This window comes from Corythoichthys intestinalis, chromosome 11, assembly GCF_030265065.1.
Source record: "Corythoichthys intestinalis isolate RoL2023-P3 chromosome 11, ASM3026506v1, whole genome shotgun sequence".
Lineage (NCBI taxonomy): Eukaryota > Metazoa > Chordata > Actinopteri > Syngnathiformes > Syngnathidae > Corythoichthys > Corythoichthys intestinalis.
This window is the reverse complement of record NC_080405.1, coordinates 28,556,339-29,109,369: the sequence shown is the minus strand read 5'-3', so window position 1 is coordinate 29,109,369 and position 553,031 is coordinate 28,556,339. Positions and strand designations below refer to the sequence as shown.

The 553,031-nt window shown below is 39.5% G+C and overlaps 6 protein-coding genes across 26 annotated transcripts; 3 read left to right on the top strand and 3 right to left on the bottom strand.

The window, feature by feature from the left end:
- Positions 1 to 111,172: 111,172 nt before the first annotated feature.
- Positions 111,173 to 382,692, top strand: drp2 (dystrophin related protein 2). Of its 4 annotated transcripts, none has more exons than XM_057851075.1 (24): positions 111,173 to 111,316; positions 216,496 to 216,670; positions 259,417 to 259,573; positions 276,171 to 276,291; positions 277,466 to 277,577; positions 277,732 to 277,888; positions 281,998 to 282,144; positions 294,335 to 294,413; positions 302,249 to 302,309; positions 306,049 to 306,110; positions 313,949 to 314,023; positions 324,438 to 324,639; positions 334,948 to 335,033; positions 336,849 to 337,006; positions 342,579 to 342,745; positions 342,899 to 343,010; positions 345,623 to 345,759; positions 348,372 to 348,437; positions 359,287 to 359,352; positions 364,505 to 364,651; positions 369,520 to 369,772; positions 377,472 to 377,589; positions 377,651 to 377,737; positions 380,256 to 382,692. In XM_057851075.1, exons 2-24 carry the CDS (start codon positions 216,624 to 216,626, stop codon positions 380,273 to 380,275), a joined length of 2,637 nt encoding a protein of 878 aa, XP_057707058.1. In that variant the 5' UTR covers positions 111,173 to 111,316; positions 216,496 to 216,623; the 3' UTR covers positions 380,276 to 382,692. The 4 variants fall into 4 exon arrangements, with proteins under 4 accessions (XP_057707058.1, XP_057707061.1, XP_057707059.1 ...); XM_057851076.1 differs by lacking the exon at positions 111,173 to 111,316 and adding an exon at positions 208,310 to 208,369; XM_057851077.1 differs by lacking the exons at positions 111,173 to 111,316; positions 216,496 to 216,670; positions 259,417 to 259,573 and adding an exon at positions 275,559 to 276,095.
- Positions 382,693 to 395,204: 12,512 nt separating this feature from the next.
- Positions 395,205 to 423,667, bottom strand: LOC130923585 (aryl-hydrocarbon-interacting protein-like 1). The gene is made up of 8 exons (XM_057849347.1): positions 423,514 to 423,667; positions 415,293 to 415,472; positions 415,024 to 415,212; positions 408,901 to 409,077; positions 402,601 to 402,742; positions 402,092 to 402,513; positions 400,495 to 400,636; positions 395,205 to 397,618 (listed from the first exon to the last, which is right to left on the bottom strand). The coding sequence occupies exons 1-8, from the start codon at positions 423,607 to 423,609 to the stop codon at positions 397,263 to 397,265; spliced, it is 1,704 nt and encodes a 567-aa protein (XP_057705330.1). The 5' UTR covers positions 423,610 to 423,667; the 3' UTR covers positions 395,205 to 397,262.
- A 4,192-nt stretch (positions 423,668 to 427,859) lies between these two features.
- On the bottom strand, positions 427,860 to 444,338 carry taf7 (TAF7 RNA polymerase II, TATA box binding protein (TBP)-associated factor). Its single transcript, XM_057849490.1, has 12 exons — positions 443,623 to 444,338; positions 443,229 to 443,305; positions 443,075 to 443,153; positions 442,861 to 442,994; positions 440,383 to 440,503; positions 440,247 to 440,305; positions 439,775 to 439,847; positions 438,461 to 438,574; positions 438,002 to 438,187; positions 435,778 to 435,890; positions 432,159 to 432,218; positions 427,860 to 428,109 (listed from the first exon to the last, which is right to left on the bottom strand). The coding sequence occupies exons 1-12, from the start codon at positions 443,639 to 443,641 to the stop codon at positions 428,065 to 428,067; spliced, it is 1,080 nt and encodes a 359-aa protein (XP_057705473.1). The 5' UTR covers positions 443,642 to 444,338; the 3' UTR covers positions 427,860 to 428,064.
- Positions 444,339 to 446,721: 2,383 nt separating this feature from the next.
- On the top strand, positions 446,722 to 463,646 carry slc9a6a (solute carrier family 9 member A6a). The gene is made up of 17 exons (XM_057849488.1): positions 446,722 to 446,828; positions 448,308 to 448,757; positions 449,871 to 450,070; positions 450,227 to 450,304; positions 450,395 to 450,471; positions 452,178 to 452,290; positions 453,228 to 453,333; positions 453,545 to 453,686; positions 455,899 to 456,004; positions 456,071 to 456,159; positions 456,246 to 456,359; positions 456,585 to 456,696; positions 456,773 to 456,926; positions 458,231 to 458,261; positions 458,334 to 458,419; positions 458,596 to 458,701; positions 462,358 to 463,646. The coding sequence occupies exons 2-17, from the start codon at positions 448,430 to 448,432 to the stop codon at positions 462,577 to 462,579; spliced, it is 2,064 nt and encodes a 687-aa protein (XP_057705471.1). The 5' UTR covers positions 446,722 to 446,828; positions 448,308 to 448,429; the 3' UTR covers positions 462,580 to 463,646.
- Positions 463,647 to 469,356: 5,710 nt separating this feature from the next.
- fhl1a (four and a half LIM domains 1a) lies at positions 469,357 to 491,329 on the top strand. 2 transcript variants are annotated; one of them, XM_057849492.1, is made up of 6 exons: positions 469,357 to 469,458; positions 485,069 to 485,250; positions 485,950 to 486,127; positions 486,212 to 486,381; positions 490,514 to 490,700; positions 490,879 to 491,329. In XM_057849492.1, the coding sequence occupies exons 2-6, from the start codon at positions 485,095 to 485,097 to the stop codon at positions 491,028 to 491,030; spliced, it is 843 nt and encodes a 280-aa protein (XP_057705475.1). In that variant the 5' UTR covers positions 469,357 to 469,458; positions 485,069 to 485,094; the 3' UTR covers positions 491,031 to 491,329. The 2 variants fall into 2 exon arrangements, with proteins under 2 accessions (XP_057705475.1, XP_057705474.1); XM_057849491.1 differs by lacking the exon at positions 469,357 to 469,458 and adding an exon at positions 476,273 to 476,860.
- Positions 491,326 to 532,391, bottom strand: map7d3 (MAP7 domain containing 3). Of its 17 annotated transcripts, none has more exons than XM_057849470.1 (20): positions 532,183 to 532,391; positions 520,156 to 520,254; positions 519,823 to 519,903; positions 519,174 to 519,337; positions 518,964 to 519,075; positions 518,593 to 518,676; positions 517,770 to 517,877; positions 515,093 to 515,185; positions 514,486 to 514,584; positions 512,513 to 512,638; positions 509,875 to 510,014; positions 506,495 to 506,631; positions 506,200 to 506,417; positions 501,026 to 501,149; positions 500,629 to 500,914; positions 500,509 to 500,562; positions 500,372 to 500,438; positions 497,580 to 497,730; positions 497,238 to 497,497; positions 491,326 to 492,851 (listed from the first exon to the last, which is right to left on the bottom strand). In XM_057849470.1, exons 1-20 carry the CDS (start codon positions 532,226 to 532,228, stop codon positions 492,844 to 492,846), a joined length of 2,457 nt encoding a protein of 818 aa, XP_057705453.1. In that variant the 5' UTR covers positions 532,229 to 532,391; the 3' UTR covers positions 491,326 to 492,843. The 17 variants fall into 17 exon arrangements, with proteins under 17 accessions (XP_057705453.1, XP_057705454.1, XP_057705458.1 ...); XM_057849471.1 differs by having other exon boundaries at positions 509,875 to 509,990; positions 532,183 to 532,390; XM_057849475.1 differs by lacking the exon at positions 514,486 to 514,584 and having other exon boundaries at positions 532,183 to 532,390.
- Positions 532,392 to 553,031: the final 20,640 nt, after the last annotated feature.

Sequence of the window (553,031 nt, the reverse complement as noted above, 5' to 3'; positions counted from 1 at the left end):
ACATTCCTCCTATTTACGGCGTGTTTTTCTGCTCCTTAACATTAATAATCAAAATGGTGAAGGCGTGTGTGGCTGTTGGTTGCACTAACAGAGAAGATGGAAGGAGAGACTTGAAGTTTTACCGTATTCCGAGGGATCCAAAGAGGAGAGCGAAATGGATGGCTGCAATTCGACGTGAAAACTGGGCACCAAAAAATCACCACAGACTATGTAGTAGTCATTTTATATCGGGTGAGATGCATTTAAGATATACTTAGAGGGTTTTGGGCTGACAAATAACCACAATTAAGATCATTGCTAGGCTAATCGCCGACAACATACACGTATGTATGTAGTGAGAGTGCTATCGCTAAACCATATAAACATTAAAAGCCTTAACTCCATTGACAAACGACATGAAATACATTAGACTTGACAATGGATATTAGCAATAACAAAAGATTTTGAATTGAAAATTTCGTAACTCACCTTTCCAAGCACAAGATAGATTCCTGCCGAATTTTCGTGGACGAGGACCTGTTTCACCCAACCAGCAACGAAGTATTTATAAGCCTCCAAGCTCTTAAAGTTTTTCAAATTTTCGTGAGAATAGGCTGATTTTGTGTGGACAAGATAATTGTAAATATCAGCGTAGCAGATGTCAGGCAGACAGGGCGAAGACAGTGGGTCGAAAAACATCGATTTGGGCATCAAATATGGATCTGGCGACTGTATAGAACGAAGCTTTTCCACATAACGCCTTTTATGCAACACATCCAAAGAGTTTACGGCATCAGAAAGCACCGGGTCTTCCATGAAATGCATTTTAAATTCCCCGATCAATTGAAACCAATGCTAATACAGAGACAAAATGACGGACAAGTGGGCGGAACCATACAGCGAGCACGTGGTTTTGTGACGTCGGTGGGTAGGGTCTATACCGGGAGGGCTGCCAGGGAAAGAACGAATGTTCAGCATCACAGTTCCAATGGACTAAATGTCTAATAGTGTATGAACTGATTTAAAATTTCTAGAAAAATGAAAAGGGCCACAAGATTTCCCGTCTATCAACAACGGCACTGAAAGAGTTAAAAAATAACACAGTGCAGTGACACATGGACACTAAACAATATGCAGATCATTTGTCAGATTTAGATTCTTTATCCAGCAATAGTGAAAGACTGCACGTATTCTTCGTAAGTCTGCATACAGCGTCGCGTGCACTAAGAAGAGCCACAATTGCAATGCACAACGTGTCAAATTCCTTACAATACACTTATTACTGTTTGTGAATTGTTACGCAGGTGGAAAGATTTCAGTAAAAGCTTTCAAATAGGAAAAACTTAAACATGTAAAAACAGTGCACGGGCAAATTTTATGGTAGATTTTTGTTCCCTTTATTGTGTTAAAAAATGGTATTTTTTTCATACTGTGACCCATATGGAACCAGTCTTGATGGTGCTGACCAACAACTTGTCACCTTGGTAGTCAACCATGCTGACTACCGAGCTACTGACGTCTGGTTGGAGGAAGTGCTGTATGCATCTCGTCAATGGCAGCCGAGGAAGTTAAAAACATTTTGGTGATTTATTTTTTATTTTTTCTTCTTATTTTATTTTATTTTTTTATGCTTGGGTAGGCTAAACGGATTATTTTATTGTGGAATGATTTGAGATACGAGTGTTTTGGGTTAAGAGTAAACTCGTATAACGAGGTCCCACTGTATTAAGAGAAACCGGTGTTGAGGCTACTTCCAGGTTTTCTTTCTTATCCACAGCCCCCTCCCTCCACCTAACGCCTGAGTGAATTCATGTCAGGATTCAAGTGTGGGAGGTACTTGGAAGTTGTAAATCTCACGCTGGCGAGGCGCGCGCACACTTGCAGCGAAGACGCGAACGGAACGCGCCACCTCGCTCCAGCCAGCTCGTGGCGCGCCGTAACCGGGCCACTTGCGTCCTTCTCCTGAACAAGGCGGTCGTCCTGTCGCTCTTTGCCGATACACTTACCAGGCGGATGAAGCTTGTCCGTAGCCGAACTGCTCCCTGATGTCACGAGCCCTAGCGCCGCCACCACGGGCCTCAGCTGTTCCGCGCTCCTCACCAATACTCATCCCCCGTTCACCTCCACCCCCGCCGGATCTCTCGCCGCAGCTGCGGCCGCTTGGGAACCGAAAGGACCGGGGGAGTTTTGATTTGGCTACCTGAGACACAACCTTTTGGATCGCAGCCTAAAGGCAAGACTGGCTCATTTACTTCATATCATTTTCTTGGAAGTGATTTTTGACACTCCTTTTTTGATGAATGTTTTATGAAATTGTCTGATGGCTTTTTTTTCTCTTTGTTTTGCCTTATTTGTTTTCACTGAATTGAGCGTGTTGGTTTGTTTGGTCAGCCTTGTTTATTTGCTGTTGAACTATTTGGAATGGTTAGCCGATTAGTGGTCGCTTTACACCTACAGTAAGGTGTATGGTGATTGAACTGCTCGTAACGCAGTTTGCTCGTACATCACGCCAAATTTTGGGGGTTTGACGTAACAGAGAGCTGTTTAGTTTTTGTCTTCTGGACGAAATACTTATTAGTAATTTCTAAACGTGTCTAGTTTTAGTTGACCAATACTCAAAACGTTTCTATAAAAAGGATTTAGTGTAGATTCAGTCCATCTCTACACCAGCACGTTTGTTAAAAACAAATGACTGTGGAAGCTTTTTTTTTTTTTTTTTTTTTTTTTTAAGTACATAACTGCGCGAAAAATAATTGTCCGTAATACCCCCCATCTTTCGCATGTGTTCAATATGAAGCACTACAAGAGGTAAGGCACTTTTTGCTTCCATTTATTCACTAATTTGCTCCAAATGTGAACATTGGTCCTGTGTGTGACGTTGGGACAAAGTTTGTCGCAGTCAGTGAAGTTTCCACAGTTAAAGCTTCGGTTATCAGTGTCCACATGATGGCGCCACAAACGCAGGATTCGCAGATCTTCACTTTGGGCGCAGTTTTCAAGAACCATCGTTTAAATGTGCGTGTGGTTGATAGACCAAACCGTAGAAAAAGTTATCTTTTTTTTGCCTAATACCCTGTTACGTGTAGACTTTGCCTAAATGTATTGCTAAATGTAGTCTCAAACGGAGGTTATTCTCCAGTGCAACAATTATAACAAAGTGTGAACAACAAACACTACTGTATAATACGTGCCAAGAGTTTAAAGTTACTGTGCCTCCAAATAACAAAACCATGTCTCCAACGGCAGAACTGGAAATGACCGTCGTAAGAGTGTCATCAAGTCGATCACTTTCTGTTCTTTCATCTTCCTCGCAGTGAAGCCTCTCAAGAACCGCACATGGTCAGACAAGGAGCAAGGGAACAGACTTATCTCGGGCAACAATTTAATGTCCACTCATTTTCCTGACAAGATCATATCCCCAGCATCTTTTGATGTGGTGCAGAGGAGAGAAATGTTCCAGTTTTACTATGTTTTACATGTATGTTCTAATTTTTGAGAGGCACTTAGGGCGGCAAAGACTTGTGAAGTGTAATTCAGAAAGACTCTAAAAGGATCAGCGAAATGTTTCATTTTCACCTCCTGCCGACATAATTTTGGACACTAGGAAATCTCCTGCTCATGTGTTTGTAAACACTAACACCAGAGTTGGCCAACTGAGCCAAGGCACATTTTTACATGAAAAACCCAGACCTACTTTGTCTTTTATATCCCATTTTTTCTGTCTTTCTTTCCTAATTCAAGACAGTGAGCTGAAAATGTCATCCTGTGTTTGAGTCTGCCTGGGGTCTTGTGTAACTTACTGGTGCGTTATGAATTAACATGCACCCCGGCCTCCATCTATCGTGATGGCCTGTATTGCTACCGAGACATATCGAGTCAAGGGGTGACATCAAGTTGGAATTTAAGAGGTCACAAGAGACACATCAAGTTGGAATTTAAGAGGTCACAAGAGACATGAAAATTAATTTGAATGAGAATTTGATATGCCTTTTTCCGAAAGCGTTTTTTCGAAAAAAATAAAATATAATAATAGTAATAATACTTAACGATGCCACAAGATGGCGGCAAACCCTGTTTAGTAGTGCCTTGGCCAATTCCACTTCCAAGACCAAAAACGGACCAAAATTTACAAAAAGATTATATATACAAAACGACTGAACTATACTTGGGATGTACCGAAAGCAAAATTCTTGGCCGAAAAGGAATAACCGAATATTGGAAACACTTGGTCAAAAACCGAAAGGCCGAATAATACATGTGTATACAATGTATTTCCTGTTATCAATATTTTTGCCAATGCTAGTCCATTGATATCGTCCAACTCCAAAAATCTGATCCCGTTAACAAACTGATACGGATAACTGCCACTATGAAACTTTTTAGTTTTGGTCGATTTTAGCGACGCCGGTCAACAAAAGCGGTGGTGTTTTGCCTTAAGGAAGACTGCGTTTCCCATGAGGGCCAGCGCACATGGGCACAGTGTCAAAATCATGATCTCCCTGTCACCTGCAGATAGATTAAATGAGATTTGTGTTTCCAGCGGTTGAGTGAAGGATGAATAGTAATAAGGTAATGAATCCAGTTGTAGCTAAACAATAGCATATGACTGTTAGCGACTGTGTGGCTGAAAAAAGTCACGGATATCTATCCATAAACTGATTTTAAGGGGGGCCAGGCCCCCACCTGGTAGCTGAAAAATGTCACTGCATGTAATTGACTTTCCTATATAAGTTGTAAAGCAATAAAACTGAAAAAAAAAAAAAAAAAAGAATGAAATGAACAAAAAACATTTTTTATAATGGGTCGAAATTATTTTTCGAGCACCTTAGACAGTCATTTGCTTTGCATATAATTTAATATATATACATGTAATAGAGAAATATTTTTAAAAGTGATTTTTTTCTTTGATTGAAAATATTTTTTTTGATTGAAGCAACTTTTTGGGGGATTGAATGATTTAGATACAAATGTCCTATTTGATTGAAGCAACTTTTTGGGGGATTGAATGTCCTAATCAAATTATGGCCCAAACACAAAAAGGATTGCTTCAATCAAAGAAAACTTTTAAAATGAAAAACTAAGTGTTCATATGCAATTTTTTCAATCTCAAATATTTTTTCTATGGTTGAATTTTTTTTTTTTTTTTTGATTGAAGTGATTTTTATTTTTGAAAATCTATATATTTTTAAGCAACTTATTTTTTGATTGAATAATAAAGAGAAAAATGTCCTAGCCAAAATGTGGCCCAAACACAAATCAACAACAAAAAAAAAGAAAATCAAAGAAAAATTGCCGTCACGTGCATTTTTTTGAGTTTTTTGTTTCAAATTTATTTTTGCATTCAAACACATTTTTTTTGATTGAAGCAACTTTTTTTTTGGTTGAAAATATATATTTTGATCGAAGCAACTTTTTTTTTTTAATTGAAGTCACTTTTTTTTTGATTGAATAATAAAGACACAAATCTACCTCCATATGACTCTGCCTGGGGGATACCATTTTTGATTGGGGTAACTACTTTGGAACGACACCGGCGGGCGTGCCAAATTCAATGGATGACGATCTTGGCGAAACGTATTGCCTAAGCAGTAAAGGTGTGCAAAATTTCCGATTCTTAGATTATTCGCGATTCGGCCGTGAAAGATTCGAGAACAATTCACAAACATCCAAATTCCGATTATTGAAATATGCCAAGTAAAGCGGAAGTACAACACACTCAGCGCGCCGCGAGGTCTTCGGGACGGAACGGAGCGGGAGTAGCTAAACATTATGCTTCTCATTAACCGGCCCCTCGGGTAATGCCAACGCTCAACTCACGGCTGTAGCTCAACTCATGCCACGAGATAAAAAAACACAACAACATACCTGACTGCTGCCGAAAAGCTGCTACAAGTACAGCTAAGCTACATAATGTTACGGTAGATATCATTTATATAGGACTAGATGGATTATAGACTCGGTAGCGGTAGCAGCACATCTGCAAAAAGCTAGATGCGGGCGTTAGTAAACGCCGCCATCTTAAAGCAGTAAACTTCCCTGCAATGCTGTTGTAGCGAACCTTCCAAGCAAACCTAATTAACTTTTTATCTAAAATACTCCTAAATCGGTAAAATATTGACTTGAATCTATCTTTAAAATAGTTTTAAAACTTTCACATGTCAAAAGTAGACAAAAGGGAAATTATGGAATAATGGGAGCAATTTTAACAACTTTAACGGTTGATTCACAACATTAAATTAATTGAATGTAGTTTAAAGCTGCTGATACAGAATGGGGACTGGAGTTTTTTTATTTAATGTTATTTTTGTATATTTGTTTACTGCTATATGTTAACTTGATATTGAAATAGTAGTTTGGTTTAGCCTGAGAGTATTTTTGAACAATTTTGGAACTAATGTACAAAACTTTATTTAAAAAAAAAAAAAAAAAAAAGGAGGGGGGTGCATCAATAATCGTTTTATAATCTAATCGGAGCCTCTGAATTGTAATCGTAATCGAATCGTTAAGTGCCCAAAGATTCCCAGCTCTACTAAGCAGCCTGATTTAGAATCCCCCTCAAGAATGATGGGGGACAAAAAACGCTCATTGTCAACTTATTATTTTAAATATTCTTGTAAGTTAATTTTATTGCTGACACTGCGTTTTGGGGTCATCAACATGTTGTGACCCCCCTCCCCCAAAAGTCAAACTCCGCCTATGTATCTACCTCATAACTATTGCTTAATTATATTTTTTCTGTTACTGTCGCATTTCCCCAATATTTTAGATGAGAACTAATCCATACAAACAAAGAAGAAAAAAAAAAACGTTTAAAAGGGTATATGAAAATGAAAATCTCGACCATTCCTTGATGTCTGCAATATCTGCATCGCGACCCTCGTTATACATATGACCATGTTTAACCCATAAAATCTCCCCAAAATCCGGCTCTGGCCATTCACAGCTGTATCTTGACACTCAGTGATACATGCTACTTGGAGTTTTTGGATCGAAAAGAGGTAAGTACGCGATAATATCTCGTTAAAATCATGGTGTCTTTAATTATGTTCTCATGTGATCTCACCTCCAGTTAGGGTTTTGCTGTTTAATTTTTTTTTTTTTTAATTAAAAATGCTCTCCTGTTCAAAAAATTTTCCCCCAGAAAATTGAGAGTTTAAGCTTTCCAATGATGTATCACACATGCATATAGGACAATTTTGTCCTACAAGTCTCAGAGCGGAACTTCAAGTCACCTGAGTGTTTTCAGTCATGAATTTGTGTGACTAAATGGAAATATATATATTCATATCACATGGTTGTACATGTTTCCATAGCTCTGTGTTATCTACAGTAGAAGGACTTCTGCTGTTTTTGTTTTGTCTAGCTATGAGCGGCACTAGAAAGCAATATAACTGGTATGCGCGCCGAGATTCAGGGCACTTCTTCTGGGGTCACCTTGTGGCGTTTTGGGAGATGTGTCCTTATCCTTTGGCCCAAATCAGATAACTATATTCCCCGATATTATCATTAAATGCTTTTAATGGCTCCCCCAATGATATCAGACAACTAGAGTACTGGTAAACATTTTCACCTTTTTGAAAGTTTGTCACAGAAAGAGTCGAAATGCTGGGAGCGACTTTTATTTTCGTTTCTGTGAGCTTCTTATACCCACCGTATTGTTCTGCGTGTTTGGAGGACAAGTGGCTGATTAAACCAGAGGTGGAAAAATTCTTTGGCGTTGTACCTCCTCGAGACACTTCAGCAAAACAGATTTTACAGATGGCTATCATAACATCTTACTTTCATAACTCGAAATACTTCCATACCGTGGGCATGTCTGCTGTGAACTAGGCGTGTTTGCAAGACACCGTCAGCAAGCGTGTTGTTTCTTACTGTGTTTTGATTACGTCATCACAAGAGGACTAAGGCTCTTCACACTATTCGGTGTTAAACTTTTGGTCTTCAAAACATTTCACCCGGAAACCGGTAATGCATTTTAAGGTATTTTTGGCAACAAATTTTCAGTCACATCTTTAAAATATACAGTGGTATCTCAAGATCTAAAATTAATTTGTCGCTTTTGCATCTTTAGTTTTTTCTTATAATGTGTCGTGTTTTACATATAAATCGCCTAATTCGTATCGAGCCCCTCCTAAAGCACCATATAGAAATTTTATTTCTTTTTATAGAATATTTAAAGTGCATATTTACTGTTTTTCTTTGTTTTATTTGACAAGTACAAAATAGATAAATAAATGAAATAATAAATACTATATCATAACTATCTACTATCAACTCATTGTCTGCCATCCAATTCATTTAAACTGGAAGGACTGGCTGTTAATGCTGATGTTTCATTGGCACTGACGGCACCAGATTTCAAATCCTTTTTTACTGGGAGTGTGGCAGCCATCATTCACTGCCAGCCTCCCCCAGTCAAAAATCGATTAGATATCTACCGTTGCCAACGACAGCCAATGAGTTAAATGGCTCATAAAAATTGCATTTGGACAATTTTCAGGTTAAAAATGTCTCTAAACAGTTAATGGACTACAAAATAGTTCTCGATTCATTTGAATAACGATTAGTTGTCAAATAATTGATTAATTTAGGGAGCCGTTGTCCAGACCAGTTCCATTGATGACAATGGAAGTCCAGTCCATTTTTACTTGGTGGTCCTGGCAGCGATCATGCGGTGAAAAATGTCTCCTTTAATACCAATAGGACCATCTAATCATTTTTCAAGTCAATTGTGCTACCAACTAATCAGACTTTGATCCACTGTGTAAAAATAATTACGCATTACACCCCCCCAAGCTTTGACCTCTTTAAAGTCACCTTATCTATTAGGCTTCCAAAGGGGGGGAGGACTTGCGCCAACAGCGCCTGCGGTTTAATTTGGACATGTGATATTTGTTTTAAGTGGATATTATTCAAATTATACTGTAAGTAATGTACAGTATTCCCAACGGGGGCATGACAGAATAGCTGATAGAGCGAGCGGATTTTCTTGTCCTTTGCAAGCAGCTTCTTACTACCAATATGTGTGAATTGTTTATTTTGGTCTCGGAAAGTGATACATTCATCTGCTTAATATGCAGAAGACAGAATAGTTTTCTGTACATGGGTGAGTTCGATTAGAAATACAAGGCTGCAAAAGAGATTTAATGGGATGACTTTTCTATGCGGAAGCAAGAGATGTAGTCATGTTTTTGCTTTGTCAGCCATAAGCGGATTTTAAGGGGGGGGGCAGCCCCCCCCCGTCCGCCTGTGGCCGAAAAGTGTGATTGCATGTAATTGACTTTCCTATATATATATATATATATATATATATATATATATATATATATATATATATATATATATATATATATAGAAGTTGTAAAGCAATAAAACTGCAACAAAAATGAATGAAATGAACAAAAAAATATATTTTTATCATGGGTCAAAATTATTTTTTCGAATAGATCATGTGACTAGCAACTTAGACGGTCATTTGCGTTGCATATAATTTTCAAAAAAAAAAAAAAAATTAGGGAAGGGCAATTATATTTTTCAAAAGATTTTTTTCTTTGATTGAAAATTTTTTTTTTTGATTGAAGCAGCTTTTTTGGGGATTAAATTATTTAGACACAAATGTCCTACTCATAATATGGCCCAAACACAAAAAGGATTGCTTCAATCGAAGAAAACTTTCTCAATGGAAAAATTAAGTGTTCAAATGCAAATTTTACAATCTCAAATATTTTTTCGCATTCAAAAGTGAAGGGATTTTTATTTTTAAAAATATAATTTTTGAAGCAACTTATTTTTTGATTGAATAATAAAGACACATATGTCCAAGCCCAAATGTGGCCCAAACACAAATCAACATTACTTGAATCAAAAAAGTTGCTTCAATCAAAAAAAAAAAAAAAAAAAAAAAAAAAAAGTGAGAAAAATAGCTTTCACATGCATTTTTTTTTTGTCTTAAATTTATTTTTGCATTCAAACATTTTTTTTTATTAAAGTGACTTTTTTTTTTTGTTGAAAATATATATTTTGATTGAAGCAACTTTTTTTGATTGAATAATAAAGACACAAATCTACCTCCATATGGCTCCGCCCAGGAGATACAATTTTTGACTGGGGTAACTACATTGGCACGACACCGGCGGGCGTGCCATATTCAATGGATGATGACCTTGGCGAAAAGTATTGCCTACGCTGCCTGATTTAGAATTCCCCTCTAGAATGATGGGAAACAAAAAAACACTCATTGTCAACTTATTATTATAAATATACTTGTAAGTAAATTTTATTGCTGACACTGCGTTTCGGCGTCATCAACGTGTTGTGCCCTCCCTACCCCAAAAGTCAAACTCCGCCTATGGTGTCAGCCCATGGGAAAAAAAAAAAAAAAAAGCCAAAACCAGACTTTATTATTAGAGCGGAAGCTTTTCCCCCAAAAAACATGCAAAGCCTGGTAGAAGAGAAGCCCACCGTTAGCCCACCATGTTTTTCGAAATAGATCAATATTTAGTGTTATTCTTTGCCATTTGTTAACCTTACTCAAATAAAAAGGCAGAGTATTTAAAAGCAATTTTAAGACGCAAACAAAAATATGGTGCAATTCTGTGCAATAGCAGAGAGATTGGACAGGTTTTTTCTCCACACAGCAACCATAACATGCCACCATTTCACTTTCGACCGTATCACCAGTTAAAATATGTCTACTTTTTATAAGTTTGCAGCACTGTTTTAGAAAAAATAAAGCATCGCCCCGTGCAAGGCTTTCAAAGCACTGGTGGAAACCGTGGAGTAGACTAAGGAAAAATAAATGTTTTTTCACATTTTAATTTATTATTATTATTATCATCATTCTTTTTTTTAATTGAATTAAAAAATAATAAAAATTAGAACTATTACTCTTAAGAGGCTCTTAAACAAGGATTTGCGTAATTGTTAGGTCAACAATGTCTTAAAAATCAACGATCAAAATAGTAAACTTCTAACTTATTTTTGTCATTGCTAGAGGCGAGTTGAATCTCAAAACACACTTGAATGGAATCCATTCCGGTCGCCCCATAAATAGCCTAAAGAAATGTACAGAATGTTTTTATTGAAAAAAAAAAAAAAATAGCACTGTGTGGTATACTTTATAAAATGTATGTGAACTGGCATATACAGTGGGGCAAATAAGTATTTCGTCAACCACCAATTGTGCAAGTTCTCCTACTTGAAAAGATTAGAGAGGCCTGTAATTGTCAACTTGGGTAAACCTCAACCATGAGAGACACAATGAGAAAAAACCCCCCAGAAAATCACATTGTTTGATTTTTTTAAAGAATTTATTTCCAAATTAGAGTGGAAAATAAGTATTTGGTCACCTACAAACAAGCAAGATTTCTGGCTGTCAAAGAGGTCTAACTTCTTCTAACGAGGCTCCACTTGTTACCTGTATTAATGGCACCTGTTTTAACTCATTATCGGTATAAAAGACACCTGTCCTCAACCTCAGTCAGTCACACTCCAAACTCCACTATGGCCAAGACCAAAGACCTGCCTAAGGACACCAGAGACAAAATTGTAGACCTGCACCAGGCTGGGAAGACTGAATCTGCAATAGGTAAAACGCTTGGTGTAAAGAAATCAACTGTGGGAGCAATTATTAGAAAATGGAAGACATACAAGACCACTGATATTCTCCCTCCATATGGGGCTCCATGCAAGACCTCACCCCGTGGCGTCAAAATGATAACAACAACAGCGAGCAAAAATCCCAGAACCACACGGGGGGACCTAGTGAATGACCTACAGAGAGCTTGGACCACAGTAACAAAGGCTACTATAGGTAACACAAAGCGCCGCCAGGGACTCAAATCCTGCACTGCCAGACGTATCCCCCTGCTGAAGAAAGTGCACGTCCAAGCCCGTCTGCGGTTCGCTAGAGAGCATTTGGATGATCCAGAAAAGCACTTGGGAGAATGTGTTATGGGCAGATGAAACCAAAATAGAAGTTTTGGGTAAAAACACAGGTTCTCGTGTTTGGAGGAGAAAGAATACTGAATTGCATCCGAAGAACACCATTCCCACTGTGAAGCAAGGGGGTGGAAACATCATGCTTTGGGGCTGTGTTTCTGCAAAGGGATCAGTATGACAGCTGTGTAAAGGAAATAATGAGTGGGGCCATGTATCGAGAAATTTTGAGTGAAAATCTCCTTCCATCAGCAAGTGCATTGAAGATGAGACGTGGCTGGGTCTTTCAGCATGACAATGATCCCAAACACACAGCCATGGCAACAAAGGAGTGGCTTCGTAAGAAGCATTTCAAGGTCCTGAAGTGGCCTAGCCAGTCTCCAGATCTCAACCCCATAGAAGATCTGTGGAGGGAGTTGAAAGTCTGTGTTGCCCAACGACAGCCCCAAAACAACACTGCTCTAGAGGAGATCTGCATCGAGGAATGGGCCAAAATACCAGCAACAGTGTGTGAAAAGCTTGTGAAGAGTTACAGAAAACGTTTGGCCTCCGACCTCCGTTCACCAGTCTTAATAGGTTAAGGTAACAATTATTATTGTGGTAACATCACCAAAGAAATTGCCATCTTCGTCAGGTTCATAGTCATTTATTTCAGAACTTGTGCAACACAACATGCCTACTGTCCGCCGCAGCTGTACGGCAGAACATGAAAAGTGAAAGTAAAATGTCCTTTCTCCGTCTGGCACGTCAGCCATGCCGTGCGTTCGCTTCCTCAGGTTTTGAATCATTTATTCCATCAACTTGTGCAACACATCACCCCTACTGTCCGCAGCTGTTGACGCCTGCAACAAAACATTAAAAGGGAAAGACAAATCTTTACCGCACTCTCTCTCACTGCCACGACAGCCACGAGGTGCGTTCAGGTACAGCACACAAAAACGTCCGCCACATTAGAATCTGATTCGTAACATTATTACAGGAATTATTATTATTATAATCCGATTTGTATTCATAATTTATTTGTTTCGTTATGTGTAATTGGCATTTGTAATAGTACCAGCAGTATTTCTTAAGGATTTAGTGTTTAATTCATTGGTGCGCGTACCTCAAATTTTTGGTCGCAAGTTAAAGTGAAAAAGATCGTCAAAATAGGTATCATGTAAAATTTTTGCAATTCGTATTGTTTGCGAAAGGGTTAAAGAACACATTAATTATCATGAGCCGTGTGGTGTTCATTGCTCCATCTGCAAGCGTCCTGGTGTTGCCCTACATCAAGTCAGCACGACGGTAATTTGGGGTGATTACGGCTTCCCCCTGTGCCCGCCGCCACACGGCGAGAGGCCCTCGCGCTTGGCTGGACTGTCACGGCGCGTAACGAGATGTTTGATGGCGCTGAGATGGCGCATAATGAAGCAAATGAGAGTCAGTAGTAGTAAAAGAAAAAAAGAAGGCCGCGCTTATTCATTATTCAGAATCTTGCAGTCAAGCGGCTTGTATTTGTATTGTGCCATATCCCAGCAGAGGCTGCCCCGATGTTGGATTTAATTTGCGCAGACTTAACACGGCCCGGAGAGCGAGGTGGGAAGAAAGCTCTGCATGGAGAAGTTGCGAGGAGAAGCAGATATGAAATCAGACTTGTTTGTGACTACAACTTTTGATTGTGACAACCAAACCAAACCAAACAGTCAGATTTGTGAAACTTGCTGGTGGAGATACAGTGAAAACTCCCTGTATGTGATTCACCTTTTGCAACTCTACATTTTTAATATGGATATTATGAATTGAGTAAATAATTTAGTCATGATTTAGAATTAACTCACAATCGCAAATTAATAATAATAATTCTAATAATAAAATGCATTAGCTCAATGCCATTCCGGTAGGGCTCCCACAAAGATTATTTTTGATTATCACTAAATAGTTTTGCGTTAGTCGACAAATTGCCTCATGTATTCATACCTGACATGTCATTTACTGTTGTATTACTCTGGGGCTAACATTTCAGCTGTGCATTGGATCAAAAAATGATTTATTGAGAAACAGTTGCACTTGGAATATTATGTAACCATGTAAATGCATCATTTTTTTCTAAAGCAAAAGGAGATGATTTGTATACATCTTTTTATTTGAGCTTTTTAATACATGTACCTGAATCTATAGATTTCAGCCAAACCCAAAGTAACATTTCGAGTAATCTTTTTCATGTCGCATTTGGTATAAGAAGAAAAGGGTAAACATTTAGTTTTCCCCATAATTCTAAGGGAAAACAAAGTTATGATTGGCTGTATCATGAGCAAGTCCTCCATCTATTTGACACAAACCACACATACATCCATCCATCAGTAACAAAACACAACACAACAAGACACATAAAAATAAATAAAATACAACAACAAAAAATAGTCATCAAACACGAAAAGCACATAAATAGTAGAATAGGTAATAATATTGTGATTATAATGAACAAAAAGCAAAATTAAATCATAACTAAACTTACTAAATTTAACTAAATAAAATGGGGCGGGGGGGGGGGGGGGGTTCTAGTCGCTTTCTTGGGAGATTGTGAGTCCATCCAGGTAGTGTTTAAAGGGCTTCCAGGTTTTGTGGAAATTACGAGGGGTATTCAAAAAGTAATCCACCCAACTTTATTATGTAGAAACACATTATAATAGCAACATATACTATACATCAAAAGAAAGGTACAAATGTGAGGATTATATTTTTACTTCTCCACATAGTTTCCACCAGTGACGTGCGGTGAGGTTCATGGTTGGTGAGGCACTGACTCCTTTAGTGTCAGATTTCCAAATATATAAACCAAAAAGGGTAGCTTATTCAATTGGCTACTGGTTATTTCATATCTCATCAGCATTCTTCACAAAACACGCACACACGGTACATATTATCGATACGTAAAAGTAAGAAAATAACATGCATTTGCTCTACACCCTCAATGTGTTGGCCGTCGCCATTCTATAATTAATGCAACATAAATTAGAGTAAAGAGTGGTGTACAAAACCACAGAATTCAATTCTGACCTTTAGTGAAATATTCAGTTGTTTTTAAAACTTTTAATTCTGAAACTTTAATCAATTTATTACAGATTGCTAAACAAAAAGTGTGAAAAGAAAAACAAATAATATTTTATTTAAGGCCAAAATTTAGTTTTTAAATATTCTATTGTATTTTTCTTGGTCTAAGCTCTTTTTTTTTTTTTTTTTTTTTTTTTTTTTAAATAAGATTGAAATGAAAACTGTTTGTGGTCTTGCGCCTGTCCTTCACCACAAAAACCGGCGTTACTTTGGAAGGGCATAGGTTTTGTCTCAACATTCATAGGGACGATATAACAGCATAACCTGCATGTAGGTACACTTTTTGCTGGGGACGGGACATTAATTAGACCAAACAGATTGGATGAAGGGGGCAAAGGGCCACATTTCTAATGTATATGAACCTAACTAATTAATAGGCAAAATGATCAGTGCAAAATAAATCCTTATCTACTGATAATAACTTTTACGTGCATTGGTTTAGATGATACACTGTTCAATTCAAACCTTTGTTTTCAAAAAATACTAAAGAAACATTTTGAAAACTTCCTGAATAAATGTCTGGTTTTTATTAGCAAACATAAACATAGTGAAAATAATTCACTTAATAATGGTAGGGTCAATTCTATCCTTACAACATATGGAACTATTGAAAGATCTAAATTCTCTATATAACTGAACATTATATCATGCAAAAAAGGTAAGGTTGCTTAAAAGTTGGTGGGGACAATTTTAGCATGCTGAAAAGTTGGTAGTGTTATGTCCCTACCGTCCCTATGCAAACCTACGCCCTTTTAGTAAAAGTCCTCCTTAATTTCCTTTACTTTAAAAAAAATCTCTCCGCCTCAATGGAGAGGATTGCTTCAATTAGATCGTTCTGTGTTCTATTTGACAAGCCAGAAAACACAGTGGATGTGTCCAAATGTCTAGCTAACCTTTCATCTTTCTCAGCAAAACCATGTAATCGTTCTACATATATGCCACTTTTAGAAGAGCTACACGCTCATCATTACCACGAAATGTTAACTCCTGTTTAGCTAGGATGCAGGTTGCATTAATGAGGTCTTTCAAACTCTTTTCTTTACCTTAGCTTTGAGGATGCTACCGTTGAGCTTCCGCTGTTCGTCAAAGCCAAATCGATCCTTGAGCTTCCAAAAGTTTTTAAAGCAAACAGGCTTTGAATGTGAGTGGTCGAGCTCTCATGTTTGCTGAGGCTTCGTGGTAGTTTTTTAATGTCACAATATCTCGTGTTAGTCCAGACATTGGCACAAGTTGAGAAGAAAAGGCAGGGAAAGCAGCAAAGGCGATTTTTCGAAGGACAGCCACATAGACAGTCTTTTCGGGTGTACCAGTCCGTTTGAAAAGCGCGAGTTATCCTCTGTCCCGTAGTTTGAAGCAAACCTTTTAGCTCCGGCGTTGTGTTAACCGCGTCCACTTTTAACGGAAAGTCCAGTTTCACGTACGCCCCCTTGCAGTGCGGCAGAGTATTATCTGCCGCAGCCTGTGTCTTTTCACTGCGGTTTTATTTCCCATCAGCAAAACTAAATATGTCGCTAACAAACATTAAACTTTAAGGGTTAAAGACATTAGCCAGACTGAGGAAAATCAAGTCAAATAAACGTATCTGGAAACATTATAATGGCGACATGCAGATGTACGGCAACCAGCACGCTCCAATTCCATGTATCAACCCAGTTTGTTAAGGATTGCGCAATCAGAGGTGAGGCTTTACTCGTTGCTGCCGCACCTCTCGTTTCATTTCTTTATTTGAACAGGAAATAGGCAAATTCAGCGATTTTGACTATAAAAAATGTTTAAAATGAGTCATAAATAAAGAGCAATGGACAAATATTAATATGAATTTGATGCTATAATTATTTTTTTGTCATGATGACAGGTGAGGCTCTGCCTCACCTGCCTCCCCTGACCGCACGTCACTGGTCTCCACCTCTCTCAAGAGCTACAGTCCACCTATGAACGAGGGCATGTATACCAATGTGGTAGACCTCAGCCGGTTGATCTCTAAGCCAATTCTTGACAGCAGTTTTCACTTCATTGTCATTGCCATAGCAGTTGCCCCGTAGTCCTTCTTTCATTGGACCTAAGAGGTGGTAGTCTGACGTTGCCAAATCAGAATACGGCAGATGTGGTATCACAGTCCATCCAAATGAAATCATGACCTCCATGGTCCCGGAGCTTGTATGAGGACATGCATAGTCATGCTGGAGGAGCACATTTGCCATGCCCAAGTTGGGCCGAACACGTCAAATTCTTGCTTTGAGCTTCCTATGAGTCTCAATGTATACCTCAGAGTTAGGTTTCCCCCTTCGGCAAAAAATCCACAAGGATTACACCTTGAGAATCCCAAAAACGGTGGCCATAATTTTGCCAGCTGACTTTTGGGCCTTGAACTTTTTGGTCCTTGGTGAATTTGGGTGACGCCATTTCATTGATCTCCTTCATGGTCTTCAGTACTGTTTTTAAATCACTGTACCCATCTTCTTACAGTACTATAGTCTATGGTATCATCCTTGTAGACATTTTTAGCCCGTTGTGAATCCTCAGAGGGGTTTCTCCCTCTGCAACAAGGAATTTGATTACAGCACTTTGTTTCTGACGAGCTTCAAGGGGGGCAGCCATTTTGGAAGCTAGTTTAAGCTTTAAAAATCTGAAAATAAGAAAAACACATATAATAATCGCAAAAAGGTGGGTCCTATCATGTTTATGCCAAATATAAACAAGATTGGTAAAATCCTGTACGAGCAATGCATTTGAGCGCATTACTTTTTGAATGCCCCTCGTACTTCCCCTACCAGAGAGTGAGAATCTCATCCTCTCTCACCTAAAATGAATCACCTCTTTGAGCCAGCTACTACATGATGTGTGATGTACGTGTTTCCACTTGAATAAAATAAGACGTCTCGCTAGTAGGGTCGTGAAAGCGATTACATGGCGTATTGGTGCAGATAAATCAGGTGATTGAGGAGGGTAACCAAAAAGTGCCATGCATGGGTCATTCCCCAAGTTTGTATTGAAGAAAAATAGTCGTGTAAAAACTGTCAAAGACTATTTCTCTTTTCTCAGGTTCTTTTATTCTCGTGGAAAAAACAGGAAGTGAACGGCACACAATTCTAGAGTTACAGAAAATGTTCAAATACATTTATTGAGGAAATACTGACCGGCCAGGACATTTCACGGATACGGGCTCCGTGAAAGTGTCTCACCCCCCTTCTTGTCCCGTATATATTTGTGTTAACAGATGTGGTCAGAGCCAATAGGCAGCCTAGTCCTGCCTTATGGCCAAGTCAGAATACAAACTTAACCTTATCTGGAAATAGGTAATGTGAAGCTGGCTGTTGGGGGCTGTTGAATTCTGTGACCAACACACAGAGATAATTAAGTCCAGATGGTATGTGGTAGAACAAAGAACACTGTGTTTTAGGATATAAGAGAAAGAATATATTCTAGTTATTAACTATATGAGTAAATATGCATACAAGAATATAATAATAGGTAAATATATATGTGTGTATCTTTTCAATCCCTCTCTGGATTCAAATTAAAAATTGAATCCACCCAACTAAAAAACAAAACAACAAATCAGCAAAAAAACAACAACAAAACCCAAGTAAACTCAAAAAATACATCACAAACCACGCGAGAGGTGACGAGACAAAAACGGTAAAACAAAGAAACGAAAAACGTATAATATAAACAATTAAAAAATAAACCATAATATCTGAGTCCAGAAAGCAAAACACATTCCCATTTCCCAAGGGCGAGCACACACGAATTCCCAGAGTCCGTCCCAAACAGGTGTGCAAAGTTAAAGTCAGCATCGCTGCAATCTCATGGCCTTGGTGTTATAAGGGATTGAGCTCATAACTTACTCCACGGGAAAAGGGTCAGTTCCATGTTGATATTCCATGGCTCAGGTTGAAACTAATCCTTTTTGTCAATGTGTGTTGAAGAAAACAATAATCGCAATCCTTAACGCAATGTCCAATGGTCAAGAAAGCAGTTCAGAAAACAAAACGCAATCATCAATATCTTATACTATTGTAAACACTGACACCGCCCTCTTTTGTGCTGTAATCTGTTCAACTAAAAACACAGAATGCAATAGTAAAACATCAAATCATAAACAATTAAACATAAAATGAGTCAGCCTATCTAAAAAAAAAAAAATGCTGGTCGCTCTTGTAGGTTATAACGTCATAGTTGCTCATAAGAAAGAAAAAATATGTATTAATACTATAAAAATGGCCGTTTAAATGTGATACAAGTTAAACATTAATCAGAACTATCACTCAATGACCTCATTTAAATAAAATGCTCGTTGGAATTCTACAGGCAGGAAGATAACTGTCACAATTAAAATTCATTCATGTGAAAGGAACCTGAAAACCTTCACGCACAGAAAGGACAATACCCTCGGCTGGGATGAAACTCGCACCAGTTAAAGCCAACGGGTGCACCCACTCAGGGTCCAAGTGGGAACTGAATCAGCCCTCCGATCATCTAACCTTCGGAGAGCATGGGCTGACACCCGGGTCACCCTGCAGCCCCACCAGATCAGTGAGTCACCAAGCTCACGATGGTAATGGAGGCCGTGCATCCGGCGAAGGCCGTGCGTCCTGTCAACGGTGTTGACAGGACTCAAAAACGACATGAAAATAGCCAAATTGTCATCACTTATCCTCTCAAGTCATCATATATGTAATCTTACCACCTGGAGAATCCCAAAAGCATCTATCTCCAAACTCCTGGAACATATGACAAATCATTATCACCTGGGAGAGCAATAACTCATCTGTTTCTTCCTACCATATTACTAACACAGAAACTAAATCCCTTCCATTTAAAATATGGGAGAATAATGTGCTTGAACAATATGCTTGCAAAAGTTTTAACTCATCTGAATATGTAGTGTCATATTATCTGTATGTTTTCAGTTGAACAGATAGCACAGATCCATCAAACCTTCAAAAAAAAAAACTATCCATATGTCAGTAGATAATTAACAAAACATAAAAATATAATCATGTTTCTTTAGAGTTTAAAAATCAACACAACCCCCCATAGGTACAGTATATAATAATGATGATGATGATGATGTCCCTCTTTTAGCCATGCTTACAAACCAAAGCATGGCTATATATAACATAAAACTATAACACTACTAGGTTACGTAAAAACAAAAAAGCATTGTAATGAAAAAATCCAAACGATCATCATGAATTTATAACAACATGCGAGTTAAATCAAAAATCCAAACAAAATTGAAAGATCCCTCTTTGGAAACTAAAAAACAAAATATTATTTCAAAAGAAATAATTTCCTTGTAAATACATCATCATTATTATACCCTACAAAAACAAAATGAGCAAACCCCATAGAGGCAAACATTACCAACATTAATAAATCTAATCCATTTGAAGACGCCTTTCTGGCACTCCGGATCATCATGTAATCAAATGAAAACATCCTACCAAATGTACGATCAAAAGAAGAAAACAGATAAGAAAAACTGGTGACAAATTCAAGGACAGAGAAAAGATAGCAAATCCGACAAGGCTAGTTTGAAGTCAGTATTGAAATGGCGACGAGAGTCAGTTTTCCTAAGGGAAAACGGCAACAAATTCCAGAGCCAACAGCTGAATGCCCTTCCCCCATGGTCAGACGAAGCAAAGGTCCAGTATATTCTGCCGGCTGTGAAACAACCTCTGTTCCGCGATATCATCAGAAAGATTCAACCAACTCTTAGTAGGACTTCAGTATGTCGCTGGATGGATAAATAGCCTGGCGTAATGGGGTTTTTGCCAGTCTGATAGAAGGAATACGGTTCAGTCAGCCCGCTCCGGTCCGGTTGGAGTCCACCAGGAGTCTTTCAAGGGAGGCCTGCTAAGGTCACCATGGCTCAAGCTAACTTTGGCACTCTACCCCACATATGGAGAAAGTGGTTGAGTAGACCTAACTAAGTCCTTGCCTGATGTTAAATTTAAACGCGCAAAGCAAGGTATATCAAATCAAAAATGGCTTCTATAAATTTAAAAAAATAAAAAATAACCACAACAAAATAAAAATGTAAGATTACCGAAGTCGCGAAAGAAAAAGAAAACATTAAAAGGAAATCTGAATCAAAAATTCATCACACAAAATTTCAAAAGTGAAAAAGATCATTTGAAACTTATCTTCAAAGTTAAGAAAAATGAAAAGCTAAAAATTCCAAAGAATAAAAATCGGAAACCGAAAAATCAATAGTACGTGCTATTAGCCAAACAAAAGTACTTGAGCCTCAATTTATCAAAACCATTCGAACTTAAAAATGAAAAATAAAAATCAAAGAATCAAAAATAAAATGAAAAATCAAAAAATCAAAAAGAAAATGAAAAATAAAAATTGGTATTATTCTGGGAAATTTGTTCCCTCCAACGGAAATATGAAATCATCATAAGCCATACGAAAACGCAATTTTCCCAACTGTACAAACAAAATTCTTACATGATTACAAAATTAACAATTTTCCCAGAATAACGTCGTTTAGCGTAATGCCAAATAAAGTCTATTTCCTCTCTCAAAATTGTCTGCTCCCTCTTTAGTAATTTGTCAATTAAATTTGGCTGTGGCATCTCTCGACGAAAATGGCCACTTATTTCCCACTATAATTTCATTACAACAAAATTTACATAAATTGGACTTCTCTTCACATCCCAGATTACGAAATTAATAAAAACGTTCATCCCATTATTTTGGTCACAGCTGAAGTCAAAAATAGCCAGATTATATCAGCATGTGACCCAAAAGATTACATTTTAGCAAAGTTTGGCATTTTCAAGTCCTTAAAAATCAAAATTAGATTGCATATCGTCTAATATTTCGAACATGACTCAAGACAGGTCCCCTCTCATTCTTTCGTGAATCAATAGTTGCTCTTTGTCAATTTTAAGATTTACTTCAGCTGCTTCCAATTCTCAGTGTCCAATCTACATTAAAATTAATTAGTACTTTGTCACTTCCACCTTTGAATTAAATCATCAACACTGGAGTTTCTTGAGCGTCTATGTGGTGCCCCTTGGTTGCGTCCTGGTTACAGGAGTGCAGGGGCACATTAATAAAACCATTCAAAGCTACCTCAAATGTGATTGGATTCACCGTGATGCAGTCCAATGTCAGCAGGTCCCTCGGATCACAGTGACCTGTATACAAAAACATTCAGTACCTAAAGAATACATGTCAAGGGGTATTTGAACTCATGTCCAATCAGTTGCCAAACGGCATTGTCCCACCATGGGTCCCAATTCTTGAGCTTCGTGTCTTAGTCATCAATCTAAATACTTATGCATTAGTCGAGGTGAGATCTGGTAGGCATCATAGGTTAGAAGTCGGGGAGCTTTAGTGGTTGGTGTGGAATATGGGAACCTGTCTCGGAAAACAGCAAACAATGGAGTGACAGGAGACCAAATGTTCAAGAACAACAATTTTAAACCTAGGATAAGACAGAATGTCAACCAATTGGTGAAAAATAAACAAGTACATATCAGTCTCACTACAGCACCGCAGGCCATAAATTATCTTCGTGCCTGGATCCAAACCTCTCCGTCGATAGCCAATTCTGGCAGTGTTTCTGCAAAAAGTCAAAATCATTTAATAACAATTTTAAGTCAATTAACTCACCTTATTGATTTGGAATCATGAGTTAATTTCCAGGTGTTAGGGTGTATCTATTTAAGTTCCAACTTCTAGTCTTTGTCTGGGATCTTTTTTGGATTTGGTCACAGGACAGCAGCCGACTGGCCTTTGCCATCTGCTTTCAATTAGGGGAGAGGGTGAAAACAAGTCTGTGTCAGCTATCGTGGTCATCGTCTGGGCTGGGGCTCCGCTGCCCCCCCTCCCTTTTTCACTGCTTCTGCAGTTCTCCTGTTACAATATATATATATATATATATTATTTTTTTTCTAGCATAAATATAACAGCTGTGCCAACTGTTTCTTCATAATTGATAGATTACAGTTAAGATTTTGCCGATTTAGTCTCGCTTCAACAGCCTTCCAGAGAAGTTTATTATTATTAAGCTATTGGTTTAGAGTTCTCGGATGGAGTTTAATTTCGACATTTGTTGATCAATCAAATGTGAAATTATCTCCCACCGATGTATTATTTTTAAATCAGAATACTACCTTCTTAGCACAATATTTTCACAAATCACAACAATCCTTGCTCCATATTTTAATCAGATATTTAAACCTATTTTAATCTATGAGCTCGTGAATGAATAAATCATTAGTTTAGAACTAAATAAACACATTAGAGAAAAAATGTCGTCTAGCAGCTCATTAGCTGGTCTTAAAACTTAAGGTAAACATATTTTATCAAACAATATAATCATTGTCTCAACATGTCATTTTCCGCCAAATTAAACAAATCTCATTACTTTTAAGGTTGTTTAACAAAACATTTTGAGCTCTAAAGATCATACTATCGATCTCAATTAAGCTCACTAGTTTATTATTTATTTCACCTCACTCGCTTTTCATTTCATTCATAAATTCTATTTCAATAATCAGTTGTTCCCCATTACTATCAATTTGATATTAGTTCTAGTAAAAAGAGAGGGCTTAAATATATTTACAGCCTCCCGTATTGTGCTTGGCCAGAACACAATAAGGGGGGCTCACAGCGGCCTGCTCTCCTAAATTTTGAACACCATTCCCCTTATCTTAATCAAAGGCGCCACGTGGCACACACGGGTGCCTGCCAGAATATGAACAAAGGCGCTTCATTTATTATCCTATACTCGATATTTAAGTATTTCAAAAACAATTACTTTGTTCGTCCGCGCTCCCTCTCCACTCACGAGAGCAGAATAAGGAGCGCTCACTTCACTCACAATTAGAGGAAAGAAAAGAAAGAGGACAAAGAAGAGAAACGTTGGGGCACCCCACACATACTCACACAAACCAACGACAAATAACAAACATCCGCGGAACAAATTTGAGTTGCTCATGCCGCCCATCCCAGGATCTCAGCGTTTTCATATATACGCTGGAAATGCACTTTACTCGTGGTTTACGCAAATCGGTCCAGCCGGAACTCCTCACATAGGGAGTTCTTAATTACAACACGAAACGGGTCGTCAAAGACGCCCGGAACTACCTCACATAGGGTGTTCTTATATGCATTTTGTAATCGCGATATATAAATAAATAACATACACATTATTAATTTCCTCAATAAAAATTCAACCCCCTCCGGGGCAGCAGCGTAATAAGGCAACAGTGCAATCTTGTAACACTCCTACCTTATTTTGGTACCACACCGTCTGTCCCCGAGTGAGCCGAATTCCAGAATTCTGTGCCGCCAACTCCCGCGAGAATCCTACGCCGACAACGCCAATTGAAGAAAAATAGTCGTGTAAAAACTGTCAAAGACGATTTCTCTTTTCTCAGGTTCTTTTATTCTCGTGGAAAAAACAGGAAGTGAACGGCACACAATTCTAGAGTTACAGAAAATGTTCAAATACATTTATTGAGGAAATACTGACCGGCCAGGACATTTCACGGATACGGGCTCCGTGAAAGTGTCTCACCCCCCTTCTTGTCCCGTATATATTTGTGTTAACAGATGTGGTCAGAGCCAATAGGCAGCCTAGTCCTGCCTTATGGCCAAGTCAGAATACAAACTTAACCTTATCTGGAAATAGGTAATGTGAAGCTGGCTGTTGGGGGCTGTTGAATTCTGTGACCAACACACAGAGATAATTAAGTCCAGATGGTATGTGGTAGAACAAAGAACACTGTGTTTTAGGATATAAGAGAAAGAATATATTCTAGTTATTAACTATATGAGTAAATATGCATACAAGAATATAATAATAGGTAAATATATATGTGTGTATCTTTTCAGTATCAGACACGTTTTCCAGAGTATCAAAGATCTGCCGCCAAAAACCAGCGAGATTGGGACATGACCAAAACAGATGCGTATGGTCGGCAGGTGACTGTTTACATCTATTGCAGCAGTCAATGATAGTGGGGTAAATATTTGCGACACGAGCATTGGTGTAATGTAGTCTAAAAACCTTTGCACTGCAATAGACCATGTCTGGCACATATGGAAGAAGAAAGCACCAGTTTACGAATCTGCTTTCAAGGATAGTACGATATTGCAGTCCCGATCTCATCCTCTGACTTTTGCCTTAAAGAACGAGCATATAGAGGCCTCTGACAATCTGAGGAATTATAAATGAATGAGATGGTTTGTCTATGGGCATGGTCTAAATTAAGCACAGAATCATTCAAAGAAGTTGGTGGTTGATTGGGGAAAATCTGGATAAGTAGATTGAACGAAGTGCATAATTTTTAAAAACCGGTCGAAGTGAGATTGAGGTAAGTTGAATTTCTTCACTAGCTCCTCGAAATTCATAAAGCGGCCATCATCGTATAGAAGTCGATTATTTATCAGGCCTCTATTGTGCCAAGTCACAAAGGCAGAGTCGAAGTTGGATGGGGGAAATAAGTGATTTTGGTGCAAGAATTGAAGGACAGTTTTTACGAAACTGAATCCAAAATTTTTAATAAATTGATGGCAACAGGGTTTTGGACAAGATGGCGAATCTTTAGAGGATGCTTTGCAATTAGGAGAGACTTCAGCGACAACCTTGATGATCTTAGGTCAATTCGGGACCATGAGGGGCAGAAGTCTGTGTCTCCCAATAGCCAATTATTTAGTTTAACAACATTACATGCCCAGTAATAAAGAATAAAATTCGGAAGAGCCAGACCTCCCTGGTTCATAGGTAACCACAGTATTGTTTTATAAATACGGGGGGGGGGGGGGGGGGGGGGGGCGGGGCGGCTTATCCATAAAAATGCAGAAAGTCGGCCCGTCTCATCAGACCATAGGACATGGTTCCAGTAATCCATGTGCTTTGTTGACATGTCTTCAGCCAACTGTTTGCGGGCTTTCTTGTCTACTGTCTTCAGAAGAGGCTTCCTGCTGGGGTGACAGTCATGCACACCAATTTGATGTAGAGTGCGGCGTATGGTCTGAGCACTAACAGGCTGACCCCCCACCTCTTCAATCTCTGCAGCAATACTGCCAGCACTCCTGTAACGAGTCACATGACATTTTGGAGTGAAAATGACAAGCAGTACTCAATTTGAACATTCAGGGATGTACGTAGTTTCTAAGTGATGTACTCCCTTTTGTTGCCAGGGGTTTAGATAAATAATGGCTATATTTTAAGTTATTTTGAGGGGGAAATAAATTAACTCTATTATATAAGCTATACACAGACTACTTTTCAGTGTGTCAAAGTGTCATTTTGTTACTGTTATCCGATGATAAGATTTACTTAAATATCTGCAGAAATGCGAGGGGTGTACTCACTTTTGTGATACACTGTATGTGCCCAAAATGTAATCTGTGCGACTTACAAATATTTGGGAAAAAACAATTACTGTGTTGTGAGCGAAAGTCATGGCATTAACTTCTATGATTAAACATATATATTTAATATAAAATGCTACGTTCTCTTACATACTGGTCATCTCCTGGGGGCTAAGCCCTCCTAATTCTTAAAAGCTAGTGATGCCTCTGGTCCGCTTAAAGAGATAATTTATGGGTGACGTCATTCCTCGTGCAAAAAGGCAGATGATTATCACCTTTCATTAAAGAAAACAGCAATATTTGCAGTTTTTTCCCCTACCTTTTTTGTTTTTATTAATTAATTAAATTTTTTAAAAATACTCTAAAAGAGAATATTTACTTTGTCCCTGTACTTAATTTTAAAAAATGGAATTAAATATTTTTAAAAATAAATAAATGACACATTATTTGGGATTTAATCGTTTTTGTTTTTTAATTGCTAAAAGTTGTGAAAAAACAAACAAACCAAAAAAATACAAAAAACTAATGAATAAGTATTTTAAATTATTTCTTAATATTTGCTGTTGAAAGACCCAGAAAATAATATTTGGACCATGTTTAGGTCAACAGTGTCTTTAAGTGATTAATTAACGATCAAAATAATTGTTGTATAATTTAAACTCAGATGTAAAGCTTCATTTTAAAGAGACTGGGGTTTGACACTGGTTTCACCGTGGGTTCTTATAATCAAATAGAAAATGCGATTTCTGGAAAAATTGCGATGGTAGCTTCGCTTTGGCAGGTAAACCCTTTAAGGTCACTTCCTGTTGATATTGGATCACATTCTGTTGATTGTCAGGTCACTTCTTGTTAATTTGGGGACTTTCCAGGGTCATTTCCTGTTGGTTTGGGTGCATTTGAGGATCGCTGTTGATCTCAAATCACTTCCTGTTGATTTTGGGGCACTTCCTGCTGATTTGAGGACATTTCAGGGTCACTTCCTGTTCATATTGGGCCACTTTCTATTGAGTTGATGGCATTTTGGGGTAATTTCCTGTGGATAGCCGGTCACTTAGGTTGGAAACCAATAGGAGTGAATGTGAATGTTGAGTTTTTGTGCTTCTAAAATAAATGGTGAATCTAAATAGGGCTATTGGAAATGAATAAGGAATTGTGGCTATTAGAAATGAAAGGGTAAGCTTTTGGCAAATTTTGGCCGAACCGTACCTTTTTAGCAAAAACTGAATAGAACTTTTGTGCCCCTCAGCATCCTGAATTGTTTGGTGTATAATATGATTGAAAAGTGTAGGACATCTAGCGTTATGAAATTTCACTTTTTGGGCCATTTTTGGGGTGCCAAGTAAAAGAGAGCCCACGTCGCATGAAAATTCTGGTCGTTTTGATGTGTAAACTGTCGGTGGGTTTTGGCTGGGCGGCGTGCCGAAGAAATGCTAATTGAAAACAAAAAAAATAATATTATAAATGGTAGCTACCGTCAATGATTGGTTGTCCGTTAGGCGCTCGGCGTTGAATCCATTTTGAGTGGGCATTCTGGCAGCGACCAGCATTCCCCATCAGAATGGAACAGACGTCTATTGGTGCCAATGGCAACCAATAAGTTAAACAAGGGCCTAATAAAAAGTTAAATGCCTTCCTGTTGTAGTGATATTGCTTTGAAAGCAATGTCCATTTTCAACCAACGTCTCATCTGCGCTAACCTCCTGTCATTGTAAAACTTCCATTTAAAAATGGCCTCTTGCCAGTCGGCTTCATCCCTCCTATTAAAGTTGACTCCCCTCATTGTGGGGCCACCCTGGCCTTGGAGTGAGACCCCCGGAGCTGCACCGTAAATAACCAACATAAACGCTAGCCGCAGACAGCGGAGCATTTAATGTTAATAGGAACGTGTCGCTTAGCCGAAGCCAAATAATAGCCAGTGGTGGTTGTGGCCAAGGAGACAGCACGCTTGGGAATTTATGGCAAATAGATTTCCTATCAATGTACTACTGCTTTGTTTCCCATTTGCTCTGTTTTGGTCAATCTCAACTCAAAATTGTGGTACAGGTAAGGAGCAGAGGTGGGAAAAGTATTCACCTCACTATAGCTTTTGAGTAGAAAAATTATGTGGTTGCCAGTGGATTTTCTTTTATTAACAAATCTGCCTGGTTTATCGATGCCTACAGTTTTTTTTTTTTCTCCAAACAAATGGAGCAGACAACAGTGCCAACAAGCATATATTCGTTAACCGCTGGCAAATCGTGACCCCTACAACTGAGCCTTCACCTCAGCCATCACCGTCAGGAGTTATACTGTCACAGCAACTGCATCCCACCGTGACATACATAGGGCTCAACGATTTTAGAAAATGATCTCAAGTCATGCATTTCATGGCACAATGACGAGATTTCTACCAGTGTTTGATAAAGAAAAAAGCCTTCAGTGTTTCCCATCACTACATCCTTGGTGCATTACGAATTCACAGCTCCTTTTCGCCCCTTAATAATACTACTACTAATAATAATACATTTTATTTATAGAGCGCTTTTACCGGTGCTCAAAGGCGTTTTACAGTTGAGGGAAAAAAATAAAAAATAAAACTCACACAACGTGGGCAGTAAAAAACAATAGAGAAAAGAATTACAAATTAAAAGCCAGTTTAAAAAGGTGAGTATCCCAAAACGGGCATCGTAAACAGAAGAAATGAAACTTGCGGTGGTAACAATGTTAGATTTGTCGTAACCAAATCGGTTTTGTGATTGGACCCTGTAACTTTACTGCCATGTAGAATGTGTCAGAATATCAATCTTTAGCATGAAAATACAAAACGACTGCAGTTGTACGCATGGAAAACTTTCCACTGTGGAATATTGTACATTCAAGTATGTGGAAAGAAATTCACTTTTTATTAGGGCTGTCAAACGATTAAAAATTTTAATCGAGTTAATCACAGCTTAAAAATTAATTATGCGTAATTAATCGCAATTCAAACAATCTCTAAAATATGCCATATTTTTATGTAAATTATTGTTGGAATGGAAAGATAAGACAAGACTGATGCATACATTCAACATACTGTACATAAGTACTGTATTTGTTTATTATAACAATAAATCCACAAGATGGCATTAACATTATAAACATTCTTTCTGTGAAAGGGATCCACGGATTGAAAGACTTGTAAGTCTTAAAAGATAAATGTGAGTACAAGTTATAGCAATTTTGATAGTTTGTATATTGTGACCAAATATTGCCATCTAGTGTATTTGTTGAGCTAAACGAAATGTTTGAATGAGTTTGACCAAAATGAGTATTATGTTTCATAGCTATTTTGATTGGTAATGCCAGTTCTCTTTGCATTGAGCGCTTTTCTTTTTGTGAACATTTTTTTTTTTTTTGAGAGATAGGATTATTATTTTTGTTGTGCTTTCACTAAATGATCCTGTAGCAACTTAACTGTTCTTAACTGCCCAAATGCATGATGGGAAGTTGCGCAATCATGACTGTCAGTGGTGGCTGCAAATGGTATATCTTCTCTGCGTTGAGGTGAATACAGGGTGTTAAGAAAAAGCTCTTCGCCTGTTAGTCTTCCCCCACATCGCTCGCCACAATAGTTATAGCTGGTGAGGAAGAGATGCCAAAGCTTATACCAATAAATAGCGCTCCAAGTAATGCCTGTGTTCACTCTACTCGCTTGTCTCTGCCTCTTAGCTGTCAATATACATAAAACGGTGCCATTGTAGTCTGTTCACAGCAATGCATGAGTGGGTTGTTCTGCGCATGCGTTAAATGCGTTAAATATTTTAACGTGATTAATTAAAAAAGTTAATTACCGCCCGTTAACACGATAATTTTGACAGCCCTACTTTTTATACAAATTTTCCATTATGGCAGGGTCTGATACTCTACTCTTTTGACTTCGGGAAAGGCCCAGGAGCTACTTTTATGGGGGGGGGGACCTGCCTACTTAAAACCGTGATTGGTTTATTCTAGGGCTGTCAAACGATTAAAATTTTTAATAGAGTTAATTACAGCTTAAAAATTAATTAATCGTAATTAATCGCAATTAATCGCAATTCAAACCATCTATAAAATATGCCATATTTTTCTGTAAATTATATATATATATTCTGTAAAATAAATTGTTGGAATGGAAAGATAAGACACAAGATGGATATATACATATATTCAACATACGGTACATAAGGACTGTAGTGGGCATTTCACTCTACTTTCATTTAAATCTGACTATGCTGTCCTCACTCCGAAGCGTCTACTTTTTCCAAAGCTAGACAGCTAGTGAACGACGCCTTAATAATCAGACTTCTTCCTTTTTCATCTGATTTATTAATAAAATGGCCTCAAACCACTGTCCTCTTAAGACTGTAGTGAAACGACAAAAAAAATTACACAAGCATTGCATTAGCAACAACGTTAGCTTAGCACGCTATACAGTTTCACTAAACATAAACAAAAAGCGTCTCATACAAAAAATATAACATTTCGCTTACTAACATAATATGTACATTCTTTACAACAACCATACTTACGGACAAATCTTGTCTAAGGATCCTATAAGCACAACATTACAACGTAGGCATCAGCCCGAGACGTCGTGCAGCCATATTGAACTGGCAAGAAAGCAATAAACCATGTCGCAAAGCGACCACAAGAGTTCGCTGTTAGACAGCACAAAAAACCTTGCTGTAAAACTTACCAAAAGGCAGAATACTGTCTGAGCAGGACATGTGCGTTAATTGCGTCAAATATTTTCACGTGATTAATTTAAAAAATTAATTACCGCGCGTTAACGCGATAATTTTGACAGCCCTAGTTTATTCACATGTCACTCTCAAAACCAACACTCATAGCTTGACCTTCCCTCTGATTCGTGAATTCCTAACCAAAAAGTGAGCCAATTCCAGTTGGATATTATGCTTTTAGCATAGTAACTAGGGATGTCCTGATCGCATATTTTTGCACCAATCCGAATATTGTCCCCTGCAGTGGAGAAGACACGTTCACTGGGTGTAGATGAAGGTTGAACGCATTAATATGAGAAAGCGAGAAAAACAAATATTACGTAGGGGTAAGGTAGCTGTGAGCCGCTATGCACTTTACATACATGTACTTTAGCTGGGAGCTACGACGAAGCATTACTATAAATTCTATTGATTATAATTTGATGTAGATCAGGCAAAATACCGTAACTTCCCGAATATAAGGCGCACCCATGTATAAAGTGCACCCAAGATTTACTTGTAAAATCTTGGAAAAATTATTGTACCCGTGTATAACGCACACCCTAATTTTAGCACCAATAAATAGAAGAATACAAGAAAACAGAGCTCATGTACAGATACAGAAATGTCATTTTACTGACTGGTGAAACACAGCACAAGCATAGCCCATTGGTAGTTCAAAACATTACCGTAAACTGACAATATGTATGTAATAATATGATTTGATAACTTCTTCAACTTAACAGAATCCAGGAGAAAACAAAACTGATATGACTTTTCTTTTAAAGGCTACTGTATAACTTGCTCGTTTCATCATGATGAATAAATGTTTCTTCCATGGATTGATACGGTAAAATGAAAGTGAGGACTGAAGTCGGAAATCGGAGAGAGCGCATCGCTGTAGACTGTAACAATAGGAACTATTGTTATTTGGGTTTGATTTTCTCGGGGCCAGATATAGTTGACGGACACAGGAAGTCTGTGTTGCGTTACGTTTGTTATGGTCAGAGTTGCCAAGTTGCAATAAACGTTGACTGAAATGAGTTCAAGAAACTAAATTATGTGCTTTATGAAGAGTGAAAAAAGCTAAATTTAACACAGACGAAATCATTCGACCAATCAGAGTGAAGTATTGCCGAAACAAAATGGTGACGTCATGTACCGTAATGGTTGGCAACAGATCGCCGCATACGTTTTCTTCAACACAACATGGCCGTGTTAATAAAAAAAATCTGCCTTTATATATACATATATAGTATATACAGTCCATATGTATATATGTGTATATACATATATATATATATATATGTATGTAAGTGTATGTATATATATATATATATATATATATAATTAATATTTCTGTCTCCATCCCTGTACCCATGTATAATATGCACCCATGATTTTACAAGTTGATTTTGGGAAAAAAAAGTGCGCGTTATATTCGGGAAATTACGGATAAGGATTTCCTTATTTGTAAAACCGATTCTAAAACAAAAGGTGCTTTTAATACTGTTGATTTTAATGGAGGCGGCAACGCGCTACGTAAATTACGTAGTTGCTTATATAGCTACGTTAACTCGATGTAATAATACGACTCATTCTCGTACTATTCCATCCATCCATCCATCCATCCATCCATCCATCCATCCATCCATCCATCCATCCATCCATCCATCCATCCATCCATCCATCCATCCATCCATCCATCCATCCATCCATCCATCCATCCATCCATCCATCCTCTACCGCTTAATCAGGGGTCGGGTCGCCGGGGCAGCAGAAGACAGACTTAATTTACTGCACTTACCTGGTTCTGACTGGTTAGAGGACCGGCGCAGTGTGTCAAATATGCGGCACTCAGCTATGCTCTACTCGGCACTTGTATTCCAGGAAGCTGGAGGTGTTTAATCATATTGCTCGCGCAGCCACCTTTGCATGATATAGCTGTGTTGCAAATGTTGCACTGAGCTGACTGGTCATTTTTCTCTGTGAAGTTGAGCCAAACTTTTGAGCGCCGCTGCACCGTGTTCATGGTTGAAATCAAGTTGCAATGCACAAACAGACGCTTCATGTGGCTTCTTCGTGGTGTTGGGTAGCTATTTTTTTCCGATTGGCAGTCAGGGCATCGAAACATGGAATCGAAATTTTAAAATTCGCACCGTCCCGGGAGAATCAGAGTGTTAGTCCCGGATCCCGTCGATGCGTGATGCCCAACCCTACTTAATAATAACCCTTTCTTTGCTGATATGAACTTGACAATAAACATACATGACGATCACAGATAAGAGGAAATGTGTTGAAGTACTTATTGCTGAAATTTTAATAATGGTGTTTTTAATGGATTTCTCGTTTTATGTTTTAAACTTTATTATTGGTCCAGGACTGACTTCCATAAAAGCGTAAAAGGCCGAGGGGATCCCTACGGTCATTAACTCATTGTCTGATATTGACAGCAATAGCGGGCCAACCTGAGTGAGTATTATGCTTGTGACGTTCATAGAGGATAAAGAGTATGTATGCCTTCTAATTCTTCTGTTTTGTTTGACAGTAAACGCGAACTGCAGTATCATTCAATGTATATCTGCAAGCAATCTTCAGTCTACTTTTGATTTTAATTCCAGGAAGTGACACGGAAGGCAAAATCGGGCCCGGAGTTTTCCACCTGCGTGCTAATAAAATCCACTTTGAAGACGAACCGCTAACGAGGTTTCCATCGTTCTTGCGCGAGGCGAAGTTGGTCCCGCTGAGGTTTAATTGAGCACCACAGGAACGCTCGTCACTTTTTACTCCTTAGCCTGTAAAGCGCCATGTCTATTCCTCAAATGGGCGGAATAATAGACTTTCACCTGCCTTATTGTATATACAGTATATGTATGTGTGTCCTCAGGCACCAAAAGTCTCTAGATCATTTCTCAAAGTTGCACTTTTCTCCATCTGCGCGACTCGTGGCGGCTTTCAGATTTATCAAAAGAGAAAAAGGGCAAGACGACAGCGCAGCGCAATTAATTCTGTCGGCTTCCATTTGCTAGCGTTCAGTCGGCTCGCTCCATTAGTGACACAGAGAAGGGGTGTGTGTGAGTGAGATAGTAAATGAATGCAGCTCTTCATCACAGAGGCCCTTTCCAGCAAAGCAGAAACAAAAAAAGATGCTGAATGTTGTTATTTGTCTGCTTCGTGCCGTGTTAGCTTTTGTTTTTCAACATTTTCATTGAATTGCCAAAGAATAAATAACACGTTTGCCTTTCATTTGGGGAAATTAGTCATGAGACACGGAGGAAATGGAGGGAACAAACAAAAAGTCTTTTGTCTTGTGTAGCTTTAGAGGACAAAAATAACCGCAGTGTTGATCTTAGATTCATTATCTCACTCTCAAATACAGTATTTAATTCAAAGACCGATGAACAAATTGTACAAGACCTCCACCGAGACCCACAAAAATTAAAAATATTTCAGATCGGTAACTTTATTTTGAGTATTCGGTTTCAAACAATGAATATTCTGTGATCACTCTTAAACAACTGTAAACATGGATGAGTTAGTTAAACCCAAAACGGTTTGAGGAAACTGTTAACCTTTTTAAAGGGCACTTATTGAACTCACTGATTGCCATTGATGGCATTAGCCGTACATGTGTAGACATTTTGAAAGGGAGGAGCGAATGGACATTTGTTTATTCTCCCATGCCAGTCAAAATTAACATTAGTTTATTCTCCCATCCCACTCAAAATGGATTGGTCGTCTGAGTACATGAGGATTTACAGTCAGTCCTCCCAGTTTAAACAATATGTCTGTCCATCGTTAGTTAATCAACTTTTAAAATTGTTGTCAATTGATTGTTGCAGCCCTATCAACTAGAGATGTCCCATCTATCGGCATCCCGCTCGATCGGGACCGATCACGTCATTTTCAATGTATCGGAATCGGCAAAAAAATATTGGCCATGCCTTTTTTTAATATATATTTCTATTTATTAATCAAATCGTTTTCTAATTGTATTTAACGTTAGAAACATAATATTTTCACTCAACCAGAGTCTTTAGTTTAGGCTTAAGGAAGGGTTATCAAATTTATCCTGATAATGGCGGTAATTAATTTTTAAAAAAATGTATCACGTTAAATATGTAACGCAATTAATGCATGCGCTGCACGACCCACCCACGCATTGTCGCGCTCAATCTGTAATGGCGTCGTTCTACCTATATAGAGAGATAAAAGGCAGTGTAAAATGAGTAGAGTGAATTTTGGCAGCCTTTGGAGCCTTTTTTTAATTGGCTCAAGCCTTACAATCCCTCTCCCTACGATTAAAAATATCATGGGAAGCAATGTGGGGAAGGAAGGTGGCAAATGATCTTTTTCTTAACACCTTATATTATTTCCCAACGCAGAGAAGATATCAATTGGTAGCACTGCACACAGTCATGGTTCCATTTCCCATCATGCATTTGGGCATGGCTACAATATCATTTACTGAAAGCTCAACAAATACACTAGATGGCAATATTTAGTCACAATATATAAAGTCACAAGTCTTTCTATCCGTGGAGCCCTCTCACAGAAAGAATGTTAATAATGTAAATGCCATCTTGAGGATTTTTTTGTCATAATAAACAAATACAGTACTTATGTACTGTATGTTGAATGTATATATACGTCCGAGTTTTATTCATTTTTTTCTTAATGCATTGCCAAAATGTATATGATCGGGAAAAATTATCGGGAATGATTGGAATTGAATCGGGAGCAAAAATAAAGCAATCGGATCGGGAGCAAAAAAACATGATCGGAACAACCCTACTAATAACTGATGTATCACTACGAAAATCATTCATTTAATCAGATTTTCTTATATTGTACAGTGGGGAGAACAAGTATTTGATACACTGCCAATGGGAAAACCCATTGGCAGTGTATCAAATACTTGTTCTCCCCACTGTATATTTATCTTACCAGTGCCATTGTATTTCTTATTCATTTTGTGTTATCTAAAATAACGTAATTAAAGGTAATCAACATTTCTTCATATCTCATTGGTAAACGTGCCGATTACCGGTTTCAAGGTATACAGTGGAATGAAAACGTCAAGGTTTCAAAACCGCAAAAAAAATTCCGTTATACCGTCCCTAAGGTATTAGCTATTTTTTATGTCGTGAAAATGCATGGAAAAATCCCTGGCTTGTAAGGCTCAACAATCCCCCACCGGTTGTTGCTCAGTGCCAGTGATCAGCTGTCCTACCCGATGGCTGGAGGAGGTGAAACTCCTGAACTTTTTTCCCCCATAGAAGAAAACAAAACCGCTGGTATAGGAATACTTCAGATAAGTTACAGACAGCCGCGGCATAGAGGAAGAGGGACAACTGACATGTAAAACATGTTTGCGAAGGGTTGCTGCCGAAGAGGCAATACTTTCAATAGGATTTCGCAATTATACAAAATTAACTCATTGATTCCCAGCCATTTTCACCGGAGCAAGGCTCTTCGCTCCCAGCCGTTTTACTGGATTTTGACTGATTTTGCAAGGCCTCCAGAAAATTCTGTTCTTTTGCAATATAAACATGGAACCCACCAAAAAAAAAAAAAACATTAGACTCTCTTCTTTCAGCAGAAAAAAAGTTAAGTCATATCTGTTTCCATTCTTTAGAAATCAGCATTAGAAAATAGCTTAGTTTGAGCAATTTTCCAATTTCTGATGAAAAAAACGGAGAAATTGAGCTTTTTGTGAAAGCATACATTTCAAACATAACTTTGACTTTAACACAACTATTTTTTGCTTTAGTTACATCCCAAACATGTTTTCAAATAATGTTTTCCTTTTACAAAATTATATCAACAAGACAAATAGAGCTTTTGATAGCAAAGTAACAATTTATATACACATAACTAACTGAAAGATGACGCTGTTCCGGCTGCGACAGCCGGTTAAACTTTTCCCTCATTACCGCCGGTCTCATAAAGATGAATTTTTTTGAGTCTCTTCGGGCTCTGCTCGCAAGCAGCACGGACTCAAAGGCATCGTCCGCTACAGTAGTGGCCCCAGTCGTTTTGCTCGGTTGTCCAGCGCATGGCATCCTGGGCGTCCTACCGGTTGTTCTGCTCGGTCGTCCGCCGCCTGGCATCCATTCGGTCATCTTCTGCCGGCGTCCCAGCCGTGCGGCTTGTCCGTTCGTTGCCGTTGAATCGGGTAGTGGGTCTTACCAAGTGCGCTACTGCCCTCCAGTGGCCAGTTTTATTGTTTTAAAATAGATTTTCAGCTTTGTGCTTTGGAGCTATATTGAATCGGAACCCAGAGATGTCTTTTTTGAAAAAAAAAAAAAAAAGTAATAATAATAATGTAAAAGACGTATAAGTACGTCTTTGGGAAACTAAAACAAGTAAATATAGAACGTATTTATACATTTTTGGGAGCAAAAGAGTTAATGTTTAGTACACACTGTCAGGAACGTTTCCCATCAGCTACCGGAGTTAACTCCGGCGTGTTTAGTGTGTTTAGCGGTGGTAAAATGTTTTTTTTTTCCTCTCTGGCAACTGTGTTGAGAAAGAGTGTGTGCGTGAGTGTATGTGTATGATGTAAACATGATATGAGTCATACACACATGCTTTTTATGGAAAATAATTCAATTATTTTTGTTCTGATGGTAATAATGTTGAGTTGTGGCTGTGGGTTTAGGCTTACCTAAAGGACTCCATTTATTTAGAATATTTTTTTTCTTCTTTATTTTAACTTATGTTCAAATTTGCTAATATGATTTGAAAAATAAAAATCCTGTTCAATGGAATTTTTTCATTTATTTATTCTTTTAAACCAGATATTTCAGTAACATATTTTAGAGCTGTAATTCCGATACCGTGAAACCGTGATATTTTGGCTTAAGGTTATCATGCCGTCAGAATATCATACCGTCATATGCCTACTCACTGGTTGTGATTATTGGCTGCCAGCCTGTTCAAATGGATTGGACGTCTACGTTTGTCAATGGCACTAAAACATGGTCCTTCACAGACAAATTATAAAAAAGGAGAACATTTTTTTCTGTAATCTCAACAAAACATTTAATGAAAATGATTTGACTGCTTTTTCTTTCACTGAAAAGCAAACAGACGCGTGACCTCCATGGCGTATGTAAATAAATATATTATCAATGTATGCATGCTTATTAAAAATAGTGTTATGGCCTCAGGCCTAATGACATCGCTGTAAACACAAACAGTTGACATAATCAAAAGCATAGGAATTTAAATTAATGCAAGTTTACAGAAAATGACAAAGATAAGCTGGCGTTAGTGTGGTTTATTATTATTTTTAATTTAAGGAGGCAATTGAATTGAATTCATTTTCTTAGACAAGCGTCAAGTGCATGAAGCACCGCTACGTTCCCCCCTACAGCCATCGCAACAGCCGCGTTCGCTTTGCATCTTCTTGTTTTACCAGCAAAAGGGAGAAGACGTCCTATTTCAGATTAGGCACCCTGCCTCAGGCTCTCTTCTTTTCCTTTCATTTGTTTCCCATGAAAAATCTCCACTTGTTTCAATGCCTTTCATAAAACTTGCTTATAATCCCTTCTAATTAATGCCTAAATCATTTCCTTTATGGCTCGGGGCTGTGTTTTGAACATAAATAGTCTGGCATAAACTCTTAAAGCGTCTCTGTGGCCGACGGCTGCTTAATTGGTTGCCCTGGAAACACAGAGATGTTGCGATCAAATCTACTTGGGTTTAGTTTCGTCGCTCCACTAATCAAGCTGCAGCACGATCTTAGCTTTTGAGGTAATTTGAGTGAAGATTTCAAATCACTCATTACCACAGTATTTTTTTTCTGAACTCTTTTCACGATTTTTTTTATTTCAAACTTGATTTTTCCTATTCTTTTTTTTTTTTTTTTTTTTTTTTTTTACTGTTAGTTTTCAAGAATGAGCAATGTAAACATGAGCGAATCGATATGATACAAATTTATGCTGTTTAACACAAGAAATCACAAACTATATTCAACCAAAGAGCGAGGCGATCTGGCCAAAAAAGAGTATCAATTCTTGATTCATTTCACTTTTATTTATTTTTTTTAAAAACTTGTTTTTTATATTGTTTCATCAGAAAAAGCCCCAAGGTTTCACAATTTTTTTCATATCAGCCAATTTAATTTATTATTTCCAACGAGCGAGGCGATCTGGCCTTAAAGAGTATCAATTCTTGATTCATTTCACTTTTTTTTTTTTTTTTTTAAACTTGTTTTTTATATTGTTTCATCAGAAAAAGTCCCAAGGTTTCACGATTTTTTTCATATCAGCCAATTTAATTTATTATTACCATTTTAAAACTTTTGAACCTTTTGAAACTTGATTTATCTATCGTTTTTTTAACTGTTAGTTTTAAAGAATATCAAAGCAAGAAAATAGGAATTTGTTCAACTTTTTATTCAATGATGCCATAAACTGAGTATTTGCATAAAATTAATCTGCCTCCTCTGCTATCCTGCTTTTAGGGGGCGTGGCGGAAAAAAGAAGCAGGCAGGTTACGTGCATAATAAGGCACAGAGTGACGTCGCACTGTGAACAATTCCAAAACCTACCATTTGCAGAACGATTTGACTTGTAAACATCATGACAGTGACTCTTGAGTCAATAACCCAAAAGCAACAAGAAGTGATGAAAAAGAAATGACGTAAATGCCCTGAAATAAACCCATAGACATCATCATTATCAGCTCGGCCATGCACTGCGCAACTCCTTCAAGCAGGGGGCCGCCCACATCAAGAGGAGCTATTCACAAACACACGCACGCATGTGGACTTCTGTTCAAAAAGTACGAAAGCTTTACCACATACAAACAGGAAGGATTGTCTCAGGAGTGATTTGTTCGAGGATTCAAGGCAATCATTATATTTTTCGTACCATGCATGCATTTTGAAACGTTGTGAAAAAAAATGGAGAAATTAGCTGCTAAGGCATTGCCTTCATAGTTCGCAATATTTATGTAAAATAAATGCTACCTGCATGTTTTTTTTTTTTTTTTTTTTAACCAAGAATGGAAACTGTTTTACGTCCACATCTCTAAAGAATTCAGGGATTTAAGCATTTATTCACAAGAATTTCAAAGTAAAAAGCTCTTTGTTGTGGTTAAGGCGGCACCACAGTGGACTTAAAGGCGAGCCGCACATTCGACAAATTTCGATGAAATAAATGCTTCCTGCTCGGTTTCTTGTGCTTTTAACCAAGAATCGAGACTGTTTTACATCCATATCAATAATGAATTCAGGGATTTAAGCATTTATTCACAAGAATTTTAACGCAAAAAGCTTTTTATTGTGGACTTGTGGTAAGGCGGCGCCACAGTGAACTTAAAGACGAGCAGCATATTCGACATACAGTACTTACGTAAAATAAATGCTACCTGCATGTTTTTTTTTTGCTTTTAACCAACAATCGAGACTGTTTAACGTCCATATCTATAAAGAATTCAGGGATTTAAGCATTTATTCACAAGATTTTTAACGTAAAAAGGTCTTTGTTGTGGACTTGTGGTAAGGCGGCGCCACAGTGTGAATTGAAGACAAGCCGCGCATTCGACATATTTACGTAAAATAAATGCTACCTGCATGTTTTTTTTTTTTTTTTGTACTTTTAACCAAAAGTTGAGACTGTTTTATGTCTTTTTCTATAAAGAATTCAGGGATGTAAGCATTTATTCACAAGAATTTTCAACGAAAAAAGCTCTTTCTCTGGGATTCCACTCGGTCAGCTTTGACGGCCTCGCCAACAATGCAGGCCCTCTATTTATCGGCCCCGCGCTCCGTGTCCTGTCAATTACATTATGAAGTCTATGATTAACCATTAACCAATTCACCAAGCATTGGCTGCCGCTGATGGCCATAGACGTCCAGACTGTTTGAAGTGGGAAGAATGGGGCACCCTCCCTCTTCAAATGCATTAGACGTCTACTAGTGATACTCATTCCATTTCACAGCAGAAGCTAGCTCTTCTTTTTATTAGTTTGCGTATCGTTGGATCATTGTTATCATGTGCCTTGTATCGCAAATCGTATCATGATTTATCCAGAGGTTCCCACCTCTAGTCCAAAGACTTTTTTGTTGGGGACAATGTGGGTCAAAGCTGTCGAGTCGCACATGAATGAGAAAAACCCGACTTACAGTGACACCCCCCCCCCCCCCCCATCACAAATTGTTGCAATGTTTTGGTCTTAAATGACATTTTAAGGTCTTAATGCCTAAAAATCATTAAATTTGGCTTTTATATTGGTATAGGAACCCTGAAAAAAAATAAACACCCAACACACTTTGACTGGGTCACACTCCTATTTTGACCTATTTTATACATGAAATAGTTTAAAATATTGGAAAATAACTTAAGTAATTCTTTATGGAATAATCTATTGAATAACTGGTTGCTAGAAAAAAAACATGGAAAAAAATGATAGTATCATGTAAAAATGTAATCATTATCATGTTAAAATGTGATATTCAGGTAAAACGTGAAAATATCTGATGTAAAAATGTGATAATCATTACGTAAAAACGTGAAAACATATCAAAGTATAAACGTGATGACTATTATGTTAAAAACATGATGATTATGATTTAAAGACCTGATCATCATGATGTAACAACGTGAAAACTTATCAATAAATGATCACTGCCTCCCTTCCCAGTCAAAATGGATTGGACGTCTATCGCTGACAGTGGCAACCAATGAGTTAATTGAACATAGTGTCAGCATAGTGTCCTGATGTGACCTTTCGTTTACAGCCTGGTGTTTAAACGTAGTCTTTTTTTTTGTGTTGACCTTTCCAATTTTCTGCCATCACTCTGACCTTTTCCCACATCTAAACACCGCTCAGCACTGTTGTCATCTCTCACTCGTTACATATCAATCCCGCGCATTCACTTACATGTAGGCGGTCATAAAGAGGTCTTCAATTTGTGTCCATGTTGGAGCTCGGTGGCCGTCGACTCTTGAACCGTGTCCCCTTTAGCATGCAAGTGCCATTTTTTTTTCTTGAAGAAGAGCTGATGGAGCCCGGTGGTCCATTTTTATTATTATTTTTAGACTGCGTTTGGCTCTGAGTCTGATAACACGGAGACAGTGACTCATTGTGAAATATATAAATGTGGATTGCTGAGCCGTCAGTGGGATTCTCTCCTTTACATTTAACTACACAACATGCATGTTGGTATTAACTATAGCTGCTTAAAATTATGGGCGTATTAACTCATTGGCTGCCAATGACAACCACTGGTCTCCAATTCATTTACTCTAGGAGGGCTGAGTGTGATTGCTCATCTTTTAGTGCCCTTGACTGCGATAGACGTCCAAACCATTTTGACTGGAGGTCTAGCATCGGCTATCGCTGTCAACGGCTGTGAACAAATATTATGTAACTACTGTATCATTGTGTTCCAAAGCAAATGCAGGTGTTTGCAAATATCTAATTTTGATTATTAACAGAGCTTATTATCTGTTTTCATCGAGGACTAAAGAAAGTTGAGAATATATACTGTTTTTATTCCCTTTAAAAAAAAAAAAAAAAAAAGTAAAAAATAAGTGCATTGTAACCCTGTCACAAAGGGTTAAATTATTGTTATTATTATTATTATTTTTTTTTTAAAGTCATAAGATGAAATTATCCTTCCTTTACAATGTTATATAATAAAACTGCAAACTCACTGATTTATGATTATTTATGATTAGAGTACACAAGTAGATAATGACACAAGAACAGAGTGGTATTTATAATTATTTTATGTACTATATTTATAAGTATTTATAATCCTAGTACTATTTGGAGTCTTCTGCGTTATTCATGTACACTAGTTACAAAATATATTAAAGAAAAAAAATTAGTAGGCGGGTCCCAAAATAGGATTCGGACAATATTGAGGTCAACAATGTATCTAAAAAATTATGAAAAGAAAATATTAATCCAAGATTTTTTTCCCCCGTGTTTTTTAATTTATTTATTTTAGATATACAGTATATTTTGAACTAAATAAAAAATAAACCAACAAAAGATTATGTACTATTAGTTTCCTTTTTGTTTTATTCATTTAATTTATTGAATTATTAATTTAATTAATTATATAGCTTCTTTTCTTAATTTAAAATGTTTTAGAAAGCAAATGAAAAATTATTTTAAAATTTTCTTTTAATTAAAAAAAAAAAAAAATATATATATATATATATATATATATATATATATATATATATATATATATATATATATATATATATATATATATATATATGGCGGAAAACACTCAGGGGACTTGAAGTTCCACTCTGAGACCCCCAATTTGGCCAAATTTCAAAATTGTCCTATATGCATGTGTGATACATCATTGAAAAGCTTAAAATCTCAATTTTAAGGGGGAAGAAAATTTTTTAACTGGAGGGCATTTAAAAATAAATAAATAACTAACTAAATAAACAGCAAAACCCTATCTGGATATGAGAGCACGCGAGAGCAGAATTACAGACGACATGACTTGAATGAGATATTATCGCGTACGTACCTGGTTTCGATCCAAAAACTCCATGTAGCATGTATAACTAAGTGTCAGCTGTGAATGGCCACAGCTGGTTATTTTTGGGATTTTATGGGTGAAACATGGTAATATAACAAGGGTCGCGATGCAGAAATCGTAGACATCAAGGAGATGTTTAGATGTTCTTTTTCATATACTGTATTTACCCTCCTAAACGTTTTTTTTCCCAATGTTTCTATGTTTGGATCGATTATTTATCATCTAACATATCGGAGAAAATGCGACAGTAACAAAAAAAAAAAAATACAATTAAGCGGTAGTTATGAGGTAGATATAGACTTTTTTACAGACGCCATTTTTTTCATTGTGACGTCATTTGTTTAAAAGTTTAAAATATGCGAGTGAATAATTTTTAAATTTTTTTTATTTTTTTATTTTCAAACTAAACATTAGACATCAGTTAATGATTCCAAGCTAAAAATCACAGACATTTCGAATAATAAATACAATTACTTCTTTTTATGGCTAGGTTGAAACAAAAGCGGTTGCGCAACGTCTGTAAACAGGGGTTTTCAGGGTAAAACGGACAAATTAAAAATAGTTCGGGGGCTTATTGCGCCATGAATCTGCTATGGCAGCATATAGACATATTGTTCTATCAAACACAACAGTTCTTTTGGCTTAAAATACAGCTGTTTATTTTAAAGAGGGGTGCAAGAGCAGAAACTGCTTTTTCAGTCTTGTCTGTGCTTTCCGCCATGTATATACAAATAAGTAATTTAAGAAAAAAAATAATAAAAAAGAACGTTTACGTTGAACACCTGATGGGGGGCTCCAGTCCAGTATGACTGATGTCAGAGTTTGGTCCGCATAGTATGTCGTAACCGTTTCAACTGGAGTTGGACTCCGCCAATGCTGTCCAGTGTCACTGGTTCTGTACATAACTTTTATGGACGGAATATCTAGGCGCAGCTGAAGCCATGAGGGGTCTGGTGAAGTAACCTCAGTATTGCATCTCTGCTTTTTGCAGATGATAGTTTTTTTGGGCTCCATCAGGCCGCGGTCTTCATCTCTCACGAGAGCAGTTCGCAAACGAGTGGGAAGTAGGCATGTGGCGGTTACCGGTTTCACGGTGGCCGAGAGGTGTCAGGCGAAATGCAAAGTCCAAACACTTTGCAAATAGAAAAAGCGCAAACCCCAATTGCAAACGCTTTGCAAAAGATAAAAAGCACGAATGCAAACTGACACAACACAATCCCCAATTCCTAAAGCGCGATCGCAAATTGGCAAAAGCACGAACGCCAATTGCCACAACACGACAGCAAATGGTTCGCAGCACGACCGCAAAAGGCTCGCGAGACAATTGCAAAGACGATAACCCAGAAGTTAAAAAATAAATAATCATAATAATAAAAAAGACGACACTTTGTATATTGCTATATGTGCTTTGTGACCATCTATATGGGCTTCCGTAAAGTTGCCCCCCATCAGACGCAAATTTATATGAAAATGATGTTAATCGTTTTTGCTACAATGGTTTTGTAGATACAGTATGATGGTTTTATTGAGATATTAATTACGAGTGGGGACGTCACTCGTAGCTTTTTCTTAGCTAAGCTCCCGCAGCTAATGAAGCATACCAACTCTCTCAATAACAGAGGGGTGTCCTAACAAGGCTAGCACGAATGTAGCGGAAACAAATTCGGGTTCATTTTGCAGTAAATTGGGGGGCTTGACATATTAATTTCGAGTGATGACATCCCTCTAAATTAATTACGAGTGGGGACGTTGCTCGTAGCTTTTTCTTAGCTTAGCTCCCGCAGCTAATGGAGTGTGCCAACTCTCTCAATAACAGAGGGGTGTCCTAACAAGGCAAGCACGAACGTAGACCAAACAAATTCGGGTCCATTTTGCAGTAATTTAGGGGGAAATTAAGGGGCTTGAGATATTAATTTCGAGTGATGACCTCCCTCTAAGTCCCCAATTTACTGCGAAATGGACCCGAATTTGTTTGCGCTACGTTCGTGCTAGCCTTGTTACGACACCCCTCTGTTATTGAGACAGTTGTTACGCTCCATTAGCTGCGGGAGCTAAGAAAAAGCTACAAGTGACGTCCCCACCCGAAATAAATATCTCAATAAAAGCATAATACTGTACATACAAAACCGTTGAAGCACAAACGATTAACATAATTTTTATATAAATTTGCGCCTGATGGGGGGGGGGGGGCAACTTTACGGAGGCCCCGAGAAATGGTCACAAAGCACATACAAACTGTCTTTTTTATTTATTTATTTATTTTTTCTAACTTCTGGGTCATCGTCTTTGCAATTGTCTTGCGAGCCTTTTGCGGTCGTGCTGCGAGCCATTTGCTGTCGTGTTGTGGCAATTGGCGTTCGTGCTTTTGCCAATTTGCAATCGCACTTTAGGAATTGGGGCTCGTGTTGTGGCAGTTTGCATTTGTGCTTTTTATCTTTTGCAAAACGTTTGCAATTGGGGTTCGTGCTTTTTCTATTTGCAAAGTGTTTGGACTTTGCATTTCACCTGACACCTCTCAGCCACCGTACCGGTTTCACGGTTTACCGTGGTGTGAAAACGTTGTGGTTTCAAAATGCAGCGCTCACCCCTTTCCCTGTTTGTTGCAGTGTGTGAAAGTGACGCTATTCTGCTAAACTGCCAGCGAACCCAAAAGCAAACACTCCAAACACAAGGAGTACTTTTCTTCAATTTATTGAGCTCTCAAATCATGTTAAGTGAAATTACAAAATTAATACATTTTACACACATTAATACATTTTTAAAAAGTTTGCCAAAAACAAAACACACATTTTCCTTTTAAATTCAATATACAAACTAACTAAAAACTTACAAAGACAAATGTTAGCCAAGGCTTAGCTGGGAGAGCAATTTTGTCGAGGTTTTAAGTCTCACAGCCGCTGAGTGAGAAACAAGCTTAAATGAAGGGGAAAAAAAGGATATTGTCAAAGATTGCTAATTGGGAAAGATAATCTTGCCCTAAGCACAAATCCACGTTCGCTGGACCAGGAGAGGTGTCATTCTCAATGTTTTTTCAACAAGTTTTACATTTTAACTAGCTTGTAGATTTTTAACTAACTTATTAAGTTATGAATTCTGTATGTTCTTTTCAACACAAAGGCATGACATCATGTAGACTAGAGTTGACACTGGCTGAAAATGGCGAAACTTCACTTGAGCCCCCCACTCCCCACCCCAAAAACAGTCCTGCAGTATACTGTATATATTTTTTATTTTATTAAGAAGTGTTTTTGCTTCTTTACAGGAATTATTTTGTTCTTGCTCTAATCTTGAGCAACTTGAGCTGTGGCTGTGGGTATAGTCATGCTATAATGTAATGTATAGTATACTATACTATACTATAATGTATAGTAATGCTATATATAATGCTATTTATTTTATTTAAAATATCTGGTATTTTTTGTGAATTTATTTATTTTAGCAGTATATTCGTGTTTGCAAATATGTTCTGAAAAAATAAAGTCCTGTTCAATGAAAAAAAAATTTTTTTTTTAACCCATACATCTCAAAATAACACATTATGGAGCTATAATTGCAATACCGTGATACTGTGAAACCGCAATGTTTTTGCTCACGGTTATCGTACGGTCAAAATCTCATACCGGCACATGCCTAGTGGGAAGTGGTCGGGATGAGAATCGGCACCTCCAAATATGAGACCATGGTCCTCAGTCTGGAAAAGGTGGAATACCAGCTCTGGGTCAGGGATGAGGTCCTTCCCAAGTGGAGGAGTTTAAGTACCTCGGGGTATTTGAGAATGGAGCGGGAGACAGGCAAAGTAATGCAGACTGCATCGGTTCATCATAGTAAAAAATGGAGCTGAGCTGAAAGCTTTCAGTTTACCAGTCTTTCTACGTTCTCAGCCTTACTCATGGCCATAAGCTCTGGATCGTGACCGAAAAAAAAGGAGTTTCCTCCGCAGGGTGTCCAAGCTCTTCCTTAGAGATGGGGTGAGAAGCTCAGTTTTGCGGGAGGAGACCAGCTGCTCTTTCGCATCAAGAAAAGCCAGATGAGGTGGCTCGGGCATCTGGCTGGATGCCTTCTGTATGCTTCCAGATAGAATATTCATATAGGCCGTTTACAACCTTTTCAAATATAAAATTGTTAATATTTCTTTTTCAAACTAAAACATCACAATTTGAGTTTCCTGCTCAAAAGATTGTCGAAGCTCAGGTAGGACTCGCGTTTAAAGCTCAAGCAGTAATTGACTTTATGAATGTGTACTGTGTCACATCACATCCTGATGTCGTAATTATAAGCTACCGGCACGGCAGGAAGCTTCTGCATGAAACGCAGCAGTGAAGTTTTTTGGCGGCTGACGTGCCTCAAGGCTTTTTTCCACCACTAGAACTCTTTCCCTGCTGGCTTGTGTTAAGATCCATCAGAAACATCATGTGAAGCTGGATAGAAGTTTGACATTTTTTATGCTAAAAATAACATTTGACACCATACGAGAAAATTCGGACTTGTCTACTATTTCTCAAGCCGACTAGACAAGAAAAGTGGCTGCCTCTTTACTGAGTCTTATTTGAGGTCTCTTCTGATGGAGATTATGGTGGTGGTAATTATGTAAATTAGGCACATTTATACAACAGTTCAATAATTACTGCGGTTTTAGATCTGTAACCGTGATTCCCAATCACTGTACATGTCATGGGAAATGATCCCATTCCACTCACTGTGATTAGTGCGGAAATTATGACTAAGCGACTGCATAATATATCTTTATGTATACTAGACAACAGTAGGTAGAATAAACCTGTGTTGCCTTTCATGCAAGACAACAATGGCAGTTTTTTTCGTTGGTGTGCTGTGAGATATATATTTTTAAAATCTTTTAAATGTGAGTTCATTTTATTTTGTAATATTTCACTGTTTACCCAAGTGTTTTATATGCCTGGCGGGCAGCTAGGCTTTTCTTCACTCACCTGCCAGTCTAAAACAGTGCTACAAAAGAAAGAATAAAAAGTGTAGATATTTTTACCGTATTTTTACTGCATCATGTGATTGTGGTTGAAAGCACAATAGTGTCATCTTATGGTCGATATGTAAACAATCCTTTCCCAGCTCTGCCTTTGCACTGAACCACATTGTATGTTGTTTGTTAAAACTGTATTTCAAGACTGTGCCTTTTAGTAAGACTACATATAAGTAATGTAAATAATACCTCTTTCCCACTGGCCAAAAAACCCATGTCAACCCACTAACAATCGGCTTTTGGTGGCAGTGGGAAAGGTGCAGCGACCCGCCTCGACCCGTGTCAATCAACCCGCCAAGCGACCCTCGTTAAAATCACCTCGGCTCTGATCATCATGCAGTGTGAAAGCAAAACCCCGGGTCAACAGTCAACACCCTAATCTACGTGGTGACGTAGGCTCTTACGTAATGCATTTCGAGCATTTTGAGGGCAGTAAAAAGCATGAAAACAGAGAACACAAACGGAAAGGAGGCTTCCATGTTGCTCTGCATTGTTTACTTCCTTGAACTGAATGAATTCGGTCGTACTTGTCGACGCGTATCTTAGCGTGGTGACGTCACGTAACCTTATGCACGGCTGAGGAGGGGTGGGGGGTTAGACGGGTGGAAAAAAAAAAGACACGGCTTTTTTTTTTGTCAATGGGAGAGGTGCCAAATGCCAATTGCTAGTGGGTTGCATCGGCTTGGAAAAAACACGCGTTGACCCAGTAGTTTCAGTGGGAAAGGGGCATTAATGGCTGAAATAAAACATAATACTCTTAATTTCAAAATTCATGACAACTCATTGGTTGCCATTGACGGCAACTGGGAGGGTTGGCAGCGAATGAATGAACCGTTCATTCTAGTGGTGTGACAAAATATCGATACGAGGATATATACAGTATAGTGATACGTTCCCAAAAGGTTATTGGTATGGTCCTGCCAAAAATCGATACATCGTTTTCAAAAAGTGTCACTGTTTAAAAAAAAAAAACATAAAAGGAACCAAGAATTTGCTACCAAAATCTTCCACTACAATACTGTCTCTGTTAACTCAGTGGTTACCATTGACGGCGCTAAACGCCCAATCCATTTAGACTGGGAAGGGCCAGAGCATTCACAGCCAGTCTTTCCAGTTTTTGGGGCATTTACAGCTCACTTTGTGTTCATTTTGAGGCATTTACAGGTCTTTTCCTATTGAGTTTAAGTCACTGTCTATTCATTTGGGGACATGTTCAGTAACCCAAAATAAACAGCAAGTGACCGATAAATGCCCCAAAATCAACAGGAAGTGACTGAAAATCAACAGCAAATGATCCCAAATACCCCAAAATCAAGCTAATTGGTTGACATTAACCGACATAGACGTCTAATCCGTTTGAAGTGGGAAGGATGGCAGGCAATGAACGAATGTTCAAATAATTGAATAATTGTTGTATCGCTAAATTGTGAGGTCATCGTTATCGTGAGCCTTTTATTGCAAATGGTATCGTATCATGAGAAGGTATGGGAATTGATTTGTAAAAGGATTTTTACGATTTCATTATCGATATTGCTTAATGATTTGATTCTTTATCAATTCTCTTATCAATTCTAATTTGGACAAATGGACTGTATGAGGTTCTGGGTTCAATAGTTTTTATGGTTCATTCGCCTTGGGGTGTCGGTTAAAACACAAGGAGCGGAGAGGGGAGTTGGTCTTTTGCACTTTTAATCCAACTTGGCAACAGGCACAACTATATACAGGCAATGGTACTTGATATGAGAATCACTCAATGAGCAGATGAGAGCGTGCGTGGAAAGATGTTGATGTATTTGTATGTGTGTGGAAGAAGACTGGAATGTGTGGGTATATATGTGGTTCTAAAAGGAAAGAAAAATTGCATCACAGTAGTGCTGATGCAATGATCAATGCAAATTGACTGTAAAGCAGTCCATAACACACATACATGACTCGTACAGTGTAATGACCACAAAGGTGGGGGGGGGCGCGAGTCCCCGCGCACAACCCGGAAGCACGCTGCATGCACGTGTGGTCATCTTGGCCATAAAAGTGGCAAAAACTAAGCCCTTTACACTCATATGGATTTACAACATCATCTTAAGATGCTAAACTAACACATTCCCTCTTAACACAAATGTGCAACGATAATATAATGTAAACAACGCTCTCCTCGACACAGCGAGGATGAGCGGGAGCAACCAGCCGACGTAACAGTAAAAACACGAAACGGTCGCTCTGATAACGGCTCTAATTTATCATAAGAACTTTATGACATGAAGAGGAAATACTTACATTCGTTAATGAACACACACAGATTACTCTCTGCTCGAAATGCGCTCCTTACGCCTATTCACGGTCCCAGAATAAGCAGCGCTTGTGACATAGGACAATAACAGGAAGTTACTGACTGGTTGCTATGGGAACGAACGCATACCCAAGGAACTTTTTTAACAGGAGTATTGAAATTGCTAATAAAATCGTTTAGGATTATTTTAGATGCATATATGTTATATTTTTCTTATAGAGAATTCGACGAGGAATACGATAGACCCATTAATAGACTTTTTTGGGGGGGGGGGGGGAATCACCGTTTCTTTAAGTAGTCTCATGAATTTGAACTTGGCCTCTGAAATAAAGTCACTATCACCCGGCGATGACTCCTCAGAATATACTTGGTGAGTTGTTCCTCTTTGAATAACCATGTAGTGTTTCTTGCTGAATTAAATGAATGTAACGTGCATAAATAACATGACATAAATTGTACTGTTTGGAATCGATAAGAGAATCGTTAGATAAACTGTCAAACGATTCCATGGAATTGAAACACACAGAACCGGTTCCTTTTTAAAAAAAAAAAAAAAAAAAAAGAAAAAAGAACCGGTTACTGATTCCCATCCCTAATCATGAGGTACCAAGAGGTTCCCACCTCTACTTGATTCGTTGCCAACCCTCCCAGTTCAAATGAATTGGATATTTACAAGTGACAAACCCGTTTAAATTCACAGAACAAGGATGAAAGGAGCCACATAATTGGGTAACTTTCATCACCAAGGGCACTGAAAGAGTTAATTTTCCTTTTTGAAGTATGAAATGCGTTTTTAAGTCATAATTAAAAGTGTTTGCTTTTTTAAAATTTTCATATTTTCCTAGAGACCGATCATAGTGTAATTAATTAAATTTAATATTGAAATCACTTTGTTTATTTTGCTTTTTAAAATTTTAATCATAAAGTAACTGATCAATGTGTAGGTGATTTATTTATTTCAATGCAATTTGGTGTCATAATTACATATATTTCAAATGTGGTTATCTTATTTTTGCTTTCAACTTGAAAACTAAAAAACAAACATTTAATTTAAATAAAATAAAAATCTAAATACAGTAACCTACATGCCATAGTTTTCAAGCACAGTAATGTCTTTCTTTGATTATGAGAAACCCACTCAAACTGGATCATCAATTTTATTTTACTTGTCTTTTTAAAGTTTTATCATTAAAACACATCCAGTTTTTTTCATACCTGATACTGCCAAACAGCTCATGTTTTAATTGTATTACTTTTGCTCCAACATGCGGCAGCTGAAAACGAGCACTTTTGTTAGTTCACGTTTTATATTCCCGGTGAATACACCGAGAGACTGAAGCGACAAAGTCAAAGAACTTTTTTTTTTTTTTTTTGTGTCTGATGAAATATTGAGCTTCACCGCCTGAGACAAGTTGACTTCTTTGACTTTACCCGCGTTTCAAAAGTGGTGAGTTGGCTGGCGTCTTTTGCTTCCTCCCTTGTTTTAAGTCACTGTTTTTCATGATGAAGCTTTGATAAGGGCAACTTAAAAGACAGGGGAAAAAAATCGATTTTATCGGTGACTTTCACTGACTTTGTTGCTAATTGACCTTCACCCAAAAACTGTTTTTTAAATGTGCATCAACCGCATCAAGTTTGTGTCAATCAGCTGAAGCATACCAAAGCGTTGCCGGGGCAACAGCACGTTTAAAGAGGCTGCTTGCTTCCAGATCCCAGTTGTAAAGCAATCCCAAATGCTATGAGAGTGTGTTCCATGTGTGCTCCCACACCACTGTGAGTAATGAGCCCCAAGACAGGCTGACTAATTGGACCCGACATCACACCAAAACTCACTTGCAGAGCGCAAACAGCTCTTCCGACTTACCGCAAGCGACATATTTAGAACATAGGAAAACACACTTTGGTGCCATATACAATTATTTTGATAGTGGAGAAACCCCTTGATGACTGAATGTACATTTAACTCTTTTAGTGGTAGACTTACGATCATGTGGCTTCAAATCATCTCTCTGATGTGAGTGGAAGCGTGGAAGCGAATGAACATTCGCTGCAAGATCTCCCACTTCAAATGGTTTGGATGTCTACTACCAGAAATGGCAGCCAAACATGAGTACTTAAAAAAAATAATACTGAGAAAATAAATAAACAAAATGTAGTTAAAAATACAGTTACAAATGCCAAAATCCACAAATAAAAAAACACACAAAAAACGAATACAGTGGTACCTCTACATACGACGTTAATTCGTTCCAGGACCTTGTTTGTAAGTCGAAATGGTCGTATGTTGAGCAGGATTTTCCCATAAGAATACATTATACTTCCATCAATTCGTTCCACAGCCCAAAAAACTACACTAAATCCTTAATAAATACTGCTGGTACTATTACAAATGGCAATTACACATAGCAAAACAAACAAATTATAAATAAAAATCGCAATATTATAATAATAATAATTCCTGTAATAATGTAACGAATCGGGTTCTAATGTGGGGGACGTTTGTGTGCTGTACCTGAACGCGCCGCGTTTCTGACGTGGCAGTGAGATAGAGAGTGCGGTAGAGATTATACTTTCTCGTTTAATGTTTGTTGCAGGCATCCACTGCTGCGGACAGTAGGCGTGTTGTGTAGCACAAGTTGATGGAATAAATGATTAGAACCTGAGGAAGCTGGCGATTTCTTTGGCGATGTTACCACTAGGCAGTGTTGTCAGTGTAATCTGATTACTTTCTTTCAGTAACGAGCAATCTAACGCGTTCATTTTTCCAAGCCAGTAATCTGATTAAAGTTAGTTTCCTCGGTGCCTGTGCGTTACTATTTTGTTGTTACCTCATACTGTATGTAGAATGAAGAATATTGTAGTCATGTACGAAGAGCATTTGAAAAGAAAATACTGCGCTTGAGTTTGGGAGTGACATCACATCTCACGTTTTCTCATCGAGGGGAAAAATACGGGTCACGTGTATTACCATGCTGCCTGTGCGCGCGCCGTCTGCCACGGCGGTCAACAACATAGCTTGGCTCGTGGCTACCTATCAGGATGCTAACAGTAAAGGAGCCGGAAAGATACAACAAACGGCTGCTACAGCCATTACTTCACATATCCATCCAGTAAAGATGACAAAAATATCTCCGTGCGTTGCAAACTCTGCGCTGGCTCAGAAAGACTGTCGACCGCGATATACTCGACATCCAATTCAACAAGGAAGCACTTGGAATTACAGCACAACACGTCGCGAAAAAAACTCGAGACAAAGCCTACAGGTAACGAGACAGCCAGCACTTCTACAGTTTGTAACCAGCCTTTATAATATGTGTAATTATGTACATTTTATAGTTGGAGTTTGTAATCATAGGCGGAGTTTTACATTTGTGGGACTGCGGGGAGAAGCATGTTGAAGACTGAAACGAAAGTCAAAAGTTTGGACACACTTTATAATTTTTGTGTTTTATATTTTTTCACTGCTATTGTCTATTCTCACTGAAGACATCAAAACTAATGAACGAACATGTGGAATGGCAAAAAAAAGTGAAATAACTGAAAACAGGTTTTGTGTTTAACATTCTTCAAAGTATCCACCTTTGAGGTGTCTCCAAACTTTTGGCCAATATATATATATATATATATATATATATATATATATATATATATATATATATATATATACATATATATATACATATACACATCTTGACACTGTTTGAGTTCAATCAACTGTTCAAGTTGTTGTTGGCAGCGTTTGAAAGCTTAGGTTTAAAGAAATTCTAAATATCCATCTTGCCTCCTCTGGTGTAGTTTTGGCTAAGCAAAGCAAAGCAAAGGATAGTCTCCAAGGTGCTAGTCACATGATCTGTTCGAAAAATGATTTTGACCCATTATGAAAACTTTACGTTGTAAGTTTTTTGTTCATTTCATTAATTTTTGTTGTTTGTTTTATTGCTTTACAACTTTTAGAGACAACATTTTAACGGCTAGGTCTATATTTCAAAGGGGAAGTACAGAATTTTTTACATTAGGCTTTATCTTGGAGTCAGCGGAGGTTTAATTCGTCGGAGTTGATTTAAACAAATTTTGTGCAGTTTGTCAGTTATTTGTTAGTTTTAGGGCTCCGGAATGGCTAAGCTAGGGCGAGTCAATGGCTGGTCGACTAATTAAACCCCCGCTAACTCAAAGATTAAGCCTTATGTGAAAAACTCAATTACACGCAATGACATTTTTCTGTTATTTTTATGTTGAGGCAGCAAAAGGAAAAAAAAATGGTAAAAAGTAACTGATAAGTTACTTCTAAAGTAACTTAGTTACTTTGATAATAAAGTAATCAGTAACTAGATTACTTTTTTGAGGTGTAATTAGTAATTGCTTTTTTAAGTAATCCGTGACAACACTGCCACTAGGGATGGCCAAATGAAGCCTCATGAAGCAATGAAGCTTTGCAGCCAATTGGTTTGCACATGTAGCAAAGCTTCATGGTGCTTCATTTACTCTATGGCGCCATCAAGTGGTCCAGAAGCCCAAGAGGTCAACAGTGTTAAGAATTCAATGGCTATTTGCTTAAAGCCCTTTCTTGCCAAATGTATCACATTTGATACACTTAGAATTTCATGATTTTGAGACTGATTCAGAATTTTGAAATATCTTTCCTCAATAACAAAATAATGGATGCAAGTCAGCTCATGCATCTGCAGGTTCCATGAGAAAAAAAAAGGATTTAGCAAGGTTTATAGATATTAGAGCGCTTATTACACATTTTTTTTCTTTTTTACAAATTTGAAAAAAAGGTTTCATTAAGACCTTTTTTTTCAAATTTTGTGATTCTCTGACAATTGCTTCATATTGCTGGCATTACAGGGTTAAGACAAATATACAAATGTGCTTGTGTTTGTCATATTTGTGTGTGTCTCAGTTCTTTTTCTTTCCTTTATGCAGCACCTGATTGAGCCAGATTGGCGGGGTAATGCGACACACCTGTGCTTGATTAGGAAAGCTCAGTATTTAAGGAAGCTTGTCACCATCTGCAAGTGTCGGACTATTGCTTGCTATTTGCCTTGCTTACCGCCTGTGTGTTCATCGTCATCCTTCGAGTTTCCCGACGTTCTACGGTCGTATTCTGGTTTGGTCATCTTTACTTTAGTGCTCTTTTGGGCTTTGTAGTCAGATTCTTGTACTGTGTTATATTCATGCATTCTAGCGTGCTCTCTTAGTTGTACTTTGTTAAACTCGCATTTTTCGCGTGCTCCCTTTGTTGTATTTTATTATATCCGCGTTTATTGGCGTGCTCCCTTTGTTGTATTTTATTATATCCGCGTTTATTGGCGTGCTCTCTCAGTTCTACTCGCATTTTGGCGTGCTCCCTTTTGTTGTACTTATTAAATACAAACATTAGCTCTACCTGATCTCCTTGTCTGTTTTTGGGATCCACATCAACGGCTTGCCGTTCATAACAGAATAGTCCGACCACATGGATCCCACGGACTCGGAGGGTCTTTGCCGTGCTCTCGTTGGTCACTACCATATGATCAGTAAACACGAGCAATCGATACGCAAATTAGTGGATGTGATCGGCTCGCTCACCACAAGAGTTGCGAATATGGCTTCGCCTGTAAAGCCCGGTGGTATAATTGACGCTGCTGCGGCGCCCGATCTACCCGCCCCGCCCCCGATGAGCCCGCCGGCTTCTTTTCGGGAGCCGATGTTGCCACACCCTCATCGTTATGAGGGAGAGCCAGGTGCTTGCCGACAGTTTTTGCATCAGTGCTCCCTAATTTTTGACCAGCAGCCTTGTACGTTTGCGAGTGACAGATCCCGTGTAGCTTATGTAATGAGTCTCCTCGCCGGTAAAGCGGCTACATGGGCCATGGCGGTAAGCAACACAAGGCCCGCGATCCGTAATTCTTTTGAAACTTTTGAGACTGAGTTTGTAAGAGTTTTTGATCATCCAGTTAGAGGCAAGGAGGCAGCCAGCCGCCTGTTGGATTTTTTTCAGGGCGATCTAACTGTTGCAGACTACTCTATTCAGTTTCGCATTTTGGCCGCTGAGTGCGGTTTTGGGGAAGCGGCGCTGTGTGGGATTTTTCGGCGTGGGCTGTCTTCTGCGGTGAAGGACGAGTTGGCGGTTCGGGATGATTCATCGAATCTGGAAGACCTGATTTCTTTGTCCGTGCTTTTGGACAATCGCCTGAAAGCGCGTGAGAGGGAACGTGCCATGGAGCCTCGGAGACGTCGTTGGTCATCGCCGCGGAGCGGTCCGACTGCGGTCCGTGGGGACAGCTTCGTCAAACCGCCGTTCGTTTCTACGCCGACGCGGAGTCCGGTCCCGATAGGAGGGGAGCCTACACAACTCGGTGGCGGGCGCCTTTCTGCTGCGGAGCGACGGAGGCGGTTGGAGGCAGGCTTGTGTCTTTATTGTGGCTCGCCGGGGCACCATATCGCCGCCTGTGACGCTGTCCCTTCGCGTCTATCTGGATCTTCGGTCCCAGGGGTTCCCCTTGCCCGAGGGGGGCCGAGGTTCGTACATGACAGTAATCAGTCAAGTGAATTGCCCCGCGACGTGATAAAGGAACCCAGCGACCCCCAAGGTGTTATGAGACTGCAACTGCCGGGTGAATTGTCACACGGTGGGGTTAATATTAAGTTTTCTGCTCTAATCGATTCGGGGGCTGATGATTGTTTTGTTGACCAGAGTGTTGTGGACGCTCTTAAATGTACATTAATAAGACTCGCTAGGCCCAAACGGGTTTTAGATCTCGATGGGCGACCCCTGGCGGACGTGAGGTTTATTACGCCTCCGCTCAAAACAAAACTGTCCGGAAATCATTTTGAGGTCCGTAGCTTTTTGGTAATGCCGTGTAAATCTGCTCCAGTAGTGCTGGGGCTCCCCTGGTTGAAAGTACATAACCCCAATATTGACTGGGCTAAAACGCAAATAGTAACTTGGAGTACTTTTTGTTATGCACACTGTTTACGGTCGGCGTGTCTGCTTCCCAGTCAAGCACACACTGCTACAGAGCCAGTTAATTTGGACAATGTTCCTTCTGATTATCATGATCTCAAGCGCGTTTTTAGTGAAGAGCATGCTAAAACCTTACCGCCGCACCGCCCTTACGACTGTGCCATTAACTTGCTGCCCAATGCCACGCTGCCCAACTCAAGGTTATACCAGGTCTCTAAACCAGAGCAGGAGGCAATGAGGGAATACATCTCCTCTTCCTTGGCTGCTGGCCTTATTCGCCCTTCATCTTCTCCGTTGGGAGCGGGGTTTTTCTTTGTTGGCAAAAAAGATGGGGGTCTTAGGCCGTGCATTGACTACCAGGGTCTCAATGACATTACTATTAAAAACAAATACCCGCTACCGTTGTTAGATTCAACTTTCGCCCCATTGAAATCAGCCACCATTTTCACAAAATTAGATTTGCGCAGTGCTTACCACTTGGTCCGGATTCGTGAGGGAGATGAGTGGAAAACCGCTTTTAAAACCCCGCTCGGGCATTTTGAGTACCTTGTTATGCCTTTCGGCCTCACAAATGCACCTGCCGTGTTCCAGAGTCTCATAAACGATGTACTGCGTGACATGTTGAACATATTCTGTTTCGTATATCTGGATGATATTTTAATATTCTCAAGAAGCCTGCAAGAACATCGGCAACATGTTCGCCTTGTTCTCCAAAGACTTCTGGAAAACCGATTGTTTGTCAAGGCAGAGAAGTGCGAATTTCACCGAGTTTCAATACAGTTTCTGGGGTTCATTGTGGAAAAGGGACAGCTCAGGCCCGATCCCGCTAAAATCCAGGCAGTGGCCGAGTGGCCAACTCCGACATCGCGTAAGCAATTACAAAGATTTCTCGGGTTCGCCAACTTTTATAGACGTTTCATCCGTAATTATAGCATGAGGGCCGAGCCTCTTACTAGGCTGACCTCTAACAAACGGCCATTTATGTGGTCATCGGTGGCAGAGGCCGCATTTGTAGGCCTAAAACGAGCGTTTACGAGTTCACCTGTCCTGGTCCATGCTGATGCTAATCTTCCTTTTGTGGTCGAGGTTGACGCATCGAGTTCCGGAGTGGGGGCCATCCTGTCCCAGAGGTCTTCGGTCGACCAGAAACTGCACCCCTGCGCTTTCTACTCCCGCCGCCTCAGCCCGGCGGAAGCGAACTATGATGTCGGCAACAGGGAGCTGCTCGCCATTGTGCAGGCTTTGCAAGAATGGAGGCACTGGTTGGAGGGGACAGAAGAGCCGTTCCAGATACTCACGGACCACAAAAACTTGGAGTACCTTCGGGCAGCCAGGCGCCTCAACTCTCGTCAGGCCCGTTGGTCATTGTTCCTGACCCGCTTTAACTACATTATTACTTACCGTCCAGGGTCAAGGAATGGGAAGCCCGATGCACTCTCGAGGATCCATGAGCCAGTGGAGGAAGGGCCTTCCGACGAGCCGGTCGTTCCTGACAACCTGATTGTAGGGGCACTACGGTGGGAGATCGAACGTCTGGTGGAGGAGGCCCTGCGGGGTGTAACTGTGCCTGGAGGCTGCCCCACGGGAAAGTTATTCGTTCCAGATGCTCAACGTGCAGGAGTGCTGAAGTGGGGTCACGTTTCCAAGTTCGCCTGCCACCCGGGTGTGTCCCGCACGTTCTTCCTCGTTTCACAGAGGTTTTGGTGGCCGGGTATGCGCAAAGACGTCATGGACTATGTTGCTGCTTGTACCATCTGCGCTCGAGGCAAGGCGGTTCACCGCCCTCCAGCTGGATTGCTGCATCCACTGCCTGTCCCATCTCGCCCTTGGTCCCATGTGGCACTGGACTTCGTCACTGGACTCCCGCGATCAAAGGGTCATTCTGTCATCTTGACCGTCGTGGACCGGTTCTCAAAGATGGCGCATTTCATCGCACTCCCCAAGTTGCCCTCTGCTTTGGAGACTGCTGACCTGTTGGTGGCGCACGTATTCCGGAGTCATGGCATTCCGAGTGACCTTGTCTCCGATAGGGGGCCACAATTCGTGTCGAAAGTTTGGGGAGCGTTCTGCAAGGCCTTGGGGGCCACGTCGAGCCGGTCTTCCGGTTATCACCCACAGTCGAATGGACAGACTGAACGGGTCAACCAGGAGCTGGAGGCCGCCCTTCGCTGTGTTTGTCAGCTGCATCCGGCCTCCTGGTCATCACATCTCCCGTGGGTGGAGTATGCCCACAACACCCTCATTTGCTCAGCCACTGGGAGGTCGCCATTCATGACCGCGTACGGGTTCCAACCCCCGTTGTTTCCGTCGCAAGAAGCGGGGGTAGTTGTGCCGTCTGTCCAGGTCCACCTGCGGAGGGCCCATAGAGTCTGGAGGAACGCAAGGGATGCACTCGTCCGCACGGCAGCCCGCAACCGCCAGATTGCTGACCGCCACAGAAGGCCTGCTCCGGTCTATCGTCCGGGCCAGATGGTCTGGCTGTCGTCACGAGATTTGCACCTCGCTGGGACTTCTAAGAAGCTGAGCCCGAGATACGTCGGTCCGTTCGCTGTGGATGCTGTGGTGAATCCGGTCTCTGTCAGGCTGAAGCTTCCGAGCTCCATGAAGGTCCACCCGGTTTTCCACGTCTCCCTGCTCAAGCCGGTCTCCACCAGTCCCTTGAACCCCCCGCCAGTGCCTCCTCCTGCTCCTCGTGTGGTCGACGGTGGGCCAGTGTATACGGTGCGTTCCATTCTCGATTCTAGGAGGCGGGGTAGGGGGGTGCAGTACCTGGTCGACTGGGAAGGTTATGGCCCAGAGGAACGCCAATGGGTCCCCCGCTCCTGGATCCTCGATCCGTCGCTGCTGCGGGATTTCCACTCCCTTCATTCCACGAAACCAGGTGGTCCGCCAGGGGGCGTCCGTTGAGGGGGGGGGTTCTGTCATATTTGTGTGTGTCTCAGTTCTTTTTCTTTCCTTTATGCAGCACCTGATTGAGCCAGATTGGCGGGGTAATGCGACACACCTGTGCTTGATTAGGAAAGCTCAGTATTTAAGGAAGCTTGTCACCATCTGCAAGTGTCGGACTATTGCTTGCTATTTGCCTTGCTTACCGCCTGTGTGTTCATCGTCATCCTTCGAGTTTCCCGACGTTCTACGGTCGTATTCTGGTTTGGTCATCTTTACTTTAGTGCTCTTTTGGGCTTTGTAGTCAGATTCTTGTACTGTGTTATATTCATGCATTCTAGCGTGCTCTCTTAGTTGTACTTTGTTAAACTCGCATTTTTCGCGTGCTCCCTTTGTTGTATTTTATTATATCCGCGTTTATTGGCGTGCTCCCTTTGTTGTATTTTATTATATCCGCGTTTATTGGCGTGCTCTCTCAGTTCTACTCGCATTTTGGCGTGCTCCCTTTTGTTGTACTTATTAAATACAAACATTAGCTCTACCTGATCTCCTTGTCTGTTTTTGGGATCCACATCAACGGCTTGCCGTTCATAACAGTGTTAGTAATTTAGTATGTGAACAAAATACAACAAGTTCTAAGGATAATTTGTTATTCATTTTTCTTTAGAAATAATAGTTTCCCACAGTGGCTGGCTTCAAACGGTTTCTTTTTTTGGACAATATTTCACCAGCTTTTGAAAATATTCTTTCACAAGGCACAGATGAAGCTGGGGTGCAGAGTAATGCGAGTGCCAGTTTATATACAGTCATTGGCAGTGTATCAAATACTTGTTCTCCCCACTGTAAATATTTTTATGTGTCTCCCAGTACACTAATGGATTGTTCATTCTGTCGATGTTTGGTTCAGATAGGTACTTTTGGAACTTCAGGGTTGCATCAGCTAGGGTGTTCGGGGATTAATAAAGTTCTTCTCCCTTACCTTATTGGAAGCAATCAAATCAAAATGGGAGGGGGAGGATCGCCTTTTTCGCGCAGGTTCCATCGCAAGCAACGGACAAGGCTCGAAAAAGATTGCCCAAGTTGCACTGTTGCGCACGGGTATAACAAGTATAGACCCCAATCACGTTACGTCACAACTCCGCCCCCCTGACTGGTCCCGCCATATTGTCCGTCAGCTCATCGTGTTCACATATTACCGCTACGTACATTCCTCCTATTACTGCGTGTTTTTCTGCTTGTGTAAGGAATCATCGCCTAGTAAACGAACCCAAAAACCTTCCTGACAATCGTTAACATTGATTAAGCAAAATGGTGAAGGGATGTGTGGCGGTTGGTTGCAGTAACAGAGAAGATAAACGGTCATTTTAGTAGTTGCTGTGTGCCCATTGTTAAAAGGGCAAATCTCGAAAGCAACACGGTTTGTTTATCTCGGCCCATGATCCGTTTGTGTCGACAGCCGTTAGTCAGCAGCGAAAACATCAATATGATGACAACACGATCGCAGACATCATCAGACGGAGACTACAAAGCTCGTCGCTACATTCGCGCAGCAAGAAGGTGAGCGCAACAACAGGTGTTGTGCCGAAAAATAGCCGCGCTGCGTGAAATGTCTCCCCTGACGAGAGCACCCACACGGAAACGACTTTCTTGTACCGTGAATATGTATTATTTTACTCTGCTTGAACTAATAAATGTCATACATGTGTGATTGTCATTGGGATATGGTCGTGAAAACCAGTGGACTAATACATTTCTGTTCAAAGATGGTTATGTGGCCCAGTCCACGATTTGTTACTAAAATACAGTACTGATATTTTGTGTAATTTAATTATCTAAAACTGATCTTACAGTCGTAAATCCATTACTGTAATGCGTCCATGAAAACATTTGATGTTTTCACGTCAATAAAGCGTTATAAGCGCGCCCGGCAGGGTGAACATTTCACGCGGGGCAGCTATTTTTCAGCACAAACCGGCCCGTTGTCGATCAAATTTCATTTTACAATCGTGACAACGGTGACGCTCAGCTGACCAAATGTCGGTTTATATTCAGGCCGGTGCCGATTTTGGGTACCCGACTCCTCATCGTGACATAAACTGGAGTATGATTGGAAATTTTGTGGTCTTAGGACGAGCTCTGACGCATGGGACTGGACCGGACGGGAGGAAACATTGGTTTGGGCCTCAAATATGGATCTGGTGACTGGATCAACCCAAGCTTTTCCAAATAACGGCTTTTATGCAACTCATCCAATGAGTTTACAGCGTCTGAAAGCACCGGGCCTTCCACAATTTGCAAGTGAATCCACCTTTACAAACTATGATCATTGACAATACGACACACAATGACGGACAATATGGCGGCACAATACAGCGATCACGTGATTGTGTGACGTTGATGATTGGGGTCTATAGGGGCCCGAAATCCACAAAATCTGAGATAACAGGCGTCATCATTACCGGGTTTTGCCGAAACAACGCGCGCCTCGATACAAGCTTCATGGAAACGCCCCTCCCATTACTCGACACAAGCTTCAGAACCTCGGCCCATTTCATCCTATCACTAGTGACCACAGTAATAATTGTCACCTTAATTTATAAAGACTGGCGAACGGAGGTCGGGAGAGGACCGTCGAGATCGCAGACATTCTACGGCTGTATTGTTGAGCCAGTTCACGGATGCGCACACCACGCTCATATTTTTCTATCAATTCCATCTTCATTTCAATGGCAAGCATCACTTTTTTCCTTTTTTTCACCACCTGCACTAACCTGCATGGAACCCGTGTTGATTTCTCTCACAAGAAAATCCGCCGTCCATCAGTCTTGCGGCAAAACAAAGAAACCGCTGTCATAAATCATCGCAGTTCGAGCATATTGTCGGATGTCAAAACAAATGGCGAGTCAAATTTTACGTCGGATGTCGAAAAGATTGCTTGTCGAAACGATTGTATGTCGAGGTACAACTATAATAAGAAATAAAGTAAATATAGAAAGTAAAACAAAAATTTAAAATAAATTTATTTAGTTAAATAGAAAATAGTGTGAAGAAATGGAATTTATTAGTAAATTCAAATAATATTGAATGTTTTAACTTTAAATTTATTCAAATTTTTTGATGATTTTTCTATATCAAAGAGAATATTTGATTTTTTATTTTTTTGTTTTTTAAAATTCTAAAAAATAAAAATCTACATTATAAAACAAATAAAAACGAATATAAAACAGAATTATGACTGTTTTTTCCATTGGCTTAAAATTAAGTAATTACAAAATAAACCATTTTTAATTTTTGAGTGAATATGTACAATTAATTCACTGCCATTGATAGCAATAGACATCAAATACTTTTTAACTCGCATAGCTAGCATTAAATGGCCATTTTCAGTGCCATTGACAGCGATAGATCAATTCCAATCCATTTTTACTGGGAGGGCTTTCTGTGATCGATTTCAAGTCCGTATTGATTGGCTGTCTATTGCCGTTAATGGCAGCCAATACGTTAACATATGAACTAATTATTAAAACAAAATAGTTGTCAGTTAATTTCCTAATGAATGAGTTGACTATAAGTCGATTAAAAAAAGACATCAAATGCTCAGAACCAAATAGAGTGCAAGGAATAAAGCCAGCCCTTCCATGAAAGTGATTGGCGACAGCATCACATGCGTATTGATTTCTCCTGGCCAGTCCTCAAAGCTCCACTCAATACAATGAGGGCGAATGGCCAAGGAGACACCCTACAGAGAGCGAGAGCAAGAGAAAAAAGTATTCCCATGATGCCGAGAAGCTGGAAATTGGAAAATGGAATGCTCGGGAGGAAGAAGGGGCTCCTGAGTGATGGGGAATAGTGAACTCTTTGAAATGTTCGGCTTCCTGCTTTTCCTAACGTCAAATGGGGTTTTCTGCCTAAAATATAATGAAATGCTCAAGTAGTAGGTGGCTGAACTGTCCAACCTTTTTCGAAAATTTTCTTTAACCTTGACTGGCAAACATTATTTGACTTTTTTTAAACTTTCGTCACACTAATGAGGCAATATTATAGCTCAAAAACTAAATACATAGCAGGTTGTAACAAAAAAAAAAAGTTGTATTACGGTACCAGAATATGGTTGTTGTTTTCCAACAAAAAGTGATAAAATGCTATTAAGTCATTCACTGCAATTGACGGTGATAGATGTCCAACCCATTTGAAATGGGAAGAGGTGCCATTGAAATGTGATGCTTCAGTGCCATTTTAGGGCTGCCACAAATGCTTTTGATAGTTGATGAATCACCAGTAATTTATGCGATCAGGTGACAAATCGGCTGATAAATAATCACATAAAAGCAAAAGATGTTTGAAAATTTTGATAAATGATATACCGTTATTTTTCGGACTACAAGTCGCACCAGCCATAAAATGCCCAACGAAGAGAAAAAAAACATATATAAGTCACACCTGAGTATAAGTCGCATTTTTGGAGGAAATTTACTTGATAAAACCCAACACATAGAACAGACATGTCATCTTCAAAGGCAATTTAATATAAAAATACAATAGAGAACAACATGCTGAATAGAGCTGGGAATCTTTGGGCACCTAACGATTCGATTACGATTCAGAGGCTCCAATTCGATTATAAAACGATTGTTGATGCACCCCCCTCCTTTTTTTTTTTTTTTTTTTTTTTTTTTTTTAAATGTTTTGTACATTAGTTCCAAAATTGTTCAAAAGCTAAACCAAACTACTATTTCAGTATCAAGTTAACATATAGCAGTAAAAAATATACAACAATAACAGTAAATAAAAAACTCTAGTCCCCATTCTATATCAGCAGCTTTAAACTACATTCAATTATTTTAATGTTGTGAATCAACCGTTAAAGTTGTTAAAATTGCTCCCGTCATTCCATAATTTCCCTTTTGTCTACTTTCGACATGTGAAAGTTTTAAAACTATTTTAAAGATAGATTCAAGTCAATATTTTACTGATTTAGGAGTATTTTAGAGAAAAAGTTCATTAGGTTTGCTTGGAAGGTTCGCTACAACAGCCTTGCAGGGAAGTGTACTGCTTTAAGATGGCGGCCGTTTACTACGACCGCATCTAGCTTTTTGTAGATGTGCTGCTAACGCTACTGAATCGATATTGCATCTAGTCCTATATAAATGATATCTACCGTAACATTATGTGGATGTACTTTGTAGCAGCTTTTCGGCAGCAGTCAGGTATGTTGTTGTGTTTTTTTATCTCGTGGCATGAACTGAGCTAGAGCCGTGAGTTGAGCATTGGCATTACCCGAGGGGCCGGGTAATGAGAAGCATGATGTTTAGCTACTCTCACTCCGTTCCTCATTGTCTCAAAGACCGCACGGCACGCTGAGTGTGTTGTACTTACGCTTTACTTGGCATATTTCAATAATCGGAATTTGGATGTACAGTGCCTTGCAAAAGTATTCGGCCCCCTTGAATCTTGCAACCTTTCGCCACATTTCAGGCTTCAAACATAAAGATATGAAATTTAATTTTTTTGTCAAGAATCAACAACAAGTGGGACACAATCGTGAAGTGGAACAACATTTATTGGATAATTTAAACTTTTGTAACGTATAAAAAACTGAAAAGTGGGGCGTGCAATATTATTCGGCCCCTTTACTTTCAGTGCAGCAAACTCACTCCAGAAGTTCAGTGAGGATCTCTGAATGATCCAATGTTGTCCTAAATGACCGATGATGATAAATTGAATCCACCTGTGTGTAATCAAGTCTCCGTATAAATGCACCTGCTCTGTGATAGTCTCAGGGTTCTGTTTAAAGTGCAGAGAGCATTATGAAAACCAAGGAACACACCAGGCAGGTCCGAGATACTGTTGTGGAGAAGTTTAAAGCCGGATTTGGATACAAAAAGATTTCCCAAGCTTTAAACATCTCAAGGAGCACTGTGCAAGCCATCATATTGAAATGGAAGGAGCATCAGACCACTGCAAATCTACCAAGACCCGGCTGTCCTTCCAAACTTTCTTCTCAAACAAGGAGAAAACTGATCAGAGATGCAGCCAAGACGCCCATGATCACTCTGGATGAACTGCAGAGATCTACAGCTGAGGTGGGAGAGTCTGTCCATAGGACAACAATCAGTCGTACACTGCACAAATCTGGCCTTTATGGAAGAGTGGCAAGAAGAAAGCCATTTCTCAAAGATATCCATAAAAAGTCTCATTTAAAGTTTGCCACAAGCCACCTGGGAGACACACCAAACATGTGGAAGAAGGTGCTCTGGTCAGATGAAACCAAAATTGAACTTTTTGGCCACAATGCAAAACGATATGTTTGGCGTAAAAGCAACACAGCTCATCACCCTGAACACACCATCCCCACTGTCAAACATGGTGGTGGCAGCATCATGGTTTGGGCCTGCTTTTCTTCAGCAGGGACAGGGAAGATGGTTAAAATTGACGGGAAGATGGATGCAGCCAAATACAGGAACATTCTGGAAGAAAACCTGTTGGTATCTGCACAAGACCTGAGACTGGGACGGAGATTTATCTTCCAACAGGACAATGATCCAAAACATAAAGCCAAATCTACAATGGAATGGTTCACAAATAAACGTATCCAGGTGTTAGAATGGCCAAGTCAAAGTCCAGACCTGAATCCAATCGAGAATCTGTGGAAAGAGCTGAAGACTGCTGTTCACAAACACTCTCCATCCAACCTCACTGAACTCGAGCTGTTTTGCAAGGAAGAATGGGCAAGAATGTCAGTCTCCCGATGTGCAAAACTGATAGAAACATACCCCAAGCGACTTGTAGCTGCAATTGGAGCAAAAGGTGGCGCTACAAAATATTAACGCAAGGGGGCCGAATAATATTGCACGCCCCACTTTTCAGTTTTTATACGTTAAAAAAGTTTAAATTATCCAATAAATGTTGTTCCACTTCACGATTGTGTCCCACTTGTTGTTGATTCTTGACAAAAAAATTAAATTTCATATCTTTATGTTTGAAGCCTGAAATGTGGCGAAAGGTTGCAAGATTCAAGGGGGCCGAATACTTTTGCAAGGCACTGTATAATTGCATGTATAATTTGCTGAATCAATTTGGTCCTCGATACCAAACAGGTTCGTATAAACGTAAATAAATGATAATAAGGTGCTTTTACAGCAATGACATGACACAAACGGTTAGCATGCGTTTTTTCTAGCATTAGCGCATCATTCAAACAACCAAACAACTGGCTCTAAGTGTCCGATTGCGGGTGGAAAACACACAACAACAGAAAAGATGACACACACAGGTGTTGCCTCTGTAGAGATATTTTACAAGCATAAACAATGACGTAGGTTCACAGCCGTGTTTCTCTCTCGCTAACTCGACCACTCACTCAGAGCTACGTAGCTGTCGGTCTTCTTCTGGCGTGTGAGCGCTCTTCTTCACGTAAACAAGTGCGAGTGCGCCCCCACCTGGGCGTGAAAGCGCCACAAACTAAAAGCATGCATTTCAATATAAAAAAGTTGATAATACAATTGAACACACATTGCCACAGGCAGAACGTGAACGTGGCCATAGCTATTAAGAGTTACTCAGATAACTATAGCATAAAGAACATGATAACAAGTTTACCAAACCATCAGTGTCACTCCAAAACACCAAAATAACATGTGAAATGATATCATAATGTGTTAATAATTTCACACATAAGTAGTTCCTGAGTATAAGTTGTATCCCCAGCCAAACTATGAAAAAAAACTGTGACTTATTGCCAGAAAGATAATAATAATAATAATAATTCATTTAATTTGTATTTTTACCAATGCTCAAAGACGCTTTACAGTAGGAACAGAAACAGCAAACAACGTGAACAGAACAAAACAAAGAAAATAATTATAAGTTAAAAGCTAGTTTAAAAAGATGAGTTTTTAACAGTTTTTTTAATGTGGGACGGTCTGAACAGGAACGAATGGGTTTTGGGAGTGAGTTCCAAAGGGAGGGGGCAGCAGCGGAGAAGGCTCTGTCCCCCCTAGTTCGGTGTGTTCTTTGTTTGGGCGGTGCGAGGATGTTTCCATTAGAAGAGCGGAGGTGACGGGAAGGGGTGTGGGGACAGAGAAGGCCTGTGAGGTAGGGCGGGGCCAAGTTATTGAGTGCTTTGTAAGTGAGAAGGATAATTTTGAACTGAATTCTGTAAGAAATAGGAAGCCAGTGCAGTTTGTGGAGGACGGGGGTAATGTGGTTCCTATAGGGGGTCCGGGTGAGAAGGCGTTCTGCGGAGTTTTGGATATATTGTAGTTTATTGATGAGTTTGGATGGAGAACCGAAGAGAATGCTGTTGCAGTAGTCAAGTCTGGAGGTTATGAAGGCATGGATGAGGGTTTCAGCAGTAGAGAAGGTGAGGGAGGGGCGAAGACGGGCTATGTTCTTGAGGTGGAAGAAGGCAGTTCTGGTGATATGGTTGAATCTGAGTTTATTGTCAAAAATGATACCAAGGTTGTGGGAATGTGTTGAGAGAGGCAGGGTGCAGTTGTTGAGGGTGAGGGAAAATTGACTGTCTATGATGTGGGCTGCAGGGTCGAAAATGATACGGTACATGATTATATACTTCCACATAGGACAACAGAAATCAGACAATATTCAGTTTTTTAAATCCTTTTTTTTTTTTAAATAAAAAAATATATATATTCACTTTTCCCCATTTGCTTGATTCCCAAAATTTTAAAAGAAAAAAAAAACTGAGCTCTGTAACCTTTGACCTCATTACCTCAAAATTACTTTTCTGACCACTTTGACCTGTGACCACATTACCTCAAAATATAACTTATCCTGCAAGTTGTATAATAACCCCTTTATTCATTCTTACTTAATTATTGAACAAAAATATACCAACAAACAGAAAGATATAGGGACCCGATTACACAACCTACATAACCTACTACTGCAGGTAAAAAAAAGAAGCTTCTCAAACAGGTGCTAAACCACAATCAGGTACAGAAAATGCAAATGTAATTATTTTTAATGTGTGTAATATACAATATGGTTGGATTGTTTAGTTTCACCTCAAGTGAAGATTGCCTTTAGCAATTTAAAGCAAAGGTGAAGATTTTTCTGCATGCAGTGCATGAAAGAAAAAGTTTGGACACCCCTGCCTGTGTTAATGAGCAATTTGTGACTTCAAAAAAGCGAAAGCAGCCCGAAGCTGTGAAAATTTAAGTGCTGACTCTGATGGCGCAATGGCTGCAAATGGTGTTTGAATGCCAGCATGTTGTGGATAAGGGCAGCGTGTGCCCAAGGAGGGGGCAAAGGAGGCGACTGATGTTTCCAAATGCGGCCAAGATGGTTAAAAAAAATAAAATAAAAAAAATTTAAAAAATCCACATCCTTTTCTCCACTGCATAGAAATACAAACATTCCACAGGTACTGCAGTCTAAGCAGGTGTTAAACACTCTTGTGCATATTTATATTTATATGAGTTCATACTGTACCAGGGTTTTGCTCTAAAAATTTGTTTTGGGAAAAAAAAAAATGAATATAATTACAAATTTTGTGTTGAAAGCAATCTTGATATTATTGTAAGCCGTTTATTAACAATAGTTAAACATAGAATCTTGCAAAAAGGCACACTCTTGAGCATACAAAAATACAATGCAATTTCAGTGTAATGACAGAGAGCTGGAACAAGTTTGTTTACACATCGACCATAAAATGCAATCATTTCGCTTTCAAATATACAACACGTGGTTAAAGTCTGTATTAGTCTGCCCTGGGTCCCGGGTAGGAGATTCTGACGGTATGATAACCTTAAACCAAAATATCACGGTTTCACGGTATTGCAGTTACAGCTCTAAAATGTGTTACTTTGAGATGTCAGGGTTAAAAAAAAAAAAAAAAAAAAAAAATCCATTTAACCAGTGCCTAAATTCTCAGCCAAAGCTCAATATTATTACCATCAGAACAAAAATAGTTACATAAAAAGCATGTACAGTATGTATGACTCGTATCATGTTTACATTATACTCACACTCTCTTTATCAACACAAACAGTTGCCAGAGGGGGAAAAAAAAAACCAAAACGTTTTGCCACCGCTAGACACACTAAACACGCTGGAGTTGCCGTGTTTACTAACCTTTAATTTTGTATAAATGCGAAATCATATTGGAGGTATTGCCTCCTCGGCAGCCACCCTCCACAAAAATGTTTTTCATTTCGGTTGGCCCTCCTTCTCTAAGCCGCGGCCGTCTGTAACTTTTCTGTAGCCGGAGTATTCCAATTCTAGCGATTTTTTTTTTCTTTGATGTAGGGGAAAAAAGTTCAGGAGTTTCACCTCCTCCAGCCATCGTGTAGCACAGCTGACACACTGACACTGAGCAACAACAGGTGGGGGAGGGTTGAGCCTAGCAGCTGCAAGCGAGGGATTTCTCCCCGCATTTATTGGACATAAAAAATAGCTAATACCCTAGAGATGATATGACCGAAAATTTTTGCGGTTTTTAAACAGTGACGTTTTCATACTACCTTGAAATCGATAATCGGCACATGTCTCATCCCGGGAGGAGAATGGTGGCCCCTTTGCCAGAGCTACGGGAGGTGGGATGGGCAGCCTGGTATGCTGGGGTGGTACCGGGGCCCTGGGGCGGCCCCCGCGCAGCACTTGTACTTTTCTGCAACATTATCACACATGTGAGTTGTTTCACACATGACTGAGTGCAATTAGACACACTCATGTAGAAAGATTGTTTGTGCCAAGATTAGTGATCAGGTAACATAGAATAGGATAAGTCATCATATCCACACTAACATGTACTGTAATTCACATAATACTGCGATCCACACCTCAATTTGAAGATTTGTGTACGCTCCAACCCACCTAATCACATCTCGTTTTGACTCCCCTCCCCTCCATTCTTCTCAATTATCAGGCCCCACATAGTGTCCAAGGGTAAATATAATTACTGTAGCTAACGATAGCACCACTATGTTCTAAGGTAACATAGGTATGTAAAAATGTTTTTGTTGTTGTTGTTTGTTCTTCCCTTCTTCCGTCTGCTTCCTTCCTTTCTGTCCCCCCATAACCCCCTTCCTGCTCGCTGCTTTCTCCTAATAAATAAAACATAATGAACAACCACAATGTGAATATATCAAACTCCCATGTGATACATTAAAACCGTTCAGACCATAAGGACACTCGGATTCCTATTCTCCGTGTCTAAGCAGTTAAAGAGGACAGGTTGTTTGAAAAAAAAAAAAAAAAAAAAAAAAAAGCACTCGCGTGTGTATTTTGCTGCGCAGGCTGCACTTAAGCATCGGGCGCTAGGCTGGCGGCTATGTCATTTCCGACCATTTGCACTTTACTTGCAGCCTATTGGTGATTAGAATAGTCCCTCTGATGGGATCTCAATGGGCCTTTCCGTCACGGAGGGGCTATTTGGCACTTTGTGTCTGTCAGACGTCTTTACTGACACGCCACAAGGCTTTCAAGTGTGACATTTACATAGCGAGCTTCGGTTCAGCCATTTGTCATGTTCAACGTGACGCTTGTATTTCCATTTGCCATTAACTAATGGATCATCCCAATACAGTAAAATCCCAGGAATGCTTTGATATTCAGTACGAATAAATGTCACAGAGCACAGATGATGAGATCAATAGTACTCCTCTCATGGCTTGTTATTGATTACACAGCTGATTTGATTAGGTGAATGCATAAAATATATAACATCCGTGACTGGTATACATCCACCTGCCTTGGACGCACAGTGTCAGGCTCTCAGTGAGATTACAGTTCGCATAATGAAGCTGCCAGTGTCACGAGTAATGTGGCTTAAACTAGATAAAGAAACCCACAGATGAAAGGATGAATAACTGACACCCCTCAAAAGTAGGTTATGTTTACATGCAGCCAATATTCGGGTGTTAGTCAATGTTACTTGTATTTATATTTTTTAGACAGTCGAATTACTGTAAACTGTTTACATTTATAAAAAGTTGTATATCAATCAGAATATTGCAGCATATTGTGATGTCATCACTAGTGTTGTTAAAACTCCAAACCTAAAAAGTAATTAGTTACAGTTTCAAATTACTTCTTCCAAAAAGTAATATAGTAAGTTACCGGATTGTAAGAGTAATTATTTACTCAGCAAAGTAACAGGTTACTTTTCATACATGTTCTAAATGGTATCACATTATGCATTCTATAACATCTTTCACATCAAAAATATTTATATTAACTGATCAAAGAATAAAAACACCATATACAGTATTTTAGAATATTTAGTATTTATTTGGATCAGATATATTAGTCTGTTAAGAAAACACAAATGTAAACTGACCATTCATTAGTGCAAATCTATAAAACTGAATTTTTTTACTGCCCAATAAGCACAACATTATCCTTAAAGTGCCTACGACAAGATAAAAAAAAAGTGTTATTCAGCATTATTATGTGAATTAGAATCATATTTTGAGATTATTAAACTATATACAACAATTTGGCAAAGTGCAGAACACGAGAAATTAGTTTTTTAATATGCCGTTTCGCTACGCCTACCATTATAGGGCTCTAGCGTCCCCAACAGGAGGATGACGTCGGCAAGGTCATGGTTTCATCTGATTTACAATTCAGCCCATTGAGGGGCAATTATTCAGAACAAGGAAAATGCGATGAAGAGAGCCACAAAATGTCATTGTTTCAGTCTCTCTACAACAATATTTTTACAGGATATTCTTTTTATCGGAGTATTTTTCCCCAATTGCTAGATAAATGGTATGGTCATGACAAATAACAGCCTTGTGCTAAATGGAATATGAAATCTTAAAAATGCATTTATTCAGTATGGCGTGGCAAAATTACTCCATAATGGTCAAAACTGTCCACTTCTTGCACCTCCCAAACTATATTTTATGCCACCGGAATTAGTCCGGCTTTTGTCATTTCCCTGCCCTGGCTACGGAGAGGTAAACAAACCGGGAGGTGTGACAACTAGCCGACATGGTAACCCGAACCGATTGATGTTTCAAAGTCTAATCTCGGCTTTCCAAGCAAAAAATGACTCAAAGCTACTCGGGATCATATCACACGGCGGAGGAGTTGTCGATTGTCTTCGCCGATCGGCAATCTGCCTGGTGGCGAGCAAGTTACAGCTCGACAGAATCATTCCCCTGCTGTGGGCAGGACAGCGTGTTTGCCAGGGAAGCAGCTGGAAAATGACTGGCGGACCGTCGTTGTGCGACAAGCCGCCGGTCGTCGGCAGAGTGGCATTCTCGATGGACAAGAAGCATGTCAGCCACATCCGTGTTAAAACGTGTGCCATAATCATAGTATTTGACATAATACAAAACACGATGTTTACTCACTTCCTCCCTAGTCCAATGGTCCCACAGTTGTCGCACACTTGTTTTGGCCGATCTCGGGGTGAACGGGAACTTTCTGAAACCCAAAAAGGCTCACAAGCCTCTTCCTGGTGTAGCTACAAAAACCTGCAGCCGCTTGGCTGGCGTGATGCGAAAAATAAACGAATTAATCCGCAAAATCAGCTGAATCCGCAGTCCATCTGCATGCTATAAAGCAATGTTGTATTGTGAGATGCTGACCTGGGTGACGTCACATTAGCTTCGTCCTGAACCCGAGACTGTAGCCGGAAATCACTAACTTTTATGGCGCGGGATTCAAAAATTTAATATATATAATGATCGCTTCCACTCACATCCAAGCAATCCATTTCATTCAGGAGCATAAAACACCGCGTGAAATATGAAATAAACATGATTTTTGGTGTCATACGCACATTAAATGTTCTGTAAAGTAGCAATATTAGATATTGAAAAATAATTCAGGTGCAAAAACCAATAGCCAAAAACGTAAACTTGGGTAAAAGGACTCATTCTTGCCTTTAAGTTCAATGAGCGAGAAGTAGTGCCGGTACTTCCAGTTTGAGATTCCCTGGCCTGTTGCCCAGTGGTGTTATCAGGATGTAGGATGTTAGGTGTGGGTGGGCATTAGTCTTACCTGGGGGGGGGGGGCAAAAAAAAAGGTACAATGCTCAAGTAGGTGGAAATCCAGCGTATGGCTACTGCACCTTAAAAAAACATGTTTTGTTTTCGCCTTGAGATGACTGTTGTTGTGATTTGATCTAAACAAATAAAAGTTGATTTGATTTTATTTGACTTAGAACACATCCATAACTGATGAGCATGGACATGTAGGTGACTATGTTTTTTAGGCAATCTATTGTGGTTCCTCGGTTTTATTATTATTATTATAGTTATTCGTTGTTCCGCAGCCCCTTTGAGCTCAATTTGACCCCCTTAGAATGCTTCAAAATGCACCAAAATCGGCAGGCAGGTCAAGACAGGTGCAATCTTTGATACTGTGTAAAGACAAATTCCAAATACACTATGTAGCGCCCCCTAGCAATCATTCTTCATTCAGTCATACGCAGTGCCCAGACTGCCATTAGTACTACATTTAGTTTTCTTTGGGTGGGCAGAGCATGTCCGTGGGTGGGCACCCCTGCACCCTCCTGGTTACGCCCCTGCTGTCACCATTGTCGCTGTCTTCTTGTGTTTGCCAGAGCGTGCAGTGAAGCAGGGCATGGTCTGCCCACCTAGCCAATCATCATCACTATATTCGTCATGACCCCCTTCCCTTCTCAACCCTCCCGCTCTGCTCTCTTCAAGCAGAAGGCAGCTAATGTGTGACAAAATCAACAATCGACAACTCACACTTCATTCAACCAAATTGTAGTAACATGCCCCTTCACATCCTCAGTAACGGTAACGACGTTGCAAAAATGGGAAAGGTAATTGATTAGATTACTCACTACTGAAAAAAATGCCATTAGGAACGCCGTTATACTCTAACCTCGTTATTAGCAATACTGGTCATCACATACAATAGCGTCAATTGCGCATTCCGTTGATCTCTTTGCTAAATCTCGTTAAACTGGTACGTTCTATCGTGAATAAAAGGCAAAAGTTTAATTTTTTATACACTAATTCTGGGTGTGACAAAATGCTGAAATGGTGATATTTCGCAGTACATTGTATCCTAGTAGGTTATCAATATGCTTCTGCCAAGAATAAAAAATGTCGTCACTCTTTTTTAAAGGAACCAACAGGATGCTACCAAAATTAGTTTTTTAGAAACTGGAATATGAGCATATTCCAGTTTTTCAATATGTCATTTGATTATTCACAGCATGTAAATGAGGCCACTGACATGTTTTTTTTTTGTCTATTTTTAAAAACTATTTGTAAAATTGTGATCTAATTTTATTTTGATTTTTCACATTTTTTTCATTTTTTTTTAAACATGATTTTTGCTGAACTTCCTAGATTACTCCATATAAAAATTGGACATCTCAACAAAACAAACCTACACATTGAACTTCAATTCGTCTATGGCAACCAATGACTTCAAGAAAAAATTATGATGATTTAATATGTTTTAAAATATAATATCCATGCACATATTTAGAGACTCAACAACCCACAGGAAACAGTTGTAGAGTGTTGTCTTAGCGTGAAGAGCTAGCCTGATTTGAAAAAAATAGAAAAAATATTCTCTCGTCGAAACGGCCATAAAGCTCGCTAATTAAAATGATCTATGTGTTACGCGGAAAGCAAAGTGTCTTTATGATGAGGCATCCATCTTGCGACAGACTGGAGAGCAGCATGACAGGTCATGTGATGGCGGGGGGGGGGGGGGGGGGCACCTTTCCGTGATGGACCTGTCAAGGTTCATAAATTTCACCACGAGGTAAGCGTGCATGGTCAGGAGCAGGAATCTTGTGCAGATCTGCTTTGATTATTAACCCTTTATGTGGCACTCATTGAGCTCATTGGCTGCCATCGACAGCACTAAACGTCCGATTCATTTTGACTGGGAGAGGCTGGTAGTGACTGATCTCTGCCAACCGTCCCCAAAGAAAGTGTAAACAGTAAATAAAGGGTTAACAAGAACAGAAAATGCGGACATGATAATTATCACATTTTTATGTAATAGTTATTATGATAGTTACCACATGTTTGATTAATAGTTATCATGACAGTTATCTTGATTTTACATCATAATAATTACATTTTTACATTATAGTTGTCACGCTTTTACAGAATAGCATCATGTAAAAATGTGTGAATGATCATGTTTTTACTTGATGCATTCATGTAAAAAGTGATAATGGACTGTTTTTTTTGGTGTGGCAGTAAAACAATTCCAGTTCCAGAGAAAAAAAGAAGAAAAAAAACAGCAAATATGATCGATATAATGATCGATAAATAAAAAAAAAAAAAAAAAAAAAAAAAATCAAAATTTAAACAAAAGGGAGGGGGGCTTCTATTCTTATTTTTGTTTAATTGTATAATGTTTAATTAAAAAAATGAACAAATAAATGAAAAAGTAAATCATATTTTGTACAATTTTACTTTCTTATTTCAAAAAACATTTAATTTAGAATACAACAATATATATTTAAAATAAAACATGAAACATTTACAGCCAGTCTTCCCCTTTTTAAATAAATTAGACATATATTGTGGTCAATGGCAGGCAATGAATTTAATAAAATAAAATATATATTAAAAAGAAAAAAAATCAACTAAATGTGTCACATTGTGGGGTCATAACTGGAGCGTATTTCTGTTCATATTAATGTAAATATCATTGATCCTGTTTTTAACATTTTATTAATTTTCAATTTTATATAGCAACAAACATATTTGAAAAAACAAGTTATTAGTATAGTGGATATCACTTTTTGGGTCATGTCTACCACGCCTGTATACCAAATGTTAATATTCTGGCCTACGTGACACATAAGGTGAAGTCCACGTATGTCAGGTCAGTTTTTTTTTTTTTTTTTTTTTTTTCAAACCAAAAGTGGGCGCTTAAGCTGAGAACATACAGAAACATACAGGGAAAATAGCAAAGTACTGTAAATTTGACAGTTACAAGTCATGCATTTTTTGTAAATGTATCATGTTGGCAGCCAATGAACAGTCCGTGCTTGTTGAATGCAGCGCAATCGATCTTCAGCCGAGACATTTTTAGTCTAAAAATCAATGCCTTCATTTCATTTGCTTTTCTGTCTTTTGGTCTCGCCTAATTTCATTGCTCCAAATAAAAGGAACGAGAACGTACGTCTGGAAATGTCAACACATGTCACACGCGTTTTAAACTCTGGGATGTCGAGGCCCCTGAAGGTGAAAGGAAGAGGCGGCAGGTGTATCGGGGAGATAACTCGGTGATTTGTTGTACATCGGCTTCCTAGCACAAGATCTCAACATAACGAGTGAACATAAAAACAAAAATCAATGTGTAAAACTGGAATGTTATTTTTGGGGATGCTAATAAAACCTACTTTTGCACATTCATACTTAGAATTTATTGGAACATTAGACTTGTTTGTTACCAGCTCATTTTAATTTAGGTCAATTTGTTATCATTTATAGACAATATTTTATTCAGCAGTTTATTTTTCCTGTTCTAAAGTTGTGTTTTTGTTTTTCTAACAAAGGATCGTATTAAATTGAATTCAATTTGCAGTTGGATCGCACTATTTGCAGCAGCTGCCATCATTTTATTACACGTGCGACGGAGGAAAATGACTGATATCCAGTAACCTATTCCTGAATGTGGAGTATTTATTCATGCTTATATATTTTAAAATATTTATCTCACACTGCCTCTGAAATCCAGCATAAATCAAGTTGTACTTGTTGCAAAGTATTACACAGCAGCTACTAGGATAAATCGAGTTAAGCTGCTTTTTGAGCACAACTATAAATATTCCTAGTGGGTGATAAATTTTCTTAAAAAGACTGGTAGGTCATAAATTCCTGAAGTTTAAAATCGCGCTGTATGTTATGTGACTCATTGCCAGTAATTGACAACAATAGACATCCAATTCATTTAAACTGGGACGACTAGCTTCAAATTCTCATGCCTCAGTGCCACTGACGGTGTTAAACGTCTGATCCATTTTGACTGGGAGGGGCGATGGAACAAATGTTGTCAACGGCAGCCAGTGAGTTAAAAGAGTATCCTAAAAAAGATTAACCAGATTACTGCCAAAAACCCGATTATAGAAATGGCTGACTGTAGACTGATCTACACTGCTTAATGCACCCTTATTGCTAATTTAGCCACGCAGAATGGAGAATGTTTCCTCCGTGTCCTCTTTCCACTCCCAACTATACGACTCAATGGAATAGATCAAGTTTTTATTGCACAAATCTTCATGCCTTTAATCACAGGAGTGGATTCGTCGGCACCTTGTTGTTGTGATTGATTGTACACACGAGCACGAAGCTAATATCCAACATGCACCGTGCTACATGCTTTTCATTGTGGCGTTGCAGTTTGACAACAGTTGCGAGGACCGTTGAAAAATTCTATTAAGTCGATCAGGCAGCCACACTTTGATATTTGTGAAATAATACGGCATATTACTTTTGTTTTGGCCTCAGTTGTGAGCAATCAAGCATCGACACAACAATCTAGCCACTCGTCAACAAAAAAGCCATCACAGCAGTGATTGTTCAAATCATTCCAAGAGCAGAGAGCAATTTTTAAGAGTGCACGGCAGCTGCTGTGACACTGACCCTCACTTTAGTATATACAAAAGCAGTGACCTCAACGATGATTCAACAGCGTGCACTTCTTTCTGCAAGACCTTCATAACAAACAAGTGTTAGACGCAGTAGCTATTTATGTTGTTGCTAGGATAAATATGCTAATGTGTCCTGGTTGGTGTTTCAAGGCGAATGAGGAACTAAGTTACATTGTAGTAAAACCAAAAAAACCAAACAAAAAAACCCCATTAAATTTACAGTAAATTACCAGCAACTTTGGTTGTGGTTTTCAGCAAATAACTGTAAAAACTATGTAGCCTATGCAGGAGTGAAAGTGGCTAGAATGTCTTGCCGGAACTCCCTGACTCCTTTTTTTTTTCTTAATGGGGGGGGGGTCAAACCTCCTAAAACCACCGAAATACAAAAAATCAAGGGTTCAATCCCGGGCTCCGCCCTTCCTGTGTGGGGTTTGTATGTTCTCCCTGTGCCTGCTTGGGTTTTCTCTGGGTACTCTGGTTCCCCCCCACATCACAAAAACATGCATGGTAGGCTGATCGAACGCTCTAAATTGTCCCTAAGTATGACTGTGTGCGCAAATGGTTGTTCGTCTCCTTGTGCCCTGCGATTGGCTGGCAAATGATTCAGGGTGTACCCCGCATATTGCCCATAGTTAGCTGGGATTGGCTCCAGCGCCCCCGTGATTCTCGTGAGGATAAGGGGCTCAGAAAATGAATGAATGAATTAGGGCTGCAGCTATCGAATATTTTAATAATCGAGTAATCGACTGAAAATTCTATCGATTAATCGAGTAATCGGATAAATCTTTTTTTTTTTTTAGGTAAAGAGCAATTATAAATATACATGAGAAAAAAAGACATTTAATCCAATACTGAACCATTTTCAGTCAATCAATGTCTTTATTTTCGATGTACATTGTTGAAAACAGCCAACAATTGCATCTCAGATGATACTGGAAAAAAAATTCACTGCTTTCACTCAAAAAACTTCTAGATCTTATAAAAAAAACAAAAACAAATATATTTCTTTCCTAAAAATGTATTTACGCTTGATAACACACATCACTTGAAAGCTACTTGTTTTTCCCACGTGTTTCAATTGAATTTCCATTTGTGTCCAGCTATTTTTAAGTTCTAGTTAAGTTTTAAGTTAGTCTAAACTGTAAGTACTGATAGGATTTTGAGTATTGCAGTGTTCAAAATAAATGTATGATACCTGCTGTATTGGAGCACATGAGGGACCAGTGCTACTTGGTGTTTTATTCAGCAATGACTACTGAGCTAAAACTGACATTTAGCTTTAATATGTTTTAATTTTACACTCCCATCACTCTACAACGCTGTGTTTTTACAGATTAAATAAAGCCTGTATGTAAGACACGTTAGCCAAGCATCGACAGTGGTCATAATCAATAGAAACCTAGCCCTCTGAAGGGCTAACGTTACGTGAGCGAGTGACAGAAACGTTATATTTATTAGCGCTGAGGAGTCTACTGCTTAAAGATGGTGGCTGTTTACTAACGCTGCCCAGTCGTGGCCGAGTCTGTCATTTCGCATCTAATCCTAAATGCATGCGATATCTATGAGGCGCATCGGACACTACCTGCTACCACACTAGCATCATGCGGGCGTAGTTTTTAGCAACGTCGGCGTAGTTTGTAGCGGCTGTTGGCTGCAGTAAGTTTAAAAAAAATTTTTTTTATTGCTTCTTCCTCTATCTACACACGTGACGTCAGCGCGTTGTCCCGCATTAAAAGTAGTCCAGGCAAAACGTGATGCTTAGAGCTGGCACAATTAAACGATTCCTAGAGATAAATAAAATTACTCGGATTAGTTTTTAAACTCGAGTTGCTCGAGTATTTGTTTCAGCTCTAGAATGAATGAAACGTCTAACACATGCATTAGCCTACTGCATTACACTACAACAAGGCATAAATGAGAAACTGATTTCCATTCAAAATTATATTTTTTCACTGATTTACAAAATTCCATCTATTTTTTTTTACTCCTCATTACTTCAAATCTAAAAGCAAAACCTCAATTTTAACTATTCAATCACATAGGATGCACTTTAAAATGGAAGATATGTAAACACTTAATTTAAAAAAAAGATTTTAATAAGTAACATACATGAAAAAAAATAAGTACAAATAACATACATTATGCACAGTGAAATTTAATATATTTTGAAGACAAAGCAAACAGTTTTTTTTTTGTTTTTTTTTTAAATTATAAGGGAATAAATAAGTAGCCTTACATGAATGAACAAAAATAAGTCCAAAGTGCACATTAACATGGAAGATTAAAATAAAATAAACCTCATCAATTCTTTCCTTTCTCTTAAAGATCTGATCAGTTTTCCATTGCATTGCAACTGTAATTCAACAAGCTTGTTTTTTTCCTCTATTTGTTGTTCCAAAAAATGGAAAAAATTTTCTCCAGGGTATTTTGCCAACTATTTTAATACCTGTCCGCACTTACGTTTAAGTTGCATTTAAGGCCCCCCCGCTTCTGCAAGGTTCGCCTGCATTTGTGCAGTTTACTCATGCGTAGAAAAGAGCAGCCTCCTATGTTATCGCCTGCGCGGTTTACCTCTGAACCGGAAACTCATTACTCGCCGGCGGCAAATTTCGAAATTACTACACCTTCTAGACCAGGGATTGGGAACTCCGTTTTGTGATCACAGTTTTTTTCGTGAATGCAATCGAACGCATCACGTGGGAGCAAGAGTGAGGGAAGAGCACACTCGGCTTTTACGAGCAGTCGCCGAGTTGTGATTAGAGATGTCCCGATCGGCCGATCGATCGGGTCCGATCACGTCATTTTCAGAGTATCGGAATCAGCAAAAAAATATCGGCCATGCCTTTTTTTAATATATATATATATATATATATATTTTTTTTTAATTAAATCGTTTTCTAATTGTATTTAATGTTACAGACATAATATGTTACACTCATCCAGAGTCTTTAGTTTAGGCTTAAGGTAGAGTTATCAAATTTATCCCGATAACGGCGGTAATAAGTTTTTAAAAAATGTATCACGTTGAAATATTTAATGCAATTAATGCATGCGTTGCACGACCCACTCACGCATTGTCGCGCTCAATCTGTAATGGCGCCATTTTACCTCTATAGAGAGGCAGCGTAAAATGAGTAGAGTGAATTTTGGCAGCCTTTGGAGGCTTATTTTATTTGGCTCAAGCCTTACAATCCCTCTCCCTATGATTAGAAATATCATGGGAAGCAATTTGGGGAAGCAAGGTAGTAATTGATCTTTTTCTTAACACCTTATTTTATTTCCCAACGCAGAGAAGATATATCAATTGGTAGCACTACGGACAGTCATGGTTCCACTTCCCATCATGCATTGGGGCATGGCTACAGTAAAATTTACTGAAAGCTCAACAAATACACTAGATGGCAATATTTAGTCACAATATACAAAGTCACAAGTCTTTCTATCCGTGGAGCCCTCTCACAGAAACAATGTTAATAATGTAAATGCCATCTTGAGGATTTATTGTCATAATAAACAAATACAGTACTTATGTACTGTATGTTGAATGTATATATTCGTCCGAGTTTTATTCATTTTTTTCTTAATGCATTGCCAAAATGTATATGATCGGGAAAAATTATCGGGAATGATTAGAATTGAATCGGGAGCAAAAAAAAAAAGCAATCGGATCGGGAAATATCGGGATCGGCAGATACTCAAACTAAAATGATCGGGATCGGATAGGGAGCAAAAAATCATGATCGGAACAACCCTAGTTGTGATCGAAAAAAACGAAAGCCTGACATCGTTACTTGGAATGTTACAATCGATGCTCAGTTGCGCTCTCACCACTTGGAAAATAACAAAGAGAAGCATATGGTGTGGCACTGCGTATATATCCTGGAAGCTGCAACCGGGAGTGCTTGTGCATAACAGTGGTGATCCTGGAATTGGCGACAGTTTTCACAGGCAGAAATGTCATGGGAAAAAAAAAAGACCTTTGACTGGGGGTACCACGCAGGTCACTTTTCGGGGTTTTATTTTCCTCTACACATTTTTATATACAGTACTCATGTTCAGTCGGCATTGAGTTGGGAGGGGCGAACCCCGCAGCTGGCTGATCGGAGACAACGCGGGAGATGGTCTCTGTAAAAAAACGCTCATCTCCGCGTTATCCGCGATGGGAGGACCACAAATGGGCAATGAATTGAAGCATATTATTGCAACGTAGTTTGAAGGTTCAAGAAAAATGTATGGAAAAGAAAGACGAGCAGGAATGCTACGTCGTGATCGTCCCCCCCCTAATTTTTCACGATGCCATCATGCCTCCCTAAAAATGGCGACGGCATGACGTCATTTCCTTAGTATCTGATTGTCGTACGGAGATAGCAGGCCATATTAGGCGGCGGATAGTATTACCCAACTACATTATCCGTGTAACAACTAATCCGGATGATAGGCATACTAGTGTAGCCGACACGCCGGATAGTCCAACTAATTACACATTTAAGGCCATTATTCGTCCTAGTGTAGACGTAGTCTAAATCACAGAATAACTATCCAAAAACGTCATTGTACTGTCCTCGCCAAGACGTTGGAGCTAAGTCCTAGCTAGACGTCCATGTAGTTTGCTGACAAAATTTAGCTGCTCAAGACATCAACACTTGCAGAATGAAACTAAAATAAAAATGAAATTAAATCCATTTTAATTTTCAATAAGAGCAATTCAAATTTGTGTCTATCATAAGCTGCTGATACAGCAATAACAATCCACATAAACTATTAGCATGTGTCAGTTAGCGTTCGCACATCATCAAAAGCAATCACATAAACTCCCCCCAAGTATTCGACCACAATTGAAAACGTACGATAAACAATATAAATTGTGTTATATACAGGCGTTGCCTTTTGTGGATTCTTCACAAGCAACAAATGTGTGCGCAGGCTGTAAGCTGTAAGCTATCCCCTCTCTCTCTTGCTCTCTCTCTCTCTCATTTCTCCCTTATTTCTTCGTGGGCTTAAATGAGCTCTTACTTGTTTGTGTGCATGCTTTCTTCTTCGTGTGTATATGCGCGAGCGTGCGGAAGTACTAACTGCTCAGCGCCTCCTGCGGCAAAAGAAAAAAATGCATCACAAAACAAAAGTCAACATTATACAGTGGGGCAAATAAGTATTTAGTCAACCACCAATTGTGCAAGTTCTCCTACTTGAAAAGATTAGAGAGGCCTGTAATTGTCAACATGGGTAAACCTCAACCGTAAGCGCCAGAATGTGGAGAAAAAAACCCAGAAAATCACATTGTTTGATTTTTAAAGAATTTATTTCAAAATGAGAGTGGAAAATAAGTATTTGGTCACCTACAAACAAGCAAGATTTCTGGCTGTCAAAGAGGTCTAACTTCTTCTAACGAGGTCTAACAAGGCTCCACTCGTTACCTGTATTAATGGCACCTGTTTTAACTCATTATTGGTATAAAAGACACCTGTCCACAATCTCAGTCAGTCACACTCCAAACTCCACTATGGCCAAGACCAAAGAGCTGTCGAACGACACCAGAGATAAAATTGTAGACCTGCACCAGGCTGGGAAGGCTGAATCTGCAATAGGTTAAACGCTTGATGTAAAGAAATCAACTGTGGGAGCAATTATTAGAAAATGTAAGACATACTAGACCACTGATAATCTCCCTCGATCTGTGGCTCCATGCAAGATCTCACCCCGAGCCGTCAAAATGATAACAAGAACGGTGACCAAAAATCCCAGAACCACACGGGGATACCTAGTGAATGACCTACAGAGAACTGGGATCACAGTAACAAAGGCTACTATCAGTAACACAATACACCGCCAGGGACTCAAATCCTGCACTGCCAGACGTGTCCCCCTGCTGAAGCCAGTACACGTCTAGGCCCGTCTGCGGTTCGCTAGAGAGCATTTGGATGATCCAGAAGAGGACTGGGAGAATGTGTTATGGTCAGATGAAACCAAAATAGAAGTTTTTGGTAGAAACACAGGTTCTCGTGTTTGGAGGAGAAAGAATACTGAATTGCATCCGAAGAACACCATACCCACTGTGAAGCATGTGGGTGGAAACATCATGCTTTGGGGCTGTTTTTTCTGCAAAGGGACCAGGACGACTGATCTCCGTAAAGGAAAGAATGAATGGGGCCATGTATTGAGAGATTTTGAGTGAAAATCTCCTCCCATCAGCAAGGGCATTGAAGATGAGACGTGGTTGGGTCTTTCAGCATGACAATGATCCCAAACACACAGCCAGGGCAACAAAGGAGTGGCTTTGTAAGAAGCATTTCAAGGTCCTGGAGTGGCCTAGCCAGTCTCCACATCTCAACCCCATAGAAAACCTGTGGAGGGAGTTGAAAGTCCGTGTTGCCCAACGACAGCCCCAAAACATCACTGCTCTGGAGGAGATCTGCATGGAGGAATGGGCCAAAATACCAGCAACAGTGTGTGAAAAGCTTGTGAAGAGTTACAGAAAAGGTTTGGCTTCCGTTATTGCCAACAAAGGGTACATAACAAAGTATTGAGATGAACATTTGGTATTGACCAAATACTTATTTTCTACCACGATTTGCAAATAAATTCTTTAAAAATCAAACAATGTGATTTTCTGTTTTTTTCCCCACATTCTGTTTCTCATGGTTGAGGTTTACCCATGTTGACAATTACAGGCCTCTCTAATATTTTCAAGTGCGAGAACTTGCACAATTAGTTGTTAACTAAATACTTATTTGCCCCACTGTATACACTATACTACTATTTGTTTTCTTGAACCGACTGGAGACCAAATGGCGGACGAGACTCCGGCGTTGTAAAGTCGAAATCATGTAAGTCGGGTACATCGTAATGTCTAAATTAACAACAAAGAACTGTAAAAAGAACAGTGGTACCTTGACACACGATCGTATCGACATATGATCCTTTTGACATCTGTCATAAAATCTGACTCATCATTTATCTCGACATACATGCTTGAAAAACAACGATTAAAACAGTGTCGCAATTTCATTGTTTTCCCACAAGACAGACGCACGGCGGATTTTATTGTGAGAGAAATCAACATGGGTCCCAAGAAGGTGAATGCAGGTGGTGAAAAAAAAGGGGACACTTGCCATTAAAATTAAAGTGGAAATGACACAAAAATATGAGCGTGGTGTGCGCGTCAGTAAACTGGCTCGACAATAGGGTTGGGCATCATCTGAAATTGAACGATTCCTGTTCCGAACGATTCTCGATTCCGATTCTTTTAAGAGGCAGGGTAAAAAAAATGCATAGTTTATATTAAAGTCTTAACTTCTCGATTATTTTTTAGGTGAAATGAATTTATCACAGGGCTAATTTTAATTTGTATATAAATATCAGTCTTTGAATTCGAATTTTTTTCCACTTGGCGGTCAGAGCATGGAAACGAGAAATCGAAATTTCAAATTTCGAACGATTCTGGGAGCATCGGACTGTTACAACCGGTTGCCATCGATGCTCGATGCCCAACCCTACTCGACAATATGGCCAGAATATGTCTACGATCTCGACGGTCCTCCTCCCACCTATGTTCGCCAGTCTTTGTACAATGATATGAAAAAGTATATCAACGTTTTGGAATTTCTCACATTTCTGCATAAAATAACCATCAAATGTGATCCGATCTATGTCAAAATCACACAGATGAAAATACAGTATATATATATTCATACTTTAATGAGGATAACATGCAAAAAAGGACAGAAGGGGGCAAAATAAGTAAGTGAACCATCACATTTAATATCCCCCCCCCCCCCCACCTTTTTGGCAGCAATAGCTTCAACCAGAAGCTTCTTGCAAAAGCAGATCAGACTGGCACATCGATCAGGACTAATCTTGGCCCATTCTTCTCTACAAAACTACTGTAGTTCAGTCAGATTCCTGGGATGTCTGGCATGAATCGCTGTCTTTAGGTCATGCCACAGCATCTCAATGGGGTTCAAGTCTGGACTTTGCGTTGGTCACTCCAGAAGGTGTATTTTGTAGGGATGTCCCGATCCAGGTTTTTGCACTTCCGATCCGATACCGATATTGTTTTGCACTTCCGATCCGATACCGATACTGGCCGATACCGACCTATCTGAGCATGTGTTAAAGTTTAAAGTTATTTCGCCTCCTTACTTAGTTGTCAGACTCATGCTGAAAAAGGTTTTAGTACTCTTGATAACAACTAGCCAGCTGAATTAGGTGGGTTTGAATAACACACAACGGTTGGTAACAAGAAACTGACCTGTTTATTCAATGACAAACACAAAACATTATAAATAACAAACAGAAATGGCATAGTCAGTCAGTAAAACGTGCAAATAATATTGTAAACTGTCTTACAAAAGCAAAACACACCAACAACCTCAGTGGAAAATCCAATAAATCCCCCAAGCTATTAGATGCTTCTAATGATTCGTGCATTAGTTAAAAAAAATTGTATAAAAGCTTCTCAGGTTTAAATAAACGACTAGTTCAGTATCAAGTTAACATTTTAAAACAGTAAATAAAATACTCAAGTCCCCATTCTGTATCAGCAGCTTTAAACTACATTCAATTCATTTAATTTTGCGAATCAACTGTAAAAGTTGTTAAAATTGCTCCCGTTATTCCATAATTTCCCTTCTGTCTACTTTCGACGTGAAACTTTTAAAACTGTTTTGAAGATAGATTGAAGTCAAGATTTTGCCAATTTAGGAGTATTTTAGATAAAAAGTTAATTAGGTTCGCTTGGAAGGTTCACAACAGCCTACTAGGGAAGTCTTCTGCTTTAAGATGGCGGCTGTTTACTAACGCATCTGGTTTTCAATACTTCAATGTTGCTAACACAGTCGAGTCTGTCGTGTAGCATCTGGTTCTATATACCTTTGATATCTATTATCTCCAGTAAAACGACGATGACGTAGTTTGTAGCGGGTGTCAGCAGCAGTCAGGTATTCTTGTGTTTTTTTATCCAGCGGCATGAGTTGAGCTAAAGCCGTGAGTTGAGCATTGGCATTACCCGGGTCTAAGACATATTATGTTTACTTTCGGGACGCAATGCGGTCAGTTTCTCATTGCGTCCAGAAGACCGCGCTGTGTATTAGTTACGCTTTACTTGACATATTTCAATAATCGGAATTTGGATGTTTGTGAATCGTTCTCGAATCTTCCACGGCCGAATCGCGTGTTGGTTGGTGCGTCTTTACTCACGTGAGGTAATGGCTCGTCATCCAGAATGAATTCTTCGGCAATGACTCTTGTTATTCCCTGGGCTTTGGGACTGTTGAGTGCCAGTTTGTCACGCATAGCAAAAGTTTCTGCCAGTGTTAGTTGCGTAGGACCTTTCTTTTTGTCTTAGTTTTCTTAACATACTCCTCATATTGTTTGTGGTGGTATTTCGCTAAATGCTTGATTAGGTTGGTTGCATTAAAACTTCTTACAGCTTTACCACTACGCTTGACTTTATTGTGGCATACAGTGGGGAGAAAAGTATTTGATACACTTCCAATGGGTTTTCCCATTGACTGTGTATCAAATACTTGTTCTCTCCACTGTATGTTGCTCTCTGCCTCTTCGTCTTTGTCATCCTTTAAGGTGAAATGATCCCACACAGCTGACATTTTTACCGATAAAGTCTCTCGGTAAATTGGGAGACGGTAATGTAAATGTAGTGTGTTGAAGGTGTGCCGTAAAATATGGACTGGATTTTAGGGAAACCGAAGCAAAAAATGGAATGGATTATGTAAATCGGTGCGCTGGAAACCCCGGACTGGACTTGAAAAACTGGATCGGAATTTTTCCCGTGTTCCGATCCGATACCGATGCGCATTTTTTTGCCCATATCGGCGTCTCTAGTATTTTGTTCTTCTGAAATCATTCTGAAGTTGATTTACATCTGTGTTTTAGATCATTGTCTTTGGTGGTTTTAGTTAAAGCAGACAGTTTTTTTTTTTTTATCCGTGTGATTTTGACAAAGCTCAGATCACATTTGATGCAGAAATGTGAGGAATTCCAAAAGGTTCTGATACTCTTTAATACCACTGTAAGTTAAGGTAACAATTATTATTGTTGAAAAAACGGCAAGGAAGTCGCCAGCTTTGTCAAGTTTTTGATTGTTTATTTCAGAACTAGTGCGACGTTCAAGATACGACCATTTCGACTTACAAACCAGGTCCTGGACCGAACTGAATTCGTATGTAGAGGTATCACTGTATTTTATTTTACAGCATTTTATATAGTATATACAGTACATACACTACATAAATGCCTTACTTTCACATCAACTGTAAAAAGTACATATGTGTGATCAGTGCTTCCGCTTCCCCAACTGAAGTTTGAATCCAAATTGTAACATTCTTAAGATCTGACTCGAACAATCATGCAATAAGACTAACAAATTAGTTCCTCTTTACAGCAGTTTTTTAATTTTTATTTTTAAACCGACAACGACAACTGCGTTTTACAGTGAATTCAACAGATTATTTTATGTTACAGTGTATAGATTCAACTAGCATCACTCTTTTAAGCTCTCATGTAGCAAGGTTCCCTAACTTGACATGCACAGTACTTCTTGTAACTGGTCTTCAGTACTTCATTAGTCAGCACGCTAGACTAACAAGGCGACGGAGTGTGTTTGAAACTCTGTTGGTTACTACCATCAAGATCGGTTACATGTGGATCACAGTTTTTTTTTGTATTATAATTATAATAAAAAAATAAAATAAAATAAATAAAAATTATAATTATAATTAAAAAAAAACAAAACACTATACATTTGAAGGTTTTCCTGTATTTTTAATGGTAAAAAATTGTCAATAACAGCTGCTGGTATTTTACCGGCTTTCATTTTTTTTCTGTCACTTTAACACATTGGCTGCCATTGGCGGTATTGACGATCCAGATCTGCTCCAACAATGAACTGTTTTTCCTTTGCCCACATAGTAACTTTTTCATATTACAACTTACAACACTGAAACCAAAGAAACATCTTTAATGTTTTCCCATAAATTAGCAGTAGACATGATCCAATCCATTTTGACAGCTAACATTCGATCGCTGCAAGCCCTCCCAGTCAAAAAGAATTGCACGTGTAAACATGCGTCCTTTCTGGGTGAGAATCTTCTCTCCCACTCGTTCCTTTGTCAGCTTGTGCAAGATGTTGCCCTGAGGCAATGTTGGTCTTGTTATCAGCTCGCTGCATCCTCATCGCTGCGTTAGCAATCAGTGAGGTCCCTCCTCTTTATATTCTATTTATGTCTTTAACTTGTGCTTTTAAAGAACAAAAGGCTAGTCAGAATTGTTTTTTTTTTATAATGTTTTTTCCTCTTTTTTTGGGGGGGGGGGGGTTCTCTGAAGTGTTCGCTCATTAAAAAAAGTGAAGAGAAAAACATTACAGAAGGTTGCTTCATGAGATACGATGATAGAGTGCAACATTTTCAACTTAACTTTGACCTTTTCACTTCCCACGCGAGAGGCCACAAAGCATGCATGTGCCCCTGCTTTCCCTTTGGAGAGACGCATACGTCAGACTCATTGAATAATTAGGATGGTGCAAGATGCGGTTGCACCCTGTAATGCTCACTAAATAAAACTATTAATTCAGTCTGTAAGCACATTAGCACTTCCCCCCTGCACGCAAGCAATTAAATAACTATTTCAATGTGTTGTATCAAGTTGGTAGCACACCATTATCGTAAATTGAATGCTTTTGAGTGCGCACGACTATGCTGCATGACCTAAATTTTATAAAATATAAGAAAAAAACCCACACCTGACTATAGGATGCATTTGTACTCATTATAATATGGGATAGCTACACATAAATATTTTCCGCAGAAAGGTTTGAAGAATCAAAAATTTCTTCAATAACCAAATTAAATCATTCACTACGAGCCATTTTAACCTGAGCAACCCCCTTCGCTCCCGGCCGTTTTACTGGATTTTGACTGATTTTGCAAGGCCCACAGAAAATTCTGTTCTATTGCTATATAAACATGGAACCCACCAAAAGAAAGATTAGACTCTCTTCCCTCAGCAGGAAAAACAGTGAGTTCATATCTTTTTCCATTCTTTAGAAATCAGGATTAGAAAATAGCTTAGTTTCAGTAATTTTCCAATTTCTGATGAAAAAACGGAGAATTTGAGCTTTTTGTAAAAGCATACATTTCAAACATAACTTTGACTTTAACACAGCTATTTTTTGCTTTTGTGACATCCCAAACATCTGGAAAATATTTTCCTTCTACAAAATAACTTACACAACAAGACAAATAGAGCTTTTGATAGCAAAGTAACAATTTATTTACACATGACTAATCTATAACTAACTGAGAGATGACGCTGTTGTGGCCGTGGCCGTCGCCCTGGCCGTGCAAACCGACTGTTCCGTTAAATCAGGTTATGCCTGGCATCCTGTGTGGGTGAATTCTGGGGGGGGGGGGGCTGTGTAGTGACCACTAACTCATAACAGAAATAACCTAGGGAACTTATGTGGGGCATGTGCCTTGTGTTTGACATCATTCTCCACATTTTTCTTACGCTTCTTCTTCCAACTTCCGTTTCCTGATCATTTCTCTTCATTCACTTCCTTTCATGGTCCGATGAGTTCTTACCAAATGCGCTACTGACCTCCAGTGGCCAGTTTTATTGCTTTAAAATGGATTTTCAGCGTTGTGCTTTGGAGTGAATTTGCATCAGAACCTAGAGATGTCTCTTGAGAAAAAAAACGTAAAAGACGTATAATTATGTCTTTTGGACACTGAAACAATTAAAAATAGAACATATTTATACATTTTTGGGAGCAAATGAGTTAATATAATCAAAAGACATGGTTGCGTAAAATCCCACTGGTGTGTTCACAGCCAGTGTGAAACTACAAAAATACTTCATTGTAAAAATTGGGTCACTACAATTTACAAAAAAAAAAAAAAAAAACAGTTTACCTTAATCTACCAGTTTGCAGTCCATTTTTAAATTACATACATAATAATTTGCAGCGAACGAACAGATCTGGCCTTAGCAAAGTAGTGTTGCTGTAGCATACTCTCGATGTTTGTTCTTTTCAATCTTTTAAAATCATGGCTAACCTTACTTCTTCTTCTGTTATGGCACCAAGTATTAGGCTGCGCCTTCTATAGCCATAAAATCCACCTGTTCTAGCTTTGGCGCAATAAATCTGAACAGGGGATGATGTGTATCAATGGGCCCCTTGGTGCTAGTGGCTTTTAACTCGCAGGCCCCTACAGACGATGTGGGCCCTTGCAGACGACTGGCCAAACGGTGGTGGGTGTTCATGTTAAGCAAATCATTCATTCAATCGTTCATTATTGAAGCAAATTATTGTTAAGACTGCTCATAGCTTTCAAATCAAGTGAAGCCTCGTTCATTTTAAATGCAAAATCAAAACACTTAAATGTTAGACAGTAAAGAATTTTAATACCGCTTTTAACCATTCTACAACATCGTACTTTTTCTTTTGTCCCTTAGGGCAGTGATCCCCATCCACCGAGCCGGGGACCGGTACCGGTCCGTGGAGCATTTGCTACCGGGCCACAGAGAAACAAATAATTTGTGAACGACCACAATCTGGGCTGTGCCTCTTGACTAATCCAAGTAGAGATTTGTGTACGTCACTCTCTAATGGTTGGCCGCCATTACTGGGGTGTTTGTACACCTATAGCAGCCCAGCATCAGTCAATGTGAACAGTAACGTTAGCTGCTGTTGTTTGGACAGCTTTTTTACGGGGAAATGACCACCTTCTGAGCCAGAAGACAAACCTACAACTAAATCCATTCTGCATAATATGTTGCTAAAAGCTAGCAAACGAGGCAAAAATAGCAAATGAACTGAGAGCATCATACCTCATTTCGAACCGTATTGCTTAAGCCTAAAAACCTTTCACGATTGGAGAAGAATGAACTCATTATGCCTGCGCCAAGTTTTAGAAGTGGCCGCTGTTAAAAACTTTTGGGCCTGCGCTACTTCGCGGTTTTTTACTTATTGCGGCGGGTTCTGGTCCCCATTAACCGTGAAAAACGAGGGATGACTTTAGTGAATTATATATATATATATATATATATATATATATATATATATATGTACACAGTTGTGGTCAAACGTTTACATACACTTGTGAAGAACATGATGTCATGGCTCTCTTGTGTTTCCAGTTATTTCTACAACTCTGATTTTTCTCTGATAGAGTGATTGGAACAGATACTTCTTTGTCACAAAAAAACATTCATGAAGTTTGGTTCTTTTATGACTTTATTATGGGTGAACTTTGTAATTGCTATTTGCTATATTATCATCAGTATTTAGTAAGGATTCAGTGTAGGTTTTCGGACTGTGGAACGAATTAATGGAATTATGTATTCTTATGGGAAAACCATGCTTCACATACGACCATTTCGACTTACAAACAAGGTACTGGAAAGAATGAACTTCGTATGTAGAGTTACCACTGTATAACTTTGTTATGTGTAGTTAGCCTGCATCGTAGCACTGTCTGGTTGTCACTCATGTGACGTGCTGTGCACTCCGGCCCCTACCTCTCTGGTGGTCTCTCCACTCCAGACTTGCTTGTTTTTAAACACATGGTAAGATTTCTTATGTTGGCAAGAGAGAATATGCATTGTTGCTTTAGACGTGAAAGGTCCGTTCTGAGTCATCATCACACACTAAATGTAACTCGTAGTGTTAGCATAGCATTCAGGTTTGGGTTAGAAGCGAGTGTCTTCCTAAACTCTCAGACATTTTTTACATATAGTTCGTGACATCCAGATGGGTGTAATTAATCAAAAATAATGTATTGCTTTCCTCCTGAGTGTGTATTATCACCAAGTTGATGTTGTCCTTGTAGACGCTACAATATGTGCTCGTCTGTCAATGTTCATTTGAAATTGTTGGAAACCTTTATTTGATTTATTTTTGGACTAAAACTTTAGAATTTTACGTGTGAAAACATTTTGATTAACCTTCGACTAAACCTAGATGAAATTGTCAACAAAAACTAGACGAAGACAAATACATTTTGAAATGACTAAAATATGTCTAAGACTAATACCATAATTTTAGGGCTATAAGCCACTACTTTTGTCTTTCATTTTGAATCCTGCAGCTTATAGTACAATGCGGCTTATTTGTTGATTTATTTGGGTTAATAGGTAAAACTTTATTTGACAGCGGCGTCAAAAGACCGTCATAATTATGACATGACACTATCATGGGCATTACTGAATGCCAGTGAAAGATGTCATTAAGTGTTATCTTGCAAACTATGTCATTATGTCACTAACTCCATTAATGTCCAACTTGGATCTTTTTCATTCAGTCAAAAGTGAGATAATTTGCCAGATAACACGAAATGACATCTGTTATAAGCATTCATTAATGCTCATGACAGTGTCAAGTCATAATTATGATTGTCTTGTCTTATGGCACCACTGTCAAATAAAGTGTTACCAAATATTGTAACTTGCGAATGAAACACCTGGAACAGGAATTGATGAAGTAATTAGCACGGAACATGAATTTTAATTGTTATTTACATCTATAGCACTGCAATGGATGGTAGGAGGCATGTTGGACAACAACAGTGTTGACAGCAGGTTGACTGTCTCCCCCAAGGGAGCAGTGATGGCCGAATGAAGCTTCTTGAAGCAATGAAGCTTTGCAGCCAATTGGGTCAAAGCTTCATGGTGGTTCATTCGGTCTTATGACAGTCATATGATGCCGCAATGTCAAATAAAGTGTTACCTTTTGGTGTAAACATCCTATAATGCAGTCAGGACAGCTGCGGCATATAATCCAGTGCGGCTTATCAATGAACAAATATCGTTTTGTGTCAAATTTGGTGGGTGGCGGCTTATGGTCAGATGCGCCTTATAGTGCGAAAATTGGTAAGTATTTTCGTCCAAAAGACTAAGACTGAAACGAAAATTAAAGCGCTGCTAAAAACAACACTGTACTGTAGTATTCTGTGCAAATCGTCAGTCAAAAAAACGGACATTTACATGAATTTATAAAACCCCGCCGGACGCCCCGGACAGGATGTAAAAACATGTCCAGGCAAAAGAGGACGTCTGGTAACTCTAGTAAAACTTTACTAACAAGGCTACTATATTTCTATTTGATGGATTTTACCTGGTTGTAGTTTAATATCCAATCTGTTTTCATGGACCAGAATGTGAGTGTTGCTAGGCTGCACTGTCATCAAACTGGAACAAACTAATACACATTCAACACAAATTTTGTCATCTCAGCACCATGCACACACGCACTTCATGTCAGATAACATCTTCCTCTACACGAGAGCTGTGATTGTGCTTTTTTTTTTCCCAGGGAAGATCGCATCAAATTTTAAACCGGACTAGTCGGTGCACTTCGCCTGGAAAACTATTTGCTGGTACCCCAGCTTTAATCACTCAGAGAGTTGTAATTTTGATTCACATCGCGCTTCGTGATAAAGAGGGCAGTGATCCATCAGTGCCTCAGGGCTGACTTGTCGCAGCAAAAGAACCTTAGTTGTTAACTCATTGGTTGCCATTGCCAGTGTGAGACGTCCAATCCATTTTGACTGGGAGGGGTGAATGAACAAACGTTCATTCACCCCTCCCAGTCAAAATGGATTGGACGTCGTGCACTGGCAATGGCACTGAAATATGAGCATTCCCAGTCAATCCTCCTTGTTTAAATGAATTGGACATTTATCGTTTTCAATGACTTAATAGGAGGATTTGCAGATTTTTCCTCAGGAAACCTAAAAAGCTCCTCAAACATACTGCAACTACCTTGTTAAGTCTGTTCAGAACATGTTTTTCCTAGGCATTTGTAAAACCAGACGCAAGAATCCGTCACGCACTTTTCGTCGTCTTTTCAAATGGCCGTAACATAAAAATTTGAGTCAAAGTTTAGTGAGAAGAGGATGTTATATATTTTAAAAAGTGGATTTGATTTATTCATGTTAGAATATGCCTTTAAATTTGGAAATTATGATGTCATTTGGAAGAAAAAAAAGCATAAAAAGCAAAAAAATATCCACCTTCTTTATGGAGGGATGTGTTGAGGGCTGCCATAATTAAAAGATTATTTGACAACTATTTTGATAGTGGATTAGCTCATTGCCTGCCGTTTACAATGATAGATGTCCAATTCATTTTGACTGGAAGGGGTGAATGTACAAATTTTCATCCACACCCTCCCTGTCAAAATGGATTGGACGTCTAGGGTTGTTAATGAAAGCCAAGGAGTTATTCGTTAAGAGACTTTTTTGATGTAAAAATGGCCTCAATCCTCTTTTTTAACCTCTTAAACAATATAATTTTTATATATGTTCTATTTTTTGATTAACATATTTTTATTAATTAAAAAAAATCAGAGCTTTAATTTCTTATTTTTGATTTTTAAAAAAAAATTATTTGAAATTTTTATTTGGTTTTAATAATAATACCTATCAAAACAAAAAAGGTCAAAACTACTGTATATATTGTCTATATTTTGTGATTTATACATTTTTTTTTTAAAAAGGAAATAAAAACAAAAAATATTCTTAGATTTCTGACGTCCTCGATGAAAACAGTAATTTATTAAAATGAAATATTTGTTAACATCTGCTTTTGATTATTAAAACAATCATACAGTTACATAGTTTCTCAGCGCATAGTTTATGATTCCAACGCACATTATTAGCTAAAACCATAAGCGGACTAAGGGAGGGCCCGCCGGTGGCCTAAAAGTGTCATTGCATGTAATTGACTTTCTTATATATATATAAATGTTGTAAAGCAAGAAAACTAACAACAAAAATGAATGAAATGGAAAAAAAAAAAAAAACAGTACTTTTATAATGGGTCAAAATTATTTTTCGAACAGATCATGTGACTAGCACCTTAGACGGTCATTTGCTCTGCATATTATCCCCCCCCCCCCCCCCCATTTTTTGTTTGATTGAAAATATATATATTTTTAATTGAAGCAACTTTTTTGGGGATTGAAAGATTTAGACACAAATATCCTACCCATAATATGGCCCAAACACAAAAAGGATTGCTAAAATCAAAGAAAACTTTTTATAATGAAAAATTAAGTGTCCAAATGCAAATTTTTGAGTCTGAAATATCTTTTCGCATTCAAAACCTTTTTTTCTATGATTATTTTGATTGAAGTGATTTTTCTTTTGAAAATATATTTTTTTATATGAAGAATTTTTTGAATGAATACAGGGTGACCCAAAAAAAAGTTTACACTGCCATAATACAATTTAAATGTAAATATTCAGTTTAGAATTAGAATTTAATCACAAATTATACATTATTGTAAAGAACATGTACAGTACACTCTATTTTTCAATGTGTCCTCCCTTAAGTGTCACAACAGCCTCCAGGCGCCTGCGGAACGCTTGACAGGTCTTCTTTATGTAGGATGCTGTCATCTTTTCCCAAGATCTAACAATGAACCTATCCAAGGCTGCCACAGCAGTTTGTGGCTTCTTACAGGAACTGTCCTCCACAGTTGCCCATATGCTATAATCCAGGGGATTGAGATCTGGACTCTGGGTCGAATATTGAAGACACAAATCTACCTCCGTATGGCTCCACCCAGGGATAGAATTTTTGACTGAGGTAACTACATTGATACGACCCCAGCGGGCATACCATATTCAATGGATGATGATCTTGGCGAAAAGTATAGCTGCCCTGCCAGCAGCCTTATTTGGAATTCCCCACAAGAATGATGGAAAACAAAATAATGCTCATTTTCAATGTATTGTCATAAATATTATTGTAAGTTAATTTTATTGCTGACACTTTGTTTCGGGGTCATCAACATGTTGTGCCCCCCCTGCCCCATAAGTAAAACTCCACCTCTGGCTAAAACGTGAGTGACAGAGTACTATAACCTTAAATAACACATTATCTATATCTGAGCTGACTAGCTGAGTTATCAAAAAAAATAAATAAATAACTGGGGATCTTCAGTGAACAAAAGTTTTTTTTTTAGAAGTGATCTTAAAAAGTTTTTTTCCATGCTAACTACTTTGTCCTTATTTTAAAGTCTTTCAACGAAACAACTTTGAGAGACATTTTCCGGTAAAACGGCATTTTTCTTATCCATTTTTGAGAGTTAATGTCTGCTAAACGCGGTCCAAACTGCAATTGAGGCAGGTAGTGGTGTAGGTTGATTGCACTCTTTTCCAGAGCTCTGACTGTGAGAGATTACTGTGAAGGTCTTAGCAAGATTGACAACTTAGCAACAGAGAAAATTGATGGAAGCCTAAACTGTGGAGCGATTTTCACACTTCACTACTCCCAGGTCAGGAGATCCTGTGGGAGGTCCTGGCAGTGTGGAGCTTCTATCATTTCTATGCTTTTTGCCAATACTCATAACTCAACACCTCAACCCAGATGCACTGAAGTAAGACAAGCTCGTCAGAACTAAAGGCCAAATTTCATTGAGACAGATTAAAACAGAACCATCGTACGCTAAATGTCACCTCATCAGCTAACCTGTACTACTATTTAGAGTTGGGTAGTAATGCGTTGCATGCACTCTGTTACATTTATTTGAGTAACTTTTTGAGAAAAATGTACTTCTAAGAGTAGTGTTATTAAGCCATGCTTTTTACTTTACTTGAGCAGATTTATGAAGAAAAAAACGCTACTCTTACTCCGCTACTTTGGGCTACACACAAGAGTCGTTACATTTTTCCTCTATATTCTACAAATAAGATTTCTTTTTTTTTTGCTAGCGATGCCTAAGAGTAGCTCTACCAATTTCACCAATGAGACATCGCAACAATAATCCAATGACTCTATTACACCAATCTGACGCAAGCTTTCTGTTTTATGGTCACGCCAGCCGGTTCAATCACATGGCGTCTTTAAAGTACCGTAAATAAAGAAGTATTTGACATAGAGCGCTGCCCTCAACATAATTCGAAAGTGCAAATTTAATTTATTTAAACCTCTCTCCCAGTTTTTTATTTGGCACCGATTGACCATGGAAAACTGGAGATATGATCCTTTTAATTCCATAATAGTAACTATGAAGAAAGTATTCACTATTCAAACTAGTGAACTAGAACTACTTTCTCCACTAGAGGGAACTCATGGTCTTTAGATGAATAATGCTTCATTTCTGTCTTTTTACTCTTTCGCTGGAATACAATAATTTTTTAAATGTCTTTGGCTTAATGTGGTTATGTAATGAGTACATTATTATTATAACAACATTTCATATAGATACGTTTGTGCTGAGAGAAAAAATACCACAGTTAAAAAAAAAAAAAATCTAACAAAAATAAGTAGTTACAATGTTACTCATTACTTGAGTATTCTTTTCACTGGATACTTTTTTTCCCCCTGTACTTGAGTACATTTTTTGGATTGAGTAATATTATTTTAAATTAACGCTACTCCTACTTGAGTAAAAGTTTTGGCTACTCTACCCACCTCTGCCACTATTTTTTTCTTTCACTCAGATTTCTTTTTTGATTGTACTGTTGATACACTCCCTCCAAAAGTATGCTTTACTGACACGGGTGGATTCATACTCCCACATCTACTGAAATGCTCCCTCAAAATTATCTAAATACTCAAACTTAAATACTAAAATAGTAATATATATCAGTATAAATACTCCCTCAGAGAGACTTAAGTACTTTTAAATGAATTGTCAACACAAAATGTATAGCCCTGTCTATATTGTTCTTAAAATGTATTTTATGTTTTTAAATTTAATTAAAAATATTTACTTTCTTGAAAAACACTATTCTCTTATTTTGATTTTTTTTTTTTTTTACTTTTTGGCTATTGAAAAAAGGAACGAAACAGTATATATTCTCTATGTTTTAGTGTCCCAAGCCCCGTTTTTAGCTTGTTATCCTCTCGTCGTTGTCATGAAAAATGTGTTCGTTGACTAAATATTTTCGTTATCATCGCCGCTGACGAAAACAACACTGCTACTGTACTGTCGGGCCAGTGACGTGTTCCCAAAGAGCCTGCTTAGTTCTGAAGACTTGTGTTCAATACATATACAATCAAATGCTCATGTAAGACAAAAAAATAAAAAAAATAATGTGTTTGAATGCAATAATAAATTTGAAACTAAAAACAATGCATCTGAAAGCTATTTTTTTTTTTTTTTGGATTGAAGTCAATTTTTTTTTATTTTTTTTGATTGAAGTAATGTTGTTTTGTGTTAGGGCATCATTTTGGCTAGGACATTTGTGTCTTTATTATTCAATCAAAAAATTCTTCATACAAAAAAATATATTTTCAAATGACCATCTAAGGTGCTAGTCACATGATCTGTTTGAAAAAATAATTTTGATCCATTATAAAAATATCGTTATTTTTGTTCATTTCATTCATTTTTGTTTTCTTGCTTTACAACTTTTATATGTATATATGTGTGTATATATATATATATATATATATAGGAAAGTCAATTACATGCAATGACACTTTTAGGCCCCCCTTCTGCTCTTGCACCCTTCTTTAATATAAATTGCTGTATTTTAAGCCAAAACAACTGTTGTGTTTGAGAGAACAATGTGTCTATATGCTGCCATAGCAGATTCATGGCGCATTAAGCCCCCAAATTATAATTACTTAATTTGTCCGTTTTACCCTTGAAAGCCCCGTTTACAGACAACCGCTTTTCTTTCAACACAGCCATAAACAGAAGGTAAGTAATTATATTTATTATTCAAAATGGCTGTCATTTTTAGCTTAGAATCATAATTGATGTCTAATATTTCGTAAAAAAAACTAAAAACAAAAAGACTTAAAAAAAATTGTTTACTGCCATATTTTAAACTTTTAAACAAATTACGTCACAATGAAAAAAATTGGCGTCTGTAAAAAAGTCACGGATATCTACCTCATAACTATCACTTAATTCTATTTTTTTTGTGACTGTCACATTTTCCCCGATATGTTAGATGATAAATAGTCAATCCAAACAAAGAAAAATTGAAAAGAAAAAAAAAAACTTTTAAAAGGGTAAATGTATGAAAAAGAAAATCTCAACCACTCCTTGATGGCTGCGATTTCTGCATCGCGACCCTTGTTATATTACCATGTATCACCCATAAAATCCCTCGAAAATCCAGCTGTGGCCATTCACTGCTGTGTCTTGACACTCAGTGATACATGCCACATGGAGTTTATGGATTGAAACAAGGTAAGTATGTGATAATATCTCGTTAAAGTCATGGTGTCTGTAATTCTGCTCTCGCATGCTCTCACCTCCAGATAGGGCTTTGCCGTTTAAAAAACTTTTTTTTATTATTATTATTTTTTTTAAAATGCCCTCCTGTTCAACATTTGTCTTCCCCCAGAGAACTGAGATTTTAAGCTTTCCAATGATGTATCACACATGCATATCGGACAATTTTGAAATTTGGCCAAATTGGGAGTCTCAGAGCGGAACTTCAAGTCACCTGGGTGTTTTCCGCCATATGTTTTTTGAAGAATAAGACTAACTATTGTCTTTTTTGTTTATTTTTATTTTATTATTTTTTTTAATCAAAAAAAAAAAAAGAAAAAAAGAATGAAACTAAATATTCTCTTATTTCCCGCATCCCTTGATGAACGCAAACAGATAATCTTTATAGTGAATCAAAATTAGATAAAGGGAAACATCTACATTTTCTTTTAGATAACAATCATACAACATTTTCCGAGCTTCGTTTTTGGTCACAGTGCACATTTTCAGCTAAAATGTAAAGCCCCGAGTAACACAAACTATCTTATTTATGAATGAACCGATTAGTGGACTGCAACAAAAAGAATTGTTTGTGGCATGGTTTGTTTTGAAAGCAAATCTTAAAAATTTAATCACAAGTCCCATTCACTTAAGGTTTGTCCAATCCATTTGGACTGGGAGGTCTGCCAGCCTCTCCCAGTTCAAATGGAGTGGACGTCTATTACCGTCAATAGGAGCGAATGAGGTGAAATTTTCCTCAGCTCACATTTCAGAATTATCCTCGCGTGCGGGTGCCCTTTTCTCCTCCATTGGCCCGTTTCCGGTGACCAGCATTTTAATCTGGCCATCCTTCCATTTGGTTTGATTCAATTAAGCAGGCCTACCTCCCTTCACTGTAAGACTCGCCATCCATCAGACGCTATTTCACGCCGGCGGAACATTGCAGGGAGTCTTTTCTGAATGAGCGCACGCTCGCTCCTGATGACAAAATGCTTCATTATCCGGCCGGCGAGAAAGTGACGGGGGAGGGTTAACGCTGCAGATGATGAACGGCGTGGCGGCGCTACAAGTGTGCTTGAGTGTGCGTTGCTATTTGAATTGACAAGTGACTCGAGCAGGCTTTGTGACTAAACTCTTGGCCAGCGGGAGGGAGGGATGCTGGGAAACAGCTCAGGGCAATGAGCTGCCCTCATCCTACGCCTCAGAGAGACGTGATTTGACAAGCTTTAGTGTTCTCCATGTAAACACCGCCTGGTTGAATCCTGCTGGCTGAAGGAAGTGGAAAAGGATGGTAGCGTTAGCTGAGTTTAGCATGGGTTCCGCAGACAAAAATGAAGCAAGCTGACTCTTCAAATGAAAGAATTTTATAATGTTAATCGCCATTAAAATTAGAGCTGCTAAAAACGTTCAGCCTGCTTCATTTCAGTCTTATTTTCAGATTCAATTGAGAACAGAGAAATACAGGTAGTCCCTGGGTTACGAACGAGTTCCGTTCCTATGCTGGCGACATAACCTAAATTCTCACGTAAATCGGAATTAACCCTTTATGTAAATTAAAACAAACCTAAATTCCCCTTGCCTGGCACAGCCAGACTGTTCTCCCTGTATTTTTCAAACACTGCGAGAATAGTCTGGGACCCAAACCATTAACGGCTTCTCGAGCACGGACGAAATCAACCGTCCAATCAGATTTGTTTATTTGCGTGACGTGTTCTTAATGAGCAACGTCACTCTTCCGCGTCAGAAGTCGTCTCCATAACAACACAGATGGCGAACAGGAGAGCCGAGAATATGTTCCAATGCACAGTAAAATCAGTTTTAAATTACCAAAAACACATCGACACAAGTCCATGACAACAGTCTGTCTCGCGCTAGCCATGTTGAATAAACTCCGCTCTTCTCGTATGTTTACTTCCGCGTGCAAGTCCCTCGTCCTGCCCTCATCGCTTTACTAACGTCATGTGCGCCCGTCGCAGATTGGTCCACTCCGCTGTCTGTTTGCTGTGGCTTGCTCCGCCCTGGAAATTGTATCTGCTTGAGGCCAGACTCAATAGCTGGAACAGCGGTGAGTCTGGTGTACCAGGCCAAAACTCCCCTTAAATCTTAAAATAACGATCCAAAAACATGTATTATATGTCATATTAATAAAATAAAGTTAAACAAAATGGCGGACAAGACAGTTATGTGACTTAAAACAACAACAACAAACAAACAAAAAAAACACAAGAGACAATATGGCGGACGAGACTCGAATGTCGTAAAGTTGAAATCATGTAAGTCGGGTACGTAGTGACCCGTCGACTACCTGGATTTCCTTATTATTCTTTATTATTCTTTACATTATCCTCCTAGCATGATGCTGTCTTACTGTTAGCGTCTCACGAAAGCTACCAAAACGTCTCTCTACTGGAAGTGGTTACTCCCACTTGGGCTGTTTCAGGCTGTACTGCGTGCGATGTTGTGTAGTATAAAACATTTTAATTTTTTTGGCAATGAAAAAAAAAAAAATCTTAACTTTTTCAGTGCCACTGATGATAATGCGGCATCCAATCATCCTTCTGCTGTGAATATAAATGAGTTGATCACTAGTTTATTACTAGTAGATGTCCAATCCATTTGAACTGGGAGGGTGGCAGCGAATTAACTTTTGTTTAATGGATGTCTAGCGTGGTCAATAGCAGCCAATGAGTTTTAAACCCGATTTCGTTGACCCATTTCTGACTTTTTGAAGTCGATCTTTTGAAAGTGTTAATGATCGGGGACGATCCTATTTCACAGAAGAACAGAGCTTTGTACAGAGGAGCAGAACATAGACAAGCTGGTAATTCAAGGTGGAGATCCCCAAATTTCTTAATACATTACGATATTGATTCTTTTGACAACAAAACAATTTTTGCCAACTTCACAACATTCTTCCACGATTTGGTTCAATGTTCCTTGACTGAATTAATATGACATTATGTACACATTTACCACAATCAGTTACATTTCACTTAAAGCAACAAAAAGGCAATATTGACAGTTTTGACAATTGTGACCTTTGAACAAAAATATTCTTAGCAAAACGTCTTATCAACAAAAAGATATGAGTGGATGTTTTGTGTTTTCATCGATTTGGATTTGACTGAAAAGCGGCATGGAAAATGAATGAATGAATGAATGAATGTGCATAACAAATTATAAATTGAACCAGATCTGATCCCTTAGTTGTGGCATTTAAAAAAGAAAAAAAAAATCTTTCTGTCATTAACATAAAAATGGCATCTTTCAATGTTGTAAAAATCATTTTCATTCATGTCAGTACCTTTGAAATAGTTTAACACTGCGATTAATCGTGATTAATCATAATCTAACGTAATACTTTTATGGCATTAATTACGACATATTTTTTGTATATAAATCATAATTGAAATGAATATAAAAAAGAATTATTAGCCTTATTGAGGAGTTTTCCATTATTTGCATGACTATTAAAGCTGTAATTTTCTTAGATTGTTTTATTCATCATGAGGTTTGAGCGTTGAGGGGGTCCGGTTTGGTGGCCTCAGCATTGCATCTCTGCATTTTGGAGATGATGTGGTGTATTCATCAAGCTGTGACCTGCAACTCTCACTGGAGCGGTTCACAGTCGAGTGTGAAGCTGTTGGGATGAAGATCAGCACCTCCAAGTCTGAGACCGTGGTCCTAAGTCGGAAAAGGGTGGCATGCCCTCTCCGGGTGAGGGATGAGATCCTGCCCCAAGTGAAGGAGTTCAAGTATCTTGGGTTTTTGTTCATGAGTGAGGGTAGGAGGGAGCGGGAGATTGACAGGTGGATCGGTGCAGTGATGCGGACTCTGCACCGGTCCGTAGTGGTGAAGAAGGAGCTGAGCCGAAAAACAAAGTTCTCGATTTACCAGTCGATTTACCCTCACCAATGGCCATAAGCTGTGGGTCATGACCAAAAGACCAGGATCCCAGATAAAAGTGGCTGAAATGAGTTCCCTCCGCAGGGTGTCCGGCTCTCCCTTGAAGATGAGTGAGAAGCTCGGTCATCCGGGAGGGACTCGATGTCGAGCCGCTACTCCTCTGTGTTGAGAGGAGCCAGCTGAGGTGGCTCGGGTATCTGGTCCGGATGCCTCTCGGACGCCTCCCTGGAGGGGTGTTCCGGGCATGTCCCACCGGCGGGTGGCCACGGGGATGACCCAGGACACACTGGAGAGACTACGGCTAGGTTCATACTACAGGTCTTAATGCACACATCCGATTTTTTGCCATATCTGTTTTTTGAAACCCATTGCGACCGTTCAAGTATCACACATGCTCACTAATTCGCAGTCTGAGATGCGCACGGCAAAGAGACCCGCAAGCGCAGAAGCATCAAAACAAATTATACATGCTAGCTGTATGTCATTCCAGAGTGATCATATATTGATTTCCAAAAAGAGGACACAAATAACAGACATTAATAATCCCCGTTTAGTCTTATATTCAAAGTTTATATGGACTGATAGAACGCATACACGCACACACATGAGCCTTGACGTGTGTGCGTGAAATGACGTGGGTGCGTCAGTTTGCCCCGACTCGGCCATGTGTGCAATAATGAAATATTGCTAATTCGGCGCACAGAATGAAAATCGAAAATTGTAAGGCTTATTCTTTTCTTCATTTTATTATTATTATTATTATTTTTTTAATGACTGTGGTCAAGTCTGCTTCGAGTTCAAGCTAGGCGCTAATGCCTAGATGGCTGCCGTCCTCCATGCCTCTTGCTTTTGCTGACGTAATTGCTGCATGAATTCCGATTTGTCTTGACCGTTCAGACCGCCAGTCACGTTCTGAAAAAATGTGGCCCGGATCGGATTTGAACCACATACGAAAGTGACTCGGATCGGATTTGAAATGGTCCACTTCTATGCAACTTGTCCCGTTCAGACCGTCAAGTTAATGCCTGACTCGAGTCGGGAAAACACGAAAAAATCCGATTCGTGCATTAAGACCTGTAGTATGAACCTAGCCTATGTCTCTCGGTTGGCCTGGGAACGCCCTGGGATCCCGCCAGAGGAGCTGGTTGAAGTGGCTGGGGAGAGGGAAGTCTGGGCTTCCCTGCTAAAGCTGCTGCCCCTGAGACCCGACTCCAGATTAAGCGGTACATGATGGATGAATGGATGAAGGTTTTACTTTCCGATGAAGTCATAGAGTTGATCAATGAAACGTTGACTTGGCTGTTTGCAGGGAGTCTAGATGCGCAATGATTTGTTGTCCAGACGTTCAAAAGTTTCTTTACTACAGGAAGTCTTTAATATACGTATCTGTATACAAGTGAGCGTAGCCCTCCGCATTGGCCAATGCAATACTTGCAGAGAAATGATTGAAATGTAAGGATCAGAAATGCTGTTTGAAGATCCATTTTGGGACGAGACATTTAAGAAGCTTGATTATTCATGTGCCTATTTTGTGGTTAATCAAAATCTTGAGGTTGTCTGAAAGCTGCATCTATTCTTCTTCCTCTTTTTTTCTTTTTGAAAAATAACCTCACATTAATTCTCCCACTGGGCATCTCTAAATGAAAATCCATCAAAAGCATAGATTATCAGCGTCTAACAAATAGCTCATTTGCTGCGAATAGGGTGATGTTGTTTATTGAGCGGATGGCGTGAAGTCGGCGCATCTCAGCTGTCGGCCCGGCAGATGAAAAGTGTCAGTCAATGCGTCGCCGCTGAGCTATCTCGTCGTCATTTTCACCCTGGGGGAACATCACACATAAACTTAGCATATGGCCCCTATTACATCCATGAACTATTCTGTCATTCACTGCGGTGTAAACACACATCCACTCCCAAGCACTAGCAGCGACATTGAAAATTTCCTGTGAAATAAAACTATAATGTAAATTATGGATGCCACTTACTACTTGTGAAAAAAGTTGAGCTCATTCTTTTCTCCACTGGATGCAAGCTTCCAGCTTGGTATTAAACTTTAATATCTTTTTTCAACTCAAAGGGAGTGCTCTATATATTTTTTCCTCTGTCCACGCTGGACATACTGAGCAGAAATTTGACGCTCAAAATGCAGTCAGGCGAGTCGACTTGCCGACACAAACTCTGGGAATGTTAACTAAATGCTCTTCTGTGGACAAGTAGAATAAAAATACATTAAAAGTTGAGCTTGGTGTAGAAGTTCTGATTTATTCTGAAGACCGCCGCTGTTGATAACAACCTCATGCATACGGGAGCATTTTGGGATTAAGAAACGTGCATTATTCAATAAGTAATTAAGAACAATCATTTTAAAAAGGTTTTAATGTTAACAAAAGTGAAAAAAACAACCCCTTAATGTGCACTTTCATCACTTCACAGCCAAATTTAATGGATTATTTTTATATTATTTATGGAGTAAAATTACAAAAATGTGAAAAATGAGATAAAATGATTAAATTCACCAAAACGTTTCTCCTTTAAAGTGCCTGTGACACAAAAAAGCATGTATATTTCATAATACTCGCGGTATTTTATGCTCCTGTATGAAATGGACCACTTGGATGTGTGAAGAAGCGATCGATATATTTATCCAATTTTTTTAATCCCGCACTACGAAAATGACAGACTTCCGGCTTCGGTCTTGCATTGAGGAAGAGAGCGCTGTGATGTGTACAAAGGAAGGAGTACTCGTCACTATACAGCTGTACATTTGTATGAGAAGGACTAAGGATTCAGCTGATTTTGCGTATTAATACGTTTATTTTTCGCATTACGCCAGCCAAACGGCTGCAGAAAAATCTTGCTGTACGAGGGAGAGGCGTTGTGAGCCTTTTCGGGGGTTTCAAAAGGTTCCCATTCACCGGTGGATATTGGCTGAAACAAGCCCTACTACTGTGGGACCATGGGACTTACGAAGAAGTGAATAAACATCGTGTTTTGTATTATGTCAAATACTGGGGTCATTTTAATATGTAGGTGGATTGCATTTTGTGGCTGACATGCTCCTTGTCCCCTCGGCTGACGACCGGCGGCTTGTCGCACATCCCCACGCCGGGAGAGCACTATACTCGGCTTATTGTCCTCTTCATGTGCCCGGTGGTCTGTCAAATTTTCCGACCGATCAGAAATTGCAACTTTGTGTTAAAAATAGCCGCGAATACAGCGATTACAAAGTAAACACTACAAACTTTCTTTAAATAAAGGACTACTTACGTTTGATCATGGATGGGCATGAAAAAAGCTCTCCTCATACACATTAGCTGCACATGTTAGCTGCACAACTGCAGCCGCTCTCGTATGACTCTTGCTGTTTACGTCTTCGCCGTGTAGTAAAGAATTATTTTGCCATATTCGCGTTGACCATTTGGCAGCTACACGCTCCTCGACGTCGGCCGGTTTGTTTGGCGGTCATTGTCCAGCTGCTTCCCCGGCGAGCTCACTGACTGTAGTAGCAGGGGAACGAGCTGTAAATTGCTCTCCGCCGGGCGGGTTGACGATCAGCGAAGACAATTGACAACCCAGTCGTCATGTGCAATGATATGGGCTAGTTATGTGTGATTTTCCGCTTCGAAGACTTTGAAACATCACTCTGTTCGGGTTAGCATGTCGGCTAGCTGTCATGCCTCTTGGTTTGTTTACATTCTCTGAAGCCGGGGAAGGGAAATGACATAAGCCCGATTTAGGTGGCATAAAATATTGTTCAGGAGGTGCGACAGTAAAGGTGAAGTCGAAAGTTTTGACCATTATGGAGTAATGTCGTCCTGAATAAATGCATTTCTATTATTTATTATTATTTATAAGATATGAAATACCATAAGATTGTTATCTGTCATGACCATGCCATTTATTTAGCTATTCGTGAAAAATACTTGGATATAAAGAATATCCTGTAAAAATATTGGAGTAGATAGACTGAAACAATGACATTTTGCGGCTCTCTTCGTCGCATTTTCCTCGTTCTGAATAATTCCCCCTCAATTTGCTGCATACTAAATCAGATGAAAGCGTGACTCCGCTGACGTCATCCACCTCTTGGGGACGCTAGTGCCCTATAATGGTAGGCGTGGCTAACCGGCAGATTAAAAGACTAATTTCTCGTTATCTGCGCTTTGCTAAATTGTTGTATATAGTTGAATCGTCTCAAAATACGATTCTAATTCACATAGTAATGCTATTTAAGACTTTTTTCTCCTGTCGTACCCACTTTAAAGCATTTATATAGTTCATCTGTGCATTTAAAAGGGATTTTTTAAACGAATCAACACATCTCTGAGTGACACAATTTGGGATAAAAAAGCAAAGTTCCGTTTTGACAGTTTCCGTTTTTCACCCCGATTCTCCGTATCCTTGTTCCCCGAAAATGGTGATCTTCGGGCGGTCGCTGAAGGTTCTTGTGGTCCTCGAAAACATTCATATTCGTTCATTTCGCATGTTCATTCACAGCTCAATAAATGACGATATATTTCACAATCAGCCTCAGAGTGCCACATTTTTGGCTAAAAAGCCAAAGTTACACTTCACCCCGATCCTCCATCTGCTTTTGCTTTCATTTAGTGGGACTCAGGCGGCCCGAGAGCTGCGCATGGCACCAGGGGGTTCATAGTTGCATTTTCATCCAAACATAATGGATTGCGGCTAGTTGCCAGGCGGGTTCACACTCATCACACCACCTTAACGTGGCTCATTTTGGCCATTAAAATCCTCTGGCGGCCACAGGAGCGCATTGTCTTGAAGTCCAAATTGCGCGTTAAAAAATTTGACGGCGTCAAAGGGGGTTTGCGTTAACGTTATTATTAAGGCGTTAACTGATAGCATAATTTTTTTATGTTATTCAGGGGGCAGTCATTTGCAGGTGCGGTGGAATGTTAACCCATCGGCTGCCATTGACGACGCTGGACATCCAGTTCATTTTGACTGGGAGAGGCTGGCAGTAAATGAACGCTGTTAGTCCTTGCTCTGCATATAAATCCAGTAGAAGTATCTTTGTAGACCTTCAGAGAGAAGCCAATCTCATTGACATTCTCCCTCCAACGTTGCTTCTCCTGCCCTTCCTGTACGTTCATTTTCCAGGTCAAAGAGTGCTCTCCACTGACAATAAACAGCCCTCAAAGCAAAGTTTTAGCATGGCCACTCTGCTCTTTCCACCCTTCTCTGCTAAACCTTTCCTCTGAGCTGAACGTCACGGCCATTTATTTTTTCAGACTGAGTATACTGAAATCTCACCAGACCAAAAAAATACACTATGAGGAGGGGGGGTATATGTAAAATACGTATATGATTTAGAATAATGCTTGCGTTAATTGCGTCAAATATTTTAACATGATTAATTTAAAAAATTAATTACTGGCCGTTAACGCGATAAATTTGACAGCACTAATTTACATTAATTTAAAAACAAAAACAAAAAAAAACACACACACACATCCTGTGATGGGGCTATTGCGCATGCGCACATGGCGATGTTCAAACGATATATTGTGCAGGCCTACATTATACTATAGATTACTCATTTAAAAAGAAATTCAGTTAAATGACTAACTAATAACTCTGCCAACTCTGGTAGTAAAGGAGATATCTAGAGTGACTTTTTCTTGGCTGTCAGTTTGGAAAAAATACATTTACAAGTTGCAATGAATCAATCAAAAATTTTTTTGATTTGTAGTCCGGAAAAATACAAATGTGCCTTTATCTTAAACAGTTTTTTTTCTTCCTAGGTTTGGCCTAGGAGAATTCTCCAATCGTCACCATTACTCCGCATCCAGGCCTCCCGCGTCCCTCCTCCCCCTCGCGCATCACGTTGGCAGGATTCCAGAGAGGCTCCGATCCTGCAGCCCCTTCCGTCACGTCTTCACCGCTGGGTAACTATCAAACACTGTTACAGCGCTTCACGGTCTTTGGGTTGAGGGTTTTGGAGCTAATCCAGGGTCACTCGTGTGTGCGCATGTCGGCGAGCATTCTATTTGTCATGCGAAGGAGGCATTTATTCCACCCGAGCGTGCCACGCACTCAGACAAACAAACAATGATGCCAGAAGGCTCGCGGGGAGTCTCGGGGGTATTTTTATCAAAGTGGTCGTGTTTTCGAAGCACATTGTCTGTAGCTCCTCTCTGGCTCCAGGTGGCATCTACTCAACTGTAGCAAAGTCGACGTTTGGGTTTCAGTCAGGCGAAGAAACCTAAGTAAAACGTCTTTTACCAAAGCAACAGCTGGTTAACATTGTGACATAACTTAGCTGCCATTGATGGTGATAAACGTTCAATTTATTTCAACTAGGAGCGATTGAATGATGTAGCTTTCAACAAAAAGCAACACGCCCTTGTGGATTTACAGATTCCACTGGTAGTAACACCTGCCAGCCAGCCTGGCTGCCTCCATTTTTTTTTTGAGTGCAGGACTCGCATCACTGAGAGGAAACGAGGGATGAGCAAGGAGCTTAGGGAAGGTCGCCAAAGGTGAGAGTGGGAGGTGTGCAAATCCGCGAGGATGTTCTGTCAGGCTGCTGTTGAGCGCAAAGAAATTAGCAGTGCTCACTCAGTCATCCGACCGCTGTGGCACGAGGGACCATTACCTCGCCTCAGCTACTGCACACAAGGGAACCTGCTAAAATGCTGTCTGGCTCCCAGACATCGGAGGAGAGTTGACGCTTTATTTTAGCTGCGCTGGAGATTTCTTGCAGCTTTTCTGCTTCAAAAAAGTTTAATCTGGGAAGAGAACCCAAATCAACACATGAATACTATGGTGTGTTTGGGTCTCAATTAGGGATGGGAATCGAAATCCGATTCCAATTCGGAACCGGTTCCGAGTGTTTCGAGGCCTCGACATCACAATGAAAAAGCCTTAACGATCCCTTTAACGATCCCTAAAGACGCATATTGCGTCGTGACGTGTCTTGTTGTCCAGACGCATCAAACTAGCATGGCGCCAAGAACCACTCGCTCCAAAGTTTGGCTACACTTCACCAGGAAAAAGGGTGAAAATGAAAGGTTACGATAGTTTAGCATGAGCGTTGCCGCCGTAAACATAACAATGACGTAGGTTCGAACGCTCGAAAGTGTGTCTTCACTTCACGAGGAAAAATTACAACAAAGCGACTTGCAGTCATTGCGAGATGGAAATAACTGCATCGGGAGGGAATAGACTGCACTGTCCTCACCGAGACGCTAAGGCTCAGTCCTGGCTATACAGCTAGCTAAACTCCCAAATGACGATGCAGAAGACGTTGGTATAATTTGCTGACTTTATTCAACCATCACTTGAAACTAAAAATAGAAATGAAACAAATCAATTTCGTCCCCAGTAACAAACAGGTTCGCATCAACGTAAATCAGCGATGATTAGCTGCTAACACAGTCATAACAAACAGTTAGCATGCGTTCGCTAGCATTAGCACATCGTTTAAACCACTACACAATTGGATTTAAGTGTCCGATCGCGAGTGGAAACACACAACAACAACACAGAAGATGATACATACAGGCGTTGGCTCTGTGGATATTTTACAAACATTAACAAAGAACGTAGGCTCGTGGCAGTGTTTCCCTTTCTCACTAATTCGCTCACTGGCTTGGATGCGGCATTTCTTCTTCTTCGCGCTCTTCTTCGCGTGAGGAAGCGCAAGGGCGCCACCACTTGAGCGTGAAAGCGCCATAAAAACTAAAAGGCATGCATTTCAATATACTGGTAAATAAAAACAGCGGTCCCCAAACTACGGCCCGCGGCTCCATATTTGGTCCGGCCCCCTGAACAATTCCAGAGAGCATTTTGAAATTTTTTTGTTTTTTTCTCCCTCAGTAGTGTTATTTATTTCCTGACCTTTTTCAGTGAATAACTCAGAGAGGGTTATTTGGTTATTATCTATTTAATTAATAGTGCTATTATTATTTATTATTATTATATTATATTATTATTTTTATTTTATTTACTTTTGTTCCGAGAAGAATCCACAGAGGCTTATTTGATTGTGGCTTTCTGAAAACAACAATTTTTTTACATTTCGCACTCCTGCAATCGTCACACTTTTTCTGTTACAAACTGACCCCGGCCTCTCATCAGAGAAGGGAAAAGTTATTTGGCCCTCACAGGAAAAAGTTTGGGGACATTGCCAATGGCAGAACAACGACCTATATGCCAAAATATTATTACTATTAGAAAAATGTTTCAGTAAAATGTTACACATTCTTGTGCATGAGGCTTTGGGCCTCTTTTGACCTCGTTGTGAGTTTGTAAGGTTGTGACTTCTGATTAAACAAACTTGATGCTAATCAAAATGTTTGTTCTTCTTTTTCCCGAAATTAGAATCGATAAGAGAATCGATAAAGAATCGAATCGTTAAGCAATATCGATAATGGAATCGGAATCGTAAAAATCGTAACAATTCCCATCCCTAGTCTCAATTCAGGATGTCCCGATCCCATATTTTTGCACCCGAGTCAGAGTCACATGATTGTGAGAATCTGCTGATACTTACTTACTCCGATAACGAAAAAAAAAGTTCTAAACAAATTACTGTCCCACCCTGTCACCTTCATAATGTGAATTATTTTATAACAACAATCACGTGGGAAAATGCTTGTCTTTATTCAATGCTTTATTGAGTGAGTCCACTCAAATTCACTCACGCTTTGACGCTCACAATCCTGAGAAAAGTTCCCACAGCACACTTATACAAGTTTAACCGAGGGGCAGTTTACATGGCGACTCTGTGACACAAAGACGCAATGACTGAGTTGCGGACTCGCCTCGCGTGCATATGGTGCCGGCGAAGACGGAAGGCGAAAACGGAAAATTCTGAATCCTGCCTCCAAAGTGAAAGAATCCGATTGAGGGGGGTTGAGGGGGGCTTCCTCGGCATGCATATCAAAGGCTCCTCCCGCGAGAGACCGCGCTGTTAACGTCAGCACTCGTACACGTCACATTGGGCGTGCGCAGCGCTGCTACTAAGCATTAAAAACAGCAAATATGGCGGAATTTCAGCTTTAATTCACTGTTTTAATAATATTTTTAAATTAAATATGTTGAACGTTTCAATTTTTGTGCCTTTTTGAAGAAAAATGACATCGCTTCGAATGGGTGGGCATATTTTTTTCCGGGCTGAGGGAGCTTGGTGGGGTCAAAGTGCATCATTCTCTGTCGCCCGGTAAATCTGCACTGCCCCCTAGGGCTTGGCATGAATACTACATCCTTTTCATGCGGAATTGCGACATTGTTCAAATGGAGACGCAAATGCAAATGCAGTTTGAAATTGTTCGTATTCTCAGAGAGTCACCTTGTAAACGGCTCCCAAGATTGACACATTTGTGCCTTTGATCGTAGAGCTGCCAAGCCTCTATGGCAACATCAAAGCTACAAACATGTCAATCATCGTTAACTTTAATTACCAAACGCAAGCTGGACAGTTTGGCCGCACTGCTTAGCAGGAGAGAGGGTGAGAGGCTGTGGTGCTGTATGAGCATGAAGCAGAAAAACATAAATATACAGTACCGTATTTTTTGGACTATACGTCGCACCTGAGTATAAGTCGCACCAGCCAAAAAATGCGAAATGAAAAGAAAAAACATACATAAGTCGCACTGGAGTATAACTCGCATTTTTTGGGGGGGAATTATTTGATAGAATCCAGCACCAAGAACTGACATGTCATCTTGAAAGACAATTTAAAATACAATAGAGAACATCAGGGTGAATAGGTGTATGGTATGCTAACATTACATGACGCTAGAAGTTAGATTGGGCCTAAAAAAATACAGCCCGACCCGACCGGCCCGCGGGTATTAAAGCCCGACGTTGCCCGAGCCCGATCAATTAACTTGATTTGCTCGCTAATGCCCGAAAAAACCTGAAATTTTATGTTTTATTTGTCGTGACGAGCCCGAAACCCCCCTGAAATTTTATGTTTTATTTGGGAGGATTCAGGAGAAGGAGGAAATGCGGGGATGCGATGCGTGGTTGTGTTTTGTGTGATCAAGTTTCTTACAATGCCGGTGCATATATGCATAATAGGGATGTCCCGATCCAGGTTTTTGCACTTCCGATCCGATACCGATATTGTTTTGCACTTCCGATACCAATACTGGCCGATACCGATACCGACCTATCTGAGCATGTGTTAAAGTTTAAAGTTATTTAGCCTCCTTACTTAGTTGTCAGACTCATGTTGAAAAAGGTTTTAGCACCCTTGATAACAACTAGCCAGCTGAATTAGGTGAGTTTGAATAACACACAACGGTTGGTAACAAGAAACTGACCTGTTTCTTCAGTGACAAACACATAACATTATAAATAACAAACAGAAATGGCATAGTCAGTCAGTAAAACGTGCAAATAATATTGTAAACTGTCTTAAAAAAGCAAAACACACCAACAACCTCAGTGGAAAATCCAACAAATCCCCCAAGCTATTAGATGCTTTTAATGTTTCGTGCATTAGTTACAAAAATTGTATAAAAAGCCTCTCAGGTTTAAATAAACAACTATTTCAGTATCAAGTTAACATTTTAAAACAGTAAATAAGATAAACAAGTCCCCATTCTGTTTCAGCAGCTTTAAACTACATTCAATTAATTAAATTTTGCGAATCAATTGTTAAAGTTGTTAAAATTGCTCCCGTTATTCCATAATTTCCCTTCTGTCTACTTTCGACATGTTAAAGTTTTAAAACTGTTTTGAAGATTGATTCAAGTCAAGATTTTGCCGATTTAGGAGTATTTTAGATAAAAAGTTAATTAGGTTCGCTTGGAAGGTTCACAACAGACTACTAGGGAAGTCTTCTGCTTTAAGATGGCGGCTGTTTACTAACGCATCTGGTTTTCAATACTTCAATGTTGCTAAAGCAGTCGAGTCTGTCGTGTAGCATCTGGTTCTATATACATATGATATCTATTATCTCCAGTAAAACGACGTTGACGTAGTTTGTTGCGGCTGTCAGCAGAAGTCAGGTATTCTTGTGTTTTTTATCCAGCGGCATGAGTTGAGCTAAAGCCGTGAGTTGAGCATTACCCGGGTCTCAGACAAGTTATGTTTACTTTGCGCATTGCGTCCCGAAGACTGCGCTGTGTATTAGCTCCCTCCTTTAACACACCCGAATCAAATGATCAGCTCATCAATAAGCTCTGCAGGAGCCTGATAACGATCTTGATTATTTGAAAACAAGCTGGATAGCAGCTCTCAAGGACTTGCAGACCCCTGACGTAGTGTTTATAAAACAAGTAATTTCTTCTATATTCACGTTTGTTTTATTTTGTTTTTAATAGTGCAGTCAAAGCTAAATTAGAATGAATAAGAATTAACTCATTCACTTCCATCGACGGAGCCAGACATCCCATCCATTTTGAGCTGGCAGTGAATCCAAGGTCGGGTCGAGAGGGCAGTTTAAGGGCATTTCAGATCAATACAACAGTTATTGAATTTATGAGTGAATAGTAAGTCACCAGCCTGGTCAAAATTCAACTCATAAGTTCAAGGCACCATTTACCGCTTTTGATCAGTTTAGCTTGCATCCCCACACTGAACGTCCCCAAGTATGTCATAGTGTCACCCGCCCGTCACGCTAATCCACGGGATCCATTTTTCTCCTTTCACTGTCTTCTGGTCGCATCTCCTTTCTAATTTAAAACCTAACTCGCTTCCTGTCTGTTTTGCCATGCAAGCCCGTCGGTTTTTATAGCCGTGCGACCGTCTTGTGGCATTCCCCATGTCATCTTCTCACTCCATGTGTTTCCCTTTTCACTTAGCACATATCTCACCTCACGCCTGCCTGCCTGCTTGTCTGTTGGTCCGTCACCCTTGAGGATGAAGGGCAATGCAGCTTGTGAGAACACGAGATGTACTACTCTTATTTTTCTTGTGTGTGTCTGTTTTTACATTGAATTGTAAATAGGTAGCTACTCATACTCAGTGTGTGAGTGTGGGAGGCAAATGCTGCTGCTTTATTTGCTGCATCTCAATGTTCTCATTTGAGGAAACAAGAATTCATACTGGCTTTGTAAGGCGCAGGTCATCGGTGTGATAGAGTGAGGAGAATGATGGCGTGCGGAAGGTTCTGCATGTACAGTGTATGTTAATGTGATGTGTATGTGAGCTGCTTGTGTAAAATTACATCCATGTCAGCAGGCAAGCGCTCATATAAGATTAACAGGACCTGACATTTCTTTTATCGGAGACAGATGCTCGCTCCGCTTGCCCTCGGAACATTTCCCCATCGCGACGTCCAAATTGCATTTTTCTCAGACTAAAGATATTACCCATCCACACTCTCACTCACTCACACATGCTACTCATGCCTGCAGTCATACCTGTTCTCCCAATTAATTAAGCTTCTGGTATTTTTATTACAGAGCGTCAGATCAGAGGCACGCTTTGCGCTCTCATCAAGCCAATTGGTTTGAATACACACTTTCCCCTCTGACAAATAAGCCAATGGAAATGCGGAGGTTATGCATAAGCAGTTTAACTAGAGAGTACAATGGAACCGCCAAAGTGGATTCAATTCATATTCCAAGGCATGCCTGGGAGTGTCGTCAGATGCTCTAATTGCATGTGCAGCTGGTCTATATACAGTATATGTGAAACAAGCATATGGAGATCAAATTGAGAGAAATTAATAAACCTGAATTGCTAAAACTGAATTGTTGGATTTAAATAATGTGAATCGTGTCATTTGAAATGGAGTTCACTAGTTTGAAAATTCAACCCAATATTCAGAAGATTAAATAACACACATTCGGCTATGTGGGGAAAGCGCTTGATCGCAGGTAATGGAGATTTCCTCTTTGCAACTTCGCTTTTGAGCATATGAGACTTCGTCAACACATAAATGGGAAATATTGAGCAAATAAACTGACTTACAAGTCAAATAACTGGGAAGAGAATGAGATGAAGTTTGGAGGACATGTGGTCACATTAAATCGCTCATATTTTTTGGAGTATAAGTCTCACCTGGTTGGAAGTCGCACAATCCAAAAAATGCACAATGAAGATGGGGGGAAAGAAACATAAGTGGCAATGATGCATTATTATTATTATTATTTTTGTGAGAAAACAAACATTATACATTATAGTTATAACAACCAGAAAATGCAATTTCTGGAGAACTTGAAGCATGAAGATATTTTGCTAAAACTCCCTCGGGTCACTTCCTATTGATTTTGGGTCACTTCTTTTTAATTTGTGTCAATTACTGATCACTTCCTGTTCACTTTAAGGCAATTACGGGTCACCTTTTATTGATTTTGCTTCAGTTCCTGTTGATTTTGGGTGAATAGCTGTTCATTTTGGAGCATTTCTGGGTCACTTCCTGCTCTTTGTGGGCTCTTGGTGATTTAGGGGCATTACCGTCTCACTACCATAATTTTGAGTCACTTACTATAAATCAGTGTTGTTAATCTTAATTTAAAAAAGTAATTAATTACAGTTACAAATTACTTCACCCAAAAAGTAATTGAGTTAGAGTAATTAGTTACTTGGCAAAGTAATTGGTGTTGCTGTTTATGTTTTTTTTTTTGCTCCATTCAAAAAAAAAAACAAAAAAAAACAAACATAAGTCACACTATGTGAAGTTCAAAGGGTTTTCAGGGCAATTCAGGTACACCCATTTAAATGCGATAAATATTTACTCTTAAATTCAGAAATACTTTGTAAGAAATCACAACTAAAAACAATAGACCATGCCTCTTAAGTAAAAGACAACAATATTAATACCGCACAGAAACACAGAATATTTTTTTTTTTTTTAAATTACTTAATAACTTAAGCATTTAGGCAAATGAAAACTTTTCCCCTCACAGCTTCTTCAATGGTGTTCCATAGGGATGCAACGATACAGTTAAGCCACGGTTCGGTACGATTTTCGATACGGGAGACATGATTTTCGATCCGATTCAATACATTTAATGCTCTGAAAAAAAAAAAAAAACAATTATATATATTTGTTTCGTTTTTTTTTTTTTTTTTTTTTTTGCTAATGAGCAAAAATTAAATTGCCATCATATAAACATGCATTTTAGTGCATAATATTTATGTGCTTACTTCTTACTGATCTGAAAAAATTTTGTATAATTGTGCTGAAAACAATCTTTTCTGTTTGTAAAGTGAGGCGGGGCACACTGTTGATTGCTGCAGCTCTCTTAGCAGCTAGGTTTACTACATGAGCAAGACATCCTATTTGTGGTCTGAATCCATCTGTGTCACGTACTGAATTAACAATATTTGCAACATTATCTATAGTCACTGGTATGGATTGATTTGGCCTTCTTAACTTCCATTCAATCATGACAGTTTAGAATTCATCGATGTAGTATATGGACTACGTGTCCCATAATCACTATGGGCTCACGTAGCCAATGGCATGGGACGTAGCACATCTAGTTTGCTATTTCATGATATCTAGTGTGTGCGCGCATTAAAAAAGTTAGCAAACGCCGCTGAAGTCACGTCTGCTCATTACTGCACAACACCAGCATATGACAATCGACTTTCATAAACAGGACGAGTTTGAAGCACAGCGCTCTTAATTTGCCACTCAATGTTCATCATTTCCATTCAGCTGTTCGTTGTCAAAGCGAGGTTGTTTGTAGCAGCCAAGTCGGTAACAATGTTTTGGCGGACTTTTTTGTAAATATCCGGCGTTGTGCCGAAAAATAGCCGCCCCGCGTGAAGTGTCACCCCTGACGGGAGCGCCCACACGTCAACAACACCGGCGCGCCGGAGATGGTTTAGGGTAACCTCGTTACCCTAAACTTAACTAGACACAGGGGAATTGTGGATATTGCAATAACGAGATAGTAACCTTTTGCTATGTGAATCAACTGTTAAAGTTGTTAAAATTGCTCCCGTTTATTGTATTAGTTCCCTTCTGTCTAATTTCTACATGTGAAAGTTTAAAACTGTTTCATCATTTAATGATAGAATAGATTAAAGTCATGATTCTGCCAATTTAGGAGTATTTTGGATGAAAAAGTTACTTAGGTTTGCAAGGAAAGTTCTCTACAACAGAGCCTTCCTGAGAAGTCTACTGCTTTAAGATGGCTGTTGTTTGCTAATGTGTATGTAATGTTTACTAGTGTATCATTTCACATCTACTTCTCTATACATTTGCTAATGCCGCCGAGTCTGTCATTTCGCATCTAGTTCTTTATGCATGTGATATCTAGCGTAGCATCATCTGGGCGTAGATTGTAGGCTGTCAGCTACAGTCAGGTTTTATTGGAGCCACCTCGCCTAGCATCGCGTTTGCATCACAACTCCATTTCCTCCTTCCCACTCCCGTTCTTCTCTCGCCATCTCTCTCAGACTTTTCTCGCGTCATTCAACCAACGTAGTTAAGCATAGTAACGCACGCCTTCACATCTTCAGTAATGGTAACGGCGTTGCAAAGATGAGACAAATAAGTAATTAAATTAATCACTACGGATGAAAATAATGCCGTTAATAACGCCGTTATACTCCCATGTCGTTATTAACAACACTGCTATTAAATTAGGCGGCACTTATGATTAGGGCTGCAGCTATCGAATATTTTAGTAATCGAGTATTCTACTGAAAATTCCCTCGATTAATCGAGTAATCGGATAAAACCATTTTTAGGTAAAGGGCAATTATAAATATACATGGGAAAACAAGACATTTCACCGAATATCGACCAATTTTTAGACAATCAATGTCTTTCTTTAGGTGTACATTGTTGAGAACAGCCAACAGTTGCATCTCAGATGTGACAAATTCACTGCTTTCACTCAAAAAACTTGAGAATTTTTGTTTATTGATCTTATTTCCTTCCTAAAAAGGTTATTATGCTTGATAGCACACATCACTGAAAAGTTAGTGTTTTTCTAAAGCGTTTGGATTGAATTTCAGTTAGCTTCAAGTTTAAATCAAAATTAAGTCCTGATAGAATTTTGAGTTTTTGCAGTGTTCAAAATACTGTAAATGTATGATACCTGCTGTATTGGAGCACATTAGGCACCAGTGCTACTTGGTGTTTTATCCATCAATGACTACCGAGCTAAAATTGTCTGCTAGCTTTATTATGTTTTTATTTTACACACTCATCACTCCACAGCGCTGTGTTTTTACAGAATAAATAAAGTCTGTATGAAAGACACGTTAGCCACGCATCGGCAGTAGTCATAATTGATAGAAACTTGGCCCTCCGCAGGGCTAACGTTACATTAGCAAGGTACGGTAACGTTCATCTTATTTCTTAGTGCTGCGTTAACTTAATTTTACCTTGTCCTGAGTATCGCTCCTCCGCTCTCTGAGTAAACGGGGTGCCTTCGGTTGAGCTGGCATTGAAGATGTGCTATAGTGTTATGCAAGTGCTGTCTTACAGTGAATACATGATCGCCTTGGTGTCCAGCTTGAGATGCTCCCACACTTTTGACATTTTCTGCTTTTTCTTGGTGCCTTTCTCTTCGCTTTTGTCGGCTTTTTCGTTACTACCTCTATATTCATGCATGGTTGAAAATCAAATATATCCGCCGCCTCGGTCTTCTTCCTATATGCACGTGACATCAGTGTGTTGTGCCGCATTAAATGTAGTCCCGGCAAAAAGTTATGCTCGGAGCTTGCAAAATTAAACGATTCCTCGAGGCGAAGAAAATGCCTCGATCAATTTTTAAAATCGAGGCACTGGAATTATTCGAGTAATCGTCTCAGCTCTACTTATGAGTCACTTCACAAGCATACTGTACATTAGAGTATTAACAATAACATGGAGAGCAGCAGGCTGAATATGACTTACTATAAGGAAAATAGTGCAGTGAAAAAGTATAGAATAGAATAGAACGCCTTTATTGTCATTACACAAATTGTCATGAGATTCAAAGCTGCCCCATGGAGTTCACACACACAAAATATGGATTAAAAAGTATGTACACAATAAAAACACAATAAAAAAGACGTTCAAATGTGGTCGATTTGTGGAGTGAAACTATATTATCTCATTGGACGCCGATTGAAGTCTAATACAATCCGTATGAAATGAGAGGGCCGACAGCAAATGATCACTAATGTTCTCTACTTCGCCTGCTTAAAATAACCCTTTCCATATACAATCTTTCCAAGACAGGCAGATTAGATTAGAAAATGTTTTCCAAGTTTCATTATGCATGAGCCATGGAGCAAATGAACGCCATTTTGCATATAGCCCAGTTTACAAACACATGTAATGTGACGCACCAGAGTGAAAGTGAGTGATTTATGCTAAAGTGCAGAACACTTAGATAGATGTGGACATCGCTTATGCATAAATAAAGCGTACGTCTTCCGGTGTGTCACTGAGGGCCACGGCAAGGAAATGTGACAATCATTTATGCATAAGTGCTGACATTGTGCAGAAATGGGACATTGGAAGACTGGAACAAGTCATACGGGCTGCTGAAGCATGTGGAGTCGGATCATCCCTCATGAGAATGTTACTAAAAAGCAAATCATGTCTCTCGAAATTGACTTTACAGTAAATGTATTTGCAGTCCTTATAGCAGATATTTTATGTTGTGCAATTGGCTAGGGGAAAAATGTGGCCGATTTTGATTCTTGACATCCATTTATTTTCTTTTTGAAAAATAACATCATGGTGCGATAGGCAAGAAAGGAGAGGCATCAGATTCACTTAAAATCATGAATACACTGTAGTAAACCTGTCACGATATGCAATAATTCCATTTATCGCACGATAAATAAAAATGAAGGCGGTAATTTTTCCGTTGCGATTTATCGCCTCGCGTGCACGTGTGTGCGGGCGAGCGGCAGACGTACTGTTAAAAGTTCGGATTCCTTGTTACCAACTCCGCAAAATGCATCTTCGTTCCAGGTCCGGCTAAAAATAGCACCGGAGCCAATCGTTCCCAACTTCCCATTATATCCTATTGTTCAACGTATACCGGCCGCGTCAGTGCTCCAGATTGACTACGGACCATCTCCGGCGCGCCGGTGTTGTTGACGTGTGGGCGCTCCCGTCAGGGGTGAAACTTCACGCGGGGCGGCTATTTTTCGGCACAATGCCGGATATTTACAAAGAAGTCCGCCAAAACATTGTTACCGACTTGGCTGCTTCAAACAACCTCGCTTTGACAACGAACAGCTGAATGGAAATGATGAACATTGAGTGGCAAATTAAGAGCGCTGTGCTTCAAACTCGTCCTATTTATGAAAATCGATTGTCATATGCTGGTGTTGTGCAGTAATGAGCAGACGTGACTTCAGCGGTGTTTGCTAACTTTTTTAATGCGCTCACACACTAGATATCATGAAATAGCAAACTAGATGTGCTACGTCCCATGCCATTGGCTACGTGAGCCCAGAGTGATTATGGGACACGTAGTCCATATACTATATCGATGAATTCTAAACTGTCATGACTGAATGGAAGTTAAGAAGGCCAAATCAATCCATACCAGTGACTATAGATAATGTTGCAAATATTGTTAATTCAGTACGTGACACAGAGGGATTCAGACCACAAATAGGATGTCTTGCTCATGTAGTAAACCTAGCTGCTAAGAGAGCTGTAGCAATCAACAGTGTGCCCCGCCTCACTTTACAAACAGAAAAGATTGTTTTCAGCACAATTATACAATTTTTTTTCAGATCAGTAAGATGTAAGCACATAAATATTATGCACTAAAATGCATGTTTATATGATGGCAATTTAATTTTTAATAAAAAAAAAAAAAAAAAAAAAAACGGAAAAAAAAATATAATTGTTATTTTTATTTTTTTTCAGAGCATTAAATGCATTGAATCGGATCGAAAATCGTGTCCCCCGTATCGAAAATCGTACCAAACCGTGGCTTAACTGTATCGTTGCATCCCGATGGAACACCATTGAAGAACCTGTGAGGGAAAAGTTTTCATTTGCCTAAATGCCTAAGTTATTAAGTGCAATTTTTTTTTTCTTGAAAAACACATTTTATTTATTCTGTGTTTCTGTGCGGTATTAATATTGTTGTCTTTTACTTAAGAGGCATGGCCTATTGTTTTTAGTTGTGATTTCTTAAAAAGTATTTCTGAATTTAAGAGTAAATATTTATCGCATTTAAATGGGTGTACTTGATCTATTAATATATACTGTATTCTCACTGTGTTATTGTAAATTGGTTTAAAATAAATTGGTTTAAAAAAAAAAAAGGGGGGGGGCGCAATAATATCGCATATCGCAATCATTTATGAGATTAATTATCGCACACTAAAATTTGTTATCGCGACAGGCCTACACAGTAGTTACGATTTCGTTGATTGCAAAAAAATTTGAGCAAATATAGAATTGTGAAGAAAAACAACAATTCAGCTGGATATACATACATTTTTAAAGGTGAGGGATACAAATGTATCGATAGTAGGCTCCTCAAGCAATCAAAAAATCTGCTATTTGAAAATAACAACTGTAGTACTGTATATGGCGTTCAGACTGCACAATATGTTGTCTGAACATCGCCATAGCAATGTGCACATGCGTGATAGTCACATCGAAGGACGTGTGATTTTTAAAAGTTTTTTTTTAATTTTATTTTTATTAACAAACAAACTTTTGTTTTGCTTCATAAAAGCAGCAACCTGGTCCATGCGCCACACTGCCTCTCATCCTCCCTCCTGCTAAGTAGTTATCGGAGTCAGTCATCATCTCTTTTATATACAGTACAGCGATCATCATGCACAGATGAACCGCCATAGCCTGGGTTAAATGTACAGTATATGAATACAATGTGGTCATACTGAGTCAACCAGTCTTCCCAAACAGCTATTATAGTCATCTTGTGAAAATAGTTAGAAATAGTTTTGATATCGCAGACTCCCAAAAAGTCTCAATGTCAGTTTTTTCCAATATCGTTCAGCCAGGGGTGCAATGATACATGGATCTTGATTGATTGATGTTGAAGAACAATTCAATCAAATTGATCAAAATGCAAGACATCAGTCAACGGTCAACGATCAACAACTTTATGATGTGCCTTCTTGTGCAAAAGAATGGTTTTTATTCAAATAGTCTGAAATGTTTCAGTTACACTGTGTAACTGATTGTTGAATCTGTACATAATATCACATTGACAAGTTTCCAAGGTACTTCAGCTTTAATTTCTTATTTTAGCAAGCAATTTCCATTTTAGAATTTCTGTATTCAAAACAACGGTGGAGCTGGAGTAACATTACTCATCAAATCCCTTAAAAAAGACAATTTGGAAATACTGCCTCCATCTGCCATCATCACGACAGGGGAGGAGAACATGTTCATGAAGGCAGATGTGGAACCAAGCTCGTGCCACCACAAAAACCGGGTGTTTTTGTAGCCATGTTGCCGCTGTATTATGGAAGGTATGTCTGCATTTTCATGTGTCCGTTGCTCAAAAAAATACTAAAGCTAAAATCTTGCGCATGAAATCACTTGTTGGTGTTGCCTTTGATATTGTTACTACGATGATAATTGTAATTGTGATAATCTTTAATATTATTTACTACAACTTCTGTATCTGCTTCTAGCCTGTTGCTAATCAGTACGTGTAGATGGCACAATTATGTCAACGTATAAAAGCAAGTGTTACCATTCTTTGTTGGTTTGTTTGCAGGTGGAAAATGTTGTTAGGCAAGGGAAGATACGTTGATGTATCTCTCTTACTGTACATTGATGGACATACTGTATATCGAGACTACGTGTGTTCTCCTTGTGGGCGGCCGAGAGGCTGGGGCTGCTGGAGATGGTGGCTTGCCTCGCGGCGGACCATCAGGTCGATCTCGAGATCCACCTACGAGCTTTTTAACTGCAACAACTTTAAGATACGCCATTCGAGCTGGATTTACCGATGACAGTGGGAAAAAGCCCGTCTGTAGGCTGCCGAGGGTCTGCATAATGTCGGGCCAAAGTTTGGTGAGGCTCTTAAGCTGCTCCGGAGTTCTGCTGACTGATATCACATTCTCGTATGCTATTTTTTTCCCAAAAATTTATAAATTATGATTTATTGACCTGTTTTGCACATGCACCGATCATTTTAAATATACGATGAAATGGAATCATGTTGTCCAAATGTTTGATTGTGATCAATATCTGCAAAGAATGACATAGTATTTTTGTTTACATATACATACCTTGTAGTATTTCCTTGTAACAACAAAATCCGGATCAGCCCTTTTGTATTCGGCAAATGCAATATAATTTGTAATTTCACCTCATTTTGGTCACTCAAGTGGCCGGTGTCAATTTCAACACAGGCTGACAGGTTGTTATAATTTTGTCTACGAATGATCAACGAAGTGATAAGAACAATCATGCAATCTCATCTACGTTGTGCTGAATCCATTTTCTGAGATTCCGTGAGTTACTCTGGCTTAATTTTGCAGTTTTAACTTCGCAAACACACTGCTAACTTCAACCGCGACTCATGAGGTTTTTTTCTAAACCGGAAGTTCGATGCAGAAATTTTCCAAGATGGCGCCGCCCATATTTTGCTCTGGAAAGTTGTCTATAAAATCGATTGAAGGCTGTTGATAAAACGGTAAATACTGTATAATTGTCTAAAGAGTCAATAACATATCGTCATGAAATCGGAAAAAAGATTTTTTTTAATAATAGGATTCTTCAAGGTAAATGGAGAGTACTTATATAGGGTATTTATCTACATGTTTAGCATGCCCAAAGCGCTTTACATTAGCACCCATTTACCCTTTCACACAGACACATTCACACACCAATGGTGTTGCTGCCATGCAAGGCGCTGCCAACCCATTGGTGGCAAAATAGGGTTCAGTGCCTTGCCCAAGGACACTTTGACAGTGGGCAGTCGTAGCTGGGAATCAAACCATTGACCCTTCGGTCCCAAGACAACTCAAGCTACCAACTGCACCACGGCTGATCAATGCTTATGTAAAAAAAAGTAATGTTCTGTTCTGTTTCCTATCGAATCTTGTTGCTTCCAAACGGAATTGAATCGGGATGAAACCATTATCTCTTTAAATATAATGTGTTGGTATTGAATTACAACCCAAGTTTCGCTTATGCCTAAATACGTATTTTTGGCAGGGTGACATAACCTTTATATGTAAGATGGACTGTTGCTTTTCATAAAATTTAGTTGCCCGTCTCCGCACAATGCATGAGAGTTCAGCCAGTTTATTATGGAATACAAGGTAAACATGTTTTTCAATCGCCATCAATGGGAGCCAATGAGTTGATATTAAATCCGGTGCCGAACTTGATGAGCTCACGCTGAAGTGATTGGAAAGAACTGATTTCCAGCACATCTAGGTGATCGTGCCCATGTTTTCCAATTCCATGCATACTGTATGAGGCCATTACCAAAGCGGAGGCGAGTTGACGCAGATGTGCGGGCGGTGCTGTCACCCTGTCGCGTAGCCTCAGCAACACGGCCATTGATCTCCCTGGCGTCTCAACAGCATAGCAAATATAAAAGCTGCGTGCATTTGTTTGAACTATGTGTGCGCCTTCAAGGTTTGTGTATAGTGTGCTAGAGAGACTTAAGTCAAGGACTTCTGTGAAAACCAAAGAACAATATGTCACGGCGGTCGAGTTCGCCTCTTAAAGTTTTCTTACAGTTTGTTGTATTCAAAGGCTGAAGGTCGTAATGCATGGCAAATGTAAAAACAGTTCATTTTTCGAGCAGATCTGGTTCGTCTATCACCGTTAATGGCGTCCAATGAGTTGAAGGGACAGGCAACGTCTGTCAAATTTCTTAGACCTCTTATCATGGAGAAAATGTTTAAAGTAAAAAACTGCATCATTTTGCAGCGTCAGTTATACCTTCGCACATTTAAGACTGAGCATAGGGACATGTGATAACGTATGTTAATGACATCACGAGCATTGATAAAACGTCTGCTACCACTTCCTAGAAATGCTGGTTTTTATTTACCTTTTTTAAATCCATTATTACATTTAGGATAAATGTGATATAAATGAGATCTATCAGACAAATTCTGTGATTTTTGAATAAATATTTATCAACCACTTGATTGCTGAATTTATATTGTATGGATATCAAAAAGCACTCGAAGAATACATACCATAAATAAAAATAGTCATGAAAAACATTAATTTAGAAGATTAAATTGACCAATACAACAACATTTGTAAAATCCTCATGAAAAGTTTAAAAAATATGCAAAGCAAAAGAGAAAATTAATTAAAAATAAAGATAACAAAATTAAAATTAAGGTACCGTATTTTCCGCACTATAAGTTGCACCTAAAAGTCTTTAATTTTCTCAAAAGCCAACAGTGCGCCTATTAATCCGATGTGCCTAACATTGGTTAATTATGGCATGACATTACCTTTAATGCAGCTTAATCCAGTGGATGCATCATGCAACCCCAACCACTACTACTACTACTACTACTACTGCGCCTTATAATGTGGTGCGCCCTATGTATGAAAACAGTTTTTAATTAGGCCATTCATTGAAGGTGCACCTTATACTCTGATGCGCCTTATAGTGCGAAACGTCACTAAATATTTGTTTGGACCTATAAAGATTAAATAAAAAGTAGTTTATTTTTATAAATGTTTTTAAAAAATCTGTTTTTATTTTTAAATACAGTTTTAATTAATTTTCTATATTTAGATTTATTTTTGTTATATTTTTATTTTTTTATTTTAAGATTTGCATTTTCATTTGATTTTTTTTAAATGTAATTTTCTATATTTAGCATTTTTGTATTATTTTTTTCTGTACTTATGTATTCCTCCAATGGGTTGTGTTTATTTGTTAGATGTGAAATCATTTATCAAGGGGTTAAACAAGATTTCCGTTTATGTCAGGGGTGCTCAAACCGGTCCTCAAGGGCTACTGTGGGTCCTGGTTTTTGTTCCTACCGATCGAGCACAGACATTTTAACCAATGACGTTTCTGCTAAATCAAGCAGCACGTAACTACAATGAACTGATTACACTTGTAAAATACCAGATTGGTGCAAAGGTGCATAGGTGAATCTACTATTCAGGCGAAGTAGGCGATCGCCTTAGGCCCCCAACCAGTAGGGGGCCCCCAACCAGCTGCCGTCACCCCAACGAGCAAGGGCTTGGGCCACCGGAGCCAGCAGCACCCCCAACTATTCATCATGTATAATTATGTCAGCATATCAAACAAACAAATAACAAAACAAAAAAGAAAGCCATTTGAATGCTGCATTTATATTATCTCTCCCCCCACACACGCACTACAATGGACTGTTCCACGACGGCGGACTGAGTATCAGTCGCTTAGCTTCATTTAGCGCCGCTTAGCTCGGTTTAGCATCGCTTAGCTCCGCTTAGCTGTTCGTTAGCTTCACATAGCTCTCCCACGCCACTAAGATCGCTATTTTTACAGCTCACTAGCTACTTTGCACGTCGGCTATCGTTTTTTTTTTCGAAAACATGAGCGAACGTGCTCTCAATGAGAACCAAAGTGCAGTGACGGAAAAGTTAAGAACAGTCCGCTAATGCCTCTTTTAACTTTCTTCTTCTTCACACTGAACATAAAATACACGACAGCACACCCTGTGCAGTACAGTTCCAATCAGTCATACAATAACACCCAACAGCTTGTTAACAGCATTTGCTAACGAAAAAAAAAAAAAATCTATTAGTGAAACCACAAGCACTGATTAAGAATGTTTTTTTTTCACGGAGTGTAAAGCTTTCGGTTAGCGGTTTAGCGAACGTACCTCCGGTGAACATTTCAAAATGAAAGCACGTCATGTTCGTCATATAAATAACGATTTCTGGAGTTAATCCCACATACTTCAAAATTAATATTATAATATGTAGAGTAAATACTACAGAATACAGATTCTACACTAAGATTGCTTTCAAATGACGCTCTTTATGACAAATATGATTGGCAACGAATAATTATAATTATTATACTACTATTATATATAGTAGTATACTATCATAATAATGCTAGAATTTTTTTTTTAAGAATTGTTTTGAATAATGTTGGAAAGGCAAAGTCAGTGTTCTGAATCTGTTTACTTTCCATTCTTTTGCACTAGTAAATGCTATCAGCATTTAACCTCATTGTTTTTTGGTGATTAATTATTGTTATTTACATGATTATTTGTATTTTAATAAAAAATTGAAGTGTTCCAAAATGGATTTGTGAATTAATAAGCGTCAAAAAAAATTTAATTGCTAAATTGGTAAAAGACAAGAAAATTATTAGATTAGTCGACTAATCATAAAAGTAGTCGGCTGACTAGTGTACCGGAACATATTTCCTCCACACCCTTCTCACCTTTTTAACCCCTGACCCATGAAGAGGGCCCCTGGATATGTTCGCCTTAAGCCCCAAAATTGCCAAGTCCGCCACTGCAAAGGTGTCATCCTGTTTTGATGGAAAGAAATCCAGCACCCACTGTGACCCGATATGGAATAGTTTAGGGACCCCTGCTTTAAATAGTGACTCAGTCAGATCAGGAAATTAGAGGCCAAAAAATCCTGACATTTCTCCAAATCCTAGATTTCCATCTAACAGCGATAGCACTGAACAGCGATAGCATGTGTCTCCATCATCTTGAGGTAATGAGTTGGCTCCCACTGCAAAGGACCTGCTGTGATGTGGACAGACTCCTCTGTGGCCCACTCAAGGCCCGATCATGTCTGATTGGAGGTTTGATCTGTGCAGGAGGAAATTGATGTAATGTAAAGTCTCACAGGAGAATAACTCCTCATTCAAGTAGAAAAGCACATCCTGACTTTTAGGCCTACCGAGTTGTTTTGTCTAGCGGCAATGGGAGTTATGTGTCTCTTTGAAATTGAACAAACAAGTTAATAAAATCCCTCTGCAATCTGTTACAGGGAAGAGTGCTGACGTTGACAGCCTTGTGTGACATGGGTGCTTATTTGGACGACAGGCGCCTACGGGCTTTTTGTCACAAAAGCCTTTTCGTGTAGGTACTATCCAGCAGGGATGGCTACAAGAGTACAGCTCCCTAAGCGAAAGCCTGTTTTTCCACAATGGAGCTTTCACACTGAATGAAAATTGGTCTTGACTATTCTTTAAACAAACACGTTAAAAATGAATGAATAAATAAACAAAATAAAAATTAAAACAAAAGCACAAGCTTGAGGGCACTTATTATACAAATGTGACAAAAACTGAATTCTGTACCATAAACCGCACCTGACTATAAATGCAGGTGTCCACGTTTTAAAGTCCTTATAGCGCTCGGCTAGTGGTGGGTCTAACATAACAGCTTCGTCGTAGCACACTATAGAGTTTCACTCAGGCATGCAAACTTGCCACCTTTCGGCGAAATTTCGCCGTTTTGAAATCAAAATGGGTCATTCTTCTGAATCACGTAGATCCGAGGAGAAAAAAATGGGGGGGGGGGGGGGGGTCAACGAGCAAGTGAAACCCTTAACTTCAAAACCGTAGTCCATGCTCAAAACTACTCTAGTCCAGGGGTCCCCATCTGCCGGACCGGTGCGCATTTGGTACCGAGCCTCACAGAAATAATAATTTAATAACGATCGCATTCTGGCCGAATTAACCCTGTGCCCCTGCTTAACACACCAATATCCCTGTCTACTCTAGATATAATACTACGGGATAGATTAGAATGTCATAATAGAAATCCATTGATTGGACTGCTAGCAGTACATCTTGTTTGTGTATATAATATATTTATCTGCGCTTGTCCTCGATAATAACGTATTACTAGGCCGCGGGCGCAGCACATTTGTTCCCGGAAATAATTACCCCCCACACGAGCAAAGATGACTAGAAAACACGTCTTTGGAGATATTTTTACGGCGAAAAGGGCACCTGACTACAACCTCGAAGACCCACGAACGGAGAAGGAGTAGATTCGTGACCCGTTTGTGAATAAACCGAGTGATTCGAGCATGTCTGTGCAACAGGAGGATCAACTTGTAGATATCGCAAATGACGGCGACCTTATTAAACGTACATTTGAGACAACAACTCTACCGAGGTTTTGGATTAAAGTCATTCCGGAATATCCTGACATCGCTACGAGAGCATTGAAAACCTTGCTGCAACTTCCAACATCGTATCTTTGTGAAGCGGGCTTCTTAATTAATGCTTAACGACAACGCGAAGTCGTTAATGGTGAGAGCGGTGTGCAGTTTTTGTGTGCAGCTAACATTGCTGGATGTATCTGTGGAGAACTTTTCTACAAGTCCTTCCATGATCAAACGTAAGTTAATATTCCTTTCTTTCAAGAAAGTTTGTGTAGTGTTTACTTTGGAATCGCTGCATTTGCACATTTTGCGGCTATGTTTAACGTTACGCGTATGCGCAGAACCACATCGTTGCAATTTTTGATGGGTTGCAAAATTAGTCAGAACACCGGTCCGTGAAAAAAAGACCCAAATAACACCGGTCCGTGGTGCAAAAACCGTTGGGGACCCCTGCTCTAGTCCGATGACCGAGACCTATCACCGCCACTCTCTTCTCGTGACAACAAGTGACTGACAATAGTGAGGGACGGGAGTACAGCTGTTCTCTGCTTAATGCAAATGGGAGATACTATATATTTTATAATTTAGATTTTGTATAATTTGCTACTTAATGCGTCTTATATGTTCTGATTTCAGTATGAGAGATTTAGACTTGTATATGTTAAATTATTATGTACTGTGTTTAATTCGAGATGTCTTTGGTTGCACTATGAAATGCACTTTTCCGCGCATGCCGTGTGTCCATATTACTTTGTCACCTTTTTCACCCCTAACCAGTTTGCATGCCTGTTCACTGTATTGACAGTAAATTTGTTTAACCACCTATATTTAGCCTTACATCCTTCTAAAGTGACACCAAGTCAGCATGTCCTAGGAAATAATTCGCCTTCTCTAATGCATTGGTCCCCAACCTTTTTTGCACCACGGATCGGTGTGATTTGGGTCTTTTTTTCACGGACCGGTGTTCTGAGAAATTTTGTAACCCATCAAAAATTGCAACGAGGCGGTTCTGCGCATGCGCGTAACGTTAAACATGGCAGCAAATTCAGAGATTCCGAAGTAAACACTACAAACTTTCTTTAAAGACAGGAATATTAACTTACGTTTGATCATGGAAGGACATGTAGAAAAGTTCTCCTCAGATACATCCTGCCATGTTAGATGCACACAACAACTGCACACAGCTCTCTCCCCATTAACGACTTCGCCTCGTTGTTAAGCATTAATTAAGAAGCCCGCTTCACAAAGATATGATGTTGGAAATTGTAGCAAGGTTTTCAATGCTCTCGTAGCGATGTCAGGATATTCCGGAACAGGGGTCGCGTTAACCGAATATTTTCCGTCGTTGACCGATTTTTTAAAACGGTGACGGAAAAAACTGAAGTCCATCCGTCATTTTGACCGGTTGCAATTCACACCCCAGACCACAGGGTGGCGAGTTAGCATATTAATTAGCTATTGTCTCTCTTGATGCATGACGTCGTTGGCCTTACTCTGAAAAATGTCAAGGCAACTGAGTGTCCGAAGTTTCTTCAAAAAGCCCCAAAACGACGATGGTGTTGATAAAAGAGGTGAAAAACAGGGACTGCACAAGCGGGCACGCAATTCAAGTCCATGCGCACCAGGAGGAAAGTGTGAGACTACATTCAGGCCACAGCAGGTGAACTGTTAATTTCATTGTTCCATATGCTACATATGGTAGGCTACCTACGTACTGGGGCCACAGTCAGCTGTTTTTGTCACTGCGGAGAAAAAGTTACATATTCATCTGCTTGATGTGTGATGGCACGGTGTGGATTCTCTGTTAAGCTTGTTCGGACAGAATATTCATTTAAAATGAATGAAAACTAAATACAGTACTATTGAATATGTTGAAGCGGTATGTAATGTTAAGAGTCTTGTTAGCTGTAGGCGCACTATCCTATTCCCCTCACTATCCACTCGCGGGGGCCTGCGCTTGTCAGTGACGTTCCTTATTCTCGCAATATGATTATATAACTTTAACATTTGTTAATAATATGCTCTGTGTGTGGTATCATCCATCGCCTTTCCTTTTTAAATGGGCACTTATAAGCGAACGCAAGAAGTAACAACGGGAACATTTTTAAACAGGCATTTCACGGGAGAGCATTTCGACTCTTCGGCCAATCATATAGCGAAAGCGAGTGGATAGTGAGGGGACCGCGCGTGGCTCTTAAATGTCTCTGTCACGTGACTGTCGTAGCAGGTAACGCGCTCGGCCAAATGGACACACAAGTACGGAAGGTGAATTATGCTAAACAAAGGGTCACCACAATGTCATTATCATCATTTTAAAAATTTAAGTGACGGGTAAAAATAGATTATGACCGGATTTTTATGACCCTGTCAGTCAAAATGACAGACAACGAAAAAGTCTAGCGCAACCTCTGTTCCGGAATGACTTTAATCCAGAGCCTCGGTAGAGTTGTTGCCTTAAATGTACGTTTAAGGTCGCCGTCATTGCGATCCCTACAAGCTGATCCTCCTGTTGCACGGACATGCTTGAGTCACTCGGTTTATTCACAAACAGGTCACAAATCCACTCATTCGCAGTTCGCGGGGCTTCGAGGCTTAGGCTCATCTTCTGGCTCGTCAGGTGCCCTTTTCACCGTAAAAAATATCTCCAAAGACGTCTGTTTTCCAGTCATCTTCCCTATTGTGGGGGCTAATTATTTCCGGGAACAAATGTGCTGCGCCCGCGGCCTTGTAATACATTATTATCGAGGACAAGCGCACATAGATATATTATATACACAAAACAAGATGTACTGCTAGCAGTCCATTCGATGGATTTCTATGATGACATTCTACTCTATCCTGTAGTATTATATCTAGAGTAGACAGGGATATTGGTGTGTTAAGCTGGGGCACAGGGTTAATTCGGCCAGAATGCGGTTGTTAATAAATTATTATTTCTGTGCGAGCCGGTAGCAAATGCGCCACGGACCGGTACCGGTCCGGCCCAGCAGATGGGGACCCCTGCTCCAATGGGTAGACTCGGAAATATTATCACTAGGAAACAAAGCTAATGGCGCGTTCGATAATGTGCTGTGAGTGCGTACTGCTACATTTAGAAAACTTGGGGTAGTAGGTGGACATTTAAGTCAATACTTTGAAACGTTTGTGAAACAGAGCTCCAAATGACTTCTCACTGACTCTGAACGCTGACAGTCTGATTCCACAACTCAACTGAGTTGGATTCGATAGAGGTGAGGTGACGTTTGAGTGGGCGGACTGCTTTGGCAACCTTTAATTGACAGCACTGTCACAACACCTGACCCACTCCTCAGGGATTCGGGAGGTATTGATGCTTGGTAGCATAGCGTGACTAGAAATGACACACAGACGGTGACCCGGGGCCAAGCAGATGTATTTAGCTTGCAGTTGTAGCAGCTTGTCGGTCTCTGGAGTGTTACTGTTGGAGTGAAACTGTTTTGTTTTGCTTAAACACCTGAAATTTTTATGTCAAAACACAGCCCTTGCCGCATAAATGACTTGTTTTATTTATTGAACTGTGACCTTGAAAGCAAAGTGTTGGAACAGGGTGGACTTTTCTTGCTTGTTAAGATGCATTTACACTAGAAGTGAGCTGGAGATGTGCTCAAGCTTTGCCTTGTTTATGTCCAGTCAGCTAGTAGAAAATAAGCAATATAAAAAATAGATGTACAAGTACAGTCATTTTTTTTTCACATCTAATCTGAAACTGTTTATATTACTGTGATGAAGTGTGATGATGTTCATCATTGCAAGGTGCCTAAAGTTCATTTTTTGATGATTTATTTAATGTAACTTTTTATTTAGTAGCTGCTACCGTACATTCCTGGTAGATTAAAAAAAATATTCTTTTTTATTATTTATGTTAAAACTGGTGTAACTTTTTGTGAAAAATAGTCTGAAAATTTGTGAGGGAACGTGAAGAATAAAGAAAAATCCCAATACAAAACTTTGAATACTGTGATTGCCATTACCACTTTTGAGAGGGGTGGTTGTCTAGGTAAAAGGGCGAGCAGCTTTGTCGTTATTGATTTGGGGAAAACATCTGTTGTGTGCAAGGTTACGTTAACATCTTAATATGAATGTCATGTTATAGTTCAGCCATTACTGTTATGAGGCTCTACCAGATATGACACGATTTTGACCGGTAACGAAAATAAAAAAAAACCCACACGTCGTTTATATTCTTCAAAGAGAATCTTTCAATGCCACTTTATGCCACTTTAAATCTTGTCTGTGAGATTCAAGTTTAATAAATCATTTTCATACCTGAAAGATTCTTGTAGATGGTGCGTTGAATTTCCCCACCAACCTTTGTTCTACTGATTAAAGAGTAAACATGTACAGTGGTATGAAAAAGTATCTGAACCTTTTGGAATTTCTCACATTTCTGCATAAAATAAACACCAAATGTGATCTGATCTTTGTCAAAATCACAGAGATGAAAATACCATGTCGGTTTGAACTAAAACCACCCAAACATTTATAGGTTTTCATATTTTAATGAGGATAGCATGCAAACAATGACAGAAGGGGGGAAAAAATAAGTAAGTGAACCCTCTGCCTAGGGAGACTTAAATAGCAATTGAAACCAATTGTTACCAAACATTTTAATCAGGTGTGTGCCCAATCGCTGATGAGTGGTTTAAAACTGCCCTGCACACTATAAAACACACACCTGGTAAGAAATGTCTTGATGAAAAGCATTGTCTGATGAGCATCATGGTTCAGTCAAAACAGCTGTCTGAAGACCTGCGATCAAGGATTGTTGATTTGTATAAAGCTGGGAAAGGATACAAAACCATTTCTAAAAGTGGATGTTCATCAATCGACAGTCAGAGAAGTTGTCTACAAATGGAGAGAATTTGGCACTGTTGCTTGTTTTCCAAGGAGTGGCCGTCCACTAAAGATGACGCCAAGAGTTCAGTGCAGAATACTCAGAGAGGTTAAAAAGAACCCTAGAGTGTCTGCTAAAGACTTACACAAATCACTGGCACAGTCCAATATTTCTGTGCACACATCAACTATATGTAAAACAACAATGGCATTCATGGGAGGGGCTCCACGGAGGAAGCCACTGTTGTCTAAAAAAAAAAAACATTGTTGCTCGTTTAATGTTTGTAAAAAGGCACTTGGACACTTCACAGAAGTTTTGGCAAAATATTTTGTGGACTGATGAAACCAAAGTTGTATCGATTGGGAGTAACACACAATGTCATGTGTCGAGGAAAACAGGTAAAACTCACCAACATCAACACCTCATTCCCACCGTGAAGCATGGTGGAGGCAGCATCATGATTTGGGGCCTTTTTGCTGCCTTGGGGTCTAGACAATTTGTATAATTAATGCAAGAATGAATTAAAAAGTTTATCAGGATGTTTTGCAGAAAAACTTGAGGCCGTCTGTCAGACAGTTGAAGCTAAAAAGAGGATGGATGCTGCAACAAGACAATGATCCAAAACACAGAAGTAAATCAACTTCAGAATGGTTTCAGAAGAACAAAAATACATGTTCTGGAGTGGCCAAGTCAAAGTCCAGACTTGAACCCCTTTGAGATGCTTTGGCTTGACCTAAAGACAGCGATTCATGTCAGACATACCAGGATTATGACTGAACTACAGCAGTCTTGTAGAGAAGAATGGGCCAAGATTAGTCCTGATTGACGTGCCAGACTTATCTGCGGCTACAGGAAGCGTCTGGTTGAAGTTATTGCTGCAAAAAAAAAAAAAAAAGGGGGGGGGGGGTATTAAATGTGATGGTTCACTTATTTTTCCCCTTCTGTCATTGTTTGCATAATATCCTCATTAAAATATGAAACCTATAAATGTTTGGGTGGTTTTAGTTAAAGCAGACACTGTTTTTTCATCTGTGTGATTTTAGCAAAGATCAGATCACATTTAATTGTGATTTTATGCAGAAATGTGAGAAATTCCAAAAGGCTCAGATACTTTTTCATAACACTGTATTAAGATATTTTTTTCTTCTACTCTACTCTTTCTCTTGGTTGGTTTGTTGCTTTACATAACACAATATTCTGTGGTCCTTCAATAAATCTGTCAAAATGATAGCTGGAAACATGGCAGACAAAAATATCTCTTAAATTGGATAATGCTGGATCCAGTGCCAATGAGGATCTGCTACACAGGTGCACATTGTGGAATTCTTCCTGTCGCCGAAGTGCCAAATTAGTGATGAGTTCAGAAATAACGGCTGTCTCTTTCAGACAATAGAGGTTGGAGGTTGAAAGAAATCACTTCATGCAGGGATGGATTCTTGCTTTTATTTTTTCTTCCTGCGTGACTCTTCACATGAACCAGTGGTGTACAATTCGGACACGATTCTTTAAAAAATGAATATTTGCAAACTATACAGTACGTTTAAGGTATCTACATGAGAACATCAATGAATTGGATTTTGTGTTTGTAAACGTCACTCCTTGCACAAAAGTATGTTCTTATGTCACATTCAAGAACACAAGCAAAGTCCGTTGCTAAGGACAAATATTTTCAGCTCATTTGCTGCTTCTAATTAGAATAGAATACAACTTGTCATAGCAAGAGGTACAACGAAATCACAGAAAATCTGTCATATGTGTAATATGTGGACAAGAACTCAACTTAATCTCAAACCTTTTACGGTGTTTGGATACATACGTTTTTCATTTTACTCTTTTAACATAATCACAAAGCCACAGCTTATTTTTATTACAGTCAAACAAGCATATCTATTGTCAAAATTGCTTGTTACCATGCCGACTAGGCTTTGTTAAAAAGGCTCAAGTCCTCTATGGTAAAAATAATATATAATGTATTGTTTAGTAATTACAGCTTTGTCCTTCTCTCCCTGATATTGCTTTAACACTGCTGTGAGACAAACCAAAACATCTTGTTTTTTTAAACGGTGTCTGACGTCTCCTCAGAAGAAATGGGCAGATACCTAAGTTCTTCTTAAATATTTAAAAAGAAACAGTTCCATGTGCATATTTTTACTGTTTATGTTGAATACAACTTTTATGTGCATCCGTTATTAAAAAATAAATAAATAAAGTCGTCTGAACATTTAATTAGTCAATTTATTGTGTAGCACAAGAAGGAGCCGGCATACCACTAGTCCAAGGGCGTAGGTTTGCTTAGGGACGGTAGGGACATACAGAGGCGTAGCAAAGGTCCACGGGGGCCCCAGGCAACAAGCAACATGGGGCCCTTCAAGCATGTACAAGTACGGGGGACTGTTGGACTTGGAGCAATAGCATATTTAATAAAAGTATAACTGTCTGTCAAACGATTAAAATTTTTAATCAAGTTAATCACAGCTTAAAAATTGTAATTAATCGCAATTCAAACCATCTCTAAAATATGCAATATTTTTCTGTAAATTATTGTTGGAATGGAAAGATAAGATGACGGATATATGCATTCAACATACTGTACATAAGTACTGTATTTGTTTATTATAACAATAAATCCACAAGGTGGCATTAACATTATTCACATTCTTTCTGTGAAAGGGATCCACGGATGGAAAGACTCGTAATTCCTAAAAGATAATGTGAGTACAAGTTATAGCAATTTTATATTAAAACCCCTCTGTATGTTTTCGATTTAATAAAATTTGCAAAGTTTTCAATCAAAAAATAAACTAATAGCTCGCCATTGTGGAAGGTAGCGATTGAAATACACTACAAGGTGTCAAGGGTGAGTTTGAATTAATTAGAGATCTAGTTTCTGGGTTCGTTGTACCTTACGTTCATTTGAGTGTTGACTTCACAACGTACGAGACCTCTGATAGTTTCTATATTGTGACTAAATATTGCCATCTAGTGTATTTGTTGAGGTAAACGAAATGTTTGAATAGAGTTTGACCAAAGTCTGAGTATTATTTTGCATAGCTATTTTGATTGGGAATGCCAGTTCTCTTTGCACTGAGCGCTTTTCTTTTTGTGAACATTTTTTTTTTTTTTAGAGATATTATTTTTTTTGTGCTTTCAGTAAATAATACTGTTCCGCCCAAATGCATGATGGGAAGTTGGGCAACAATGACTGTCAGTGGTGGCTACAAATGGCATACCGTATATTCTCTGCTTTGTGTTCAATACAGGGTGTTAGTAAAAAGATCTCCTGTAATTCCACTTTTCTACTACATTAGGACATAAAACTACAGTAACATAGTACACTCACCACTGTCTTGTTTCCTTTTCTCCTTTTCTGCTTTTTTTTCTTTCTTTTGTCGCTTCCAGAAGGATAAGTTCTCTTCATTTTGGATATACGCCAATAAAAGAAAAGCCAAATCGCCGCTCACTCTCACTCTGAGTCACATGAAGGAGGGGGCGGTAGTGTAGAGCAAGTGAAGGGGCCCCTTCAGGGAACTCAGACACAAGGCTTTCACTGGCACTGTTGCACTTTTCGCTGCGACAGTGCAGTAAAGCTGCGTGTGCTAAATCTGTTGGCCCTCTGGGGGCCCCTGCTGGCGTGGGGCCCTAGACAATTGCCTGGTTTTCCTAATGGGACGCGACCCGTCTGGGGACATAACACTACCAATTTTTATGATACTCAAATTGTCCCCACCAATTTTTAAGTAACCTTATTTGCATTATACACTGCTTGCCAAAAGTATTGGCACCCCTGCAATTCTGTCAGTTAATGCTCAATGATTGCGATTACAAATGCTTTGGTATCATAATTTAATTTATTTTGCTTGCAATTAAAAAACACAAAAGAGAATTAAAAACAAATTAAATCATCATCATTTTACACAAAACTCCAAAAATGGGCCAGACAAAAGTATTGGCACCCTCAGCCTAATACTTGGTAACACAACCTTTAGACAAAATAACTGCGAACAACCGCTTCCAATATCCATCAATGAGTTTCTTACAATGCTCTGCTGGAATTTTACACAATTCTTCTTTGGGCAACTGCAACTTCCTCTGAGATTTGAAGGGTTCCTTCTCCAAACTGCAATTTTCAGATCTCTCCATAGGTGTTCTATGGGATTCAGGTCTGGACTCATTGCTGGCCACTTTAGAAGTCTACAGTGCTTTCTCTCAAACCATTTTCTAGTGCTTTTTAGGGTGTGTTTGGGTCATTGTCCTGCTGGAAGACCCGACCTCTGAGAGAGAACCAGCTTCCTCACACTGGGCCCTACATTATGCTGCAAAATTTGTTGGTAGTCTTCACACTTCATAATGTCATGCACATGGTCAAGCAGTCCAGTGCCAGAGGCAGCAAAGCAACCGCAAAACATCAGGGAACCTCCACCATGTTTGACCGTGAGGACCATGTTCTTTTCTTTGAAGGCCTCGTTTTTATTTCCTTTAAACTGTATGTTGATGTCTTTTCCTAAAAAGCTCTACTTTTGTCTCATCTGACCAGAGAACATTCTTCCAAAATGTCTTTGGCTTTCTCAGATAAGTTTTGGCAAACTCCAGCCTGGCTTTTTTATGTCTCTGGGTGAGAAGTGGGGTCTTCCTGGTTTTCCTACAACAGAGTCCCCTTTCATTCAGATGCCAACGGATAGTACGGGTTGACACTGTTGTACCTTCGTACTGCAGGACAGCTTGAATTTGTTTGAATGTTAGTCGAGGTTCTTCATCCACCATCCGCACAATCTTTTGTTGAAATCTCTCGTCAATTTTTCCTTTGTCGTCCAGATCTTGGGAGGTTAGCCACATTGCCACGGGCTTTACACTTATTGATGACACTGCGCATGGTAGACACAGGAACATTCGGGTCTTTGGAGATGGACTTGTAGCCTTGAGATTGCTCATGCTTCCTCACAATTTTGATTCTCAAGTCTTCAGACAGTTCTTTAGTCTTCTTTCTTTTCTCCATGCTCAATGTGGTACACACAAGGACACAGGACAAAGGTTGAGTCATCTTGAATCCCTTTTTACTGGCTTCAAGTGTGATTTAGTTATTGCCATTTTGGAGTTTTGTGTAAAATGATAATGATTTGTTTATTTTTTTCATTCTCGTTTGTGTTTTGTCATTGCAAACAAAATAAATGAATATATTATTACCAAAGCATTTGTAATTACAATCATTTTTTGGGAGAAATTGAGAATTATCTGACAGAATTTCAGGGGTGCCAATACCATTAGCCAGCAGTGTATAATGCGTTCAGTTATATAGGTAATTTAGATTATTTTCCTACATGTTGTAGGGATAGAATTGACCATACAATTATTAAGTAAATTACTTTCATTATGTTCAGACTTACATTTACCATTTTTCACTTGCAGAATGTGCTAGTCCGTTTTCCCCCCTCAAACACATGTTTGATTGGCTGATGATGGTCTTAATAATGTCCCGGCCCCAACAAAAAGTGTACATGCAGGTTATGCTTTTAAATCGCCCCTACCAATGTTGAGACCAAACATTGCACTAGTGGCACTCGTACCACACTTTGAGAACCACTGGTTTAGACTATAGTTTTTTCTAGGGATGACCTCGATCCAATTACGTGATCAGAAATTGGGCTGATCATGCCATTTTTCAGAGGATCGGAATCAGGTGACAAGGATTGGGTTTTTAATTAAATAAATACATATATACTGTATATATTTTTTTAAAAGCTAAAAAGTAAAAAAAAAAAAAAAAAAAAAAAAAAAAAAAAATCCAGAAATGCAATGGCATTTACAAGAGAAACAAAAATATAGTGTACATTTTATACTCTGCAACAATACCAGAAAAAGCAGAAGAGGAAGTACAGTAATGTAACATGTTTGGAAATTTTGATCAAAAAACAAAACAAAACAACCCCCCGCCCGCCCCCACACACACACTTTTTTTCTCTGGTATCGGATCGGGACTCGGTATTGGCAGGTTCTCAAAATCAGTCGGATTCGGGTGCAAAATATGAGATCGGGATCGATTTTATGAATAACTGTTGATATTATGTTAACTGACGCATATTTAGGCCTGTTATTTATGATTATATTGTTATTATTGCAAGCAATGTGAAATGTTTGTTCTTGGTCTCAGATAAAATAATATTCCCCCGCCAAAATACGACATATACTTGTTATTATTCTCCACAATTTTGCATTTTATTGTTTTGTGCAAAAAAGAACGGTAATTATGTAAAGTGTACTTTTTAAAGCCTGAATATCAATCTCGTATGCTTCATTACTTGAAATAAGATGCAGAGTATCCCTCCGATTACTTGCAGACCTCGCTGTACTCTGGAGGACTGACAAAGATTACTCCATTTTTGTAAGTACAGTGGTACCTCTACTTACGAACGCCTCTCCATACAGAATTTTCAGTTTAAGACACGCCTCAACTGGAAAATATTGCCTCTTGGTACAAAAGAAATTTCAGGATACGAAAGGCAAAAATACAGTATGGCTGGTACTCGCAGCTGCTAGTTTGCTGAACATAACATACTTGTAGCTGCTCTGCCATTTGCTCTTGCCTCACATTCCTGGCATCCATTTGGATAAGAGGGACCTCTACTGTATGTGAATGCGTGTATCCTAGCATCATCTTCATTTGCCCCTCGTGTTCCGACAGCTTTACATGAGGGTATTAACTTTTTTCTTTATTAGGGCCCGAGCACTAAGCGTGCGAAGGCCCTATTGTTTTGCAAAGGATTATTATTATTATTATTATTATTATTATTATTATTATTATTATTATTCTTTTTTCAGGGCAAATGAAAATGGCCAATTTGGAGGCCTGAACATGCACGAAAAGTCACCAAAATTTGCACAAACGTGCGGCTTTGCGTAAATTTCGATAATCTTGTGTCGTTTTGAAAAAATGTCAAAAAATGGCTCAGTGGCGCCCCCTTGACCCTTAAAATTTTCAAAAGGGCCTCTCCTCTCAGGTTTTCAACATAGAGCAATGAAATTTGGGGAGTAGATACCTTATGCCTAACTGTTCAAAAAAGCCTCTTGCACCCATATTCCAAATCCAACAGGAAATCGGATATTTTGGATCAAATGTGAAATTTTTATCGGTTCACAGTTTGAGTTTACATTTGGAGGCCTGAACATGCACGAAAACTCACCAAAATTTGCACATACATGCAACTTTGCGTAAATTTTGATAATCTACAAAAAAATTTAACAAAATGGCTCAGTGGCGCCCCCTTGAAATTTTCAAAAAGGCCTTTCCTATTAGGTTTTTTCAACGTAGAACGATGAAATTTGGCGAGTCGATACATTGTGCAAAACTGCTCCAAAAAGTCTCTTGCACCCATATTCCAAACCCAACTGGAAGCCAGAAATTTTGGATCAAATGTGAAATTTTATCGATTTACATTTGAGACCTTGTCGCTGAAGAAAATAGTTGGATCGTCTTCAAAATTGGTCAGACTATTCAGGAGACATATGAGATCTTAAGTTTTTAAAATGGTGAGTTTTCACTCAAGGGTCTGACCTGGGCGTGGTCCCAAAGTCGGCCATTTTTGGGCAAAATACCAAATTCAGAAAATGATTAAAAACTCCGTGATACAACGTTCAATCTTTTTCATTTCTAGCATGTATATGAGATATCCCAGCCTGAACACGACTGCATTGAAATATTACCCATTAGGCCTGGCGCCCCCTAGTGGGAACAGGAAATGGCCTTCTTTACGAGACAGGCTCCTCCTCCAAGGGAAAAAAATCTATTGACCTCAAACCTGTTTCAGGGGAGCCTCAAGACATGTGTTCAGGTCCCTGATGAAAAATATTGAGGTTTCGTTGAAGCGGAGAGGTCCAAACTGGAAGTGAAAATGACCGTCAACAATTTGTCTCGCCAAAACTTTTGAACAGTCATAACTCGGCAGATATGCAACATATCTGCGCCAAACTTTCCGTGTTTGTTGAGAGTCATACCCTGAAGGTTCTTGTAGGGGTCATTTGCATCAACTCTACAGTGCCAACTAGTGGCGACAGAAAGAAGTTTTAAAAAAGGCCTTTCTTATTGGGTTTTTTCAACATAGAGCATGGAAATTTGGGGAGTAGATACCTTATGCAAAACTGCTCCAAAAAGTCTCTTGCACCCATATTCCAAATCCAACAGGAAATCGGGTATTTTGGGTCGAATGTGAAATTTTCATGGGTTCACAGTAAGAGTTTACATTTGGAGGCTTGAATATGCATAAAAACTCACCAAAATTTGCACATACATGCGGCTTTGGATAACGTTCGATAATCTTGCAACGTTACGAAACAATTTAACAAAATGGCTCAGTGGCGCCCCCTTGAAATTTTCAAAAAGGCCTCTCCATTTAGGTTTTTCTAACATAGAGTGATGAAATTTGGAGAGTCAAAACTTTGTGCAAAACTGCTCCAAAAAGTCTCTTGCACACACATTCCAAATCCTACAGGAAATCGGGTATTTTGGATTGAATGTGAACTTTTTATCGATTTACAGTGTGCACATTTTACACCTTGGCACCTAGGGAATTAGTTTGATCATTCTCAAAATTGGTGAGACTGTTCATGAGGCATATGAAATCTTAAGTTATAAAAATGGTGTGTTTTCATTCACGGGCCTGACCTGGGCGGGGCGCCAAATTCTTCCATTTTTTCGCCAAAACACCGAATTCGGAAAATGACTGATAACTCCCTCATACAACGTTCAATCTATTTTAAATCTGGCATGTGTGTGAGGTATACCAGCCTGAGCAGGACTGGATTGAAAATTTACCATTTGTGCCTGGCGCCTCCTAGTGGGAACAGGAAATGCCCTTTTTTACGGGACACACTCCTCCTCTAAAGGGAAAAAATCAATCTACCTCAAACCTGCATAAGGGAAACCTTAAGACCTGTCTTCAGGTGCCTGATGAAAAATATTGAAGTTTCGTTGAAGCGGAGGGGTCCAAACAGGAAAGTGAAAATGACTGTCAACAATTTTTCTCTCCAAAAACTTTGAACAGTCATAACTCGGCAGATATACAAGATATCTGCGCCAAACTTCCCGTGCTTGTTGAGAGTCATACCCTGAAGGGCCTTGTAGGGGTCATTTGCATCAACCCTACAGCGCCAACTAGTGGCGATATAAAGTCACTCGTTTTTCCAAAACATGTCCAGTTCTTTTCATGTTGGTCATTGTAGTTTCAAGACCTATTAAAATACTTTTTTACGGCCCATGTCCACGTGTCTCTGTCTGTTGCCGTGACGACCCTTTGTTCGCCATTTAAAGGAAATATTTTTTTTCAGAGACTCAGGGAGCTTATAGAGCCACAATAGTTGGCACACTTGGTCGAATTGGCCCAGTTAGAAGATTAATTTAGGTTTTGAATAAGGGTTTGGCTGCACAGCTCAGTAGTGGCTCCTTTTTTGTAGTACTCTCTCCAATAGGGGTTTTTATCTCTTGGGTGTGGGAATGTAAATAGGCGACTTTCGAGCATGTTAGGTTCTAATGAGATGATTAGAGAGGAGGATCTGCCACCACCCTGACCTGCACACAGTCCGAGTTGCGTGACGTCCGAGTTGCGCTAGATTGCGAGGGCCTGTTCAGTCCTGCTTGCAGGCCTAGTTATTATTATTATTATTATTATTATTATTAGGGCCCGAGCACTGAGCGTGCGAAGGCCCTATTGTTTTGCAAAGGATTATTATTATTAGGGCCCGAGCACTAAGCGTGCGAAGGCCCTATTGTTTTGCAAAGGATTATTATTATTATTATTATTATTATTATTATTATTATTATTATTATTATTATTATTATTATTATTCTTCTTCTTCTTTTTTCAGGGCAAATGAAAATGGCCAATTTGGAGGCCTGAACATGCACGAAAAGTCACCAAAATTTGCACAAACGTGCGGCTTTGCGTAAATTTCGATAATCTTGTGTCGTTTTGAAAAAATGTCAAAAAATGGCTCAGTGGCGCCCCCTTGACCCTTAAAATTTTCAAAAAGGCCTCTCCTCTCAGGTTTTCAACGTAGAGCAATGAAATTTGGGGAGTAGATACCTTATGCCTAACTGTTCAAAAAAGCCTCTTGCACCCATATTCCAAATCCAACAGGAAATCGGATATTTTGGATCAAATGGGAAATTTTTATCGGTTCACAGTTTGAGTTTACATTTGGAGGCCTGAACATGCACGAAAACTCACCAAAATTTGCACATACATGCAACTTTGCATAAATTTTGATAATCTACAAAAAAATTTAACAAAATGGCTCAGTGGCGCCCCCTTGAAATTTTCAAAAAGGCCTTTCCTATTAGGTTTTTTCAACGTAGAACGATGAAATTTGGCAAGTCGATACCTTGTGCAAAACTGCTCCAAAAAGTCTCTTGCACCCGTATTCCAAATCCAACAGGAAATCGGGTATTTTGAATCGAATGTGAAATTTTTATCGGTTCACAGTAGGAGTTTACATTTGGAAGCTTCAACATGCACGAAAACTCACAAAAATTTGGACATAAATGCGGCTTTCCATAACGTTCAATAATCTTGCAACGTTACGAAAACATGTAACAAAATGGCTCAGTGGCGCCCCCTTGAAATTTTCAAAAAGGCCTCTCCATTTAGGTTTTTTCTACGTAGAGGGATGAAATTCGGTGAGTCGATACCTTGTACAAAACTGCTCCAAAAAGTCTCTTGCATGCGTATTCCAAACCCAACAGGAAATCGGGTATTTTGGTTTGAATGCGAATTTTTTATCGATTTACAGTGTGCACATTTTACACCTTGGCACCTAGGGAATTAGTTTGATCATTCTCAAAATTGGCGAGACTGTTCATGAGGCATATGAAATCTTAAGTTATCAAAATGGTGTGTTTTCATTCACGGGCCTGACCTGGGCGGGGTGCCAAAGTCGGCCATTTTTTCGGCAAAATGACAAATTCAGTAAATGACTAATAGTTCCTTCACACAACGTTCAATCTTTTTCATATCTGGCATGTATGTGCGACATCCCACCCTTAACACGAGTGCATTGAAATATTACCCATTAGGCCTAGCGCCCCCTAGTGAGAACAGGAAATGCCTTTTTTTACGAGACAGGTTCGTCCTCCAAGGAAAAAAAATCTGTTGACCTCAAACCTGCATAAGGGTAGCCTTAAGACCTGTCTTCAGGTGCCTGATGAAAAATATTGAAGTTTCGTTGAAGCGGAGGGGTCCAAACAGGAAAGTGAAAATGACTGTCAACAATTTTTCTCTCCAAAAACTTTGAACAGTCATAACTCGGCAGATATACAACATATCTGCGCCAAACTTCCCGTGCTTGTTGAGAGTCATGCCCTGAAGGGCCTTGTAGGGGTCATTTGCATCAACCCTACAGCGCCAACTAGTGGCAATAGAAAGTCACTCGTTTTTCCAATACATGTCCAGTTCTTTTCAGGTTGGTCATTGTAGTTTGAAGACCTATTGTAATACTTATTTACGGCCCATGTCCACGTGTCTCTGTCTGTTGCCGTGACAACCCTTTATTCGCCATTTAAAGGAAATATTTTTTTTCAAAGACTCAGGCAGCTTATATAGCCACAATATTTGGCACACTTGGTCGAATTGGCCCAGTTAGAAGATTAATTTTGGTTTTGAATAAGGGCTTGGCTGCACAGCTCAGTAGTGGCTCCTTTTTTGTAGTACTCTCTCCAATAGGGGTTTTTATCTCTTGGGTGTGGGAATGTAAATAGGCGACTTTCGAGCATGTTAGGTTCTAATGAGATGATGAGAGAGGAGGATCTGCCACCACCCTGACCTGCACACAGTCCGAGTTGCGTGACGTCCGAGTTGCGCTAGATTGCGAGGGCCCATTCAGTCCTGCTTGCAGGCCTAGTTATTATTATTATTATTATTAGGGCCCGAGCACTAGACGTGCGAAGGCCCTATTGTTTTGCAAAGGATTATTTTTTTTTTAATTTTTTTTTTTTTTTTTTTTTTTCAGGGCAAATGAAAACGGCCAATTTGGAGGCCTGAACATGCACGAAAAGTCACCAAAATTTGCACATACGTCCGGAAAATTGTAAATTTCGATAATTTTGCAACGTTGCAAAAAAATATAACAAAATGGCTCAGTGGCGCCCCCTTGAAATTTTAAAATTGGCCTATAACATTAGGGTATGTCAGCGTAGAGCAATGAAATTTGGGGGGTCTATACCTTGTCCAAAACCGCTCCAAAAAAGCATTTACACGCATATTCCAAACCCAACAGGAAATCGGTTATTTTGGATCAAATATGAAATTTTTATCGATTCACAGGGTGCACATTTGAGACCTTTTCGCCGAGGGAGTTAGTTGGATCATCTTCAAAATTGGTGAGACTGTTCAGGAGACATATGAAATCTTAAGTTTTGAAAATGGTGCGTTTTCATTCACGGGTCTGACCTGGGCGTGGTGCCAAAGTCGACCATTTTTTCGGCAAAATGACAAATTCAGTAAATGACTAATAGTTCCTTGACACAACGTTCAATCTTTTTCATATTTGGCATGTATGTGTGGTATCCCACCCTTAACACGAGTGCATTGAAATATTACCCATTAGGTCTAGCGCCCCCTAGTGAGAACAGGAAATGCCTTTTTTTACGAGACAGGTTCCTCCTCCAAGGGAAAAAAATCTGTTGACCTCAAACCTGCATCAGGGGAGCCTTAAGACCTGTGTTCAGGTGCCTGATGAAAAATATTGATGTTTCGTTGAGGCGGAGGGGTCCAAACAGGAAAGTGAAAATGAACGTCAACAATTTGTCACGCAAAAAACTTTGAACAGTCATAACTCGGCAGATATACAACATATCTGCGCCAAACTTCCCGTGTTTGTTGAGAGTCATACCCTGAAGGTTCTTGTAGGGGTCATTTGCATCAACTCTACAGTGCCAACTAGTGGCGACAGAAAGAAGTTTTAAAAAAGGCCTTTCCTATTGGGTTTTTTCAACATAGAGCAAGGAAATTTGGGGAGTAGATACCTTCTGCAAAACTGCTCCAAAAAGTCTCTTGCACCCGTATTCCAAATCCAACAGGAAATCGGGTATTTTGGATCGAATGTGAAATTTTCATGGGTTCACAGTAGGAGTTTACATTTGGAGGCTTGAATATGCACAAAAACTCGTAAAAATTTGCACATACATGCAGCTTTGGATAACGTTCGATAATCTTGCAATGTTACGAAAAAATGTAACAAAATGCCTCAGTGGCGCCCCCTTGAATTTTTCAAAAAGGCGTTTCCTATTAGGTTTTTTTAACATAGAGTGATGAAATTTGGGGAGTCGATACCTTGTGCAAAACTGCTCCAAAAAGTCTCTTGCACCCGTATTCCAAATCCAACAGGAAATCGGGTATTTTAGATGGAATGTGAAATTTTTATCGGTTCACAGTAGGAGTTTACATTTGGAGGCTTGAACATGCACGAAAACTCACAAAAATTTGGACATACATGCGGCTTTGCATAAAGTTCAATAATCTTGCAACGTTACGAAAACATGTAACAAAATGGCTCAGTGGCGCCCCCTTGAAATTTTCAAAAAGGCCTCTCTATTTAGGTTTTTTCAACGTAGAAGGATGAAATTCGGAGAGTCGATACCTTGTACAAAACTGCTCCAAAAAGTCTCTTGCATGCGTATTCCAAACCCAACAGGAAATCAGGTATTTTGGATTGAATATGAAATTTGTATCGATTTACAGTGTGCACATTTTACACCTTGGCACCTAGGGAATTAGTTTGATCATTCTCAAAATTGGCGAGACTGTTCATGAGGCACATGAAATCTTAAGTTATCAAAATGATGTGTTTTCATTCACGGGCCTGACATGGGCGGGGTGCCAAAGTCGGCCATTTTTTCGCCAAAACACCGAATTCGGAAAATGACTGATAACTCCCTCATACAACCTTCAATCTATTTTAAATCTGGCATGTGTGTGAGGTATACCAGCCTGAGCAGGACTGGATTGAAAATTTACCGTTTGTGCCTGGCGCCTCCTAGTGGGAACAGGAAATGCCCTTTTTTACTGGACACACTCCTCCTCTAAAGGGAAAAAATCAATCTACCTCAAACCTGCATAAGGGAAGCCTTAAGACCTGTCTTCAGGTGCCTGATGAAGAATATTGAAGTTTCGTTGAAGCGGAGGGGTCCAAACAGCAAAGTGAAAATGACTGTCATCAATTTTTCTCTCCAAAAACTTTGAACAGTCATAACTCGGCAGATATACAACATATCTGCGCCAAACTTCCCGTGCTTGTTGAGAGTCATACCCTGAAGGGCCTTGTAGGGGTCATTTGCATCAACGCTACAGCGCCAACTAGTGGCAATAGAAAGTCACTCGTTTTTCCAATACATGTCCAGTTCTTTTCAGGTTGGTCATTGTAGTTTCAAGACCTATTAAAATACTTATTTACGGCACATGTCCACGTGTCTCTATCTGTTGCCGTGACGACCCTTTGTTCGCCATTTAAAGGAAATATTTTTTTTCAGAGACTCAGGCAGCTTATAGAGCCACAATATTTGGCACACTTGGTCGAATTGGCCCAGTTAGAAGATTAATTTGGTTTTGAATAAGGGCTTGGCTGCACAGCTCAGTAGTTGCTCCTTTTTTGTAGTACTCTCTCCAATAGGGTTTTTTATCTCTTGGGTGTGGTAATGTAAATAGGCGACTTTCGTGCATGTTAGGTTCTAATGAGATGATTAGAGAGGAGGATCTGCCACCACCCTGACCTGCACACAGTCCGAGTTGCGTGACGTCCGAGTTGCGCTAGATTGCGAGGGCCCGTTCAGTCCTGCTTGCAGGCCTAGTTATTAGGGCCCGAGCACTCTCAGCGTGCGAGGCCCTATTGTTCTTCGAAGGATTATTATTATTATTATTATTATTATTATTATTATTATTTTTTCATGGCAAATGAAAATGGCCAATTTGAAGGCCTGAACATGCTCAAAAACTCACCAAATTTTGCATATACATCCGGCTTCGCGAAAATTTCGAAAATTTAGCAACGTTTTTTAAAAAAATCAAAAAATGGCTCAGTGGCGCCCCCTTGAAATTTTAAAAATGCCCTTTGCTTTGATGTTTTTCAACGTAGAGCAATGAAATTTGGGGAGTGGATACGTTGTCCAGAGACGCTTCAAAAAGTCTGCAGCACCCATATTCCAAACCCAACAGGAAATCGGATATTTTGGATTGAATGTTGAAAAACATAGCATTTTGGGCGAAAACCAGCATGCACGTTTCAGACCATTGCGCCGAGCCAGTACGTTGGATCTTCCTCAAAATTGGTGTACGTCTTCATGAGACATATGAGATATTAAGTTGTGAAAATGGTGAGTTTTCGTCCACGGGCCTAACCTGGGCGGGGTACCAAAGTCGGGTGTTTTTTTGGCAACGCGCCAATTTCAGTAAATGATTAATAACTTCCTGATACAAGGTCCAATCTTTTTCATATTTGGCATGCGTGTAAGGTGTCTTAACCTGAACACGACTGCATTGAAATATTTTCCATTAGGCCTGGCGCCCCCTTGTGGGAAGAGGAAACACCCATTTTTACGAGAAAGGCTCCTCCTCCTGGTGAAAAACATCAATTGACCTCAAACCTGCATCAGGGGAGCCTTAAGACATGTCTTTAGGTATATGATGAAAAATATTGAGTTTTCGTTGATGTAGCAGTACCCAAACAGGAAAGTGAAAAGACCCTCGGCATTTTGTCACAAAATGGCCAATTTCCAGGTCTGAACATGCTCGAAAACTCACCTAAATTTGCACATACATGCGGCTTCATGTAAATTTCATGAATTTAGCAACATTGCCAAAAGATGTAATAAAATGGCTCAGTGGCGCCCCCTTCAATTTTTAAAAAAGGCCTGTCCTATTAGTTTTTTTCGACGTAGAGTGATGAAATTTGGGGAGTGGATACGTTGTGCAAAACTGCTCCAAAAAGTCTCTTGCACCCATATTCCAAACCCAACAGGAAATCGGGTATTAGGGATTGAATCTTGCACAACATGGCATTTTTGTCTAAAACCAGCATGCACGTTTGACACCATTACGCCGAGGCAGTAAGTTGAATGCTCCTCAAAATTGGTCAGACTATTATTGACACATATGAGATGTTAGGTTATCAAAATGGTGACATTTCATTCACGGCCCTTTCCTGGCCAGGGGAGCAAATGTGTCTTATTTTTGACAATACAATTCAGTAAATGACTATAAGTCGCGGTTTTTTTCATATTTTGCTTTGGGGTGCGACTTATACTCAGCAGCGACTTATGTGTGAAATTATTAACACATTATGATAAAATTTCCCATGTTATTTTGGTGTTTTGGACTAATGGTTTTGTAAACTTGTTAGCATGCTATAGTTATCTGAATAACTCTTAATAGCTATGGCCACGTTCGCGTTCTGCCTTTGGCAATGTATGTTCAATTGTATAATTGATTTTTTTAAATTGAAATGGATGCATTTAGTTTGTGGCGCTTTCACGCCCACCTGGGAGCGCACTCGCACTTGTTTACGTGAAGAAGAGCGCTCGCACACCAGAAGAAGACAGACAGCTACGTAGCTCTGAGTGAGTGAGTGAGTGAGTGAGTGAGTGAGTGAGTGAGTGAGTGAGTGAGTGAGTGAGTGAGTGAGTGAGTGAGTGAGTGAGTGAGTGGGCGAGTTAGCGAGAGGGAAAGACGGCTGCGAAGCTACGTTCATTGTTTATGCTTTTAAAATATCTCTACAGAGGCAACGCCTGCGTGTATCATCTTTTCTGTTGTTGTTGTGTGTTTTCCACCCGCGAGCGGACACTTACAGCCAGTTGTGTGGTTGTTTGAATGGTGTGCTAATGCTAGCGAACGCATGCTAATCTGTTATGTTATTGCTGCAATAGTACCTAATTATCATTTATTTACGTTGATGTGAACCTGTTTGCTATCGAGGACCAAATTGATTCAACAAATTATGCGGACGTCCAGCATTGTCTTTTTGGAGTTCGCTGTATATAGCCAGGACCGAGCGGTAGCGTCCTGGTGAGGACAGTATATTCGCATTTCGTTGTTTATGCACTGTAAGACTTATATATGTTTTTTTTCTCTTTGTTGGGCATTTTCTGGCTTGTGCGACTTATACTCAGGTGCGACTTGTAGTCCGAAAAATACGGTAATAACTTCCTGATTGAAGGTGCAATCTTTTTCATATTTGGCATGAATGTGAAGTATTTCAGCCTGCACATGACTTTATTGAAATATTACTCATTACGCCTGGCGCCCCCTAGTGGGAACAGGAAACACACTTTTAATTAAATAGAAAGGCTCCTGCTTCTCAGGGTCAAAAATCAATTGACCTCAAACCTGAATCAGCGGAGCCTTAAGACATGTGTTCAGGTGCCTGATCAACAATTTTGTTTCGTTAAAGCAGAGGGGTCCAAAAGGAAAGTCATAATGACCGTGTTCAGGTGCCTAATAAACAATTTTTTTTTGTTAAAGCAGAGGGGTCCCATAGGAAAGTCATAATGACCGTCGCCATTTTCTCTCCCCACTAATTCTGAACATTCAGACATGCAATATATCTGCCTGGATATCTGTCTGTTGTCGACTGCCACCGCCCCGACCTGCCTGCCCTTCGACTTTGTTTGACGTCCGAGTTGCGCCATACGCGAGGGCCCGTTCAGTCCTGCTTGCAGGGCTAGTTAGGGCCCGAGCACTAAGCGTGCGAAGGCCCTATTGTTTTGCAAAGGATTATTATTATTATTATTATTATTAGGGCCCGAGCACTAGACGTGCGAAGGCCCTATTGTAATGCAAAGGATTATTATTATTATTATTATTATTATTATTATTATTATTATTATTATTATTCTTTCTTCATGGCAAATGAAAATGGCCAATTTGGAGGCCTGAACATGCACGAAAAGTCACCAAAATTTGCACATACGTGCAGATTCGCGTAAATTTCGATAATCTTGCGTCGTTTTGAAAAAATGTCAAAAAATGGCTCAGTGGCGCCCCCTTGACCCTTAAAATTTTCAAAAAGGCCTCTCCTCTCAGGTTTTCAACGTAGAGCAATGAAATTTGGGGAGTAGATACCTTATGCCTAACTGTTCAAAAAAGCCTCTTGCACCCATATTCCAAATCCAACAGGAAATCGGGTATTTTGGATCGAATGTGAAATTTTTTCGGTTCACAGTTGGAGTTTACGTTTGGAGGCTTGAACATGCACGAAAACTCACCAAAATTTGCACATACATTCAACTTTGCGTAAATTTTGATAATCTACAAAAAAATTTAACAAAATGGCTCAGTGGCGCCCCCTTGAAATTTTCAAAAAGGCCTTTCCTATTAGGTTTTTTCAACGTAGAACGATGAAATTTGGCGAGTCGATACATTGTGCAAAACTGCTCCAAAAAGTCTCTTGCACCCATATTCCAAACCCAACAGGAAGCCGGAAATTTTGGATCAAATGTGAAATTTTATCGATTTACATTTGAGACCTTGTCGCTGAAGAAAATAGTTGGATCGTCTTCAAAATTGGCCAGACTATTCAGGAGACATATGAGATCTTAAGTTTTCAAAATGGTGTGTTTTCATTCAAGGGTCTGGCCTGGGCGTGGTCCCAAAGTCGGCCATTTTTGGGCAAAATACCAAATTCAGAAAATGATTAAAAACTCCGTGATACAACGTTCAATCTTTTTCATTTCTAGCATGTATATGAGATATCCCAGCCTGAACACGACTGCATTGAAATATTACCCATTAGGCCTGGCGCCCCCTAGTGGGAACAGGAAATGGCCTTCTTTACGAGACAGGCTCCTCCTCCAAGGGAAAAAAATCTATTGACCTCAAACCTGTTTCAGGGGAGCCTCAAGACATGTGTTCAGGTCCCTGATGAAAAATATTGAGGTTTCGTTGAAGCGGAGAGGTCCAAACTGGAAGTGAAAATGACCGTCAACAATTTGTCTCGCCAAAAATTTTGAACAGTCATAACTCGGCAGATATGCAACATATCTGCGCCAAACTTTCCGTGTTTGTTGAGAGTCATACCCTGAAGGTTCTTGTAGGGGTCATTTGCATCAACTCTACAGTGCCAACTAGTGGCGACAGAAAGAAGTTTTAAAAAAGGCCTTTCCTATTGGGTTTTTTCAACATAGAGCGAGGAAATTTGGGGAGTAGATACCTTATGCAAAACTGCTCCAAAAAGTCTCTTGCACCCGTATTCCAAATCCAACAGGAAATCGGGTATTTTGAATCGAATGTGAAATTTTTATCGGTTCACAGTAGGAGTTTACATTTGGAAGCTTCAACATGCACGAAAACTCACAAAAATTTGGACATAAATGCGGCTTTCCATAACGTTCAATAATCTTGCAACGTTACGAAAACATGTAACAAAATGGCTCAGTGGCGCCCCCTTGAAATTTTCAAAAAGGCCTCTCCATTTAGGTTTTTTCTACGTAGAGGGATGAAATTCGGTGAGTCGATACCTTGTACAAAACTGCTCCAAAAAGTCTCTTGCATGCGTATTCCAAACCCAACAGGAAATCGGGTATTTTGGTTTGAATGCGAATTTTTTATCGATTTACAGTGTGCACATTTTACACCTTGGCACCTAGGGAATTAGTTTGATCATTCTCAAAATTGGCGAGACTGTTCATGAGGCATATGAAATCTTAAGTTATCAAAATGGTGTGTTTTCATTCACGGGCCTGACCTGGGCGGGGTGCCAAAGTCGGCCATTTTTTCGGCAAAATGACAAATTCAGTAAATGACTAATAGTTCCTTCACACAACGTTCAATCTTTTTCATATCTGGCATGTATGTGCGACATCCCACCCTTAACACGAGTGCATTGAAATATTACCCATTAGGCCTAGCGCCCCCTAGTGAGAACAGGAAATGCCTTTTTTTACGAGACAGGTTCGTCCTCCAAGGAAAAAAAATCTGTTGACCTCAAACCTGCATAAGGGTAGCCTTAAGACCTGTCTTCAGGTGCCTGATGAAAAATATTGAAGTTTCGTTGAAGCGGAGGGGTCCAAACAGGAAAGTGAAAATGACTGTCAACAATTTTTCTCTCCAAAAACTTTGAACAGTCATAACTCGGCAGATATACAACATATCTGCGCCAAACTTCCCGTGCTTGTTGAGAGTCATGCCCTGAAGGGCCTTGTAGGGGTCATTTGCATCAACCCTACAGCGCCAACTAGTGGCAATAGAAAGTCACTCGTTTTTCCAATACATGTCCAGTTCTTTTCAGGTTGGTCATTGTAGTTTGAAGACCTATTGTAATACTTATTTACGGCCCATGTCCACGTGTCTCTGTCTGTTGCCGTGACAACCCTTTATTCGCCATTTAAAGGAAATATTTTTTTTCAAAGACTCAGGCAGCTTATATAGCCACAATATTTGGCACACTTGGTCGAATTGGCCCAGTTAGAAGATTAATTTTGGTTTTGAATAAGGGCTTGGCTGCACAGCTCAGTAGTGGCTCCTTTTTTGTAGTACTCTCTCCAATAGGGGTTTTTATCTCTTGGGTGTGGGAATGTAAATAGGCGACTTTCGAGCATGTTAGGTTCTAATGAGATGATGAGAGAGGAGGATCTGCCACCACCCTGACCTGCACACAGTCCGAGTTGCGTGACGTCCGAGTTGCGCTAGATTGCGAGGGCCCGTTCAGTCCTGCTTGCAGGCCTAGTTATTATTATTATTATTATTATTATTATTATTCTTTTTTCAGGGCAAATGAAAATGGCCAATTTGGAGGCCTGAACATGCACGAAAAGTCACCAAAATTTGCACAAACGTGCGGCTTTGCGTAAATTTCGATAATCTTGTGTCGTTTTGAAAAAATGTCAAAAAATGGCTCAGTGGCGCCCCCTTGACCCTTAAAATTTTCAAAAAGGCCTCTCCTCTCAGGTTTTCAACGTAGAGCAATGAAATTTGGGGAGTAGATACCTTATGCCTAACTGTTCAAAAAAGCCTCTTGCACCCATATTCCAAATCCAACAGGAAATCGGATATTTTGGATCAAATGGGAAATTTTTATCGGTTCACAGTTTGAGTTTACATTTGGAGGCCTGAACATGCACGAAAACTCACCAAAATTTGCACATACATGCAACTTTGCATAAATTTTGATAATCTACAAAAAAATTTAACAAAATGGCTCAGTGGCGCCCCCTTGAAATTTTCAAAAAGGCCTTTCCTATTAGGTTTTTTCAACGTAGAACGATGAAATTTGGCAAGTCGATACATTGTGCAAAACTGCTCCAAAAAGTCTCTTGCACCCATATTCCAAACCCAACAGGAAGCCGGAAATTTTGGATCAAATGTGAAATTTTATCGATTTACATTTGAGACCTTGTCGCTGAAGAAAATAGTTGGATAGTCTTCAAAATTGGTCAGACTATTCAGGAGACATATGAGATCTTAAGTTTTCAAAATGGTGAGTTTTCACTCAAGGGTCTGACCTGGGCGTGGTCCCAAAGTCGGCCATTTTTGGGCAAAATACCAAATTCAGAAAATGATTAAAAACTCCGTGATACAACGTTCAATCTTTTTCATTTCTAGCATGTATATGAGATATCCCAGCCTGAACACGACTGCATTGAAATATTACCCATTAGGCCTGGCGCCCCCTAGTGGGAACAGGAAATGGCCTTCTTTACGAGACAGGCTCCTCCTCCAAGGGAAAAAAATCTATTGACCTCAAACCTGTTTCAGGGGAGCCTCAAGACATGTGTTCAGGTCCCTGATGAAAAATATTGAGGTTTCGTTGAAGCGGAGAGGTCCAAACTGGAAGTGAAAATGACCGTCAACAATTTGTCTCGCCAAAAATTTTGAACAGTCATAACTCGGCAGATATGCAACATATCTGCGCCAAACTTTCCGTGTTTGTTGAGAGTCATACCCTGAAGGTTCTTGTAGGGGTCATTTGCATCAACTCTACAGTGCCAACTAGTGGCGACAGAAAGAAGTTTTAAAAAAGGCCTTTCCTATTGGGTTTTTTCAACATAGAGCAAGGAAATTTGGGGAGTAGATACCTTATGCAAAACTGCTCCAAAAAGTCTCTTGCACCCATATTCCAAATCCAACAGGAAATCGGGTATTTTGGATCGAATGTGAAATTTTCATGGGTTCACAGTAAGAGTTTACATTTGGAGGCTTGAATATGCATAAAAACTCACCAAAATTTGCACATACATGCGGCTTTGGATAACGTTCGATAATCTTGCAACGTTACGAAACAATTTAAGAAAATGGCTCAGTGGCGCCCCCTTGAAATTTTCAAAAAGGCCTCTCCATTTAGGTTTTTCTAACATAGAGTGATGAAATTTGGAGAGTCAAAACTTTGTGCAAAACTGCTCCAAAAAGTCTCTTGCACACACATTCCAAATCCTACAGGAAATCGGGTATTTTGGATTGAATGTGAACTTTTTATCGATTTACAGTGTGCACATTTTACACCTTGGCACCTAGGGAATTAGTTTGATCATTCTCAAAATTGGCGAGACTGTTCATGAGGCATATGAAATCTTAAGTTATAAAAATGGTGTGTTTTCATTCACGGGCCTGACCTGGGCGGGGCGCCAAATTCTTCCATTTTTTCGCCAAAACACCAAATTCGGAAAATGACTGATAACACCCTCATACAATGTTAAATCTATTTTAAATCTGGCATGTGTGTGAGGTATACCAGCCTGAGCAGGACTGGATTGAAAATTTACCATTTGTGCCTGGCGCCTCCTAGTGGAAACAGGAAATGCCCTTTTTTACGGGACACACTCCTCCTCTAAAGGGAAAAAACCAATCTACCTCAAACCTGCATAAGGGAAGCCTTAAGACCTGTCTTCAGGTGCCTGATGAAAAATATTGAAGTTTCGTTGAAGCGGAGGGGTCCAAACAGGAAAGTGAAAATGACTGTCAACAATTTTTCTCTCCAAAAACTTTGAACAATCATAACTCGGCAGATATAGAACATATCTGCGCCAAACTTCCCGTGCTTGTTGAGAGTCATACCCTGAAGGAACTTGTAGGGGTCATTTGCATCAACCCTACAGCGCCAACTCGTGGCGATAGGAAGTCACTCGTTTTTCCAAAACATGTCCAGTTCTTTTCATGTTGGTCATTGTAGTTTCAAGACCTATTAAAATACTTTTTTACGGCCCATGTCCACGTGTCTCTGTCTGTTGCCGTGACGACCCTTTGTTCGCCATTTAAAGGAAATATTTTTTTTCAGAGACTCAGGCAGCTTATAGAGCCACAATATTTGGCACACTTGGTCGAATTGGCCAAGTTAGAAGATTAATTTTGGTTTTGAATAAGGGCTTGGCTGCACAGCTCAGTAGTGGCTCCTTTTTTGTAGTACTCTCTCCAATAGGGGTTTTTATCTCTTGGGTGTGGGAATGTAATTAGGCGACTTTCGAGCATGTTAGGTTCTAATGAGATGATTAGAGAGGAGGATCTGCCACCACCCTGACCTGCACACAGTCCGAGTTGCGTGACGTCCGAGTTGCGCTAGATTGCGAGGGCCCGTTCAGTCCTGCTTGCAGGCCTAGTTATTAGGGCCCGAGCACTAGACGTGCGAAGGCCCTATTGTTTTGCAAAGGATTATTATTATTATTATTATTATTATTATTATTATTATTATTATTATTATTCTTCTTTTTTCAGGGCAAATGAAAATGGCCAATTTGGAGGCCTGAACATGCACGAAAAGTCACCAAAATTTGCACATACGTGCCGCTTCGCGTAAATTTCGATAATCTTGTGTCGTTTTGAAAAAATGTCAAAAAATGGCTCAGTGGCGCCCCCTTTACCCTTAAAATTTTCAAAAAGGCCTCTCCTCTCAGGTTTTCAACGTAGAGCAATGAAATTTGGGGAGTAGATACCTTATGCCTAACTGTTCAAAAAAGCCTCTTGCACCCATATTCCAAATCCAACAGGAAATCGGATATTTTGGATCAAATGTGAAATTTTTATCGGTTCACAGTTGGGGTTTACATTTGGAGGCCTGAACATGCACGAAAACTCACCAAAATTTGCACATACATGCAACTTTGCGTAAATTTTGATAATCTACAAAAAAATTTAACAAAATCGCTCAGTGGCGCCCCCTTGAAATTTTCAAAAAGGCCTTTCCTATTAGGTTTTTTCAACGTAGAACGATGAAATTTGGCGAGTCGATACATTGTGCAAAACTGCTCCAAAAAGTCTCTTGCACCCATATTCCAAATCCAACAGGAAGTCGGAAATTTTGGATCAAATGTGAAATTTTATCGATTTACATTTGAGACCTTGTCGCTGAAGAAAATAGTTGGATCGTCTTCAAAATTGGTCAGAGTATTCAGGAGACATATGAGATCTTAAGTTTTCAAAATGGTGTGTTTTCACTCAAGGGTCGGGCCTGGGCGTGGTCCCAAAGTCGGCCATTTTTGGGCAAAATACCAAATTCAGAAAATGATTAAAAACTCCGTGATACAACGTTCAATCTTTTTCATTTCTAGCATGTATATGAGATATCCCAGCCTGAACATGACTGCATTGAAATATTACCCATTAGGCCTGGCGCCCCCTAGTGGGAACAGGAAATGGCCTTCTTTACGAGACAGGCTCCTCCTCCAAGGGAAAAAAAACTATTGACCTCAAACCTGTTTCAGGGGAGCCTCAAGACATGTGTTCAGGTCCCTGATAAAAAATATTGAGGTTTCGCTGAAGCGGAGAGGTCCAAACTGGAAGTGAAAATGACCGTCAACAATTTGTCTCGCCAAAAATTTTGAACAGTCATAACTCGGCAGATATGCAACATATCTGCGCCAAACTTTCCGTGTTTGTTGAGAGTCATACCCTGAAGGTTCTTGTAGGGGTCATTTGCATCAACTCTACAGTGCCAACTAGTGGCGAAAGAAAGAAGTTTTAAAAAAGGCCTTTCCTATTGGGTTTTTTCAACATAGAGCAAGGAAATTTGGGGAGTAGATACCTTATGCAAAACTGCTCCAAAAAGTCTCTTGCACCCATATTCCAAATCCAACAGGAAATTGGGTATTTTGGATCGAATGTGAAATTTTCATGGGTTCACAGTAAGAGTTTACATTTGGAGGCTTGAATATGCATAAAAACTCACCAAAATTTGCACATACATGCGGCTTTGGATAACGTTCGATAATCTTGCAACGTTACGAAAAAATTTAACAAAATGGCTCAGTGGCGCCCCCTTGAAATTTTCAAAAAGGCCTCTCCATTTAGGTTTTTCTAACATAGAGTGATGAAATTTGGAGAGTCAAAACTTTGTGCAAAACTGCTCCAAAAAGTCTCTTGCACACACATTCCAAATCCTACAGGAAATCGGGTATTTTGGATTGAATGTGAAATTTTTATCGATTTACAGTGTGCACATTTTACACCTTGGCACCTAGGGAATTAGTTTGATCATTCTCAAAATTGGCGAGCCTGTTCATGAGGCATATGAAATCTTAAGTTATAAAAATGGTGTGTTTTCATTCACGGGCCTGACCTGGGCGGGGTGCCAAAGTCGGCCATTTTTTCGCCAAAACACCGAATTCGGAAAATGACTGATAACTCCCTCATACAACGTTCAATATATTTTAAATCTGGCATGTGTGTGAGGTATACTAGCCTGAGCAGGACTGGATTGAAAATTTACCATTTGTGCCTGGCGCCTCCTAGTGGGAACAGGAAATGCCCTTTTTTACGGGACACACTCCTCCTCTAAAGGGAAAAAATCAATCTACCTCAAACCTGCAAAAGGGAAGCCTTAAGACCTGTGTTCAGGTGCCTGATGAAAAATATTGAAGTTTCGTTGAAGCGGAGGGGTCCAAACAGGAAAGTGAAAATGACTGTCAACAATTTTTCTCTCCAAAAACTTTGAACAGTCATAACTCGGCAGATATACAACATATCTGCGCCAAACTTCCCGTGCTTGTTGAGAGTCATACCCTGAAGGGCCTTGTAGGGGTCATTTGCATCAACCCTACAGCGCCAACTAGTGGCAATAGAAAGTCACTCGTTTTTCCAATACATGTCCAGTTCTTTTCAGGTTGGTCATTGTAGTTTCAAGACCTATTAAAATACTTATTTACGGCCCATGTCCACGTGTCTCTGTCTGTTGCCGTGACGACCCTTTGTTCGCCATTTAAAGGAAATATTTTTTTTCAGAGACTCAGGCAGCTTATAGAGCCACAATAGTTGGCACACTTGGTCGAATTGGCCCAGTTAGAAGATTAATTTTAGTTTTGAATAAGGGCTTGGCTGCACAGCTCAGTAGTGGCTCCTTTTTTGTAGTACTCTCTCCAATAGGGGTTTTTATCTCTTGGGTGTGGGAATGTAAATAGGCGACTTTCGAGCATGTTAGGTTCTAATGAGATGATTAGAGAGGAGGATCTGCCACCGCCCTGACCTGCACACAGTCCGAGTTGCGTGACGTCCGAGTTGCGCTAGATCGCGAGGGCCCGTTCAGTCCTGCTTGCAGGCCTAGTTATTATTATTATTCTTTTTTCAGGGCAAATGAAAATGGCCAATTTGGAGGCCTGAACATGCACGAAAAGTCACCAAAATTTGCACATACGTGCGGCTTTGCGTAAATTTCGATAATCTTGTGTCGTTTTGAAAAAATGTCAAAAAATGGCTCAGTGGCGCCCCCTTGACCCTTAAAATTTTCAAAAAGGCCTCTCCTCTCAGGTTTTCAACGTAGAGCAATGAAATTTGGGGAGTAGATACCTTATGCCTAACTGTTCAAAAAAGCCTCTTGCACCCATATTCCAAATCCAACAGGAAATCGGATATTTTGGATCAAATGTGAAATTTTTATCGGTTCACAGTTGGAGTTTACATTTGGAGGCCTGAACATGCATTAAAACTCACCAAAATTTGCACATACATGCAACTTTGCGTAAATTTTGATAATCTACAAAAAAAATTAACAAAATGGCTCAGTGGCGCCCCCTTGAAATTTTCAAAAAGGCCTTTCCTATTAGGTTTTTTCAACGTAGAACGATGAAATTTGGCGAGTCGATACATTGTGCAAAACTGCTCCAAAAAGTCTCTTGCACCCATATTCCAAACCCAACAGGAAGCCGGAAATTTTGGATCAAATGTGAAATTTTATCGATTTACATTTGAGACCTTGTCGCTGAAGAAAATAGTTGGATCGTCTTCAAAATTGGTCAGACTATTCAGGAGACCTATGAGATCTTAAGTTTTCAAAATGGTGAGTTTTCACTCAAGGGTCTGACCTGGGCGTGGTCCCAAAGTCGGCCATTTTTGGGCAAAATACCAAATTCAGAAAATGATTAAAAACTCCGTGATACAACGTTCAATCTTTTTCATTTCTAGCATGTATATGAGATATCCCAGCCTGAACACGACTGCATTGAAATATTACCCATTAGGCCTGGCGCCCCCTAGTGGGAACAGGAAATGGCCTTCTTTACGAGACAGGCTCCTCCTCCAAGGGAAAAAAATCTATTGACCTCAAACCTGTTTCAGGGGAGCCTCAAGACATGTGTTCAGGTCCCTGATGAAAAATATTGAGGTTTCGTTGAAGCGGAGAGGTCCAAACTGGAAGTGAAAATGACCGTCAACAATTTGTCTCGCCAAACATTTTGAACAGTCATAACTCGGCAGATATGCAACATATCTGCGCCAAACTTTCCGTGTTTGTTGAGAGTCATACCCTGAAGGTTCTTGTAGGGGTCATTTGCATCAACTCTACAGTGCCAACTAGTGGCGACAGAAAGAAGTTTTAAAAAAGGCCTTTCCTATTGGGTTTTTTCAACATAGAGCAAGGAAATTTGGGGAGTACATACCTTATGCAAAACTGCTCCAAAAAGTCTCTTGCACCCATATTCCAAATCCAACAGGAAATCGGGTATTTTTGGTCGAATGTGAAATTTTCATGGGTTCACAGTAAGAGTTTACATTTGGAGGCTTGAATATGCATAAAAACTCACCAAAATTTGCACATACATGCGGCTTTGGATAACGTTCGATAATCTTGCAACGTTACGAAAAATTTTAACAAAATGGCTCAGTGGCGCCCCCTTGAAATTTTCAAAAAGGCCTCTCCATTTAGGTTTTTCTAACATAGAGTGATGAAATTTGGAGAGTCAAAACTTTGTGCAAAACTGCTCCAAAAAGTCTCTTGCACACACATTCCAAATCCTACAGGAAATCGGGTATTTTGGATTGAATGTGAACTTTTTATCGATTTACAGTGTGCACATTTTACACCTTGGCACCTAGGGAATTAGTTTGATCATTCTCAAAAATGGCGAGACTGTTCATGAGGCATATGAAATCTTAAGTTATAAAAATGGTGTGTTTTCATTCACGGGCCTGACCTGGGCGGGGCGCCAAATTCTTCCATTTTTTCGCCAAAACACCGAATTCGGAAAATGACTGATAACACCCTCATACAATGTTAAATCTATTTTAAATCTGGCATGTGTGTGAGGTATACCAGCCTGAGCAGGACTGGATTGAAAATTTACCATTTGTGCCTGGCGCCTCCTAGTGGAAACAGGAAATGCCCTTTTTTACGGGACACACTCCTCCTCTAAAGGGAAAAAACCAATCTACCTCAAACCTGCATAAGGGAAGCCTTAAGACCTGTCTTCAGGTGCATGATGAAAAATATTGAAGTTTCGTTGAAGCGGAGGGGTCCAAACAGGAAAGTGAAAATGACTGTCAACAATTTTTCTCTCCAAAAACTTTGAACAATCATAACTCGGCAGATATAGAACATATCTGCGCCAAACTTCCCGTGCTTGTTGAGAGTCATACCCTGAAGGAACTTGTAGGGGTCATTTGCATCCACCCTACAGCGCCAACTAGTGGCGATAGAAAGTCACTCGTTTTTCCAAAACATGTCCAGTTCTTTTCATGTTGGTCATTGTAGTTTCAAGACCTATTAAAATACTTTTTTACGGCCCATGTCCACGTGTCTCTGTCTGTTGCCGTGACGACCCTTTGTTCGCCATTTAAAGGAAATATTTTTTTTCAGAGACTCAGGCAGCTTATAGAGCCACAATATTTGGCACACTTGGTCGAATTGGCCAAGTTAGAAGATTAATTTTGGTTTTGAATAAGGGCTTGGCTGCACAGCTCAGTAGTGGCTCCTTTTTTGTAGTACTCTCTCCAATAGGGGTTTTTATCTCTTGGGTGTGGGAATGTAAATAGGCGACTTTCGAGCATGTTAGGTTCTAATGAGATGATTAGAGAGGAGGATCTGCCACCACCCTGACCTGCACACAGTCCAAGTTGCGTGACGTCCGAGTTGCGCTAGATTGCGAGGGCCCGTTCAGTCCTGCTTGCAGGCCTAGTTATTATTATTCTTTTTTCAGGGCAAATGAAAATGGCCAATTTGGAGGCCTGAACATGCACGAAAAGTCACCAAAATTTGCACATACGTGCGGCTTTGCGTAAAATTCGATAATCTTGTGTCGTTTTGAAAAAATGTCAAAAAATGGCTCAGTGGCGCCCCCTTGACCCTTAAAATTTTCAAAAAGGCCTCTCCTCTCAGGTTTTCAACGTAGAGCAATGAAATTTGGGGAGTAGATACCTTATGCCTAACTGTTCAAAAAAGCCTCTTGCACCCATATTCCAAATCCAACAGGAAATCGGATATTTTGGATCAAATGTGAAATTTTTATCGGTTCACAGTTGGAGTTTACATTTGGAGGCCTGAACATGCACGAAAACTCACCAAAATTTGCACATACATGTAACTTTGCGTAAATTTTGATAATCTACAAAAAAATTTAACAAAATGGCTCAGTGGCGCCCCCTTGAAATTTTCAAAAAGGCCTTTCCTATTAGGTTTTTTCAACGTAGAACAATGAAATTTGGCGAGTCGATACATTGTGCAAAACTGCTCCAAAAAGTCTCTTGCACCCATATTCCAAACCCAACAGGAAGCCGGAAATTTTGGATCAAATGTGAAATTTTATCGATTTACATTTGAGACCTTGTCGCTGAAGAAAATAGTTGGATCGTCTTCAAAATTGGTCAGACTATTCAGGAGACATATGAGATCTTAAGTTTTCAAAATGGTGAGTTTTCACTCAAGGGTCTGACCTGGGCGTGGTCCCAAAGTCGGCCATTTTTGGGCAAAATACCAAATTCAGAAAATGATTAAAAACTCCGTGATACAACGTTCAATCTTTTTCATTTCTAGCATGTATATGAGATATCCCAGCCTGAACACGACTGCATTGAAATATTACCCATTAGGCCTGGCGCCCCCTAGTGGGAACAGGAAATGGCCTTCTTTACGAGACAGGCTCCTCCTCCAAGGGAAAAAAATCTATTGACCTCAAACCTGTTTCAGGGGAGCCTCAAGACATGTGTTCAGGTCCCTGATGAAAAATATTGAGGTTTCGTTGAAGCGGAGAGGTCCAAACTGGAAGTGAAAATGACCGTCAACAATTTGTCTCGCCAAAAATTTTGAACAGTCATAACTCGGCAGATATGCAACATATCTGCGCCAAACTTTCCGTGTTTGTTGAGAGTCATACCCTGAAGGGTCTTGTAGGGGTCATTTGCATCAACTCTACAGTGCCAACTAGTGGCGACAGAAAGAAGTTTTAAAAAAGGCCTTTCCTATTGGGTTTTTTCAACATAGAGCAAGGAAATTTGGGGAGTAGATACCTTATGCAAAACTGCTCCAAAAAGTCTCTTGCACCCATATTCCAAATCCAACAGGAAATCGGGTATTTTGGATCGAATGTGAAATTTTCATGGGTTCACAGTAAGAGTTTACATTTGGAGGCTTGAATATGCATAAAAACTCACCAAAATTTGCACATACATGCGGCTTTGGATAACGTTCGATAATCTTGCAACGTTACGAAACAATTTAACAAAATGGCTCAGTGGCGCCCCCTTGAAATTTTCAAAAAGGCCTCTCCATTTAGGTTTTTCTAACATAGAGTGATGAAATTTGGAGAGTCAAAACTTTGTGCAAAACTGCTCCAAAAAGTCTCTTGCACACACATTCCAAATCCTACAGGAAATCGGGTATTTTGGATTGAATGTGAACTTTTTATCGATTTACAGTGTGCACATTTTACACCTTGGCACCTAGGGAATTAGTTTGATCATTCTCAAAATTGGTGAGACTGTTCATGAGGCATATGAAATCTTGAGTTATAAAAATGGTGTGTTTTCATTCACGGGCCTGACCTGGGCGGGGCGCCAAATTCTTCCATTTTTTCGGCAAAACACCGAATTCGGAAAATGACTGATAACTCCCTCATACAACCTTCAATCTATTTTAAATCTGGCATGTGTGTGAGGTATACCAGCCTGAGCAGGACTGGATTGAAAATTTACCATTTGTGCCTGGCGCCTCCTAGTGGGAACAGGAAATGCCCTTTTTTACGGGACACACTCCTCCTCTAAAGGGAAAAAATCAATCTACCTCAAACCTGTATAAGGGAAACCTTAAGACCTGTCTTCAGGTGCCTGATGAAAAATATTGAAGTTTCGTTGAAGCGGAGGGGTCCAAACAGGAAAGTGAAAATGACTGTCAACAATTTTTCTCTCCAAAAACTTTGAACAGTCATAACTCGGCAGATATACAAGATATCTGCGCCAAACTTCCCGTGCTTGTTGAGAGTCATACCCTGAAGGGCCTTGTAGGGGTCATTTGCATCAACCCTACAGCGCCAACTAGTGGCGATAGAAAGTCACTCGTTTTTCCAAAACATGTCCAGTTCTTTTCATGTTGGTCATTGTAGTTTCAAGACCTATTAAAATACTTTTTTACGGCCCATGTCCACGTGTCTCTGTCTGTTGCCGTGACGACCCTTTGTTCGCCATTTAAAGGAAATATTTTTTTTCAGAGACTCAGGGAGCTTATAGAGCCACAATAGTTGGCACACTTGGTCGAATTGGCCCAGTTAGAAGATTAATTTTGGTTTTGAATAAGGGCTTGGCTGCACAGCTCAGTAGTGGCTCCTTTTTTGTAGTACTCTCTCCAATAGGGGTTTTTATCTCTTGGGTGTGGGAATGTAAATAGGCGACTTTCGAGCATGTTAGGTTCTAATGAGATGATTAGAGAGGAGGATCTGCCACCACCCTGACCTGCACACAGTCCGAGTTGCGTGACGTCCGAGTTGCGCTAGATTGCGAGGGCCCGTTCAGTCCTGCTTGCAGGCCTAGTTATTATTATTATTTTTTTTACATTATGCACAACTCTGATTTTATGTACATTGTGCAATAATCTAATTGTGACATGTATTTGTTATATGTTTTGATGTATTTTTATCAGGGCTGTCAAAATTATCGCGTTAACGGGCGGCAATTAATTTTTAAATTAATCACGTTAAAATATTTGACGCAATTAACGCACATACTCCGCTCAAACAGATTAAAATGACAGTGTCATGTCCATTTGTTGCTTGTGTTTGTGTTTTGTCGCCCTCTGCTGGCGCTTGGGTGTGACTGATTTTATGGGTTTCAGCACCATGAGCATTGTGTAATCATTGACATCAACAATGGCGAGCTACTAGTTTATTTTTTGTTTGAAAATTTTACAAATTTTATTAAAACGAAAACAGGGGTTTTAATATAAAATTTCTATAACTTTCTATCCATGGATCGCTTTAACAGAATGTTTAATAATGTTAATGCCATCTTGTTGATTTATTGTTATAATAAACAAATACAGTACTTATGTACAGTATGTTGAATGTATGCATCCGTCTTGTGTCTTGTCTTTCCATTCCAACAATAATTTACAGAAAAATATGGCATATTTTATACTGTAGATGGTTTGAATTGCGATTAATTACGATTAATTAATTTTTAAGCTGTGATTAACTCGATTAAAATTTTTAATCGTTTGACAGCCTTAATTTTTATGCATTATTGTTGGGTCTAAACTTACTATTGTACTAAGAAAATAATAAAGGACCTGAGGGAGGGCAGAGAGAGAATCAGACTTGAGACGAAGATAAAGCTTTTACGCTAACGGCCGTCAGGAGAAAGGTTGATGCGGAGCATGTGGCTCACAACAAGCTTATCTAATCTAACCCCTGAGGAGCGCAGCCTTTTATTAAGAAGTTGGAGAGCATTCATTGCACATGCATAAGTTTTGTTTTATCGAGATTGTATCATTTACTGAGAACAGAAACTAGAATGAAACATTATGGTGACGTTTACTGAAAACAGAAACTTTACTCTTTCCATTGTGTAAACACTAAAAAGTATAAGTGAATAGAGAAAACATAATCATAACACCTAGTTTTAAACACACATAATTGCAATAACTATTGTAAATATTGTGAATATTGTTAATACTGTTATTGTGAATATTGTTAATACTGTTATTGTGCAAAAGCATTAAAGCACATCTCACAATTATTAAAGATTTATGTCTGAATTTTGGGGGGCTTGGAACAGATTAGTGCATTTACATGGAAATTGCGTCTCTAATTACTGAATTTTCAAGTAATGCAACTACTTCCCAAACCTATTAATTTCGCAAGTAGAGGTAACACTGTTTATAAAGTGAAGGGAATTTTCCTTCATTTCCTACTGAGACCTGGCCTTGTTGATTATTTGTTAGCTCTACCTTGCTATTCGCATCTTCTCGTTGTTGAGCCTTTCCCATTGGAGTCTCTTGCCCCCTTCGCCATCCACATTGCCCATTTCATTTCTCCCCCACTTCGCCTTGTCATAGACAGCGACCTCGTCTTCACGCTGCTGTCAGGTACTCACTGACAACTCCACTAATGGGAATTAAAAGATACGATGCAGGAAAACAGCGTGCTAGTTTTTCATAACACCTCCTACCTTCTTTTGACGGGATTGAAACAACAAGGGAGAAAAAGAAGAGAAAATGGTGCAGATAACTGGGAAAAAGATATTGTCTGTTTAGCGGCTGTTGAATGCCACGTCTGCACTCAGATGTTCAAAAGCTACCCCCCGCACCCACCCAGCTTCTCAGACACTGCCTCTATTTCTAATTTGAGCAGGAATTCTGTTGAATTTGGCCGCTTCCTCTTTTCTGCTCCTAATTATTCCATAAAAAGAACATAAAAGCCACATTTCCAGAAAAGAACAGAGCTTAGTTTGAGGAGGACTATTTGTGATTTTCCTATTCTGTACACTTTCACATTTCAGGTAGCCAATGTAAATGTTTTTTGGGTAGCTTTCAAAGGAATTAACAATAGAGCACCAACTAAATCCTGACGTTCTGTTTTGGCGATGGGTAGTTTTGGGGAGTGAAATTGGGTTATGAAGAGGAAGTGCTGTGGTACAGAGATTCAGACTGGCGCAATCCAAACTGACACTGTACTGTGCAGTCATGAAGTGTGTTTGCCGCTGTGAAAATATTTTAGCAGTCTGTGGTTAAAATAAAGCATGATTGTTTAAAAGAAAAAAAGGCCCATCTCTGGCCATTTTCTCACATTTTATGACTTCATTAAATGTTCCATAAATATTGTATTACTTTTATCGATTTAAAGTTTCATTATCCTGAAATAAACGTTAAAAAGTGTTCAAAAAACACATTTTATGAAAGTTACTCAAAGTGTAAAAAATGATCTAAAAGGCAATCACTTATTTTCTTATTGTTTTGGAAAATATTCCAATTTCCCTATAGCTAATTTCGTAGTCATTCTAATACAGTGGTGCCTCTACATACGAAGTCAATTCGTTCCAGGACCTTGTTTGTAAGTCAAAATGGTTGTATGTCAAGCAGGATTTTCCCATAAGAATACATTATCATTCCATTAATTCGTTACCCAGCCCGAAAACCTAAACTAAATCCTTAATAAATAGTACTGGTACTATTGCAAATAGCAATTACACAGAGCAAAACAAATAAATTATGAATAAAAATCGGACTAATAAATAATAGAAATTATAGATGTCGGGTCCGATCACGTCATTTTCAAAGTATCGGAATTGGCAAAAAAATATCGGACATGCCCTTTTTTAATATATATATTTTTTTCAATTAAATCATTTTCTAATTGTATTTCATGTTACAGACAAAATGTCTTACACTCATCCAAAGTCTTTAGTTTTGGCTTAAATTAGGACTGTCAAATCTATCGCGTTAACGGCGGTAATTAATTTTTTTTAAATTAATCACGTTAAAATATTTAATGCAATTAAGGCATGCGCTGCACGACCCACTCACGCATTGTCGCGTTCAATCTATAAAGGCGCCGTTTTACCTATATATAGAGCTAAAAGGCAGTGCAAAAGGAATAGAGTGAATTTAGGCAGTCTTTGGAGCCCTTATTTAATTGGCTAAAGCCTTAAAATCCACCTCTCAACAATTAAAAATATCGTGGGAAGCAATGTGGGGAAGAAAGGTAGTAGTTGATCTTTATCTTAACACCATATGTTTTTTCTCAACGCAGAGAAGATATATCAATTGGTGTCACTACGCACAGTGATGGTTGCACTTCCCATCAGGCATTTGGGCAGAACAGTTAAATGGCTACAGTATCATTTACTGAAAGCTCAACAAATTCACTAGATGGCAATATTTAGTCACAATATACAGAGTCACATTTATCCTTTAAGAATTACAAGTCTTTCTGTCCGTGGATCCCTCTCACAGAAAGAATGTTAATAATGTAAATGCCAGCTTGAGGATTTATTGTCATAATAAACAAATACAGTACTTATGTACTGTATGTTGAATGTATATATTCGTCTGAGTTTTATTCATTTTTTTCTTAATGCATTGCCAAAATGTATATAATCGGGAAAAATTATTGGGAAGGATTGGAATTGAATCGGGAGCAAAAAAAAAGCAATCGGATCGGGAAATATCGGGATCGGCAGATACTCAAACTAAAACGATCAGGATCGGGAGCAAAAAAACATGATCGGAACAACCCTAATAGAAATAATAATGATAATACCTGTAACAATGTAACGAATGGGGTTGTAATGTGGCGGTTGTGCTTTGCGTGTTGTACCTGAACGCACCGCGTGGCTGATGTACCAGAGTGAGAGAGGATTTTTTACTTTCACTTCACATGTTTAGATGCAGCAGACAGTAGGTATGTTGTGTTGCACAAGTTCTGAAATGAATGATTAAAAACCTTACGAAGCTGGCGATTTTGTTACAATCATAATAAATGTCTCCCTAACTTATAAAGACTGGTGAGGTCGGAGGAGGACCGTCGAGATCTATGGCCGTATTGTCAAGCAGTTAACAGACGCGCGCCCCACGCTCATATTTTTCTATCATTTCCATCTTCATTTCAATGGTAAGCCTCACCTTTTTTCTCTTTTTTCACCACCTGCTTTAACATTCTTGGAACCCATGTTGATTTCTCTGACAAGAAAATCAGCTGTGCGTCTGTCTTGCTGGGAATCAATTACATTGCGACACTTTCATAAATCATCGTATTTTGAGCATGTCGTCGGATGTAGAAACAAATGGCGAAACGAATTTTACGTTGGATGTTGAACACATCGTGCGTCAAAGCGATCGTATGTCGTGGTACCACTGTATACGTCAGAAAGAGCTAAAATTAGGCAGGTAATGCGTAAGGAATACAAATGCAAATACAAATACAAAATACTTGTTCTTATTGGTCTACTGCCAAGTGGTCTATTTTCACACACAATTGTGGAATGTTGAGTCTATTGTCGGAAACACGCTAAGTGACTGTTTTCACAATCTTTTCTACCAATTGAAAAAACTGAGTAAAATTTCATGGCTCTTTCGAAGTTGCTAAATGTCTGATTCAGGTGTCATTTTGCAATTTGGTTGGTGCTGCAAATGCATAGTAATAAACTGAACTGTCCACATACTAGTGTGATGATAATGTATGTGAAGGGAGGATTCAGAGAATGACTTGAAAATGATCATAGAGATGGTCAAACTACCGTAAATAACAATAGTAATTCGGGTTTAGAGATGAATGAATCAATTAACATCTCTTGACAAGGCATTTGTTCGTCAAGAGAGTTTGGGGGTTTTTTTTGGTCCGGAAGGAAACAATTTATCACCCATTACCAAACTGCACTTGTTAATCATCGAGCAGATCTGTGTATGTGGACACATTTCCGAGTAGAGTTCCATTTTCGGAATACCGCGGCATACCAGAATATTTACTTGGTTTTCTATTTTCACGCTTGAGGCTCGACAGCCTCTCCGGAGATTTGCATACAAGCAATTAAAAAGTCAATTTCCCACATGTCCCGCTTTAAGTCAACACATTACGTGTTTTTATGCATCGGAGAGTGACTTTCGCTGTCTTTTAATTCGTAGCGTCTCAGTCACCGCTCGTACCTGTCTCCCACAGGCAATTAAACATGTTGCCACAAACAAGCTTCTTCAATTCCAGCTCACCGACAGTTGGCATGCCCATAAAAGTTGGATGTACTACTGAGGACTCCGCTCACCTCTAAAGCGCTGCCACCGCATCTCCGTTGAGAGGCGAGAGGATGCAGTTGCTATTTTGGTGCTTAACACGTACCTTCCATGTCCTGCTTTCCTGCTTCTGTATATTCTTTCTGTTGAATCCACGTTCCACTCACCATAGTGGGGGAAACAGTATTTATCAAAATGGAGTACTGCATTTTCTGAAAACTAGCCTAATTGCTGTTTTTTTTTTTTTTTAGGTCAGGTCAATGCTTTGGTACCTTACTGTGGCATATTGGCCACACTGCATAAGAATAGGAAAACTAAAAAAGTCACTTAACAAGATATTCAAGTTAAAAATATTTTGACTGACTGAATTCTTAATTCTGCATGTGATATAAAAGAATCTTTAATGGTAAATTAAAACCAAGCATTCTTTCAAAATTAACTAATTCGCTACCATTAACGGTGACGGCAGCAAATGTCCTCCACAATAAATGGCAGTCTAGGAGTTAAGAAAAACATACCGAGGAATTCAATAGAATGTAAAGAAACTCACTTGTTCATTTAGGGGCATTTCCAGGTCACTCCCTGTTGATTTTGTGTCAAATGGTTTAAATGGTTGTACACTTTGAATTCCAATGAATTTGGGACTTGGTGCAAAACGTACATAAAACAGAATACAATTATTTGTAAATTCTTTTCAACTCGCACAGTATTTAATACATTCCAAAAACAAGAAATTTAATGTACAAACTAATCAATATCATGGGTTGATTTTTTTTTTCTGTGAATATTAACTCTTCAACTAACAACTAACAAAATCCTTGGATTTTTTGCAATCATACGTTGAGAAATGTCCATGGGAGTCTTTTTTCTCCCTCTGCCTAAGGAGACTTAAAGAGCAATTGAAACCATTCATTCATTCATTCATTTTCCATGCCGCTCATTCCTCACGAGGGTCGCGGAGGTGCTGGAGCCTATCCCAGCTAACTTCGGGCAGTAGGCAGGGGACACCCTGAATTGGTTGCCAGCCAATCAATTGAAACCAATTGTTACCAAACATTTCAAGTCAGATGTGTGCCCATTCACTGATGAGTGGTTTAAAGCTACCCTACCCACTATAATACACACACCGGGTAAGAATTCGCTTGATGAGAAGCATTGTCTGGTGTGCATCATGGCTCAGTCAAAAGTGCTGTCTGAAGACCTGTGATCAAGGATTGTTGATTTGTATAAAGCTGGGAAAGGATACAAAACCATCTCTAAAAGTCTGGATGTTTATTAATCGACAGTCAGAGAAGTTGTTTACAAATGGAGAGAGTTTAGCACTGTTGCTTCTCTCCCACTCCGCAGAATCCTCAGAGAGGTAAAAAAAAGAACCCTAGAGTGTCTGCTAAAGACCTACAGAAATCACTGGCACAGTTAATATCTCTCTGAACTATATGTAAAACAATGGACAAAAATGGTGTTCACTGGACGACTCCACAGAGGACGCTACTGCTGTCTTAAAAAACATTGTTGCTCATTTAATGTTTGCAAAAAAAACACTTGGACACTCCACAGAAGTTTTGGCCAAATAATTTGTGGACTAATGAAACCAAAGTTGAATTGTTTGGGGGTAACACACAACGTCATCTGTGGAAGAAAAATGGAACAGCTCACTAAAATCAACACCTCATCTCCACCGTGAAGCATGGTGGAGGGAGCATCATGGCATCATGATTTTGGGCTGTTTTGCTGTCTCAGGGTCTGGACAATTTGCAATCATTAATGGAAGAATGAATTGAAAAGTTTATCAGGATGTTTTGCCAGAAAACCTGAGCCGTCTGTCAGACAGTTGAAGCTAAAAAGAGGACGGATGCTGCACCAAGACAATGATCCAAAACACAGAAGTAAATCAACTTCAGAATGGTTTCAGAAGAACAAAATACACATTCCAGAGTGGCCAAGTCAAAGTCCAGACTTGAATTCCATTTGAGATGCTGTGGCATGACCTAAAGACAGCGATTCATGCCAGACATCCCAGGAATCTAAGGCTACGTTCATACTACAGGTCTTAATGCACAAATCCGATTTTTTGTCATATCTGTTTTTGTGGCATGCCCGTTCAGACTGCCTTTGTCCATTGAGACCATTCAAGTATTACGCATGCGCACTAATTCGCAGTCCAACACGCGCTGAGCAAGACGACCCGCATGCGCAGAAGCATCAAAACAAATGACCACACGTTGGCTGTCATCCGTCATTCCAGGGATTATCATATTTTGCTCGTTAAAAAGAGGACACAAATAACAGACATTAATAATCCACGTTTAGTTTTATTTTCAAAGTTTATATGGACTGATAGAACGCATACACGCACACACATAAGCCTTGACGTGTGTGTGAGAAATTACGTGGGTGCGTCAGTTTGCCCCAACTCGGCCATGTGTGCAATAATGAAATATTGCTCATTCGGCGCATAGAATTAAAATCGAAAATTGACAGGGTTATCCTTTTCTTCATTTTATTTTTTTTTATGACTGTGGTCAAGCCCGCTTCGTGCTTAAAAGCAGAGTTCAAGCTAGGCGCTAATGCCTGCATCGCTGCCGTCCTTCGTGCCTCTTGCTGTTTGCTGACGTAATTAGTGCATGAATACCGATTCCGGAGACTGGACAGTACAGACCGCTGCGACAGTCAGAAAAATGTGGCCCAGATCGGATTTGAACCACATACGAAAGTGACCCCGATCGGATTTGAAATGGTCCAGTTCTATGCGACTTGTCACGTTCAGACCATCAAGTTAATGCCTCACTCGAGTCGGAAAAACACGAAAAAATCGGATTCGCCCATTAAGACCTGTAGTATGAACGTAGCCTAACTGAACTACAGCAGTTTTGTAGAGAAGATTAGTCGAGATCGATGTGCCAGCTACTGATCTACAGCTACAGGAAGCGTCTGGTTGAAGTTATTGCTGCCAAAGACAAAATATTAAATGTGATGGTTCACTTACGTATTTTCCCCCTTCTGTCATTACATTAAAATATGAAAAGCTACTGGTATAAATGTTGGGGTGGTTTTATATAATGCAGACAGTGGTTTTCATCTGTGTGATTTTGACAAAGATCATATTTGATGGTAATTTTATGCAGAAATGTGAGAAATTTCAAAAGGGTCAGATACTTTTTGATCCCATTGTAGACGTCCAATCCATTTGAAGTGGAATTGGCAGCGAATGAGCATTCATTTATTTGCTGACAATTAGGCTGGAACGATACTTGAAAAAACTATCATTGCGATTTTTGGGGTGTTTGCGATATATTCCAATATTAAAACTAGAAGAATTTTGCCAGATAACTTGAATAGGTCTGTTTGGGATAGGCCTGAACTAGGGCTGAACGATATTGGAAAATAACTGACACTGTGACTTTTTGGGGGTTTGTGATAGATTGCGATATATATTGCGATATTAAAACTAGAAGAATTTGAATAGTTATATTTTGGAAGACTTTGGTTGACTCACCATGACCACATTGTATTAATATAATACAGTTTATTCCAGGCTAAGAGGGTTCATTTGTGAATGATGAAGATTGCTGTATATAAAAAGCGGATGTGGGTAGTAACGCATTACATTGAGTAACTTTTTGAGAAAAATGTACTTCTAAGAGTAGTTTTAGTAAGCCTTTTTTTTTTTTTTTACTTGAGTAGATACGTGAAGAACAAACGCTACTCGTACTCCGCTACTTTGGGGTAAACTACAGTTGTTAAATGTTTCCTCTTTATTCTACATATTGACTTCATTCTTGCCAGAGATGCCAACAGTAGTTTCACCAATGAGACAATAATCAACCATAATCACATGACTAGATTATACTCAAGAGACTCGAGCTTGCCTTTCTACTATCACACCAGTCTGTTCAATCACATGTCATCTTTAGAGCACCGTAAAAAATTAAGTATTTGCTGTATGTGCTGATATAAAAATACTTTATTTAAAAAAATATATAATACAAAATTCAAACATTGTACACAGTCAATCAAAAACAATTTCACGTCCTGCGATGGGACTATTGCGCATGCGCACATTGCGATGGCGATGTTTAAACGATATATTGTGCAGGCCTACTGACAACCCTCCCACTTCAAATGGATTGGACGTCTATCGCCGTCAATGGTAGCCAACCAGTTAACGGACAAAACCAACTAAAGATATTCGAAGTAAACACTATTAACGCTGAGGTCATTCGCTGCACGTGGCAAAATCTTGATTCAGGATCATGACAGAGTAATGGTATTGTTTATTCAGCCAGACGCCTGAGGGAGGCTTTTTCGGATGCTTTATGAGTCTGGTTAGACTAATGATGAAAGACTGGCTTCCCACTGGGACTTGGCTCTCATTTAAACAGCTTTGGGTCTTTCCTCCATCATCTGGGAGTGCGGCAGGTGCATATTTTAAACATCGCTTCTTTAACTTTTTGGTGACATTATTCATATCTAAAAGTTAAATTAACATTAATGGCATGTTTAGCGCTAAATACCGTCAAGAGTCAGAATGTTGCGATAACAAGCAGGGAAAAAGTTTTATTTTTCAGACTTTTTCAACATGTGACTTGTTCCAACAAGTTTTGCTTTGACTACAATTTAACTCGTATACATCATTGTTTTATGTGCAAAGATAATCATATTTTTAATACAAAATGCATATTCCGTTTGAAATTGTGTGGAGATGTTATCTCTTCTAGACTGTGAACTCCAGTGGGTCAGTTTACTATTGATTTCGTGGCATTTTCAGGTTTGCCTGGCACCGCCATACTATTCTCCCTGTATTTTTCAAACACTGTGAGAAGAGTCTGGGACCCATCTACTTATTGGCCTCTCGAGCCAGAACGAAATCATCCATCTAATCAGATTCGTTTATTTATCTGACATGTTCTTAACGAGCAGCGTGACTCTTGCGCGTTGGAAATCGTCTCCACAACAACACAGATGGCGAACAGGAGAGCCGGGAATACTGTATGTTCCAATCCGCGGTAAATTCAGTTTTAAATGACAAAAAACACATCGAGTCCCTAAAACCAACAGTCTGTCTCGCGCTAGCCATGTTGAATAAACTTCTCCATTCTCCGCTCTCCTCGTATGTTTATTCCCTCACGCTAGAGTTTCTTGCGGCTTTATCAACGGCACGTCCGCCCGTCGCTGATTGGTTCATTCCGATGTCTGTTTGCTGTGGCTTGATCCGCGGTACAGTCGCCAGACTCTAAAGCTGGAACAGCGGTGAGTAGGGATGGGAATCGATAGGATTTTTACGATTCCGATTCCAATATTGATATTGCTTAAAGATTCGATTTTTTATCTATTCCCTTATCGATTCTAATATGGACTAATGGACTGTATGAGGTTCTGGGTTCAATATGTTTTATGGTTCATTCGCCTCGGGGTGTCGGTTAGACCACAAGGAGCGGAGAGTGGAGTTGGTCTTTGGTTCTTTTAATGGCACTTGATATGAGAATCACTCAATGAGCAGATGAGAGCATGCGTGGAAAGATGTTGACGTATTTGTATGCGTGAGGAAGAAGACTGGAATGTGTGGGTATATGTGTGGTTCTGAAAGGAAAGAAAATTACATCATATTAGTGCTGATGCAATAAAAAATGCAAATTGACTGTAAAGCAGTCAATAACACACATACGTGACTAACACTTTATAATGAACACAAAGATGTTGGGGGGGGGCGCTAGCACGCGCGCACAACCCGGACTGTGTGCACGTGCTTTCATCTTGGCCATAAAAGTGGCGAAAACTAAGTACTTTACACTCATATGGATGTACAACATCATCTTAAGATGCTAAACTAACACATTCCCTCTTAACACAAATGTGCAACGCGAAAATAATGTAAACAATGCTCTCCTCGACGCAGCGAGGACGAGCAGAAGCATCCAGCCAACGTAACAGTAAAAACAGGAAACGTTTGCGCTAATACCCGCGCTTACTTATCATAAGAACTTTATGACATGAAAAGGAAATACTTACATTCGTTCATGGACGCACACAGATTATTACGTCCTCGCACAGTCGCACACACCTCAACAAGTGGCCGTCCTCTGCTCGAAATGCGCACCTTACGCCTATTCTTGGTCCCAGAATACGCGGCGCGTTTGACGTAGGACAATAACAGGAAGTAACTGACTGGTTGCTATGGGAACTTATGCATACCCAAGGAATCTTTCTAACAGGAGTATTAAAATTGCTAATAAAATCGTTTAGGATTATTTTAGATGCATATATGTTACATTTTTCTTATAGAGTATTTGACAAGGAATACGATAGATTCATTATAGACTTTTTTTTTTTTAAATCACGATTTCTTTAAGTAGTCTCATGAATAATGACGTGGTCCGTGAAACGCAATGCAAACTCACCCGGCGACGACGCTCCAGGTTATACTTGATGAGTTGTTTCTCTTTGAGAAATCATGTAGTCTCACTTGCCGAATCGCATGTGGATAACATGCGTAAATTACGAAACGTAAGTCATTCGATGGAATCGATAAGAGAATCGTTAGATAAACTGCTAAACAATTCCATGGAATCGGAACACACGGAACCGGTTCTCTGTAGGAACTGTTCTCGATTCCCATCCCTAGCGGTGAGTTTGGTGTATCAGGCAATTTTCAGTTTACTTTCCTCTTGATTTTGGGTCACTTCCTGCGGGTCACTTCTTGTTGATTTAGCGGAGGTGTTTGTCAAAAATAATGACGTTTTTGTAGGTGTTGTATGTGCTGTTGGAAATGTTTGGAGGCATTGCAAAAGTACGGAGAAGTTTTTGTAAAATTTTGGTAGAACCGTTTGTTTTGGCTAAAAACTGGTTAATAACTTTTTTTTTACACCTCCTCGAGTTTTTGAAAGATTTGATGTGTCAATTTTGGAAATCAGTCAACCCTACTGGCGGAGGTAATAAGTGGAGTAAAACATTTTCTCATCATATTATTCCTGTTATCTCAAAGAGAAGGCCTTTATTTTCTTCCTCTCAAAAAAGAACCCGACTAAATTCTAAAATAGATCTAGTGGTAAAGAAAAAACATTTAATTGCTAAAGGGATATCAGATTCATGCAATAATATTTTACTATCTTATCAGAGCTGTTAATTGGCCTAAATATAAAGTAGGCAAAGTAATTTCTTAATTATCTTATGTTAGGACTTGTTATTTTGGGGGGTGGGGGGGGGTGGGGGTTGGTAATCCCCACACTACATCTCGCCGTTTAGCTCTTCCAGAACCACTGACAATGCTGTGGTTTTCTTCATCCTTTTACAGTACATTTATATGAAAATGTCACTGGTAGAGGTCCAATCCATTTGAAGTGGAGGGTGGCAGCGAATAAACGAATGTTCATTCGCTGCTAACGGGTGCTAACAATGGCAGTGAATGAGTTAAAGAGTCATTTTATTTTGGAAAAATGCAAAACAGGAGGAATATTTTGGGTGTTTTAAATGGAAAAAGTGACACTCAAATGGCTTCTGAATCAAACATTAGCAACCTTCCTTTCCTGCTCCCACAGCACATCTCACAAGTGGTTTTCATGGCGCAAATCACAGGGCACGCTCGTGCTGGAGACACCTTAATCCGACTTCAGAGCGGAACTCCCGACAGCATCTGTTTGTACTGTTGTATATTACATAATAAAGCGCAGTGGCTAATTAAGAGAGAGAGAGAATTGGGTCCGAGCCACATCCCGCAAGAGCTCCGGCAGAGTTTGGCCGGGAATTGAACAGTAATTATTTCATGAGATCTTGTCACTGTGGATCCCACTGTGTGTACACGTTGCTACTGAAACGCTCTCACATGCTCTACTAACATCCTCTCACACAAAATACTGAAAAAGTTAACTAATGAAAACAATATTTCCTAATATAATTTCTAATTGACGTGTTAAATTTCACACATTGACTTCATAAAAATCACATTTAAAAGTTTTAACATGATAAATTTCACATTTTTAATGTCACAAGTTCACATTATAGCGCAATATTTTTTTGTGCGTGACAAATGTCCAATGTTAAAATGAAATTTCATACTTTAACACATTAAATTTTATGTTTTAGCTCGATAAATTTCACATTTTAATATGATGCTCTCCAAATTTTAATGTGATAAATTTCACTTTTTAATTGATTAATTTTTATGTTATAATGTGATAAAGCTCACATTTCAGCGTGATGATTTCAAATTTGTGCTATTATGATAATTGCATTAAAATGTGAAATTTAACCTCAGATTTGAGTTCAGTTCAGTTTATTGTCCCCTAAGAAGGGGAAACTTGTCTTACAGCAGGTAAGCATACAGATAACCAGTGTTGGGAGTAACACCGTTATAAATAACGCCGTTACGTAACGGCGTTATTTTTTCAGTAACGGCGTAATCTAACTAATTACTTTTTCCGCCGTTACAGTTACTGACGGTCAAAATCGGTGCGTTACATACTCTGAATAAATTGAAGAAACTACCAGCCGTGTCGAGTCGACTCTCTGCTCTGTTGATTTGTCATCCAAGACTTAGGGTGCGTTCAGGTTCGAGAATAACGCACGTACTTCTGACTCCAAGCTGTTTGTCCCTGCTCATTCAATTAGACAATGCTTTCCAAAGTTTGGTAACGTTTCTGTGTTTGCTACACCTGATGCTAGCCTCGTTCCCATCTCCCACTGTCAGCCAGCAATAATTCTGCTTCCATCTTGAGGACGGCAGGCGCTATGAAGGTGACGTGAATTGTCGGGAAACGAGCCTGCCTAAATGCAGCCTCTCGAGAGATGCCATGGAAGTGATTGTGATTGACTGAGGGTTAGAGTCATGTGTCGTGGTGAGCCAATCAGAGCCGGTGATTTCACAAGCAAACCGGAACAGCACGTGCGGCAAACACACATACGCAAAACAGATGCACAGGGTCGAGATGGCAGAGCATTCAGAAGAAAAAATTTCCTTTAGGAGGTGGAGATATAGACACTATTTCAAGTTTGTTGAAATTAAAGGAAAGAACCTGCATGTAATGTGTAATTTAAGTCCCGGGGCAAAGCTTTTGTCGACATCTGTGGTAAGCAATTCAAATCTGCTGAAGCACCTAACAAGTTAACTACCTGCCTGTTCTTCTCTATTCCACTGACTCGAATACTGCTCACAAAATTTCAAATTCTTTGACATACTACAAGTTCTTTTTAAAGTAACGGAAATAGTTACTTTCCCTGGTAACTAGTTACTTTTACTATAGAGTAATTCAGTTAATAACGCAGTTACTTTTTGGAAGAAGTAGCGAGTAATGTAACTAATTACCTTTTTAAAGTAACGTGCCCAACAGTGCAGATAACACAACAACTCATACAAATACAATAAAATAGCACCGACTACAAATTTAAAATGCCAGTTTTGCATCTTAGTGCAAGGATCTTTTGAACTTTCACGTTTTGGCATGATAGTTAAATTTGTCTCCAACTAAAAATTCCTAAACTTAACAACTGTGCATTTATGAATTAAATTAGACAAGATGGTCATTATTTCAATAAAAATACTTAAGTTATCATTTCATTTGGTCTTCAAAGGCATCTTTGCTTTGGGCTGCTTCCTTCACTTTTACAATAAATGCTGTTTCACACTAGCGGCAGCCCAGTGTGAAAAGTGGCCCACGTCAAGCGAAAAATGGGAGGAGTCATGTTGGCTGACCTAGATACTGTCAGGAAGTGAAAAACTGGTGGACTCCAGCAAAGATATTTACGATAGACCCAAGCACCAATGCATTTATTTTTCATTGTTGCACAAGAAAATAGTGAATTTTCCTTTTTCAAGGAGTAGAGAAGATTATAATAGCCGTGTGAAGAGTTTAACTAGTTTCATTGAGAAGGTGTATAGTTTTTTTGTTTTCGTGAACTACATGTCCACACAAGCGCACATCGAGATATCATTTAGCTAAGCAAGGAGAGCTGTTAAAGCCATTTTTCGAGTGTCCCACAGCTCGCGAACATTTAAAATAAAGTGCATTCATCATGTTTTCGTCGGCTGTGATTTGTGTGTATCCATCGGCGGCTTCACAGCCTAATAGCACCGGAATCATTACACCTGGCCCTCTGTTATTGGATGCGTTGTTGACGTCAATGCAGCAAGGCTGTGAAAATAGAACAAGTTTCTATTTTTGGCCCCGCCCCTCAGCAAAAATTCACTCAGGAATTGCCGCTCCGTCCAAAACGGCCGCCATTGCTTGCTTTTGCCGAGAAGTTCCCTCCCACACACACAATGAATGGGTTGCCGCTAGTGTTGTATCGGTCGCGAACGATTCGTTCTTTTTGAACGAATTGTTTGGGTGACCGAGACCGAACTAATCACCATCTGCACTGATTCGTTCTATGAAGTCGGTGCTTGTTCTCTGCGTGGGAGGGCGTTGAGCAAGCGGCAGCGTCTTCTGACATCGCACACGACCAATCAGACGCCAGCCTCATCGCGGGCAGGGGAGGGACCGGAAACAGAATCAGGGCGTATGTCACCCACTTCCACGTGTGGCCAATAAGCAGCCAGCGTGCAGGCAGGGGGGCAAGACTGAGTTTTGTTACTTCCCGTTCAGTGACTCGGTCCTCCGGCTCCTGACCTAGCTTGCTGCTAACTTGACTTTCCAGTAATGACTATGCGGTGAACGAATCAAAAAATGAAAGGAAAGGACTTTGTCACATATTTGTTAACGTGGAGCCTATCAAATGCAGCTCAAAAAGACAAAAACACCACACAAATCTAGCGAGCATGGTTTAGTGTACTACTTTTCTCAACAGACTCGGGACTACCTATTACGACATACTATCAAATTTACAGTAATTTAAAACACGGGTAGCTACGAGGCAAGCAAAAGCTGAGCTGCGGTCGCGTGACGGCAATGAAGGGGGCAAAGAACCGTCACTATATGGAGGCTTAATGGCAGCGATATTTACTTCATATGTGCACAGACAAAAAGAATATATAGTATGATCACCATAATACTGATTTGCAATGAAACGGTATATACATGTCCATTTTTTCAAGTGTTTTATTTTTTTTTTCGTGTCAGGTGTTGGTTGGTTTGACAAATTATGTCAATCCGTCCATCATGTGCTACTCAAGCGCCCCAAAACAACGCACATGGACACGGGAGATGTCGCAATATGTCTACATTTTTCTTATCAGACTAATGAGAGTAGAAAGGCGATATCGTAAAGAGCAAACAATTTTCTCGTCGGCATTTGACGATCTGAGATGCGGGGACGACAGGGGAGCTGACCGGATTATTTTATTTATTAATACCAGTGCAAAAATTCAATACGATCACCATAATACTGATTTGCAATGAAACTGTATATACATGTCAATTTTTCCGAGTGTTTTTTTTTTTTTTTTTCGTGTCAGAGCGTGTCGGTTGGTTTGACAAATTATGTCAATCCGTCCTGATCATGCGCTACTCAAGCGCCCCAAAACAACGCACGCGAACACGGGAGATGTCGCAATATGTCTACATTTTTCTTAACAGACTAATGAGGGTAGAAAGGCGACATCGTAAAGAGCAAGCAATCATTTCTCGTCAGCATTTGACGAGCTGAGATGCGGGGACGACAGGGGAGTTGACCGGATTATTTTATTTATTAATACCAGTGCAAAAATTCAATACGATCATCTTAATACTGATTGGCAATTAAACTGGCAAATATCAAAATGTAGTATTGTCTTTATTTCAGAGCAGCACATTCGACAACTAGGTATTTACACTTATAGTTTTAAATAGTGACTAAAAATAATAGTGATGAGCATAAAAACAAAAATACAACAGAGCGAGATGTAAATATGATGTGTTGGTCGTTCCATAATTAGAAATTAAACTTTCAATTTATTTTTATTTTCGTGACAGCAAGCATGCTGCGTTGGCTGGTAGCAAGCAGCATTGTAAATGTGATCAAGAACATGCTAAAGAAAGTCCGTGCGCCCCCGACCCCAACCCCCCGCTCCCCCCACAAAAGGAAAATGTTTAACCGTGTCCTCAATCGAAATGCAAGCACGATCCATGACTTTGAGCCCATAGAACTAGGACAGACGACGCGGAAGTTCTCCCTCGCTTTTGCAGCAGCGGGAGGGAGGGAGACGAGGCTGTCTGTGAAAGCAGAATGATATCGCCTGTCACTCATTTCTGAAACTACGACGAGTGGTCAATGTGGAAGAGAGGGAGGGACCAAGCAATGTCACTTCCCGTTCAGTTATACTGCGAAGCGGTCTTTGGTGATTCGTTCGGCAACGTCACTTCCCGTTCACTAACCGAACGATTCATTTGGGCGGGGAGGGAGATGAGGGGGGCGAACGATTCGTTGAACGATTCGTTTGAACGAATCTTTTTACTGAACGATCCGGAATGGATTCGTTTACTCCAGTGAACGACAGATCCCGTCACTAGTTGCCGCGCACCCTTTCACACTGGGCTGCCGCTTGTGTGAAAAGGCCTTAATTGTTAGGAATCACGACTAAATTTTTAAAAAGTTGTCTTTTTATAAGCAGAAATGCTGATATAGTTTATGACTTACTTGCAAAGTAGGGGGCAGGCATTAGGCAAGACATCCCCACCAAAGCTAATTGACGCTAGTTGTTTTTCTTCCATGAAAAAAGTAAACTGTCACCCTTTAATTGGTTTTAAATTTTCTTCTAAAAGACTAATATTGTTAAAAGTAGTTGCAATATTTTTTGTCCTCAAACGACATGAAACACTCTATTAAAGTCTTTCATCCTGACATTTAACGCATAATACAACAATTTCTCTTCTTAGGCGGTGGCTGAAATAGTTTGCGTTGACGGCGCTTTATCATTTATAACAGCCGCTGCCGATTTATCATCCGTAGCGATTATCACTAGGCCGCCTGCAAAACACATTGCGGCAGCGTCCTGAAATGTCAGGTCAGTTTTCTGCTGGCTGCCCTTCAGTGAAGGAGCAATTTTGTTTGTGAAATTGATTGGAAGGACTTCAATCAGTTTATGACAGTTATTTTTACGATAAGGAAAACATTCTAAACCTTTCGCTCGTAATGTAAAGCTGCCGCACCGCTAGATGTTGAGCTGCAGGACTTAACAAGGCCTTGTTGAGGTCTAGATCTTGACGTTTTACATGAGATAAGATCAAGCTGAATATTTGATGGCCTCATCTATATCATTAGCTCATCATTAGTGCATGAAAATCCACCCGAGGTTAGCTTTAATGGAAACAAATTATTCACAGCGGTTGTTTCCTGCAATCCAGTTACCCACCAATCCTAGTTGAAGTGCATTAGCATTGATTTTTACTACATTCGGAATACAATAATACAGCATACATGACAGATTTAAGTCGATGATTCAGACCGAACACATTGGCTGCCATTGAAGGCGCTAGATGTCCGATCCACTTGAAACGGGAAGGATGGCAGCAAACGAACGAATGGTCAAGTGGGTTGTATGTCTACTAGTGATAAAAGAGTGATAAAACAAAATTCACAGCAGATGTTGATATAAAAAAGCCATATCATCTTCAGTGACACTGAGAGAGTTAAAGGAGCCTTCGGTTAATGCACTTTATGTATTTTTTGCTCAGGAAAATGAAATTGGGATTTATTTTCATTACCATCAATCAATTTTGGATCAATTCATAAACAATACTCAAGTACAAAATGGTCACTCTTCAATAGCCAAATGGACATGCCCCCACTGCTCTGTACATCAGCGCAGTAGCTGCGAAACATTATAATTGTTATCTTTAAATTCTGACCAACATGCACTTTATTGCACTGCCAACTACTTTGTGGCCAGCAGAGTGTATAGCAAATCTTTATATGGTAACAAATTGGGTTGTGTTCTGCGGGTTACTGGTCAAATTACTTAATTTAGCGCGTTCGCTCATTTATCTATGGCCAATAGTAGCCCTGTTCTATGTTCTCTCTAGTTATGGCTGACTCAAAGTGAAAATCATGCCTGTATTTCCAGTTTGAGAATGTGCATTTTTCTTCTCCCTCCATTGCTGTCGGTGTTCTATTCATATATCTATATATATCTATTTTTTTTGTCGTGGTTTCTGAAGGTGTGTGTAGGTATGTTCCTAATTTTTCTTTTTAATACAGTGGTGCCTCGACATATGATCTCTTCGACACACGATCTTTTCGACATCCGACGTAAAATTGACTTGCCATTTGGTTCTCCATCCGATGACATGCTCGAAATACGCCGATTTATGCCAGCGCCGCAGTTTCTTTGTTCTCCTGCAAAATGGACGCACAGCGGATTTTTCTGTGAGAAAATTCATCATGGGTTGAAGAAGAAGAATGTTAGTGCAGTTGGTGAAAAAAGGAAAAAGGTGACGCTTACCATTGAAATGAAGATAGAAATGCTCGAAAAATATGAGCGTGGTGTGGGCGTCTGTGAGCTGGCTCGACAATATGGCCGTAGAATGTCGACGATCTCGACGGTCCTCCTCCGACCTTCGTTCCCCAGTCTTTAGAAGTTAAGGTGACAACTATTATTGTAGTAATATCGCCAAAGAAATCGGCATCTTCGTCAAGTTTTTAATCATCTATTTCAGAACTTGTGCAACATAAAAACTGTCCGCGGCAGTTGACGCCAAAAACAACAGGACATTAAAAGTAGGGCTGTCAAAATTATTGCGTTAACGGGCGGTAATTATTTTTCTTAATTAATCACGTTAAAATATTTGACGCAATTAACGCACATGCCCCGCTCAAACAGATTAAAATGACAGCACAGTGCAATGCCAACTTGTTACTTGTGTTTTTTGGAGTTTTGTCGCCCTCTGTTGGCGCTTGGGTGCGACTGATTTTATGGGCTTAAGCATACCCATGAGCATTGTGTAATTATTGACGTCAACAATGGCGGGGTACTAGTTTTTTTTTTTGATTGAAAAGTTTTAGAAATTTTATTAAAACGAAAACATTAAGAGGGGTTTTGATATAAAATTTCTATAACTTGTACTAACATTTATCTTTTAAGAACTACAAGTCTTTCTATCCATGGTTCGCTTTAACAGAATGTTAATAATGTTAATGCCATCTTGTTGATTTATTGTTATAATAAACAAATACAGTACTTACGTACCGTATGTTGAATGTATATATCCATCTTGTGTCTTATCTTTCGAATTCCAACAATAATTTACAGAAAAATATGGCATATTTTATAGATGGTTTAAATTGCGATTAATTACGATTAATTATGATTAATTTTTAAGCTGTAATTAACTCGATTAAAAATTTTAATCTTTTGACAGCCCTAATTAAAAGTGAAAGTAAAATCTTTACTGCACGGACGCACTGTCACGTCAGCAAGCGGTGCGTTCAGCTACAGCACGCAAAACACATCCGCCACATTAGAACCCGAGTCGATGCATTATTACAGGAATTATTATTATTATTATATTATTGTTCCTATTTTTATTTATAATTCATCATTTTTGCTATGTGTAATTGCCATTTGTAATGGTACCAGAAGTAGTTATTAAGGATAGTGTAGGTTTTCAGGCTGTGGAACGAATTAATGGAATTATAATGTATTCATTCATTCATTTTCCATGCCGCTTTTTCCTTCTTATGGGGAAATCTTGCTCGACATACAACCATTTCGACTTACAAACACGGTCCTGGAACAAATTAACTTTGTATGTAGAGGTACCACTGTATATTCAAGGATTTATACGTATTACACGTGGCCTGGTTTCTTAAAATTGAAATCTGATTCCTGGTTTGGAGATAGCAATGCATTAAATTACTCATTACTGAAGAAAGCAGACTTATTAGCGTAGCGCGTTACTAGCATCATTGCTTATAATGACCCAAAGCTGCCATTGATTGCCACTAAAATGTATGAGGACATCTCTCATTACAATATATCCACTTCAGATTCACAATTTGTTTTAAAAAGGCTAAACAAATAAGCAAACACACACATTTTTCAATAGAAATACCAAGACAATTCATGCAGTGAAGCCATCCAAAAGTGGTAACCACCCTTGAAAAGGGATTGTCCCAAAATATGCTGAAAACTCATAAAAAGCTCAATCAAAATACTAAATAACTTTTTATTTTAGAGACGTTTATTTTAATGTTGATATCATTTTTGTGAAGACCAATAAAAGTGCCAAAGTGAATCCCAGGAAGTAGCCAAAAATAATACGTTTCTCGCTCGTAGACGTTCAATCCATTTGAAGTGGGAGGGTCGCAGCGAATAAACATTCGTTCATTTTCACCGTCAGTGGCAGCCAATGAGATAAGATAATCACTCAGGATAATCTTTTGAGGCATCTGATTATTTATTCATGACAGATAAAATATCTATGTTCATCTATGAGTAACATTATTAAGATATGAGATAGTTTAAACAACCACCTGTCACTAATCGTACATTAAAATAATAGTTTTGTGTTAAACAAAAAGGCCAAGATTTCACAAAACAATTCATGAATAAGTTTAGATGAGACATTTCTATTCATATCTGATATGATTTTTGATATTTTTAAATTTTTATTGCATAAATTAGGATAGTATATCCACCTTCCTTGATTCAATGCAGGAACATTGCATTCCTCAGCTCATTTTAGTCCTATTTCATAGTATGTAAATTAATGCAAAATACATAAAATATGTTGGGTTTTTTTTATATTACGTTTCCGTGTTCAGTGAAAGGAGCACGGACATGGCCCCAATTATGCAAACAGCTGCTTTCACACTGGATTTGTGCCCGCTGTCCCAATTACATACTTATTCCGACACAGGGGCTTGTTAGCAAAGCTGCTCTGTTGCGTTATTTAAATGTAGTCAAATAGTAGTTTTTTTCTCCCCTTGAGTGAGTGTTACAATATAAGTAAGCCAAGCAGTATAAATTCATCTTCGCTGTACATTCCAGTGTCCTTTTTTCCCTCCCTTTTTAATTTTTTTTTTTTTTTTTTTTAATGGACAGCCAGCTGTCAGCCGGCCTCGTGTCTCCCGGAGTGGCTGCGACTCCCACAGCAAATCGGAAGTGACATGCCTGACAGCTGAGCGTGGACTTTGGAGCGCACAGCCAAATGTCACACGCTGTCAAAAGTCCTTTTTATTTATTTATTATTTTCCTTCATAATGAGGTTTGTGCTTCAGAACAAAACCCAGTTGGAGTCCACCAAAAGCTCATTTTCTTCCTGTCTGAATGTTTTCATTCAGCTATATGCAATATTTTTTCATGAAAGTGAAAATATTATATACACTGTAATTCTAGTACCGTATTTTTCGGACTATAAGTCGCACCTGAGTATAAATCGCACCAGGCATAAAGTGCCCAACGAAGAGGAAAAAAACATATTAGTCGCACCAAAGTATGAGTCGCATTTTTGGGAGAAATTTACTTGATCAAATCCAACACATAGAACAGAAAGGCAACTTAAAATAAAAATACAATAGAGAACAACATGCTGAATAAGTGTACAGTATGACAATTAGGGGTGTAACGGTAGACAAAAATCTTGGTTGGGTACGTACCTCGGTTTCGAGGTCACGGTTCGGTTCATTTTCGGTACAGTAAAAAAAACTAAATGCAAAACATAAATGTGCTAGTTGTTTATTACACACTTTTGTGCTTTCAACAATAGGAACATTAGCCTATACAAAGCTAGAATTCTGCTCAAAAAGTAGCGGGTATTTAAAGATAATCCAACAACAATTTGCCTTTCAGAACCCTCGTATTGGTCAGCTTTCTTTCTGAAAGAAAGAAGTCCTGTGCTAAAGAGAAAAGCAATCCCATTGACAAAGATTTTAACATGCATTTTACAAATGAAATGCCTCAATGAAACTTTTTTTTTTCTTATGAACGGTTTTCAAAAGCTTTATTGGTGGATTTTCTCAAGTTAAAGTGCCACACAGAAATTAATAAATTTAATTGTGTAAGCAGGATCTGTGTATTATTCTTATTATTTAATTACAGGTTTTAGCTAATTTCAATTTGTTTTATTTTAATGGCCTATTATTTATTTTATTATGTGTTTATTTGTGCCACATTGTCGCGCCGTTGACGTTTCTGTGTTATACTGTCCTACCGTGTTGGTCCTCATTATAGTACAGAAGACGGAGTAAATATAATCTACACAAAGAAACTGTAACCCGATCGACTCACAGCTTCGAAAAGTAAGGGTTATATTACGTCAGAAACTCGTTCGGTACGCGTCCGTTCCGAACCGACTACCACGTACCGAAACGGTTCAATACTATTACATGTACCGTTACACCCTTAATGACAATGTTACATGATGCATGAAAAACCAAATGCGAACGTGGCCGGTATGTTAACGTAACATAGCTATTAGGACTTATTCAGATAACTATAGCATAAAGAACATGCTAACAAGTTTACCAAACCATCAGTGTCACTCCAAAACACCAAAATAATGTGTGAACTGATATAATAATTTGTTAATAATTTCACACATAAGTCGCTCCTGAGTGTAAGTCGCACCCCCATCCAAACTATGAAAAAAAACTGTGACTTATAGTCCGAAAAATATGGTATATTAATATATACAATCATGTGAAAAAAATAGGACGCCCCATTATATATTCAGTTCTTTATTAAGAAATGTTCACATATCAATGTCTGATCTTGTTTTTCTTTATGTCTCGAAAAGAAAGTGATTTAATTGCAGGTAAACAACTAAAATTAACATTGTTTTACTCATTAAACCACATATATACACAAAAATGCATATTCTAACTGAGGAAAAAGTTAGGACACCCTACCACCTAATAGCTAGTGTTAACCCTTTGGCTGAAATAACATCAGTGAGACGCTTTTTGTAGCCATCTACCAGTCTTTAACATCAGTCTGAAGATAGTTTTCCCCACCCCTCAACGCAGAATACTTTCAACAGTGACTGCCTGTTGAAGTGAGAGAGAACCAGAGGCGTAGCAAGGGTCCCTTGGTGTCCCAGGCAACATGGGGCCCTTCGAGCGTGTGCAAGTAAGGGGGACAGCTGGACTTGGAGCAATAGCATATTTAATAAAAGTCCAATAACGCCCCGATCTCATAGAGCGCTTTTTAGGACACTCAAAGTTTCCCCCCTATTGCATTATTCATTCACTCCACACTCAGTTTTCACATTGCCTTAATAAACAAAATGTACTTCAGATTATTGTTATTATTATGCTTGGTACACATACCTTCACACATACCATATTCTACTGATTAGCTGGTAAGTTATATTGCTTTTACTTAGTAAAGATAACATTCTGGCAGTGAAGTGAATTATGTAACATCTTATCAGTTTGGCTGATCAGTGTGTATGTTGATTCTAAACACTGATTTTATGTTCTAGGTAACATCTTTATGTATGAAGAAACGCTAGCATGCTGCAATGCTGTTAGCAAACGCTAACAAGCTAGTTACAACAAGTCAAGGCAGTTAATTGGTTTAGGACATAAAAATACTACTACTACTAGTCTGCAGTGCTTCTACTACATTAGGACATAAAACTACAGTAACATAGTACACTCACCGCTGCCTTGCTTCCTTTTGTCCTCTTCTGCTCTTTCTTTCTTTCTTTCTTTCTTTCTTTCTTTCTTTCTTTCTTTCTTTCTTTCTTTCTTTCTTTCTTTCTTTCTTTCTTTCTTTCTTTCTTTCTTTCTTTCTTTCTTTCTTTCTTTCTTTCTTTCGCTTCCAGAAGAATAACTTCTCTTCATTTTGCCAATCAAAAAAAGGCCAGATCGCCGCCCACTTTTACTCTGAGACATGTGACACACATACATACTCACGCAGTATAATGAACACAAAGGTGGGGGGATGGTGCGAGTGCGCGCTGCGTGCACGTGCGGTCATCTTGGCGATAAAAGTAGCGAAAACTAAGCACTTTACACTGACTCATATGGATGTACTTACATCCGTTCATGGACTCGCAGATTAATACTTCCTCTAATAGGTGGCCGTGCTCTGCTCGAAATGCGCACCTTATGCCTATTCTCGCTCCCAGAATATGCAGCGCTTGTGACGCAGGACGACAACAGGACTGGTTGCTATGGGAACGTACGCATACCCAAGGAACCTTGCTAAAAGTATTAAAATTGCTAATAAAATAATTTAGGATTATTTTAGATGCATATATGTTTTTCTTATAGAGTATTCAACGAGGAATACGATAGACACATTAATAGACTTTTTTGGAAAAATCACTTTAAATTGTTTAAGTAGTCACATGAATAATGAGGTGGCCTGTGAAAATCAATGTAAAACAACTCGGCAAGGACTTTCCAGAGAGTACTTGGTGAGTCACTCTTTAAACAATGATGTGGTATTAATAAATGATTGGACTTTCTTAAATATGTATAATGTACGTGACATGGTTAGTGCTGATTTGGATTGATAACAGAATTGTTAGATAATCTGCCAAATGATTCCATGGTATTGAAACACTCCCTAAACTTGTCGCTGCGACAGTGCAGTAAAGCTGCGTGTGCTAAATCTGTTGGCCCTCTGGGGGGCCCTGCTGGCTGGGGGCCCTAGGCATTTGCCTGGTTTGCCTAATGGGACGCGATGCCTCTGGAGAGAACATCATGTTGGGATCAAAGAAGCTGTCTGGGGCCTTCAGAAAGAAGATTGTAGATGCTTACGCGTCTGTTAAGGGATTTCAAGAGATCTCAAAAGAATATAAAATCAGCCATTCCCCTTTTCCAAAAATAGTTTACAAGTGGAGGACATTCAAAACAACTACCTATCAAGCCCAGGTCTGGCCATCCAAGCAAGTTCAACCCGAGAACAGATCACAATATGCTAAAAGAAGTCGGCAAAAACCCTAAAATGTCATCACGGGATCTACAGCAGGCTCTTGCTACTGTTAATGTGAAAGTGCATGCATCTACAATCAAACTTTACAAGTTTAACCTTCATTGGAAATGTGCAAGGAGGAAACCCTTGCTCTCCAAGAAGAACTTGAAGGCCAGGCTGAAGTTTGTTGGAGTGAATGTAGACAAAGACCAGGACTTCTGGAATAATGTTCTTTGGACAGATTGATCTAAATCAGCATTCCAGGAAAAGAATCTCATACCAACTGTGAAGCGTGGAGGTGGAAGTGTCATGGTTTGGGGATGCTTTGCTATAGCAGGACCTGGGAAGCATACCATCATAGAATCCACCATGAATTCTATCGTACATCAAAGGGTGCTTGAGGAACACGTGAGATCATCTGTGAAAAAAATAATAAACTGAAGCTAAACTGGACCCTACATCATGACAATGACCCCCAAAATACCAGTAAATCCATCAAGGACTGGCTGAAAAGAAATGGAGAGTCCTGGAATGGCCGAGTCAAAGCCCATCCCATTGAGATGCTGTGGGGTGACTTGAAACGAGCTGTACATGCAAGAAACCCCTCAAACATCTCACAGCTGAAAGTATTCTGCATTGAGGAGTCGGGTAAACTTTTATTCAAACAGATGTTAAAGACTGGTAGTTGGCTACAAAAACTGTCTCACTGAAGTTAAGGTGGTAAAAAGGGGTAACACTAATAAACACTATTTCGTGGTAGGGTGCCCTAACTTTTTCCTTAGTTAGAATATGCATTTTTGTTTATTTATGTGGTTTAATGAGTAAAACAATGTTATTTTTTGTTATTCACCTAGAATTAAATCACTTTTTTTTCCAGAGGTGAAGAAAAATAAGATCAGACATTGATATGTGAACATTACGTAAAAAAGAACTGAATATTTAATGTGTCCTAATTTTTTCACATGTTCCTTTTTCTGTCAAATGTCATACTGTTTTTCAGTAATGTCCTGCAGTGACAGAAGTGTAGTATCCAATATTTATTAACTCATTTGCCATTGACGGTGCTAGGTGTCTAATCCATTTTGACAGTCAAAATAGATTGGAGATCTAGTGCCGTCAATAGCATTAAATCATGAGCATTCTGAGCCAATCCTCCCAGTTTAAATTAATTGGACATCCGTCGTTGTCAATTAATTCATTAAAAAAAAATGAGCAGGTAGGACTGACCTCTACCAAGGTTTATGCATTTTAAAATGTTTCATTGGAGGTTGTAACATATCACAAAATAAGCAATATATCAAGTTCCATTAGGGGGCTCAAACATGTAGCCTGCGGGTCAATCAAGACTTGTCGGACAATATTATGTGGCCCTTTTTTGCTGAGTTGTTGCCCTGGGCATTTTTCTTTTTACTGCAATCCACTTTTGGGTCACTAATTTTGTTTATATCTTAAAGAACTCTTAACATTTTCGGTACCATTGTCAATGTGGCTCCTTTCATCCTTCTGGTATGGAATTAAATGAGTTTGTGAGACATCTAATCCAGTTTGACTGGAAGGGGCTGGCAGAAATCAGTCACTAGCGCCACCAATGGCAATCAATGAGTTATTATATGAAATAACATTTAAGTCATTTCAACAGTAGGAAGGTTGTTGATGTCTTTCCTTACTTTCAGTGTTGTAAATGTGAATAGGTCCAAATTACTGTGTCATTCTGTTTTGAGAACAGGTGTAGTCCATCTATCAATGTCAGTGACAGCCACGAAGTTACTAATAAAGCCTGACCTCAAAAACTCCCACAGCTAGTGTTGTAAATAGAAATATGCCAAAGTTACTGTGTGGTCAATGTTTTTAGTGCAGATCTGTTTCATCAATCGTTGCCAATCACCTCACCTCACCTCTGAAATGTTCACAGCCCTCCCAGTCAAAATGGATTGGACCTTTTTTGCAGTTAAAAATCTCGGCAGCAATGTATGTTCCAAGCTACTAATGAAATGACCAAGCCAATAATCTGGATTCTTACAATGAATGTTGATGTACGGTATGTTGCAAAACCACATACAGTCATGGACGAAATTATAGGCACCCCTGGAATTTTTACAGGAAAATACAGCATTTCTCAATTAATGCAATTACAAATGTTTTAAATATGAATGTGGATGTGCATATCTTGGATGTGCAATGGAAATCACAAAAACGCTGAGGGAAAAAAAGCCAAAATTGACACAATTTTAGACAAAAAAAATAAATAAATAAAAACGCTGGACAAAATTGTTGGCACCCTGATCTCAATATTCCGTTGCATGTCCTTGAAAAGAATTAACAGAAAGCAATTTCTTCCAATATCCATGAACAAGTTTCATGCACCTCTCAGATGGAATTTTGGACCACTATTTTTTTGCAAACTGTTCCTGGTCTCTCAGAGTTGAAGGGTGCCTTCTTGCAACAGCAATTTTGAGATCTCTCCATAGGTGTTCAATGGGATTTTGATCCGGACTTATCGATGCCCACCTCTGAATTCTCCAGCGCGTTGTCTCCAACCATTTCCTGGTGCTATTTGAGGCATGTTTTGGGTCAGTTTTATGACACTACATCCTACATTGCGGCCCCTATATTTGATAGTCTCCAGATTTCATTGCTCCTTGCACACTGTCAAGGCATCCAGGTGCCAGAGGCCGCAAAACAACCCCGAAACGTCATTGAACCGCCACCAATGTTTGACTATAGACACTTTGTTCTTTTCTTTGTAGGACTAATTCTTTTTTCTGACACGGGGTTCCTCGACAGTGTGCAAGGAGTCATGACATTTGAAGACTACCAAATTGTTTATGGCCTCAATGTAGGGTGTAGTGTCAAAAACTGGGTCTGCGTCAGAGATCATGGGTGTTCCAACAGGACAATGACCTGTGGTTGCAGACAAAGCGCTGGAGAATTCCGAGGTGGCCATCGATGAGTCTGGATCTACGGTGTATCACAAAAGTAAGTACACCCCTCGCATTTCTGCAGATATTTAAGTATATCTTTTCATGGGACAACACTGACAAAATAACACTTTGACAAAATAAAAAGTAGTCTGTGTGCAGCTTGTATAATAGAGTTGATTTATTTTCCCCTCAAAATAACTCAAAATAAAGCCATTAATATGTACACCCCTTAGAAACTACGCACATCCCTAAATGTCAAAATTTAGTACTGCTTGTCATTTTCCCTCCAAAATGTCATGTGACTCGTTGCAGGAGTGCTGTCAGCATTGCTGCAGAGATTGAAGAGGTGGGGGGGGTCAGCCTGTTAGTGCTCAGACCATACGCCGCACTCTACATCAAATTGGTGTGCATGGCTGTCACCCCAGGAGGAAGCCTCTTCTGAAGACAGTACACAAGAAAGCCCACTAACAGTTTGCTGAAGACATGTCAACAAAGCACATGGATTACTGGAACCATGTCCTATGGTCTGATGAGACGGGCGGGCTTTCTTGTGGACCGTCTTCAGAAAAGGATTCCTCCTGGGGTGACAGCCATGCACACCAATTTGATGTAGAGTGTGGCGTATGGTCTGAGCACTAACAGGCTGACCCCCCCCACCTCTTCAATCTCTGCAGCATTGCTGACAGACATTTTGGAGGGAAAATGACAAGCAGTACTCAGTTTGGACATTTAGGGCTGTACGTAGTTTCTAAGGGGTGTACTCACTTTTGTTGCCAGGGATTTGGATATTATTGGCTATATTTTGAGGGGAAAATAAATTAGCTCTTGTATATACTGTAAGCTGCACACAGACTATGTTTCATTGTGTCAGTGTTGTCCCATGAAAAGATATACTTAAATAACTGCGAAACGCAAAGGGTGTACTCACTTTTGTGATACGCTGTAAATCCCATTGAACACGATGGAGAGATCTCAAAATTTGCTGTTGCAAGAAGGCACCCTTCAAAACTGAGAGACTTGGAACTGTTCGCAAAAGAAGAGTGGTCCAAAATTCCATCTGAGAGGTGCATGACACTTGATGATTGTTATCGGAAGCCATTGCTTTCTGTCATTTCTTCCAAAGGATGTGCAACTAAATATTGAGGTGACGGTGCCAACAATATTGTCCAGTCTATTTTTTGAATTTAGTCTAAAATTTTGTGTTTTTCCAATGCACATCCAAGATGATGACACATTCATACTGAAAACATTTATATTGCATTAATTTCTGTGAGAAATGCTGTATTTTCTGAAAAAATTATGGGGTGCCAAAAATTTCGTCCATGACTGTTTGTTGCACACACAACATAATTACTGTAACTATGTACATTTTTTTTTTTTTTTTTTTTGATGCTGCGATCTACCCACACTAGCGTTTCGATTGAGTTGTAGATTGCAACATAGCCTTTTTGACCCAAAAATTGTCTAATTTATCATGGATATAATGGAATTCTTTGATCAAAGCGATTTGTGGTCGCTAAAAGAATCAAACATGTGAGAAAACGATGTGGCCAGGATGAAGTTATAGCTAAAGTAGCTTTTGAAGATGATCAGCTATTATTAAGCTAATACGCTTCTCATGAATCCTTGATGCAGCCCTAACTCCGTCTCTCACAAGCTCCAAATACCGTTTCTAATTATATAATTAATAGTTGAGGTCAGTGCAAATGTCAACAATGCACTTTCCGTGACTTTATGTGAGTCAATACACAAGTTCAAAAAGAGACGATAGTGGTGAGAAGTACACACAGCAGCCTTACTAAAGTGTCGTCTGACAGCTGTGTGACTTCCCAATATGAAAATATTTCATCTCCAAGTCATTGTAGTGCATGAAAACCATCATAATTAGCAGGGATTTCATTTGAGCTTTGCGAAATTGCCTCCTTTCACAAGCAGACGCCCCATCCTTCTATATTACTGCGTGTCAGTGTGCTCTTTTAATCGCTATTGTACTGTAAAGCAGTCGGCGCATTGATGTCTTTATGTTTTATATTTATTTCATTTATTAATACTTAATTTACTGCCCGCTCTTATGTAGTAAAAAGTGTTTGGAAAACAAGGGGGCGTCTCGATCCTTTGACTTCCATGTTTTGGGTTTGTTTGCATGACAGTCGACGGTGTTGACGCCTGCGAATAGTAGTTTTATGTTTCCGCTAATCCCCGAAATTCCTTTTGATGTCATTATAACACTTGAGTGATGAAATAATCTTCTTAACTTATAGACTGATATGTTTTAAATCCTCTTTAGTGTCATATTGCTCCACTTTCCACTTCACACAGTGTATATACACTCTATTAGACTAACACACGTTTGTTTCAATTTCTTTCTATCAGAGGCTTTGAAAATTATATTATATTATATTTAGTCTTGTCACTTGACATGTGTAATATTTTTCACGGCTTCAACACTCAAGAGTCGTTACAATTGATGGTTATTTTATTTTATTACTATAATAAATTCTGCCCAATCCAGCAAATTTATCGAACAAGGAGCGCATGATTGTGGTGATTCAACAATTCAACACACTCATGAAGAAATGAAAAACACAATTATAGCAAGCAAGCCAGTCACAGTAAGTGAAAAATGACTTGAAATAATGATGAAGTAATACAATTACATAAACAGTGGTACCTCAACATACGAACGCATCGATGTACGATCCTTTTGACGGTCGACGTAAAATTTGATATGTCATTTGTTTCGACCGACGTAAAATTTGATATGTCATTTCTTTCGACATGACCACATGCACAAAATATGATGATATATGACAGTGTTGCAATTTGCTTTGCCCCAGGGCCCAAGTACTGCCCCAGCCAACCGGGATGAGGGGATGGAAGGGGTGTTTCCCATCCCACACCCCCCTGCTCTGGCAAGGGGCAACCCCCCTCCCCCGGACCATCCTTGACCCCATTACCCGGCCCTCAGGGATGGGACGAGGGGACACACCACCGCCCCATGCCATTTAATCATCACATGAAACTACTTCATTGGTACCTCGACATACGATCGCTTTGACACACGATCCTTTCGACGTCCGGCATAAAATTTGACTTGTCATTTGTCTCGACGTGACGACATGCTCAAAATACGATGATTTATGACAGTGTGTTGCTTGTTTTCTCGCAAGATGGCAGCACGTCAGATTGTCTTGTGAGAGAAATCAACATGGGTCCCAAGAAAGTTAGTGCAGGTGGTGAAAAAAGGAAAAAAGGCGACACTTCCCATTGAAATTAAGAAACAAATTACCGTATGGGCCTGAATATAAGACGGTGTTTTTTTGCATTGAAATAAGACTGAAAAATTGGGGGTCGTCTTATATTCGCAGTCTAGACGTTATACCCATTCACAACGCTAGATGGCGCCAGATATCATTGAAGCGATGTTCTGTCATGACAGATCTCAGCTACTCTTTAACCAATTTGCATTATTTTATTGCAATGTTTTGTCTTTTTCACATTGGGAAATAATTGCTTTTCATCCGTACTGCTGCCGTAACCAGTAAATCAAACCATATCGAAGATTTCCAATGGTTAGCAGCTTACCACCTTTATTTAATTTTTTTTTTATTTTACAAGGCTGAAGGCCTGTGACATTGCTACTCCAGTTGTTGTTCTTTTGGACACTCACTTTGAAGTCCCACTCCTCCGTCGTTTGTGAACTGATTGTATTGAAACTTGGTAACTGTGTAGCATGGACCAGTTGCCATCCATCCTCAGATGCTGATTTTTTTTTTTCTTCTGTTAATTAATTAATTGCAGAATTGTTAGCTAGCAGGGGCAGCCTGCTGTAGTAAGAAATTTGCCACTAGAGGACAGTGCGAACTGTTCATGTGTTCATGACACATGCTTGTTTAATTTAACGGCCGAACGAGACACAATTATTGTTCTCGACTCGCGCTTGGTTAATTTAGGGACAGATTGAGAAACAAAACTAATAAATAATACACAGTGGACCCAGAATGCACTGTTTCCTTTCCCTTTTTGGACCGTATAGTTGAAAGAGAAGAAGGCATTGTCTGATTGAGGTGGAAATCTTGGGGAACCTCACGATTCGATTACGATTGCGATTGAGAGGCTGTGATTCGATTATAAATCGATTATTGATGCACATACCCCCCTCCCCTCCCAAGCTATTAGCTGCTTTTAATATGTTTCTTACATTAGTTACAAAAACAGTACAAAAATCCTCTCAGGCTTAAATAAACTACTATCTCACTATAACTTTTCCAGTTCAAAACAGTAAATAAAATACTCAAGTCCCCATTCAATGAACTACTATTTCACTATCAAGTTTCCAGTTCAAAACCGTAAATAAAATACTCAAGTCACCATTCTGTATCAGCAGCTTTAAACTACATTTAATTAATTTAATGTTGTGAATCAACCATTAAAGTTGTTAAAAAATTATTCCCGTAATTTCTCTTCTGTCTACTTTCGACATGTGAAAGTTTTAAAACTGTTTCATCATTTAAAGACAGATTCAAGTCAAGATTTTGCTGATTTAGGAGTATTATATTAGTAGATAAAAAGTTAATTACTGTAATTTCTGGACTATAAGGAGCACCTGACTATAAGCCACCACCCACCAAATTTGACACAAAAACTGCATTTGTTCATAGAGAAGCCGCACTGGACTATAAGCCGCAGCTGTCCTCACTGTAGTATGGGATAGTTACACCAAAAGATATAAACCGGTAACACTTAATTTGACAGCAGCATCATAAGACTGTCATAAGACCAAATGAACCACCATGAAGCTTTGAAACAATTGGCTGCAAAGCTGCATTGCTTCAAGAAGCTTCATTTGGCCTTCACTGTTCTCGCTTCATTTGGCCATCACTGTTCTCTTGGGGGAGACCGTCAACCTTTGCTGCCAACTGCTGTCAATACTGTTGTCGTCCAGCATGCCTCCTATCATGCATTGCAGCGCTACAGATGTAAATAACAATCAAAATTCATGTTTTTTGATAATTATTTCCTCAGTTACTGGTCCAGCTGTTTCATTAATTGCTAGTTACGGTATATAGTAGCACTGTATTTGACAGTGGTGCCATAAGACTGTCATAAGACCATCACCATACTTATGACAGGTGTCATTTTGTGCCAGCCAGCAAATTATATCACTTATGAATGGATGCAAAAGATCCGAGCTGGAAATAAATGGTCTTAGTGACATAATTTGCCGCATGCTACTAAATGAAATATGTCATAAGCATTCACTAATGCCCATGATAGTGTCATCTCATAATTATGACGGTCTTATGGCAGTCTTATGACGCCACCGTCAAATAAAGTATTACCTATTAACCCAAATAAATCAATAAATAAGCCGCACTGGACTATAAACCACAGGATTCAAAATGAGGGAAAAAAGTAGCGGCTTGTAGTCCGAAAATTACGGTAGGTTTGCTCGGAAGGTTCGCTACAACAGAGCCTTTCTAGTGTTTTAAGATGGCGGTGGTTTACTAATGCCGGTGAGTCTGTCCTTTCGCATCTAGTTCTATATACATGTGATATCTACCGTAGCATTATGTGGCGTAGTTTGTAGCAACGTGGGCGAAGGTTGTAGCAGCTGGGCGTTGTTTGTAGCGGCTGTCGGCGGTTTTGTATCTGGCGGCATGAGTTGTGGATGTTTACTCTCGGTCCATTCCTCATTGCGTTTGCAATAGTTTACATGTTTGAATGCTCAGATATTAAGATTTGAATGAGGCAAAATAACATGCTTTTTCTCTCAAATATATTGTTATAATCATTTGTTTCAGATGTACTGTAATTATTTTCTGTATAAAAATTTATTTGGTGTTCAAAAAGTCTTTTTTCAAACTTGAGTCTTGAAAAAGAAGGGGTCGTCTTATAATCGGCCATCTTATATTCGGGCCAATACGGTATAGAAAAAAAAATTAGCGTGGTGTGCGCGTCAGTGAACTGGCTCAACAATACGGAATATGTATAGGGTCTCGACGGTCACGACTATTCTCTCTAAATGTCGCACCGCTATTTCGGAGGAGACTTTTTGCTGATATGGATTCAGGACAAAGAGACCTGCACCCGCCGTCTCCTCTGACCTCCGTTTGCCAGTCTCTATACGTTAAGGTTGTTGCGTGGAGCAAGGACAGGTGTCTGAGGCAGTGTGTCAAAATAAGCAGCCAAACTGCGCTGCTTTATTGATATTCCAGCAGCAACGTCACACACAAGTCAACCAGCATTGACACAGTTAAAAAGCCAACAACCCCCGGCTTACCCCCCTGGAACATCATAACCGTAACTATAACTCAGCGGGTGAATTACGTAAATATTAATACAAGGTGACAATAAAAAACGACTTTTTCCAATTTATCATTATTATTATTATTTTTTTTTTAAGATTTGTATCTATAATTTATTAGTTTTGCCACGTGTAATTGCTATTAGTCTGCAGTATTTATGAAGGATTTAGCGTAGGTTTTGGGGCTGTGAAATGAATTAATCAAATTATAATGTATTCTTATGGGAAAATCCCGCTCGACATATAACCATTTCGACTTACAAACCAGGTCTTGGAACTACTTAAATTTGTATGTAGAGGTAACACTGTATTTTATCAGTCATCTTAAATCATAGCTGCCATGGTTAATTGATAATCGGCAGCTAATCAATGATCAAATTGATCTACAACTATTTTGATAGTCGCTTAATTTTTTAATGACTGTGTTGACATAATATTGTTCAAGTCCTCTTTTGTGAGCCTCCTAATATTAAATATTTCGATTATTTATTTGGTATCTTTTTTTTCTTTTTTAGATTTTTTTTGTTTATAGTTTGATGAATTAAAATCTCTTTTTAAAGATATTTTAATTAGGCATAAAACAAAATGGAAAAAAATACTATAAAAGTACTGTACTATATCTCTTTTATAGTTGTATTTATTATTAAATCTTAAATCAACAAAAACAATTGTTATTTATTTTTAATAAATAATATAAAATCATTCATTCATTCATTCATTCATTCATTCATTCATTCATTCATTCATTCATTCATTCATTCATTCATTCATTCATCTTCTTCTTCTGTAATTCAACAAAATTAGGTGACCAAAATATATAATGCTGAAAAGAGGGCCACATATCCAGCTAAAATGCAAGCCCGAAATAATTTAACAGTAGGTAACATTTGTTTCATAGTAATAGACATGATTAGTTAACAAATCGACCATTAAAATAATCTTTTGTTGCGCCCCTATCTTAAACCTTTGCCCACTCTTTATACTAGCACTTAAAAAAATGTCCTTGCCTTGTGAGTTTAATGACATTTTTTGCATTCCAATCACGCAATTTACAGTTGGTGTGACCTCATGTAAAGTGTGCCACAAGGTCAGATTCTAAGACCTCTGTTGTTCAAACTGCACGTCCTTGACAAAAAGATAATTTCGAGTGCATGGCATGTTTGCTTGGGTCAAACAATTGCCACGCATATGAGCTCATAAAAAATAATAGAATCAATATACATAGAAGTCTCTGGTGGGAGTACCACAGGGTTAAATTCTATTACCCTCATGTTGTTTAAATTGCCCATGGTTTTATTAGCTGTAAAGAGGTTATTATTACTTACATACACATGCACACACACAGCACACATTTGACACCAACTTCTCATTTCCAATCAGTCTTTACGGGACAAAGAACCGCAATGGCACCTTGGGAATATAAATTAGTGTGAGGACGGCGTGCTAGCCTGTGGGCAAATTATTGTCACATGGAAAAGATAATCGAGTGCGAAGGGTAATAAAATATGCGGTCGCAGGGCAAAAACACTGGGAGCGTGATGAAGAACTGTGGCGATGGAGGGCAACAGGGGGAGGATGGCGATTGTTCAGGTTCATTTCCTAAAGCGCTTGTTGTCCTCATTGGGGTCATGGGTGAGCTGGAGCCTGTCCCGAATGACTTTTGGGTCCACCCAGGACTGGTCGCCACTTGCAGCAGCTGTATATTTGTTCAGCTGGTTGGCAAACGACGATTTCCGGACATCCGCACGCAAGCTTGCCAGTTTTTTGTTTTTAAGCGCATGTGTGGACTGTTTAACTTTGGGTGTTAAAGCATTACAAAGTGTCGTGGCTCTCGCTAGCAGACAGAAGGATGTGTTTCGCAATTACTGTGTGAAATTAGTTCCATTTCAGTACAATCGCGCCATCTGTCACTGCGGATGAATATTTTACAACACTCTCAGGGAGTAAAATGTCCCGTTAGCACAGCGTGTTTAATGAACGCAATTTGGGCAGAAGACCCAAATGCAAGCTGAGGCGAGAAGCAACTGCATAGCCCAACTAGCGTTAGATAATTATTGAACAGTAGAAACACCATTACATGTGTACAGAGCTGGTGGTAACACTCAAGACCGATCTTGATCTTGTCTCGTACTGGACTCCTAAAAGTTTTAGTATTGTCCTTCAGGCAAGTCTTGGCGTTGCATAGTGTGGTCTTGATTACAACACTAGTAGGGTTGTTAAAAGTATGCTAAAGTATTGAAACTCAAATGTTGTGTCTGGATACAATATTTGATTGCAAAGGTATTGATGCTCAGTTGTTTGTTTTTGCACAACCATAGATCACTAGAAATTTATCATAGGTAGATTTCATTTTGCACCACACTTGATTGCAGTGTTGTTTTTGGCAGCCCCTTTAATTTTCGTCTTAGTCTTTTGGACGAAAAATCTTTTTAGTCTTAATCATCTTTTTGTCATTTCAAATTGTGTTCGTCTTTGTCTAGTTTTTGTTGACGAAAACTCAAATTTAGTGTAGTTTTAGTAATAAATATGTTTTGGTCCATAAACTTCAAAAGTTTTAGCCCAGGAATAAATCAATCAATGAATAAAAGATTTGGCATTGACAGACGAGCTCATAATTGTAGTCTACAAGGACATCACGACCTTCATGATGATAATACACACTCAGCAGGAAAACAGTACATTATTTGCAATTAATTAAACTCTCCTGGACACCACAAACTGTTTGTAGAACGTTTTCCAGGAGTTTAAGAAGACACTCCCCGCGCTAAAAGCTAATGCTAACGCTAACGCTATGCTAACACTACAAGTTAGTGAAGTGTCTGATGATCAGTCATCACAGACCTTTAAAGGCTAAAGCAACATGGCAGATCTAGTCAAGCTTACCAAGCAGCACCTGACACATTTCACAAAAGAAGCCTGGAATTGGCACATGCTTACTCACCCGTTGTGTGGGGTGGGGGCGGGTGGCACAGCACGTCACATGAGTGAAATGACCAAAGACTGCTAAAATGCATGCTAACCACACATATGATAAGAAAATGTTAGAAATTGTGAACTTATGACTGAAACTAAGGTGAATTTTCATCTCGTTCGTCTCGTCAGACGAGAACTGGCATCTATCTCCTCATGTTTCAGTCTCCCAAGACACGTTTTTAGCCCGTCATTGTGATGTCATTGTCATGTAAAAATTGTTCGTTGACGAAATATTTTCGTTATCATCATCGTTGACGAAAACAACACTGCGTGATTGTGTTGCGGGATTCTTTTGCATTTACCTTGTTAAATAATTGGCTGCCATTGATGGCAGGGCTGACAGCGAACGAACACTTCATTCGCTCTCAGCCTTCCCACTACAAATGGATTGGATGTCTACAAGTGATAATCTTATTTCAGTTTACAGCAGAAGGATGATTGGACGACACACTAAAGGACGTATAGAAAATAATGCTCTGGCACAATTTTGTGGTATCTTTCCACCAAAGAACAATGTTGAAGTGTGTTGAGCTTTTTTGAACAGCAAAATTTAAAGGTTATTATAAAGTACAAATTTTGTGATACCAGAACCATGAACACACGCTTTTTTGTGTTTTTTTTTCTTTCTTGAGAGTTTTTGGCCATGTAGGAGTACGAGGACAGAGGCTCCTTGTGTCCTTCCTCCCTTCCTGTCCTTTATCTATGCATACTTCAAGTGGCTCCGAATTTCTGTGTGTACACTCGGTTAACCTCTGTGACAGTGTTAATACTGTGGATTCTGTCAACTTTAGGAGGTCGTTGTCATTAAGGTAGGCATTGTCACATTGGGAAATAATTGCTTTTCATCTGCACAGCTGCAGTAACCAGTAAATCAAACGATATTGAAAATTTCCAATGGTTAGCAGCTTACCACCTTTTTTTTTTTTTTTTTTTTTCCTTTTTAAATTTTACAAGGCCGATTGCGTGTGATGTTGCCACTCCGGTTGTTGTTCTTGTGGACACTCACTTTGAAGTCCCACTCCTCCGTCGTTTGTGAACCGATTGTCTTGAAACTTGGTAGCTGTGTAGCATGGACCAGTTACCATCAGTCCTCAGATGCTGATTTTATATTTTCTTCTGTTAATTAATTAATTGCAGAATTATTAGCTAGCAGGGGGCAGCCTGCTGTAGTTAGAAATTTGCCACTAGAGGACAGTGCGAATTGTTTATGTGTTCATGACACATGCTTGTTTAATTCAACGGCCAAACGAGACACAATTACTGTTCACGACTCGTGCTTGGTTAATTTTGGGACTGATCGAGACACAAAACTAATAAATAAAACACAGTGGACCCAGAATGCACCGCTACATTTCCATTTTTGGACCGTATAGCAAAAGAAAAGAAGACATTGTCTGATAGAGGTGGGAATCTTGGGGCACCTCACGATTCGATTGCGATTCAGGGGCTGTGATTCAACTATAAATCGATTATTGATGCACAACCCCCCTCCCCCCAAATTCGTACATTAGTTACAAAAACAGTACAAAAATCCTCTCAGGCTTAAATAAACTACTATTTTACTATCAAGTTTCCAGTTCAAAACAGTAGATAAAATACTCAAGTCTCCATTCTGAATCAGCAGCTTTAAACTACATTTAACTGATTTAATGTTGTGAATCAACCATTAAAGTTGTTAAAAAAATATTCCATAATTTCCCTTCTGTCTACTTTCGACATGTGCAAGTTTTAAAACTCTTTCATCATTTAAAGACAGATTCAAGTCAAGATTTTGCTGATTTAGGAGTGTTATCGATAAAAAGTTAATTAGGTTCGCTCGGAATGTTCTCTATCACAGAGCCTTTTTGAGAAGTCTACTGTTTTAAGATGGCGGCTGTTTACTAATGCCGGCGAGTCTGTCATTTTGCATCTAGTTCTCTATACATGTGCTAATGCCGCCGAGTCTGTCATATCGTATCTAGGTCTATAAACATGTGATATCTACCGTAGCGTTATGTGGCATAGTTTGTAGCAACGTGGGCGAAGGTTGTAGCAGCTGGGCGGTGTTTGTAGCGGCTGTCGACGGTTTCGTATGTAGCGGCAAGAGTTCTGGATGTTTACTCCCGGTCCGTTCTTCATTGCGTCCCGAAAACCGCCCTGACTGTGTTTTAGTTCCGCTTCACTTAGCACATTTAAATAATTGTAATGTGGATGTTTGTGAATCGTTCTCGAATCTTCAGCAGCCTAATTGGAATAATCTAAGAATTGGAAATTTCACACACCTTTATTGTCTGATGTCGACTACAATGACACTAACCTCGGAGGAGAGTTGCTTTCATCGAACGGTGACTCTGGGGTACTTATGCAGGTACGATTATTGGACAGAATATGTGTCGGACAGGACGTGACAAAACAATTTACATACAGGACACCAACACTATTTTAATATAATTTAAAGATTTAGTTTAGATGAAACTTAATTTCAATTTGAAAAGTGTAAAAGTGGTGCTCCTGTTTTCCTCATGGTTTTCTAAGGTTGAGGCTTCAAATCTCTGTCTGCATGGTTTACATACCCAGAACCCGATTTTTGATTCTTTGTATCTGATTAATTAATTGTGGCCTTAATGTGATTGTAGGTTCCGAGTTAGCCAGTTGTGGGTATGCACGCAAAGCCTTCAGCCTGTTAATCTGCTGGGGCACATTCTTCCTTATTTTAATAGGAGGAATCCATTTGGCCTGGAAGGTTGCGACCAAACGTGGTCCTCTCTAGCAAACATTGAAAGAAAAATGTTATGTGTGTTTTTATGTGTAAAAGAAGTATGTCACGAATCAAAGGACACACTAAATGATACGAGCGTAGAGTATTGTAAACAGAGGGCCCCCTACTCTGTATATTGAATTGAAAATCGATCCCTGATTCGAGCCAAGCCAAGTGGAAAAGCGGCACGATTGTTTTTATTTTTTTATTTGTATTGATTTCCATAATGGAATGCAAGAAAATATCTCCACTGGGATTGTGATTGTCATGTATTTTTTTCATGTTTTCAAGACAAGCAACTCTTTAGGACAAGAAATGTATTCAATCATTATACAGTAATATAACGCCGTTATTGTCTGACAACTGTGTGTATGCGCATGTTTTGTCTTTAACTCTAATTTATGGCAATAAACCTTCATTCCATTTGACCTGGGAGAGTTTCCATCCCTTCCTGTTCAATGGATTGGATGTCTACTAATAGTCACAAACTAGTTTAAAATTCCTAACAGAGAGATGATAAAGCCGCATGATTGGATGTCTATCATCGTCAACGGCTCTGAGAGAGTTCGGAGTATTGATGTTAAGTGAGGGAAATTTCTGCTACGTTTCTGTACATGACGCAGTATGCACGCCTGGCTGAGCAACGCCACATCCTATCAAGCTATGAAATAATAAAGCACATATCCAGATTGACTCACGTGCTCTAAACCAGACCCACTGAATGATTGTGTTGGCCTTACATTTTCCATCTAAGTTTGGTTTTCTCAAGCCATACAATCTCGCCGACTCGGCTTCTTTTTGGTTTACTCGGGGAGCAAACGCTCCTAGAAGGTTTAAGTGATTGTTTGCCCAGCTAAGTGAGAGCGAGGAGGCAGTAGCTAGTGATTCAAGCATTCAGCCGACTGCTGATTCATGCTTCCGACTCAGCCGCATTACAAGGAGCACGGCGGGAAGCGAGGAGATGACAAGAGACGGGAACCAGGAGATGAACTGTTGATTCAAGGCAAATAGAAATAAACCAAATTCCATCTAGAGCGAATGGCAGGAAGTAAGACGACTAGGAGGAGGATAAAGAAAAGCAGAGTAGGTTGGTGCAAATTACTGGTCTCCTCTCACCCCTTTCTACACTTGGGAAGCTTTGGTTTGTTGTTGACACTGCAAGCAATTTTTTTTTTTTTTAAATTAAGCCTTCTTTTAATTGGAGTTAGAGAATAGGGGCAGGAAAGTAGGATGTAGAAAATGCTTGGTTACTGTTACTGATATAAAAAGAATACAGGATTTCTTCCAGAAAACCAGCAAAACCTGGTTAAAAAAAAAAATATATATATATATATATATATATATATATATATATATATATATATATATCAGGGGTTGCGTTAACCGAATATTTTCCGTCGTTGACCGATTTTTTAAAGCGGTGACGGAAAAATCTGAAGTCCACCTGTCATTTTGACAGGTTGCAATTCACACCCCAGACCACAGGGTGGCGAGTGAGCATATTAATTAGCTATTGTCTCTCTTGATGCATGACGTCGTTGGCCTTACTCTGAAAAATGTCAAGGGAACTGAGTGTCCGAAGTTTCTTCAAAAAGCCCCAAAACGACGATGGTGTTGATAAAAGAGGTGAAAAAAAAACAGGGACTGCACAAGCGGGTACGCAATTCAAGTCTATGCGCACCAGGAGGAAGGTGTAAGACTCCGTTCAGGCCACAGCAGGTGAACTTCATTTCATTGTTCCATACGTAGCCTAGCTACTGGGGCCACAGTCAGCTGTTTTTGTCACTGCGGAGAAAAAAGTTACTTATTCATCTGCTTGATGTGTGATGGCACGGTGTGGATTCTCTGTTAAGCTTGTTCGGGCAGAATATTAATTTAAAATGAATGAAAACTAAATACTATTGAATATGTTGAAGCGGTATGCAATGTTAAGAGTCTTGTTAGCTCGAATTGCTGTGTCCAGCCGCTGTAGCTCTGCTGCTCTCTGTGAACTCTCTATTCAAACAGGTGTAGGTGTAGGGACCTACACCGGTGTTCTGCCAAAATATCCTACATCGGCGAAACGTCCTACATTAGTCGAATTTGACACCTAAAGTACTACCGTGCGCTCTAAACTTGTTAAATGTAGTTACGTATATCAAATAAGGACGGTTTAAATACGCTACTCGACTAATGTGGTCAACTGTTTCAAAGCTAACACAAAAAAACACAATGGTTAAAAGTATGAGAGGGTAATACATGCAAAAATTATCTTTGAGGCTGTGAAAAGGTTCTAAATAACTAAATAAAAACAAAAATAGTGAGTACTCGCCGCTTCCAACCGATGTGCGCATGCGTGTGAATGCATGCGCAAGCGCCCTGAGCATTGTGTAGGATGTTTCGCCGCGTAGTAAGGAATGGCCGAACACCGGAACGCGCGCGGCTCTTAAGTGTCTCTGTCACGTGACTGTGTCGTAGCCGCTAACGCGCTCGGCCAAATGGACACACAAGTACGGAAGGTGAATTATGCCAAACGAAGGGTCACCACAATGTCATTATCATCATTATAAAAATTTAAAGGACGGGTAAAAATAGATTATGACCGGATTTTTATGACCCTGTCAGTCAAAATGACAGACAACGAAAAAGTCTAGCGCAACCTCTGATATGTATATATACATAGATAGATAGATAGATAGATAGATAGATAGATAGATAGATAGATAGATAGATAGATAGATAGATAGATAGATAGATAGATAGATAGATAGATAGATAGATAGATACATAGATACATAGATACATAGATACATAGATATAGATATATATATAGAGAGATATAGATATATATATAGATATAGATCTATTCAGTCTATAAGAAATAAGGCAGGGTCTTGAAATACAGTTTTAACAAACAAACAAAAATGTAATGCAATTCATTGCAATGGCAGAGAGCTGGGACAGGTTTCTTCACATAGCGGCCATAAAATGCCACCACTGCGCTTTCAAACTAATCATTCGGTGCTGTTAAAATATGGTCCAAATATGTATACTATTTGTACTTTCTTTTGTGGCACTGTTTTAGCTTTGCAGTTGCATGGGGGTCAATAAAATCACTGGGGGAAACCCTGGTAATATGTACATTGTAAGAAATTATAATGAAATAAGTAGCATATTCTAGATTGGTGACCAGGAAGCACCTATCTGCTTAAATACTACAGGTCAATGCAAAGCGGTTCTTATAGATAGGTTAATTTCCCCGGTTTTGTCTGAAATACACTTAATTTCCTCATTAAAAGAGGAGCAACGAACACCACTACAAGCCTATGCAAAGCTAGAATTCTGCTCAAAAAGTAACGGGTATTTAAAGATAATAATCCAACAACAATTTGCCTTTCAGACCCTCCTTATTGGTCAGCTTTCTTTCTGAAAGAAAGGAGAAATAAGAAGTCCTGTGCTAAAGAGAAAAGCAATCCCAATGACAAAGATTTTAACATGTATTTTACCAATGAAATGCCTCAATGATTTTTTTTTTCTTATGAACGGTTTTCAAAAGCTTTATTGGTGGATTTTCTCAAGTTAAAGCGCCACACAGAAATTAATAAATTTAATTGTGTAAGCAGGATTTGTGTATTACTCTTATTATTTAATTACAGGTGTTTTAGCTCAGTTCAATTTATTTTATTTAAAAGGGCTATTATTTATTTTATTATGTGTTTGTATTTTACAAATGTGATGTAGTATTCATTTATATTGTATATTTTATGTTGTATAACTTTAGTTCCTATGTGAATATTAGTTCCCACTTGTTTTGTTGTGGTAGGAGGGTTTTGTATTCAACACGGGCCTGTGTTGGTTGTTATTATTATAGCAGAGAAGATAACTGTAAATCAACAAAGACAAGTAAACTGTGCCCCAATCTACCACTCAAGAGATCTGATGGACTCAAAAAGTGGGTTACGATTGAATATTAGTTTGAAAATCGACCGGATCCACCGTATTTTTACACGAGTGACTTCCGGTCTGCCCGATCTGCTAGCTAGTAGTATTGACGCAGGAGGGCTGCGTCTCGCGTCAAATAATAAACTCTGCCGTTCTTTTCACGTGCATCGCGTTGAGCCGCTTCTGGGACGTGTCTAACACGCAGCCGCACTGCGATTGGTGTGCATTGGCTGATTAACTTTTAACGGCCGCATTTCACTGCGTTCTCGCGGTGGCCATGTTGCCGCGCCGTTGACGTTTCTTGCTGTCCTACCATATTGGTCCTCATTATAGTAGAGAAGACCGAGTAAATATAATCTACACAAAGAAACTGTAACCCGATCGACTCACAGCCTCGAAAAGTAAGGGTTACATTACGTCAGAAACTCGTTCGGTACGCCTCCGTTCCGAACCGAGCACTTAGTACCGAAACGGTTCAATACGAATACATGTACCATTAAACCCTTAGTATAGATATACATTTTTTGACTGTTCCTCCCATGAAACAGGTCTCAATGTGTTGATATGTGTCATATATCCGTCGCGAATATCTGGAACAATCAATCTGGCATATCAGTTAATAAAATGATGTAAAATTCCAATTTAAAATTTTTCAAAAACAGACTTTTAACTGATCAAAGACTTTTTTTCATGATTAAAAAGTTGAAATGTTATGGGACAAAAGAACCTCTTTGCAATTATTTTATTCTCTATTTAATAACTTATCAGTCCATGGGGAATATTTTGCTTTGGGACAGTTTTGTGGCATTTGCGGACAAAGGACTCATGTTAAGTGAGGGGAGGAGCTTCTACTGAAGCATTTAAACTTTTTGAATGGGCATCAATTATTGTACTTGCACATTCTGGAAAAAAATATAGGCGAGCTGTTCGACTCAAATGCTGATTTGTGACAAAAAAACAACAACTATAATAACATGAGATAAGATAAAACATAAGAAAAACGGTGAAACCCTCTTTGTCTCTGAATCTGAAATGTCTGAATACCTTCAACACTATTTGTAATTATGTGAAAATGTAAACTATGTGTTTGGCCTCTCTATCACATCCATCAAGGGGATTGCACCTTTTCAAGTTTAGCCGCCAATGACCTCTCACTCTTAAAAATGTGCAAAGGAACACTCCTCTATACTGTATTTCATTTCCCCTAATCTGGGAAAATGTTCCAATTTATATCTATTGCCGTCAATGGCAGCCGACTTATTAATTAAAAAAAAAAAAAAATCATTTGAAGTGGCATAATTGCTAGACCTGCAAAGCCTAAAAACACTCAAGTGACAAATTTAAACAATCCGGAAATCCGACCGACAGACTGATCAATTAATCAATTAATAAATCAATCCACCAACAAATCTCAGGCCATGTCTACACCAAGCAGTTTTTTTTTTTTTTTTTTAATCGAGGATCCTGCCATGATACGTCGGGGAAAAAAATAATTACATCCACACCAGCACGTTTGTAGAGAAAAAAGCTTCCACAGCCAACCGCATTCATTCTTTTTTAACTAACATTCATAATGTGCGAAAAATAATTGTCCATAATACCCCCATCCTTCACATGTGTTCTTCAATATGAAGCGCTGCAGGAGTTTGTAAATAAATGGAAGCGAAAAAGCACCTGTCTAATTTACTCCAAATGTAAACATTGGTCTCATGTGTGACGTAGGGCCAAAGTTTGTCGCAGTCAGTGACATTTCCACAGTTAAATCCTCTGTTATCAGTGTCCACATGATGGCTCCACAAACACAGAATTCGTAATCTTCTCTTTGGACGCAGTTTTTAGGAACCCTTGTTTAAATGTGCGTGTGCGTGTGGATGACAGGCAAAACCGTAGAAAATGTTCTTCTTTTTGCCAAATACCCTGCTTTGTGTAGACATGGCTTAACTCACAAAAATGATCTAATTTTACTACTAAAATCGATTTTGCCATGTGGCAGTTGAAAGACTGCTCCGTCACCAAGCACACCTGGCAATAAAAACAGCAAAGCTGTGTGACCATTCACAGGAGACACACCCATCGGAGATATAAATAAAAGAAATCCACACTTTGGTTTTAGAAGTAAAAAAGTCTTTTGGATCGAAGTTTTAGCATCTTCAAAAACCCAAAATACTCTCATTGCCTCCATTACATTTTTGTATCCCTAATGGTCCTCTTGTCACCACCCCCTCCCCCGCTTTTTTTTTTTTTTGTGTTTGTCTCCATATGGCGGTACGTCCTAAGCTCCGGGGCGGCCCACGTGGCCGGGATGCCACTGCGTGCCGTGCCAGTCGGCCGTGGACGCTGAGGTCCAGGAGGAGGGGGCCGAGTGCAGGAGGCTGAGGGGGGGCAGCCCGCACCAGGCCGGGGACATGAACCTCTGCTGGAACGAGATCAAACGCAAGTCGCACAGCATCCGGTAAGAGGGCGTGAAAAGATGCGGGCAGTAGTTGATGAAAGTCAAGCTTTGCAAATCCAAATGAATTCAAGATATGAGTTGCTAACTACCAGTTTCAAATAGATTTGCGTTAATGGCAAGGAATGACTTAAACTGGGGAAGCAGCAGTTTTTCACCATGTTTTCTTTTTCTTTTTTTAAATTCGTGAGTAAAGATTCCTATTAAGAGTGCTGTAAGGTGGCAGTAAATTTCACTCAGTAGTCAAGACTTTATATCAGAACTCCGCCATCAACATATAAAAGAAAAAAAATATTCGTATTGTATTGTTAGATTGTGAGTGAAAAATATCGTCCATGCTAGGGCAGGGTCATCTGCCCCCAACCAAGATATGAAAATTTACTTTTCATATCTTAATCATCATCAACGGCAGACTCAAAATTATAAACACACACATTTAATAAATGATATGTTAAAGTAAATTAAATAAAATATAAAAACAAATCACTAGAAATGATCTCAACAATGCAAGGAATGTATAAAGTATGAGTATGGTGTATAAAGATAACTGGCTGTTGTGTGTAAACTGGCCACTGGGAGGCAGTGGCACATAACAGGGAAGCACTAACAGTAAAAGACGATAATAGAAGAAAAGTCACAATAACACTTTGTCGATCTGATCTGATCAGATCGCCTTGATCTGACTTGTTTTGGCAAAGTAAAAATATCATATGCTTGCTAGTGTTGCTGTATTTCTTTTCTGTTAACGTCCCTGAGGCATTTGTGTGTGAATATTCATCCTTTAATTGTTACATACTGCGACTTTATGCTAATATTGTTAGCGTGTCAATGACATCGTCCATTGAATTTTAGCTCTAAACTAGGATTTTTTTCACAAACAAAGAAATGCTAAGTATTATTTTGTATTTAAACACACAGAATATCTGATTTTCTATATTGTATGTTTAGTTTGATAGTTGACCTTAACTGGAGTAAAATAAATAAGAAGCATCAACACTGAACTCTTTTTTTAATTTGATTTTATTTTGGGTCTATTCGCTATCTGCCCAACTAATGTATAGTCAGGCTGTATTTCCACCGCGTTTGATCAAATAAATATCTCAGGGAAATCAACCTCGCATAAGCGGATTTTATGGGGGTGGCAGGGGGCCAGCCCCCCATCCCCCACCCCCGTTGGCCGAAAAGTGTCATTGCAGCTAATTGACTTTCCTTTATATAAAACTGCAACAAAAATGAATGAAATGAGCAAAAAAACATTTTTATAATGGGTCGATATTATTTTTCGAGCACCTTAGACAGTCATTTGCTTTGCATATAATTTAATATATACCTGTATATATTACTGTATATATATTAGAGAAAAAATATTTTTAAAAAAGAATTTTTGTCTTTGATTGAAAATATAGATTTTTAAATTTTTTTATTGAAGCAACTTTTTGGGGGATTGAATGATTTAGAAACAAATGTCCTTATCATAATATGGCCCAAACACAAAAAGGATTGCTTCAGTCAAAGAAAACTTTTTCAATGAAAAATTAAGTGTTCAAATGCAAATTTTTCAATCTCAAATATTCTTTCGCATTCAAAAACTTTTTTCTATGATTGAAATTTTTTTTTTTTTTTTTTTTAATTGAAGTCATTTTTCTTTTTGAAAATCTATATATTTTACAAGCAACTTATTTTTTGATTGAATAATAAAGAGAAAAAATGTCCTAGCCAAAATGTGGCCCAAACACAAATCAACATTACTTCAATTAAAAAAAAAAAAAAAAAAAAAGTAATCAAAGGAAAATGGCTTTCACATGCATTTTTGTGGGAGTTTTTTGAGTTTTAAATTTATTTTTGCATTTTTTTACAATTTTTTTATTGAAGCGACTTTTTTGGTTCAAAATATATAGTTTGAATATTATATATTTTATATAATATTTTATTATATTTTATATTTTATATATAATATATTTTGGGATGCAATTTTTGACTGGGCTAACTACATTGGCACGACACTGGCAGGCGTACCAAATTTAATGGATGACGATCTTGGCCAAAAGTATTGCCTAAGCAGCCTGATTTAGAATTCCCCTCAAGAATGATGGGAAACAAAAAAAAACGCTCATTGTCAACTTATTATTATAAATATTCTTGTAAGTTAATTTTATTGCTGATGCTGCGTTTTGGGGTCATCAACCTGTTGTGCCCCCCTGCCCCAAAAGTCAAACTCTGCCTATGCTCAAATCTTTCTTAATCTATCATCCCGCTTATAAAATTTCCCAGGCCGAGTACACACCCACTATTCCACAGTGGACTGGAATCTAATGATAAGTAGCATTTTTATGTCACTGCTAAATGTGTGTGTGTGTTTTCCATTTATACCCTGCCGAGTTGCTTATTCATCATTGATAGCAAACTAATGCAGCCTCTATTGTCTTCATGTTTGCCGACCTATTAGACGCCACTCACGTTTCTCTCTAATGCCCGACTGGAGAACGTCCAGGCTTTGAGCATCATTTCCGACCCTCCGACTCCACTCCTGGGATCCTGCTCAGACAATTGCCCCCCCACTTCCCACTTAATGGCTTACTTGACCCCGGTGCTTCTAATGTGGAATAGGGCTGATGGCGGGGGCAGGACTGTTGTGAAATTGGTTAAGACAGTTTCCCCCGCAGCTTCCGTGTAATTAGATCACCAAGTGGGAGATAGAGAGAGGACGGGAGAGATGAATACAGAGCTAGTTGATAGGGTGGGAGGGGGAAAAAGCAGATGCTCCTAAATCATCACAGAGAAGGATATAGGAGAGATATGTATAGGTAAGTTGAAAGAATGAGTGAACGAGGAAAAGATCAATAACCTTGAGAGGAAACGTTTTTACGCAAGTGCTATATAATTTGCAAATAACATTTGAGAATTCCTAAACATTTGGTTTCTCCAAACAGCTAAACATTGAATGCTAATGAAGTTGTAAATAAATGGTAAATGGAGACTACTTATATAGCGCATTTATCTACATGTTTACCATGCCCAAAGCGCTTTAAATCTGCACATTTATCCTTTCACACATACATTCACACACCAATGGTGAGTAATAAGTTAAAGGGATCCATGGATAGAAAGATTTGTAGTTCTTAAAAGATAAACGTTATTATGAGTTGAAATTAAAACTTGACATTAAAACCCCTCTTGATGTTTTCATTTGTATGCAAGTTGTAAAATTAGTTTAACTAGTAGGTCACCAATATTGTTGAGGTTGCAGGGTGATGATGTCACTGGGTTATGCTGCCGGGCTTTCAGAGTATGACTCTAGCGACATAAACATGTAATCTGTTCAACCCTTTCAATTTGAACCCGAGAAGAACAATAATGAGCTTGATATTTTACAAAACGAGCAGCAAAGCAAAATGAACAGGAAAGACGGGATGAGACGAGACAAGAGTAGGAAAATAAATGGTGTTCTGCCAATATGTGCTAAATCGCTGAAATGTCCTACAAGAGGCGAATTTGACACCCAAAGTACTACCGTGCGCTTTCAGCTTGTTTTGTTTAGGCGCATACAGACAAACCATACTAAAGATGCCTTAAGAAAATACTCAAACGTAGTAATACAAATAAGGGTCGTTAAAATACAATACGTGACTAATGTGGTCAACAGATCAATAATCTTCTTTAAATCTACCACAAGAAAAGACTATGCTAAAAAATATGAGAGAGAAACACACGCAAAAAGTATTTTGAGGCAATGAAAACGTAATAAAAGACTCAATGAAAACACAGTACTCCCCACTTTTAACTGATGTGCGCAGGTGTTGGACGTAGAAGGAATTGCAGAACACTGGTAGTGTTCGTATAGTGACAGTGACAAACTACGTCATCACCCCAAACATCCATTGTGTGTATAAAACATGGCGCCCTCCGTAAAAGAGAACAATTTTGGCTTATTAGAGCCTACATGTCTTTAAATTCGAGGTTCCCTTTAGGTATACACACGTTTAATTATCTCACTTCACACAAAGGCAGCCAAGGAGTTAATAACTCTGAACATTCATATTCGAAATCATTTCTCCCCATTAAAATGAATTGAAATTCCATTAATCTTCAATATATTCACCAAATAAATTCTGCAGTGTGGAAATAGTCTATTTAAATAATGTAACAGTAACAAAACTAAAACTAGTAGGGGGGGACAACACTCTTTAGTTTTGTATTTTAGACAAAACATATGCCAACGAACTCCCAGAAATAGAATGAAACAGTTTCTGCGTGATTGACTCATTGTGGCTCCATGGCCACAGGGATCAGTATAATACAGTGGTGCAGAAATAAACCAGGACAAGTTTAACAACTACTGCTAGAGATTTAGTAAGCTGCTGTCATATTGGTGTTTTCTAGGACAAATTCTTCACTATTTGCCAAACTGCTGCCTGTGCTCGTATCTCAAAAGTGAAAAAAAAAGTGAAAAAAAAAAAAAAACCTGCTGCAAAAGCGTCTTCCCTGATGAAATGACAAAACACCTGCATGTTGCCTTTTCCCTGGGGAGAAACAGGTGAAATTTGGCGCCTGAAGATAAGAATGAACCTGGGAGATATGAAATGTTTGTGCGTGGCATGGAATTTATCAGCATGACACAGTGTCACTCAGCTAATTGGACTCTAAGTTGATAACAAAAGGTTGCCAGAGTGATCGCATTTTTGATGTGTTATGCGCGAAAGGGGCCAACGTATTAAATGACACATATGCACACAAAAAGCAGCTTGTAACTGACTGTGACATCACTGTTGTGTATTGCAGAGTTGTTGGTTTTACTTTTAATACACTGTTAACATAGTCTGATAACAATGTGAATAGCTGTACCTATTCACAGGCTTGTGTCCATTTACTAGGGCTGTGTAATATGATAATATACAGTATATCGTGAGGAACACTCACAAAACGTCTGTGAATTAAAAAAAAAAAAAAATCTGTGCTGTCATCAGGCAACACATGACACAAACTCATGGTGTATAAATAAAACAAAGTGTTGATGAAAAATAATACATTTTGAGCTGGGTGAGCACTCACAGCAACTTTGGAATGTTATTGGGGCTGTAACCATAGTGTATTTTGGTTTATATTGATTTTAATGTTATTAATTTTGTTTTTATTAACATTTTGTGAATGTATAACTATATTCATATAAATATACGAGCACATACGTTATGTAGGCATCCCATTTTGGGTCATGCTGAGCTTACCAAATATTGTGGCCTACATGACACAAAATGTGAAGTCAACTTATGTAGCTGCCAGGTCTTTATGGAGTTATTGTTGTTGTTTTTTTAACTGCCAAAATAGTCAGTTGCCCTATAACAGGTAACAGTAGTGTTAAAAGTTAGAACTGATAGTTAGAATAGTTAGTAGTAGTTAGGTAGTTAGTCAGAACTGTTAGTGACAATTACTCATACATAATTACATATATTTATTAGGGCTGTCAAATTTATCGTGTAACGGGCGGTAATTCATTTTCACGTTAAAATATTTGATGCAATTAACGCATGCACGGAATGACCCGTTCATGCGTTGCCTCAAATAATTTACGATGACGCCACTTTAGCACACTGAGAGCGAAATTGCAGAGAAATGCGTGTGGGCACAGGTGTTCCTTGGACCACGCCTTTTATTGGCTTAAGCTTTGGCAGCCACTACTAACAGTCATGGTTGCCCAACTTCCCATCATGCGTTTGGGCGGCGCAGAAGACGTTGTTTTTTCTTTACACGTCTAATTGAACACTATGCAGAACATACCTATACCATTTGCAGCCACTACTGACATCCATGGTTTACCAACTTCCCATCATGTATTTGGGCAGTGCAGGAGACGTTCTTTTTCTTAACACGCCTAATGGAACACAACGCAGAATATACTGTACACCATTTGCAGCCACCACTGACAGTCATGGTTGCCCAACTTCCCATCATGCATTTGGGTGGAACCGTTAATTCGCTACAGTATCATTTAGTGAATGCACAACAAAAATAATAATCCTATCCCTCAAAAAAATAATGTTCACAAAAAGAAAAGCGACGTGGCTGAAAACAAAAATATTAAGAGGGGTTTTAATATAAAATTACTAGAACTTGTACTCAAATTTATCTTTTAAGAACTACAAGTCTTTCTATCTGTGGATCCCTTTAACAAAAAAGAATGTTAATAATGTTAATGCCATCTTGTGGATTTATTGTTATAATAAACAAATACAGTACTCATGTACAGTATGTTGAATGTTTATGTCCGTCTTATCTTTCCATTCCAACAATAATTTACAGAAAAATATGGCATATTTTAGAGATGGTTTGAATTGCGATTAATTACAAGTTTTAAGCCGTGATTAACTTGATCAAAAAATTTTAATCGTTTGACAGACCTAGTTATACTTATATTAAATATGCTATTGCTCCAAGTCCAACAGTCCCCCGTACTTGTACACACTTGAAGGGCCTCATGTTCCCTTTGTCTTGTGTCTTATCTTTCCATTCCAACAATAATTTACAGAAAAATATGGCATATTTTAGAGATGGTTTGAATTGCGATTAATTAATTTTTAAGCTGTGATTAACTCGATTAAAAATTTTAATCGTTTGACAGCCTTAATATATATATATATATATATATATATATATATATATATATATATATATATATATATATATATATATATTTGTGCTAATATAAGTATGTATGGTAATGTGCCACTTACATTGGATTCTTTTATGTTGCAGCACTAATGGATGTATTCTGACAGGTGTGTCATGAATTCAGGGGGTGTTTATATATATTTTCCGGCGGCATGGTGGCTCGCACGTCAGCGTCACAGTTCTGAGATCAAGGGTTCAATCCCAGGCTATGGCCTTCCTGTGTGGAGTTTGCATGTTCTCCCCACGCCTGCGCGAGTTTTCTCCAGGTATTCCGGTTTGCTCCCACATCCCAAAAACATGCATGGTAGGTTGAATGAACACTCTAAGTTGTCCGTAGGCTTAAGTGTGTGCGTGAATGGTTGTTGTTCTCCTTCGCCCCTGCAATTGGCTGGCAACGGATAAAGGGTGTACCCTGCCTACTGCTCATAGTTAGGTGGGGTAGGCTTCTGCAGCCCCGCGACCCTTGTGAGGATAAGTCGCTGGGAAAATGAATGAATAATTTAATGATTTTTATCAAATACCAAAAAAAACACTATATAGTGCCATATAATTACCGTGGCCTAAAATGGCCCTTATAGTGATCATTTTGTTTTAAGTATAGAGTATATATATTGCCCCGGAAATACCTTTTATCAACGTTGTGCCCAATCAAAATCTGTCATACCAGATTCATCCCAGTATGGTTTTCCCCAAAAACTTGCAAAGCCAGGTGGTAGTGAAGCCCATTACTGGCCCACCGTGTTTTTCAATTAAAATAAATAAAAATGCTAAGTCAACGGGAGTTTTGAAATTATGAGTTACCCATTATTATAAGCCATGTATTAACAATACCGAAATTCAAAATCTCACAAAAAGACACATTATTGATATACTATTACCAAACAAACAATAATACAAAAGAACATTTAGTGCAATGGCTGAGAACTGGGACAGATTTGTTCACATATTGATCATAAAATGTCGCCATTGCGCTTTCAACCCTATCAACAGGGTGCTTAAAATCTATTTAATTTGTATTCTTTTTTTTTGTTCCACTGTTTTAGCCTGGCGGTAGGACAAGAAAAGACTGGCGTTCCGCCAGGCTTATAAAGCATTTGAGGAAGCCCTGCTCAATGCTGACTGACAGCCTCATTAGCCTACTATTCATGGACTAATAATAAAAAATGGGTTGCCGGATTTTCTTCGTTCTGAATATTCCTCAACCTCCTTCTATTCTGCGATACAAAACAGGTCTAGTCATAAATCTGCAATGTCATGTTTCGGCTAAATTTATGTAGGACAGGGTTAGTACTACAGTGATGACAAGTGAATCATTATTATTGTATATTATTACTCTCTTATATCTTCCTCTGTCTTCCAATTATGGCCGTGTTGACGCGCATGCCTCTTGGTGTCGCATGGCCACCGCAGGGAATGCCCACTCTATTTGGGCGTGGGCGGCCATGTGCATGTGAGGAATGAATCTTCACGCATGGCTCAGATTGCGGCAGACAGCCAACCACCCACACCACGTGTCTGTCTGAGGAACGAGGCGACACTTCAGGCCCACTTTTCGTCATTGTCTGTTTTGGTCATCTCCACAGTCTTCCTTTATTTATTCACTAATACAGTCATACGGTATCATCGGTTGGTTCCTTCCTTCCTTTTATCCTCTGGTCATGGCTCAGTGGGAAAAAAATAAAAGCCCTTTGGGGTTTTTGTGCCCCATTTTTCCAGCGTCATCTCTGGGTAAGTGCCTGTTTTGTGTCTGCAGGATAAGCAGATACATTTTAGATGTTTGTGTTGCTTCTGTTTCAAGGTTAGTGGATAAAAAGAACAATAAAAAACAGGTTGCCAAGCCTGGCATTGTAGTTACTGTGTGAAGAACAATGACTCTGCAATCATTAATCTTTGGTGTCCACATTTGTCTTTCTTTTTTGAAGATTGGATTTTGAACTGTAATCCTTTAGAGGGCACTCATTGAACTCATTAGCTGCCATTGGCTGTGCCAAACGTCCAATCCATTTTGAATGGTTGTGGCGAAACAACAAGTGTTCATTCATGTACCCCCTCTAAGGCAAATGGCACTGAAACATGAGCATTTACAACCAGTCTTTTTAGTTAAATGAATTGGAAATCTGTATGAATAACCAACTTTTTAGTATTATCAGGGGCCATAACTGTTACAAGATAGGACCCAAGAGCAGACAACAGTTGAGGGGAAGCTTCCAAGGATTTATTAAATACAAACAAAACAAACACGCGATTGCGGAAAAGAGGGGGGAAAAAAGGGAAAAGAGGGAATAAAAAAATTTGTCCGCGACAATAGGTCGGCGGGGATCAATAATATTGAACTAAATGGTGGGCAGAGAGCCAACAAGACAACAACAAAAAAACTCAATACTTGCACAAGGTAGAGGATCACATAACAAAAGTGGCTGATGAATAAGCTAGAAAATACAAAGTGACTCGAAAGAACTAGGTGTCAAATGGCGACCAGCAAGCTAATATCTCAGCACCCTTCTCTTGGATCGCCTGCCTTTATATACTACTGTTGATGAGCTGGAATTAGCTGCAGGTGCGACGTCGGGACGTTTGTCCCTCATGCTAGATGTATGTAAATAGTGTGCGAACGTGATGTTTACTGAGCTAAACCTACCAATTCTGTCCAAAAATGATGTCCCTGGTGCCAAATTCACTGGTAAAGATGTGGAAGAACATACAAATGTTCAGTTAAAGAGATGGCTTGAGTGTCGAGAGCTGAAAAAGACGGGAAAAAGAGCCGACCTGGTCCAGAGGTAGTTGTTTTATCGACACTTTTTTCTTGTGTCCATTGCCTTGCGCCACTGACAATGACATTCTCCTGTTTCAGCAATCTATTCTTTACCACCATATGCCCTGTCTTTCCTATATATTGTATCCTCTGGTTGTCTTGCATCTCTGACCATTATTGGGGTAATTTATGTAACTGAATGTTAGCGTCAGTGGTTTGTGAGTCCAGTGAGTTTTGACACCATTAAGGGCGCTACATTTATATTGCTACTTTTGTGTAGCGATCGTAAATGCTACTCCGGGACAGCCACCGAACACTTTAAATTTTCTCATCAATAACAAATCTTAATTCTATTAATTTATTTACACTTCCCCCTTAATAAACTTGTTTCTTTACAACAGAAAAGGTAACAACAGTGGCATTCAGATACCATTTTAATTTTTTTCAGGTCATTCATTGTCAGACAGAAGCAGCACGGTAAAACGTCACTCTAAAACATAAGTAAAAATATCAAAATGGCTTACCCCTTCGGGGCAGGCTGTGACAGGCAATGGATCAGCATTGTCATCTGTAGGATCATGGCCCCCAACAAAATGGTTACTGCATATGAAGGTCAATGGCTTCACCTTGTTGGCGTTAAACTGGTCATTTGGATGTCTGCATTAGTCCATTGTTCACATTTTTTCCTCTGAGATTTTGGCTTCGCGAAACGTATGAAGAAAACATCCTTCATATGTGTTAATATCTAGAGTCGTTTCTACAAGTTCCATAGCAGCAGTGTTTACTCGGCATGTTCTTTTTTGAAAGATAATCATCAGAAAACAAGCAGTACTAGCATGCAAGCACACTTCTATGTTGACCCCCTTCTGGTTTATGATGGTGACGTCATGCAGCCTTGCAGTCTAAAAATAGCATTCGTGCGGTACACTATTCAAAACAGTCATATTTCAGACCGCTGTTACAAAGTTGAATTTAAAAGGCTCATCTGTTATCAAGTTGTTGCAAAATGACTTTTTTGACCTTTGATTTGTTCTTATGTTATCTTGAACACAGACAAACAGAACATAATATATAACCTCAGCATTCAGCACCTACTGGTAGTGGTAATATTAATTTAGACCTGCCCTCCATATACTAGTGTTATGAACGGCAAGCCGTTGATGTGGATCCCAAACACAGACCAGAAGATCAGTGGCCTATACTACGAACCGAGTTCAACCTCCCCAGAAGTAATCCAGTTTACCATCGGGTAACCGGAGTTGACAAAACCTGGTTGTCTAGTTTGTGGTCAATCGGTGCTACGACGCTGATTATGAGGTTGATTAGTCGAACCTGTGTCAACCCAGTCAGAGTTACTGCGCGTTCACATAAAAGGGGGCGGTGACCAGAGTCAAACACTACTTTTGACGACGGCACGGGCACCTTACTTCACGGAGGAGGAATGCGCGATGATCATGCGGAATTATGAGGAATTAAAATCCACCCTCACCGCGAAATCCAACACCGCTTCGACGAGTAGAGCGCAACGGGTCTGTTGACAGCGAATTTACAGATCGTGTGATTTGTGAATGCGTCAATATGCCAGTTTACTTATGTCCATGAAAAGAAATAAAGCCTGCTGTCAGGACAATAAAATAAGATTTGGGACATTAACAGTAAGAAATAATTGACACGCATCACCACACGAAACAGGATGATTGTATGTTTAGTCCCCTTGACTGTACGAATACGTATGTTCTTTTTTTTAGTTTGGACCTAAAAAATCCAGCCCGACCCGAGCCGAGTCCAATCAATAAACTTGATTTGCAGGCCCGAGCCCGACAAACCCCCCCCCCCAAAAAAAAAAATTATGTCATATTTGTGAGGACTCAGGAGAAGAAGGAAATGCGGGGATGCCATGCGTTGTTGCGTAAATAAAAGCCCGTGTTTTGTAACGATTTTTCACAGTTAAACAAGACTGTAAGATGCATATTCAATAAACATTTATATCTTTTATATTTGTGCGTCTGTCCTATCAGTGGATTTGACATTTAATTTAATCTCCTCGAGTTGGCAGAAAAAAACGCAAGTTTTCTCAATGTTTAAATAGTCTACATATTTCTATGATTATTATAAATGCATCAATTTGAAGCGTTTCCATACCCCACTCCGAATCGCACGGCATACAGTGTTCTTACGCAGATATTCAGCATCACCGATGGAATACATATAGTGTCCCTGGCGAAAGAGCGCACGGACAGGCACACACAATCTGCGCGGTTGTGAGGGCCTGACTCGGCGGGTTACATTAGTGACGTCTGCCTAGATCAGTTGGCACAGGTAAAGAATTCCCTCAGCTGAAAATCTATATCTTTCATGGAGAACATCTTCCGGGTACGCCAGCGGATTCTGGCGGTCCCGAAATACCCGTGCCCTCCGGAGAGAGCCCCTCACAATCCGCGCGCCAATGTCGTATAGGTCGTCCAAGTACGCTGTCATTGTCAGGAGGACACGTCCGCGGAGGAGTGCTGTTTAAATAGAGCGTGGTTAATTGGAATCATGATGTTAAGCAAGATCTAACTCTGACACGACCAGGTTTGGCGTGTGGCGTGTGTTGCCATGGCAACACTTCTCAGTTACAACATATCCACCTTTCGTAGTCTCGCATAGCCGCGAACTTACGTCGCACGTGATAAAGTTACTCTCGAAGTTACCCTGCTAAGCCAGAAAACCGGCTTCGTAGTATAGGCCACAGGTAGAGGGAATGTTTGTTTTTAATAAGCACAACAAAGGGAACACGCTAGAAAATGCGAGTATAACAAAGTACAACTAAGAGAGCACGCAAGAAAACGCGAGCATAACAAAGTGTAACTAAGAGAGCACGCTAGAAGGCGCGAATATAACAGAGTACAAAATTCTAACTACAAAGTACAAAAGAGCACAAACGTAAAAATGATCAAACCAGACCACGACCGTAGAATTTCGGGAAGCACCAAGGACGACGATGAGAACACAGCGGTAAGCAAGGCAGGTAGCAAGAAATAGTTCGACACTAGCAGATGGTGACAGGCTTCCTTAAATATTGAGCTTTCCTAATCAAGCACAGGTGTGTTGCATTACCCCGTCAGTCTGGCTCAATCAGGTGCTGAGTAAAGAAAAAAGAGCTGAGAACACACACAAACATGACAACTAGTATGTGGACATCAAATTTTAGGTCACATACAGTAAGTCACACTTGTATACCAAATGGTAATATTGTGGCCTATATGACCCAAAATGCTATTGCATTGCAAAAAATGTTTTTTTTATTTCTTTTTAGTTTGCAAAAAAAAGTCACTTACCATATAATTGGTTAACACTGGAAGTCTCGTGGGGTTTTTTGGGCTATAAAGAAAAACCAGAAAGGCGTCAAATGACCCTGACACCAAACTGACTACTTGGCTTTGTTAAACAATAGACCACTCAAACAAGCAATCAAGCAGCCTGAGTGAGAAGGGGGGGGGGGGGGGGGTTTCACTCTGGATAGCTGCAATTAGCATCTTGAATATTTGCAAATCCAGACTTGTTAACTCCTGAGTTATTGTAAAAATGATGAGAGGGCCATGTGGCATGAAACTACGACTAGCATCCAGAACTGTAGCTAAACCAGACTGTCTACGTTTTAGAAGATTGAGTGTTAGAACATTTGGGACAAATCCCATCAGGAAAAGTCTTGAAAAGTCCAACATTTAATTGTCAAGGTTCATAGTTTATTATGTTGAAGCACACAATGACCAAAGAACTTTCCACAGCAGCTCAAACAGCTTGTTTTGTCACAGCAAACACAAGCTTCAGTATACTGTACATACCAAGGCAAACTGCAGCATTTGGAATATGTAAAAAGGTTGTCCGCCCGACTGCCTGCCTGAAAAGTCCACTGTCTAAGCCTGTCCTGCAAACACTCAAGATGCTAATTGGAGCAATCCAACTCTGTGGTTTTGCGAGTGTGAATGGGAATGAGTAATGAGGACCTCATTGCTCACAAAAGATATGCTGATTAGGGCCGGATGACCCTTCTATGGTTTCAAAAGTGATTCGTATCAACTGATCCTCCCTTGGTAGTTCTTGTTTTAAGCCACAGATGTAAAGGATTATATTCACATTGTTGCATAATAGATAATGTAAAAGGCAAAGATGATGTATATGGCAGTGGGCCACTCTCATTTTGAACACCAGTGAGAACATTTGGTTCATATGCTTAAAAATGCCTTGTAATTGCAGAGAAATCATCTTTTCAGCCTGTTTGCTTTCATCAGCGTTGTTCATTCTTCTCTAAAATTGATTGCCATGAAAAGTCATTCTTGGTTGGCTAGGTTGACTCATGACAAACAGCATGTGCAGCATTTATTAATCTGAGTCACAGCCCGTGATTACCAATTTATCTTTGCATGTCATTTTTATTGTTAGATGTTAATTTTCTCATTAAGCTTGCACTGTCATTTTCAGCCGTCACTACTCTACTGAATCTCGATGTAAATTTCTGATTATGGATTCCCTTTGGCTATCAGCTGAAGTAGCTTCTCCACATCTATTTTACTTGTGAAGGCAAAAAATAGAGAAAACACCCTTGTGAGTATTCTTGTCACTCAGAAAATGGATTTCCTGCAAATCTCAGGGAAAAAGACGCTTGAGGCTAGACATCAGTTACACTCCTGACGCTCAACAAAGCACCATTTCCCAGACCAGCCACCGTCCTCGCCAACGTAATCGCGTTCCATATCATATGTCAAAATGAGGAAATGTTTCTTTTGCTGGCGATGCTGGCGAATGACGAACAACAGTGTTGACTGACTAAGCGATCAGGCCACATTTTAAATTTGGACAAGCACAGACTAGTGCATGTTGGCGTGGGGCTGCTGTTTTTATACACATTCAAGTCAAGCGTGAAAAAGGCCAGTCAGCGCTGCTGCATTGAATGATCTGCAGCCAGCTGACACTTACAGTAATAGTGGGAAACTGTCACACCATGTGCTCAAACTGCTAGACCGGTGCTTCTCAAACTGGGGTCCTCAGAAACTTAGGGGTCCGCGAGCTGTAGTTTAGCATTTGCAATAAATCATTTAAATCATTGCTTATTTATATTAAAAAAAAAAAAAAAAAAGACATTATCATGAAAAAATATCAATTTATTCTTTAGGAAAAAAATATACATTTTATCACAACAAAATATGTATTTCTTCTTTGTGATGATTTTTTTTCTCCTTGAAAAAATATAACTTTGTTCTCACATCAGTATTCATTTGGATTTAAAAAAATTCTAATAGTTTTTAGGTTTACTTAATTACTAATAGTATTAGTAAAACTCATCTTTGCTTGATCCTTCACAAATGTATTTACTGCCTACGGTGGCCAAGTCACTCACATAAGAAGGTGTCGTGATGAATGGATGATGACACAGTAACTATTTCAATGCCAATAACGAAAAAAACGAGTTCAAATGAGGACATGCTTGTCAACTACCTTATTTTACCCATTCAACACCATTGATGGAGATGGAACTAAGAGAACTGGGAGGGATTTAGTAGGAGTGTAATGGTACTCTAAAATGTACTGAAATTTCAGTTCACTTTCTTGAGGTGCTCGGTTCGGTTAATTTTCTGTTTAAAAAAAAAAAAAAAAATCACTTTAAAATGCTGTCATTAAAAAAAAAAATTGCTGTTATAAAAAAAAAAAAAAAAAAAAAAAGTTAAACAATAGAACATGTGTAAATAAATCAATAACAGCGACCCATGTCAGTTATATTTCAAATAAGTTAGACTGAGTTTTTAAAATAAAAAAATATATATATTTAACTGTAACATTCATTCATTTTCCAAGCCGTTTATCCTCACAAAATTTTATTAAAAGACTCTCGCTTCACTCCACTCCACTCACATTTGGCCATTCGTAACTGTAACTGGGAATCCAAAAGTGATCCCAAACCGAAGACCGTATTGAGGTAGTTGGGATTTCTAGCTCAGGCTTCTCACACCTGCAAGCTACTTGTGTGCCGCCCTCTTAGTCAATAGTGTCCCACACGTAGAAGCGTCCGTACGGAAAAACTCTCAGCACTGCACGGAGCTCTTCGTGCTAGTAGTTCATACATTTAATGAGGAAATAAAACGAAAATAAGCATAGCTGAAACAGTATGCAAGTGAACTGAACTTGCAAAGCTGAAAACAATTCAGTATAGCTAAGTGAACCGTTACACCCCTAGATTTGACCATTTCTGTGTAAAATTTGACGTGATGTAAATTTTTTAAGGTATGAAATGCACCCCTGTAAAACTACCCCACCCCCCACCCCACAAATTGCTCACTACCCTTGTATGTATTATATAGACGTCTAACCCATTTGGACTGTTTGTGTTTGTTGATTTGTTGGATTCGTTATCCCAAAATGTATGCCATAAATCCCAAATTGAATTGCTCCATGGTACGTGTGTCCCTGCAGCAAGTGACACAATACCAATGTTTCACAAGTGTTGCATCATGAATGAGACAATAATGCATTTTGAAAGTGTGCTTACTGAACCCACTTGAATATGAGAAGCATTTCCCTGGGTTTGAGTGCGTTTCATCAGTGCATCGACGAGAAGCGAAAACGAGTGACGCGTGGTGACACAGCAAACTCAGTCTGAAGGGATGAAACATTCTGCAAAAATCATACATTTTTACAGTGAAACCCCATTGCTAGTTTATCCTCAGTTTTGGCAGAGAGAGATCACACGGTTGAAAATAGACGTTAGCTAAATTATTTATAATGAGGTATACTAGTATATACCGATCAAAAACAAAAAAATTCATACTCACAGTACAGTGGATATAAAAAGTCTCCATAGAACTGAATGTATAAACTGCGCTTTCTGGGATAATATAGACACCCTGGATTGTACTTTTTTTTTTCACTGTCCCTAATTGTGTGAATTCTGGGAGAGAGTTGTGCCTTGCAGAGAACCATTGACAGTAACATGGAGTAGTACAATAGAGTATCGTATTTTTCGGGCTATAAGTCGCAGTTTTTTTAATAGTTTGGCTGGGGGTGTGACTTAGGCTAGGTTCATACTACAGGTCTTAATGCATGAATCCGATTTTTTCATGTTTTTCCAACTCGAGTCAGGCATTAAATTGACAGTCTGAACGGACAAGTCTATAGAAGTGGACCATTTCAAATCCGATCTGAGTTACTTTCATATGTGGTTCAAATCATATCACATTTTTTCAGAACGTGACTGGCGGTCTGAACAGTCAAGACTCCTAAATTGGAATTCATGCAGCAATTACGTCAACAAAGAGCAAGAGGCACGGAGGACGGCAGCCATGTAGGCATTAGCGCCTAGCTTGAACTCTGCTTTTAAGCACGAAGCGGGCTTGACCACGGTCATAAAAAAATAAAATGACGAAAATAATAAGGCTTACAATTTTCGATTTTCATTCTGTGTGCCGAATGAGCAATATTTTATTATTGCTCGCATGGCCGAGTCGGGGCAAACTGACGCACCCACGTCATTTCATGCACACACGTCAAGGGTCATGTGTGTGCGTGTATGCGTTGTATCAGTCCATAGAAATTTTGAATGTAAGACTACACAGGAAATATTATTGTCTGTTATTTGTGTCATCTTTTTGGAAATCAAAATATGATCGCTCTGGAATGACATACAGCTAGCATGTGTAATTTGTTTTGATGCTTCTGTGCATGCGGGTCTCTTTGCTGAGCGCATCTCGGACTGTGAATTAGTGCGCATGCGTGATACTTGAACGGTCTCAGTGGACAAAGGCAGTCTGAACGGGCATGCCAAAAAATCAGATATGGCAAAAAAATCGGATTTGTGCATTAAGACCTGTAGTATGAATCTAGCCTTATACTCTGGAGCGACTTATGTGTGAAACTATTAACACATTATTATACCACATTATATTATTACATATATATTTTACATGTTATTTTGGTGTTTTGGAGTGACACTGATGGTTTGGTAAACTTTTTAGCATGTTCTTTAACCTATAGTTACCTGAATAACTCTTAATAGCTATGTTATGTTAACATACCGGCCACATTCGCATTTTGTTGTTCATGCATCATGTAACATTATCATGTCATATATATTATCATACTGTACACTTATTCAGCATGTTGTTCTCTATTGTATTTTTATTTTAAATTGCCTTTCAAGATGACATATCTGTTCAATGTGTTGGATTTTATCAAGTAAATTTCCTCCAAAAATGCGACTTGTACTCCGGTGCGACTTACAGTGTATGTTTTTTTTTCTCTTCATTCCTCGCATTTTTGGGCTGGTGCGAAATATTTTCTCAGGTGCGATTTATATTCCGAAAAAATACGGTAGTTTAACAAGAGGTCCCAGTAGTTTGCTTTCTTGTCTATGAGTGTTCCTAAAGCTTTTGTATGTGGAGTATTCATTGAAACCATGGTACTTTTTGATACTGCATCTATAGTGTCTTCCTTTCTTTATTAAGATTAAGATAACAGGTTTTCAAAAAAATAAAAATAAAAGGAATATGAAGTGTACGGAAACATTAATTTCTAAATCTGAGCAAATGCGATTATGATGCCGTTCTAGAGGTTCGATTCTTTCCTTCCCATCTCGATAACCTTCCAACTAATGATGCGCTGCCTTGTTAACACAGCATAGCCTGTCTGACTCCTGTGCCCTTTTTGCCATTTTTCACCAAGTATTCTATTAAAAAGGAGGCACAGCGTGAAGAGGGTAAAAGAGAAAAGAAGAGCAGAATGGAAAAGGGCTGTGCTCAAAGCCTCCTTTGGCCCTGAGGCAACACAGCAGCGAACTCCTCTCCTAAAGCATTCCAAATGCTTGCTTCGGTCTCCTACGCATTAATTAATGATGGAAGCAGGCATTAAGCTTCTCGCTGTAATCTCCCCGACTGATTAGGGAGTTGTCTATTTGACAACGCTATTTACTTTTAGACTGTGACTGTCAAGAAACATGGGGGTGGCATGCAAGTGAACTACATCACAGTGTTAAACTACATCCAAGGGTCTGCCAAGTCATGACATATTTGACATTTACAGCAAGAAATGAAAAGAATTCTCCCCCGCAGCTCGCAACAGTGATACGCCAAGGCTGGCCTCACTGGCTTATCTCTGCTGGATCCTTCGCACGCTTCTAATCCCGGAAATGAAAAGGTCTGGGATCTTTCATTACGACAATATTATGGCAATATCGGACTGATCCCATCACACCTTCCCTGATGATAGCTTTCCAAGATGCTGCCACTGTTGCTATGTGTTTAGTGACTAGTACTGGGTAGCTCTCAGTGTCATAGTGTTGTCATTAGTTTATTAATTTTGCGCTGATGTGACTTCACATAACGGAGAAGAAAAGAAAAGTAGTTGATCAGTCTGAAGTACTGTATGTAGTTTTACTGTTAAATGTTTCACTGCCATTAACGATGATAGATGTCCAAACGTGGCTCTTTTCCACCCTCTCCTGTGAATTTTAAATGAGTTTGTAAATGAGAAGCGTCTAATCCATTTGAACTTGGAGGGTGGCAACGAATTAACATTTGTTCATTCGCTGCTAACCCTCCAACTTCAATGGAAGAACATGCCTCTCAACCCTGTGATGTGGTATCTGTGTCATACCAGAAGCCTGAAGAGGCTTCTGCATAGTATTTTAGCTGTTCCTAGGGCTAAAATAATTTTGTCCCGATCCAATCACGTGATCACCATTTTTCAGAGGATCAGAATCTGGTGAAAAGGATCGGGCTTTTAATTTTAAAAATATATTTATGTTTTTCTGCATCATGCTCGTACTGCCTGTCTCTCACCCTCTTGCTGCCTTTCTTGGTCACCTGGCAGCTGAAGTTTGCTTGTTAACATTAACGATGATTGACAGGCGTTGAAGCTTTGATCTTGCCAAAGAAGCTTAGGAGCTAGGCCTGACCACTATTGGAAAAAAGTATTGTTGCGATTTTTTGGGGGTTTGCAATATATTGCGATATTATATTGCGATATTAAAACTAAATACAGTATAATATTTTTTTGTCAAAGAAATTTTCACAAGTTGGCTTAAATAGGTGTTTGGAAAGACTTTGGATGATTCACCGTGACCACAGTGTACAGTGATCCCTCATTTTTCCCAGTTAGTGGGGACCAGAACCCGCCGTGATAAGTGAAAAACTGCAAAGTAGCGCACCCCCCACCAAAAAATAAATAAATAAATAAATGTTTTTTTAGTGTGTGTTCAATGTATTTATTCAGATTTAGCATTGAAAAGAGATACATTTAAGACATGTTTTTCCACTCTTTTCACCAAAGTATGATTTCAAAAAATGTGTGTCCAGTATGTGTGTGTATATATATATATATATGTATATATACACAGTGGGGCAAATAAGTATTTAGTCAACCACCAATTGTGCAAGTTCTCCTACATGAAAAGATTAGAGAGGCCTGTAATTGTCAACATGGGTAAACCTCAACCATGAGAAACAAAATGTGGAAAAAACAGAAAATCACAGTTTGATTTTTAAAGAATTTATTTCCAAATTAGAGTGGAAAATAAGTATTTGGTCACCTACAAACAAGCAAGATTTCTGGCTGTCAAAGAGGTCTAATGTTAGGGAGCGCTGGGAATCGGACCCCAAAGCAGACATTTCTTGGTGATTACCCGAAAGGAGAAGTTTAACTGGGTCGGTCTGCTCCCTCACACTAAACAGCACCTGTCCATTGAGTGCGACGGTTCTTACGACGCCCAGCTGTTTCACCAACCTGCGATCGATAAAACTTTCATCAGCTCCACAATCAATAAAAGCCTTCAAACTGCAGGACTGGTCTTTCCAAGAAAGAGTGGCTGGGAGCTGGAGCCGGGCTGCAGGATTGTTAGACGCCTGACTCAGCAGTATTTCCTCATCTACTGGAGAACCTGCCCCTCCTCCCAGACGTACCGGACAATGGCGGAGGAAATGTCCCGCCTGGCCACAGTAGATGCATAGCTGGGCAGTGAGCCGCCGAGTGCGTTCTTCCTCAGTAAGTCTGGCTCGCCCTAGCTGTATTGGCTCCAGATTCTCAGCAGAGGGCAGTGAGGAGGCGCCAGCAGGTCGAGGAACCCTAGTAGGAGGGGCCAAACCTGAGGCAGCAGAGCTGCGAAACGCGGAAGACGGCAGCTCGCAGCGTTGTCGTCGCCTCTCGCGAAGTCGATTATCGATCAGAATCGAACGATTAATGAGCTGATCGAGATCTCCTGGATCGTCCCTGGAAGCCAGCTCGTCTTTGGGGATTCGCTGAGAGCGTTAGTGAAGACCTCTTGAAGCGCGGCGTCATTGAAATGGCTCTCCGCCGCAAGCGTGCGGAATTCCACGGAGAACTCTGCGACGCTGCGTTCCCCCTGACGGATGGACATTATGCGTTTGGCGGCTTCCTTACCACGGACTGGGTGATCGAAAACTTTGCGCATCTCCGCTGTGAAATTGGCATACGAGGCGCACGCCGCTGAGCCCTTCTCGTACAAGGCTGCCGCCCAGCTCAGGGCTCTCCCACGAAGGCACCCGATCAGGTAAGCGGTCTTGGCCCGCTCGCTACTGTATGTATGCGGCTGTTGATCGAACACGAGACCGCACTGCACTAAAAATGCACGACAAGAGCCCAAGTCGCCATCGTAGGGAGCAGGGGGGGGCACGTGTGGCTCGCGTGGCGTCGGCGGGGGGGAGACGAAGCCTCGGCGGGGTGACGATGTCGGTCGCTCGGGGAGTGGCGTAAACTGCGTCTGGATAGACTGAATAGCCAGAGAGATCTCTCCTACCTTTTGGAAAAGGTACTCGAGGGCTTGCACGTGGCGGTCCAGGGCGGGGGACGACGGGGAAGCGGAACTCTGATCCATGTCCGCGGGGTCCACGTGGCCAGACCAAACTGTTAGGGAGCGCTGGGAATCGGACCCCAAAGCAGACAAGGGAGAATTCCGTTATTATTTAACAAGGTTTATTTTCAGCGGCACGTCGAGAGTCGTTGTAGCACACGTGCACGTCGTGTGGTCGCTGGCAGGCGTAGACGTGATATCAGGCAACGGTACAGGTCAGGGAGCAGGCACGAGGAATCCTGGGACGGAGCAAAGGTCAGATTAGCCGGGAGAATATATGTTGGTAAATACCTGAGTGCTGGACGTGACTGACGGGAATGCCGAAAGAGTTGGTCTGGCGACGAGTGGCAACGACGATCAGGCTTTTGTAGGCAGCTGATGTTAATGGCTGGCACCTGTCGCCGCTTCCCCCCGTCTGGTTTCCAGCCTGCAATCAAGGAACCCTAACAGTCTAACTTCTTCTAACGAGGTCTAACGATGGCTCCACTCATTACCTGTATTAATGGCACCTGTTTTAACTCATTATCGGTATAAAAGACACCTGTCCACAATCTCAGTCAGTCACACTCCAAACTCCACTATGGCCAAGACCAAAGAGCTGTCGAAGGACACCAGAGACAAAATTGTAGACCCACATCAGGCTGGGAAGACTGAATTTGTAATAGGTAAAACGCTTGATGTAAAGAAATCAACTGTGGGGGCAATTATTAGAAAATGGAAGACATAGAAGACCACTGATAATCTCCCTCGATCTGGGGCTCCATGCAAGATCTCACCCCGTGCCGTCAAAATGACAACAAGAACGGTGAGCAAAAATCCCAGAACCACAAGGGGGGACCTAGTGAATGACCGACAAAGAGCTGGGACCACAATGACAAAGGCTACTATCAGTAACACAATGCGCCGCCAGTGACTCAAATCCTGCACTGCCAGACGTGTCCCCCTGCTGAAGCCAGTACACGTCCAGGCCCGTCTGCCGTTCGCTAGAGAGCATTTGGATGATCCAGAAGAGGACGTGGAGAATGTGTTATGGTCAGATGAAACCAAAATAGAACTTTTTGGTAGAAACACAGGTTCTCGTGTTTGGAGGAGAAAGAATACTGACTTGCATCCGAAGAACACCATACCCACTGTGAAGCATGGGGGTGGAAACATCATGCTTTGGGGCTGTTTTTCTGCAAAGGGACCAGGACGACTGATCTTTGTTAAGGAAAGAATGAATGGGGCCATGTATCGAGAGAGTTTGAGTGAAAATCTCCTTCCATCAGCAAGGGCATTGAAGATGAGATGTCGCTGGGTCTTTCAGCATGACAATGACCCCAAACACACAGCCAGGGCAACAAAGGAGTGGCTTCGTGAGAAGCATTTCAAGGTCCTGGATTGGCCTAGCCAGTCTCCAGATCTCAACCCCATAGAAAATCTGTGGAGGGAATTGAAAGTCCGTGTTGCCCGACGACAGCCCCAAAACATCACTGCTCTAGAGAAGATCTGCATGGAGGAATGGGCCAAAATACCAGCCACAGTGTGTGAAAAGCTTGTGAAGAGTTACAGAAAACGTTTGGCCTCCGTTATTGCCAACAAAGGGTACATAACAAAGTATTGAGATGAACTTTTGGTATTGACCAAATACTTATTTTCCACCATGATTTGCAAATAAATTCTTTAAAAATCAAACAGTGTGATTTTTTTTCCACATTCTGTCTCTCATGGTTGAGGTTTACCCATGTTGACAATTACAGGTCTCTCTAATATTTTCATGACTTAATGCGCCATGAATCTGCTTTGGCAGCATACAGACATATTGTTCTATGAAACGCACCAGTTCTTTTGGCTTCAAATACAGCAGTTTATTTTATGGAGGGGTGCTAGAGCAGAGTCTGGGGACTCTGAGGTGGGCTCTTCAATCTCTGGGGTTGAAGTCACTGAGGCGGTTGGTAAGCTCCTCGGTGGCAAGGCCCCAGGGGTAGATGAGATCCGCCCGGAGTTCCTAAAGGCTCTGGATGTTGTAGGGCTGTCATGGCTGACACGCATCTACAACATTGCGTGGACATCGGGGACAGTGCCTCTGGATTGGCAGACCGGAGTGGTGGTCCCCCTTTTTAAAAAGGGGGACCGGAGGGTGTGTTCCAATTATAGAGGGATCACACTCCTCAGCCTCCCCGGTAAAGTCTATTCAGGGGTGCTGGAGAGGAGGGTCCGTCGGGAAGTCGGATCTCGGATTCAGGAGGAGCAGTGTGGTTTTCGTCCCGGCCGTGGAACAGTGGACCAGCTCAACACCCTCGGCAGGGTCCTCGAGGGTGCATGGGAGTTCGCCCAACCAGTCCACATGTGTTTTGTGGATTTGGAGAAGGCCTTCGACTGTGTGCCTAGGGGAGTCCTGTGGAGGGTGCTCCGGGAGTACGGGGTACTGAGCCCCTTGGTAAGGGCTGTTCGGTCCCTGTACGACCGGTGTCAGAGTCTGGTCCGCATTGCCGACAGCAAGTCAAATTCGTTCCCAGTGAGGATTGGACTCCGCCAAGGCTGCCCTTTGTCACCGATTCTGTTCATAATTTTTATGGACAGAATTTCTAGGCGCAGCCGAAGCGTTGAGGGTGTCCGGTTTGGTGGCCTCAGCATTGCATCTCTGCTTTTTGCAGATGATGTGGTGCTGTTGGCTTCATCAAGCCGTGACCTCCAACTCTCACTGGGGCGGTTCGCGGCCGAGCGTGAAGCGGTTGGATTGAAGATCAGCACCTCCAAATCCGAGACCATGGTCCTCAGCCGGAAAAGGGTGGAGTACCCTCTCCGGGTCGGGATGAGATCCTGCCCCAAGTGGAGGAGTTCAAGTATCTTGGGGTCTTGTTCACGAGTGAGGGTAGGAGGGAGCGGGAGATTGACAGGCGGATCGGTGCAGCGTCGGCAGTGATGCGGACTCTGCACCGGTCCGTTGTGGTGAAGAAGGAGCTGAGCCAAAAGGTGAAGCTCTTGATTTACCGGTCGATCTACGTTCCTACCCTCGCCTATGGTCACGAGCTGTGGGTCGTGACCGAAAGAACAAGATCCCGGATACAAGCGGCCGAAATGAGTTTCCTCCGCAGGGTGTCCGGGCTCTCCCTTAGAGATAGGGTGAGAAGCTCGGTCATCCGGGAGGGGCTTGGTGTCGAGCCGCTACTCCTCCGCGTTGAGAGGAGCCAGATGAGGTGGCTCGGGCATCTGGTTCGGATGCCTCCTGGACGCCTCCCTGGAGAAGTGTTCCGGGCATGTCCCACTGGCAGGAGGCCCCGGGGTCGACCAAGGACACGCTGGAGAGACTATATCGCTCGGCTGGCCTGGGAACGCCTTGGAATCCCGCCGGAGGAGCTGGCTGAAGTGGCTGGGGAGAGGGAAGTCTGGGCTTCCCTACTAAAGCTGCTGCCCCCGCGACCCGACCCCGGATTAAGTGGAAGATAATGGATGGATGGATGGATGGATGGATGGATGGATGGATGGATGGATGGATGGATGGATGGATGGATGGATGGATGGATGGATGGATGGATGGATGGATGGATGGATGGATGGATGGATGGATGGATGGGTGCTAGAGCAGAAACTGCTTTTTCAGCCTTGTCTGTGTTTTCCGCCAAATACAGTGCCCTCCATAATTATTGGCACCCCTGAAAAAGATGTTTTTTTTTTTTTAATTCAAATAATATGGGACCAAAATGGAAAAAAAGAGAAAAATCCAACCTTCAATACAAGTGCATTCATTCAGTGGGGAAAAAAATCCAACATAAAGAAAAAATTATTTGACATCAAACAATGTGTGTCACAATTATTAGCACCCCTGTTTTTAATACTTTGGACAACCCCTTTTTGCCAACAAAACAAGGTCTGGAGACTGAGATAGCCATGGGAGGAGCTTAATTTTGTGTCTGGTGAACCATTTCTTTGTAGATTTGGCCATATGTTGAGGGTCATTGTCTTGCTGAAAGACCCAGTGACGACCCATCTTCAGCTTTCGGCCAGAGGGCAACAGATTTTGATTTAAAATGTCCTGGTATTTCAAAGCATTCATGATGCCATGCACCCTAACAAGGTTCCCAGGGCCTTGGGAAGCGAAACACCCCCACAGCATCACTGACCCACCCACATACTTCACAGTGGGTATGAGGTGCTTTTCAGCATGCGCATCTTTCGTGGCACGCCAGACCCACTTAGAGTGTTTGTTGCCAAAAAGCTCAATATTGGTCTCACACAAAAATACACACGGTCCCAGGGTTCAACTGAGACAGTGTGCTTTGGTCAGATGAGAAATCAGAAATCAAAATCTGTTGCCCTCTGGCCAAAAGCTGAAGATGGGTCGTCACTGGGTCTTTCAGCAAGACAATGATTTTTAATTTTTTTTCTTCCATTAAGGTCCCATATTATTTGAATTAAAAAATATATATATTATAATCTAAAAAAACACATCTTTTTCAGGGGTGCCAATAATTGTGGAGGGCACTGTATATATATATATATATATATATATATATATATATATATATATATATATATATATATATATATATATATATATAAATAAATAAAATGGCAATAAAATGACAATATTTACAAAAGAGGATTCAGACAATATTTGGTTCAACAGTGTCATTAAATGATGAATTGACTATCGAAATATTGATTAGCTGTCTATTATTGGGTTAATCGTCACTGCCCAATTCCAGGGAGTTCCCTCCAGTTCTTGGTAGTGTGAGTAAGATCAAAACAGTGAGGAAAGTTATACAGCATATTGTTATTGCGATACTGCCAGCCGTCCAGTCAAATTAGCACACCGCCGTCAATGGCAGTGAAACATAATCATTCACAGCCAGCCCTTACCGCCGAAAATTAATTTTCCAGTAAGCGATAATAGTAGGAATTGCATCTAATTGGTGGAGTGAATACGGTCCAACATGATGGTTTCTTTGACGTTTGTTTTTGATAATCTTAGACTCTGGTCATGTCCCATCCCATCTCAGCTCTGTTTTGTGCTAACAAAATTCAGAGACATACAAACACACTGTCGACAAAAAATAAACAATGCTCATTCTGAATATTGTGTCTCGGCGGAGATCTGTGCCCTCCTGAATGCCATTCTTGATTGTTCTTGTCTGTGACACAGCGACAGAGTAAATAGCCTGAATGTGTTATCGCAAAGGCTCCAATGTGATTATCATTCAACACACAAATAGGGCATTGTCGCTCATTTACACTAGCTCTTTGGCCATCTGCTGATTTTATTTCCCATCATTTTAGCACCTTTTCAATCCCCACTAGCTCCAGGGGACGTGTATCTACTTGAAGGGGCAAATCATGTTGCTGCAGCTGGGTACTGAAGAGAAAACATCACTGAGAGTTTTTTTTAAATTTTATCAGCACTACAGTGAATAGTCTGCTGGCGCGAACACTACAGTGTTTGCAGTCATTGAAAGCAAGTGGCTGTTTGATGTGTAAATCATTTTTTTCCCCTCAACAAACACCACAGCTAACCATTCACATGCAACCGACATTAACATGCAAGATAATCCAATCAGGTGTGTACAGCTCAAGCAACCATTTAAAACAAAAGGGTTTTTTTTATGTAAGAGACTGGCAGTGAATTGTCACGTTTACATGGAGCCAAATATTCCAATTACAATCGAAAGATTTGTTCAAACCGAATAAATGTGTTACATATAAACACCTCATTCGGAATGAACAGGCCCAAACCGAATGGAATTTCATTCCGATTCACAGGGGTGGAATATTCCTTTTCCCAAACCGATTAGAAATAAAATTATATCATGTAAACAGGGAAGCGGAATGGTGTCTGGTTGCGTTCTTTCTGCGCATGCTCCGTAATGACGTGGTGACGTCACTTGGTGACGTAAGTAACTTCACTTGCAACATGGCTTCCAAGCACACGCACAGCGCACCCACACAACTTTTTAAATGAACGGCGTATCATTCTGAAGTTTTGTTTCCACTCGAAAAGTTAAAACAGCAGCTGATCTGACGATCGATCTCCATGTTTTGCAACGTGACGCTTTGTTTTGATTAATCTGCGCATGTCAGACGGCAGTTGTCAAACGTCCTTTCGGAATAAAGGCAGTAACGTGTAAACGCTGGATCGGAATAGATGAAGTGACATGTAAACAGCTGATGTGAAATTTCCATTCGGAATGATTTGAATCGGTATGAATAAAAGTCAGCATGTAAACGTGGCTACTGACAGCTGTCCAAATGGAATGGATGTCTACCGCTGTCAATGGCAGCCATGAAGTTAAATGAAGACCTTTCCTAATTGTTTTTGGTTGTTCTTAAGCTTCCAACAATCACACAGAAGGTTGTTGAATTGGAATCCTACTAGAGCTGAAACTAATACTCGAGCAACTCGAGTAACTCGAGTTTAAAAACTGATCCGAGTAATTTTATTCACCTCGAGTATTCGTTTATTTTGACAGCTCTAAGCATCACGTTTTGCTCGGACTACTTTTAATGCGGGACAACGCGCTGATGTTACGTGCGTAGAGGACGAAGCAAAAAAACAACAACAACAAAACTTACTGCAGCAGACAGCCGCTACACACGACGCCGAGGTTGCTAAATACTTGCCCGCACGATGCTAGTTGGTAGCAGGTAGCGTCTGATGCGTCTCATAGAGATCACATGTATGTTGAACTAGATGCGAAATGACAGACTCGGCCGCGTCTGGGCAGCGTTAGTAAACCGCCGCCATCTTAAAGCAGTAGAGCGCTAAGCACTAATAAAGAGCGCTAAGCGCTAATAAATAAGATTAAAGTTACTGTCACAAGCTCACGTAACGTTAGCCCTGCGGAGGGCTAGGTTTCTATTAATTATGACCACTGTCGATGCGTGGCTAACGTGTCTTACATACAGGCTTTAACATAACATAGCGTTGTGGAGTGATGAGGGTGTAAAATAAAAACTCAATAATGCTAACTATCAATTTTAGCTCAGTAGTCATTGCTGGATAAAACACCAAGTAGCACTGGTCCCTAATGTGCTCCAATACAGCCTGTATCATACATTTATTTTGAGCACTGCAAAAACTCAAAATCCTATCAGGACTTACAGTTTAGACAAACTTAAAACTTAACTAGAACTTAAAAATGGCTTGACACAAATAGAAATTTAATTGAAACACGTGGGGAAAAAATCCTAACTTTTAAGTGATGTGTGTTATCAAGCATAACGGCATTTTTAGGTAAGATATATATAATTTTTTTTTTTTTTTTAATAAGATCTAAAAGTTTTTTGAGTGAAAGCAGTGAATTAGTCTTTTTTTTATTCTAGTTACATCTGAGATGCAATTGTTGGCTGTTTTCAACAGCGTGGCTCAGTGGTAGAGTAGTTGTCCCCCCAACCCAGAGGTTGTGGGTTCAATTCTCCGCCCTGATGAACACGCCTAAGTGTCCTTGAGCAAGATACTGAACTCCACGTTGCTCCTGCTGCTGTGTCACCAGTAGGTGGATGGGGAGATAGTGTAAAGCGCTTTGAGCGCCTTGAAAGGTGGGAAAGTGCTATAAAAGTATAACACCATTTAACATTTACCATTTCAACAATATACATCGAAAATAAAGACATTGATTGACTGAAAATGGATCAATATTAGATGAAATGTCTTGTTTTCTCATGTATATTTATAATTGCTCTTCCCTAAAAAATATATTTGTTTTATCCGATTACTCGATTAATCAATAGAATTTTCAGTCGATTACTCGATTACTAAAATATTCGATAGCTGCAGCCCTAAATCCTACCACAGTAATTTATATGCATTGTACAGGCAAGACTACATTTCACAAGAGTAGCACCTCAACCTTTTCTGAGTCATGGCACGTTTTTACATTGGAAAATCTTGCGGCACACCACAAACAAAAAATGTTCCAAAATTACTTTCTGTTAGTATATTTAGTTATAATATAATTTCTCAATATTTACTTACTCCGTGTGTTATTTGATGGAACGTGAAACATAATGGAGTAGGTTTCCTCTCATCCCCAGTGAAAGTAAATCCGAATGAAACATTTTTCAATGGATTGCCTTGCCTTTGAGCTCCCAGTCTTTGCTTTTAGTCCAGGGCTCAGTCTGGATTTCAAAGTTGTCCTTTTTAAAAACTTATCCATGACTGCCACCGAGATATCCGTGTGTGTCACAAGGAAGGTTCTCGGTTGCGTGCGTTGGGCCCAGCGGGGAAATTGCTCGTCTTGCGTTCAAGAACTGCTTGGAATTATAGCCATCAGCCACCTTGCTGTCTGCGACAACGTGGACCCCAGTACGTCTACTGTATATCATTTGATTTGACTCGTTAAGTGTCGATATACACGAAAGTATCCTTTCCATTTTGTCCGTATGTGACAACCTTCAATCCTCCTTTTGCATTTTATTCCAGCACATTGACGTGGACAGCAAGGTGGCTGATGGCTAGAAATTCAAGCAGTTCTTGAACAGGACATGAACAATAACTCCAATACCTTCCACCTCCTCCTTCCTTTCAACTGCAACTCTGCCCGACAACGTCCGCGTGCTGTTCCAAGGATGAGTGGCCTTCAAAATACCGCCAGGGGCCACCCTAATAATGTTATAAATTATTTAAAGGAAACAAAAAAAAAGGGACATTGGATTATTTCTTGCGGCACACCAGTTGTGAAACACTGCACTAGAGGTATAATTGTCTGCAGTTTTGCTTTCCTGGTAACATGTACTGTAAACGTTCAACTAGTGTGTCCTAGTCAATTTTGGTGGAGGTCAGTCAATATTTAAGAAAAAAAAAAACAACAGCAATTGAAATATTGAGAGTACAATGATTACAAGCTACTTTAAGTCCCACCACCGAAAGCAAAACACACTACAATGACTTAAATGTTCTTAGGGGCATTTTACATGGCGACTCTGCAACACGAAGAAGCAATGACTGTGTTGCGGAGTGGCCTCGCGTACATATGGTGTCGGCGAAGACGAAAAATTCTGAATCATGCCCCCAAAGTGGAAGAATCCGATTGCGGGGGATTGAGAGGGCTTCCTCGGCATACATATTAAAGGCTCCCGCAGCGCGAGACCGCGCCGATAACGGCAGCACTCGTACACGTCACATTGGGCGTGTGCAGCGGTGCTACTAAACATTAGAAACAGCAAATATGGCGGAATGTCGACTTTAATTTACTGTTTTAATATTATTTTAAAATTAAACATGTTGAATGTTTCAATTTTTGTGCCTTTTTGAACAAAAGAAAAATGCCATTGCTTCGAGTGGGCGGCCATATTTTTTTCAGGGCTGCGAGAGCTTGGTGGGGCCATAGTGCATCATTCTCTGTCGCCCTGAAAATCTGCACTGCCCTCTAGGGCCTGGCATGAATACTACATCGTTTTCATTCGGAATTGCGACATTGATCGAATGGAGACGGGCCCATATAAATGCAAATTTGAAATTTTTCGTATTCTCAGAGAGTCACCGTGTAAACGGCCCCTTACATCAGTCTGAATATGGAGAACTGCTGTCAATGAGTCTCACAATACATCGATCTGGATCGATACATCAGTCGGTTAAGCACCGATCCTAATAAGTTGAGTGAATCACGACGCTCAATATGTCCTTCACTTTTTTCTTGTTGAGGACACTAAAATTGACACTCCTCTGTTATTCAAGGACCGATCAAAACAAAATTTTGTAGGTACGGTATATTCTAGTGACGTATATGCATCAGCCCTCTGAACCCGATTTATTATTTTTGTTTGTCTCAGGGCTGATTAACTAATGGCGGCTCGATTAATTGCGGTCTTTATGTGTAGCCATCCTATTTATCCAAATAATGCCAGAATTACTTTGCTTGTTGCTTTCAGCACTTTTATTAACTAAATATTGCTTTTTCTACCGAGTACCACCATAAAAACAGATGTTTATTTGTAGACTTGTGGATGTGAATGCAAAATAAATGAATGAAAGTGAAATGCACACAGGCTATGAAGCCTAGTGATTGCATAGCGGGGCACTCTAATGATGTTATTAGGTACACGTATAACTTCAAACCTAGTCATTTCCTTGAATTAGACTATATATTTTTTATTCTTAACACTGTGCTGGTCAAATGCAAAGACATTTTGTTCTGCATTCACTTGTGCATACTAAAATGACATACAGTGTATCACAAAAATGAGTACACCCTCGCATTTCTGCAGATATTTAAGTATATCTTTTCATGGGACAACACTGACAAAATGACACTTTGACACAATGAAAAGTAGTCTGTGTGCAGCTTATATAATAGAGTTAATTTATTTTCCCCTCAAAATAACTCAAAATATAGCCACTACTATCCAAACCCCTGGCAAAGTGAGTACACTGCATGGGAACTACGTACATCCCAAAATGTCCAAATTGAGTACTGCTTGCCATTTTCTCTCCAAAATTTCATGTGACTCGTTACAGGAGTGCTGTCAGCATTGCTGCAGAGATAGAAAAGGTGGGGGGTCAGCCTGTTAGTGCTCAGACCATACGCCGTACTCTACATCAAATTGGTGTGCATGGCTGTCACCCCAGGAGGAAGCCTCTTCTGAAGATGGTACACAAGAAAGCCCGCAAACAGTTTGGTGAAGACATGTCAACAAAACACATGAATTAATGGAACCATGTCCTATGGTATGATGAGACGAAGATTCATTTGTTTGGTTCCGATGGTCTGAAGCATGTGTAGCGGCGACCAGGTGAGCAGTACAAAGATAAGTGTGTCATGCCCACAGTCAAGCATGGTAGTGGGAATGACCCCCACACCTCTTCAATCTCTGCAGCAATGCTGACAGCACTCCTGTAACGAGTCACATGACATTTTAGAGGGAAAATAACAAGCAGTACTCAATCTGGACATTTAGGGATGTACGTAGTTCCCATGCGGTGTACTCGCTTTTGTTGCCAGGGGTTTAGACAATAATGGCTATATTTTCAGTTCTTTTGAGGGGGAAATAAATTAACTCTATCATATAAGCTGCACACAGACTACTTTTCATTGTGTCAAAGTGTCATTTTGTCAGTGTTGTCCCATGAAAAGATATACCAGTACTTAAATATCTGCAGAAATGCGAGGGGTGTACTCACTTTTGTGATACACTGTATAAATTATCTGTCTGTCCGTCCGTCCGTCTGTCTGTCGTCCACGTGTCAAAAAGCCGCCATTTTGTCTGGGTTCCGGGTGCTCATTGTTCATTTGAGGTTGTTTAAGTTTTAATTCAAATATAAGAGATGTGAAAAACTTCAAAATTGCTTTGTATATTTTGGATTTTGGTGAAATTTAACTGATTATGTTACTGTAAATGTGTACATATCTGAAGACCCTTGAACCGAATCATGCCAGACTTTGTAAAATAGGCAAATATCATATCCCTGTTGCAAGAATTAACGTCATATCATATTATCACAAAATGAGTTATTCACACCCCTACTAGTGACCAAACAATTCAACACATGAGGCAGCATGTAAGGTTTATTCCATTACAGCCCAGGCTCAGCTTTATTTGTCTCACTCAATGCGAAGGTAGAATGAAAGCACAGGGATGGACAAATGTGCCATTTAGGGTGTGTGCGTGTGTGTTTCTCTATTAGCTTGGGAGGGTTAAAGCATTTTGATGTCAGAGTTGGCTACTGATGGATGACCTTACTCAGAGACAGCCATGGAAGAGCCTTGCTCTTTTGTATGACTCAGAAGCGATTCCCAGAAGGACTGCAATGCTATATATGCTAGCATCTGTGTGTATTAGTATTGTATCAATCAATGAATTAATCGAAAATAGAACATGTCATTGTGCCAGAAAGCAGTTGCTCTCATATAACCATCAGAGGAGTTTCTGAGAAAATTGCATAGCCTGCCACGGGGGACCCTCCATGTTTTTTTTTGGGGGGGGGTAAAATTTCAACTCTTTGTGCCATTGACGCTGATAGACACCAATCATGTGGATCTTTTCATCCTTCTGCTCAGAATTTTAATATTTATCACAAGCAGACGTTCAATCCACTTCAACTGGTAGGAATGGCAATTATGCATTATTTTAAGCCATTATTACTACCATGGTTTAAGTCGTTCCTGGAACATAGGACCTTTTCGGTAATGATTGGAGCATTTTCCTCCTCACGACCTCCTCCGTCTTGCGGGGTGCCACATAGCTCTATTTTAGGGCCTGTTCTTTTTTGCACTTTGCTGCCTTTGGGATCAATTATAAAAAAAGCATAATATCTCTTTTCTTTTTCATGCCGATGACCTTCAGCTGTATTTACCCCTGAGACCCAACGAACGAACTGCTCTCTCTAAAATGAAGGAGTGCATTTCTGATGTGAAGCAGTGGCTAGCACAGAACCTTTATCATCTTAACAAGAGCAAAACTGAAAATATTACTTTTGACACACCTTCCATGATGAATGCCCTTGAGCCCAAGTCTGGCGCTCTAGCTTTCCTTTTTTAAGACACACGTTAGTAATCGTGGAGTGATCTTCGATAGTAGGCCCAACGTTCTGTTGTAAGAGCAAGTTTTTCCAGATCCGTCTCTTGGCCAAAGTGCAGCCTTTTCTTAGTTGCCATAATCTTGAAAAAGCAATTCATGCCTTTATAAACTCAAGACTGGACTACTGCAATGCACTTTATGTTTGTCTTCCCAAGTCCTCTATGTATCGTCTGCAACTTTTTCAAAATGCTGCTGCTTAATTTTTAACTGGTACACCCAGACGTGAACATATTACCTCCGTGCTGTCATCGCTCCGGATTTCAAACTTTTACTGTTTGTTTTTAATTCTATTAATAGCCTGGCTCCTTTTTATTTGTCGGAGATTTTAACCCTCCGTATTTCTTTCAGGGCTCTTCCTTCTACCAGCAAGCTTCATTTCCAAGTTCCAAGGTCGAGACTTAAACAGTGGGGTGATCGATCTTTTGCAGTTGCTGCCCCCAGATTGTGGAACAGCCTGCCCCCTGAAATCCGCACCATTAAGAATCTAGGCCTGTTTAAATCACAGTTAAAGACCCACTTTTTTAGACTCTCCTTTTATCCAAACAAGGGTAGCCTGGTTTTATTTCTTAAGGGTTTTAATGGTTTGGATTTTATCTGCTTTGTTTGCTGTTTTGACTTTTATCGTGATGGGTTTTTTTTTTTTTTTCTTTTTTTTTTTTTTCTAAATGTCATTCCATAATACTTCCCTGCCTTTTATTTATTATGAGCTGTATCGTTGTTATAAAGCACTTTGTGGACCTTTCAGGTTTTTGTAAAGGGCTATAGAAATAAATTTGTTTTGATTTATTTCCAGCAGAGCCGTATAAAGGGAGTTGCGACACTCTTTGATGTCGCCGCAGGTGGTCACGTGGTTCCTGTACGGTGTGGGTAGTTCCAAGCACAAGCAGAGCTGTAGGGGTTTTCAATGGAACTGACAGCGGTAATTGCGACATTTATGGGAAAATGGATAAAATCACGTATCTAAGCACTAGTTTGATTATGTCATTGTATGAAATATATTTAAATGCTAGTTTTACATTTGGAGGGGTAAGGCGACAACTGTATGTAAACTGTTACGCAGAAGGGAACTTTCCCATTTGGAGTGAAAGTTTCATGTTTGTGTGAGCATTTGCACGAGAAATCGACTTTTACATTAAAATGCAAGATGATTTAGGTTTTTGCTTTTTTTCACAACAAGAATACTGTTTTTCCAGAGAATGTCTCGATTTCCTTGATTCACCTACCTGTGGTAATACATTAAAGATAACACCATGTATAACATAGTATTTTCCCAAGTTCTAAATGGCACATCCTCGTTTGTTTCGTCGCATTGACATATAAAAACGCTTTTGTTGCCCAAAAAGTTGGAGGGCAAGACTTTTAAATTCTATTTTCCACTTTTCTTTACTGATGTACTTTCTAATGCTTACACATTACACAATACGCGGCGAAATGTCCTACACAATGCTCAGCTCGCTTGCGCATGCATCCACACGCATGCGCACATCGGTTAGAAGCGGCGAGTACTCACTATTTTTGTTTTTATTTAGTTATTTAGAACCTTTTCACTGCCTCAAAGATACTTTTTGCATGTATTACCCTTTCATACTTTTCACCATTGTGTTTTTTGTGTTAGCTTTGAAGGAGTTGACCACATTTGTCACGTAGCGTATTTAAACCGTCCTTATTTGATATAACTACATTTAAGTATTTTCTGCAGGCATTTTTTATTACGTTATTCCTGTATGCATCTAAACAAAACAAGTTTAGAGCGCACGGTAGTACTTTGGGTGTCAAATTCGACTAATATAGGATGTTTTGCCGTAGCAGATTTTGGCAGAACACCGGAACAAAATTGTATTATTTTCTGTAACATGACATTGAACAATTGGTGTCATGTTTCATTGTTTACACCTAACATTTTATAGATCAGTGGCCTGTGATGGTTGGTTGTGCAGCATGGTTTCACCAAAGAACGAGAGTAGCAGAAAAAAAGGATGGCAATGGTCAGCCGTCAAAACGTGAAACAAAAGGCTTTTATAATATGTTTTTTGCTATTTGAAAAATGGGATTTGTGCCCACAGCCAGCAGGCACCAGCAGAAGTCCCCAGCAGAAGCGGATCTTGAAAATGTGACCTAAAAAAAAAACAAAACAAAAAACATTAAATTAATTTTCTATTATAAATTTGTGTTTATTGTTTGTTGACATCACTTTTCAATCTATACAGATCTCTAAAATATAATAATGTTGAACATTTTGGTGTAAAGAATAAAGGTTGTCATGCATTGACTTGGTACTCTTCCATGAGGGTGCTACCTTAGTTCAAAGCTTACAAAATCGAGCTAATTAGCACGTGAAAGCCAGTCGTCTACCAATACTCACAAATATAGATGAGTGTGAACGTCACAAAGGGCCTCTGAAAGAGTTGAAAATTTAAAAGAGGTAGCGACTTAATGAATTTATCCCTGGCGATACATTCCCAGTTAGCAGAGTCAGCTTAAAAAGTGGGAGAAAATCGCTCATCATAAATCTAAAATATGTATAGTTACGCCACGAACATACAGATAAAGCTCAACATATACATGATAAAGCGTCTCTTATATAATACAGACTGTTGAAAATTCAAAAGGGACCGTTTTTATCATCAACTTACCTCCGAATATACTTGGCAGCCAGCCATTCGTATGAATGCGGTCCGCCCTCGTCGAAGCCATGTTTAGAACTACCCGAGGCGCCGTAACCCGGAAAACCCGGAAGTAAAATTGTATAACGGATCCCTATGGGAGTGTCGCGTAATGACGGGATCTGTCGTTCACTTGAGTAAACGAATCCATTCCGGATCGTTCAGTAAAAAGATTCGTTCAAACGAATCGCTCAACGAATCGTTCGCCCCCCTCATCTCCCTCCCCGCCCAAATGAATCGTTCGGTTAGTGAACGGGAAGTGACGTTGCCGAACGAATCACCAAAGACAGCTTTGCAGTATAACTGAACGGGAAGTGACATTGCTTGGTCCCTCCCTCTCTTGCACATTGACCACTCGTCGTAGTTTAAGAAATGAGTGACAGGCGATATCATTCTGCTTTCACAGACAGCCTCGTCTCCTCCCCCGCTGCTGCAAAAGCGAGGGAGAACTTCCGCGTCGTCTGTCCTAGTTCTATGGGCTCAAAGTCATGGCTCGTGCTTGCATTTCGATTTAGGACACGGTTAAACATTTTCCTTTTGAGGGGGAAGTGGGGGCTTGGGGTCGGGGGCGCACGGACTTTCTTTAGCATGATCTTGCTCACATATACAATGCTGCTGCTACTAGCCAACGCGGCATGCTTGCTGTCACGAAAATAAAAATAAATCGAAAGTTTAATTTCTAAATATGGAACGACCAACACATCATATTTACCTCTCGCTCTGTTGTATTTTTGTTTTTTTATTATTAACCCTTTCAGGTCTGGGCCTATTTTGTCTGATTTTGCATGCCTTTGAAGTTGCCTTTATATTTCAAAGAAAGAATTGTTTACGATGGCCTGGTTTGGTCCCTTTTTTTGTGACACCTTGAACTTCATGTCCAAATTGTTGTTTCCTTCACTGATCAATTATAAATCATCATTTTGGGCCCAAAAAGACCAAAAATTCCAAAATCGTTTTGTCAAAATTTTTAATATTGATGTCCAATTGACAACCAAACATGCGTAACGAACCGTTTTGAAACTTTGTAATATTTATTCAACATGTTAGGATGAACATTCAACCAAAAAAATTTAGAATAAATAGTCTTATATTTGACAATTCAACATAAACAACAGGTATAGCCATAGGCGTTTTTTGCCTTTATACATGCTCCAGTCAAAACAGATTATATACAGCAGACCTAACAGTGAAGAACAGTGAAAAAATATATACCATCTAACACAAAAAGTGTTTAGAGGCCATCTCTTTATGAGTTTAGGTATTGCGGCCAATCGCCTGATGAAAACTATGTACACACAATCAAGCTTCTTGAACACACATTTATATACACAAATTGAGAAGATTGATGTGGGAAAAAAATATATATATAACATTGGGGGGAAAAAAGCATTTTCAAAAATATTTACAATAAACAAGTTAAATTTTTTTCAGTCATGCCACTCCGAAAAGCAGTTTCGTCCTGGAATTAGACACGGCTACATCACACAGCTCACACTTCCATGGGGTGTCGGTCCTCTTTCCACCCTTCCATTTTCATTTCACTTTGCTGTCATTGTCACTATAAATGTACATGAAAATAAGTCAGTATTTATGAAAATAATAAAGTATAAAATAAAAATATATACAGCAATAAATAATAATGGAAATCTATATGTATGACAATAGAAAGAATACCATAGCTGAATATGTGCTACATCCCTAATCTTCATATAGAAAGAAGAACACCACAAATTATAAATTCCTGCCTGGGATACCCACAGTGCACGTACGACTTTGATCTGATATGCACATTTTATTATTATATACACAAACACACACTTATATTGCATCAAAATTAACTTTGTCTTGCAATATCAAAAGAAACTTTCAAAAGAAACGTTTTCAGCATGAAAAAAAAGAGTGAGTTGGTTTACCTCTGCTCGTCGATGGCGTCACCCACGTGTTCAAATCCGTCACTATCTTCACTCGAGGACTCTTCCGAAGAAGACGATGATGACGAATTTGGACCATCCTCTTCCTCAAGTTGATCAGAAGCACAATTGCTTGCGCTAAATTTAGTTTTCCGTTCATTGTCAAAGTCACACAAAGTCGCTGCTCGATCCAGCAGTATCCAACTGGCCGTCGCTCGCCACCTCGCTGCTTCAGAACACTCCTCCTCCCTCTCGTTCGGTTGAACCTCGCACCGCAGTTATATTTATAAAAAATAAAATAAAAAAAAAACGCATTTTGTGCTTCCACTGTGACTTCGAAAGGGTTCGTTTGATTTGTGTTTTTTTCATGGAGCTTCCGTTTTGAAAAAGGACTAGAAATGATGGAAATATAGACATAAACAAATGATCCATGCAGCGTTTTAATGTTTTTTTGAGAGGACAATAAAACTATAAAACTTAAATGACAATATCTCACGTTCTAGTTGGTCGATTGACTTCAAATAATAACGAGAGTAAACCGCAACTTCCGCACTTTAAAACGAGACCAACCAACGGCATGTGGGTGACGTAATTAAAACGTGAGGGCGCTTCAAAGACGACGTGCGCTGAGGACGCGCCGGCCTTCGACTCTCAAGGGTTAAGATGATCGTATTGAATTTTTGCACTGGTATTAATAAATAAAATAATCCGGTCAGCTCCCCTGTCGTCCCCGCATCTCAGATCGTCAAATGCTGACGAGAAATAATTGTTTGCTCTTTATGATGTCGCCTTTCTACTCTCATTAGTCTGCTAAGAAAAATGTAGACATATTGCGACATCTCCCGTATCCGCGCGCTTTGTTTTTGGGCGCTTGAGTAGCACATGATGGACGGATTAACATAATTTGTCAAACCAACCGACACCCTCTGACACGAAAAAAAAATAAAACACTCGGAAAAAATTGACATGTATATACAGTTTCATTGCAAATCAGTATTATGGTGATCATACTAAATATTCTTTTTTTTCTGTGCACATATGAGGTAAATATTGTTGCCATGAAGCCTCCATATAGTGACAGTTCTCTGCCCGCTTCACTGCCGTCACGCGACCGCAGCTCAGCTTTTGCTTGCCTCGTAGCTACGCGTGTTTTAAATTACTGTAAATTTGATAGTATATCGTCATAGGTACAGTCCCGAGTCTGTTGAGAAAAGTAGAACACTAAACCATGCTCGCTAGATTTGTGTGGTGTTTTTGTCAGTTTGAGCAGCATTTGATAGGCTCCACGTTAACAAATATGTGACAAAGTCATTTCCTTTCATTTTATGACTCGTTCACCGCATAGTCATTACTGGAAAGTCAAGTTAGCAGCAAGCTAGGTCAGGAACCGGAGGACCGAATCACTGAACGGGAAGTGACAAAACTCAGTCTTTCCCCCCTGCCTGCACGCTGGCTGCTTATTGGCCACACGTGGAAATGAGTGACAGACGCCTTGATTCTGTTTCCGCTCCCTCCCCTGCCCGCGATGAGGCTGGCGTCTGATTGGTCGTGTGCGATGTCAGAAGACGCTGCCGCTTGCTCAACGCCCTCCCACGCAGCGAACAAGCGCCACCAACTTCATAGAACGAATCAGTGCAGATGATGATTAGTTCGGTCTCGTTCACCCAAACAATTCGTTCAAAAAGAACGAATCGTTCGCGACCGATACAACACTAGTGTCGCGACTCTCTTTATACGGCTCTGATTTCCAGTACAGCACAGTCTTGAAATAAAGTTTTAATAAACAAACAAAAATACAAATTCACTGCAAAGGGAGAGACCTTGGATAAGTTTGTTCACATAGCGACCATAATATATCGTCATTGTGCCTTCAAACATATCTAGATGCTGTTAAAATGCATTTAAAATATGTATTCTTTCTTTGGTGGCACTCTTTATAGCCTGGTTCGGGCCAAAAAGGCCTGATGGCCTGTCAGGCTTAAAAAATTACTGGGGGAAACCCTGTGTCATTAGATTTCCACTTCAGGTGTTTCAGGTATGAACACACTATATGAATAAGGATACTTAAGATCATAGTACTTTAAAATTTTATAAATAATAATAATAGTAATAATTAGGGCTGTCAAAATTATCGCGTTAACGCGCGGTAATTAATTTTTTAAATTAATCACGTTAAAATATTTGACGCAATTAACGCACATGTCCCGCTCAGAAAGTATTCTGCCTTTTGGTAAGTTTTACAGCATGACTTTTTGTGCTGTCCAACAGCGAACTCTTGTGGTCGCTTTGCGACATGGTTTATTGTTTTCTTTCCAGTTCATTATGGCTGCACGACGTCTCGGGCTGATAATGTTGTGCTTATATGATCCTTGGACAAGATTCGTCCGTAAGTATGGTTATTGTAAAGAATGTACATATTATGTTAGTAAGCGAAATGTTATATTTTTTGTATGAGACGCTTTTTGTTTATGTTTAGTGAACCTGTATAGCGTGCTAAGCTTGTGTACATTTTTTTGTAGTTTTACAACGGTCTAAAGAGGACAATGGTTTGAGGCCATTTTATTAATAAATCAGATGAAAAAGGAAGAAGTCTAATTATTAAGGCGTCGTTCACTAGCTGTCTAGCTTTGGAAAAAGTAGACGCTTCGGAGTGAGGACAGCATAGACAGATTTAAATGACAGTAGAGTGAAATGCCCACTACAGTCCTTTTGTACCGTATGTTGAATGTATATATCCATCTTGTGTCTTATCTTTCCATTCCAACAATTTATTTTACAGAATATATACATAATTTACAGAAAAATATGGCATATTTTATAGATGGTTTGAATTGCGATTAATTGCGATTAATTAATTTTTAAGCCGTAATTAACTCGATTAAAAATTTTAATCATTTGACAGCCCTAGTAATAATACAATTTTAATGGATAGCATATATTCTGTTTTTATTTACTGTCAAAACAATAAATACGCTCTGATTTCTTTATCATTTGCTGCCACCCCATTTAAAATGGATTGAAATCTCCTGCCATCACTGGCACTGAGACGTGATGATTCACTGCCAGTCCTCCCATTTCAAATAGATTGTGTTCATTAGTGGCAGTGAATGAGTGGATCTTTGGAGAGCATTGTTGCGTGTGTATTGTATTGTGGTGTTTACGGAATATATTTGATTATGCAATATTTTAAACTCTAACCTCATTAGTAATCATTCCATATTATTAAATAAATACAGTCTCTTCCTGACACTGTCACTCAAACTTGTTATCACACTGCCTGTGTACCTAATTATTACCTAATCAATTAATTGTAATCTTTTCATACTTAGCCACTTTCCTTGCGTGTAGCTCCCTCCCTCCAGCTGGCATCTCTGATGTAATCCCACGTCTCTCGTGTTCGCTCGTGTGTGCCAAATTCAGTTTGCAGAAAATTGCCTTACACTTCCATTTCTTCACTCACTAATGTGAACTGAAGTGAACCCGTTGATGAACGCGTGCTAATAGCGAACATGCGTTTAAAAAAACGGGTTTATGGTCTCCTTTCTCAGTTCTGGCGACACATATGTCGTGCTGCCGTATGTCTCGGACATCTGGGACAATATTGATATATTTTCTAAATGCTAATGACTTCACCTATGCTTTTCTGACTGCTATCCTTGCACTTGATGGTATGTGAAGTGCAGTAATAATAGTGCTGGAGTGCTGACTTCTGTAAATGAAAAACTGGGATATTTAATGTCCCTTTAATGCCAGCTGCTGTAACACTTTCCTCAGTGACATGACATGCTGGTTGGTGGTAATTAAATTCCCATCCATTTTCTATACTGCTTATCCTCACTAGAGTGTAATTAAGGGTAATCATGAAAAAGTGCTGTTATCTGTTTTGTGTTTTGCTGGCAACAATAACAATACGTCAGCTCAAATAATGAATTACTTATTAATGAATAACTTATTCTCACTACAATGTGATTAGCTTGCACCATCATTGGGAATTCTATCTAGATACTATATTGGAGCAAAAAGAAACAAAAGATTATTATACTTCTGAATTTTTCTATGAATGTAATTGAACTGTATTTTTTTGTTTGTTTGTTTGTTTTTGCGACATATTTATAGGGAATGAGAGGAGGCATTTTGATTATGATTCATGCCAGCAATGTGACAAATGGGACAGCGTGCAGATGTCTGAGAAACTAAAAATATTCGGTTTTATTTTTCAAATTTTTCTTGTTGGCTGTGGTGATTTTTAATTTTTTTAATTCTTTTGCATCAGTCAATTTTCAGGAAACTACAAACCACGTTCTAAAACTAAATGCTTTGATGTGCTAGTGCCAAATTTCAATATTTCATTCAGAATAGAACGTAGCCGACACATCAGAAATTTAAATTACGTTAAAATAACCAAATGTTGCTTTCCTTGTGTCGATTTGCAGGGTGCGAATCGAAGCCATCTCCGACAATAGCGGAAAGCTTCAGCTCTCCCTCCAGGAGATAATCGAATGGCTGACAGCGAAGGACGAGGAGCTGTCAGAGCAAATGCCCATTGGAGGCGACGTGGGCGCCGTGCAGCACCAGAGGGAGTGCCACCAGGTAATGCTCCATCCTAATACTTTTCCAAACGGCGCGCCAAATCCATTGACCGGAGTGTCGGTTGTGCCTCAAGGGGGATTCATGACCCCAGTGTGATAGATTTACACATAAATACGGAGAGATGTATTCAGTGGGTGTTACGGCTTAATGGAAGTGTGGCGGCGGGGACAAGTCCCGCTGAGCGCCCCTTTCCACTTTTAAGCTCGCTATCTGTTTCCTTAGTGTGAAAATGGATTGAGGGTGTTCCCAGGGTCATGTGCTATGATGTGTGTGATGCGTGTGATTGCTCTGCCATTTATATCTACATTCTGGATGGTAAATTGGTTCCAGTCAAAGAAAAAAAAAATCTGTTTAATGTTTTTGTAGAGGCGCATCAAGGGTTGAGTCGTGATTGTCATTATTTGGAGTTTGAAAGATAGAGGAGCCTCATAGCTTGTGTTATCATATGATTGGAATATTTTTATTGTCCAGCGGTCGGTGGGACATTTTTACTGCTTGATAACATTAAAAGATACTGCATTTCGCAAGGACATCTTTGCTTTTGAATACAAAGAATTGACAAGATTAACACTCTATTGAATAGTGTTTTTTTTTTTTTTTTTTTTTTTTTTTTTTGATAAAGCGCTTTTCATAGAATCACAAACTACATCACAGGTTAAACTCTGAATTGTGGTCAGACGTTTGACTCAACGTCCTTGCCCAACAATGTGAAGAATAATTTTGAAAAAAATCTTTTTAACATTATTTTTAGTAGAGCTTTGAGATACTAATGACTTATGAGTTTTTCATAAGTCAAGCAGTTGTTTGGCCGATCATTTTGCCTCAAGTTGCGAGCATAAATTTGAGAAAACCACTAATCTTATTGGTAAAAAAACAGGCTTAAAAAATGTTATAGACTTCAAAGCATGTATTCTTTATCCTGTGTGAGAAAGAGCAACATGCCCACTGAATGGAATAAAAACGTGGCAGAAGTTTGATTTTTTTTACAGATGTGTTTTTAAAACATACACTGTTATTAAATGTAATCATTGTTGCCAAAAATATGTACCGGTACCCAAAATGATTTTATTTTTGCTTCTTTTGGATGCAGGAACTAACCCTAACTCAGCCGCTACCATTGACGGCACTAGACGCCAAATCCATGTTGATCATTCAGCGTCAGCCCTCCCAGTCAAAACAGTTTGGATGTCTATTGTCGTCAGTTTATTAAAAGATGAGTATTCACAGCCTGTCCTCCCAATTTAAAAGAATTGGATGTTTTATTGGTGTCAGTGGCAGGCAATGAGTTAATGGCATTTCAAAATGAGATAAGACACGCTCTAATAAAAATGCATTTATTTGATCAGAAACCTTTGGATATCTCTAAATGATTTATTTTCTCACCTCAGAAACTTTGTCTTAAAAGTTTGACTAATGTTGTCGTTGAGATTGATTCCGTCAGTAAAGCATTGACAAAACAGCTTAAAAAAAACAACAACAACAACAACAAAACATAACCCAAAGTTGCTGCCTAGCCAGCAGCTTCTACCATGTTTACAGATAAAAGCCACTAAATGCAATTCCCAGAGTGACAGACTTAAAATCCATCCATTCTCTGTAAGCTTTGTGAAGTTATGGCTAGTCTTAGAAGCGAACAGGATTGTGAAAAGTATTTCAAATTTTACCAATAGCCGGTCGAGGTGTTGTAAAATTGCGGTGGTGGGAGAATCGAGTTGCAGCTGATTTATGGACCAGTAGGAGTTTATGGAGGGATTTGTGAGGTAGACCAAAAAGAAGGGAGTTGCCTTGAATAAGGATGGGAAGGGTGAGACAGACGAAGGCATTATTATAGGGGAGATTGAAGCTTACAGACTGTGTGATGTTATTTATAGGAGCATTTTTGAGAGGGTCCTTTACATCAGTGGTCCCCAACCACTGGGTCATGGACCGGTGCGGGTCCGTGGCGCATTTGCTACTGGGCCACAGAGAAACAAGTACCGTATTGGCGCGAATATAAGACGGCCCTGATTATAAGAAGACCCCCTCTTTTTCAAGACTTAAGTTTGAAAAAAGACTTTTTGAACATCAAATTATTTTTTATACAGAAAATAATGACAGTACATCTGAAACAAATGATTATAACAATATATTTGAGAGAAAAATCATGTTATTTTGCCTCATTCAAATCTTAATATTATATAATATGCTGTATATGATAAAACAATAATATAATCTATTGTGATAAAACAACAAAATTGCAATAACTGCATTAACCATCAAAGTGAGGAAACTGTAACTGTAGTCTTGAAACAAATCTGAATAAGGAAAAACATTGCAATAAAATAATGCAAACTGGTTAAACTTGAGAGTAGCTGAGATCCGTCATGACAGATCAATACTCCTCAAGTTCAGCATTCACTTAATTGATACCTGGCGCCATCTAGCGTCGTGAATGGGTATGATGTCTTTACCCCAAATATAAGACGACTCCCACTTTTTCAGTCTTATTTCAATGCAAAAAATACTGTCTTATATTCGGGCCAATACGGTAATTTATTAACGACTGCAATCTGGCCTGTGGCTCTTGACACATCAATATCTCTGTCTACTCTATAGACTAATCCGAGTAAAGATTTGTATAGGTTGCAATCTTGTGGTTGGCCGCAATTACTATGGTGTTTGCACACCGATAGCAGCCCAGCACCCGTCAATGTAAACAGTAACTTTAGCTGATGTTGACGTGTGTTGCGAGCAGTGACGTCTTTGGGGGGAAACGTCGGGGAAAAGGCCACCTGCTGAGCCAGAATAGGAGCCTACAACCAAGCCCATTCTGAATAATACTGTATGTGGCTTAAAGCTAGCAAACGAGGCAACAAAAGCAAATGCACTGAGAGCATCATACCTCATGGCGAACCGTATTGCTAAAGCTAAGAAACCTTTCACCATTGGAGAACTCATTATGCTTGCGACCATGGATATTTAGCAACAATTTTTTAGGAAAGGCCGCTGTTAAAAAAAGGTTTTATTCAGTGTATGGTGAGTGACATTTTCCCTGCATTTAATATTCATTTTTAGCCTAGACGTGTTATTTTATATTTACTGTCATTTTCTGCCACACATTGCCGATCCGTGAAAAGAAGGCCCGCATTACACCGGTCAGTGGTGCAAAAAAGGTTGGGGACCACTGCTGTACAGGATGACACTTAGAATCCTAACCCTTAATAGGGCCAATGACTAATAATAAGGGCAAGTGACTATTTTTGATAATTATTTTTGGCCCATAAAGCCCTGGCATTCACACCACATACTTAGACATCACATTTTGGCTAATATAGGGCACACAATTAACATTTGGTGTACAGGTATGACAATCATTACCCAAAACAAGACGTCCACATATATGAATTTCAGGTTTCAATTATAATTATATTATTATTAGGGGTGTCAAACGAATAAAATTTTTAATCGAGTTAATTACAACTTAAAAATTAATTCATCATAATTCATCGCAATTCAAACCATCTATAAAATATGCCATATTTTTCTGTAAATTATTGTTGGAATGGAAATATAAGACACAAGATGGATATATACATTCAACATACGGTACATAAGTACTGCATTTCTTTATTATAACAATAAATCAACAAGATGGCATTACCATTATTAACATTCTGTTAAAGCGATCCATGGATAGAAAGACTTGTAGTTCTTAAAAGATACATTTTAGTACAAGTTATAGAAATTTTATATTAAAACCCCTCTTCATGTTTTCGTTTTAATAAAATTTGTAAAATTTTCAATCAAAAAATAAACTAGTAGCCCGCCATTGTTGATGTCATTGCTCAAGGGTGCTGAGGCCTATAAAATCAGTCGCACCCAAGCGCCAGCAGAGGGCGGCAAAACTCCGAAAAACACAAGTACAGCTTTCACTGTGCTTTCATTTTAATCTGTTTGAGCAGGGTATTTGTGCGTTAATTGCGTCAAATATTTTAACAGGATTAATTTTTAAAAATTAATTACCGCTCGTTAACGTGATAATTTTGACAGCCCTAATTATTATTTATTATTACTAATAATTTTTTTAATGTTTTTTTTTTTTTTTATTAAATACACTAATAAATCAATATGATGTCAAAACAAAAGAAAGATGAAAAAAAAACATTATTTAACTCATTGCCTGCCATTGACGAAGATAAACGTCCAGTTCCAAAAAATAACAACATCGTGTCCATGCTGGCAGGCAGAATCTTTGTTTATTGATATTTAAAAAACACAGAATTTTTCTTTCGCTCATTCGCCCCTCGCACATCCAGCCCGTCAATGGCAGTTATTGAATTCAATGAAATCCAGTAAATGGTGTTTTATAAGGTGGTAATAGGTAGGAAAAAAAACTTTAAAAAAGATAAAAATTGCTTTAACATTAACGTTCTTTTTTTTTTCCTCGCTTCCTATTTCTTTCCTTTCCTTGCTCCTTGGCTGTTCCATTTCCAATGCAACCTAATTTATAATCTGCAGTGTCTCAGCTTTCCTTTCCCAATGCCTGGTTTCTCTGAAACTTCCTCCAACAAAGAACAGTGGGAAATTGCATCCCGCATTTTGATGGAAAATTCAATGTTATTTTTTTTTTTTAAATTATTAAATATAAATCATTGATCCGAAGTGGATTTATCCTGACATCTTTGTGTTGCAGTTTAGGAGTGTGTTAACCGGATGTGTGTCCTTGAAGGTGACCTGGGGATTTGGGGTGGGTTTGTTTTCCTTTTCCTCAATATGTGCAAAGGAGGATTTTGCGGCTCTTTGAAGCAAGAGAAAATCCATCTTTCTTTTTGTCAACAGACCCCAGAGAGGGCTCTTCCACAGTGACGGGTAAATGTAACGCCAGCAACATGTTGAAATGACTTCATTTCCTTTCTCCGGAATGTTCGACACCGTGCATAATTCGTCCTAATCTGATTTGAAGACCCTTAATGTTCCTTCAAGCGAAGATGAAGCCGCTGAGTGTGAAATTTAGACGGTATTAAAGTTTTAACAAGGCAGCTGGTCTAGGAATCCATGGATCAACTCTTCTTGGCCAGACAGAATACAGAGAGGATGGAGACAATTGTTAGTCTGGAAAAAAAAAAAGATGCAAGGTATAGGAGGGAATTGGAAGGTTGTCTCATCCATTATTTGCCCAGGGAATCTTATCTAACACGACAGCTCTCATATTTGGGGCATTTATTTCATATTTTCCTTGGCACAGGCTCCTGCGTGCTTGTTTCATTTAGGCTTTTGGGTTAAAATCTCATCACCTACTGTTTGTCAAGCTTGCCCGGCTCTGGCTGATATTGAAACTCATCACTTGACTGCACAAGTTGGCTCGTGAATTGTCTGCTGTAATTGTAATCCTTTCATAGTGTCTGCGGAAGATGCTGTGTGATCAGCATGGGAACGCTTCATCCACAACATCATCAATGGTCAAAGAGAATTAGTGTGGTATTCAACTGAGTTGGATGAGAAATCAAGGCATAAAGAGTTGGAGTCTTAGCACTGTAGTATTGTTATACTCCCATGTACTTTTTTAAGGAGATACTAAGAATAAAAGACAGAGAAAGCTCAAAACAAGTTTAAAAAAAAAAGCAAATCTACATTTTGAAAAAAAGAAAAATCAAATTTGGTGGGACATTTTGTCTTAAATATGACCCTTTTCTCTCCCCCTGTGCTGTTAACCCCCGAAACACAAAGTATTAACTACACAAGGAACTAACTCTTTCTTATGAAAAAATCAGTTGAATAGCTGGTTGCTAGACTTGCTTTTTGGCAAAAAACAAGAACCGGAAAAAACTTGAATTAAATATTTTTTCATTTGTTCGCAAAAAAAATTCCAATTCTTGGCCCGATTTCTGATTTATTGCCCAGGCCTTCTATCCGATCCTAACTAACCATGAAAACCGTAAAAGCCACCGAAACATGTTCAAATACAGTGGTATGAAAAAGTATCTTAACCTTTTGGAATTTCTCACATTTCTGCACAAAATCACTATAAAATGTGATCTGGTATTTGTCAAATCACACAGATGAAAATACAGTGTCTGCTTTAACTAAAACCACCCAAACATTTATAGGTTTTCATATTTTAATGAGGATGCCATGCAAAGAATGACAGAGGGGGAGGGGTGGGTTAAATAAGTGAACCCTCTGCCTAAGGAGACTTGAAGAGCAATTGAAACCAATTTTTACCAAACATTTTAAATCAGGTGTGTGGCCAATCACAGATGAGTGGTTTAAAGCTGCCCTGCCCAATATAAAACACACACCTGGTAAGAAATGTGCATCATGGCTCGGCAAAAGAGCTGTCTGAAGACCAACGATCAAGGATTGTTGATTTGTATATAGCTAGGAAAAGATCCAAAACCGTCTCTAAAAGTCTGAATGTTCAACACTCGACAGTCAGAGAAGTTGTCTACAAAATGGAGAGAGTTTGGCACTGTTGCTTCTCTCCCAAGGAGTGGCCGTCCACCAAAGATGACGCCAGAGTTCAGCGTAGAATAATCAGAGAGGTAAAAAAAGAACCCTAGAGGGTCTGCTAAAGACTTACAGAAATCACTGGCACAGTCCAATATCTCTGTGATGGTTCACTTACTTATTTTTCCCCCTTCTGTTTGACCGTTATTGGGTTTTCAAAGAGTTCAGATCATGCTTGTAACCGAAAGTCTCAAACGCTTTAAATGGCAGTCAGTAATTTACCAAATCTTTGTTGATATATTTACTTATGCGCACCTCAACCTCTGAATGTAACAAAATGATCACCTTAATATTTTGTATTTTATAGATACAGTATTGAGCATTTCCCAGCTATAAATGGTGAACAAACATCGTAAATAAAACTTCTTTCTATTGCGTTTAGCGGAGCTTGTTTTCAAAATATGAATTCAAAAACATGCTGTTCATCTTTAAAACATTATTTGAAAAAAAATATATATGGCCGAAATGGAATAAATTGAGTAATAAAGATGGAGAACATGCTGGCTTTCATCTGGGCTCTAAAGCAGGCACTGATGGTGCAACTGTATGTCTTCTCACTCTGCTGAGTTCCAGTGGCACAGCCTTCTTGCCATTTAATTGACTCATCTGAGCCAGCAGGCCAGCTGTATGACTTTCCCTAGAGAACTCAGACTGCTTTCTGGCCTCCTCTCTAGGCTTCTAGCACAAGTACGCTGCAATTTAATCCCATGTGGACCTGACAGAACAACCCCGTGATCCTTAAAGTGACTTGTGTTGCTGAAAACTTGCTGCTGATTTCTCATTTAGCTTTCCGCATCTAAAGTTCATGTTGTTTAAAGCACCATGATGCTTTTGACAGGAATCAGACCAGTTCAAGCCAGGAAATAAAGAATACAAACATCATTGTTAGTTATAATAGTCAAACAGTATATCAGTCCCAAAGAGCTCAGCAACATTCGATGATTTAAACCCCCCAACTAGACCAAACACAAAATCACTGTGAACAATGATCCTTTTATCAAACATCAGAGTGGTGTCCATAACCCTAAAATCCTCACTATAAATCACTACCTGACGAGCCAACCGTAACTATCCCTGAAACACGCATGTCCCAAACCTTAAAAAAACCCACATGTAAAAATCAGAATACTCAGACTATAACTCAGGTGCAAAATTATGTGAACCCAAATAATTGTATAATTGTAAAAAATATTGATTCTCATTGTATTTTATTATTTTTATATTCTTCATTAGTAATATACAGTATATCAATAAAATGTTTTAAAAAATGCAACGTAATTCAATTAGAATTGATTAAAACAGAAATACAATCTTGTTATGGCTGCTAAAAACACACTTAAAGTGGATTTCTTAAATGTTGTTTTATGATATTTACAGGTAACTCAATTGCCGCCTTCCAAGTCAAAATGGATTGGATGTCTAGTAAAGATGCACCGATACCGATACTAGTATCGGCAGGGGGCACCGATCCGGCCCGAAATGGTGGTATCGGTATCGGCGAGTACCAACAAAGACAGCGCCGATAACATTTACCGGTCCATTATTATAACATTTGACCACAGCCTTTTTCTCCTCCTGGCGCTCACTACAATCTGTCTCTGTGTTGTGTGATGACACGTGAACACCAAGCAGCTATCGCTATTGGCCTGCTCCAGACCAATGAGAGCGGGCCAATAGCCACTCCTGACCAATCAAAAGGGGGCTTTTTCATATGGACGAAAAACAAACCAGGAAATATGGCGGCGCCGCGGCGGTCGGGAAATATTTCCAAATAGAAATCCCGTCGATTAAAATCAATGGCTGCATGCAAGATTTGCGGCCTGAAAGTTTGGAGATGTGGAGTTAAATCAGCCAGTTTCAATACCTCAAACTTGATAAAACATTTGAAGACGAAACGTGAACGAACACAACGAGTTTGAGCCTGCAAGAGCAGGACTGCTATCCAGAGGAAGAAGGCCGCTGGACCGGAGCAACAATCGCTGGTCAGTTCACTTCGTCTACTTTACTTTTATTGTCTTTTACTGAAAGAAATGCCGCAGTAATTTGGGAAGTGTTTCCAAAGTATTGTTGCCACCTTTCAGAAATAGAAATAAGGGACTCCCACCTCCCGAAAAAAAGGAGAGACGGGATGCTGTGGTCAATTATTATTACTCATAATTGTTAGCGTCCGCAAATGCGGAAACAAGGTTGAACCTCGAAGCAGACAACAAGCGGGGGATACATAAAAGGGTTTAATGATTGCAAACAAAAAATAACACGCGATCGCGGGACAGTAGAAATAACAAAAGGAGTCCGTGACAGCAGGTCGACGGACAAACTAAGACGATAGGCAGCGGTTACAAACGAGAGCAGCACACTAACAGAAAAACCCAATGCAGGGGCATAACAAGCAAATGTAGCGAGATTATTGTGCCAGATGTCAAATAGTGATCAGCAAGGCAAATATCTCGGCAGCCTTCTCTGAGATCACCCGTGCTTAAATGCTGCATTGATGAGCCTGCATTGGGTTCAAGTGCCACGCCCCCACGCCCAGCAACAAAACACAATCTAACCAGCAGCAAAATGTGACAGTAATTTCATGAAAGTTGCACTGTTTGGACTTTGAGAGGTTTAAAAAAGTTTATTCAGTTCATTCAGAGTTTATTATTATGAATTTATTTTTGCTTTCTTACTGTTGGGCCAGTATTATACATGTTTTATTAATTTCACAAATTTAGCACTATTTTGGCCTTTGAGAGCGGAAGGTTTATTCAACTATTGTCTACTAGGGTTTAGTGTACTTTTTCCTATTTTGCAAAGGTAAGCAACAGCCTGACAAAGCCTTGATAGCAATGATTTCACATCCAATTATGTAGCTCTTTGGAAAAAAAAAAAAATTAAGAGAAAAAAAAAAATATATATATATATATATAAAATCGGGGTGGTATCGGTCGATACTGCACAGCCAGGTATCAGTATCGGGGCCAAAAAATGGTATCGGTGCAACACTAATGTCTAGTCCCGTCATATCAACCAATCACCTAAATACTGTAAGTGCCCTACAGTGGTATGAAAAGGTATCTGAACCTTTTGGAATTTCTCACATTTTTGCATAAAATCACCACCAAATGTGATCTGATCTTTGTCAAAATCACACAGACAAAAAAACAATGTCTGCTTTAACTAAAACCACCCAAACATTTATGTTATGTTGTTATGTTTTCATATTTTAATGAGGATAGTATGCAGTATACAGAAGGGGCGAAATACTGTAAGTAAATGAACCGTCTGCCTAAGGAGACTTAAAGAGCAATTGAAACCAATTTTACCAAACATTTTAAGTCAGGTGTGTGCCCAATCACTGATGAGCGGTTGTAAAGCTGCCCTGCACACTATAAAACACACACCTGGTTAGAAATTTGTTGATGAAAAGCATTGTCTGATGTGCGTTATGGTTCAGTCAAAAGAGCTGTCTGAAGACCTACGATCAAGGATTGTTGATTTGTATAAAGTTGCGAAAGGATACAAAACCATCTCTAGATGTTCATCAATCGACAATCAGAGAAGTTGTCTACAAATGGAGAGAGTTTGGCACTGTTGGTTCTCTCCCAAGGAATGGCCGTCCACCAAAGATGATGCCAAGAGTTCAATGCAGAATACTCAGAGAGGTAAAAAAAAAAAGAACCCTAGAGTGTCTGCTAAAGACTTACAGAAATCACTGGCACGGTCCAATATCTCTGTGCACACATCAACTATATATAAAACTAGAAACTGCAATTTCTGGAGAAATTACACCTGGTCTTTCCTGTGTGGCTATACAGATCGTAGCCCCGCCCAGGGCTATCAATAGAATGGACAAACATGCCTGTCAATGGCATTAAACAAATTAAATGCCATTAGAAATGAACGGAAAATTTGGACGACCATGGCTGTCAATGGCCTCCAAGTACATTGGCATCAATAGAATGGACAAACATGCCAGTCAATGGCAATAAACAAAATAATGCCATGAGAAATGAATGGGAATTTTGGACGTCCATGGCCGTCAATGGCAGCACCATCCATAAGCGTCAGTGGAAGCGGGGAAGTTTGGGGGACACGTCCCATTGATATCTGGTCATTTCTGTTAATTTGGGGATATTGGATTTTTTGCCATTGAAAATGAATGGGAAAAATTATGGACGTCCATGGCTGTCAGTGGCATCGACTTACATAGGCGTCAATGGAATCCAATTACATTGGCATTAATACTGTGGAGAAACATGCCCGTCAATGGCATTAAACAAAGTACATGCCATGAGAAATGAATGGGAAATTTGGACGTCCATGGCCGTCATTTGCCACGTTTACATGGAGCCAAATATTCCAATTACAATCGGAATATTTGTTCAAACCGAATAAATGTGTTCCATATAAACACCTCATTCGGAATGAACAGGCCAAAACCGAATGGAATTTCATTCCGTTTCACAGGGGTGGAATATTCCTTTTCCCAAACCGATTAGAAGTAAAATTATATCATGTAAACAGGGAAGCGGAATGGTGTCTGGTTGCGTTCTTTCTGCACATGCTCCGTACTGACGTGGTGACGTCACTTAGTGACGTAAGTAACGTCACTTGCAACATGGCTTCCAAGCACAAGCACAGCGCACCCACACAACTTTTTAAATGAACGGCGTGTCATTCTGAAGTTTTGTTTCCACTCGAAAAGTTAAAACAGCAGCTGATCTGACGATCGATCTCCATGTTTTGCAACGTGACGCTTTGTTTTGATTAATCTGCGCATGTCAGACGGCAGTTGTCAAACGTCCTTTCGGAATATAGGCAGTCACATGTAAACGCTGGATCGGAATAGATGAAGTGACATGTAAACAGCTGATGTGAAATTTCCATTCGGAATGATTTGAATCGGTATGAATAAAAGTCAGCATGTAAACGTGGCTAGTGGCAGCACCCTCCATAAGCGTCAATGGAATTGGGGACATTTGGGGGACACGTCCTATTGATATCTGGTCATTTTCTGTTGAATTGGAGAAATTTTGTTTTTTCCCCCCATTGAAAATGAATGGGAAAAAATTTGGACGTCCATGGCCGTCAATGGCATCGACATCCATACAGTCAATTGAATCCAAGTACATTGGCATCAATAGATTCGACATGCATGGCCATCAATGGCATCAATGCAATGTAACTTCAATTAGAAATCCCATTGTAAGTGAATGGGAAACGTCCATCCATCCATCCATTATCTTCCGCTTGTTCCGGGGTCGGGTCGCGGGGGCAGCAGCTTTAACAGGGAAGCCCAGACTTCCCTCTCCCCAGCCACTTCAACCAGCTCCTCCGGCGGGATCCCAAGGCGTTCCCAGGCCAGCCGAGAGACATAGTCTCTCCAGCGTGTCCTGGGTCGTCCCCGGGGCCTCCCGCCGGTGGGACATGCCCGGAACACCTCTCCAGGGAGGCGTCCGGGAGGCATCCGAACCAGATGCCCGAGCCACCTCAGCTGGCTCCTCTCTACGCGGAGGAGTAGCGGCTCGACGCCGAGTCCCTCCCGGATGACCGAGCTTCTCACCCTATCTCTAAGGGAGAGCCCGGACACCCTGCGGAGGAAACTCATTTCGGCCGCTTGTATCCGGGATCTTGTTCTTTCGGTCACGACCCAAAGCTCGTGACCATAGGTGAGGGTAGGAACGTAGATCGACTGGTAAATCGAGAGCTTTGCCTTTCGGCTCAGCTCCTTCTTCACCACTACGGACCGGTGCAGCGTCCGCATTACTGCAGACGCCGCACCGATTCGCCTGTCGATCTCCCGCTCCCTCCTACCGTCACTCGTGAACAAGACCCCAAGATACTTGAACTCCTCCACTTGGGGCAGGATCTCATCCCCGACCCGGAGAGGGCACGCCACCCTTTTCCGACTGAGGACCATGGTCTCGGATTTGGAGGTGCTGATCTTCATCCCAACCGCTTCACACTCAGCTGCGAACCGCTCCAGTGAGAGTTGGAGGTCACGGCTTGATGAAGCCAACAGCACTAAATCATCTGCAAAAAGCAGAGATTCAATGCTGAGGTCACCAAACCGGACCCCTCAACGCTTCGGCTGCGCCTAGAAATTCTGTCCATAAAAGTTATGAACAAAATCGGTGACAAAGGGCAGCCTTGGCGGAGTCCAACCCTCACTGGGAACGAATTCGACTTACTGCCGGCAATGCGGACCAGACTCTGACACCGGTCGTACAGGGACCGAACAGCCCTTACCAAGGGGCTCGGTACCCCGTACTCCCCGAGCACCCTCCACAGGATTCCCCTAGGCACACGGTCGAACGCCTTCTCCAAATCCACAAAACACATGTAGACTGGTTGGGCGAACTCCCATGCACCCTCGAGGACCCTGCTGAGGGTGTAGAGCTGGTCCACTGTTCCACGGCCGGGACGAAAACCACACTGCTCCTCCTGAATCCGAGATTCGACTTCCCGACGGACCCTCCTCTCCAGCACCCCTGAATAGACTTTACCGGGGAGGCTGAGGAGTGTGATTCCTCTATAATTGGAACACACCCTCCGGTCCCCCTTTTTAAAAAGGGGGACCACCACCCCGGTCTGCCAATCCAGAGGCACTGTCCCCGATGTCCACGCGATGTTGTAGAGGCGTGTCAGCCATGACAGCCCTACAACATCCAGAGCCTTTAGGAACTCCGGGCGGATCTCATCCACCCCCGGGGCCTTGCCACCGAGGAGCTTACTAACCGCCTCAGTGACTTCAACCCCAGAGATCGAAGAGCCCACCTCAGAGTCCCCAGACTCTGCTTCCTCAAAGGAAGGCGTGTCGGTGGAATTGAGGAGGGCTTCGAAGTATTCTCTCCACCGACTCACGACGTCCCGAGTCGAGGTCAGCAGTACACCATCTTCACTATACACAGTGTTAATAGTGCACTGCTTTCCCCTCCTCAGACGCCGGATGGTGGACCAGAATTTCCTCGAAGCCATCCGGAAGTCGTTTTCCATGGCCTCACCGAACTCCTCCCATGTCCGAGTTTTTGCCTCGGCAACCGCCGAGGCCGCAGTCCGCTTGGCCAGCCGGTACCTGTCAGCTGCCTCCGGAGTCCCACAGGCCAAAAAGGCCCGATAGGCCTCCTTCTTCAGCTTGACGGCATCCCTTACCGCTGGTGTCCACCAGCGGGTTCGGGGATTGCCGCCACGACAGGCACCAACCACCTTACGGCCACAGCTCTGATCGGCCGCCTCAACAATGGAGGTGCGGAACATGGCCCACTCGGACTCAATGTCCCCCACCTCCCCCGGGACAAGGGAGAAGTTCTGCCGGAGGTGGGTGTTGAAACTCTTTCTGACAGGGGATTCTGCCAGACGTTTCCAGCAGACCCTCACAATACGTTTGGGCCTGCCAGGACTGGCCAGCATCTTCCCCCGCCATCGGAGCCAACACACCACCAGGTGGTGATCAGTTGACAGCTCCGCCCCTCTCTTCACCCGAGTGTCCAAAACATGCGGCCGCAAGTCCGATGACACGATTACGAAGTCGATCATCGAACTGCGGCCTAGGGTGTCCTGGTGCCAAGTGCACATATGGACACCCCTATGTTTGAACATGGTGTTCGTTATAGACAAACCGTGACGAGCACAGAAGTCCAATAACAGAACACCACTCGGGTTCTGATCGGGGGGGCCGTTCCTCCCAATCACGCCCCTCCAGGTCTCACTGTCATTGCCCACGTGAGCGTTGAAGTCCCCCAGTAGAACGAGGGAGTCCCCAGAGGGGGCGCTCTCTAGCACACCCTCCAAGGACTCCAAAAAGGGTGGGTATTCTGATCTGCTGTTCGGTGCATAAGCACAAACAACAGTTAGAACCCGTCCCCCCACCCGAAGGCGGAGGGAGGCTACCCTCTCGTCTACCGGGGTAAACCCCAACGTACAGGCGCCAAGCCGGGGGGCAATAAGTATGCCCACACCTGCCCGGCGCCTCTCACCATGGGCAACTCCAGAGTGGAAGAGAGTCCAACCCCTCTCGAGAGGATTGGTACCAGAACCCAAGCTGTGTGTGGAGGAGAGTCCGACTATATCTAGTCGGAACTTCTCTGCCTCACACACCAGCTCAGGCTCCTTCCCTGCCAGAGAGGTGACATTCCATGTCCCAAGAGTTAGCTTCAGCAGCTGGGGGTCGGACCGCCTTTGGCTGCCGCCCAACTCCCTACGCACCCGACCCCTTTGGCCCCTCCCACAGGTGGTGAGCCCATGGGAAGGTGAATGGGAAACGTTCTCATTCGAAATGAATGGGACAGTTTTTGGCCAATTTCCGGGGGACCATAATTTTTTTCAAAATTCTGTATACAACTTTTATGCCCCTCACCGTCCCGGAATTTTTGATACCTAAATTATGTAATTTGGTAAAAAAAACTGTAGGACTAGATACATTTTGAAAATTGCTTTTTTTTTTTCGGAAAATTGCCGTTTACGGGTGAACGGAAAATTGTTTGGGGCCGTTTGAAAAAAAGCCTGTGTCGCGGGAAAATTCTGGACGCGTCGATACTTGAACAGTGCCGATCGGTCAAGCGGTTCAGGCTGCGCGGTGCGCCAAAGTATTCCCATCCAAAACAAAAAACAGAATAACATATACCTGATCTTTCCAAAGGAAATACCAAGTAACTATGACCAAGAATGATGTTCATGGGAGGACTCCACAGAGGAAGCCACTGCTGTCTAAAAAAACATTGTTGCTCGTTTAATTTTCGCAAAAAGGCACCGGGACACTCCACAGAAGTTTTGGCAATATATTTTGTGACTGGAGAAAGCAAAGTTGAAATGTTTGGGAGTAACACACAACGTCATGTGTGGAGGAAAAATGGAACAGCTCACCAACATCAACGCCTCATCCCCACCGTGAAGCATGGCGGAGAGAGCATCATGATTTAGGGCTGCTTTGCTTGCTCAGGGCCTGGACAACTTGCAATCATAAATGGAAGAATAAATTTAAAAGTTTATCAGGATGTTTTGCAGGAAAACCTGAGGCCGTCTGTCAGACAGTTGAAGCTATTAAGAGGGTGGATGCTGCAACAAGACAAAGAAGTAGACAACAAGAAGTAAATTAACTTCAGAATGGTTTCAAAAGAACAAAATACATGTTCTGGAGTGGCCAAGTCAAAGTCCAGACTTCAGCCCCTTTGAGATGCTGTGGCATATCCTAAAGACAGCGATTCATGCCAGACATCCCAGGAATCTGACTGAACTACAGCAGTTTTGTCGAGAAGAATGGGTCAAGATTAGTCCTGATCGATGTGCCAGACTGATCTGAAGCTACAGGAAGCGTCTGGTTAAAGTTTATGCTGCAAAAGGGGGGGCGGGGCACAAAATATTAAATGTGATGGTTCACTTACTTATTTTTCCCCCATCTGTCATTGTTTGTATACTGTCCTTATTAAAATATGGAAACCTGTAAATGTTTGGGGGGGGGTTAGTTAAAGCAGACACTGATCAGATCACATTTGATGGTGATTTTATGCAGAAATGTGAGAATTTCCAAAATGTTCAGATACTTTTACATACTACTGTATAGAGAGTCAAGGAAGTGCCTGTGCCCAGATGGGCCAATAATCAACATCTCTGCAGTTAAATAAATTAACAAACCAAACTGAGCAACAAAGACTTTATTGGTTTATTAGGCCTCAAAATTGTGACAACTATTCCTTGTTTTGGCCCAGTACCAAATGATCCCCAGCCCTGTACCTGCCAGATATCCGTGGGTATGTGCTTCAATCCGCTCGCTCACTTAATGGTGCATTCGGGTGTACTTGTAAGGACTGTAAATATCTTGTTTTTCTCCTCAGGTGGTCGTTTCCCAGTGGCGATACATCACTATCATTGACTGCCTGGGAGTAAATACTGTAACAGATGGCTGACATAAACTTGTTTGAATTACAGATCATTGGGAGCCAAACCCACTTAGATTTTTTTCCTCACTGTAAAGTATTACCATCGTGTTTGTCTGAAGGCTCTGCAAATCTGCACGCTGGCCGTGTAACTGAATCGTTCTGGTGTCTGATCAGAGGTTGTTGATGAGAAACTGGTTCTTTGATTTGTTCGTTTTTTCATGCTTATTTTTCTCTCCTCTGGTTCTGACCAGGCTTTCATGGAAGATGTCAAGTCTCGAGGGCCATTCATCTACTCAGTGTTGGAGTCTGCCCAGTCATTCCTGGCTCAGCATCCCTTCCAGGAACCAGAGGAGACACTGGCAGAAGGAAAAGGTCAACTCCCATCTTTGTCAGAAAATAAGTCAACAATACTCACACATTTCTCAAGTAGTCCTTGGTTGATTATTTAAAACTTAAGGTATCAGATGTTACACTCACCCGTGTAAGAGCCTCTCCTCCAAAATGGGTCAGATAATTTCCAAAGAGAAGGAACTAAACAAGCTCCTTAAAGCTGAGGCATACACTGTTTCTCAATACCAATCATAACTATAGACAAGCTAAATGGATACTTTAGCTTAGCTTTCTTGTTTTTCCACGGATATTCAAAAATAAAAAAAATAAAAAAATGCATTTCGCCTGCTCGCACTGAATGAAAAAATTCAGATACTATACATGTCAGATTTGGGTTAAAGGCATTGGAATTGACATGCAGTTTAATTTTTCAACGGAAATAAATTTGTTTTTAAATGTCGATCATTGCAAATAATACATGTTACACCTTTTAATTTTGATACCATGGTGTTTTTGGTCATGGTTATCATACAGTCACAATCTGAGACTAGCTCATGCGAATTTTCATGTTAAAGGTCCATTTGTAACCAGAGCAGGGGGAAAGTCATCCATGTTCAAAAACTGACAAGTAATCTTAATTGTAATGACCTTATACTGTACTAGGTTGGAAAATAAACAGTATATGGGTCTTCTATTAGTTACCAATGCTCACAGCAACTTCAGATTGAAAAAATTGGTTGTTGTGATAATATTCATACCATTTTTCTTAATCTATACACTGGTTTTTAACTTTGAACGTATGATTTTATGTAGTCTAGTTTAAAAAAAAAAAAAAAAACATGTTTGTTTTCATAGGTTATTTTGGAGCAATAAATTTTGACTGTTCATAACTTCAGTAAAAGTGGGTCAAGACTTAGCGACTGCTGTAGATCACAGACAAAGTTCAGTTTGTTTTGTTTATTCCCTCCCTCCCATCCTTCCTTGTTATCTTTCTGTTTTCACAAACACCTTTTTATCATTTTTCATTTTATTTCTTATTTTCGAAAGTTTATACATGGTTTGTTCCAAGATTGTGAAAACCAAGAGAAATTCATTTATTTTATTTTTTTGCCTTGCAGTTTTATTGTTTCAAGCTAAATTTGAACTACTACACCTTTTCCATCTTTGAAATGACATCCTTTTGAGATAAAATCTAAACATTGTTCTTTCCGTGAAGAGGTGTCACCCCGTCGGCGGATTCTGAACGTTAGCCGTTCCGTTTGGAAGCAGGCCAATGTGACGAGCGACCTGTGGGAGAAGCTGACGGCGCGTTGTGTGGATAGACACAGGTTACTGCTTATTTCAAATCATTGATGTGATTGATTCCAGATGGGCGGTGGAACCGATTCTTTGTGTGTGTCATGTCTGTGAGTTCTTCAATAACCCTGACAACAACAAAAAAAGAACATTGAAAATCTATTTGTATTATTTTTAACTCTCCAGACACATGGAAAGGACTTTGGAGCGTCTCCTCCAGATCCAGGCGGTGATGGAGGAGCTAGCGGTGGCTCTGGAGCAGGCGGAGGGAGTGAGGGATGCCTGGGAGCCTGTAGGTGACCTCTTCATCGATGCCCTGCAGGACCACATTGATGCCACCAAGGTAAAAATGCACCGCTTTGCCCTATTTTTATCGCCCCAGTGCACACTCACGCTTATCTTGAATCCCAGATTGGAGTGAAGTTTACATGGGGGGTAACTTTATTGTGTCGATTAAGACATTCCAGCCAACTTAGCTAGATAACGTTCAGCAAACAGTTTAGCATTGATTAAACAGGGTGTTATGTTACACGACGGGAGGGGATCCCAGAGCAGACAATGGCAGAGTGACTGTGATCAAAAAATGTTTTATTGATGCCAGATCCAAGAGCAAATAGGCAGACAGGGTGCTGACAAGGATTGGGAAGAAAGTCAGGTTTGAGGTACGACGTGGGAAAAGGGTGACGCTTACCATTGAAATGAAGATGGAAACGATGGAACAATAAGAGCGTGGTGTGCCCGTCCGTGAACTGGCTCGACAATATGGCCGTAGAATGTTTACGATCTCGACGGTCCTCCTCCAATCTCCGTTCGCCAGTCTTTATAAGTTAAGGTGACAAATATTACTGTGGTAACATAGCCAAAGAAATCGCCAGCTTCCTCAAGTTTCTAATCAATTATTCCATCAACTTGTGCAACACAACACGCCGACTGTCCGCCGCAATTGACGCCAACAACAAGAGAACATTAAAAGAGAAAGTAAAATCTCTACCGCACCTCTTTTACTCTGATGCTTTACTCTGTCACGTCAGCCAAATGGTGCGTTCAGGTACAGGTACCGCACGCAAAACACATGCGCCACACTAGAACCCGATTCCTGACATTATTACAGGAAATATTCTTATTCTCCATATAATTATTATTACACTGTATTATTATTCAGATTTTTATTTATAATTTATTTTGTTTTGCTATGTGTAATTGCCATTTGTAATAGTACCAGCAGTATTTATTAAGGATTTTGTGTAGGTTTTCGGCCTGTGAAACAAATTATTGGAATTATAATGTATTCTTATGGGAAAATCCTGCTCGACATACGACCATTTCGGTTTAAAAACAAGGTCCTGGAGTGAATTAACTTTCTATGTAGGTACCACTGTATATTCTTCCCCTTTCCTTCTCTGTTAAAACATGTGCAAACCTAAGGAATTATACACCTAATGCACCAAACTGCTAGTTCGCAAGGGCAACCCCCGACAATAAAAGACAACTTTCAGTCAAGGAAATGAATAAAATTCTAACCTATACCTTAGAATGAAAAGTCAAAGTCTCTTTGGGTGATTATTTTCATGTAATTAAACGAAAAATGCCAACAGTTCACGTTCTTGGCTAAATTTGATTAGTAATTGAAAATTAATTAAATGATACACATATTTGCACATTCCACCATCCTTATTTTAACATGCTGGTAAATCAAATATTTGTAAAGGTTTTAGTGGACAAGTGTCAAATTTGACCTGGCGTACCTTCAGCGTACGCAACTATGGTAGCAACTTAAGAATGAAAGATATTTAAAAATAAAATGGTGCCTTGAGATTTGATGTTAATATATTCCATTAGCACTTCTTTTTTCCCATCTAAATGAATAAAAATGACATGAATTAGATCAATACCAACTGAAAATGTTTTGTTTTAATAAGAAAAATAGTACTCTATGAAACAAAATGCTATAAAAACATCCATATACAGCCAAAAGAATACTATCTGCATAATCTATGCTGGTTGTGAAGTGAGTGGAATTCACCTCCAGCATACAGTGCTCGTATCACAAATTTTTGCTCCCAAGTCAAAGCAAAAACATTGAAGATCTTGTGCATGGAAAACCTCTTGAGCGTGATTACTCATATCTCAAAACACAAATGTACCTTAAATCTCATATGAAAAGTATAGTATGTAAGGATTCATAAGGTGACTTGACATGGGAACCCATCACAGGACTTGAAACAACTTGAATTGGTGAGACTGGATCCCCTTTGTGCCCTGAAGAAACCTTTCCAAGCTATCAAAATGCAGAAACAGTATGTTTTCATAAATAATTAAACGCTGTGTTGCTTAGCTTTTGTGTGCATTACAAGTGGCACGATAATGATATGGATGTGGCATTTCAAAGCAGCACTCAGTGATGACAAGGGTTAAAACTGTTGCTAGAGCAGATATTGTTCAGCAAGCAGTAGGTCGGTGGCTTTTAATTGTGTGCCGCTTTTATTGGGAAAAAAATCACACAATAATCATGTCACAGCATGGACTTCTGTCACAGCCAGCACGCTTCATTTCAGCCTTTGGGTAGCTTGTCAGTCACTCAAGGAAACACAAAAAAGCATGTACACGAAAGCATCCGTGACAATGCATGCTAATGAGAAAGACGCTGTCAGAAGCTGCCGAGCGGCTTAGTTGATCATTATCAAGTGTTGGTGTTTTTCCTAGAGAGGCAATTTTAGTATTTTTCACTTGAAAATGATATATCTTCATGACATCTTGATCACAATATCCTGTTAATAGGAGGGAATGAAGGGGTTTTATTGCTTTTGTTAGTGGCTAATTCTGGAAGGAATCACTGTGTTCACTCACTCCTTAATTAATGAATCTTTATTATTTGTTTTATAATGCACAATAAGTGGACTGTAATTTTCTGACTATAAGGCGGACTGACTAAGCCTGACTACAAGCCGCCACCCACCAAATATGACATGAAAACGGCATTTGATCATAGATAAGCCGCACTGGACTATAAACTGCAGCTGTCCTCACTGTATTATGGGATATTTAATCCAAAAGCTATTCACCGGGAACACTTTATTTGACAGCGGCATCATAAGACTGTCATCAGACCAAATGAACCACCACTTTGAACCAATTGGCTGCAAAGTAAGAAGAAGCTTCATTTAGCGATCACTGGTCCCTTGGGGGAGACAGACAACCTCTGCTGCCACCTGCTGTCAGTACTGTTGTCATCTAACATGCCTCTTAGCATGCATTGCAGCGCTACACATGTAAATAAAAATCAAAATTCATGTTCTGTGCTAGTTTGTTTTTTCAGTTACTCTTCTAGTTGTTTCACTAACTGCTAGCTGTGGTATTTGGTGAGACATTATTTGACAGTGGCGCTATAATACTGTCATAAGACCATCAAAATGATGACATGACACTGCCATGAGTATTAATGAATGCTTATGATGGATTTCATTTTGTGTCATCCGGCAAATGATCTTACTTTAAAATAGATGTAAAAGATCCCAGCTGGACATAAATGGAGTTCGTGACATAATTTGCCGAATGATGCCTAATGACATCTGTCATAAGCATTCATTAATGCCCATGATTGTCTCATGTCACAATTATGACAGTCTTATGATGCCACTGTCAAATAAAGTTTTACCTATTAACCCAAATAAATCAAATAATAAGCCCGACTGGACTGCACTGCTGGCCAAAAGTATTGGCACCCCTGCAATTCTGTCAGATAATGCTAAATTTCTCCCAGAAAATGATTGGAATTACAAATTCTTTGGTAGTAATATCTTCATTTATTTTGCTTGAAATGAAAAAACTCAAAAGAGAATGAAAAAAAGCTATTCCAGCTACCTTAGGGCTAAAGGTAGACTACACCCTAAAGTGGTTTCTAGTCATTCATAGGGCACACACAAAGACGGACAACCATTCGCACACACTACCACTAAGTGTCAGAATAAGAATTAACAAAAAATTTGAACAGGACATTATGACCTGATGTGTGAACACAGCCCTGGAGGCCATTTCGTGGTATCGTTATAATGCCGCTGCAATATGCACTTAGTGTACAGTCAGCAAATATGGCCTATGAAAAATAACGATCGTGACGATAGATTGGAATCATGACGAAAGACATTTTTAACTGATGTGAGCAGTTTTCTAAGTACAGTATACAGTGTTGTAAAAGAACTTCCTCTCAATTTTCAAGTTTAAAAAAAATCTGCACTCAAAATGCCTAAAGTATAGAAAACCGCTGAAAGAGCATAAATACTGGCACAGCAATAAATGATGTTGCGTCCATAAACTGTTCCCTCTCAGTTTTTGGCCAACCCACTACTGGACTGGTTTGAAGATAGTCAAGTCTCTTACTTTTGGGTTTTATCCACAGTTAACGACAGATAACCTAAAACTGTCCTTCTTGTGTGTCCTCTGTTGCTCATGAAGCTCTTCAAGCAGGAACTAATGCAAGTGAAGGAAGGAATGAAGCACATCAACGACCTGGCACACCAGCTGGCCATTTCCGACGTCCATTTGTCCATGGAAAACGCTCGCGCTCTGGAGCACCTCAATAACAGATGGAAATTGCTTCAGGTACAGCTTTTCAGTAGACTACTAATAAGATTTTCTCTCAGTTTTTTCCCACAGTTGAAGTGCATTAGATAATTACCACGATATTAGAATTATCGGGTTTGTTCTTCGAGACCCATTTTTTTATTTCATTTGTACACTTGTTGCTTGGATCTTCCTTCTTTTATTCCATTTCTTTGCCTCTGAGGCCTTGAAACGGCTCTGAGTGAATCATTTCACCAGCACAGCAACACACAGCAGATTAAACTAGAAGGCTTGTTTTGTAATCCAGTGAAGCAGATAAAGTTGGCTGCTTCAACACTAGCCTTTGTCCTCTGCCTTGAACTTATTGGATTGCTGGCAGCGATGCAAGGTCACACCAGCGAGTCTTCAGAAGCTTTTCTCTCAATATCTTGTTTGAACGCACACACCGTTTCTTTAGAAACTGCCACCGTATTTTACAATTACAAAAAAACAATCATTGTGTACAGTCAATACATGTCAAACAAAATAGTTGTAATACTGCTCTGTTGGGTCTGAAGATTAATCAGCCGTTTGATTATATATTAGCCCCTTTCGAATGAATCATAATTGATTAAAAGCCAATGTAGTCTTGCTTTCTCATGAAAAAGTAAATCTTGACTAGCATTGTATCAATTAACCACGAAATCAAAGGTGTGAAACTCAAGGATGGGGGGCCAGATCTGGCCCGCCACATCATTTTGTGTGGCACTGATAAGTAAATCATTGATAAGAGAATATTTACTGTTTTTTCCTTTTTGAGAAAAAAAATTAAAAAGATAAATTATTCATCATCTTTTAATTAAAATTAAAAGATAATATTTAAATATTCTTAATTAAGCCAAAAGATTCCATTTTTTAATTAACAAAGTCGAAATCAATTTTTTTTAAAAATCAAATTAGATAGGGCGGAAAACACTCAGGTGACTTGAAGTGGCCAAATTTCAAAATTGTCCGATATGCATGTGTGATACATCATGGGAAAACATAAAATCTCAATTTTCTGGGGGAATAAAAATTTTGGACAGGAGGGCATTTTTTTTATTTTTTATTTTTTTTAAAATGTTTTTTAAACTGCAAAACCCTATCTGGAGGTGAGTGCACGCGAGAGCAGAATTACAGACGCCATGACTTTAACAAGATATTATCGCTCACTTACCTTGTGTCGATCCAAAAACTTCATGTCGCAAGTATCACTGAGTGTCAAGACACAGCTGTGCATGGCCACAGCTGGATTTTGGGGGGATTTTATTGGTGAAACATGGTAATACAACAAAGGTCACAATGCAGAAATCGCAGACATCAAGGAGTGGTCAAGATTTTCTTTTTCTTATATATACCCTTTTAAAAGTTTTTTTTTTTTTTCAATTTTTCTGTTTGGATCGACTATCATCTAACATATCGGGGAAAATGCGTCAGTAACAAAAAATAAAAATAAAAAATTTTTTGCGATAGTTAAGTGGTAGATATCCGTGACTTTTTTACAGATGCCATTTTTTTCATTGTGATGTCATTTGTTTAAAAGTTGAAAATATGCGAGTGAATAATTTTTTAAAGTCGTTTTTTTTTTTTTTTTTTTTTTTTTTTTTTTTTTTTTTTTAAATATTATATAAATAAATAAAATATTAGATATCATTTAATGATTCTAACCTAAAAATGACAGACATTTTGAATAATAAACATTATTACTTACAGTACCTTGTTTTCATGGCTGGGTTGAAACAAAAACGGTTGCGCGACGTCTGTAAACGGGGGTTTCCAGGGTAAAACTGACAAATTAAAAAGAGTTCGGGGACTTAATGTGCCATGAATCTGCTGTGGCAGCATATAGACATATTTTTCTATTAAACACAACAGTTCTTATGGCTTAAAATACAGCAGTATCTTTTAAAGGGGAATGCAAGAGCAGAAACTGCTTTTTCAGTCTTGTCTGTGTTTTCCGCCATATACATAAAAACAAATAAAAAGAAAATTTAGATCCAGGGATGACCGCCTGCCCCAAGTGGAGGAGTTCAAGTATCTCGGGGTCTTGTTCATGAGTGAGGGTAGGAGGGAACGGGAGATCGAAAGGCAGACCAGTGCAACGTCTGCAGTGATGCGGACTCTGCACCAGTCCGTAGTGGTGAAGAAGGAGCTGAGCCAAAAGGCAAAGCTCTCATTTTACCAGTCGATCTACGTTCCTACCCTCACCTAGGTCGCGAGCTGTGGGTCGTGACCGAAAGAACAAGATTGCGGATACAAGCGACCGAAATGAGCTTCCTCTGCAGGGTGTCCGATATGCCTAAACGATATTGGAAAAAACTATTGCTGCGATTTTTGGGGGGGTTTGCGATATATTGCAATATTATATTGCGATATCAAAAAAAAAAAAAAAAAAAAATACATATATATATATATATATATATATATATATATATATATATATATATATATATATTTTTTTTTTTTTAAGAAATTTTCACTAGATGACTTGAATAGCTGTTTTGATAGACTTTGGATGACTCACTATGACCACAGTGTACAGTATTCCATCGTTTTTCGCGGTTAATAGGGACCAGAACCCGCCGCGATAAGTGAAAAACCACGAAGTAGCGCATACCCCTCGCCCCCCCAATTTTTGTGTGTGTGTGTGTGTGCTCAATGCATTTATTCAGATTTAGCATTAGAGAGAGATAGATATAAGACATGTTTTTTCCTCACTTTTTCCCCCAAAGTATGATTTTTTAAAAAAGTATATATTTTAATAAATGGTTTTTAAGCACTTCAAATGTAATAATTATGATCGGTTTTAAACATAACTGTCCCACCAAATCATTTTTAAACAAGAATAAAGTACTGTAGTAGAAAAATGCTTGGCTTTATTAAATCCTTCTGTTTACCTAACTTGGTAAAAAATGTAAAAAATTACAAACTCCTCATGATCACTTCTCGTGTTTATTTTATATGTCTCGAACGTCTCGACACCCCCCCCCCCACACACACACACACACATTCATTCCAGCCCGCGCTTTCTTGTAGAAACTTTAACAAATTAAACGATGATTGACACATTGCTGCCCGAGTGAAGTCCGCTTCTTAGGCAAGATCAAAGACATTGTTAACTTTAACAAGCAAGTGCCACAGTGACAGAGAGCTGGGAGGGAGTGTGAGGGAGGCTGTGCGAGCGAACGAAGCAGAACAAAAGTTTGTGGGTTGAAACATTTTTCTAAAACTATCGCACTTCCTTGCGATAGGACTAACGCACATGCGCACATCGCGATGGCAATGTTTAAACAATATATCGTTCAGGCTTAGTGTCCGGGCTCTCCCTTAGAGATAGGGTAAGAAGCTCAGTCCTTCCGGAGGGACTCGGTGTTGAGCGGCTACTCCTCCGCGTTGAGAGGAGCCAGTTGGGGTGGCTCGATCATCCTGTTCGGATGTCTCCTGGACGCCTCCCTGGAGAGGTGTTCCGGGCATGTCCCACCTTCCGGAGGCCCTGGGGACGACTCAGGACACGCTGGAGAGACTATGTCTCTTGGCTGGCCTGGGAACGCCTTGGGATCCCGCCAGAGGAGCTGGTTGAAGTGGCTGGGGAGAGGAAAATCTGGTCTTCCTTGCTAAAGCTGCTGACCCCGCGACCCAAAAAAGACGTAAATGTTTCACGCCCCCCCCAAACTTTCTGCCGCCGCTGTAAATAGTATCATTTGTCTATAATAAGTACGCCTTTGCCTAACTTTGTGTCCTTTTTTCTGTTAAAGAAAAAAAGTAACAGATCAACTTATAATAAAGTATAACTTTATTAACATTGTTTGCAACAGAAAAGACTTAACGCGCATCAATTTGCCTGAATTAAAAAAAAAAAAAGTCACATCCAAACTGTAAAAGTACACTCAAGGTGCATTTTTGACCATTTGATACTGAAAAATAAAATGTAATAAAATCAGTAAATAATAACAAATTCAAATTGATTACCAACATTAACTCATGAGGACAATATGCCAAAAAATTTGACCTGACAAAACTGAATAGAAGATAAAAAAGAGTGTCTTTGGACAGAAGGAGTTTTTATTTTCGCTGCTCTCAGTATCACCTCCTTTGCAATGGTGTGGGGTTATTTTGCACTGAGCATGCTAACAGTGCTCACTGTTTTACTGATACTGACAAAGCGGGACGATTGTTGGCAATATTCGGCACGTTTTCGCTGAAAAACAATCAAGCGGCTTATCAATGAGATTGGGGTCTAATGTCTTTAAGTGGCGTATTAATTTATTTGGCTTCCGGCTGTCCGCTATAGTCATTTTTGACACAGTAAACAGTGATCTTTCATCATCTCCCACTGTATTAAAAGTCAAAGGCAAACGGCCCGAAAAAAGCGCATTCTCGGTGGCCAAGTGAGAACCGTAGGTGAGGGCGGTCGTCGTGACGATCACAAGCCGAAAACGGCACTTCTCGGGCGGACACGTGAGAACCGGACTGGACAGTGGGTCGCTGCGTGGGTCCGGCCAGAAAACGGCGCACAGCTCTTCATATCTCTTTTCTGTGTGCTCTTGCTTAGTTCAAAAATACTGCGCGCAATCTGAAAATAAGAGCCCCACTGCCACCCACTGAGTGGATGTGCAAGTACACTTTATTCTAGTACGGCCACAAAAAAAAAAAAAAAAAAGCATGTTACCCGAGGTCACATGCGCCACCCCTGACATCGCTCGCACCCCTCGCCCCACTATTTGAGAAGTACTGGTATAGTCTGAAATTGCAACGCTGCCTTCAAAAATAAACCTGGATGTAAAAAAAAAAATGTGAGCGCGCATTGGCGGCAATCAGTGTTGTTTTCATCAACGACGACGACAATTTAAGAATTTAGTTAACGAAAAAATTTTTCATGACAATGACATAACGAGGACGAGCTGAAAACGCGTCTTGAATGACTGTAACATGTCGAAAAGATTGCCAATTTATGTCTGACGAGATGAAAACGAGATGAAAATGCATTATTAGTACCTGTCATGTTCACAATGAGTGATATTCGATAGTTGTGCATGTAGTATTTTTTTTTTTTTGTGCTCGTAGTTAGTCAGCCTGCTCCCGAACCGTGTTTTGTATCATTCACGTGACTTGCGCACGCCCCACCCTGCCCCGAGGCAGTGCACATGAGCGGTTATCTAACATCATTTAATAATGGCAGCTGCAACGGCACGAGGATCTATGGTGGCATTTTAACTACAGTATAATACGACTGAAAGAAGGGGGCAATGCACTGTACCCGTGGGGGACCAAGGTGAAAAGTGTGGCCACATACTTGGTGGCAAAAATACGAATCTGAAGCGGCACCTCAAAGTTCGGCACGCTGATATTCATGCGAAGGTAAGTTGTTACAAGTCATTTAAGATATCATAGACCTATAGTTTTATTCAGCAAATGGTCTGTTATCATTTTAATACATATTTTTCACATTTTTGGCGTAAATTAAGTGCCAAATTTAGGCTAATATTTTAGTTTATTTTCGCTGATTCTATGCGCTGATATTATTAATAAGCCTTTGAAAGCAAACAATGTGCAGCCTGCTAACATCATGTTTTGGGGAGAACATTTGCCCTTATTTGATCACACAGGATGCGCTTTAACCTGTATTTGGACTGTCTAAAACATAGTGTAAAAGACGTGTTGCTTTTCCCCATGCATGTTTAAAATGACAGATCTTAATTGACCTATATGCTTATTAAGCAGGTTGCTGTGCGCTGCATGGAATTATCATAACAGACTGTAATGGAGCACAATGATAGTTAACTTGTTCAGTGGCATTGACAGCAATAGACGTCCAATCGTTTGACTCTTCTCATCCTTCTGCTGTGAAGTTGTCAGTTTGTAGGTTGGCAGTGAATTTTAACGTTCTTCCCAGCCGTCCCACTTTTAATGAATTTGACGACTACGGTCGTCAATGGCAGCAATGAGTTAATATAAAACAAACACAAAACAGGCCAGTTACAGACTCTTTACATTAGTGTTTTTCTTGGTCTAGCCAATATGTGTTGAATCACAGCATGCATACTCCTGTAAATAAATATTCAGATACTCTCGTCATGTATAGAATGCTGAATGTTTTAATTGGATTTGTCAATGCATCCCTCTTCGCCCATCCAGATCCCTGAGGTCGAAATGCCTAAAGAGAACAAGAAGAAATACAGGATCTGGGTTTGGCCTATTTTAAGTTCCAAACATGTTATGTATGCTTCCTTAAGTTCCTTATAAGTTGTAAGCTACATATGACTTGTACCTCCCTGCACAGCAGGAATTTCATTTCACTGCATACATTGTGCAAATTTCACCAAAATAAAGCCAGTGTTGTGAAAATAAGTGTTTACTTGTCTGTCAATGTTCATTCGAAATTGTTGGAACCTTTTTTTTTCTTAACTAAAACCTTGAGTATCCATCAACTAATGTTAGATAAAAAATTTTTGAGTTTTCATCAACTAAAACTAACACATTTTGAAATTAATAAAATATGACTAAGACTAAAATTAAAAGGGCTGCCCCAAAAACACCACGAGCGGCAATTAAAAAGCCACTGTCCAGATGATTAATCCATATCCAGAAAAGCTCCCATTGATTCAGCTTTTTGTTGAGTTTTATTTTTGGTGCACTTAACTTTTTTTTAATTTTTTTTATGCTGGTCGCTCGCATTTATAATTGTATATTATATTTGAACTTTTAATGACTGCAAAATTTCAGAACTGCCAGTCAATAATTAAGAATAATTTGTTTTAAAGCATTTTGAAGAGCTGAACATGTTCTTGTCCCGATATAGAATCATAATTTAGCCAGGAAAAACGAACAGTAATGAATCCACTCCCTGATTTAGCTTTTGGCATAAAACTTTTATGAATCACATTCTTAAGTGAAGTCAATCATAAAAATAAAACATTTTCATATATTGTTTTATCAACTGTACTGGGCATCGTTTTCCATTTCCTATTTCAATGGTCATAAAAACTTGGAGTTCATAACATTTGTCATTGATCTGGAGTGTAATAAAATCTGCAGAAGTCTCATGAGTTCCCGTTTTTAGATTTTTGTCTAGTGTGGCATAAATTTCCATCTTTCCAATTTTTTTCTGTGCCGCTAGTCCTCATTAGGGTTGCGGGTAAGCTGGACTGCTGACTAAAAAGCCCTGGATCTCAATACTGTGAGGCAAACGGATATCTTCTAAGCCACTGCATGTGTCCTTATTTTGACCGATGTTTTTTTATTTTATTTTTTTAAAGTATACTCTTTTTAAACCCGGCTGCCATTGATGGCGATAGAAGAATAAGAGTTGCTCTAAAACTGAACTAGTTTTACATTGCCTGCACAGTAACCAAAGCTAAAGGAGCACTCTGAGACTACATCTACACTAGGACAGATAATGGCCTTAAACGTGTAATTTGTTGGCCTATACGGCATGTCGGCTACACTAGTATGCCTCTTATCCGGATTAGTTGTTAGACGGATAAAGTAGGCGGGTAATGTTACCCGTAGCCTACGCGTCGTCTAATATGGACTGCTGTTACCATACAACATTCGGATACTCGGGAAGGGACGTCATGCCGTCACTGACAGCGGCATGACAGCATCGTAAACAATGGAGGCGGACGATCACGACGTGGCATTCCTACTCTTTTCTTTTCCACACATTTTTCTTGAACCTTCAAACTACGTCTCAATAATATGCTTCAATTCAGTGCCAATTTAGGCTCCTCCTATCGCAGATGAAGTGGAGATGAGCGTTTTTTTACAAAGCTCGTTTCCCGAGTTGTCTCCGATCAGCCAGCTGCTCGGCTGGGCCCTCCAAACTCATGTCCGACCTAACATGAGTACTGTATGTAAAAATGCATAGAGGAAAATTAAACCCCGAAAAGTGACCTGCGTGGTACCCCCAGTTAAAGGGGTGCGCGGTCATTTTTTTTCCCCAGACATTTCTGCCTGTCAAAACTGTTGCCACTTCCAGGATCGCCACTTTTATGCACAAGCAGTCCTGGTTGCTGCTTCCAGGAAATATACTCAGGGCCACACCATATGCTTCTATTTGTTATTTTCCAAGTGGTGAGAGCGCAACTGAGCATCGATAGTAAAATCACAAGTAATGATGTCAGGCTTTAGTTGTTTTATTTATTTCAATCACAACACCTGCTTGTAAAAGCAGAGCGTGCTCTCCCTTCCACTCTCGCTCCTGTTTGATGCGTCTGATTGTGATCATGAAAAAAACAGTGATCACAAAATAATGAGTCTAGAAGGTGTAGTAATTTCGAAATTTGCCACGGACTAGGAATGATTTTCCGTTTCAGAGGTAAACTGCGCGGGCGATGACGTAACACATGAGGCTTCTCCTTTTTACACATGCGTAGTTTGCACAAATGCAGGCGTACCTTGCAGAAGCGGGGAGGCCCTTAAAGAGCATACGACAGGAGAAAAAAAGTCTTAAATAGCATTATTATGTGAATTACAATCATATTTTGAGACGATTCGACTATATACAACAATTTAGCAAAGCGCAGATGATGAGAAATTAGTATTTTAATCTGCCAGTTAGCCGCGCCTACCACTATAGGGCTCTAGCATCCCCAACAGGTGGATGACGTCAGCGGGAGACTAGGCTCATCGGTTTTACTATTCAGCCCATTGAGGGGGAATTATTCAGAACGAGGAAAACGCGACGAAGACAGCCGCAACATGTCATTGTTTCAGTCTCTCTACGCCAATATTTTTACAGGATATTCTTTTTATCCAAGTATTTTTCCCCTGTAGCTAAATAAATGGCTTAAGAAGGACCAGTCAGCCCGTCAAGGGGGAACTATTCACAACGAAGAAAACGCGAGAGCTGCAAAATGTCATTGTTTCTGTCTCTTTACTTCAATATTTTTACAGGATATTCTTTTTATCCAAGTATTTTCCCCAATTGCTAAATAAATGGCATGGTCATGACAAATAACAGTCTTGTGCTAAATGGAATATGAAATAATAAAAATGCACTTATTCAGGACGACATGGCAAAATTACTCCATAATGGTCAAAACTGTCGACTTCACCTTTACTGTCGCACCTCCCGGACGATATTTTATGACACCTAAATCGGACATATGTCATTTCCCTTCCCCGGCTTCGGAGAATGTAAACAAACCAAGAGGCGTGACAGCTAGCCGACATGTTAACCCGAACCGAGTGATGTTTCAAAGTCAAAGAAGCGGAAAATCACACATAACTAGCCCGGATTATTTGACATGACGACTGGGTTGTCGATTGTCTTCGCGGATCGGCAAACCGCCCGGTGGAGAGCAATTTACAGTTCGTTTCCCGGAAGAGGGCGGCTGCAGTTGTTGTGCAGCTAATGTGCACGAGGAGAGCTTTTTACATGCCTATCAATGATCAAACGTAAGTAGTCCTTTATTTAAAGAAGTTTGAAGTGTTTACTTTGTAATCGCTGTATTAATATTTGACATAATACAAAACAAGATGTTTACTCACTTCCTCGTTAGTCCAATGGTCCCACAGTAGTAGGGCTTGGCCAATATCCACGGTGAATGGGAACCTTTTGAAACTCCAGAAAGGCGCACACGCCTCTCCCTCATAAAGCAAGATTTTTCTGCAGCCGTTTGGCTAGTGTGATGCGAAAAATAAACGTATTAATCCGCAAAATCAGCTGAATCCTTAGTCCTCATACACAACAGTACGGCTGTTTAGTGAAGAGGACGCCTTCACACGTACACGTCACAGCACCCTCCTCCTCAATGCAAGACCGAAGCCGGAAGTCACTCATTTTCATAGCGCGGGATTAAAAAAACTATATAAATATAGCGATCGCTTTCACACGCATCCAAGCGGTCCATATCATTCAGGAGCATAAAATACCACGTGTATTATGAAATAAACATGCTTTTTCGTGTCACATACACTTTTACAAAGTGTGGACAGGTATAAAAAAGGTCGGCAAAATACCCTTGAGAAAATTATCTGTACTAGTGTAGACGTAGACTAAAACAGCAGATTTCTACCGAAGCAGCCAAATTGCAAATATTGCCGTATTTCTGACATCTGTAACCTTTGACCCTTTCCCTTCTATAATTTTAAAGAGGCTAATCCGTGACCGTTGACCTCATCATTACTAAATTTTATCACGTCTTCCGGTTCATATTACGTACATCCTGGAAGTTTGATGTAATCCCTTTTTTCGTTCTTGAATTACCTTCAACACAAACATAAAGGGGCCGTTTGCATGGTGATGCTGCTACACCAAGACGCAACATTTATTTTGCGGAATGACCTTGCCTTTATATGGCAACAGCGAAAACGGAAAGCGAAGATGCAAACCTTTGATTCCGGGCTCCAAAGAGGAAGGATTCGAATGCGGGGCTTGCTCCACAACCATATAAATGGAAAGCCCTTGCGCCGATGACGTCAGCACTCGCACAAGTCACTTTGGTCATGCGCAGCGCTGCTACTAAACATTTAAAACAGCAAACATGGCGGAACGTCGGCTTTAATTTACTATTTTTCTAATATTATTTATTTAAATATGTTTAATGTTTCAATTTTGGTGCCTTTTGGAGCAAAAGAAAAATGCCATTGCTTGTAGTGGGCGGGTATGTTGTCGTCCGGGCGGAGGAGGTTGTTGGTGTCAAGGAAGTGCATCATTGGCTGTCACCTTGTAAATCTGCACTGCCCCCTAGGGCATGGCATGAATACTACATCGTTTTTACGCAAAATTGCACAATCTTTCGAATGGAGACGGAACCATGTAATTGCAAATATGAAATGTGTCGTATTCTTGGAGTGTCACCATGAAAACTGCCCCAAAGACAAACAGTTCGTAGTCGTATTTCGTAGTTTTCACCTAATACAGGAGGTAATAATACAAATATAAAAGAGATTGAAAGTGTATTTGCTATTGAGAGGCTAAAAAAAATATCATTCTGAAAATGTTGTCAGCAATGTGTCTGTATGTATGCAACTGATAAACTGACTTTGAAAATTGTTGTTGATTCATTTAATAATTGATTAGTTGTTGATTCATCATGGCAGCCCTTATTGGCAGTCATCATGCTCCTGTGAAGGTACCAGTAACTATGATTTGACACCCTTGCTTAAAGTGAAATTAATTGATTGGGTTAAATGTGTACATCATATTGTATTTTATTGATTGAAGATTGAATTGTGACAGAATTTGTAACGTCGGCAATGATTGTATTATTGTCCAAAGAAGGTATCGTATCAAAATAAGTGATTCACAGCCCTATAAATGAGTTAATATTATTGCGAGTCTCTGCTACTTTAGGCACAGTTTGAACCTTTGCATCAGTAAATGTTTTACTGATTCAGTAGTTGATTTTGTCTCTCTCTGCCAGGACTATTTCCATCTTTATTAAAACTGCCAGTGTTAAATCTCAGTCAAATTCCTCCACCGTGTTGTTTTTGGCCGCCGCGCTCTCAGCGAGAATGGCTGTCCAAATTTGATTTGCTAATATTTGTCGATCGGTGCTAATGTCGGCATTTGTCTTCTTTATAGCGGCTCAAATTGCCAGAGCGCAGCAGATCGCAGCAATTAGTTACGTCATGGCCCGGATGGTGGCAGTTTCTTTTCAAGGACGTGTAACTTTTCAAGTGTGTGAGTCATTGCCTTTGCTTGAATATTTCAAGGCCCCGTGCTGCTCTTTGTTTGGCACGATTGGATTTACCTCCCGATGTTTGCGGATGTGTTTCGACGCCCCGCTGACATGAGTGTAATGTATTTGCCTTACCCAATATATTTCATCTGTGCAAAGGACACGCTAACTCCCATGTCAGGGGAACCGTCACCGAAGCGAATGCTCCGACAAGGGCGATGGCAAACTTAATATTGTCATCCCGCCACAGTTTTGTCTCCGCGGTTGCCGCGGTACTCTCATCCACCTCACTTTTCATCCTCTTCCTTTACTTCGTATGTTGTCAGAGCTCCCAGGGAATCGCTGATCTCGTTGCGGCGTGATTTAGGATTCTGTGTTGCGCTTTCTCACTTGATGCTCTTCAAAGGCTCTTCACAGTCCTTCTGGAGTGGAACCGTTTGCCAAAGACATCATATATTTTCCACGCTTTGCTATTAGAGAAGAAGCAGGTGTTCTGCATGTATGAGCTGTCATTGTGGGGATTGGTGACATGCAGAATTATTCTCTTTGATTTAATCTGGTGTGTTGTTTGTGTGGCTTTTTAGAATTCTATTGAGGAGAGGTTAAAGCAGCTTCAGGACGCACACCGAGATTTTGGTCCTGGATCGCAGCACTTCCTGTCAAGTAAGTAAAAGCATGTGAATGGATGAAGTAATGTAATGTAACACAGCCATTGTTGGTCTCTATATGTCTCTGAATCAACAAACCAGGGTTTGTCTTTAAATGAGCAAACAACATACTATATAAACTTATGGTGCACACAAAAAAAAAAAAAAAGCGGGAAACGGTAAAATACGTGTTTAAATGGTAAAGTCGAATTTACAGTAGATTTTTGCACTCGTAGATTTTTTAAATTAAAAATGTTGAATTATTTTATACTGTGATCAATATGTAACTGGTTTTGATGGTGACGTTACCGCACTCCTTTCCTCGTTCTTACACATCTTGGCAGTTGTGTGTGCTGACTACCAAGCTACTGAAGACTGGTTGGAGCAAGGGCTGTGCAGATAAAAAATTGGAAAAACCCTACTCCATGAGAACCGAGAGAACCATGAGTACCGGCTGCTGAAATTAGACTGGACTGTTAACTCAGTAGTCAGAATGCTCACCAGCCATGGTGATAATGTAGTTTCAGACCTTGGAGAGAGTGGAGAATGACAATGTGATTTCACTACCACAAAAATGTACTTTTTATAGTTGTTTGCTGGAAAACAATAGTTCAACTAAAAATGTGTGGCAACCATAGCTGCCGGTATTTTGTCAATGGCATTCAATGTGTTAAAGGAGACTTCCGGACAACTCAACTAAACATAAATTTAGGCATACCTGTTAGAAAATATCTTCATCCAGTATGCTGTAATCATTCCACACTAGGGGTGTAACGGTACACAGAAATCTCGGTTCGGTACGTACCTTGGTTTTGAGGTCACGGTTCGGTTCATTTTCGGTACAGTAAGAAAACAAAATGCAAAATATAAATGTGCTAGTTGTTTATTACACACCTTTGTGCTTTCAACAATAGGAACATTAGCCTATACAAAGCTAGAATTCTGCTCAAAAAGTAGCGGATATTTAAAGATAATCCAACAACAATTTGCCTTTCAGACCCCGGGTATTGGTCAGCTTTCTTTCTGAAAGAAAAAAGAAGTCCTGTGCTAAAGAGAAAAGCAATCCCAATGACAAAGCTTTTAACATGTATTTTACAAATGAAATGCCTCAATGAATCTTTTTTTTTCTTATGAGCGGTTTTCAAAAGTTTTATTGTTTAATTTTCTCAAGTTAAAGGGCCACACAGAAATGAATAAATTTAACTGTGTAAGCAGGATCTGTCTATTATTCTTAGTATTTAATTACAGGTGTTTTAGCTCATTTCAATTTATTTTATTTAAATGGGCTATTATTTATTTTATTATGTGTTTATATTTCACAAATGTGATGTAGTATTCATTTATATTGTATATTTTATGTTGTATAACTTTAGTTCCTATGTGAATATTAGTTCCTACTTGTTTTATTGTGGTAGGAGGGTTTTGTATTAAACACGGGGCCGTGTTGGTTATTATTATAGCAGAGAAGACAGCAGTAAATCAACAAAGACAAGTCAACTGTGCCCCGATAAACCTCTCAAGAGATCTGATGGAGTCAAAAAGTAGGTTATGATTGCATATTAGTTTGAAAATCGACCGGATCCACAGTATTTTTACACGAGTGACTTCCGGTCTGCCAGATCTTAGCTACCGGTAGTAGTATTGACGCAAGAGGGTCGCGTCTCGTGTCAAATAATAAAATTTGCAGTTCTTTTCACGTGCGTCGCATTGAGCCGCTTCTGGGACGCATCTAACACGCGGCCGCACTACGACTGGTGTGCATTGGCTGATCGACTTTAACGCCCGCGTTTCACTGCGTTCTCACGGCGGCCACGTTGTCGCGCCGTTGACGTTTCTGGGTTATATACTGTCCTACCGTGTGGGTCCTCATTATAGTAGAGAAGACGGAGTAAATATAATCTACACAAAGAAACTGTAACGCGATCGACTCACAGCCTCAAAAAGTAAGGGTTACATTACGTCAGAAATTCGTTCGGTACGCCTCCGTTCCGAACCGAGCACCACATACTGAACCGGTTCAATACAAATACATGTACCGTTACACCCTTATTCCACACTGATGACATTTTCAAGTTTAGACGAGGTTTTCTTAAGCAGAACATTCAGTGGCTTTTAGACTGTCAATTCACATTTGTCGAAGTTGCAAAATAGTTACTTAGCAAGTTTTTTCCCCCCCGACTGCACTTCAACGCCAGATTTACGATATTCATGGCTCTGCTCAGGCTCTGCTCTTGACAAACTACACTACTCTCTCCTAGAGCAGGTTTTATAGGAAATGAAAGAACTATTCCCTGCTGCCCTACAATGTGTTTAATTTAAACAATAAGTTTCGTAAACATCCTCAAATGCCCGTCCTCATTTGTTGGGCTTGAGTTTGGCGTGACTGAGCTGTAAACCGTCCTAGCTCTCATGCTTTTTTTAGTCTGAGCTGCAGCTCGCAGGCTTAGTCGGTCTGTCTTCATGTAGCGAGAAGCATCCCCGGCGGTGCTCATCACATAGCTCATTGCTCTCACTTGAGCGAAGCTGGGTGGGTTTGTTTTCTTCTCGGAGCAGACGCTGTGCAGACGATACTGAAAAAAATCATTTACTTTGCCCGGTTTAGACTGAGGTGACGTGTATTGGCGTGACTGAACGGGATCTTACTGCCGTCACGCTGACTCGCAGATGCCTTTACTGCAGTGTGAATAGCAGTGATGCTAAGCTCGCTGCACCGTACTGAGATTTTGGCTTTGTGGGGCTTGGTGATGATGCCAATGTGCCAGGCTTCATCCAAAAATATCGGAATGTGTTGTTCTGTTTTAAGGGATCCACAAGTATAAACACTTGTGGATCCCACTGTTGTTCTCTTGTACTAAAACATCTTGTTAGAAACACATCAAATACTGCCATTGATTTATAATCATATGATATTAGTCCAATATTTAGTACTTAGTTTGACCTACGAAGGGCGCCATGTTTTATGCAAACAATGCACGCTGGAGTGAGGACGCAGTTGCGGGTTACTGGGAGAATTGCTGTGCTCTATACTAGCGAAGCTAGTATGACGACTGACATGATTTTCACATTATGCTGTTTGGTCAGATTGTATTGTTACAGAGCTTTGGGATGAGTTTCCGGCATACGTACCTGCATCCAATTCCAGCTCATCAGCATTATATTTAAACCAATCCTAGGCAGGTTGCTGAGATATTGACTTGCTACAATTTGACGATTCTTGATCCTTTCGTTACTAGTTGAATCATGGCCTTTGTTTTTTTTGTTCGTCTCCCGCCCTCGTTTTTTTGTTATTGATCCCAACCTGCTGTCACGGACCCTTTTTTTCCCTCCCTTTTCGCGATCACGTAGGTTTTTTGTGTCTGTTCAATACACATCTGTACGCAATCCCTCTGTTATTGCTGTCTGTTTTCGGGTCCAACCGTACTTCCGTATTCATAGACCGTGACAGATTTGTAAGTTTTCATCTGAGGACTTGAGTTAGTGATTGCAGATAGTAGACTGATAAACAGTACACATACTATCGATGTATAAAAAAATAACATGGTCCTTGTGATGTTAGTTAATGTTACTAAACAGTGCGATCCTGAACGTTACCTGCATGCATTGACAATGTGGAATTGAATAATTGAATATCTTTCACCCTGGCACTTACATACTCATACATCTCTCCGGGGAGAGTTGGGACGGGGCCATACAGCCCCAGCCCGGCTGCCCCTTTTTTTAATGCATCACACACCAAGGTTGTGGGATGGGTGGGACCTGGTGGGGGGGGGTCCCATCTTGCCATCCCTTAAGGCGGGTTGATGGGTGCGCGGGTGGCCCGGGGGACCACCCTGGATCCTGGGCAGGGAATGATGGCTCCTTTTGCTGGGCTGCGGGAGGCGGGGCGGCTGTGCTGAACGACTACCCCCCGCCCGTCCTCCCTCCGTGGGCTGGGTGGGTGGGGGCCGTGGCCCTGGGTTGGCGCATGCGTGGCATCTCCGCTCGTCTGTGTGGCTGTTGCGCGCCTGGTGGGGCTCGAGTGCATTGCGACGTCAACAACAATGGCGACCTACGGGTTAAACTAATTTTACAATTTTTACGAAAGCGAAAACATCAAGAGTGGTTTTAATATCAAATTGTTATAACTCATACTAACATTCATCTCTTAAGAACTGCAAGTCTGTGCATCCCTTTAAACAAAGCAATGGCAAATTATTGACCACATTAGATTTTTAATTCATTGGCTGCCATCGTCCAGTCTCTCCCAGGCAAAATGGATTGACATCTATCCCCGTTATTGGCAGTTAATGAGTTACTGCACCTCCTTTTTTAAGACTACAGTATTTCCTGTTATAAATGCTTCCTGGACTTGACTCTGCTAAAGAATTGTTTGAAGCCACTGCATCTGTGTGGGTCTCAACAGCATATTCCAACTCAACTTTATTTTTTAAAATGATAACACACAATTGATTTTTACTTACAGCATTCTACTAGATATTCATGTTTTTTTTTTTTCTTATCACCGTAGGGCCCTTTAAAACGGATGCACATTTTGGGCTGGCTGCCCTTTTTCTTGCCTTTGCTCAGTTTGAAAGTTCACGCACACACAGCTGAGGTTTTCAACAGTTTGTCTTCTGTTTGGCTGCCAAGGTGAACTCAAGCGTGACGTTCACGGCTGTGACTGAGATGGGCGAAAAGATGCCCCAGCTGACATGGAATGTTCTTCCCCATTTGAATGCTTGAATTAAAATACAGTCATTAAATGTTAAACACACTTTACGACTATTTTGACGATTCATTGATTTTTCACCCTCCATATGGTACTTATCGGCTGCCATTGACAGAGCTAGACGTCCAGTCCCTTTTGACTGGAAGAGGTTGACAGCAAATGATCGCTGGATGTCTTGCGTCGTCAAATTGCGGGTAAAACCACACGTAAATGTTGTTGTATTTAATACTGAAAAAGGCTTAGTAGTTTTTCTCCTGAGACCAGACAAAGCCTGTCCTACATCATTTACAAAACTCGAAATCGGAAATAACTGTATTCAACTTGCAATACAGCACCCGCTTTGTTAAGTATACCCTTGGTTGGCAGACGACTTTACTTCTTCAGCCAGAAACGTGGGAGTCATCTCCAATGCAGATTTCACCTTCATAAACCATCTCGATAAAGTCGTCCAGATATATTTGTTTCATATGCGTACCAGAGCAAGGATAAAAATCTTTACTTACTAAACACGAGCTTGAGTGACTGATTCATGCCCTAATTTTCTGCAGGTTACATTACTGCAACTTACTCCTCTCCGCTATTAGTCAAAAATCACTCTCTTGCCGCCAGCTGGTTCCGAATGCAGCAGCAAGGCTCCTCACTAAATCAAGTAGACGGTATCGCATTGCTCCAATTTTAGCATTACTTCATTGCCTCCCAGTCTGTTTTAGAATTGATTTCCAGATTTTACTGATTACTTTTAAAGCAAGTATGGGCCTGGCTGTGAGCTACCTTGAATTTTTAACTATGTATGTGTCAGCCCTAATGTTACAGAGTGCCGGTGCACTTTCAAATGCTTTATTGGACAAATGGTAACATAGCACAAGGCAGGCACATCCATTAACTAACTGCAATTGCTATAACTGGCGCCCAAGCACTAAATGCACAGACTGGCAGCTAACTTTATACTCTCATTCACTGACGTGCATGCCATTTGCGAGGTTAATCAAATCAAGTTTCAGTTTTAGTTTTAGTTGACGACAACCCAATACATATTGGTCTGGAGAAATTCAAAGGTTTTTGTCCAGTTTTAGTAAAACATTAAAAAATAAGTAAATCAACGTTTTCACCAATTTAAAGTACCATTTATAGTACATGCTTATTTTCATGTTACGGTACATAGACTTCATAATGATATTGATGGGACACAGAATGCGTGGCCGATTAATAATAATAATTATCTCTGTCAAAGCTGACCGAGTGGAAACACAGACAAAGCGCTTTTTACGTTGAAAATTATTTTGAAAAAAATTCTTAAATCCCTGTTTTCTTTATAGATATGGACATAAAACAGTCTCATTTCTTGGTTAAAATAAAATTTTTTAAAAAAAAAGGGGGCATTTATTATTATTTATTTAACATTTATTTTAAGTAAATATGTCTAATGTGCTGCTAGTCTTTAAGCCACTGTTGCGCCACCTTATCACAACAAAGAGCTTTTTACGTTGAAATTTTTGTGAATAAATGTTTTAATCCCTGTTTTCTTTATAGATGTGGACGTAAAACAGTCTCGATTCTTGGTTAAAAGCAACAACAACAACAAAAACGGGCTGTTAGCATTTATTTAACCTAAATATTGCGAATTATGACGCCCATGCCGTAGCGGTTAATTCCTCCTATTGATTTTTTTCGTTTCAACGTTTCAAAATGCATGCATGTTACGAAAAATATAATAATTACCTTGAATCTTCGAACAAATCACTCCTGAGATAATCCTTCCTGTATGTATGCGGTACAGCTTTCGTGCTTTTTCAACCTAAAGCCGCCATTTTATCGCTGCATGTGTTGAGTCACTGCGACCTCGACTGACTGAAGCGGAGTGTAGGACCGCCCCCTACTTGAAGGTGTGGCGTAGTGTCTGGCGAATGTGACCCGTTCATATCATTATGAAGTCTATGCATCTTATTAGTTTTATTTCAGCAAAATTGCACGTCATGTGAAAAAACGTGGCTAGGATGTAGTCTGAAAAAACAACGTGCAATCGGCCAAAAATGTCAAGCAATGTGATCATCTGACAGAAACTACTAAGGATTTTCATGTCATCTCATCGTGAAAAGGGGTAATCATAACATTGTTTTTGTTGTTTTCATCGTTAACAAAAATAACACTGTGGCGAACTCACAAGCGAGCTTGAGCTTATATATAAAATGGTACATTGCTACCATCTGCTGGTGGTTTTGGAGCAGTAAAATTGATTCAGAGTTTGAAATTTAACTCATTTACTGCCATTGACAGTGGTGAATGTCAAATCTGTTTTAACTGGGATGTTTGTTATTGAATGATGATATTTCAGTGCCATTTGACGACAATAGACCCGGAGGGGCTGGCAGCGATCGGACGATTGCTGCAAGCCCTCTCAATCAAAATGTCTCTCAAAAATCAAAAACATCTCTCGCGGTCAATGGCGGCCGATGAGCTAATTTATAAAAAACTTAAAAGATGACTGAAGAGTAAGAAGGTTGTTGATCTGTTTCCTTTGTTTCAGTGTTGTAAGTTACAATTTTTCAAAGTTACTGTGTGGTCAATGCAAAAATGCCTCATTTTTAAAGCAACTCTGGATCCGCTATCACTATCAATAGCAGCCAACAAGTGAACCCATCAATCTACCGTTACACTCCTAATATGAAGTAATTGTTGTATACATAAAATTAGCACAGCGATCTCAAACACATCTGGTCAAATGGATCAAACATCTATCGCCATGTCAATGGCGTCCATTGAGTTAAAAATATATTGGATAGCTGTATCGATCAACTTTGGCCTGAGCACGTAAATCACTGCACTCTATTCTGTTTGCATTCAACATAAAGGTCATGACAGCTTTGCTGAAATAACAAATGTAGCTCACCAGCCCACTGCAGTTCATGGCTCTGAATGTGAAACATAGCCCCATTCTTCACTTCTCTTCCTCCTATTTGGCCATGCCAAACAAACGCAACACTATCTTTTTGTCCTTTGTCTGACCACGCCAGAGCCACCCACTTAATGAGGTCTGAATGAACAACACTGTCTGGGCACGATGTCACAGAGGCGGGCGTGTGCCATGGCTTTTCACGCATGGCCAGCTTATTCCACTGTATATATTTCCCGTGTGTGTGTTGCAGGTTCAGTGCAGATACCATGGGAGCGTGCCATCTCCCCTAACAAAGTGCCATATTATATCAAGTAAGTGCAACATCACAGTCACTCTCTCTGGTTTGTTTTCTATTCCTGGGAACAGGGGAAGACGAATAAAAGGAAGGCGAATTTTTGTTTTTGGTCAAATTTCTTTAAAGTCACGGATCGCTGTCGAGCCCACTGGTCTTTGAAGCCAATTGTGTTTGTTCTTCACTGGTCCACGAAGACCTTGTAGAGCGATACAAATGTTTTAGTCATTAAAAATACGTAGATGTGGTTCTAAAAATTGAGTTTGTACTCCCAATATGCAAAAAGAATGTATTTTCTGGACTCCGCAACCAACCATATATTTTACCGCTACAGTAAAAAAAAAATCCTATTTTTATAGGATAGTTTATTTAATTTTTTCTTTCAGAATATTCTATCTTCTTTTTTACTCCTTTGTAGGGCAATCATTTTACATAGTACATGCCACTGACTGGGGGATGCTGTCAGCAAACGATAGCTGCCACCCGTCCCAGTCATAATGCAGCGCACATTTAGCGCCCTCAATGGCACTGAAAGATGATCACTCACAGCCATTCCTCCCGGTTTAAATGAATTTGACAAAAACGGTGTTGTCGTTGGCTGACAATGTGTTAAATACAATGAAATTATTCATTCATTCATCTTACAATTCGCTTATCCTCAAGAGGGTGGCTGGGGTGCTGGAGCCAATCCCACCTAACAACGGGCAGGAGGCAGAGTACATCGTAAACTGGTTGCCAGCCAGTCACAGGGCACACAGAGACAAAACAAAACCTTTCAGGTTTCATTTTGGACTGTTCAATCAGCCTACCATGCAGGTTTGTGGGAGATGGGAGGAAACTGGAGTACCCACGCAGGCACGGGGAGAAAATGCAAACTCTACACAGGAAAGCCGGAGCCGAGCCGAGCCACACAATGAAATTAAAAAATGTTAAAAATCTGCTTTAGAGCCAGAGGGTATTTTGCTATTTTTTATTCATTTTCAGTTTGTTTTTATTAACTATTTCAGTTGTAGTATATGTGATCATGATTAATATATTTACATATACTGTATGTATGTCTGTATGTATGTATATATGTGTAATATATGTGTATGTTATAATTTGGAACCTGGTATTCACATATCATTTGAAGTCCATGTACAGTATCTGGACGCCAGGTCTTTATTAGGTTACATTATCTTTTTAATTGCAAAACTAGTCATTAGTCCTAAAAAGGGTAAAAGATTGTAGGGTTTTTTTTCCCCCCAGAATGAAAGTTGTGCTAGTGAAACTAAAGTTTATAACTTGTTTTTATTCCCATAACGTTCAAACTTTTTCAATGTATATTTCAGAGGTGTCAAATTCATTGCGTTAACGGGCGGTAATTAATTTTTAAAATTATTCACGTTAAAATATTTGACGCATTTAACGCATGCGCGGAATGACCCGCTCATGCATTGTCTCTAACAAATTATAATGATGCCGTTTTTGCCCATTGAGAGCTAAGAGGCAGAGAAATGCGAGTGGGCACAGGCGTTCATTGGACCGCAGTGTTTAATAGCTTAAGCTTTGGCAACTCTTTCACAACAAACATAATAATTGTGGCAATGACGTGGGGAAGAATGACAGGAGATGATCTACTTCTTAACACGCTTGATGGAACACAACGCAGAACATATACCATTTGCAGCCACCACTGATAGTCATAGTCATGGTTGCCCAACTTCCCTTCATGCATTTGGGCGGAACACTAAGTTACTACACTATCATTTAGTGAAAGCACCAAAAAAAAAAAAAAAAAATCCTATCTTTCAAAAAAAAAAAATAATGTTCAAAAAAAGAAAAACGCGCAATGCAAAGAGAACTGGCATTCCCAAACAAAATAGCTATGCAAAATACACATAAAATTTACTCAGACTTTGCCTTGGCTAGATCTCTAATTAATTTAAAACTCGCCATTGACACCTTGTCGTGTATTTCAATCACTACCTTACGTAGTTAAAGACACTGTGGAAGAACTGCAGGGAGGCCATGTGACGTCCCGCTCGGCGACGTCAACAATGGCGAGCTATTTGTTTGTTTTTTGATTGAAAATTTTACAAATTGTATTAAAACGAAAACATTAAGAGGGCTTTTAATATAAAATTGCTATATCTATCCGTGGATAGATTTAGATATCATTTCTATTCGTGGATCCCTTTAACGGAAAGAATGTTAATAATGTTAATGCCATCTTGTGGATTTATTGTTATAATAAACAAATACAGTACTTATGTACAGTATGTTGAATGTAAATATCCGTCTTGTGTTTTATCTTTCCATTCCAACAATAATTTACATAAAAATATGGCATATTTTAGAGATGGTTTGAATTTGTGATTAATTACGATTAATGAATCTTTAAGCTGTGATTAAATCAATTAGAAATTTTAATCATTTTACTGCCATAATATTTTTGTTTTTTAATTTGCCCTGCTCAGCTGCTTGGACACTCTGAATGGTAGATCTGAATGTCTTAATGCCGGGACAGTTTCACTGGATTAGCATAGACAATAGGGATAATGATGAATATGAATATGATCAAATGTATATTATGCCTAACTAATTAGTGTCACAAAGTACACACAATTTAGGACGGGAAAGACTAGAGTATGCCCGGGCAGGGTGATTGTTCAAGCAATAATATTTATGTGCAATCAGGAAAGCTTTTTAAGACTACTGTGATCACCTTTGAAAATTGGTGTGTTTATATCCTTATTTTCACTATTTCATTGTTAATGTAAATGTTGTTTTTAATTTATTCATTCGTTTTCCATTCCGCAGGATCACGGGGGTGCTAGAGCCTATCCCAGTTATCTATGCGCAGTAGGCAGGGTACACCCTGAATTACTGTAGTTGCAAGCCAATCAGAGGGTTGAATTGAACTCAGTAGTCAATTCCTGTGACATATAAAGTACACTTGAGTAATATATTAATATTACAGTATGCCGTAAGAATTATGAGGGGGTGCTTGGAATAAATTATACGGTGTATGAATGAAGTATAGATCTTTCATTCCACCCGTTTCTCTGATCTTATACTTTCCCCCAATACAAGAATGGCAAGAAATTGCAATGAATAAATAATATGTGAATTGGCAGCAATGTGTTACGGCTTTATCACAAGAGATATGCCTTCCATTTTCCTCCAGTAAATCCCAGCATGTTTATTGTTGTAAAAACAGGATTGCAGCCGTTGTTGAAGTTGCTATTAAAAAGCAGGATCAATGAATGTTTAGGAGAAAAAAAAACTTTTGCGTTTGTATGTGCATTCAAATGTTTATCCAGTTATTTCTTCAATACACAACCCGTGTTTAGAGCTCTCCTGCTTCTTTTTTGTGCAGCATACACGTCGTCCTCATTTGCTCACTTTGTTATTCTACCCATGATGAATATTTATATGTATCATTTACAGTAGAGCCATCTGGATCTTTCTCTTTTTTATTTTTTTTTTAGTTGACCTATGGGTCCCTGTGCCTTGAAGAAAAACACAGTGGGGCCGTCTTCAGTTTTAATACCCTTCAAATGTGGAATAAATTGCCTGGAGAGTACTTAGACTAAAAAAAGAACAACAACAAACTCGTATTGTTTCAGACTTTTAATTGCCCTGCTCGCTTTAATTGTTTTTGTCACGTTGTGTAGTTTAACTTTTTTAATGTGAAACATTTAGTCTTCTTGCCTTTGCTATTTAAATGCGCTACATGAATGTTTAAAATGTGCGTTTCTTCTGCTTTTTTGCAGCCATCAGGCACAGACCACATGCTGGGACCACCCAAAGATGACTGAACTGTACCAAGCGCTTTGTGAGTTGCATGCTGCAGCGAGACTTTTTGTTTGTATTGGTGTCTGAAATACTGAAAGATCAGTTGAGATACGTTCAATCCAAATCCAGCTTTTTTTTCTTGCTTTCTATTTAGATTTAAAACAAAACATTACTGTATAAAGGCAAGGTACCCTCTGCAGTTACTTAAATAAATACCTTAACTCTAATGCCCACATGTGGAAATAAATGTCTTTCTTCTATAAATATTCTCTAGAGTGAAAAGAAATATAAATCAGTGCACACCAATGGGCGATCAAACGATCAAGATTGTTGACCGAGAAAATTCAAGATCAACTTTGGTCATTGGCTGTGACATAATCAAGCACTCAAATGTGGCAGAACTGCAGCCTGACAACAGTTTGACAGACTGACAGTCATTCAGGTTTTCAAGCTATTTGTTAAATACATGTTGAGGTAAACTGTTAGAATAAACTCACGCAACAAAAAAATTACACATACTGTTTGTTAAACTACAGTACTGCTAAAATACAATGGAAGACGCCATTGATGCACCAGCAAAAATGTAGCATCAGATTATATTCACTCGCACCTTGGTAACATTAATGGACAAGAAATGTAACACTCACAGGAATATGATCTTAAATGCTACGAAAAACAAGTTATCTCAACATGTTGTGAACGGCAAGCCGTTGAGGCGGATCCAAATCACAGACCAAGAAACAGAAATAGTGAACGTTTGTATTTAATAAGTACAACAAAAGGAGCACGCCAAAAATGCGGGTTTAACAAACTGAGAGAGCACGCCAATAAACGCGAGTGTAATAATAAAGTACAACAAAGGGAGCACGCGAAAAATGCGGATATAACAAACTGAGAGAGCACGCCGATAAACGCGAGTATAATAATACAGTACAACAAAGGGAGCACGCGAAAAATGCATGAATATAACAGTACAAGAATCTAATTACCAAGCCCAAAAGAGCACTAGTGTAAAGATGACCAAACCAAAATACGACCGTAGAACGTCGGAAAACTCGAAGGCTGACGATGAACACACAGGCGGTAAGCAAGGCAAGTAGCAAGCAAACAAGCAATAGTCCGACACTCGCAGACTGTGGCCGGAGTCCTTAAATAATGAGCGCTCCAAATGCGCCACAGGTGTGTTGCAACGGCCCCGCCCATCCAGCTGAATCAGATGCTGGAATGAAAAAAGAACTGAGAAGGCATACAGATATGACAGAACCCCCTCCTCAATGGACGCCCCCTGGCGGACCACCTGGTTTCGTGGGATGACGAGAGTGGAAATCCCGCAGCAGCGACGGATCGAGGATCCAGGAGCGGGGGACCCATTGGCGTTCCTCAGGGCCATAACCTTCCCAGTCGACCAGGTACTGCACCCCCCTACCCCTCCTCCTTGAGTCGAGAATGGCACGTACCGTGTACACCGGCCCACCGTCGATTACGCGAGGAGCAGGAGGAGGCACTGGCGGAGGGTTCAGGGGACAGGTGGAGACTGGCTTGAGCAGAGAGACGTGGAAAACTGGGTGAACCTTCATCGAGCTGGGAAGCTTCAGCCTTACAGTCACAGGGTTCACCACAGCATCAACAGCAAAAGGACCCACGAACCGAGGGCCCATTTTCTTTGAAGTCCCAGCCAGGTGTAAATCCCGCGTTGACAGCCAGACCATCTGGCCTGGGCGATAGACTGGAGCGGGCCGTCGGTGGCGATCAGCTATCTGCCGGTTGCGGGCCGCCGTGCGGACTAGTGCAGCCCTTGCATCCCTCCAGACCCTATGGGCCCTCCGCAGGTGCACCTGGACAGATGGCACGATGACTTCGGCTTCTTGGGAAGGAAACAGTGGAGGCTGGTACCCATATGCGGTCATGAAAGGTGACCTCCCAGTAGCAGAGGAAACAAGGGTGTTGCGCGCATACTCCACCCATGGGAGGTGCGATGACCAGGAGGCCGGATGCAGTTCACAAACACACCGGAGGGCGGCCTCTAGCTCCTGGTTGACCCGTTCCGTCTGCCCATTGGATTGTGGGTGGTAACCCGAAGATTTGCTTGAGGTGGCCCCCAAAGCCTTGCAGAACGCTCCCCAGACCTGTGAGACAAACTGGGGCCCTCTATCAGAGACGAGGTCGCACGGGATGCCATGAGCCCGAAAAACATGTGTCACCAGCAGGTCAGCGGTCTCCAGGGCTGAAGGCAACTTGGGAAGTGCGACGAAATGCGCCATCTTGGAAAACCGGTCCACCACCGTCAAGATGACCGAACAACCCCTGGATCGTGGAAGACCAGTGACGAAATCGAGCGCAACATGTGACCAGGGGCGAGGTGGAACAGGTAACGGATGGAGTAAGCCCGCTGGAGCACGATGGACTGGCTTGCCCCGAGCACAGACGGAACAAGCAGAGACATAGTCAGTGACGTCCTTGCGCATGCCTGGCCACCAAAACCGCTGGGAAACGAGGAAGAATGTGCGGGACACACCCGGGTGGCAGGCAAACTTCGAGGAGTGGCCCCACTTCAGCACTCCTGCGCGCTGAGCAACTGGGACGAACAACTTGCCGGCAGGGCAGCCCCCAGGTACCCTAACCCCTCGTAAGGCTTCTTCCACAAGACGCTCTACTTCCCAACGTAGGGCGCCAACGATCAGATTCTCGGGGACAATAGACTCCTCTGAAGACCCCTCCTCCGCTGCCTCATGGAGCCTTGACAGCGCATCGGGCTTCCCGTTCCTTGACCCTGGACGGTAGGTAATCTGGAAGTTGAAACGGGTCAGGAACAATGCCCAGCGGGCCTGGCGAGAGTTGAGGCGCTTGGCTGCACGAAGGTATTCCAAGTTCTTATGGTCTGTGTATATCTGGAACGGTACCTCAGTGCCCTCCAACCAGTGTCTCCATTCCTGCAATGCCTGGACTATAGCGAGCAGCTCCCTGTTGCCAACATCATAATTCGCCTCGGCCGGGCTGAGGCGGCGGGAGTAGAATGCACAGGGGTGCAGCCTCTGGTCGACTGCAGACCTCTGGGAAAGGATGGCCCCCACTCCGGAACTCGATGCGTCAACCTCGACCACAAAAGGGAGATCTGAGTCAGCATGAACAAGGACAGGTGAGTTTGTGAACGCTCGTTTAAGGCTTACAAATGCGGCCTCTGCCACAGAGGACCACACAAATGGTCGCTTGTTAGAGGTCAACCTGGTAAGGGGCTCGGCCCTCATACTATAATTGCGGATAAAACGCCTGTAAAAGTTAGCAAACCCGAGGAAACGTTGTAATTGTTTACGTGAGGTGGGGGTGGGCCACTCTGCCACCGCCTGAATTTTTGCTGGATCAGGCCTTAGCTGCCCTTTTTCCACAACAAAACCGAGAAACTGCATTGACTCACGGTGAAACTCACACTTCTCGGCCTTAACAAACAACCGGTTTTCCAACAGTCTTCGCAGAACTATCCGGACATGTTGGCGATGTTCTTGCAAGCTTCTGGAGAAAATTAAGATGTCATCCAAATAAACAAAACAGAACACATTTAGCATGTCCCGCAATACGTCATTAATGAGGCTCTGAAACACTGCGGGCGCATTTGTCAGACCGAAAGGCATGACCAAGTATTCAAAATGCCCAAGCGGGGTTTTAAATGCGGTTTTCCACTCGTCTCCTTCACGAATCCTGACCAAGTGGTAAGCGCTGCGCAAGTCTAATTTGGTGAAAATGGTGGCAGATTTTAGCGGCGCGAAAGCCGAATCCAACAACGGTAACGGGTATTTATTTTTAACAGTAATCTCGTTGAGACCCCGGTAGTCGATGCACGGTCTAAGTCCCCCATCTTTTTTGCCAATGAAGAAAAACCCCGCCCCCAAAGGAGAGGACGAAGGGCGAATAAGGCCCGAAGCCAAGGAAGAGGAGATGTATTCCCTCATAGCTTCCTGCTCCGGTCTAGAGACCTTGTATAATCGCGAACTGGGCAACGGTGCATTGGGCAGCAGATCAATGGCACAGTCGTAAGGACGGTGCGGGGGCAGGGTACCAGCCTGCTCTTTACTGAATACACGCTGGAGATCATGATACTCGGCGGGAACATTTTTCAAATTAGCAGGCTCGGTAGCAGTTTTTTCTTGACCGGGAAGTAGACACGCCGAACGTAAACAGTGCGCATAACAGAACGTACTCCAAGCAACTATTTGAGTCTTCGCCCAGTCAATATTAGGATTATGCACTTTCAACCAGGAGAGTCCCAGCACGACCGGAGCCGATTTGCACGGCATAACCCAGAAGCTACGGGCCTCAAAATGATTCCCGGACAACTTTAATTTGAGCGGGGGCGTAATAAACTTCACGTCCGCCAGAGGGCGCCCATTGAGGTCTAAAACCCTTTTGGGCCTAGCGAGTCTTATTAAAGGACATTTAAGCGCGTCAACAACACTCTGGTCTATAAAACAGTCATCTGCCCCTGAATCAATTAGAGCAGTAAAACTAAAGTGAACCCCACCGTGCGACACTTCTCCCGGCAATTGCAGTCTCACCACACCTTGGGAGTCTCTTTGTTCCTTCAACTCGTCCCGAGGCAACTCACTTGAGGGATTGCTGTCTTGTACGAACCTCGTACTAGTACCCCCTCGGGCGAGGGGAGCCCCAGGCAACGAAGATTCCAGTCGATGCGAAGGGGCGGCGTCACAAGCGGCGACACGGTGCCCCGGCAAGCCACAAAACAGACACAAGCCTGCCATCATCCGTCTTCGTCGCTCCGCCGCAGAAAGATGTCCGCCGCCGAGTTGCATAGGCTCCTTTCCCGTCGGTACCGGCCTCCGTGTCGACGTAGAGACCAACGGTGGTTTGATGAAGCCGTCCGGACCGGCCGCCGTCGGGCTGCTCTGCGGCGTTGACCCGCGACGTTCCCGATACTCCGCAGCTCTCTCTCTCTCACGCTCTTTTAGACGATGACCCAAATTTACGGACAACTCAATCAGCTCCTGCAGATTCGATGAGTCATCCCGGGCCGCCAACTCGTCTTTAACCGCCGAAGACAGCCCGCGCCGAAAAATACCACACAGCGCTGCTTCCTCGAAACCGCACTCCGCGGCCAAAGTGCGAAACTGAATAGAGTAATCCGCTACGGTCAGATCGCCTTGGGAAAAATCCAGCAGGCGGCTGGCTGCCTCCTTGCCTTTAACCGGATGATCGAAAACTCTCACGAGCTCAGTCTTAAAAGTTTCAAATGAATGACGGATCGCGGGTCTTGAGTTGCTTACCGCCATGGCCCATGTTGCAGCTTTACCGGCAAGGAGGCTCATTGCATACGCTACACGGGATCTATCACTCGCAAACGTTTGAGGTTGTTGGTCGAACACAAGGGAGCACTGGTGCAAAAATAGTTGGCAAGCACCTGCCTCTCCCTCATAACGATGGGGGTGTGGCAACAACGGCTCCCGAAAAGCTGCCGGTGAGCCCACTGGAGACGGGGTGGATAGATCGGGCGCCGCGGCAGCGTCAACGGGCTGTACAGGTGACGTCATATTCTTAATTCTTGTAGTTAGCGAGCCGATCACATTCACTAATGCACGCAATGACTGATCATTCCTGCTGATCATATGCCCGTGTTCCGCGAGCACATGTCGCATACTTTCCGTGTCTGTGGGATCCATATGGTCGGACTATTCTGTTGTGAACGGCAAGCCGTTGAGGCGGATCCAAATCACAGACCAAGAAACAGAAATAGTGAACGTTTGTATTTAATAAGTACAACAAAAGGAGCACGCCAAAAATGCGGGTTTAACAAACTGAGAGAGCACGCCAATAAACACGAGTATAATAATACAGTACAACAAAGGGAGCACGCGAAAAATGCATGAATATAACAGTACAAGAATCTAATTACCAAGCCCAAAAGAGCACTAGTGTAAAGATGACCAAACCAAAATACGACCGTAGAACGTCGGAAAACTCGAAGGCTGACGATGAACACACAGGCGGTAAGCAAGGCAAGTAGCAAGCAAACAAGCAATAGTCCGACACTCGCAGACTGTGGCCGGAGTCCTTAAATAATGAGCGCTCCAAATGCGCCACAGGTGTGTTGCAACGGCCCCGCCCATCCAGCTGAATCAGATGCTGGAATGAAAAAAGAACTGAGAAGGCATACAGATATGACACAACAAAGCTTAATCGGGACTTCTACTACCTTATGTTACTGTCAGTATATACTTTTCTATATCCAATTGTAGTTTATATGCATTTCTACATCATTTTTTTTCTATATTTATTTCATTTATTATTGACTTTGTATGGTTGCAATTTTGGGTCTGCTATAAGGATGTCCTGATCACATATTTTTACACCCGAGTCCGAGTCACCTGATTTTGAGAATCTGCCGAGTCCCAATCCGATACCGGGGGGGGAAAAAAAGTTTAGTTTTTTTGATCATGTTACATTACTTTTATATAACATATTATTTTTGTATCTTTTGGGAATGTCATTGTATTTCTGTATTGTTTTGTTATTTTTTTGGCCCTGAAAAAAATATTTTTTAATATATATGGCAGAAAACGCTTGACATGAAGTTCCGCTTTGAGACCCCCAATTTGGCCAAATTTCAAAATTGTTCTACTGTATATGCATGTGTGATACATCATTGGAAAGCTTAAAATCTTTTTAAAAAGCATAATTAAAGACGCCATGATTTTAACGAGATATTATCGCGTACTTCCCTCTTTTCGATCCAAAAACTCCATGTAGCATGTATCACCAGAGTCAAGAAACAGCTGTGAATAGCCACACCCGGATTTTGGGGGGATTTTATGGGTGAAACATGGTAATATAACAAGGGTCGCGATGCAGAAATCACAGACATCAAGGACTGGTGGAGATTTTTTTTTTTTTCATAAATTTACTTTTAAACGTTTTTTTCAATTTTCCTTTGTTTGGATCGATTATTTATCACCTAAAATATTGGGGAAAATGCGACAGTAACAAAAACAATACAATTAAGTGATAGTTATGAAGTAGATACCAGTGAGTAATTTACGGACACCATTTTTTTTATTGTGACGTAATTTGTTTAAAAGTTTAAAATGCGCGAGTGAATAATTTTTTTAAGTCTTTTTTTTTTTTACCTAAATATTAGACATCAATTAATGATTCTAAGCTAAAAATGACAGATATTTTGAATAATAAATATAATAACCTTCTTTTTATGGTTGGGTTGAAACAAAAGCATTTGTGTGACGTCTGTAAACGGGGGTCTCCAGGGTAAAACGGACAAATTAAAAATAGTTCGGGGGCTTAATGAGCCATGAATCTGCAATGGCAGCATATAGACATATTGTTCTATCAAACACAACAGTTCTTTTGGCTTAAAATACAGCAGTTTATTTTAGGGAGGGGTGCAAGAGCAGAAACTGCTTTGTTATATACTGTATTTTGTGGAAATAATCGAGATTTGATGATGAATTTTTAGAACATTGTCAAATCAAGCACAATTATTTTCTACTTTTTCGCTTTTTCTGTTCTTTCGTGTTTCAACGCTTGTGATGCAACAGCTAATTCACACGCCTCCATCGGGTCCTCAGTGGCATCACGTCACCTACAGGCTTTCAGCTTTGAGGGTGCAAGCTGTCACACATCTCATTAATGGGCCTTGTGTTTATGATGAAAAAAACCTCAGGGAGCGCATCTCCGCTGCGCTGATTGCCTTTCGCTTAACCTTTAATTAACTGGAATTAAATGATGTCATGCCACAGCGAAGTTAACCTTATTTGACAAAATTAAGAAACCCGCACGAAAAAGGGGCACAGAGATCCAACGAATTGTGGCATCTTGCACTGGTATGATAATAAATCGCCATTTCTGTTTCCCCATCAGCGGAATTGAACAACATCAAATTCTCGGCGTACAGAACGGCCATGAAGCTGCGGCGGGTTCAGAAGGCTCTGAGACGTAAGTTGCACCGTCATTTCTGTGAAGCATGTTTCAGTACCATTGACGGCGAGAGACATCCAATCCATTTGAACTTGGAGGGCTGCCAGCCTCTCCCAATGGATTGGACATCTTGGACATCAATGGCACTGAAAGACTTAAGCGATTTCCCTTGACACATTGGCGGCAAATCAGTGAGGTAAGTATATTGTTATCCTTCCATATCACTAATGCTCTATGACAACTGCCCCTATAGAATGAGATATACTGTGTTACAATCGCCGAGAGAGTTTTTCATTCGGAATCATTGCTCTACATTGTTTCTCGGAGAGTTTGCACTCCATTATTTCCACACATAGCAGGATATCTCATTAAAAGAATATTTCCTACAATTTGCCCTATTATCCACACACAAATGCAAATTTATGACATTAAAGCAAGCGTTTTAAAACCTTTCAATCAAAATGAAGTTGTTTTTTTCATTCAACTTCACCATGTTCCTCTTTATGTCCTCCAAACTTTAAAAAATGACATTTTCTACTTCTGATCACCTCCAAGAAATTTTAAACATTGTTTTTAAATAACAAAATGTAAAGCATGAGAAGGCTAGATCAGTGCTCCCCAACAGTTATTGCACCACGGACCGGTGTGTTGTGGGTCTTTTTTCCATGGGCTGGCAATATGTGGCAGAAAAATACAGTCACTATAAAATAACACGATGGTGCTAAAAACGAGCGTGAAGTGCAGGAAAAATGTAACTCACGAGACGCTTAATCAACCTTTTTTCACAGTGGCCTCTCCTAAACGGCAAATATCCTTGGTTGCAGGCATCATATGTAAGTTCTCCAATCGTGAAAGGTTTCTTGGATTTAACATTAGGGTACGCCACGAGGTATGATGCTCTCAGTGCAATCGCCTTTTGTTGATGTTGTGGCCCCTACTAATTAATTCCGTCCCTCGTGCTCACGCTTTTGTTGTTTAAAAAAATCCAAATGTTTATCCATGATTCCAGTTTGCATAGTCATTATGTGCCGAAGCAGCTTTGAAGGCTTCGTTGCCTCATTTTCTAACTTTTGGTCACAGATTATGCAACTTGGACGTAGGCTCCTCTTTTAACTCGTCAGGTGGCTTTTTCCTCATAAAAAGCTTTCCAAAGACATCTGTTTTTCAGTCATCTTCGCTAGCGTGTGGGCTTACTATTTACGGAAACAAATCTGATGTGCCTACCTCATACATCATTATCGAGGACAAGCGCACATAGACATAAAAAAATAGATGCTAGCTCCTAATATAGATGCTAGCGCTAATTGATTTCTATGACGACATCCTTTTCAGCTTTATTATTATCTCTATTGACTAATTCACGCAAAACGACGAGAAGTACACTGTCCGCCATTGTTGAGGTGTGGCACCCGCAGCACACAGCCAGCAGCAGTCAGCTAACGTTATTCGTTATTGTTTACATTGACTGACGCTAGGCTGCTACTGAGGTATTTGAACACCTCAGTAATGACGGCCACCGCTATAGGGCGAATTACTCATATCTCTACTCGGACTAGTCAATAGAGTAGGCGGGCAGATTGGTGTGTCAAGAGGCACAGGCCAGTATGCAGTTGTTAATAAATTATTATTTCTGCGTGGCCCATTAGCATAGGCGCAACGGACTGGTACCGGTCCCCGGCCCGATGGTTGGGGACCACTGCTTTAGACCCCAAGTGTCAAACTCAAGGCCTAAGTGCCAAATATGGTGTGGGACTGTGGTCCGCAAAAGTAAATCACGTTCGTCGAATTCATGTTAAAATATGACGCAAAAGAAACTAATAAAATTAAAAAATATACAGTAAATAGAATTTTACTTTTCTTCCAATTTTACTACAAAAATATAATGTAAAACATGAATTTAAAAAAAATGTATTTTCTGCTGTTTTCCTTTTTTTTTCATTTATTTAACTTTAAAAACATAAGTGATAAATAAATGAATAATAATGCCCCAAAAAGTTTTTTCTTTTTTATTTGAAAAAAAAATAATAATAAATTTAGCAAAGGAAGGAAGGAAGAAAATTTTTACCGTTTTCCTTTTTGTTTGTTTTCTTCATTAAAACAATTAAATAAATACACAATAAAAACTATAGACGTTTCCTGAGCGAAATATGGGCGGCGCCATCTTGGAAAATGTCTGCTCCGAACTTCTGGTTTACAAAAAACATCATTAGTTGCAGTTGAAACAAGCAGTGTGTTGACAAAGTTAAAACTGCACATCAAACCAGAGGAACCCATGGAATCTCCAAAAATGGAGTCAGCATGACGTAGATGACACTTCCAGACGTTCTTTGCTGTGCTTGAACTCCTGGAAGCGAAGCGCCTATAGAGCCTACCCACGTACCACGTGCTCGCTGTATGGTTCCGCCCACTTGTCCGTCAAAACATAGTGTTAACCTGTTACGGCTACGTACATTTCTCCTATTTACGGCGTGTTTTTCTGCTCCTTAACATTAATAATCAAAATGGTGAAGGCATGTGTGGCTGTTGGTTGCACTAACAGAGAAGATGGAAGGAGAGACTTGAAGTTTTACCGTATTCCGAGGGATCCAAAGAGGAGCGCGAAATGGACGGCTGCAATTCGACGTGAAAACTGGACACCAAAAAATCACCACAGACTATGTAGTAGTCATTTTATATCCGGTAAGATGCATTTAATATATATTTAGAGGGTTTTGGCCTGACAACCACAATTAAGATCATTGCTAGGCTAATCGCCGACAACATATGACGTAGTACGACATAGTTTCAAATTCAAGATGTTTGTGACTTCCCTTTCTTCCACCATCGTTATTTTTTGAATAATATTTAGCTGGTACCAAGTGAAAGAAACTGGCCTCGTCTACGGGGCTGACAAATAACCACAATTAAGATCATTGCTAGGCTAATCGCCGACAACATACACGTATGTATGTAGTGAGAATGCTATCGCTAAACCATATAAACATTAAAAGCCTTAACTCCATTGACAAACGACATGAAATACATTAGACTTGACAGTGGATGTTAGCAATAACAAAAGATTTTGAATTGAAAATTTCGTAACTCACCTTTCCAAGCACAAGATAGATTCCTGCCGAATTTTCGTGGACGAGGACCTGTTTCACCCAACCAGCAACAAAGTATTTATAAGCCTCCAAGCTCTTGAAGTTTTTCATATTTTCGTGAGAATAGGCTGATTTAGTGTGGACAAGATAATTGTAAATATCTGCGTAGCAGATGTCAGGCAGACAGGGCGAAGACACTGGGTCGAAAAACATCGATTTGGGCATCAAATATGGATCTGGCGACTGTATAGAACGAAGCTTTTCCTCATAACGCCTTTTATGCAACAGATCCAGTGAGTTTGCGGCATCAGAAAGCACCGGGTCTTCCATGAAATGCATTTTAAATTCCGCCATCAATTGAAAACAATACTAATACAGAGTCAAAATGACGGACAAGTGGGCGGAACCATACAGCGAGCACGTGGTACGTGGGTAGGCTCTATATATGTAGTTTGAAGTGGAATGTTTTGAAGACATTCCAGCTTCAAAGCTCCAGAGTGGATTTACCTCGCCATATGCTTTAAATCGAAACCAGCTGCAGACAAGTTAAAGTTAAGGTTGTGATTAAAGATGTGATTTAAACCTACGGATATACCTAAAAGATTGTATGACTCTTCTTATCACTTCCTTGATCATTCGTGGGCAAGATGATTACAACCTGTCAGCCTGTGTTGACATGAGGTGTAGATTGATAAGCCGGCCACTTGAGTGACCAAAATGAGGTGAAATTACAAATAATATAACATTTATTACATTACCGAATGCAGAAGGGCTGACACAAATTTTGTTGTTACAAGGAAATACTACAAGGTATGTACATATAAACAAAAATACCATGTCATTATTTTTTATTGAAGATATTGATCAGGATAAAAAATTTGGACAACATTATTCCATTTGTTGTTTTTATTTAAAATGTTTGATGCATGTGCAAAACAGGTCAATAAATCACAATTTATAAAATTATTAGAAAAGTAGCATACGAGAATGTGATGTCAGACAGCACAGCTCTGGAGCCTCGCCAAACTTTCACCCGACATTACTGAGACCCTCGACGGCCTCCAGACAGCCTTTTTCCTGCTGTCCTCAATGATTTCAACTTCAACAGCGTATCTCCCAGCCGCCCCCGGTAGAGCGCACGTAGTCTCGATGTATGTCCATCAACGTACAGTAAATGTTTTTGTGAGGCACATAGAGTGATCTTCTCTTGCCTAACAGCGTTTTCCACCTGTAAACAAACGAACAAAAAACTTGTAACACTTGCATTTATGCGTTGACATTCTACACATACTGATTAGCAACAGACTACCAGCAGATAGCATATGTGTTGCAGTCACAGCAGTACAGTAGTTTTAGTAAATAATATTAGAGATCATTATAATTACAATCACCATCGTAATAACAATATAAAAGGCATTAAGTCATTTCATGCGCAAGATTTCAGCTTTAGTATTTTTTTCAGCAACGGACATACAGTGGGAAAAATAAGTATTTAGTCAACCACTAATTGTGCAAGTTCTCCCACTTGAAAATATTAGAGAGGCCTGTAATGTGTTACTGATAGTAGCCTTTGTTACTGTGGTCCCAGTTCTCTGTAGGTCATTCACTAGGTCCCCCCATGTGGTTCCGGGATTTTTGCTAACTATTCTTGTTATCATTTTGACGCTACGGGGTGAGGAGGGAGTTGGAAGTCCGTGTTGCCCAATGACCGCCCCAAAACATCACTGCTCTGGAGGAGATCTGCATGGAGGAATGGGCCAAAATACCAGCAACAGTGTATGAAAATCTTGTGAAGAGTTACAGAAAATGTTTGGCCTCTGTTATTGCCAACAAAGGGTACATAACAAAGTATTGAGATGACCTTTTGGTATTGACCAAATACTTATTTTCCACCATGATTTGCAAATAAATTCTTTAAAAATCAAACAATGTGATTTTCCTTTTTTTTCATATTCTGTCTCTCATGGTTGAGGTTTACCCATGTTGACAATTACAGGCCTCTGATATTTTCAAGTGGGAATACTTGCACAGCTAGTGGTTGGCTAAATACTTATTTGCCCCACTGTATGATTATGCAGGGATAGGACAAACATACCTTCCATAACACAGCGGCAACATGGCTAAAAAAACACCCGGTCTTTATGGTGGCACGAGCTTGGTTCCACATAAGCCTTCATGAACATGTTGTCCTCCCCTGTTGTGATGATGGCAGATTGATGCGGTATTTCCAAATTGCCTTTTTGATGAGTAATGTTACTCCAGCTCCACTGTTGTTTTGGATGGAGAAATTCTAAAATGGAAGTTGCGGAAGTAAAGCAGAAGTACCTCGGAAACTTGTTTATCGGAGAATATTTTCTTATTAAAAGAGCATTCGAACAATTTTCACGTCAACAAAGTCTCTAAACGATTTATCGACTATCAAATACTTCTCAATTCATTTGCTAATCCATTAGTTGTTAATTAATCAATTATTGTGGCAGCCCTAGTTGGCAAAAAATGATGGCCCGCCGAAAAAAAACAACTTTTATGTGGCCCCCGAAAAAGTGAATTTGACACCCCTGCTATAAACAAACAAACAAAAGATCTAGCATTATTTGAAATGTGCTTAAAAATGCACTTGGTGTGGATGTTTGTTTTTTTTTTTTTTTTCCAAAAAACAAGTTAATGTGTATGTATTTATTTTCCCCCGCTACGTGTAGACAAGACCTCAGTATGCAATAAAAGTCAAGAGCCATTGAATTCACTGGTTCCTTAGTAATTAGAGCCACTAATTGGTCTATTTGAATCTGAGAGGAGACAGTAATCAGTTTTTGCTGCACGGCTAAGCCTTGAATATGTTCTGCTTCAGGGTCAAAGCCCTCGTTACGCTACCAGAACATCTCTCACAGCAACCAAGCCGTTTCTCAAGAGAAGTAATATCTGAAAATGGAGACGTTATTGGGTTGTGATCAGATCGGCAGTTCTGGGGATGATGAATTCAAAATATTGCAGCGTCATTACTTTTGCAGAGGCCAGACGTATTAATCACACTTGTGCTTTGAAAGTAAGTAGCAAAAAAAAAAAAAACTAGAATTTGGGTTGCTGTTGGGCTACATGATTAAAGTATACTGAAGATAATGTTAGAGAAATATGACGCCGATTCTAAATTGTGTTCAATATTTAAGGAACTCCACTACTGGATGCAGTTGTGCTCATGTTTCAGAGCTATTAAGGGTGATTGACATCCAATGTATTTTGACTGGGAGGGGGTGACAGTGATATTTCCAATGGCAACTAATGAGTTTAAAAAAAACAAAAAACAACAACAACAACACTCACACAAAAATGTTGTAGTTTTTTCTTGTATTATATAAATTTTATTGAACTCTGACTCTGAGTTGTATTTAGCAGAGTTACATGCCATTATGTGTCAGGTTACCAAATTCTACTGCCACGATTAATCGATGAATTGGCAACTAATAAATTATCAAACTAATTGAGCACATTGTTGACCTCAGGCTTTTTGAGTTTTTTAATGGTAAATGTTTTTCTTTTAAAAGGATTTTTTTAACCATTAAATAAAAACAAGAACCAAAGTAATTACAGTTTGTTTGTTTTTTTTCCAATTATGTTTTGGGATTTTTTTTTTTTTTTTTTTTGTGGGTTTTTTTGTTTGTTTGTTTGTTTGTTTAAATTAAAATTTTCTTTAAAAAATGTAAATAAATATTCCCCCATTTCTGTAGTCCTCGATGAAAACTGGCTAAGTTTGTAATTTATCAAAAATGAGATATTGGCAAACATCTACTCAAAACAAATATTTTATTGTAGTATACAAAGTTCTATAGTATTCATAGACCATCTTTTCTCAGTTTTTGTTCCAAATGTACATTTCCAGCTAAAATGAGAACCGTAGACAATTTTTTAATACTAAAAAGCTACTATCATGTTATTCATACAGAAATCAATTAATTAACTAATCGAAAAAAGTAATAAGTGTTTACTAGAATAAAAATAATAATAATAATAATAATAATCATTTTGGCAGCCCTATTACTAAGCGACCTTTGTCAGGGGTCAGTGGGAACTACTGATGTCGCCATGAAGTGCATATGTCTCAAAAGTGGAATCCAAAAATTGTATATTAAAGTATATGGTGTGCATTTGCTGGTTACACAGATCTACAAAAGTTTGTAATATTTTTTTTTTCAGAGATAAAAATGGCTAAATCAAACTTGCTGTGGTGACATGGATTGGAAAATAGAATATTTAGCACTGGTTGTTTAAAGTTTTTAAGATTTTGAATGTTAGTTATTACGAAGGTACATTGGTATAATTACATAATATCAGTTTTACAAGTTGCTACATTTGACATGAGAAGGCTATATTAGTGTGTGACACCAGCTGTGACATGTGACTACATTAAAGCATTTTGTCCACTTCCAAAACACTAGGATTTATGCAATACACTTCGCAAAAATTCTTGGAATTTAACATTTCATCCATTTCCTGTATCACAAAATCTATAGCCAAGGACACTTTAGACCTCATTTTCCTTTTTAGTGACCCAAGTTTTGTCAAGTGTCACTACTTTTATCCAGGAAGCATTTTGCTTGTAGACTAGTGTTATTTGCTCTGAATCAATAATGTGGTAATATCAAGATGACATTTAATAGCATAATTCCGTCTTGATAGGTGACTTTCCTTAGCACTTTGCTGTTCGACCTCCATTAACCTTCAGCCTGCTTGTACTCTTTACCGGCGAAGTTATTTCCTACGTTCAACACACAGAGATACATCCCTGAAGTGTCTTTCAGAAGCTTGTCCTTTTGTCCGCTCTCTTATCTTCTCATCCCTCCTTCAGTCTTTGACTCCACATCATTAGAGGTTTTAATTGGCTGGGCGCAGTCACTCTCGCCGCACTGTTGGCGAATGGCGCGGCATAAAGAGCACCTCCCGTACACGTATTTAGGTGATTGTGTCCTTATATCCAAGCCGGCTATCGATTGGGCCAATTATATCTTCAGTCAACGCGTACCCTTTTAGCAGCACTCGATAGGGACGCGCCATCAAATTACTTTGGGAGTGGGGAGATCACATTTGCGTCAAGGCTTCCAAAGCATCCAGTTAAGTGGATGGAAAAAAGGCTGAATCAGACATATTCTCATTTAATGAAGCCTTGGATGATGGAGTATAGTATACACTATATGAATGTATGCTGAAAATGTGTTAAAAATGCATATACCCACATTCTCCTTTTTATTTTAATATTACAGTAGATCATTAGAGCAAACAGACCAATTCTTCACTGTTTTTAAGTCATGTACAATTTTCTCAATGAATTAATTCCCATTTTCTTGAAACCACAACCATCTCAAAGTATGTTTTTAGATTCACATCTTGGATACAACAATGAGAGCCATAACAAAAACTGAATCAAATATTCCTTTTCATACAAAGAAACTACTGCGGAAAGGTGGAGGCGGCTTGGTTAAGGTTCTGTGGTTGCCTTGCCACTGAGCATCCCGACTCTAGGCTGCTGGCTTCAATGGAATCTTGAGACTCGAAAGGCATATTGGCATGAAATGCGCTGTATTATCAATGCATACCTTTGCTGTGGCAACCCTCTGAAGTGGTATCATTTGGATCAATACATCAACTGACATTGAACAGCAGTTCAGTGAAGAATTCTTGATATTAGAGATTGTTTCCCCCAAAAAATATTTACCACTCCCTGACTTTTTAAAATAGCCTTTCATGCTTGCTCATTACTTCGAGTGTCATCACGATCAGCTTTATGGTGTACCGATGTTGGGTGGGGGCTCATCCAGGACAAAAAAAACATAATGGTGGTTATAACCAAGGTTAAAATAGTTTTAGATTTTTTTTTGTCAAATTCAATTAGTTTGAATTGAGTTTTGATATTAATTTCAGTTCTATATGTTGGGTTATTTGTCTGATGCGGGATTTAACAAAAACTCAAAAAAGACATTTTTAAAAATTGGGTACAGATATTTTTAATTTCGTCACTTTAGCACGTAATATTGTAAGTATTGTAAGCAGTGTTCTCACAGATCACTTGAAAAAGTCATTTAATTACTGATTAGGCCTCCAAAAAAATCTAGTTAATTTACTGGTTACTTTATGATCAAAGTAACCAAGTTACTTTAAAAGCAACTTTTTACCAATCTTTCTCCCTTTGCCGCCTTAACATAAGAATGACAACAGAAAAATGTCATGTAATTGACTTTCTGATAATTGAATTTAAAGGTGAAGATCAGAATTTTTTACATAAGGCTTAATCTTTGAGTTAGCGAGTTTTAATTTGTCAGGGGTGTTGAATTAAACCTCCGCTAATTAGAGGTTAGGAGTTAGGGTTAACAGCATATCAGTGCCAATGTAAAACAATGCAAAGTGACAGCACAATTATCAACAACACACAAATGAATTGCACAGTGCAATAAACACAAAGGTGGGCGCGGGCTCAGATGCGTGTGCACGACCTGGAAGTATACCGTACACACATGCGGTCAATTTGGCCACAAAACGTGGCGACAACTAAGCACACATCCCAAAGATGCTAAATGAACAGGTCACTTCATGGCATAAATGTGCAAAACGGATATGAGGTAAACAATGCTTGCCAACTTGGAGCGATGACTATCCGCCGTTACAACGGCAAAGCTACAAGACGGCCGCGCATGTAGGGGGTCCAACCTATCGCTGGAACCCTCCAGAATGAAGGAAAAATACACACATTTATTCATGGATGTACAAAGATCAACATTCCCTCGCACATGTCAATAGGTGGCTGCACTTGGCTCGAATGTGCATCCGTGCTAGCAACCTGGCACATACCTTTCTCATTCCCAATATACTTAGCGTGTGTGACTCGAGACCAAAACAGAAAGTAACTGTGAGGGGTTACCATGGAAACGAACATGTAGGGAACCTTTCTAGCATTCGTACATTACTATATTTTTCATTCTACATACATTATGAGGCAATAACAAAATAGTAATGCACAGACATTAAGGAAACTAATCAGATTACTGGTTTGGAAAAAATGAACACGTTAGATTACTAGTTACTGAAAGATTACAGTAACGCAATAGCGATAACACTGATCATAAGTATGAAAACAAAGGGATTAGTTTCCATGAGTTTCAATTACTGATGCCATTTTTTAGCTCCCGAATCCGAAATCCGGCAGTGTGGTATCGGACAATGCTATACGATTATGCATTTTTTATTTTTTAAATATCCTTTTTAATACTTACAATACTAAAAAAATCTAGTTTTCGTCATTTAGTTTATTTTCATTAACAATAATAAACCTCGGTAATGACAGTGGATTTTATGTGTCTTATTAGTGGATTTAGTCGCGCTGAGCAACCTTTCTGAGGTGTTCCGGGAACAGGAGCTACAACAAGCGGAGCACGTTTTGGATGTAGTGGACGTCATCCACGGCCTGACAGCACTCTACGAGAGGCTAGAGGAGGAGAGGACTGTCCTAGTCAACATTCCGCTCTGTGTGGACATGTGTCTCAACTGGCTACTAAACGTCTATGACAGGTGGGTTGCAAAAAGCAAGAAAATAATGTTTTATGTATTTTTATATTAAGTTTGTGTGATGCAATTTATAGACAGGTGTGCACAATAAAGCGGAATTCGACTTGAATTCTTGCTTTGTAAGTGATTATCACAATGTGCAACTGATGCCATAGTCAAACGATGCCATTAATTTTCGTCACTTTCACTTTGCGGCAAACTGTGTTAATTATCCTGTGTCAGTTGAGTCAATAATCTTGAGCGCATATTTATTAATTAGGCTTTTAACGAGATGCGGCAGCTTACACAAGAACTAATTGCGTGTCTTAGAAGCAGGTATTCATCAGCACGCTGACATTTGAGTATAAATATGACATCTTTTCACGAGGCAATAAAAAATATATACTCCCACCTCCAATACAATAAATAGAAAATAACAGTGCTCTAGAATATTGGCTGTCTCAGAGGCTTTGTGTACAGACAGTGCCACAAGACAACTAAAGCTCCAAAAGTGCACAGGATCAATCTGGCCTTCCGAGACAAATCCTCTTTCACGGCAACTTTCAACCTCGTGTTTTTGTGCCCTGATTGTCTACTTCTTGCCGTCTCCAAAGAAAAGAAAGACGCTCACGCACGCGAGAAATCCTAAGAGTCTTGTAAATTCGCTGGGTCGCTATGAAAAGCTCGCTCCTAATGAGACAATCAGAGACTTCACCCTTTGCATATATTTCAGTAATTGCTTTTGCTTTTCAAATAAATAATGTTACTTGCACTGAACACAGTGAGTTTGTTTTTGGTGTTACTGTATATCAGGGGTTTTAAAATGAAAAAAAGTAAAGCATTGTAATCAATTGTAACTCTTTCGGTGCTATGGATGGCGATAGGTGTTCAATCTGATAGTGGCCAGCAGCGATTAATCGCTGTCAGCCCTCACAGTTTAATTAGGCTCGAGCGTTTACGTCACAGAAACACGGGATCATGCGAGATTTGCGACAACGCAGCCATATTGGAAGCACGTCTGCATCACGGGACATTTAAACTTAACGACAAATACAATTCAACAACGAGTGCCAAAGATGGGGAAAAAAAAGGAAAACTTGCCAGTTTGATACAGAGACAAACTTGTTACCACGGCGAAGGACAGATATGTGAGCAAACTTAAGGATGTGAACAATGTTGACCCTTACGAGCAAGCCGAACACAAATGGAATAAAGATGTCGACAAGCTTCCACCACTACGCGAAATGGACATCATGCTGTATTTAGTGTTTGGTGTAAGTTACTACACTCATCAGCAATTCCGAAACTACAAATCGCTACAAAGCTACGAACAGTTTTGCTGCGGATCGGTGCAGGACCTGCACATTATGACCGTAGCAAACGGCAACACCATCGTTCTTGCAAAGGTAGGCAATGTGTGTTTACATTTTCATTGTCATGAACATCTGAATTTGTGCTGTGCTGAGCTGTGATAGTTAAGTCACAAATCAATGCTGTGTTTTAGAAAACAGATTTGTTGCAGACAATGTAGCCTGTGTACAAATTCTTTGCCCCTATCCCATGGCAACATGTTACAGCTTTCATTTAGAAACGACAGGAAATATGTCTTATGAAGACAATGCACATGTATGCATGCTAGTTGTTTAGCTGTAGCTATAGCTAACAACAGGCCGATTTAGGGCATAAAGTTACCGAAATTTGCATAGACAAACGAAATTAACTTACCGGAGTGGAAGTGCATAGAGCAAACTCTGTGTGTAACTGGAGAATCAAACGTTATGCCCTTCCTTCTGATCGAGGCCACCCATGTCATTCTTCAACATTTGGTAAGTTCAGATATGAGCTTTCCCTCGCCTTTTCTCCATGTAGGGATCCGGAAGAAACTCAATGGGGTTCGTCGAGCTGTACATTCTCCTTTCTATTCGATCGGTTGTTGCAATTCTTTACCGAACAATAATTTCCAATCATTTTTAAAGAGCGACCTGAGTCGAAATGCCTCACTGTTTATGTTTCCTGGAGTTCTGACACCGGACTTCCTGCTTCCAACATGGCGATAGGGGCGGAAACCTCGCGAGTGCCACGTCATACGCTCGAGCCTAATTGGATTGGACACCTATCACCTTCAGTGGCATTGACACTTGATCATTCACTTGCCAGATTTCAACAAACCAAACTGCAAAGGGAGAGGTACTGACACCATTCTCATGTTTAGGTATTAATTCCTTATTTTTATTAAATTTGCCGGTTCCTAATAACGATATGAGCAGGAGTTTACGGTGCCCAAACGAATATCATTTTCGTTGGTGAACTAGAAATCAGTCAACGTTTTCATAACCAGTATAACTGAAGCGAGATCTTTACAGTATATACTCTAATCGTGTTGATATAGTGTTATATAAATCCTCTCCGTAAGCAATTTTCCATTTATTTATGAAGCAAAGTTCTGTTATGACTTAATTTTTAATCCTTTATAGGGCAAGTAACTCTATTTGTTCATTTAAATAACAAACATAATATTATCATTATGTTATTTTTTCATTATTGTATTTCATTGTATGATATTGATATGTTTAAATTAATAACATGTTAATAAAAACAAAATTAATACATTTAAAATGAATAAAATCAGAAAGATACTGGTTATGGCCACTAATTAACAATCTAGTATTTAAATGAGTGACCTAGAAAGAGTTAAAAACTTTGGTCAGGTGACAGCACAAACAATTTACATTTTAAAAAAATGTATTGCAACTTTACTCAAAAATAACTTTTCATTCCTATTCATTTCAGTGTGCATGGTAGTTAAAACCATTGGCCATGTTTACATGCTACCAATATTCAATAAATGTCAATAAAGTGGTACCTCAACATACGATCGCATCGACATATAATCCTTTCGACTTTCGACGTAAAATTTGACTCGCCATTTGTCTCGACATATGACGACAGGCTCGAAATACAACGATTTATGACAGTGTCGCAAGTTCACTGTTTTCCCGCAAGACGGACGCATGGTGGATTTTCTTGTGAGAGAAATCAACATGGGTCCCAAGAAGGTTAGTGAAAAAAGGAAAACAATTATGCTTACCATTGAATGTACTAAGGAAATGATAGAAAAATTTGAGTGTGGTGTGCGTGTGAGTAAACTGTCTAGACAACGCTCCTCCTTCTCCCTCCCTCCGTTCGCCAGTAAGTTGGGGTGACAAAAAAAATGCTTTTGTTATTTATTTTTTTCATAATTTATTTGTTTTACATGTGTCTTTTTTAATACATTTATTTATTAGACCCCCCCCCCCCCCATCCGTTCGCTGGTCTCTATAAGTTAAGGTGACAATAAAAAATTTATGATTATGTTTATTATTTTTATTCCAATTTCTATTTACATTTCATTTGTTTTGCTTTGTGTAATTGCTATGAGTAATTGTACCTGCAGTATTTATTAATGATTTAGCGTGGGCTTTTGGGCTGCTCGATATACGACCATTTCGACTTCCACGCAGCTCCTGGAACAAATTAAATTCGTATGTAGAGGTACCACTGTCAGGCATGAAAATCTCTCACCTTTCGGCGAAATTTGCCGTTTTGAAGTCAAAAAGGGTGACCTACGTGAATTGTGTAGATCCGAGGAGAAAATTCTTAAGGGCGGGGAGGTTCGGTTGGTATGCTTGGTATGGAAGCGGGGAAAGCGGCACGGAAAGCCAAAAAAGCGCACCAGAGTGGCCAAAACAATGTCTTATTTCAACAAAACAAAGGAGGGTAAACCGTTGTGTCCTGTCTTTTTAATGCCAAGCTTGGCTGCACGTCGGCCGTGAATGAACACCTAAAGCGCCGGCACCCAGTTATAATTTTGGAAGACGACAGGAGACGAGCTGGCAGATTGTAAATCCATCTAACTAACTAACGACATGTTTTATTGAAGTTGCTAAGCCTGTCACAATATGCAATGAGTCCATTTATCGCACGGTAAATTAAAATGAGGGCAGTAATTTTCACGGTTGTGTTTTATCGTCGCGTGCGTGCATACATTTGTGCGTGCGTGTACACGTGCGTGTTGATGGCATATGAGACTCAATTTCTTTTCACAGATGTTTATTGGTCATCAACACGCCGTAGAATTAAAGTTCAGACATAAAAAACAAGGAAACACATCCATATTCAACACTGTAAACGTTAGCATTGCTGCATTGAGGCTAATGTGGAAAAAGACAACCTATTTTAGCCTGCTATAAAACATTGGCAGTCTTCTCCAAAACGCAAGCTTGCAGTTAAAAGGTGACACTTCAAACATGAAAAATCGCTGCTTAACAGCATTTGTAAATGAAAAAAATATGATTACTGACACCACATGCAATGACAAAAAGAGTTGGGGTTTTTTTGCGGAGTGTAAAGCTTCCTGTTTGCGGTTTAGCGAACGTACTTCCGGTGAACATTTCAAAATAAAAGAACGTCATGTTCGTCATATAAATAATGATTTCTGGTGTTAATCCCACATACAGTTCTTCAGAATTCAGATTCTACAATAAGAGTAGCTTTAAATGACACACTTTATGAAAAATCTGATTAGCAATGAATAATTGTTACACTACTATTGTATATAGTAGTGTACTATGATATTAATGCTAGATATTTTTTTAAGAACTTTTTTGAGTCATGTTGGAAAGGCAAAGTCACTGTTCTGAATCTGTTTACATTTCATTCTTTTGCACTAGGTAATGCTATCAGCATTTGACCTCATTGTTTATTTGCGATTTATTGTTTTTATTTACGTGTTTATTTGTACTTTAATAAAGAATTTAAGTGTTCCAAAATGTTTTAGTTAATTAATAAGCGTCATCAAAAATGTCATTGCTAAATTAGTTAAAACATTTTTTTTTTTTTAAAGGAGGGGGGTGAATTATTAGATTAGTCGACTAATCGTAAAAATAGTCGGCTGACTAATCAGGACAAAATTAGTTGTTTGGGACAGCTCTAGTTGTACACTGTACCGGAACATATTTCCTCCACACCCTTCGAACCTTTTTTACCCCTGACCTATTTTCATGCCTGCACTGTATTCCAATTTTTTATTATTATTCTGAATTACCCTTTTACATGCACGATTGTACAGAGATGTCAATCAATTGGCATATTCCTTTCGCACACGCAGAGAATTTGATCTTATCATTTGAACATTTCGCAGAACCCTGTGAACTCAGAATTTTTCCCCAAATCTTGCTATCCCGATACTGCCAGCAAAAGAAGAAAATATGTTCAAGTCTTTCGCACAAGGGTGTAGGTTTGGTCTCAACATTGGTAGGGACGCTATAACAGCATAACCTTCATGTTTGTCTTTTTTTTTTTTGGGGGGGGGGGGGGGGGGTAAAAAAATGTGCATTGGCTGCAAATAAAAAAAAAAAATTATGATAAGATATAGAAAATACATAGATTTTAATTAGGGAATAAATGCACAAAATGCACAGTTGGATAAACGTTAACAGTAGAAAAAGTACTGGAAGGCACGTCACTAAACAGCTTTCTACTCAAGTTTTACAGGTTAGCAAGTTCACACGGTTTGATGTTAAGCTAACTCTGATGCAGGTCGGCCATTCAGTTGCAAAATTAGTGGTGTGCTCCCCACCTTCACAACATTGACGTCTTTTTACATTACTTAAAATGGCTGCTGCTGGCCGAAAAAAAACCTTCTAATATCCCTCCTCTTCAAAGGGGGCGGAGGAGGCGGCATGTCGACATGTATTTCTCTTGGGATTGTGTGAAGGTGGGGGTTCTAGTCATCAGCCAATCAAACGTGCGTTTGAAGGGGGAAAAAATGGATCAACACATTCAGCAAGTGAAAGGGGGTAAATGTAAGTCTGAACATAATGTAGGGTCAATTCTATCCTTACAACTTATGGAAATACAATCTAAATTAGCTATATATCTGAACTCATTGTATAATGCAAATAAGGTTGCTTAAAAGTGCGTGGGGACAATTTGAGCATCCCTAAAAGTTGGTGGTCTTATGTCCCTACCGTCCCTATGCAAACCTACGCCCTTGCTTTCACAACATTAATGAATTCATACGTTTGCTCCTCACTCCAAAAATGTTTTGTGCCGTTTTTTTTTTTTTTTTTTTTTTTTTTTTTTTTTGCAATGTATTCTTTAGCAACATCTACAGTATATCTGTTCCCAAAACACCAAGTTTCTTCGGATGGACAGATACTGCATTAGCTTTAGAAAATGGTTAGTCCAAGGAGAGTTATAGGATTTAAAGGAAAAAAATAAGACAGCAGCATATGGGTGTTTTTGTACTGCCCGATTTTGAAAGGGATATTTGCTGCATGTAAAAATGGTCACTCTGTACCAGTCATTTGTAAGCCAAACATTAACTGCCATCCATAAATGTATTCATCAAGTTGATCAAGGTCCGCTTTTGGCAATGTTTATTTGTGCACTCGGATTTAAAGTGACCTGGTGTGCATCAACGCAGTTTATAATGGAAGCGCAGCAAGACAGATTGTGTGTGAAAGGAGATGACAACCACTAGCCTCCTCATGCGTCTGGATCCACTCCAGCTTCGTCTCAGTATACGTGCAAGTGCTGTTAATGCTGCCCATTGACTTCTCATGTGACGTTAATCATCTCCCTCGTGAAAGGCGACCTCACTCGTGTATTTGAGGAACACGCAACTCAGGGAAAGTTGATTTCATTATTTTCTTCTGTTCTCTGTTCATCATTTCTCATGCTAATATGATGAGCTTCTCTCTCCTTCAAATTGTTGCTCATTACGCTCTTGGAGTTGTTTCTCGGCTGCGCTGGCATGCGAGCTATGAAAATTGAACAAAGACATGCAGAGAAGAGCAACGTTTTTTTCGACTAATGTCGCCTTGTGAGCAGAATCAACAAAATGATTAGCATTTGTAATTGCTTAGGGGAACAATGACAATGTAACAAAAGGGGAAAAAACACATAATGTTTTCGTAACATTAACGTAAAAAAAGTTTATCAGAGCCCATTTAGTGTTTTAAAGGTAAAATACTGGTGTATACAGGATATTAATGCTGTTTACATATCTATCATAAGATGTCACCATTGTGCTTTCAACCATATCACCAGACATTAAAATATATAATAATATATTATATAAGTATTTCTATACTTTCTGTTCTTCATTGTTGTAGCCCGGGAGCTAGTGCCCCGCAAAGCTTATAAAATACAGTGGTACATCAACATACGAAGTTAATTCGTTCCAGGACCTTGTTTGTAAGTCGAAATGGTCGTATGTCGAGCAGGATTTTCCCATAAGAATACATTATAATTCCATTAATTCGTTCCACAGCCCGAAAACCTACACTTAATCGTTAATAAACAATGCTGGTACTATTGCAAATAGCAATTACAGATAGCAAAACAAACAAAGTATCAATATAAATTGGAATAATAATATAATAGTAATAATAATAATACCTGTAATTTGTAACGAATCAGGTTCTAATGTGGTGGATGTGTTTTGCGTGGTTAACCTGAACGCACCGTGTGGCTAAAGTAAGGTTTTACTTTGACTTTTCATGTTCCTGGCGTCAGCTGCGGCGGACAGTAGGCGTGTTGTGTTGCACAAGTTCTCAAACGAACGGTTAAAAACCTGGCGATGCTGGCGATTTCTTTGGCGATTTTACAATAATAATAATCGTCGCCTCAACTTATAAAGATTAGCGAACGGAGGTCGGAGGAGGACCGTCGAGATCATAGCGATTCTACGGCCGTATTGTCAAGCCAGTTCATGGAGGCACACACCACACTCATATTTTTCTATCATTTCCATCTTCATTTCAATAGTAAGCTCACCTTTTTCCTTTTTTCACCACCTGCACCAACATTCTTGCAACCCTTGTTGATTTCTCTCACAAGAAAATCCGCCGTGCGTCCGTCTTTTGGGAAAACAGAGAAACTGCTGCGCTGCCATAAATCATTGTATTTCGAGCATGTCGTCGGATGTAGAAACAAATGGCGAGTCAAATTTTACGTCGGCTGTCGAAAAGATCGTGTGTCAAAGCGATCGTATATTGAGGTACCACTGTACTGGTAAATCCATTAGCTGTGTCTTTAAAAGTAACATTTCTTCAAATATACAGTATATCACAAAAGTGAGTACACCCCTCGCATTTCTGCGGATATGGGACAACACAAGAAAGCTTGCAAACAGTTTTCTGAAGACATGTCAACAAAGCACATGGATTACTGGAACCATGTCCTATGGTCTGATGAGACGGGCTTTCTTGTGTACGGTCTTCAGAAGAGGCTTCCTCCTGGGGTGACAGCCATGCACACCAATTTGATGTAGAGTGCGGCATATGGTCTGAGCACTAACAGGCTGACCCCCCACCTCTTCAATCTCTGCAGCAATGCTAACAGCACTCCTGTAACGAGTCACATGACATTTGGGGGGAAAATGACAAGCAGTTCTCCATTTGGACATTTAGGGACATACTGTACGTAGTTTCTATGCAGTGTACTCACTTTTGTTGCCAGGGGTTTAGATTAGGGCTGTCAAACGATTAAAATTTTTAATCGAGTTAATTACAGCTTAAAAATTAATTCATCGTAATTAATCGCACTTCAAACCGTCTCTAAAATATGCCATATTTTTCTGTAAATTATTGTTGGAATGGAAAGATAAGACACAAGATGGATATATACATTCAATATACGACACATAAGTACTGTATCAGTTTAGTATAACAATAAATCAACAAGATGGCATTAACATTATTAACATTCTCTTAAAGCGATCCATGGATAGAAAGACTTGTAGTTCTTAAAAGATAAATGGTAGTACAAGTTATAGAAATTTTATATTAAAACCCCTCTTAATGTTTTCGTTTTTAAAAAATTTGTCAAATGTTCAATCAAAAAATAAACTAATAGCTCGCCATTGTTGATTTCAATAATGACACCATGCTCACTCATGGTGCTGAAAGCCATAAAATCAGTTTGACCCAAGCGCCAGCAGAATGTGCCAAACACCAAAAAACAAGTAACAAGCGGACATTACACTCTGCTGTCATTTTAATCTGTTTGAGCGGGGCATGTGAGGTAATTGCGTCAAATATTCTAACGTGATTAATCAAAACCATCTATTAACCATCTATTTAACATTATTAACATTCTGTTAAAGTGATCCATGGATAGAAATACTTGTAGTTCTTAAAAGATAAATGTTAGTACAAGTTATAGAAATTTTACATTAAAACCCCTCTTAATGTTTTAGTTTTAATAAAGTTTGTAAAATTTTCAATCAAAAAATAAACTAGTAGCTCGCCATTGTTGATGTCAATAATAATTATGGTGCTGAAGCCTGAAACCCATAAAACCAGTCGCACCCAAGCGCCAGCAGAGGGCGGAAAAACACCCAAAACACAAGTAACAAGTGGAAATGACACTTTGCTGTCATTTTAATATGTTTGCGCGGGGCATGTGCGTTAAATGCGTCAAATATTTTAACGTGATTAATTTTAAAATTAATTAACGCCCGTCAACGCGATAATTTTGACAGCCCTAGAAAAAATTAATTACCGGCCGTTAACACGATAATTTATACGATAAGTTATTTTGAGGGGAAAATAAATTAACTCTATTATATAAGCTGCGCACAGACTACTTTTTATTGTGTCAAAGTGTCATTTTGTCAGTGTTGTCCCATGAAAAGATATACTTAAATATTTGCAGAAATGCGAGGGGTGTACTCTCTTTTGTGATACACTGTAAGTTGATTGTCGTTTTTTTGTGTGATAATAAAGATGTCATTTTAATTTATTTAGTTTGTAAATATGATTACATCTTGAATTTTGCACTTCATTTGGAACAAAATCGTGACTCAATCAGCCATAAAAATCGCTTATTTTAAATAAATTTCACTCGTTCAGTGAGTAATGCCCGTTCGCCCTCCCTGTCCAAATGGACTCGACGTCTATCGCCGTCAATGGCAGCCAATGGTATAACGGTACAAAAACACTTGACTTTGACTTTTAAGTGACCCCCTCAAACTTTTCAGTGATAATCTACACTACTTTGCCGCAGTTTGCATGCATGTATGAGTCTGCACTTGTGTGATCATATTATCTTTGTGTGAGGCACAAACCCAAGAACAATTCCTCAAGTCCCTGCAGTGTCTTTAGTGGGGGTGGATTGTGTCCCTAATACAATTTCACACCATTGCAATGACCTGCGCCGTCCTGCCGTGACCCACGTAATTCATCCTTACTTTCATTCCACTCCCCGGGCTAGCTACGGAGGCATCACTAATGTCCGGCTGCGCATTCTTCATTGTTCTAAACCTTTATCTTTCCTTCCACTTAGCGCTCGCAATGGCAAGATGCGCGTGCTGAGCTTCAAGATGGGCCTGGTGAGCTTGTGCAACGCCGATGTCCAGGAGAAATACAAATGTAAGTGAGTTATGCAACCAGCCACTCATCGCAGACGTACAGATGCATGGCGGTTCTAATGGAGGAAACGACTGATGCTTCTCCGCAGTGAGAGCTTTAAAAGGATCGCTCGGCACCAAAGAGTCCATTCATGCGCACTCTTGCATGCCTGTCATTTTCCCTCCGAGCCACTCTACTCTTTTCCATTGTAAACGATGACATTACGTTAAATTATTTGTAGTGCTAGTTATTTTTTGCATATTTTGCACACGTGAATGTTTGAAATCAGTAAACAGATCTAAGTATAAAACCGCTAAGTGAATGTTCCTGAAAGCTAATCCCCATTTAAAATGGATGTTGATGTTTTACTTGGGATATCTTTGTCTGCTATTCATATTTTTTAATTAACTTAAAGTGGAAAAGGAAGCACTGTTTTATCACAGCCCTGTATTGTATTTCCATATCTATATGATTTGGTGGTAGCCAGCAGAATCCTGTTATTATTACACCTTTAACTGCTATTGACGTTGATAGCCATTCAATCCATTGGCAAAGGATGACAGTGAATCATCACTCCCACTGACTTCAAAGTCTGACCCGGAATTGCCCTAAAACCAACAGAGTGACTTGGAATTTCCCCAAATGAATAGGAGGATCCCTAAACACAACAGGAAGTAACCTAGAAATGCCGCATAATTAATTGGAAGTGACCCAAAATCAAGAGGAAGTGGTTTTGAATTGCCCCAAAATCAACAGAAAAAAGTGACCCAAAATTGACATGAAGTGAACTACAAATTGCCCAAAACCATCAGGAATCGTCTCCAAATAATCAGAAAGTGACTATTAGATCATTCAATTACGGTTTGTTTTTATTAACTCATTGGTTGCCTATTCATGGTAATAGACATCCAATCCATTTGAATTGGGCCTTCCAAACATTGTTAAATATAGCAAGTGCTTTTTTTTTGGAGCCACAGACTGTGAAGCAGCTGTCTGGTAGTACTGTAGTCAATTCATGACCCATGACAACAGTGGCAGTGAGAAACATTGACAAAGATTACTCACGGTCTGAGGAACATCTGTGTGGACTGAGGAACACAACTGCTCCCCAGTTTAAACATCCCTGAGGTAAGGCGGCTGTACCGTCTCGCCAGACTCCAGATGTCATTCTTGTGAAAAATATTTACGCAAAGATGTTAAGCGTTTGCCTCGGATGGCCCCAAACACAGACGCTGCCTTTTAATTCCTTCAAAAATCCAGAATTGTGATTACTGTTGTTTAATTATTGAATTGACATCCAAATCCATCTTATAGTAAAAAAAAAAAACGATGAGTTTAATTTGTACTAAAACCTGTTACACGAAGTACCACCTCCCAAATAATTGGCTTCCAAGTGCTTTAATATAGCAAGATATTTAATACATGTGTATATCCTGTCATTAATCATGCCAGCTTAGTTATACTATCTCACATTGCATATCTGTTAAACACTTTAAATCCTACAGAAGATTTCAATAAGTATATCACGGCCATCTTTACAATGCTTGGATCAGCATTTTTGCCAGAGGATTGCAAGCAAAACTTCATGAATTCAGCGAACGTACTGTGCAATAAACATCAACATCCGAAGGTTGGAATCTAGCCTTTTTGCGGTAAATAAACTTTATATTTCATGGCGCAATATAACGCTCTCAATGCAATAAACTTCATCCACCTGAGAGAACTTCTCAGTCATAGTAAGTGAAATAAAACCTGACTATAAGCCACTATATGCTATATGTCTTTTTACCTATTAAACAACCATCGCTGACTATATTTACGTCCCTGTCGTGGCAGACTTATTCCGTCAAGTGTCCGGCACGGGATCTTTGACGGACCAACGTCACCTCAGCCTGCTGCTCCACGAGGCCATCCAAATCCCCCGCCAATTGGGCGAAGTTGCCGCTTTCGGGGGTAGCAACGTGGAGCCCAGCGTCCGAAGCTGCTTCCGCATGGTGAGAGTGATCTGTGACACTAAGAATTTAACAGAACATTTAAAAACTTCTAAGTAAAAACACCATATTTTTATGTCCATAGGTTGGTTGAACTTTATCTTGCCAAATGCCGACGGGGACAGCGCATAATTAGCTAAGTTAAATGGGCAACCAGAGAATTGGCAAACAGTGGCCTTTTAACACCTTGATATTCAAAGCATATCCTAATTATGGTCGCTCTTTTCTCCTCCACGCTTGTCCTATCAGCTATGGCTGATTAAAAATCAATAGCCTTTTTCCGTTTGCTCCACTGCATTTAGTTGGAGATTAAATTTCACAAATGTTAACTTGACAAAGTTTTGAATGAGGAGTTTAACACAAAGATACTGTAGGTACAGTATAGTTCGAGGCGAAAGGATCTGAATCTAGAAACTGTGTAGGAATATTCAATACTTTAAGTTTACTTTACCTTTTAGAGGACCTTTTCTCAGGTCATGCACTTTCAAGGTTCATTTTAGAACAGTGGAAACTTTCAAATATCATAAATGTCTTTTATGACAGCCAATGAAGGGTAAAAGTAACTGTAAAGCAAGGGTGTCCAAACATTTTGCAAAAGGGGCCAGATATGGTGTGGTAGAAATGTGGGGGGCCGACCTTGGCTGACGTCCTTTACGTAGAACAATATATTTAAGTAAATTTTAGCAAGCCATTCTGTGTGTCACATTTGCTTTATTTTTTTAAAGAATAATTTCAACAATCTCGCAACTAGCCTTTGTGGCGTTCTCTTTCGACTCTCGGGCTCTTGTGAAATACTGCTGCTGTGAAATTAAACTAGCTTCAAGTTGCCTCATTTTCTCGCTGCGTATCTACCCTGTAATCTTGTCGTACATGTCAGCGTTTCTTGTTTGGTAATATTGGCTCACATTGAACTCTTTAAAAACAGCGACTGTCTTTTCGCAAATGAGGAAGACGCAGCTGCATATTTTACTGAAGAAATAGTCTAATTTTCACCTATCCTTGAAGCATCGGCCGTCGCATTCAACTTTTTTTTTTTTTTTTTTGTTAATTGTCGCCATTTTAGAAAATTGGAAGTAAACGGTCACATGGGGTAATGTTGCTTAGAGTGCTGCTGCCTTTTAATGGGTAAATGAGGAGCAGCATTTAGTGTTTAAGCTACTTCATATGCTGGTAGCAGTACTGCTGACCAATTTCTTAAGTCTGTGTGCGGGCCAGACGTTATTGATTTTATGACAAAGGCTGGGGGCCGGATGAAATTTGACCACGGGCCGCATTTGGCCCCTGAGCCGGACTTTGGACATGTCTGCTGTAAAGAAAGACGAGCTATGATCAAATACAGACCTTTGAGGAACTCTATTGTTGAAACAAATGCTATTCTGAAACTAAGGCCTGCCACAAATGATTGTTCTGTTAGTTGATTACTCTCCAATTATTTTTGCAATGTGTCAACTAATAGGCCTATATTTCAATCCTGTTATTACTGTTATGTTACCAAAGACTTTATACAGTATTTTAGCTTGAAGGAAATGTGCTTTGGAACCAAAAACTGTACTGAAAAAAGTGGAGTAAGGATACCAACGTTTCCCCCAGTGCTTTATAAGCCTAGTGGGATGCCAAATTTGAAAACAATACAACCATGAATAAATCATTATATTAATTAGGATACGGTCCTTTTTTCCCCCATTTTGTTTCCGTTTTAAAATACTTTTACAATCAATATAGTTTTTATTTAAAAAAGAATATTCAATGTTTTCCCTATTAATTATTTTTTTATTATTTGTTCACGTTAATAGTAGTAATAATAAAGGGATAAGAGAATACTATTTTCCGGCTCATTCACTGCCATGACAGCGAAAAACAGCGAAAAACAAATCCTTTCTTTTACGGCGATTGCTGGCATTGAATGATCATGTTTCACTGCCATTGATGGCGGTAGACATCAATTCCATTTTTAACTAGGAGTGGCGGGCAGCGATCGAACGATTGAGTTCATTTTTAAAGCAAATCTAGATCATCTGTTGCCATCAGCGACAGTTAATTGGCTATCAAAATAGTTACTCAAATAAAATTTATAAGCAGTTAGCAACTGATGGGTCAATTAATTCTGACAGCCCTACCTGAAACACTGCAATTAATTCTTCAGTGAACCATTGTTTATTTAAAAAATAAAATAAAAAAACATTGCTAGTTTCTTATACTATTTCTTAGCATATTCAAATATAAATGTATTTTTCCACTGTTTTCCATATGAAAATCCAGCATGACGATAATCATCAGGTTATTACAAGTGGGATGTGAAATGAGACATGAAAACGTAAGATTGTAATCTTAAATATAATCACCTCGTGAACTCGCTCAGGTACAATTAATTATGGCAATTACACGCGCTCGTCTAAGAAGGCCAAAGGTCCGCAGACAACAATTTCAATTATCAGACTATGATGAGCCTCATTAGGTAGTGTGACAGAGACAAAATGGTGATGAAGACTTTCCAGAAAGAAGCGTCATTAGACAAGTTTATTTATAGTTATTTTTTTACTTTAGATCCGAGTTTACTGTTCCAAATGCCACAGTGACAAACCATACCAAACTTGATGGAAATGTAACTTCATTTAACCTCTTGCATGGAAAAAACAGAGCATGCTCCAGGAGCCCGCCTTATCCCAGGAGAGGCTCCACTTCTTTAAAGCTCACCGTCTGTGGCATCAGCACACACACTCACACACACACATGCATGTATTTATGATGCAGCTCTGCCTGAGCAGCAGAGGAAGCCCTGAGGGAAATCAACCTCTTAATGCACCTCAGATGCCGACTTAATGAGAATTTAGCACATCGACGATTTTCATCGCTTAGCGAGTCGCTCCTTTATGAGGATGTCTTCTCTTTGATCACATTCTGGAATTCTCCAAAATGCGGTTTGAGGAGGGTGACGCAACTGTGCTGACACACACGCATATACACCGTTGCATATACATATTGAACTTTGAACATGGACTGTAATGTCATGGTGTTGTTCAGTAGCAGGAAGCAGATTAGGCTAAAGTTGTTTTTCTGGATTGACTGGATAAGAGATATCTGTAGTTTCTACCTCTTGTCAAAAAAGTGTGTTGTAACTCTCAAGATCCGGCTTAGCCTTGTCTCGGTTTCAGACTGACCAGCGGGTAAGCTGGGGATTTTCTGAACTTCCAACTTTTCAATATGATTTTATAGGGGAAGTCCAGATTTTTTGACATTAGGCTTAATTTTCGAGTTAGTGGCTGTTTTAATTAGGCAGTGAAGTTAGTTAAGCTAGTGCGAGTCAATGGTGCATGCTAGCATGCCATTAAAAAACAACATATGCACGCATGAGAATCACCGATGACTCATACAATCAATAGTTTTGGCTATGTTTTCAGGATAAAGTTATTAAAACTTACCATTGCATGTCAATAATTGTGATATATACAGCAATATTTGTCATCCAGCAGCTCTGTAGGGAACAGGCTGTCTATTCAAGCAAGGCGAAGTGATATCACCTCGTTTTTTTCACCGCTGATTTTTTGGGATGGGAACAAAAGGGACTCCCTATCCCGCATACCAATAACATTGACGCACTGTACTGTTTATTTGATTATGTTAGCTCTGTTAATATAGTTTTTTATTATCATGCTATCAAGTACTCATGCTAGCTTAACCACTCCGGAGCCCTGCAAATAACAAAAAACAACAAACTGCACAGAATTTCTTAAAACCAACTCCACCGACTAATTAACCCCCCTCCCTGCTAACTTGAATATTAACCCTAAAGTCAAAACTTCTTTTTAAGGAAAATTACTTGGTAAAAAAAAAATATATATATACAGTGGTACTTCGACATACGATCGCTTCGACACACGATGTTTTCGACAGCCGACGTAAAATTTGACTCGCCATTTGTTTCTACATCCGACGACATGCTCTAAATACGACGATCTATGACAGCACCAGCAGTTTGTTTTCCCGTAAGACGGACATACGGCAGATTTTCTTGTGAGAGAAATCAACATGGGTTCCAACTATGTTAGTGCAGGTGAGAAAAAGGGAAAACGGTGATTCTTACCATTGACATGAAGATGGATATGATGAATATGAGGAAAAATATGAGTGTGGGCTGCGCATCCGTGATATGGTTCAATAATACAGCCGTAAACGGTCTATCTTGGCGGTCCTCCTCCGTTCGCCAGTGTTTATAAGTTAGGTGGCAATTATTATTGTGGTAACATCACCAAAGAAATCGCCAGCTTCCTCAGGTTTCTCATCATTTATTCCATCAACTTGAGCAACACAACATGCCTAGTGTCCCCCGCAGCAAGAAAACAAAGTGAAAGTGAAAACACTGACTCTGTCAGGTCAGCCACACGATGTGTTCAGGTACACCACGCAAACAAATTTGACACATTAGAACATGGTTTGTTACATTATTACAGGTATCATTAAATTATTGCTATTGTTATAATATAATTCCAATTTTATTCATAATTTATTTGTTTTGCTCTTTGAAATTGATATTTGCAATGGTTACATCAGTATTTATTAAGAATTTAGTGTAGGTTTTCGGGCTGTGGAACGAATTAATGAAATTATAATATATTTTTATGGGAAAATCCAGCTCGACATACAACCATTTCAACTTACAAACAAGGTCCTGGTACGAATTAACTTCGTATGTAAAGGTACAACTGTATAATAATAATATAGTAATAATAATAATAATAGTGTAACGGTATGTATCGATAATCGTTGTATCACCATATCGTCAGATCATCGTTATCGTGAGCTTTGTATCGCAAATCGTATCGTATCGTGAGGTACCAAGAGGTTCCCACTCCTACAGAGCAATGAAAAAAAATATGAAGCGATTTTGATAATTTGGACAATGTAGTTGCCGAAACATTTGAGACCTTTGAATGAAAACTAGGGATGGCCCTGATCTGATCACATGATTGTAAACCAGGCCCAGTCATGTCATTTTCAGAGGATTGGAATCGGGTAAAAAAGATCAGGTTTTTAAGACATATTAATTTATTTAAATTGTCATGATTTCGGACTCGGGTGCAAAAATATTGAACCATTTTGATAAAATGGCATATCCAAAACTTGATATTGACTGATACTTTGCATTCTGATGCGTTTGCTTGGATTGTTGCTTAACTTATTAGCTGCCATTGACAGCACTAGACGTCCAATCCATTTTGACTAGAAGGGGTGAATATACTTTTACATTTGGCAGTTAAAGACGAGCACTTATGCAGCCCATGGATTGGACATCTATGATTGTTAATGGCGGGCAATGAGTTAACCGATATCGTTTTTTACGGAAATAATACAATATTTGCCGATTCCATTCAAGGACCTTCAATCGATTGTTGTATCATTTACACCCCTTGTCTCAGGCAAATCTAGGTCTCGGATAGTTTGATCTTGAGCACACTTCTAAATAGGCGTGTTTTATCCAGTGTTTCTTGTGTGGACGATGACACAATGTCAAAAACAACAAAGTACCTGTCTGTTCCCGGTCTATATTTGGATTCTTAACTCTGTTCTCTTTCGTCAGGCCTCAGGAAAACCTGCCATTGAGGTATCTCACTTCCTAGAATGGATGAGTTTGGAGCCTCAGTCCATGGTTTGGCTTCCTGTTCTCCACCGGGTGACTGCGGCCGAGTCCACCAAGCACCAGGCCAAATGTTATATCTGCAAACAATGTCCCATCAAGGGCTTCAGGCAAGTGGGAACATTACAGCATCCCAATGCTATTTGCTTCTGATTAATCTTTCACGAAGTGGCAAAAGCAGTTAGAAAATGGAATACGAAAGGAAACCTCAGCATCGAGCCTTCCTTCTGCACGCTCACATTGAGTTTGATTGCACTTGGCAGGTATCGCAGTTTAAAGCAGTTCAACGTGGACATCTGCCAGACATGTTTTCTAACCGGACGCACCACCAAGGGCAAGAAGCTACACTACCCCATCATGGAGTACTACACCCCAGTAAGACAAACATTTATGTGCCCTCCTTTGATTAGACTTTGATAGCTGTCATTAAATCAACATCTGCCGCTTTTTATGCAGCACGTGGGGTTTGAGCTTCTTTGAGCATTTATTATGGCAGGCAGTGATTTTGAACTGCTGAGATCCTAATGTATGCCAAGGGAAAATCATCCAATTTTATTTTTTTATTTTTTTTTTTATTTTTTTTTAAACCTGTCCTGTTCAGCTGTTTGACACAGAGAATGGAAGTCTAAGTGCCCGGATTCTGAACAGTTTTAATGTTTCACATTGAGAGTCTGACATACTCCCATTGTGATCATTCAAAATACCTTTTTATTATGACAAAGCAGCGAACAGGAAGGGGTTATGGGGGGACAGAAGAAAAGAAATACAAGAGAAGAAAGAAAAGAAACACATACACAAACAACAACAAGAAATACATTGAACATCTAAACTAGTTACTAATATGCTGGTGCTATCGTCAGCGAGATGTATTTCCGGTTTACACCATGTGGGGGCCTATTGGCCAGTGAAAGAGGAGAATGGGGGTGGGGGTGTCTATAACACTATAAGCTAAGTGATTGAAAGGGGTAGAGTGTACACAAATCAGTTCTGTGATCTAGAACCCAGTAATCGTGTGAATCTCTTATGAGTGTAAGCCCGTTGGCGACCAACCCTACGCCGCCGCATCGCCAATCCCGGCACCGGAACCCCCAACCCGAGCATGCCCTACCACATCCAGCAGCACGCAAGCCCCACCGGGCGCGCAACAGCCACGCAGACGGGCGGAGAAACCACGCGGGCGCCAACCCAGGGCCACGGCCCCCACCCAGCCAGCCCGGGGAGGGAGGGCGGGCCGGGGGGTGGGGGGGGCCATGCGCAGCCCATCCCTCCTCCCGCCGCCCAGCAAAGGAGCCACCGCCCCCCCCCTGGGACCCAGGGTGGTCCCCCGGGCCACCCGCGCGCCCATCAACCGGCCTTCAGGGATGGCAGGAGGGGACGCATCACCAACCCCATGCCTACACCCACCCCCGCCCGCCCACCCGGGCCACGAGCCACAGCCCCCCAACCGGCACGGCACGCCACGGGACCCCCAGCGGCCCACCAAGCCCCAGGCAAGGCAGGGACCCCCGCCGGTGCAGGCGACACCCCGCTGATACACCGGCGCCCAGCCAGCGACCCGCGACGGAGCGCAGGGCGGATGCCCAGCCAGAGAAGAGAGGGGAAGGCGGAGGCAGGAGAACGCCCAGGAACTGCCACGGGGCGATGCAAGATCGGAGACCCGACCCCCCAACCCACTCCCGCGGCCGGCAGCCGAGGCAGAGGGGAGGCCACACCCCGGGAGCCACGCCATATAGAAAAAGTGTGGGACCCACCTACCACCCTATTACTGTGGCTGCCAGGTTCCCGACTGGCAGCCATCACCCAGCACCGTGATGGGGGTGTGAGGGGAGGGTAGTGCAATGTATGCATTAAAATAGGGGAGCTTGGCTTGGGGCAGTGGGACCGCAGCATGGAGTTTCTGCCCAGCCGCCCGTCCCACCGCCCTTTGCCGGAGCTCTCCTGTGGAGTATGATGTGTGTGGTGCATTTAAAAAAAGGTGCAGGGATGGCGGGGCCTGTGGTGAGGAGGCAGCCGTGAGGCTCCCCCCCCCCCCAACAGGTCCCAACCACCCCACAACCTTGGTGTGTGGTGCATTAAAAACAGGGGGGAGTCGGGCTGGGACTGTAAAGCCCCGTCCCAACTCTCCCCGGAGAAATGTATGAGCATGTAAGTGCCAGGGTGAAAAATATTTACAGTGCCGAAGTGAGAAGTGCGTGAGTTAAGAGGCACTTGGTCTGAAAATTATTATTTATTTAGTGTTGCCACAGGTACTTTGAAAACGTCTCTTTGGTCAAGTTGACCTTGCATTCATTTTTTAAGATTCTTTTTCATAACTTTTGATATCTTTTTTTTCAGATGTTGCAAGACAATTTTCTTTTAAAATGACAATTTCCTTTTTAAATCTTTAGTTACTTTTTTCGGTAACTTACAAAAAAAAAAAAAAAAAAACGTAGAGACCTACTACCCACATACGTTGATACATATTTTGTACATGACTCAAAATGTGATGTCCACAAATGTAGACTGCAGGTCTCAACTATAATTATATATTAATTATTGATAATATATATGCATAATACATATATGTAATGTTAATTTTCTCCTTTAACCCTTCCATCCTATCTATGCAGAAAACTTGATAAACTCATAGCCACTGAATTATTGAAACAAAATAAGGCAGGCTTATACAGGCTTACACACTTCACTTGTTCAAAAAATATATATATAATCAATGCTTTTGAAGCTAGATAACACAGAATTGATAATAACAGCCAGGTATATATGCATACTTTTTTGTCATTCTGATTGAAACCTTTCTGATTAAAGATTGCTTGTTAACAGCTGGATAGCAGTTAGTTGTGATTGTTTTCACACTAATACTAAATGAAAAATGACACATCAAGATACATGAGGTCATTTTAAGACTAAAAAAAAAAAGTCTTAAATCAGTCTCCAATCTCTCTTCTTTCACCGTCCTCCCACTGCCCTCTGCCTTCATTGCGCTCCAGACGACTTCAGGGGAGAAGATGAGGGACTTCGCCAAGACTCTGAAGAACAAGTTCAGATCAAAGCAGTACTTCACCAAGCACCCTCAGAGAGGTTACCTGCCCGTTCAATCTGTGCTGGAGGCTGACAGCTCGGAGACGTGAGTCCATCTCCACTTTTTTTTTCCCGGGCAAGTTTAGCTTTAAATGTTTTTCACTCGCCCGTCTCTCGAACTCATCTCCTTAACTAACTTATACTGTATAATGGCAGCCATACTATACACTTAGAGATTAAGATTTTTTTCTTCCAATAAAATATACTCGCCTTTCTCTTTAAGAAATATGAACTCATTATTGTAAGTGCAAGCAAGCACATTGAGTCAGGACCTTACATGCCTGATTTTTGCCAAAGTGACTTGAAACGTTAAACTTGACACTGATGAAGGCAGTCAACCTTAGCACCAATTGTAGGGTTAAATCAGGGACGAGTGCCACCAATCACGGCGGAACCAATCTGAAACAAGCACCAGCACACATTTTCAAACTAAAGCACTGTCGTACTCCATCTTAACAACCTAGTTTGGGCCCTAGCACGATGTACACACAAATGCAGCCTGATTCTCATGCACCAACTGGTTGGACTCGCACGGCTGGCTGAAAGGGAGCGCTCGGCATCACCATAATGTTATCCTGCTCACACACGACGTTCACGTGAGCTCGTTTCAGCTCAAGGGGGGAAACCAGAGCAATGAGACTAAAATCCATGAAGTCATCAGGAAGCAAAGCTGCAGGCTGTCCGTGTGCCCACTTTAGCGTGTTTATGGGCCTCGCACGCTGGCAGCTTGTGAACGAGATAATATACAGTCATTTTTGTTGACCTCGTATGACTTCACTTTTTGTTTATTTAAAGCCTACTTTAAATAAACAGATGAGTTTCAGGAAAATGCTATTTAATAGCCTTACCGTTGCTGTATTGCTGTTCCTAGTAGAGCATAAGCAAACTTATTTTAGGTAGTAATTAAATGTTATTTAAAATTTTTTTTTTTTTTTTTAAAGTTTTTCTTTAAATGAATTGTAATGGCCTATTTTACATCGAGCCGCTCCACAGACGCGCTGCTCGTGAAACGCGTCCTATGGAAATTGACGCCGAGCGTCACTGGTGCGTTATCGCGGCGGGATCGTTGACGCAACGTTGACGTTTCTAGTGTGTTTGAGACTTAAGGCCAACGACGTCATGCATCAAGAGAGACAATAGCTAATTAATATGCTCACTCGCCACCCTGTGGTCTGGGGTGTGAATTGGAACCTGTCAAAATGACAGATGGACTTCAGTTTTTTCCGTCACCGTTTTAAAAAATCGGTCAACGACGGAAAATATTCGGTTAACGCGACCCCTGTTCCTACGTCACACTATAGACCAACAATTTTTTTAGTCAACATGGATCCATTCGCAGGGGGTTTAGATCTAATTATTAGACAGGTGCTTTTTGCTTCCATGTATTTACAAACTCTAGTATTGCTCCATATTGAGGAACACAATGTGAAGGACAAGTTTATGGACAATTATTTTTCACTCATTGTTATGAATATACTTAAAAGCTAATAAAAATGAGTCTCAATTTAGATTGCTGGACCAAATGAAGACCACATAATTCTAAGGCACATACTGCATTCCAAAAACACTACTTTTTAAAGTACTCCTATTAACGATTTAGCGATTGTCAATTTCTCGCTCTATTTGGGGGCGCTCCGGTGTCAAAATTTCCATGTTGACTGTCAATGACCCCCAAAAACAAGTCTTCCAATTTTAGTTAAAATCCAACATACAGTTTGGGAGCAATCGGAATATATTGGTTTTTGGAATTTTGTCGATTTTCTGCCCTATTGAAAGCTCTGCAAATTCTGAGAAACAGTATTGATGTCACTCTCTCTGAGTGTGACAAATTTGGTTAAAATCGTACCATTTCTTCTGCAACCCGATTTTTTCGATTATTGATTTTATCGCTGTACTTCAATACAAAACCTAACTAAGAACACAGACACTTATAGTGCAAGTGCGTGAATTTTCAAGAAAATCCGTCGAGCCATTTCGAAGTCCACACACACACAAACACGCACACGCCCACACACACACAAAGTTCCATTTATATTTAAGTTTAAAGATTCATCCAATGGTGGACTGATGGACCTTAAGACATACTGTATATGTTTTTTTCCCAATTTCCAATAAACCCAATTGAAAATCTGTGGCATGACCTCAAGTAAGCTTTTCACTCTTGATTCCCCAATGTTTGCAAACATAAAGCCAATTAAATGTCACTATTCTAGTTCATTTATAAATATTAGTATTAGAACAAAAACACAATAGACTTACATTGGTGATGTCGTAAACCGAGTAGCGCCTGTAAATTTTTACCTTTAGGGGTGTACTACCCACTACTGTGTTTCGACTCACCAGTTGAAAATTACAACACAAACCCATAAAAAAAATGTGAAAATCTCAACTGAAAAAACTACTTTATCAGCATCCGCAACAAAATTTAATAGGCTGCACCTGTCATCAAAGAAATGTGGCGTAATCTTTATGGCAACAAACAAACGGCGAGGAAAACAACCTCCTGCCAGAGTTCATAAAGAAAAGTTGATAAATACAGTATTAACCTCCGTGCCTGTTGATTCTAGTTGATCCAGGCAATATGTGTAGATAAATTTTTCACTGTGCAGTCCTGTATGTATATGTGATGATCCATTTTCACTGTTATTGTTGTTCCAGGCCGTGCTCGTCCCCTAAGCTGCCCCATGCAGACACGCACAGCAGGATTGAGCATTATGCCAGCAGGTACGTCTCTGGCTGTATCGCTGATGTACAATCTGGCAAAATTCACTACACGCTCACTGCCAGTTCTTTTATTGCAGACTTCCACATGTTTGCTTCTTTTGCCTTTTTCCCTGCAACACTTTGATTGAGATATTGATCCAGATTGATCCTGTTTGCCTCTGCAATTTGCGACCAGGAACACTGTCTCATTTGTTGCCATTGACAGCAATAGAATTCATGGAATTCAAATTTTAACCAAAGATGAAAGTTGTTTTAACGAGTGAATTTAAAAAATGCTACATATATATACATATTTCTGGAGTAATATGACTTTTTTATTTTTATTTTTTCTAATTCATATTTTTTAGAGAAATAATGTGTATTTTTATGTTAAATAAAATAATTATAGTAATCTGAACAAAAACATAGTTTTCTATTGATGGCAATAGATGTCCATTCCATTTAAACTTAAGTGCAGAGAAGCTCTGACTGTAACATAATACTGTAGAAAAAGAGAGTAATGAGTGCTGCCACTCCCCCAAGTCCAAATGGAATCTATGTCTTCCAACGTCAATGGCAGCCAATGAGTTAGACTGTGTTCCTGGTTAAGTAAAAGCCGGTATAAACTTTTTTGGAGCACTCATCTTCAGCCTCCAGCAGCTTCCAAACAGCTTGTCGTTATTAGCGCATGTACGTATGGCTTATGTGTCATATAGTGTATGTGTGCGGTTGGAGGTCACCAGGGTCCAGCGTGCCCAACGGCTCGTCACCGTCCCACCGGTAACCTGGGAGCCGTCCTTGCGGATCATTGTCTCTTTGACAGATTACAAACCGGACTGCTGCACCCCTGTAGGCTAAACACACATGCATCCATTCATGTAATGTGTGTGCGCTGTTGTGTATTCTTCCCCCGAGGATGTGCTGCTTTAGCATGCTGCCAAAACCTTCAGCTCTTAGCCACATAGTATCTATTTCTCCATCTTAGGTATTTGTGGCTCTCTTATTTTTTCGGTCAGTCCGTCATCTTATTTTAAGTCTTGAATTGATGCGAATTTTGCCTGAAATCGGAAGAAGGTCATGGTCCTTGAGCTGTTCCGCTGAAACAAGGGGCTTGAGGCAAGGTTATAAGAGTTTTTAGGTTTTTGATATAACAGTTTTGTTTATTTATTTATTTTTAGTGAGTTTTTATCTCTGATTGAGTTCGTTTTAATTAGCTTTAAAAGTGGATTCGGTAGGTTTTACTAGTTGTCTTTTTTTGTATTAGTATTGTCTTATTTAAATTTTTATTAATATTAGTATAAATTTTAGGTTGGGTTTTTTTATACATTTGTTTATTTGTAAGGAGCAGAATTTAATTTTTAATTATATAGATATGTACCTATAATATACTGTGTATATATTATAATATATAATATTTAATATACATATTAAAGTGAACATTTCTGAGGTGAGAATTTAAAGGTGCTATATGTGGTTAGTCATTTTTCTACTCGCAGCTGCTACCTCAGGCCTGAAGCGAAACTGCAGCTTGTGTATCAAGCTCGTGCATGGCGCACATGCTTGTACGGGGTGAACTGGAGTTGGGATGTGCTGGTAGCTGGTCTCTTCTTATTGTCTGTAGAATCCTTAGTGAATGGTGGAAAGATACATGTGTGCAGTGTTTTTGCTAAGCGGAGACTAGTCGGAGGCCAGGTAAAACAGCACATGGATGTGCATAGGCTCTTGTTCGCCTAGAGTGTTCAACCCAAACACTCTATTGAAGGGAAGAAAAAGCGCTTTTTGAGGCAATTAAAATGTCAGGGCTCTATGTACACTTGTGGGCATTGGTGGAGCATGCATGGAGTAGAAAAGTATTGTACATTCATTCATCTTTCGAACCGCTTATCCTCACGAGGTTAGTGGGGGTGCTGGAGCCTATCTCAGGTAACAACGGACAGGAGGCAGGGTAAACCCTAAATTGGTTGCCAGCCAGTCGTAGGGCACATAGAGACAAATAACCATTCACACACACACTCATACCTATGGACAATTTGGTGTGTTCAATCAGTGTACCATACATGTTTTGCATGGGATGAGGGAAAACAGGAGCAAATTTTACATTAACACTATAAATTGCATTCAGCACCTTTAATCTTAAATAATATTGAGTAAATGCCTTCTTTTTTCTCTCTCTCTCAATTTTATCAAATACACACAGTGCCACAGGAGGGCATCAAATCATTTGACATTGTGCTGGAAATGTCTGGTTTCTGTGCAAAACTTGATTTTCACTCTTTTACTGTTTCGAGAAGCCCTTCAAAGACCAGCATGCAGTGAAATAGTGACAGTTCTAATGACTGTTTCAAGCTTCCCCTTGAACACTGTTAAGACTTTCCCATTAAAAAATGTATACTATGGATTGTAAATACATATTATGAATTGTTTATATATATTATATATAGTTATTAATAATATAATAATAACAACTGTGCATATGTTTTAGGGCATTCCGGGTGAAACAATGACATTTAGTGCTGGCAAAATTGACATGAACAATGTGCAAGAGTTAAAACTTGTCTCTCCTACTTAAAACTTCAACAGACGACAGTGAATCATTGGAAATCCTAAAAAAGAGACTTGATTATACCGCGAAATTACCATAAAAATCCATCTGTTTAAAATGCTTTATTAGATTTTTTTATTAACATCATCTGTCTTGCGTTTGCTCAGCATCTCGTCATATTGCATTTCAGCACTCTTGATTTAGTTCAATTTTGTTATGTTTATTTGCACAATATGGCATTATACATGCGCACTGGCTTTAAATAAAGCATCAGCAGTAGAAAGTGGATCAGGACCGAAAAAAAAAACATAAGGCTTAGCTTCTAGTGTAATATGAGCAGCATCATAATAGGATTACACAGCACTGATTGACTCCCTTCCTCACGCTCTGAGCTTTGACTTTGTCTCCACCTGTCATCTGATATGCGGGTAACCTTTCAACTACCCATCAACCAAACAGTATGTGATGAGATGAAGAAAATACTACAATCGTCACTAACCATTTTGCATTTTATGCCGAAGATTTAAGAAGGAATGCAGAACAAACTAATACAGTGAATGTGTTTCTCTAAAAAGTCAAATAAAACTAAAGAATAAATGATTTTTTTTTTTAACATCTACTAGTGACAAATTTAAAGTCGAAGGATGAAAAAGCCACTTGATTGGACATCTGTCATCGTCAACGGCACTTAAAGAGTTAAGAAACTTCACATGTCGGCTTTGTCTTCATGAAAAACTCACTTGTTGTAAAAAACATTTCGAAATGTACTTATACAGTAGATGCAACGCAAACAATTAAGTGAATAAGAAACGTTCAAAGGAAAATCTGTCTCAAAGTGTTCAAATAGCATAATTGCCCCATAAAATCTAAACATTTTTTTCATACTCTGATTAGACTTTAGCAAGTGTCACAAATTTTATAGTTGGCGAATAATTATAAAAACCAGCCCAGCCGCCGACTTTCCTCCTTGCTTCCTCCTCTTCATGTCAGAGACAAGTTTGTGTCTTTCATCATCAGCTCTTATACAGTACATCCTCTTTTTAAAGGATGAATGCAAAGAAAATCTTCTCAAAACTCAGCGGGACGTTGCGCTTTCTTCCATCTCCTTTCACTGCCAATTATATTTGTACAGAAAAGCAATGTACACACGTGCACTTTTAAAGACACCCACGCGCAAGCATCTGACAAGACTGCCTCTCTCACCACTCTGCTTGTTGACTGCCTTAGGAGGAATGGCTTTGTGGATCAAATTCATTAGGGTTGAGATTCAGAGACCAAGCATGTGCATTAAAGACCTTTTTAAAAGATGGTGTTGATGATGCTGCAGCGTGGCTCCAAAGCCACTCTCATGTTGTACTAAGAGTCTTAAGGACATCTGCTGTGATGCACTTTCTCTTGTTTTCACTCCTCAAAGCATACTTGGCTAACCAAATAACACCATAATAATACTGGATACAGTTGTATAGGAGCAATAATATAATTGTATCCTATAAAACTAAAAAGGCATTGTATTTTAGAAAGGTATATTACATTAACCTAAAACTGGGGTGTGTATGCTTTTTAACTAACATTTGGCTTTCTTAAGACTTTACAACAGAGGTGACAGTCATATTTACTGCATGAAGTCATGGACTGACATTCACGGTGATAGACGTGAAATGCAGTTGGCTAATTTGCCCCCCCAAAAAAAAGAAATATTTCTCTAATCCGGGTGTCTTTAACCCTGAGGAGGCAGTTTGTTCTTTTTCCGTTTTTTTTTTTCTTTTTTCTTTTTTCACAAAAAAGACCCTAATTTGTGAGTCATAGATAATTCTTATAATTTTTTTGCATTAATTGCATTCGTTTATTATATTTTTTTAAAAATATTTTTCTTTTGCACCCTCTAGATGGCATTACTCTGCCTTTCCTTTGTCAGTTAGATAAAACCAATTTTCGTAATGCTCACATTTGGCTCACACTGAAACTGTTCCAGCACCCCCCCCCCCCCCCCCCCCCCGATAGGCTGGGGAAGGGCAGTGGCCCTTGGGCGGCTCCCATGCGGCATTTCCACCCATCAGGACTATCGCATGTGTGATAGGATTCACGCATGACTAGGTGCAATTAGACACACTCAAGAAGAGAAACTTTGTGTCATGATTAGCGATCAGGCAGCATAGAATAGGATGCCTACATATCCACACTCACAAAGGTTTCACAAAAATACTGGGTTCTACACCTTACATGGCTGATTTGGGTACACTACACCCCTTCTAATCACTTATCCTTCTGACCCCCCCCCCCCCCCCCCTTTCTCCTTGGCCATCAGGCACCACACATGGTTTCAACCGGAAATACAACTAGCTAATGATAGCACCAACATATTCATAGTTAGTGTAGGCGTTCAATGTATTTCTTGGTGTTGTTTGTTCTTCTTCTGTCTCTCTCTCCTTTTCTTCTGTTCCCCCCATAACCCCTTCCTGTTCGCTGCTTTCTCCTGATAAGCGTGGCACGTTGAATGATCACAGTGGAAGTATGTCAAACACCCATGTGATAAATTAAAACTGTTCAGACCAATCGGACACTCAGATTTCGTTCTCTTTGTCAAGCAGCTGAACAGGGCAGATTAAAACAAAAAACAAAAAAACCTGGAACTGTTCCAGCATAAAAAGTTATTAAGGAGTGAAAAACAAAAGGCTGAGAGGCCGTATTTATAAATTTCTTTAAACCTTATGATTTTCTATTGGTAGGGTAAAATACAGCGGCTTTTTAATTTTTGGTACAGGAAATTGTAAATTACTAGTTTGAAAAGAAGAAGTTTTTAACTAAAAAATTGGTGACTGGCCAGAACAGTATGATCGATGCAACCCTAACAAATTGTGCAAGTTCTCCTACTTGAAAAGGTTAGAGAGGCCTGTAATTGTCAACATGGGTAAACCTCAACCACGAGAGACAGAATGTGGAGATAAAAAAACAGAAAATCAACATTGTTTGGTTTTTAAAGAATTTATTTCCAAATTAGAGTGTAAAATAAGTGTTTGATCACCTACAAACAAGCAAGATTTCTGGCTGTCAAAGAGGTCTAACTTCTTCTAACGAGGTCTAACGAGGCTCCACTCATTACCTGTATTAATGGCACGTGTTTTAACTCATTATTGGTATAAACGACACCTGTCCACAAGCTCAGTCAGTCACACTCCAAACTCCACTATTGCCAAGACCAAAGAGCTGTCGAAGGACACCAGAGATAAAATTGTAGACCTGCACCAGGCCGGGAAGACTGAATCTGGTAGGTAAAACACTTGGTGTAAAGAAATCAACTGTGGGAGCAATTATTAGAAAATGGAAGACATACAAGACCACTGATAATCTCCCTCGATCTGGGGCTCCATGCAAGATCTCACCCTGTGGCGTCAAAATGATAACAAGAACAGTGAGCAAAAATCCCAGAACCACAGGGGGGACCTAGTGAATGACTGACAGAGAGCTGGGACCACAGTAACAAAGGCTACTATCAGTAACACAATGCGCCACCAGGGACTCAAATCCTGCACTGCCAGACGTGTCCCCCTGCTGAGGCCAGTACACGTCCAGGCCCATTTGAGGTTTGTTAGAGGGCATTTGAATGATCCAGTAGAGGACTGGGAGAATGTGTTGAATGTGTTATGGTCAGATGAAACCAAAATAGAACTTTTTGGTAGAGACACAGGTTCTCGTGTTTGGAGGAGAAAGAATACTAAATTGCATCCGAAGAACACTGTGAAGCATGGGGGTGGAAACCTCATGCTTTTTTTTTCTGCAAAGGGACCAGGACGACTGATCTGTGTAAAGGTAAGAATGAATGGGGCCATGTATCGAGAGATTTTGAGTGAAAATCTCCTTCCATCAACAAGGGCATTGAAGATGAGACGTGGCTGGGTCTTTCAGCATGACAATGATCCCAAACACACAGCCAGGGCAACAAAGGAGTGGCTTCGTAAGAAGCATTTCAAGGTCCTGGAGTGGCCTAGCCAGTCTCCAGATCTCAACCCCATAGAAAATCCGTGGAGGGAGTTTAAAGTCCGTGTTGCCCAACGATAGCCCCAAAACATCACTGCTCTAGAGGAGATCTGCATGGAGGAATGGGCCAAAATACCAGCATCAGTGTGTGAAAAGCTTGTGAAAAGTTACAGAAAACGTTTGGCCTCTCTTATTGCCAACCAAGGATACATAACATAGTATTGAGATGAACTTTTGGTATTGACCAAATACTTATTTTCCACCATGATTTTCAAATAAATTCTTTAAAAATCAAACAATGTGATTTTCTGTTTTTTTTTTTTTTTTCCACATTCTGTCTCTCATGGTTGAGGTTTACCCATGTTGACAACTACAGGTCTCTCTAATGTTTTCAAGTGGGAGAAGTTGCACAATTATTGGTTGACTAAATACTTATATATATATATATAAACACAAATCTACCACTTTCCTTGATCAGATTATGTTTGACTTTGCAGCTTCCCACTGCATACGTCACATCATTCTAGCCAACTTTTTAATGCCTGCCCGAAGAGGTGCAGGTGTTGAGCGCCACACATAAAGCTGGACAAAAGTGACCCATAAGAAAGTAAAATGCATTTGGGGCGGTTAACAGCCACCCTGGCTCTGCTTGCTGAAGATTACGCTTCAGTTAATTGGATGTTAATGACGTTCTCCTGGGCGGTAATTAGACAAGAACCGCGCACACCAACTCTTGTGATAAAGAGTGCTTGGGAGGCCAGCCAGTTGCAATGCTGGGACAAGCTTTATCAACACATACTTATCTAAATGATACTGAAGCTGCAGTAGACAGAGGAAACACAGAGAGGCCAATGACAAAATATAGTGGGGTATAAAAATATTTTTAAACAAAAATTCTAAACACCAATTGATGAAGATGACGTAACTTGTATTTTCTGTGGGTTTTATTTTACTTTTTTTCCCACAACACAGGTCATTTGTTGTTGCCCTCCCGCTGCCGGCCCCGCCATTCTCACACCTCACCATACATTTTCTCCACGGGGGAGCTAAGACGAGGGGCGGTAAAATGTGCTGCTGGGAAAAAGTTCCACGTAGCGGTCTTACTGCCCTCTCAGCCAGGCTCTCCTATTGTAATGCATACACTGTACTGCCCTCTTCACACAATCCCACTACAGTAATTGGGCGCTTGGTGGGTCCCACACTTTTCTATATGGCGTGGCTTCCGGTGCAGGGCCTCCTCTTCATCTGGGCTGTTGGTTGTGGGGGTGGAGGTATCAGCCTCTCGGCATTCTCCTGCTTCCATCTTCCTCTCTATTCTCCTCCCGGGCATCCTACTTGGGCCCCGGCACGGATTGCTGGTTGGATGTCGGCAGGGTGTCGCCCCCTCCTGGTGGGGATCCTTTCCTGCCCCGGGCTTGTGGCCCATGGGGGTCCCACGGTGTGCCTTGTCAGTGGGGGGGTTGCGGCAGTGGTTCCTCCCCTTGTCCCTTCCCTGAGGGCTGTTTAATGGTCATAATTACCTCACGATAGCACCACTATAGTCATAAACAGCATAGGTGTGTAATAATTAGGGCTGTCAAACGATTAAAATTTTTAATCGAGTTAATCACAGCTTAAATATTAATTAATCGTAATTAATCGCAATTCAAACCATCTATAAAATATGCCATATTTTTCTGTAAATTATTGTTGGAATTGAAAGATAAGACACAAGACGGATATATACATTCAACATACTGTACATAAGTACTGTATTTGTTTATTATAACAATAAATCAACAAGCTGGCATTAACATTAATATTCTGTTAAAGCGATCCATGGATGGAAAGACTTGTTCTTAAAAGAAATGTTAGTACAAGGTATAAAAATTTTATATTAAAACTAGGGCTGTCAAAATTATCACGTTAACGGGCGGTAATTAATTTTTTTAATTAGCCACATTAAAATATTTGACGCAATTAACGCACATGCCCCGCTCAGTCAGATTTAAATGACAGTACAGTCAAATGCCCACTTGTTAATTGTGTTTTATAGAGTTTTGCCGCCCTCTGCTGGCGCCTGGGTGTGACTGATTTTATAGGCTTCAGCACCCATTAGCATTGTGTAAGTAATTATCATTCCATCTTTCCATTCCAACAATAATTTACAGAAATACTGTGTATATGGCATATTTTATAGATGGTTTGAATTGCGATTAATTGTGATTACTTACAATTAATTAATTTTTAAGCTGTGATTAACTCGATTAGAAATTTTAATCGTTTGACAGCCCTAATTAAAACCGCTCTTAATGTTTTTGTTTTAATAAAATTTGTAAAACTTTCAATCAAAAAATAAACTAGTAGCTCGCCATTGTTGATGTCAATAATTACACAATTCTCATGGTGCTTAAACTCATAAAATCAGTCGCACCCAAGCGCCAGCAGAGGGCGACAAAACTCCAAAAAACACAAGTAACAAGTGCACATGACACTGTGCTGTCATTTTAATCTGTTTAAGCGGGGCTTGTGCGTTAATTGCGGCAAATATTTTAACGTGGTTCATTTAAAAAATTAATTACCGCCCGTTAACGCGATCATTTTGACAGCCCTAGTAATAATGTATTTCTTGTTGTTGTTTGTTCTTCTCTCCTGTTTGCTTCCTTCCTTTCTATCCCCCCAAAGCCCCTCCTGTTCGCTGCTTTCTCCTAATAAATAAAACACAATGAACAACCACATTGAGTATGTCAAACTCCCATGTGATACATTAAAACTGTTTGGACTATAAGGACACTCAGACTTCTTCGTGTCTAAGCAGTTTAACTGGAAATGTTAAAAAAACAAAGAAAAGTTGTACTGATTGGAGATCACTGTATTATAATATTGTTGTTTTATTTATATAACTGCTTAGACTTGTGAGCATACTGTATACTGCACTGCACAGCAGTGTATACACACTTTGTTCCTTTACAACAATATATACCGTATTGACCCGAATATAAGACAACCCTGATTATAAGACGACCCCCTCTTTTTCAAGACTCAAGTATGAAAAAAGACTTTTTGAACACCAAATTAATTTTCATACAGAAAATAATTACAGTACATCTGAAACAAATGATTATAGTTATAACAATATATTTGAGAGAAAAAGCATGTTATTTTACCTCATTCAAATCTTAATATCTGAACATTTAAATATGTAAATTAAAGTGCAATCACATTCGTAAAAGAATGGCTTCTGGTTTTTGAAATGTAAATAAACCAATCTATTGTGATAAAACAACAAAATTGCAATAACTGCATTAACCATCAAAGTGAAGTCTAAGTGTATCTGTAGTCTTGAAACAAATCTGAATAAGGAAAAACAATGCAATAAAATAATGCAAACTGGTTAAACTAAAAAGAGTAGCTGAGATCTACCATGACAGAACATCGCTTCAATGATATCTGGCGCCATCTAGCGTCGTGAATGGGGACAGTAGCTGAGATCTGTCATGACAGAACAGCGCTTCAATGATATCTGGCGCCATCTAGCGTCGTGAATGGGTATAATGTCTAGACCGCAAATATAAGACGATCCCCTCTTGTTCAGTCTTATTTCACTGCAAAAAACACCGTCTTATATTCGGGCCAATACGGTATATAAAACAAAAATATTATAATACACTGATCTCCAATGGAACACTTAAAGGAACACTTGGTTCATTTAATTTTTGTAAACAGTATATCTACAGCAGGAAAATTTCAGATTAACAAAATTCATATTTTTGAGTTTATGCGATGTTTCAAACTGACTGTTAATTTCAGCCTCAAGTTGTTGTATTTTTACTTATAATCAAGGTCGGTTTGGTTAGTAAGGCTAATTTGTAATGGTCTTCATACAGCAATTATGAGCTTGCTTGTTGATGTCAACTCTACGACACAAGCCGTCGCTGTCCGTGGTTCTGAAGCAGACAGCAGCCTCGGCGTGTTTTATTGCCTCACTGCTGGTAGGCGGCGTTCACTATTTTAAAGGAATTTGATCTCCCTTTCTCGCTTGACGTTTTTATTGATCCTGCTCTCAGGCAGGCGTTGTTTATTTTTTTTTATTTTTTTCTGTTGCCGCCGCTCTGCAGTCCTGTCACTTACAAGTTTACGGGCAGCTTTTTGTTTACTTGCAGTTGGGGATAGTCAAAGTTAGCCACAGTGCTTTACAAATTTTATCTGTAACAGATTTGACTCTGTGTGGGTTTTCTTTTTTGGTCCTGTTTTGCTCGAAAATAAATGTCTCTTCTCATCTTTTGAAGTTGATCCCTTTTATATTGGATGTGACTCTTTCTCTCTTCTTTTGTGTGTCTCTTTCTACACTTGGGTGGGTAAATCTGCGATTAGATTGGCGGAGATGGAGAACCAGAATTGTTCCTTCTTCACGGACAGCCTTTCTCCTGATGAAAGTCTGTGAGTATGTCGCCGTTCTCAAAATACAAACACCGCCATTTGAGCATTTTTTCCACATCTCTTGTGTACATGTACTAGTACTAGTACACCTTGTCCTAATTAGTTAGACAATTAAATGAGAGTTGTTAATTATTTCCCAGTAGCACGACTACTCTTAGTAGCTTCAAAACGAAATAAAAATGGTTGAAATCCGTACAGTATCAAGAGAAAAGCAGGGTTTCTAAAACTGAACCTTGTGGAACTCTAAAGACAGGAGTAAATCTACCAGATATATGATAGAACATTAATTACAAAAACATTTTAGTGGACAGTAGATGTAAAATTTTTCATATCATTAATACTTTTTATTAACTAAAATATAGCAAGTTAGAACTACCACAACTGAAGACGCAGCGTCTTTGAGGCGCCATTCAAATAAAAACCTGTAAAGTGCTGCCATCAGGATCCCTTTCAAGTGCGGACTTGAAACTCTCTTCCAGTTTTTATTTGGTGCCGATGGACCACAGAAAAAGAGAGATATGTTTTAATTTCAATGTTAAAAAAAAAAATGCTTGCACGACTGGGTGGTGGTAGGCGCATTTCTCTTCTGCAAAAATGGGCAAAAGTTCTTGTATCTGTTGAAAATGCTTTATTTGGTGACTTTAACTTACATGGCTGTCGTGCATAACAAATAAATCACGTGATCACGCGAGTTAGATCAGTAAGTTAAAAGCAGAAAAACTGCATGACGAGAGGAGACAAGGCGGCGCAGAGGATTTGCGAGATCAGCAGAACACAAACAAAATGAGGCGAACGTTGACACACACTTTGTTTTGCACCCATATACATTGAATATACACCCCAAATTTCATAATGATGAGGAAAACCTCGGTCATATTTCATTAGGAGTGGGAACCTCTTGGTACCTCACGATACGATACGATTTGCGATACAAAGCTTACGATAACGATGATCTCACGATATGGCGATGCAACGATTATCGATACATTGGTCAGGAAATCAACCTAAGATATACTACAAAACGACTAATAAACAGAAAAACAAGCTCCTGTCGTGAATTGGAATGAGTTTACCACTAGTAGACATCCAATCCATTTGAACACTTCAAACGGATTGAACATCTATGGCCATCAGTGGCAGCAAATGCTAGGCAACGAGATAATTTTGGGGCAATCCAGATCATTACCTTATTGATTTTCAGTCACTTCCTGAAGTTCCTGTTGATTTTGGGGCATTTAATGAGCCACTTCCTGTTGATTTTGGGTTACAGAACAGGAAGTGGCCCGGGAATCTCCCAAATGAATAGGCAGTGACTCAAATTCAAAAGGGCGCGACCTGTAAATGCACTAAAATGAACAGAAATTGACCTCTAAATGGCCTGAAAATCAGAAAGAGTGACTGTGAATGCTCTGGTTTCGAATTAATGAACGTTTGTTCGACCCTCCCAGTCTAAATGGATTGGGCGTCGAGCGCCATCAATGGCAGCCATATAGTTAACTAAGACACGATTATAGTGGAAGATTTTGATAGCAACTTGTTGGGTCCTTTTTTTCTAACATTGACACCTTTTTAAAACGATATCTCGAATCTTGGCAGGAGCATATCGATAACCATTCAGGATGCAAAGTATCTCGATATATCACTATTTCGATATTTTGTCACTCCCCTATATTTCATCTTAGACCATGGAGAAGGAGGACAGGAACAAGTACAGAGCTGATGATGCCATAGTTGAGAAGTAAATTAAACCAAATATCAATATTTATGACTTTTGTTGAGTTTTTCTCGTACTAAAAATATTCTAAATCCATTATATCGTATTGGCCCGACTAGGGCTGGTTCATGAGACTAGGAAGAACCAATAAAATTTGCATAAGGATCAGAAGGCAGATATAGGAATGTTTTAAATCTTTGCTTTTAACTAAGTACCGTATTGGCCCGAATAAAAGACGGTGTTATTTGTATTGAAATAAGACTGAAAAAGTGGGGGTCGTCTTATATCCGTGGTCTAGATGTTATACCCATTCACGACGCTAGATGGCGCCAGATATCATTGAAGCGATGTTCTGTCATGACAGACCTCAGCTACACTCGGGTTTAACCAGTTTGCATTATTTTATTGCCATGTTTTTCCTTATTCAGATTTGTTTCAAAACTACAGTTACAGTTAGACTTCACTTTTCTGGTTAATGCAGTTATTGCAATTTTGTTTTTTTATCACAATAGATTGGTTTATTTACATTTCAAAAACCAGAGGCCATTCATTTACGAATGTGATTGCACTTTAGTTTACATATTTAAATGTTCAGATAATAAGATTTGAATGAGGCAAAATAAAATGCTTTTTATCTCAAATATATTGTTAGATATTAACTGGTAACACTTGATTTGACAGTGGCGTGATTAGACTTTCATAAGACCCTCATAATTATGACATGACATTGTCATGAGCATTAATGAATGCTTATGAAAGATGTCATTTTCTGTCATCCGACAAATAATCTTACCTTTGAATAAATGCAAAAGATCCAAGTTGGACATAAATGGAGTTCGTGACAAAATTTGCTGGAGGACACTTAATGACACTTGTTATAAGCATTCATTAATGCCCAAGACAGTATCGTGTCATGTCATAATTATGACGGTCTTATGACCCTCACCGCTGTCAAATGAAGTGTTACCTATAAACCGCAGCATTCCAAATGAGGGGGAAAAGTATCGGCATATAGTCCGAAAATTACGGTATATCTGTCGTACAGAAGATGAGCGTTGTGATAAAAAGGAGAAAAACAACTATGACCCACTGTATATTGTTTAGATTTATTGTGTGTTTGAGCTAACAAAAATGCCTGGCATAATACATGTTTTTTATTGTAAATATTCATATAAAGTATTATTTTATTTCAATTTTACATTTATATTTCTATTTTTGCTCACTAGATTTCCATCTTTCATGTTCTAAAACACTTTGTCGAGCATGCTTGTGGATTTTGTTTACCCTGAAAAAAAAAAAAAAAAAAAAACAATACTGAGCAAGGGCATTGGAAACATTTTTTATGTGGCCAAAATAGACTCACGGCTTTAAAGGTTAAACATTGTTTTGGCATATTCTGATTTTCTCATTGTGGGCAAAAGAAATAAACACAAATACCTTGAATAGCTTTGGAATTCATAAATACTAAACCAAGCATATGCGGGGGCTTTATTGTATTATTTTGTTAACGAGTGTGTGTTTGTGTGTATGTGGGCTGTCAAGAGTTTAGTTCCAATCATTTTCCTCATCCGTCATGTATGGCCCGCAGCATTGTGCAAATAACGCTGTGATCTAGGGGGCACCCGTCTGCTGAGGTGTTCTCGTCAGGCTTTCATTCAAATGAATTTTAATATATGCGCGTCTTGACGGGAGTCAGATAAATGTGTGAGTGTGTGCGTGCGTGTGTCAGCCGCAACATTCCCTAATGAGATCCAACAACATCCGCTTTTACAAAGATGATAATGCTCAGTTGATTAAAAGTGTCAGTGCGCTATTGCATTAACATGTTTACAGTTGTGGTCTTCATGACACTCTGTCATACTAAGAATGGGATGTCATAGTTTTTTTCTATGATGATGCAGTGTATTGCAATTTTATAATCTCATAACAAAGTAATTGTTTCTGTGGAAGAAGCATTTATTGTAAATATGATTTTCTGTTTAGGAGTGGTAACCTCTTGGTACCTCACGATACGATACGATTTGCGATACAAAGCTCACGATAACGATGATCTGACGATGTAGCGATACAACGATTATCGATACATTGGTCAGGAAATCTTTCTAGGATAGTCTACAAAAAACTAATAAACAAGCTTCTGCTGTAAATTGGAATGAGTTTATCACTAGTAGACGTCCAATCCATTTGAACTGGGAGGGTGGCAGCGAATGGCAGCGAATGAACGAATGTTCATTCGCTGCCATCCCTCCCACTTCAAACGGATTGAAGTCTATGGCCGTCAGTGGCAGCCAATGCCAGGCAATGAGTAATTTTGGGCCATTTAAGGTCATTCGTTCATTCGCTGCCATCCCTCCCACTTCAAACGGATTGAAGTCTATGGCCGTCAGTGGCAGCCAGTGCCAGGCAATGAGTAATTTTGGGCCATTTAAGGTCATTTACTTGTTGATTTTCAGTTACTTCCTGTTGATTTTGGGATATTCTATGGGTCACTTGCTGTTTATTTTGCGTTACAGAACAGGAAGTGACCTGAGAATCACCCCAATGAATAGGCAGTGACTCAAACTCAACACGAAATGACCTGTAAATGCCCTAAAATGAACAGAAAGTGAAAATCGGACCGAATGACTGAATGCTCAGGTTTTGAATGAACGAGCGTTCCCAGTCTAAATCGATTGGGCGTCGAGCACCGTCTATGGCAGCCTTTATTTTTTATTTATTTATTTTATTTATTTATTTTTTTTTTTTTTTGGACACCTTTTTGCAACGATATCTCAATTCTTGACAGGAGCATATCGATAACCTTTTGGGATACAAAGTATCTCGATACTGTATATCACCATTTCGATATTTTGTCACACCCCTATTTCTGTGTATGCATTTTAAGCATGTTTTGACTTGAAATTCATTGAGCTAGCTTCTTTGGGTTGGAGCAATACATTGATCCTGGTTGATACATTAATTGGTGAAGCAACAATCCAATGAAATTGATTGAAACGCAAAAAAAAAGAATCGATCAATATTGCCTTCTATTAACTAGAAAATGCAATTTCTGGAGAAATTGCATAGGAATGTTTTGTTCTGTTGATTGATAATTACCTCTGGTCAAAACCTGTTGATTTTGGTTCACTTCCCGAATTTGTAAGTAATTTCACAGTGTCAGATTTACAGAGCTGCGCCATTTTCTTTCTCCCCTGGATTCTATGTTAACTCGAAAGCTGATGATGTTAAAATGTCAGACAATTTGCTGTCATCTACTGGTCATAGTTCAACATTTTGGTACAATTGGTTTTCTTTTGTGTGCGCGCTTCTGCTTAGCATTGCTTTATCATCATCATCATTATTATTTTATTGTATTTTTTGAGGTTCTGGGCGCCTTTCGCCTCAATGTTTTGCTTTCACGCTTGGTGGTGTGATGTTTTCCATGTGGCATCAACTCAGAGATGAAGATCAGTACCTCCTGCGTCACCCTAGCCCAGCCCTGGAGCATGACTCCCCCTGCGGCCAGCACATGTTGTTGGCCCACCTGGAGCACCAGGACAAGGAGCAGCTCCAGTGCACCCTTGCCCGCCTGGAGAATGAAAACAGGTCAGCTGCTTTCTTGTAATTACTTTCCTATGGAGGAGAAGTGGGAGTGAAAATTCATGTTTTAGCGCTATTGACGTTGTAATTAATCCAATTGACACGTTTGCAAACATCTGTTTTTGCTTTGGAACACAATGATACATTTACATAATCCCATGATACTGTATTCATAGTCCTCTCAGTGCATTGTTTTTAGTTCCAATGTACATTTAAAGCTAATATATAGATAATATACCGGTATATATACAATGGTATGAAAAAGTATCTGAACCTTTAGCAATTATATACATTCCTGCATAAAATCACCATCAAATGTGATCTGATCTTTGTCAAAAATACACGGATGTAAAAACAGTGCTTTAACTAAAACCACCTGAACATTTATAGGTTTTCATATTTTAATGAGGATAGCATGCAAACAATGACAGAAAGGAGAAAAACAGGTCAGTGAACCCTGTGCCTAAGGAGACTTAAGGAGCAATTGAAACCAATTTTACCAAACTTTTAAGTCAGGTGTGTGCCCAATCACTGATGAGTGGTTTAAAGCTGCCCTGACCACTGTAAAACACACCGGGTAAGAATTGTCTTGATGAGAAGCATTGTCTCATGTGCATCATGGCTCGGTCAAAAAAGCTGTCTGAAGACCTGCGATCAAGGATTTTTGATTTGTATAAAGCTGGGAAAAGATGCAAAACCATCTCTAAAAGTCTGGATGTTCATCAATCGACACTCAGAGAAATTGTCTACAAATGAAGAGTTTGGCACAGTTGATTCTGTCCCGAGGAGTGGCCGTCAACCAAAGATCTGTGTCTGCTAAAGATTTACAGAAATCACGGGCACAATATCTCTGCGCACACATCAACTACAGTTGTGGTCAAAATTTTACATACACTTGTGAAGAACATAATGTCATGGCTCTCTTGAGTTTCCAGTTATTTCTACAAATCTGATTTTTCTCTGATAGAGTAATTGGAACAGATACTTCTTTGTCACAAAAAACATTCATGAAGTTTGGTTCTTTTATGACTTTATTATGGGTGAACAGAAAAAAGTGATCAAATCTGCTGGGTCAAAAATATACATACAGCAGTGCTAATATTTGGTAACATGTCCCTTGGCCATTTTCCCTTCAATTAGGCGCTTTTGGTAGCCATCCACAAGCTTCTGGCAAGCTTCTGGTTGAATTTTTGACCACTCCTCTTGACAGAATTGGTGCAGTTCACTTAAATTTGATGGCTTTCTGACATGGACTTGTTTCTTCAGCCTTGTCCACAAGTTCTCATAGGGGTTTAAGTCAGGACTTTGGGAAGGCCATTCGAAAACCGTAATTCTAGCCTGATTTAGCCATTCCATTACCACTTTTGATGTGTGTTTGGGGTCATTGTCCTGTTGGAACACCCAACTGCGCCCAAGACCCAATCTTCGGGCTGATGACGTTAGGTTATCTTGAAGAATTTGAAGGTAATCCTCCTTCTTCATTATCCCATTTACTCTCTGTAAAGCACCAGTTCCATTGGCAGGAAAACAGCCCCACAGCATAATACTACCACCACCGTGCTTGACGGTAGGCATGGTGTACTTGGGGTTAAAGGCCTCACCTTTTCTCCTCCAAACATATTGCTGGGCATTGTGGCCAAACAGCTCGATTTTTGTTTCGTCTGACCACAGAACTTTCCTCCAGAAGGTCTTATCTTTGTCCATGTGATCAGCAGCAAACTTCAGTTGAGCCTTAAGGCGCCGCTTTTGGAGCAAGGGCTTCCTTCTTGCACGGCAGCCTCTCAGTCCATGGAGATGCAAAACATGCTTGACTGTGGACACTGACACCTGTGTTCCAGCAGCTTCTAATTCTTGGCAGATCTGGTTTTTGGTGATTCTCGGTTGAATCTTCACCCTCCTGACCAATTTTCTCTCAGCAGTAGGTGATAGCTTGCGTTTTCTTCCTGATCTTGGCAGTGACAAAACAGTGCCATGCACTTTATACTTACAAACAATTATTTGCACTGTTGCTCTTGGGACCTGCAGCTGCTTTGAAATGTCTCCAAGTGACTTTCCTGACTTGTTCAAGTCAATGATTCGCTTTTTCAGATCTATGGATGTATATTTTTGACCCAGCAGATTTGATCACTTTTTCTGTTAACCCATAATAAAGTCATAAAAGAACCAAACTTCATGAATGTTTTTGTGACAAAGAAGTATCTGTTCCAATCACTCTATCGGAGAAAAATCAGAGTTTTAGAAATAACTGGAAACTCAAGAGAGCCATGACATTATGTTCTTCACAAGTGTATGTAAACTTTTGACCACAACTGTATATGTAAAACAATAGCCAAGAATGATGTTCATGGGAGGACTCCGCGGAGGAAGCCACTGCTGTCTTAAAAAAAAAACATTGTTGCCCGTTTAATGTTCGCAAAAAGGCGCTTGGACACTCCACAGAAGTTTTGGAAAAATATTTTGTTGACTGATGAAACCAAAGTTGCATTGTTTGGGAGTAACACACAATGTCATGTGTGGAGGAAAAATGGAACAGCTCACCGACATCAACATATCATCCCCACTATGAAGCATGGTGGAGGGAGCATCATGATTTGGGGCTGTTTTGCTGCCTGGGCCTGGATAACTTGCAATCATTAATTGAAGAATGAATTCAAAAGTTTATCAGGATGTTTTGCAAGAAAGCCTGAGGCCGTCTGTCAGACAGCTGAAGCTAAAAAGAGGATGGATGCTGCAACAAATCAACTTCAGAATGGTTTCAGAAGAACACAATACACGTTCTGGAGTGGCCAAGTCAAAGTCCAGACTTCAACCCCTTTGAGATGCTGTGGCATGACCTAAAGACAGCAATTCATGCCAGACATCCCAGGAATCTGACTGAACTACAGCACTTTTGTAGAGAATGGGCCAAGATTAGTCCTGATCGATGTGCCAGACTGATCTGCAGCTACAGGAAGCGTCTGGCTGAAGTTATTGCTGCCCCTTCTGTCATTGTTTGCGTACTATCCTCCTATCTATATAGGGCTGCAGCTATTGAATATTTTAGGAATTGAGTATTCGACTGAAAATTCTGTCGATTAATCGAGTAATCGGATAAAACATATTCTTTTTTAGGTAAAGAGCAATTACAGTAGAAATATACATGAGAAAACAAGACATTTCATCAAATATTGAACAATTTTCAGTCAATGTCTTCATTTTTGATGTACATTGTTGAAAACAGCCAACAATTGCATCTCAGATGAAACTATAAAAAAACAAAAATAATAATTCACTGCTTTCACTCCAAAAAGTTCTTATAAAAAAATTTTTTTTTTTTTTTTTAATCTTCTTTCTTACCTGAAACTGTTATTACGCTTGATAACACACATCACTTAAAAGTTAGGTGTTTTTCCCACGTGTCTCAATTGTTACATGAGCAAGGGACAGTAAAGTTTGGAAAGTATTTATTAGCGCTGAGAAGTATACTGCTTTAAGATGGCAGCTGTTTACTAACCGCCAAGTCTGTCATTTCGCATCTCGCGCTATATAAATGTGATATGTATGAGAGGCATCAGACGCTACCTGCTACCACCGTAGCATCATGCCGGTTTCATGTTTTTAGCAACATTGGAATAGTTTGTAGCGGCTATCGACTGCAGTCAGATGTTATTGCTTCTTCCTATACGCACGTAATGTCAGTGCGTTGTCCCGCATTAATAGTAGTCCGGGCAAAACGTGATGCTTAGAGCTAGAAAAATTAATATATATATATATATATACACACATATACATTTTATTTATTTTATAACTATTTTGATAAGTATAAAAAAAAAAAAAATGCAAATATTCTATTTTTTAACATTTTTATATTTTCATTATTATTTGCAGGGTTACCACGCTTTATAAGCGTCGCGGGCTGCCAGGCTAAAACAGCGGTACAGAAGAAAGTATAAACAATGTACTTATTTTAACCACATTTTAACGGGATCTGGTGATATGGTTGAAAGCGCAATGGCGTCATCTTATGGTCGATATGTGAATCAAACTCCCGGCTCTCTGCCATTGCACTGAATTTTTGTGTGTTTGTTTGTAAAAGTATTGTTCACCAATGGCTTGTGTGACCGGTGGTTTTCATCCCTGCATTGTATGTTTGAAATGACGACGGAAGTCAAGACTGCGGTGTGATGTGCTTTTAATTTCTGACAAAAGTCACAAAAAGACGCTATCCTCTCATTAAATTTGGCGTTAACAACATGCCCCTCTCCATCGACATCCAAACAGAAAAGGCTGACATAGGGGAAGCAAACAACATGCAAATAAAAAGTTCCAACTTTAGAGGATAGATGGAAACAAAATAGAAAATGAGAAAACAACCAAGTTTTGTGTAATTATAAAATATAAATATACAATATTTGCAAATCTGAGATATCACTGTTGCACTTGTACTAACACATAATAGTTATTTGAACACTGGGGAGGTTGTTGCTCTGTTATCGGTTTTCGGAGTTTCGGTTTTGTAAATGTGTTTTACTTTGTGGTCAATGTAAAAACAGTTGATTTTTAAAGCAACTCTTGTGTGTCTATCAGTCAATGGCAGCCATTGAGTTAAGCACAGTAAAAAAATTCCATACTCCGTGTGAATTTGAATTTTGTGATGCTTATTTAAAGTGCAGTTGTTCTTATTTGCCGGCCTCCCACAGCGAACAAACACTTTCACGCTCCAAATCCTATTGAACATTGTGATATTATTTGTGCACAGAGTGATTTCATTTAAAGTGTTTGGAAGTAATCCTTTAGTTCCAGCATAGCAGGGCTCACATTCCGTTGGTAGCAACGATCCACAAGTGAAATTCAGGGAGAATTCCCTTTAACAAATGACATGGTCTTGGCTTCAGGGTGCTCCAGAGCGAGTACCGGCGCCTCAAATGGAAACATGAGGAAGCGGCATCGCTCCCAATGCTGACCGAGGCGGGTGAGAGCGGGCCGGGGTCACCGCTCGCCGGGGGACCACAGGACGAGGAGCTGCTGGCCGAGGCGCGCGTCCTGCGGCAGCACAAGACGCGGCTGGAGACACGTATGCAGATATTGGAGGACCACAACAAGCAGTTGGAGTCACAGCTACGAAGGCTAAGAGAGCTTTTGCTTCAGGTAAACAGCATGTTTCATTACCAGTTCGATCCTATTTCAAATTTGAGCTTACAACAGAAAGTAAAAGATTATACAACATCAAGCAAATGACTGTTCATAACTCAAAAAATCTCATATATAGAATATTTACATTGGAAACCTCTCAAATGTAAATGTTTTTTGGGTTTTTTTGGCCATTATAACGCTCCAAAAAATGTTAAACATTTGTTTTTTGAAACTTTTTTTATTTTTATTTGATTTTTTTAAAATAAATTATTTATTTCTTTAACTTGTATTTTTATGTGAATAAAGTCAAAGTTTTTAAAGACAAATATTTACAATCTTTAAAAGACAAAATATGCTTTTTGTGAACGTCATTATCATTTTGAGATAAGTTGTATTTCCTCAGGAAAAATAATCTTTACAAAACATTTAATAGCTTTAGTATTTTTAGAGCACCGGACACATGAAAATGCAGGGATAGGAAGAACATAACTCCCATAGCACAGCGGCAACTTGGCTACAAAGACACCCAGTCTTTGTGGTGGCACGACCTTGCTTCCACATCTGCCTTCATGAACATGTTGTCCTCCCCTGTCGTGATGATGGCAGATGGATGCGGTATATCCAAATTGTCCTTTTTTAGGGATTTTGATGAGTAATGTTATTCCAGCTCCACTGTTGTTTTGGACGGAGAAATTCTAAAACGGAAGTTGCTTGCAGACATAGGGAAGTAAAGCGGAAGTACCATGGAAACTTGTCTATAACTAATACCAAAGCTAATGATGTCTCAAATTCTATCAACAGAATTGTAGTCAATTTGAACATATTTGTACCATCCTACACAGACATTACACATACTGATTAGCAGCAGCAGTTATACTATCCAAGTAGTTAGCATGTGTTGCAGCAACATGAGCAGTAGTTGTAGTAAATAATATTAAACATCATCATAATTACGATCACCATCGTAATAACAATATTTAAAGAAAACAAGTCGCTTCATGCACAAGATTTTAGCTATAGTATTGTTGGAGCACTGGTCACAGGGATATGCTGAGATAGGAAGAGCGTACCTTCCATAACACAGCGGCAGCATGGCTATATGAACCCCCGGGATCTGCGACACAAGTGCAGCCTGCAGTCTCGACGTCTCCCACCTCTGTTGACAGCACCGATGTTATTGCTTTGTGGTGGCACTGTCTTGGTTCCACATCTGCCTTCATGAACACAAGATTCCCGTGTTCATGTATTATGACACATTCAACTTTGTTGCTGTGCAGGTACTGGATGCCTCGGAGCTTTTCAGGTTTCTGATTGAGTTTCCTTCCACAATATTTTGGTTGCGATCACTCTGTCATTTCTTCATGTTGGCCTCCTATGTAGAGATGATGGCAGATGGATGCAGGATTTCCAAATTGTCTTTTTTGAGGGATTTTAATGAGTGATGCTACTCCAGCTCCGTTGTTGTTTTGGTTAGAGAACGTGTAAAACGGACGTTGCGAGCAGAAATGCGGAAGTGAAACGGAAGTGCCTAGGAAACTTGTTTATAATCTATAATTTCCTCCCAAAATCTGTCTTTTGTTCTCAAAAGAAATAGTCATATTTTTATGTACAAATGCGCATCTATTCATTTAAAGTGTGTACGACATTGTAAAAAAAAGTCTTATAGCATTATTATGTGAATTAGAATCATATTTTGAGAAGATTCGACTATATACAACAAATTGGCAAAGCGCAGATGACGAGAAATTGGTCTTTTAATTTGCTGTTTAGCCACGCCTACCATTATAGGGCTCTAGCATCCCCAACAGGAGGATGACGTTGGCAGGAGAGGTGTCATCTGATTTAAACTTCAGCCCATTGAGGGGGAATTATTCATAACTAGGAAAATGTGACAAAGAAAGCAGCAATATGTCATTCTTTCAATGTCTCTACTCCAATATTTTTACAGGATTATTTATACTTTTATTAAAATATTTTTCCCCAATTGCTAAATAAATGGTATGGTCATGACAAATAACAGTCTTGTGCTAAATGGAATATGAAATATTAAAAATGCATTTATTCAGTACGACATGGCAAAATTACTCCATAATGGTCAAAACTTTCCACTTCTTGCACCTCCCGAACTACATTTTATGCCACCGGCTGTTGTCATTTCCCTGCCCGCCACGGCTTCCGAGACGGAGGAAAGAGCGTAAACAACGGCGGGCTGGCAGTGCTCCTCACAGGGAATAAACGCCGAAAATAGACAATTCTCGAAAAAAAAAAAACGACCGACATCGGAGCACAGAGCTGTGCGTGGCCAAGCCGAGGAAAACGCATTCTCGACGGGCACGCGAGGAGGACCGATTGGGCTGGGTCAGCCAACCCGTCGTTGTACTGGGGCAAGGCGGGCTGCCAGGACTCGTCATCAAGCAGAGGAAAGCGCATTCTCGGCGGGCACGTGAAGAGGACCGGGCGAGCAAAATACAGCTCGCCGTTCTACTGGGGCCACGGTGGGCTGGCAGTGCTCATCATCGGGAATGAGCGCTGAAAATAGCCCATTCTCGGCCGAGCTGCTCGTGGCCAAGCCGAGGAAAGCGCATTCTCGGTGGGCACGCAAAGAGGACCGGGGGGGTGACTAGTCGCCGATCGCCGGCCACAAAATGCAAGCCACTTCCTTATGATGCCATGATCCCAGTATTTAACATAATACAAAACACAATGTTTACTCACTTCCTCGTAAGTCCAATGGTCCCGCAGCTGTCAGAATTGTTCACGCCAATCTCTGGGTGAACGGGAACTAATAAAACCCAAAAATGCTCATACGCCTCTTCGTGGTGCAGCAAAATTTTTCTTCAGCACTTTTGGCTGGCGTGATACGAAAAATAAAAAAATTAATCCGCAAAATCAACTGAATCCGTAGTCGTTCTCCATACTGTAGTATTGGATGTATACTGAAGATGACTATCGCTGATGTCACATTCGGAATTGTCGTCAATCCAGGAAGTCGCTCAATTTCATGGCGCGGGATTAAAAAAACTGACATACATCCAAGCGGTCCATTTCATTCAGGAACATAAAATACCGCAGAAAATATTAAATAAACATGCTCTTTGCTGTCATGCACACTTTAACCTAATATTTTTATTCAAATTTAATGTACATTGTCAAATGTAAAATTACAAATAAAATAGTCATGAAAATGTACAACAAAAAATAAAAGAGACACAATCCAACCCACCCACAACCCCAACAGTCCTGTGTAGCTATATTATGTAGGCAGATCATAGATAGCAAAATGGGATACTTGCAGTGCATCTCACAAAATCAAGGCTGTTGTATTAATGTCCATGTACTGTATATACAGTGGGGAGAACAAGTATTTGATACACTGATAATGGGAAAACCCATTGGCAGTGTATCAAATACTTGTTCTCCCCACTGTATATGTACCGTATTGACCCGAATATAAGACGGTGTTTTTTTTGCATTGAAATAAGATTGAAAAAGAGGGGGTCATCTTATATTCGCAGTCTAGACATTATACCCATTCATGATGCTAGATCACGCCAGATATCATTGAAGCGATGTTCTGTTGTGACAGATCTCAGCTACTCTCACCATTCACGACGCTAGATGGCGCCAGATATCATTGAAGCGATGTTCTGTCATGACAGAGCTCAGCTACTAGTTTAACCAGTTTGCATTATTTTATTGCAATGTTTTTCCTTATTCGGATTTGTTTCAAGACTGCAGTCAGACTTCACTTTGATAGTTAATTCAGTTATTGCAATTTTGTTGTTTTATCCCAATAGATTGGTTTATTTACATTTCAAAAACCAGAAGCCATTCATTTACGAATGTGATTGCACTTTAGTTTACATATTTAAATGTTCAGATATTAAGATTTGAATGAGGCAAAATAACATGCTTTTTCTCTCAAATATATTGTTATAATTATTTGTTTCAGATGTACTGCAATTATTTTCTGTTTAAAAATTAATTTGGTGTTCAAAAAGTTTTTTTTCAAATTTGAGTCTTGAAAAAGAGGGGGTCGTCTTATAATCAGGGCAGTCTTATATTTGGGCCAATACGGTATATACCTTGGCCTTTAGAGCGAGAAGAAAAGAAGGGGAGTGGTTATTTTTATACTTGCTTCTCAAGGGCCGTCTACGCACATCTAGGCATTGCTCATGGCTTTGTTTGAGTATTGTGGAAATAATCCAAAAAAAGTGTCCCACGTCATATGAAAACTTCTCTTACACTTAGCCATGGAGAGGCGCAGCATTTCTAATTTGAGACAAGACATCAGGTCCCGAAGCCACTGGTCAAGCGTGGGCAGGGCAGTACCCTTCCATCTTAGTATTACTGCGTTTGGCCAAGAGCAGGGCAAAAGTGACGAAATTATGTTCTTTGAATGACAAGTGACCATTATCTTCACCAAACGTATCAAACAGAGCAAGGATAGGATTGATGCTAATATTATTATTTAAGACAGAGTTTGGAAAACATCGTCATACACACTTTTAACCAGACCAAAATATTGATGTATAATAAATGATTTTTTGCTTTACTTGGCGAGTACTGTATAGTGAACCTATTTCCAGCATGTTTCCTTCCATTTTTTTCAGTCGAGCAATTATTTCCTTCTCAGCCACATTTCCGCGAAACTGCTGTTATGAATTGAAAACGCCTGCAGACAATTTGGATGGTGTGCTCGTCATGTTCATGACAAAGAACATAAAGCCAAGTGCATTGGAGTGAAACGCAGTACCTGTGGAGCAGCTGAATTGTACGAAATTAAGGCTGGAGCTGCCAATCATATTTGCAATCATTGAAAAACATGTCACGTGCGTGTAGATGGCACAGGTAGGTCGATTAGCCCAGAAGATTGATGACGAGAAAGAACCATTTCCAAAAATAGAAAAGGATAAGCATTTGCAGCTGCTTGGAGTCTTTCTTCTTCTATAAATTCATTTAATCCTTTTCTCCCTGGACCAGGATTGCACTTCCATTTCTTCAAGAAATGGGATCTTTTTTGTGGAGGAACGTCTGAGCTCTTTATATCATCTGCACACACACACGCACACAAAACACATTGACCTTACGCGTTCACCTTTTTGGTTCAATAAAGAATTTTGGCCTCTCCTTGTATGAAGTATATTTTTAACTTATTGGCTGCAATTGATGGCAATAGACTGGTAGCAGGAGATCTCTCAGAAAACTTTCCTGAAAACTCACTGGTGGCTCATCATGTTTTTGGAGCAAAATAAATGAAAATAAAATTGTTAAGTTGACAAGAATTTGGAAATGATGACTATTGGTAACTTTTCCACCTTTGTAAAATATTTTCATCACATTTGTGATAATATGGCGACGGACAACTAGTTGAATGACACCTCTTTTATATTTTGAGGGGGTCTGTATCGCTTTTACTGGCAGTAATTCACTTTGAGGAGGGTGGTAGGAACCCTGCCACACCAAAACAACTACAATTGGCTGACTGCTTTACGGCCAATCGATCGGGTCCGATCACGTCATTTTCCAAGTATCGGAATCGGCAAAAAAATATCGGCCATGCCTTTTTTTAATATAAATATATTTTTTAATTAAATCATTTTCTAATTGTATTTAACATTACAGATATAATATGTTACACTCATCCAGAGTCTTTAGTTTAGGCTTAAGGTAGGGTTATCAAATTTATCCCGATAACGGCGGTAATTAATTTTTTAAAAAATGTATCACTTTAAAATATTTAACGCAATTAATGCATGCGCTGCACGACCCACTCACGCATTGTCGCACTCAATCTGTAATGGCGCCGTTTTACCTATATAGAGAGATAAAAGGCAGCGTATAATGAGTAGAGAGAATTTTGGCAGCCTTTGGAGCCTTTTTTTAATTGGCTATAGCCTTACAATCCCTCTACCTACGATTAGAAATATCATGGGAAGCAATGTGGGGAAGCAAGGTAGCAATTGATCTTTTTCTTGACACCTTATGTTATTTCCCAACACAGACAAGATATATCAATTGGTAGCACTACGCACAGTCATGGTTCCACTTCCCATCATGCATTTGGGAATGGCTACAGTATCATTTACTGAAAGCTCAACAAATACACTAGATGGCAATATTTAGTCACAATATACAAAGTCACAAGTCTTTCTATCCGTGGATCCCTCTCACAGAAAGAATGTTAATAATGTAAATGCCATCTTGAGGATTTATTGTCATAATAAACAAATACAGTACTTATGTACTGTATGTTGAATGTATATATTGGTCCGAGTTTTATTCATTTTTTTCTTAATGCATTGCCAAAATGTATATGATCAGGAAAAATTATCGGGAATGATTGGGATTGAATCGGGAGCAAAAAAAAGAATCGGATCGGGAAATATCGGTATCGGCAGATACTCAAACTAAAACGATCAGGATCGGATCGGGAGCAAAAAAACATGATCGGAACAACCCTACTTTACGACATATGTCACTTCCGCCTTTCCCCATTCATTATAAAGACCGAGGTCGATGTGAACGCTTTCGCGCGACTTCTGCAAAGATGGCAGAGCAATGAAAGAGACAAAAAGTTTTGTCTGAGTAGGAAAAAAAGGAGGCTACCAGGATATACAGAATAAACATTGGCCTGGCTTTCAGTCGCTGGCGTGATGCCAGCCCCCCTCAACTGAACTTGTCAGTCCTGACGAGTTTGGGCAGGGTGGGGCGATTAGCCTTACTAAGCCACACGGTTGCTAAACGTCCTCTGCTATTGTATAGCCAAACCTGGATTCATGACCTTATTACTATTTATCCTTCACTCAGCCGCTGGAAACAGAAATGTTTAAACCATCTGCTGGTGACTGGAAGATTGATTTTTGATTGATGATTTTACGACACCGTGCGGGTGTGCTCTGGTCCTTATGGGAAACACAGTCTTCTTTAGGGCAAAACATTACAGCTTTTGTCCACTGGCGTCGCTAAAATCAACCAAAACTGAAAAGTTACCGATTATTGCTTTAAATGTAGTCTTTCAAAAAAGAGCAGTCTTGAGATATACTTCTAACAAACAAACAAATACAATGCAATTCAGTTCACTGGCAGAACTGGGTCAGGTTTTGTTTACATATTGACCATAAATTTTGCCATCGTGCTTTCAATCGTATCTCCAGATGCGATTGAAATGCAGCCCGCCAGGCTTATAAAGCACTGCGGGGAAACACTGATGGCAGGGAATGATGGCTATTTATATATAATGATTTTGTGATATATTTGAATAGTAAAAAGCAAATTGAAAATGGAAATAAAGATTTGAATAAAAAAAATAATTTAAAAAATAAAATGATAATTGTTAAAGATGTTAAAAGTTATAACAAATCAAACATGAAATACAGGGAAAAATGTTTTTAATGCAAGAAATGTAAATAAACTGAATACATAAAATGTGAAATAAATATTAAAAAATTGACAAAAAAATGTTTAATGACACATTTAATTACATTTTTTATTTATGTTGTATTTGTGTATTTAATCATTTATTTTGGTATACCTGTGCCTCCACCAGTCATAAGTCGGAGAATTCCAAGTTTGGAGACAAGGTTAACTCATTGGCTGCTATTGGCCATCAGTGGCATTGAGACATGATCATTCACTGTCAACCTTCTCAGTTCATATTAATTGGACGTATATCACTTTAAATCTTTGTGAAATGTGTGTTTTTGTGTAACAGCCCAAAGAAGATTCCGAGGCCAACGGATCAGAACCCTCAACATTGTCCTCTCCTGTGTCTGGAGGGGGGCATCACGGCGGTGCGGTCAGCAGGGACACCACAGACACGGAAGCAGCAGGTCAGTGACAAACTCTAATGTGACACTGGCAGCCATAAAATAAAATGTGCATGTGTGTCAGGCGATGACACGGAGCACGAGCAGGACACGGTGCTTCAGCTGCAGGAGGTCATCGAGCAGCTGAGAAACGTCTTCCCGTCTGAACCAGGTCAGTTCCACGCTTAGGTTTAACACAGAGCAATTGGAAGGCCAGTGAAAATGATGCCTGACTATAGATTATGACACTCCATGTGAACTAAACTATAAAAATAAACACTTATCTAAGAAAATGGCATTATGCATTAAAATGCAAATACATTTCAGATATCTTTATTCCTGAAAACCTGTTATATTGATGTTAACATACAATGGAAGACATCATTCACGTGCTAACAAAAAAGAGCATGGTGTTGCTGTATTTCACACAAAAAATCCTGATGCAGCAACGCCTCAGCAACATTCATAGACAAAAAATAGAACACTAGGACTATGCTTTTTGTACACTGATCAAAACAAGTTAGATCAGGAAAGCTTCTTCTACTGCTCCATGTTACTGTCAGCTGCTACAGAGCCACACTCCCAACTAGTGGCCAAGGTGCACTTTGTTTTATTTCTTTGTTTCTCTTGTTTGCCTCAACAACAAAAAAAGACCCTAATATCTGAGCCAAACTTTTATATTCTTTTTATACATTCACTTGCATTTTTGAATGAATTTCATTGGTTTCCACTTTTCCTTTAATACTTTTATCGATTACTGTTTATTTTGTGTTTCTAATTTTGCATGTATGGTTTCAAATATGGACCGTCACTGTGTGTTGTTCATTTTTTTTGCTGATATTAATTTCATATGTAAATGAAAACTTCCTATGTTTTAATTATAGATTCTTTAAAGCTACCAGTTAAAAAAAAACATGTAATGAATGAAAAACTAAATGAGTTAAAGCAGTCGTTTTCAGTGGATTTTCCCTGCTATGACAGATTCCATACAACAATCGTTTTATTTCCTTTCTGGAAAAAGCACAATACTAAAACTTTGTTGTTGTTTTTTTCCAAGGAGGGTGAAATTAATCGAATTTTCTTTTTTTAAGCAGCATATTTTTGTTGTTGTTGACTGTCTAATTTAGAAAATGCTAAATAAGTCTTTGTGTGGTGAGAAGGGTGTGGAGGAAATATGTTCCAGTACACTAGGGCAGTACACTTGGGCTGTCCTAAACGAAAAATTTTCTCCTGATTAATCAGCCGACTAGTTTTACGATTAGTCGAATAATCTAATAATTTTCTTTTTTTTTTTTTTTTTGACACTTATTAATTCACAAAACTATTTTGGAATAGTTAAATTCTTTATTAAAGTACAAATAATCATGTAAATAACAATAATTAATCACAAATAAACAATTAGGTTAAATGCTGATAGCATTTACTAGTGCAAAAGAATGGAAAGTAAACAGATTCAGAACACTGACTTTGCCTTTCCAACATTATTCAAAACAATTCTTTAAAAAAATTCTAGCATTATCATTATAGTATACTACTCTATATAATAGTAGTATAATAATTATAATAATTATTCATTCCCAATCATATTTGTCATAAAGAGTGTCATTTTAAAGCTATTCTTAGTGTAGAATCTGTATTCTGTAGTATTTACTCTACATATTATAATATTAATTCTGAAGTATGTGGGATTAACCCCAGAAATTGTTATTTATATGACGAACATGATGTGCTTTTATTTTGAAATGTTAACCGGAGGTACTTTCGCTAAACCGCTAACCAAAAGCTTTCCACTCTGTAAAAAAACATTCTTCGTCATTGCTTGTGGTGTTACTAACAGATTTTTTTTTTTTCGTTAGCAAATGCTGTTAACAGCTTTTGAGTGTTATTGTATGACTGATTGGAACTGTACTGCATTGTTTCGCCACAGGGTGTGCTGTCGTGTATTTTATGTTTGGTGTGAAGAAGAAGAAAGCTAAAAGAGGCATTAGCGGTCTGCTCTCAACGTCTATCTCACTGCACTTTGGCTCTCGTGGAGAGCACGTTCGCTCATGTCTTTGAAATAAACGATAGCAGACGTGCAAAGTAGCAAGTGAGCTGTAAAAATAGCGAGCTTAGTGGCGGGAAAAACGCGGGAGAGCTTAGTGAAGCTAACAAACAGCTAAGCGGAGCTAAGCGATGCTAAACGGAGCTAAACGGAGCTAAGCGAAGCTAAACAGCGCTAGATGAAGCTAAGCGACTGATACTCAGTTCGTTGTCGTGGAACAGTCCATTGTAGTGAGTGTGTGGGGGGGAGGAATATAAATGCAGCATTCAAATGGCTTTCTTTTTTGTTTTATTATTTGTTTGTTTGGTATGCTGACATAATTATACATGACGAATAGTTCGGGGTGATGCTGGCTCCAGTGGCCCAAGCCCTTGCTCGTTGGGACAAGGGTAGCTGGTTGTGAGCCCCCTACTGGTTGGGGGCCTAAGGCGATCGCCTACTTCGTCTGAATAGTAGATCCGCCTATGGCCCCAACTGCCCCAAAAGTCAAACTCCTCTTATGATTTCACAATGCTTCCTTTTTTAGAATATTGAGTTGTAAAATAAGAATATTCCATTTTTGGAATAAAGCTGTGACATTCTGGTTGCGGTCTTAACGCGGGAAAAGTCTAATTCTCCCCTTTGTTTTTGGTTTACCTAATTTCAGGCACGACGTCTCATATCTAACACCAGCCCGGAAGGATGCTCGACCGCTGTGGCAGCAGCTTAACTCGCAACTGGAACCCTGTGCACTAACAAGCCTTTTTATCATGCAAACTACATAAGGCCGATGATGTCTGTCGGGCTGGAGCGTCGGCCGGCCAAAGGTCAGGAAGTCAGCCAAGTGGAGGAAGACACTGTGTGTGCGTGTGTGCTATTCTTAAGCTTTATACCAGTGGTTCTCAAGGTGGAGCCCTGCCGCATGAGAAATTACAATACACTCGTACCCACCAGGTACAAATGACACCAAAGCTGCTTTCAGACATAATATACCGGAACATTACCGGGTAGCGTGACCCAGAATCTACCCTGCTCAGAGGTGTTAGACATACTGAAATTGTACTTTACCAGCGCAGCCGCATTTTTACTGCCGGCAAATGTAGCCGTACTTACGTGACTCTGCAGCTTTCACATGCAATGACGTCATACCTGTTTATTTTTTCAGATTCCGTTCATTTAGTGTACCTATTTGTCCAAGTCATTTGTAACATTGTTGTTTTCGTCAACAATGATGATAACGAAAATATCGACAACATTTTTTTCATGATGATGACATGACGAGCTAAAAACGTGGCTTGGGAGACTAAAACATAATGAGACAAATGCCAGTTTTCATCTGACGAGACGACAACGAGACGAAAATGCGAAATAGTTGCTGTCATATGTTCACAATGCGTGATATTTTAATATTGTACGTGGGGTACGTCAGCGTGCATCGTAGCTGTGTTTGGGTCGTGTCACTCATGTGAGATGTGCTGCCCCTCTCCCTCACTCTCCTCACCGGAGGTTTGGATGTGTTTCAAATAAGCTGCGCTCCATCTTGCTTGTTTGGAAACACATGGTAAGAGTTGTATTCTTATCTTGGAAAGAGAGAATATTCATTGTTGCTTGAGCCTTTAAAGGTCTGTACTGAGTGATCATCACTAGGGTTGTTAATCTTACTTTAAAAAATTAGTTACAAATTACTTCTCTCAAAAAGTAATTGAGTTAGTAACTCAGTTACCTCATTGTAAGAGTAATTAGTTACTCAGCAAAGTAATTCACGTTAATTTTTATTCTATAACATCTTTCACATAAAAGATGTTTATATTAACTTATTGAATTGAACAGATTACCCCACCCACCAAAAACATGTAGGTCACCCGATTTAGGTTGTTTTTTTTTTTTTTTAATATCACCTATACAGTGGTACCACGACATACGATTACTTCGACACACGATCTTTTCAACATCCAACATAAAATTTGACACGCCCTTTGTTTCTACATCCGAAGACATGCTTGAAATACGACGATTTACAACAGCGCCGCAGTTTCTTTGTTTTCCCGCAAGACGGACGCACCGCGGATTTTCTTGTGAGAGAAAACAACATGGGCTCCAAGAAGGTTAGTGCAATGGTGAAAAAAGGTGACGCTTACCATTGAATTGAAGATGGAAATGTGCGCGTCCGTGAATTGGCTCATCAATACAGCCGTAGAATGTCTCCTATCTCAACGGTCCTCCTCCGACCTCCATTCGCCAGTCTTTATAAGTTAAGGTGACAATTATTATCATGGTAACATCAGCAAGGAAGTCACCAGCTTCGTCAGGTTTTTAATCATTTATTTCCGAACTTGTGCAGCACAACACGCCTTCTGTCCCCAGTAGTATACGGCCCAAAAAAAAAAAAAAAAACAGGACTAAAGTGAAACTAAAATCTCACTGTGACGTCAGCCATGCAATGCGTTCAGGTACAATGCGCAAAACAAAAACCGCCACATAAGAACCCGATTTGTTACATTATTACAGGAATTATTATCATATTATTATTCCGATTTTTATTTATAATTTATTTGTTCTGCTGTGTGTAATTGCCATCTGTAATAGTACCAGCAGTATTTAGTAAGGATTTAAAGTCGGTTTTCCGGCTATGGAACGAATTAATGGAATTATAATGTATTCTTATGGGAAAATCCTGCTCGACATACGACCATTTCGAGTTACAATCAAGGTCCTGGAATGAATTAACTTCATATGTAGAGGTACCACTGTATAATAGTGTAACGGTATACAAACTTGAACTTTCAAATGCTGTGAGGAAAAAAAGCCCTTTTGTTTTCCCTGTTGTACTGAACCCGCACCGAACCGTGACCCCCGTACTGAGGTACTTTCCGAACCGTGACTTGTGTGTATCGTGTGTATCGTCACAGCCCTAATATATATAGATATATTTTTCAATATGCAGGTGAGGCTCTGAATCTCCTGCTTCTCCTGTCTTTGCTCTAGTTGTTTTGATTAAAAAAAAATATCACACAAGATTCAGCGATAAGTCATTCAAGACAAGTTTAGGGCAAGTGACTTTTTGGTCATTAAAATATATATACAGTGCCTTGGAAAAGTATTCAGCCCCCTTGAATCTTGCAACCTTTCGCCACATTTCAGGCTTCAAACATAAAGATATGAAATTTAATTTTTTTGTCAAGAATCAACAACAAGTGGGACACAATCGTGAAGTGGAACAACATTTATTGGATAATTTAAACTTTTTTAACAAATAAAAAACTGAAAAGTGGGGCGTGCAATATTATTCGGCCCCTTTGCTTTCAGTGCAGCAAACTCACTCCAGAAGTTCAGTGAGGATCTCTGAATGATCCAATGTTGTCCTAAATGACCGATGATGATAAATAGAATCTACCTGTGTGTAATCAAGTCTCCGTATAAATGCACCTGCTCTGTGATAGTCTCAGGGTTCTGTTTAAAGTGCAGAGAGCATTATGAAAACCAAGGAACACACCAGGCAGGTCCGAGATACTGTTGTGGAGAAGTTTAAAGCCGGATTTGGATACAAAAAGATTTCCCAAGCTTTAAACATCTCAAGGAGCACTGTGCAAGCCATCATATTGAAATGGAAGGAGCATCAGACCACTGCAAATCTACCAAGACCCGGCCGTCCTTCCAAACCTTCTTCTCAAACAAGGAGAAAACTGACCAGAGATGCAGCCAAGAGGCCCATGATCACTCTGGATGAACTGCAGAGATCTACAGCTGAGGTGGGAGAGTCTGTCCATAGGACAACAATCAGTCGTACACTGCACAAATCTGGCCTTTATGGAAGAGTGGCAAGAAGAAAGCCATTTCTCAAAGATATCCATAAAAAGTCCTGTTTAAAATTTGCCACAAGCCACCTGGGAGACACACCAAACATGTGGAAGAAGGTGCTCTGGTCAGATGAAACCAAAATTGAACTTTTTGGCCACAATGCAAAACGATATGTTTGGCGTAAAAGCAACACAGCTCATCACCCTGAACACACCATCCCCACTGTCAAACATGGTGGTGGCAGCATCATGGTTTGGGCCTGCTTTTCATCAGCAGGGACAGGGAAGATGGTTAAAATTGACGGGAAGATGGATGCAGCCAAATACAGGAACATTCTGGAAGAAAACCTGTTGGTATCTGCACAAGACCTGAGACTGGGACGGAGATTTATCTTCCAACAGGCCAATGATCCAAAACATAAAGCCAAATCTACAATGAAATGGTTCAAAAATAAACGTATCCAGGTGTTAGAATGGCCAAGTCAAAGTCCAGACCTGAATCCAATCGAGAATCTGTGGAAAGAGCTGAAGACTGCTGTTCACAAACACTCTCCATCCAACCTCACTGAGCTCGAGCTGTTTTGCAAGGAAGAATGGGCAAGAATGTCAGTCTCTCGATGTGCAAAACTGATAGAAACATACCCCAAGCGACTTGCAGCTGTAATTGGAGCAAAAGGTGGCGCTACAAAGTATTAACGCAAGGGGGCCGAATAATATTGCACGCCCCACTTTTCAGTTTTTTATTTGTTAAAAAAGTTTAAATTATCCAATAAATTTTGTTCCACTTCACGATTGTGTCCCACTTGTTGTTGATTCTTGACAAAAAATTAAAATTTTATATCTTTAAGTTTGAAGCCTGAAATGTGGCGAAAGGTTGCAAGGTTCAAGGGGGCCAAATACTTTTGCAAGGCACTGTATATGTGTGTGTGTGTGTGTGTGTGTGTGTGTGTGTGTGTATATATATATATATATATATATATATATATATATATATATATATTAGGGCTGTCAAACGATTAAAATTTTTCATCGAGTTAATTACTGCTTAAAAATTAATCGCAATTCAAACCATCTATAAAATATGCCATATTTTTCTGTAAATTATTGTTGGAATGGAAAGATAAGACATGAGATGGATATATACATTCAACATACGGTACATAAGGACTGTATTTGTTTATTATAACAATAAATCAACAAGATGGTATTAACATTATTAACATTCTGTTAAAGCGATCCATGGATAGAAAGACTTGTAGTTCTTAAAAGAAAAATGTTAGTACAAGTTATAGAAATTTTATATTAAAACCCTTCTTAATGTTTTCGTTTTAATAAAATTTGTAAAATTTCAATCAAAAAATAAACTAGTAGCCCGCCATTGTTGATGTCAATAATTACTTACACAATGCTCATGGGTGCAGGAAGCCTATAAAATCAGTCGCACCCAAGCGCCAGCAGAGGGCAGCAAAACTCCATAAAACACAACAATTGAGCGTTTCACTGAACTGTCATTTAAATCTATCTGAGCGGGGCATCTGCGTTAATCGCGTCAAATATTTTAACGTGATTAATTTAAAAAATTAATTAACACCCATTAACACGATAATTTTGACGGCCCTAATATATTACTATATCGTAGCATCTACAAGGACAATGTCAATTTGGTGATGATAATGTACACGCAGCAGAAAAACAGTACATTTTCAATGATTGTATCCACCTGGACGCCACGAACTGTATGTAAAAAAATAAGTTGCCCGAGAGTTTAAGATGACCCTCGCCACGCTAAATGCTAATCCTAACGAGAAGTCGAATGCTATGCTAATGCTCCAAGCCACCTACTACCTACTACTACCTCATCATCGCGTTTGCAACGGCGTCACCACCCCCTTCCCTCCTCCCGCTCTGCACTCATCAGGGCAGGCAGGCAGACGGATGTTCGACAAAAGCAGACAACTTGAGCTTCATTCAACCGAATTGTAGTAACACGCCCCTTCACATTCCCAGTAACGGTACCAGCGTTGCAAAGATGGGAAAAGTAATTAATTCGATTAGTCACTGCTGAAAAAAATAACACTGTTAAAAACACCATTATACTTTAATTCTGTATTAACAACACTCATCATCACACACTAAATGTTGTGCTATATAAGTATGACACCATTTACCATTTACTCATCGCGTTAGGATAGCATTCACATTAGCATCAACTTTAGTGTGGCGAACATCCTCTTCAACACTCGGACAACTTTTTTAACGTACAGTTCGCAGCTTCTAGGTGGGTATAATTGAAAATAATGTACTAATTTTCCTGTTGAGTGTGTATTATCATCACAAAGTTGGCGTCCTTGTAGACGCCACAATATGTGTCCGTCTATGTTCATCCGGAATTGTTGGAAACCTTTATTTATTTTTGGACTAAAACTTTTGAATTTTACAGACGAAAACATTTGGAGTAACTGTTGACTAAAACTAGATGAAATTTGTATTAGATTTCGTTGATTAAAAGTAAATGAAGATGAACACATTTTGAAATGACTAAAATCTGACTAAGACTAATAAGTATTTTCGTCCAAAAGACTAAGACAAAAATTAAAAGGACTGCCAAACACGACGCTGATTTGTAAGAGACCAGACTAAATATCGACATGTCCTCAATCACAACATTGATTTAAAAACAATAATATGAAGAAAATACGCTATTGACACTCATACTGCCTTAGTTCAGCCACCGGGTCCCATGCCATCCCATTCATTTATTTCTTCTACCGGTGAAGAAAAATGAGTATTGTCGTGCAGCAAACTGTAGTGACGTAATAGCCACGTCATCAACCTCTGAAGGGGAACATTAACTGATGCATTCAGATGTAGCGCGAGCCGGTAATGTTCCGGGCTTCTGTCCATGTCAGCTAAGCCGGCAAATTGTGTTCACACTTAGAGCGTGCCGGGTAAATACTGGTTCATTACCAGACTTCTTCGTATGTCTGAAAGGGGCTCCATTGTCATGAACAAGAATTGAAACAGGCTCTCAAAATGACTTACAACAAGAGGCAGAGGTGGGACTGAGTCACATATTGTTCACTTTGTCGTCATTTTTCTTGTTTTGCTGATTTTTTAACTGAAGCAGGCAAAAATGTTGAAGTTCTTTCCACTGTTAGTTTTACTGCACCTTAACTTCTATAGATGTTCAATTTATTTATAAATACTATTTATGATTCAGATTTTTTTTCTCATGATATTATGACTTATTATTCTCAGAGAGATACCCCCCCCCCTTTTTTTTTTTTTAAATTACAAGATTACAATTTTCGTATAACTATTTCACAGCTATTAACAGGGATAGACGTCCAATCCGATTTGACTGGTGGGCCAATGAGTTGATTAGAAAATATAAATGTACTTGGGACTTTTTAATGCAAAAACTAAAGCTAAAAAATACATTATTGTCAGAACAATTCTGATTTTATATTTTCTTAAATAAGATGACTTCACTTGTAAAAAAAAAAAAATAACTTTTTTTAATGCAAAAATATAACTATTGTATACCTAACTACTGGTACCTCTACATACGAATTTAATTCGTTCCAGGTTTCTAAGTCGAAATGGTCGTATGTCGAGCTGGATTTTCTCATAAACAGTGTTGTCACAATAACTAAGTTACTTTAAAAGTAATTTATCAGTTACTTTTTACCATTTTTTTCTCCCTTTGCTGCCTCAACATAAGAATGACAACAGAAAAATGTAATCACATGTAATTGACTTTACAAAAAATGAATTTAAAGGGGAAGATCAGTATTTTTCACATAAGGCTTAGTCTTCGAGTTAGCGAGAGTTTAATTAGTCGATGGAGTTGATTTCAACCAATCAGGAGCAGTGTTGTTGATAACGGCGTTAGAATATAACGGCGTTACTAACGGCGTTATTTTTTTCAGTAGTGTGTAATCTAATTACTTTTCTCATCTTGGCAACGCCGTTACCGTTACTGAGGATGGAAAGGCGTGCAATACTATGCGTTGCAATGTTGGTTGAATGACACGATAAAAGTCTGAGGGAGACAGACTCACCAAGATGACAGAGCAGAGCAGGAGTGGGGAGGAGGCTAAAAAGTTGTGACGCCGAGCAAACGCGATGCTAGGTGGCTCCAATATTGCATGAATGTAGCCGACAGTCTACAAACTACGCCCACATGATATGGTAGATATGATAGACATGGTAGATGTCACATATATATATAGAACTAGATGTGAAATGACAGACACAGGGGCGTTAGCAACATGTACAGCGTAAGAACTAGATGCGTTAGTCAACAACCGCCATCTTAAAGCAGTAGACTTCTTAGGAAGGCTCTGTTGTACAGAACCTTCCTAGCGAACCTACGTAACTTTTTATCTATAATACTCCTAAATCAGCAAAATCTTGACTTGAATGTATCTTTAAATGATGAAACAGTTTTAAAACTTCCACATGTCAAAAGTAGACAGAAGGGAACTCATGCAATAATGGGAGCAATTTTAACAACTTTTAACGGTTGATTCAGGGTAAAGGGTAAATTAGGGTAAAGAATTGGGCTAGGGCCAATTGTCCCAGAAACCTTTTAAACTTAACATAGTGTGACCTAAGTTTTTTTGTTTTTTTGGTTTTTTTTGAGGGGAAAAAAACAAAACAAACCATGAAAATTATCACCAGTTACTTTGCCAAGTAACTAACTTACTCTTACATTCAGGTAACTGAGTTACTAACACAATTACTTTTTGGGAGAAGTAATTTGTAACTATAATTAATTACTTTTTTAAAGTTAGATTAACAACACTGCTCAGGAGCCCTCAAACTAACAAATAACTGGCAAAATGCATGGAACTTGTTAAAATCAACTCCACCAACTAATTAAACTCCCACTAACTCAAAGATTAAGCCTAATGTCAATTCTGAACTTCGGGTTACGGTTTAGGGGTTAACAGCATATTAGTGCCAATGTAAAATAATGCAAATTGACTGCACAATAATCAACAACACACACAAAGCTGGGGGCAGGCACGAATACGGTTGCACAACCCGGAAGTACGGCGTACACGCACGCAGTCAATTTGGCCACAAAACGTTGCGGCAACTAAGCACTTTACACTTAGTCGGACTTACAACACATCCCAAAGATGCTAAACGAACACGTCACCTCACGGCATAAATATGCAACACGAATATGATATAAACAATGCTTGCCGACTTGGAGCCATCAGCAAAGCTACGAAACGGATGCGCATGTACTGGCTCCAACCTATCACTGGAACCCTCCAGAATGAAGGAAAATACTCTCGTTCATTCATGGATGCACACAGATCAACATTCCCTTGCACATCTCAACAGGTGGCTCGAATGTGTACTCGCGTTCGTCACGCCTTTTTCAGTCCCAAAACACTTAGTGCGTGTGACTCGAGACCAAAACAGGAAGTAACTATGAGCAGTTACCATGGAAACAAACACGTAATGGGACCTTTCTAACATTTTCTGTTTAAAATGCTTTTCGTACACGACTACAATATTCTTCATTCTACATGAGGAATTAATTATGAGGAAATGACAAAATAGTAACGCACAGAGGAAACTAACTTTTTAATCAGATTACTGGTTTGGAAAAAACGTGTTATATTGCTTGTTACTGAAAGAAAGTAATCAGATTACAATAACACGTTATTTAGCAATGCGTTACTGACACACTGCTCGTAAGAATACATTATAATTCGATTAATTTGTTCCACAGCCTAAAAACCTATGCTAAATCCATAATAAATATTGCAGGTACAATTACTAATGGCAATTACACAGAGCAAAACAAAATGAATCATAAATATGAATCGTAATAATAATAATACTAATAAATGGAAATTTTAAAATGCCTATTTATTGTCACCTTAAATTAAAGATACTGGCAAACAGAGATGGGAGGAGACATCGGATGCATGTGGATACTGTGAGCTGTGTTGTGTCTAAAAAAATGCATTTATAAGAGCCATTTAAAACAAATAAATTATGCAAAGATAGAAATAACAAAAGCATTTTTATTGTCAACTTACTGGCGAACGGAGGTCGGAGGGAGGAGACAGCGAGTGTGTAGGTGGGGGGGGGGGGGGGGGGTTACCGGTGAGACGCGTTCTCCAGCCAGTCACTCACACGCACGCCACGCTCATATTTTCATCATTTCCTTCTTAATTTCTATGGTAAGCATCACCTTTTTCCTTTTTTTCACCGCCTGCTCCAACATTCTTGGGACCCATGTTGATTTCTCTCACAAGGAAGTCCGTCGTGTGTCAGTCTTGCGGAAAACAATGAACTTGTGACGCTGTCATAACTTGTCGTATTCGTATGTCGAGACGAATGACGAGTATGTCGAGGTACCACTGTATAATACTGTACTAAATGTATGGAAAAGTTATGGGGGTTTTTTTGTATTGAAAGAAAAAAAGATTCAGATAGAAAATGAAAAATGACTTTACTCTCGTCAAAATTCAGATTACAGACTTTTACTTAAAGGAGTTACATTACTTTCATAAACATATTTTTTTCGTGCAAAAATGAAACTTCATTTCATTTTTTTATTTCGATGAAAAAAAGGACCTCAAATATGAGATTGAAAAGTGACTTCACGCTTGTCAAAATTCAATATTTTTTTCGTGATAAAATGTTACTCCTAGAAAAGTTAACAAGTGTGTATATTTTAAATTAGAACTGTTAATGCTGTAAAATTCTGAATTTTTCTTGCAAAAAAAAAAAAACATTCAAGGAAAGGTGACAACTTTTATACCTCGATAAAAAAGACATCAATTTCGGCTGTATTAGATAGAAAACAAGAGTTAACCCTAAACCCTTTTAAGATTCTGACTTTTTCTCAAGAAAATATATATTTATTCATTCTATTTTGTTTTGTTTTGTTTTTATTTTAATAAATTACTTTTTCTCGGAAAGATTGTGATGTACGATTTATTTTACTTACAGAAGTAATAGCTTCCATGGGAATAAGTTCATATTTTCTTCACTCATTGGTTGCCATTGACAGAAGTGAGTACGAGTTTTTTTTTGTTTGTTTTTTAAATTGCAGTGATTTTTAAAATAAGAGTCCTATTTTATAATAGTCCTAGTTGGATTTGACAGATAAGTGAGAAAACGCAGCGGAAAAAATGTGTCTTATGTGGTTGTCGGCGGTGATGCACTCTGATGGGCTGTCACATATCGACCTCCTGATAAAAGTGGGCAAAAAAGACAGTTTAAAGCCTTCAAAACCTGACCTCGGCCTTGCGTATTTGCGTCATTCTCGCCTTTGACGTCGGTGTGTTAGTTGTGATGGGGTTGCTAAGCAACATCAAGTATGGAAAAGTAGTGGGCTTGTCATACAAATTCTAATAGCCTTAAGGATTGGGGGTCTCCAGACGCAAAGATGTCATTATCATCCACAAATAATACAGAAGTAATGGACTCATCAGATACGTTGAAGACTTTTTATTTGCAATCATATTCAGAAGCTGCTTTTCCATTTTTTATTAGTACAAGTATCAACAAACACAGACATGAGGCATGCTTTGAAGCTTAGTGCTACCAAACAGGAAAAAAATAGTATTATGTAAAATTCTGTTGATAGATTTCATGTTTTTTTTATAATGATCACATTCTAACATTGAAAGATAAGAATAATTTAACAATGTGAAAATGTCAAAGTTATGTTACAACATGACATTAATCATAGTTATCAAATTATCATGTGAAATTTATGTTATGTTATGATCTAACACAGGTCATGTTCAGTTTTGTTATAACGTGAAACCTATTATGTTATAACAAGAAACACAACGGTTAAAACCTGAAGCATTATATAGTATGTAAAACTTTTTGAGCTTTAATGTGAAACTTAACTCTTGGCTGCCACGTACAATTAATTTTGACTGAGTGGCTGCCGGCCATCATTCGTCAGTGGTCCTGAAACATGAGCATTCATAGCCAGTCCTCCCAGTTTAAATTAAATAGACATCTGTCCTGGTCAATGGCAGGCAATGAGTCATGCTAAAATCAAAATTTCCTCCTGTTATAATGTGAAACTTCTCAAATTTTGATCCGAAATTTATGAAGACCTAAACATATGTTAACATTTTGTTAAAACAGGAAATTTATCACATTATGACATTGAACTTTTTAGTTAAAAGCTAAAATATCACTTTACAGCATCAAATTTATGATGTTGAAACAGAAAACATAACCTTCGAATATGTAACTTATTAGTTAAAACCTAAAACTTACATGCTGCCCGGCCTCGTGTTTCATATTTTACCTCCAAATTGCATTGCTTCAACATAACACTGTTTGTCCCCATTATTATCATTCACATTGAGATTATTCCTTATTACCCCCTCAATGTTAATAGCCATCCTGCCTCTTGTTCTACTGTCGCGAACCTTGTGCTGTACGATATGAAAATATATATATATTCCCAAAACGATATAAAACTTTATATCGACATTTTATGCCAATATTCATTGTCGCCGTAAGTGGACCAGTTTCTGCAATGCACTATTTGGCCAGTGATGGTGCCCAATTTGCACTGACATGCTACGTTTTGGGATTCTATAGGCCTCTATAGTTAGCAGATCGGATCGTCTACCAACCGTACGTGAGTAATGCATGGAATATAATTGAAAATAGAGGCACATATACAGTTTATCACAAAAGTGAGTCCACCCCTCGCATTTCTGCAGATATTTAAGTATATCTTTTCATGGGACAACACTGACAAAATGACACTTTGACACAATAAAAGTAATAGCCAGCAAACAGTTTGCTGAATACATGTCAACAAAGCACATGGATTACTAGAACCATGTCCTATGGTCTGATGAGACGGGCGGGCTTTCTAGTATACTGTCTTCAGAAGAGGCTTCCTCCTGGGGTGACAGCCATGCACACCAATTTGATGTAGAGTGCGACGTATGGTCTGAGCACTAACAGGCTGACCCCCGACCTCTTCAGTCTCTGCAGCAATGCTGACAGCACTCCTGTAACGAGTCACGTGACATTTTGGAGGGAAAATGACAAGCAGTACTCAATTTGGACATTTAGAGATGTACATAGTTTCTAAGGGGCCTACTCACTTTTGTTGCCAGGGGTTTAGATATTAATGGCTATATTTTGAGTTATTTTGAGGGGAAAATAAATTAACTCTATTATATAAGCTGCACACAGACTACTTTTCATTGTGTCAAAGTGCCATTCATATCTAATATCTGCAGAAATGCGAGGGGTGTACTCACTTTTGTGATACACTGTAATCCCCACAGAAGAAAGACAACACAATTCGTTCCAATATCAATATAAATTAAGTTATTATTAATGATATTATGCTGTGTATTACAGCAGTCTTAAAGGTCAAAACCACTATTAAATAGTTAAATATCTTTACATTTGAGCATAAATATGTTTGCTACTATGCTGCTTGGGTTTACACTTGATAGTTTGAGGTTGCAGCACTACTTGATACATGTAACATTTGTGGCAGGTCAGTTTGATGTCAATTTAAAAAAATAAAGCAAGTGGAGAAGAAAAAAATGATATCAATATTGTGATATAAAATGGCTCATGTTGTGAGAGTTTTTTATTCCATATCGCACAGCACGAGGTCAACTCAATCAATCAGTCTACGGCTTCATCACCTGTCCTACCTTAACATGTGCGTTTACACACACATGCACACGCACGCACGCTCTTCTGTTGGCAGTGTTTCTATTGTTCCATCACCATGGATATACCTCATTAACCATGTCAATGTATTTCTTGGATGGGATGAACACAGTGTGTTTGAGTGTGTCCAAACACTTTGTACTGTAGAGACGAGCGCTGGCTTACTGGATGCTTTCTACTCTTTTTGTGTACAGAAATAAACAATTTCTATTTGTCTTCCCGTGTGGTGTGTGTGTGTCCTATATAAATAAGGTAATGTAAAATGTTTTGAGGGGGTTATGAAATGTTTTATACTGCAGGAAGCATGTAAAAAAGGTGCCCCAAAAAAATTACATAATCCAAATTTATATATAAAATTTTCACTACTCACTGTGAATCAGTAATGGGGCTTTAATATTCAGCCTAAAAAAATTGATTTTATTTCTACAAACAGGCTTTCGCACGGACCAAAAAAAGGAAAATGATTTAATGTCATATGTTGTTTTTAAGTTGTAAACAGGCATTTACTGGATTTTATTTAACTCATTGGCTGCCATTGACGGCGCTAGAAGTACAATCCATTTTAACTGGATGTTCATTCGCTCCTCTCAGTCAAAATGAATTGGACATCAGCGCCATCAATGGCATTGAAAAATGAGCATTCACAGCCAATCCTCCCAGCATACACAAACCATAAGCCTAACACTAACCCTCAAAAAAAGATTTGTATTTTTTTAATTGAGTCTTTTTTTCTTAAAGGGATCCTCGATCTTAAAGACACTTCTCAAAAGATAAATGTTAGTATAGTATATTTATAGTATATAGTATAGTTATAATAAGTAGGGCTGTCAAATGATTTAATTTTTTAATCGAGTTAATCACAGCTTAAAAATTAATTAATCTTAATCGCAATTCAAACCATCTCTAAAATATGCCATATCTTTCTGCAAATTATTGTTGGAATGGAAAGATAAGACAAGACGGATATATACATTCAACATATTGTACATAAGTACTGTATTTGTTTATCATAACAATAAATCCACAAAATGGCATTAACATTATCAACATTCTTTCTGTGAAAGGGTTAGAAAGACTTGTAATTCTTAAAAGATAAATGTGAGTTTGTATTTTGTGACTAAATATTGCCATCTAGTGTATTTGTTGAGCTAAACGAAATGTTTGAATAGAGTTTGACCAAAGTCTGAGTATTATTTTGCATAGCTATTTTTGATTGGGAACGCCAGTTCTCTTTGCATTGAGCGCTTTTCTTTTTGTGAAGATTTTTTATGAGAAAGAGATAGGAATATTAATTTTGTTGTGCTTTCAGTAAATGATACTGTAGCGACTTAACTTTTTCGCCTAAATGCATGATGTTAAGTTGGGCAACCATGACTGTCAGTGGTGGCTGCAAATGGTATATCTCTGCGTTGTGTTCAAAATAGGGTGTTAAAAAAAAGATCATCTCCTGTCATTCTTCCCCATGTCGCCCGCCACAATAGCAATAGTTGTTGTTAAAGACATTCCAAAGCTTTTGCCAATAAATAGCGCGGCCCCAATGAATGCCTGTGTCCACTCCATTCGCATATCTCTGCCTCTTAGCTCTCAATATACATAAAACGGCGCCATTGTAGTCTGTTTGCGGCAATGCATGAGTGGGTCGTTCCGCGCATGCGTTAAATGCATTAAATATTTTAACGTGATTAATTTAAAAAGTTAATTACCGCCCATTAACACGATAAATTTGACAGCCCTAATAATAATTGATATTAAAATCCCTCTTCATAATTTTGTTTTTAAAAAATTTGGAATATTATTTTAAATTATAGGTCGCCATTCTTGTTGACGTCGCAGTGCAGTGACGTCACATGGCCCGCTGCCAAACTTCCAGCATGTCACTCGTTAGCTTCCCCAACATGTCGTCGGTTCTGCCCTTCCAATTTGAACCAGAGTGGAAAAGTGAAGATCAGGACAGCACTGTCGGTCATTCACAAGACGAGCAGCAAAGGCAAAATGCAGAGCAGCAAAACTGGTGATGTACTTGCGGCAAGTGCGTCTCAATGACAACGGAGCGAGAGAGTGTATGCTGTTAAGAACTCCGGCAGATTTTCAAGGTGAGCTATTGCGTGATAAAACTTATTCCAATATAATTATGTATATTGTTCGCATCTAGAGCTGTCGTGTGCTTTACATACAGTACAGGCCAAAAGTTTGAACACACCTTGTCATTCGTGCATTTTTATTTTCATGACTATTGACATTATAAACTCTCACTGAAGGTAATAAAAGTATGCACACGTGTGATAGTCAGGATCAGAGTTGGGTCGTGGCTGACTGTCCTCCTTAAATTCTTCATCTGACGAGAACAAAACCTGGGATCGAGTGTCCTTCATGTCTTGTACATCCAACTCAGGCTTAGCTACGTAAGAGTGGTCCATATTAAGTACTCGGCGCGCATCAGCTGGCCACTGTACCGCTGCATCGGACGTGTCTGGATCAGTTTGAGTGGCAGCATCACTCATATTAGGTGAATACTGAACAGACACGCTTACTGCCTTATGAACTGACAGTACAGGTGAATTATTAGCTTCCTCTGTGACTAGCGGTACGCCCGAAGCATCGCCTACTGCTGTAGCGACAGGAGCGGCCAGCAGTTTCTTGTCTTTGGCTCTTTATTGCGCACATTTCACTCGCTATTCGAGCGCGTTGAAGCTTCTTGTGATGGAAAATAGTTGGAACAGCATTTGATTTTAGTCCGCTCCGGTGAGCTCTTTCATAAGTTGTCGTCGACTAAAAGCCTCGAACGCGGTAGGAGAAAAATGCCGAGAACAAAGCCTTGGGTCTTTCGAAAGTTTTGTCAGTCAACAGGCATGTTCCCAAACCTTTCTCCTCTTCTTATCAATAGGAAATATGTGGAGACTCACATACCTCCCCTTGTTTTCATTTGACTGGAAATTGCATCAGAAAGCAGCACATCGTGGCATTTTACCTAGCGAGTTTAGGCAGCAGTACAAAATTGTTGTACACAATTGGGAACGTCCCAATTACGTCATCACTCCGAGCCCGCAAAACATGTCAACAACTATTGGTCAAAATATGTACTAAATATTATAAAATATTGCCATTGATTTAACATTTCATGTGTTTCTACCAACATATTTTAGTACAAGAGAACAAATGTGGTTTATTAGAGCCTACATGTCTTTAAGAACGAGGATCCCTTTAAGGAAACAAACAGGCTGTAACATAGCACCTAAAATAAAATAACCTAAAAATAAATAAAATATAAGTTTTTACTTTCAACAGCTATACAAAGAGACTTTCACACTGACCTAAAAAAAAAAAAAAATGACTGTAAATTTGTTATAATGTACAGGGGTTTTGGACAAAATAATGGAAACACCCAACATTTTGGCATCATAATCGCATCATAATCATTAAACATAATTGTTAAAGAATGGCATGAGGAACATTCTAATGAAGTTGAGCATCTCATATGGCCGGCACAATCCCCAGACCTCAAGTTTATTGAGCACTTATGGTCAGATTTAGAGATTCATTTAGGACGTTGATTTCCACCGCCATCGTCTCCATAAAAGTTAGAGGGTATTCTAACTGAATTCCTTTGGAAACAATTCACAAGTTGTATGAATCAATACCGTGGAGAATTATTATTATTAATTATTAATGTTATTACCGCAAAAGGCGGACCTACACCGTATTAAATTAGATTTTGTGAATTTTTTAAAGCGTTTCCATTACCACAACCCCTGTATATGTGATGAATTAGATGTATAGTGTAATTTGAGTTTCAAGTTTGTAAATGTGACATAATTGAATGTTGCACTGAAGCTTGATTCAGATCAAATAATGAATCAATGAATGGTATTGAAAGCTGTACTGAGACTACTATTTCACTACATTCATGTACATGTACCAAATATTCATCTGATTAGTTTCTCCCCATGTATGCAGATTTGGGTTAGCTTGCGGTGCAAGCAACACACACCTTGTTTATTACACACCTTGTTTATTTTTTTGTTCCTCTCATTCTCCTCGGCTTGATAGACAAGCTCCATTTATTGTTCTTTTCTGATTGACCAACACGTTTCTCACCTTGGCCTTCTTTGTTCAGCCACTCCTGATTGGCATTTGACCTTCTTGGCGCTGTTATCTTACGCTGGCTACGCTATCACTGCGGCGGAGGAACTGTCATTATCCACGCTCACCTTGTCGTTACCCGCTGTGTTTTCATTATCAGATTCAGCTTCTTCGTCCACTCGATCTTTACAGCTTCGGTCGATTTCATCCGCAACCTCCTTTCCGGACCCCCACTTTTCCCGCGTGGCGTCCCAGTAGGTTTTGTTCTGATGTGCGTGCCTGCTTCGGAGGTTCTCGCCCAGCTTCTTTAGCTCCTGGCGGACCAAGGATTTAAACTGAGGGTCCAGCTTCTCCACGGCGGCCCAGTCCTGACGAGCTTCTTCCTCGTTGCACAAGGCAGCGTGCGCTCGGGCACGCTGGTAGAGCGCCTTGAAGTGACCTAACAAATGACAAAACAAAATTGAGGCGTATTTCTATGACAGAGGGTCTCCATGCATCGCTTTTTGGCCACAGGTACAAATTATATATTACTTATAATTATAAATACATTATTCATTTGAAAAACCTGTCCCAGCTCTCTGCTATTGCACAGAATTGAATTGTATTTGTTGTTAGTTTGTTGAAACTTTATTTCAAGACTGCCTTTTTGTAAGGTTTCATTATTATAATATTAATAAAATTATAATCATTAATTATTAAATGGGGCGGCACGGTGGCTGAGTGGTTAGCACATCTGCCTCACAGTTCTGAGATCAAGGGTTCAATCCCGGGCTTCGGCCTTCCTGTGTGGAGTTTGCATGTTCTCCCCGTGCCTGCGTGGGTTTCCTCCGGGAACTCCGGTTTCCTCCCACATCCCCAAAACATGCATGGTAGGCTGATTGAACACTCTAAATTGTCCATAGGTGTGAGTGTGTGCGTGAATGGTTGTATGACTCCTTGTGCCCTGCGATTGGCTGGCAACCAGTTCAGGGTGTCCCCTGCCCACTGCCCGTAGTTAGCTGGGATAGGCTGCAGCACCTCCGCGACTCTCGTGAGGAAAAGCGGCATGGAAAATGAATGAATGAATAATTATTAAATGGTTTATAATATAGCAATAGTCATAGTTTCAAAATTCTTGTCAATTTAACTAATTGCCTGCCACTGACAATGTTGGACATCCAATTCATTTAAACAGGGAGGAGTGTCTGTGAATGCTCATTGATAGCGCTCGTCGTTGAATTCATTTTGACTGAATTCATTTGTTCATTTGCCCCTCCCTGTCAAAAGTGATTAAGCATCTAACACCGTCAATGGCTGTCAATGTGTTAACATTTTTATTACAAGGTTTCCCCAGTGCTTTATGATAGGGATGTCCTGATCACATATTTTTGCACCCAAGTCCGAGTCACCTGATTTTGAGAATCTGCGGATACCGTGTCCCGATCCAATACTGAAAAAAAAGTTGTTTTTTAAACAAGTTTTAAACATGTTACTGTCATAATGTGAATTATTTTTAAACATGACGTAGAAAAATGCTTGTCTTTAATGAATACTTTTTTGAATGAGCCCGCTCAAATCCACACACGCTGCTGAGAGCGGCCTCTCGCTTACACAATGAGTTGCCACAGCACACTACCACTAGTGTGTAACAAGCTAAATGATTGACACATCTGTGCCTTTGATTGTAGAGCTAGAGAGCCTTCACTCGCCAGATCAAAGCTACAAACCTGCCAATCATCATTAACTTAAGGGGCCGTTTACATGGTGACTCTGCGAGAAGACGAAAAATTTCATGTTTGCATTTATATGGTTCCGTCTCCATTCGAACAATGTCGCAATTCCGCAAGAAAACGATGTAGTATTCATGCCAGGCCCTAGGGGGCAGTGCAGATTTACAAGGCGACAGCGAATGATGCACTTTAACCTCCTCAGCCCAGAACACAATATGCCCGCCCACTCCAAGCAATGGCATTTTTCTTTTGTTCAAAAAGGCACCAAAATGGAAAAATTCAACCTATTTGAATTAAAAATATTATAAAAACAGTTAATTAAATCCGACTTTCCGCCATATTTGCTGTTTTTAATGTTTAGTAGCACCGCTGCGCATGCCCAATGTGACGTGTGCGAGTGCTGACGTTCTCGGCGTGGTCCTGCGCCGCGGGAGCTTTTGATATGCATGCGGAGCCAGCTCCCCTCAAGCCCTCGCAATCGAATTCTTCCACATTGGAGGCAGAATTCCAAGGTTTGCGTCTTTGCCTTCCGTCTTTGCCGACACCATACGAACGCGAGGCCACTCCGTAACACAGTCATTGCGTCTTCGTGTCGCAGAGTCGCCATGTAAACTGCCCCTAAGTAGCAAACTCTAGCAGCCTGCTGCCCAAGAAAAGCAGCATGAGGGAAAGTGAGAGGCTGCACGAACATGAAGCAGAAAAAAATATATTGTTTTAATTAAAAACTAGATCATTTTCACCTAACTCTGATTCTCTAAAAATTCTCAGCCTTATTTCCGATCACGTTATCGAATTGGGACATCCCTATTTTATAAGCCTGGCGGGCTGCCTGTCTTCAACTGCATTTTTGTGATTATTTCAATAGATTTAAAAGTGTTTCAGTTTTTAGAAGCATTTCAGCACATCCATTAGTGCATTGGTTACCTTTAGACCATATTTAAGTAGAATAAATAGGATTGTATTTTTTGCATTATAAGGCGCCCGTTAAATCTTTTTCTTTCCCAAAAAATTGACAGTATGCCTTATCAAGTGCGTTATGGATGAATTCTGAGTGACATGAGTTACTCTATGAGTATTTCGATGAATTTTAGCAAGTATTTTAGTAGATTGCTTATTTTTTTAAGAGTAATTGAATACTATTAGAACATTAAAGAGCATTTAGGTAACTTTCACGAAGTATTTTAGTGTATCAAAGAGTGTTTAAATTATATTGCGGATGTATTTTGGCCATGATGGTGGTATTTGGAAACTAAAGTAATTTTGGACTTGATCAGAAGTTAAAGTTAAACAGTACCTATAGTGTAATTAGTGACTATAGATTTTCAGATGAAATAAAGAAAACAAGTTTTCTGAACATGGTGCCAACAGGTGTTTGCCGAGGGAATGAATAAAACGTCGCTCACGAGGCGTCTTCTCGTGTAAACAGAGAGATCAAGCACCGTTGTGGGATGAAAGCAAACACGACGCTGCGGGCTGAGCAAGAAATGTTCGTATTTCAACTCCAAAAAGAAAAAGTATGTCAGCGGAAAATATAGACTTTCCTAAATACATTGGTACATCAAAACGCTGATTCTGCCCTGCCTCCCCTCCTGGTTTTGCACACTACCTTCATGGCTTTCCAGCAGCTTGTCGTTGAGCTGTACCACTTGCTGATAGTGTTGGAGCTCCAACAAACACTGGCTCAGGTTGAGCGTGAGTGGCAGGCGCACCTTCTCCAAAGATTCCCAGTCTTCATCGCCTTGGTGCACCTGTTGACAGCATTTGGGAGGTTGTCAAGGAAAATAACAGATGGGGTAAATTGTATGGAGGACCAGGATAGCCGAAATTAAATAGATAATGACATAATTGCCTTATCGGGCACTTAGTTAACGCAAAATGCCATTTCCACATATGTGGATGTCAGGTCCCAATTCTAATTAGAGCCATCCCAGTCAAAATGGACTTGATGTCTAGCACCGTTAATGGGAGCCAGTGAGTTAAATGACTGCCCTACTAAGGGTCTATAATAATAATAACAATAAAAACAACTAAAATAATATCATTCTAATTGAGAACTGGCATCCACATACACGGGCTCTCTATTTTGGAGAATATACGTAGGCAACATTGATACCAAATGGATATATTGTGGCCAAGTCTTTATGAGGTTTAGTTTTTTTGACTACAACAAATAGTCACCTAGTTTTTAAAAGGTTAAATAAAATATATTAATTTTTTTCAATGCTAATTATTAATTAACCTTAATTTATTTATCATTTGTATTTTTTTTTTTTTCCATTTCATCACGCATGTATTTAGTTCAGTTTTAATCTATTCCAACAAAGATTTTAATATTTATTTTTGGGTTATTTATGGTTATTTATAATACATTAACAATGAAAAATATTAAGGATAAAAAATACATTAAAAATGAAATGAAATACTGTAGTTCAAATACATAGTGAAAATCTTCAAATAATATATCTAATCACAAATGTAGTTCGGTATTTATTTATTTATTTATTTTTGGCACTCCTGGTCCTCCATAAAAGTGGACAGTGCGTTCAATAGGATGAAATGAGAGGGGAAGCAGGTTGCTAGTGGGCGGACTGTCACCATCATATCGCTGTGCAGTGTTATTTTTGGACCCGCTTCACAATGCCTGCATACTTAAAAAGACACTGATGCGTCTTTGTAAGCACAACAATGACAACAACGAGTACAAGAAACATGACTGAAATATTAAAGCACACCTGCGCTATTCAATGAGTGGGGAAAAAGTTCTGCCTTGAAAAAAGATAACTAGAAATGTTTGTAACTCAGTCGACTTGTATGTTAAATAAATGATCACATTATGCGGCATTTTTTTAACCTATCCTGTTAAGCTGCTAAGACACAGATAATGATAATTTGAATGTCTTTTATACATTGAATGTACCACATGGGATTTTGGTGTACACCCATTGTGTTGTTTTTTTGTTTTTTTTTTTATGTTGTGTTGTTTATTCAGAGAAAACCTAAGGATAGAAAAGGGTTTCAGGGGGACAGTGCAAAAGGAACATACAGGAGAATAGAAAAACAAACAACAACATTATCAAATACATATGCTACCTAATACAAGTAGCATTACTGTCCGCTCTTACCCAAGAGACACCATGTGCAAATGGCCATTTTTGCGGCATTTGAAACATGCACAAAAATCAAATTTTGACTGCAACACCAACCTTATTTTTAAGGAAGTCCACGTAATCTAAAGCCTCCTTGAACTTGCTGGAAGCTTCCTGGAACCTGTTTTCTTTCACCAGGATGTTTCCTTGCTCCTGAAGCAGCATCACTAGACGTAACATCTGCTGCCAGTCCTTCCCCTCCGTCTTATCACCTTCGTCCTCGCCAACTTCCTTCTCCTTTTCTTCCTCGAGTACCTTCTCCTCTTTTTCACCCTTGGCATCAAGCTTGTTCCAGTAGGCGTCCTTTTCCTGCCAGTACTTCTCCTTTATCCGCTCTGACAAGGCCCTGAGCTCTCGCTGGACCAACGACGCCAGCGTGGTGTCCAGGTGGACCACCATGTTGAAATCCCGGCGCGCCTCTTTTTCGTTCCACACGGCGGCGTGCGCTTTTGCTCGCTTGTAGTAGCCCTTCACGCAGTCTGCAAAGAATTCAAATTTGAATATTAGCTTGAATTGCAAAGCAGGAACGAAAAAGAAAAAAAAAAATCTACTTTTGCGACCCACACCTTTGTGTTTGTCTAGCAGTTCGTCGGCGTGCTCGATAACCTCGTAGTACTCCTGCAGTTCCAGCATGCACTGGCAGTAGTTCAGTTCCAGAGGGACAATCATGCGGCCTAAGCTGATGTAATCAACATCGCCTGGCATCTCCTGAAAGCATGCGAGGAAGAAGCAGTTGTGTTCATGCAAGCCACTGCATAATTTGATACGAGCAGGCAGCACTGGTGAAAACCTTAGTTGTCCTAGCTTTTGAAAAGCCATTTAAGATTTATTTTTCAATCTCTATGGTTACATAGTTATTCTGTGTTCAATTGTAAACAGCAAACTGCACAAGAAAGCACTCAAGAATGACTGCTACTCCATGTCCTTACCCAAGCACAGCCTGTAGCCTTCATGTGCATAAATGTCGTGTCACGATTAAAGTGAATATAAATTAGTGAGTGGATAAGAATTATGGTGATTATGTTTTAGCCATTCGCGTTATCTAGCGATTTGCAATGCGAGCCAACGATTAGCCCTTTAAAGGATAGGCGCTACTTGTGTGATAACTCGCTAATGTTAACATGCTAGCTCAGTTCATTGTTAAATCACATGGTTAACCAGTCACAGCATTTAGTGTATTTGAGTTGAAGATGGCATGAAAACTGTTTGTTGTTAGTTTCATAACTTCTTTGAAGTAATAACTTGAGAAAACATCAAAAGGTGACATTATTGGAGGATTATATTGAGCATCAGTGATTTCTTTGTTTGTTTGTGTGTTTGGTTGGTTGGTTGCTTGCTTGCTTGGAAATAAAGGTGGAAGTTTTATTCTTAAAAATATATTCTTATTTGCCACTATTCAATATTCCTACCAGTGTTGTCACAGATTACTTGAAAAAGTAGATTTACGGATTACGCCTCAAAAAAATAATCTAGTTACTTTACTGATTAATTTATTATCAAAGCAACTAAGTTACTTTAAAAGTAATTTATCGGTTACTTTTTACCAGTTCTACTGCTTTGCTGCCTCAACACCTGATGTAAAAATTCTGAACTTCCCCTTTAAAGAGAATTATAATACTAAGGGGCTGTGAGATATCAATAGAACCGTTATGTGGCAAGATAGCAAATATTAATAAAGTTCACAAAACAAAAATAAAGAATAACCTTTATGAAAAGTTTCAATCTGGTTTTCGCCCACCACACAGCACTGAAACAGCACTCGTTAAAATAACCAATGACCTCCTCATGGCAGCTGATTCTGGACAACTCTCCATCCTCATCCTCCTAGAACTATCTGCAGCCTTTGATACCATTAGTCACACCACACTCCTCCACCGGCTTTCCACTATCGGCATCACCCGCACCCCGTTGAACTGGTTTTCTTCCTACCTTTCTGAGCGCAGCCAATACATCCACCTAAAGTCATTAAAATCTGAACCCTCCCCTGTTACCTCTGGTGTGCCTCAGGGCTCTGTCCTGGGGCCCCTACTCTTCATCATATACCTACTTTCCCTTGGCAATATTTTCATAAATTCAACATCCACTTTCACTGCTATGCCGACGACACCCAACTTTACCTCACTTCCGAACCCTCCTCCTCTCTTCCGCCCTCATCTCTGACTGACTGTATCACTGAAATAAAAATCTGGTTTACCCACAACTTCCTAAAACTTACAGTAATAGTAGTTGTAACAGTAGTAAAACTGAGGTGCTCCTCGTTGGCTCTAAATTCACCATCTCAATAAACCATAACATTTCCCTTACCACTGATAACTCCACTGTTTCACCCTCCCCCCAAGTCAAGAGCCTAGGAGTAATCCTCGACAACACACTTTCCTTTCGATCGCACATTAATAACATCACCCGGATTGCCCACTTTCACCTCCGCACCATTAATCGCCTCCGCCCTTCCCTCACCCCACATTCTGCTGCAATTCAGATCCACAGCCTTGTCACTTCCCGCCTTGACTACTGCAACTCTCTCCTCTTCGGCCTCCCTCATAAAACTCTCCATAAACTACAACTGGTCCAGAATTCAGCTGCCCGCATCATAACCCGTACCCCATCCATCCAACACATCACTCCAGTCCTCCAACAGCTTCACTGGCTCCCGGTCCACTTTCGAATTTAGTTCAAGTTCTCCTCCTCACATTCAAGGCCATCCATAACCTCGCCCCTCCATACTTGTCCGATCTCATTCATGTCACTACTCCCTCCTGTGCCCTTAGATCCTCCTCCTCCATGCAACTGTCTGTCCCCCCCGCTCGCCTCACCACCATGGGGAGCCGAGCATTCAGCCGCTCAGCTCCCCGGCTTTGGAATTCACTCCCACCCGATCTCAGGAAAACAGATTCCCTCCCCTTTTTCAATCAAAACTCAAAACTCATCTGTTTAGACTAGCCTATCCACAATAATCAATAATTTCTGTTTTTTTAACTGCCTATATATCGCTTTTAGTGTTTTAAATTTCCTTAAATGTTCTATACTTTCATTTTCTCACTTTTAATATGTTTAAATGTTTTAAATTATTCTACGGCGACCATGAGTGCCAGACAGGCGCATTCAAATAAAATGTATTATTATTATTATTACTTTGTCAGGACCCAAGCACTGAGCCGGGTGTTTCCTAGTTGTGACGTCACGCACACAATATGCTAGTTTCGAGGATCTTGGACCCCAGTCGTTTTAGCTTTACAATCGATCCAAATTTCTATCATTTTCTTGGTGTTGCAATGTGTGTAATTACACGAAGTGGCATGATATGAATCCAAAAGGCATGCGTTTATGGATAAATGATGGAATATTAGAATTTCCTCAGGTGTTTTAATACTCTTTAAAATAAAAACCTAGCCATTAAAATGTTGTCTATAAAAGTTGGAAAGGAATAAAACAAACAACAGAAATGAACGAAACGAGCAAGAATCCTTCAAAGTATTTCATTATGGGTCCAAACTATTTGTCCAACAAATCATGTGACTAGCACCTTAGCAACAGTATTTTCCTTTGCTTAGCCAAATCTACACCTGAGTGAACAGTGTCAAGATGTATATACAGTATACTGTATATACACAGTCCAGCCCAAAAGTTTGGACACACCTCAATCAAAGCAATACAAATGATGGTCCCAACCCCATTGAAAAGGCAACAAATTAACAAATTCCACTTATTAACCTGATAAGGAATACCTGTAAAGTGAAAACCTTTTCAGGTGCCTGCATCTTGAAGCTTATTGAGAGAGTGACATAAGTGTGCAAAAGAGTAATAAGAGCAAAGTGTGGATGCTTTGAGAAAGTAGAACATAAAATCTGTTTTCAGTTATTTCGCTTTTTTTGCCAAGTACATAATTCCACATGTTCATTCATAGTTGGATATCTTCAGTCAGAATTTACAATGTAAATAGTAGTGGGAAAATATGTTTTAATGGTTCTGCATACAGTTAACATTTATGCTTTCCAAATAGTTAGTCACCTGATAGGATAATTTCTGTCTGGTCAGCCTTTCCTTTGTCCTGGTCCATTTGCCCCCCATGTAGTCTATGTATTCTATTCTGTGTTCTATGTTGCCCTCCTGCCCCTCCCATCATATTGTTTGCCCCTGAATAAAGAAGGTTGCTATCACAGCAGCAGGGGGAGCAGCTACCTACCTCCACAAAAGCTACATCGACTTCCTGCGTGTTCTTTTTAGCCAAGCTAGGTGTAAATAAAGCTAGCTTCAAATCTAACAATATAGAAAACGCACAAATGATGAAGTGTGTCCGAAGTTTTACTTTTGTTTCAGGGTCATCAACATGTTTTGCACCCCGCCCCCCCACCTCCCACAAAATTCATACTCCGCCTATGGTTACAAACTGGAACTATAAAAATGTACGTAAAGGCTGGTTACGAACTGTAGAAATGCTGGCTGTCTTGTAACCTGTAGGCATTGGTTCTAGTTGTTCGCACTGTGCTGTAATTCCAACTGGTTCATGGAATTGGATGTGGAATTTTTAGCGGTCGACAGTGTTTTTGAGCCAGCACAAAGTGCAACACACAGAGACATTTTTGTCATCTTTACTGGACAAAAATGTGAAGTAATGGCTGTATAATGCAGTAAGAATATGCAGGTGTTTGTGGTATCTCTCCTGCCCCTTTCATTGTTTACGTCTTGCCGAAGTAGTTGGACTATGTCGTTTTGGGCGTAGACTCCCAGCGCTCTCTTGGCATTGTAATGTACGTAACCCATTTTTTTGGTGCTTTTTTTTCTTCATTCCACATACATTATGAGGCAATCACAAAATAGGAACGCACAGACAGTAAGGAAACTAACTTTAATCAGATTACTGGTTTGGAAAAATGAACTCATTAGATTGCTCGTTACTGAAAGAAAGTAATCAGATTACAGTAACGCGTTACTAAGTAATGCATTAGTGACAACACTGATTCCTACACACTGCTTTTATTAATGCGTTGTTATAATTTTGCAAACTTTAACCTTTGCTGTCTCTGGGTAAATATTTTTGTATCTTATATTTGCACTTGCATATTTTTTGTCATCATATTGAATCTTTATCTTGTATATGTGGATAACTGGAGTTTCAAATCCCATGTTGTTGTCAAGGCAATGCAATGACAAATAAAGACTATTGTATTGTATTCTGTTCTAATCTATTCAATTCACATACTGTATGAGAAATAGAACAATAGTGCAGCACCTTTACTTTTGAGTCTTTCGCAATACAAGTGAGTTTTCTGTCTTGAGGTACGAGAAAAAAATTGGTACCAGTGTACTTGTACACTCTCACTAGATTCACAAAATCTCGTTACTAACAGTTTGTACTGGTACCCTTGTATTGGAAAGTCCAAGCCGAATCTTTTAGTTTTTCTCAGGTCGCACATCATCACCAGTGGCGGACTTGGCAATTTTGGGGCCTAAGGCGAACATATCCAGGGGCCCTTTTCATGGGTCAGGGGTTAAAAAGGTGAGATGGGTGTGGAGGAAATATGTTCCAGTACACTAGGGCTGTCCTATACGACAAATCTTCTCCTGATTAGTCAGCCAACTAGTTTAACAATTAGTCGACTAATCTAATAATTTTCTTTTTTTTTTTACTAATTTAGCAATGAAATTTTTGTTGACACTTATTAATTTACAAAACCATTTTGGAACACTTAAATTCTTTATTAAAGTACAAATAATCATGTAAATAACAATAATTAATCACAACTAAACAATGAGGTTAAATGCTGATAGCATAGTGCAAAACAATGGAAAGTAAACAGATTCAGAAAATTGCCTTTTCCTTTGCAACATTATTCAAAACCATTCTTAAAAAAAAATCTAGCATTATTATTATGTATACTACTATATGTAATAGTAGTATAATAATTATAATAATTATTCATTGCCAATCATATTTGTCATAAAGAGTGTCATTTGAAAGCTATTCTTAGTGTAGAATCTGTATTCTGTAGTATTTACTCAACATATTATAATAATTATTCTGAAGTATGTGGGTTTAACTCCAGAAATCGTTATTTATATGGCGAACATGACGTGCTTTTAGTTTGAAATGTTCACCGGAGGTACGTTCGCTAAACCGCTAACCGAAAGCTTTGCACTCCATAAAAAAACATTCTTCGTCATTGCTTGTGGTGTCACTAATAGATTTAATTTTTAGCAAATGCCGTTAACCAGCTGTTGAGTGTTATTGTATGACTGATTGGAACTGTACTGCATTGTTTCGCCACAGGGTGTGCTGTCGTGTATTTTATGTTCGGTGTGAAGAAGAAGAAGAAAGTTAAAAGAGGCATAAGCGGCCTCTGGCCTGTTCTCAACTTCTCCCTCACTGCACTTTGGCTTTCGTGGAGAGCACGATCGCTCATGTGTTCAAAATAAACGATAGCCGACGTGCAAAGTAGCAAGTGAGCTGTAAAAATAGCGAGCTTAGTGGGGTGAAAAACGCAGGAGAGCTAAGTGAAGCGAACGAACAGCTAAGCGATGCTAAACGGAGCTAAGCGAAGCTAAACGGCGCTAAATGAAGCGACTGATACTCAGTCCATCGTCGTGGAACAGTCCATTGTAGTGCGTGTGTGTGTGGGAGAGATCATATAAATGCAGCATTCAAATGGCTTTCTTTTTTGTTTTGTTATTTGTTTGTTTTGTATGCTGACATAATTATACATGACGAATAGCTGGGGGAGCTGCTGGCTCCGGTGGCCCAAGCCCTTGCTTGTTGGGGCAAGGGCAGCTGGTTGGGGGCCGCCTATTGGTTGGGGGCCTAGGGCGATCGCCTACTTTGCCTGAATAGAAGATCCGCCTATGATCATCACAAATCCGCAAGTGCTCACCCGGGACTGGACGGTTTTAAGGAGCAATACTGCCTCCTTGTACTGGCTGGCCGCTTCCCTGTACTGCCGTTGCTTGACCAGCGCATTGCCCCGCGCGTGGAGGAGGGGCACCGTGCTTAGCTTCTCATCCTTCTCCATCATCCAAGACTCCCTGTGATAGGACATGGGGTCCCCCACCTGGAATATCAAGGAGGGGAAACTTACGTTAATAATCGCACAGTGTTTTTGCTTTCAATTTAACATTCAAAAATAGATAACAAAGGTTGTTTGTTGTCTTGTAGATGCTGTTGGAAAACTACTATTGTTTTCCAGGTATGTCGTCTACCGTGATTTTTATTACTTTTTCTTCCTGGATGAACCCACCACTGAATAAAACAGTGGAAGAGATGACAAGGAAATGCTAAAGAGGAACACACAATTGTCTGCTCAAACATGATAAGCATTGTGAAACTTTTGTTTTGGATGCTGCTGCTGTTGGACCCCTGGTGGGTTGACTTCAAAGCATAGAGTTTGAAGGCAGATAGTGGCGGGGGTTCACTTTTCATCGTCAGTGATTGGTGATGTGGTGTCTCATGCAGAAAAGAGCTGGATGAATGATTCGTATGTTGAAGTGGGAAAGAGATCATGGCGACCTGAGAAAATGCTCAGCTAGGAGTCTTTTTTTCCTCTATTTTGGAGGATAGAGGTGTGATCACAACTTCACACACTTTGTTAAAAAGTTGCAATTTATCATTCATTCTATGTCATTGACATTGAACAATCGCTACATGTCCTCTCAGTCCAAATAGATTGGGCGTCTATTGCCGTCAGTAGCAGCCAATGACTTAAATGGCAGAGAAACTCCAAAATTGGTTTCGAAATTATAAATGTTTTTTTTTTCTTCATTGTTGTGTGGGGCAGAAACCTTTTTAATTATTTTTATTTGTTTGTGATTTCAATGAAATTAGTCACTTTTTTTTTACCATTATATTAAGATTTATTATTTTATAACATTGTTCTACTTTGTTATATTTGTTATATATATTTGTTATTAAAGATGCACCGATACCGATACTAGTATCGGCAGGGGGCGCCGATCCGGCCCGAAATGGTGGTATCGGTATCGGCGAGTACCAACAAAGACGGCGCCGATACCATTTACCGGTCCATTATTATAACATTTGACCACAGCCTTTTTCTCCTCCTGGCGCTCACTACACTCTGTCTCTGTGTTGTGTGATGACACGTGAACACCAAGCAGCTATCGCTATTGGCCTGCTCCAGACCAATGAGAGCGGGCCAATAGCCACTCCGGACCAATCAAAAGGGGGCTTTTTCATATGGACGAAAAACAAACCAGGAAATATGGCGGCGGTCGGGAAATATTTCCAAATAGAAATCCCGTCGATTAAAATCAATGGCTGCATGCAAGATTTGCGGCCTGAAAGTTTGGAGATGTGGAGTTAAATCGGCCAGTTTCAATACCTCGAACTTGATAAAACATTTGAAGACGAAACGTGAACGAACACAACGAGTTTGAGCCTGCAAGAGCAGGACTGCTATCCAGAGGAAGAAGGCCGCTGGACCGGAGCAACAATCTCTGGTCAGTTCACTTCGTCTACTTTACTTTTATTGTCTTTTACTGAAAGAAATGCCGCAGTAATTTGGGAAGTGTTTCCAAAGTAGGGTTGCCACCTTTCAGAAATAGAAATAAGGGACTCCCACCTCCCGAAAAAAAGGAGAGACGGGATGCTGTGGTCAATTATTATTGCTTATAATTGTTAGCGTCCACAAAAGCGGAAACAAGGTTGAACCTCGAAGCAGACAACAAGCAGGGGATACATAAAAGGGTTTAATGATTGCAAACAAAAAATAACACGCGATCGCGGGATAGTAGAAATAACAAAAGGAGTCCGTGACAGCAGGTCGACGGACAAACTCGAAGGTTAACTAGAAGGTTAACTAAGACGATAGGCAGCGGTTACAAATGAGAGCAGCACACTAACAGAAAAACCCAATGCAGGGGCGTAACAAGCAAATGTAGTGAGATTATTGTGCCAGATGTCAAATAGCGATCAGCAAGGCAAATATCTCGGCAGCCTTCTCTGAGATCACCCGTGCTTAAATGCTGCGTTGATGAGCCTGCATTGGATTCAAGTGCGATGTCAGGAACGCCCCCACTACCAGCCCAGCAACAAAACACAATCTAACCAGCAGCAGAATGTGACAATAATTTCATGAAAGTTGCACTGTTTGGACTTTGAGAGGTTTAAAAAAGTTTATTCAGTTCATTCAGAGTTTATTATTATGAATTTATTTTTACTTTCTTACTGTTGGGCTAGTATTATACATGTTTTATTAATTTCACAAATTTAGCACTATTTTGGCCTTTGAGAGCGGAAGGTTTATTCAACTATTGTCTACTAGGGTTTAGTGTACTTTTTCCTATTTTGCAAATGTAAGCAACAGCCTGACAAAGCCTTGATAGCAATGATTTCACATCCAATTATGTAGCCCTTTGGGAAAAAAAAAAAAATTAAGGAAAAAAAAAATATATATATATATATATATATTAGGGCTGTCAAACGATTAAAAATTTTAATCGAGTTAATTACAGCTTAAAAATTAATTAATCGCAATTAATCGCAATTCAAACCATCTATAAAATATGCCATATTTTTCTGTAAATTATTGTTGAAATGGAAAGATAAGACACAAGATGGATATATACATTCAACATACGGTACATAAGGACTATTTTTTTATTATAACAATAAATCAACAAGATGGCATTAACATTAACATTCTGTTAAAGCGATCCATGGATAGAAAGACTTGTAGTTCTTAAAAGAAAAATGTTAGTACAAGTTAGAGAAATTTTATATTAAAACCCCTCTTAATGTTTTCGTTTTAATAAAATTTGTAAAATTTTCAATCAAAAAATAAACTAGTAGCCCGCCATTGCTGATGTCAATAATTACTTACTCAATGCTCATGGATGCCTATGAAATCAGTCGCACCCAAGCGCCAGCAGAGGGCGGCAAAACTCCATAAAACACAACAAGTGAGCGTTTCAATGTGTACTGTCATTTAAAACTCTCTGAGCGGGGCATCTGCGTTAATTGCGTCAAATATTTTAACGTGATTAATTTAAAAAAATAATTAACGCCCGTTAACGCGATAATTTTGACAGCCCTAATATATATATATATATATATATATATATATAATTGTGAAATATTGTATTTTGTTGAACAAAAAATTATTAATGTTGTTAAAATCATGCTGTCGTTTAATTAAAATGATTACAATTTTCATTTTATTCAATTTAGATTTTTTTTTAAACTGTCATTTTCATAAAATTGTTAATATTGTTTTTGCTGAATTTTACTAAAGTTATTTATTTGTTTAATATTTATACTATATATTTGTAATAATTTATTAGTATATATTTTCACATTATTTTTCCATTGAAATGTGATGATTACACCTCATTTTATTACAAATGTTTACACCTTTACCTACTCAATTTTTATTTTTTATTTTTTTTTGGGGGGGGGGGGGGCGCTTTCACAGTTCACACTAGACCAAGAGGACCAGGGTCAGGTTGGAGAGTTACCTTGCAGCAACACTTGCAAATGAGTTGAAAAAGTTCAGCATTCACACTGCACTAAACGAACTTTCCGAGTAGTATCACATCGACGAAAGGCGCACTTCAATGATTGGACAAAGAGAAAAGGGAATACCTCCCTCCTGGGAGGGGAGAGAGCGTGGAGCGTCACAGCGTGGTGCTGTGATACTGCACGTAATATAGCTTAGAAGTATGTTTACATGTTAAACTTTCTATAGGATTTTTTAATTACTGTCTTTTATTTTGCAATGATAATATAACCGTGCATCTGTATGTGTCAATTTTTTGTCAGTATATATTATATTTTTATATTTTTGGAGTATATAAAAAATGCATAGGGGAAAATTAAACCACGAAAGGAAACCCGAGTGGTACCCCAAGTCATTCAGTCGCTTTCACTTTTGTGACTTTTTGGATCATCAAATTGTCGCCACTTCCATTAGCGCGAGACTCTGAAACGGTCGCCCCGAGAGGCTCCGTCTGTCTTGGCCAATCACTCTCACACGGTACATTCAGCAACGCATGCAAAACAGAATCTCCACATTATAACCTAATTTTGTGTATCAAATGCAACTGATTAACGAACCACAAAAACATTTGGCCATGGCTAATCATCTGTCATTTTGCCATTGTTGATTTTGAATAGCGTCCGCGCTATACTGCCCTACATGTACCGTCACAGCCTAGAGCATCACAGCTCCATGCTGTAACGCTGCACATTAAGTAGCAAAAGCTCACCCTTCTCCGGTTGCATTCACATGTGACCCATAACAAAGCAAAATTGAAGTTGAGATTTTGTTCATGTCTTATCATATCTCTGAGAAGTGAATCCGCAAAAAACGAGACGAGGGTTTTTTTTCAGTTTTCTCAAATTTGTCTCGTGAGAAGTAAGTCTCACAGGGAGCATTACATGGGAAGGTCTTGAGAACAATTTCTCAAAAATGTCTCACATTTGTCTGTTTTCAAGATCTCACCAAAAGACAACTATGTTATATTTTTTTTTATCTCAAATGTCTCAATTTGATCTACTTACTTGGACTCACTATCTCAGTCATGTCTCAATGAAAGATATGGATAAGCAAAGTATTTTATTTCATAAATGTTCCTCAAAGGTGCAAATTTTTCTGATCTGTGCCGGTTACAAATATTTCTCAATTTGATCTCCTTCCAGTCTATAATTGCTCATTTTAGGTCCTCAAGATTCTTTCATCTTATGAAAAGACTAGTGTCTGCCATGACATGTCCAATCGAATCCTAATTATAATCTTGTGCCAAAATCTGAGAATATAATTAGGCAACTAATTCAATAACATATCTGGTTCATTTAAACAATGTAAAAATTAGAGATGTGACCGAAAATTCAGCGCCGAAAACTATCGGCTAAAAATAGCTAATAATGCATTATCGGTTTTCGTTTTTAATGACCGAAAGTTAACCACCGAATAGTGTGAAGAACTTTAGTCCTTTTGGGATTACGTAATCAGAACTAGCTGAGAAGTAGCACGCTGGCTGACGCTGTCTCGCTAAATTTACTGGCTCACAGCCAACATGTCCGCATTTTGGAAGTATTCTGAAGTCATAAAGAAATATATAAATTATTAACTGAAGGAAAATAAAATAAATTTGCTTCATCACTGCTACATGCTCCTTCTGAAGTTGCTTCCAATGGATGTCCCGCATTACATAGGGTAAAGTTTATTTGAGCCCATGCATGGCTCAGTGGTAGAGTAGTTGTTCCCTAATTCAGACATTGTGAGTACAATTCTCCGTCCTGATGAACTCGTCTAAGTATCCTTGAGCAAGACCCTGAACCCCACGTTGCTCCTGGTGCTGCGTCACTAGTAGGTTGATGAGGATATAGTGTTAAAGCACTTTGAGTGCCTAATAGGTGGAAAGGCGCGATATAACTCTTCTCAAATATTGCTCAAATCTGTTTTTCTAAAATCAATCTAATTTGTTTTAATTATGTCTTTGCTCATTTTGACTCATCCCTTGCTCCTAACGGTACCCTTAGGAGTACAAACTCAGAAACAAATAAGCAGAGAATGAGATAAATTTGCGATGATCAAATTCGTCTCATGAGACGAGATTAAGCAACAGATGGGCAGCTAATTTTTGCTATGGAGAAGCAGGGTGCGCGGGACCCACAATTTTTAAGCGGACCATAGTTCTGTTTTTTGTTCCGAACTACAGTTCAGATGCGCGTTCACAATTACAAAATGAAGCGTACAATCTGAGGAAATAGAAGTCTGTTCCGTTTAAAACGGAACAAACAGTGTTAGTGTGAAAGCGCCCTTTACTTCTTTTTATTCTGTTATTATTTATATTTTTATTAAATCAATTTTTTTCTAAGTCTTTGTAACCTAAAAATGTAACATTTTATTTGCATTTTTACGATTTCATTGAATTTTGTTTGAAAAAAAAATAATTTGACAGTTCCATGTCTGCAAACCCAGCGGGGATTGTAAACATTCCCTCTCTTTCTTGAACCATATGATCATTTTTGTTGTCACCTGGAGCAGTTCCATGATGAAGATGAGAGGCTGCGGTGTTCTCATAAGCTCATCCAGCTCCGGGAATCCAGTGGAGTGATAGTGGAAGAGGTTCCCCATTCCACACATGTGCCTCTGGCCCTCCAGGGGATCTTTGCCTTGAGCAATCAGCCGCATTCCCTTTGACACAATGGGGTACAAACCTGTGTGCTGAAAATAAAAGAAGCTTCATTTAGTGCGGCGTTAGGTGATGCCTCGCACATCAATGTGAGCCGCACGCTGCCACTTACAACAGCATCGCACCAGAACTCGGCCACCTCCCCTACACGCATGGACGTGAGCAGCGTCTCCCACACTTCCAACTTGAACATCTTCCCCACAAAGATCTCGGCCGGCCTGCCGGCCAGTCGGCTATCATCCACCACCGTGCGCTCAAAGTTGTCCAACAGCGTCTGAAAATGGAAAACCAGCTGGCATGCCGGCCAACAACATATCACAGTTAATGGTGTTGTCATACAACAGCACAGAAATTCCAAGCAAAGCCTAGATGGCTTACAAACCAGCTGATGAAACGTATTTCATATTTAACACAAAGCAAATATAAGGTAGTAATTACCAAAAAGGTGCGACTTCTTCAGAAAATGATCACACTAATTTATTTTGCGGGTCACTTCATAATTACGGCTTCTTTCGAAAGACAGTTATGTCAGCCAAATAGCTCTGCACCGATTCATTGACTAATATACATTACAACTACCGTATTTTTCGGACTATAAGTCGCACCTGAGTATAAGTTGCACCAGCCATGAAATGCCCAACGAAGAGGAAAAAAACATATATAAGTCGCACCGGAGTATAAGCCGCATTTTTGGTGGAAATTTACTTGATAAAATCCAACACATAGAACAGATACAGTATGTCATCTTGAAAGGCAATTCAAAATAAAAATACAATAGAGAACAACATGCTGAACAAGTGTTGTACAGTATGATGTTACATGATGCATGAACAACAAAATGCGAACGTTGCCGGCATGTTAACGTAACATACTGTAGCTATTAAGAGTTATTCAGATACAGTGTATCACAAAAGTTAGTACACCCTCGCATTTCTGCAGATATTTAAGTATATGGCGGAAAACACTCAGCTGACTTGAAGTTCTGCTCTGAGACCCCCAATTTAGCCAACTTTCAAAATGGTCCGATATGCAAGTGTGATACATCACTGGAAAGTTTAAAATCTCATTTTTTTGGGGGAAAAGAATTTTTGAGCAGGAGGGCATTTAAAAAAAAAAAAAAGAAAAAGTTTTTTAAACAGTAAAACCCTATCTGGAGGTGCAGAGAGCGAGAGCAGAATTACAGACGCCATGACTTTAACGAGATATTATCGCGTACTTACCTTGTTTTGATCCAAAAGCTCCATGTAGCATGTATCACTGAGTGTCAAGGCGCAGCTGTGTATAGCCACAGCTGGATTTGGGGGGGATTTTATGGGTGAAACATGGTATTATAACAAGGGTCGCGACGCAGAAATTGCAGACATCAAGGAGTAGTCGAGATTGGCTTTTTCATATACTGTATTTACCGTTTTAAATATTTTTTTCAAATTGTTTTTTGTTTGGAACGATTATTTATCATCTAACATATCGGAGAAAATGCAACAGTAACAAAAAATACTATTAAGCGATAGTTATGAGGTAGATATCCGTGACTTTTTTACAGACGCCATTTTTTTCATTGTGACATAATTTGTTTAAAAGTTGTGAATATGTGTTGTTGTAAAATACAGTGGGGAGAACAAGTATTTGATACACTGCCAATGGGTTTTCCCATTGGCAGTGAATCAAATACTGTATGTGAGTGAATCAATTTTTAAAGTCGTTTTTTTTTTTTTTTTTTTTTTTAAACGAAATATGAGCCATCAATTCATGATTCTAAGCTAAAAACGACAAACATTTTGAATAACAAATATAATTAATTACCTTCGTTTTATGGCTGGGTTGAAACAAAAGCGGTTGTGCGACGTCTGTATACGAGGGTTTTCAGGGTAAAACGGACAAATTAAAAATAGTTCGGCGGCTTAATGCGCCATGAATCTGCTATGGCAGCATATAGACATATTGTTCTATCAAACACAACAGTTGTTTTGTCTTAAAATACAACAGTTTCTTTTAAAGAGGAATGCAAGAGCAGAGACTGCTTTTTCAGTCTTGTCTGTTTTCCGCCATATCTTTTCATGGGACAACCCTGACAAAATGGCACTTTGACACAATGAAAAGTAGTCTGTGTGCAGCTTATATAATACAGTTAATTTATTTTCCCCTCAAAATAACTCAAAATATAGCCATTAATATCTAAACCCCTGGAAACAAAAGAGAGTACACCGCATGGGAACTACGTACATCTCTAAATGTCCAAATTGAGTACTGCTTGTCATTTTCCCTCCAAAATGTCGTGAGACTTGTTAAAGGAGTGTTGTCAGCATTGCTGCATAGATTAAAGAGGTTGGGGATCAGTCTGTTAGTGCTCAGACCATACGGCGTACTCTACATCAAATTGGTGTGCATGGCTGTCACCCCAGGAGGAAGCCTCTTCTGAAGACGGTACACAAGAAAGCCGGCAAACAGTTTGCTGAAGACATGTCAACAACGCACATGGATTACTGGAACCATGTCCTATGGTCTGATGAAACAAAGATTAATTTGATTGGTTCCGATGGTCTCAAGCATGTGTGGCAGCGACCAGGTGAGTAATACAAAGATAAGTGTGTCATGCCTACAGTCAAGCATGGTGGTAGGAATGACCCCCACCACCACCTCTTCAATCTCTGCAGCAATGCTGACAGCACTCCAGTAACGCGTCACATGACATTTTGGAGGGAAAATGACAAGCAGTACTCAATTAGGACATTTAGGAATGTATGTAGTTCCCATGCGGTGTACTCACTTTTGTTGCCAGGGGCTTAGATACTAATGGCTATATTTTGAGTTATTTTGAGGGGAAAATCAATCAACTCTATTATATAAGCTGCACACAGACTACTTTTCATTGTGTCAAAGTGTCATTTTGCCAGTGTTGTCCCATGAAAAGATATATTTAAATATCTGCAGAAATGCGAGGGTTGTACTCACTTTTGTGATACACTGTAACTACAGCATAAAGAACATGCTAAAAAGTTTACCAAACCATCAGTGTCACTCCAAAACACCAAGATAACATGTGAAATAATATAATAATGTGTTAATAATTTCACACATAAGTCGCTCCAGAGTATACTGTAAGTCGCACCCCCAGCCAAACTATAAAAAAAAACTGCGATTTATAGTCCGAAAAATCCGGTAATTAATAAACAAATGAATTGACAACAACAAAGCTGCACCTGAATATAAGGCGCACCCACCAAATTTTAGAGGAAAATATTTGTTCATATATAAACCACACCGGAGTATACTGTATTTTAATAGTTTACCTTGCATTAAGGGATATTTACAGCAAAACATATGCAGCCCATTACTTTATAAAAATGCATAAATAATACGCAATGGACTATAAGAAACAGGGTTACGACTGGGGTGGAAAGTTAGCGGTTTGTAGTCGAGGGCCACACAAAGTGACGTGGTGGGCCTTGAGTTCGAAATCTACTTGTAAAATGCAGTTATAACTGTGTTTACCATAGGAAAGTCCTAGCAGGTAGGTCACAAGCACACACACACACACACACACACACACACACACACGCATCCACACACAGGAATGGAAATCCATGCTGGCACTGTCATGGAAAATGTTTGTCAGTGTGTTCAGGCTCAGTGCCAAACGCTGGATGTGACCAGAATGAGGACAACTACATCAAAAAAGAAGGGAGGGGCACGCCAAAAACACCCCACACCCTGAGAGACAAACACAGAACGGCTGCCATTAAACGTGTCGTAATTTGCTTGACCAAATGTTCACTGGAGTGTGAATGCCAAGACACCAAATAGTTCCCTCACGTCGTGAATATTTCAACACCAGCTAAGTGAAGGCAAATAAATGCAGCGCAGCACAACATGGTTGATGTAAAGCTGTTTTTGGTCTAACGTTTATTATATACAGTGGGGCAAATAAGTATTTAGTCAACCACCAACTGTGCAAGTTCTCCTACTTGAAAAGAGAGGTCTGTAATTGTCAACATGGGTAAACCTCAACCATGAGAGACAGAATGTGGGGGAAAAAAACAGATAATCACATTGTTTGATTTTTGAAGAATTTATTTCCAAATTAGAGTGGAAAATAAGTATTTGGTCACCTACAAACAAGCAAGATTGCTGGCTGTCAAAGAGGTCTAACTTCTAACGAGGTCTAACGCGGCTCCACTCGTTACCTATATTAATGGCACCTGTTTTAACTCATTATCGGTACAAAAGACACCTGTCCACAACATCAGTCAGTCACACTCCGAACTCCACTATGGCCAAGACCAAAGAGCTGTCGAAGGACACCAGAGACAAAATTGTAGATCTACACCAGGCTGGGAAGACTGAATCTGCAATAGGTAAAACGCTAGGTGTAAAGAAATCAACTGTGGAAGCAATTATTTGAAAATGGAAGACATACAACACCAGTGATAATCTCCCTCGATCTGGGGCTCCATGCAAGATCTCACCCCGTGGCATCAAAATGATAACAAGAACGGTGAGCAAAAATCCCAGAACCACACGGGGGGACCTAGTGAATGACCTAAAGAGAACTGGGACCACAGTAACAAAGGCTACTATCAGTAACACAATGCGCCGCCAGGGACTCAAATCCTGCACTGCCAGATGTGTCCCCCTGCTGAAGAAAGTACATGTCCAGGCCCGTCTGTGGTTCGCTAGAGAGCATTTGGATGATCCAGAAGACGACTGGGAGAATGTGTTATGGTCAGATGAAATCAAAATAGAACTTTTTGGTAGAAACACAGGTTCTCGTGTTTGGAGGAGAAAGAATACTGAATTGCATCCGAAGAACACCATACCCACTCTGAAGCATTGGGGTGGAAACATCATGCTTTGGGGCTGTTTTTCTGCAAAGGGACCAGGACGACTGATCTGTGTAAAGGAAAGAAGGAATGGGGCCATGTATCGAGAGATTTTGAGTGAAAATCTCCTTCCATCAGCAAGGGCATTGAAGATGAGACGTGGCTGGGTCTTTTAGCATGACAGTGATCCCAAACACACAGCCAGGGCAACAAAGGAGTGCCTTCGTAAGAAGCATTTCAAGGTCCTGGAGTGGCCTAGCCAGTCTCCAGATCTCAATACCATAGAAAATCTGTGGTGGGAGTTGAAAGTCCGTGTTGTCCAACGACAGCCCCAAAATATCACTGCTCTAGAGGAGATCTGCATGGAGGAATGGGCCAAAATACCAGCAACAGTGTGTGAAAAGCTTGTGAAGAGTTACAGAAAATGTTCGGCCTCCATTATTGCCAGCAAAGGGTACATAACAAAGTATTGAGATGAACTTTTGGTATTGACCAAATACTTATTTTCCACCATGATTTGCAAATAAATTCTTTAAAAATCAAACAATGTGATTTTCTGGGGGTTTTTTTGTTCCACATTCTGTCTCTCATGGTTGAGGTTTACCCATGTTGACAATTACAGGCCTCTCTAATATTTTCAAGTGGGACAACTTGCACAATTAGTGGTTGACTAAATACTTATTTGCCCCACTGTATTTGCTTATTTTACTGCTTTTTCTATAAGGCTTCAAGATGTATTGAGATTATTGTTTTTTTGGGTGGTGTTTAGAGACCCAAAAACTGTTGGGTTCCAGGGTTTCCCTCAGGAAACTTCCAAAGGATGGTAGTAGAAGCCCACCATTTTTGGGCAAAAAAATAAAATAAAAATGTTAATTCCTTGGCAGCCATTGACAATGCTCCCAGTCAAAATGGATTGGACGTCTAGTGCAATCACAGAAAGGGCACTCAGTTAAACCCCTTCAGACCTGAGCATGCTGCTGAAGGACATGACGCATACGCGTCTCTAAATCAATAAATACACTGAATTTAGTTGCTATTGCCAGTTCTGGGAGATTATTGGGCGAACCTCCACTCATCTGAATCAAATCATGAGGTTTAGCACACCTTCTTTGCTATTTTTGGCTCTTTGAAAATGGCTGAGACAAAACGCAACTTCAAAATGGCAAACGTAAATGCTCGTTTCTCATCAAAAACAATGTAAAATTAACATTAAAAGTAACCAATATAAGCATGAAATATCCCCGACCAAAAAAATTATACTTTGTTCTGGTATTTGAGGAGAGTAAAAATCAACAGATTTTTTTTTTTTTTTTTTTTTTTTTTTGCCCAGCAGAAAAAAATGCGGAGCTGAAGGAGTTAAATGAATTAGATGTCTAACATTGTTACCGATCTTCAATGAGTTTTTATTACATCTGACGATTATGTGTTTTTATAAGCCATTTAACAATACTTTAGAGTAATCCGTTCCAGGACCTGGTTTGTAAGTCGAAATGCTCGTATGTCGAGCGGGATTTTCCCATAAGAATACATTAGAATTCGATTAATTCATTCCACAAACCATGCCCAAAAACCTACACTAAATCCCTAATAAATACTAATTTGTAATAAGCAAAAAAAAATTACACATGGCAAAACCAAAAAATTATAAATACATATCGTAATAATAATATTAATAATTTAATGTAACGAATCGCGTTATAATGTGGCGGTTTGTATTTTGCATGCTGTTCCTAAACACACGGTGTGACTGATAAGAGTGTGAGAGAGGTGCAGAAGTGTGGGAAGTATGGAGTTAGATTTGTGTCTAAATGATTTGTACTTGTATTTACACTCCATAGGGAAGTTTTTACTTTTTCTTTTCATGTTCTGTTGTTGTTGTCATCGGCTACGGCGGACAGTAACTGTGTTGTGTTGTGTTGCAGTTCTGAAATAAATTATTAAAAACCTGACCAAGCTAGCGACTTCCTTGCCGATGTAACAATAATAATAATTGTGACCTTAACTTATAAAAGACTGGCGAACGGGGGTCAGAGGAGGACCGTCAAGATCGTAGACATATTCCGGCCGTATTGTCGAGCCAATTCACTAAAGCGCACGCCACGCTCATATTTTTCTATCATTTCCATCTTACAGTAATTTCAATGGTAAACCTTTCCTTTTTTTTCACCACCTGCATTAACCTTCTTGGGACCAATGTTGATTAGCTCACAAGAAAATCCGCTATGCTGCCGTCTTGCACGAAAACAATGAAATTGTAACGCATTTCTAAATCGTCGTATTTCGAGAATGTCGTCATATGTCGAGACAAATGAAGAGTCAAACTTTACGTCGGATGTCGCAAGGATCGTATGTCGATGCGTTCGTATGTCGAGGTACCACTTTATTTTGAAGTACAGTTTTAACAATTACAAAAGCAATGCAATTCAGTGCAATGGCAGAGAGCTGGTTCACATATCAACCATAATATGTTTGTTGCGCTTTCAACTGAGTAACCAGACGTGGTAAAATGCAGTATAAATATATACGTTTTATAATTTCTTATGTAGCATTGTTTAAGACTCGCGACAGAGGCAATGAAAGCCTGGCAACGGGCCAGGCTTAAGAAGTACTGCGGAAAACCCTGGAGTTCTATTCACTATACAGTGGTACCTAGACATTCATTCATTAATTCATTTTCCATGCCGCTTTTAAGACGTAAAATTTGACTCGTCATCGGTCTCAAGCATATGACAAAATGATCGAGATACGACGATTTACGACAGCGTCGCAATTTCATTGTTTTGTCGCAAGGCAGCAGCATGGCTGATTTTCTTGTGAGACAAATCATCATGGGTCGCAAGAAGGTTAGTGCAGGTGTTCATAGGGGTGAAAAAAGGAAGAAGGTGACACTTACCATTGAAACAAAGAAAGATATCATGGAAAAATATTAGCGAGGTGTGCAAGTGAGTCAACTGGCTAGACAATACAGCAGGAATATGTCTTTTCCACACCCGCTGTCTCCACCGACCTCCGTTCACCAGTCTCTATAAGTTAAGTTGACAATAAAAAAATGTGTTTTTATTTCCATTCCACAGTATTTATAATATATCGGATGTAAGTGGTGTAAGTTATTACTATCAAAGAACAAAGAAAAAAACAGTGTATTCTGCTGCTGGTTATTTAAAAACAAAAAAAAAGGGGGAAACTTTTTTTTTTTTTTTTGGGGGGGGGGGGGGGTTGGTTTGCATGTCGAGTCAGATTTGCCCATTAGAATACATTATAATTCGATTAATTCATTCACATCTCAAAACCTACGATAAATCCTTATTCTGTGTTTAGCAATATACAGTCGCTGAGTTACACAACACATAGTCAGTGAATAGTATTCATATATTTTCAGTTGAAGTGTACAATGCCTAAACCTGTTCGACTTCCGATGAACATCACCACTTTCCCTTGGTATCGTTGTGTAAACCACATTTTAAAAATTTTATTCTAAAAGGCTTCCCATCCTGTAAATCATGTGACTTGTACCTTGGTCCCAGGTGGGAAGTGCGGCAGTGGGCCGGTGCCTCCGGCGAGAATCTTCTTCTTAACCCCCGGATGTTTTAGAAGGTACATCTCCTCCATGGTTCTCCCGCCTTCTTCTTCTTCTTCCCGTGATCTATTTGGCCCTGAGATGAGAGCGGCGCCCGGTCGCTTGCTCTCTGACAGATGGCGGGATTAGGCCAAACCGGGCGAACTGGCCACTTTAATCGGAGCGACTAATCCCTGGCCGGTTCCTACCATTGGCTGGTGCATCCCTGGAGGAGAAGGAAGGATGAGTTCAGGTGACTTTCACTCAGCCAAAGATCCTTCCAGAACAGGACATAATCCTATTGAAGGAAAGGAAACAGACCGTAACATACTGTATGTTTTGTAACTATGTTTTGGCTTGCTCAAAACAAAATTAAAATACAGTACAATATTTGAGGACCTCCTCATTATAAATTGGTGAGCGTCTATGCTTGTTGATGCTGCTTTTTAATTTTAAGATCGTATTTTCATTTTCATGTAATACATCAACTCAATACTAGTCAGAAAATTAGAATGTCCTGTCAGATCAGCAGTCTTCCCCATGTCTGAGCCAACCTAAGACTGCCTTCTTAAAGGCTCAGGACCCTTTTGCAGGGCTTTTGAATTACACATGTGCCAACTCTGTACAAAACTGAAGCTTTTCGTAGTATTCCAAATTTTCTGAGTTTGTGGTTTAATATAGTAAACTGAAAAATAATAATCAGCAAAATTTAGTGGCGCCTCCAGAAATTTTTCATAGGGGTGGCCAAATGGGGCCACTTAAAATCTTGGTGTGGCACACCAAAGTAAAAGCCATAATTTCAGGTTTTTATTATGTTGTTGCAGTAAAAAGGCCAGAGGAAAACGATCAGAAAGACTTAAAGCAACACTTGGTAACTTTTCAGTTTTGGTCGATTTTAGCGACGCTGGTGGACAAAAGCGGTAGTGTTTTGCCTTAAGGAAGACTGCATTTCCCATGAAGACTAGCTCACACCCGCACAGTGTTGTAAAATAATCAACTCAATCTCCTGGTGGCCTGCAGATGGATTAAACAACATTTCTGTTTCCAGCGACAATGTGAAGGATGAACAGTAATAAGATTATGAATCCAGTTGCGGCTAAAAATTAGAATATGAGAGTTAGCAACCGTTTGGTTTAGTGTGGCTAATCCCCCACCTCCACCCAAACTGGTCAGCACTGATGAGTTCGGTTGAAGGGGGGCGGGGGGGCATCACGCCAGCGAGTGAATGCTGGGCAAATGTTTATTCCGTATATCATGGTAGCCTCACTTTTTTTCCTCCTCAGACAAAACTTTTTGTCTCTCCTGTTGGTCTGCCATCTTTGCAGAATTTGCTCGAAAGTGTTCGCATCGACTTCCGTCTTTATAATGAATGGGGAAAGAGGGAAGTGATGTATGCCATAAAGCAGTCAGCACATAAAAAAGGTGTCATTTAACAAGTTGTCAGTCGAGATATTATCACAAATGTTATGAAAATATTTTATAAAGGTTGAACAGTTACCTAGTGTTGCTTCAAGGACACGCCTACTGATAAAACTTTGTATTGTTATATTTAATGTTTCTAATGATTTAACGAGCAAAAAATGCATAACTGAAGCCACTACTATCTCATAATATACTGGCAAGCGGGGGGCCAACAAATTTATGGTTGCACCCCCTGAGGGGGGACCCCCTGTTGGCACCACTGGCAAGTTACAACAAGAAAATGCTTGATATATGTCAATTTGCGTGCAATGGCTCAATAAAACGTGTTGGCTCCATCTGGCTTGGATTAAATTATTAAAAGAAAACAACTTTTACTTGATATTCTAATTTTTCATGTAGTATATTTGACTTTTTGTCATTTTTGACATTTTTCACTGAAAATACACAGCCAAAACATTTTATTCACAAAGAAAACTACCAATTCTAACTCATCTTTGGGGCTCAAAGCCAAGAAAACAATTGGCATTCAACTGGCTAGCTAGAGAATGAGAGTCAAAACTTGCCAGCTTTTTGCCCATACTTTTTTTTATCCTAACACTCGTAATAGCTATACAATAATAAAACCTGTTTACAGTTTAAAAGCGCATAATAATAGTAAAGATTTTAAAATTTACCCTAGAAAATGTACAGTATTTTATTTATTTCAGTACGAAGATTTTTGGATGCTCTCTGGTGTGACAACCAACCCATGGAACAAAAATCCCAGCTCTCCCCTACAGATTTGTTTAAAAAATAATAATAATAATAGCCAGTAAGGCCAAATGCCGGCATTATCTACTGTCATATTGTACTAGGGTGACCAAACGTCCTGTTTTGCCTGGACAAATCCACTTTTCACGTACTCTGCGTAGTGTCCGGCCGGGTTTTATTAATTCATGAAACTGTCTGGTTTTCATGATTTTTCACGGGACCAATTTGAAGAGAGTCCCTCAGGCCGCTGGGGGGCAGTGCCTGTCTGCATTGACGTGGCTCCTACTAGTAGGGGGAGAAGCAGTAGTTCTTGTTTTTTGTTGGCGGTTTTCCCCTTGTATCATGGGGCATTACAGCCATCTACTGGGTTCACGGTTTAGCAAGAGATCAGGCAGTTACAGACTACAATAAGGAGTAGTTCTAAGAGACGTTTATGTTGTTGTAATTTATTAAAACGTTTAGTTGGCACATTGCCCACTGTGTGTGTGTATTGACAGGACTACATTTTCATGGGTCTGCATTATTTTATTTTTATCATTATTTAATTTGGGTTCTTTGTGTGTGTGATTTTATTGTTTTATTATTTTTTAGGAAGAATAAAGCCTGTTGAGTAACCTGTTGAGTAAAAAATGATCTCCATATAGTATATAATATATACTATATGGCGGAAAACACACACAAGACTGAAAAAGCAGTTTCTGCTCTTGCACTCCTCTTTAAAATAAACTGCTGTATTTTAAGCCAAAAGAACTGCTGTGTTTGATAGAACAATATGTCTATATGCTGCCATATCAGATTCATGGCGCATTAAGCCCCCAAACTATTTTTAATTTGTCCGTTTTACCCTGGAAACCCGTTTACAGACGTCGCGCAAACGCTTTTGTTTTAACCCAGCCATAAAACGAAGGTAATTATATTTATTTTTAGCTTAGAATCAAGAATTGATGTCTAATATTTCGTTTAAAAAAAAAAAAAAACGGACTTTAAAAAATTATTCACTCGCATATTTTAAACTTTTAAACAAATTACATCACAATGAAAAAAATGGTGTGTGTAAAAAAGTCACGGGTGTATGCCACTTAACTATCGCTTAATTGTTTTTTGTTTTTTTACTGTCGCATTTTCTCCGATATGTTAGATGATTAATAATTGATCCAAACAACGAAAAAAAGAAAAAAAAAAACTTTAAAAGAGTAAATATATGAAAAAGAAAATCTCGACCACTCCTTGATGTCTGCAATTTCTGCATCGCGACCCTTGTTATATTACCATGGTTCACCCCCAAAAATCAAGCTGTGGCCATTCACAGCTGTGTCTTGACACTCAGTGATACATGCTACATGGAGTTTTGGATCCAAACAAGGTAAGTATACGATAACATCTCGTTCATGGCGTCTTTAATTCTTCTCTTTCATGCTCTCACCTCCAAATAGGGTTTCGCTGTTTAAAATTTTTTTTTTTTGTTGTTAAATGCCCTCCTGTTCAAAATGTTCTTTCCCTAGAAAATTGAGGATTTTAAGCTTTCCAGTGATGTATCACACATGAATATCGGACAATTTTGAAAGTTGGCCAAATTGGGGGTCTCAAAGCGGAACTTCAAGTCACTTGAGTGTTTTCCACCATATATATATTTTCTTTTTTATAAAACTGAATTTTTCTATCCAGATGGAGGAGGCTCACTTTAAATATGTTGAAGTGATATAGACATCTTTGAGTGAACTTCGAGTAAAATTCAAGTATCTCGAGGCTGGGCCGGGTGTCCTCTTTTTTGGAAATCAAAATATGGTGACCCTATAATATACTTTAAAAAAAAAAAAAAAAAAATTATAATGCCTAACTAATTTACATCATAATATCATTTTTTTTAAAAATACCATACAAAGAGAATTCTTAAATTTCTTATGCTGGTAGGTATATAAAAGGGACCTGTGTAGCAATTGTGTAGCAAGGGAGCTAATCAGAACACAATTGATTCATCTCACCTTGAAGGTCTCCATCTGAGAAAAACTGCATTTAAAAAAAAAAAAAAAAAGGCTAATAAATCAACTTCAAGTCTGCAAGTGTGCATATCAGGAAGCCATCATTAACAGCTGGCTCCAAAAATCACAAGATTCACAACACATCATATTTCTGTTTAAACAAAACAGTTTAATGACATGGCAACAAACAACTTGATGCGAGCGGAGATGCAAATAAATTTACGTGCTCCAAGTAATAATATCCAACAAAAAAGGAATGACACAGCAACTGTGTGTCATGGCTCAAATCCTCCTCCTCATCTTCCTCCTCCATTTTATGTGGGGTGCCAAGGGTGTCGTAAGGGTGCCCCCTGGTGCTCACTTTTCGATTAGTGAGTCCAGCTGCTCCTGTAGCGAGGCCAGCTGTTGGGAGCGGAACAACCAGGAGACCATCAGTGGATTAACATGTTTGAATATGGAGTTTGTAAACTGATTTAATGGCAAACAAATCTCTGGAGATGCTAGAGCCAATTCCCCAACACATGTGATAATTCATTGGCTGCCATTGGCGGCGATAGACGTCCAATCGATTTTGACTGAGAGAGGCTGCCAGCGAATGCTTGTTGGCAGCCTTCCCAGTCAAAATGGATTGGATGTTTTTCGTTGTCAGTGCCACTGAAACATGAGTTATTTATTCATTTATCATCAATATTATTATTATTATTATTATTAATCAAAGGGCCTTTCGCAGTTTTTGTTGTTTTCATGTATGAGTTGCAAGGTTGTTATCATTAACAAAAATGAACGAAATGACGGAAAACTAGAAACGATTTTTTTTTGTAAACTTAAATAAATGAAAACTAATTTAAAGGACAAAAGAACAAGAATGAAACTGTTATGCGTGTTCATAAAACTACTGGAACGTATTAAAATTAAAGACACTTGTTGCTTCGTTTTCATATAATTAAATAACAAAATTCAAAAAGATGAGTACATTTTTATAAAATGTTAGTTTTAAAAAATTTAATTCTTTCTCAAACCTGCAACTGACAAATAACTAGTGCTGCAACGATCAATTGCTTAACTCGAGTAATTCGATTAGAAAAAAGCTTTGAATCTAATTTTGCTGATTCGAGTATTCGTTTAATTATGAGCGGCATTGTAATGGTTTGTTTTGAAAGTGTTTGCATTTAGTTTTATTGCTTTGAGTGGATACACCGCCCTCAAGTGGCAACAGTCAATATTATATAACTCGTCTCACATGACTGGATCCAGCCGCTCCCTATTGTTGTAAGTAGTTGTTTGAGCTAATATGGTTTTCTAATACATTCGTAATTTAGTTTATAGGTATATTTAGCCGTTTTTTGTGGGAATATGTGTTTGAACGATTTGTTAAGATTATTGTAAAAAATCATTTGCATTTTATAGCATTTAAGCGAGCGGACTTTTGCTATGCAAGTTAGCCAGTTGTTCTTTACTTACATCCTCATTTGGTATTTTTTTTTATTCCATTTGAGGCTTAACTCAGGTACAGTGGGGAGAACAAGTATTTGATACACTGCCAATGGGAAAACACATTGGCAGTGTATCAAATACTTGTTCTCCCCACTGTATTTCAATTTATTTTTAAATGAAAGTGCAATTCTGCATAGTTTGAAGAAACAAAAGTGCAATTCTGCATAGTTTGAAGAAACAATCGGGAATTTTACTTTGTATTCGCATTTAATGCTCTTTTGAAAGTGCAATCTTATCAAGCCTTTGTTTTGCATTTCCTAAAATTCATTCTGCAACACATTAAATGTTCCCATTCCGATCACTAAATTATTCGAACTAACTGATACCTGCAGCCCAAAACCCAATTTAGAAATAATAGCACAAATAACCCAGTTTAGAAAAAAATACTAAAAGTAATATTAAAACTACGAAAAACTAAACAAAAATTACAAAAAAACACGAAAACAAATTAAAACTGAATAAGAAGGGGAAAATATTTTAACTAAGTAAAACTAAACAACAAAGAAAAATCCAAAAACCATTATAACGTTGTTGAGGCCTTCCAAAACCAAATATATTATTAAAGATGCACAATAATATCGGTTACCGATAATTATCGGTAGATAATGGCAATTATGAAGTCACACATATAATTCATATTGAAAAAAATTCAACCGAAAATGCAATCCGATAATTATATACCGACTATAAATCGCCGTTTTTTTCATAGTTTGGCTGGGGGTGCGACTTATACTCTCGAGCGACTTATGTGTGAAATTATTAACACATTATTATATCATTTCACATGTTATTTTGGTGTTTTGGAGTGACACTGATGGTTTTGGTAAACGTGTTAGCACGCTCTTTATGATATAGTTATCTGAATAAGTCTTAATAGCTATGTTATGTTAACATACCGGCCACGTTCACATTTCGTTGTTCATGCATCATGTAACATTATCATACTGTACACTTGTTCAGCATGTTGTTCTCTATTGTATTTTTATTTTAAATTGCCTTTCAAGATGACATATCTGTTCTATGTGTTGGATTTTATCAAGTAAATTTCCCCCAAAAATGCGACTTATATATGTTTTTTTCCTCTTCGTCAAGCATTTTATGGCTGGTGCGACTTATACTCAGGTGCGCCTTATAGTCCGAAAAATACGGTACTTGATTTGGCCTCCAAATGTGCGCAACCGAAGCAGTTTTGTCCACTTCTGCACCACCGCCTCCTCAACCCCTCCTCTCTCTGAAGCCCTGAGGGAGGAGGGGTTGAGGAGTATGGCGTCATATAGGAGGCGGCATTACACAACAGGGTTGAGGCAGTTGGATATCATGGCGGCTCTGTCACTGGCATCGGTTGATTTTTCCTTGTGTGAAACAAATGACGCTCTCGCCATCTGCAAAACATGCACTGCAGAAATTCCACGAGGCGGAAAGAAAGCATCCTCATTCAACACACTAATCTGATCAGCCATTTAAAGCTGCATCACAAAGATTTTTTGAACGAATAAGAGGCTGCTGATAGCGCGAAGGCTAAAGCAAATGTCAACAAACATAAACTAAGCTAAGCTACGGGACTTGTGACGGTGGAGAGACGCTTTTGACTGCTTTATCTCGGGCAGCGCCGCTGCCACTCATCTCTGGATCAACTCATCAAGCACCACAGCCAGACAGAAGCCTGGCGCGGGTGCCAATATGGCGGCTGGACAGACTGAACGGCACAGGCGGGAGGAGATGCCGGACGAGAGGTTTTTTTTACCGAAGTGACTCGAGAGCCAAAAAAAAAAAATGCAGTTTATACGACCACCATTCTTTGTGAAAAACATGCCGATCATATCAGTTTCACCAAGGACATTTAAACAAGTGACGTCAGTGAGTGAGGAAAGGTTTTCTCCGTGCATGCCTCCCAAACAACTTGTTGGCATGTAGACAGCACCTCATACCCACTGTGAAGTATGGGGGTGGGTCAGTGATGCTGTGGGGCTGTTTCGCTTCCAAAGGCCCTGGGAACCTTGTTAGGGTGCATGGCATCATGAATGCTTCGAAATACCAGGACATTTTAAATCAAAATCTGTTGCCCTCTGCCCGAAAGCTGAAGATGGGCCGTCACTGGGTCTTTCAGCAAGACAATGACCCTAAACATATGGCCAAATCTACACAGAAATGGTTCACCAGACACAAAATCAAGCTCGTCCCATGGACATCGCAGTCCCCAGACCTCAACCCCATTGAAAACCTGTGGGGTGAGCTGAAGAGGAGAGTACAGAGGAGAGGACCCAGGTCTCTGAATGATTTTGAGAGATTCTGCAAAGAGGAATGGCTGAAAATCCCTCTTTCTGTCTTTTCCCATCTTGTGAAACATTATAGAAGATTAGGTGCTGTTTTGTTGGCAAAAGGAGGTTGTATAAAGTATTAACACCAGGGGTGCTAATAATTGTGACACACATTATTTGATGTCAAATAATTATTTCTTTATGTGGATTTTTTCCCCACTGAATAAATGCACTTGTATTGAAGGTTTTGATTTTTCTCTTTTTTCCATTAAGGTCCCATATTATTTAGAAAAAAAAAATATTTGAAGCTAATAAACACATAATTATTATAAATCCAATAATTATGGAGGGCACTGTAGGCTATATTCCATGAAACCGGTCGTGCAGCCACCTTTGCATGATATAGTTGTGTTGCAAATGTTGCACTGAGCTGACTGGTCTTTTTTTTTTGTTGTTTTTTTTGTAAAGTTAAGCCAAACTTTTGAGCGCCGCCGCACCGTGTCCATGGTTGTAATCAAGTTGCAATGCACAAACACGCCCTTCTTGTGGCTTCTTCGTGGTTTTCATTAGCATTTTTTCCCCGCTCAGCGGTCAGGGCATCGAAACATGGAATCGAAATTTTAAAATTCGAACGGTTCCGGTGTTAGAACCGGGTCCAATCATTGCCCAACCCTAGACATGACGGTATGGAAGCCTTACCTGTTCCGTCTCACGTTCCTCCTGTTGAATGATCTCATCCAAACACGCTTGGAATCGGTTCTAGGAAAAATAGAAGTGACATTTGCTTGAAATCGCCCCCTCGCACCTCAGTAAATTGTAAGGGCCAGAAATGTGCATGAGTGTGTATGTGTGGGTCACTATCTCCTCTCTGACAGAAAGGCCACCCGGAATTGCCAGTCAGAGACGGCTGACCTTTTTGCGCCGTGACCGTGACGCTAACGATTGCAGACGGCGGCCCCAAAACGGCGGGCAGAGGGAGCGCTAAATGGCACCCGTGTCTGCTCGCTGTCCCGCCAGCTCAATGATCCCTGCGTCACACTCAAAGCTCTCAGGTTGAACACAATCTGTTCACATTTGCAACAGTTCCCTTCGTAACCTGCGACTTTAATAACGAAGTAGCATATATAGATGGATTTTATGGGCTCACTAGCTTCCTTCCTTCATGGAAGCGCCATGGCAACATTGCCACTTTTTAGGTACATTATTGTAGGAACGGATCTATTTATGGCGATAATGACGGCAGATGTAAAACGTCGACAGAAAGTTTTATATCGTTTTGGCGATATATATCACCATCAGTGTTGTCAGTAACGCGTTACATTTTTCCAAGCCAGTAATCTGATTAAAGTTAGTTTCCTCGGTGCCTGTGCGTTACTATTTTGTTGTTGCCTCTAATTCGATGTAGAATGAAGAATATTGTAGTCATGTACGAAGAGCATTCGAAAATACTGCGCTTGAGTTTGGGAGTGACATCACATCTCACGTTTTCTCATCGGGTGGAAAAAAACTCGTCACGTGTATTACCGTCCTGCCTGCGTGCGCGCCGTCTGCCACGGCGGTCAACAACATAGCCTGGGTAGTGGCTACCTATCAGGATGCTAACAGTAAAGGAGCCGGAGAGATACAACAAACGGCTGCATTTGCTCACTGGAGATACAGCCATTACTTCACATATCCGTCCAGTAAAGATGACAAAAATATCTCCGTGCGTTGCAAACTCTGCGCAGGCTCAGAAAGACTGTCGACCGCTAAAAACTCGACATCCAATTCAACAAGGAAGCACTTGGAATTACAGCACAACGCGAAAAAACTCGAATCAAAGCCGACAGGTAACGAGACAGCCAGCACTTCTACAGTTTGTAACCAGCCTTTATAATATGTGTAATTATGTACATTTTATACTTAGAGTTTGTAATCATAGGCAAAGTTTTACATTTGTGGGACTGGGGGAAAAGCATGTTGAAGACTGAAACAAAAGTCAAAAGTTTGGACACACTTCATGATTTTTGCGTTTTATATATTTTCACTACTATTGTATATTCTCACTGAAGACATCAAAACTATGAACGAACATGTGGAATGGCAAAAAAAAGTGAAATAACTGAAAACAGGTTTTGTGTTCTACATTCTTCAAAGTATCCACCTTTGAGGTGTCTCCAACTTTTGGCCAATACTGTATATATATGTATATACACATCTTGACACTGTTCGAGTTTAATCAACTGTTCAAGTTGTTGTTGGCAGCGTTTGAAAGCTTAGGTTTAAATAAATTCTAAATATCCATCTTGCCTCCTCTGGCAACTTTACGTTGTAGGATTTTTGTTCATTTCATTAATTTTTATTGTTTGTTTTATTGCTTTACAACTTTTGGAGACAACATTTTAACGGCTAGGTCTTTATTTCAAAGGGGAAGTTCAGAATTTTTTTACATCAGGCTTAATCTTGGAGTTAGTGGGGGTTTAATTAGTCGTTGGAGTTGATTTAAACCAATTTTGTGCAATTTGTCAGTTATTTGTTAGTTTTAGGGCTCCGGAATGGTTAAGCTAGGGCGAGTCAATGGCTGGTCGACTAATTAAACCCCCGCTAACTCAAAGATTAAGCCTTATGTGAAAAACTCAATTACACGCGATGACATTTTTCAGTTATTTTTATGTTGAGGCAGCAAAAGGAAAAAAAATTGGTAAAAAGTAACTGATAAGTTACTTTTAAAGTAACTTAGTTACTTTGATAATAAAGTAATCAGTAAAGTAACTAGATTACTTTTTTTAGGTGTAATCAGTAATCAGTAATTAAATTACTTTTTAAAGTAATCCGTGACAACACTAGCCACGTTTACATGCTGACTTTTATTCATACCGATTCAAATCATTCCGAATGGAAATTTCAGATCAGCTGTTTACATGTCACTTCATCTATTCCGATCCAGCGTTTACATGAGACTGCCTTTATTCCGAAAGGACGTTTGACAACTGCCGTCTGACATGCGCAGATTAATCAAAACAAAGCGTCACGTTGCAAAACATGGAGATCGATCGTCGGAGTGCTGCTGTTTTAACTTTAACCCACTTGTTGTGTTTGTGGGGTCGTATCCGCTTCTGCTGTTTTGCTCTTTTGCCTTGTAGTAGCCGGTTTTCCACCGGTTTCTAATCTGGTCAACGCTCCGGTCTATTCCGGCTTCGTGTAACCTCTCGTGAACTTTTTTAAATAGTTCACTGTTCCTCGTTTTACGCCCGTCCAAGCGAGCAATTATATTCAATTCTTTTAAAGTTTGAATTAAATACAATCTTTCCGCCGGACTCCAATTAGGTGCGCTGTGCTTGGAAGCCATGTTGCAAGTGACGTTACTTACGTCACAAAGTGACGTCACCACGTCAGTACGGAGCATGTGCAGAAAGAACGCAACCAGGCACCATTCCGCTTCCCTGTTTACATGATATAATTTTACTTCTAATCGGTTTGGGAAAAGGAATATTCCACCCCTGTGAATCGGAATGAAATTCCATTCAGTTTGGGCCTGTTCATTCCGAATGAGGTGTTTATATGGAACACATTTATTCGGTTTGAACAAATATTCCGATTGTAATTGGAATATTTGGCTCCATGTAAACGTGGCAACTGATCCCCATATCAAACAGCAATAGGTTTCATCAAATCTTTACTATTGGTCGACTTCAAATGGCTAATTGTTTGACGTTTACAGATATTTTCGTTGAATAAAACCCCTTGTTAAAACATATACAAATGTATATACAGTCATGCAACCATAATATACACTTTCCTTCGTCGCCATTTTTCATTTGGGACAATTTTGGGGCAATTTGATGCCCAAGTCATCGACTGTTAGGAGGAGTGCGCCGATAACCCTGATGTGAAGTACTGGAGAACGCACAATCACCTCAACTGTGTGCATGAACTAACAAATTATTTTCTTGCTGGAGAGTCAAGGTTATATTATCTTTGACTAAGCTTTTCAGTGATTTCTTGTTTATTAATATCGGTGACAAAATAAGCAAGTTACAGCCCTTTACACCATGGCAAAATGAGTCACAAAGTCACATCAGGAGACCTACTAATTTTCTGTCACAATCGCTGACCAAAACTAGCCCTACTTTCCCAACCTTTTAACGTGAATTTCTTTGTTATTACTTGTTGATTGTTGACATTGTTAATTCGGTTCATGAAAAGATGTTTGGTAAATCTAACCTTTCTGTGTAACATCTTTCTATGCAAATATAAATTTGTCTCTTAGTTTTTTTGTGTTTGGTTTGGTGTGTGTGTGTTGGGGGGGGGGGGGGGGGTAGCGTGTGTGTGCGCTCACTTTAAGTGCCTGGTTTTCCACTTTCATGATGAGCTCCTCCTGTTGTTTCTTCCGAGCTCGAGTTTCCTGAAGCTTGGCCTTGACGCTGTTGATTTGCACCTGGTACTCCATGACTGCGAGGACCAAACAGCAGAAAGACATGACTTACTTTGTCTGGTCTAGTCATATCCAATGCAGCAGTCTTTAAGAAACAGCTAACTTCCATTTTGATTACAACTGAGCAGTGAATCTATTTTCATATATGATAATAACTGATTTACGCTACACAAAGTGCAGCATACGGTACGTCCATTGTACACCCCTCGCATTTCTGCAGATATTTAAGTATATCTTTTCATGGGACAACACTGACAAAATGACACTTTGACACAATGAAAAGTAGTCTGTGTGCAGCTTATATAATAGAGTTGATTTATTTTCCCCTCAAAATTACTCAAAATATAGCCATTAATGTCAAAACCCCTGGAAACAAAAGTGAGTACACCCCTTAGAAACTACGTACATCCATAAATGTCCAAATTGAGTACTGCTTGTCATGTTCCCTCTAAAATGTCACGTGACTCGTTACAGGAGTGCTGTCAGCATTGCTGCAGAGATTGAAGAGGTGGGGGGTCAGCCTGTTAGTGCTCAGACCATACGCCGTACTCTACATCAAATTGCCGTGCATGGCTGTCACCCCAGGAGGAAGGCTCTTCTGAAGACGGTACACAAGAAGCTCTCAAACAGTTTGCTGAAGACATGTCAACAAAGCACATGGATTACCGGAACAATGTCCTATGGTCTGATGAGACGAAGATTAATTTGTTTGGTTCTGATGGTCTCAAGCATGTGTGGCGGCGACAAGGTGAGGACTACAAAGATAAGTGTGTCATGCCTACAGTCAAGCACGGTGGTGGGAATGACCCCCCCCCCCACCTCTTCAATCTCTGCAGAAATGCTGACAGCACTCCTGTAACGAGTCACATGACATTTTGGAGGGAAAATGACAAGCAGTACTCAATTTGGACATTTAGGGATGTACGTTTTTCCAAAGGGGTGTACTCACTTTTGTTGCCAGGGGTTTAGATATTAATAGCTATATTTTGAGTTATTTTCAGGGGAAAATTAATTAACTCCATTATATAAGCTGCACACAGACTACTTCATTGTGTCAAAGTGTCATTTTGTCAGTGTTGTCCCATGAAAAAATATACCAGTACTTAAATATCTGCAGAAATGCGAGGGGTGTACCGGTAATCACTTTTGTGATACACTGTCAGTAGTGCTTTCAGGTTCTGTACTTAGATTTTCACTTGGTTGCCAGTTGGGGGACGCCGTCGTCGCTTAGCAGCATATCACAAATTGCACTAAATCGCTTCAACACACCAATTTATAAAGGACAAAGGTAGCAGATTAAAGTACTCAAAGGACAAGTCCTGCTCGGGACGGCACACGGAGCGGCCGTTAAATTACACCATGGTGAAGGCTCGCTACCTCACCGCAACTATAACTATGGCTCCCTTTGCAGCTAATTGAAGGCAATTTTTTTCTTTCTGAGACCTTAATGACGAGTGAAAGGACCACACTGAGAAAATAAAAATGAGAAAGTAAGAGGAAAAAGAACAAATAGAATTTTAAAACGACACTGGCCAAATTCCTGGTCTACACTATCTTAAAATATAACTTTTTGGGGGGTAATTGTTACTTCCTGACTTGTTTGCCCAAAGACACACAAAACTTTTAGCTTTTGCTACATTTTTTACTGAGTGTGTTAGAATAATAAGTGAAAAATAAATAAATCAATAAATTACTAAGAATCAGAGTCCAAGATCATTAACTGATTCATTGCTATTGACATTAAATAAATTTTAACTGGGATGGCTTGTTGTTTCCGTATGCTGTATTGATTTTTTTAACTCATTGTTGCTAGTATGTCAGAGGTGTTCCACAGGGCTCAATCTTAGAGCCCCTACAGGCCTTAAACCAACTATCAGGTTTGTCTTTTTAGCCACCAATGTTGTCAACATAAACTCTGATTACCTTATACAGAGCCATTGAAGATGATAGACATCCAATCCATGCCAATGGCAGACAATGAGTTAATTTATGGAAGATAGTAGGAAGACTGTTCATCTTTAGTTTCCGTGCTGTAAGTGGTAATTTGATAAACTTACTGGGTAGTCACTGTGAAAACTGTTTATTTTTAAAGCAACTCTGGTTCGTTCATCTACAAATCCTTGCTCACCTATTTGGTTATTTGTGTCAGACTCGCGTTGCGCCGGGTCAGATTCGTCCATTTTGTCTTGGGCCAAGTCATCCTCCGTGTCCACGATGTTCAAGTCCTCATCCTCGTGACGGTCCACATCGTCCTCTTCATCTTCGCTGGAGCTGCTGATGTCGTTGAACATCTCCCGCAGTTCGTCACGCTGGGCTGCCCGAAGTAAAAAGTTATCGGCCGTTAACTGCCACTGCGTACCAATGAGATGCTCAAGTCAGCTGCTGTGAAGGTTAACATTTACGTCACATTAAATGGCTTCAACCATCTGCCATTTGCTAAGAGCTGTCATTAAGCAAAAACTGTTCTAAATTCTATCTTGGCAAATGTTTGTTTGACTTTTTGGGGCTTTCATCTATATAAAACTGCACTCGTGGCACATTAAGCCTTCCATTTTAGCTCATTGGTGTTCATGAACGGGTCACTTACTTGAAGAACCGTGACCCAACTTGTGTCCCGATGTGCCAGGTGACGAATCCAAGTTAGCCAGAGAGCCATGCTGGTCTCCATCTTTCATGTCATCTTCTGCTATCACTTCCCACCCTGTATGTCACAGGTCAAGGCCAGCACACACCTTTTAACTCAATCACTTCAAGCCCAAGTACATGTGTAGAAGCATAGACTAAGTGTTGTGGTAGTTCATACGTGTCAAACTAGTGGCCCAGGGGTGATATCTGGCCCCCATATTGTTTTATGTGACCCGTAAAAGCAAATCATATTAATTGACTTTACATTTCTTGCTAACATTCCCAAAATTCCAGATTGTTATCTTTCAAAATGTTGACAAACTACAAGCAGTAGTGGATACCTACAAATATGGGTGTCTTTTAATGACCAACTCATCGATTAAAGGAATTGGCAATATCACAGGCTGAGATTTTTTTAACTGTTTCCAAACATATTTTTTTATGGCCGATTTCAAATCTGCCATAATTTTTTCCCGTATGCTTTATTTTACATGATATCTGCATTTTTCTTATTCTTATATTGTGGTGTTTTTATAAATAATCTTCATACATTTTTACCCAATACTAGTTTTACTTTTCAGTCCTTTGCATAGTTAGGACTATTTACATTTTTCTAAATCTTTCTCAAAATTAGCTTGTCATAGTGGACTGATTATTATATTGGAGCACGCTGGCAGCAGTGCAGTAAAGCACATGCCACTTTGTCCCTTTTGTTGGTCTCCATTCATATCAGGTATTATTTTGCTACATATTGTTACTTCTAAGTTATTCTTAAATGCCAGCTATATAGCCAATTTGTTACAAATATCGTTTTGATTATCTTGAACAAAATACTCATAATTTTGATTTATTATTGTTATTTTTTTTTTTTTTAAGGCGAGGGTAGTAAATATTCTTTTGGGGATAGGGTTGGCAAGCATAATCACCCTTGAAACCAAAGCTACAACGTGGCCTGTGGCAAAAATGAGTTTGACATCCACGTGATTTGGTAAAAGAAAAGTATTTACATTAATAAAAACACCCAATAACAGCAATGGATATTCAATGGTGTCAATAGCAGCCAGAGAAAATATTTCTTTCATGCCAAATTGTTAGAGCAATTGCCTCAATTGTTTGATCTCAGTACAAGCTCAAAATCAATAGAGATGAACATTGTCCAATCTAGCAGTTCATGTTTTTCAATCCACCCACTGAGACAGTCTATTTTATTTAATTTAGTATGTCAAATATTGTCCTTGCCGCATGTCATGATGAATGAGCGTTCACGAAAGGATACGAACACTGACAGCGTCGGCATCTGTGCTCAGCAGCCGCTTCACCTCTTTTTCCACATCGGGAGATTCGATGTACTGCGAGGGAGAGAAAGAGATGGAGTGTGGGTTACAGCAGCTGGCCCGGTGCCAGCGAGAACATTAGCGATTAGAAAACACAAGGCGGCCAAATCGATGCGACTCAACTCTGCACCTTTGGGAAGATTGATTCAAAAGACCGAGTTGAAGTGTAGTGCTCAAGCATACGCTCCTTCACGATGAAAAGAAGCGTCTGTAAAATTGCTTTTTTTGTTTCTTTGCCTTCGGGACCAACAAAGATGGAGGGGCTTTATTTATATGTAAATCTAAAGTTCACTGCAGGTGCTGTTATAAGAAATGTAAACGTCTGCTTGGGTAAAAGCCAAAGAGGGAGATGGATGTTAAAAAAGACTGATGAGAAGCGTTAGGGCAAATAGGGAAAAAAAATTGAATGCAAACCTTCTTTTTTGCAGTTTTGCGAAATCGCCTCTTGCGCGTGTTCTTGAGGGGACAGGTGACTGCGAGAGGGGGGAAAACAAAGTCATTAGTGCAGTGGCGATTATAAAGTAAAGCATTAACACATTTGTCTTCTTACTCCCGTGGTTCCAAATGAACTTCTTGTCCTTGTCTTTGTCCTTCTTCTTGGTCTTGGGATCGGTGCCAGTGGGCTCCTCTAAAGGAGGGTAAAGGTCTCCATCTAGTGTACACACCAGCATCTGACCACACACAATGAGTACTGGACTGTCTCAGAAAATTAGAATACACAATATTCTAATTTTCTGAGACAGTCCTGTACATTAATCCACCATTTAAAGCAGGGGTGTCCAAACTTTTTGCAAAGGGGACCAGATTTGGCGTGGTAAAAATGTGGGGGGCCGACCTTGGCTGACGTCCTTTACATAGAACAATATACAGGACTGTCTCAGAAAATTAGAATATTGTGTATTCTAATTTTCTGAGACAGTCCAGTACATGACATATTTCATTGAGAAGTGCCAGTACAACCTGCAAAGACGCCCTCAACTCAAAAACTGTGTTTGACATGTAACTTATCCCAAAAACATAGTATTCCTTGTTGCCATATAGTTATGTTGTAGGATTGCTACAATTAAGCAAATAATCGATACCTATATGTTTATCAAATTAACTGAGAACTATTTTGAATTTTTGATTGTTTCAGATGTTGAATTAAAACATTTCCAAACATTTTTTGGGCCCAATTATAGTACCTTTCCTCTTATTTGTTTTCATTTTTTATTTACGTATTTATTTATACTTTTCAATGAAAACAAAAAGAAAACATCTTTTTTGTTCATTAATTTTTAAATTTTTTGAAAAAGTTTTTTTTAATGCTGCAAATACCCTTTTGAATGACCAATTTACCAGTATTTTTCTACTGACTCCCCCGGCAAGCCTAAAACAGCCCTATAAAACAATGTATTAAAATAATACATATTTTTACACAATTTAAACACGTCTGGTGAAAGCCCAATGGCGACATCAAATGTTCAATATGTGAACAAATCTCTCCCAGCTCTCTGACATTGCACTGAATTGCATTTTTTAAGATTTCAGGTCTGTGCCTTTTTTGTAAGACTGTTTAAGTATTGCAAATAAATGGCTTATGACTAGGGGTGTAACGGTACACAAAAATCTCGGTTCGGTAGGTACCTCGGTTTTGAGGTCACGGTTCGGTTCATTTTCGGTACAGTAAGAAAACAAAATGCAAAATATAAATGTGCTAGTTGTTTATTACACACTTTTGTGCTTTCAACAATAGGAACATTAGCCTATACAAAGCTAGAATCCTGCTCAAAAAGTAGTGGGTATTTAAAGATAATCCAACAACAATTTGCCTTTCAGACCCCGCGTATTGGTCAGCTTTCTTTCTGAAAGAAAGAAGAAAAAAGAAGTCCTGTGCTAAAGAGAAAAGCAATCCCAATGACAAAGATGTAAACATGTATTTTACAAATGAAATGCCTCAATGAAACTTTTTTTTTTCTTATGAACGGTTTTCAAAAGCTTTATTGGTGGATTTTCTCAAGTTAAAGCGCCACACAGAAATTAATACATTTAATTGTGTAAGCAGGATCTGTGTATTATTCTTATCATTTAATTACAGGTGTTTTAGCTCATTTGAATTTACTTTATTTAAATGGGCTATTATTTATTTTACTATGTGTTTATATTTTACAAATGTAATGTAGTGTTTATTTATATTGTATATTTTATGTTGTATAACTTTAGTTCTTATGTGAATATTAGTTCCTACTTGTTTTGTTGTGGTAGGAGGGTTTTGTATTGAACACGGGGCCGTGTTGGTTATTATAGCAGAAAAGACAGCAGTAAATCAACAAAGACAAGTCAACTGTGCCCCGATCTACCACTCACGAGATCTGATAGACTAAAAAAGTAGGTTACGATTGTATATTAGTTTGAAAATCGACCAGATCCACCGTATTTTTACACGAGTGACTTCCGGCCCGATCCTAGCTACCGGTAGTAGTATTGACGCGGGAGGGCCGCTTCTTGCGTCAAATAATAAACTCTGCCATTCTTTTCGCGTGCGTTGCGTTGAGCCGCTCCTGGGACGCATCTAACACGCAGCCGCGCTGCGACTGGTGTGCATTGGCTGATTGACTCTAACGCCCGTGTTTCACTGCGTTCTCGCGGCGGCCACGTTGTCGCGCCGTTGACGTTTCTGGGTTATACTGTCCTACCGTGTTGGTCCTCATTATAGTAGAGAAGACGGAGTAAATATAATCTACACAAAAAAACTGTAACCCGATCGACTCACATCCTCGAAAACTAAGGGGTATATTACGTCAGAAACTCATTCGGTACGCATCCGTTCCGAACCGAGCACCACGTACCGAAATGGTTCAATACTATTACATGTACCGTTACACCCTTACTTATAACACAAAGTAGTCACAATTTCAAAATTCCTGTCAACTCATGTTTTTTTTTAATTTATACATTTTAAAAAAAAATAGTTTTAAGAAGGGAAATCCTGTATTTTATTATCATTATTTGTTCCGTTTTCTTTGATCTCTTTTTTCAACCCCTCTACCTGGCAGACGTCAGCTGTCTTATAAAAAGTCTTCTTGTCCACTGTTTTGAGGGACTCAATGATGCATGGCAGATCCACCAGTTTGCAGGCAAGAGGGACACGGTCCACTCTCACGATGCCATGGCGACCATCAGCTGTGAATTATTAGAAGAAGAAGAAAATTACTACTTCCACTATATAAAAGTTGGCCTTAAATGTTCAACCAATGACTCACGATGCAATTCTATGGTGAGTCTGTCCTTCATATTCATACTACTAGACTGGGCAAGCCTCCTCACAGTAGATGCATATTCCTTTAACAAACAAACAAAAACTGAAATTGGCCAGAGTGCATTTTAAAAATAAGCAAAAACCCTGAAAATGCGCACCGTCGGCAGCCGCAGGATGAACTGATTCTCCAACTCATAGGGAGCGTCCTCCTTACTCTTGGAGCCAACTTTTCCAGCTTGAAAGACAAAATAACAATATAATGTGATCACTGCGAGCCCTCAGTTCAAATCATTTGGACGTACATCTCCGTCAACGAAGCCAATGAGTTAAGTGCATGCAGAACAGTATTTTCTAACTCAATTGTTGCTGCCAGTTCGTAACTATTTGATGATTTTGATACCACTTAAAATTCGATGCTATTAAAACTAATACATTATATCATTGATTTTCTATCTCTTTCTTTGCATCATGTTGACATTGATTGTAGAAGAAAGGCTAGTTGGCTAGTGTTAGCATAGCAACCTAACCAAAAGGGATGCAAAACAAACGTACCTTTCTGTTTCGACGTCATGTTGCTTTTTGTAAGACGGTGAATAGCGAGACATAAAATAAAGTCGATAGTTTTGTTTTTTTATAACACTGGTGCAGGTTTACGAGTGAATCAGAAACATGGCTAAACGGTGGAGTTCATGCTGCATTCAAATGCTGCTCGTAAATCTTCCTCCCACAGACAAATTATTTTAATACGAAAAAAGAAAAATCCGAGTGTATCGTTGTGTTTTATAACATTGTAGAATCGAACGTTTTTCCCTGTGAAATTATATATAATTTTGCCTCAATAGACTATTTCTACTTTGACTCGGACAACGACTCTTTTTTCCCCAATTTTAATCTATTTCTTTACTTGATTACCTAACATAACCTATTAATGAATTTGTACATATTGCTCAATAGTATTATTTTTGTTCAATGTTATTTTAAAGTAGCTTATAAGTGAGTAAGATTTTTAAATTAATGTTATGTTTGTTATTGTTATGATTATTGTTACCTGTATACATCACATCATCTATAATGCTAGATGACAAAAAGCCCCGTCGGAAATTGGCAAATAATGGCCTTCTTGCAATGAAATGGCTCGTTCAAATAATCGAGAAGTTGGATAAGAATCATATAAAATAAAATACCTGAGCTGAGCCTTTAACTGTATAAAAAATAAATACACGAGGGTCTAAGTACAACAAAAGAACAATTGGCTAGTTTACATCGCAAAGTCCTTTAGCTTAAACGCTATGAAAGCAAACTTTTTTTTTTTTTTTTTACAATGCTCTTGACAAATGTTTTAAACACATATTCCCACCAAAAAAAATCGCTAAATATACCTACCAACTAAATTACGAATGCATTAAAAAACATTCGCTTAAACAAAAAGTTAGCTTATGTTGATCTTAACAGGGAGCAGCTGGATTCAGCCATGTGATGTGATGTCATATTCACTGTTGCCACTAGAGGGCAGTCTATCCACCCAAATCAATATAACTAATCGCAAACATTTTCAAAACAAACCATTACAACGCCACTTTGATTAAACGAATACTCGAAGAAGCAAAATTTATTTTGAATTTTTGTTCTAATCGAATTTAATGCTGAACAGTTTAGTTAATAACAAACTGTATTAACGTGGCTATGATTCAAGCTGGTTGTTGAAATATATACTAGTATATGGCGGAAAACACAGACAAGGCTGAAAAAGCAGGTTCTGCTCTTGCACCGCTCTTCAAAATAAACTGCTGTATTTTAAGCCAAAAGAACTGTTGTGTTTGATAGAACAATATGTCTATATGCTGCCATAGCAGATTCAGGGCACATTAAACCCCCGCACTATTTTTCATTTGTCCGTTTTATCCTGGAGACCCCTGTTTACAGACTTCACGCAACCGCTTTTGTTTCAACCCAGCCATAAAAAGAAGGTAAGTAATTATATTTACCGGTATTATTCGAAATGTCTGTCATTTTTAGCTTAGAATCATTAATTGATGTCTAATATTTGATTAAAAAAAAAAAAAAACTATAAAATTATACACTCCTATATTTCAAACTTTTAAACAAATTACGTCCCAATGAAAAAAGTGGTGTCTGTAAAAAAGTAACTGATATCTACCTCTTAACTATCGTTTAATTTTTTTTATTTTTTTTTTTGTAACTATCGCAGTTTCCCCAATATTTTATATGACAATTAATCGATCCAAACACAGAAAAATTAGAAGGAAAAAAAAAAAACATTTAAAAGGATAAATATACGAAAAAGAAAATATTGACCACTCCTTGATGTCTGCAATTTCTGCATCGCGACCTTTGTTATATTACCATGTTTCACTCATAAAACCCAAAAAATCCGGCTGTGACCATTTACATCTGTTTCTTGACACTCGGTGATACATGCTAGATGGAGTTTTTGGATCGAAAAGTGGTAAGGACGCAATAATATCTCATTAAAATCATGACGTCTTTAATTATGCTCTCTTGTGCTCTCACCTCCAGTTAGGGTTTTGCTATTTAAATTTTTTTTTAATGCCCTGCTGTTCAAAATGTTTCTTCCCCGAAAAAATGATTTTAAGCTTTCCAATGATTACACATGCATATTGGACAATTTTGAAATTTGGCCAAATTGGGGGTCTCAGAACGGAACTTCAAGTCACCTGAGTGTTTTCCGCCATATATCATTATTTTAATTGTGACGTTAAATTTGTACATCTCCGACGTTTATGGCAAATCAAGGCGTTTCAAAATCGGTTGAAAACTGAGCAATTTATAACTATTTGCATACCTGTCAAGCACTGATTTTTAAATGTGTACGCCGCACGTTCAAAATCTGTACGTTTTTCGTGCATTACGTTTTTTTTTCTCCGTTCAGATTTTGTCACCGGTTCGGCATCGAGACAATATGCGTTACTACGTTCGTTGAATGACGCGAGAAAAGTCAGAGACACGGAGACAGAAGAGTGTTTGTTGTGACGCTGTAGCAAACGTGATGTTAGGCTAGGTGGCTCCATTATTTCCTGACTGTAGCCAAGAGCCTACAATCTACGCCTAGATATGACATACGTATACAACTAGATGCGAAATGACAGGCTCGGCGGCGTTAGTAAACACCCACCATTTTAAAGCAGTAGACTTCTCAGAAAGGCTCTGTTGTAATGAAAAGTAGTAAATTTGTGTAGTAAAATACTTCTAAATCAAAATCCTGGCTTAAGTCTATCTTTAAATGATGAAACAGTTTTAAAACTTTCATATATCAAAAGAAGACAGATGGGAACTAATGCAAAAACGGGAGCAATTTTAACAACTTTAACAGTTGATTCACAACATTAAATGACTTCCAAACAAAGCAAAGGTTACTATGTTTTTGGTTGTTGTTGTTGGTTTTTTTTTTTTTTTTTTTTTTTTTTTTTTTTTGAAAAAAATTTAAAAAACATGAAAGGTAACTCCAGTTACTTTGCCAAGTAACTAATTACTCTTACATTCAGGTAACTGAATTACTAAATTTTTTTTGGGGGGGAGAAGTAATTTGTAACTAATTAATTACTTTTTTAAAGTAATAAAAACACTGGTCATAAAGATGAAGTCTGCAGAATGAAAAGTGACGAAAGCGGAGATTTTATTCCGCCAATTTGTTGCCGAACAGAATTTGCCCGCAACTGATTGCTGATCCCTTCTCAGAATTAGCAACAGAAATGTTCCCTGACTCAAAGATTGCTTCGGTAAGTTCATTTTATCAATTGACCTTTTCCATTTATAATTACTAATGAACTACCTTCATGTCAAATTGAATTACGAGCTGAAGGGCAGCCATCAAAAGACATGATAGAAATTTCCAAAAGTGCTACATACAATTATAACAAAAGTCACTGTTAAATTTTAGTAATCGTGATGTAGCTCAAGATATTGATTGTTCTTTGATTAGTCACTAATTTGTAAGGGCATACGTCACTATTTGTAAGATTGCCAACGACCTCGGGTTGATAGGTATGTATTTCAAAGTACACGCTCCATTGACTGTTATACTCTATACAGTGGTACCTCTACATACGATCGCTTCGACACACGAACTTTTCGACATCCGACGTAAAATTTGACTCGCCATTTGTTTCTACATCCGACGACATGCTCGAAATACGACGACAATGGCAGCACCGCAGACGAATGCACGGCGGATTTTCTTGTGTGACAAATCAACACTGGTTTCAGAAAAGGTTGGTACAGGTGGTGAAACAAGGAAAAAGTTGACGCTTACCTTCTAAATGAAGATGCAAATGACAGAAAAATATGAGCGTAGGGTGGGCATCCGTGAAATGGCTCAACAATACATCTCCACGGTCCTCCTCCGACCATCGTTCGCCAGTCTTTATAAATTAAGCTGACAATTCTTATTGTGGTAACATCTCCAGAGAAATCGCCAACTTCGCCACGTTTTTATCATTTATTTCACAACTTATTCAAAACAAAAACACCTTCTGTCTGCCGCAATTGACGGTGTTAAGAAAACATTCAAAGTGAAAGTGAAACTCAAGCTCACCGGTCTGCCTCTGGCACGTCAGCACCGCGGTGCGTTCAGGGTCAGCAAAAAACGTCCGCCACATTAGAACCCGATTCGTTACATTAATACAGGAATTATTATTATTATTAATATTATTATTCCGATTTTGATTTATAATTTATTTGTTTTGCTATGTGTAATTGCCATTTGTAATAGTACCAGCAGTATTTTTTAAAGGATTTAGTGAAGGTTTTTGGGCTGTGGAACGAATTAATGGAATTATAATGTATTCCTATGGGAAAATCCTGCTCGACATACGACCATTTCGACTTACAAACAAGGTCCTGGAACGGATTAACTTCGTATGTAGAGGTACCACTGTATTTTCACAAAGCGCATTTAACATCCAGATGATATGTATGCAGATCATAGGGCTCGAGTTCCGGTTTAAAAAATGCGACGTAAATATGGGGCTTCAAAATAAATATTGATAATTTTATTGCTATACAAAACTTGGCAAAATGCCATTTTGAGTCCTTGAAATTTCAACGAAAAGATTTAATGTACACAGACAACTCGCCAACTGTAGTTGCAGATCTTTTATGCTTTTTTAAATTTTGCTGCATATTTACGTGATGCTTTTAAGTTGAAGCCTCCTTCTACACGTTCTGAGAAAAAAAATACACGTTTTACTTCCGGGTAGGGTCGACTCCAGTCTGTTGCTGAAGCTTATTCAGCTCCTTGGCCAGGCCGTGTGTGATATCGGCGAAAGTTTTGGACACTGTAACGTCAACGCCGCAGCGTGTAGTTGCCGAACATCAGGCCATGGCGTTTAACAGGACTGCCACTGAAGGCCGCGGGGCAACGGGGACTCGGTGGCGGCGGTTGCTGCCTTTACTGGTGTTGAGCTTGTCGGTGTGCGGGTACGTGTGTCGAGCATCTTCGTCGCCTCTGGAGCAGCAGCAGGAGGAGGAGGAGGAAAGTGCCATGGAGAACATTGTCACGGAGAAGAAAGCTGAGGAGAGCCACCGGCAGGACAGCGCTGACCTGCTCATCTTCATCCTGCTCCTCACACTCACAATATTGACCATTTGGTTGTTTAAGCACCGCCGGTTCCGCTTCCTGCACGAAACTGGGCTGGCGATGATTTATGGTGAGCTGAATTGTTCCGTATGAATTCACGTTCTAGCAGGTCCCGTGACGTTTCTCTATTTGGCGTTGCTTGCTTCCGGTTAGCTTAAATCTAAGTAAACAATCTCTTTCACTTCATTTGTCATTTCAAGTTCCAGACAGTTAAAAGTACTGTGGTGAGAGTCAAGTCAGGTTACAAAACTCGGGCAAATATAATATGAGGGCTGTCACGATGAACTGACTAATCAACAATCGATTATCAGATCAATGGACTATTTTGAAAGTCGATTATATTTTTCAGGGATGTTGTTGACCTTAAAATTGTTCAAATCCTTTTTTTTTTTCTTTTTTTTTTTTTTGAGGATCTTTAAAGTGAAGATTCCAATATTTTATTGCAAACGTTTTTTTTTTTTTTTTTTTTTTTTTCATTTTCATTTAAAAAAAAAAAGACAAAAACATTTTACTTAAAAAATATTTAAACTACTTTGAATAATACAAAAATGGCCTCTTAACAGTAAAAAAAAGTTTTAATATTTGTATTTTTTTGTTTATTTTTAATTGGAGGAAATTTAAATATCCTATTATTTAATCATTAAATCAGATTAAAAAATACAAAAAGGGAACAAAAACTGTTATGTCATTTCTCAAATCCTGAATGAAATCAGGTGGTTATCTTTGTAATTCATCAAAATTACATAGTGGCAAACATATACTCATTGTCCAAATTTTATCAGTGCATAATTTTGTTCCAATGCACATTTCCAGCTAAAATGTAAAGCCCGGAGTGCTATAACTGTCAACTAGCGGAGGACTGTGAGAGAGGAAACTTCCTCATAAGTAGCCAAATTTAAAGCATCACCACATTTGTGACCTTTGACACTTTCTTTACCTCATCATATCAGTTACCCTTTAAATTTGAGTTAACGTGATAACAGGTTAGCCTATTTATCTCAAAACACCTTTTCTGACCTCTGTGATCTTTGACCTCATTACTCCAAAGTGTAATCACTGCTACTGTTTCAAATGAATCCCTTTTATTCGTTCTTAAGTTATCTTGAACGAAAAAATACAAATAGACATACGGAAACATTTATGTCAGTCCTAAACAATATACATTTTCCTATTTCGTGGGCAGGTTTACTTGTAGGTGTAGTGCTGCGCTACGGCATCCATGTCCCGCGGGATGTCAGCAACGTCACGTTGAGCTGTCCCGTCAACGCCAGCCCTGCCACGCTGCTGGTTCAATCCCGAGGCAAGTTCTACGAATACACGCTGAAGGGCGAGATAAGCGCCAGCGAAGTGGACGATGTGCAGGATAATGAGATGCTGAGGAAGGTGCGAGAGAAATCTTATGATCTACTGTATTCCAAAGACTGTCATGACTCATTAGCGACGATAGACATTCTATCTGTTTGAACTGGTCCTAGTTCAAATAGATTGGACGTCTAATCGCAATCAATGGCACTGACATGTGAAAATTATGAAACTCAGGTGACGTTTGACCCCGAAGTCTTCTTTAACATTCTCCTGCCGCCCATCATCTTCCACGCCGGATACAGCCTGAAACGGGTATGCCGATCGATCTCTTATCGCGTCTCACTTTGATGACATCATAGGGATGAAGGAGAGTTGTTATAATATTTGTTGTGTTGTTTGTAGAGACACTTTTTCCGGAATATGGGTTCCATACTGGCTTATGCCTTTTTGGGGACTGTGGTTTCGTGTTTTGTCATAGGGTAAGATTGCCATGTGAGGACATATTACAGTGCCTTGCAAAAGTATTCGGCCCCCTTGAACCTTGCAACCTTTCGCCACATTTCAGGCTTCAAACATAAAGATATAAAATTTAATTTTTTTGTCAAGAATCAACAACAAGTGGGACACAATCGTGAAGTGGAACAAAATTTATTGGATAATTTAAACTTTTTTAACAAATAAAAAACTGAAAAGTGGGGCGTGCAATATTATTCGGCCCCCTTGCGTTAATACTTTGTAGCGCCACCTTTTGCTCCAATTACAGCTGCAAGTCGCTTGGGGTATGTTTCTATCAGTTTTGCACATCGAGAGACTGACATCCTTGCCCATTCTTCCTTGCAAAACAGCTCGAGCTCAGTGAGGTTGGATGGAGAATGTTTGTGAACAGCAGTCTTCAGCTCTTTCCACAGATTCTCGATTGGATTCAGGTCTGGACTTTGACTTGGCCATTCTAACACCTGGATACGTTTATTTTTTAACCATTCCATTGTAGATTTGGCTTTATGTTTTGGATCATTGCCCTGTTGGAAGATAAATCTCCGTCCCAGTCTCAGGTCTTGTGCAGATACCAACAGGTTTTCTTCCAGAATGTTCCTGTATTTGACTGCATCCATCTTCCCGTCAATTTTAACCATCTTCCCTGTCCCTGCTGAAGAAAAGCAGGCCCAAGCCATGATGCTGCCACCACCATGTTTGACAGTGGGGATGGTGTGTTCAGGGTGATGAGCTGTGTTGCTTTTACGCCAAACATATCGTTTTGCATTGTGGCCAAAAAGTTCAATTTTGGTTTCATCTGACCAGAGCACCTTCTTCCACATGTTTGGTGTGTCTCCCAGGTGGCTTGTGGCAAACTTTAAACGAGACTTTTTATGGATATCTTTGAGAAATGGCTTTCTTCTCGCCACTCTTCCATAAAGGCCAGATTTGTGCAGTGTACGACTGATTGTTGTCCTATGGACAGACTCTCCCACCTCAGCTGTAGATCTCTGCAGTTCATCCAGAGTGATCATGGGCCTCTTGGCTGCATCTCTGATCAGTTTTCTCCTTGTTTGAGAAGAAAGTTTGGAAGGACGGCCGGGTCTTGGTAGATTTGCAGTGGTCTGATGCTCCTTCCGTTTCAATATGATGGCTTGCACAGTGCTCCTTGAGATGTTTAAAGCTTGGGAAATCTTTTTGTATCCAAATCCGGCTTTAAACTTCTCCACAACAGTATCTCGGACCTGCCTGGTGTGTTCCTTGGTTTTCATAATGCTCTCTGCACTTTAAACAGAACCCTGAGACTATCACAGAGCAGGTGCATTTATATGGAGACTTGATTATACACAGGTGGATTCTATTTATCATCATCGGTCATTTAGGACAACATTGGATCATTCAGAGATCCTCACTGAACTTCTGGAGTGAGTTTGCTGCACTGAAAGTAAAGGGGCCGAATAATATTGCACGCCCCACTTTTCAGTTTTTTATTTGTTAAAAAAGTTTAAATTATCCAATAAATGTTGTTTCTTTTCACGATTGTGTCCCACTTGTTGTTGATTCTTGACAAAAAAATTAAATTTCTATCTTTATGTTTGAAGCCTGAAATGTGGCGAAAGGTTGCAAGATTCAAGGGGGCCGAATACTTTTGCAAGGCACTGTATGTGATTTATTATTGTCCTTACAGTTTTGTCTGTTTTGTTTTTGCAAGGTTGTTGATGTACGGCTGCGTAATGCTGATGAAGCAGATGGGACAATTGGGTGGAGAATTCTTCTTCACCGACTGTCTGTTCTTCGGCGCAATCGTGTCCGCAACTGACCCTGGTGCGACTATAATAAACATAATACAGGTAGTCCACGGGTTATGACGTACCCGACTTACGTGATTTCGACTTTACAACGCCGGATTCTCGTCCGCCATTTTGTCTCCAGTCGGTATAAAAAAAGTATTTATAATGTTGACTTTTATTTTGTGATGCATGCTTTTATTTTTGCGCTGAAAGTGCAGAGCAGGTAGTACTTCCGCACGTGAGTAAGAGCGCATTTACAGACAAAGAAGAATGCACATGCACACACGAGGAAGAGCGCATTTACGCACACGAAGAAGTGGGCGAGAGACGAGTGAGAAAGTGAGGAGATAGTTTACAGCTGCAACCCTGCGCACACATTTGTTTCAGCATCCACAGGGGTAACAACTGTATAGAACACTTATTATAGTGTTTATTGTGCGTTTTAAATTGTGGTCAAATTGTGGGCGAAATTATGTGATTGTTTTTGATGACATGCAGACACTAACTGATACATGCTAATCGTTTGTGTGGATTGTTATTGCTGTATCAGCAGCTAGTTATAAAAGCAAATTTGAATTGCTGTTATTGAAGATGAAACAGATTTAATTATTTTTTTTGTGTGTAATTCTGCATGTGTTGATGTCATGAGCAGCTGAATAAAGTCAGCAAACCACACGGACGTCTGACATCGCCATTTCGGAACTTAGCTCGCTGTCTAGCTAGGACTTAGCTGCAGCGTTTTGGCGTGGACAGTACAATGACGTATAATCCATGTTTTTAGACAGTTATTTTGAGATTTAGGGGGTACTTAAAGGGTTAATTCCGACTTCCGTAAAAATTTGGGTTACGTCGCCAGCGTAGGTACGCAACTTGTTCGTAACCCAGGGACTACTTGTATAAATACAACAGAATCAAATAGTAAAAAATGCAAGAATATTTTAAGATAAAGTTTTGGTTTTATGCTGATATAGTGACAGTGCTGGCCATCTTCAATGAGCTACAGGTGGATGTGGACTTGTATGCGCTGCTCTTCGGCGAAAGCGTACTCAACGACGCCGTGGCTGTCGTCCTCTCCTCGTAAGTGTGAACAACTGATGATTTTTTTGTTGTGCGCATGGCGAAGAGGAAGTAATAAATCAGACTCTCCAGTCGCACATTCGCATAATCAGCAAAAAAAACAAACAAACATTAAGATCAAAATACATCACTGTAGAAAGTTATAATGGGTCCAAAAAGGTCAAACTTAGTGCGGTTCCGATTTGGAGCTTTTTTTGGATGTTGTCTGCAGGTCCATCGTGGCCTACCAGCCGGAGGGTGACAACAGCCACACCTTCGAGGTGGTGGCCATGTTCAAGTCCTTTGGCATGTTCCTCGGCGTCTTCAGTGGCTCCTTCGCTCTCGGCGTCGCCACTGGCGTCGTCACGGCTCTTATATCCTTTGCACTTTGAGATATGAAACAAAAACGTGAGTTTTTAGTTATTTTCTTAATCTTCGATTTGAGCATTAGCAGTGCACTTAGAAACTTTAAAGAAATGGTAATGTACTGAACTCATTGGCTGCCATTGATGGCGCTAGGTGTCCGATCCAATTTGACTCTGCTGCCAGCCCTCCAGTAGAAATAGAAACATTAATTTGATGTCGAACAATGTCAGTGGTAGGGAATGAGTTTAGGATTGATTAAAATGGTATTACACTTAGAAGTTGTTCATGAATATTTAAAAGGAAACCGTTACTAAATCTTAACCGTCTTAAATGTGATATAATTTAAGTTCAACTGCACTTGATTAATGCACTGTAGTGGATTTTAACAGGTTGCTTGAGCATAACTTTCAGTAGATCTTCTGATTATCACTGGAGTCCAACTGAAGGCCCGGGGAACAAATCTGACCTGGCACATTATTTCGTGTGGCCAGCAAAAGGAAATGATGCGCATCGACATCATATTTCTTGCTAAAATAAAATTGAATAAAAAATTTCTGTCGAGGACAACGTGAAACAAAATATTTAGTAAAATTTAATATTTACACATAAAATGTTTTGTTTTTTCTTTTCAGGAATTTTAAATGAATAAAATGTGTGGGTTTTTTTTATCATCAACAAATTTAAATAAATAAAATAATATTTACATTTTTTTCCCTATGTGTTTTTATTTAAAACTCAATAATACATGAATTAATAATAAATAAGAAAATATGGCCTGTTTTTTACTTTTTAAATTAAGAAGGAAATGTTTCAAAATTAAGAGTAATTATATATAGGAATGTATGTCCCCCCCCTTTTTTTTCATTAAAAATGTAACAAAAAGACAAGTAATAAAAAGAATACATGTTTTTACTTTTTGAATTACAAATAACAAAAAAAAAAAAACAAGAATATTTACTGGTTTACGCATTTAGCGTTTTTTTCTTCATGAAAAATGTATTTAAATATGTAAAAGAATACCCGACAATTTGGAGGTTAACAACATATCTAAACGATTCACTGACTAGCACAATAGTTATGGCAGAAAACACTCAGGTGACTTGAAGTTCCGCTCTGAGACCCCCAATTTGTCTAAATTTCTAAATTGTCCGATATGCATGTGTGATACATCATTGGGAAGCTTATAATATCAATTTTCTGGGGGAAGAAAAATTTTGAACAGGAGGGCATTTAAAAAAAAATACAATAAAAATTTTAAACAGCAAAACCCTATCTGGAGGTGAGAGCATGCACCATGACTTTACGAGATATTATCGCTTACTTACCTTGTTTCGATCCAAAAACTCCATGTAGCATGTATCATTGAATGTCAAGACACAGATGTGAATGGCCACAGCTGGATTTTGGGGGGATTTTATGGGTGAAACATGGTAATATAACAAGGGTCGCGATGCAGAAATTGCAGACATCAAGGTGTGGTCGAGATTTTCTTTTTCATATATTTACCCTTTTTTTAAAAAAATTATAATTTTCTTTTTTTGGATTGATTATTTATCATCTAACTTATCAGAGAAAATGGGACAGTAACAAAAAAAAATACAATTAAGCAATAGTTATGAGGTAGATAGCCGTGACTTTTTTACAGACGCCTTTTTTTTTCATTGTGACGTAATTTGTTTAAAAGTTTAAAATATGCGAGTGAATAATTTGTTTAAGTCGGGGTTTTTTTTTTTTTTTTTTTAAATGAAATATTAGACATCAATTAATGAATCTAAGCTAAAAATGACAGACATTTTGAATAATAAATATAATTAATTACCTTCGTTTTATGGCTGGGTTGAAAAGCGGTTGCGCGACGTCTGTAAACGGGGTTTTCTAGGGTAAAACGGACAAATTAAAAATAGTTCAGGGGCTTAATGCACTATGAATCTGCTATGGCAGCATATAGACATATTGTTCTATCAAACAACAGTTGTTTTGGCTTAAAATACAGCAGTTTCTTTGAAAGAGTGCAAGAGCAGAAACTGCTTTTTCAGTCTTGTCTGTGTTTTCCGCCTTATTGATTAATTTAATAATCGATTAGCTGTCAATTAGTTGATTAATCAAACATGGCCCGCCGAAGTAAACCAGTAATGTGGGCTGTGACGAGGATTAGTTTGACACCCAGTCTAGTCTATTGTGCACTTTTCCCACTTAAACTCCTTGACCACCACCCAGCACGTGACTAAATTCACCAAGTTGCGGGATTTCCAGTTGCTTGAAACGGCCCTGTTTTTCCTCATGTCGTGGAGCACCTTCCTATTAGCCGAGGCTTGCGGTTTCACAGGTAAGACGTGTGCACTTTCTAACGGTATTTGCATGAAGCGCACATTTTACTGTCTCTGTGCCACAGGCGTGGTGGCGGTGCTGTTCTGTGGAATCACTCAAGCGCACTACACATTCAACAACCTGTCTCCCGAGTCACAGGACCGCACAAAACAGGTCTTACCACAATGACAACACACTGCCAACAGTAATATGAATACAGGTTTTGGGGGGAGCTAGTAAATGGAGACTTTCTGTTGCAGCTGTTTGAGTTGTTGAACTTCCTGGCGGAAAACTTCATCTTCTCCTACATGGGTTTGACCCTGTTCACCTTCCAGAATCACGTATTTAACCCTATGTTCATCGTTGGGGCTTTTGTATCCTTTTGGGAAGACAAATTTAGCAAATTGCTTGAAACTTCGAAAATCAAGCAATTTTAAGTGCTTTCATTTCTTTCCGTGAAACTAATTTTGTTTTTGATTTGAAATTGAAAATGCAATGAAATACACGGATTTGTTTTCCCTCGTGACGTTACGTGATAAATTTGTGTCCGTGAGAAAAAACTTTTACCCTTTGACCTCCTTCACCATCGTACCACATAGCTTGCAGTGTTCCTTGGCCGTGCGGCCAACATCTACCCGCTGTCTTTTCTTCTCAATCTGGGCAGACGCAACAAGATTCGATCCAATTTCCAGCACATGATGATGTTCGCGGGTTAGTTGCGCACGTGGCGCATTAAGCAGACTCGACTCGAATCCATCTACTCATTTTTTTGTGTTTTTTTTGCCAGGACTTCGGGGCGCCATGACTTTCGCGCTATCCATCCGAGACACGGCCACCTATGCGAGGCAGATGATGTTCTCCACTACGCTGCTCGTGGTCTTTTTCACCGTGTGGTTCTGCGGCGGCGGCACAACGCAAATGTTGTCGTGCCAGCGAATACGGTACCGAGTTGGCAAACATGTTGATTTAGAACAAAGGTGCTATATAGAGTTAACTAGTTGACGAGATGGCTCCTATAGACATTGCACCACGGCTTACCGTATGGGGCCGGGCCAGGCAGAGCGTCGTGGTAGCTTTCACTTTGATAAACTCAAACACGCTGCGCTCTAACGCCGGATTTAGGTGGAAACAGGAAGAAAGTTTTAGTGCATACAAGGAGGCTGGAGTGTCTCAACAGTGATTTGGTTGAGGATTCAAGGTAATTATTATGAAAAATAGCATCATGTATGCACTTTGAAACTATGTGGAAAAAATGAATGGAAAAAATTAGCGTAACTTTAACTTGAAATATTTAAGTAAAATGAATCATAACTGCCCGTTTTGTTTTGTTTCAACCAAGAATCTAGACTGTTTTAAGTTCATATCTATTGAAATTCCGGGATCTATGCATTTATTTACAAGAATTTTCAACTTAAAAAGCTCTTTGTTTTGTGATGGCCGTCATGTTGGATTTTGTATCCATAAACAACGTAACTTTACATTCAAATAATCAGGTAATTTTCGGCCAACTGCCCATTATTTGGCAAAAAAACTAGTAATTTAGACATTTTTGCATCCATACAAAAAAAAAAATCTAAAAACGACAAGGGCCAGATAGCCGGCAAGACGTGCTGAGGCAATAGTGACAACCTAAATAAGTTGTGATTGTATATAGAAAAATGCTAAATTTGCTTTTAAATTAAAATTGAGATGATTTTGCATGCTTGCATCAAGTATCAAGTTTCTGATGTGAAAATTGAGTGATTTATTAGCTGTTGACCTCAAGTACTGTATTAAGTTTCTGATCTGAAAATTGAGTAATTTATTAGCTGTTGAAAACCTATGTCAAAATTACACTAAATAAAAAAAAACTTTAAATCGCTATTTCAGGCAAAAATTTATATTATAAATATTGCTGTCGATCCTGAAAATATAGGTGATTATCTCTGTTTTGCATCTAGTGTAAAATCTGAGAATTTTATTGCCGTTTTAAGTTTTGTTATACTCATATAAAAAATAATTAATCGGAATTTTATTAGGGAACGACTTTGAATTTTTTTGATGCCGCTGCTCACGGATTTTATACCTATAAGGAAGGTGCCTGCTTGGGTTTTAGGTCGCTAGCGGCTTTGATTTTGAAAGTATTTGAATTTTAAGTTTTTGAAAATAGGCCCATACCGAGCGGCCCCACACCATGTTTCTCGTCAGCTGATAGTGAAGTCTATGGGTGCTAATTTCTATCTTCTTTGTTGTTTTTCATGAACAGGGTGGGGGTGGATTCGGACCAAGACAACTCTGTGAGTGTGTGCATGATGTCTTGACCCATTTGGGAAAAATAAAGTGGACCTAAATTGGCTACGTTTGCACAGATGAGTGTTGGCGAAGGTTCCGAGCGACGAAGTACCAAACAGGAAAGTGCCTGGCTTTTCCGGATCTGGTACAATTTTGACCACAAGTATCCTAGCAAGATTGATTTGTTGAGGGTTACGTATGATTTGGCCAGCAGGGGGCTCCCACGGCATATTTATTGACAGACTGAATTGACTCATCATTATTATATATAATTATCAGTAAAATTCTACAACTTTATTCTTATTTGAAAAGTGTCTTTTCTTTGACTGGAGTGCCTAGCTACCTGAAGCCCATCTTGACCCACAGCGGTCCCCCGCTCACGGCCACGCTGCCGGCCTGCTGCGGCCCTCTGGCCCGCTTCCTCACCAGCCCCCAGGCTTTTGAGGTAAGAACAATAGCTGCTACAAATTATTGTTTTGCTAGTCAGTTAATCACAAATTGTGTTTGCAATTAGTCAACTCATGAGCTCATATTTAAATAACATATTTTTTGGTGTAATTTTATTCTGGGCCTTACATTTTAACCAGAAATGTGCTTTGGATCCAAAAACTATACACTGAGAAAAGTTGGACTCGTAAATTATAATATGCAACTATAGTGGTACCTCGACATACAGTGGGGCAAAAAGCATTTAGTCAACCACTAATTGTGCAAGTTCTCCCACTTGAAAATATTAAAGAGGCCTGTAATTGTCAACATGGGTAAACCTCAACCATGAGAGACAGAATGTGAAAAAAAAGAAAATCACATTGTTTGATTTTTAAAGAATTCATTTGCAAATCATGGTGGAAAATAAGTATTTGGTCAATACCAAAAGTTCATCTCACTACTTTGTTATGTGCCCTTTCTTGGCAATAATGGAGGCCAAACATTTTCTGTAACTCTTCACAAGCTTTTCACACACTGTTGCTGGTATTTTGGCCCATTCCTCCATGCAGATCTCCTCTAGAGCAGTGATGTTTTGGGGCTGTCGTTGGGCAACACGGACTTTCAACTGACACCACAGATTTTCTATGGTATTGAGATCTGAAGACTGCCTAGGCCACTCCAGGACCTTGAAATGCTTCTTACGAAGGCACTCCTTTGTTGCCTAGGCTGTGTGTTTGGGATCATTGTTATGCTGAAAGACCCAGCCACATCTCATCTTCAATGCCCTTGCTGATAGAAGGAGATTTTCACTCAAAATCTCTCGATATATGGCCCCATTCATTCTTTCCTTTACACAGATCAGTCGTCCTGGTCCCTTTGCAGAAAAGAAAAGAAAAAGAAAAAACTGTTCACAACGGCCAAGTTGGGTCCCTTTTTTCAGGACACCTTGAACTTCATGTCCAAACTGTTGTTTTCTTCACTGACCAATTTTAATCCACATTTTGGACCCAAAAAGACAAAAAAATCCTAAAATCTTTTTTTCAAAATTTGTAATGTTGATGTCCCACTGACAACCAAACAGGCTCGACCAACCGTTTTGAAGCTTGATAATATTTATTTAACTTGTTGGGATAAACATTCAATAGAAAAAAATAAGATTGAATAGTTTTATGTTTGACAATTAAACACACTGGCTTCACCAGGTGGGACAAATCTGGCAGTGCAGGATTTGAGTTCCTGGCGGAGCATTGTGTTACTGATAGTAGCCTTTGTAACTGTGGTCCCAGCTCTCTGTAGGTCATTCACTAGGTCCCCCCGTGTGGTTCTGGGATTTCTGCCCACCGTTCTTGTTATCATTTTGACGCCACGGGGTGAGATCTTGCATGGAGACCCAGATCGAGGGAGATTATCAGTGGTCTTGTATGTCTTCCGTTTTCTAATAATTGCTCCCACAGTTGATTTCTTTACACCAAGCGTTTTACCTATTGCAGATTCAGTCTTCCCTGGTGCAGGTCTACAATTTTGTCTCTGGTGTCCTTCGACAGCTCTTTGGTCTTGGCGGCCATAGTGGAGTGTGACTGACTGCGTTGTGGACAGGTGTCTTTTATACCGATAATGAGTTAAAACAGGTTCCATTAATACAGGTAACAGGTGGAGCCTCGTTAGACCTTGTTAGAAGAAGTTAGACCTCTTTGACAGCTAGAAATCTTACTTGTTTGTAGGTGACCAAATACTTATTTTCCACTCTATTTTGGAAATAAATTCTTTAAAATCAGACAATTTGATTTTCAGTTTTTTTCTCCACATTCTGTCTCTCATGGTTGAGGTTTACCCATGTTGACAATTACAGGCCTCTCTAATCTTTTCAAGTAGGAGAACTTGCACAATTGGTGGTAGACTAACTACTTATTTGCCCCACTGTACGAGCGCTTTGACACATGATCTTTTTGACATCCGACCTAAAATTTGACTCGCCATTTGTTTTTACATCCGACAAAATGCTCGAAATAGGTCGCGTTAATCGCGTTAACGGGCGGTAATTAATTTTTTAAATTAATCACGTTAAAATAATTGACGCAATTAACGCACATGCCCCGCTCAGACAGATTTAAATGACAGTACAGTGAAATGCCTACTTGTTAATTGTGTTTTATGGAGTTTTGCCGCCCTTTGCTGGCGCTTGGGTGCGACTGATTTTATAGGCTTCAGCACCCATGAGCATTGTGTAAGTAATTATTGACATCAACAATGGCGGGCTACTAGTTTATTTTTTGATTGAAAATTTTACAAATTTTATTAAAACGAAAACATTAAGAGGGGTTTAAATATAAAATGTACTAACATTTATCTTTGAAGAACTACAAGTCTTTGTATTCATGGATGGCTTTGACAGAATGTTAATAATGTTAATGCCATCTTGTTGATTTATTGTTATAATAAACAAATACAGTACTTATGTACAGTATGTTGAATGTATATATCCATCTTGTGTCTTATCTTTCCATTCCAACAATAATTTACAGAAAAATATGGCATATTTTATTGATGGTTTGAATTGCGATTAGTTGCAATTAATTATGATTATTTATAAGCTGTAATTAACTCGATTAAAAATTTTAATCGTTTGACAGCCCTAGTTTTTATCAGTTATTTCAGAACTTGTGCAACACAACACGCCGACTGTCCGCCATAGTTGACGGTGTTCTCAACAAAACATTGAAAGTTAAATCTCAACCGTACCTCTCCTTCTGTCACGTCAGCGACACGGTGCGTTCGGGTATAGCACGCAAAACACGTCCGCCATATTAGAACCCGATTCGTTACATTATTACAGGAATTATTATTTTCTTTTCCAGTTTTTATTAATAATTTATTTGTTTTGGTATGTGTAATTGCCAGTATTGCAGTTTTTATTAAGGATTTAGTGTGGGTGTAGGGCTGTGGAACAAATTAATGCAATTATAATGTAGTCTTGTGTCAAAATCGTGCTCGACATAAGACCATTTCGACTTACAAACACAGTCCTGGAACGAATTAAGTTTGTATGTAGAGGTACCACTGTATGTACGTAAGCGTAAGTCCTTGTTGGCAAGTATCCAATTTTGATTAATTACAAAGATAATAATCGGTTTTTAATGAAGACAATATAAATTAGAGAAATTTAACAGATCGGCAGATCTCTACCAGAAATTCATTTTCTGACCTTTGACCTCATTATATCAAAATTTAATCACCTCTTCCGTTTCATAATTCAAATATGTCATGTAAGGTTGATGATAATGCCTTTATCTGTTCATGAGTTTTCTCTAGAACATATACAGACAGCCAAACAAACAAACAACGGTAATAAAAAGAGAATGTTTTATGTTTTCCTTTTTAAATTAACCTTGTGTATTCAGAAAAACAATATACATTTAAAAGAAAAAAAAATACTGACTGCTTTTCCTCTTTAATTTAAAAATGTACAAAAATAGATAAGTTTTAAGAGGTTTTTCTGCCCTTTTATATCAACTTTAAAAATTGGAAATAAAAAGACAATATTTAGTGTTTTTAGTGTCAAAATAGTTGTCGATTCATTTGATAATTGATTAGTCGATCTCTCATGTATGATAAAGTGACAACACAAATGGTAAACAAAACACCTTAAAAATGGAATTCTCATCCTCTCACCAGAACGAATGTCAGATCAAGGACGATGACTCGGACCTGATCTTGACCGACGGCGATGTCAACCTCAACTACGGCGACATCACAGTCAGTACAGACGGTGCGCGCGACGACCCTGACCGCGAGTTGGCGTGCAGTGACCACGAACTGGTGATGCGGGGAACGCGCCTGGTGCTGCCTATGGATGACTCGGAGCCGCCCTTCACGGAGCCCCGCTGCCGCTTGTGAAGGCACTGTGGTCCCTAGCTTTCTTCCCGCTACCTCATGGCGCCGCCCGTCTTGTCCTATTTAATTTCTCACTTTGTTTTGCTGGCTTTTGACTCAAGTCATTGGCTGCCAGGGACGGCGATAGTTGCCTAGTCTATTTTTTACTGGTAGAGGTTGGGAGCGATTATTCTAAATTTATCTTATTGCTGTTACTAAATCACCTTTGCAGGTTGGAGCCTTGTCATGGACCTTTTTCTTAACTTCCATTACAGGCCACGATCACTGCCAGCCCCTCCCAGTCAGAATGGATTGGACGTCTGTCATCGTCAATGGCAGCCAATGAGTTAATGTAGCATCGCTGAGCATGCATTGTGTATGGCGAATTAATTTAGTACCCTGGTGTGCTCATAATGTCAATTCATTCATTTTTGGCAATATTGTAGCGATTGGTTGCATGTAGATTTCTTGACTTTTTATTTGGAGCCAAATACCATTTGTGTTCAAAATAACAGTTCGAAGTAATGTTAATCCTTTTTAGACGCCCAATCCATTTGGACTGGGAGTGTTGGCAGCGATTATTCGTCTGTCGCCATCAATGGCACTCAAAAATGATCATTCATGAGAGCCCCTCCCTCCGGCCTTGTGAGCAGCAGCTGTCTAGTATGGACTGTTTTAACAGGAAGTGTTGATAGGACGTCGCCTTGGCGACCGCCATGTTGTCGTGGACCGCAGCCAGAAGACAAGCATTAACAGTGTGTGTGTTTGTGTGTTGAGGGTAAATGAGCTCATTATGTGTGCGCGTGTGTATGTAGTGGGTGCAATGTAGATGGAAGGAAGAGGAAGGCCTTCCAAGTGTTATCTTCTGCTGTGCAGGAACATGAAACTGATAGAAAGTATTTTTTTGTTTTGTTTCTATTTTATGGCCCCGATGCTTCGTGTGAAGAAAAAAAACAATCCAGAGAATTTGCCTTTTTTTCACTTCATGCCATTCCCTGTTTTTTTGGGGGGTGTTGTTGTAAAAGAAACCTTATATTTGCACTTCTTAATAGGTCACTTTGCTGTTATGTTGCCCTGAATACTTAAAAGAACTCCAATCAAAATGAACTGAATGAAAATTTAAGCTTGTCCAATTGATATCAAGGGAATGAATTGTACATTGCTTACTGTATTCCATCCGTCCGTAGCATTCAGGTACTTTTTGGTGTTTGTATGTTGTCGCTATGGATACGACAAAGCAAGCATGAATCACTGTGGGAGAGGAAAACAAAATATGAAATATCAAGATGCTGAGTGTATTTATGTACGACGCTAGCTATTGATGCAGCCTTTTCGTTTCTCCTTTGCGTTTTTTATTTTTGCGTGTGGATGAGTCATACACGTTTACATCCGTGTAAATATCTTTCACCTGTTCACATGTGTACAAAAAGATGAGAAACAATAAACAGGAGCCCGTGCTTTGGATGAAAGCATCAGTTTTGGTTTATTGTGTGATTTTTATGTATGCCTTGTTTCACAATGGAAAAATTCAGCGCAGATCGTTAATATAGTCAAATTGCAGATTTGTCAAGGCCAACTCAAATCTGTTTTCATCAGACCAATTGAGACAATTTTAAAGCAGCTTTTCACATGAAGTGGATGGAGAACCATGATTAGGTAATATTTTTAGTATATATATTTTTAAACTTTTAAGTGTTCTGTACAGTAATTTTCGGATTATAAGGCGCACCTGACTAAAGGCCGCCACCCATGAAATCTTACACTTCCATTTTACAAGTCTTCATAGATAAGCTGCCCTGACTATAAGCCGCAGCTGCCCTCACGATATTGTGGGATATTTACACCAAAACATATTAACCAATAACACTTCGTCATAAGACCAAATGAACCACCATGAAGCTTTGCAGTCAATTGGTTCATTGCTTTAAGTAGCTTGATTTTGTCATCACTGCTCCCTTGGGGGAGACCGTCAACCTCAGCTGCCACCTGCTGTCAACATGACAATTGTAAACATGTTGTCATCCAACATGCCTCCTAGCATCCATTGCAGCATACAAACGTAAATAACAATCAAAATTCAGGTTCTGTGCTAATTATTTATTCAGTTACTGTTCTAGTTGTTTCAGGAATTGCTAGTTATAATATTTGGTAGCACTTCACTTGAGTGGTGTCATAAGACTGTCATAAGACCAAATGAACCACCATGAAGCTTTGCAGCCAATTGGTTCATTGCTTCAAGAAGCTTTGTTTGGTCATCACTGCTCCCTTGGGGGAGAACGTCAAATTCTGCTGCCATCTGCTGTCAACATGACAGCTGTGAACACTGTTGTCATCCAACATGCCTCCTTGCATGCATTGCAGCATACAGACGTAAATAACAATCACAATTCAGGTTCTGTACTAATTATTTCTCCAGTTACTATTACAGTTGTTTCATGAATTGCTAGTTATAATATTTGGTAGCACCTTACTTGACAGTGTCGCCAAAAGACTGTCATAAGACCGTCATAATTATGAGATGACACTGCCATGAGCATTAATGAATGCCTATGAGTTGACAAATGTCATTTTGTATCATCCGGCAAATGATCTCACGTTTGATTGGATGTAAAAGATCCGAGCTCGACATAAATGGAGTTAGTGACATAATTTGCCAGATGACACTTAATTACAACAGTCATAAGCATTCAGTAATGCCCATGATGGTGTCATATCATAATTATTACAGTCTTATGACACTGCTGTCAAATACAGTGTTGCCTATTCACCCAAATCAATCAACAAATAAGCCGCACTGGACTATAAGCCGCAGGATACATAATGTGGGAAAAAAGTAGCGTTTTATAGTCCGAAAATTACGGTAATACTGTATCAGTAAATAATCTATTTAACAGTTTGAGACTTTAAATATAAAAACTACAAATTACAAAAAACAGGCTTCTACTGTCTCACAAAACATTGAGATAATTACCCCTTAAAACAATGTTTTTGCCTTTGAAAAGTCGATTTAGCTTAACGCTAACAGCAAGTCAAGACATGATTGGCATGCTAATAGTTTAGCATCGGGAGTTGTAGGTTTAGCGGCATGAATTTCAATATGGTCAGTTAAATTTATGTGGACAAGTACTACACTAATACTCACATGCATGTATTCATTCTGCAATATGAAAAACGATAAATTTCAAACCAGATGTTATTATAATAGAGCAACATTTTTGTTTGCATAGCTTCCCACTACTAGACTGTCTTCTCGTGGCCATGGCAGACACAGCAAATTGATGCTTTTTATTTTATTCATCGGATTTCCATTTAAGTCAATATGGAATGGAATTGTTCCTTTTAAATATCGTTTGAATCATAATATCTAATGACATGATCTCATGGCCTCCAAATCCTTCTTTGTCCGTTTAACAAGGTAAAAGTGTGCAAGTGTCACCAATGTTGGAATTCTCCTGCATTTTGGCAACGCAGAGGTGAAAGCAGACAGATGTGCACATTCTTTTCTCAGAGAATGAGTCATCTTCATGTCATTCTTCTGTTTATGACCAAAGAAGGAGAGCACACATCAGGTCTACTTTTTTTTTCCTTTTGTGAGTACAAAGGTTGGAATGTCACAGGATTTTTAATATCACAAAAGTGCTTTTCATTGATTAATCAAACTTTTTTTCCATGTAAATTAATATTGAATACTGTATTTCACAGAAATGATGAAATAGAAATCCTACTGTGACTGTTTTCCACAAACTCTACCAGATTTTCTGTTTGTCTAGTCTACCTATCATGTTGGTTCCTAAGGAAAAATAAAAGATTGTCAAAGTTTTTTGAGTTTGTTTTCTCGTAATTTTGGAAATCCAAAATGCATCCAGCTTAGTTGAAAATTCAAGAAACGTGTTGGCAAAAGTGCTTGACGTTTCAATGGAAAGATGAAATTATTTCTGTAGATATTTCCTTTTAATCATCTAAGCACACAGTGAGGAACAGAAGTATTTGCACCCCTTGGTGCAGAAAATCAGTGCTAATATTTAGTGCAGAAGCCATTGTTTGCAATTACAGAGGTCAGAAGCTTTCTGTAGTTTTTCTTCAGGTTTTCACATATGGAAACAGGGATTTTGGCCTGTTCCTACACACAAATCTTCACTAGATCTGTCAGGTTTCAGGGCTGTCGTTGAGAAACACAAAGTTTCAGCTCCATTTAAAGGGTTTCTATTGGATTGAGGTTTGGAGACTGACTTGGACACTCTAGAACCTTAATATGCTTTTTACGCAACCACTCCTTGGTCAGCTTGGCTGTGCGCTTCAGATCATTTTCATGTTGGAAGATCCAGCCACAACTCATCTTCAACTCTCTGACTGAGGGAAGGAGGTTATGGCTCAAAATCTGACAATGCATTTCACCATTCATACTCTGCTTTATACAGTACACTCGTCCTGTCCCCTTTGCCAAAAAGCAGCCCCAAAGCATGAGGTTTCCACCCCCATACTTCACAGTGGGGATGGTGTTCTTGGTTGGGATTGTACTCATCCTACTTTTTCCTTCACACACAACAAGAAAGGTTTGCACCAAAATGTTCTACTTTGGTCTCATCTGACCACATGACCTTCTCCCATGACCCCTTTGCATCATTCAGATGGTCCCTGGCAAACTTCAGACGGGCCTTCACATGTACTGGCTTCAACAGGGGAACCTTCTGAGGAATGCATGATTTTAAACCATTGCACCGTAGTTTTCTACTGATGGTAGCCTTTGAAACTGCATCCAGTTCTCTTGAGGTCATTGACCAGCTCCTGCCGTGCAGTTCTAGGATGAGCCCTCACTTTTCTCATCATGAGTGATGCCCCACGAGGAGAGATTTTACATGAAGCCTAAGACCGAGATTGTATCAGTCATGTTTAGCGATTTTCTAACAATTGGTGCATCTGTTGATTTATTCTCACCAAGCTACTTTCCAATTGACCCATTGCCGTTTCAAGCTTTGTGGAGCTCAACAATTTTTCTCTGGTGTCTTTCGAAAGCTCTCTGGTCTTGCCCATGGTAGCAGTTGGAATATGACTGACTGTGGGGTGCACAGGTGACAATAATGAGCTCAAATGGGTGGTGGGTGAGTGATTACTGATGGGGTAAAGGCGGACTTTTTAAGGTAGACTGACAACTCTTCGAGTGTCATAATTATTGCTGATGCTCAGGGGTACAAATACTTATGAAAAATCTTACAATGTGATTTCTGGATTGTTTTAAGATTATGTCTCTATGCATCCTGGATTCTTTTTTTTTAGATTCTCTCTCTATGAGTGGAAATGCATCTATGATTGAAATTTCATAGCTCTACCTATTTTCTAATTGGGTGAACTTGCAATATCACAAGAGGTGCAAATATATCTGCTCCTCCTCCTTTCCCTGATGTCCACAATTTCTTCACAATTTTTTTCCTGCTGTTTTTCATAAAGAGGCCGGCTCAAGCCTGCCGCCTGCTATAACAACAAATATGAACTGTATGATCTCGAAGGTTCGGGGCAGATCGGCTTGGTGTTAAACTTGTATAGCACTTTTCCACCTTTCGAGGCGCTTTACACTACATCGCCATCTACCTACTGGTGATGCAGCACCAGGAGCAATGTGGGCTTCAGTATCTTGCTCAAGGATACTTAGGCGAGTTCATTAGGGCAGGGAATTGAACCCACAGCCTCTGGGTTGGGGGACAACTACTCTACCACTGAGCCACACCATCCCCCCAAGGCTTGGGGCAACTGCGCGGGGCTCTCGGGGACGCTTGCCCCGGCCGGCCAGCTTTTAATTACTCTTTCTTTAAAATGTATTTATCTTAGATGATTATGACTTTCTTTTTATTCCCAAATTGTGTGTTGTTGTCCTGCTCCTTAAGAGAATAAAAGAATCTGTAAAAAAGGCGAAAATCGACTTTTTGTTCTTCTTCATTACCTACGGAAGGCAGAGGTTATGTATTCGGTTCTGTTTGTATGTTTTTGTTCAAGATAAGAACGAATAAAGGGATTGTTATCAAATTTGAAGGTGTCAGGGATACGCGGGCAGGCTGGTGGTGTGGACCCAAAGGCAGGGAAAGAAAACGCGGCAAGGCAGGTGGCGGTGAACTCAAAAATTGTTTTGATAATAACTAACAAAAACACAAAGTACAACCAAAAGCACTGGTGATCAAAAAGGTCATGTTCAAACAAAACTTACTTTATCTGGGGGACTAGTACTCGAGGGCTTGGACAGGATATCGACTTTGACATTGACAATGACGCAACAAGGAGTGAAAAGAAACTGGGAGCTTATATACACACAGAGACAAGGGGTAATGAGATGAGGAACAGATGGGTGACACAGAAGGATGCAGGTTCGTGGATACACTAGGAACAGGCAAAACAGGTGAAATCAATGGGCAATCACAGGAACACACTAGGAGGGAACCAACCACAGAAGGGTATGTTTTTAATATGAAATGGAAGAGGGAATTACATTTTAAAGTAATGAGATCAAAGGTCACAGAGGTCAGTAAAGGAATTTCTGGCAGAGGTCTGCCCTCTCTAGTTTCGATTATCCAAAACCTCAGTTTAACTTTTGAAAAGTAAAGTCACATATCATAAATAAACTTTTTTGATGGGTTTAACTTACTTGCAGATGAGTTAAGAAGTACATTTTATACTAGTTTTCATGTTAAAAAGTCACCTTAGGGTGATCTTGTCTTCATTTTTAGCCTCCAAATTCCTGCTTGAGGTCATTGTTTGCAAGCACTTACGGAGGTTTGGCTTCTGTCCTCCACTTTTTTTTTTTTTTGTTCGTTCCTCCCTCTGGACCAGCCCGCAGCTTTTAAGGGGCGAGAGCATTTCCCAGCTCAGCCGACAACCCGGCGGACGCCACCCTCACTCGCATTCTCATTCTTGAAGGTGAGTCTACTTATGTGATGCTAAAAATGTGCTGATGACACAATGACCTTTTGTTAGACTCTTTTATCTTTATTATGATGCCATTGGCTTACTTTGCTTATTTATGGAGTTTGGAAACAGTTTGAAGTAATGTTAATCCTTTTTAGACATCAAATCCATTTGAACTGAAAGAGCCTGGCCGCGAATGCCAGCCCTTCCAGTCTTAATGGATTTGCCGTCAATGGTTTGCGTAAGAGAGTACAACACTGCACTGTAGTTTTGCTGCCGTGTGTTCTGAGTTTGGGCCCCTTCCAAAGCAAAGGTATGATGTCAAGCTTCCTCTCTTCAATGACATCACCCTCCTTATTGAAATCATAAAACATTTCACTCACACGTTGTGCTCCCACCGCTGGAAAAGAGAATGTTTATACATTCATGAATTAGATCATATTTTGGAAGAACATGAACTGAAAACGCTGTACAGTATTTTGGTTTCTTAAAGGTTTTGTGAACGGGTTAAGTGGGGTAACAATGAGTTGATTTTGCATAGTTAAACTACAATGAGGAACACACTGTATATAGGGCACATTTGTAGGTGAAAAAACAACAGTGACTGCCAACCAAAAGAGGGGTGAAAATAGCACTTAAAAAGTCTACTCAAGTAAAAGTACTGTTTCATTGGTGAAATTGTAAAAGTGCTGGTGTAAAAATATATACAAAGTAAAAAAGCAGGTCATTTAAAATGTACTTACTGTTTTGTGTGTCTGTGAAGGCAGGGGTGAAAGTGGGCTGGAATGGTATGGAACGCCGTTCCGGTTTAAAAATCAGAGGCGGAATGGTGCTAGGATCCTGAAAATATGGCGGCAACTGTCAAACCTCTATGTAAAAAAAAAAAGCCAGGCTGCAACACAGGCATCTCCAAGAGGAAAACAATCTACTCACGTCAGATTTTTTACATAAGTGTTAACAACAAGCCCAATAAAGTGCTTGTGTAGCGTCATCCGTTTCCAACAATACTGATTTTATTTATTTCACGGACAGCACGGAGTTCTCCCAGCGTGTGTAGCTGATGAGTCAGACGAGAGACTCGACTCGCGTCAATGTGCGCATGCGAACCGCCCTGCCTGGACACCAGATGTCCGTTCAATGGCGCACCGCAAGCAACACGTCACTTTTGCTCATTAATATTCATTACGTTAGCAATTGTTGCTAGGCGGATCAAACTCCCGTTTGTTCCTAATAGTAAATGCATGGAAATAGTGTACGAATAAGATGTTGACTGAGCTAAACCTACCAATTCTGTCAGGAAATGATGTCCCTTGTGCCAAATTCACTGGTAAATGTGGAAGAACATACAAAAGTTAAATTCAAGGGATGGCTTGAGTGTCGGGGGCTGAAAAAGAAGGGAAAAAGAGCCAATCGGATCCAGAGGTAGCTTTTTCATCGAGACCTTTTTTCTGTGTGCAATGCCTTATGCCACTGACAACGACATTCTCCTGTTTCAACAATCTATCCTTTACCACCTCATGCCCTGTCTTTATTATATATTATATACTCTGGTTGTCTTACGTCTCTGAACGTTCTAGGGAGTAATTTACATAGCTTTTTTTATGTGTAGCGATCGCAAATACTACATCCAAATTAATATAATTTGGATAATTAATTTAATTTAATTTAATTTATTTAACATAATTTATTTACACTTTCTCCTTACTAAAGTTTGTATTTCTTACAACAGAAAAAACAATGGTCGCAATAAGATACCATTTTAATTTGATGAAGGTCATTCATTGTCAGACAGAAGCAGAACGGCAAAACGCCACTAAAAAATATGTACAAATATCAAAATGGCTTACCTCTTTGTCCTCTGAAGGACAATGGTCCCCAACAAAATGTTTACTGCATATGAAATGTGAATTTCTTCACCTTGCTGATGTTAAACTGGTCTTTTGGACGTCCACGCAAGTTGATCCAGTCTTCATATTTTTTTCCTCCGAGTTTTTGGTTTCGGGAAATGTATGAAGAAAACATCCTTCATATGTCGTAATGTCTAGAGCAGGGGTGTCCAAACTTTTTGCAAAGGGGGCCAGATTTGGTGTGGTTAAAATGTGGGGGGCCGACCTTGGCTGACGTCCTTTAAGTAGAACAATATATTTAGGCAAATTGTAGCAAGCCATTCTGTGTGTCACATTTGCTTTATTATTATTTTTTTTAAATTAATAATTTCAACAATCTCGCAACTAGCCTCTGTGGCGTTCTCTTTTGACTCTCGGGCTCTTGCGAAATACTGCTGCTGTGAAATTAAAGTAGCTTCAAGTTGCTTCAATTTCTCGCTGCGCCTCTTCCCTGTAATCTTGTCGTACATGTCAGTGTGTCTTGTTTGGTAATATCGCCTCACATTGAACTCTTAAAAACAGCAACTGTCTCTTTGCAAATGACAGACACAGTTGTTGCGTATTTTAGCAAGAAATAGTCCAATTTCCACCTATCCTTAAAGCGTCGGCCATCGCATTTAACTTTCTTTTTTTTGTTGATTGTCGCCATTTTAGAAAATTGGGAGTAAAGGGTCACACGGGGTAATGTTGCTTAGACTGCTGCTGCCTTTAGTGGGCTATTTAGTGTGTAAGCTACTTCATATGCCAGCAATTTATTAAGTCTGTGTGTGGGCCAGACATTATTGATTTTATGACAGAGGCTGAGGGCCGGATGAAATTTGACCAAGGGCCACATTTGGCCCCCGGGCCGGACTTTGGACATGTCTGGTCTAGAGTCATTTCTACAATTTACATAGCAGCAGTGTTTGATCGGCATGTTCTTATTTTGAAAGATTACCGGAAAAAACAAGCAGAAATAACATGGTTTGTATGCAAGGGCGCGTCTGTATGTCCCATTTCTGCGTCACGATGGCGACGTCACTGTCTAAATATAGCATACACTGTCAATCGTTAGCAGCCACAGGCTATCCAATATATTAAAAAAAACCCACCCAAAATAACCTTTCTTGACATGATAGGGTTTCTATTCTACTATTTCTTGCTGTCTTGCGCTGCAGTTAGCAGACCCAATCAAATAGACGCTCCGTACTGAGCTGCTGACATCTTTTTTCCTCCCAGTATTATTATTTTCTTACATTGTAGTCAAAAAATGACTAGTCACACAAGAAAACTATTCAGTTACAGTATTGTGACTAAATGTAATTTGTTACTTTCCACCCATGAATCACAGTCCAACAGCACACGCATCAACTAAATGGGAAGCATGCATAAAGGGGAAACAAACAATGATGCACTTGAGCAGCGTTATGAGCATCCCCACTAGATTGTACTACCTTGTAATGGTAGAACAGTAGTCTCAGGGTTTCCCCAAGTCCTTTAATTGCCTGGTGTGCCGCCAGGCTTTTCTTGCCACCCCCTCAACTCAACAGCCTAAAACAGTGCTACAAAAGAAAGTATAAAAAGTATACATATTTTAACCGCATTTTATGGTCGAAATGTGAACAAACCTGTCTCAGCTCTGCCATTAAATTGTATTTTTGTTTGTTTATTGTAATTCAACAGTGTGCCTTTTTGTAAAGCTCAACGTTTAAAGCAACACTAAGTAACTTTTGTGGTAATATGTTTTGTGTTAATGTGTCTTTTGTGGTAATATGTCGACTGACAACTAGTTGAATGACACCTCTTTTATATCTTGAAGGGCTCTGTATCGGTTTCACCGGCACTAACTTTGAGGAGGGTGGTAGGAACCCTGACACACACACAAAAAAACTACAAATGTGCGGACTGCTTTACGGCATACGTCACTTCCCCCTTTCAGCAATTAGTTTCGCGCGAATTCTGCAAAGATGGCAGAGCAACAAAAAAGGCAAAGGGGGGGTACCAGGATATACAGAATAAATATTGGCCCGGCTTTCCGTCGCTCACATGACGCCACCTTAGCCACACTAAGCCACACAGTTGCTAACTGTCATATGCTATTGATTAGCCAACAACTGGATTTATTACCTTATTACTATTCATCCATCACACAGCCGCTGGAAACAGTAATGTTGTTTAATCCATCTGCAGGCGACCGGGAGATTGATTTTTGATTAATTGATTTTACAACACTGTGCGGGTGTGCGCTGGTCCTCATGGGAAACTCAGTGCCAGTCCTCATTAGAGGTAAGATCGTGCCTAAAAACCAGCCCTACCCGACCCGGCCCGCGGGTATAAAAGCCAGAACCGTCCCGAGCCCGATCAATTAACTTGGTTTGCAGGCCTGAGCTTGAAACCCCCTGAAATTTTATGTTTTATTTGTAGGCGCGAGCCCGGAAAAAAAAAACAAAATTTTATTTTTTATCTGTGAGGACTCAGGAGAAGGAGGAAATGCAGGGATGCGATGCGTCATTCAGACCTGGACAGAGCACTGCTTGGAAAAAGGGAGTAGGGACTGGTTGCGTTTTGTGTGATCACATTTGTGACGATGCCTGTGCATAATGATAACAAATTAAATCCTGTCTTTTGTAAGAAATTCTCCCAGCTAAACAAGACTTTAAGATGCATATTCAATAAACATTTATATCTTTTATATTTGTGTGTCTGTTCTGTCATGCTGATAGTGAATTTGACATGTATTTATTTATTTGTATGTTTTCTCAATGTTTAAATAGTCTACATATTTTTATGATAATTATAAATGCATTTACACAAGGAAATAACGCTGGAAAAGTTTGTTATATTTCTCGTATGAGACCAAAGCGCCTCATTCGTTTACATTTAGTGATGTCGACACAGGTTTCTGTATATCATCTTCAACAACCAATTGGAAGCCTAACCATACTCCACTCCTACCGGTGCATGTTTGCCTTTTCAATTCCCCCATCTTTAGTTTGTTTTTTTACTTCTTGCTGCTCCATATCGAAATTAAAATATCAGGATTCGGACTCGCGTAGGGTGCCAAGGGCGGGTGGGGAAGATTAAAAAGAGGGCGGGGCCACAGCGTTTACGTGCACAGGCATGCTCTGGCTCTGCGGCTCCTGTTTGCAATTACCATTCAGCGCCTTCTCTGTTTTATCCAACTTATTTATTTTATAACAAGTATTCCTTAGTTTAACAACCATACATCGTTTTAGTATACATATATAAATACATATTTATTTTTAAGAAGTTAGCGAGAGAGAAGTCCGGCCTGAACCAACCCGAACGTAAAGAATTGACATTTTGGGCCCGACCCGGAATTCGGGTCGGGTTCGGGCTTAAGATCTTACCTCTACTCCTCATGGGAAACGCAGTTTAAGGCAAAACACTACCGGTTTTGTCCACCAGCGTCGCTAAAATCAACCATAACTGAAAAGTTACCATATGGTGCATTAAGTATTGTTACAATATTTCAATAAATTCACGTCAACAGTTTTATTTTTATCTATTTTATTTTTCATTATTTTTTCAAAAACATGGTGGTCGGCCAGTGAGCTGTTCTACTACCAGGCTTTGCAGGTTTTCTGGAGGAAAATCTGAGTGTGTTCAACTTATTATTTTAATGACTAGAATTGTGGAGTACCTTGTAAAAGAAGATAACAAAACATCAGAAATGTGCTTTAAAGACTAAACCATTATTACTATAATATACCATTTTTATGTTAGCTTCTCAATAAAAGCTTCTACCTAAAAGTCTCAAGGCTTTTATGAATAAAAACTGTGGCACAACTTTGAGTTAGGATTTTTACTACAGTTCTGATGTCACTTGCAAATATTACAACAACAAATATATTTTCTTCCATTTTAAGTTGAAAATAACTATGAACTCAATCATTTTTAGAACGATGAACTTGGTCCCAATTTTTCAATTATGACTACAATGTTTGACCCCCTCACTGCCACAGCTTACTTAACTGTGCAAGCATGAAGGCAAATAACATCAACATGTGTTCTCAAGCTTCCAGTTGGCTGTCACAGAAGCAGGCGTGACTAAATTAGACCTCAAGGGCTTTTATCTTAAATGTGTGTGCGCATTTACAGACTGCTAACCTTTAATGACCTTTACTACACAAACGAGCCTGTGTGAGTCATTTGCACCATTTAGTGATAATACAGAGCTGTCTGTCCACACACTAACACGATTTGGAGGAGGCAGACACACATTTTTCATGCACTATTTTCCTTCTTTTGCAGTTAGTGTGTAAAACACAGGAAATGGAAAAGAGTACGTGACTAAAAAGTGAACTTGAAATCTCAGCTTCATGTAAGCAATCAGTAAACAAAGAGCTTATGTTATCTACAAAATGAAGGAAATGAATATAACATGACCGAAAATATATTTTTTAAATAAACCTTTATAGGTCTGAACTCTGAAGTCAAATAGTAATTATGAGTTTGAAGATTTAAAAAAAAAATAAAATGTGAACGAAAAATTAAAATATTTTAACAAAAAACAAAAGGATAACTTAAATGTGTAAATGAACAAAAAAGTCAAGACAAAAAAAATACTAAAAGAATATAAAAAAAAATAAAATTTTTGAATAAATAAAAATAAATAAAATAATTAATAAAAGTTTTGGGGGGGGGGGGGGGGGGAGTCCCAAAAGTTATTTTTAAACTTTGAAATAAAAAATTTCATTGTTCTGTCTCAAGTAAAATAGCACATATGAGTTCAAAGAGTTATGTTTCCTATTTGCAGACATTGTTGCCTAATAAATAAGTAAGATTTGAACAAAAAATATGAAATAAAATAATATACAGTATTGGTACATCCAAAATTGCCTGTAAACTCTGAAAATGAATCAAAAGTAAAGTCAAAATATAATCATAAAATATATTAAAAAAATAACAAACTAAACCAGAAATAAATGTTTTCAAAAAAAAAAAAAAAAAATCACATCAATTAAACAAATATAGTCAAAATATGTCAACTGAAACCAAATATACAACAAAAAATAGAAAATAAATCCAAATAAAAGATGAAAACTCAAATATTATGACTACAGATATATTATTGCCCACCCATAAATTTTTCATTTTAACCTTAATACAACCAAAATAGTAAAAGAAAAGTAATAAACCCCTTTATCCCCTTATGAGTCATCATGACGAGTTGCAACAAAACCTTTAATGGCGGGCAGCTTTGGGAGTATCTGTTGTCCTCGGAGGTCTGCCATCATTCAGAACCTAATTTTTTTTTTAAATCCTATTTTTAAAATGTGATTGGACAGGAGTGAAATCCAATCTCCATCACCTAATCTACCTTGTGTATTCTCCAAAACCTAAAAAGGAGCTGAAGGCTGGATTTGGATTGGGGATGCGTGTGCTCAAGGGGGTGTATAAACAGACCCCTAGAACTCATATAGTGCATGGAGGTTCCCACTCTTCTTGTGGTTTCCTCAGTCTTTTGTTTTGACTTCTGATTTTGCCCGCCAATACAAGAATCATGACTTTCTTCAGGCACTCAGGTATGCCGACGAACAATCGAATTGCTTTAAAGTAGGGTTGTTCCGATCATGTTTTTTTTTTGCTTCCGATCCGATCCCGATCGTTTTAGTTTGAGTATCTGCCGATCCCGATATTTCCCGATCCGATTGCTTTTTTTTGCTCCCGATTCAATTCCAATCATTCCCGATAATTTTTCCCGATCATATACATTTTGGCAATGCATTAAGAAAAAAATGAATAAAACTCGGACGAATATATACATTCAACATACAGTACTGTATTTGTTTATTATGACAATAAATCCTCAAGATGGCATTTACATTATTAACATTCTTTCTGTGAGAGGGATCAACGGATAGAAAGACTTGTGATTTTATATATTGTGACTAAATATCGCCATCTAGTGTATTTGTTGAGCTTTCAGTAAATGATACTGGAGCCATGCCCAAATGCATGATGGGAAGTGGAACCATGACGGTGCGTAGTGCTACCAATTGATATATCTTCTCTGCGTTGGGAAATAACATAAGGTGTTGCTACCTTGCTTCCCCACATTGCTTCCCATGATATTTCTAATTGTGGGAAGAGGGATTGTAAGGCTTTAGCCAATTAAAAAAAGGCGCAAAGGCTGCCATAATTCACTCTACTCATTTTACGCCACCTTTTATCTCTCTATATAGGTAAAACGGCGTCATTACAGATTGAGCGCGACAATGCGTGAGTGGATCGTGCAGCGCATACATTAATTGCGTTAAATATTTTAACGTGATACTTTTTTTTTTTAATCGGGATAAATTTTATAACCCTACCTTAAGCCTAAACTAAAGACTCTGGATGAGTGTAACATATTAAGTCTGTAACGTCAAATACAATTAGAAAACGATTTAATTAAAAAAAAAAAAAATTAATATATTAATATAGTAATAATATTATTAAATATATATATATATATATATATATATATATATATATACATATATATTAAAAAAAGGCATGGCCGATATTTTTCTGCCGATTCCGATAATTTGAAAATGACGTGATCGGACCGATCGATCGGGACATCTCTACTTTAAAGTGTACCAATGCAATTGCAGTTGTCCAGTAAAACTCCTTTAAAAGTGTCATAATAGTGACATGCAGAGAGACAAACATTTACAGCATGGCGTGCTTGTAAACACGATTTAGTTACAGAACGGGTGGATGTGAATGAATATTTATGTGCATCCACGACGTTCATTTCATGCGAATGCTGAGTTAAACTGTTGACTTTGCTTTTGGGGTGAAACAAACTGTTCCTTTACGTTTAGGTTAGACTTTATTTTTTTATTTGATTTCTTCAAGTATGAAATTCCTTTTTTTTCATGATTTCTAAAATAGGAAGTGGACCTAAAATTGAGCCCTGGAGGACACCTAATTCATGTCATTGTTTCAGGATAATCAGTGCTTTTTTGTTTTATTTCCTTGATGGAAGTTTTCTGCAATCCACAATTTAATGTCTGAAATGGGTGAGAAGAAAAATTGAGCCAAAATGTGCATTTTGTATAAATGCTGGCAGATAAGCGTCAATGCTCAGGATGTCTATCTTTTTACCCCCAAAGAAGTCTTAATGGCTAGGTTCAGATCACAGGTCTTAATGCACGAAACCTATTTTTTCGTGGTTTTCTGACTGGAGTGAGGCATTAACTTGACGGTCTGAACGGGACAAGTCGCATTGAAGTGGACCATTTCAAATCCGATCTGGGTCACTTTCGTATGTGGTTTACAACCAATCTGGGCCACATTTTTCCAGAAATGTGCTGGTGGTCTGAACTATCAAGTCTCTTAAATCGGAATTAATGCAACAATTACGTCAGAAAAGACGGAACGCTGCAGGCAGGACGGCAGCAATGTAGCTGTGCATTAGTGTCTAGCTTGAACTCGGCTTTTACGCAGGAGGCGGACGTGACCACAGTATTTCAGTATTGCTTACGGCCGAGTCCGGGCAAACTGATGCACACATACAAACCCTAAGGCTTATGTGAGTGCATCATGCACGCACAGTGTGTGCATGCGTTCTATCAATCCATATACACTTTGAATATAAGACTAAATAGGGATTATTAATGTCTGTTATTTGTGTCTTCTATATGGAACGATGATCAACCTGGAATGACGTACAGCCAGCATGTGTAGCCATTTGTTTTGATGTTTCTGCGCATGCGGGTCAATTTGCTCAGCACGTGTCAGTCTGCCAATTAGTGCGCATACTTGAACGGGCTCAATGGACAAAGGCAGTCTGAGCGGGCACGCCAAAAAAACAGTATGACAAAAAATTGGAATTGTGCATTAAGACCTGCAGTATGAACCTAGCCAATGTTACAATAGTGGTGTTAGTGCTGTGTTGAAGACCAGGCTATCTGAGACCAAAACACGCAGATATCTAGACTAGATGAAGAATTTTGGGAGCCATGATCAAGAAAAGCTGAGACCAAAACCATAAAAAATGATAATAGGAAGAAATTTAAAAATAGTGGTGGTGGGGGCGGGGTTACATTAAGGTCTCAGTCATTTTCAGCTGTAGTAGAATGTTTATTACACACAGAAAAAAAATGTTTTTCATTAAAATCACATTACCGCGTTTTTCGAACTACAAGTCGCAAGGGGTATAAGTCGCACCAGCCATAAAATGCCCATCGAAGAGGAAAAAAACATAACTCGCACCGCAGTATAAGTCGCATTTTGGGGGGAAATTTACTTGATAAAATCAAAGCCATAGAACAAATATGTTATCTTGAAAGGCAATTTAAAATAAAAATACAATAGAGAACAACATGCTGAATGAGTGTACAGTATGATAGTGTTACATGATGCATGAACAAAAAATGCGAACGTGGTCGGTATGTTAACGTAACAGAGCTATAAAGAGTTATTCAGATAACTATAGCATAAAGAACATGCTAACAAGTTTAGCAAACCATCAGTGTCACTCCAAAACACCAAAATAACATGTGAAATGATATAATAATGTGTTAATAATTTCACACATAAATCACTCCAGAGTATAAGTCGCACCCCCAGCCAAACTATGAAAAAAAACTACGACTTATAGTCCGAAAAATACGGTAATTAACAATTGTAAGTGCTGCTTTTGACAAAAAATCCCAATTTTAATCTGGTGGCTATTCTAAAAACGAGACAGAACTACGACCAATAAAATAAGTTCTTAAGACCAAGACGGGTTTCAGAGTTACAACATTGAGTTGTATGAATGTTAAGAGACAAATATTTACTTATTTAGCTAACATTAATCTTTCGAATAGCTTCCGTTCTATTTTGCCCAACTGCTGAGTAGCAAGCACTCGCATTCGAGATTTATTTAAATTATTTTGAGTTTTGTGCATTCTGATGTTTTAATCAAGCGAGTCTCCGCTTCTAAAATTGTCACATATTTGTGATTTCATATCATGTGTTATCTCAACAAGCATGGAAATGTAGTCCACTTGAACTGAGGGATGAGCAGATCGGTCAAAGGCCACGGCGACACTCAAAATATTTGGCAGGGTGATTAGCTCAACATTTGTCAAAAATAAAAGGATCCAATGATAGTGGGGAGGCAGTTACATTTTTTTTTTTTTTTTTTTTAATCCCAAAGGTCAACTCCCATGCTTTGGAACATTCCTGGTCTATCGCCATAAGTCAGGAAAACACTGGGGACATGTAATACCTTCAGCCTTTACTGTTGCTGTTGTGTTCTGGTGTGACTCACACCAGCAAGTGCTGTCGCTCATCTGATAGCGTTGTTGCTCAGCTGTCACATTTGGGAACAAAGATGAAAGTCAAGCAAGTGGACGCGTCCCCAACGGGAGGGCACAATAGTCAGACTGGGCTTAGTGGGCCTCAAATAGAAGTCGGAGTTTAGAAAAGATGCTGTGTGATGATGGCAACGGCATCTGCTTCATCCCTGACACACAGCTATGCATTGAAAGAATTCAACACACACACATACACAATAGGCATTAAATCCATTTGAACTGAGAGGGCTGGCAGTGACTGGCGAACAAGGACCACAGAAATTAGAATAAAGGATTTCCACACGTAAGCTTGCAAATCCTGGTAGTAGAGAACCCCAACAGCTGCCCACCCTTTAAAAAAAAAAAAATAATAATAATAATAATAATGATGATAAAATAGATAGCCTATAAAAAAAATAAACAATGTTAACACAGAACAAATAAAAAGCCTAGCGGCTCGCCTGGCTTATCGAGCCCTGTGGAAGAACTAAAGAATATATATATATTTTTTTTGTTTTTTAAAAAAATATTTTTAGTTAAATTCAAACTAAAAAAAAGAGAAAACAGTGATCCCTCGCTACTTCACGCCCTCAGGCCATCGCAGATTTTTTTTCAATTAAAAAAAATATATGTACAGATGAGCTGTCCCAAGCCGATCGCGTAGTCCCCCTCTCCCTCTCTCTCATTGCTTTTTTTTGGTCAGGAAGTGCACTGGAATTGCTTATTAAAGTTAACAATGATTGACAGACATTTATTGTTTGATCTTGCGCGAGAAGCAAACTTCAAAGCGCCGCATCCGTAAATCATCGTTTAACTTGTTAAACAGTTGCTGTGGCAACTCATTGTGTGTAAGTGAGCAGCTTGAGCGGATTTGAGTGCACTCACTCAATGAAGCATTTAATGAAACAAAGCATTTTTTAGTTTTTTTCTTGTTTAAAAATACTTCGGTGGGAAATAAAAATTTAATTTAAAAAAATACATATATATATATATATATATATATATATATATATATATACATATATATATATTAGGGCTGTCAAACGATTAAAATTTTTAATCGAGTTAATTACAGCTTAAAAATTAATTAATCGTAATTAATCGCAATTAATCGCAATTCAAACCATCTATAAAATATGCCATATTTTTCTGTAAATTATATATATATATATATATATTCTCTAAAATAAATTGTTGGAATGGAAAGATAAGACACAAGGTGGATATATACATTCAACATACGGTACATAAGGACTGTAGTGGGCATTTCACTCTACTGTCATTTAAATCTGTCTATGCTGTCCTCACTCCGAAGCGTCTACTTTTTCCAAAGCTAGACAGCTAGTGAACGACGCCTTAATAATTAGACTTCTTCCTTTTTCATCTGATTTAATAATAAAATGGCCTCAAACCATTGTCCTCTTTAGACAGTCGTAAAACTACAAAAAAAAAAAGTACACAAGCATTGCATTAGCAACAACATTAGCTTAGCACGCTATACAGGTTCACTTAACATAAACAAAAAGCGTCTCATACAAAAAATATAACATTTCGCTTACTAACATAATATGTACATTCTTTACAACAACCATACTTATAGACAAATCTTGTCCAAGGATCATACAAGCACAGCATTATCAGCCCGAGACGTCGTGCAGCCATATTGAACTGGACTGAAAACAATAAACCATGTCGCAAAGCGACCACAAGAGTTCGCTGTTGGACAGCACAAAAAGCCTTGCTGTAAAACTTACCAAAAGGCAGAATACTTTCTGAGCGGGACATGTGCGTTAATTGCGTCAAATATTTTAACGTGATTAATTTAAAAAATTAATTACCGCGCGTTAACGCGATAATTTTGACAGCCCTTATATATATGGTTTTTTTTTCCATTATACTTTGGGAAAAAAGTGGAAAAAACATCTCTTACAGTGCCTTGCAAAAGTATTCGGCCCCCTTGAATCTTGCAACCTTTCGCCACATTTCAGGCTTCAAACATAAAGATATGAAATTGAATTTTTTTGTCAAGAATCAACAACAAGTGGGACACAATCGTGAAGTGGAACAACATTTATTGGATAATTTCAACTTTTTTAACAAATAAAAAACTGAAAAGTGGGGCGTGCAATGTTATTCGGCCCCTTTACTTTCAGTGCAGCAAACTCACTCCAGAAGTTCAGTGAGGATCTCTGAATGATCCAATGTTGTCCTAAATGACCGATGATGATAAATAGAACCCAAATGTGTGTAATCAAGTCTCCGTATAAATGCACCTGCTCTGTGATAGTCTCAGGGTTCTGTTTAAAGTGCAGAGAGCATTATGAAAACCAAGGAACACACCAGGCAGGTCCGAGATACTGTTGTGGAGAAGTTTAAAGCCGGATTTGGATACAAAAAGATTTCCCAAGCTTTAAACATCTCAAGGAGCACTGTGCAAGCCATCATATTGAAATGGAAGGAGCATCAGACCACAGCAAATCTACCAAGACCCGGCCGTCCTTCCAAACTTTCTTCTCAAACAAGGAGAAAACTGATCAGAGATGCAGCCAAGAGGCCCATGATCACTCTGGATGAACTGCAGAGATCTACAGCTGAGGTGGGAGAGTCTGTCCATAGGACAACAATCAGTCGTACACTGCACAAATCTGGCCTTTATGGAAGAGTGGCAAGAAGAAAGCCATTTCTCAAAGATATCCATAAAAAGTCTCGTTTAAAGTTTGCCACAAGCCACCTGGGAGACACACCAAACATGTGGAAGAAGGTGCTCTGGTCAGATGAAACCAAAATTGAACTTTTTGGCCACAATGCAAAACGATATGTTTGGCGTAAAAGCAACACAGCTCATCACCCTGAACACACCATCCCCACTGTCAAACATGGTGGTGGCAGCATCATGGTTTGGGCCTGCTTTTCTTCAGCAGGGACAGGGAAGATGGTTAAAATTGACGGGAAGATGGATGCAGCCAAATACAGGAACATTCTGGAAGAAAGCCTGTTGGTATCTGCACAAGACCTGAGACTGGGACGGAGATTTATCTTCCAACAGGACAATGATCCAAAACATAAAGCCAAATCTACAATGGAATGGTTCAAAAATAAATGTATCCAGGTGTTAGAATGGCCAAGTCAAAGTCCAGACCTGAATCCAATCGAGAATCTGTGGAAAGAGCTGAAGACTGCTGTTCACAAACACTCTCCATCCAACCTCACTGAGCTAGAGCTGTTTTGCAAGGAAGAATGGGCAAGAATGTCAGTCTCTCGATGTGCAAAACTGATAGAAACATACCCCAAGCGACTTGCAGCTGTAATTGGAGCAAAGGGTGGCGCTACAAAGTATTAACGCAAGGGGGCCGAATAATATTGCACGCCCCACTTTTCAGTTTTTTATTTGTTAAATTATCCAATAAATTTTGTTCCACTTCACGATTGTGTCCCACTTGTTGTTGATTCTTGACAAAAAATTAAAATTTTATATCTTTATGTTTGAAGCCTGAAATGTGGCGAAAGGTTGCAAGGTTCAACGGGGCCGAATACTTTTGCAAGGCACTGTATATGTATCTCTTTCCAATGCTAAATCTGAATAAATACATTGAGAACACACACACACACACACACACAAATTATTTCATTTTGGGGGGGGGGGGCGTGGGGGGGGCTACTTGGTGGTTTTTCACTTCGCGGCAGGTTCTGGTCCCCACGAACCGCGAAAAACGAGGGATAAATTATGCTGTTCTTCAACTGCAATTGTTTTTTTTTTTTTTTTTTCATTCAAAAAATAATGTACAGAAATGGGAGAATATTCACAATTAACTAATTGGCTGCCATTGATGATGATGGACAAACCAGACTTGCTTTAAAAATGAACTGGTTTTACATTGACCACACAATAACTTTGTTTTCTACCTCATTCACCATGCCAAACAAACAAACAAACAAAAAAAAGTAAAGTAAAACTCAAACGAACATACATATGTACACAGAAATAATAAAAAAAAAAAACACGAACAAAAGATTTACAATGACACACTTGAAAACACTGGCATGCTCACACACACATACTGTACATATGTAAGAGATCGTCTTTCAACTGGCCTCCCAAATATTTGTACATGTCGTTATGCTTCCCAAGCCCAAATGTGGTGACCTTTGAACCTTAGCGCATAATTCCAGCTGTATTGTTTTACAATGAAATTAACTCAGTCCATCATTCATGTTTTTCCCTGATAAGCGATGACCGCACTTTTCCAGATCAGACCCTCTGCATTCCTGCGATGGAATTGCCGATAATCCATGCTGATAATAACCCTGAACCGCAGAACTGTGACTCAATCTCACTTCTGCCCTACTCTCATTTTGGGAAACTCTAAAAAGTCTGAAAACTTGTTTGTTCCCTGCTTTGTTGTGCTTTTTTTTTTTTCTTTTCTTTTTTTAAGACGCCGTTCCGTCCTTTTCCTGCAGGTCCCAGGAGCTACCTGACGTCCACCATGACAGAGCGCTTCGACTGCTTCTACTGCCGCGACAACTTGCATGGCAAGAAGTACGTTAGGAAGGACGACAAGCCTGTGTGCACCAAGTGCTTCGACAAAATCTGCGCCAATACCTGCGCCGAATGCAGGAAACCTATCGGCGCCGACTCTAAGGTGACCCGTGCTTGGCAATTTTCTTGTGAGTGTGAGAGCTTTTTGATGTGAGTTTATCAGAGAGTAAATAAGTCTAGGATATGTTCCTGTGGAGTGGGGAGTTATTTTCTGGTAAGTGTTTTGGGTGTTTTTAGTTTGAGTTTGTGTGTTTTGGGAGTGACGATTTTTTGTGTATGTGGGTTTTTGGGTGCCTGTTTTGGGGGGGGTTCCTTTTGTAAAATTGAGTTTTTGGAGGTGTTAGGGTTCTCTTGTGAATTTTTAAGAAGTATTTTTGACTATAGGCCTATATACGTGTGATTCTTTTTTTATAGTGGGTGTGAGAGGTCTTGAGTTTTTTGTAAGTATGAAGGTTTTTTGGGTTTAGTGAGGTTTTTCAGGGTTTCACACAAAGGTTTATAAGCCTGGCGGGATGCCAGGCTTATAAATTTTTGAACTTTTTCAGTTTTGTCTTCGTTTGTCAAAATTTTAAAATTCTCGTCAACTTAACATTTTTTATTTACATATACATATGAGTTCAAGTGTTTATTTGCTGATTTTGAGTGTTTAGGGTGTGTTGTAATCCTTTGCTGGACATGATTTTTTTGTAAATGTAAACATGAGAGGCAATTTTAAAAGTAACATCAGGGGAATAAAAGTGCTCACGTACATATACTATTGCTTAATTGCCAGCACTTGATATTTTTTAATTTTGGGGTGCAGGAGCTGCACCACAAGAGCCGCCACTGGCATGAGGATTGCTTCCGCTGCGCCAGGTGTTACAAGGCGCTAGCCAGCGAGCCCTTCTGCGCCCGCGACGACGGCAAGATCATGTGCGGCAAGTGCAACTCGTGCGCTGATGGCAATCGCTGCCAAGGCTGCTACAAGGTGGTCCTGCCAGGTAAGATGCGCGTTGTGCTTTTGTCTACTAGCTCCAGGCCGATTTAGGGGTACGCAGAAATAGTCAAACCAATTTGTGTGGCAGGCTCCAAGAATGTGGAGTACAAAAACAAGGTGTGGCACGAGGAGTGCTTCACCTGCTTCGAGTGCAAGCAGCCAATCCGCACGCAGAGCTTTCTGACCAAGGGCGATGACATCTACTGCACTGCGTGCCACGAAAAGAAGTTTGCCAAGAAATGCTTCCACTGCAAGCAGGTATGGCCAGTTAGGTGAACAAGTTAGTAGCATAGGCGGGGTTTGACTTTTGGGGGAGGGGGGGCACAACACGTTGATGAACCCTACACGCAGTGTCAGCAATAAAATTTACTTACAAGAATATTAATAATAATAAGTTGACAATGAGCGTTTTTTGTTTCCCATCATTCTAGAGGGGAATTCTAAATCGGGCTGCTTAGGCAATACTTTTCGCCAAGATTGTCATCCATTGAATATGGTACGCCCGCCCGTGTCGTGCAAATGTAGTTACCCCAATCAAAAATTGTATCCCCTGGGCGAAGCCATATGGAGGCAGATTTGTGCCTTTGTTATTCAATCAAAAAAAAGTTGCTTCAATCAAAATAAATATTTTCCCCCAAAAAAAGTCGCTTCAATCCCAAAAAAATGTTTGAATGCAAAAATAAATTTAAAACTAAAAAAAAAAAAAAAAAAAATGCGTGTGAAAGCTATTTGTCTTTGATTTCTTTTTTTTTAATTGAAGCAACTTTTTTGATTGATAAACTAATTATGACCCATTATAAAAAAATTTTTTTTGTTCATTTCATTCATGTTTGCTGCAGTTTTATTGCTTTACAACTTTTATATGTATAAGAAAGTCAGTTACATGCAATCACACTTTTCGGCCACCGGGGGGGGGCTTTAAAATCCGTTTATGGTTAGTAGACCCGGGCGATTTTAAAATGGAGATTTTAAAAAATGTAGGGCAATTTCAGTGACCAGAGTTGACACTTAATTGCTCAAATGTGGTGTAAAAGCAACCTGATAGCTGATAGCGAACATTTACTGACCCAACTTTGCCTAGCTGTGACCAAACTGATAGTTTATTGCATACGTGTTGCGCTAAATTGTAAAACTTAACACACACACCAAAAAAAAAATTTATACTTCGTATTCCTTTGTCCATGGAGAAAAAAATAGCTAATGCTCATATTCAATCGAAGGCGCTAAAATTAGAATCATGGCATTAAACAAAACAATGAATGTCCACTGAAACATTCAAAGGCAAAAAAAGAACAGCACTCATAGACATATGTTCTTTGCTGACAAACAATCCTCCTCTACTACAGCATGTTATTGTCAGTGCTTCTGCACATAGCACCACTGCAACCCAATCAGGTCCAAGGAAAATGATTTTTAAAATAATCAGGTAATCTGATTTGGAACATTTAATGCGTTGCAGAATAAATTCTAGGAGAGCACTTTCAAAAGACCATTTAAATGCGAAGACAAAATAAAATTTCTCAGCGTTTCTTCAAAGTTTAAACTATACAGAATTGCGCTTTCATTTAAAAATGAATTAAAATAACTGATCCTAGCCTAAAACGGTATTATAAAATACACCTGAATCCAAGTACAAAAGAACAACTGGCTAACTTGCGTAGCAAAAGTCCACTAGCTTAAACGCTATAAAATGCCAACTTTTTTCTAACAATGCTCTTAACAAATCGTTCAAAAACACATTCCAACAAAAAACGACTAAATATACTTATATACTAAGTTACAAATGCATGAAAAAATATACGCTAAAAACAAAAACTTACCTCAATTTAGTCTAAACCGGGAGCAGCTGGATTGAAGTTAACTGAGTTGTCATATTCAATGTTGCCTCTAGAGGGCAGTCTATCCACCCAAATAAATAAACCTATATGTTAACACTTTCAAAACATCACAACGCCACTCTAAGCGAATACTCAATGCAGCAAAATTTGATTCGAAGCTTTTTTCTAATCGAATTACTCAATTTAATCAATTAATCGTTGCAGAATTAAAACAAACTGAATATATTTATAATAATAATAATCACTATTTGGGCCTTTGCAGGCAAAGTCCCATATAATGAAGCAGAAAAGGTGATTAAATTTTGGGCTAATCCAGTCCATTTTCAGAGGTCAAAAAAGCAATTTTGCAATGATGGAGTAGCCTATATAACTCAAATTTGCAGGGCTGGTGATATGATGAGAAAAGGTCAGAGATATGGCATGCTCTCAATTTGGGTGGTTAGGCGAAGGTCTAATCTTTAGTCATATATACCTTGCGCTGTTGAATATTTTTCTACATTTTGTTTTTTTATTTATTATGTTTGTCATTTTGGGTCTGCTGTTTCAAATATTGACCGTAAGAAGTGTTTTATTGTGTGTATATGGTGGAAAACACTCAGGTGACTTGAAGTTCAGCTCTGAGACCCCCAATTTGGCCGAACTCAAAATTGTCCTAAATGCATGTGTGATACATCATTGGAAAGCTTAAAATCTCCATTTTCTGGGGGAAGAAAAATGTTTAACAGGAGGACATTTTTAAAAAATAAATAAAATTTTAAACAGCAAAAACAGGTGAAAGCACAAGAGAGCATACAGTGCCCTCCATAATTATTGGCACCCCTGGTTAAGATGTGTTTTTTAGCTTCTAATATATTTTTTTTTAATTCAAATAATGTGGGACCTTAATGGAAAAAAGAGAAAAATCCAACCTTCAATGATTTAAAATGTCCTGGTATTTCAAAGAATTCATGATCGTGCATCTGACCAAAGCACACAGTCCCAGTTGAAGCCTGGGACCGTGTGCTTTGGTCAGATGAGACCAAGATTGAGCTTTTTGGCAACAAACACTCTAAGTGGGTCTGGCGTGCCACAAAAGATGCGCATGCTGAAAAGCACCTCATACCCTGTGAAGTCAGGTTCAGTGATGCTGTGGGGCTGTTTCGCTTCCAAAGGCCCTGGGAACCTTGTTAGGGTGCATGTCATCATGCATGCTTTGAAATACCAGGACATTTTAAATCAAAATCTGTTGCCCTCTGCCCAAAAGCTGAAGATGGGTCGTCACTGGGTCTTTCAGCAAGACAATGACCCTAAACATATGGCCAAATCTACACAGAAATGGTTCACCAGACACAAAATCAAGCTGCTCCCATGGCCATCTCAGTCCCCAGACCTTGTTTTGTTGGCAAAAGGAGGTTGTACAAAGTATTAATACCAGGGGTGCTAATAATTGTGGCACACGTTATTTGATGTCAAATAATTATTTCTTTATGTGGGAGTTTTTTCCCCACTGAATAAATGCACTTGTATTGAAGGTTGGATTTCTCTTTTTTTCCATTAAGGTCCCATATTATTTGAATTTAAAAAAAATTATTAGAAGCTAAAAAACACATCTTAACCAGCGGTGCCAATAATTATGGAGGGCACTGTAATAAAGACGCCACGATTTTAACGAGATATCGCGTACTTACCTCTTTTCGATCCAAAAACTCCATGTAGCATGTATCAACGAGTGTGAAGAGTATTTGTGAATGGCCACAGCCGGATCTTGGGGGGATTTTATGGGTGAAACATGGTCATGTAACGGTTCGCGATGCAGAAAACGCAGACATCAAGGAGTGGTCGAGATTTTCTTATTCATGTATTTACCCTTTTAAATGTTTTTTTTCCCCAATTTTTGTTTGGATCGACTAATTATCATCTAAAATATTGGGGAAAATGTGACGGAAACAAAAAAAAAATACAATTAAGCGATAGTTATGAGGTAGATATCCGTGACTTATTTACAGACACCTTTTTCTTTATTGTGACGTAATTTGTTTGAAAGTAAACAAATATTCACTCGCATATTTTAAAAAGCAGTTTTAATATTAGACATCAATTAATGACTGTAAGCTAAAAATGACAGACATTTTGAATAATAAATATAGTTACTTACCTTTTTATGGCTGGGTTAAAACAAAAGCGGTTGCGCGACGTCTGTAAACGGGGGTTTCCAGGGTAAAACGGACAAATTAAAAATAGTTCGGGGGCTTAATGGGCCATGTATCTGCTATGGCAGCATGCAGATATATTGTTCTATCAAACACAACAATTCTCTTGGCTTAAAATACAGCAGTTTATTTTAAAGAGGTGTTTTCCGCCATACATGACATTTTATTAAAAGTTATTTCAAATGTGAAAAAAGTTTTATTCTCTAGTTGTTTTCATTGCAAATTCTTTAATACGGTGATTTTAAAAAACAAAGGATGAAGATCAGATTATATAACATTTAAAAAAATAAATAATTTTGGCCACTTGCCCAGCCTTATAAGTGATACATTTTAAAATGGCCTGACATAAAGTGATTTTTCCAGCCCATCACATCTGGAGGGATAAGTTACCAGGAGCAGCCATGGCACAGTGAGTGTTTTGTTTGCCGCACCTGCCGCAAGCAGCTGAGCGGCTCTCGCTTCACGGCCCACGAGAATGCCTTTTACTGCGTGGACTGCTACCGCAGCGACGTGGCCAAGAAGTGCCATGGGTGCAAAAACCCCATCACAGGTCAGATGGTAACAGAGCGTAGCCAAACAGCGATAAGCATCCAATCCATTTGGACTGGGAGGGTTGCCAAATGGATTGGATGTCTATCGCTGTTAAAGGTAGCAAAAATCAAGATATGATACTTTCATCAGTACCTCCAGCAATTTGATCCTGTAACTACCTCTCGTGATGTTCACAGGGTTCGGCCACGGTACCAATGTGGTCCACTATGAGGGCTTCTCCTGGCATGAGTATTGCTTCAACTGCAAGAAGTGCTGCCTGTCCCTGGCCAACAAGCGCTTTGTCATCACCGGCGATCACATCTACTGCCCCAACTGCGCTAAGCTGTGAGATCGCTTTTAAAGTGTCATTACAACCCTCTGTAAAAAGTAATTAAAAGTCACATCAGAGGGTAGAAAACAGCTAAGAAACCACATATTAACATAACATGCAAAGTACATTTTATATGAGGTAACTTCAACGTGTTCTTCATATCTGCTTAACATGCTATAAGCTTTTTGTTTTTTGATTTGTTTTGGGTGAGTGATTACAAATTGTAGTGCTTCAAGCTGAAATTTAAGCAGCCAATGTATTCAAACTTTGGAAGTGAAGAAATGCATGAGAAAGAATAAAGATGGTGGCAATCTCAAGTCTAGTTTTGCGAGACTTTATTAACAGTTTGTATAATTTCAGAACACTTGAATAATATATTTACAGTACAAATATTATTTGTGGACATATGATGGTAGTGGGGCAGGATTTTTAAAAACTTGTTAGCAAAGGTTTGATTGTCAGAGGCCAAGGTAAGGAAACACTATTTTAGTTAACAGTAACTTTACAAACTAACCCTCCGTCTAAGGCACAGCGCTATGTCGTGACCAAATGCTAACAACTAAAGTGGACTGCGATAGCAGCTTCTGTCCAGCAGGCGGTGCTCTTGAGTGCTTTACGGGCAGGTTAAAAGTTTAAAACGCATCAAAATTTACGGACAAAAGTTTGACATTCTTAAAGCTCTCTCTGGTCCTTACGTTTAGTTGGCGAGAGGGTATGAACGCCAACAAATAACAAGGCAGTAAATGGACATCCTCGAAGAATTCAACATTTTAACTGCAGGAAAAAATATTGAAGGCGCAAACCCGCGGTCGCTTTGAGTTGCTACTCGGCCCTCATCGTGGCTTCATTGGCCTAACACTGTTTTATAATACAAACACTTAAATATATGTAGAACTGTATATTCTTATATAAACAGCCATTTGTTATATTAAATATTAAGTTGCTTAAATGCATTTTGCTTTCTTTCAAATGGAGCAGCTAGCATGTGAAAAGAAGACAAAAGACAGTAAGGGGGATTTCATGACTTAAAAGAACAGAAGTTTCCGGAATTTTACGTTATTTTTTTTTTCTTTTTCGTTAAAAGAAACAAACTGACAAACTACAACGAAATTGTTAGCAAATTCAAGCTCCATATACAAATGTACAAAATTCAACAAAACATACTAAGCCCTGAATATCAAAAACAACCATGAGTTGTTTCGGGAATTTAAACATGCCTGCTACGCTCTCTTGTGGCCAAAAATCAGATTGCAACACAGGGAAAAGCCAGGAAGTGAATAGTCTTTTTTAAATATTTAGTTGACATCCTACTTGTGCACAGAATTATTTTACTAGTGAGAACTGTGTGTTTGCATTAGAAACTCGTGCTCATTTTGAGTTGTGGAAGAAAAAAAGAACAGGTAAGGCCATAACAGTCAGACGCTGAAAAACAACAGCTGTCGGTCAAGTAAATTTAGAAGAGCCAAGTGCCAAAAATCCCCGAGATACGAGAAAATGACATCTAAACAACAAATAAGCCAAAATTAATAAATTACAACAGCGCACCGCTGACACACACAAAACACGCGTTTATAAAACATCTTGGATAGTACGTAGAAAACAAAAGGGAGAAAAAGAAGACCTGACGAGAGAAGAAGGAACATTTCCCTGAAGCTTTCTTCATCTTGAAGATGAGACACTTAGCACTTGGGGTGAGGTCTTTACAGTTCACCTTGCTCTCCCTCCTTGGAATTGATGGGGAGAGGGAACCGTTAGGAACCTATGAAATGGTGCTCAGGAAGTTGAGGACTGCAACAGCGAAGACGCTTCTCTGCGCCGGCTGGACGCAGCATCAAATTTCTGCAAGAGACATGATGATGAGAGACCATTAGGACTGTACGATACATTAATTTTATGGATTCATTTGAGTTTTTTGTTTTTTATTGCTGATCAGTGTTTTTGGCAGCCCTTTAGTTTTCGTTTCAAGTCTTTTGGACAAAAATACGTATTGGTCTTAGTCATTTCAAAATGTGTTCATATTTGGTCTAGTTTTAGTCGACAATTAATCAAAATGTTTTCGTCTGTATCATTAAAAAGTTTTAGTCCGAAAATAATTAAAGGTTTCCAATATACCTGTTTTTCTCCCAATTAGTCAGCAGACTTTTTTAACGATTAGTCGACTATTCTAAAAAATTTTTTTTCCCTTTTATTTATTTATTTATTTATTTTTAAAATAATCTAGCAATTATATTTGTGTTCACGCTTATTAATTCGCAAAAAAAAATCAAATTTTGGAAGACTTAAATTCATTACTAAAGTACAAATAAACACAAATAATAATAAAGCACAAATAAACAATGAGGTCAAACGCTGATAGCATAAGTGCAAAAGAATGGAATGTAAACAGATTCAGAACATTGACTTCAACTTTCCAACAGGATTCAAAACAATTCTTAAAAAAAATAAAATAAAATTATCTAGCATTAACATTATAGTTCACTACAATATGTATATGCAAAATAATATGTTATAAAATAAAGTAAGTAAGATTAGTGCAGTCATGGACTATAGTAAGCAGGCCAGCGTTTCCATTTTTATTTATTTTTAAATGTTTTTTCCCCAAGCGGTAGCATTCAGCATTCTAACAAATACAAGCTGCATGCTGTGCACAGACTACAGAGATTGTGAGACCTACAGCTTCAGGGAGCAGCAGCAAACTAGATAAACACATGTCACTTGTCACTGAAGTGAATTATGCGAAAATAACTAAATGATGCACGTTGATAAGATGCACATAAAAGCAAGGACGTAGGTTTGTTCTCAACGTTGGTAGGGACAATATAACAGTAACCTGCATATACACTTTTTGCTTTAAAATAGATTATTGAAAGGGGGTCAGGGCTACATTTCTCACAAATATGAACCTAATTTAATTGCTAGGCTGAATGAGGAATGCAAAATAAATCTGAATTGACCAGTGTTGTTCTCGTCAACGATAACTATAACGAAAATATTTCGTCGACTAACAATATTTTCATGACAAGACGAAAACGAGCTCAAGACAGGTCTTGGGAGACTAAAACATGACTACGCAAATGCCAGTTTTTCGAGACGAAAATGTGCCATAGTTTCTGTCACACGTGGGATTTTATGTGTAGTTAGCCTCATTCGTAGCAGGGTCTGGTTGTGTCACTCATGTGACGTGCTGCACCCCCCCCCCCACCACCACCGACCCACTAGTGTCCTCTCCAGACTTTTAGACACACACATTATGATTTGTCTTCTAATCTTGGCAATAGAGAATAAGCAATGTTGCTGTAGCTTTTAAAAGTCTGTTCTGAGTGATCATCACACATGTAACTTGTAGCGTTAGCATAGCATTCAAGTTCGTGTAAGGATTAGTCTATTGCTAACGGCGAGCATTCTTTTAAACACTTGGACAATTTTTTTTACAGACAGTTCGTGGCGTCCAGGCGGGTATAGTTAATTGAAACGTGATCACGTGATAGATGTGTAGATGTTACAATATGTGCTAGTCTGTCAATGTTCATTCAAAATAACTGGAAACTTTTTTTTTTTTTTTGGAGTGAAAGTTTCAAATTCTAATTCTTCAGCAAATAAGGTTGCTAAACAGTTGGTGGGGACAATTTGAGCATCCTAAAAGGTTGGTAGTGCTATGTCCCTACCGTCCCGAAGCAAACCTACGCCCTTGCATAAAGGCAACTTCAATAAAAAATGTCATTAGTTATATGGACTTACGATCTACCAGCTTGTTGTCTCCTGTAGTCTTCCAAAACTACAACTGGGTGACAGCGCTTCATCATTCACCACCGAAATGCTGCTGCAGTATGCAAGCTTGGCATTGCAGAGACTGCACACGACAGTGTACCCTCTTTTGTTTCGTTGAAATAAGTCCATGTTTTGGCCACTCTGGTGCACTTTTTAGGCTTTGTGCCGCTTTGCCCGCTTGCATACCGAGCGTCCGCCATTCTCAACTTTCCATGCATATATATTTTTTCAACCCTTTATCAACCGTCGAATGGGATGTGTGCTCGTCGACGCATTTACATCATCGATCGACTACGTCGACTTGTCGGGACAGCTCTAGTTTCCAACAATTTGGAATGAACATTGATAATAATAATATAATAGTGATATATTTTATTATTATTATTAACAATATTTATTTTATTTTATATCTAATCGATATAATAACACTGAGAGTAGATCATACTCCAATGTGAAACATCAAAACTGTTCAGACCAACCGGACACTCAGACCATTCCATTATCCGTGTCAAACAGCTGAACATGACAGGTAAAAAAAAAAAAAATTAATTAAAAAAAAAAAAAATTATAAAAAAAAAAAAAAGGGGGGGGGGGGAATGAACATTGATAGATGAGCACACAATTGTAGCGTCTACAAGGACATTGCCATTTTGTGATGATAATACACACTCAGCAGGAAAACAGTACAGTATTTTCAATTAACTAAACCCACCCGGATGCAACGATAAATGCTAATACTAACGCAAACACTATGTTAACGCTACAAGTTAGTAATGATCACTTTGCACAGACCTTTAAAAGCTAAAGCAACAAGGCATATCTTCTCTAGCCAAGATAAGACAACATATCTTAGCATGTGTTTTTAAACCAAGCAAGTCTGGGTCCTGGAGGGGACAGTGTTTGTAGGGCGGAGCGCAGCAAGTCACTTGATTGACACGACTAAAAACTGCAACGATGCAGGATAACTACACATACGATAAGAAAATGTCACAGGTTGTGAAATTATGGCGGAAACTATGGCGAATTTTCATCTTGTTGTCGCCTCATCACACGAAAACTGGCATTCGTCTCGTTATGTTTTGGTCACCCATGACACGTTTTTAGCTCGTTATCGTCGCGTCATTGTCATGAAAAAAATTGTCCAGTGACAAAATATTTTTGTCATTGTCATTTTTGACGAAAACAACCCTGTTGCAAGATGATTTAAATCCTAATTAATTTGAGTTTGTTTTTTTTGTTTTGCCATAAATAGACATGTGCCGGTTACCGGTTTAACAGTTTACCGTGGTGTGAAAACGTCGCGGTTTCAAAACCACAAAAATTTTCCGTCATACCTTAGTACGGTATTCGCTATTTTTCATGTGCCAAAATGCAGCCGAAGTGGCTTGGTGCGGCACCGCTCACCCCTTCCCGTTTGTTGCCGTGAGTGTCACTAAACAGCCAGCAAACCCAAAAACAAATCCTCCAAACCAAAGGCGTACTTTTCTTCAATTTATTGAGCTCTCAAATCGTGGTGAAATATACAAATAAATACATTTAAAACGCTGTACAATTGTATTTTTCCACGTGTGATTAGGTTCAACAGGATAGCAGTAGCTCCATTAAAAAGTTCGCCAAAAACAAAACACACATTTCCCTTTCAAATTCAATATACAAACTAACTAAAACTTACAAAGACGAATGTTAGCCTAGGCTAAACTGGGAGAGCAGCTTCTTTTGTGTCTCACAGCCGCTGAGTGAGAGAAAAGCTTGAATGCAGGGGGGAAAGAAAAAGAATCACGTCAAAGATCGCTAATTGAGAGAGGAAATCTCACTCCTCACTTTTTTTTTTTTTTTTTTTTAGATGAAACCTTTCCTCAACAATATTTACATTTTAACTAATTTATAAAACTTATACATTTTTAACTAACTTATTAACTTATGAATTCTTTGTTCTTTTTAACACAAAGGCATGGCATCATGTAGACTAGAGTTGACACAGTGGCTGAAAATGGCGAAACTTCACTTGAGCTTCCCCCCTAAAAAAAAAGTCATACAGTATATATTTTTAATTTTATTTAGAAGTGTTTTTACTTTTTATAGCAATTATTTTGTTCTTACTCTAATATTGAGCAACTTGAGCTGTGGCTGTGGGTATAGTCTAGGTTCTATTTATTTTAATTTTATATAATATTTGTTATTTTTTGTTAATTATTTATTTTCACATTATATTCATGTTCCAATTTGCAAATATGTTTTGAAAAAATCCTGTTCAATGGATTTTTTTTTTTTCTAAACCCATACATCTCAAAATTTTCGAGCTATGATTGCAATACCGTGATACCGTGAAACCGCGGTATTTTTGCTCACGGTTATCGTACCGTGAAAATCTCATACCGGCGCATGCCTAGCCATAAAGTAACTCTAGCAACCAGCCATTCATAAGATTAAGGAAGAACACTGGAATACTCTGCTCACCTGACAGGGCCTCTATGGCTTGACTGGAGGAATGCAAGGAGTTTACTGGGCTTCCTTTTGTCCCGTCCGACCGGTCACAGTTGATCAAATCCTCCGACTCAATGAGCGTGTGGGTCTTGGCGTTGACGTTGCGATCCATGAGCTCCTCAATGCTCCACTGGCTGGTCTTGCTGCCCAGACTTGACACTAGCTCCACATTGGCAGAGTCTTGCTCATTTAGGAACTCCGAGCCTTCCACCAGGCGGCCCTTTGGAACTGGGCTAGAGAGAGGAAGGTCTGAGTTGAAAGCCAATCCATTTTTAGGAAGTCGAAAGAACTGACTAATGGTTTTGTCTATCTTACTTGAGTGCCTGAGTCTCTTCTGGAGTATTGTTATTCTCCTTGTCATCCGTTTCCTCTCTCCCGTTTAGGCACCCGACAGGTTCTTCTCTTTTTGTCACTCCATTGCCACAGTTGTGCATCTCCATGGCCATGTCCCCCATGTGTGCTTCACCTATCATGGAAACCAGACAGTAACTTACTAATTTAAGCCTTTTGAAAGGACTTATTTATATACAGGGAACTTCAATAAACAAATACAGTAGCGTGATACGGGGTGCCATAACCAGAATTTTCTTATAAAATCATGCCCCAAAATCAACAGGAAGTGGCCCCAAAATTGCAAGGGAGTTATCCAGAATCAACAGGAATTGACTCATAAATAACCAAAATTCAACACGAAGTGAACTGCACAACTTAGCAGAGCACAGCATTCTCCAGAAATAACATTGTATAGTTAATTTTTTTGTATTTACATTTGAATGATTTATAAATGTAGTTAATAATAAAAACAAAGGAAAAACACAAGAGCCTTCCGTTTTCTTTTACCATGTACAGGGTTTCGCCAATAAAACTAGCAAAGCCTGGTGGTAGAAAAGTCCACCAGTGGCACACCGTGTTTTGGGGAAAAAATAAATAAAATTGTTGACAAGAAATTTGTAATTATGACTATTATGCAACATTATAAGCAATTTATAAACAATACTTACAAAAAGGCAGTTTTGAAAAAGAAAAAAAAAATACAATGCAATGGAGAGAGCTGCGACACGTTCACATATTGACTAAGATTACACCATTGCATTTTCAACTGTATCACCAGATGCAGTTAAAATATGTATACATTTTAGACTTTGTTTGTAGCACTGTTTGAGCCAGGAAGAGGGTCAAGAAAAGCCTGGCAGCCATACAGGCTTATAAAACACTTGTGGGAACCTTAATAAAAACCAATAGTTGGGACTACTTTGCTAACACTGGGCATGGATGTATGATCACCCACGAAAAAAAAGCAAAACAAATTTGACACTTTAAAGCAGGGGTCCCCAACCTTTTTTGCACCACGGACCGGTGTGATTTGATTTTTTTCACAGACCAGCGTTCTGTCAAATTTTGCTCCCAAAGCTTTTGTGGCGGTGAAAAAAAACCCCTCTTTAATATTCAGTTGGACTCTCAATGTTATCCAACAGTGCTAAAAAACTATTTCCATCATAAACATACATGTGCAACACGAAAATGGCGTTAATTAATGCTTAACGACACGGCAAAGTCGTGAAGTGAGAGAGCTTAGTGCAGTTGTTGTGTGCAGCTAACATGGCAAACGTTAGTTAACTAACATGGCAAACGTAAGTTAATATTCCTTTCTTTAAAGAAAGTTTGTGTGTGTACTTTGGAATCGCTGCATTTGCTGTCATTTTTAACGTTACGCGCATGCCAAATTTGTCAGAACACCGGCAATGTGCGGCAGAAAAATACAGCAAATATTAAAATAACATTTGTTTTTAGCCCCGTCGTGTTAAGTGCAGGGAAAATATAACTCACCCACTGAATCAGTGGGAGGTTTAGTGATTGGGAAGTAGCATAGATTTTGTTTACTTCGAGGTTGTAGGCTCATCAGGTTCCCTTATCCCCGTAAAAAATCTGTCCAAAGACGTCTGTTTTTCAGTCATTCTAGTGTGGGGGCTAATTATTTTCAGGAACAAATGTGATGGGCGACAACCTACGTCATACGTTATTATCGAGGCCAAGCGCACATATACAAAACAAGATGTACTGCTAACAGTCCAATCGATGCATTTCTATTGCCCCTTTCCCACTGAAACTAGTGGGTCAACGCGCGTTTTTTCCAAGCCGATGCAACCCACTAGCAATTGGCATTTGGCACCTTTCCCATTGACAAAAAAAAAAAGCAGTCTTTTTTTTTTTTCCCACCCGTGTAACCCCCCACCCCTCCTCAGCCGTGCGTAAGGTTACGTTTTACGTGACGTCACCACGCCAAGATACGCGTCGACAAGTGCGACTGAATTCATTCAGTTCAAGGAAGTAAACAATGCAGAGCAACATGGAAGCCTCCTTTCCGTTTGTGTTCTCTGTTTTCATGCTTTTTACTGCCTTTGAAATGGTCGAATTGCAGCAAAGGATCAACACTGCTTGTGCTGAGGCAACGTAGGCGACGTGAATTCTTCTTCTTCTACTAGCTTTGTTGTGAGCCTCGACGTAACTACGGTTGTGGGGCGTGTTAAATGGGAGGCGACTGGCACGTTGTTATGACGCATCACGTAATAGCCATCACGTAGATTAGGGTGTTGACTGTTGACCCGGGGTTTTGCTTTCACACTGCATGACGATCAGAGCCGAGGAGATTTTAACGCGGGTCGCTTGGCGGGTTGATTGACACGGGTCGAGGCGGGTCGCTGCACCTTTCCCACTGCCACCAAAAGCTGACTATTAGTGGGTTGACATGGGTTTTTTGGCCAGTGGGAAAGGGGTATATGACGACCTCCTATCCTGTAGTTGTATATCGAGAGTAGACAGGGATACTGGTGTGTTAAGCGGCACAGGCCAAAGTCAATTGGCCAGAATGCAGTCGTTAATAAATTATTTATTATTTCTGTGCGGCCCAGTACCAAATGCGCCGCGGCCTGGAACCAAATGCGCCACAGACCGGTACCGGTCCGCGTCCCGGTCATTGGGGACCCCTGCTTTAAAGAACCATTGTGAATTTGTTCAAAAGTTATTTTTGTTAAACATTTCATATCAATCCTCTTTTATTGTAATCTAAATTGTAGATTCTACACAAACTGGTCATGATACAAACTTACTCTTTGCGTCAAAGCTCATCGTGTCCATTCCATCTTCAGCATCATCTTGCTCCTTGTCCTCATCCCTCTACACAAGAGCAACAATATTTGTTCACAAAAAACATTTTTACACGATGCTTGTGAAAAAAAGTTCTCACCTTAAAATCATTTCCGTCTCCCTTTCTAGTTCTTTTCATTATTTCTTCAATTCTCTGAAACAAAGATAGAAAATCAAAGATGAATGAAAAACTATGATTGATGCCATCTTCACGAATTACCTTCTTTCTCTCCATACGCTCTTGCTGGTTCTGCTGCATGATGCGGTCACGCTCCTGGCGGACCTTCTCTGCCTCCTCCAGGGCTTTAGCCTCGGCCTCTTCCCGCTCCCTCTGAAGCTCGGCCTGCCTCAAAGCCTCCTCGGCCTCCAGTCGTTCCCGCTCCTCCTCTGCTCTTTGAGCCTCCTCCTCCTCTCTCACTCTCCTCTCCTCTGCCAGCTTCTTCTCCTCCTCTTGTCGCTTGATCCGAGCCTCCTCTGCGAGACGCTCCTCCTCCTCTTTCCTAAGCCTGCAAGTCGAGACCAAAGTGCTTTTTTATCCTTGATTTTCAAATTCACGTTTCTGATGGAGAGAATATCTGCATTGATGCTGCTGTTGAGGAAATATTCAACATGCTCACTTCTCCTCTTCCTCACGCTGTATTCGGAGTTGTTCATCTTTCTCCTTTTGCTCCCGCATTTGTCTGCGGTGCTCCGCCAAGAGTTTGGCAGCCTCAGCAGCAGAGTTAGTTCCAGTCTTAGAATCTGAAAAGCAAGAGGACAGACAGGTTGCTGTATATAATTGACACACTTTATTATTGGGCAGTAAAAGATATTTCACATTTTAAGATCTTCTTGCACACCACATCTTTTTCTTTTTTTATTGATTGAAATAGGAAATCTGTTTGGTTGTTTTTTTTTAATTCAACTACATTTCCCCAACTCTACATCGCAATAATATGCACAGTAGTTGGGAATCACTGCTGTATTTTGTTGGAGGCTCAAAAAATATTTTGCAATAAATATCAGTAACTATACACACAATGTTAAACAATTACTATGGGAAAAAGTGTGGCAAAGATTGGACTCATTTCATTATCAAGTAAAACCGACTAAATTCTTATGCAATAACTAATATTGGTGTTAAATAGTATGACAATCGATATTCCAAAAACAATTTTCCTTTCATCATAAATTCCTTTGGTCGTAGCGATCATCATTTATGAGGAGATGGTTAAGTTTGTCGGCTATTGACTACACTGAGGAGCTGGTATTTTATCAGGAATAGTAGGAAACGGCCACAAAATGTCTACAGGGGTGTTATGAGGCAAAACAAGACAAACTCATGGTGCATATATAAAACAGTTAATGAAACTTAACAAATTATGTGGTAGGACAACACAAAAAATACTATTTTGGAAAAGAATTAGCCACTAACAAATGCAATAAAACAGGCAATTATTAATAATCCACTGTGAGGCATACTGGGTATGCCAGCATCAATAGCGTACTGCACGAATGCTATTTTTAGACCGCAAGTCTGAGTGACGTCACCATCTAAACCGGAAGTGGGTCAACATAGGAGCGCCCTCACATACAACTAAAGTTAATAATTCTTGTTTTCTGCCGGTAATCTTTCAAAAAAAAAAAAACAAAAAAAAAAACATGTCGAGTAAACACTGCTGCTATGGAACTCGCAGAAACGACTCTAGACATTACGACATATGAAGGATTTTTTTCTTCATTCGTTTCCCTAAGCCAAAAACTCAGAGTGTTCAAAAATGTGAAAATTGGATCAACTTGTCCGGACGTCCAAAAGACCAGTTGAAAGCCAGCAAGATGAAGCCATTCACCTTCATATGCAGTAAACATTTTGTTGGGAACCATGGTCCTGAAGAGGTAAGCCGTTTTGATATTTTTACTTATTTTTTAGCGTGGCGTTTTGCAGTGTTTCTTCTGTCTGACAATGGATTATCTGAAAAAAAAATAAAATGGTATCTGACTGCCACTGTCACCTTTTCTGTTGTAAAGAAACAACTTTTGTAAGGGTGAAGCGTAAAAAAATTCATAGAATTAAGATTTGTTATTAATGAAATAATTAAGTGTTCGTTGGTTGTCACTGAGTAGCATTTGCGATCGCTACACAAAAATAGCAATATAAATTACCCCCAAGAATGGTCAGAGACTTAAGACAGCCAGAGGATACAATATATAGGAAAGCCAGGGCATATGGTGGTTAAGGATAGATTGTTGAAACAGGAGAATGTCATTGTCAGTGGCGTAAGGCAATGCACACAAGAAAAAGGTGTGGATAAAAAAGCTACCTTGGGATCAGGTCGGCTCTTTTCCCCGTCTTTTTCAGCCCTTGACACTCAAGCGATCTCTTTAACTGAACATTTGTATGTTCTTCCATATCTTTAACAGTGAATTTGGCACCAGGGACGTAATTTTCGGACATAAGTGGTAGGTTTAGCTTAGTAAACATCTCGTTCGTGCACTAATTACATGCGTTTAGCATTTGGGACAAATGCGAGCTTGACAGTTGCTAACGTCATGAATATTAATGAGCAAAAGTGACGTGTTGCGTGCAGTACGCCATTGCATCCTGGTCACTCCACCTACCAATCCTTGCGTTAAGTGATTCATATAGAACAATTGGAAATATAGCAGTGTTCAACAAAACAAAAGAAGACGTGCAACCCAAACAACACAGAAAACCCAATGTTAACCTAATAACTACGGCAATGATTAATAATATGCTAGATTAAAATATAACCCACTCACAACAACTAGTAGATAATTAGATATATTTGCATTTGTGAGAAAATATGCATGCTGCTATGCCTTTTCTGTTTACACTGGATACAGTAAACCTTTTCTGTTTACATTGGATACAGTAACTCATTGGGCAGCCATTGAAGGTGCTACATTCCAAATTTCCAATCAAATTAATTTGATGGGGTGGCAGCAAATAAACAAATGCTTATTCGCTGGAGCCCTTACAGTTTAAATGGATTGGATGTCTACTGAAACAATCATTTCAATTTACAGTTGAAGGATGAAAAGAGCTACATGATTGGTTGTCCATCAACGCCAATGACAACCAATTAATTAATGATGAAGGACTACTTAATGCATTTTAATTGTTCAATGTGGTATTTTTCATCAAATAATTCAAAAATATACCATGCAATATCGTGACATAAAATGGCTTACAACGCACCACCCTTGCCCCTATATTTTCACATAACAAAAGGACTCTCCAAATTAAATGGTACAGAATACAGATTAATTAAAAATTGGTAAATATTTTATAATCTGTTTGAATATGTTAATCGATAGGGGTGTGACAAAACATCGAAATGGTGATATATCGTGTTACTTTGCATTCCAAACGGTTATCGATACGCTCATGTAGGGGTGGGCGATATGGCCTTAAACATGTATCACGATAAATGGAGCAGATTTATCTCGATAACGATAAATGACGATAAAGTCGTCCAAGCGGACTGTTATATAATTTGAAAATCTGAATCAATGCATGAAATACAGATTAACAGTTTCTTGTTGATTTAGTTACCAGCATTCAATTTGATATCTTTAACAAATGTACATGCAGTCTAGACATTAGGTTTATACAAATGAATTGTAAACAATAAGAATTCAAGTATGAGCATTTATAACAGAGTGTATGGCTTGAACAATGTACAATGTCAAAATCGATATGCCTGTGCAAACATGTCATTGTAACACAAATGACTTGCAGCTCGAACAGTACACTTGAAAAAGACAATTTATTGTTAATGGCTGCTGTGACATAATTATTCAATACAAGTGTTTACTTTATGGTTTCAGGGTCTCCCCCCCCAGTGCATTTTTTAATAAATGCACACATACATGAACCCCCAAACAGACAGACAGACAGACACACATTAAAGCTATATTGATCTTCTGCAAATGAAACACTTAAGATTTTATGATAGCAATAATGACACAGAATTAAGCACATACAGAAAAATAGCTGGGGCCATTTGTGCTTTATGCTGAATGCTTTACCATCACAAAAGCTATCAGAGAAATCACACACAGTCAGATACAAAATAACGCGACATAGTAATTGCTAGATGCAGTCCATGCCCAATCCACTCATTAAATTCAGCCGTTTCGACAAGGTTAGAGCCGCTATCCGACTCCATCACGTTCATTTGTAGCGTTAGCCGCTAGCGGCCGCTAGCGTTAGCGGCTAGCGTTAGCCTGTGGCCTGGCTACCGGTAGAAAGCACTGAAAGCACCATCTCCGGGAATTGTGAGAACAAGGGAGGACAGCTGGTGAAAGCCCGTCTGGATGCCACCAAGAGTCTATTAAATGTCGGGTGAAAGTTAGGCGAACCTCCCTTAAGCCACACTCCATCACGTTTTGCTTGTAGCATTAGCTGCTAGCGTTAGCTTACCGGGCTTCTGTTTGATTGGCTTCCTGATGATCACGTGACTCCCTACGTAAGTACATTCACTGCTTTCTTAAAGGGGAATGAGCATAGACGAACAACAGAGTCAAAGCGGGATGAAAAGACTATTTTCTTGTTTTATTAATTTACCGAATTTACCGACATGGTCAAAATTACGTCGGTCATCGTGAAGAATTTCGGTGACGGTAAATTTTCGGTTTACCGCCCAGCTCTACGCTCATGCCAAGAATTGAGATATCGTTTTCAAAAGGTGTCATTGTTAAAAAAAAAAAAATATCAGGAACCAACAACTTGCAACCAAAATCTTCCACCATAATAGTGTCTCAGTTGACTCTATGGCTACCATTGACGGCGTTCGACGCCCAGTCCGTTAAGACTGAGAAGGATGAATGAATGCTGGTTCATTCGAAACCAGACGTTCACTGTCACTCTTTTCGATTTTCGGGGCATTTACAAGTCGCTTTTTGTTTATTTTAGGGCAAATACAGGTCGTTTCCTGTTGAGTTTGAGTCACTGCCTATTCATTCACGGGTCACTTCCTGTTCTGTGACCCAAAATCAACAGGAAGTGACCCATAAAATGCCCCCAAATCAACCGGAAGTGACTGAAAACCAACAGGTCCAAAATGACCTTGATATCTGGCATTTGCTACCATTGACGACCATAGAAGAGGGAGGGGTTCATTTGCTGTCACTCTCGCAGTTCAAATTAATTGAACATCTATTAGTGATGACTTCACATCAGAAGAATGAAGATAGGTTGTTCTTCTGTTGATTAGTTTTTTTGAAGAATATCCTAGAATGATTTCTTGACCAATGTATCGATACTCGCATCGCCATATCGTGAGATCGTTATCGTGAGCTTTGCATCGCAATTCGTATCGTGACGTACAATGAGGTTCCCACTCCTATTAATAAAAGCGCGATTTTTACTACTACTAATAAAACAAAATCAAAAGGTTAAACTCAATTGCTGCCAAGGTAGTTTCTCAAATAATCCCATTTTAGAGAACAGTGTCAATTGCAGGACAAAAGGTTAACCAGATGGTGGCAGTATGAGCGAGCCCGATTTGGGACAGGAAGTGACAACAGCTCAGATTTGGAAGGGCTGCTCCATTTTGATATACTGACACATCACTGTACACCAGACACAAAGTACACACCAGAGCCAATTAGAGACAGACAGTTTTGTGTTCACTCTAAAGAACAATAAAACAAGGTTTCATGCTTCTGTTTGTTGTGATGTCACCATTAAAAAAACATTTCAATGTATTCAGTGCAGGATTATGGAACACGCTGCAGAACAAACCGAAAAAAAAAAATTTTTTTTTACAAATGTTTTCATACTCACCGTCTTTGTCCTTGGATTTGCTAGAGTCAGAGGACTGCGGTGACACGGCCTGTATTGGTAACAACATGTCCTTGGAGCGGGAGTCCCTCTTTCGCAGTGTCGGGGGCCCTGGTGGAGTGAGAGCCGGTTTCTGGATTGGTGGGGGTTTCGCTGACGTTGGTTGAGGATTTTGTGAAAGTTTCATTGCAGGCGAGGGCGGGCGCGCCTTTGAATTTGGCCTGTCACAACAAACCATTGTCATCGTTAACTTAATTTTAACTGACACGTGATCGTTCACTCAAACTTAGCATCTTACTTTGATGCTCCTGGGGAAGGAGCCCTCTTCGGAGATGGTTTCGGGGCGGGTGACGGTGAGCGGTTGCGTACCATGGGGATGGATGGAGATGGTGGGCGTTGCCGCACGGGTGAGGCCAATGTTCTTTCCTGCTTGCTCTGTTTTGCCAAGACACAGTAAAGAGGTGGAACATTAATTCCCAACAACTAGGGTTACACTGCCTTTCACGCAGCAACCTATACTTGAACTTGAATTCATCAATGGTGTCATTTTATGCCATTCAGAAAGACGAGCTACATTTGTAACAAAAGAGGTTTATTAGTATCCCTAGCAATGATAAGATACGTTTGCACTTGGAATAAAACATTTTAGCTCCAGTTACAAGATCTGGAAAGGGTACCTGTTGCATAACAGGGACAAATATTTGGTGGGTCGTGACAGAAAAACGTGAACATAATACACAAAGATATCATTTGAAAAAAGTTCTAAATGTATCCGTACACCAAACAGTACAGTGAGGTACAGAGACAATGAGATGGAAAGTGGAAAGGCCTCAGGCTGAGGGTGTAGTCTGCTTTGCATGACCCGATCTGGCCAAAATCAGGCCACCGGTTTGTCTCATGCCATGTCAACGAGTCCTTTCACAGCCTCAGAGAGTGACTGAAAGGTTACAACAGCGAGAGATGTCGCTTCCAAGTGTCACTAGATAACATTGTGCTGACTACAGCACCAACGGGAACGACATTTCCCTGTCATTTGCGTCCGAAGCACTTTGACTGGCAAATGGTTGACGTCTAACTACTTTCCCTTTGGAAACTAGTTACCAGGATATAAGGAGCGTGCTAGTCCTTATCATCTCTTAAAATCATTCATTCCTTTTCCATTCCACTTATCCTCTAGAGCAGGGGTGTCCAAACTTTTTGCAAAGGGGGCCAGATTTGGTGTGGTAAAAATGTGGGGGGCCGACCTTGGCTGACGTCCTTTACGCATAACAATATATTTAAGCAAATTTTAGCAAGACATTCTGGGTGTTACATTTGCTTTATTATTTTTTTAATTAATATTTTTAACCTCGCAACTCGCTTTTGTGGCGTTCTCTTTCGACTCTCTGGCTCTTGCAAAATACTGCTGCTGTGAAGTTAAACTAGCTTCAAGTTGCTTCAATTTCTCGTTGCGTATCTTCCCTGTAATCTTGTCGTACATGCCAGCGTGTCTTGTTTGGTAATATCGCCTCACATTGAACACTTTAGAAACAGCAACTGCCTTTTTTGCAAATGAGGCAGACACAGTTGTTGAGTATTTTAGTGAAGAAATAGTCCAATTTCCACCTATCCTTGTAGCGTTGGCCATCGCAGTCAACTTTTTTTTGTTGATTGTCGCCATTTTAGAAAATTGGAAGTAAAAGGTCACACGGGGTGATGTGCTCAGAGTGCTGCTGCCTTTTAGTGTGATGAGGAGCAGCATTTAGTGTGTAAGCTACTTCATATGCTGGTAGCAATACTGCTGACCAATTTATCAAGTCTGTGTGCGGGCCAGACGTTATTGATTTTATGAGAGGCTCTGGGCCGGAAGAAATTTGACCAAGGGCGCATTTGGCCCCCGGGCCGGACTTTGGACATGTCTGCTCTAGAAGATCGCAGGGGTGCCAACTATCTTGTATTGGCCAATAAAGGCATTTGCACATGACATACAGTCCTGGCCAAAAGTATTGGCACCCATGCAATTATGTCAGATAATGCTCAATTTCTCCAGAAAATGATTGCAATTACAAATGCTTTGGTAGCAATATCTTCATTTATTTTGTTTGCAATAAAAAAATAAAAAAAAAATTTTAATGAAAATGGAAAAAAAACTAAAATCATTTTACATAAAACTCCAAAAATGAGCTGGACAAAAGTATTGACACCCTTGGAAAAATCATGTGTTGCTTCTCTAATTTGTGTAATTAACTGTAACTAAATCAAACTTGCAGCCAAATAGATTAAAGTTGACTTAACCGCTGTCCTGTGTCCTTGTGTGTACCACATTGAGCATGGAGAAAAGAAAGAAGACCAAAGAACTGTCTGAGGACTTGAGAAGCAAAATTGTGAGGAAGCATAGGTAATCTCAAGGCTACAAGTCCATCTCCAAAGACCTGAATGCTCCTGTGTCTACCGTGCGCAGTGTCATCAATAAGTGTAAAGCCCATGGCACTGTGGCTAACCTCCCTAGATGTGGACGGAAAAGAAAAATTGACAAGAGATTTCAACAAACGATTGTGCGGATGGTGGATAAAGAACCTCAACTAACATCCAAACAAGTTCAAGCTGTCCTGCAGTCCGAGGGTACAACAGTGTCAACCCGTACTGAATGAAAAGGGACTCTATGGTAGGATACCCTGGAAGACCCCACTTCTGACCCGGACATAAAAAAGCCAGGCTGGAGTTTGCCAAATTTAAATTACCCGAGAAAGCCAAAAACGTTTTGGAAGAATGTTCTCTGGTCAGATGAGACGAAAGTAGAGCTTTTTGGGAAAAGGCATCAACATAAGAGTTTACAGGGAAAAAAACGAGGCCTTCAAAGAAAAGAACATGGTCGCCACAGTCAAACATGGCGGAGGTTCCCTGATGTTTTGGGGTTGCTTTGCTACCTCTGGCACTGGACTGCTTGACAGTGTGCATGGCATTATGAAGTCTGAAGACTACCAACAAATTTTGCAGCATAATGTAGGGCCCAGTGTGAGAAAGCTGGGTCTCCCTCAGAGGTCATGGGTCTTCCAGCAGGACAATGACCCAAAACACTTCAAAAGTCCTAGTAAATGGTTTACGAGATAGCACTGTAGACTTCTAAAGCGGCCAGCAATTAGTACAGACCTGAATCCCATAGAACACCTTTGGAGAGATCTGAAAATGGCAGTTTGGAGGAGGCACCCGTCAAATCTCAGACGTGGAGCACATGGCCAAAGAAGAATGCTCTAAAATTCCAGCAGAGCATTATAAGAAACTCAATGATGGATACCGGAAGCAGTTGTTCGCAGTTATTTTGTCTAAAGGTTGTGCTCCCAAGTATTAGGATGAGGGTGCCAATACTTTGTCCGGCCCATTTTTGGAGTTTTATGTCAAATGATAGTGATTTTTTTTTCCGTTCTCTTTTGTTTTTTTTCATTGCAAGCAACATAAATTAAGATATAACTACCAAAGCATTTGTAATTGCAATCATTTTCTGGGAGAAATTGAGCATTGTCTGACAGAATTGCAGGGGTGCCACAACTTTCGGCCAGCACCGCATTACTCTTCTGGAGTTTGAATACTATCCTGATCCTAATAGCCAACAGCACATTGTCATACTGCAAAAAAGTCACCAAAGTTAACAGTGCTAAAGGATCTCTATTTTTCCTCGAATGATTCAAATGATGCTCCTACCAGCGATGGGTCGAGGGCTCCGTCAGCTGACACAGATGTGGTCATGCCGGTCTTCTGCCGGTCGATGCTGCGGCTGCGCAACGGCCCGCGCGGCGGGTGGAGAGGGGCGGCGGAGGCTGAGCGAGGACACAGGTAACACTCTGGTAAAGGACACATTCATCGGCAGGGCCGGGCAAGCACAACAAGCAGGCCGGATTGGGCAGCGAAGCAGCAAAGAAGCAAAAGTTGGGGGGGAAAAAAAATATACAAAAGAGGGGGGTAGAAGAAAACAAATTAGAAACAGGTGTGGAGGACAAGTAATAAATGAAAGATGGGGAAAAATATTTTTAAGGGCACCCAAAAAAGAAAAAAAAAAAATTTTTTTTTAAATAATACAATTTGTTTATATAGTATGTAGCGCTGAAGCAAGCAACAGTTGAATTTTTTTCACAAGGAATTGAGGAGTACACAACAAACATGATTGGGTGTCAGTTTATGAACAACTAAATCAGAAAAATAAACACTGACAAAACATCCAGGTTTTAGTTTGTGATTGTCGCAAACAGCTGGTAATATTGGTATGTGCTAATATAGCAAAAGATGGTGACTAAATCAGTTGTGTTACCACGCGCACAACTCCAATTTAAAAACTTATTTCTCCATTCAAATGGCAATTAGATTAAAGCAGCACTTCATACTGTAGAAAGAAAATTTTGTAGGCCATGTTGGATTTGTTGTTTCCGGGATGCTCTTGTGACTATCAATGTGAATATTTATCTTTGTATGTTGTGTGACCTCTCGCACTGCAAAAGCACTAATCTGCTTCAATTAAACCTAAGCAGAATAAAAGCCTACTTAATGCCATAGCCAACACCTGCATCTGTTCCACTACATTTTAAAGGGTGGAAGTGAGATAACAATTGGCAATTCCAACACAAAACCCAAAACTGTACAAATGTTACACATTGTTGCTGAGCAGCCAACAGACAACAGCCTTCTTTCAAGTGTTTGTTTCCACAAGACATAATGTTGTCGGCTGACTATCGACTCCCTGTGTCAGATTGAGGGATTAGTAATGATAATCCAACGACCTCGAAGACTTTCGCTGCCAAAGCTCAGTCACAAGTGTCTTCTGTGTGATTCTGCATTTATGAGGCGTGTGACATACATCTTGTCCACTGTGTTATTGCAGTCTGCTGCAGATGGGTCATGTTTCCACAGGGGCCATACTTAGCAAACAATCCATAACGGCTAATGGGTGTCTAATGGCGGGTCAATAAACGCCACAGCTCAAAACCAATACAGATATAATTTGTTGCAGAGAAAAGGCTTTCTAAAACCATGATTTGTATTTACGAATCAGAATATTTTCATCTCCTTTAACAACATACATTTATGTAGTATACTGTCTGATACTATTTAAGTGGCAAACCCCAGGTCAGCTTGTTATTTCAATGGAAACATCATTGACTATATCTATAGTGTCAGGGGAAAAGAGCCAACTAGTTCTTTTGGGTCTCTGAACTTGGTGCCAGAACACCTGTCGCAACACAACGCTTTCATTCTGACAAGAACAAGTAAGCAGCTTAGAGAAAATCTCTGAGCATGGACCCAGAAGCTCCTCACATGGAGAGAAATACTGAAAGCTGAGGTGGAGGACCAGTGTATGATTTTGCAAATGGATCTACTTTGCTCCTAATATTTATGGTTAGTATGAATTGGAAACAGTTGACTGATATCAGTGGTAATTTGTTTAAATTTCCACATCCAGGAAAGCCAGATTGGACTGCAGATCAGTAAGAATGAAAGGATCTCAAACAGGACTCATCAGGTTCAAAACCACATGCAAATTCTAATTAAAGGGGCAAATTTCACCGGCAACCTCGCAAAAAATTAAAATCAGGAACTGCGGGAACACCCCCAAATTTCTTAGTCACATTTCATACAATGCAGTGCAATTTAAAAATCAATTATCAACTGGTCAGAATTCAGTGTGTTTTTTTTTTTTTTTTAAAGACAGTTTATCAATATTACATTTCAGAGTTGTAAGACTTTTGAAGACGCCACGTGAAAAGAAAAAGGATAAAAGTGTTCTTCATCACTGTCACACAGATTCCTTACCTCCTCACATAACCATTACTTGCTATGAAAAAAATCATAAACTTCTTACTCCAACACCACCCCAATCATGGTCAATAGCCAATACCATAAGCCACCAGATCAAAGTCTGTCCTTATGTCGACAAAAGAAGCAAATGACTCCAGTTACATCATCTTCCCATTCTCTCAATTGTCTTGGAGCCTGAAGTAAGATGACTAAGCAGTATAGGAGGTTAAAATAAATCTGAATCTGAATCTGCACGCATTAAAATTTGTTGCTTACAAATCCTTATGTGCCAAAGCATTGTACAATCCATTTTTAAGAAAACAGACCTACTCAAATGTATCCTACAAACTATTTTCCCTTATTACTGTCGAGGTATTCACAAGATGACCAACGAGGAGATGCTGATACACTACATCACAACACCCTTTATACAAACTTCAGTTGCTTCAGAGCTCCGTCATTACCAAAGACCTTCTTTGGTAACGTACAGTGGGAAGGAGGCGTAAGTTAAAGAAGGGCTAAGAACCTTCCTCTGTTAGGGGGGGAGGGTTACCTGGAGCATCTGTTCCTTCAGGGGAAAGGGCAGCAGCGCTCTTGCTCCTAGCTAGTGAGGCCTGGGTGGGAGTGAGCAGGCGACTAAAGACCCCTCCGTCCGCTGTGCAAGTCGGTTGTTTGCGAGCTACATGGTGAGCCCATCGAAAAATGAAACCCAAAAAAAAAAAGAGAACAAGGGACAAGGAGGGGGAATAGAAGAGCGTCCAAAAAGGAAGGGTAACAAGAGGGATGGGTAGTGTGAGTTAGATAAGTCGCCATGTGATTTAACCAACAGGAGAGAATCAAAAACATGCACCATAAGGTTTTGTCTCAGTAGTCTCACAAAGCGTTTCTTTCCCTTATTGTCAAAGAATCATTTGATGAGAGGAATAAGGCAATAAAGCCGTGGAAGAGTACTGAGACCACTGATTATCTATGGTGGATCAGTCAACAAAGCGGTCAAATCAATGGTTCCCTAAGGCAGTGCCAGGTGTGCTCATGGGGGAAGAGAAAACATTGGACCATTAGTGAACAGCAAACGAATATTATTAGAGCAAGACAGACAAAATATGCATGACGGCAGACCACCAAGTCTTGACCTTTCATGTCCACCAAGTCAACGTCAATTGTATGCAAGACTAACTTGTAGCTATTGAAAATTCACAATAAAAGACAAGAACTGAGGTCTATGTTACCACATGTGCTACAAAAGTAAAACCCAGACCAAGAAGTATTTCCAATGTTGAGCGGTTCACTCAAAGATCCTGTAAAGCAATTTTTATGTTTCTAAATAGAATGTTTGAAGGTAAGTGCTGAAAATGTATGCAAAGATTTAGAAGAATTGAACGCATAAAGTGCTCAGTTTTTTTTTTTTTTTTTTTTTAATTTGGGCTTCATGTAATAAAGCATGGTGAAACAGCCGGCCAAATACGCCGTGTGTCAAAGCCACATTACTTTGTCTTTACAGGATCTTATGTACTGGCTGCTCAAGTGGCCGAGTTGCACGTCTCCGTGGAGCTTCTCACCAAGCAGACATAAGCTACTGACAGATGCTATTTACATTTTAAGTGCTGGCGGATTGCTACTACGCAGCAAGGAATTAAGAAGCTAAAAGGACAGTGATAAGGACTTGCGTGGCACTCAGTAGAGTGCAGATCACCCCCAAGGTCAAGATATCCTAATTTGGATCAAGCACCACATTGTACCCTAATTTGTGTGTTTGAACTCATTATTCATTGTCAGCCAAAATATAATGTATACTACTAAAAAAATAACTCATGTAAAATACAGATAGATTTATCATTCTGGTCACAACGTGTTCCCTTATGCGAGTCGTCGAGTCTAAAGGACAAACAAATGCTTTGCTGGTTAATACACAGACTGCACACTGGCACTCTTGAAAGGATTTGGTGCTCTTGTGGGTGCTATGATGGGACGGCACTGATGTGCAAGCATTGCATCTTAAATCCAGCTAGGAAGACGTCATCTGTAGGGGGAGAACACAAGCTACACTTTGTGACACAACAAAAACAATACACAATGTTAGTGTAGCCATACAACAAGACCATTGCTGGAGTCGACAACTCCACGACGAAAACGACGACAATTGGTAGGCGGTTGACATCAGCACAAAAAAAAAAATTTTAAATAAAAAAATAAAGGATGTGGTTAAAGCAAGCATTTAATGTTAAAGCAGCGTGTTAAAATTAGGAGCAGCTATTAAAGATGTTTTTGAGTTTTTGGGGGGTGGGAAGGAAGTGAGATTACATAAAGCCAAAAAAAAAATGTAGGCCCGGTTAACCCACGAGATAATTTTATGGTCCTTAAAGCGAATGAAGGTACTGAATATCCCCACAAAAGCTCTTTCAGATTCAGATCGAGCAAGCTGTTAACGTCAGAGCATCATGCCTGTTACCCCCCCAAAAAAGAATGTATAGAAGCCAGATGGAAGCGTGAACAAAATTAATCGACTGATTGTTCCATGCTAGCCACCTTGATTGTCTGCTGTCCCCTTAGCAGCCTTGGCAGGAGTCTGCGCTCTGCCCACACTTACTCGTGTGAGGGACCAACTCCTCTTCTTCATGGAAGAACCTACAGACGTGAGCGCAGTGTCACGGCCAACGAAACACAAGGAGAGAGTCAAGAACATCCCCGCGGAAAGACTTTCTCATGGGTCATGTGCAGTGATTGTCTTTGTGTGAGTCAGCAAGCGCCACGGCAGCTGATGCCGAACTGGTGATCTTCATCAAAAGTGAGACGTGAGGCACACATAGGCGCCATTGTAAGTGGTTCTAGGCCATAGACACTAAAAAAAAAAAAGCTTGGCCTCTCAAAGCTGGCAGCAAAAAGTAGTATATTCAAATACTTGGCAATTTCTGAATTCTTTTTTTTACACTGAGGTTTTTCTTCTGTAATTAATACATGTTAGCAAATCATTTTGTGTTAAACTGTTATGCGTTTGTTATCTTTTGAAAGATATGGAGTTTTAGCTACTGCTGGAGGAAATATAAATCTCTGAAGGATTAAATCTTTCTGAAATGGATCAGGCCTAGTGATTAGGTAACTTCATTGAACAGAAAGGAGTGGGGGGAAAAGGCACCTTTCTGCTCCACCGGCAGCTTTTTGCCTTCCTCCTTAGCAGCACTGTCTTTCCGAGGCAAACGGTTACAAGAAGCACTCCTGGATTTAAAACCTGGGAGACAATGACGACAATACTTAAAGGTGAATTTGACCCCTGGTTACTTAATGAATGGTACTTGAGTTCAATCACGCGTTTGGACATCGAGGAAGAGTCAAGTAATCAGTTTAAACCATCTCATTGTAAAGAAGCTCTCAGGTCTACTTTGGAAACAAATACAGTGGTACCTCGAAACACGATCTTTTCGACATCCGACGTAAAATTTGACTTGCCATTTGTTTCGACATATGACGAAATGCTCGAAATACGAGGATTTATGACAGCGTTGCAATTTCATTGTTTTTCCGTAAGACGCACACACGGCGGATTTTCTTGTGAGAGAAATCAACATGGGTTCCAAGAATGTTAAAGCATGTGGTAAAAGAAGAAAAAACGTGAGGCTTGCCAATATGAGTGTGTGGGGTGCGCATCCATTAACTGCTTGACAATACTCCACCGACCTGTTTGTTAGTCTTTATAAGTAAAGGTGACCACCATCGCCAATGAGATCGCCAGCTTTGTCAGGTTTTTAATCTTTTTTTTTTCAGAACTTGGGCAACCAACAGCCCACAACAATAGGACGTTAAAAGTAAAGGGATATCTCAACTGCACTCTCTCACTCTGCCGTCAGCCCCGCGGTGCGTTCAGGTACACCACACAAAATACGCTTGCCGCATTAGAACCCGATTTGTTACATTATTACTAGGGCTGTCAAACGATTAAATTTTTAATCGAGTTAATCACAGCTTAAAAATTAATCGCAACTCAAACCATCTCTAAAATATGCCATATTTTTCTGTAAATTATTGTTGGAATGGAAAGATAAGACAAGACGGACAAACATTCAACATACTATACATAAGTCCTGTATTTGTTTATAATAAAAATAAATTCACAAGATGACATTAACATTATTACATTTATGTGTATTTTGCATAGCTATTTGATTGGGAATGCCAGTTCTCTTTGAATTGAGCGCTTTTCTTTTTTTTTGAGAGATAGGAATATTATTTTTGTTGTGCTTTCACTAAATGATACTGTAGCGACTTAAATGTTCGGCCCAAATGCATGATGGGAAGTTGGGCAACCATGACTGTCAGTGGTGGCTGCAAATGGTATCCAGTATGTTCTGCATTGTGTTCAGTTAGGCTTGTTAAGAAAAAGATTGTCTCCTGCTCCACCCAAATGCATGATGGGAAGTTGGGCAACCATGACTGTCAGTAGTGGCTGAAAATGGAATACAATACGTTCCGCGTTGTGTTCAATTATGCAGTGTTAAGAAAAAGGTCGTCTCTTGCTCAGCTCAAATGCATGATGGGATGTTGCGCCACCATGACTGTTAGTAGTGGCTGCTTAAGCCAATAAAAGGCGAGATCCAATGAACCTGTGTCTACTTGCATTTCTCTGCCTATTCGGTCTCAATGTTCTAAAACGGCGTCATTGTAAACCGTTCTAGGCAACGCATGAATGGGTCATTCCGTCCATGCGTTAATTGCGTCAAATATTTTAATGTGATTAATTTAAAAAATTAATTACAGCTCATTAACACGATAAATTTGACAGCCCTAATTATTACAGGTATTATTATTATTACTATTATTATATTATTATTCAGATTTTTATTCACAATGCATTTGTTTTTCTTTTCGTAATTGCTATTTGTAATAGTAACAGCAGTATTTATTAAGGATTTGGTGTAGGTTTTCGGGCTGCGGAACGAATTAATGGAATTATAATGTATTCTAGTGGGAAAATCTTGCTCGACATACGACCATTTCGACTTACAAAGTCCTGGAACGAATTAACTTTGTATGTAGAGGTACCACTGTATATTAAGGTTTGAAAAGGCGTCCCCTGTGCCCCTGCTGTGATCATGTTCCAATTTCAATAACAGATCAATAATATCAGATATCTGGACACCACCAAAGTCTGAACATCGACACTTATTTTATACATCTGGACTAAAAAAAAATATGTCATCAGAAAAATACCACCCTACCCACCCCAAAATAAAATGTTGTATTTTAGGCATCTGTCATGATGGTTTTTACCAGATTACCCAACAACCTTTCCAGTGATAATGCATCAGTTTGAAGCTATAGGTCTTTTTTAAGCAGCAGGGTTTGCTTTGGTCCTTGTATTTTATAAGCCTGGCGGGCAGCTAGGCCAAGCTTTCAAAAGAACCTGAACAGCCATATCAATTTTAGGTGGTTAAATAATATACAGTTTACACATTTTTATTATACATAAGTCATAAAAATATATCAGAAGGAAATGCTTTTCCATAACAGTGTAGCAAACATCCATTTGTGTTTTTATCCGACTGTCTGCGAGACCCTGAAAGTGTCTGCGATTCGTGATTGGAGTCAGGAGGTGGGGCCCTTCAAAGGAGCATTGCAAGTAAGTCTCCCCTTGAAGGTGTCAGACAACTGTGACAAATTGTAGTTTTTTTTCCCTCCAAAAATTCATTTTCATGATCCAAAGGTTATTGGTCAAACACTGACAAAAAAACAACATAAAATAAGTACAGGGAGGAGAGGAGGCTAGACAAGGATGGGGTAGGCAGAGGAGGAGGAAGGGGGAACACAACAAAACTTACTTTTGTCAGGAGATTTGACGAGGGTGGCGGAGGACGAGGATAGGCGTTTACTGATGCTCGCCTCTGATGGCGGTTTGAGGTTGGTGGTGGATGTGGAGCGCTTGTCTACTAGTGGGGAGGAGGAGGGACACACAATGAAGGGATTCAACTAGAGGTATCTGAAACTGGAGGGCTCTAAGGTTAGTGATTGGGGAGGTTTTACAACACTAGTTTCACATACAGTATCAACTCTAATGGCAAACCCATACTCGCTAATAAGATCTGGTACAACAGCAGTGGCTCCAAAAATATCTGCCTTTACAAAGGTAATATCCACATTAATTGGCTGATGTTAGAGAGATAAGTGAGATAAGTGTTTCACATATTTTGTCTCCTTTTTCTATCGTTACAAAGGCAGTATTTTTGCTACTGGTCGTGTTGTTATTCTCATCCCGTTTCCTACATTACATTCAAATCTTCAAATGCACACATGACAATTCATGCTAAAAATATGTATTTTTTTAAGCAACAACCACCACATTGTGCTTTCACATCATGCGGTGAAGTTAGTACAGCAGACAGAGTAGCCAGCACATGGCTTGATCAGGACCCAATGTGACATTATTAGTTCAGCCTCAACACTGGGCTTCCATGCAAAGTAGCCCCGATTACCCTGCCCTGCCCAAAAGTGAGTGAGTTTAAGACCTAAAACAACATTCCCGGCCTGTGGAAAGCAGATTGAAAGAAGCCCCGTCTATTCATCCATTTGTGTTAGGCTGCAGAAGAAGGCGTGATACGTGCCCATGCTGCGGATTTAAACCGGCGGGCAAATCGCAAAGAAAACCTTCTCGAGTCCTTGGTGGCTTTTCTGGTAAGGCAGGAGCGATTACTATAGCTACTGGAGATGAGGTACTGGCATCTGAGTCTCCTGTGGGAAAAGAAACCTCTCAGAAGGGAGCGACAGCACACATGAGGCCTGGTGATCTCACTTCTTTGAAGAGAGGAGGGTAAACATGGCTAGGCAGCCATCATGTCTTTCTTCATTCGGAGAGTCTCGAGTCAAAAACAAACCTTTACAGATAAATTTGGAGTTTCTATGGAGTTTCTGGGATTTGGGGGCTTTAGTTCGAATGGGATGTTCTTAGACATCAGTTGTTTAAGAAAGTGCCATTGATGGAAACTTTTAATCACACAAAACAACAAAAAAAACATTACCTGCTCGGCCGTCAGAGTCTGTTGACAATCCTCCCCAGGACCATCTCTTCTGTCTTTGGTCGACCCGCTGGCTTCGCTCTAATGTTCGTCTCATCACTGCCTCGTAATGTTCCTGGCCGTCAAAAAATGATATATTTCATACATCGTCACAGAAATAATCGTTTTTAAGAATATCATATCTTCCGCACCGGCCTTTTACGGCTTGGCTACCTTTTCCTCTTCCTGTTTCTGCTTCCTCTTCTCCTCCACAGCCTGGCGCTTCTGTTCCTCCTTCTTTCGCTGCTCCACAGCCTTCCTCTGACGTTCCTCTAGCTGACGCTCCACTTGCATCTTGGCCTTGCGCTCACGCTCCATGATCTGAGACTCGCGTAAAGCTGACAGCAGACAAAAAGGCACCATAGAATACAAAACATTATTATTACCATGGTCATATCTTTTCTCTCATCGTAGTCATTCTGAAATCAACTGTCAGTGAACTACAGCAACTCGACAATAAAAAATCAGAGTGCGGTTGAGTAAAAGTATGCAAAAAGTCACCAAGGGTTTCCAAGCTCTGGTATGGAAATCAGCGTAAACTTTGTGTCAGGAGGTCCAGGGCCTGACTTTCATGGTAAAAGCAGCTGTGTGCGATCATTACATCACCAAAGCCGCAACATGATTCTCCGTGGAACGAGAAATCGCGCTTCTGGATTTGGCGGCCCAAAATGGAGAAAAAATCTAGGTCGAGTGAGCCAGTCCCCAAAAAACACGGTTTGACATTTGGATCATTTCCAAGATTAAAGGATTCAAACCCAAAGGTTTCCTCGAGCAGTGCGTAAGATTGCATTTTCCACCACTTAAAGCAAGATAGTCTTCTTACCTTGTTGCCTGTCTGCCTCCTCTCGTCTCTCCTTTGCAACTCGCAATCGATCGTCTACTCGGAGTGCGGCCCCGTCGAGGACTGAAAGCGCACATAAAACAGTTACACACCTGCGGGTTGCAGCTTACACGAAATAGTAACAGTTGTGCAGCATGTTCGGAGGGCTGGTGGGGGAGCTATCATTAATGAGCTTGTCAAGTAATAAGGTGATGACTCAGGCCCTCTGTTCACTAAGCCACGCAGTGTGGGGGGCTACAATTGGATTGCATAGCAGCAAGTTCAGATTAGACAAGGCTGTAAAGCTGCGACAAGATGCAAGATGGGGTGCTTTACCTGGCCGACAGCCCTGAGTTTTGGCTGCTGCGTTTGTAGGAGTTGCCGGACACACAGCCTGGATGCGCCGCTCGTCGGCTTGGGCCTGCGCGGCTGCAGCTGGACAGGGGAAAGCGGACAGTTTAGGTTAGTGATGTCGCTGATCCGATCACGTGATCAGAAATTTTTCAGAGGATAGGAATCGGGTGAAAAGGATCAGGCTTTTATTTAAAAAAGGGTTAAAAAGTAACAAAATCATCCAGAAATGCAATAGCATTGCCAAAAGAATAAATGTATACGTTTTGTACTCTGCAAGACTCCCGGAAGAAGCAGAAGAGGAAGTACTGTAAACAGTACAGTACTCTAACACTCTAACATTTGGAACTTTTGTTAAAAAATACAAATTAAAAAAAAACTCCCTCCCTGGTATCGGATCGAGACTGTATTGGCAGATTTTCAAAATCAGGTGACTTGAACTCGGGTGCAAAAATATGCAATCGGGACATCTAGGGCTGCAGCTATCGATTACTTTAATAGTCAATTAATCTATCAACTAGTTATTTCTAATAATCAAGTAATCAGATTAGGAACATTTAATGTGTTACAGAAAATATGAGATGTAAAACAAAGGCTTGCTAAGATTGCACTTTCAAAAGGTCATTAAATGCAAATAAAAAATAAAATTACAGCGGGTTTTTTTCAACTATGCAGAATTGCACTTTCATTTAAAAATAAAAGAGTTGAGCTTAGCCTCAAACACTATAAAAAAATGAGGATCTAAGTACAACAAAAGAACAATTGGCTTACTTTCATCACAAAAGTCCCCTCGCTCAAATGCTATAAAATGCCTTTTTTTTTTCTCACAATACTCTTAGCAAATTGTTCAAACACATATTCCCACAAAAAAACAGCTAAATATACATATAAACTAAACTACAAATGCAAAAACTTATGTTGGTCTTAACAGGGAGCAGCTGGATTCAGCCACGTTAAATGAGTTATGTCAAATTCACTGTTGCCACAAGGACAGTGTATCCACCCAAATCCATAATAAAACTAAATGCAAACACTTTCAAAACAAACCACTACAACACCACTCTGATTACAAGAATACTTGAAGCAGCAAAATTTGAGTCGAAGCTTTTTTCTAATCGAGTAACTCGAGTTAATTGATTAATCCCTGCAGCACTAGGGACATCCCTAGTTTAGACCCTGAGAACTTCTCAACGTTTGCGTTAGCGCTCCATTGTAATGTCACAGGGTCGATTTTCACCATCGGAAGGGGTAAAGTTCAGTATACGGTAACACATTTTATGGAGGAAAAATGTTGACATATATTTTTTTAAGGGCTGTCAAACGATTAAAATTTTTAATCGAGTTAATTACAGCTTAAAAATTAATTAATCGTAATTAATCGCAATTCAAACCATCCATAAAATATGCAATATTTTCCTGTAAATTATATATATATTCTGTAAAATAAATTGTTGGAATGGAAAGATAAGACACAAGATGGATATATATACATTGAACATACGGTACATAAGGACTGTAGTGGGCATTTCAATCTACTGTCATTTAAATCTGTCTATGCTGTCCTCACTCTGAAGCGTCTACTTTTTCCAAAGCTAGACAGCTAGTGAACGACACCTTAATAATTAGACTTCTTCCTTTTTCATATGATTTATTAATAAAATGGGCTCAAACCATTGTCCTCTTTAGACCGTCGTAAAACTACAAAAAAAAAAGTACACAAGCATTGCATTAGCAACAACGTTAGCTTAGCACGCTATACAGGTTCACTAAACATAAACAAAAAGCGTCTCATACAAAAAATATAACCTTTCGCTTACTAACATAATATGTACATTCTTTACAACAACCATACTTACGGACAAATCTTGTCCAAGGATCATATAAGCACAACATTATCAGCCCGAGACGTCTTGCAGACATAATGAACTGGCAAGGAAACAATAAACCATGTCGCAAAGCGACCACAAGAGTTCGCTGTTGGACAGCGCAAAAAGCCTTGCTTTAAAACTTACCAAAAGGCAGAATACTTTCTGAGCGGGACATGTGCGTTAATTGCGTCAAATATTTTAACGTGATTAATTTAAAAAATTAATTACCGCGCGTTAACGCGATAATTTTGACAGCCCTATTTTTTTTATTATGGAGGAAAAATGATAATAAAAAAAAAAATAAATAAAAATAAAAAATAAAAAATTATTATGGAGGAAAAATGCCCCCCATGAGTCATCACCTTATCGTGGTGGAGGGGTTTGCGTGTCTCAATGATCCTAGGAGCTATGTTGTCTGGGGCTTTAAGCCCCTGGTAGGGTCACCCATGGCAAACAGGTCCTAGGTGAGAGGCCAGACAAAGTATGGCTCAAAAAGCCCCTTATGATGAGCAAGATTATTGAACCCCAGTTTCCCTTGCCCGGACGCGGGTTACCGGGGCCCCCCTCTGGAGCCAGGCCTGGAGGTGGGGCTCGAAGGCAAGCGTCTGGTGGCCGGGCCTGTCCCCATGGGGCCCGGCCGGGCTCAGCCCGAAAAGGCAACGTGGGTTCCCCTTCCCATGGGCTCACCACCTGTGGGAGGGGCCAAAGGGGTCGGGTGCGTAGGGAGTTGGGCGGCAGCCAAAGGCGGGGGCCTTGGCGGTCCGACCCCCAGCTGCTGAAGCTAACTCTTGGGACATGGAATGTCACCTCTCTGGCAGGGAAGGAGCCTGAGCTGGTGTGTGAGGCAGAGAAGTTCCGACTAGATATAGTCGGACTCTCCTCCACACACAGCTTGGGTTCTGGTACCAATCCTCTCGAGAGGGGTTGGACTCTCTTCCACTCTGGAGTTGCCCATGGTGAGAGGCGCCGGGCAGGTGTGGGCATACTTATTGCCCCCCGGCTTGGCGCCTGTACGTTGGGGTTTACCCCGGTAGACGAGAGGGTAGCCTCCCTCCGCCTTCGGGTGGGGGGACGGGTTCTAACTGTTGTCTGTGCGTATGCACCGAACAGCAGTTCAGAATACCCACCCTTTTTGGAGTCCTTGGAGGGTGTGCTAGAGAGCGCCCCCTCTGGGGACTCCCTCGTTCTACTGGGGGACTTCAACGCTCACGTGGGCAATGACAGTGAGACCTGGAGGGGCGTGATTGGGAGGAACGGCCCCCCCGATCAGAACCCGAGTGGTGGTCTGTTATTGGACTTCTGTGCTCGTCACGGTTTGTCTATAACGAACACCATGTTCAAACATAGGGGTGTCCATATGTGCACTTGGCACCAGGACACCCTAGGCCGCAGTTCGATGATCGACTTCGTAATCGTGTCATCGGACTTGCGGCCGCATGTTTTGGACACTCGGGTGAAGAGAGGGGCGGAGCTGTCAACTGATCACCACCTGGTGGTGTGTTGGCTCCGATGGCGGGGGAAGATGCTGGCCAGACCTGGCAGGCCCAAACGTATTGTGAGGGTCTGCTGGGAACGTCTGGCAGAATCCCCTGTCAGAAAGAGTTTCAACACCCACCTCCGGCAGAACTTCTCCCTTGTCCCGGGGGAGGTGGGGGACATTGAGTCCGAGTGGGCCATGTTCCGCACCTCCATTGTTGAGGCGGCCGATCAGAGCTGTGGCCGTAAGGTGGTTGGTGCCTGTCGTGGCGGCAATCCCCGAACCCGCTGGTGGACACCAGCGGTAAGGGATGCCGTCAAGCTGAAGAAGGAGGCCTATCGGGCCTTTTTGGCCTGTGGGACTCCGGAGGCAGCTGACAGGTACCGGCTGGCCAAGCGGACTGCGGCCTCGGCGGTTGCCGAGGCAAAAACTCGGACATGGGAGGAGTTCGGTGAGGCCATGGAAAACGACTTCCGGATGGCTTCGAGGAAATTCTGGTCCACCATCCGGCGTCTGAGGAGGGGAAAGCAGTGCACTATTAACACTGTGTATAGTGAAGATGGTGTACTGCTGACCTCGACTCGGGACGTCGTGAGTCGGTGGAGAGAATACTTCGAAGCCCTCCTCAATTCCACCGACACGCCTTCCTTTGAGGAAGCAGAGTCTGGGGACTCTGAGGTGGGCTCTTCGATCTCTGGGGTTGAAGTCACTGAGGCGGTTGGTAAGCTCCTCGGTGGCAAGGCCCCGGGGGTGGATGAGATCCGCCCGGAGTTCCTAAAGGCTCTGGATGTTGTAGGGCTGTCATGGCTGACACGCCTCTACAACATCGCGTGGACATCGGGGACAGTGCCTCTGGATTGGCAGACCGGGGTGGTGGTCCCCCTTTTTAAAAAGGGGGACCGGAGGGTGTGTTCCAATTATAGAGGAATCACACTCCTCAGCCTCCCCGGTAAAGTCTATTCAGGGGTGCTGGAGAGGAGGGTCCGTCGGGGAGTCGAATCTCGGATTCAGGAGGAGCAGTGTGGTTTTCGTCCCGGCCGTGGAACAGTGGACCAGCTCTACACCCTCAGCAGGGTCCTTGAGGGTGCATGGGAGTTCGCCCAACCAGTCTACATGTGTTTTGTGGATTTGGAGAAGGCGTTCGACCGTGTGCCTAGGGGAATCCTGTGGAGGGTGCTCCGGGAGTACGGGGTACCGAGCCCCTTGGTAAGGGCTGTTCGGTCCCTGTACGACCGGTGTCAGAGTCTGGTCCGCATTGCCGGCAGTAAGTCGAATTCGTTCCCAGTGAGGGTTGGACTCCGCCAAGGCTGCCCTTTGTCACCGATTTTGTTCATAACTTTTATGGACAGAATTTCTAGGCGCAGCCGAAGCGTTGAGGGGGTCCGGCTTGGTGACCTCAGCATTGAATCTCTGCTTTTTGCAGATGATTTAGTGCTGTTGGCTTCATCAAGCCGTGACCTCCAACTCTCACTGGAGCGGTTCGCAGCTGAGTGTGAAGCGGTTGGGATGAAGATCAGCACCTCCAAATCCGAGACCATGGTCCTCAGTCGGAAAAGGGTGGAGTGCCCTCTCCGGGTCGGGGATGAGATCCTGCCCCAAGTGGAGGAGTTCAAGTATCTTGGGGTCTTGTTCACGAGTGACGGTAGGAGGGAGCGGGAGATCGACAGGCGAATCGGTGCTGCGTCTGCAGTAATGCGGACGCTGCACCGGTCTGTAGTGGTGAAGAAGAAGCTGAGCCGAAAGGCAAAGCTCTCGATTTACCAGTCAATCTACGTTCCTACCCTCACCTATGGTCACGAGCTTTGGGTCGTGACCGAAAGAACAAGATCCCGGATACAAGCGGCCGAAATGGGTTTCCTCCGCAGGGTGTCCGGGCTCTCCCTTAGAGATAGGGTGAGAAGCTCGGTCATCCGGGAGGGACTCGGCGTCGAGCCGCTACTCCTCCGCGTAGAGAGGAGCCAGCTGAGGTGGCTCGGGCATCTGGTTCGGATGCCTCCCGGACGCCTCCCTGGAGAGGTGTTCCGGGCATGTCCCACCGGCGGGAGGCCCCGGGGACGACCCAGGACACGCTGGAGAGACTATGTCTCTCGGCTGGCCTGGGAACGCCTTGGGATCCCGCCGGAGGAGCTGGTTGAAGTGGCTGGGGAGAGGGAAGTCTGGGCTTCCCTGTTAAAGCTGCTGCCCCCGCGACCCGACCCCGGAACAAGCGGAAGATAATGGATGGATGGATGGATGGAGGAAAAATGTTGACATATATTTTTTTAAAGATGAAGTTGAAATATCATATGTGACCTAGAACTGCAAAATGGTCCTGGAGGATCTTGAGCTTCTTTGCCTTGAGGAACTTTGAGGTAGAGATTTAAGTATGCGAAGGAGCACTATTCTGCTGCAGAATATGTCCCTTTTTATGGTTAGGAATGTAAGAGGCAGCTAAGATTTGTTAATATTTCAGACTATTTACTGTATGTTGCCTTCCACCCTGCAGATCTTCCGCACACCCCCATACTGGATGTAACCCCAAACCATTATTTTGCCACCACCAAACATCAGTTTTCTGAGTGAATCTCGGATCCACGCGGGCTCTAGTAGGGTCTCCTGCAATATTTGCGATGACTGCGGTGTAATTCAATGGAAGATTCATCTGAAAAATCCACCTTTTGCCACTTTTCCAGCGTCCATCCTTTTGACAGGCTGTGGGCCTTGGCAAATGCCACACGGATTTTTAATTGTCTTTTGTTTAATACTGGTTTCTGGGCACTGATTCGACCATGGAGGCCATTTCTAGACAGAATTCTGGCTTTGGATTATCCAGCCAACAACCGGTCCTCCCGAGCAGTTGTCTTGCAGGGTCTGCCTGACCTGGGCTTGTCAAAAACGTCTCCAGTCTGTTCATATCTTTTTTTTAATGCTCTGTACCTGACGCTGAGACACATTGAAGGGGTCTGCCACATCTACAGTGGATCTGGTCTTCAGGCTCTTGATAATTAACACTTTGGTCTCAGGAGGAATCTTAGGCATCTTGTCGGAGGTCAGGTTGCGGTTGATGTGCAATGAGGTTCTTTTTATACACACCTGAGAGTTAATTGATCCATTATTGGTAACCGGTGAAGCTCTAATCTAGGATTGTGTGCATCACTGGACAAGGCGACAAGACCTATGTCTTTGCAAAAATTGACTCAATGGATTTTACCAAGCTGTAAACATCAGAACACTTTTCAACAGTTTTGTTTGGCACCGAAATGTTATTCCAAAACCTGCTGGGATTAAATATTATCCATGTAAGAAAATATTGATTACAAATATATTAGAGGGACACTTCAGGTCCATGTGTAAGCAAGCGACAAGACTTTTGTCAGGTACTGTATTTCAACTATGAAATCATGGGACGTCTATTGCTGTCAATGCCACTGTAACCTGATCACCTACGGTGTGTGACAACTGCAGCTGTGACAAAGAATCATAGGCTGACAAAAGTGTTGTTTGGAATCATTTTATAAGGGCGCATAGCAGACGTGGTAGGAAGGAAACAAACTGCATTTCTCGGCGGTGCGCTCTCAGCACAACTCAACTGCTGACGAGTAGGCAAATTAGATCTTCTGTCATGTGATATGAAAACAAGGCTGCTTCCAACTTCATTCATTGATTCATCTGCCTACGGTGGCCATACGATGTGTTCTTAAGTGTTTATTCCTTTTCGGTGTGTACAAGCTCCTGTCAACTTGAACAAAATAAATGTAAAAATCTTAATGGCACGTAGCAACTAAAGTACTTAATGGCTCTTGCCTGCAATGTGAGACTAGGTTCACTGTGGAGATCAGTGAAACACGAGCCAAGAACTCACACGTACTGTAATTAGAGTATAACCGATCTTTTAACACTCAGCATCATCCTTCTGGAAGAAACAGCCAGCCACTGTGTGCATTGTCAATGTCCACTCATTCAATATTTTTTTTCATTTGCTGGACTAAAATCGATAAATAGATGCCGAGAACACTTTGTAACATGGCAACTGTTGCCATGTGATGCTCTGAGAGCAGTGGATATATGGACTCAGACTTGATGACTCATGGTTGCATTAAAACAAAACACTGATGGAGCAAGCATCTTCAGTTGGAGATGTAATGATTTTTAAATCATTCTAAATGTTCAAATAATAAAAAGTACTGAAAGTAGGGATGTGACTTACATGTATGCATTTATATTCATTAATTACAAAAGATATAACAAGTAAAAAAATAAGAATAAAAAATTTAAAAAATGAAAATGCATTTTATATGTGGGGCGGGTTGCGTTCCAATCATGGAACCTTTAAAACACATGGAGCCAAATTGTCAGTTCACAATTTTCTGGTACACTGATGAAACTAACCCAGACATTAAGTCAGCTGACGGCTACTGAAATAGAGTAATCAGGATTAAATAACGACATTTCATCTAATAAGATAATTTTGTATGTGTGTTTGTGCAAATATAATGTTCTAGTCTACATATTTTACTTACAACACGATGGCTTAAAGTACAAAATTATTATTTTGAGTTTTAGTTTTAGGCCTCTCAAATTAACCAGGTTTAGGTCATGTATTCGATTGCGTATGTCCGTATGTTTTTGTTCACAATAACTCAAGAATGAATAAAAGAATTATGATCAAACTAATAACCGAAGCGGTGACTAAATTTGGGAGTAATAAGGTCGGATGTCAAAAACATATTTTGCGATAGCATGATAACAAATTAGCCTAGTATTTAACTAAAATTTGCAGGACATGTGATATGATGAGAAAAGAAAGGTTCAAAGAGGTCAGAAATATGGTATGGCTTTGAATTTGGCAGCTCCGGTCTGCTCTATGAGTCCTTTTTCTTGCTTTTTTTTTTCCTCAGAGGAGATTTTTGCTATTGTACTGTTTCAGTACGGTTACTGCCGTACAGTGGTATGAAAAAGTATCTGAACGTTTTGGAATTTCTCATATTTCTGCATGACATCACCATCAAATGTGATCTGATCTTTGTCAAAAATACACGGATGTAAAAACAGTGCTTTAACTAAAACCACCTGAACATTTATAGGTTTTCATATTTTAATGAGGATAGCATGCAAACAATGACAGAAAGGAGAAAAACAGGTCAGTGAACCCTGTGCCTAAGGAGACTTAAAGAGCAATTGAAACCAATTTTTACCAAAGAATTTAAGTCAGATGTGTGCCCAATCACTGATGAGCGCTTTAAAGATGCCCTGCCCACTATAGAACACACACCTGGTAAGAATTGTCTTGATGAGAAACAGTGTCTGATGTGCATCATGGCCTGGTCAAAAGAGCTGTCTGAAGACCTGCGATCAAGGATTGTTGATTTGTATAAAGCTGGGAAAGGATACAAAACAATCTCTAAAAGTCTGGATGTTCATCAATCGACAGTCACAGAAGTTGTCTACAAATGGAGAGTTTGGCACTTTTTTTCTCTCCTAAGGAGTGGCCGTGCACCAAAGTTGACGCCAAGAGTTGAGCGCAGAATACTCAGAGAGGTAAAAAACACCCCTAGAGTGTCTGCTGAAGACTTACAGAAATCAGTGGCACAGTCCAATATTTCCGAACACACATCAACTATAAGTAAAATATGGCCAAGAATGGTGTTCATGGGAGGACTCCACGGAGGAAGCCACTAGTGTCTGAAAATAAATAAATAAATAAATAAATAAATAAATAAATAAATAAATAAATAAAAAAAAGTTGCTCGTTTAGCGCTCACAAAAAGGCACTTGGACACGCCACAGAAGTTTTGGTAAAATATTTTGTGGACTGATGAAATCAAAAATGAATCGTTTGGTAGTAACACACAACGTCATGTGTGGAGGAAAAATGGAACAGCTCACCAACATCAACACCCCATCCCCACTGTGAAGCATGGTGAGGCATCATGATTTGGTGCTGTTTTGCTACTTCCGGGCCTGGACAAGTTGCATTCATTCATGGAAGAATGAATTCCAAAGTTTTATCAGGATGTTTAGCAGGAAAACCTGAGGCCGTGTGTCAAACAGTTGAAGCAAAAAAGAGGATGGATGCTGCAACAAGACAATGATCCAAGACACATAAGTAAATCAACTTCAGAATGTTTTCAGAGAAACAAAATACACGTTCTGGAGTGGCCATGTCAAAGACCAAACTTGAACCCCATTGAGATGCTGTGGCATGACCTTGAGACAGCAATTCATGTCAAATAACTCAGGAATCTGACTGAACTACAGCAGTTTTGAAGAGAAAAATGTGTCAAGATTAGTCATGATCGATGTGGCAGACTGATCTGCACCTACAGGAAGCGTCTGTCTGAAGTTATTGCTGCCGAAAGGGGGGCACAAAATATTAAATGTAATGGTTCACTTATTTATTTTCCCCCCCTTCTGTCATTGTTTGCATACTATCTCGTAAATAAGAAAACCTATAAATGTTTGTGTGGTGTCAGTTAAAGCACAGTTTTTTTTCATCTGTGTGATTTTGACAAAGATCAGATCACATTTGACGGTGATTTTATGCATAAATGTGAAATTCCAAAAGATTCAGGTACTTTTTTTATAACACCGTACATTATGCAAGTATCATGACAAAATCAGAATTTTTGTATTGGGACAATACTATTAGGTACACTTGTAATAGCACTCCTCCCAAAAAAAATAATGATTTTTGCGTGTGTGTAAATGTTGCTCATTAAAAATCACTCCAATAGTCATTTGGCACCAAGTTGCCAAGTGCCAACAGATGGTGTATTGCTGACCAGCTTGTGTTGTGAAAATAAATCAACAAAAAATACAAGTTGCCATGGAGTGAAATGATCATTCATGTGTAAATTGAAGTGCTCTGATTAGATGGTAGAAGAGGTCCTCGAGTGAGCCAGGTGTGCTCATTGAATACGAGCAAATCTTACAGCGACATCCATTGGCAGTGATAGACATCCAATCCATTTTGCCTGGGAAATTTGAAAGTGAAAATGGTTTGGACGTCTATTGCTGTTATTGTAAAACATAGTAATGTACTGCCTGTCCAGAAGAAGCATTGTGACCAAAAATGAGCAATCACATTTTGTGGCATGTACCCACTTAGCAATCTTGATGCCTGCTGGCAATACCACGCGCACACGAACACGTTTAAACACACAGCCAGATCTCCTACGGGATTACTCCAGACCTTGTCATGCAAAGGTAAGCCTGGGCTATTTGCAGTACGTCCTGGCATGGTGATACATGGTGTCTTCCAGATGGATCTCAGTCATTCTCTCACTCAGTCTGAGTGAAGTCAAGAGAACAAATAACAGAGCCACGGTGGTGGTTGACTCCATTTCAAGAATACTTGTCATGCTTCTAATAATTTGGCAACAACCGGCAACCTTGCAGCGCCGCTACCCCATCATTTCAACTGGGTAGTTTTTCTCCTTGCCGGCATTCTTGTGGAAACCTACAAGCACGTGAGCAAGATTCCTGACATTACAGTGCGACCTCGAAGGTCTGACTCCATGAATGCCTACCATGCACAAGAAATTATAATAATGCTATTCATATTATTAGTTTAAGCATCGACTCCTTTTGTTTTATCGCTCTTTGTTCCGGCTTCACTTTATTTTCATAAAACCACAAATCTGGACGGATGAAGATTCCGGAGTGGAAGGCGCAATGGATGGAAAAGGGGAGACAGGAAGAACATCAGCACTAAATGTGGCCACTTGTTGCCAGGAGTAACACCCACCTACGCCCATGTCAAGCATGCATTAACCCCTTCTAGTGTCTGAAAAATACCCCCCCCCCCCACACACACACACACACAAAAAAACAGCCAGCCCTGCAGCCATAACAAAATGTGCATTCATGCCCTGCACAGACCGGAAGTGGCAAACTGATAAACAGATGAAGTCAGTTTTTTTTTTGGTTTTTTTTGGGATGGGGGAACACAAGTTATTATCAGTACATCAGCTCCCTATCCGGCCTTTATGCATCTGTGACACTGATGATGCTTTATCTAAAATTCAGGTCAGACATTGTTATGGTAACCCAGGACAGATAAAGGAGGGGATTTATACCGTATGTCAACATACCACTAAAGTCGCTTAACAAAGGACATGACGAGAAAAGGCTTCAAAAATAGTGATTAAGTTGTTTCATGATAACAAAGAGGATAAACTGAAACATAAAAGCCCATTTGACAACCATAACTTCTTGATGGAATGAGCTAAAGTGGCTACGTCGTCGAGCTCAGCTCCAGCAAGTAGCAACTCAGTTATTTTATTACTTACCATGCCTGGCCTGAAGTTGACAACTTATCATAAAATGTTTGATAAAGCTCACACAAAATAAAGTCAGCGAATAAACGTCAACCTCGTCCGGCTGAGTAGATAACGTTACAACTTCAATTTAGCATTAGCCACGAATGCTAGTCAGTCCAATCGTTGGGTTCCTTGTGGGAAAGTAAAACCAAAATGTTATATTTATAACGTATGAAACTGTAAAAGCTGACAAATTGGCGCATTTTACAGTTATTGTCAAGGCGAGTGGTGCTACCTTTACTAGCCCGGCGTTGGTGGAAGTAGTGGCGGGGGGAGGGCTGACCTAACCGCGTTGCAGCCCGTTCAAATCACCGCCAAAAAGCAAAACTCCCTCAAACTAAACAATGCAAGAAAATATTTTCCTTACCCATTTGAGCCCGCAGTCCTTTAAGAGTCACTGCGCCCTCCGCCATTCCTGCAATTATTCTTCCTGAGTGTCTTTTTGTCCTTTTTTTTAGAGCGGGGGCGAGTCGCACATCGCGACCGACCGGTAGGCAGGCAAGCTGGGATCGGACAGATCGGACACCCGGGGAGACGTGGACGTCAAAGAGTACTGACTATATCGAGAGGCATCACTGTGTCTCGTTTCCGGAAAGACGAACGTTGTAAAAGCTCATCTAAAACAAGGCGTTCTTAAAGCGCGAGACAACACCTAGTATAAATGACATTCTTAAATGTGCTAATTTTTTTAGAACTATAATTATGGAGAAAATAATTCAACACATACACACACAAAAAATACATCCTACGGGCGCAGCCATTTTGTGATGTCAGTTATACTCGAGCAAATACACACTGTAAGGCGTAGGTTTGGTCTCAACAATGGTAGGGACGATATAACAGCATAACCTGCATGTACACTTTTTGCTGGGGACGGGACATTAATAAGACCAAACAGATTGGGTGAACGGGGGTCAGGGCTACATTACTCACAAATATGAACCTAATCAATTGATAGGCTAAACCAGGGGTCCCCAAACTACGGCCACATTTGGTCCGGCCCCCTGAACATAAAACAACAACATAAAAAAATACATATTATTATTTTTTTCAATAGTGTTATTTATTTCCTGGCTTTTTTCTGAGAAGAACCCAGAGAGGGTTATTTGGTTATTATCTATTTAATTAATAGTGTTATTATTATTTATTATTATATTTAGGGCTGTCAAACGATTAAAATTTTTAATCGAGTTAATTACAGCTTAAAAATTAATTAATCGCAATTCAAGCCATCTATAAAATATGCCATATTTTTCTGTAAATTATTGTTGGAATGGAAAGATAAGACACAAGACTGATTTATACATTCAACATATGGTACATAAGTACTGTATTTGTTTATTATAACAATAAATCTACAAGATGGCATTAACATTAGCATACATAACATTCTCTTAAAGTGATCCATGGATAGTGTTGAGAGAAATGGTGGAGGAAATGTTTTGTATTCATAAATGTGTCCTCGGTTGATGTTGAAATAATGTTCCTATTGCTTGTTATTATTGACATATTATCTTTTCGCCACAAGATGGCAAGATGGGACTTAATTGTCTAAAGTGCTACTTTTATTACTTCTTTGTGTTTGACTTTGATTACTTTGATTTGTGGGATTGCCTGTGAAGACAGCAATGAGAGAGGATGTATCCGCATATCGATGGAAATTAAACATGCCAAGTTTCGGCTAAAAGACAACTTATTCTCCGTCAATTCGTCCTACGAATGCAACGTTGAGCTGCAACCACCTCAACAGATAGAAAGACTTGTAGTTCTTAAAAGATAAATGTTAGTACAAGTTATAGAAATGTTATATTAAAACCCTTCTTAATGTTTTCGTTTCATTTTCAATCAAAAAATAAACTAGTAGCTCGCCATTGTTGATGTCAATAATTACACCATGCTCACTCAAGGTACTAACCCATAAAATCAGTTGGACCCAAGCGCCAGCAGAGGGCGCCAAACACCAAAAAACAAGTAACAAGCGGGCATTACACTCTACTGTCATTTTAATCTGTCTGAGCGGAGCATGTGCATTAATTGCATCAAATATTTTAATGTGATTAATTAAAAAAATAATTACAGCCCGTTAACGCGATAATTTTGACAGCCCTAATTATATTATATTATTTTTATTTTATTTACTTTTGTTCCATGACGAATCCAGAAAGGGTTATTTGATTGTGGCTTTCTGAAAAACAATACATTTTTACTTTTAGGCACTCCTGCAATCGTCACACTTTTTCTGTTACAAACTGACCCTGGCCCCTCATCAGAGAAGGGAAGGGTTATGTGGCCCTCACAGGAAAAAGTTTGGGGACACCTGGGCTGAACGATCATTTCAAAATACATCTGTATTGACTTATACTAGCTTTCATATGTATGGGTTCAGGTGATACACCGTTTGATTCAAGCCTTTGTTTCCAAAAACTACCAAAGAACTAGTTTTCCAACTTCCAGAATAAATATCTGGATTTTATTAGCAAATTTATAATGCAATATTTGAACATAACTCAAATCATATTCACATACACAATAAATACAAACTTGTTAATAATCTCTTAACTATCCAGGAATGCAAAAAATAAACATTTGTCCTAAGACCACTCAACATAGTCTGTTTAAATGAAGAAATTTAATATAACTGAAAAAACCACTTAGTCAGGAATAACAAAAATAAAAATGTAGCCTTCCTTCAGGTAAAACGCAATTGCTTTTGTCCACAAGCACAACAAACTCAACAAAAAATGAAAGGTCTATTGAGCTGCTTTAAAACCACAAAAATAAAATTGAAATGAAAACTGTAGAGAAGGGGGTAAACCTCAGTTCACTACATTTCTCAGAGTTTAATTAACATTAACAGTAGAAAACACAAACAAGAGGAAATTTCTATTAAAGCATCTTCCTACTCGAGTTCGGGAAATTCACACAGATTAATGTTATGCTAACTCTGATGCAGGTCGGACTTGCAGTAGCAAAATTTGTGGTGTGTTCCTCACTTCCACAACATTGACGTCTTTTGTATATTACTTACAGTGGCTGCTGCTGGCGGAAAAATAACTAATATTCCTCGTCCTCGAAGGGAGCGGAGGAGGCGGCATGTTGTGTTTGTGTCGGGGCCGTGATTCCATGTGTGTGTGTGTGTGTGTGTGTTTGAAAGTGGGGGGGTTTGAAGTAATCAGCAAATTAAACGAGCATTTGAGGGAAAAATGAACTGGCAAATTCAGCAAGTGAAAAGGGGTCAATGTAAATCAACATAATGAAAGTAATTCACTAAATAATGGTAGGGTCAATTCTATCTTTACAATATATGGGAAGACAATCTAAATTACCTATATAACTAATTCATTATGTCATTCAAAAAAGGCTGCTTAAAGGTTGTGGGGACAATTTGAGAATCCTGAAAAGTTGGTATTTATGTCCACACCCTCACTATGCAAACCTACACCCTTGTTGTAATAACTCGAGGTGCATGTTATAATGGTTATTAATAACATATTGAGAAAGGGCAGGTAATCTGAGATGGCCACATTTGATTGGGTAAAATAATACCGGCATTAGTAAAATGTCTGTCAGGTGGCCATTTCTCATTGTTATTATTCTGGATTTTTGTTTTTAGTTTTTCTCCACTATTATACAGCAGAGAAATGGAATTATGTGTTTTTCCAATTAATCAGATAAGATTATTTCCGCTAGGATGGACATGATAAAAGTTTTGTCTTTCCCTTTAAAATGTATTTAAAACTTAGGCAAGCTATAGCCCAATGGGTTCACACACAAATACAACAATACAGTATGTGAAATTCAATTTATTGTTCCAACTACAAATAAATCAACTATGTATTCACACTGGTCGAGATTACTATTTAAGTAGGTACATGTGATTATGGATAAAAATACATATGCAACATTGTAACAAGCAAAAATATACGCAATTACACAATTACTAAAGTACTGGTATTACTGTATTGTATTTTGATGAGAGAAAAAAAAATAAATGTAGCTGTTCTTCCGGTAATAGACAATCATTTGAGGGAGGGGGGGGGAACTGAACAGGAAACTTTTAACAAGATCCAAGTGCGTCCTCTCGTGTAAATTTAAGGTTACTACATCCAAATCAATTAGTGGCGTCGAACTGTTTCATTTTTTGTTCGTGTGCCACATCCAACCGAAAACGACTACTAGTGGCTATATCGGTACATTTAAAAAGGAGTGTGCAGTTCACCGTCCACCACAGGCTTGATTACACTCCATGACAATCCAGCATAAACTGGTAGCCGCAAGGTTCTGTAAGATTTGTTGTGCTGTTGGTACTGATTTTGCTATTACGGGCACAATCTTATGCCTGACTTCCTTAGCACCGAAGCAAGTTCTGACATTTGACACCCATGGTTGAGATCAGTGGGTTTTCAACGTTTTTCACCACTGGCCACCCAAAAAAGTATTTAACCCTCCAATTACCACTGTCATGACCAACATTAAACTACAGCTGCAATGTAGGCCAGAGTGAACTGACGTTACTTTTCATGTTATACACGTTACATGATCCATTTTATAATGTCTTTCACATCAAATATGTTTACAGTGGTATGAAAACGTATCTGAACCTTTTGGAATTTTTCACATTTCTGCATAAAATCACCATCAACTGTGACCTGGGCTTTGTCAAAATCACACAGCTGAAAAAGCAATGTCTGCTTTAACTAAAACCAGCCCAACATTTATAGGTTTTCATATTTTAATGAGGATAGTATGCAAACAATGACAGAAGGGGGGAAAATAAGTAAGTGAACCATCACATTTAATATTTTGTGCCCCCCTTTGGCAGCAATAACTTCAACCAGACGCTTCCTGTAGCTGCAGATCAGTCTGGCACATCGATCAGGACTAATCTTGGCCCATTCTTCTCTACAAAACTGCTGTTGTTCAGTCAGATTCCTGGGCTGTCTGGCATGAATCGCTGTCTTTAGGTCATGCCACAGCATCTCAATGGAGTTCGAGTCTGGACTTTGACTTGGCCACTCCAGAACGTGTATTGTGTTCTTCTGAAACCATTCTGAAGTTGATTTACTTCTGTGTTTTGCATCATTGTCTTGTTGCAGTATCCATCCGCTTTTTAACTTTTAGGTTTTCCTGCTAAACATCCTGATAAACTTTTGAATTCATTTTTCCAATAATGATTGCAAGTTGTCCGGGCCCTGAGGCAGTAAAACAGCCCCAAATCATTATGCTCTCTCCACCATGCTTCACTGTGGGGATGCGGTGTTGATGTTGGTGAGCTGTTAAATATTTCCTCCACACATGACGCTGTGTGTTACTCCCAAACAATTCAACTTTGGTTTTATCAGTCCAAAAAATATTTCGCCAAAACCTCTGTAGAGTGTCCAAGTGCCTTTTTGTGAACAATAAACGGCCAGTCCTTGTTAGAGAAGCAACAGTGCCGAACTCTCTCCATTTGTAGACAACTTCTCTGACTGTCGATTGATGAACATCCATACCTTTAGAGATGGTTTTGTATCCATTCCCAGCTTTATACAAATCAACAGTCCTTGATCGCAGGTCTTCAGACAGCTCTTTTGACTGAGTCATGATGCACATCAGACAATGCTTCTCATCAAGACAATTCTTACCAGGTGTGAGTTTTATAGTGGGCAGAGCAACTTTAAACCACTCATCCGTGATTGGGCACACACCTGACTTTAATTGTTCAGTAAAAAAATAGTTTCAATTGTTCTTTAAGTCTGTTTAGGCAGAGGGTTCACTTACTTATTTTTCCCCCTTCTGTAATTGTTTGCATGCTATCCTCATTAAAATATGAAAACCTATAAATGTGTGGGTGATTTTAGTTAAAGCAGACACTGTTTTTACATCTGTGTGATTTTGACAAAATCAGATCTCATTTGAGGGTGATTTTATGCAGAAATGTGAGAAATTCCAAAAGGTTCAGATACTTTTTCATAAAACTTTATATTAACTGATTGAATTGAACTGTTTTTTTCATCAAAAAAAAAAAAAAAAAAAAAAAAAAACACAGGTCACCCTTTTTACATTTTTAAAATTTCACCTACAGTATATAAGAGTGTAATGATATACAAACTATTAACTTTTAAATGCTGTGAGAAAAAAAAGCCTATTTGTTTTTCCTATTGTGCTGAACCCACACCAAACCGTGACCCCCGTACCGAGGTATGAACTGAACCGTGACTTGTGTGTACCTTCACACCCCTAATATATATAGATAAATTTTTCAATATGCAGGTGAAGCTCTAAATCTCTTCCCTCTTCTATCTTTGCTCTAGTTGTTTTGATTTTTTAAAAAATCACACAAGGTTTATGGATATGTCATTGAAGAAAAGTTTAAGGCAAGTGACTATTTTTGGTAATAAAAAACAAATTATTATTATACTGTAGCATCTACAAGGACAACACCAACTTGGTGATGATAATGCATACTCAACAGGACAACAGTCCATTATTTTCAATTAATTGTACCCACCTGAACGCCACAAACTGTATGTAAAAAAAAAAAAAAAAAAGTTGACTGAGCGTTTAAGATGACGCTCGCCACGCTAAATGCTAATGCTAACAAGAGCGCGAATGCTATGCTAACGCTCCGAGCCACCTGGCATCGTGTTTGCAACGGCGTCACAACCCCCTTCCCTCCACCCTTCTCCCGCTCTGCTCTCTCTGTGTACCTCAGACATCTCTCGTCATTCAACCAAATTGTAGTAACGCACACCTTCACATCCTCAGTAACGGTAACAGCGTTGCAAAGATGGGAAAAGTAACTAATTAGATTACTCACTACTGACAAAAATAACGCCGTTAGTAATGCTGTTATACTCTAACGCCGTTATTAACAACACTGGTAATTTCTTTCTGTGCCATTGATGATGATAGACGTCCAATCATGTGGCTCTTTTCAACCTTCTGTTGTAAATTTAAATTAGTTTGTCACTTGCAGACGTCCAATCTATTTGAACTAGGAGGACAGACGGCAAATGAACATTTGTTCCATCAATTAGTTAAATATTTGAATAACACAATGTTCCGTGGTTACCAATCTGATTACACTATTGATTGCTAGTGGTTAACAATGGAATTGCACCTAAAGTCAACAGGAGGCAGAACGTAATAGATAAATCTGATTTTGAACAATAACAGGATGGTGAACCCAAAATGAGCATTACAGTGTGTATTGTCATGCATTTTCCAATATGTTATGCTAAATTCATAACTACTTTCTATGTCCTGTATAATTAGACTTTGTTACATCTTGTTAAAGAGTGCCAATTGAGTGGATAGAATAAATATAGCTCTTACCAGTTAGGAGAGGAGAATCTGCAGAAGTTAAGAATACCAGAAATGTTCCAAGTCAGATAAAGAACTCCTCCAAATGAGAGAAATCACATTATCTCAATGCACTTATGTTTTCTCTCTCTCACCATGAACACTAAAAGCCCTGTTCTTGTCCGTCTCACATGCTTTTGCCAGAAGGCCTTTCTTCTATTTGACACGGTAAACAGGAAGCTAATGCGCATGTGGGGTTCTGGTTCAATGACCTTGGTTATGTCTAAGCTCAGGACTCCAAAGCAATAGGTGTTCCTATTTTACAGTGCGGCCCTGCTGTGACACAAGTCAAGAAATGCAGATCAGAGACAGCGCTTGATCGTGTTAATGTTATGTATCCAGGTAATCATCATGTGGGCTAGGCCAGGGTGTGGTCGTACTTCCTCAGATCCTCACTGACAACCACCCAAAGCCTGAAGTGAGGCATGTGGGTGTTGAAGTCATGTTACAGAGTTCACCATTTACAGGGAACGTGAGAGTCTGCAAGGGTGCTCAGGCAGTTTTGACTACATTGTCTGACAAGGACAAGAGATTCAAAACCTTAAAAAAGAAGGAGGCAGGCATAATTAAAAGCATTTCCCTCGATTTAAATGTGAACATGACGGCCCAAATGACTACAGTGTACAGTATTTTGATTGTCGGTTAATCACTGTTTATTTTGTGATTAGTTGACTAACCAGCTCATATATAAACCAGATGGTATATAGTACTTGAAAATTTACATCTGAGCTGAAAATGTGCATTGAAAAAAAACTGTGCTGAGAAAAGTTGGACTATGTAAATTATGTAACTATATATCCTTTCATCAAGGACTACAAAAATAAGAGAATATTTATATTAGTTTTTTTGGTTTTGTTTTTAACAAAATTAAAATGTGAAAAATGATAAATTATAAACAAAATATTTGCTATTTTAACCCTATTTCTTTTTTAGTTTAAAAATTATTTGTATAAATATGTACTATTAAGCAAGGCTATTATCATTAAAATTAACGAAAATTAAATTTGAAAAACAATTTTCATTCTTAAAATATAATGAACACTACAGTATTTAAAAGAAAATATGATAACAGAAATTTCCCAAAACTGAATAAAATAAAAATTCTTAAAATATTGAAATTAAATTTAGTAACCCCTCCATTTTCATAGTACACATCAAAGTGACAAAATTTAAAATTACTGTACACATTTAAGAAAAAAAACGTTATCAGTTTTGTTTAGTTTAGTTTTCCCCCCTAAACCTGACAAATAAATGTATAAAAAAAACCTAAACAAATATTAAATGTCATTTAAAAAAAACAATAAAATATAATAAAACTAATAATTTAATGTAAAGGAAAGATACAAGCCAATACACGGCAAAAAAAATAAATTAATTAAAACTAACAGAATGAGAGAGAAAATAAATAAAATTAAACTAATGAAAAACCTAAAATTATTATAACTTAGCTGTTAAGAGTCTCCGAAAGAGGATTTGAACTATTGCTGGTCAATAATAATCTCCCAAAAATTAATTGACTATCAAAATGGTTGTCTATCAATTTCATAGTCAATAGTTAGCTAGTGGATTCATCGTGAATCGTCGATTCAACAAAAGGTGAAATTCTGCAGATCGAACTTCAAATATATTGCAAGTAACGTTTCATAGTCTTCTGGTTGTATCAATTACAAAAAAAAAAAACCTAACTTTACATGTTCTACTTATATACGATAATCAAAAGACCAAAGAACACTACACAGAAGGCGTAATTTAATTTAACAATAATTGTAAAGCAGATGAGTATGATGTTGGTTGTTTGCATAGTTTTATGATGCACACAGTGAACAAGTCCACTGTTATCCACCTTGCTTGGTTATAGTTATTGCCAGAGTTAATGAGTAACTCGGCGAAAGGAATAAGAAAGGGTGCGGGGGTGTGACTTCTTATGAAAAGGTGACACTTACCAACACACTTAAGGCGCCTTCACATAAAATCCATCAGGTTAATAGCACAAAAACAACTTGATTGGAGTGTTTTTTCATCGTATTTGAAACCTAAGAAGAGCCCATCATGGTGAGACTCATGCTTGTTGTAAGACAATGAATACAAATTATACATTTATCTCTCTCTTTGTCACAGCTGATGTCCACTTGAGCGTCCCCCGGAGTTCCAGATTTTACTTTTAATTTTTGGCAGCAATGTGTTCTGAACCAAGTTTATTCTCCCTGACAGCTTGTTTGCTCCTTTCGGTGTGTCTTCTGGCTTCACGTAAGACTTGTGACTGCTATGAATGACTATTCTTTTACAAACTGTGATAACATTGAAGAATGTATTTTTGTACTGTTTTCTGTCTTTTTATTGCTGTTTTCGTAGAAAACAAACATGAAGACTGTTGGCTAAATCACCAATTTCGAGACGATATGATACAATATTGATTCATTGGACAAAGATCAGTTTAATACGATAATATATACATATTTAGGTTAACACAGTCACGTCACCTAAATAAAATTACAAAGCTATGTTGATGTTTTAAACCATTGTGTTGCTGAAACATTCCAGACATAGGTATTGATAACCAGTCTTTTGAGCAAAACGGCAGATCTAAAACATGATGTTGATCAATGTTTTGTTGGTGTGATCAATTTCATTAATGAATAGATGTACCATTACACCCCTAGTGACTATTTCTTTCTTCATCTAATTTGCATCATGTGATACTAGGCATTTGCCGTATGAGACTTGAGATTCTGACGGTATGATTACGCCAAAATATCATGGTTTCACCGTATTACGGTATTGCAGTAACAGCTCTAAAATGTGTTACTTTGAGATATCTGGGTTAAAAAAAAAAAAAAAAAAAAAAATTCCATTGAACAGGATTTTTATCTTTCGAAACATATTAGAAAACTGGAACATAAGTGTAATCTTAAATTAAATTATATAAAAAAAACTGAAATATTCTAGATAAAATTTAAATAAATGCAGTTCTTTAGGTGAGCCACAGCTCAACATTATTACCACTGGAACAAAAATAATTATTTTCCATAAAAAGCAGGTGTGTATGAGTCGGATCATGTTTATATTTTTACACACTTTCTCAGTCACCAGAGAAACAAAAACAACACAGGCTGTATTATGAAAATGTTATTTTGAACAGATGTTTACAATGGCGGAAGACTTAAACAAAAGTAGGCTAATGTTAGAGGGAAAACTTTAGCTGTCTTGGCATGCTAATTAGCCAGGTTATTTGCCTCGTTCACAAGCTTATGTTATAGTATGTTTTACCACCGCTAGACACACTAAACATGCTGGAGTTAACTCTCATAACTGGTGGGAAACATTCATGATAGTGTTTACTAACCTTTAATTTTGTATGACTGCAGGGGCGTAGGTTTGGTCTCAACATTGGTAGGGACGATATAAGAGCATAACCTGCATGTACACTTTTTGCTGTGTATGGGACATTTATAAGACCAAACAGACTGGGTGAACGAGGGTCAGGGCTACATTTCTCACCAATATGAACTTTATTAATTGATAGGCTAAATGATCAATGCAAAATTATCTGTATTGACTTATACTAGCTTTCATGTGTATTGGTTCAGATGATGCACCATTCGATTCAAACTGTTGTTTTAAAAAACTACCAAAGAAACATTTTGAAAATTTTACAATAAATCTCTGGATTTTATTAGCAAATTTAAATTGTAATATTTGAACACAAATTATATCAACATACACAAGAAATACAAAGTTGTTAATCAGCAATTAACTATCTATAAGAGAGTAGTACTTCGTCACTACATTTCTTACAGTTGAATTTACGTAATCAGTAAAAAAATTAAAGGAGGATATTTCAACGCAGCTTCCTCCTCGAGTTCGAGAAATTCACAAAGATTAATATTATGCTAACTCTGATGCAGGTCGGACTTTCAGTAGCAAAATTAGTGGTGTGTCCCCCACCTCCATTGACGTCTTTTTACATTATTTACAGTGGCTGCTGCTGCTGCTGGTGGAAAAAAACTAATATCCCTCGTCTTCGAAGGGGGTGGAGGAGGCAGTATGTTGTCGACATGTATTTCTGTCGGGGCTATGTGAGTGTCGGGGGTGGGTCAAGTCATCAACCAATCAAACGTGTGTTTGAGGGGAAAAAATGGACTGGCACATTCAGCAATTAAAAAGGGGTCAATGTGAGTAATGAAAGTACTGTAATTCGCTTAATAATGGTCGGGTCGATTCTATCCTTACAACATATGGGAAGACAATCTAAATGAGCTAGATAACTGAAGTCATTGTATAATGCAAATAAGGTTGCTTAAAAGTTGGTGGGGACAATTTCAGCATCCTGAAAAGTTGGTAGTGTTATGTCCCCACCGTCCCTATGCAAACCTACGCCCTTGTATGAATGCGAAATCATATTGGAGGTATTGCCTCCTCAGCAGCCTCCCTCCGCAAAAATGTTTTAAGTCAGTGGCCCGCCTCCTCAAAGCGGCAGCAGTCTAACTTTTTTGTAGCTGAAGTATTCCCATATCAGCAATTTTGTTTTCTTCGATGGGGGGAAAAAAGTTCAGGAGTTTTACCTCCGCCAGCCATCGTGTAGAACAGCTGACTCAATGACACTGAGCAACAACTGGTAGGGGAGGGTTTAGCCTTGCATCTGCAAGTGTGGGATTTCTCCCTGCATTTTTGGAACATAAAAAATAGCTAATACAGAAGGGATGGTATTACGGAAAATTTTCGCTGTTTTGAAACTGTGACGTTTTCACACCACAGTATACCTTGAAACCAGTAATCAGCGTATGTCTATGCGCAACAATCTTTGAGCCTGCTTCGATTAGAAAACAAATGTTTAAAAAGTTCACTCTTTCTATTAAACATGGTTTCCCATATGACTCATCGATATCTCTTAACTTGCAAGTCGGCAATGCATTTATTTTAGTACTGTCAAAATTTAAGCTTTAACTCTAGAGATTAAACCAAAATTATTAACTTGTCAATATTAGCGTTATTTTTCGTATTATTCAAGGTGTAACAGTACATCTAGACATTTATGTGGACCGATATACAGTGCCTTGCAAAAGTATTCGGCCCCCTTGAATCTTGCAACCTTTCGCCACATTTCAGGCTTCAAACATAAAGATATGAAATTTAATTTTTTTGTCAAGAATCAACAACAAGTGGGACACAATCGTGAAGTGGAACAACATTTATTGGATAATATAAACTTTTTTAACAAACAAAAAACTGAAAAGTGGGGCGTGCAATATTATTCGGCCCCTTTACTTTCAGTGCAGCCAACTCACTCCAGAAGTTCAGTGAGGATCTCTGAATGATCCAATGTTGTCCTAAATGACCGATGATGATAAATAGAATCCACCTGTGTGTAATCAAGTCTCCGTATAAATGTACCTGCTCTGTGATAGTCTCAGGGTTCTGTTTAAAGTGCAGAGAGCATTATGAAAACCAAGGAACACACCAGGCAGGTCCGAGATACTGTTGTGGAGAAGTTTAAAGCCGGATTTGGATACAAAAAGATTTCCCAAGCTTTAAACATCTCAAGGAGCACTGTGCAAGCCATCATATTGAAATGGAAGGAGCATCAGACCACTGCAAATCTACCAAGACCCGGCCGTCCTTCCAAACTTTCTTCTCAAACAAGGAGAAAGCTGATCAGAGATGCAGCCAAGAGGCCCATGATCACTCTGGATGAACTGCAGAGATCTACAGCTGAGCTGGGAGAGTCTGTCCATAGGACAACAATCAGTCGTACACTGCACAAATCTGGCCTTTATGGAAGAGTGGCAAGAAGAAAGCCATTTCTCAAAGATATCCATAAAAAGTCTCGTTTAAAGTTTGCCACAAGCCACCTGGGAGACACACCAAACATGTGGAAGAAGGTGCTCTGGTCAGATGAAACCAAAATGGAACTTTTTGGCCACAATGCAAAACGATATGTTTGGCGTAAAAGCAACACAGCTCATCACCCTGAACACACCATCCCCACTGTCAAACATGGTGGTGGCAGCATCATGGTTTGGGCCTGCTTTTCTTCAGCTGGGACAGGGAAGATGGTTAAAATTGACGGGAAGATGGATGCAGCCAAATACAGGAACATTCTGGAAGAAAACCTGCTGGTATCTGCACAAGACCTGAGACTGGGACGGAGATTTATCTTCCAACAGGACAATGATCCAAAACATAAAACCAAATCTACAATGGAATGGTTAAAAAATAAACGTATCCAGGTGTTAGAATGGCCAAGTCAAAGTCCAGACCTGAATCCAATCGAGAATCTGTGGAAAGAGCTGAAGACTGCTGTTCACAAACACTCACCATCCAACCTCACTGAGCTCGAGCTGTTTTGCAAGGAAGAATGGGCAAGAATGTAAGTCTCTCGATGTGCAAAACTGATAGAAACATACCCCAAGCGACTTGCAGCTGTAATTGGAGCAAAAGGGGGCGCTACAAAGTATTAACGCAAGGGGGCCGAATAATATTGCACGCCCCACTTTTCAGTTTTTTATTTGTTAAAAAAGTTTAAATTATCCAATAAATTTTGTTCCACTTCACGATTGTGTCCCACTTGTTGTTGATTCTTGACAAAACATTAAAATTTTATATCTTTATGTTTGAAGCCTGAAATGTGGCGAAAGGTTGCAAGGTTCAAGGGGGCCGAATACTTTTGCAAGGCACTGTATTCATTGGTCAAGCAACGATCCAATTGAATCGATTGAAATGAAAAAATATCTATCAATATCGTCATCTCTAAGATATACTCTTCTGTTCATAAACTTTCATTCATTCATTCAAGTTATCAAAATTATTATTATTATTATTTTTTTTTTAAATCGCTTTAGGTAAAATATAACTGAGTTGAGTGTGTACATACAGTAATTATCTATTAAATCAATTGAAGGCCCATTATTTAAATCATGTCAAATATTAATGTCCAAAGTATAAATATCACATCATTTCATGAAATTTATGATTTACATCCGTAATAAATATCTCATTGATTGCCATTGATGGCGATAGATGTCCTATCCATTTTAACTGGGAGGGCTGGCACCAAATGATAGGATTAGATGTCTATCGCCGTCATTGACATTGACATGACAAACATGATTATTCACTTCTACCTGTGTGTTGGTTAGCCACCAGCAGTAGCAGCAGCAGCCTGTGGGGCAAGAAGGTCCACTTCCAGGCTCGTCCATGCTTGTGGCAGTTAAACCCAGAGACGGTGCAGATGCCCCCCCTTCAGGAAGTGAGCGTCTGCATGCGACTGCGCCGCACTCATGACACAGAATGGACGGGGTTTGAATACAGAGCTCCAGGGAGTGGACATGTGGAGCTGCACCTAGGGGGCACGGGGTCACAGTTGGTTGTCTGGCTCTTTGGACAAAAATTTCATCTGGATTCAGAGTTTGAAGTGCTCCAGTGGTATTCAGTCTGCCTCACCTGGTCCAGTAGGTCCAACATACTGCACCTATTTGTGAAAAAACCCACATCCCTCACTAGCTCTTATCACCAAACTGCACCAACACACCAGCATTTGTCCCAGAATGGCACTCTGACCCTGGGGGTGTCTCATTATGTGGATCCCAGCGGCACCTTGAAAGCAGTGGAAGGGAGCAAGCTCCTGGGAGAGATAAGTGAGTTTCGTATTTGGAACAAGCGCAAAGAGGAGTTGTCGAGATGGACGTGCGTTGATGGAGATGTTGTAAGCTGGGACCAGCGCCACTGGAAATACGATTGCCCTCCAGAGACGGACAAAAACCTCAGTTGTGGTATGGAGATACTTCATAATAAAATACACAAACTGTGATGCCTTGAGATAAGAGCTGCCATTCGTATTCCCAAATTTCAAGTTGAGGTTGAACCTTCTAAAAGATTGGGTTTTTTGTTCCAAAACCAACGAAAATGAAGACATGAATATTGACGCATTTCACTGTGCACAACTCTTAACCTTAATATTGATTGACACTAGTTGTAGCTTTCATTTGCATATTGATGTCAAATTAAAAGTCGAGATTCGCTAGGGATCCGAAAACTGAAAGTGAACATTATACAGTGATACCTCGACACACGATTGCTTCAACACACGATCTTTTCAATATCCGACGTATCGACATTTGACTTGCCATTTGTTTCCACATCCGACGACATGCTCAAAATGCGACGATTTATGACGGAGCCGCAGTTTCTTTGTTTTCCCGCAAAAAGGAAGCGGGGCAGATTTTCTTGTGAGAGAAATCAACAATATGGCTGTAGAATGTCTACGATCTCGACGGTCCTCTTCCAACCTCCGTTCGCCAGTCTTTATAAGATAAGGTGGCAATTATTATTGTGGTAACATGGCCAAAAAATCGCCAGCTCCGTCAGGTTTTTAATCATTTATTTCAGAACTTGTGTAACACAACATGCCCACTGTTGGCCGCAGCTGAACAAAGTGAAAGTAAAAAGTCCCTCTCTCACGCTGTCAAGTCAGCACGTGGTGGGTTCAGGTACGCCACGCAAAACACATCCGCCACATTAGAACCTGATTCGTTACATTTTTACAGGTATTATTATTATTGTTAGGGGTGTCAAACGATTAAAATTTTTAATCGAGTTAATTACAGCTTAAAAATTAATTGATCGTAATTAATTGCAATTAATCGCAATTCAAACCATCTATATAATATGCCATATTTTTCTATAAATTATTGTTGGAATGGAAAGATAAGACACAAGATGGATATATACATTCAACATACGGTACATAAGTACTGTATTTCTTTATTATAACAATAAATCAACAAGATGGCATTACCATTATTAACATTCTGTTGAAGCGATCCATGGATAGAAAGACTTGTAAGTTATAGAAATTTTATATTAAAACCCCTCTTCATGTTTTCGTTTTAATAAAATTTGTAAAATTTTCAATCAAAAAATAAACTAGTTGTTGTTGTTGATGTCAATAATTACACAATGCTCATGGGTGCTGAAGCCTATAAAATCAGTCGCACCCAAGCGCCAGTAGAGGGCGCCAAAACTCCGAAAAACACAACAAGTACACCTTTCACTGTGCAGTCATTTTAATCTGTTTGAGCGGGGCATTTGTGCGTTAATTGCGTCAAATATTTTAACGTGATTAATTTAAAAAATCATTACCGCCCGTTAATGCGATAATTTTGACAGCCCTAATTATTATTATTACTATTATTATTATTCCGAATTTTACTCATAATTTATTTGTTTTGCTATGTGTAATTGCTATTTGTAACAGTACCAGCAGCATTTATTCAGGATTTAGGGTAAGTTTTTGGGCTGTGGAAGGAATTAATGGAATTATAATGTATTCTTACGAGGAAATCCTGCTCGAAATATGACCGTTTCTACTTAAAAACGAGGTCCTGGAACGAATTAACTTTGTATGTAGAGGTACCACTGTATTTGGATTGTTAAAATGTATTTAAATAACTGGAAGTGTTTTTACCAACATTACTACAAAACACACACATATTCTATCAGGGATCCGGATCATTTAGGAGCAGATTTACAGCCTATATAAAGTGCAAGTACAATGTTAAGAATTGTATACTAACAATAGAAGAGGGCACATATATGTTAAAAATCTCTAAACTGCTGCTTGGTGCATGGAACAAAGACAGTGTACGTCATAGACAAGGCAAGTCCTGTAAACACACAATCAGGAATAATGCTTTTTTTCCCTTTCTTTACAAAGCAGTTTGGAAAGGACTGAGGCACTTTTGGACAGTGTAGAAGTTTTTTTTTTTTTTTTGCAAAGAGGACATATAAATAAATTTGGGCTGTCACATTTCGCGCATTAGCGGCCGGTAATTAACTTTTTTAATTAATCACGTTAAAATATTTGACGCATTTAACGCATGCGCGGAATGACCCGCTCATGCATTGCCTCAAACACGCACTTGAGAGCTAAGAGGCAGATAAAGGTGTCTTGTTTTGTGCTTTTTCTTAACAAAGGTATACCACACGCGACGTTCTGGCACTTTGTGTCTTTATTGGCACATTCAGCTTCAACATTAACACAGCTTACGGCTCTCGGCAGGCCGTAACTCTAACTCACTCCTACATCAGGAGTAAACAGCATTGCCACCGCGTGCACTTTAGGGTACCTCGGATAATTCTATATCAGAATATTACAAAAGGCGAGTGGACACAGGCGTTCATTGGACCACACCGTTTATTGGCATAGGCTTCGGCAAGTCCTTCACAACAAACATAAGTATCATTTAGTGAAAGCACAACAAAAATAGTATCTCTCAAAAATTAATGTTCACAAAAAGAAAAGCGCTTCATTCTGTGTTAATGAGGCCCTATCCTCACACAGTTAAACAACAGTGCAAAGAGAACTGGCATTCCCAATCAAAATAGCTATGCAAAATACACATAACACTTACTCAGACTTTGGTCAAACTCTATTTAAACATTTCGTTGAGTTCAACAAATACACTGGATGGCAATATTTAGTCACAATATACAAACTATCAGAGGTCTCGTACGTTGTGAAGCCAGCACTCAAATGACCATGAGATACAATGCATGGACCTAAACAGGGAACTACGGCGTCACTCGAGGGACAAAACACACTATTTGGCTTGATTTCTAAGTTAATTTAAAACTCGACATTGACACCTTGTGGTGTATTTCAATCACTAACAGAAAGAATGTTAATAATGTTAATGCCATCCTGTGGATTTATTGTTATAATAAACAAATACAGTACTTATGTACAGTATGTTGAATGTATATATCTGTCTTATCTTTCCATTCCAACAATAATTTACAGAAAAATATGGCATATTTTAGAGATGGTTTGAATTGCGATTAATTACGATTAATTAATTTTTAAGCTGTGATTAACTCGATTAAATTTTTTAATCATTTGACAGCCCTAAAACAAATATATCATTGGTCTGTAATGATTTCTTTATTTTCTTAGCATGGTCCTTCTTCAAAATCCAGATGCAGACATCCCTCATCTGCCTAACGCATCTTCAAAATTGTTCTGAGTCATTGACGGAAATCACCAAACAATGGGTAGGAAAGCTATCACAGTGTTAACATTGGTCACATGTGAATCAAGCATTATCATCTCTTATCAGTTGGAGAACATTTTTCCTAGCAGTATTTCCGTAGGCTCAATTTCTGTGGACTCACTGGCCAGGTGAGATTTAACCTCTGTAGAAAAGGATTTGAATTAGGAGTTTCATCGTATCATCTTTCCTCCCAAACAGACATACATGCAATGGGCAAATGCTTCAGGTATAGTATGTGGGCATTACATATTCAGTAATACTATGATTACTTTAATCAGAAGACAAATACATTAAACATCGATGTTTTTTTTGTTTGTTTGTTTTTTTTCAGGAATCCAGACAAGTGTCAACCGTCAACTGTAACAAATCGTGAGCTCAAATCAAGTCCCCAAAATGAGATATAAATTCAATCTATGCTATGACCACGCTCTAAGAATACTCATATCCACATTGTTCAGTCCAGCAAGTTGTTTTCTCTGAGGGTGAAGAATGTATGACTGTGTACTATTTTATTTTTGACCTAGTGTTGGTTCAGAAGTGCAAATCGTGGTGCACCCTGAAGCCGATGTTAAAGTGGTTCAGACCAACACTTCAAAATTGTTGAGTCTACCTTTCCCTACTGAAACACTGATCCTGACGACTGAACCCAATAGTATACAGGTGTTGTCCGTGGGTAAGTTTAAAGTTCAAATTCAGATTGCTCAAATATTAACTTAATTTTATAATTCTTGAAGGACATAATTGTGTCTCATATACCAGTTTCATCATTACTTCTATAAAGTCCAACCTTTGAATGTTAACATGGTCCACATTATACCACATTAGCATATGGCGGAAAACAGTTCCACTCTTAGACCCCCAATTTAGCCAACTTTCAAAATTGTCCGATATGCATGTGTGATACATCACTGGAAAGCTTAAAATCTCAATTTTCTGGGGGAAGAAAAATTTTGAACAGTAGGGCTTTTTTTTTTTTTTTTTTTAATGTATTTTAACAGCAAAATCCTAGCTGGAGGTGAGAGCATGCGAGAGCAGAATTACAGACGCCATGACTTTAATACGTTGGCCGAGAGATGTCAGGCGAAATGCAAAGTCCAAACACTTTGCAAATAGAAAAAGCATGAACCCCAATTGCAAACCCTTTGCAAAAGAAAAAAAGCACGAATGCAAACTGCAACACGATCCCCAATTCCTAAAGCGCGATCGCAAATTGGCAAAAGCACAAACCCCAATTGCCACAACACTGCAGCAAATGGCTCGCAGCACGAATGCAAATTACCACAACACAATCCCCAATTCCTAAAGCGCGATTGCAAATTGGCAAAAGCACCAATGCCAATTGCCACAACACGACAGCAAATGGCTCACAGCACGACCGCAAAAGGCTCGCAAGACAATTGCAAAGACGATGACCCAAAAGTTAAAAAAAAATTTTTTAAATAAGAAAGACGTCACTTTGTATATTGCTATATGTGCTTTGTGACCATCTCTACGGGCCTCTGTAAAGTTGCCTCCCATCAGACGCAAATTTATATAAAAATGATGTTAATCGTTTGTGCTGCAACGGTTTTGTAGATACAGTATTATGCTTTCATTGAGATATTAATTTCGAGTGGGGACGTCACTCGTAGCTTTTTCTTAGCTTAGCTCCCGCAGCTAAGGGAGCGTACCAACTCTCTCAATAACAGAGGGGTGTCCTAACAACTAGCACGAACAGAGCACAAAAAAATTCGGGTCCATTTTGGGGTAAATTGGGGGGGGCTTGAGATATTAGTTTCAAGTGAGGATGTCCCTCTAAGCCCCTCATTTACTGCAAAATGGTTCCGAATTTGTGCCATTCGTTTGTGCACATATAGCAATATGCAAAGTGACGTCTTTTTTTATTATTTATTTATTTTTTTAAAACTTCTGGGTCATCGTCTTTGCAATTGTCTTGTGAGCCTTTTGTGGTCGTGCTGCGAGCCATTTGCTGTCGTGTTGTGGCAATTGGCGTTCGTGCTTTTGCCAATTTGCAGTCGCGCTTTAGGAATTTGGGATTGTGTTGTGGCAATTTGCGTTCGTGCTGCGAGCCATTTGCTGCCGTGTTGTGGCATTTGGGGTTCGTGCTTTTGCTAATTTGCGGTCGCGCTTTAGGAATTGGGGATCGTGTTGTGGCAGTTTGCATTCGTGCTTTTTTTCTTTTGCAAAGCATTTGCAATTGGGGTTCGTGCTTTTTCTATTTGCAAAATGTTTGGACTTTGCATTTCGCCTGACACCTCTCGGCCACTGTACTTTAAGGAGACATTATCGCGTACTTACCTTGTTTCGATCCAAAAACTCCATGTAGCATGTATCACTGAGCGTCAAGACACAGCTGTGAATGGCCACAGCCGAATTTTTGGGGGATTTTATGGGAGAAACATGGTAATATAACAAGGGTCGCGATGCAGAAATCGCAGACATCAAGGAGTGGTCGAGATTTGTTTTTTCATATATTTACTCTTTAAATTTTATTTTTCCAATTTTTTTTGTTTGGATCGATTATTTATCATCTAAAATATTGGGGGAAATGCGACAGGAACGAAAAAAATACAATTAGGCAATAGTTATGAGGTTAATATCCGTGACTTTTTTACAGACGCCAATTTTTTCATTGTGACGTAATTTGTTTAAAACTTTAAAATATGCGAGTGAATAATTTTTTAAAGTCGTTTTTTTTTTTTTTTTTAAACAAAATATTTGACATCAATTAATGATTTTAAGCTAAAAATGACATTTTGAATAATAAATATAATTTTTACCTTCATTTTATGGCTGGGTTGAAACAAAAGCGGTTGCACGACGT

Excerpts from the sequence above, each read along its gene's own strand:
- slc9a6a (XM_057849488.1), top strand. The coding sequence starts at position 448,430 with ATGGCGTTTAACAGGACTGCCACTGAAGGCCGCGGGGCAACGGGGACT. Across the intron at positions 450,472-452,177 it reads GTTTCGTGTTTTGTCATAGG|GTTGTTGATGTACGGCTGCG; the intron begins GTAAGATTGCCA and ends TGTTTTTGCAAG. Across the intron at positions 456,160-456,245 it reads CACAGGACCGCACAAAACAG|CTGTTTGAGTTGTTGAACTT; the intron begins GTCTTACCACAA and ends TTTCTGTTGCAG.
- drp2 (XM_057851075.1), top strand. The coding sequence starts at position 216,624 with ATGAACCTCTGCTGGAACGAGATCAAACGCAAGTCGCACAGCATCCG. Across the intron at positions 216,671-259,416 it reads CGCAAGTCGCACAGCATCCG|GGTGCGAATCGAAGCCATCT; the intron begins GTAAGAGGGCGT and ends GTCGATTTGCAG. Across the intron at positions 294,414-302,248 it reads ATCGCAGCACTTCCTGTCAA|GTTCAGTGCAGATACCATGG; the intron begins GTAAGTAAAAGC and ends TGTGTGTTGCAG.
- LOC130923585 (XM_057849347.1), bottom strand. The coding sequence starts at position 423,609 with ATGGAGGAGATGTACCTTCTAAAACATCCGGGGGTTAAGAAGAAGATT. Across the intron at positions 415,213-415,292 it reads AGTTCTGGTGCGATGCTGTT|CACACAGGTTTGTACCCCAT; the intron begins GTAAGTGGCAGC and ends TTTTATTTTCAG. Across the intron at positions 397,619-400,494 it reads GCTGCTGGAAAGCCATGAAG|GTCACTTCAAGGCGCTCTAC; the intron begins GTAGTGTGCAAA and ends GTCATTTGTTAG.
- taf7 (XM_057849490.1), bottom strand. Across the intron at positions 438,575-439,774 it reads TGCCGACGCTGTCAGTGTTC|GGTGGGAAGTGATAGCAGAA; the intron begins GTATCCTTTCGT and ends TGTGACATACAG. Across the intron at positions 428,110-432,158 it reads AGGAACGTGAGACGGAACAG|CTGGCCTCGCTACAGGAGCA; the intron begins GTAAGGCTTCCA and ends CGCTCCCAACAG.
- fhl1a (XM_057849491.1), top strand. The coding sequence starts at position 476,839 with ATGACTTTCTTCAGGCACTCAG. Across the intron at positions 486,128-486,211 it reads CTACAAGGTGGTCCTGCCAG|GCTCCAAGAATGTGGAGTAC; the intron begins GTAAGATGCGCG and ends TTTGTGTGGCAG. Across the intron at positions 486,382-490,513 it reads AATGCTTCCACTGCAAGCAG|CCCATCACATCTGGAGGGAT; the intron begins GTATGGCCAGTT and ends TGATTTTTCCAG.
- map7d3 (XM_057849470.1), bottom strand. The coding sequence starts at position 532,228 with ATGGCGGAGGGCGCAGTGACTCTTAAAGGACTGCGGGCTCAAATGG. Across the intron at positions 518,677-518,963 it reads AGACTCTGACGGCCGAGCAG|GAGACTCAGATGCCAGTACC; the intron begins GTAATGTTTTTT and ends CTTTTCCCACAG. Across the intron at positions 500,439-500,508 it reads GAGACGGAAATGATTTTAAG|AGGGATGAGGACAAGGAGCA; the intron begins GTGAGAACTTTT and ends GCTCTTGTGTAG.